The 423,784-nt window shown below is 37.7% G+C and overlaps 32 protein-coding genes, 4 long non-coding RNA genes, 1 other non-coding gene and 1 pseudogene across 80 annotated transcripts; 17 read left to right on the top strand and 21 right to left on the bottom strand.

The window, feature by feature from the left end:
* Positions 1-602: 602 nt before the first annotated feature.
* On the bottom strand, positions 603-4,590 carry LOC126868450 (protein wntless). The gene is made up of 12 exons (XM_050623903.1): positions 4,330-4,590; positions 3,848-4,035; positions 3,672-3,777; positions 3,478-3,602; positions 3,245-3,400; positions 2,989-3,166; positions 2,789-2,916; positions 2,695-2,700; positions 2,462-2,623; positions 2,162-2,389; positions 1,895-2,048; positions 603-1,801 (listed from the first exon to the last, which is right to left on the bottom strand). The coding sequence occupies exons 1-12, from the start codon at positions 4,433-4,435 to the stop codon at positions 1,701-1,703; spliced, it is 1,638 nt and encodes a 545-aa protein (XP_050479860.1). The 5' UTR covers positions 4,436-4,590; the 3' UTR covers positions 603-1,700.
* A 206-nt stretch (positions 4,591-4,796) lies between these two features.
* On the top strand, positions 4,797-9,327 carry LOC126868437 (striatin-interacting protein 1). Its single transcript, XM_050623871.1, has 12 exons — positions 4,797-5,024; positions 5,342-5,458; positions 5,525-5,808; positions 5,883-6,375; positions 6,453-6,666; positions 6,772-6,926; positions 6,998-7,242; positions 7,319-7,546; positions 7,618-7,789; positions 7,860-8,064; positions 8,162-8,414; positions 8,496-9,327. The coding sequence occupies exons 1-12, from the start codon at positions 4,938-4,940 to the stop codon at positions 8,539-8,541; spliced, it is 2,499 nt and encodes an 832-aa protein (XP_050479828.1). The 5' UTR covers positions 4,797-4,937; the 3' UTR covers positions 8,542-9,327.
* LOC126868440 (glucose-6-phosphate 1-dehydrogenase) lies at positions 9,323-16,839 on the bottom strand. 3 transcript variants are annotated; one of them, XM_050623880.1, is made up of 7 exons: positions 16,610-16,839; positions 11,930-12,054; positions 11,364-11,731; positions 10,675-11,273; positions 10,379-10,584; positions 10,133-10,293; positions 9,323-10,051 (listed from the first exon to the last, which is right to left on the bottom strand). In XM_050623880.1, exons 1-7 carry the CDS (start codon positions 16,623-16,625, stop codon positions 9,961-9,963), a joined length of 1,566 nt encoding a protein of 521 aa, XP_050479837.1. In that variant the 5' UTR covers positions 16,626-16,839; the 3' UTR covers positions 9,323-9,960. The 3 variants fall into 3 exon arrangements, with proteins under 3 accessions (XP_050479837.1, XP_050479838.1, XP_050479840.1); XM_050623881.1 differs by lacking the exon at positions 16,610-16,839 and adding an exon at positions 15,522-16,052; XM_050623883.1 differs by lacking the exon at positions 16,610-16,839 and adding an exon at positions 13,514-15,460.
* Positions 16,840-17,237: 398 nt separating this feature from the next.
* On the top strand, positions 17,238-18,820 carry LOC126868449 (coiled-coil-helix-coiled-coil-helix domain-containing protein 1). 4 transcript variants are annotated; one of them, XM_050623900.1, is made up of 4 exons: positions 17,238-17,398; positions 17,883-18,015; positions 18,090-18,302; positions 18,641-18,820. In XM_050623900.1, the coding sequence occupies exons 2-4, from the start codon at positions 17,886-17,888 to the stop codon at positions 18,676-18,678; spliced, it is 381 nt and encodes a 126-aa protein (XP_050479857.1). In that variant the 5' UTR covers positions 17,238-17,398; positions 17,883-17,885; the 3' UTR covers positions 18,679-18,820. The 4 variants fall into 4 exon arrangements, with proteins under 4 accessions (XP_050479857.1, XP_050479856.1, XP_050479859.1 ...); XM_050623899.1 differs by lacking the exon at positions 17,238-17,398 and adding an exon at positions 17,422-17,708; XM_050623901.1 differs by lacking the exon at positions 17,238-17,398 and adding an exon at positions 17,745-17,806.
* Positions 18,346-20,854, bottom strand: LOC126868445 (uncharacterized). Of its 2 annotated transcripts, none has more exons than XM_050623892.1 (8): positions 20,726-20,854; positions 20,016-20,198; positions 19,741-19,927; positions 19,538-19,666; positions 19,286-19,471; positions 18,947-19,211; positions 18,661-18,847; positions 18,346-18,583 (listed from the first exon to the last, which is right to left on the bottom strand). In XM_050623892.1, the coding sequence occupies exons 2-8, from the start codon at positions 20,140-20,142 to the stop codon at positions 18,507-18,509; spliced, it is 1,158 nt and encodes a 385-aa protein (XP_050479849.1). In that variant the 5' UTR covers positions 20,143-20,198; positions 20,726-20,854; the 3' UTR covers positions 18,346-18,506. The 2 variants fall into 2 exon arrangements, with proteins under 2 accessions (XP_050479849.1, XP_050479850.1); XM_050623893.1 differs by having other exon boundaries at positions 20,717-20,803.
* A 416-nt stretch (positions 20,855-21,270) lies between these two features.
* Positions 21,271-30,062, top strand: LOC126868451 (uncharacterized). Its single transcript, XR_007690608.1, has 2 exons — positions 21,271-23,759; positions 23,869-30,062. It is a non-coding gene; the product is annotated as an uncharacterized LOC126868451 (long non-coding RNA).
* Positions 30,063-34,487: 4,425 nt separating this feature from the next.
* LOC126868438 (dual specificity tyrosine-phosphorylation-regulated kinase 2-like) lies at positions 34,488-80,806 on the bottom strand. The gene is made up of 2 exons (XM_050623873.1): positions 76,104-80,806; positions 34,488-37,096 (listed from the first exon to the last, which is right to left on the bottom strand). Exons 1-2 carry the CDS (start codon positions 77,301-77,303, stop codon positions 35,963-35,965), a joined length of 2,334 nt encoding a protein of 777 aa, XP_050479830.1. The 5' UTR covers positions 77,304-80,806; the 3' UTR covers positions 34,488-35,962.
* Positions 80,807-80,923: 117 nt separating this feature from the next.
* LOC126868448 (microtubule-associated proteins 1A/1B light chain 3A-like) lies at positions 80,924-82,749 on the top strand. Its single transcript, XM_050623897.1, has 4 exons — positions 80,924-81,132; positions 81,460-81,622; positions 81,707-81,891; positions 81,961-82,749. The coding sequence occupies exons 1-3, from the start codon at positions 81,036-81,038 to the stop codon at positions 81,867-81,869; spliced, it is 423 nt and encodes a 140-aa protein (XP_050479854.1). The 5' UTR covers positions 80,924-81,035; the 3' UTR covers positions 81,870-81,891; positions 81,961-82,749.
* A 1,446-nt stretch (positions 82,750-84,195) lies between these two features.
* Positions 84,196-92,732, top strand: LOC126868439 (orphan steroid hormone receptor 2-like). Of its 6 annotated transcripts, none has more exons than XM_050623877.1 (10): positions 84,196-84,408; positions 88,018-88,158; positions 88,265-88,372; positions 88,465-88,620; positions 88,696-88,960; positions 89,057-89,304; positions 89,384-89,580; positions 89,659-89,936; positions 89,998-90,493; positions 90,568-92,732. In XM_050623877.1, the coding sequence occupies exons 2-9, from the start codon at positions 88,024-88,026 to the stop codon at positions 90,255-90,257; spliced, it is 1,647 nt and encodes a 548-aa protein (XP_050479834.1). In that variant the 5' UTR covers positions 84,196-84,408; positions 88,018-88,023; the 3' UTR covers positions 90,258-90,493; positions 90,568-92,732. The 6 variants fall into 6 exon arrangements, with proteins under 6 accessions (XP_050479834.1, XP_050479832.1, XP_050479831.1 ...); XM_050623875.1 differs by lacking the exon at positions 84,196-84,408 and adding an exon at positions 86,311-86,810; XM_050623874.1 differs by lacking the exon at positions 84,196-84,408 and adding an exon at positions 86,863-87,226.
* Positions 92,733-92,933: 201 nt separating this feature from the next.
* Positions 92,934-105,038, top strand: LOC126868443 (MAP kinase-activated protein kinase 2). Of its 6 annotated transcripts, XR_007690607.1 has the most exons (11): positions 92,936-93,486; positions 94,000-94,277; positions 95,811-96,099; positions 101,681-101,820; positions 101,897-101,961; positions 102,052-102,159; positions 102,265-102,363; positions 102,461-102,536; positions 102,618-102,828; positions 102,907-103,202; positions 103,273-105,038. XR_007690607.1 is itself a non-coding variant. In XM_050623886.1 (10 exons), the coding sequence occupies exons 2-10, from the start codon at positions 94,243-94,245 to the stop codon at positions 103,144-103,146; spliced, it is 1,263 nt and encodes a 420-aa protein (XP_050479843.1). In that variant the 5' UTR covers positions 92,936-93,486; positions 94,000-94,242; the 3' UTR covers positions 103,147-105,038. The 6 variants fall into 6 exon arrangements, 5 of the variants coding, with proteins under 5 accessions (XP_050479845.1, XP_050479843.1, XP_050479846.1 ...); XM_050623886.1 differs by having other exon boundaries at positions 102,907-105,038; XM_050623888.1 differs by lacking the exon at positions 102,052-102,159 and having other exon boundaries at positions 92,934-93,486; positions 102,907-105,038.
* On the bottom strand, positions 104,931-107,441 carry LOC126868444 (piggyBac transposable element-derived protein 4-like; annotated as a pseudogene).
* Positions 107,442-107,576: 135 nt separating this feature from the next.
* On the bottom strand, positions 107,577-111,292 carry LOC126868442 (enhancer of mRNA-decapping protein 3). Its single transcript, XM_050623885.1, has 6 exons — positions 110,532-111,292; positions 110,157-110,331; positions 109,800-110,059; positions 109,589-109,725; positions 109,273-109,509; positions 107,577-109,200 (listed from the first exon to the last, which is right to left on the bottom strand). Exons 2-6 carry the CDS (start codon positions 110,312-110,314, stop codon positions 108,607-108,609), a joined length of 1,386 nt encoding a protein of 461 aa, XP_050479842.1. The 5' UTR covers positions 110,315-110,331; positions 110,532-111,292; the 3' UTR covers positions 107,577-108,606.
* A 1,295-nt stretch (positions 111,293-112,587) lies between these two features.
* Positions 112,588-114,398, bottom strand: LOC126868446 (protein MIS12 homolog). 2 transcript variants are annotated; one of them, XM_050623895.1, is made up of 4 exons: positions 114,143-114,398; positions 113,346-113,515; positions 113,117-113,254; positions 112,588-113,027 (listed from the first exon to the last, which is right to left on the bottom strand). In XM_050623895.1, exons 1-4 carry the CDS (start codon positions 114,177-114,179, stop codon positions 112,767-112,769), a joined length of 606 nt encoding a protein of 201 aa, XP_050479852.1. In that variant the 5' UTR covers positions 114,180-114,398; the 3' UTR covers positions 112,588-112,766. The 2 variants fall into 2 exon arrangements, with proteins under 2 accessions (XP_050479852.1, XP_050479851.1); XM_050623894.1 differs by having other exon boundaries at positions 114,132-114,397.
* Positions 114,399-116,376: 1,978 nt separating this feature from the next.
* On the top strand, positions 116,377-182,404 carry LOC126868441 (neurotrimin-like). Its single transcript, XM_050623884.1, has 10 exons — positions 116,377-116,682; positions 177,372-177,572; positions 178,159-178,529; positions 179,308-179,455; positions 179,571-179,846; positions 180,152-180,258; positions 180,353-180,542; positions 180,630-180,656; positions 180,740-180,855; positions 181,140-182,404. Exons 1-9 carry the CDS (start codon positions 116,631-116,633, stop codon positions 180,826-180,828), a joined length of 1,461 nt encoding a protein of 486 aa, XP_050479841.1. The 5' UTR covers positions 116,377-116,630; the 3' UTR covers positions 180,829-180,855; positions 181,140-182,404.
* Positions 182,405-190,030: 7,626 nt separating this feature from the next.
* LOC126868824 (APOBEC1 complementation factor-like) lies at positions 190,031-193,444 on the top strand. The gene is made up of 5 exons (XM_050624728.1): positions 190,031-190,788; positions 190,921-191,095; positions 191,174-191,496; positions 191,605-191,734; positions 192,122-193,444. Exons 1-5 carry the CDS (start codon positions 190,093-190,095, stop codon positions 192,220-192,222), a joined length of 1,425 nt encoding a protein of 474 aa, XP_050480685.1. The 5' UTR covers positions 190,031-190,092; the 3' UTR covers positions 192,223-193,444.
* Positions 193,445-193,455: 11 nt separating this feature from the next.
* LOC126868823 (slit homolog 3 protein-like) lies at positions 193,456-195,994 on the bottom strand. Its single transcript, XM_050624727.1, has 3 exons — positions 195,693-195,994; positions 194,450-194,812; positions 193,456-194,011 (listed from the first exon to the last, which is right to left on the bottom strand). The coding sequence occupies exons 1-3, from the start codon at positions 195,899-195,901 to the stop codon at positions 193,633-193,635; spliced, it is 951 nt and encodes a 316-aa protein (XP_050480684.1). The 5' UTR covers positions 195,902-195,994; the 3' UTR covers positions 193,456-193,632.
* Positions 195,995-196,715: 721 nt separating this feature from the next.
* On the bottom strand, positions 196,716-221,744 carry LOC126868822 (lachesin-like). 2 transcript variants are annotated; one of them, XM_050624726.1, is made up of 9 exons: positions 221,550-221,744; positions 206,963-207,053; positions 205,782-205,903; positions 202,530-202,715; positions 201,681-201,873; positions 199,854-199,982; positions 199,649-199,768; positions 198,807-198,977; positions 196,716-197,961 (listed from the first exon to the last, which is right to left on the bottom strand). In XM_050624726.1, the coding sequence occupies exons 2-9, from the start codon at positions 207,039-207,041 to the stop codon at positions 197,588-197,590; spliced, it is 1,374 nt and encodes a 457-aa protein (XP_050480683.1). In that variant the 5' UTR covers positions 207,042-207,053; positions 221,550-221,744; the 3' UTR covers positions 196,716-197,587. The 2 variants fall into 2 exon arrangements, with proteins under 2 accessions (XP_050480683.1, XP_050480682.1); XM_050624725.1 differs by lacking the exon at positions 221,550-221,744 and adding an exon at positions 208,035-208,190.
* Positions 221,745-221,974: 230 nt separating this feature from the next.
* On the bottom strand, positions 221,975-226,207 carry LOC126868538 (integrator complex subunit 7). 2 transcript variants are annotated; one of them, XM_050624088.1, is made up of 13 exons: positions 225,786-226,207; positions 225,391-225,710; positions 225,081-225,305; positions 224,762-225,011; positions 224,619-224,692; positions 224,383-224,528; positions 223,943-224,288; positions 223,612-223,871; positions 223,343-223,543; positions 223,174-223,267; positions 222,998-223,101; positions 222,423-222,918; positions 221,975-222,338 (listed from the first exon to the last, which is right to left on the bottom strand). In XM_050624088.1, the coding sequence occupies exons 1-13, from the start codon at positions 225,874-225,876 to the stop codon at positions 222,057-222,059; spliced, it is 2,889 nt and encodes a 962-aa protein (XP_050480045.1). In that variant the 5' UTR covers positions 225,877-226,207; the 3' UTR covers positions 221,975-222,056. The 2 variants fall into 2 exon arrangements, with proteins under 2 accessions (XP_050480045.1, XP_050480046.1); XM_050624089.1 differs by having other exon boundaries at positions 221,975-222,335.
* A 176-nt stretch (positions 226,208-226,383) lies between these two features.
* LOC126868548 (hsp90 co-chaperone Cdc37) lies at positions 226,384-229,758 on the top strand. Its single transcript, XM_050624108.1, has 6 exons — positions 226,384-226,568; positions 226,947-227,080; positions 227,181-227,622; positions 227,706-228,011; positions 228,090-229,532; positions 229,592-229,758. Exons 1-5 carry the CDS (start codon positions 226,536-226,538, stop codon positions 228,381-228,383), a joined length of 1,209 nt encoding a protein of 402 aa, XP_050480065.1. The 5' UTR covers positions 226,384-226,535; the 3' UTR covers positions 228,384-229,532; positions 229,592-229,758.
* A 356-nt stretch (positions 229,759-230,114) lies between these two features.
* Positions 230,115-247,399, top strand: LOC126868537 (chromodomain-helicase-DNA-binding protein 1). Of its 2 annotated transcripts, none has more exons than XM_050624086.1 (21): positions 230,115-231,340; positions 233,891-234,003; positions 234,889-235,170; positions 236,358-236,546; positions 236,677-236,846; positions 236,950-237,586; positions 237,662-237,869; positions 237,985-238,262; positions 238,341-239,067; positions 239,146-239,391; positions 239,480-239,647; positions 239,738-239,864; positions 239,928-240,085; positions 240,159-240,517; positions 240,606-240,840; positions 243,487-243,606; positions 243,709-243,936; positions 244,028-244,354; positions 244,430-244,908; positions 244,975-245,103; positions 245,174-247,399. In XM_050624086.1, the coding sequence occupies exons 1-21, from the start codon at positions 231,332-231,334 to the stop codon at positions 245,391-245,393; spliced, it is 5,409 nt and encodes a 1,802-aa protein (XP_050480043.1). In that variant the 5' UTR covers positions 230,115-231,331; the 3' UTR covers positions 245,394-247,399. The 2 variants fall into 2 exon arrangements, with proteins under 2 accessions (XP_050480043.1, XP_050480044.1); XM_050624087.1 differs by having other exon boundaries at positions 230,123-231,340; positions 244,990-245,103.
* A 439-nt stretch (positions 247,400-247,838) lies between these two features.
* Positions 247,839-251,655, top strand: LOC126868546 (saccharopine dehydrogenase-like oxidoreductase). 2 transcript variants are annotated; one of them, XM_050624105.1, is made up of 8 exons: positions 247,839-248,005; positions 248,995-249,177; positions 249,250-249,422; positions 249,537-249,853; positions 249,971-250,117; positions 250,220-250,310; positions 250,413-250,675; positions 250,753-251,655. In XM_050624105.1, exons 2-8 carry the CDS (start codon positions 249,006-249,008, stop codon positions 250,856-250,858), a joined length of 1,269 nt encoding a protein of 422 aa, XP_050480062.1. In that variant the 5' UTR covers positions 247,839-248,005; positions 248,995-249,005; the 3' UTR covers positions 250,859-251,655. The 2 variants fall into 2 exon arrangements, with proteins under 2 accessions (XP_050480062.1, XP_050480061.1); XM_050624104.1 differs by having other exon boundaries at positions 249,247-249,422.
* A 597-nt stretch (positions 251,656-252,252) lies between these two features.
* Positions 252,253-268,685, top strand: LOC126868554 (GTP cyclohydrolase 1). 2 transcript variants are annotated; one of them, XM_050624123.1, is made up of 6 exons: positions 255,654-256,269; positions 257,179-257,469; positions 260,993-261,202; positions 263,821-263,986; positions 265,898-266,014; positions 266,967-268,685. In XM_050624123.1, exons 2-6 carry the CDS (start codon positions 257,283-257,285, stop codon positions 267,094-267,096), a joined length of 810 nt encoding a protein of 269 aa, XP_050480080.1. In that variant the 5' UTR covers positions 255,654-256,269; positions 257,179-257,282; the 3' UTR covers positions 267,097-268,685. The 2 variants fall into 2 exon arrangements, with proteins under 2 accessions (XP_050480081.1, XP_050480080.1); XM_050624124.1 differs by lacking the exons at positions 255,654-256,269; positions 257,179-257,469 and adding an exon at positions 252,253-252,512.
* Positions 253,237-255,473, bottom strand: LOC126868557 (uncharacterized). 2 transcript variants are annotated; one of them, XR_007690635.1, is made up of 4 exons: positions 255,321-255,473; positions 255,044-255,174; positions 254,723-254,982; positions 253,237-254,443 (listed from the first exon to the last, which is right to left on the bottom strand). It is a non-coding gene; the product is annotated as an uncharacterized LOC126868557 (long non-coding RNA). The 2 variants fall into 2 exon arrangements; XR_007690636.1 differs by having other exon boundaries at positions 254,723-254,893.
* Positions 268,686-271,263: 2,578 nt separating the features above from the next.
* Positions 271,264-273,550, bottom strand: LOC126868552 (rRNA 2'-O-methyltransferase fibrillarin). Of its 2 annotated transcripts, none has more exons than XM_050624120.1 (5): positions 273,398-273,550; positions 272,609-272,940; positions 272,360-272,533; positions 271,835-272,080; positions 271,264-271,741 (listed from the first exon to the last, which is right to left on the bottom strand). In XM_050624120.1, the coding sequence occupies exons 1-5, from the start codon at positions 273,408-273,410 to the stop codon at positions 271,571-271,573; spliced, it is 936 nt and encodes a 311-aa protein (XP_050480077.1). In that variant the 5' UTR covers positions 273,411-273,550; the 3' UTR covers positions 271,264-271,570. The 2 variants fall into 2 exon arrangements, with proteins under 2 accessions (XP_050480077.1, XP_050480076.1); XM_050624119.1 differs by lacking the exon at positions 273,398-273,550 and adding an exon at positions 273,223-273,354.
* A 282-nt stretch (positions 273,551-273,832) lies between these two features.
* LOC126868542 (general transcription and DNA repair factor IIH helicase subunit XPD) lies at positions 273,833-277,690 on the top strand. Of its 4 annotated transcripts, none has more exons than XM_050624097.1 (13): positions 273,833-273,959; positions 274,472-274,571; positions 274,641-274,895; positions 274,974-275,207; positions 275,283-275,406; positions 275,477-275,573; positions 275,645-275,778; positions 275,844-276,373; positions 276,434-276,609; positions 276,689-276,968; positions 277,051-277,161; positions 277,231-277,329; positions 277,392-277,690. In XM_050624097.1, exons 2-13 carry the CDS (start codon positions 274,539-274,541, stop codon positions 277,524-277,526), a joined length of 2,208 nt encoding a protein of 735 aa, XP_050480054.1. In that variant the 5' UTR covers positions 273,833-273,959; positions 274,472-274,538; the 3' UTR covers positions 277,527-277,690. The 4 variants fall into 4 exon arrangements, with proteins under 4 accessions (XP_050480054.1, XP_050480052.1, XP_050480053.1 ...); XM_050624095.1 differs by having other exon boundaries at positions 273,833-274,012; XM_050624096.1 differs by lacking the exon at positions 273,833-273,959 and adding an exon at positions 274,097-274,236.
* Positions 277,691-277,797: 107 nt separating this feature from the next.
* On the bottom strand, positions 277,798-280,606 carry LOC126868544 (tubulin-specific chaperone E). 3 transcript variants are annotated; one of them, XM_050624101.1, is made up of 8 exons: positions 280,484-280,606; positions 280,011-280,193; positions 279,547-279,936; positions 279,185-279,466; positions 278,948-279,077; positions 278,592-278,880; positions 278,292-278,509; positions 277,798-277,978 (listed from the first exon to the last, which is right to left on the bottom strand). In XM_050624101.1, exons 2-8 carry the CDS (start codon positions 280,190-280,192, stop codon positions 277,886-277,888), a joined length of 1,584 nt encoding a protein of 527 aa, XP_050480058.1. In that variant the 5' UTR covers position 280,193; positions 280,484-280,606; the 3' UTR covers positions 277,798-277,885. The 3 variants fall into 3 exon arrangements, with proteins under 3 accessions (XP_050480058.1, XP_050480059.1, XP_050480060.1); XM_050624102.1 differs by having other exon boundaries at positions 280,357-280,577; XM_050624103.1 differs by having other exon boundaries at positions 280,553-280,571.
* A 181-nt stretch (positions 280,607-280,787) lies between these two features.
* LOC126868553 (lactoylglutathione lyase) lies at positions 280,788-283,240 on the bottom strand. 2 transcript variants are annotated; one of them, XM_050624121.1, is made up of 5 exons: positions 283,009-283,137; positions 282,111-282,525; positions 281,499-281,794; positions 281,356-281,423; positions 280,788-281,266 (listed from the first exon to the last, which is right to left on the bottom strand). In XM_050624121.1, exons 2-5 carry the CDS (start codon positions 282,372-282,374, stop codon positions 281,079-281,081), a joined length of 816 nt encoding a protein of 271 aa, XP_050480078.1. In that variant the 5' UTR covers positions 282,375-282,525; positions 283,009-283,137; the 3' UTR covers positions 280,788-281,078. The 2 variants fall into 2 exon arrangements, with proteins under 2 accessions (XP_050480078.1, XP_050480079.1); XM_050624122.1 differs by lacking the exon at positions 282,111-282,525 and having other exon boundaries at positions 283,009-283,240.
* Positions 283,194-286,043, top strand: LOC126868547 (BRO1 domain-containing protein BROX-like). 2 transcript variants are annotated; one of them, XM_050624106.1, is made up of 7 exons: positions 283,194-283,342; positions 283,499-283,729; positions 283,801-283,896; positions 283,978-284,156; positions 284,253-284,428; positions 284,496-284,728; positions 284,851-286,043. In XM_050624106.1, the coding sequence occupies exons 1-7, from the start codon at positions 283,242-283,244 to the stop codon at positions 285,095-285,097; spliced, it is 1,263 nt and encodes a 420-aa protein (XP_050480063.1). In that variant the 5' UTR covers positions 283,194-283,241; the 3' UTR covers positions 285,098-286,043. The 2 variants fall into 2 exon arrangements, with proteins under 2 accessions (XP_050480063.1, XP_050480064.1); XM_050624107.1 differs by having other exon boundaries at positions 283,196-283,342; positions 283,531-283,729.
* On the top strand, positions 286,039-290,263 carry LOC126868551 (porphobilinogen deaminase). 2 transcript variants are annotated; one of them, XM_050624118.1, is made up of 7 exons: positions 286,039-286,824; positions 287,321-287,393; positions 287,748-287,931; positions 288,336-288,409; positions 288,548-288,606; positions 288,726-289,042; positions 289,122-290,263. In XM_050624118.1, the coding sequence occupies exons 1-7, from the start codon at positions 286,771-286,773 to the stop codon at positions 289,294-289,296; spliced, it is 936 nt and encodes a 311-aa protein (XP_050480075.1). In that variant the 5' UTR covers positions 286,039-286,770; the 3' UTR covers positions 289,297-290,263. The 2 variants fall into 2 exon arrangements, with proteins under 2 accessions (XP_050480075.1, XP_050480074.1); XM_050624117.1 differs by having other exon boundaries at positions 288,336-288,606.
* A 1,102-nt stretch (positions 290,264-291,365) lies between these two features.
* Positions 291,366-292,447, bottom strand: LOC126868556 (mitochondrial import receptor subunit TOM20 homolog). The gene is made up of 4 exons (XM_050624125.1): positions 292,211-292,447; positions 291,796-291,887; positions 291,541-291,714; positions 291,366-291,468 (listed from the first exon to the last, which is right to left on the bottom strand). The coding sequence occupies exons 1-4, from the start codon at positions 292,335-292,337 to the stop codon at positions 291,424-291,426; spliced, it is 438 nt and encodes a 145-aa protein (XP_050480082.1). The 5' UTR covers positions 292,338-292,447; the 3' UTR covers positions 291,366-291,423.
* An 80-nt stretch (positions 292,448-292,527) lies between these two features.
* Positions 292,528-296,870, top strand: LOC126868539 (WD repeat and HMG-box DNA-binding protein 1). 4 transcript variants are annotated; one of them, XM_050624092.1, is made up of 15 exons: positions 292,528-292,619; positions 292,694-292,758; positions 292,856-292,892; positions 293,146-293,260; positions 293,355-293,506; positions 293,578-293,686; positions 293,757-293,999; positions 294,072-294,287; positions 294,363-294,653; positions 294,745-294,961; positions 295,038-295,262; positions 295,330-295,550; positions 295,610-295,852; positions 295,934-296,306; positions 296,392-296,870. In XM_050624092.1, the coding sequence occupies exons 4-15, from the start codon at positions 293,201-293,203 to the stop codon at positions 296,745-296,747; spliced, it is 2,706 nt and encodes a 901-aa protein (XP_050480049.1). In that variant the 5' UTR covers positions 292,528-292,619; positions 292,694-292,758; positions 292,856-292,892; positions 293,146-293,200; the 3' UTR covers positions 296,748-296,870. The 4 variants fall into 4 exon arrangements, with proteins under 4 accessions (XP_050480049.1, XP_050480048.1, XP_050480047.1 ...); XM_050624091.1 differs by having other exon boundaries at positions 292,694-292,892; XM_050624090.1 differs by having other exon boundaries at positions 292,539-292,892.
* Positions 296,871-297,001: 131 nt separating this feature from the next.
* Positions 297,002-301,839, top strand: LOC126868543 (organic cation transporter protein-like). Of its 3 annotated transcripts, none has more exons than XM_050624099.1 (9): positions 297,002-297,253; positions 299,049-299,332; positions 299,408-299,511; positions 299,581-299,735; positions 299,818-299,986; positions 300,103-300,428; positions 300,498-300,802; positions 300,894-301,030; positions 301,115-301,839. In XM_050624099.1, exons 1-9 carry the CDS (start codon positions 297,232-297,234, stop codon positions 301,218-301,220), a joined length of 1,608 nt encoding a protein of 535 aa, XP_050480056.1. In that variant the 5' UTR covers positions 297,002-297,231; the 3' UTR covers positions 301,221-301,839. The 3 variants fall into 3 exon arrangements, with proteins under 3 accessions (XP_050480056.1, XP_050480057.1, XP_050480055.1); XM_050624100.1 differs by having other exon boundaries at positions 299,034-299,332; positions 301,144-301,839; XM_050624098.1 differs by having other exon boundaries at positions 299,034-299,332.
* Positions 297,267-299,015, bottom strand: LOC126868558 (uncharacterized). The gene is made up of 3 exons (XR_007690637.1): positions 298,428-299,015; positions 297,519-297,682; positions 297,267-297,394 (listed from the first exon to the last, which is right to left on the bottom strand). It is a non-coding gene; the product is annotated as an uncharacterized LOC126868558 (long non-coding RNA).
* A 73-nt stretch (positions 301,840-301,912) lies between the features above and the next one.
* On the bottom strand, positions 301,913-306,309 carry LOC126868549 (epoxide hydrolase 4-like). Of its 7 annotated transcripts, XM_050624110.1 has the most exons (9): positions 306,138-306,309; positions 305,813-306,059; positions 305,109-305,191; positions 303,741-303,862; positions 303,134-303,258; positions 302,777-303,052; positions 302,534-302,691; positions 302,200-302,454; positions 301,913-302,138 (listed from the first exon to the last, which is right to left on the bottom strand). In XM_050624110.1, exons 4-9 carry the CDS (start codon positions 303,816-303,818, stop codon positions 301,960-301,962), a joined length of 1,071 nt encoding a protein of 356 aa, XP_050480067.1. In that variant the 5' UTR covers positions 303,819-303,862; positions 305,109-305,191; positions 305,813-306,059; positions 306,138-306,309; the 3' UTR covers positions 301,913-301,959. The 7 variants fall into 7 exon arrangements, with proteins under 7 accessions (XP_050480067.1, XP_050480069.1, XP_050480070.1 ...); XM_050624112.1 differs by having other exon boundaries at positions 305,109-305,989; positions 306,088-306,309; XM_050624113.1 differs by lacking the exon at positions 305,109-305,191.
* A 459-nt stretch (positions 306,310-306,768) lies between these two features.
* Positions 306,769-306,850, bottom strand: Trnal-aag (transfer RNA leucine (anticodon AAG)). The gene has a single exon. It is a non-coding gene; the product is annotated as a tRNA-Leu (tRNA).
* A 54,453-nt stretch (positions 306,851-361,303) lies between these two features.
* On the bottom strand, positions 361,304-415,518 carry LOC126868320 (homeobox protein SIX3). The gene is made up of 3 exons (XM_050623653.1): positions 414,073-415,518; positions 364,084-364,479; positions 361,304-363,388 (listed from the first exon to the last, which is right to left on the bottom strand). Exons 1-3 carry the CDS (start codon positions 414,714-414,716, stop codon positions 363,004-363,006), a joined length of 1,425 nt encoding a protein of 474 aa, XP_050479610.1. The 5' UTR covers positions 414,717-415,518; the 3' UTR covers positions 361,304-363,003.
* LOC126868328 (uncharacterized) lies at positions 364,486-366,737 on the bottom strand. The gene is made up of 2 exons (XM_050623664.1): positions 364,908-366,737; positions 364,486-364,796 (listed from the first exon to the last, which is right to left on the bottom strand). The coding sequence occupies exons 1-2, from the start codon at positions 365,601-365,603 to the stop codon at positions 364,536-364,538; spliced, it is 957 nt and encodes a 318-aa protein (XP_050479621.1). The 5' UTR covers positions 365,604-366,737; the 3' UTR covers positions 364,486-364,535.
* Positions 388,090-388,757, bottom strand: LOC126868349 (uncharacterized). The gene is made up of 2 exons (XR_007690593.1): positions 388,601-388,757; positions 388,090-388,528 (listed from the first exon to the last, which is right to left on the bottom strand). It is a non-coding gene; the product is annotated as an uncharacterized LOC126868349 (long non-coding RNA).
* Positions 415,519-423,784: the final 8,266 nt, after the last annotated feature.

Below are 423,784 nucleotides of genomic sequence, written 5' to 3'. Positions count from 1 at the left end.
TACGCAAAACATCTGTGATAAAATTATCGTATATGAAAATAAGTACAAGATGATTATGGATAAATTTGAATATGAATTGATTAATGTTTAATTTTAAAAATACATAAAAAAATCACTAGTTCCTGGTAACACTGTGAAATAGTATACATCAATGACATATATCTGGAATTTGAATTTAAATACATTATGAGAATTCTGATATTTATATAAATAATAATAAGATATAAACAATACACAAAATATTTATAAATATCCTATAAATACCTTTTTTAACCAACGATATAAAATCCAATATCTATTAAATTTTAAGAAATCTGACATTTGAAATTAACCCTTCACACACATATTATGATAAATTAAATGAGCGCGTATACGAATAAAATTATGAGGAAATAGTTCAATTACACAGCAATTATTCTTGTAAACAAACAAATTGCGAGGACGGTTCGACAAGTCGAATGTGGCACAATTCGCCTTTTACTTGGACGTTTAATAACGTTGAAACAAAAGACATATCTACAACGAGAATATTAACATATACATAACATATATATACATATATCGCATATGGTATTATCATAATATTTAGTAATTCGATAAAGTTATTCTAACAAATTGATTTATTTAAAAAATGTATAAAAATTACGAATATAAAATTTTGTCTAATGTACAAAAGAAAAATGTGTGAAGTAAATACTATACCAAAGTTCAGTAATAAAAATATACAAAAATTTGAGTTTGTTAAAATATTAATACGTTACATTTTAGTTACTCCATGTTCTTAAAATTATTTCAAAAATATGATAATTAATAATATACAAAATTTGTTCGATTATTGTTCATTAATACAATTCATTCAATACATTGAAGATATAGAAAATACTAGTTCTGCTGCTTCAAATATAAGTACTCTACATAAGTAATATGCACTAAATTCATTCTACTAAATTGTTACAAATTTATTGCACCCTTTTTTTGTTCAGGTCTACCTTGTTGCATGCATACGTCTTAAACTCTAATAATTATAGCAATAATGCATCAGAGTTAGTAAAAATATGTATGAAATATATATTATACGTATTGATCGAAAGGAACTTAATACTGCCAAATGTAGATTAATCCTTTTTGTATAATAATAATAAATAATATTGAAATACCCATGTTCACTATCATATAGCTACCATTAAAATGCGCGTTTACAAATGTTAATTATGGATAAATGCCCAATATTGATATGTTCTATGAAACGACGGAATAGATTATTTATCGTTAACGAAAATAGGTAATGTGAATTGTTCGATAGAAGATATTTAGATATTTAGATTTAAGATGGAATGTTTTATAAAATAACGATACCTATGTATTATTCTAATTTGATAACGTACAAAGACGAACATGAAGAAAATCTAGAGATAATATGGCTCGCTATTCGTTTCGCTTAGAAGTAATAGTTGTTAAGTATATAAAATATTAAGTAAATGTACCATAGAAAAAGTAAAGCTTAAAAAATATTTTTCATAATAAATAATTAATTTTGGCATTAAAAGATTACTTGTCAGAGTATTATCAGTCCTTGCATTCTCTATAAATATCGGAAGTCCTTAATTCATATTTATAATTTTCCATGCTAAGTTTAAGTACAAAATTGCGTTGACTGGTCGGTTACCACTGTTCTACTTCTTATAAAAAATGTGTACTACTTATTCTAATGCTGCTTTTCGTGCGAATGCTGTCAAAGACAACGTTTCATTAGGATCAGTAGATAAACGTGAAAATTCAATTTCTTCGCTAATACTATTTTCTGAAAGAAAATTAAATTCACACCAAATTGAGAATACGGTACGATAAATAATTAATAAAGAGATATAGAAACATATACAGGAAGTATAGTTACCGGATGGTTCAATAGGCCACTGTTTATGTGATGGTGCATATAAACACAATAATGCTATAATGTAAATATTCCACATCCCGTATACACCAGTGAAAAATGCGGATGTCATTTCCAAATGTAATTCTTCATCCCATTTCCACTGCCCTTCCGCAACCTATATTATGAGTATAATGACATCATTCCTCACTGTGCTAATTTATTTCTCCTTCACACATTAAATTGTTAATATTAACGCAATATTTACAAACACAATATTGAAATAAATACCTGACCAAGAATAAAACCAACAACCGTTAAAGATGCACACAATAGCGTAGCAATCATCAAAAATTTAAATCGATATATTACGCCTTCATAGTGTAAACGTCGTGCCGAACTCATACTAGGTAATGCAGCTCGTTTTGCACTAATATTCATGAATACTTTCCATATCATGTAAGCCAAGAATATTAAGTACACGCCAGCAGATACTCCAGCTAAGATTATAAAAGACAACTATTTATTGTATACGTCAAGGAATACGAACTGTTCGAACACAGAAAGAAGATATTTAGTGCAAAAGGATACAGCAAATTTAGTTCCAAGATCTGTAACCCAAATTGAGTAGAATGGATTTCGTAATTGCACCCCACGTTCACACATATCAAATACAAACAATGATAGACATCCAATGCCTACCGCAGAAAGATGACGCCAGTAACATTTTAGAGAATTTCTTTGTTCACCTTCCTAATTAGAAAACAATAAAAAATCACATTTTCACGACAAAACAATCATATAAAATATTATGACAGACTTACCTGTATCTGTAGGTGATAGAAGGTGATGCATAAACATAAAGAATTCATTAGTATGTAAAAAGTCAAATTATTTTCATATATTTGATGTACATACCATAAGATGTTCTCCAGCAAACACAAGCCAAAAAGATAAAAGAATTGCATAGAACACTCCCTGTCTAATATCGCCCAATAAAAGCATAAATGGCATATCATAGGCAAGTGTTAAATATTCCAGAGGCACTAAAAGAATTACATTCAAACATAAATATATAGTCAATTCTTATATAACAGAAATAAAACTATACAACTTACTGTTTAAAAACGATAAAGCTATGCCCAATGCTAAAAGTAAGTACTCCAACAAAGCTGGTGATCTGGAAAGCATATGTACTCGTCTCCAGTACCAAGTAAGAACACACAGGACGATTGGGAAGTAAATAGTCTTTAAACTGACCCACACTTTTGTAAATCCACCATTTTGATTGATAGCCTGAAATATAAAAATGCTAATTTAATACTTCAAATCTTTATATATGTAAAAATTAAATTTGAAATGCTACATATTTACTGTGAACCATAAATCAGTTATATGTCCCAAACCCTGATTAATATTTCTGTCAGTATCAGCAGGAAGACGAATATTTAGAAGATAATAATCATGAAATAGAGATCCAAGTTCAAACAATGGTACCACACTGCAGTTGTAATTGTACTGCTCCATTGCCTATGCAAAATAACTATATCAATAAATATATATCTACTTTAATTAATATGATTATAACTGCTATTTTATATATTTACATCATCAATACTACAATCTAGCATTCTTTCTACCACAGAGGCTGCATATGGTTTCCAAGCATCATCTGGATCTCCTTTGTTCCTATAAGCAAGTCTTGCATCCAATGTTATCTTAGTCCTAGGAGCTACAAGAAATGACAGTTAATATACGTAACTGATATCTACTAATAGATATATATTTTTTGATAGATCACCAATTTCTATCTGGCTGTGATAAACAATATCCACTTGCAAAACACCTATTAAGTTTTGTTGCCATCTAGAATAATCAAGTTGCATGCTACTTCGAGGTACAGGCATCTGTAAAATAAATAATAAATATTTAAATATGATTTGTATTTCTTGAAATAACTTAATTTCAAACACATACCTGAAATGTATAAACAACTTGATATGCTTGATGGTGACTGTCAAAACTGAACCGATTCATATCAACAGGAGTACATGATCCTTTTCCCCTTGAATAAAACCATTTTCCTCCTCCTGGTTCAGATCCATTTATACGAATATCTTTGCAAGGTGTACCAAGCACATTCTGGCTACTAGCTGGAGTTGGAGCTAAAATATTATTTATAAGTTAATAGATTTATAAATAGCCATTTGTAGTAACCAATTTCATTAATTGGAATGATTAGTAAATAAATTCATCACTTTTATTCAATACAATTTTTGTACACAGAGAATAGATAAATTCTATAATTATCCTTAATAATAATTTAAAAAGTAAATATACAACTATTTATTTACATATGATCTGGTATCTTCTTAATACATTTAAAATCAAACTTAACACTTAACTATAGTCAGAATTGTAACAATTGTAACAAAAATGTTTGACGTTTCTTAACTTACCGATAAGCCCGCCTATTAGAAAACAAACTATTTGCGCGATAACGAGTAATATTACAAGTACCGAAAGCTTTCTACCGCTTAAATTTTCTATGATTGTTCCCTGCATTTTTTAAATACAATGATCTACTGTACTCGTTTATAATATCATCTATTCAAAATACAAAGTCACCAAAATGACGCACAAGGAGACGCGTTTGTTCGGAAAGTATGTGAAGAGCAGTTTAACGTGCTTTTCGAGTAGCTTCGCTTTTCAAAATGGAAGCTGTGACATACCAATATTTATAGAAATTCTTGTGAAAATCTCTAAAAAGATCCTATGAACCAATCATCTTATATTCAATGTTGCCAACGATCATTGCAGAGATTTACAAAGCATAGGAATATTGCAACAATTTTCGATTCCTATCAATAAAATTTTGAATATACCCGGAAACTATTAAACATTATCGAACGTAATATAGTACATCGATTTTTTTTTTATTAAGAAATCGATAACAAAACTTGTCGATCGAATATTTGCGGATGATTCGAGTAGTCGAGAAAAAATATCGATTCATAAATTAAGTCTGAGATGCATTACATACTGCATCTCTAATCACTATTAGAAAATGCGTGACGTAGCGATGGATGCGAATGGAAATGGGAAGCGTGATCTTCCCCGAATAGTTCTACAGCAACGAATTATGAGTACCGAAGTGAGTAAATGCTTTGTCAACTAAGTGCGAAAATCCTGCCAAAAATAAGTAACAATTATCGGCGTGGATCAAGTTGTCTCTAACCTTTTTGACAGAAGCCTATACTACTTAATGCCTGGATTATCACAATCTGTTTATCAAATCAAACGATACGTGAATAACGTCTCATATCCTTTTCTGAATAATAATCGTTGAAATTAATATACATAAAATGGTACATACAATACTTATAATTGATATTTTATTGAAGTAAAAAGAATGCTAACATTTAAATAGTAACATTTTGGCATGTCCTTTTTTTTTATTTTTATGTTTAGGAAACATCTAAATCTACGGATTTGGACTTTGTTTATGACGATGCGGATAAGCATGCCAATGAAATTGCTGAATTGTACAGCTATTCAGAACAGACTGAATTACATGTTAACCTCACAGTGAGTATAGACGTCCTCATAATACTCTAGGAAATACTAACACAACACGGATGTGTTCATCCCTAGGCATTTGAAGAGCAAATGGAATTATATAAATTAAGGCCATGGTGGCAAAATTTATCAGAGGCACAACAGAAATCTGTAATTTACAAATTATTAGATCAGTTAGAGGTTTCTAACAAACAATTAAGAATGAAGGCAGCGAGGTGCATCTTGTATTTAGCTCAAGGTTGTTGGGCTGAAGTGCAGTCTGATGAAGAGCAACGAGAATGGACCAGAACAAATGTTATGTTATTATATGAGGCTGGAATTTTCCCAGCATTTGTTGAACTTCTTAATATTGAAATTACGTATGTTGCTTCTTTCTCATAAGAGAGTTTTATGTATCAGTAATTTTTTATAACTCACATTTTTGTATTCTTAGGAATAGTAGGAGAACTGCATCTGCAATGAGGAAAATATCTGTTAGTCTTGATGATTCCACTGATTTAAGAGTAATTTTGTCTGTTTTATATATTATAACAGAGGTGATGAGGGAAGAAATGAAAAATTTAGAACATAGTATTTATAAGAATAATGTTGAATCTTTCAAAGAAGATTTAATAAATCCATATGGCGAAGAGTTGCTTATAGTTAAACTTCTTGGCATGGTGACATACTTCTGTAGTGGAGCAGCTCCACATTTTCCAATGAAAAAGGTTCTTTTATTGCTGTGGAAATTGATCTTGGTATCATTGGGTGGTATTGATACACTAAGGGAGTTAAAAAAACAGTATCGCGAAGAAGTTGGCCTTGATACACAACAAGAAGATACTTTAGAAGTTGCAAAGACTATGAGACCTAGTTCTCCTCCTGTCAGTGCAGCAGATTTGATTGAAACACAAAATCAAAAAAAGAATCATAGATCTTATCGACGAGTATGCTATATTTTTGTGTAAAATATTATTAAAAATTTCTATTTAATAAATTATTATTTGACAATTCATGTTTTCAGTTTCTAATGAAACAAAGTTCATTAGATGAACCAGGTTTGGGAATGGAATATGAAGGTGCAGAAGTGGGGAACAATACTACAAACAATGAAGGTGAAGGAGAAGCTAATGTATTCATGAACCAAACTGTTTTGACTCAGTTACGAACTTACTGTCAAAATGAAAACAATCAACCTCCAATAAGACCTGACACCCCACAACTTACTAAGGGAAAAAGTAATATTTTTATAAATACATTCCAGTTTCAAGAAGTGAAAGAATGAAAGAGATATTTCCTTAAAAATATGACATTATTTATTGAAAGTAATATATTTTTCATAGGTTTACCATGGACACCAAAGGTGAGACAAAAGGATGTTGACACATTTCTTGAAGCATCAAGATTAAAATTTGTTGGTTACAACTTGGAAGGAGACAGACAAAGTTTGGCAGGATTACCACAACCAATACTTGAAGGTGTTAATACACTTAAAAGAGTAAGTTAAATTATCATACATTCTGTACTTGTAAATTTGAAGAAATAAAATGTATATCTCTATATTTTTAGCATATGTATACATCCTTAGCTGAAATACAAATCCAAAAAGAGGAACAAATGCTTAGAAATCCTATAAGCACTCCAAGGTTTCCAATTCGCCAGACACCAACAGAAATTGTATATCATGCTATATTACCATTTGTACCACAATATATGATTGCACTATTAAAGATTTTATTGGCTGCTGCACCCACCAGTAAAGCTAAGACAGATAGTACCAATATTATGGCTGATGTCTTGCCAGGACAAATGCCGTAAGTTTATAAATCTATGTGGAAAATGTATACTTTAAAGATTTTTTAATGTATAAAATGACTTTATTTCTTGCAGCATGACTGTTTTTCAGTCGATGAAACTCGGTATTGATGTAAGCAGACATAAAGAAATCATTGTTAAAGCAGTATCTGCAATACTGCTTCTTCTGTTAAAACATTTTAAACTAAATCACATATATCAGTTTGAATTCATGTCACAACATTTAGTATTTGCTAATTGCATACCACTTGTTTTAAAATTTTTAAATCAGAATATTCTAGCTTATATAGAGGCTAAAAATGTGTAAGTTCCATTTACAAAAGCAAATCAATCATTAATGGAAGTGTACTTAATAAGTGCGCTTTTCTTTACAGTATTCCCATCTTGGATTTTCCTATGTGTGTTATCGGAGAACAACCAGATGTGTCCCTAGATAATCTTGAAACTGGGGATAATCTACCATATTCATGGAGAAACGTTTTTTCGTGCATTAATTTATTACGTATTCTTAATAAACTTACAAAATGGAAACATAGTAGAATTATGGTGTGTATTATTTTTAATTGTTATACTTGTTTATTTACTATAACTGTTTTAATTTTATCTATCTTTATAGATGTTAGTCGTTTTTAAATCAGCACCCATATTAAAACGTACATTAAAAGTAAGACATGCAATGATGCAATTATATGTCTTAAAATTACTAAAAATGCAAACTAGGTACTTAGGGCGACAATGGCGGAAAACTAATATGAAAACAATCAGTGCAATATATGCAAAAGTTAGACATCGTTTGAATGATGATTGGGCTTATGGCAATGGTAATGTATTCTAGATAATGTTTAACATCATTTTAATATAGAATTTGTATATTTAAAAGCAAAATATAAATAATTTATTTTATTTTTTATTAATTAGATCTAGAAGCACGACCTTGGGATTTCCAAGTAGACGAGTGCGTATTACGTTCTTGCGTTGATCGATTCAATAACCTACGATACACTAATATTCCTAAGGATAAAGATATGGAACCTGTTGATAATTCTGTTACATCAGTACTCGGGGTGAATATGGAATTAAGCGATGAATTTAAACAACATTACGAATTATGGTTACAACAAGAAGTATTTCAAAGAAGTATTAATTGGGACGAATTATTGGATCCTGAAGGGTGTGAGATTTAAATTTTTAATAAGTGTAATATAATATATATACATATATAATATTAAAATTGTATTTTCGTCAATCATAGACCTGGATCAAATTTTGACGTTTTTATAAATTATATACTATTGTGAAGTGTTCAAAAAAGACATTGTCATATCGATGCATTGGGAACTGAATTTGGTTTGTATACATTGATCAGTGAATAATTCTAAATGTAATGGACATTTAAGAAAGAGACTGGTGACTTTTCAAGGATGGTTTACAAGATAATGTGTAATTTTTTTACATTTATTTGTGTGTATTTAATTCAATGTGCATTACTTGTAGCAATATTTTATTATTACTATTATAGTTGTAAGAGAATATATATAATAATCATAAAGAAGTAGGGTAACTTTATTCAAATATATGGTTCATACCGTTCGCATTCATATTATATAAGTTTCTGTAAATTAAAATGTTAATTTCCAATAATGTAACGAACTGCGAATCGTATACCAGTTGGAACTTCCCGTATTTTATATAATTTTTATATGTACTCTATTTCATTGTGACTCGTCATTGCCTAGTAATACTATTCATCACGATATGGTATTTACAAACATATAAATGTTAACATGTATAATGTATTAATTTAATTTAAATTGCATTTTTTCTTAAAAATTTGCTAATTTTGTAAATTAAATATGTTTTGTTCCTTATTAAATGTAATGAGTGTTTGACCTGTGTGTTACGTGTAGGTGATCTCTTTATACGAGAGAGAGAGAAAGAGCTGAATAGCAAAATCACTTGTATATAAATTCATAATGCAAAAATGTATGAAGCGCTCCTATGGTGCTTTCGTCTTATAGCATTATTTCATTTGATAGGTAAATATTTAAAATGTAGAGTATATAAATTATAGACTGAATATTCAACTTTCTCTTACTTATTTATTGTAATGTATATTTAAACAATTTCAACGCAAAGTACCACATAATTTATGTTATTTTATTTACTGTACAGGATATTTCATGTGATTGGCGTCATGTTTAAATCGTCAAAAGTAAAATAAAATTATGGTCTACATACAAGTTGTAATTTTTAAATGGTTGGAAAAGGTTTTAAAGAGTTATCTACAAATTGCTAAATTTCTTGTATAAAAATATATGTGTAATATATACATATAACATTATATATCTACTATAAATTGTTTCCTGGAATGATATATGTTTAAAAATGAAACAATCACATTTTATTCATAGGTACTTCTGATATAAATATTAACCATATGTTTGAAGTCTTTCAAATACATATGATAATATCTGCACACTCTTTAACTAGTAGAATATATTTTACACTTAAAGGCTGCTTCAAAAAATAGATAAATTCAACTTCTTAATAAATTAAATGCATAAATTAGTTACAATGTGCGTATAAAATTTCGGAAATTACCGTACATACCTTAATGTACGATATGTGGAATGATTACAGATGATGATTTGTGGTATAGTTTTTTGCGATCTGTATAGTATATGTATATATTTTACAGTACTAATGTTACAAAAATCTTAGTGTCTCGCCCATTTGTAAGAACCGTAATAGTTGAAGTTATTTGTCTTTGCCATTTCATCGGCTTCTTTAGGTCCTCGTGAACCATAACTAAATTTGAAGAGTATACGTTATTAATTAGAAAAATAACAAACAAAAATACTTTTTTGATTGTCAGAAAGACTAACTTACCTATATGGAACAGGTTTGATCTTTTCATTTTCTATTCGATGAAGCAGAGGCGTGAAAATTCTCCACGCTTCCGAAAGTTCATCGTTACGTACAAAATGCATTTGCGAGCCGCAAAATACGTCCAAAATTAATCGTTCATACGCGTCCGGGAGTTTCAGGCCCTACATAATCACATGTATTAATAGAAATATCTCTAAAGTTTCTATATACACACAAACATAATAAATAGGGAATCCTTGAACCTACCTTGTACCTGTAACCATACGTAAGGTCTAACTCCGTTTCCTCCATGTCGAACGCGATACCAGGCGACTTTGTCATCATTTTAATATACAACGCTTCACCTGGTTGTACTCTAATTACCAATTCATTCCTCTTCGCTTTTCCATCGAATATATCACCAGATACATCCTGATATTGTATTCTAACTTCTGCTTTTCGTTCATTTAACGCTAATCACAAATATACCACCACGTTAAAAAAACAGATCATATATTAAAAAATTAATCATTTTTTAAATCGATACGCTTATATCATTTTACCTTTCCCACACTTGAGGATAAACGGAACACCGTCCCATCGCTCGTTATTAATTCTTAACACGGCGAGAGCGAATGTGGGAGTGTTAGAACCAGCCGGTACAGTTGAATCATCCAAATAACCAAGTCGAGCATCAGGATCAGTCGATTCAGGATTACCAACGTATTGACCTAACACAACATTCTCCAATTCCAAAGACTTTATGCACTTCAGCACTTTTACCTTCTCATCTCGGATGTCATCTGGATGACAAGACACCGGCTTCTCCATCGCAACCAACGATAGGATTTGCAACAAATGATTCTGCATGACATCCCTAATGATACCGAATTCATCGAAGTAGCCGCCTCTTCCTTGCGTACCAAACGGTTCTTTAAATGTAATTTGTACAGAAGCAATGTTATCCCTGTTCCAGGTTGGACCAAATACTCGATTACCAAATCTCAGAGTCATCAGATTTTGAACCATTTCTTTGCCTAGATAATGGTCGATACGGTAAATCTGATCTTCTTTAAATAACGACGCTAGGTGATCGGATAGATACTGTGACGTAACTGTGTCACGACCAAATGGTTTCTCTATAATCACTCTGGTCCAGCCTCTTTAAAAGAAAAGAAATGCATGTATATTTTATATGACGTCGATCTTGGCATAAATCGTAAGATAATTGTGAAATATATGCACAACTCACTTGTTACTCATACAAACGTTCCTAATATGTATAGTTACGCTTTCAAAAACGCTCGGAGGCAAGGCCAGGTAGAACAGTCTGTGAGTGATTTGATAGTTTTGTTCGTATTTCATCAGTTCATTGTTCAGCGCTTCAAATCCTTTCTGTGAATCGTACGTACCAGCGACATAGTGATTCAGTTTCCAAAACTCCTCGTATTTCTCCTGCTCATCTGGTTTCACTTTCATGTATGGATGACACTTTTCTCTTAATTGATCCACAGTCAGGTTTGTGCGCGCGTAACCGACGAATGTGGTGGGTTTTGGTAAAAGATTGTCTCTGAACAGCCACCATAGCGTTGGATAGATCTTCTTCCTCGCTAAATCGCCCTAAATTTAGCACGAAATTTCTCGGTTAGTCTTTTTTGGTGTAAATAACTTAACTAAAAATAGCTTAAAATCTGTATATTATTATTATAAAATCTATATATTATTACTCGGATTTATTAGTTATCTTTTTTATCATAATTTTTTTTAACTAATACTCATATTATTATTGCTATATTTAGAAAGAAAAACTCTACTTACAGAAGCTCCGAGGGTAACAAACACGTGAGGGTACAATCTATCGAAATGGATACCCTCAAGATGATCCATTTCATCCGATTTCAATGATTGCCTGATGAAGCGCAGGCTTTCCTCTGTGGACATTTCTGTAAAACAGAAGAGATCGTCATACAGAGTACTTGTGTTACTGACAAATTCATTTAAAAATAGCTATTAGTATCGTGGAGTTGGTACGCGTCAAAATTGATTTGAACTTTCCACGACACGAAATATATTGCTGGAATATCACGCGTAATTAAGCGTATTCGTTCTTAAGTTGAATATTTAATGGAATATTCAATTTCATTTCGCGAAAAGAAAGAGAAATTGAAATATCGAAAAATTAAAAATTTAAGAAGGACAAATTGAAAGGAAGGGACGAGGGATACTATGAAACTGGACGTATCAAAGTCATTTTAAAGTCACTGGAACTTGAAATACTTGTTGTCGCGAGTTCAAAGAGCGGAATTAATTAAATACACGTGTAGATAAAATAACAAAATTTAGTCGAATTCAAGTCACAAAGGTGAAATTTTATTTTTATTTAAGATTTTATCGTTGATAAAAGCTATAAGCTTAAAAAGCTGATATATATTTTCAATGTTTGCTTTCTTTTAAATCAAATATTTAATTATATAGCTTTGTAATCAGCCAACATATCATAGTCCTCTTGACTAAACACTTTTATCTAACGAAAGTGAAATTGTACGGGAGCTTGCAAGATTCTGATATTGATAAATATTGATAATGATTGGATAAAAACCTAATCACAGCAGAAAAGCTATAATAAAATACGTAGAAAATTGTAGTTACATTTTTTAATTTTATAATATTTTATTATTCGATCGTGTATTGGAATAAAAACGAACGAATAAAAGGATAACATCATTGATTAAAACTTATGTGTTAGCAGAGGTGCCATGGAATACCTAAACATGCAAAATGTATGCCGAACATATGTATTTAAAAATATACGTTTATTATTCAAATTAACTTCCACAAATCTTACGTAACGACAATAAAGTTAACCATAACGTAAAACATTTTTTATCCAGCACAAAACACGCGAACATGGGATTGAATAAAGGTGAAAAATATCTGTAAAAAGTCAAAAAGTAATTTAAAAAAAAAAGAGCTGGAAGCTTTCGAATTCAAGAAATACGAATTATATAATATTATTAATATTCTATATAATGTAAGTACACATTCAACTCAGGGGCTCCAATTTGAAGCACAATTTGCGGTCACAATTTTACGTACAATTACACAAATCAATCGATTTATTGATTATTTGTAAACAACAGCATTGAGATCTCACGCAAAACAGTCAAATTAAGAAATTTCAATTCTTTGAAAATATACAATTTTCTGTCTTAAGCGTTTTTTTTTTTTTTTTTTTTTTTTTTTTTAATAGATGTACACAGCCCGATATAATTACTTTCCTTATCGCTTATCCATGGTTAATATATTCCATTCTACGAGCCATATTTCGACACACCTCTAAAAATGCACCGATAACAAAAAGTGAAAGAAAATAATCCTCATAAGCACTTTAACAAAACTTACTCATCATTTTGACGAAAAATTCCTTAACAAAGCTTAGTGTAGAAAATCAAAATTTTCCCCGGAAACGTAACCCGATCAGAAGTAAGAGGAAGGAACGTCCAAAGCCCACTGTGCGCTTCAACTGTTTAACTCGAACTAATCGTCACGATACTCACGATCGACACAGTCACTATTTTACAGCCTCGGAAAGATGCAAGGTTTCGAAGCAGAAACATACCTGGACGTCGGCCGAAGATAATTGCGAATTAAGCTCCATAAAACAATAAAGTATCTCAAATTCTTTATATTTTTCTATTCCTTTCTATCGAGCCAACGATAGAAAGAATATAATGTCTATGGTCATACCATAAATCTCTTCATTTATTCCTTTAGGATGTTTACATTGAAAAATACCATTGCGAAAAGCATTGTTTTTCTGTAATTAATTTCTTACTCTTTTGTATTATCTTTTCTTCTATTCTTACTGTTGTTTTCTCTTAAACTGTAAATTTATTTTAACAGTTTGTATTTTATGCATAAGAAAATTATAAAAAAAAAAATAAATGGTTAATTATAACGAAAATCTAATTTCTTATCTGTTTTCACATGTAACTGTAACGGATAAGTACAAATAAAAATCATAGTGAAATTGCAACATATCATATCGTTGTGCGATTATATAATTATGACATTACTTTTTTTTCGTTACAGTAGATTTCCAATCTTTTTCTTTTAGCTCGCAAATCAAAATTCATGTTATCATAAGTTTATTTCATTTGATATCTTCAATATATGGACAATTAATAAATTAAATATGTAATTTTATCTGCTTTTAATAACAATTGGTTATTAATTAACTTAGTCTTAATGGTACGTTTACGAACTTCCTTCGAATGATAGTTACGAAAACATGTTAGGGACTGAATTAAAAAACTTGTTATTTAATTAAGTTTTGCTATTTAAGAGACCTGAGAGTACCTAATATTACCTGCGACGGTGCGTAGTAGAGACTACGAGTAGAAATCAAGGACATGATAATGTAAAAAGTAATAGCTAAAATTAATTATTCAATATCGAACTAACTATTCGTTATTGAATGTCAAGGTACTTTTTATCAGTAATACACATTAATAATAAATAGTAACTATTGGCATGTTATGTTGATCATTATTACAATACGACTTTATGCATTATCAGGTGTAATTCTTATGTAGTAACTTGAGTACATACATCTTCGATCATTTCTATATTTTTTTGTTATTTAATTCGTTTTTCAGCTAAACTTATATAAAAAAATTATTTACGTCAATAAAGTTATGTCACGATCAACACACCTTCCATGACATCAATTTACTGTGAAAGCGTGTATGTATGTGCTATACATGCATATGAACACATAAAATGGCCACGTGTGAATCTCGTAAGAGCCAATGACTTTGCAACAAAAAGTGAGTCATAGTCATATCCTATGTGAGTTGGTTGACGTTTGCTCTTGGATAATGTCAGAAATTCTGATAGTATTCATATATAGATTTGTTAAACAAGATATATATCCTAGTACCATTTTCATAACCAAGCTTTACAATTTACACACGTTAATAATATGCTAAACAAATCAAAACAACGACGTAAACTTAATCTTCGATTAATACACCGTGAGATAGATAAGGTAGTCTGACGTTCTCATTGCTGTGAATACAAAGATTTTAATTAACATTTTATGTTAATTTAATAGAAACTGAACGTGTTTATGTATCTTTGGTGCATATAAATATTGTATAAGAAAAGTACTATTGTAGTGAATGAAACGCATAATATCAGGACTAAAAAAAAAAAGCATGACTAAGAAATAAAAACCAAAATTACACTATGATCTTATACCGAAGTATAAGAATAATATATAGTACGTTGTCGTGGAATTTTAATTTAAATTTATTGTTTTGAAATTTATAATTTCAATATAAATATCGTTTAATTACGTAAACATTACAAAAAAATTTTATTTATTTGTACTAGTATCTTTCTTCACCTTTTTTTATTATCATTGCATAAAATAGTGATCGATTTTATGGTAGCGTAATTTACTTGTAGGTTAGGAAAATCACGATTTGTTGTCCTACTATAATCTTCGCGATAATTCACAGATAAGTTACGAAAAATGTTAAACAATAACATTCCGGATTTTTATTTAAAAGTTTTCTAAAGATATGAAGTTGTTATGGAATTCACTGTTCGATATTCTTTGCGTAAAGAATACTCCACATCTATGTTAATCTAAGTGCGCATAGCCTGATAAGTTTTTTCACGCATTTATCAACAGTAACGCGTGACGTAACACAAAAGTCGCGCGATCCATATACGCAGTCTCATTGCTTCAAGTAGTTTAATTTCTTTTAAATCTTCAGACACTTATCCGCGAATCAATCCTTCTAATAATATATCGAATAAATTTCTGGAAATCAGTTTTTAATGTTTTAGTGAAATTTATGATACATTTTTATATTTGCAATTCAGTTTCATAAATATATGATACATAAATACATTAGATAACTCAAAATGTATATTCGTATATTCATAATAGGCCGTACCATTTGATGCAACAATTTTCAATGTCAAATTGATGTCGTAGACGTACTTTTCAATCTATTTACAATGACTTGCAGGAATATAGAATGTCACACGCATAAAGGATGCAGTTTATTTTTAAATATTTGTTGCAATAACGCATGTTTAACGATAATAATATAAGACATATAAAACAGTAAAATCAACAATATGCTGTTTAAGACATACATATGTACTAAAGGTTTGCTGGTAAATATATCAAGATAAACATAATGTTAATATCTTTTTCTAATTATCTTTTATCAGAACGTGCTATAAGAAGAAAAATCTAATTGTATGATCCTGCAATATAAATATACTACCCAAAAAAATAGTAACTTCAACGATTTCATAAAAATTGTACTAGAAATATTACCAATATAATAAAACTTTAGAAATGAATTTAGTATTATTATTTGTTTAGTATTATTATTTTCGAACATATATACACATAAAGGAGAGGTGGATAATTTACAATATATAAATGAGTATATAAATGAGTGAAAAACTTACTTCTTACTTTTTCCATTGTAAACACAAGAAAATATAAAGAATGTAAAATAATAGAAAGTACAACTTCACAAGTATTCTGTTGCGTATTACAGGAATTATTTGATGTATTTCGAAGTGATTATAAAAGATTCACGAAATTAAGGTTACGCTGAAAAACATAATGCGGTGATTCACGCATGAACTGATCAACTGGCATTTGAAAATCCTGTTCGTAAACTTATTTCTTGCAGTACCCCGCCACCCTTATTTTGGGCCAATCTCGTGCTCTTCTTCCTTTCTCTTATTCTGTATATGAAGTTTACGCCTTCTTATATCAAACATTTAAGGAATAGAAATAAACATTTTATTTCTTAACTGTTAAGTATTATTAAGATCTTTGGATATGATTTTTTATGATGTATATATATATATACTAACAATAATATATAATCTGTCCCACAATCATATAAACAGGTCTCGATACTTGCTAGGGAAAACCATCTGAAAATTGAGCCGTATCTACTCTTGAAAAATCAACATAAAAGATTGACAAAGTCTACATTCTTACGAGAGAGACAGAGATGAGTACAGTATCTCTGTCTCTGTCTGAGATATTCACAGCATGTCAAGCATGCGCAGAACGACAACCTTCCTGTCTTCCATGTTTATCTTTCACAGTTAGTCACGACTCAATTTTCAGACGATTTTCCCTAGGCTTCGGTATCGAGACGTATTAATATGATCGTGATCTGTCCAACAGGACGAGGCAGTAAACGTAAACAAAATCTGACACTCAACTTTCACTAATCGGTAATCGATAGTTGCAATCGCAGCAATCAAATTTTATTTACACTTGCTCCTTCGTCTCATTGGAGAGATTGTATAACGTAGTAAATTTTAGTAAAAAAAAATACATCCTGTACAATGTTATTTTGAAGTTAATTTATAATAACTATATACAAATTGAAATTTTGTATAATGTAAATATGAATATAAATTATGGTGCTACTATTAGCAATCAATGAGTTATTATCAATTGAGTTGATTCGTTAATCCTTGATAGTGGTAGGCGCCATCTGTTACGAAACGTTTTCCTTCTAAATAAATTGTGATATCAAAGGTATATTGTTAACTGAATGAAATAATTACTTAAAAATGTATTTTTAGAGCAGTTTTGAAATGTTACGATACTGTATCGGTTGATGTTAATAATAATTAGTAAATTCTATAAAAATTTCAACCTTACATTTCTTAACCTCATATTTATAATCATTTAATAATTTTTCATTTCTAGAAAATGAAACTAAGCTCAATATATTTGAAACGTAGTCCAAGAGCGGCTCAAAATGTAAATAAAGTGCCGTTTAGCGAAGTGATGCCTTTAAAATTAAGAAATAGAGTTTGTGGGGGCACAATGAAAACTCTTGGTAAATATTATATTTCATAGTATAATGAAATCTTTTTATAGCACTATTATAAATAATGCTCTTACGTATTTTAGAGGATAAATGTTTATATGAAATGACATTACTATTTGGATGTTGGAAAGAAAATGGTTTTGAAAAAGGCATGTGTGACAAAGAAATTAAAAACTTGTATGGATGTTATAACAAATATATGACAAGTGCTGCTACACACAAGGAACTACAAAGAATTGAAATTCCTGCTCCTAATGCTAAAAATCTTACAAGTAAACAGGTTACATACCTTTTACGTATGTATCCAACTGTTTAATGATTTTAAATAAAATGTTAGAGTATTATATAAAAAATACTTTTATTGTCACCTGTATGAAATTCATGTTTTTGCTATTATAATGGATATTATATATTAATATATTAGTAAATATATATTAATTAATTTATATTTATAATAATTAATATATAATAAAAATAAGCAATAATTAATTTGATTTATACTACAAAAGAGCTTCTGTACTAGTCTGTCTATTTGCCTGTGCTTGCAAACGTTTGACACTTAATCGTGTACAATAACCTATATATGGATAAAAGCAAAATGATTTTAATCAACTGTATTCAATTTATATTATAGCAGAAGATCAGAATACGTACGGACTGGATGTTTTGTAGAAATAGATGTAGTTTCTTGTATGGTACTTAACTGATGTTCAATGCGTTTTAACGCTTTATAATTTTCTACTTGTTCATCTCTATAATAATAATATGTACAAATTAATGTAATAGCACAAAGAGTGAGAGCTATTTTTCTATACATCCATGTTGTACTCACTAAGCTGTCCTAAATTAAAAAACAAAAATTAATTTCTTTATGTTTACTGTTTAGTAGTATAAAAAAAAAAATATTAATAATACTTTCATAAATCCAAATCTATATTACCTTATTGTCAATGGAATGATACACATTATCATAATATTGAACTAACATTCGTTCTACAATAACGTTTAAACTTAGGATTGTGAAGAGAGTGATTCTAGCATCCGCAGTTCTCTTAGAAGAACTAAACGCTGCAGACAAAACACAACTGATTGTGTAATATATAATGGACTGAAACCAAGAGACTTCTCCAACAATCCAATTTTGAAATGTGCGAACATATGAAAAGATTTGGAACAATAATTCTCTTTGATCTTTTGCTGATTCTCTATAATTAGTAATTTTAGACTATCATCGATAGAAATTTTATTTACTACATGTAAAAAACTTTGATGTACTTACTTAAAATCTCTAACCAGGTTGTTAACACTTTCAGAAGAAGACTTTAATACAGAACCAAGTTCTTTTCCATGAGATAAAAGCTTGTTTTGCATTTGTAGACTCTGCTTTTGACTTTCAAGCATGTTTCCTTGTATTTCCGAAGCTTCTAACAATTGTTCCCTCATCCGAGTGGAAACTTGGTATAATCTATAATAAAAGAAAATAATATATTTTTTCCAAAACATATCAGTGGTTAAACATAAGAGAACTTACTGTTTAATGGTATTGTCAGTTTCAGCTCGCCAAGCTTCATAATTTAAATAAAAACACATGTGTGTAGTGTGCACATAAAATTCATTATACACACTAAATGCCCTATCTGACATATTATTAATGCACTTACTGTAAAACCAATGAATTATTAAATAAATGTAATAAAGTCAATGTATATATATTAAAAAGTATAATAAATTTACCGGCGTTGATTTTCTGCATCAATAAGATGACAATCATAAGTTTTATGTCCAGAGTCGTCTAAAAAACAATTTGTCAATTTTAAAGCAATAAGAGCATGCTCTTGATCGTTTAATTTATCACAACTAACTTTTATTGCATTGATAACAGTCTGCCAGCAAATCCCATGTTGCGATAAGGAAGATTTTGCTATATATAATACCAATAATAACATAATTTATATAATCAATTATAAGATAAAAATGTGTTTTTATGTATAGGATTAAATAATATATACCTTTAATCATTTGGTACTGTTTTTCTCCTAATTCTTTCAATATTGCACTTCCATCAATTGCAAATAAGAAAGAAATAGGAAGGAACAGAAAAAAAGTCACTTTATATTCCTTTAATATTTTTAACATTGCGTACGTTTTTCTTCTTAAAATTCAGTATTTGCTTCGGCAGTACATCATGTATACTAAAATTATAAATATACATGTCAAACAAGTCTTAATTACGCATTACTATTCTTTTGCACCAATTTGTGTAAATCAATTTGACTGCTGTACTAGCATTTATATTAATCAGGTAGTCAAATGTTGAATTGTAGTCAAACGTAGTACACACATTTTTTAATGTATATACATTAAAAATAAATAAGAATTCACTTTGTAACATGCAGAATCCTTTTCTTAACAACTATAAAATTTTAAAAATATACTTTTCACTTAACTTTTGAGTAAATTTTATATAGAAATTAAATGTCAATGAAAGCAAACATTCCTACTTGTAACGGCTGGAGGCGCTAAAACATTATGGCGCCTTTTTAAATTTGTTGTTTACCAAAATTTCAATAATTTAACTAATAAAATTGTATAAAATACTTATGTTATTTTTACTTTTCTCTTAACATAAACTGATCACGCTCCATATTTTGCATTTTATTTAAATAGTGAATATTTGAGACTATGAGAGCTTAAAATTAGTGACACGTACTATACAAACCTGTAACATACACTATAATAGCGTTACCATCCTCGCTGAAAAGTGCCTGCACATAGAATATAGTACTGCCGGGTTAACTGACCGGAATTTTGCTCCTTTAAGTGGCCATTGCTATCCCCACCAGTTCTTGAAGCTACGTGAACTGAAATTCTAATGTTATGTACGTATACAAATATGTAAAATTTACGCATCTCACTCATGCTTAATGGAGAAGAGAAACATTTAAGATTTCCTAGAAATATACTTTTTTCTATAATTGGCCAAATGAAAACTCTACTCGTGGCCAATTATCGGATCGCTATACTGTATTCAGTAACACGACGCAATTCCTGATTTGCGCGCCACCTTGTACACGACTTTATTATCACTTTGAAATGTCGGTACATATTATCCATTTTGTTGCAATTTTAAACTTTATATATATTTCTTAGATTTTAATATCAGATAGACATATATTTAATCATATAGATCATACAATTTTTTAAATTTAGAACATTGGTTTTAAATCTTAATCTCATAATCTTTCTCTAACTAGGAAGCTTCAGTACTTACAGATAAAGAAAAAAAGAGGAGTAACAAGGTTTAACATACAAAATGTTATTAAATAGCTGAAAATAGCTGGATACTAAATAACTATAAAATGGGAGCTAGTAAGTGTTTTGCAAATAGTGAGATACATCTAATCTCAGTTTCATCCATTGTCTCGTATACGATACGCGATTCCCAAGGAGGCTTTCGAAAAGACAACGTGTTACAGCAGCGAGACTGGCAATCAGCCACTATCTTTTGCCATTGAATTTGGCCGGACCGAAAATAAGTGGTCGGTATCGAGATAGGAACAGTGACACAGGTTCGATCTTCTCTTTCGCGTCTTAAAGACCGGTTTATTCTCCGGCGAGCACCGGACACATTTCGCGGGATCGTTATTTCAACAACAGTAATTCGCTGTGTAACATATAAAAGGTTTGAGAGAAAAAATGATCTTGTATCAACATTTTATTTCATTTAATAATTTAGCTAATTCTTAAACAACGTTATTAATTTGCGTTTCGTATTATCGAATTCGTATTAATTGGTTAGGTACATAGTGAGACATAAAACAGCGAATATAAGTTGATAGTGTTTGTGTATGTCACGAACAATGTCTACACATATCGTTCTACTAATGAACAATATTTCTGCGCATACACCTAAAAGAAACGCAAACAAATATTTTCTGAAACCGATAAAATGATGCATCCTCGTAATAACCTCAATGCACATACTGCAAAATCATTTAACGAAATCTACCATAAAAGAGTACTAGTCTAGAACGAAGTATCGAACACGATGAAGATAAGAAATTTCTGTAGAAAAATTACGAGTAGCAAGAGAATTATTACTGCGTTCGAGCAAAACGAGAAGGTAATCAATGGAAGTATAAGAAGCCTGTTTGACGTCACTATTGTAAACTGTACATCATGTGAGATTAAAAATAAATGTAACCCGGAAAAGCATTCAATGTCATATAACTGCGATTTTATATCTGTTCCAGATTCCCAGTCAATTTTCCCGCGTCCAGCAAATCTCGTACCAAAACAATGCGGACACGCTCGTTCCTGATCTCCGGCTTTGCTCTAAATCGAAACGCTCTGATCATGATAAAAATACACTTTGCGAGTGTGACATACTTAGACGCGGGGAAAAATCGATGTCGACCTATGTTGAGTGTCAATGATTAACGACTCGCTTAGCAGAAATTGCTAGCAGCTAAGTAAAACGAGACGCTTGTCGATATTCTGATTAATTAGCTCTTGCCTCCTACCGGAACAATCGGATCGTAATTCGATAGCTCGCTGTTTCGCAACGTGCATTTCTGAATTTTGACCGACGTTCTTATACAGGACATCGCTGTATGTATTATAATTTCCACTCTTCCGTTAAACGATTGGTATCAATTATCGGAGGTCAGGGTACGCGAGTATCTCGACGAGTGGCATGAAAAAACTACACTAGTTGCTAACAGTCTTTAAAATGCTTCCTTTAAAATAGCTTTCAGAAAAAAAAAACGAGGATAACACGTACGCTATGAAAAAGTAGTACTCTGACAGTGCAACTGCTTGCGGAATGCAACTTTAAATAACAAGAAAAGTATTATTGATAATTTGTGGAGGCTTAACGTAGGGATTTGATTAACTCTAGATCTGTTGTTCAGATTTCTGACGGATACTTCATGATATACTTCATATTATGGTAATTTGAAGTAGTCAGTAAAGATGGAATGAGCCTGGAATTAGTATGCATATATGTACACATATGTACTAGGTACATATGTATTACGCTACGTTAACTAATCGTGACTCGGGATATTATGCGATCAGTTATCAGGGGAGCCATAAATCTAGCAAATCTCAAGATGTGAGAGGCACAGATACTCGATACATTTATTTATTTTACACGCAGAACATTAAAAGGCATCGCATCATAAGATCAGGATTAAGAACTGATAGAGATAACAAAATAACCACTTGACGAAGCAGACTTTTAATCAGTCGATGTGGCACTACCGTAATTAGATTTATTTGAACGAGGTTCCTTGTATCGATCTAGCTTTATTTATTACATTGACCACTTTTTGTTGAAAAATTGTAACGATGAATCCGAATCCTGGGAAGCCTCATTTTTGCACGAAAGAGATTCTGAATCTGTTCTTCGTTAAAATCTTTTGCGTTTGTCAAAGAAAAACGCTTAGCTGGGATATGAGATAGCGACCTAAATTCAATAAACTTAATAGGGCGATAAACATACCTGTTATCAGATTCGATTGTTGGTGCTTACGTCTAAGTACGCAGCTTGTGTTTCCGCCAGGCACGATAATTATCATCCAGTTGTTTAGATCTGAAAGAATCGAAGAGAAGCCTATCTTCGTGAGTACAGGAGCGGAAAGGAACTAAAAGAGGATAAGGACTAGAACGATCAACACTAAGGAATCATTGACGCTATTCGAACTCGAGAGTCTTTCAATGATTCCTTCTTCTCTATTCAACCACAAGAGGTATGGGTCGGTTTCAACGAGCTTTCAGCCAGCAAGCAAATTGTTCGTCTCTCGTACGAGTTTCTTCCTATTTTTTCTTTCTTCTTATTTTTTCTCCTCTTTCTCGTAGTCCAAGCGAAATACACTGTTATGGGATAACGATGGAATATTTTTCATCGAAGGAAGAAAGACAAAGATGGCAGAAATAAAACGATCAAACTTCGGTCTTGTCAGATGTTTCGAAATGGTAGACAGGAACTTTGACTAACGACGGCGGAGTTCGACGATAGCCTTGGAGTACCGTGATCTCGCTGGCTGGTTCTGATTTTCAGACGGAAATTTGCGTCAATGACGTACAATGAAGATTTAATAGTTTGGCAAAAAGCCCGACGCAACGTTTATCTCTTCGGATGTTACGGAACCTTTGACGTTGTGTCTCGTCTCTTCGCTTTTTTTTTTTCTTCTTTCTTTTTTATTCATTCAACGGTGCCGTGAGGCAACGTTTCATAAAACTCATCTTCACTGATTCTTTCCTCCGGTGCGAATAAGCAGATCCATAAATTCTGGACGAGTTACAATAACGGGAGAAAAAAGAAGAAGAAAACGAGAGGCGCGTCTTTCTCCTCGGAACACGAAAGCATTTGGACGCATATATAACAAGTTTTCATGTATATGTGCGTTGTATACAACATTTCGAAGCTTCATTGACGTTGTAACGAATCACCAACGTTATCATATTATTTATAATTATGCTATCATGTCTGCAAAATTTGAAATCAATTTACAAGCATAGACATTCTAACGCATTCGCCGCGAGCATTAGCTTGGCGAGAAATTAATGCACGGCATGAATAGTTGTCTCGAATACGCAATAAGTGCCGAAGACGTTACCACTGAATATTCAAGTTTCTTGATATAACTGATAATTCATTGTTCACGTACTTTTGCCATCTCTGTGAAATATATCTTTGCACTGATGACGAGTGTATCTTGTGGCCTCTATACATACACATTTATTTCAGATTTGGTTCATCAAAGCAACATGATCACGATATTCTCGTTGCAGGTAGACCAGTATATTCGCAAAAGTTTCTACAAGCGTTCAAATACTTTCGTGAGAAACTGTACGACATTTGTATGGATTCTACTCTTGTCTCTACCATCGAAAAGTACACAAGTAAAAAATCCAGAAAAAAAGGTCACAATAGCCGATGTTAACTGTCTCAAGCAGCGTTTATTTCGTTTCTTATTAATCAAGTCAGAGCAGTTCTTTAAAAAATCAGTTTCTCGTTCTCGTGACTCTTGGCGAGAACGCGTTACAAGTACGCTTGTGTATCGGAGGTTTCCAGGGGTTTCCCGACAAATGTGGCGACAAGACATTTTATAATAACTATCCCACGTGTTTATCACCGCGTCTACACCATTTACACGTCTAATCATCGTAAACGCTCGAATCGTACCATTCGTGTATATTCTATATGCATAAGTTGCGTTCCCCTGACGAGAGGATGTACAACGACGCGTTGGTTCCATCCCCTGTTCGTTCGTACTCGAGGAACAGGCGAGCGCGAAGAAAAGGGGTCAAAAATCAAAAACAAAAATAAAAAACAAAAAAAAAGAAGATGCTGGACGCAACAAACGAACATGATTCTCCGCATTTCGTTTACTAATTTAACGTATTTTTATCTACACGTACGTGTACGCGCGCGCATCAAATGCGTATCTATTATAACGTCGTATGCGCGCGTGTCAGAGATCAAAGGTTTTGCATTGCCGCTTAAGAAATCACGTTTTACCCTACGAAACTTAACGTTCTTAATCGCGCGTAGGCTGCGGATTATTATGCGTTTATTTTCTATACGAAGGTGAACTTTGAAGGTGAAATCCGAACGTACCGAAGGATGCGTAGAATGCATACAAAGCACGAAACCGTCTGCAAAGTCTGCAAAGCGGAATACCAGCTATAATATTTAACGAGTGAAACGAATTGCTACTTAGATTCCATTTCTTCGGGTGTATTCGTAAATACGTGAAATTGTATAAGAATCCGCAGTCTAATCTATCTGTGGTAGAGCGAAGCACAGGGTGGAGAGAACAAATTAACGAACAAAAGACGGTTAATACGCATACTCTCTCGAGACAGGACTTATCAGAAGCGTGCAGTAGCTCGATGGGGATGGTTATTATTAAGCTGCCGCTGCAACTAATCCACGAAATGAGAACGACGATCCGTTCATGGAAAAAAAAAAAAAAGAAAAAAGAAAAAACAAAAAACAAAGAAAGTAGAAGATCGCAATGACGATAAGTAAAGGGTGTAATATCGTAGAGGTACTAAAGTCAGTCACTTTTCGTTTTAAGATCGTCCGCCATTCAATGAGGGACGATTCGTTTCTTATTTTCACCTTTTTTTATCTTTTTTTTTTTTATCTTTCTTTATATATGTATATATATACAAATCGAGGTACACAATCAAATACAAGACGATCATAGATATCGTTAGAGGTCGATTCAATTAAAATTAAGTGTAAACGCAATGATGAAAACGCACGAATCGAGGGATTTGTTTTGTTGTATGGTACAATTGATGCGCGAACGATGACAGGCTAAAATATCTTTACGCGTGAAAGACGTTATTATTCTCCTTTCTTTCTCTCCTCATGCGCACACACTCATAATACACGCACATACTCGCATACTCTCTCTCATTCATTACTTTTTCCATAATTCTTTCTCTCCGTTGCAGCGGCACATGATCGAACGAAATAATCTCGCTCGCTCTCGCTCGCGCGTTTAACGGCGAGCGTTCTGCGACTAAAAAATATAGAAAAGGCCTTAAAGCGGGTAGTAAGTTGACTAAAAACGAACGATAATACAAAATACATATTATCGTGGAACGAATGGTACCACTTTCAGAAAACGATCCGCGGATACAAGGATAAAAGAGTTGCGTGCAGAAACGTACGCGTGCGAAAAACAACATCGTTAAATCGAGGGAGGATATTTATGCATATGCGTGTGTATGTAATATATATATACGCGCATATATATATCTATATATGTATATATATATAACATATATATTTTGTACAGAGTATTTTTCATTTTCATCGTACAAACGTCTTCTAAAGTGTCTTTTACGATGACTCTACGAAATTCTATCGGCAGCATACTTATTTTCGCTCGTTGCTCTACTATTCTCTCATACTTTTCTTCTATTTCTTCTTTATTTCTTCAGACACAGAAATCTTGTTTGTACGACTATCGATCTTACCTTCGCGCGTACTGTGCGTTTTATCGAGCCGATCGACACGATCGTTTTGCGCATTCGTCGATCCTGTGTACAACGAGTTTTTTCATAGAAAATAAAAAAATTAAAAAACAGAAAGAGAGAGAGAGAGAGAGGGGATACAGAGCAAAGAAGTAAGATAAGTGTCCGATATCGATTTGATCGACGCGCATGCAGAGATTAAAAATCAGTTGCGTGTTGTTAAAATTCTACGGTTCCAGTCGCTATCGTATATCTCATATGAAAACGGTTTGTTTACGAGGCCGGAAAGCTTTTTCGCAAACGGATTAGTTCGACCGCGGCAAACACGCGGCGATACGGTCCGTTGGGAAAGCCGCCAGGATTCTCGTTTCTCTCTTTCTCTCTCTCTCTCTTTCTTTCTTTTTTCTTTTCTCCTCCGCCTCTTTCTCTCCTTCTTTCCTTTCTCATTTTTATTTTCACGACGGATCTTCAAGTCGCGTTCGACCGATCCGTGAAAATCAATCGATCTGCGCGATGCTTGTTCGGCCAATAAAACACACAGTGGCGGCGAGAGGCAGTGTTTCACAGCGAATAAAAATGCACGCTTCGTTGGACATGAAATAAAAGTCGTGATACGCTACGGCGCACGATCAATTGGTCGTTCCCTCCGGAAGAGAGACGCGAGTTAAAATAAATATACATCGGAACACATCGTTCTCGTCGCTAGGTAAAAAAGAAAAAAAAAGAAAATAAAAAAAAGAAGATAAGGACAAATAAAAAAGAAGACACAAAGGAATAGAATATCAGCGGAACTATCTACGATCTACCGGACTTTTTCGTTTTTTTTTCTTTCTTTCCTTTCGCTTATTTCCTGCTACTCCTTCCTTCCTCCTTTCCTTCTCTTCTTTCACGCTTTCGTTTCTCGTCTTCGTGCAACTTCGATTCGATTAACGTTAGTCTCCCGTTCCACTCGTTCCTTACCTAGTATTACAGCTTATAATCGATTACCACTATTCGCTTAACGATTACTTTATTACTTCTTGTAGCTCGAGCCCTTTGTAAACGCTGTTGGGCGTGTTGCGTCAAGGTTCGTCGCTAAACAACACGAATTTTCACCTGACGAGCGTGGTTTCGCCGCTACGATCGATTCGTTTCATACGAATCACGGAATCGGCATTGCGCTCGAACACGACAACGACGACGACGACGATGACGACGACGATGAACGATGACGTTCGCGTTGGAGATGTTCGATTATAGCGGCGGGAACGCGCGTTAGAAGCGGAGTAAAACGGATCGAGATTCCAATCGTGTTTCACTTTTCGAACGATGACGACTGGCCAAGCGAAAGGGAGAAAGAGAGGAAAAAGAGAGGAAAAAGAGAGGAAAAAGAGAGGAGGCAGCACGGAGATTCACCGGAATGGCGAGATCGGAAAGAGGTAAGGTCACGGAACGAGGCAGCCGGCGTTCAACGAACTTGAAGCCACCACGCCGCGCTGATCAATTCGATAAATCCACGTCCCCGGAGATTAATTCGCCAATCCCCTAATTACCGCGCGCGTAAACGTTTATAACATACGAATGTACGCAGATATGTACGTATTAATTAACAAACTAACTGCCATGATTTTTGCTCGACGACGAAATGAATTTTGCACAAATATCGAAGTATCGGTGCGTGACCACCGACTTGAGACATTCTTACGCGTTAATATATAAATTATTAAATTATTATACGTATATTAAAACGTATACGTATTTTGATCGAATTTACCGAATTAAAATTGATAGAATTATATACAAATTTTAGAAAGAAATACTATGGCAGTATCTAATTAGAAATCACAGAAAAAGAAACACGATAAGTATGTGACACGATAAGTTGATTGGAAAGGAATATTTTAGTATAAAATTTAACGAAAAGAATCTGTCACGTTCAGCCAAAAGTATAATTGTCGAAACAAACGATATTTCAATATCCTCGATGTTCTTTCGATATTTCGACGTTACGTCAAGAAATAATCTTCGATGGAAGAATACGTTAAGGTGGGAAACGTGACTTATCGTGTTCTTCGCTTCTATTTTTCAATTATAATAATCTTGGCAAGATTTCTTATCGTGCGTTTCCTCCCTTCTTTCCCTTTTCCCCTCTATAGTTTATGGTTTTCTTTCACGTTCTTACAGGCCCTTTTGTTAAAATCGGAAAATCGAACGGTACAATGTATAAGCATCGGTTTATTTTTCCTCGATGAAACTTTGTTTCATCCTCTATTCGATAACGTTCTCGATTAACGATTCACGAGATATTCGCCTTCGTTTTTGAATAATTCAGAGACAAACGCTCAGACAGACTAGAGATCAATAATTTTCGATTTGTACAGAGATTGGCGACCGATAACGTTCGTGTCGTTGTTTCGACCGTGTTTTCTCTATCGAACGACTTTCTTCCAATATGAATATTAAAATATACCGTTGTACAACACACTGTCCTATGTATTATACATTGTATGTACATATTATCCACCATGCATCGAGGTTGTACCATAATATGCTAATTACATACGCGTCGCGACGCAGACGCATAATAAAAGCACTTAACACGGTGTTACTAACCTATTCGGTTGAACAACACCTTTTCGACGTTCTTTCGACCCTGCTACATTCTTCGGACTCGATGTTTCTGAATTTCTGCTTCTCCGCTATCGTTGAGAGATTTCTTAAATTTCACCAAGGATCATCGTCCATATGCCGGATTTCTCGTTTCAATTCGATACCAGAGTTCCCCTCAAACTTGCCAAAGCTTTTTCTGCTTGTTGAAACGGGACTGACATCAGAACGTAAACGCTCGAAGACTGTAGCAGAGTCAAACGGATACAACGATTCGAGTAAACCGGGGTAAACAAGGTTCTTCGTTCTTCAACGATCGATTGCTTTCCTTTTCGATCTCGCCGTTTCGATTTTCCATACGAAGAGAAAGTCTTCTCCTCGATTTATGTTTCCAAACTTTCTCTATCTTCGTCGTCTACTCCGCTTCGCTGCGATTCGCCAAAGTACGTTTCTCGCAAAGTGTATCCTACTACCAAGTATTCTAGTCGTTTCTAAGCAACTTCGACTTTACGCTTTAGTGGCGGTGTCTCTCCTCGACTTTCGTTGCTCTTGCCGCGAGTTAAATCATTCGGTCCCAAAGAGACGGAAACGCGCGGCGCGAACGCTATCGGGTCCAACGTGCAAAAATTCATCGACCCTTCCGTGTTCCGTTTTCGTCCGATCGAACCGTTTTTCCCTGGTTGGCTCTTTTGTCGCGTTGAAACGCCCAGCGTCCTATATTTTCGTGTTCGTACAAGCCGAAGAGATGCATGCATACCAGGACACGATACATAGGTACACGGGGTACGGGGTGGCCGGTTGTTAAGCTTTAATATGCATTTCCGCCAGGTGAATATCGTGAAAATCCGTGACAGCGTTTATTTTTAATAGGCAGCTTTGATGTTCGCCGGGCTCCTTTTAGGAAATTCATCGTCCGGCTATCGAGCACACCGACGACCACCTATACATACGATACATCGATATCAAATAACGCTTGATTCGCGAAGAATCGCGTTTCATTGTCCTTTAAAAGGCTGTCTCGTTTCGGATTTTTTTTAGAGATATCGCTGCTATAGGTACGTATTGTTCCGTGTTTACAGGCAGAGTATCCTTAACCCTCTATAGCCAGAATTTGAATTACATACGAGAAGAAGAGATCGAAGCTAATTGCAGATTTGAATTTTAACTTAGCATTTTAGGAACGATTATTTTATAAATAAAATACGTATCGACGAAGCGTGATATCGCAGCAGTCGGTAGTTAAAATAAAAATATCGATAGGTAATTTTGTAAGTTACGTTACTGTTATAAATAAATCGTTTAACGTTGGCGCGATATATCGGTGAAATATCGAGCCGCCCGCGAAGCTCGTTCCGATTTTACATTTCCATTCGATATATATTTATCACACTATACAAATACCATTTTCTTCCATGGATTTTCTCTGTCTATCGCGCAACTCGAATATGTCGTTCTTTCGAAGCCTCTTAGGTTTCTCGGCGAAAAAATTCCTTAAAAATCGGGACGAGTCTTCCGGGCAAGCCGATATAACGTCGCAGTAATAAATAGATAAAATGATGATTAATTTCCAAGTTTACTCTTTACGAGAGACCATTCTTCGTACGTTCATCCGTTTATACGTTTCAACAATTATCTCGTATCGTTCTCATCTCGCTACGTGTTTCTTTCTATGCTTGCGATATCGATATTTTGTCGAACGATCCATTTACGACAGTGGACGATTCTTGGTTCGTTCCGGTAAGAACGGAAATCTGTAATTAACAGCATCGTTTTTCTCGAAAGAAAAATTCGGTTATGGAAGGTCAAGGCAGATCGGTAGTGTTGATTTTTCGTTTCGTCGTTTTGCATCGAACACGAGAATTCAACGAAGCAATGTAAAAGGAAATACAAAGTACGAGCGAAGCGCGCGAGCAACGAAAACGTATCGTCCGTATCTGGTTCTTTTTTTCCTCCGCGGGTTTTTTTCACCAGAAGAGGAATCTTCGAGCACGCCTTCCAGACAATCGGAACACACCCTCGTTTGCCTTGAGTTAAAGCCTCGACCTTGGAACGGTCCGCGCTTATATCCCGGCCGTGTATACGTTATAAGCCTAAAGCCATCGCTTAAAACTCATTGGCGTCGGGACGCGTTGCATGAGTAGTAAGAAAGCGATTAAAACAAGAAAGAAAAGGAAAAAAGGAAGAAGAAGAGGGGAAAAAATACAGGAAAGAAGAAGAGAAAACAACGTACGAAGAAGAACCTAGAGAGACCTAATTGCTTATAGCTATCGTATATCTATATAGGTATATCTCTCTCTTTCTTTCCAAAACGAAATAAAAATAAGAAAAAAAAAAAAAAAAAAGAAGAAGAAGAGAAGCAGGATGTTCAACGAATTTCTCTGCGCAATCTTCTTCGAGATCAGTCAATAATGTAATGTATACACATGATTAGTTTGAGCCGAAGTTTGCACCGACAACGAATATGGACAACGTTTTGATCACAGTAAAGCACAGTGAGTGATCGATTAAATTAAATCGTAGGTAAAAACTCGAGCGACCTACATCTCTGGTTAATATTATAAAACAAAACTCGAGCAAATGGTAAACGTTTCACCTGCGTCTATACAGTTGTCTTTGTCTTATCTTTTCTTTTTTTTTTTTATACGAACTTTTTTCTTATACGAACAAGTGTGAAAATGCTACCTATTATTTATAACAATGACACACACGGCCCATAAGCATGCCCAGCGCGTTCATTACGATAATCCTTGTGCGAACACGACGACGACGACGACGACGACGACGACGACGACGACGACGACGACGACGACGACGACGACGACGACGACGACGACGACGACGACGACGACGACGTCGACGTCGACGTCGACGAGGACACGCTATTGAAATTTTCACTGCAAGAGACTAGGATCGTAAATAATACATGCGATCACTTTTCCGTGTATCTACGAGAAAACGAGAGCCCGAACTTACGTAGGAAGGTATTGGCAGTGGTATTAACGATCGATCGTTGGATCACGCGCGGATACGTTGCTCGCTAACGTAACGCGAAAAATCCAGGTGAAACTAAAATCCGACGCGACCACGAAAGATCGATTGGCGGATGCTTGTGTTTCCTCCGCGTTCCTCGACCGGCGAATGAACGAGCCTTCACATGCTGTACACGCGTTACGGAAGAAAAAAGGATAAAAAAAAAAAAAGAAAGAAGAAAAAAAGACAGGAGAGAAGAAAAGACGAGTGGACGTTCTCTCTCGGACAAAATTAATCGGAAACGGTACGTTCTACGAAAAGAAGGAAATAAAAAAAGCAAAAAAAAAAAAAAAAAGGAGGGGGCTAACGAAGATTCGTAATCGCAAAAGAAATTAGAAATAAAAAGGAAAAAAGGAATCTTGAAAGATATCGTTACATACGTACACATATAATAATCGTGCAACGTTCCACGAAACCGTTTTTTCCCTTTTTCTTTTTGTTCATTCTCACTCCTTGTAACGCGTTTCATTTTATTTTCTTTTAGCTGACTACTTCTCACTACGCGCGTATTTCTTTAATAATCGTAGCGATATTTTTGCCTTTTTCGTTTCCTCTCTGAATCAGCGTTACAACGTATTATAATATATAATATATAGACGCATTTTATATATATATATATATGTATATATATATATCTATATTTATCTATGTTCATCAACGTGAACCCCAGTACACCTAAATTCCATATCACAAGATATCTTGTTCAATATCACGATTTAATGACCCCGTGTCTCGCTGCTTATATCCCCCCACCCATCCCACCCTTCCCACAATTCGTTTCTTTTATCAAACACGCTTCTCGTTCTATCTTTTCGTAACTCGTCACATTATAACTCGTCTCATCGTTGGCTAATTTATAGTCATCTTCTCTCTCGTCTCGTTCGCCATCCCGATAACTCTCTCACTCTCTCACTCTCTCACTCTCTCACTCTCTCACACTCTCTCTCTCTCTCTCTCTCTCTCTCTCTCTCTCTCTCTCTCTCTCTCTCTCTCTCTCTCTCTCTCCTTATCGTTTTCTGTATGTTATCCTCGCGCTGTCTCCTCGTTCCTTTTGATCGTCGTTCGTCCACATCTCGTGCACGTCCTTCCATTTAGGATGTTTTCGCCGATATCGTGAAACGCATCAAGCGTTCAACGAGCAAACTAAAATTACCACGAATTCGCTTTGTGCCAGGGTCGCGACCGAATTATACGAGCGGGATCTCCTTCGGCAGATTCGCGCACGTCGGTAGCAATTTTCTTTGAAAATCTGCCGTTAGAACGAGTCGGGCTATCTGCCGCTACGATATCGAATTGCAAAGCGCGTCTTTTCCATGAAAAGACGAGGGAAGAAAACCTCGAGCGGCGAGCTCGAAGCTCGCGAATCCGTTTCCGCATCCGCGTCCGAATCCTCGTTCGACGCGATTCCCCGCGATAAATGCATTTTCACGGCTTACGCTACGAAATGCAGGATTAAATGAACAGCTCTCGTTGCCACGAGCTACCGTTTTCGAGTCTTTCTTTGTCCGCTTTCCAGAACAATCGGAATATAAATGCTGATAAACGGCGAGAGAATAACGAATACGTAATGCGAGATTCGGGGCAGTTGTCGCGTATGGTGCGGGGAAAGTCGATCGCGAGAGTATTTCGCGGGAGTGAGGATTTGGTAGAAATTGAAAGAGACCGATTTTAATGAGCGGAGCTGGAAAAGTTCGTCTTCGAATTGGAAGTTCACGCTTGCGGACAAAGGAGACGAAAGTTCGAAGGTGAAGCGCGGATCCGATTCTAAAATCCGTCTTCGAGGTATTAGACGTCTTCAAAGTATTATCGTCAGAATACTGGTCTGTTTCGAGAAGCTCATTTTTCGTTCACGCGCAGTCTATTTATTTATTCACTTTTTTTTTTTTAGCGAGAAAAAGATAAAGGAACTTGCGATCAAGCTTGGCACTTTCGCTCGAAATAATTTAACGCGGCTAAAATGCTTACTTCGAATGTCACGTTAAAAAGAAAGAAGAAAGAGAACGAAATTGAAATTACATTAAAAAGGTAGAGGAAGAAAAAGAAACGCGTAGCGAATGCTAATGCCTTTGTATCTTATGAATCTTTTTTTCTCGATATCGACGTCGGTTCCTTCATGTTCTTGGAAAAACAGCATCCATCGTTTTCACGATCGTCGTGTCCCGTTTGATCGATGCTTCGGCTCGAGCCGAAGGAGACAAGCTTGATCTCCTTTAATCAACAATTACGCTGGCACACCCGAGGGAAAATCAACCTTCCCTTCTGCTCGATACCGATAGTATTACAGAGGAATTTTCTGACCTAAAAAGCTTCTCGGATCGATCTATTCAGCGAGGCACATGCCCTTTGATTATTAGATTTCTTAGTTGAACGTGAAAAGGTCCTCGTATTGCGGCGCCTCGGTAATGTCTACATATCCACGTCCTAAATATCCACGAACGAGCTTCGCCGAGCGACCCTCCTCCTCGGTATCATAGAGAACGGTCGCGCGTCAACTGAATAAACCTCTCGACTACCGCTTCTCACCTTCGGAGAATCGATTCATCGACGTGGCGCAAATCTTTGGTTCCCCTGCTTCCCTTGGCACAATAACCTCGGTGGTCGTCCTCCCTGTTTTCGCGATAATAGGACGCAAACGCGACGCAGAAGATACGAACGAACGAATACACGTAACGTGTTAACGCACACACAGCGGGAGATATCTTTGCGAATCGTATCGAGTGGTCGACCACAAAAGTGAACATCAAAAGCAATCGTCCTCGATCAAACGCGACCGAGATCGTGCAACGCCACCTTTTTTCGAGCAAACGGCGACGAGAAACGGATCCTGGACAAGCAAATTGGAGAGCAACGCCAAGCTAGGCGAGGTACATGATTCGAGGTATCGCGATCGATTTTTCAATCCCTTCAGCCCTTTTCACCAGTTCTTTCGTTTCTTTCTTTCTTTCTTTCTTTCTTTTTTTTCTTATTTTTCCTTTTTCTTTTCTTTTTTTGCAGTAACATATCGCGTAGATCACAGTAGTATCCGGAGGTCGAAGACGAGGCCACTTTCTCTGTTACTCTCTCTTTCTCTCTCTCTCCTTTGACTCCGAGGAATCTTGTCTCGTCGAGCGAATATATTACCACAGGCAGGAACACCATTAGTACATCCCGGTATCGTTCGACAACGAGTTGTGACAACGCGTCGAAAGACGATCGTCGAGACAGACGATTATCCGACGAGCCAACGAGACACGAGGCCAACGATCACGGTATCGATCACACGGTAAACGTGTTAGAAAAAGGTAGTAAGGCTGACCTCGTATTTCTTACGAATCGTCTCGGTTCCTCGAGAATGTCCTTGCTAATCATTGTCCACCGTTTCCAGCCACTCGAGGAACGATATGCTCCATCCGTTGGATCCGTGCGATCCATGAGAACCATGGGATCCTTGAGAACCGTGAGATCCGTGCGAGCCGTGCGAACCATTGTTGTGCTGTTGTTTTCCTTGCAATTGGTGACTATGCTGCTGCTGTTGTTGCTGCTGCTGCTGCTGTTGCTGCGGCTGTGCCTGCTGCTGAGGCTGTTGCTGTTGACCACCACTAGTGCTACTGCTGCTACCATCACCACCACCACCACCGCCGCTACTACTAGCGTCACCACTAATAGAGTTCAAAGATGGATGACTGCTGACGGTTGCCGTTTGATGATTCGTTGCCACCGGTTGGCCCTTTCCTCTTGCTCTTGTACCGTCGTTACGTTGCAGCGCCGAATAAATGGTAGACATTGTGTGGAAGATGTCGTTGAACTGTTTCACCTTGTTCGTGTTCTCCGTATTGTTGGTCTGCAGGGTGTTCGACTTGGTCGAGCTCTTCCTACCGGACGCGGAAGTACGAAGGCCGGAAGCGGAGGTAGGCGGCGCAGAGGCTGCCGGCAACGCTGGCAGAGCGTCGTTCGTTTTCTCTGGAAGCTCTGGTAACCTGCGACGCAGCCATATGTGTTTCAACGCTTTGCCAGGTGTCAGCCGTTGTTCCGGGTCCCATTTGAGACAATGATGAATGAAATCCAGGAAATACGGGTCATCGCAATTTTTCAACACCTGTCTCAGATTCCTGGAACCCGGTGGGCCACGGTCTTTGCCTTTCCTGGAGAAACCGCCGTTCAATACGATCGATCCGTCGGACATCGTTATAACGGTGCAATAGCGCGGATAACCCTTCGAGCTGATGAACTGCCTGCGCCGTTTCGCCGATTCTAACAGCTGAGGCGGTGGCATGCCTAGCAACTCGATGATACAGGCTAGTTGGTCCGCCTCGTCTTCGCCTGGTAGCAATGGGAAACCGGTAACCAGCTCCACCAGGATACAACCGAGGCTCCACATGTCGATCGGCATACCGTACTTAGCGCCAAGGATCACCTCCGGAGCGCGATAGAAGCGACTTTGAATGTACGTGTAGACGCGTTGGTTCTCGTAGCAGCTCGAACCAAAGTCTATCACCTGGAACATAAAGAGAAACAGGTTTTAACCATCAACTAAGCGAGAGTATATTTTATACAATAATGCGTTTCGATTATGAGACTGGTTGTCAATGATCCGGTGATTATTACAGTTTACCGTTTTAAACAGTACTACCGTTTCAAACATCAGCGTATCGGTTTAACTACTTCGAATAATTTGCTTTTTAATAACTGCTAACCGAATAACTGATTTTATTGAACGTCTTTTACAGAGTCTAACGTATCGCGTGTCGAATAATTACACCGGGTTGGAAGAAAAAGAGCGGTTAAATTATTGCTTGTAAACGTTTGCAAACTTATAATAAAATTCTTCGGATAAATACAGATATTACGTATAGTTTTCTGTACACATTTCGTTTATAAAAAGATATACGTCTCTGCTATTATTTCACCGAGCTCCCATTATTCCCGATGTCTCCAGAAGATTTATATTCTTATCGTATATTCTCTGAACGACAACGATTAATCTCAATAATAGGCATTAGACGCGGATCGATAAATACTGTCATTGATAATACCAGGGAATCCCGTTTTAATAGTTCCAGAAGATCTTAAATAGTCAGTCACGCTGACGGAATACTATATCATTCGCAAACTCCGAGACGATATACGCTCCGAAATCCAAGAGCCGTCTGAAGTGTATCATGAATACTCTACGTGGTCTGCATGAAATCAGAGCGGAGTATCGTTTACGGCACATTTGGCAACGGAACGTGACAAAATAACACGGTTCTCTAACGAAAGGACCAACCTTTGATAATGGTCCGTCATTTTTCTTGCTGCCTAGATTGCATGCTTATGTAAATTCTTATTTTTATGAATAGAACGAATAAGTGAAACTCGTATACGTATCAACATTTGATACCTATCCTAATCCAAATATTACAACGAGTGCTCTACTTTGGATATTTTGTATATTTTTCCATATTATACGTAGTAAATATTAATATAGTTGGTATATACAGGGTGGTTGGTAACTGGTGGTACAAGCGGAAAGGGGGTGATTCTATGCGAAAAAAGAAATCGAAAATATAGAAAAAAAATTTTTTTTTTTAATTTTTCCATCGAGACAACGATCTACAGTGAGGTCCGTTATAACCAGACGCGATAGAGTGCACGCGTACCGATCGAAAATTCAAAGTCGATTTTCTCGGAAACAAAGCCTCGAACGAAAAATTTTTATTCTATATCTTCGACTTCTTTTTTCGCGTAGAATCACCCCCTTTCCGCTTGTACCACCGGTTACCAACCACCCTGTATATAGTCGATAAGTAAATATAAAACCTGCGATATAGCAACGATATACGCTGATTAATCCTCCCTAATGAAATATGTTTTTTCAAATTTCCTAGGCAAACTTGGTTTCTCACGTTCCATCTTAACTTCTCCGTTATCTTAGACTTCCAAGATATCTAGAAAACTTATGAGATACTTATCGCTATACAACAACTTCTTGCATCAAAAATTCGAATTTTCTTTTTCTTTCTTGATAAAAGTTCGTAAGGAAGAGACGTAAGAGCGAAGAAGATTTGCTTGGATTGTCAACGAGCTATTTCGACTGAAAAGAAGGAACATTCGCCTGACGTTATTACAAACTATTAAGACGTCGGCGAAGAATAAAGGCGTGGCTAAAGAAAATTGACCAAGGCAGCGGATAATTTTGTGCGATCATATCTGTTTTTGCTACCGGCCTACTTTAATATTTCGGGCAACGTCGAGTGCTCACGTGTGCGGCCAACAGGAACGCCACGTTGGAATTTATCCAGGATTATAGCGGTTCGCTCGGTTTATTGGCGAACCAGGCCCTATGCAAATTTCAATAAGCTGTAATATCGTTGTTCGATACCTAAACGATCATTCTACGAGCGTTCATCCCTGATTATAGCCACGAACACCGGATCTATTCTGTTGGATAAGCGTTAGATCATCCGAGTAAGAAAATGTCCAAGAATACAAACAAAAGCGTCATATTTTGTTAGTTGAACTCGTTTCTAAAAATTCGGAAGCTTCCAAAGCTCTCGTTACTTTATTATAATTTAGAACTTTGGACGATCATAGTTCATCGACATTTAGACCTGCGATTCGGTAGTTGCTTAAAGATTAATACGCGATGGAACAATTTATTTTATCATATTTATCGAAAAGAAGCGTCAGTATCCGTTTCAATGAATTTCTACGAATTGGGCCCACATATTTGAACACGTTCGGACGAGATACCAAAGGTAGTAGTAGGACGAACTAACGAATTTCCATTATATGAACGTCAGTTATATGCACGAATTGTTTGTCTCGCGATATATTCAGATAAACGGAGTTGTATAGTCGAAAGTCTAAGCTATTCTTGGGAGCTTTGGTTCGAACTTAACGCACTCCGATGTACTAGCGGGCAGCATAAAGATAGAAGATACGTGGGATCAGTGGGTAGAGCGAGTGAAATGTCTTTGTATGCTTATACCGAGCGTCTCATTTGAATCTTTCGTAACTATCTCTTACGCTACCTTGAACTATTCGAATCATTAGGAAGATATATCTTAGAGATACGCGATTTAGTTTAAACCGCTTCTACGATGATTTCAGCTACGTTTGCCAGCCGCGCGATGATCATTTAATTATTCCCCCTTTCCAAATTGATATACGTACACTTTCAAATATTTTACACGCGTAACAACAATCTCACGCCTCACTGTACATTCCAACGATGTCTATGCATTTCCAATTACGTTCTTAGAAAACGCGTCTGAATCGCGACCAACGTAAACGTACGATGATATCTTCCTTCTCCGCTCGGTCCTCTCAATCTTCTCTCGTCTACGCTGCACTCGCAAATCACCCACTCGACGCGATCTATGACTCAATCAGATCCACGCTTACCACATACCTACCATACGTATCAACTTATCCGCTTTGAAAACATACTTCCCATGAACGTGCCTGTTTTTTTCAACGAGAAACCGGCGTGTTGCCTTATTAAAGCGAAGCAGCACTGCCTGGGAGAAAGATATCGATTTTTCGCGTGAAAACTATCATCCACTCGTTCCCTCTACGAACATATACAGGGTGGTTGGTAACCGGTGGTACAAGCGGAAAGGGGGTGATTCTACGCGAAAAAAGAAGTCGAAAATATAGAATACAAATTTTTCGTTCGAGGCTTTGTTTTCGAGAAAATCGACTTTGAATTTTCGCTCGGTACGCGTGCACTTTATCGCGTCTCGTTATAACGGATCTCACCGTAGATCGTTGTCTCGATTGACGTTATTTTTTTAATTCTTTAAATTTTTAAACTTTTATTCTATATTTTCGACTTCTTTTTTCGCGTAGAATCACCCCCTTTCCGCTTGTACCACCAGTTACCAACCGCCCTGTATACGTCAATGTTCGCGTACAATGTGTAGCCGAAAGCAAAGCAAAACGATCCCAACGATCGGGTTCCCGCGCGTACAACGTGTCAACGTAAATAGAAAGTGACACACTTGATCGATTTCGACGGTTGCCGCGCCGGAAGCCCGCTGAAGGGTACGTTCTTTGACGGAAGTCGTCCCAGAGGGACGGACGTCGTCCTGGCCGCTCCCTAGAAAACATGCTCGTACGTGTGGGTTTGCCATCTAGTTCAATGATCGTACGTCGAACCCGTCCAAGCTTTTATCGTGAACTTACTTTACCTTAACTTCGTGTACACAGCTAACTCAAAAATCGTAAAATGTCACATATGACACAGAGACTCGTACGAATCGTTTTTGGTTCATAGAAATAGACATAGGTCATCGCTACAAAAATTATATTAGATTTAGCGTGAACTTTGGATTTTATTTACGTTCATTTGTCCCGAGAGTACCAATGGGACCTATGGGACATACGGGAACCATCGTGATCCTCGAGTTTGTATCTCAGGAATTTATCTGACCTTCCAAATCCTCGTTTCATTCAAGTCTAAGTCTTTAACCTTTTGAGGTTCACGGAGAACGGTCGAATCTCTGAATTCCGAACATCGATACGCGCTATGGCGTATCATCCATCCAAAACTGTTCAAGAGTTTGTCATCCAAGTTTCCCAATGAAATTCAACGCTAACTTTGTCAAAAATGTGTAGCGGCACGCGAGCAGGACAAATTCAAATCCTGTTGTCGTTTTGTTTCGGAGTATCATGCCCGTTAGGTCACAGGTATCGCAAGGAGTAATGAACTCCGAGCAAAACAATGTCGCCGCTATTTTCAACCGTCAAACGTAGTCGAGTTCAAACTTTCCGACTGTCCCCCGACCAGTATAAATAAACAAACGAAATGACGAGCGTAGAAGTTCAGCATAAGCATACAGACGCATCAGACGTACATACGGAGTTTCTTGACAAGCGCGTATTTATTTCGTAAGAGTTACTATACCTGGACTTGTGCTTTGTGTCGAATTAATATCTGTAATAAATTGCTCACAAATATATAGACTGTTATTCGTGATATTCGGTAAGATCAATCCTCTACAAATGTCTACATATTATTTGGAGTCTCGCGAAGATACGACATCTGAAACCGGTCATTTCGACTGGTTCGGTAGTTCCGGTGTTAAGGACGATTTGCAAAATCTTCTCGGATATAGTCTACGTCGATCGTAAGGGAATATATGGGTCTGTTGTCTCGTTCAGTGATCGTACGTCGCATTCGCGCTTCTACCGTGAAGTTACTTTATGAAACGATGTAAACAAGCGCGAGCATCCGGCTACGCGCACATTTCGCTAAACAATCAGCTACGTTGCTAATTTATCGCGAGCACAGTGTTACCAGCAACTGTACGTTACGGATTTACGACGTCTCTCCTACCCGTTTTCGTTCAATGAAATTTCCTCGCGGTTGAAAGAGTGCCACTGGGTTGCAAAATATGTACGTTGTTCCCAGACGTCGTCGCTGAAAATCGATTTGCATCCATTTCTTTCCTCTTTTTTCGTCCTTACTGCGGAACAAACTGCACGAGTTAAAGAAGACCGCATATTCGTGGCAGAATATTTTACAGCGCCGAAACGCGTACACAATGCGCGCGCGATGTATGCGATGTTGCGCCGTTTGTTCGCATCGACGCGAGAAATTTTCGCGAGGACTACGAATTTCGCTGCGTTTTTCACCTGGCAGATTTATTTATTTTCCTAGGCTGCTTTAAATTAGAAACTACACACGGACCGCGCATGTTTATATGCACGTTCATCTTTGTACGGATTTTGACGCGGAGAGCGAGCTTTGCATTTCTGCTTATCCTTGTACCTGTTCGAATATTTGCGATATAAATACCTATAGTTTAAACATGATAAGATTAATAGAAATTGTTGGAAATTACTCGACTTCCTCTAATCACGTGCAAACCGGGAAATTTTGAAGGAGAACGACGCGTAGATTAGGAAAGAATCGAAAAGTTCCAAATTACCTGACTTTTGCTGTCGTTAGCTAATCTTGCGAGTTTATATTGGTTGATCCAACACCTGTTCATCTTGTTACCTCCTCTAAATCATTTTACCTAACCGTATTCTTTTAAACAGATTTTAAAAGATCTCTCAAATTCGAGAACACGTATTGTTTTAATTTCACGATGAAAAACGTATAAAATAAAGCAATTTGGCAGATCGGGAGATTCTTCGCTATAACGTAGAGCATCGAGAAATTTGTTCTTTTATTAACACGACTCTCTTCGACACGAAGGATCACCGCTGCAATCGTTCTCTTGTGGCCTGTAATTAGCAGGTCCGTTTCGCGAGTAATTAACAAAGCTCGGCAGAATACACTGGATGTGTTTTCAAGAAAGAGGTCAGCAATTGTCCAACACTGAGAGACGCTTTATCGTAGACCCGTGAAACGAGATACGACGAGAAAAATGTTTATTCGCGGTTTCCCTTTCATTCCGTTGCGGGAACAGCGATAAAAAGAAGCTCGTTCCCCTAATTGGAGCGGCTGTTTAGCTTTCGAGGTAACAGGTGGTACCTGTGCGCGCTACTTATTCACGCGAAGCCACCAACCAGCCTCGGGAAAATCTGTCGCTCGACGTCTACCGCTGTTGTCCTCTTCTTTCTGGCCAACGTCTATGCAACCGATGGAAAAGCAATTCATCGATCCAACGAACCAGACTTATTTCCAATATCTTTTACAACGTCTCCTCGATGCGTTTCTTCATCCAACTCGTCGGAATTCCTTTCACGTGCGCGAGCAACGTTTTACAAGACAGATTTTACAGTAATTTTCAATTATTCGATATCATCGTTGGACGATTTTTTAAATTTGCTGGATCGACGGTAAGTCGTGTAACAAATTCTTTTAACTCGACCAATTTTGTTGGATCGTAAGCGACCATAACGATTTAGATTCGAAGATTGCACGAAGAACATAAGTTGTTTTAACTTTGTCCAAACTTAAGATATCTTCTTAATATTAATTCTGTGTCTTCCACATTTTCCATGACAGATAATGTTCGCGTTCTTTATCGTGTGAAATTTAGATCTAGGATGAAGCGCTTTAAAATTAAATAATTGAACCTATAATCTATAACCTATGGCCTACAAAGATAACGCTGTTCCAAAATAATGTAACGGAGCTTAATCGTAGCGATAAATGCACTTCTTCGCATTCTTGTTCGATGTCGATTACTTGACCCGTTATACGTGTCTATTTCCATTCGTTCCACAGCGAAATATCATCTAAGACGAGAATTTGTCAGTGCGTAAGTCGCAAGATCATTGTTCTATGTTGTAGTATAAATGGAAATCAGCACGAAGAGCCGGAAAAGCAGGCGGAAATAAAGACTTCTATATGTAATGAAATATCATCGTAACAATAATTTATATTTTATCATGAGGCCGTTTGATAAATCGAATCTTTAAAAGGAGATGAAACTTTTATTGTTTCATGTTTGTTTTTTTTTTTTTTTTTCTTATTTCTCTCTTCTCGTCCAACGAATGAAGCAGAGCTGCACCCACAGGCAACGAGTCTCTCTATCGAGGAAGGCGCAAAATGTGGTACACGTATTACCCCCGTGAACGTCGGCCCTTAAGGCGAGACAAAGAAAAATAAAAAGAAATAACGAGGAAACGAAAAGAAATAACGACGAAATAAAAATTGAAAAAGCACAGGAATCGAAGTCTAATATCGTCTTCGAATCTAGAAATCTTTCTCAAGAGAACATCGTACTTGTGCACTTTCTTGTAACTTGGCTGAAAAGACTATTTGATAGAACGATAGAAAAAGGATATCCAGAGATACGCGCACGATGAGAGCGTTTAAGGAGACTTTAAAGAGACTTAAATTAAAGCACGTTGCGCCTTTGACATATCCGTAATCAACGATGTGTATGGTAACGCGACTACTATATCTTTGCCAGACGATCGATTTTTTTCATCGACCGATACCGAAGGTCTCCGACGAACCTTGAACTTTAATTCTACTCGAAATTCTATTTCGCCGTGGTCTTCGTATTGTAACGACAGATTTACGTTACAATTATTCTTATAGCATTCGCGATTACGTTTAACGAATTATATCCAGAAATAGCTAAAAGATTTTAATTTATAACTCCTAACACTGATATATCGCGTGTATGCTAAAGTAGGAGCGAGATAAAATTATAGATACAGGTGGCTCACGAAAGCACTTAAACACTCCTCGCAGGACTATCGCGATGCGTGATCATCTCCATAAAACTTGAATACACAGGATATAAAAATACGAGTACAAACGCTACAAAACGTTTATCGTCGGCGTGGATATATTGAACTCGTTAGAAAAAGATAATCAACACCACTTTTCGGTGATTTTTTCATTTCAGCGTACGAATAACGTGGCTGGGGTTCGACTCGCGCTTGATTTACACATTCGAAACGGCTATCATACCATTAATTTATTTACTGCAAGAAGATGACATAAAAAGTGATAAACTTTTATAATTTTCAATTTACGGAATTGACGATTGGCTTCTGTTACAGCTCGCGCGATAGATATCGACCGAATATCTAAACTTATCGGTACCGTTTAAATCTCGTGACTTTTGTAAAATATACGCTTCGATTAAAATATCGTGCGATTCTCTTTACGTATTTTCAGATCTGTTTCAAACTTTCCAAAAATGTTACCGACAATCGTGCTTCACCTCAGCGCTAATGAAATAAAATAAACAACATGTTTCGTATAATGCACATAATACAGGGTGGTTGGTAACTGGTGGTACAAGCGGAAAGGGGGTGATTCTAGGCGAAAAAAGAAGTCGAAAATATAGAATAAAAATTTTTCGTTCGAGGCTTTGTTTTCGAGAAAATCGACTTTGAATTTTCGATCGGTACGCGTGCGGTACGTTATAACGGATTTCACTGTAGATCGTTGTTTTGATGGAAAAATTAAAAAAAAATTAAAAAAAAAATTGTTATTCTATATTTTCGACTTCTTTTTTCTCGTAGAATCACCCCCTTTCCGCTTGTATCACCAGTTACCAACCACCCTGTATATTCGTGCAAGGTTTCTACAAGCGTTCGAACACTTTCGCGAGCCATCGGTTGTAATTTATTAATTTCTGCCATGGAGATGCATTTTACGTGCGAACCCCCGAGTGCAATGACGAACGTTCGAAAACAGAGATGTAAAATCGTCGAGGAAATATCGAAAACGATCTGTAACGCGACAGAGAGCACGAAAAAAGGTCAAGGTTGGAGACGTTTCGTTCTACGATGACTATCAAGGAATTCGACGCACACGGATGTAGAAACAGATAACACGCGGAATGTGACCGATAATCGAATCGACGTTACGTATCGAAAACGTTATAATAACTGTGTTAATCGCATCTACTTGATCTGCCTTGACATGGACAACGCGGAAAAGCGTGGTACCAACGAAAACACGTTGCGTAATATCGATGGACGTTGAATCCGTGATTCGCAGGTCGGTGCAATGTTACAATGGTGCAACGTAACAGAAGACGTAAACTAGAACGTTGTTCGTAATGAGTCGTAACAGGAAGAGCAGGCGGATTGAATGTTTGCACAATGAACAAGCTCGTAGCACGAGCGTGTAATTAATACGCATTGATCAAATGCATGCTAAGATGCACTTTTCTCGTTCCGATGGGAATTATCGATTTTGAACGATGCATGTGTCCCTTGTTACTGGACAATGCAAACGTCCAGTCTTCTATTTATTCTGTATTTTTCCACTTGTCTTTTTATATAATCGAAAGCACGATTCCGTAACGATAGATCGTACTGAACCATCCAGGATGGTACACGCGTATATTTTTCACACGTAACTAGAAGTTATTTAATTAGAATTGTTCGTCGAATCTAAGCTTGGGGATATTAATAGTCTGCAACTCATAGACACAGATGTGTTCTGTTATAGACTGATGGAAATCGAAATAGAGTAGCCCCGAACCAGCGGAAGTTGATGCTCCCACGTACTTACAACGCATTCAGATCGACGTAGTTTGTCTGAAAACTGTAGAAATCTACATGGCTGATTGGAAAATCATACAGGTGCACGCACGATAGTTCTTAAACATAGAACAAAAATCGATAGGAGGAGCCATCCTGGATTCGTAGAAATTGACGGACGTCACACCGCAGTAATATGAACTCTGAATTATCTACCTTCGAGCTCGTCTGGCTTAAGAGCTTACACAGAGGCTTTGAGTCTATCAGACCCGTAGAAACCATCGATTCGGTATTCGACTTCGCAGAGAGCAGACAAAACTCTGAACATCAAAGGACATGATTAGTATCGTTCAAAGCTACGCAGCCTCGTGCGTAGCCACGTAGTCTTATCCACGTATCCTCGACCTTTGCGATATTGCTAGTAGCTCGTTGGTGTCCAAATTACGAGCCTATACGTTTCTTCTATAAATTTCCAGACTATTTCTATCGTTTGTTGCACAAACAGTAAACGTATGGGTGATCCGTATAAAGCTCGAAGAATCTTGAATAATCCGTGCATGGTCTATTAATTTCGAATAATTTCTACAAATTTTCGGCACGATTTGTATCGGCTGTAAGGGAAGCAGCGTGATCTAAATTAAATCTCACTTAGTGTGTACGGTCTTCAATGACCCACATGTGTCCAAATCAAAGCCAATGAATCCGATATGACTTATATTGAGTGTAATGAACCCAGAGTTTCGCATTGAGTTCGACGAACCAACGGTCGCCTGTATTGAATCTAATGCGTTCATATCGGGTCTAATAATCCTAATGCTATCCGCGTCATCTAATGCTTCCAAAATTATATGCATTAACTCCGATCTAATCCTGTCCACATTTATCTCAAAATACGATAATCGTTCGCAGATCGTGCTGTATACGTTTCCCTCGATATTCGGTGATTTTTCAACAATCGTTCCGACGATTTATTATCGAACAGTTCTACGATTGCCGCCTTTTGAGACCGTATACAGAAGTTGGAAAATATTTATTGGAAATATACCTACGTTTTGCAAATCTCATCAATATATTTAAACAATTATTCATTCTTGTTATTCGCTATATCAATAGGCTACGATATAAAAGACTTATCTTTAACACTAGTTGCGCGTTTAACGCTACTATCCATGCTGTAACATCAATTTTTCATTGAACGTACGTTTGCAATAAATATTTTGCAACTTTTACACGCATTTTCGAGTTGCTTCTACAATTTTCTATAATTATAACTTATAAGTTATAAGTTATAATATATCGATACGATAAGTAATTATATAGTTATAATTACAAAAAGTTTCAAACATAATATACCTATAAGAAAAATTCTCCGGTAAATGTTCGAATGCCTGCTATGAGTTGCTATGTAACAGTTTCGTAAAGTCGTTTACGTAGAAATCATGGTGAAAATGAGATAACATGGCGAGCCACATTGTAACGAACGTTAGGATACCAGGCAGTCGGGCGATCCACTTTATTGTTGAATCGTTGTCCCTCGAGACGATAACCACAGGGAGCTGTGAGTCACCGTTGACGACTGCAGGGAAAGCCAATGTGGCCAGCTCGTTACGTTTCTGGTTACTACTGCTTTTCAGTTCACGATCGATAGACGTGCTCCCACTACTCCGTACAAAAGAATACTATAACGATAAGATCGAGGATTTTTGCGTATCCCTGTTACCTCGTTAGGCCACCGTGTTTCAATTCCGGAAATTGAACGAAAATGCTAACGACAATGGATGCTCTAAGCGCATTACTTACATTACATTAATGCTTAGCACAGCGTAACCGTGGAATTAAGAAATTAGACTAATTGCTGGAAATAATTAGCGCAATCTATTCCGCTAATTTTATCGTTCTATAATACATTTTGCTGTTGCAGAATATTGGACATAATACTACTGGTAGATATTCGACAGAAATATTAACTTTGTTTTCGCGTGTCGGCTAGCCAAACGCGTTTTAAAACCGTGTTTTAGTTGGCATGCGTTTGTGCCTGTGCGATGTACGCGTTTCTGTACGCGGACGATGAGCGTGTGATATCGCACATATAAATACAGCACGCGAATTAACATATTTCATATAGAAAATTTGATATGCAAAAATATGAAGGCAATGCAGGAAGTTTAGATGTTGGAAAGTTATACAAACGGAGTTACAAGTACGTTCTATAACTGTTAATTAATTTCGTTGGATCATATAACAGATCGTTGACATTTTGCTTAATCGGTAGAAAGGAAATTGTGCATTTCTGCAAATGCGTAAAAAACTCCGCGGACTATCGGATATCCGCGTATTTTAAGCTACAAAAAAAAAAAAAAAACACGTTAAAAATCGAAATGTAACAGTGGAAAATTAAGTAATTCGATCTACAAGTATCTAAAACGCATCGTGGGACCTACCGATAACCATTTACGTCGTAACATATTACATTTTTTCCTGCCAACTAAAATTACAAAATTACTCGATTCCTTTATTCCTTAAATTATAAATTCTCTTTATTATTTAAAATTAAATTTACTTTAAAATTGAATTATAATATTCCCTTTATTATGATATAATTTTTATTATACGATAATATACTCTCGACCAAAATCCCCACAAAATTACTTTTACAACGAAACTACTTTGTAACATCTCGTATTTTTATTCTCGTCCCTTGCCATAAAACGTAACGATGTAACGTGTGGAGTAAATATTCTGTAAACAAACGGCGCATAACAGAGATAATAAAAATCCGATCGACGATTGAACGGATTAAATCGTACTGTTGTACGGCCGCATCGTTCTCATTGAAAAAGAAAATCGATGCCGCGATGCATGTTGTGCGCAACCAGGTCGCGCGACGTTTCTTGTAACTCGCGTTCTTTAACGTTTATGAATAATAATTCAACGGTAACTTTGAGCCTGCTTGGCCGTAAAGAAAAAATCGTACGATGCATCAGGTTGGTCGCGGTTGAAATAACAGAAAGTTATTGTCAAGGTCAGCCATTGCATTTGACCGGAAATGCTTCGGCTGCCTCGGTTCCTATGGTTCGCTGCTGTTGCATCTTCGAGGAACAATCGACACGCATATACGGTATATCGTATTTACGCATCGTGCGTATTGTTGCATTTTAATTTACCCCCACCCCGCCTCCCTTTATTATATTCATATTAGACGCGTACGGTGTACGCGATTCAATTACGTGGAATTTGAATAAACAAAGGCTGCGCGGACGTAACTCGTAAATAAAGCGATAACGTTCAATTAACACGAAACACGAAGCAAGAAATACGCACGGAATAACGAGATGGAACAGAAAAATTGTTAGAAAATTATTTCAACTGTTAAGAATTATTATTTCGTCTTATAATAGTATTATAATGATATTATATAAAAATATATCATCTGTATAGAAACTTACTGATCTCTTAACCAATTACTCGAATTGTTTAATGTTTTCATTCGCTGATTTAATCGATTTTGACATTCGCGTTATTAAATTTTCTACCGTATTTGTTATCCTAGATATATTGCGAATGATTCCGCAAACGATAATTTTGGAAACCTTTCCAAGTTCTCGATCGAGTATATTCTCAATTTTTGTTAACGGAGTGTAAGCAGAAACTGTGATATATAGATAAAAAATATAATCGCTAATTTATATTTCGTAATGGGGAAAAACATTACAAATATTTATTCTACAAAAACGTTCATTAACCAATCGTTCCTCGTATGATCTAATTCGATTACCACATCCTTCGCGAAACCAGCCGATACTCTGATTATTTACGAACAAATATATTTATACTCTATACATTTTGAGAAAAAAACGCAGTAGCACGTTGGAAACGCAATCAGAATTTCCGGCTGCTCGCCGCAACCGGAAGAGCATTCTTCCGGCAACGAAAAGTTGGAAAAAAGCTCGTTACATTAACGAAGATAAATGTCGGCAGGTAAGTAGAACTCGCCGTTTCATTTGGTCTAACTATTATTTCCCCAACCTACTCGGTGGAAAACGATTGTATCGTTGGAGAACCGGACCCTTGAGAAACCAGGTCAATCGAACCTCTATTACTCGTTTCGCATTAAAATTATTAATTAAAACCGTTTACGCCGCTAGAAGCCGTAACGAGTTACGTGAATCGTTGGAAACAAAGCGGAGAACAACGAGTATCCTTCCCTTAGTCTCGATATCGCAGCGGCCGGAAGATGAAAAACGATGGAAATCGATGGAATATATCGACGAAACGAACGCGGTACGCGAGCGCAATAATAGACACAAAAATATGAACGATAAACGCGGAAACGACCGGGATACCGCGCTGTGCCGTATCGTTCTGTTTTTGAAATATTTTGCGTAACGCGCCTCCGCCGTCGTAATAACGACGAAACGAAAACTACGTACGAAAAATACGTATTCGGTATTTGCGTAAATATAAAATTGAAGTATCAATATTTAACGAACCGTGACGGTGTTTCGAACGCCGTGTACGAATGTTCTTGACGTTGCATCGGCCAGCCGGATATTGTAGGATACACACGGCTTGTTTCCGTTGTCAGTTCGCGCTATTCTTTCCTCTCCGGATTTGCCCGACGTTTCTCGCAAAGCTCTCTTTTCCCGTCATCCGTCCCTTACCCTCTCGACGTTCGCTCGTAATCGATGCTTTAATATACGCGTAAATATGTTGGAACAACGGTTACGAGGAAATTGTGTTTTCAAAGAAGAACGGCGAACGGAAAAAAGAAGAAAACCGGAGGCAGGTCGTTCGATCGTAAAACGTCGATTGAAACGATACGACGAATATCAATTACAACGATATCGTTCGTACTTAATTATTTAACCACGTCCACGCATCGTCTATTGGTTAATTAATCATCTGGCGAATAATCGACGACCTAAAAACACCGGAGCGAGAAATATTCAATCGCGGAAATGAGAGTCTCTCGCGGATTGTGTGATCCGCGACAAATTGACGATAATGGAATGTGTGATTCTGGCGTTGCGGTTCGTGCGGATTTGTCGCTTCCGCTGGCGCCTCGCGCGTGATTATTAAAGGAGTTATAATTAATTGTTAAATAACATATGACGTAGGGAATCTACTTATTCCTCTATTTATTTATTTATTTATGTTTCTCTTTGTTCCGTAACTACATAGTTATCAAAACCTTCGAAGTTTTGATTTGAACGTGTCCAATACTGCCGGATCTTGATATCGTATAAAAAAGAAAATAGCGCAAGAACTTATTTCACTGCGATAAACTTACGTATATCGTATCGGGAGAAGGTTGCTTTAGACGTTCTTGAAATACATGAATATTAATGCATTTGCTGCAGACATGTGCATAATCGACACACGCTCGACTCTTACCTCAGCTGTTGTTTTTCACAGATTTAAACTGTGATATCTCGTACTTGGATATATATTATGAAAAATATATTCAATATGTGCAACGTACCGTGATAACGATAACGAATTCTTAATAGCAATGGTCGCGCTGCAATTTCACTTGTGCGCTTTCAAAGGACCGATATTCTTAGAAAATGTGAATCTTCGAGGAATTCCTTCAGCCCTGATATCTCATTTCCCCTCAATTACTACGATTCCTACGAGCGGCCGTGGAATAAGGCGTCGGATTTTTCCTGGATTTCGCGATGAATCCCGCCAGTTCGCTATGGCCTACTTCGCCGATTCGATCAAGGACCCGCGATTAGTTTAAAAATTCATCGCCCCGACCGGAAAAAAGGGATTCACCGTTCGAACGAGGACACGACAAACCACCACGAATAGGGTTGCCGTGTGGAATTTATGTATCGACAAAGAGGCAGAGAATTAGCCGGGTCGATGAAATTGTCCTCGTTGTCGGCAAGATGGTCGTCGTCTTCGTGGTTCTTCTTCGACGCGTCCAGACGATAGGGCCGCTTCTTATTTTCTCATCTCGCGGAAAACGCAAGCTGCAAGCCCCAATTAATTTTCAATTATACCCTCGACGTGATCTAGCCCTTCTATTTCCGTTAGTCACGCGACGTTGCACTTGACGCACGATCAACTTTTACATCATCGCAAGGGAGAGAGTGCCCATCGTGTAAGAAGAGATAGCGTACAACGTACATCTCTCTTTTACTCCTTTTCTCTCTCTCTCTCTCTCTCTCTCTCTCTTTCTCCCTCGTTTTGTCCTTCTTTACTTTGTCGTCCGCCCTATCCTTCTATTTATCACGATAGAGGAATCTCGTTGCGTAAATCGTTAACGATATTGCGTATGTAGAGTAAACAGACTTCTCTGTACTCGTTTACGGTATATGGATCTTGCGTTTGTATTTGTATCAGTTTTGAGATCGTACGACACGATTCGAACATCGAGATTCGTACGACACGAAGAGATACATCGTAGATATTGTTAGCTCTTTTATCGCTAAGAGTCAACATTTAACGCGACTCTGCATTATTACACGCTACGACGTTGCAATTTGAAGGTAACCGGTCAACAAACCAAGATGTTAGTTGGAATTGGACCTTTGTCCTCTCGCGGAATCCAGCAAATTCCCTTGGAAACCGATCGCGATAACACGCGCGTACCTCGAGTGACACAAATCGGTTTAAACTTGTAAGTTTCTCATCAGGGTAACTACAATACCGACGATAGTCTAGAATTACTTCGAATCTCGAGCGAGATCCGGAACAGAACTAGAACGTTTCCAACAGTTTGTCAATGGAAAATTCGAAAGCTGATATTTGCAGTGCTAACGCGTATATACAGGAAATAACAAGGAAGGAAAGATGAAATATCGAGCAAGCGAGTGTAAATGAACGCTTTGTTCGTAAAACAAAATTCTAGCGTGGCGTGAGAGCGCTATGTGTATGTATATATTCTGCAGCTCTATGGTGCACAGTGCAGTAAAAGGACGAGCCAGCAATTCGTATCCAGCATGGAAAACCGGTCCAGTCCTCCGTGTCGCGGAAGTGCCACAGGCTGGTCTGCGGTAACGTTCTTAGTCTAACGTCCGTATACTCGATTAAAGTGAAACAATGAGAAGACTCGATTCATTCACCGATTGACGCTGCATCCGTTAACGTGTAACGCCAACCATGCGGATAAGGCGAAAAGCAACGAAAAATGTCGTCGAGACCGTTGATAAAAATCGTCATTGTGTCTTTTCCAGGCGTTTGCGATGGCGAGACTACGCGATGGAATTTCCAAAGACGATACAACGTGATCGAGTTACGCTTCCTTACAGGAGAGCAACTTTCAAATTCCATATTTTGAATATATATGTCGGGTTTATTGGGTTGGCGCTAGTTCTAGGGGCGCGTTGCGTATCTTCATTAAGGCAAGCCATCGTACATTATACGTACAAGTGTCGATTAAACAAGGTTTAACAATTAAACGTGGTTATTAGACACTCTTAAAGTAAACACAATGTTCTTAGGTTCGAACGAATCCACGGTCAACGGGATTACTCTTTGTACAATCGAATATGTTTTGAAACTCAAAGCGACGTTAGCTGTGACGTACGGTATCTTTCAGACTGATTGACCAGACGTTGTACGCAAACTCTTCAAGGTGATCGTAAGAATAAAAGACTGACACGATCACATTTGTCAATTGCGTATTGATCGGGGTTATCAACAAAGTTCCAGGCGCCGTTACCAGGCAGACCCGCGTGAAGCCGTCACAGCTCCTGCCTCGGGGCTTGTTTGTTAATACAGCGTGTGTCCCTCAAAATTGGTACTTCTACCGTTAAGTAAAAAACGTTCGTCCCGTGACCGTTGCTACGTTCGGCGACCAGTTGTGTCACCTCGAGCCCGAGCCCACTGTCACAAATCTCGGGCAAACGTAATCAAATCCTATCGCAACTTCTACTTCAAAGTTCTATTATTTGAGTAAAGTATTGGAAATCTTCCCAAAATTCCAAAAGAAAGGCCCGTTGTCCCTACATCTCCGACATATATATCATATATATTTGAATATGCAAAAGATACGGATCGTTGTAGCGTCTGTTACCCATATACAGAGTCGATCAACGTTTGAAGTAGTTGATAAATTTAGAATTAGTTAGAACAGTTAGAATTTAGCGTGCGTTCATAGTTCAAAATTTGTAAAAATTTAGACAAGATATAGACGCTGTTTGTGACTGAGAGTTAGATCATTCGCTCTGGAATATTAAAACCAGCAGATATGTACAAAGGTAGATTCATACTCCTAGTAGCTTTATTTAGCCTTACTCTCCTTCTTCCTCTTCTTTTTTCCTTATTCTTTCTTTCATTCCTTGTTCTTCTTGTTCCTCTACCATCGTCTTTCTTTTCTTCTTCTTCTTTTCCTTTTTTTTTCTCTCTACCTTCCCACCACTTAGTGCACTTACAGCGTTTTCCCTGTGTGGTCTTCATTTAGCTACATGCCTCGAAAATGCTGATTACTCGAAAATAAAATACGCGCGATCGATCGAGGAATAAATTACACGTAAAAGATTTATGGGAGGAAGCGGCAGGAATCGAGTCGATTGCAAAACGAGTCGACTTTATACAGCGTACGAAACACGACGAACGAGAAACGGTTGTGTACATTAATCGAGCAACGTGGTTCTCGTAAGTATGTACGAGACAAGCTGTTATACCGGTGTATTCCAATAATCTTCATTCTCCAACGAGAAAGTCCAACTCGAATAAAACGACCACTTTGCTGGATCGCGGTTCACGAAAACAAACTCCCGGCTAATAAATTCCCTGAAACGCACAGTAGGTAGATACACGCGGTATATCTAGCAATCTTCGAACGAATAATAAAAAAGAAATACGTTCGTGCGAAAGTGAGCATAATCGCGTGAACCACGAATAATACAGAAACGAGAGAATAAACGTTTACGCTAGTGTAACAATAGCGAATGATTGAAGATTTAATGCGCGAATTACGTACGAGATATGTGAAAATCCGACTATACGAGGCAAGAACGTGTGTTGCTCGTGTGAGAATCATAAAAATGCGATATGATTACGAAACGAGAACTTTATGAGTCATAGGAGAGTCGAGAGTGAAAAAATCCAGGATTCGATAGAGTGAGAATCATCGCGGTGACCCACGAAAGTAATATTTGTTCCAACACTTACCACGGAAGACTCCTATCTGCGTGTTTCGTGCGTGTTACATAAAACACTTTGAAATTTTATTAGCACCGTAATGAGACGCAACTGCCATGATTACGTTGGTAAAATTTAAATGCAACCCGAAAATGTACTCTGACGTTACCACGTATTTACCGTAGATGTGCATATTTAATACAAAAATGAATTTATTTCGAATTTTATCAATACGATCGTGATAATCGGACGATCAACGCAATAATGAAATTTCAAATATCTGCTTGGCGAACCACGGTATTTCGAGAAATTCCTCTGGCGGTATTTTTCATACGTAAGATCAAACGCTATTGTTCATAGGTCGGCGAAAAAAACGGCGACCGTTTAACTGTAAAAATGAGCGTAAAAGCTGAAACCGCATGGAACGTCGTTTACGCGCCACCACTTTACGTTCTGATTTAAGTACCACGGAAGTGCTATCGCTCGTGTAACGACACTTCGAGTGGGCGCAGCTCAATTAGCCTCGGAACAATGAAGAGAGCCGGGTAGTTCATTCAGCGATGGAAACGCTAAACATGTGATACACGTGTGCGCTTATTGAATCTCAAGTCACATCTTATTTACAAGCCAGACATCTTAATGGCCTTTAAATTACACGTTGCACGAAACAATTAGGGGATCAGGTTCCTGATCGATCTTTAAATTCCTAACGCCAAGTATAGGAAAATTAACCGTTCAATTTAACCAATCTAGGGACAATCAGTTTGTATAGGGGATCTCTATAGCATTTTATCTGCTATCGAGCTTTGCTTCAAGTAATGGGAGTTCACGTCCAGATGCGGTAGAATGCTGTCTATTGGAAGAAAATTTTAATTACTACACGACTGAGCGAACTTTCATAGATTGTGTCCATTTATTCGAACGTGAACTTCTATTAACCCTTGGCATACCAAGATGCGATTACTTAGAAAGTCCAGTAAAATACATCTGTAATATCTACGTATAATAATACATATATGCTATACGAATAACATTTACGACAAATAAAACTCCCGATCGCCAGTAGACAATACTTTTATCGGATTCAATGGGAACATTGTTATCACGAGGATTCGATAAAATGAACCGATATAATGGCGAAAATTTCCTTTTAAGGAGAGAATTCTTTCTAAACTTCTTCCTAAAGGTTCAAATAAATGGAATTCTATTATAATAAGAATTCACCGATTAATCTTTGTTCAAATAACGGATCACGTTCAAATAATTCAATAAGTCTGTACCTTGAGTCAAGTTAAGACCAATAAGTCAAAATTAAGTCTGTACCTTTATTGGAATAGAAACACGATTTTACATAGCCAGTTATTCGTATCACAATACTGTAATCACAATAACGTGTATATACATAACATATTTAGATGTATGTTACCATAGATCGATAATTACGGAGTTCCGTTTCGATAAATGAGATCGAACAAACGCAGTTCTAGCATGCCGAAGAGTAAAAAGGAAGTATGTGGAAATGTGACACAAGTGTACAACTTCGACGAGTGTAACGTATCATGTATATGCCTGTTTTATCAAACGTTTAAGGCAGCCGAGAAAAACTTCGAGAAACACCTTGAGTATCGATAAACCGATTCGTGCCAGGCGAGTCACTAATTATTTTGAGCGATGCATTAAAACGAGGCCGGTGAACTATTTTTACTGCAATTCCGTAAGCGCGCAACCCGTACGAACACACAGGTGAAATTCCCGATCCGAGGTAGAAAGAAAGAAAGAAAAGCCGAATGGTAATTAAGAAGTTTTTAATACGGGAAAAATTTCAACGAACCGGTTTTCGCCCGCTTGGCGCGTTAACGAATTTGTTCTTTTTCTTTCTTTCGCCGGAAGAAAAAAATATGTATACGTTGGAAACCGAGCCTGCCACGAGCCGAACCCAAGCTGTACTCTGCACGCGCTGCAATTTCATGTTCACGCTTTCGCCCATTTTTCCATTAACGACGCGAGTAAATATCCAGGTTGCTTCCGTGCCGGTCGTCACTCGAATAGAACGCTTTTTAACAAAACGCGAAACATATAGTAAAACTTGCTACACGTATTACGACTCATGAAAGTATTTGAACGCTTATACGGATATTTTAATGGCTATACAGGGTGGTTGGTAACTGGTGGTACAAGCGGAAAGGGGGTGATTCTACGCGAAAAAAGAAGTCGAAAATATAGAATAAAAGTTTAAAAATTTTTAAAATTAAAAAAATAACGTCAATCGAGACAACGATCTACAGTGCGATCCGTTGCAACGAGACGCGATAAAGTGCACGCGTACCGAGCGAAAATTCAAAGTCGAGTTTCTCGGAAACAAAGCCTCAAATTAAAAATTTGTATTCTACATTTTCTACTTCTTTTTTCGCGTAGAATCACCCCTTTTCCGCTTGTACCACCACTTACCAACCACCCTGTATATTGCGTTTGTCATAGAAATTTGTTCGTATTTCATTAATGCCACAACGAGACACGACCATCGCGAGTATCGCGTACAAGTTACATTAGCAAAATTAAAAACAATCAGGAAGATTATCTAGAAGCGTATACGAAGGTTACAAGACGTTTGCTGCAAGTATAAACTTGTTAAAAAATTAACATATACAGTACGAGGGATTGTGTCGAACATAAATATGTTAAAAATTAAATATCTTGTGGTTCCTATATATATATATATATATATATATATATATATATTTTTATTTTTATTTCGGTCTTGGCCAATATAATCAAGATTGTCGTATCTCGTTACGATATATGTACTCATAAAAATTTTCTCCGATAAGTCTTCAAATATTTCATCCAATGCGTATACTCGAGCGCAACGGGGATTCGTTGAACATCAAGATAAAAGGAATGACACGTCCCGAAAAATCACCGAGTTGATTCCCCTTGCTTTCTTCCGCTATTTTTACCTATTAGAGTCCACTGACCTGATCTCTGTGTACGCACGTGTTCGCATAGACTGTAACAAAACCGTAAGACAAAGTACCGGTATATGTGGTTGTTGTGGAAAACTCATTAACCCTTAACTACGGTCCTCCGTATCTTTGCCATTACTACAGACTATATGGAGTCTCTTAAATTACTCGGTGATTGCATTTGTTAAATTACCGTGGCATTAATGTGGATTAATGTACGTAACTATTTTGTTTAGGGATATGTATACTCATTTGTCAAGGCTTTTTCTACTATTTCTTATTAAATTACACTTAAATTCTAGAGTTTCTAAATTTCTTTATCAAATCCCTGATGAAGCGAAGTTTAAGATCGTGTAATTAGAATTCAGTTCAGTTTGTACGATATTTAAGAAGGAACATTGGTCTTTTGCAATTTATTGAGACAAATGTACTCGATGTTTATATTATCAGTTATGCTATCGGTCAATAGCTATTGTTTGACAATGTCTTCACATTTTTCTTTAAACGAACTATATTTCTGAAATAACGTTATTACTAGACGATAATAGGAAAAGGAAACTTCGTTATACTGTTCACAAACAGAAAAATTCTCGTAAAACATAGTAAATTCTGTTTGAGCGGCTAATGGACGAGGACGAGAAGATTTCTTCGTTCTTTAGAGAAAAATAAGAAATTCTATTATAAAACAGATTTCGAGTCCTGATTACAGGTTAACAGGACACTGTTTGGACAGACATGTTTATTCAAACATGTCCACACAACTTTGCTTTATCTTTACAATATTAGATGTTTTGACGTTGCTCGTATTATTTTCAATAATAAATGACTTTATATATCTTATCTCTTCAAACAAACGAAACATTAATTTCGGAAAGTTTTATTACCATAATATGTCGACGTTGCCAGTCAGAAGTATCGTAAAATTTTCTGAATGAATAAAATTTTCACAATGTCTGGATATATCAAACACACACACACACCATGTACAAACAGTCACGTTTAATTTTACGCGACAATGTTTCTTCGTTCGAATGAAATCGCGTTCCTATCGTTTGGCGTCTGAACGCGATTATAAATCGATCTTTAAATATCCATCGATAAAACCTATAAATTAAATAATTCACGTTGAAATACACTTGTTCGAATTCGAGGAACAACGGTAAACGTTTATTCGACTGAAGTATCTTTAAACTTCTCCGAGTGTACTTGTACAGATGCAGCAACCGGTAAGAGCAAATAAATAAGCAAACAACCGAGAAAAAAGAAGAATGATATGCAACTGTTATCCTAGAGGCTGCAGCACGTCTAGGCGGTGACGTAAATTTCTGATAAACCAGAGTTCGTGGATTAAAGTCGTCGAGTATCGACGCACCACACTATTAATAGTGAACAGAGGAAACCTATTCGTTCCCTATTTTTATAACCGAGCCGCCGCTAGTTCGTGCATCTTCCTCATGCCTTCGAGCCACCTTCCTGTGCCTCCTCGCCAATTACATTTAGGCCGTCGTGCCTCGTTTAAGTATATTTATCCTGTTTTCCGCATAATTGCGGCCACCGCTATTTAAAACGTTTCGGAATAAAATGTAGAAACGCGACGCACGGGAAATCGACGGGACCGATTGCTTCCTTCCACTTTCACGTGATTTAACGCGTGCTAACGTCACGATCGTGCAGCAAGATTATTTTCACATTTCGAGCCGACGAGTAAAAAGAACGACGTAGACGTTGGTCGATGCTTTAAAAAAGAAATGGATTTTTTAAAAATAACTAATGCTCGTGCAGGCTATTTAGAAAAATAGGAGGAAGATATTAAAAATATAAAACGAGGCCTAAATGAAAAACAATATCTTCGACTTCGTAAAGTTGGGAACACTACTTTGACAATTATCTTTCTTACGTGACGCGTTTATCATTCAGCGGGGAAAAAAGGCCAAAGTCAATTTCAACGAATTGCGTGTTTAACATTTCCTTATGTACGATACGGTATACGCTCTTTATCACTGGCTGTGTCGCATCGTGACTACAAATTTCTCGAGTTTCACAGTGGTTATTAAAGAAATTGAGGTGCACAGCGGAAAAAATGGTTTTCATGTTTTCAGAGTTTAACGCGTTATATATTGCTTGGGATTACAAGTAAAGGTTGAGAGTGACGCAGAATAAAACGAAGAATAAAACGATGCCTTATTTTCATTTATATGAGAAAATATGAACTTGTCGCATATATTGAAAAATATATATTCGTCCTCTTAGAAATCCTAAAACACGACATTCCCCCTTCTTTTCGATGGTAGACCTATCGTCACACATATGTTTCGACGATTACGTTCGAGTATCGTGCGAACCAATTGTCGTATCGAAAGAGCTATTACAAAACAAAGATCATACGCGCGAAGATTATCCAGATATCGAACTAATCGTTATCTTGGAATAATATTTATTTGAATCTTCCATACGTGGATTAAGCTGCATCTTGGTTGTTCCCATGGTGGCAACTTAAAGGCTCTCTACTTTCCGTTTAAGCATTACTCCCACATTGTACATCTTCACTTCCCAGCCTAAATATAAGTTACACGTTCGCTCCCCAACATCTATTTTTGAATTCGTTTCTACGACGGCCTTTCCCTTCTTCCGATAAACAGGACGAACGATCCTCTTTTCGACTGTTTTTTCGTTTCGCCTCTTTTGCCCCTCGACAGGGCCTTGCCGTTTTTTTTGTATTTCGTTGCGAAACTTTTCTCCACTCCCAACGCTCGTTCAACGAGAAGCTCATTCGCCGTGACAATGGAGAATGAAATAAAGGGTCGAAGGATGTTTTAAGCGACGTCAGGTACTCTTCGGAAACTCATTTCCGAACTTGAGGAAACGCCAGCCAAACTACTGGGATAATGCTGTTCTCTGTCTGAGTTCGTTTTCGCTCCATAATTTATTCGTATTCTCTTCGTTCTTCGTTAGTACTTAGTTTGTAGTAATTAATTTAATTCGCTCTTCTTCATCCTTGTTTTATACCTTCCGTGAGATATATTTTATTTTTTCCATTGCTTTTTTTTTATTTTGTATTTTTAGAAGGTTGAGTGATAAGTAATTTGTTGTTATTTCTATACTCAGACGTAAGATCAGAATAGTTATTATTTCATTGAATGGATAAATCTATCACACCGTTCCGAGCCAAAAAAACCTTTGTTGCACGCGCTTACAAAAACTAGAGATAAAAGCAAAAAGGCATCTTAAGCCTATCGGTTAAATCTATCGATTGTAACTAGGATCATCCTCTAGTTACTATTTCTTATAACTAACGCATCTGCATATGGATGGCGAGGATCACGTTGTCATTTTCAACATAATTCCTCTAATTTTATGTTATTGTTAGATGAATATCAATATCCTCTAAAAATGCAAAATATAATGAAATTAATGAGAGAACGCGTTGTGGGAGTTCGCTTACTTTTTGAAATCCTTAGTGTACATCTTCAATGAACAAAAGGCAATTGTAGAAGAGACTGTGCAGCTACACGCAGTTCAGGAAACGAATTCGTTGACTTGCACTTTGATTTTACTACGTATCTCAGACATGGTCCTGATATCTTTCCAATGAAAGAATCGACCACGACAATGTTCAAATTCTTTCTTAAAGTTCCCTAAAACTTGCGTCTACGTTTAAACAGTCTTTGAAAAATGAGCATCATACGTCTTATTATTGTTAGATGAATATCGATATCCTCTAAAAATGCAAAATATAATGGAATTAATGAGAGAACGCGTTATGGGAGTTCGCTTACTTTTTGAAATCCTTAGTGTACATCTTCAATGAACAAAAGGCAATTGTAGAAGAGACTGTGCAGCTACATGCAGTTCAGGAAACGAATTCGTAGATTTGCACTTTGATTTTATTACATACTTCAGACATGGTCCTTATATCTTTCCAATGAAAGAATCGACCACATGTTTAAATTATTTCTTAACGTTCCCTAAAACTTGCGTCTACGTTTAAACAGTCTTTGAAAAATGAGCATCATACGTCTTATTATTGTTAGATGAATATCGATATCCTCTAAAAATGCAAAATATAACGAAATTAAGAGAATGCGTTATGGGAGTTCGCTTATTTTTTTAAATTCTTAGTGTACATCTTCAATAAATAAAAAGGCAATTGTAGAAGAGACTGTGCAGCTACATGCAGTTCAGGAAACGAATTCGTAGATTTGCACTTTGATTTTATTACATACTTCAGACATGGTCCTGATATCTTTCCAATGAAAGAATCGACCACATGTTCAAATTATTTCTTAACGTTCCCTAAAACTTGCGTCTACGTTTAAACAGTCTTGGAAAAATGAGCATCATACGTGTTCGAAATGCCCATTCGATAATTCGCACGATGTACTACTGTCTCTACCTATCTAAGTAATCATCGTGAACATGCAAATAATCCCTTCGATAGTCAGCGCGCAAGCTGTTCCTCAATTACGGTTGTAACGTTCTAGTTCCTATTTAGGAAGGAAAAAGTTGCTTTCATATTTGCACGATCATTAATACATTGTTGGTTTCCGGAATAAAAAATTCTCATTTTTCAGTTATTCTGGTTTGACCACCGTTCTCAAGCTTATTAGTCTAATTCCTTCGTTAACGAGTGTTTGATTAGGTTCTTAAAATTTGTAACACGCGCTTCTTCGCGCGGATTTACCGTTTTATATTTCCTCATAAAAACATAGGGAGGAAAAGTAAGAACCAAAAGTGTGCATCTAACGTGCACATTTGAGGATTCCTTTTGCTCAAAGAACATCTGCTTCCCTTCCAAGCAACAGACGCCACCGCGTAACGACGGTTTGCGTCGTCCTGTTTTTACTTTTACCAACCAGACGTCTAGTGATTACAGCCTGTATATTTGGGTGCGAGATAAGCCTATGTACATACGTTTAAACAACGATTGCTCTGACCTAATTGCGTGTTATCGTTCAACAAGCAAATGTAGCGTAGTAATCATCGTCTAGTAGCGCGTTGCAATTCAAAGAAAAACGACAAATGGATCGAAGAGGATCGCCACTGTCGAAGGTTGTTGTTCCATCGAAACGTAATCACTAGAGTTTCATCGTGTAACACGAAAGCCGAAATTTAGTCGTCCAAACACGTGCGTGCGTCTCTATCGCCGTTTAATACGCCTATCATGCGCATCGACTAGCAGCGAATAAGCGTGGGTATATAAGGTGTTACAGAAAAGATGGACTCTGAGGTTTTGCGTGAATTTTTCTTTTGTTTTATCGCCGCTTTACTTTCTGGCCATTTCATCGTTATCGTATTCTACTAAGCGTGACCGACACGATTTAATGAACTATTAATAAAGACATACAGTATGTCCGTTTTAGGTATATACACGCGATTATTGGTGTAACTACAGAGAATACGAAAAAACGTTTCAGACAAAAAATTGCATGGTATCAAAATTGCATAGATACAATCTGACGCATTTAATTTGTTTTTGTAGGTGGCCAAATAGACATCGCATGAAGGTAACATACCTTCATATTTTTATAAACGAAATATCATCTAAACTAATGGTTTTTCGACATAACTGATTTTTGTAAAAAATTCCAGAGGCGCCTGGGTTACTGTATTTGAAACTATACGTTTTCACTTAGAAAACAAGGTATGTCACTTTTATATCGCCTCTAATTAGCTATCTACAAACTAAGTTAATTACACCAGATTACGTGCCATTTATCATCATACAACTTTTGCGTCAAACCATTTCTCATATTTTTCATAGAAATAATCGCGTATATATATTTAAAACGTACATTTGTATATACGTAAATGCATATTGTTCCATTTTAAAATTATTTGAAAACAAAGCGGTGACGCTTCTCTCATCCCGCATGCCCTGCGTTTATACTTTATTAAGAGGAATGAAAAATGCGAAGAGAAGTACGTTCATTCTAAACGTAGAAAGAGAGCAAATAGTAAAAAATAAATCTCAAATAATAAATAAAATCCAGTGTTCGAAGAGACTATTTGTTTGGTCCTCCTCGTGCTACATTCATCTCTCTCTGGAGTATTCCATTCAAATGTAACAATAGATAGATAAACGAATAAATGCAAAACTTGATATAACGCCCAAACAATTGATTTTAAATCCTACGTTCGTTCAACTTTTTTCACTTCTCTTAACAAATATTACGAAGTTGTATTGAGAACGATGGAAAGAATGGAAAAGAAAGAAGAGGATAGAGCCAAAGTAGCAGAGTGCAACGTAGAGTAATAAGATACGAAATGCATAGTACTACAATTAGACGTAGATATAGTGAAAATTCGACAGATCGTGAGAAGACGCGATCACGAGGAAGCGCGCGTCAACGGGGGTCGTGAATTACGATTCTAAGAATCGACACCGCGAATGGATCGATCCCTTGATTTCCGTTAAGATAATAGGGGTGGTTGAAGTGGAACAACGCTGCGATTAACAGTGTTATAAAATATTTCCAACAACTTTGTACAACGACACAAGTTAGCAACTCCGCTGCTTAAGATATAGGCGACGAAGAAACGGATTGCTCTGATATGAGAGAATCCGGGTAGATATGTTGACTGATCTGAAGACCGAGATTGAGTGCGGGTAGTTAGGTGGTCTTCGAAGAAGTCTCGAGGGTTGATATAACTGCCCGTCCGCTCTTATACAGTGTGGTTGGTAACTGGTGGTACAAGCGGAAAGGGGGTGATTCTACGCGAAAAAAGAAGTCGAGAATATAGAATAACAATTTTTCGTTCGAGGCTTTCTTTTCGAGAAAATCGACTTTGAATTTTCGCTCGGTACGCGTACGGTACGTTATAACGGTACTGTAGATCGTTGTCTCGATGGAAAAATTAAAAAAAAAAATGTTTAAAAATTAAAAAAAAATTGTTTATTCTATATTCAATCACCCCCTTTCCGCTTGTACCACCAGTTATCAACCACCCTGTATATGTCGGGTCAATATTGGAATCTTCACTCGAATTTGCCATCGCGGTTACGACTGATGTTTATTAATACAAATGTGGTTATTATAAGAGGCTACAAGTAATAGCGGCGATCGAACGGTCGAGATGTTGATGACAATGAATTTAGGTTCGATAACGAATTCACGGTCAACGGGATGACGAATGCGATGTGACACACGTATGACTCAACGTACAAGTAAAACTTATCTGAACGAACTGCTCTGCATAGACTGTCTCCCAGTCCATTGGAACTGCCCTTGTATAGTCCTTTCCCCACCTCTCGGGTCAATCTTTATTTTTAAAGAGAGCTATATAATTATTTCATACCTCTGTTAAGTACACGTCCCTCCCGTGACCGTAGCTACGTTTGGTGACTCGTTGTGTCACTTTGAACCCAAGCCCATCGTCATAAACCTTTGAGCCCAATTATTTTTTTTAGTTTTATTACTTAAGTGTAGCTATAGTAAAAGTCTGGACTAGCGTATTAGGGTTTCTCCCAATATCCCAAAAGAGGGACCCCGACGTCCTTTCATCTCCGACATATATTTACGGAGGAAAGCTCGGTATGTAGGTAATTTTTGAACGAAGGAAGCTGATTCGTTGCTCGCACTTTTCGTTACATTACTGAAAATTCTCAACGCGAGAATTGATTGTAATTTCAACAAATAAATAAAAAGAAAAAACTTTTCGTTATGAAAAGTGAGGACAAGGATCCCCGATACCCATTGGCTATGACCAGCGTTGATGAATGAAGATAGGAAGAGTAAGCATCCTACCAACGTGGCTCATGGGTGACCTCGTTCATGGAAAATCCAAACATTTCCATTAGGTAAATGTCCGGAACACCCATAAATCAAAAACATTTAAGGAATTGCACGTGAAAGATGAATAGGAGTATCTGGAATTAGTTAAAAGGTCTAAGTTTATGGTGGATCCTTAGGTTTGTCGAGATTCTAAATAACGGTCAGCGGACCCTTAGCTACCCAATAGCACGGTTCCTATCACGCGACGTAACATATAGTTTATGGTTGTTTAGTTTAAGCAGAGTCCTAAAGCTAAGTAATATATCCCAAAAAGGTAAACGTTATTGTAAATAAAAAAGAAAAAATCTCACCGAGTCTGGAGACTCCTTTTTTGCATCAACCTGTACACGTGTTCGTCGCGACGATAAACGCATGGATTCGAGCGTGTGTTGTACCCCACCGATATCGTAATATCCGTTGAGTAACTACGAGTAATGGGTACTTAAGGATTATATCGAATTCACGAACCCTTACCAAGAGTCGATTTAACAATATTACGATTAATTGGCCGTCAGCTCGACAGAAATTCTTCGCTCTTAATCTAATCGCGAGTACCGTTTCAATTATGTCTCGCGTACACCGATGCACCTTCTGTATTACATTTTTCTCTCCTTTTCGCCAGACGCTAAATCCAAATTCAAGCAACCACGTTTTATATCCACCCTATATTCGCATCACGATTTATAACTCTTATGTGGGCAAACAAAATGTTGCGGTTACCCAACAAGTGTATAAGATCGAAGCTTTAGTATTTTATCTTGCATAACATTTTAATATTTTATCTTGCATAACATTTTCATAATTTATCTTGCACAACGTTTTAACATTTTATCGTGCATAAACTTCGATGGTAAAATTTTCACCACGGCTCTCTTGCACACCGATTTACCAACTAGTAATATTAGTAAATCGGTTAATTACCAAACTTGTTGGTTACCAAACTATCATGTAAGAGCGTTTATTGATATTCGTCGGTTGTAACTTGTACCTTGTAAAATATCGTCGATAATATTAGTGCAATAATCGTGCAAGGCAGTTACTCTACAGAGTAAAACAATTGTTCAAAGAAATACAAAAGTTGGTATCCGAGTACCTGGTTGTCCACGCTAAGGTTAAACCATCTTTCGTTTCAAAATAACCGGTGAGCAACAAGAGTAACACGAGAAACCAGCTGATAATTTGTTCGAGTGGCAGACAACCGTTGCATCGTCAGAAAGCGGGGAAAAAAAGAAGAAAAAAAAAAAAGAAAAAGAAAGAAGGAAAAGAGAGAAACGAGAGACCACCGAGAGGCTGGAAACATCTACTTTCGACGAGACTTCGACACCGCTGGTGCAATACCTGACAATTCGTCGATGTGCGAACTACTCACGCGACAATATCACGTTGATTTCGTTAATTACGAATAACAGACACTTGAACGAGTCTCGTGGAATTTATGTCGTCTCTAATGTCCCTTATCGAGCATCGTATCTAGAACGACATTCAGATTATTAATTGGCTGTCTTCAGTTCTATTAGAAAGGATCGAGTGTACAGAAATTGATGTCGTCACTGTGAAGGGTCAAACAGTCGTTAAGAGTTTTTGTAGTCTTGATTTCTTGTCATTTTTCAAGATAAAACGTTAAGAGCCGAACAGATGTTAAGGTTAAAATCTCGGGAATTTCATTTTGTATAAGATCTAAGGTCCCGTTAACGAACTCAGAAAACGATGGAAATGGCCTTAATAACAATCGTTTGTGGATAATATACTTTTTAGTATGTAGTACCCTTGATAATAATCATGCTTTGGCCCGAGCATAGATATCATAAAAACGAGCGTTATTGTTAAATGTTGTTTCATATTCAATAATATTTCTCATCAGTTTGGGAATCGGCTGATTGTTTTTTTTTTTTTTTTATTTTTTGTTTTATTGGAGCATCAAATACTCGATGAAAATATACAGACGGAATAAAGAATGAAAAATCAATCGTTTTATAGGTGTATAATTTTCAATGGTTGAAATAATAAAAGCGCTTTATTTCAAACGTTTTGCATATTAGACGAGTGTTGAATTACCGATAATAATGATTTTAAACAGACATACAGAGAATATCCATCGAATAAAACTATAAATGTTCCATCGACTCTATAATTCATCGTATTTTATAGTTTCGCATGGCAAGTGGAAAGATTATGACTCGTGCGTTGTGTATCAATTATAATTCATATCGCACATGCAGTTCGAAAATGGAATGATTCAAAATGATTTAAATCAAGATGGGAAATTACAAAAATATTATTTCACCATTCGCTGTTTCCCGAAATCTATTCCTTTCGGCAACGCTACGCGTTTAACAAATAATTTTATTCTAAGCTTCCAAATAAATTTCCGCTTTGCCCGCAAAACTTGCTTCAGATATGTCGCTTTTGTAATACGTACATACACGTGCTACACCTGACGTTATTATTACAACTCATCGTATATCCTTGTTTCTTAAGACGTTAAGATACATTATATCGTAGTATAATAATAATAATTAGTTTATTAATAATAAATGGATTAAACAGAAAACAATGGTTATTTAACACGAACTAATCGTAACAACGTATTATAATTAATTAACAACTCTCGTCAATACAGATTCAACTCTCTCTCAACAACGCTAACAAACTATCTCGACAACGCAATCCGCACTCTCTGGCTTCTCAACTCGTACTGCCGTTAATTCGCTTATGTCCCTTAGCAATCCTTTGTCTTTTGTCTTAGCCTCGTATCTTTTGTTTAAGCCCCATCATGCACATGCTCGGCAACCGCTTCTTTATAATTCGCACGACACTCCCCTCCCCAGGCCCCTCGTCCACGATACTACAATATTATACATTGCGATAGTATTATTGTAATATAAATCAATATTATATTAAATATACAGGGTGGTTGGTAAGTGGTGGTACAAGCGGAAAGGGGACGATTCTACGCGAAAAAAGAAGTCGAAAATATGGAATAAAAATTTAAAAATTTAAAAATTTAAAATATTAAAAAAATAACGTCAATCGATCATAACGACAACGATCTACAGTGAGATCCGTTATAACGAAACGCGATAAAGTGCACGCGTACCGACCGAAAATTCAAAGTCGATTTTCTCGAAAACGAATTTTTATTCTATGTTTTCGACTTAGTAATATTTACTTATTTATAATACTTACGTACAAACTATACTTATCTATAATAAGTAATAACTTATTATAAATAATTAGCCATGTTACTGCGCCACGCCAGAAAAATTACTGATAATTCTCAACGCGAGAATTGATTGTAATTTTAATAAATATGAAAAAAAAAAAATTTCGACTTCTTTTTTCGCGTAGAATCACCCCTTTTCCGCTTGTACCGCCGGTTACCAACCACCCTGTATATTACAACAATAATACAAGAAAACCATTATACAAGTAAATCCTATACCAAAGTACCTAAGGCTAAGAATACGAAAATAAGGAAGGAGAGCGAAGAAACGGTCGTCGTAATGACCACCTTCGAAGCTCTAGTAATAAATATTAAATTTCGTCAATGGATAGCGACAGTTGGACTGACGTCGAACCAGATCCATTTGCCCGTGATTACTATAGTAATGGATACCTCGGAGGTCTTTCTTTGTATCGATCTGACGGATATTCCAAAAGTACATTACGTACAGCGACCACTTCGAGTATATATCGGGGCCACCTTCCAGGAAAATCCACGACGGAAGGAAAGGAAAGGAAAGGAAAGGAAAGGAAAGGAAAGGAACGCTGGTAATATACGTATATAGGAGAGTGCGATTCTTCCTACGCTTTTATCGAATAGAAACGAATCGCGCGGAAAACTCCGGCCCGATCTTGTTACCGTCACGGGTTATGCGATCTGGAAAGTGAGATCATTCGTATTTCTCGCGCGAGGCGAATAACAGAGAGTCTCTCCTACACGCCGCGACAAGATATTCTCGTCTGAATGAGCGTAACGCGTAGAAAACCGTCTCTCGTTGCTGTTCGATCCACTGATTCGCGTTCAGCTGCAACAATGTTAAAAGAGGCGTTGTAAATCGTAACGTTGCAAGGTTTATGATACCACTGACATCGATGATCCGCACGAGCTACCGGAAGCCAGAGGACAGGCACGTGGTTAATGGAGCATATCGAATAAACAAGATATTTTACGTCAAATCGAATCGATAGAAATTTTCTCCGTTTCTGTTCTGTTCTTTTGTCTTCCTAAGACTACAGGGGAAGAAAGAATCAAATTTTCTAGCTTTTACGAGCGAGCAAGTATAATAGAATTCCATACGTCGTCGGTGAATCAGAAACCTGTCTTTTTATATGATTTTCGAGCCGAATATCTATCTATCTTGTTGGTAATTTAAAAAATATTATCTACCTGTCGTAGTATTAAAATATCGAACAGTAGCTTTTGGTTTTTACGAAACCTCGTCGACTTATAGGCGAGCTAGTTTTAAGAGGCTTATATCTTTGAACCTAACGGTCGAATCTAATCCAAAACAAATTATTTCCTTTCCAACTACCTTAGCCACTAACTGATATTAAAATCAAGAAATCAACGAATGAGCTATGAAATAAGCTTATTAACTTAACTTACCGGTTCTCCTTCGTTTATTTCAATTTCTGTTTCATCGATATTTTCGTTCGTTCATATTCGTAGAATTATATGGCAAAAACCTATACAGTTTACTTTTCGCTGTTTACGATTCACTTACGTTTATATGTCACGATTAAATTTTATAGTTTACTATAACACGTTTAGAGGAACAAAGTACCTACTTATTTTTGAATCACGATCGCTGAGTGAATGAGAAATAAAGAATTTAGTAGTTAGCGAGGATTTCGAAGCTTCGATGTCAAGCGTGTAATTATTTAATATTAAGATCGATATACCATCGAACGAAATAAAACGATTCACCTGATCGGAATAATTATGACGTGATGTATAATATAACAAGATGGTCGTAGTAAACCTGATTCATAGTACCCACATCATCGTCGTACGAATACGCGACAAATTGCTTAGGATACTAGTTCTTAAATCGTGACCCTTTCCAGTAAATTGCTATAAACTTCAGCTTCCTGTTAACCACGAAGTATGTACATAAATCGTGTCGTCAGGTTTTCTTCTTTGGTTATAGATAGACTACGGATGTTTATGGAAATTCAGATGTTTCTAAAAACAACCGAAGGAACTGACGCTCGATCAAAATTCGTCTCATCCTCTGAATATTACAACGAGTATTTTACTTTGAATATTTTATACATTGGTGCAGATTATACGAAGAAGAAGATGACCAGCACGAGTCGTTTTTATGACTAAAAAGAAATATAGTATCTCAAAACGAACAATAAAAAACAACTCGTTACGTTCGGAGAGATAGAAAAAGCTGTTAAAAGTGGCTCGACAATTATCAAAAAATTATCGTAAAAACCGAAAGTATTATCATTGGGACGAGAAACAGTTTAACGTTTTTCGATATTTTAATATCGCGACGATATTTTTAAAATGACGAAGAGAATCGAACGATACGTATCGCTCTCCGGTAGAAAATAAAAAATGAAAAAGACACTCGTCGTGTCGTTCTCCTGCAGCCTTCGTACGAACCCTATATATTTTTGTAGATTCTAATTTCTCATAAATTCGAAAACATCCGCAGTCTAGTTATGGCTTCCTTTGCCAAACATCGTGCGCCGTCTAATTTACGAGTTCGTCGCGACGCGTCCCACCGATTGCTCCCCCGTGTAACTTTATGAAAAGGGGAATAAATTCCTTTCAATCTGGCTCGCGTCTGCGGGGCAAGGCTCTAAAGAAAAAAGGAACGAGATAACGAACCATCGTATATACGGTGAAGAACAATGGAACATGGAAGAAGAAGGAATATAATTAAGCAAAATGTGATATTGTACGTGTCCACGAGGAATTTTTCTCTTTGTGCTAGCTGAAATATCGATGAATATTCAAGCGCGATGAAACGATACTCGGAAACTCGACGCGTTAAATATTAGGACTTAAATATTAGAAAAGTCAAATTGAGAAAACAGAATTATCATCGAATAATACGTTATAAATTATTCATGGTTGTAATAACGTAGACTTGGCACGATGTTTGATAATGGTACAACTCTAAATTTAGTTTCAAAAGAATTCATCGTATACGAGAAAGAAACGAATTTATGAAAGAGAATTAATTTTAACCCTCTACGATCGGAATTCTGTTTCTCAGAAAAAATTGCAATCGAGCTTTAAAAAAACTCAACCTCGAATGTTAATGTTCGAAACTTCCAACGCTCGTATATCGTTTATTATTCGAGAATCGACAATATTTCTCAACTTGATACTATTAAATCTTAATATCGAATCACCGTGTGATATTCCTGTGAAATTTAAAAAAGAAAAACCTTGCTACTCGTTTTCGCTGTTATACCTAAGAAGAAGAAAGAAGGAGCGCGATGCGAAGGATTCTCTCTCCCGTAAGATAAATTCTTTTCTCTTATTTTTCTTTACTATCGAAAGCAGCGGAGAAACGAAGGACAGCAACAAGTTCAGCGCGAATATTCTATCTGCTAGAAATTTGACTTATTTTCTCCTATTCAGATACGATTCACACTCGGTTGATCGCGCCTGATACATCGCCACGCGCCCCATTCTTCCAAACCTTATTCAAAATATCCGATAGTGCATCGAGATTTGTAATCCGCGCGCTCGAGTAACTATACATCGCTCAACGACCGACGAATATCATTACCGACAGGTAATGAAACTTAATCGCGATTTCGCGCCGATTCGACGCGCAACCACTTTCCCCAGTTCATTAGACCGATTTAAGACCGATAATGACACGCATCAAGGAGAATGGAAAATCAAATTTTCAATTTACCAACGACGCGATGTTAAAGACGTTACGGTCGACAGATTCCAAAGTTTAAGTAAAGTTTATAGTTTATCGAAGGAAACCGAGCTTGGCTAATTATATTCGTAGCAACGGTTCTTTTCCAACTCCTCGAACAAATTATTCGAACGCTGCGAGCCATTCTTTCCGGGCACGCTACTTCTGTTTCTCGGTAACTAAGATGCTAGGCTCGTTCCTTATAGAACAGCCTATACCCGGAAGCTTCGACGTATACAGCATTATCGTGCAAAAGCCTCAGAGATCATCTGTTAGAGGATCTTGTAGTTGCAAGTAAACGCATATTGGCTATAGTCTTGGAATGGCTACTAAACGTACGTACTTTTAAGGCACGTTTCCACATACTGTTACGTGCAAACGAATTTGAAACTAATTCTTTAAAATAGTTCTCTGGAAGCAACTTTTTATGGTAATTCTCGTTTATTGTTTCGATCGACTTACAAAATGGCAATATGAAACGGATACAAGGACACGAATTTCGATAAACGATACGATCGTATACGTACGTACGCATAGATAAAATATCGATTTAATTCTTCGACTTAATTCCCTCTGTACGATGCAATGACACGATTAAAGCATTGGCAAATGTCTTTTTATTCGTCGGTGAAAACGAAACATTTCTGCCTGGTAACTAAGCTAAGATCTTTGCACCGTATAACAGCTTTCGTGAATCTTTCGAACGTTCTAAATCGACCTGTGAAAAGTACGTCTTCTGCTGCGAATCATACGAGATACAGCACGAGAATCGATCTTCTGTTCGTTTCACTGGCAAAAGAATCCTCGACGCGATTTTTATATCTGTCTATCGCTACCTATCGCTCGTTCTCACAGCAGGGTCATCGCGTAGTTAATAATTCGAGAAAACTGCAGCAAAGTTCGTCGAGGAAAACGTCGATGCGAAAGCGAAGCGTGTACGCTTTTAACGTGCTCGGCCTAGCAAGGTCGGCGAAGAAAGCGACCAAGCAGTCGGAAAGTTCACGATATTGCGTGCGAATTCTATAGACCGTCACAGCGAGATAATAGCGACGCTACTTGGACGTGTACACGTTTCTCAGAGCTTATTACAGGGGACAAGGACACCTCGTCTGTCGTCCCTCTATACGTGGTATGTCTCTGCATACGCGTGCGTGATTGCATTTGTCAATACGATAATCTTTGCGTATTGTTGTGTAATCCCGTAGTTTAGCATCTGTGTGCACGCTGACACACGAAATCCATATGTTTTCGCGTGGTATATAGCAATGTACTCTGTCCGTAGAAGAGATACCGCATGTGGTAAAGCAGGATAAGCTAAGTAGTAGGTACTAATTGAAAATTAATTTCGTGCGATCGATTAGTAAGAATTATATTATGCGCAAGTAAAGGTAGCCTGGGAAAAGTACTGTACGGGAGATACCGCGAAGAAACAGTAAATAGAAAAGAAAAAGGAAGACGAACAAGATGGTGATAAAGCAGAAATAGAGTAGAATAATCCATATTTCCAGATATGGTCGAAATTAGAAAAACAATAACAATAACAATAATAATATTATGTGCAACTTTACCGTGCAAATTTATTAGAATTTACAAGTGGTCGAACGCTACAAATTTGAGAAAATGGTTTGAGATTAGGTGCTGAAAGAAGGACGCATGGCCACCCGATGGTTCTAGGTGAACGTGATTGACGATGAACGAAGAAGATTAAAATCATAAAATAAAGAAACGGAGAATTTTTAATCTTAATCTTTGCGTTTCTCTTTTAAAGCTATCCGTGATACATCTAATTGTAATCTTATTTGGAGTTTGCTGCTTTACAGGCTATTTTTCACTCCTCCGAAAATAACGTGAATCTTCGCAAAAATTAAATTAACAATAGCATTTTATTATACGGTATATTATATAGTTAAATATAAGATCGCCGATCAATTTAGAAATCAAACTAAAATAGAAGCATCTTGAACGTCAAGTTGCGATCGTCATTTATAAATGAACATTTAAAACTCTCGTTTACGATCTTTCGTTACAATCGTACGATAGTAAACTCTTTGTTACCTTCCTATTCCTGTAATGATCATTATATACGAAGAACCGTTTTAGTGCTAAATTGATTTATGCTTCTAACGCTATTCCAGCACTATTTTCCCTCGGAACTTTTCGAATTTCAGTTTCGTTCAGGAAACACGTGTACCTTCGAGTCTGACTAATTTTACGATCACGCTGTATCTCTTCCAACAACAGTACGTACTTGCGTACCTACGTATAGTGTACGGTATGTATAAAGCATATCTGAGCACGCGAGCCAGCTTGTCGCGCTTATTCCGCTTGTGCCTGCCGGTATTCACGCTAACGACGAGCTTGTGTTCCCTGTTCGTTGAGAGGAGACGCGCCGTTTAATCTCGGCGAACGAAGAGCGTAAAAATCCAACACGAAACGAACAACGTATTAGATACCGACACGAGAGGTGGCTGTTTGTCCTGCCCGAATCGAAGCGTTTGGGCAAAAAATTGGAAAAGAACCAGGGTGAAGATCAGATTTCTCACGAATACGAATTCTCTGAATTACAAATATCAAGAACTTTCACGAGATTTTGCCAATCTTGATTAATATACGCGTTCCTAGTTCGTTGAAAAGTCGAAGTGGATTTACTGCGATCGAAGATCGTATCGTATAATACTACTAGAGATTATGTACAAGATAATGTGATTAAAAGCGATGATAATTTAGAAACTTCTCTTCTATCTACCAAGCATAAAAAAAAAACGATTTTGGACTGTGCTATTTCCTGCGTATTTTTAGTACGTTAGCCGAAATCTATATGAAAGTTTAAACGAATGCATGGGGAGAAAAAAAAAAGAGCAGCATGCACTTGCCTTGATACCACTGCGTCCCTGCTGTTTCAAAAGAACATTCTCCGGCTTCATGTCGCAATGAATGATCCTGTTCTTGTAAAGAGCGTCGAGGCACTGTAGCAGCGAGTGCGCGAACTTCTTCACGAGCTGCATACTGAAGCCCAGGAACTTGTTCTTCTTGATCAGCTCGTACAGGTTAATACTGAGCAATTCGAAGGTGATGCACATGTGGTTACGGAACGTAAACGAATCGAACATGTGAATGATATTCATCGTGTCGTCTTTATCTTGTTCGCGTAGCTTCCTCAATATCTTCACTTCTTCCTGTGCCTGACGATGGAACCTTTTCTCGTTCCTCACCATCTTCAGGGCAACGTGCTCCTGTTTCTTGTGATCGTACGCTTTCACAACCTGACCGAACGACCCTTTACCGATCACCTTCAGCACCTCGTACCTGTAGGCCACGTGATCGTGAGTCACGTGGATATAGGAACCATGTTCGTTGTCGTAGCCGTTGTTGTGAGGCCGACCGATTATCCCCGGCCTCTTCTTCGCGTTCGCCCCGATAAAGTATATATGCCGATAATTAAAGATCTCATGGTGCTCGTAAGGCGTCAGCTTATCCACGTAAATCTTCAGCACGACATCGGGCGTGGCGGTAATCGTCTTCGGCTTACGTATACCACTGCCGCAGGAACTTCCGTTCGAACATCCATTCTTCACCACCAACGCGGTGCTCGATTGACTGTTTGACTGCGTATGCTGAGACTCGTGAGCTGTGGTGGTGGTGGTGGTGGTGGTGGTATGACTGAAATTATGACTGGAATTATGAGTGAAGTTATGACTGGAATTATTGTGACTCGAATTATGACTCGAATTGTGACTCGAATTGTGGCTCGAGTTGTGGCTTGTGTGCGAGCTCAGGCTCAAGTTTAAACTTTCCGAGTTCCCGGTCAGGCTGAGCAGGCTGTTGTTAGCGCTGGAACTTAAGCTCGGCAGATGAGTACCAGCCATGTGACTGGTGCGGGTCAAGTAACTAGGCGACGATTCACTGGCAGACTGCTTCAAAGCTAACGTGTTACTCTTCAGGGGTGGTAGATGATTGCTTTCGCTGGTCGGAGCGGTGAAAGTCTGCGTTGAGATCGCGTTCGCGGGTACGAACAGTTTTGGTCTAGACCGGGGCATCTCGAACGTGCTCGAAGATAACGTTAAGCTAGTCATTTGTGTCCATTTGACGATGATGTTCGAGCGTGTGTTTCGTCCCGGGCAGACCAACGGGTCGTTTATCGAAGGAAATGAAACAAGCAATCATTGGATGATTACTCGTACCCCGATACGGATCGATAAGGTGTCTTCTTTCTCTAAGGTCTTCTTTCTCTCGTGATTTCGGATATTATTATTTCTTCTGACGTGTCACCGTGTATTGTCGTTTGGATAAAAAACATATTGGTTCGTTGAGATTAATACGCTAGTTAAACGCGATTGTTATTGCTCACCTTACTTCGATCTTCCTTCCCGTTTTCCAGAGTTTGCAGATCTACGTCGGTTTATTTTATATTTCTATACAATATATATGTATAATATAGGAGTAAATCTAGTCAATCTGCCGATCTCGTTAACTAGCTTTTCGCGTAAGTTAGTTCGCCTCGAATAAATTAATCGACTTAAAAGGATTTAATGCGCTTTGAATCTCAGTCTCGTTCTCGGTGTCTGCTGAAATGAAACGTGCGAAATGCTTCTCCTTTTCTTTCTATACTTTGTCTCCTCCACGACTATTTAGTGAACCTTGAAATTATTAATTAACTCTCCTAAGACTTTACGAAGCATATTACGAACAAACTGCGTTGCGTGCTCGATAAATGCGCATTAATTCTTTAGAAGAGCGTGTCGAATAAGATTCGATGCCTGATGCCGATGAAGCGGTCGCACGTGCGGCTTCAAATACAATCGATCGTCTAAAAATATTTCGTCGAGAAAGGAAAGAAGAAAAAAAAAGACTTCTCGATGTAAATGCAGCGGACTAGAAATTGTGATGATTCTTCTTGTTGCAGCGAGCGCGAGCGACGATCGTCGATCGTTAAAAAAGCTCGACGTGGTCGTCGACGGTTATATTCTTTCTTACTTTCTTTCTTTCTTTCTTTCTTTATTTCGCGTGTTCGCCGCTTTCGTTGTCACCCCTTCGTGCACGGCCTCTGTACGCGGCTTCGAACGATGAAAATAAGAGGAACTATGAACCCAACACGACTGACGTCACTTCTGACTACCATGCACAGCTGTCTACCCCCCTCAGAATTATTCATCCGACTTGTATTAATTCCCTTCGTCGCTTGACCCTTCGCTCGTTATCACCAGCCAGTGTCTCCACCTTCTTTACCGCATTGGAACGACGCGATGCTCCTTTTACCTTCGTACGAAGTTTCGAACGTCTAATTTTATAATCTATCAAGCACGAGGGCAAACGCATCGTGCGAAAACTGTCTACCACCTCTCTGACTGGAGGTTATTGGCACCAGGCCGGCCAACACGAACGACTTCGTTCCATTGAATATTTTCTTTTTTCCTTTTCCTCTTTCTCCTTTTTTTTTCCCCAGTTTCTTCAACCGACAAACTTTCGAATAGAATGTACGTCAAGCTCTGTCAAAGTAACGACATCGTCGTTTTTCGTACAATGGATGTTCACTCTCGACGAGATTCACCTTTCTTGAAGCGTAATAACCGTTAATCAGAACAGCCATATACGATTCGATTCGAACGATTTGTCGCCAAGAGGATTCTAAAAGTAAATCGTCCTCGTCGAATGATCGTTGATAATCGATGGAAAGTCATTCGATGGTCATGAACGTCGTACACGATGAATATCTTTTCTAGCAGCAGAATTTTATTGACGGATTTTTATTAGAAAAGTACAGCTTCTCGAGTCTTCGAGAGTCGGGCAGTTAATTATTCGTATAATCACGGACGAACGTGTTCTATTTACATGCGTCGACATTCCCCGTGGTTCGTAGCTAAATCGTTCACATTATATCAATTCGAACGAAGATTGCTCGCGATAGCAACCCGGCGAACGTTCGTCGTCGTCAAATCGTGGCGAATTTTTTCGATTGCAACATATCATATTATCACACCTACGACGACACTGCAAAATCGAAATCGAGCCGCACCGCGTTGCCAGACAATATGCTGAATTTCTCACACGCTCGGTCGTGGACCCCGTGCACGCATGAAAATCGAAGCAAACACCGCGAATACGATGAACGTGGCCGCACCTTGATAACTGTTTACAAGCGAAACGTCCTCTCTCAGCGTTAATCGTGAGAAACTTGTTACTTTCGTCTCTTTGTTCTCGTTCGTTAAGACGATAATAAATGAATAAATGCAAAAGTTGGGTGGATGTTCAGGAACGACAGATTATTTTTCATCGAAACAAAGGCAAGCACGAAACGAAGTTCGTCGCTTCTGGCACACTGACTGGCTGGCTGGCTAGCTAGCTGGCTGACTTCTCTTTCTTTCTCTCTCTCTCTCCCACCCTTCCTCTTTCTCCGTCCTTCTCCTTTCTCGCGATTCTCCTTATCTATCTCTCTCACGCCGCCACCATGTTTATTCTTTTTATACCCCCGTTAAACGTTGTGTCAGGACGGTTCAGAAGGGGTAGACGACCAGGCAGAAGGATGAACGGCCAGACTAACTGGCTGATGCGCGATCTCTCGCGTATTTAGCTGTCGGTTTTGAAAGAAGAATAAAAGCGATACCTCGCGGGAGAGATTTTTGCGAATCTTCGGCGGTTAGACGACGTAGCATGACGCTTCCGGTGGTAAAGATCCCTCTATCGTGATTTCTACGATTATCGAGATGCGATTGTCTATCATTTCTATGGTGGATTCTGTGTACCTTCTCTATCTATATACTTCGAATACAGATGTTTTTGTTATCCCTTTCCCTTGTACTGAACGTTTGACGTGTACCAAGCAAGTTGCACAGTCAATTCCGAAGAACGATAGGTACGCTGCTGAGGCTGCATTTAATAGCACTAAATTCTTTTACTTAATTCCGGCACAACTTTTCACTGAAAAATCCACACTCGCTGATTCGCGAACCACTCAAGGCGGGAGCACCATTACTCTATTCATAAAGAAACGCCTGCTGCGACACCCACGCATGCACTCTCACGTATACAGACAGTTGGTGCTTGCCGCACGCACAGGTGTCCACAGTCCATACGTATTCCTATATCAAAGACAGAGGGAGGACATAGACTAGACTGTTACTTTAGATGATTCGGTATCTCTTCCACGTTTTAGTTCCCATTTTCTCCGTGAAGTGCCTCGCGATATTATTTCACTTAAATTCGTCCAATGAGTCGAGTTAGAGGAAGTAAATAAAACCACGTATTCAAAATATAGGGGAAACAAAATCATAATCGTGAAATATTAAAATGAAAAGTTTCTAGCTATTGATCATATCGTTTCACCACGTGTGTCAAGTTCAGCAGCTCAATTTAAACATTTTCTACAATGATACAAAAGTATCCCTAAAGATTATAATTTCAGAGTAACTACTAGCCAATAGCTGGAGCGCCACCTGCGTTATATACACGGAATTATTAATCTTTTCTGACTCAATCTGTTCAACAAATCAATTCCATTATTTGATTTTCTATTCGAATAAAGAGTCTTTTTAGCATAGAAAGTTTTATATAATATAATTCCGTTATACATATTACGCTAATAAATTTCACTCGATGTACATCTTTGTATTGTACAATTCATGACGAAAATTCGTTTCCAAAGGATAGAAAGAGAGAGAAGAAGTGGTCGAGTACAAAAACCACTGACGAGTATCAAGAGGGCAGCATGTACCAATGTGAACGTATATTAACATTGTCTTCTTCAACCTAGCTTAAACTGAAAACAGTCAGATATTGGCATCATTTTGGGCCGTTAAGAATACCTTTTTATGCTTACAACTCATATCATTTTAAACGTCGTAATAACACATAGTGAATTCAAGATGAATTTAAATCATAAATCATTTAAAGAAAAACGTTCGTTCGGTAAGCATACGTTTTCTTATATTAATTATAATATCTTTATAATTAAAATTATCAGACAAATCTAAACAAACGGCACAGCATATCTGCGATGTTTTGCTTACTTTATAGCTCGATATACTTTTATTTTATTGATAATATTGAGTCTTGTACCCTTCGTAACAAATGAATAATATCTTGTACAAGAGTAACATTCGTTTAAAGCTGCGTGTAAATATATCTTTAAATTAATTTTAACAAATTAAATAATATTAAAAATTACATCCAGAAATATTATATTATCTTTTGTGAAAGATTAATAATCTTTAAAAATTCGTTCATAAAATTTAGCACAAAGGTCTGCCGATGTGGAATTAATTAGACGACAACATCCAAATAAGATACCCATTGTTGTCGAAAGATACTGTGGAGAGAAACAGTTACCTATACTGGACAGATCCAAATTTTTAGTACCCGACTTTTTGACAGTGGCAGAGTTCGTTAAAATTATTAGGTATATTTTTTAATATTTTCTAAATTATTTACAGAACTAATATATAACTTATAGGTAATAATATTTATCGATAATAACTAATAGACGCAGACTGCAGCTACATCCGACACAAGCATTTTTCCTATTAGTAAACCAAAGAAGTATGGCAAGCGGTAGTATGACTATGGCACAACTGTATCAGAGAGAACAAGATGCAGATGGCTTCCTTTATGTAGTATTCGCTAGCCAAGACGTATTTGGGCATTAAATTCCATCATTTTAGTTTACAAGTAAGTTTAAATTATTTGGTGTCAAAAATATTTAAGATTACTTTAATAGCTTATCATTTTTAATTATAGGTAAAAATAATGTTTTTGTGGGATACGCCGCGTTCTAAATACTTTTAAGAATTCTTAGGAAAAATTTTAGATCTATCCTGACCTATGTCTGCCATCAACTGGATATGCAGAATATTTGTGATCAACTTGCAGTACCTGCTGAAATAATTAACGAAACAATCAACATTGACATTTTTGTGTAAAACTATCATGGTGCTTTGGTCTTTCAACATATATATCAGTTATGTTTCGCATAAGTTACAGTATAAGATTAAGTTTATTGCTAATAACAGGACACACTTTTAAAATTCTTTAATAGTTACAGACAACAACTATACAACCATTAGTCTTAATAGGTAAGAAGGTTATCTATATAATATTTTTATCTAGTATCATTAATCTCAATTTGTTTACTTGTGTATTTGTCTTATGTATCTAATAGATTATAATGTATAAGGAGGGAGTAGTACTACGTAAACAATATAGTAACAAGTAGTGACCAGTTTATATATAACAAATTGTAAAGTATATTTACAAACAAAACTGGAATCAAATTATTCTATATATGTTTGACTTTTGCTATTGTGCAAATTATGTAATAGCTATTATTTATATTCATCATATGCCTGTTTATAGTTTATGTACGCATCAGACAAATTGTTAATAGGTATATGGAATCTTTGAGAGTATGTGAAAAAAATGACTTAAATTACTTAAGGTATCTATAAATGAAAATATCTTCTCCAGTTAATGTATTCTGTTCACAAAATACTGAAATAGTAAAGAAAGTGTTCATATAATTACACAATATACCATGTGTATTGATATGTGATAATGTTATTACACTCGTATCAGTTTTACTAAATTTGCATTATGAAATTCAATTGGATTATATTGGATTCTATATATATATATATATATATATATCAGTAGATATATAATAATCGTATTATTAAGTGTATAATTTTATATATATATATATATAAAATAATTTAATATATATTTATATATTTATATTTATTTATTATATATATATAATATATATATTATATATATATATTATATATATACATAATTTTATATATATTATATATATATATTATATATATACATAATTTTATATATATATATATATAATTATATATATTATTATATATATAATTATATATATATAAAATTATGTATATATATGTATATATATATGTTATGTATATATATATATATATAAAATTATGCACTTAATAATACGATTATTATCTTTTACTGTTTGATACTTGTAACTTATGACAATTGTTTTGAATTATGTCTTAAGTTTGGAAAGTTATAAGCGCACTTATTTTTGATCTTCAGAGAAATAAATTAAATAAGAAACAAAAGTACCTGGTATCGTAACTAAGAGTGAAAATAACAATCATTGTATCAATGAGGCAATTCTATAAGACTTAACAATTCAATACCATTTTCAGTTTTACTATTGTTATCACTATCAACATTTTACTACGAATCTTATTTACCACTACGAATAATTAATAAGAGCTGATATCACGAATTGTAAGAAAAGAACCTGCTAACAATATGTAATCATATAATATTATTTTTAGGCAATAAGTCGTGATTAATATTAATTTGATACGAATTGAGTTAAAATTTACTTTGTTTACATTATATTTTTCATGTGTGATTAATAAAAAAGCGTGGCTTTCTACAAACATTTTTAAGATCTATAAAAAATATAATAATGGTAAAAACAATAAAAGTGAGCCCTTAATTCACAGATAGATGGATATTTCAATAAAGATGAAATTTTAGTAGTATATTAGTGATATTATCATAAATATTGGTAATATTAATGATACGCTTTATTAATACTTATATATATGTATATATATATATATATATAAATATATATATAAGTTTAATACTTATACATAATGAATTTATGTATAACATCTATTACATGGAAAATTGTTTGCAATAAATAACGTTTTGCAATATATCGAATGCTTTCGTACCAAATTTGTATTAGATATTTTCAATTTTTTAACGCTAAAGATTACGTTAGGAGCTCATATATGTATCCTGAAATTTAATCCTTTTATACGAGATAGGATAATAAAGAAATTTAAATATAAATTATGGTTATATGGCAACTTCCTTTACCATCATGGCGATACTTCCTGAAAACAGTTCTTAAACTTACCGAGGATATGGCGCGACGTACAAATTCTTCAACAAAGATTCGAAATCGTGAATCTGTATGCAACCGTGTATCGATGGCAGCAGATGTATTGTCGAGTGGCTATAAAGGTGTGCGGTGGGGTTAGGCACGGGGGGGAAGGAGGCAAAGGAAAGGTAAAGGTTAGAAGAGGTTATGAACTCTAACCCACGGATGGTTGACGAAGTCTAGTTGTTGCTATGAACTGTCCAAATGACACATAGTCAAATCTATCGTCGTTATTAATAATAAAGGTAAGTCCGTACAAAAATTACGTACTTTTTAGTATTTAGCTTTGTGTTATCCTTTCGTCGATAACGATGCATGAAATCCGAAACGTTGACTCGCCCACATCGAATCAATCTGTGCACGTTCCTTCATAAAATTAAATACTGTAAAATGCATATTTGCAGGTTTCTCCGCAATTCGATTGTTAGTAAATAAAATACTATTTTTCCTTAAGTATAAAATAATAATTGTATATTTTGACAATGTCATTATGAAATCTTGTAACTCTGTTGATAATAACATTACTTTTTCCGTTATTCTTTTTTACATTCAAAAATTTTCAATTTAATATTTTATATTTATTGTACAACTAATTCAAACGTTGCAATGTAAAATATTTTTTTGTAAGCGAAATAACTTTTAAATTCTTTTCTCATATCCTCATATATTGCGAAACTGAAAAATAATGAATATACCTAAAAATTATAAGAAAATAATAAGTTTGTCTATCTTTTAGAAGTTAAGAATTTACGTCATTATAAATTCGCAGATAACAATAAAAAAAATTGATTATGATAAACAAAAGGGGAAAGAATAATGCGTGATTAGTAGTGCAATTTTAACGCAGCAAGTGGGATTACAAGATAAATCTGTGTCGATACGGTGATCAAGTAGGTAGGAGGTAACCTTCGGACCCACAAGCGACCTTTACCTGTGAAGTCCGGTCGTATAGATAGAAATAATTACTCTCCAATGACTATTCTTCTTCGCTGATGCTCTTCCAAGAAATCTTTAGCTAACTTGAAATGACCAATCGAAAGGTTATAAGTCAACATAATATATTTAAAAGATGCTAATTTAACCGACAAAAGTAGAATCCATATTTTTAATAAATTAATATATCGATTAAAATTATATAAGATTATTGCTATAATTATTTACAGTTCATCCAAAATTTGAATCTATTTTTATTTTGAAATATAAGGTGCATACGTTTGAAATAAAAATACATTCAAGATAATTCGTTCAGGTAAAGTCGTAACTTTTTTCCTACGTTCCAGTTTCAAAATTTTCACATATTTAGAACGAAAAGATTTTTAAATATCGAAAATTTTATTTCAATATCTGTCTTCTAGTCTCTAATTTATTTATAATGTACACAATATGTTTCTCTAAGAAGTTTCACACCGTTAATAGATATCAGATTGTAGTTTCGTTAGTTAAAAGAACATTATGTTGTACGTGCACGTTAACGTAAATGATTCCCCTAATATTCATATCTGAAAGTAATGGTGCATAGGAATATTTGCTGGGTCATGATATGCATTTTTAATATAAATTTTTGCCACTAACTGTTCGTGTTTGACCTATTCTCGTTCGACGTTGCGACCTCGAGCCTCAACCGATAAGTCATCACGGGCGTGTATTACGTGACATAACCTGTAACGCTCGTCGAGAAGCCACTATGCGGTCCTTTACAGCGAATGCTCTCGCTCAGGTAGAAAAGCAGGCAAGCGGGGCGAGAATGCACCTGGCCGGTGTGTCTTGGCGGTATACAAGAGAGTGACCTGCCAACCTGCCAGTACAGCGAACGGCCTGGCTGCGTTCACCTGTGCAAGGTTGCCTTTAAACTTCAGACGTGGTGTTTTTGTGCGCGAGAGCGCTCATACCGAGTAAAAAGATTTCGCATATATACTGCAAATGTGTCAGTTTATCGTGTTCCCTCGTCGTTTGATTTATTAAAAAGTTGTTTTTTTGAATATATATCCGAATAACGAATATATATATATACATATATTCCGCGCGTATTACCGCGTGGCTAGCTACGTTATATTTTCAGAACTGTGCGTGACCTGTGAGAGCGCCACCGCCGACACACGCAAATGCGGTGATACAGGTCGACCCAACAGGTAGTGTATTGTGCGTACCGTCCTCGAACTTTAATATAAGACACGTCGCGTGTTTTCTAAGGTCGGTCAGGAAAATGCAATTCGTTTCATAAAATGTTTTAAAACGATATATTCATGACTATATAAGATAAATAAAATTATAAGGAATTAATTTATTTTAAAAAATTATAGTTCTGGATTCTGGCTATACTTCTTGTACTTTCAATTCACCTTTTATCCATTAATAACATATTTCCAATTGTTGTTTGGCGGACTGTTCATCATGGTGCATGAAATACTATCGAAAACAGGATCGTCGAAATGTAAACGATGAAGGCGGCCGCGATAAAATTTGTTAATAGTTTATAATGACACGTGTCTAAACGGGTCAATGGCTCAAGTTTGAAAAAAAGAAAAGACCGACAGGTGTCATATTACTATCGTGAAATTCTTGATCGCAAAATGGAATGACGTTGAATCTCATGCATGACACTTCCGTGAAATCAGATACGTGTGTTATTATTGATCATAAAGATAAAGTAAGTATTGTGTGTATACAAGTTGATGGCTTGTATGAAAGAAATTTGATTCTAAATGTAAAAAAATTTCTAAAAAGCACAAACGTATTTTCGTACGTTCGAAAGTAGCTGTGGTTATTCGGTTGAAAGCTTTATCGTGATTAGAAAGGTTGTGAGAGTACGCTTACAGAGAGAGTACGATGCATAACGAAACGTAAGGTCCAAGAATGTTAAGTATTTTGGAGCAACGGTACAGGCATCGTTTTCTCATGTTACTGCACTGACAGTGGTGACGAAGTCGGATCACGAGTGTATGGAAATGGACCATTCGCTCTATGACAGCCAGTGTAGCATGGCTATGGTATCGGCATGCGCTTAACCACGTAGCAACCTACGAACCGAACAACTCGGGACCATCTCTTTCACTTCTTAAAATGGTAGGGGGAAAGGGTTGCGGCAGGTAGGGGCGGACGGCAAATGCTCCAGTTTTCATTTTTATACCGCGTCGACGCTTAGGCCTTTAAACGATACCTTCTATCTGCCTAGATCAAATCGGATTGTACATGATCACGATTTATCCGATCCTACTCGATGTAATGCTACCAATATCTGTGGAGCATTATGCAATCTTCATAGAAAAGATTTTTTTTTTTTTTATGTATTCTTTCAGTCACATTAAAGCTAGATCTTTCTTATACAATTGAATAATGTTATTAGTAAATTATTTTATGTTACAAGCTTACAGGTTATATTGACGCTAGTAAATTCTCTTGCATAACAGTAACAAGTTTGGAAATAAAACGAGCAAATTTCTATAAGTGAATTTCACAAGCAAGCCAGCTGTTTGTGTTATTTACCGTAAAATTGTAAAAATTGCTTAAAGTTTATAAGCTGCAATTTACCTCTGATAATTTGATATTATTTGTTGGTAAATTATTTTGTAAGAGGGTGCTGATTATTGTGAAAGGAACGGTTAATTAATTGTCTATTTATTTGAATATGAATGTAAAATTATCATTGTTCTTTCAAAGATATGTATCGACAAAGCGGAAAGATATTAATTTATGAATCCTATACGCAATTTCCTTAAACAACAAGTGGTTTGCGAGTATTTGCGGTTGTTTAAGATATACGTAATATAGATATGTATAGTGACGTCACCATAGGAATATTTTATGTTTTACGAATTGTACAATTATGTAAGTATCTTTATTTGTTATTTTTGCAGAAAGAAATGGACAGGGATCATAGGGAACCGCATGATCACGATAATTTAAATGAAAACGAGGAGGAACGAAAAGTAGGAATGGATTTCCGTAATTTATCTCGTCACCATGGTATGGATCATGTAGCTGATGTTGAAACAGAGGTGTTTATTTCATTTTTTAATTATTTAAAAATTATTATCCTAATCCTTAAATGTTCAAATTACTTTCTTGAGATTATTTAATAACAACTTTTTATTTTTATTACAGCGGGATATGGAAATTGATCAAAACGATCGGGGTGAAAATTTACAAGACGATAAACTAGATCAGAATGTAGGAAGAAATTTTCACAGTTTAGCGCATCATCCCGCTGTGGTATAATTTCGGTGTATTAATTTCTGCAGAAATTAGGAACAAAACTTTTAAGATACTTTTTATTAATTGTATAATGAACTATATATTTTTAGAGAGACATGGAAAGGGATCGAAATAATCATGTAGACAACGTACATGATGATAAAGTTGATCACAAAATGGGACGAGATTTTCGTAATTTGAGTTCTCACGCAGGCATTGTTCATTTACACTCCGGAATTGAACATTTAAATAATGTTGATGTAGAGGTAGGATTTTCATCTATTTGTTTCTTAATTTTTACATTGTTCGGAATATTTGCTTCACATTTCATTACTTTTCAGGTAAAATTAGCAAGAGATGTCCGTGGTTCTTTAGGTTTGGGACTGTCATTAGAATTATGCGTGGTTTGTGGGGATAGGGCTAGTGGAAGACATTATGGGGCAATAAGTTGCGAAGGTTGTAAAGGATTTTTTAAACGTAGCATTAGAAAACAATTGGGTTATCAATGTAGAGGAAGCAAAAGTTGTGAAGTTACCAAACACCATAGAAATCGATGCCAGTATTGCAGGCTTCAGAAATGTCTTGCAATGGGAATGAGAAGTGATTGTAAGTTTATTTAAGATACTGAATGAAGCGTTCGGTTTTTTAATTTAATTTTAAACAGTTTTATAATTGTTAACATATTGTACTATAATGTTACAGCTGTTCAACATGAGAGAAAACCAGTGTTAGGCGAATCAGCAGGAACAAAAGTAGGAAATAGAAGTCCTAGGGTTAAACCTGAACCACAGCAATCAGTATCTGAGACTCCTCCAACTTGGGAACAACCTGAAAGCCCCAGTATGGAAGACCAAAGCAGTGATAGTGATCTTAGTGATGCATTAACATTAGCAAGAGAACGTTTACTTATTTCGCATGCATTAGATAGTATGGCTAAACTTATTGGAGATGTATGTTTCATTTATATCAGGCAAATCTTTGCAAAATATCTTTAAATGTTTTTGCGACTTTTATATAATTTTATTATAGAGTGTTAATGGTTCAAGTGAGCCAGAAGAAGAATGGACTGGCCAATTAATTTCCGAAAGACATACGTTATTCGAATTAAGGGCCCCAAGCCCAGCTCCTGCGTACTTATCGATACATTATATTTGCGAGAGTGCCGCTAGATTACTTTTTTTGTCAGTTCATTGGGCCCGAGGAATTCCGGCATTTCAAGCATTACCGTGCGTAAATAAAGAGCATGATATTAATCAGAATGATACATGTAAAGATACATTGGATAAACTTATTAATTTTTACAGATCTGAAGTTCAAACAACGTTAGTGCGCACTTCCTGGGGACAGCTTTTTACTTTAGGACTTGCACAATGTGCATACACTTTATCCCTTCCCAGTATTCTAACATCAATAATAAATCATTTACAAGCTAGTATTGCACAGGAAAAAATTACAGCTAGTAAAGTGAAGTCTGTCACAGAACATATATGTAGACTACAAGATTGTGTTAGCTCACTTCATAAATTACAAGTGGATTCCGTTGAATACGCATACCTTAAAGCGTTGACTCTTTTCAGTGCCGGTAAGTAAAGAATGCTCCATTTATACAAAAGTTGTCTATTTTTAAATTGAAATTTTTATAGACAATGTCTTAGCCGGCGTGTGGCGTAAAAAGGTTGAAGTTTTACAAGAAGCTGCGTGGACAGAATTACAACAACGCGTAGGATCCAACAGGTTACCGCGCCTTCTTTTAAGGCTTGCACCACTTCGTTCAATTAACCCTAGGGTCTTGGAAGATTTATTCTTTGCAGGTCTTATCGGTAGGGTAAGCGTAGCTAGTGTCGTGCCTTATATTCTTACTATGCAAGATTACAAAGCTGAACCTGAAAGTCATATGGGGTGACAATTACTAATTGTGCAATGTAAATCGTGACCTAAAAAAGTGATATCTATAAATACATACATATGTTATATATATATATATATACACATATACGCGTTAGCGCTAAATGACGAATATTTTTATATATTGAGAAAGGAAAATGTAACGAGGCAATGTTGATTTTTATTTTTCATAAAAGAATTATAATTCTCTCTCTCTCCCTATACATATATATATATATATATATATATATATATGTATATACATACATATATATATGTATATATACATATATATATGTATGTATATATATATATATATTTCTCACAAGCCTCTTTTTAAAGTTGTTAAAACTCAGGGTAGATGTGTTTTAACTTGTTAATCAGATGTAATATTTAGCTTAAAATATTTCAACGTCTAACATTTTTTTATTTATTATAAATTGACTACCTGTTGTACAAAACTTTCCGTCTTGCACAAAACGTTGTATTTGTAAAAAATGTTAATAGTAACATATTTATTATCGAAAATATTGTTATCATTGCTGTCAATATAAACTCATCCTTTCATTAAAATTACAAACAATGTTATAATATCATACGTGACTAATTATCACTTGATCAAAAAGCAGAAAGAAGCTTTAATTTCGAGTTTTTTAAATAAAAATATATACCTGGAAAGTTTTGTATTGGCATGTATTATAAAAATTATTATTAAAAATATTATAAACAATATTATTATACTTATAATTTATTAGCAGTGAAGAAAGATAGCCCTTTGCTCGAATTAATAATCTCTTACTTCATCAATTCTGCAGTTTTTTATTATATGTATAATATTCTAATTATTTTTACGTAAAAATGTTGAAAAATTGTAAAAAAATTTCAGAAAAATTTTTTTTCTGTCACATATACATTAAAATCTTCACAGAAGTTTAAAACGTTAGCTAAATTATTTCTTTATGATCACTGCATTTTTCCGTCCAAAAAATCACTAATGTCTTAGTTTTGATAAAAGAGGAGATAATTCAATATAACTATCAGTACAAACAAATTACATATTTCGTTATAATTTTAATGACATAGTAATTTTGTTAGATATGAGTTGGCGTATGCACACTTTTTACTTATTTTTCTAGAAAATAATCATTGCAAATATGATATATTTCTAGATTCTGTTTTATTGTAGATTAAGTAAAAAAAGATGCATCATATTTAAAATGCCCATAAAAAAGTAATACATTGTGCAATAATACTAATTTGTGCTACATTCAAGAAAAAAATATCAGATCTATTTTATTTTCAACAAAATAGAAACGGAATTTTCTTAAATATCGAGTTTATTATGCATCAAGTATTATTTACTTCAAAATGGACAATAATAGTATATTTTTTATGAAAAACAAAAACACTTAGCAAGTTAAAAGAAATAAAGAAATAAATATGTATGCGTTTACTTAATAAATTGTACATTTTATATCTTACTGTTAATTATTGTAATTATATTCATATAATAGAATATAAATGTAAGCGCATATATTATTTGTATGTACTTGAAAATTATGAAATATTAAATTAGCACTAGTAAGTTAGGATAAAAGTAATGCTATATATTTAATGTTATTAATAACATTTAGAATATGGATATTTTTCCGAGTTATACTGTAACGAATGTGCGAATCGTTAAATATTTTTAAACTGTTCTCAATTGTTAATGTTCATAAAAAGGTTTTGCTGATTGAGATTTCCATAAACATTTTTCTGATTAATAGGTATAAGTACCAAGTACAATATTTCTAGCAATGTTTAATATTTAGTTAAACATAAGTATTTTCTCTAATTCAATAATCCAAAGATTAAACCACAATACGTTTTCTTTTCAAGATATTCTGTAAATTATATCTGTTGATTAAAATCTGATGTAATTTGTAGTAACTGTTAACAGTACATACCGCATACTTTAATAAAAGTAATAACGAATTTTTCATGAAACGATACTGTGGTGCATTGTACCAATAACGATAATACCGATAGTAATTTAATTTTACAGTATCATAAGCGATATTGACTGTAATACATAGAAATTGTTATTCGTATATTATGAAAGAACTTATTCGTTGCATCACACGTCACGTACAATCTTTTAATGACAAATTGTATCAATGGAAATTATCTTGTTGGCGTTCATATACTTTGTGTGATACAATTTTTATTTAATGAAATACTTAATGGACAATATGATTAGAAACGATAAGATGAAAGAGAAACCTGTATGTAAATATAAAATGTGCCTGTACGAAAAGATATATTTATATTAAATGTAATAATTTTGTAATTATCTAAGTGATAAAAATGCAAGAGACCTGAAGATTGTTGCCCCCTTCAGTTTTATTACATCGAAAAATTATGTATATACATGCATACATGTCTAATTGTAGTGTAACATAAAATAAACCTATAATAATAATAATTGAAAAAAAAATTATTAGCTTGTAAAGCCGTATTTCATTTAATCACTCTGTCGTCACTTTAACGTAGTAGATTTTTTAAAAACTAAATTTCATAGAAATTATAAAAGGGGCCCAAAATACTGACGTATGGACCTAAGAAATTATAACGTAGAGTCGTCCCTGTGTAGTGAGTCACATCCTAAGATTGCTTGTAGGGGCGCTTCGCTTTGCCGCCATAGCCGTTTTATCTACTAGTGTTTGTGAATTGGCTTTTGGTATGAAAGTCCGAGTCGTTGAGTGGACTTGAGTTCAGTAGTCAGTAGTGATCGGTCGAATGCACGGAAAGTATGGTTATGGAAAAAGTTGCGTTTGGTTAACTTTCTTCTTATTAGGTTTTTCACAGCGAGAAAAATCGGTTTCCAACGGCATCATCGAATAATTTCATATTCGTGTTAAAACCGGCTATTTTACGACAGGTCAGGTAGATAAATATTTTGATCTTTTTGACCGTTTGGTATTCGCGTGACACACCTCCGAGAAACTTTTTCTTTTTTTCGTGTGAAACAAACGAATAGAAGCATAGTTACATTCTGAATATTCGTGAACATTATTTTTTATACCGTCGTATCGAATTGTGATTCAGTGTTATGACGTATCGTGACAAGAATAATTCTTAAGAAATACTAATCGAGTGTTCTCATGACAGTGTGAAATATAAAATGTTGTAACAGTGGTATTCTTTCTTTCAAATATATCATTTTATGGCGGGAAATTGAACTTTGAAGAAGCGGACGTCACCAAGTACGTTAGACAACCAGCATAATTATCTTTTTATAATCATGCCAGAGTTCTTTTTTTCTTTTTTTTTTTTTTGTTTTTTCCCCTGATTTTCAGTTTGCCTTATCTCTAATGCATTTTATTTTGTTTGCATACGTCATACGCTACCGCTATTTTAAGTAAATCACTCAGTGAATCTTGATAAGGTATAGATGGCGAATTTGGCGGTGGATATACGTTTATGCAAATAGATCTTCGACAAGTCACTTTGTGTTCTGTTCCTCCCATTGTGTTTATATTGCCAAATTCACGAATCTTTTGGCTGTGTAACTTGCGTAACAGAAATGCGATTCATCTCATTAGAAGTGTTGAGATAGACACACTGCATCCCGTGTAATCCCCCTACACATATGTACATACGCACATGTAAAAACTTGCTTTCTGATAATTGCTTTTTTGCACGCTTCTTTCCATCGTCAATCACCAGTTTCATTATTGAGGATGAGTTATATTAGTTTTTTTATCTTCGGTTTTCAGCTGGCCTCTTCCCTCTCTGTGCGATTATTCTTTGGATATCGAGTTTTGAGTTACGATTAGAGACACATTCTTATTTTATTCGACGACGCGGAGCTCACACAGTTAATCCATAACTCACCGCTACCTGACTGTGTTACCTCTGAGAATTCTTTGGAATTTCGGCCCTCCCGGAAGGCGATGCTTTCTATCTTCGTTCAACGATTCGATTAGAAAGATTTCGAAACGTTAAAAAAAGCTACACAAATGCCGAAATCGGCAGCCAAGTGGACATTCTGGAGGTCTCTGTCATATTATTAGACTGCAGATGTTCATGCATATTCATACTTTCATAAATTATTAATTAAAAAGAATGAAACTTAAATAAACACTTATATTATCCATTACATAATATAACATATAATTCACTTTGGGTATCTCGTGCGGTTTTGCATATTACGCGCGTTTTATATAATTTCCGCTTTTAAATTTCCCATACATGCATAAACATCTGTAGAACGTATTATATTTTATTTCCTCGAAATCAATATATCAGATTGATTTAAATACGATAACGTCAACTCGTCCTTTTGAATAACACGACGATAAACACTATTCCTCGTCGTTCTTTGTAGATTTTTGTTCGTTGCAATCATAACAATTGCATATTATTACTTAATCTCGTGCTGATTAAAACTTGCGACTGATTTTTTAACCCTGTTTTACGACGTTTTTGTCCTTTGTTTTTTGTTTCTTTGATCTATCGATCGATCATTTCTGTTTCTGTTTTATTGCGTGTATCGATCATCATTAAAGCAACGCATAATCGACGCACCCGATTGGGATAGTCTTGATAATTTGAAAATGTTCCATTCACGTGCGTTGAGCTATGTAGTATAATTTTACTGCAATCGATCGAACATAGTTGTGTAATACATAAAGGTGTGCGCGTATTTCAGTAAGTATATCGCGCTGTATCGTGCATGTGTACTTACAGTGTGATCACACAAACGAATTATACAGTTTGCCAAAATATTTCCTGTAAGTCGCAAAGTAAATTAATTCGATCAATTAACTAATTACCATGCGTGATACATTTAAGCGTAGCCTTTTTGCCAATTTTATTTCCTATAATTGGTTTAATAACTTTTAGAAATTTCAAGATTTAGCAATTACGTAAAGATGTAAATTATATAAATTACACATACATAATCAAACATTGATATTTTCTATCGCAATGTCAATTTGATAACAACATGCGAGTAACTGCTTGGCGTACCACGTCGCGATTAATCAGACGATAATGGACTTATCAGTTTAAGGTAATAAGAAATACTTGAAATCTGTAATGAGTAACTTCTTCGTTCGAGTCTCGCGGCGAATAACAGGAAATACGATTTACTTTCAAACGGATATAAATCGCGTTCCGTTGGTAACTCTCAAAGATAAAACAGGCGCCGATGCGAGTGATAAAATAGCTTTTCGTTGGCAAATAATTTTTTTTTTTAGCTATACTACTGTCAGTACTGTCATTCGCGTGGCGCGCTCACAAGTGTCAGCACGAAATATGCTATCGTTCTAAGGTTTTTCTTATCAACGGTGCCAGTCAAATCGTCGTACTTCTTCGCATTTCTCATGAAGTGTCTCAATTTTCTTCGAATATTTATGGTGTCGGTACATTTGCGTTATTTTTTTTTTTTTTTGTTTTATATATATATATATACACATACATATATGCACACGTAGTACACACGTAGAAAAAGAAGAAAACTAAGAGTCGAGTCTCTTCTCCCCCATGGGATGAGAACGTGATTGACGATCGATTACCATTTTAGAAAGTGCAAGAGGCCCGTCGGCGAGGAGAACGAGGAGAATAAGAAAGGAAAACGGAAACGAGCAGCGGAAATAGAGATCGAGGTGTCGACGAAGGAGAAAGAGGTTTCGACCGTGGAAACCAAACGGAAAACCATGGAACACACGGTCACAAGATGCGACATCCGTTTACCAAAAGTCACACCGATCACCGATGACTATGAAATCAGTAATCACGTGCTTGGTCTTGGAATAAACGGAAAAGTTGTTCAGTGTTATGACAAAAATACCAGGGAAAAATATGCGCTCAAGGTGAGATAACGATCAATGGTTTCTTCCGTGGAATCGGTCATTCTTTTTAATTAGTCTTCGTTGGTTATTCCGTCGAATCGGTCGTTTTTTTTTTTAATCAGTCTGCGTTAGCTATCCCGTGAAAAATTACATATGCGTTTGTCTTTTGTATATACGTATACGAGAAAGTGGATTTAACCCTCCGCATGAAACGCGAGACATGCGATTTTAGCCTCTCAACGATTCTTCAGTCGTCAAATAATTTTGTCTAAACTTTGAGTTTTTAACAACAAATTGTTTAATGTTTCATCTTGACGCCTATCAGGATATCGTAGTAGAGGCGTTAAAAGTAGCCATAAATTTTTCTAAATTTTTCAAAGCCTCGAACACGTTAGAAACACGATCTTAGGTGCTCTACGCTGTGTTAGTAAAAAGTAGCTTGCACCCGGAGGGCTAATTTTGCGTTAATGGACTTAATTTTAATGGAACATGAATACGAAATGGGCAAATACGAAAGCTTCGAAACACCGAAATAATCGGGTTATTTAGTTCTTCCTTTGTTCACGGAAATGGCGCTATATGCGTATTACGGTGCAAGCAAAGCTGATCGTATCCTTTGGTTTCTTTATATTCTATTTTACTGTGCGAAACTACCCGGGAGCTGGGAGACTCGATTAAAATTTCACGCACGAGCAATAAAACGTTGTGTACAGGCATGTAATTACAAAAGCGGCATGTATGACGACACGTGTAGGTTGAAAACGTCAGACATATTATTTTTCATATTGCTACTCGATTATACCGACCGAGATAAACGTAACAGGGTTTACGAACGTTTCGATTGTTATCAGTAGATATAAAAGCAATATATGTTTCATACGTATAAGTGTAATATGACACATCTGGCCTTAGTTATTTTTGGAACATGCGGAACGATGCTCCAAGGATGTACCGGATACATTATTCGATGCGTGTACATTTTTACGCATATATAGGATCTGTCAGAGATGTACGGTAATGTCGCGTTAATTGTTCGCCGTTTCACTTCTTTAGCTGGCTATCGTTATCCCCGCCAATTCTTCATACCGTTTTCGCGAATGTACCTCTGACATTATGTTTCTAAAATAAACAAAGGTATCGTGTACTTGTATCTCACTCGCACTCGGCAGGGAAAACAAATGTTTGAAATTTCCTAGAAATATAGCCACCTCGATAACTGGCCAGATAAGGTTCCGGATCGTGGCCAGTTAACCAAGTACTGCTGTATCGATACCCACTTAGCGGTGCTAAAGTATGATCATCGACTGACGGTGTCCAAGCGAGTCCAGACCGCGAGTCATCTTCTATTTATACTCGGTGATTTCCCATTCGACGATTCCGACCATGCGGTGTATCGTTCGAAGTCTGTTCGTCTCTCTTATTTTCTCTGTATCGCCTTGGAAAAATTTCGGGGATCCTTGTGTTTTCGCCTTTTCGCGGTCGGTTTGTTGTTCTTGCAACTTCTCGCGCCGTCGTTCCCGCGCAGAATTCCAGGGGCAACTGAACAAACGCCAAATGTGAAATGTCATCGCGATCGTAAATATTATATGAATCATGGAATCAATCGCCGCGTGTCTATGATAAAAGTACCGGCGAAGGTAATAACGAGTTCGGAGTCGTGGTAACTTTGTCGCGACTTATTAAATATTTTAACACCAACGTGCGTGTAACCGTTAAAAATAGTTTTATCAGTTTTTAAAATTGAAAAATAATTTAAAATAGGTTTTGAAAAAAAGCATCGATTAAAGGCGTACGTACGTACATACATAGAATGTCAACGACCGATTACGTGAATCATACGATGCCACACGCGCGACATACGCCTTGCTAATTTAGGAGCTGTTCCTTGATAGATTTTTCTCGATATTAGCGATATTTTAAAGAATTAAATTTGAAAAAAAAAGATAGGCTTCGATATCTTTTCGTAGATCACACTTTGAATACATCAATCAGTTAGAAATTATAATATATACGTATATGTACCATATATAGTCAATGACGTATCTCCCGTCACGCTTTAACATATCAAGGTATAATATATTTATATGCTATTGTCTACTTTCTGTATTTATTTTCCTTTTATCGATTTAGTACGCTCTTTTCTAATAATACTATAGTTTCTTTCTCTCTAAACTAGAAAGTAAACACGCAATTGGGATATGCAAACATCTGATATACAGGGTGGTTGGTAACTACTGGTGGTGATACAAGCGGAAAGGGGGTGATTCTACGCGAAAAAAGAAGTCGAAAATATAGAATAAAAGTTTAAAAATTTAAAGAATTAAAAAAATAACGTCAATCGGGACGATCTACAGTGCGATTCGTTATAACGAGAGGCGATAAAGTGCACGCGTACCGAGCGAATATTCAAAGTCGATTTTCTCGAAAACAAAGCCTCGAACGACAAATTTTTATTCCATGTTTTCGACTTCTTTTTTCGCGTAGAATCACCCCTTTCCGCTCGTACCACCGGTTACCAACCACCCCGTATATGCCGTATAATTGTGACTGTATAGACAAGAACAGCTTGATAAGTTTCGACAGTAATATTTCATTATTAATACTTATGTATGTAGCATCGATGATCTCGTGTTTGCTTGTATAAAAATGATCAATGCTATCAAAGGTATCGACCCGTCGACTAATCCAACATCGAAAGATTAAAATACATTTCTTGTCATAAACCAACTATCGACAGATATTTTCCTTTTTTCTACGTAACATGGTAGTTTCGTAGCAACGCGTAAAGGTGTGTAGGTCATCACGATCGTATCTGTCACAGATATTACTCAATTCCCTATCGATTTTCGATACAGACGATATCTTAACGAAAGGAAAAAAAGAAAAACCGAAAGAAGAGAGGAAGAAAAAATTCAGCAAAGAAAAAAAAAGAATTTAATTTGTATATAGCGATTCGTTTCGAATTAATGGTTAGCAAGCAGAGCGGAATTTAAGGATAATTAATCACGTCGAATTATCGGGACCGAATGATTGAAAACGAGTCGTATAAATCGGCAAAACGGTTTAAATTACGCGGCATGACCACGAACAGATCCAACGGTAATGGCGATAATTCTAAGTCGCGCGCTCTTAATTATCTCTTTATATTAACCTTCGAATACTTCCGATTCAATGTTAAATCGATTCGACGCCTTTGCCACGCGATAATTATAATTGTCATCGATATGGATCCATGATACGATTTTATTAATGCGAAATGTTTTTATGCGTGTCATTGAAATAATGATTTTTGTAGGACGTGTGGTGGTCGCTATACGGTGTAAGCTGATACCAATGTATAGATTCTGGTAATACAAGAAACAGCACCTTGAGGCATACCCGAGGAGAAAGTCAGAGAATCATATTTCCACGCGTATCTTCGCGTAGCTACAAAAAAAAAAAAAAAAAAAAAAAAATCAATATTTGCGAATGATGGCAGGAGCCGATGTCGCAAGCAAGCGTGTTCCTGTTACGAATTTGATTTCGTTGATCGATCGCTTCTTGCCTCGGATACGATCGGTCGGACCGTTGTCACCATTGTTTCACATCTCTTTGCCTTGACTGTAGCATTCCGAGAATACTTGAATTTTTATTCCTTCGTTCTTGTACGAACGAACGGTTTCTGTATTTCTGCGATCCGTCAGTAGAATCTCAATAACAGGAAATCAGTGACGAAAATATCGTTGCGATTTCTTTTTATAAAAAGATTCTTTTCTCCTTTACGCGTAAGCTTGATGAAAGTGTCGAAACGTTTTATACGTTTATTACGTTATTTATGATATTGATTACATAAAAACGTTATGTAATTTGTATAATTAAGGTGAGAAAAGGGGGGAAAAAGAAGAACAAACGATCAGCTGTATTGCGCGTTTCTTTTTCTGCGTAAAATACGCTGGTGTAGGCTGCTGAGCATAATCTGATCGCAGAGCCTATTAATAATAATCCTACGAGTTCAGTTATGCGTCTGTTAGCCGTCGTAACAATGGACATGTCACTTTGTGCTAACGCTAATCACATTACCGCGGAATAATACAAAACGGTCGAATGCTCGTGAGCACGTAACCAATGTATTTTCATTTACAAGGGGAGCATAACAATCGTGGAAAATCCTGCAAATCGAAGCGCCTTGACGATTATACGCTGTTCAGCAATATCGGAGAAATCCACTCGCCTAGGAAACAGTCGATTTTTCGTACTTTAAGCACAAAAATTTGAATCTGAATTCGACGTTCTGTAAATTGGAAAACGTAAGAATCTGAGCGATTCTTTGTTACGGTCTCGCTTAACGTAAGGCAAGTTTTATGTGCAAATGAACAACGTATGTTCTTCTTCTTATGTAACGAGTTTTTCGCAGAGGTTTCATTTATACGTGAGAGTTGTCTATTTCATTATCACCATCAATACAGCAACTTCAAGTCGAAACCGGTTTCGACCTTTTCAAGCGCGTTCCGCAGGTTTTAATTGTATTTGAACATTTTTAGAACGCCCAATGTATTCGATGCTCTAAAAATACTACTCAACCGTGAGACACTTTTTCCGCCCTTCTTTTATCTCGCAACTTTATATCAGCGCCATATTTTTCACGACCTGTATTTTTACGAACTGATGCATAAAATTACACGCCACAGATATTGCAATCTTTGAGTTTATAAATATTCTATAGCTATTGAACGCGAAATGACAATATTTTAATTAAGAATAACGCTCGCTCTATATTATAAAATATACGAAAGCGAAAGGAAGAAACAAACTAAGTGGAAACGAAATGAAGTATTATGCTAGTGAAGAATTCGAGTTTAACATGGGTCTTGATCGATGTTACTTAAATAAAGGACATTTGTACTGTGCCAATAGCGACTTTGTAGCGTTAGATAAAACTTTTGTTTACTCTGCCAAGTAATTCTTTGAGCTGAACGTTACGAGCTGGTTATACATACGACATGTTTCCAATACTAATATTTTTTATTATTTTACGTATTCACAAACATAAGGTGTTTTTTATCGGTTGGAAGATGGAAGACGTTTAAATTTCAAATAAATTATATGTAATACATATACATACACGTAATATGTTTTAATTCGACAGTATAAATTAAAACCATTGTTAGTAAATTAGAATATTACGGTACTTTAAAACTACGTTGTACTCATCGATGCGGACTATCGTACATTAACTCAAGAATGTTAGGTCGCGAACCACTACATAATGCAATAAGTTTTATCGATTTAACGATGGAGTCAGCTGTTTTTAGGTCGTTCACCAGCGGTTTTTAAAGCGAATATACGAGTATCATACGCGTGTATAAAATTCATACGCGTTCCATTGCGTATTCTTTTACCTATTAAATATTGTACAATGCTATACGATACTGCCAGTCACTATATTATCACTTCTAATGTCTATTCATTTTTATCTTAACAGATTACGTCACTTCATTTATTCAAGGTTTCGTGTAAATCTCCTATAGCCTCGAAATTTTTATAAGCTGTATTGTATGCAATTGCTATATTTTGGAATTGTTGAATTTAATATTGATTTTTTTGTTCAATTTTGTGCTTATAGGTACTGTACGATTGTGTAAAAGCACGAAGGGAAGTTGAATTGCATTGGAGAGCATCGAACTGCAGGCACATAGTGCAAGTCAAAGATGTATATGAAAATACATATAGTGGAAATAAATGTTTATTAGTCATTATGGAATGGTAAGCTTGTAAATATTTGGACTAAATGATTTTATCGTATAAACGATATTAAATAATAAGTTTCATCGACTTTTAGTATGGAAGGAGGAGAACTGTTTGAGAGAATACAAGATAGGCAAGATGGTGCTTTCACAGAGAGAGGTAAACTAAGTTAACGTATTATATTTTGATGATGTATTTAATGTAAATATAAGAAACATTTTCTGATTATCTTATGTAATTTTTGTATAGAAGCTGCACAAATAATGTATGAAATTTGTGTTGCTGTAAAGCACCTGCATGATATGAATATTGCACACAGAGACCTTAAGCCGGAAAATCTTTTGTACTCTAAGCCTGGTATGTAAATAAGTATATTAAAGCTGAATGAATCATAGAAATGTTTAACATACGTTGAATCGTACCGAATTGAACTTATACATCGATTATGTATTTCGTTTTTAGATAGTACCGGAATATTGAAACTTACTGATTTCGGTTTTGCGAAAGAGACCCATATGAAAGATACGCTACAAACCCCGTGTTATACGCCATACTATGTTGGTAAGTTGTTTTTCAAAATTCTAATTTTATTTTTAACCAACTTAATTGCGTAAGCATATGGAAATAACAAAGCAGATATTTTTTCTGGTTTATATAGCTCCTGAAGTTTTGGGACCAGAGAAATATGACAAAAGCTGTGATATTTGGTCACTCGGAGTTATAATGTATATACTGTATGTAACTATTATTTACGAATAAATATTTTAAATTTATATATAGATTCTGAAACATATCAATATTTTATAATATTTTAGATTGTGCGGTTTCCCACCTTTCTACAGTAATCATGGTTTAGCTATTTCACCAGGGATGAAAAAAAGAATTCGGTTAGGCCAATATGACTTTCCAGCCCCTGAATGGTCTAATGTAAGCACAGAGGCAAAGAATCTCATCAAGGGTATGTTGTGTACAGATCCAGCTCAAAGACTTCAAATCGACGAGGTTATGCGCAACAAATGGATTGCTGTAAGAATTCTGTTTCATTATTGTCAATTCATGCGTTGTACGGTCGCAAATATAGATCATTGTCTGTTTTATATATAGCAATACACGGAAGTACCCCCCACGCCTTTACATACTGGTCGCGTACTCCGAGAAGGCGAAGAACTTTGGCCAGAAGTTCAAGAAGAAATGACACGGTCATTAGCTACCATGCGCGTAGACTACGATACGGCCAATTTGAAACAATTAGATCACACAAATAACGCGTTATTAAACAAACGTAGACGAGCGAAACAAAAAAACGCTGTACCACCGACTGCTAATCCTACGCCAGCATCCTAGGGAGACGCAATAAGAGCCAGTCAACACTGGCGTGTCTTTTTACGAAGATGTATAAGGTATAGTGTAATGACCATGAGAATTGTTTTTTGACAGTTACATAATGTAAAATATAAAAAATTCCTGCAGAATAGTCTTGAAAAAATCCTGCCTACGTCGAGATATTAGGCGCATAAAGTTGTATTTGACCATGCAATTACGACAATTTACGACATCTTAAATATTTTTAAAATGCTATCGATCGTAATTGCCAAATTTGAATGACAGGAGCACAGTTGACGTAATAATCAAAGGATATTTTACCAGTTATGGTGCATTTTTCGCGACTTAAAAGATTTAATAATACAGAAAAAAGTACCAAGGATTAAAAATCAATCTGATATGACTAAATAATGTATATTACAATTTATATTTATTGATGAAACGTTCATAAGGAAAACGTTTTGTCATCGGTAACTGCATATATAATAAATTCATATTGAAAAGAAATATAAAAAATATTTTTCAATTTTAAATGGAATGTTGGACTTCATAATGAAGGTCTGTTATCTAATATAAAAGAATACGCCACCTAATTAGCAGCTTTTGATTGATTTACTTAAAATTTAAGTCTTAAATCATAAATTATAATGCTTGGAAATTTTTATGTGTATAGTGTTTCTTTAAATTATTAAACTACTATTATTTATCGTGATTGACGTATAAGACAAAAATACATCATGCCAATTTGTATTAGTACGTTTTTTCAGTTGTTATCTGTGTACAGTTACAATTCATTCAAACTATGAAAATAACGTTTAATTAAAAAATAATGCAAACATGTGTAATGTACTTTTAAGTGATATTTTGACTGAGGCTGAATACGTGTAAGAATCCTTATAATCGTTGCAAGGTGCTAACATACGTTGCTCTAATTATTTCGTAGGTATTAAAACAATACTACAATTTCCTAATTTTTTAAATAAATAAAATCTATAGTAAAAGATGGAACTTAGGAACAAAGATGTACACATTACGATATAAATGTAGTAATTATATTTTTTTAGATGTATTGTAAAATAAAAATTGAAATTTAGACTAAAGAAACGCCTTAACCAACATCAGATCAATTTTTAGCTTAATGTTTAATTAGCATAATTAAATATTTCAGTTAGGTACAGATCCAGTAACGTGTAAGGTGAGAGGTGATGAAATCTCATGAATGTATCATTGTTTCTTCTGAGGCGACGTCTATGTTATGAATGTAAATATTATATGTACGAAGTATTTTTAATAAGATACTTGTAGTTGAAACTATGATTATTCATATTACCAGCAGCTCTCCATGATAAGTATTAGAAATGTTTAATAGATGAAAATAGATCTTGTGACTGATAAATAACGAGAAAATTAGGCCTTAATTGTTTTCACAGTTCTATATCATTGAATTGTTTTCAGAATAATAGAATTCTAAACTAAGTACTATATTTAGTAATATACTTATTATTAAATAATAGATTATTTTAGAATCGTGGAAACAAGACTTCTTCAAAATAAACATTATGTAATGGTTCAGCTTCTAAACCTCATTAAAAATAATCAAACTGAAGGTCAACTAGTTGTATACGAAAACTGACGCAAACTTAAAGAAAGGACGATTCTACACTACAGTTTTAATAATACGTTTAATTTCAAATATCATATAAACGACTGTTGCATTATTGTACTTGATAATACCGAAATAGTACAAGTGTTGTTTACGATTTTATAGATTAACATTATTAGAAAACGAAAATAAGTATGCGTGCTTTGAGTTGGACTATAGTATCGAAATATTTTTGTAATGGATTCAAGTATATTGATTTGCACTGCATTTATAAAACTTGACAATAAATGTAAAAAGTATCTTTAATTAATGCAATGTCAGTAAATCTCTGTTTGGTACAGCCTTTGTCCACTGTATAAGTGTCACTTTATTGCTACGAGTAAGCGTAGCGCGAGATACCTTCATATAACACGTGTTTTATAATGAAGTATTATCGACGTGTATAATTTGCTTTCGATAAATAAAAGGAATAATTTTGAAAGTTCAATAACAAGGTAAAAAATTGTATTATTGATATAACTGTGATAAATATATAAATAAATATGAACAAGTAAAAAATTAAATTTAAAAATAATGTTGTGTATGATACATTTCGAAACACGGAACTATACATAAGCCTACATTACATTGTTTACAACAATATCTTGAACAACGTCTTTTATCAAGTTTGGCACATACGACACATCTACGCATTGGGTTTTTTCTATTAGCTTTATCACTCTTATGCAAAGTTGGAAAATGTCTTTCTGTAAGACGTAAAAGGCTTTCGGATCTAAGAGGAGACACTGTCCCCACTGATCGGGGATACGATTGTAAAAGTTCCGTAATTAATGCTAAATGAAATTCGGACATTGATAGAACCTTTTTGGTCTTGAATTTATATAAACAATACGAATTCCACACCGAAAGATCCAATAAATGAAAGAATAATCTTTTGTGCCACTGTAAGGTATTCTTTGTGCATTCAACCGTGTTTATTATACGGTTAGTTTCACTAATAATTTCCATTGATTTACTGTAATCTAATATACACGTAGGCTTCTGTAAAACTTCACCTGTACGATAATTTATCTTTCTAGTGTTTCGATATTCCGCTGAATGACTCGTGGATAACATCCAAACTTCGTGTTTGCTCTGCCATTTTAGTGCAAGCAAATTACCCGATGACCGAAAACTTAATTCTCCACTTTTTAATTCTTCTCCCATTTTCGGCATACCTTCGCGTTGTTTTTTTACTGTTCCGCATGAGTTTGTAGTACAATCGTGCAAAAAGTTGAATAGTGCGGGGCTTGAGAACCAATTATCGACAAACAATTGATGACCCTTTCCTAAATACTGTTGTAGCAAGTTTACCACAATGTTGCCTGATCTACCGAATTTTTCAGAAAATGTATCAACGTCAGAAATAGCGCCGGTATAAACGATAAAATCTAAAACATATCCTGTCTTACAATCGCACAATACAAACGTTTTTATTCCAAGTCTACTCCTTTCAGGTTTGTATCGTTTAAATGACAATCGTTTTTTGTAAAGCATATGACTCTCATCAATACATAAGTTCTTGAAGGGACAAAATGATTTTTTGAATGTTTCGCGCAGTTTGTTGTAAGGTTCACGAATTTTGATTAGTAGGTTTTTAGACGTCTCTGATCTTTTGTCGCTAAAATGAAGCACCTTTTGTAATGCGACATATCTATCTCGTGCCATATGTTTACCAAAGACATCTGTTCTAATAATTTCATTGGTACTCCAATATTCATTGAATGATAATTTTTTTAAGCGCGACATTGTCAGCGTCAAAGCAATGAAACGATATAATTCGTTTATCGTAGTGTCATGCCACTTTTTCAGTGAGGGAGGAATGTTGTCCAATTGTTCGACTGTACATCGATAAAAATTGTTCGTTGTGTTCGTTATATGTGTCATCAAATCCTCGGAAAAAAATATTCGGAAATAATCTATGATTTGAGATGAATAGGTAATATTCTCTGTTATAGTTCCAGAATTTCTATCGTCGAACGTATGTATTTGAGGTTTTAAATTCGCATGCAACCACTTTATATTTGAACTACGGCTCTTTTCTTTGGTTATTTCTGCTTCTGAATCAGACGAAGTAAAAACTCCTGCCCGTTCGACATTTCCACTGTTGAGGCAGGGAACGATGTCGTTTTCGCTTGATGAATCAGAATACATTGTATACATTGTCTACAAATTATTTACAATTTGAAATAAAGTCTGAACGATTAAACTTGCAAGCAATAACGACAAGTAGTTATATTATGTAGCGCTCATATTCCGCCCAACTGTAATAGGTACTTATCTAAACCGAGAATTTGTACAATAATTAACTAAAGTTGACAGTAGGCTGTATATATGTATGCTTTTAGTGATTACTGACTTTAGCTGAAAGTCAATCGTGGGAATACATTCGGCGACTGTCGACTATAGTCGACGCGCGTACCGAAGAGGTTAATTATTCAATTGTACTCTGTATTTTAATTACTAATTTAATAATAGAATTATTATAAAAATTCGTTAAACTGTAGTTACAGAGAAATAAAAGAAATATACAGTACCAAGAATATTAAAATCACTAATATTATTTCTTTCATCTCTATCTTTAAAATAGATATAAGGATTTAAACTAATTTTTAGACAATATATCAAACTTTGTCTTACAATGCCTATACTAATTAGATTTGCTCAATGTATAATCAATGCATTTATATTTTTCTTTTTATATTATATTTTTAAATCTACTTAAAGCTTTCTGTGCAAGTAATTCTAAAAAAAATGACATTGGCATTATTTATAGAATTTACTACCATATTAAATGTCAAGACCAATGTTCAAAATATATAAATATATATTTACATGTACAGTATAAATAACTTACTTAAGCTACCTATGAGTAAAGTAAATCTTATACAATCATTCTATTACAACTCATTATTTGAATTATGCTACCATATTTCATACATTATTCAGTGAACACGGACATGTTGTGACACAAGTATATTTTATTGCAGTAATAAAAATACTTTTTAATCCATGCTTAACTTTACAAAAATAAATAGGAGCTAAAAGAGAATCCGAATATTATAGAAGACATGTAAATATTTCTTGTCTCATATTTAAACTTTATGATTAATTATAAACAATTTGTAAATAAAAATTTTACAAATTTTTATGATAATATATCTCTCATAAGTTATGAAAAATATGTATAAAGAAAATTTCATCTCTCTACTAATAGACGATCTCTTCCTGTCAAATTTGGGGGATAAATTCATCTAAATATGATCAGCAGTAATTTTTGTTCCAATGTTATAAATAAAAATGAGTCACATATGTATAAAAAAATTTGTACGATTATATTTTTTTGTAACAGGAATACCATATACTTTTAGTATTATGTACTTATTATATACTTATAGTATGAAACAACATACTTGTTAAAATGTATCAAATACAATTAGTATTTGTAGTTTTTATGCTTCATAACGTTTAAAAATTTATATACTAGATTTACTTGAATTTATTTTTTATTTAAAAGCATTTATTTTTTTTTATGTAACTTACAAAACCAAACACTGTATATTTATCATTTATATGTTTGTTTCTTGTATACATTGTATACTTACACGTTTAAAAGAACAATTACACACAATTGGCTTTGCACACCAAATTATAATTGTTCCTACATAAACTACACTTCATCTCTATAACATTAAATGCTACATCATACATGATCTTTATCATTAATTTCTGACAATATCTTCGCCATTTAAGTATAAACTTTAATTAGCAAGGCATACAAGTAAAAATATACTAAATTATAACATCTTATGAGAAATAACATCCTTTTTATAAATTTGCTAAGAATTATTGGAATGCAAAGGAATGACAAATTTTGGTCCAAAAGGAGACCTATATGTTATACCAACGTCTGCATATACTTCGTTTGGCAGTGCAAGATTACATAAATATAATTTGCCATTGTCAACACTATGAGATAATGGTAATCCACCAAGCAGGCTACATTTACTAAGAATACCAGGTGTTCCTGTGGCTGGTGGTTCAATGGCTAAAATAGGCGCCCTATTATTATTTGCCCATTTTGCTATAGGTGTAATCATTCTTGGTGAGTTCTCGTCACAAAGTGCTACAAGTATCAAATCCACCACTGATGGCAAGTTTTTAAATTTAGTTTCTACCTTGTTTCCTGTTAACTTGTACAAAGACAATTCTTGTAGGAGAAAAACATCCTCGGAATTTTCTACAAACACTATTGTCTTAATGCCGTGACTAGATAACTGTCTAGCACAATTAACACCTGCAGCACCAGAACGATGAGGTCCACAAAGTGCAATAATCGTTGGCCACTGGTGTGCATTATTTGGATTAAGTCGATGGCTTCCTCCTAACAGTTGCAATATAATTTCTGTACCGGCACGACCAAGAAGTTCCACCTAATTTTAAAATTAGTTTCATTACACAAAAATATTATAAGCTTCTTTCTTATATTAACTAATTGTACATACTCTACGCTCCCAACTAATACCCAATCTATCTGCTGCTCCTATTAATTGACGATGAAGGTTAAGTGTTATGCTAGGAATTATTAAACCATTGTCTGTTACATATTCTATTTCACCAGCACTAGGTACCAGTATCTGTCTGATATCTGCACGTTCAGACACAATAATATTTTCATCGTGCCTATAGTTTACTTGCTTTTGTTTCTTAGATTTTAAAGAATTTATTTTTTGCCACACAGCCTGTAGAAAGTGTACATTACTTTTAATACTATGTTAATAATGTGCTATGTAATGAAACTATAAAGAGAAAGAAGCATACCTCTTTATCAAATAGGGCTAAATTCTTTTCAAAATCAAAATCTTGACTCAAGGATTGATCAATTGGAGTACCAAATGTGTGCTCATTTCTTTGTTTACTACTTAATTTTTTTTGCATTGGTTTATCAATAGATTCAGCTGAAAAAGCAAATTATCAAAAATGCTTTACATTTACTTATTATAAAAAAAGTTAAAATTCTTCACTATTATACCTAATGGAATTTTCCCATTTGCAGCTTGTTCTATTGTGGATTGAGAATTATTACTTGGCTTCTTAATATTAGTTTGCGTTTGTGATGATGTGGATTGAACAGAAGATGAAACACTTTCGGAAAATGATCTACCAGCTCTTTTGGCAATAGGTCTCTTTACAGTTATATTATTCTGTGCTTGATTATTATCACTCGTATCACTACTGTCGAATCCTATATTATTAATTGATATAAACTCTACATTCAGTATATCCTTCGCACTAAAAATTAAAAAACAATTTGTGCTTAATTCTACGTGCTTTATTTAATGTTCTTATTTATAAGGAAATTGATCAAATTCTCATCACTAAACAATACCATAATACAACTATAGGTGAACTATGAGGAACTCCGTTACAAAAAGCTTTTGAAAGTATAATACAATCCTTATTTAAATCCACTATTTGTCCTTGATAAGTTCCAACTTCTTCGATACACTTTACGGAAACTGTACAACCCACAAATTGTTCTGACATCTTGATTATCAATCTAGCTGCACATAACAGATTTATAAAAATCATACATCCTCTACGAGGTCTTACTTAAATGAAACTAATTGTTTTATGTGAGTAATGATTATAGAAATATCTTAACATAGTAACAACAGTAAATATTTTATGAATTAGACGATTAAAAGTTCAAGAAAATCGGAATTTTTACAAAAACAATTATGAAAACAAAAATCATACAAACCTAATATAGATGATTAAATCTAATCTAAATAGATTTTTATTATTCGGCTAACAATGATTACGGTTAATTTAAAATTCTATTATTATTTTGATATTTAAAAGTATCAAACATATGACAATACATTCATTAACGTGGAATACCGGACATAATTTCCGTATATTTTCATACTACTCCTATTCTAACCCCACACCATTTGTAAGAACCTACAACGCGCTATATGAAAACGAAACATACCTCGATACTATTGGTTCGTTCCTCTTGTGATCGATTTTTCACTAAAAAAATACTAGAGATTTTCAAATATTTAAACTACTGTTTACGCTATTACATAGCAAATATTTTACGAAAAGAATAAGCACGAATTTTATTCAAATATAAAAAAGTTCACAGAAGATAATGTATAAAATAAAATGAAAAATTATTACTGAAAAATTTAAGTGGTACATTAAAGTTATTGGTTGTTGTTCTTTGCCATTCTTTAACATCCGATAAAGATATTCGTAACATGCATTCTGATATTCTTCATCATTTATTATGTAGATAATTACGTACTAATATAACTTTGCATTTTTGTGATAGCATCAATCAAATTGTGATTGACACATTGTATCTTTGGCCTTTGTGTCTTCATTTAAAATGTAGCACATATTCAACAGATAATTAAATTATTAAAAAGTGCGTAATGTTCATTTTATTATATATATATAAATTAATATTTAATTCAAGATTAAATAAAAATTTATAATACTAAACTTATCTATAATTACCAATACAAATACAGTATGTTTTATATTTTATTTTAATATATTATAGTATAATATTCGCAGAATATAAATAAAGATTATGTTATATATGTATATAACACAATATTTAAAAAATGTTTTTTTTTACACCTTCCAAATATTTTATTTTGTTTTTAAAATAACTATGCATCGTTATATATGGTTTTTACCTAAACATTTTATTTATATTTCTTATGGTTAAAAATAATAAAAATTATTATTTTAGAGAAAAACCTCTAATATATAAGATATACTAATATTTAATAATTTTATTACTCTTCTATAATTATTTAATGAAATAAAAAATTATAATAGCACACTTTACTTTGTTCTATTATATTCAATGGATCGTGCAATGATGTTGGTATAAATCCTTGTTAAGCGCCGAAGCGAATATCTTTATTATAAAGTGCCTCGGAATGTTTTAAGAGGGGAAGCGTTACGCTTTAGTGTACTTTAAAGTCTTTTCTACACGAATACGTAGGGACTGAATATACGACTACCAGCAGGAAGGAAGAAGCTACGTTAAAACCGGGAATGCCAGTTTATACACGAACATGTAAGAATAAGAACCCACAGTGAACACAAAAAAGATTCCTGTTTCGTTGTGCGTCATGACAGTCATGGCCGTCATGAGACTCTCATTGCTTTTGTGAAACAAGCCTAACTGTGGGTTGTTGGTTGGTGTAGTATATTCCTTTTTCGTATACCTAAGAGGGAGGGAGCCATTACCGTGTAAAGTGTAAAGCTGTAAGGTGTAGGATATAGGGTGTAGGTGTAAGTGATCTTACGCTGGAAGTAAAACGAGTCAACGGCAGATTAACGAAACGGCGTACCTATAATTATTAAATTTTTCTGAATTTCTAATTATCTTGTATATTTTTGTTAACTGAAATTATCACACAAAATATTATGAAGAAAATTTATATTTTTTATGTTGCAACTTATTACTTTTAAGTTATGCTTTATTCATTTATGACGTATATTTTGTTTATCTAATTATGCTAATTCTCATTATATTATATTTCCGTTACGTTCTGTATTCTCTTAGCTGCTAGCAGATAATTCGAAATTTGTATCTTAGATTAATCGTAATAAATATATCAAATGAAAGTAATGTATGAAAGGTAAATACCTTGTTCCAATATAAAAGAATCCAACATTTTTGGTAGATGTTTGTTCAAGTGCTGTGAATTCTTAATTTTATTACAGGACTAATTTTTTAATCCTCCTTCTTACAAACATTTTTATGTAATGATATGATAGCTATATAATTAATTAAAAAAGTTACAAGTCAATTTATTTATAAAAATATTTTAAAAAGTACAAAATATACAAATATAAAATTTATAGAATATCAGTTTATCTACTTAAATATTATTTACATGATTTTGTTCTACATGAAACATCTAGGACAAATAATTAATTTTTATATTGTTACCATTACTTCAATTCATAAAGTACTTAAATCAAATTCTTTGCATTTAAGATTATCTACCGTGTTGTATTTTATTTTTGTTGTAATTTGCGTTGTATCAAACAGGCTTGTGGAAAATTGTTTATAATCTTCCAGTAACTGATATATATTTTCATTTACGTCGGAGCATGTCAGATTTTCTACTACATTACACATCTTATTTACACTTTCTTCAGAAATTGGAAATTGATCTAAAGTCTGTAGCTCTTCTTTCAATACAGTATTCAAAATAGTAGCCTATAACGTTCATAGGAAGTTGGACTTTACTTGTTATCTCTATAATAGCATAAAATTTATATTATATTTAAAAAATACTCGATACATACATTTTTTGCTCTTTGCTGTAAATCTTCTAATCTTTGATTTATATTTTCAAATTCTGTATCATTATACTGTATCCTTTGGTACTTGTCCTCTTCCAATAAAACGTTACTTGGAACAGCAACATATTTATTTACAATATTCTAAACAGAAGAGTCATATGTGATATATATATATACTTTACATGTACTAGAAGAAATATTTTGTTGATATACCTCTGGTCAATGTAATTACCTCGATATTTTTTAAATGTGGCATTGCTCCTTTAAAATATGTTGTCTCTAAATTCTTTTGATTTGTTTTAAGTACTGTTAGATTCTCAGAATTTAATTTGTATGTTTTTTCAATTGTTTGACACATCTTCTCAATCGTGCTAAGAATCCTTTCACTTACAATACTTTTCACTATAAAAAAAAAAAAACAATTGAAAATACTTCTACATTTATACTCTATCAACCTTCTTACTGCATTACTAAATAATACTATGAAATAATACTAAATAATACTATGAAATCTACGAACAAACTTTAAAAATGACTTTTAACAGAAATAAATTAAAATACTTGTTAAATATATAATATAATCATTTGTATTAAGTCATTTATTACATATATTTTTTACACTTTATTCAGACATTTGAATGAAACAAAATTAATACAAAGCAAAATTTAAAAAATGCAACTGGAATTTGATACGTATATTGGCTCAAGGTCAATTTTTACTTGTTTGCTCTCTGATTTTGAAGTGTGAGAGATGAGAAGGAGAAAGAAGCGAAAAGAATAAGAGAAGAAACGAGAGAAAAGAAAAAAAGTGAAGCGTTAGTCGTCTTTATGATTAACTTAGTCCGTAGGGGCCGGTGAAAGTATTCCAAGCAATGGACGAGTGTGACTCTAGTCATGATCAAATCTACATGATACTAGAGTGCACCCGTCCAACGACTGGAACATGTGGTTATACACAATCAGAATGCTGTAAAATCTGAAAAACATTCAAGAGAAACTGAAAACGGCGGCGCCTTACAAGTAGCGTACACGGCTCTTGAATGAAAGCTAAACAGCTGCATTTCATATTCTTCCATCTTGCGTTTTCGTAATTCCGAGGACGCCATATCGTTCTAAATACACGTTAACTTGTAATGATTATTCAATGAAACCACTATTATACTATCTTGATACTTTTTTCCGAAGTAACTGTGCTTCTTTCCGATGATCACACCTTGACGTCCGTTGACAAATGAATATGGCGTCTATCTGCCTGCGTACGACAGCGTCCTTTGTCCCTTCGCGTTCGGCAACGCATCCGGATTTCTTAGCGGCACTTCAATCCGTTTCAAAATCAACCAATCAGACACCATCCTTTGCCAATGAAAATCCACGGTTCCGGTTACACCGGAAAATGTTTATGATTACTCTTTTATATGTATTTTTCTATTTACATTAACGTATCCACAATCACGACAAAAATATTTCCTTATTACGAGATATTAAATTTGTTTTTTTTATACACTTGACAACCCGTATCGTAGGTCATTATATAAATCTTCTATGTTCCAGCTTCGCAATATCATCGCGAGATGGCTACACTGGGAACTTGAGAAAAATAAAATATTGTTGTGGGATACCTTGTAATTCGCACGAAGTAAACCAATATCTTTGATTACATGAATTTTGAAAGTTAGACAAATAAATGCTCTGTATAAATAACATTAGAAATAAAACTTAGGTATCAAAGTTATGATATAAGTTTACAGGTACGCTTTCACGAGGTATGTACCCAGAGAGATAGTTGTACGCGTGAGGTAAAATAAGGGCTTTGTTTATTATCACGGGAAAGGGAAATGAAACGTGTTAGGCGTCTACTCAAGGGCAGTGCATATAAAGTTCAAATATTTTCTCTTTTTACCGTGTTATCAACAATTTAAAATTCAAATGTTTCTTCCCGTTGCCGAAGATCTCTTTAGAGTTCTACGTGAAATATATATGACTAAATCATGAAAATGAATATAGTCATGTGTAAAAATTATTAAAATATTTACACTTTTGTTTTTAGGAATGTCGTTAATCCTTTAATAATTTCACGAAAAAAATATTAATCACTTCAAATTGTTCGCTAATTTGCATTTAAACGCTTAAGCTCAAATCATACATATGTGTATGTAAATATATCTTACAAATGACATCATCGCAATTTTTTGTACTGGTATGAGTCATTTGGTTAATAATCCACGCAACATTATTCGGAATTATTTTTACGTTTACTCTCGTAACCGCAATGATTACAGTCTTTCTACGAATCTACATGCCAGTTAGTTTCATTTTTATAAAGGAATTACTAAATTCGGTATAATGATAATTCTCTTTAAACGAGATGAGTCAACGTATAGAAACAACTATATACACTGATATTATTTGATTAATGTATCGATCGATACCTAATATAATTTTTTACTTCGTTTAGAGATAAAAAAGGAATGCGAAGAAGTGAATGCTCTTTGCCATTCGTCTTATGCACAATGACAAAGTGAATGGATGAATCGAAAGAGGTAAGCGCTCGACGAAAGTAACGTGCAAATACATGCTTCTCACGCGCGTACATATACGTGCGTGTGAGCCGATACTTTATGCGTTCGGAACTCCGTACACAGATAAATTCGATATTCGATACGTATTCTTGCTTTTATCCGTCTGCGCACATTGATTTATGCTCAGTCGCGATTTCCTATAAAATATAGATGCGCTTCCTGTTCTCCCATCCTATATAACTTTTGGCATTTAAAATTCAAATTTAAATTTCAAATTGAAACATATCTGTGTTTCTTATCAACTGATACGAAACCTTACGCGCAATGTGACTTGAAATTGTTCTGAAAAATATCAGCGACGAGGAAGGAAGATAAAGAACATACGTGTATACCTGGCGCCTTTTTAGTATTTTTAGATCGAGACAACTTCTTCTTTCAATTTTCTTTGGAGAAATCATTCCTATCTGCTGTATATTCTATAGAACGGTGGCGATATGCTGGTCAATTTCTCGACGTTATCGTTTGTTATAATAAAATAAAAAAAAATTTTTACGCAATGTTCACTCGACATTGCGCCATTGAATACATACTCAGTTTTGTATAGGCGCGCGCTTCCACAAAGCCATCGGTGCACGTACACAGTCATACATCGTAGGCGTGTAAGTTTATTCCTACAGGAGTTGAGGCGCGTGTCGAGTTTGTACGGCGCTGAGTGCGCAACCGGTCGGCGCAGGTCCCTGTAAAAAGCCGGGGGCCCGGTTCCGTCGCCGCTCTTCGGATACCACGCGCGCTCGTTCTCTCAGTTTGTATTCGGTATCCACCTCGTATCGGTGGATACGTTCGGTTCTTTATTCAGTTGAACGATCATCCTTGCGAAAATACCGTCCACTCGTATACGTACGTTTCTCAAGTCGACAATTAAGTTTCAAGCCAAACGACGACTGTAGTGCCAATTGTGTCGTTTATTGACAGTGTTTTCGAAACAAAGACGGGAAAACATGTTACCACTGCGATTTCTTGGTCTATTGGTGATACTCTTTGCCGCGCAGGGTGAGTTTTCCTCTTCATTTTTTTTATTTTTATTTCATAAGAGCATCGTTAACGAACACGACCACCAACCTTTTAAGGATAAAATTCATCCTGGTTGTTCCAATTCACCGGGACGAACATTTAAATTCGATCAATGGCATACGTTATGTACATATTCATGAAATAGTTCTTTTTACTGTAAAACTTGATTGAAGTGATGCTCGTCCTTGTTGTTTCACGCGGCGAACACGCGTCCTCTGCGTCTATTCAAGGATTCCATTAAGTTAATTAAATCTAGATTTAACGCCTGGCGAACAGAGCGTGCGCGTTGGCGTGGGTGCTGAGTAGATCGTGCTAGGAGATCTTAAAGTTCTAGGGTCGAGACGACGCGCATGATAATTTCGCATGCATCACGGCTAACTAACAGTTACCTCACCGTCCGCTCCGTATAAGCAATTGCAACAATAGTTACCATTGCGGGGCAGCATGGACGAGCATCGGTCGAGCGATCGTTCGTTGCGGAAGGAACAATTACTGTATCTTAAAAAAGCTTAATTACTCTTCCTTGTGCGCCAGTTTAGCCAGAAGCGCGCCCGTTGCTCGATAAACCGGTAATTGCGTATACTTTCAATTTGCCATGTTGAGAGTACTTTGATACTCTGCGTCAGCCTGTTTGCTGTTTCATAATTCTATAATTCGATGGTCGAATGTACGAAACACGCGATAAGCAGACCTTTGCAATCTAATTTCGTCCATACGTTGCTCACCACGCCGTTCAACTTAATTCACTACCTAAAACCAGCTGTGCAATATTGAAATAAATTGCCACGTGAGAGGAAATATCAATTGGAGACGTTTATATATTTAAGATACTTATGGCAGAATAGTAATACGATTGGGTGTTTTGTAAAAAATGCGTGTAATGTACGGTTATCGTAACAGACAATCTGCGGTGATAATTGGTAGCCACTATTAAGCATACGTCCTATGTGATAAGTTTAATTGCAAAGGTATATCATTTATTTCGTCCTAGGAGATAGAATATCGATTGAATATTATTGTACAATATTAATGGAATATCGATAAAATGCACATTATCGCGTAAGATGCCTAATCTTACAACATTCAAAGCAATTTGAAATATTTATCAATTGATAATTATTTTCGTTTAATAATTTAATTCAATAATATTAAACGCCAATTAAGTCGAATCATACGTTATCGGAATACTAAATTTTAGAAAGGGCTTGCAATAACAAGTATCTTATTATAGATCACGTGTTACGGTACTGGTTAAAACGACTCTTCAGATCAGACGCTCTCTCTTTTCTATTAAAATATACACGACCTTTGCTATACAATGGTATAGCTGGCCACACGAGATGTTAGATTGTAAATGTTTTATATATTAACAACATCGCGTATTCTATTCTATCGATGGGATGCAGCACGTTTGAAATAAGTTTCCCGAGTAGATAGAGCGTCTGACGAGTTCGAGCTTTTTCACTTAACGAACAGGCTCTCTATAGCGTTGGCAAGCAAATATCTATACGTATTCGGACTCTAAGGAACTAACGTTCAGAAGAGTAATAAATCCTTGTACGATAAATAGTCACGGCGTGTTTCACTCTTTCAAACATCTGGGATTCGTAACGTTGAAATTATCCCTCGATTCCAGGGCCAGGCTTGCCAGCAAACGTTAGTTAATTGTTTCATTAACATTCCGCGTAAACTACATTCCTGTGCATATTCGAGCGTGTACATTTAACGCTCGATTGGCATGCATTTATTTACATGGCGAACGCGCGAGAAATGGAGTTTACTATAGGAACAGCATAGTTCACTTTGCGATGCCCGAGTATCGAATGCCATTGAAACAAGTAATGAACTTGTTAAAACGAACGATCTCGACTAATCGACGTATAGTGGTACAAGCGACAGAATCGATAATTTCACAAAGTTATAATTAAAATTAAACTTTGATTAAAAAGACCACTTCGAACAATTAAAATATATTGCTACCTAAACTGATAAAGTAAAAGCGCTTTTAGCGACAAAATTCCTCATTTGGGAAAGTTGTATGTCAAATAAAATTTTTGTGGGCAAGTAAATTCGTATCGCATGTTCCTTTCGACGTGAAATACTAAATAAAGTAAAATTTGTTAGTTTCTTCGGTATATGTAACGAATATGCGTTTCGATATTTACGGTCGGTAGAGTGTCTCATTTTTAGACCTCGAAACTTACCATTTTTACATCGGTGTTCCAGATTATTTCACACAGTATACGTTTCTTACGGCGTTTCATGTACACCTAGCGAACATCGAACTAGAGAAACCATTCAGATAAGAGTATCGCTGCGCTAACTCGTAATTAGGGATCGTTTCGCGTAAGTCCGCGAAGATCGACGAGCGTGGAGGTCTGTTTCTTGCGTGGAATTGTCCAGCTGTTGGCAAATTCCATTGAGAAAAATATGCGGGAGAGGCTCCGGTATCTTGCGAAGGCAGTAGCCTCTTTTGATCCCCAAAGAACCGGTGGTAGTAGTTGGCAGAGAGGTTGCTGAATGGCCCGAAAAATAAGATAAACGAAAGTATCACAGGGGGTAGGTGGGAGAGACGCCAGGTGAACACAAGTTTCAGGTAGGAGAATGACCGGAGGCAGATGGTCGGGATAGTGGGATGGCGGGGAGAGACGGTTGCCGGTTGCCCCGTGTCCAGCGTGGCATTCACAGATTTCTGGTAACTCGCTCACGGTCGAAAAGATGGGCTACCAATCTCCCGAAGGATGTTCCATTTATTCCTTAATAATAGGAGCGGCTTCTTCTTATCCCCAATAAGAAGTTCTCGGACCAACTCGTTTCGTACGTGACGTAGATTTCAAACGGAAGAATAAGATACGGAGGTTCTACTTGGAATGTCCGGTCGAGACATTGATATCGAATAATATAGGGTAATCCCGGCAGAAACCGAGTCTTCGTTTTAATAACTTAAATATTTAAGCAATGAATTTAATTCATCGTGAATCGAATAATCGCTTAGCGAGAACATTTAAATGTGCGATATCGTAACGATAGATAAATCTGATTTAAATATTTTAACAGATCGAACGTTACAGGTACTCGCATATTTGTACAGTCGATCATCTCTTTGAGAATGCGTAATTGTTATAGTATAGTATTTGTATAAATAACTACGGATGTACCTCTCGGTTTTATTGTTGTAGGTAAGATGGACCACTTTAAAGAACATTATATCGTTTCACCGAATCGATCGATTAAGTCGATCTGGATTCATTAAATCCGAAATCATCGTCGTGAATTAGAATTGCAGTTATCTGCTATTCGAGCTTATTCTACGAGAACAATCCGACGACATGTTCTCAAACGATATTACTAAGTTAAATAGCACTAAAAGCGTTACAAAGAAAATACGTATATTCCATCAATGATGTTCTACTTTTTCTCTTCTTTCCTATCTTTTTTCTTTTTTTCTAATACTCGTCGAAACGTTGGACGCGTAACACGTAGAAATCCTTTCTTGATAAAATCAGAGTTCAATGGTCCTCGAGATAAGCGTCGATAATGTTTGCCACAGTATTTTAAAATACCGTCCGGACATTGTCTGTATACACGACTGTGGAGAAATCTGACGGTGGGCGTTCGAGGTTTTCCCTTTTATCGTGTATCCACGAACCGAGCCAACAACAGCTTGAAATCGAAGAAACGCGTGTTTCTTCGCACGTGTACCATCAGCGATCGTGGTTAGATAACGATAGAAATTATCGTGGAAAATCGTGTACCAGTTGGTAGCTCGTGTCACGGTGAAATTGCTCATTGTCAGTTATACTTCAACGGTTTGCCATTATACGTGACCGTGTTAGTAATGCGTTGATTATAATGCAGCCGTACTATATATTTCTTGCTCGTTCCTACCGTATTATTCCAAGTTCTTAGTTTTCTCTTCCGTCTTTTTCTCTTATACCTAGTAGAAAAAGGAAAACATTTGTTTTCGTTGTGTGATCTCCGCACACTACGGAATACGTTTTGCAATGCGCAATGTACGAGATGCTGCAAGGATCGTCGTTTCCTTGTATTTCCTTTTTTTTTCTTAGCATGTGATAGAACTGAAAGCGTAGAATTAATACAAATCGTATAAAAGACGCGATAAGGTTGCTCGACGAAGTCCGTCTCTTCTTCTCCTTCCTGATGCTAACGAGCGTGTTTTGTAATTCTCGAATTCCAGACTGCGTATACCTCACGAAAGGTGTAATTTCGTAATTCGGAGAGAGAGAGAGAGAGAGAGAGAGAGAGAGAGAAAACCGTTGAGAATGGTTTGTAGTAGTCGCAGTCTATTTGCTTAGAACTGTAATAACCTATACGCAACGAGGGCGGAAAAAAACATTGACCAGTTACGTCCGTGTACACGGGTCAAGATACGCGTATATGTACGTGTTATATCGGTCACTCGTGTGTAGTTTCTTTAAATCTTGTATCGTAGCGCCGATTTGAATACGCGATCATCGGAGACTAACAGGGTCAGCGATGTTCGCGTAAGTGGCACATGGACTCTTATCAAAGATTGCGTCACGTTGATCCGGGTTTATCCGAGTAATTAACTAATTAAGTTTTATTGGACCGACGATGGGGAGAGGTGCGACGCGAGAAAGGTCAACCCGCATGAGAAAACGCTTTTGGCCGACAAGTTTTTCGAGAAAAGATCTTCCAAGCTTCTCGGCAGTTTCTCAGAAGTTTCTCGGTAGTTCGTCAGGATTTTCCAAGATCTAACGAGAGAGGAAGCGAAAAAGAAGACCAAGAAGAATTAATCGGTATACCTGCGTCGCCCACTCGCGTAGCCGAGAGGAACGCGATACCTTGACGCCAGATTGTCGTGCCTTTTTTCACGGAAAAGAAGGTTTCGTGATTTCAGCTGGTAGACCAAGGCGCAGACACGTTCCGAGCGAGGAATTTTTTTACCTAGAAAACGATCCCAATGTTATACGTTCTCACCTCTATCTTTGCATCGATGCTTTCGATATTTTCTTTAACGTTTCACTCGCCAAGCTGGCGTATGCGTACGTATTGATAGAGAGACCGATAGACCTTACAAGTCGCTATAGAACCGAACGTTGGAATTATGCATTCAAGGTTTCGTTGTTTTCGTTTAAAATTAGATCGATTCCGTTTCGCGTTGCGCAACGAGAAATCGTCGGAAACGAGGCATCCGCCATGCTTTTTTTCCCAGCTCTTGAATAAAGAGACACGATAACACTGTTCTTGCGCTACGTATTTACATAAGAATCTTATCTTTCCGCTCGTTAAACGCGCTCTTAAGTACGACGTGGTTCAGCGGCAAAATTAGCGAATGATTAATCGTCGATTACAACCTCGTCGAGAGAGATTTGCCGGAACGAGGGAAAGCACATGGACAAATCGTTAAAGGAACATCCTGTTGCGACATCGGATAACCAGAATCTTGTCCCGTAATTGTCCTTGACTTCTTAACCAACCAACCAACCAACCAGCCACCAGATAATCGGAATTTTACGAAATTTCCGTTATTGTTGTGCAACGTATCATCTTTCCTTCTACAAATTCGAACGTAGTCATCGTATAATTTTATGTTATTTCTGCGAAAATGTGTTCGTCTATTTCGAGCAGGGATCGTTTAATTATTCCGAGTAACCACAGATTGTTCGGTTATTCTTGGTAATTGTTGCAACGAAGCATCGACGATAAATCATCGGATATGAGAATTCCAAAGAAACGCGATTATTTTAATACCTCTACGTTGTCGGATGTCGATGATCTCGCGTTTATTTCAGAGCAGAAACGTAGTATAGTCCGAGGCACGATTTCGGCGTTCCCAATTCGTATTTAGAGCGAACGACGGTGGATCTGTGCCTCGTAATTCTTCGGCTCGATCCGAGATCTAGAAGCCGGGCTCTTTTCAATCCTTCCGTTTTATTTATCGCCGAATACCTCGCCTATGTTCCTACCTGCTGCTACAGGAATTTAAACAGCTACGGTTAGAATTTTCGCAGACACGCCGGCTGTCCCGTCTACTTTTTGATCTATCAGGTCGATCGGAATGTTAGATGTTGTTAGATTTTACTTTTTACTACGTTCGCAACCTATAAATTACAATTTTTTTTTTTTGACGATTTCTACAAATCGCAGATTACAATATATATATGTCTGTATTATAATTATATACAATATAATTCAACGACATGTAATATAATTATTTTATAATTCTTTTATTCGAAATTGAAAAGAAGTAAAACTTAGACCAACGTCTGAAAGTTTCGAAGTAAAACCCGCGACTTTAAAACAACGTTCGCCTACAAATCTTGGCAAGTTTTGTCTCAAAAATTGTTTATTAAGAATTATCGATACAGTTAACAGGTGGCGATACAGCCTTGTTTTCCATCGTGTATACGATCGTTTCAATTATCGTGAATTGTTTTCGACCACACGTAAAATCTCACGAGAATAAGAACCTGGGGATGTTCGAAAGGGTTCTGAGCACGGGTCGCTGAAGGCCGGCTCACGAGCGACTGTATTTATTATCATTCTAAGTAGATTCGTTGAAACTGTAAAAGGGGATGAAACCGAGGTCCATTAACATCCTCTATTCAGCTGTTGTCCTGGAATTTTAATAGGCCGGACCCGTTGAAGAGTAGTCCGTCTCGACGCAGGATTTACGAGCATCGGTTTATTTGCAAGCACTAAAGAGAGAAAGGTTGAATGATAAACGAGATCAAGATCGTTCAAATAAACTACGTTGCGAATATCGGAAAAACGTACGCCGTTGACGTTGCAAAATTATGTAAGAATACATTTTGGATATACGACGACGTATTCGTGTTTCGATATCGCAAAGATACGTCTTTTTTTATTTTTTTTTTTATCTACATTTCCTTGATAAAGTTTGCACGACTTATTGATCGAGAAATTATGTAACGTACAAACGTTAAGGATCGTTCGAAAGTGGAGAAATCTCATTGAAAAATAGTTCTTTCTATTTATAACGCTAAATATTGTTTCTGTAGTTTTGGCTAAAGACGAGATTAAGAATATCGCGAAGATCGTTGACTGGCAAGTTTCGTATACCTCGCGAGGACTCTGAAAGGAAGAATAATATTTTAAGAAGACTCGAACCTCGTTAAGATACGTCATAAGTAGTTTAAGAAGTATAAGTGGTACTTTCAAGTACAATCAAACTCTGATTAAGTAGATTCGAATATTTTACGAGTACCTTAAGCAGAAGTTTCTTGTTCCGTGAATAGAAACAAATTTTCTTCTTTTCAAGAGAATATTATCCTCTTTACAATTTACAAAGTTTTTGTATCATCGACGCATGTAAAACACGCGAAAGCGAAGGTTCCAATAGGAGCAACGCGATACGCTATAACGGAATGCGAACTTATTGGATGGAATTCAATCGCATATCCTACAATTGGCCTGATGCGAGCAGGCGTCGTCGTGATGCATCTCGTTCCAACGTTTAATTATCGAATACTTTTGATTATCTATCGTACGAATATTACCGAATAATAATAATATATATATATCCGTATCCATAAATCAGTAATTTTTAAATTAGACTTTAACACAAAAGAACCAACAATTTTTGTCCTAACCGTGACAAAGTCTCCAAATCCTTTGGTCCACGATTTCAACGGTGATCAACCGCGTGCACCCGCACAGGGCTTACGCCTACGGCAATTTTGATTTCTAGTAATCCGACTCCATTAATAAACCGCCCACCAGACGCCATCGGTTTTAGGACTTGGAACTTATCTCGACCGTTTCGGGTATTTTTAGTCGCTATACTTTCGTTCATGCGTGCCGTTTTAACCATCCACGTATGCTTTACGCGTGCTACGCATATGTGAACAACTATCTCTCTCTCTCTCTCTCTTTTCTTTCTCTCTTCCTTCCTCGTCGTCTCCTTCATTCTAGCCTAGATCATGATATACACACGTGTACATACTTGAGTGAACATAATATTTTATAAATAGGGATTAGCTAATGGTATGCGAAACAGTGATGCAGGTTTTATTTTGGTTTACCGGTCCCAGCTGCGATAACGTTCCTCTGTACTTTATCTTGCTTAGTCTGCTTGTCTCACGCGAGTATAACGCTAAAGAAGGATAATCGTACGCGAGAATATAAAACGAAAAAAAAAAAAAAGAAAAAAAGAAAAAAAAACCGTTCTGCGTACTTCTCTAATCTATCAATGTTAAGTGGCAGTTTGTTAGTTTTTGATAATAACTGGTTGATCGTAACGTTATCGCAAGGATGCGAACACGCATCGATTTAAGAGGACTGGTTCTGCGCGAGTACAGGATTATTGCTTCAGCGAAAGTTGTTCAAATATTTTTCTCTATTGGTTTATGTAGTCGACTGTGATCGTTTATAATGAGTCACCAGACGCTTTTAGCAAGTCGGACAAGAAGGATGATTTGTCGCGTTCGATGAATCGCAGAGCCTTCTTTATTTGATAATGTTTTAACACGCTTCGGCGGTAAAATTCGATTAAAACTCGGTAAGTAAAAAGGAAGAAAGAAAGAAAAAAAAATACTCCGCAAGATATTATACCACCTATTTTCTTTTTTTTTTTTTTTTTTTTTTTTTTACAAAAGTTTTCAAATTTATACTACGTCGTCAAAGACAAAGAGATGTTGCCAGTTCGTCGTTCATTTTATTACACGATCAAAGAGTTAAAATAACAAGAGATAATAGTTCGAAATAAGGTTGGGCAGGCAGTTGCTTTGGATAGTACGGATATAGTGATTCTAGTACCGTTATTCCGAGGCAAAGGTGAAACTTTTACCATCTGTGGATAGTCCAGTTGGATTCAGTAAATGTTTGCTCTACATGGCGAACCAGGCTCCGATGTATTCTTTTCGCGTATTGTTCGTTTAAGTGCAAGAAAGTAACGGACGAAAGGATTATTGGAAAGTAGTAGATCAAGTTCGATAGAGGGACTTATATGGACGAATGGATGGTCGAGACTTTGCGATTGATCGCGAGGAATTACGTACGAGTGCCTAAGGCGAGACAAAGGTTAAATCGGTTGTTCGCGATGGTATTCCATTTCTGGTTCTCCTATGCCTCGCACACAATTTAACGATACGATATGATATCGCGTTTTTCACGCAATTAATTGCGAATATTTCCTTCTAAATAGTTCAAGGCTAACGACGAATGGCCGACTGTCGGATCTTTGAATCGAAAAGATTTGGGACTGCGTGGGTCGATCGTCCGACGCTAGCAATCTATATGATCGACGCAACTACGAAATGGATTTCGAAACTCGAGCTTTCTAAATTGAAAATTAAGAAACTTGAAATATTCGGATTTAGATATTCGAGTTTCGCAGCTTTTAAACTTCTAACTAAACAAGCGTCGAAACGTTACAAGTTTGATAGAGGACTTAAATGGCAAATTAAACGGCGGAACAGTTTCTGCAGAAACTGCTGAAAAGCATGACAGGAAACACGATTTTAGATATTAATCGCTGTTAGAACTTCGTAAATTATATTAACGTTCACCGCTATCGGTCCGGAGCGTTACGCGAAAGCTTTACACGCTCGATAATCATCGAGATCGAGAATTCGATTGCGCGATATCGCGTTCTTGACACGCGCACCGAAAGCTATTGCTCTTTATCACCGGAACCACCTAGAGCTTTCCATTTTCCCGCGCGTTATATTCCTTTGTCGGCCGAGAGTCTATTTGCATCAAAGGATTTCAAGGAAACGGACGTTGACAAATTCATTCTTCGACCGCTACAAAAGCTTCGTCGCGCTCAGACGTCGCGTCGGTTCGGATACCCTTCGAATCATCTATCTCCTTTTCCACGCTCGAGACCAGTTCGATGGAGAGAGCGAGTTACTCGATCCCACTGTATAGCCTTTTTATCTCTTCCCTTTTGCTCTCGTGTAAACGAAAGAATGGCTCGTTCGGGACTATAACCCGGTTCGAGACACGCGTAAGAATAAAGAAGAAGAAAAGGAGAAATAAAAATAAGAATAAAGGATGAATAAAAAGGAGCAGTAAACGCATCATAGGTCGTTCAATTCTCCAACGTGATTTTCACTGGCGAGGAAAAGGCATGCCAGTCACCGGCGAAGTCGTTAGACTACTAATGATACGTCTCTCTGTCTCTTCCTCTTCTATTTCTGTCCCGCTTCTTCTTGCGCCAGAATACAAATGCCGTGTTTTTATTTTAATTACGAGACGGCTGGCGTTTAAGCCTTCCCATCGATATCGACCTTCCTCGTCGCTGTTCCTTCTCTTCGTCGCGCTTTGTATGCGCGCGTGGAGGCTGGCTCTTCGTTTGGCCGTTTGTTATCCAAGCGAACCTACGATTCAAACGCGTGTCTCTTCGAATGCAACGGATCCATTCAGAGTTAAACTCGGCTGGTTAGTTATCGAAGAAATCCACTGCCGTAGCCAGCGTTCGCGAGAACTCGCGTTCGCGGAACGCTCGTAATGATTTGTCCCGGTTCTGTCGTGTTCGTTACGAACGTCTGTTAACGATAAGACGACGCGCGGCGTTATTACCGAGATATCGGCCGAACGGTTCGTGTAATTAGCGATATGTATATTACTCTCGCCGATAACCGGATTTACGCGTCATTTGGAATATCGAAAAGAAAAAGAAGAAAAATGGAAAAGAACAGGGACGAACGACGATGAGTATATTTATATACAACGTTGACACGGATATTTTATCATTTTCGATAGGCTATTGGAGGAAAAAGAAAAAAAGGGTGCAGGGAAAGTAATTACTCGTTCTTTCTGGCAACGTTAAACGAATATCGCAGCGCGTGGACAGTTGTTATCGAGAGACGCGAAGATCGATGAAGGGAACGCAATTACAATTAATTGGAGTGTCTTATTCGCCGGACGGTCCTTTCTCGTCCTAACTATTTCGTCTCTCGTTCCACGTTTGCGACGGCAGATAAAAATAAATGAACCGATCTAACGGGGTTAACGGATGAAATTATCTGTGAATACCGTGTTTGCCTTATCGCTGGAGAGTCGCACGAACTCGTGTCAGCACCTAATACGTTGAAATCGTTTCGATCATATTTTATCCTGAATCTCGAAACGTAACGCTTCTCGACCATTGTGTCGGCGAACGATATTTTCTTTTATCGTTGTTCGTTAATCGGGATTTATAGTTGTATCCGAATACACGTGTTTCGCATGATATAACTCTCCAGAGCGATCGTATTTTATTCCTTTTTAATCTACTCCCGAAACGAGGTTGTAACGTTATTTTCGAACGAGATAGATTAATTCCAACAGTTTTAGACTACTCGTGCTCGAGACACTTTAACGAGTGCTTGGACCGGACAAGTGGTCCGAAATCGTCGTGCAACAACGAGCTAACCGTAAAGTTTCCTAACCATAGAACAGTATCCGTATATTGTCATGCACGAAATAACCTTTCACGTCCTTGACATTAACGTAACATTCGAGTAGGCTTATCCATACGTTAATCATTTCTGCATAAAGATTCGCATGCATATTGAAGAGCCGATTCGAATTCGATTCCCAGCTGCTATATTCAAAGTAAACTACGTATACATATATGTCAGTCTGTCTGTGTTGTAATTATGCTTTCAAGCAACTTGGTACGATAACTCTCGAATAGCTTCGTTCGATTCGCATTAAAGATTACTATCATCGCAGGCGTCACGTTGCAATCCCACGATTCGAATTAAATCCCCACACGTTACACATTCAAATGAAAATATTCGTCGTTTGACAATGTTAAAATTCCGGTTCCATTGCTTCTCCACTCTGACTCTCGGGTATTTTCATTAAATTCTCTCTGAAAATGATCTCGATCGTTGACGCCACTAGTTTCAAGTTACTAGCCACGAAGCTCAAAGTCATTTCCTCTAGAATGTCGAACGTTCCGCGAAAACTTTCATACTTATATCGTCGGCCATAAAGGTTCATTATCTCATCGGCGTAAATTAAAAAGTCATGCTCGAAACGTTAAAACTCAAGCGGTCGAGCCGCTCTTGAGGCCACTGTGGTCTTAATTACATCGGATCAGAGTGGAGGGAAACGCCGCCTGTTTGACTGTTTCTCTTTCTTTGTAAAAAGTTTTCCTAGATACTCGTCTAGTCGGTGGACTTCTAACACCAGCCGGAGGATCTCGCATACATCAGGTTGGAACGCGCAACGCTTGTCAGCTTTTATCCCATATGTTATTGGTTCATTGTGTCTGCCGGCCATCGTCCACGTCCCCAGGTATTAGAAGTTATCCACCGAGTTTACTTCGAATCAAGCGGTGAAATTTCAATCGTTTACCGTAAAACGAATACAGTGTATACACTCGTTAAGTAAATGGTGGCAAGGAAATCATCGCGTCGCGACGTCCGTTGTTTTCTGGTTAGATCGGCAACGTTTACAGGTTTATACGACGATTCTTGTGTTATACATATTCCTCGTTATCTCGACTAATGCGCTTGGTTACGACTCGGGACCTTGGGTTCGTTTACATAAAACGTTCCACTTTTTCCACGATGACAATGTCGGTGTCCTCGATTAAGCGCACTTGTTGAAGGCCGTATCTCTTAGAGACTTGCGAGCTTTCTAACTCGTTTCCTGGTAATTTCCCTTTCAAATCTCCAGTAGATACACGTTCGTTTACAAATATCACGATGGAATAAAAACTATATCCGAAGAATTATATATTCAAGAAACGTTTACGAATAATTATTCGGTTCGGCATTTTCGATCGTGAAAAGTCTACACTATTGTAGATATTATAGTAAAATTGTTCTACTTTTTCGATACATCTGTTACACGCATTTAGCTATTTCTATTATTAAATTTTCTTCCGCACTCTCGTTATTCGATTCTATACCTGTCGCAAATCATTCTACGCGTCATATTTGAATTTCGACGACGAATTTGTTCGACGATTTTAAATCGTCAGATCGTAGGTATCGACGCGTCACCTTCTGTTCGTAATTTCGCGTCAAATAAATTTGACAAGTTTTTACATTGTGTCTTGAATCATCGTTGAAAGTGACAACGCGAGTTCGTGCTCGCCATCCATATGCAGATGCGTTAATTATAAGAAACAATAACTAGAAGATAGTCGTAGTTACAATCGATAGGCTTTTTTGTTTTTATCCCCAGCTTTTGTAAGCGCGTGCAATAAAGGTTTTTTTTGGCTCGGAACGGTGCGATAGATTTATCCATTCAATGAAATAATAACTACCGTGATCCTACCTCCGAGTATAGATATAACAGCAATTATCTTACGTAAATACAAATCTTGACCGACTTCCTTTATAATCCATATCAATTATCACGTTTCGTACGATACAATCGAGTATTCTTTCACGTGGAAACATTGCGCACAGCAGGATTGTACGTCGATATCTTCTGGTAAAATTTTAGCGAGTGGCGAAATTGTATAGTCTGGTGCGTCCAAAAGGATTCGAGGGGCGTAGCTGGTTGCTCCGAAAATACGTGTGATCTGGTGGAGGCAGCGTGGTGTGGGTGCCGTTTAGAATTCGGCGTTGCCATCTAATAGAGAGTTGAATAGGTCAACTGGTAGAAACGTACGCGCAATTGCTGCACCGCAGTACCCTTTCATCTCGCCGTCTTCTCTCCCCTGTGCTCCCTCGACGACTCAGGCTTTCACGATTGCTACGCCACCAGAGTCTGTGCCTGCCTGTGCAGCCTTTGAAATCACGAAGCAACGCTAGACGCTGCTTTGACGCTAGAACCGTTATTAGGCGAGACGATGATACGGTTTTCTTGCTCGTCGGGTTGAGAGAGAGCAGTCTGGCTCTCGAGCCGCGACTGGCTCTCTTCTCGGTGACGTCTAACAAACCGAACGCTACAACGCGCACGCTTTCCAATATTCTTCGATCATCGTTTTTTATTTCACCCTACGACGTCGTTACAGTCGTTCTTCCTCGGCTTTAAACGACGAATTACTCGACCAACGGTGAACGAATCGAGCGATTAATTTCCGAACATCAACGAAATCATGTTTCGCTTTTCCGCAATTAATCACGTCTCGCGAGATTGTTTGTATGGTTAAACGCGCGTAATCTCGAAACTGTCACGTTTTTTTGCAGCACGATCAATCATCGATCGCGTCGGAGGCGATCGTTTCTCACGGAAGTAACCTCGAGCACGTTCGTGTCTTCTTCGCGAGCAGAATAAAGACGTATTTTCTGAGTCGACAGTCGCAGAAAAGAGATACGCGTTTCTTGTTGCGCGCCCACGTGGGCGGTTAAAAAATTCCATAGAAAATAGAGAGGGGCTTACGGGTGTTGTATTATCTCATGGCGTGGCAATTGAGAAAGGTTAGGTAGGGTCAAGTATGCTCGTCTCTCATCACGTTCCGAAATAACGAGGTACGATAGAAGCGGTCGTTCGTTCACTCTTGTTTCGCGACCTGTTATATTCGTAATTGATATTAGACACTCGTTTGTATAGTTCTCTTTCCTTATGGGAACCACGAGGCGTACGTACCGTGCTTTCTTTCTCTCGTGCCATCTGTTCGTGACAAGTTAATTAACAAGAACGTTACAGCACCCGCTTCGACCTTTCCTACGATCTCTTTTTGCACGATTATTACTGCAAAACGGGCAAACCGTACGTACGGAAGACAGGAAAGAGAGAGAGAGCCAGCGAAGGTTTCGTAATTGAATCGATCGTGGTAAAAAGTTAGTGGCACGGTCGAACGTGAAGGCATGAGAACACGGGATAAAACCGGACGGGGATCGGCGAACACACGAGGCGAAACGGCGGAGAGAGAACGCGCCGAGCAGGATTTCGGGCAAAAAGAAGCGCAAGGCGCAACGAAATACAGTGCCCTACAGATGGTGGGTAAATGACGTCATGCTATAAACTCGACGAGCCAGCCGTTTTCACGAGGGAATGTTATTTTCACCCGTGGACTCTTGCAATCCAGATCAACTCTGCGACGAAAATTTACAATTTCCGCTTAAACCATCGTCGAAACGGTCGCTACCATCATCGCTACCGTCATTCACCACCATCAGCTTCTTACCATCGTCTTCTACCCCGTCCTTGGTAGCATGTAGGTCGATTGTATCGTCGTAAAGTACTAATACGAAACGGTTGGCTACACTTCCGCTCTTTCGTACCGCGTGCCCGCACGCGTATCTATCATATACGATACGTACCTTGGTTTTCACGTAACGATTCATCGCGATAAAAATGTCATCGTCGAATCGTCGAGCGTTACCATTGAGATTCGAACGAGTGCCAAGACCACGATGCATCTATGCACAGAAAATAGCCGATTGCGTGCAGATACCTGTTTTTTTCTCTAAACTTAGAAACACGGTCTATTGTCTCGCGTGCAAACCGTGATTGGCGAACATTTGCCTGCATTATCAGATTTACCGACGGGCTTAAGTGTGAACATCCTCGTTCCGATGCTAAGCGTGAACATCCTCGTTCCGATGCTAAGCGTGAACATCCTCATTCACTTGTAACACTCGATCAAGTGGGTCAAGTATACTAGAATACGTACATAGGTATGACGCCGTTCAATGTTAAAAACATCATCGCTACGACAACAATCGAATCGCGGAGGAACGAGATGTAAATTGTTTTCGGAGCAAGTCCTACTTTTCGAAACGTTTCGAACAGAGATGATTTCATCGATCGTTCAGCTACCTACGCTTCATGAAGACGATATTTATCGGTGTCGTGTTACCATCTTGCTGCGACTAGAAAAGACGAATCTATTTTCGAAGGACATTTGCAATCATCGTTGGAACGGGGCCGCGCGAACCCTTCGCAGGCGATGATGTCACTGGAGCTCTTTCGTCCATGCGTCTGTCTGTATGTACGCGTATGGATACATATACGTACGTAGAGTCGGAGCAGCGTAGCAAGTAATAACGAGTATCGGGATGATGATGTCACGAAGCATGGACAATGTGTCCTAAAATTACGAGCCGGTTTCGGTTCACTACCGCTCCGAGTGGCTAATTTTAAATTCGTGTCCTTGGTTAATTAGACGGACCAAAGGCGTGTACGCGCACCCTGTTACAGAGTAGATATCTCTGCAACCGTCGTTGTCTCTATAATTGCCGTTTAACGTACATTATTTAATGGTAAAATAACGTAACGAGAAACGCGTACAGGAAAATTTCATTAGGAAATGAGGATCGCGAGTTAACGTAAAGACGATGAAGCGGCATAGATCCGTTCGTCTTTGGTATCTAAAAATTAATTTTTCGAAATGAAAGTGTAGCTGTGAGCACCAACGAAATTTATTGTTATTAGTAAAAAGCTTTGACGGTCACTTGGTTACGTTTAACGAGACCGAGTGACAGACACAGAGACATTGGAATCTTTTGCAGACTCGAATCGATTAATAATTAACTTTTTTACATCGAAGGCATAAAAAAATACCTGTCTCGTAAAAGAGACGTCGAGTAATATCATAATTCAAAGTGAGACGAAATATCGAAGTGTCGTCGAAACGACATCCAAGATGACGAAAGATGACGCGGTACGTTGCAAGCTTACGATGGCATCTATAGGGACATTTACCCTATATCGAGTTATATAAGTGAGAGTTAACGTATAGTCGGAAACTAATAAATTTGTCTTTTAATAGCGTGTGGATGGTAATCGTTGCCAACGATCGAAATATCCTTGCAGGAGAAGTAATTTCTCGATAGGCTGTTAATTATATCGGTTGAAAAGCGAACTCGCCGTACGAAAGAATTCGATAAAAAGCAGAAATTGCGTTGCAGCCTTCATTCATACGCGTGCAAGACCGGTAATTGGATTCGTTCCTTAGTAGCACGTAATCTTACATAGCCTTTGGAATAATTTTACGCCTGCTGTGATATAATTTTCTCGAAGCTTTATGAATCTTACGCTCTCTAATGGGAGGAAAATTCGATTTAGAATCTTCAGTTTAATGACGCGCTTTCTAGCGCGTCATTTCACGGATGACGTTAATCCACCGAGCAAAGAAAGTATATTATGTACATTAAAACGGAAAGCGGTGGTTATCTTTAGCGTCCATGAGCTAATCGGTAACTCGTAACCCGTTGTCACTAACGAATCAATATCGTTATAGACACAGGAATTATCCGAGGAGACGGGAGCAGTCAACCGTTCAATGCCCTGTATAAAGCGTATGATGCAGTTTAATTAATATATAACGGTCAATAAATGTACGTTTGCATCTCGTTCCGAGCTGTTATCAGTCTCGATTGCGTTACGCTATTTCCACTTCTGCACGATAATATCCTATGATTAATCGTTTCTTTCCCTTTTTTTCTCTTTTATTTCGTCGTGTTCCTCGCGATCGAGGTGGACGCTAGCTTTTCACGCGACAACGATGGAATCTGGGTCAAGCAGAAGATTCCTCGCGATCGAAACGTTCGATCGTCGAAAACCAGTAAATAGGAATTCGTATCCTAAATATTTTCAATGTTATCAATATGATCGTACGTAGGCAGGGAGAGAACGATAAAAATGACAAAGTCTTTTCGATCAGAAAAGAGAGAATATAGCTAGCTTATAACTCTAACAAGGTACAGAACCGTATATCTAGGTTTTCCATTGGAATCGTAAATTCTTCTTTATTCGCATATTAGAAAACCTTTTTAATTGCCGTCTGATGCATTTGAATTTAAACGATGCGGTAGATTACAAGCTGTTCGGTTCGCAGGAGCGTAGCAACTGCGTTTAACTGCATCGTCGAGGGTGGAACAACTGCTTAGGTATAGTTATATCTTTGAGGGTCGCAGCCTGGAAACCTCTGGGTTAGATAGATAAGTGAATAGGTTGTGAGTCACGCATTATTAGAGACAAGCTTTTAGGTCGTTTTTTGTATGCTTCTCGGTCAACGATGTTAACAAAGTCGCTGGCTTTGAGCTAGCGCTAAGTGATTAAGTAAGCGTACAAAGCTAAACGTCAATGCGAAAATACTAATCTTGCCACCATATTAAACTACACGTATACACGATATATAGTACGTTCGAAAAATAACAGGATTGGCAATACGTCGATTCAAATTAGCATCGGTTAACGTCATCAGTTGCACGAATAAAAATGACTCATTTCGTCCTTTTGATACTAATATTAGATACCCTATACAGTTTCATAATCTATTAGATAATCAATACAGTTTTCTCATACATCGATAACTCACCATCTGCTATGTTCTTCTGTCATATTTTTACTAATTTTTACTTTCTGTCATATTCTCCTCTCATAAAACTTGTTTTCATCGCGACATTGTTTTAAATTTGGTTCACGGAAAAAGTTGCCACAAAAGTGAAACGATAATACCAAGACTTATGAATCAATGTATAGACAGATTTTTGAAGATCGAAATAATCTCAAGCGTCCTTGTCACAGCTGCTTGTAAGCTTCTCGTTACTTTCTAGCGAGTTGCTATTCTTGAAATATTTAGTCTTAGAAATAGGAAGGAATTACAGGGAGCCAAGTAGGAGAACATGGCGATTGCGCAAGCGCTCCTTTATTTTTGGCAAAAAATATACGCTTGTGGTATGAAAGGAACCAGATGTACTATGATGATACTGTTGCTTCGATCGCTACGACTCGTACGATGATATATATTGCGCTAAATGTCCGTGAAAAATTTACTATCAACACATCCAAACATAGCTTTTGAAAACGTCGCTACGTTACGCACAAATTTAACATACTATACGTACGCTAAACAAGACAATTACTACGACAATCTCATTATTTCTCAGATATATCGTATATGGCATTTTATTTTATCGTTAATTTTCTAGCAGGACAGACTCGTAATCGAATATCCTCTTTAATCGATTCGAAAATAAGCTTATCGTTCGACGTACCGCTCAGACGGATCGTACGATCTAAAGAAAGTGCAATGTCGAACGACGAAGGTTACATGGTTGCAATGTCAATCCGTCTATCAAACTGTCGACGAGTCGAACGCGTCACTTTTCAAGATCTGCTGGGTGTGACGATAAAAACCGGATATCGAGCTATCGTCTGGCACGGCCTAATTGGACAATGTTCTCATCGTTCGGTAAATAGTAGGCTGTTGCAGAATGATGTCGCGAAGAATCATCTAAATTCGATGGAACGTGTGTGCAAACAGCATGTATCGTGCTTTACATGGAAACCGGCTTAACCGTCTTACTGCAAGCTAAACTAACTCGTACGAATCGTATCTCAGCTGATCTTGCTCGTATTTCAGCAAAGTCTAACCTGTTCTTGTTAGTAACTGTTTCACAGTATGAGGTACAACTCTGTTCATTGAAACGAAATTTTAATTAATGGCAGATTAACTGGATTTCTACTGGTTAAATCATCTTATCCGAATGCAAACTTCTATTATTTGAACGAGGAATCATAGATAATAGGGACAATTAGTGTTATTGGGGGTACTACTGTTCTACTGTTATTACAGTAGAGTTCCATTTATCATCTAAAACCATCGGAGGGCAAACGGTTTATATAGCAAGAGTTCGTCGATTCTTTCAATTTCAAATAATGGAAGTTAAGAGGAAGAATGGGAACAGATAAGGAGATTTAATTGGTAGAATTCGTTCTAACGGATCAAGTTCTCTTGCATATAACAGTTGCTACTATATGCAATTATTACTATATAGTAGGATTATTTGTTCTACCTGGATTTTCAGTTCTATTATATTTACTATGAAATACCCTAATTTAGATTTTTATTGGAAAAGGAGGATTTCTATATCGTAATATAAAAGTTCTTCTCACCTCAACTATGACGTTATTGAAGTCAAAGAACTCGAGGAATATGCCCTAAATAAACTAAAATACATAAGATGAAGTTCACGCAAGTAACGAAGCTTTACTTTACCTAAATACGAAGTTGTATTATTATTTGAATAGGAGATTATCGATAAAGCGAAGAATCAATAAGTTCCAGTTGCGTGAACTGTACCTGTCGACAGGTTCCGATAAACATAGTTCGACCGTGAAAGAGAAGCATCGCCCTTTAACTCGAAGTACCTCGAAGGTCGCGAGATTCTAGGCAGCGAAACGCGTGTTTCTAAGAACGCCAAGATAGTTCGCCATCGTTGAATTTTTCCTCGGCCACGCAGTCGACGCGTTTCTGTCTTGGCATACCGCAAAGGTCAAGGTTGTCAAGTTCAAGGCCGCTTTGACCATCGAAAAAGACGAATTCCCTTTATCAGCCTGTTGAGACGCGTTGTTCGCGAAGAAAGGAAAATAGAGGAAAGAAAAGACGAAGAAGGGACAAGAACGGAAGAGAGAAGTCTTTATCTTGGTCGTTGCTCCATGTTTACCGATCCATTTGTTTGTTGCTAGTTCAAGGACCAATAAGCTCCAACAGCTCTTTTGCATTCACGTGTTCGTTCACCTCGTGGCAACGCTGCGTCGTACCATGGTTGCCATGGTTGCCAAGCCCATCAAGGTCCATGGCTCTCTCTGCAGCACCCGCACATGGTGCCTACGATGACGAAGAAAAAAAGCTTCAACCACGTCTCGCCATCGAGCTGACTGCATCGTCCAGATTTTTCTCTGTGGTTTCACGCGTCAGGATATGGACAGAAACAAACGGCACCATGCGATCGCTCCAAGGGTCTTATCGGGGACCCAGGTGGCACGGTCGAACCGAACGTGGGACATTTTTTTTATTCCCATTCCATCGAAAGGAAAGTCGACCGTCCCAATTTCGATGGCGATTTAAAGCGACGTTAAAAAATTCCCAGTAGGTTTTCACAGTCGATATGACGCGTTCAAATCGCGTGGAACGGGAGTCAGATGGTCGATCCGATTCTGGCGGCAAACTCTCAGTTTCAACGAGTTGCCTCTGCTTTTTGCTCCACATTTACGAGTTCTCCTTATTAATAGCGTCTCACAAAGAGTCCGATTATTTTCGACTCGTCGACCTAACCGGGCTAAAGAAACGGATCGAAGAAAACAATGAATGAAGCAATCTCTAAACGAGTCACTGATCGTGCAGCTTCTCGTGGCGTGTATCTATCGACGCGTGTCCTTGACAGATTTGTAGGATGAAGAAGCTGCGGTGTATCCACCGACGATTATCAGCGCGTCGTCTCGCTTTCATTGGTTCCTCGACAGTTATTAATTCGGTCGAGTACGGGGAACACGGACCCTCTCTTCTCTCTGAGCCATTTTCTGTCTGACCGTCTATAAATACCGTTGAACGCTGGCTTCGCGTATGCTCGGCGAAAATCGTGCACCACGGTTTCCCCTTGTTCCTACGTCTCGTCGTCGTGTTTCCAACTTGGACAGGCGCGTCGCCGCGTACAATTTCGCGTAATTGCGTTCATAGACGCGTTCATTGTTCCAATAGCGGAAGCCCTGGCTGCCTCGTAAAATATCGAGGCTGTGTTTTCCTCGTTCGAATGGGTTAACATTCCCATTTTCCACGCTCGCGAGACGCACCGAGCTTTTAACGGTCGAGTTCACATTTATGATGTTGTCGAACTCTCTTGCAGCGCCATGGGAGGTTCACCAGAGGGTTTTTGTTAACGAGGGTTAGCTGGAAAAACGTGGAGGTACGGGCAAAGGATAGAAGGGAGCGTAGATGTTCGTGGAATTCATCGATCTAACGATGCTCGCTAGCTTTGATTAGAGAGATGCAAGTCGAGGATACGAACGACGAGGATACGACGATGACGACGAAGCCGACGAGCATGGTGATGATTATGACGATGACGACGATGATGATGTGCATTCCTCGAAACGAAACGCAGGCTGGGGTAGCGAGGGAAAAGAAATATTATGGTGTCGAAACTCAGTCGTGAGACATTTCATCGGTGTCTCGGATGGGGCGATTGATAAAATCAAGATCATCGGATAAAAACATGGCGTCTCGTACTGCGTTGCGTCACTGCTTCTCGTCTACGAATGCATCTGGCAGTAGCTTTTCACGGTAATACGTGAATCATTTAACATTGAGAGCGGCTTCATGAATGAAGTTTCGACCGTGGTTGATATCGGTATAAAATTCCATTTACGAGTGTACGCATTCTGAATCGAATATTATCGCGGTGCGATGTTACTTTTCGTCCTCCATTGTTTCTTATCGACGATACTGCGTTCGTAGTATTACGACACAGGAATGATTCATGCGTATATCAGAATGTCAATCGATGAGAGACAATAAGGTCAAGAGGTTACATGCTCGATGGTGTTGAATGGAATCGTCCGAGAAGTTTTCTTACGATCGCCGGTTCTGTCGAGTATTACCGAGATACTTCACGGTTCGATTATAACGCGATTCTCTTTGCGTCCCAATTTCCTCGAAATGCAGCCTCTTAAAAAAACAAACGCTGTTATAACGGTTCTTTCATCGAACGGTGATTAACGTGCAAACACTTTCACGTAAGCTCCAACATTTGAAGCCAGATGTTGCGGTTTTTTTCTTGGCCGCGGCATGGTCTCCGACACCTCCATCGAGAAAACATGTCTCATTCATGAACCGGTCGAGTAAAAGGATTCCACGGCTGGCACTTAATCAGACTGTGCCTTAACATGTGATTTGGCGCACATCACGCTTCGTGGTCGCTTCTGCGGCTCTGTTCTCCTCCGAGCCTCGACGCGGCCAACAACTGTGTAGCCACTGTGTGTGCCCTTATTGCCACTCTTGCTAATTAACTATAAATTGCTTCTTGCGGCTTCCCTACGGAGGGAAGAATATACCGTTATAGTTAAATCCGTGCATCTATACAGAGAAAATCCGTCTTTCGCCGTCTGCCATCGTTTACGATTCGTGCCACCTTCCCTTTCCTCTTAAACGCGCGAACGGAGTTTCACTTTTTTCAGAATCGATACACGAGAATCGATCTCCACCGTGATTCGCTTTAAACTCGTCGAGATGAACGATCGGGCAGATGGATTTAGTTAGTGGCTGTGGGTGGTCGAAAGCTACCAGCACCAACGCAACGTTCTACAACCTTAATCTAGGTATTAAGAATCCGAGTTAGAATTCGATGAGGGTAGTCACGGATGCAGTAAAGAATGAAGAACGAGGAGAGGCGGGAGGGGGGGGGGAGAGAGAAAGAGAAAGAGAGAGAGAGAGGAGGAAAGTCGAGACCGTTATGCATTCGCTGCATTTATTAACCTTCTTTCCTCTCTGTCAGTATGATTCTGCGCTGTAACATCATCAACGATGACTTTCACAAAGGCGTATACTGTTTCGAAAGTATTTCGTAAGATTCGAACAGAACGCGGAGGAACTGGCGAGCGACGTTATCCAATGTTCGTGTGGACCAACATCATAGGCCTATCATAGAATTTATCATCAAGGACAAGTGGCTCGCGAATAATTCATAAAAGTTAACAGGCAAATAACGTAAAATTGAGCTGCTAACGTGAACCGAGGTCGAGCTATCTTCGCTGTTTTAACCGGTGAATTCTTTCGTAATAAACGCGTGTTTTCATTCAATCTCGGCAGCGTTTGAAATTGAAACGATAAAACTATCGATGGACCTTGTCGTGGCCTTCTAGTTATTTAATGTATCGTTACGCGTTCGATGGTCCTCTTGTTGCGTACTCATTTGCTATTATTACTTTATAGTAATTTTTTCAACTATATATAACGCACAGTACAAGAATATCGGTACACGCGTTTACGACACGAGATCGCAGAAACGTTCGACCGTTCTTTTCCGCTTAATCGATATGGTGATCGATCGATCCGCGAAGATCGTGTTTTTAATTCTCTGTTGCGATATTTCTTGCCTTTGACATTCCAAATACTGTAACTATCTATATAGTATCTAAGTAGATATAGCTATAGCTGCTAAACGAACCATTCGGTATTTGTTAAACGAGCTTAAGCAAGTGAGTTATTTGTTTGAGGATACAACTTACGTAATGAAATTTAACAAGATGCTTCTAAGAGATACAAATTGCTTTAGCTGTCGATTATTGGAAAAAAACAGTATCGCTGAGAGCGTATACTCCGAATCTAACAGACTCTACTTATATACTTGCGAGGTGAACGCGACGGTGTTCTCCTCGGTGTGGTCGCGAGCATCTCGCGGCCCGATCTCAAGGCGTATCTTACCGCTAAATTTACGACCGCGTAAAAAGTGCAACGTGCACCTTGAAAACACAGACAAGTGGCTACAGACGCCTGGCTGTAAGTTGGTCGAGGGAGGCGACGGTGTCGGAAAGGGCGAAGGGAGAGGTCTGGATATCGCGAGATTTCACCTCGTCGCGCCGTTGTTTACCTTGATTATCATGAATCCAGGAAATGTCGAGTGTGTGATATTTACACAGTCAAGGCTCGGCTGGACGATAACACACCCTTGTGCACAACGGTGCATCGCATGCAACAAACGCAAGATTATATGTACCGTGAAATTTTATATATGCACCATGGAGATTAATCGCGGTTGCTTAACGTTATCGAGCTTAGATTCCTCGAGAACGAATCGTGGTTATAGAATTCCTCTGGTAATTTTCCACTTACCCGTACGGATCGAGTTTGCGAGCTATCTTCTCCGTGACGTGTTGTCTAACAGTTGCAGAGGTTTCTCCGTTGAAATTTAACTGAGCACGCTGATTAATCGCTACTATTTGTCCTGGACACTCGAGGAGGAAGCTGGTAAACCTTTCGGGTCATCCTCGTTACGATCTTCTCGCGATGAGATCGGAATCAAGATTAAGGCTCACCTTCGAGGGAAACGAGTGTACACGGCGTTTCAAAGGGCTAGGGATAAACTTCGGCAGCGCGTAGTATTTGTCGAAAGAGGCAAAAATGTTTCGAGAAACACGGATTCAGGTATCGTTTTAGTTTTAAAGTTACAAGACGTTTTCATCGCTGAAGTATTATCTACTATACTTACGAGTGTTATGGATACGATAAAAAAACAGTTTCTCAACTATTTGCGAAACTATCTTGTTGAAGTTTCAGGCGCGAAATGCTGTCGATCTTTTACGATTTTGAACGTTATCCTTCGATATACCAGTCTCTCTTAGCCTGGTAACGCGTGACACAGAACGCGTTACTGGTCGAACGTTTGCTGCTTGGGAAAGCTTCTTCAGTAAGTATGACGCGAGATGACGAATACTTTTGCGGTAAAGTCTCCTAAACTGTTACATACTCGTACTTCGAAACCGTTTATAACTTTGAAACTAACGATATCTGGCTCTACGTCTATCGAGACTTTTGACTTCTTCTCGCAAGTATTTCGATTTAGTTGCAACTTTTTGAAACAATCTGTATAATGGCGTTTGCTGGAAAATCATTAAGGTGCATTATTTTACTCTCGGTGAACGATTACGTTTGATTGCAGGTAACTTAATAACTTTATTAGGATAATTGATCGTTGGTAGGATGTTCGCAACGCGATATGCCTGGCCGTTTTGCCAGTGAGATATCTGCCAATATCCACGGTACGTACTATCTCCAGTCTCGTGGGAACTGAAAGTCGAGAGAATTCCACTTTGTAACTTTCTTCCATTCCTCGCGCAGGACGTGGATGTTACGTAATCGTGCTGAAACGGTGACTCGTGACAGTGGATGTTGGTATTCGTGTCATAGAATCGCGAGCCAACCTCTGGTCATACCTTGCGAACCACCAACAACGGAAATCGTCCCTTTGTCTTTTTCGTTATCCAGCCGACAGCTATCGACAATGCTTCTGTCGACTGTCGAAACAATTTCGTAAACGTAGAATAATTAAATCCGTTCGGTCATAGAGGTGGGTCAAACGGAGGCAACGTCGACCCACATTTCGAAGAATCGTCCAATAGTAAGCCGATCTTTCATTGGTATTTCTGGCTCACGTGATTCATACACGAGAATACGTGGTATCGTGTACGCAACCGAGTAAAATTTCAAATATCCGACCCAACACAGTTTGGTAATTAGGCGACTTCCTAGCCAGCGAATGTTCGTGAGGTCACGCTAGGTTTCGTTGAACTTTGCCTCCAGTTAATAACACAGTTCAGGTTTCCAGATCGATGTTCCATCGAATTGATCGAGATAACGAGTACTCTGTGTGACTAATGCCATGATTACGTATAGCGCCGAGGGTACAAATAAGAGAATAGTGGTCCGTAAATTCAACGAATCGTAATATAAAAAATGTTATTTCTATTTTTCTCTGTAATATAGAATTTGAAAATACATTTCTTATTTTTTGAAGTATTATAATTTACAATAATCACAAACGTAGAAGTTAAATGAAATTTGGTATACAAATTTTCTCTATCTATACGATCTTCGCTGTACGTGTGATGTTTGACGAAAAAATGGTCACAGAGTCGAATTATTTTTTATTTATATACGCGTCATTATCATCGATTAATAGGAATAATTAAACGAATGACTCACGAATGAGTCTTTTTCCTGTATTCAAATCATTATCTTCGTTGAAGCAGCTGTCGGCAATTTTCTTCGTAGAAAGTAAATGCTTAATATCCGATTAATAACACGCCTATAATATAAATATAGCGCGTTATTATTAAAGAACGTGATCTAACACTTCGTCAGACGAATCGTAGATATTCCGAAGGGTAAATAACGTTTTAATTAATACGAGAGCTGCGATCATATTTTTCGGAGTCGAGTGCAGCGTAAATAACTCTTTGATCGATATATTAAATGAAAATAGAGGGACTGATTTGGAAATATTTTAAAATATGAATGAAAATACATGTTACAAAAAGATGCAAAATTATATTTTCAAAATTATTAATTTCAGAAATTATCTACATCGATTGACCATTGTTCGTTTCCCTTGGTGACTGTTATAGTCTTCTACCTTTAAATTACCTTTAAACCTCTGTAGAACGAAATGCAATGGTCCTTGACAATTATAATTACAAAATCAAACTTGCCCGTTAACCAACAACTCTTTGACAAATATTCGCATGTTTGAATCATGGTATAAAGTCTTTCTTCCTTGTCTTCTTCCGTCTCGACCATATTTTCTCCTTTTCCTTTTTTCTCCATACACCGACTGCGATGGCAGCAACGTTACGTCGCGTTAGTCGGTTGCATGTGTCGATTGCGTGTGCAACGATCCAAAGATTCCACGGTCGGAGTGTCGTTAAAAAGTCAGAGAACGACAGGGCTAACCAGTTGACACCAGGAAATTACTATGATTACATGCGGGCGAGCTTCGAGTTCTTGGTTGCCGCGCGGATACTTACTCGACCGAGCGATCGATTTAATTAATTCGTCCTCACTCGATCGCTTATCAGAGGAGATACAAAGAACCGATTAAAGTACGTTGGATTTTCTAATTGTTTATGAGTCGGACGACAGGACGCTGATGTTAGGATAAATATAGAAAAAATGTATGGAAAGGAATTCCAAGAATGATCAATGGCTTTGTCGTCTCCTTCTATCCAAATTCTACGATTTTATCAACTTCGAGGAAATTGGAGTATCTTGTGCCGCGCTATGGTCGCTACCAAGCTGTTTATTTTGTTTGCTCGCAGTGTGTTTCCATAATACGTTTCTCGATAAAACTTTTTTTTTTTTAGTAACATCGCGTTTATGCAACTTTTACGCAAGTAAACCGATGCTCTTTTGCGATTAAACTGTCACCCGCAGGTCAGAAGAAATTTGAACCGTGTTTGACGAGCTGAACTTTGACGATATATCGTCGCATGCCAGCGCTACAGCGAACGATCCGTCCCTTTTGAATTTCGTGGAAATCGAGTTTTTTTTCCAGTTTGCGAGCTCTATAGACCAATATCGCAAGCTGCACAGCGGTTGTTCGATCGATCGATTACAAACCGGGTGCATTACGGTGCAAATAAGTTAACCATCGAGGCGTTTAAAACGAGTCTGCGAGGAATTATTTCAGTGGTTATCGCGATACATTATTTTCTTAAGCCGACCACTCGAGCTGGTTCGTTTCTGCTCTGCGTGACGCTTGTAAGCCAGTTTGCAACGAAAGTGTTAGTATCCGGCTAGATCCTTTTCCGCGAACGTATCATTAAAATCAGGTTTAGTAACATAGAGCGATGCTAGATAAATAGGAAGAAAATAAATTTCCGCCGTTGTGTTTCTTAACCTTTATCTGTTTCTTATCCTATTCGTTTTGGATGACTAATTTAAACTCGAGGTATTGAAATATATCCAGTATCGTTTTATTGCGCTGTAACGTGTTAAACGTTCGCTTTTTCGATCGAAAAGAATAATCGTTATCGATCAATCCTTCTGTTTTTTTTTTTATTACAGCAAGTAGAATAATCTCGTGCGTTTATATCTCAAAAAAAAAAAAAAAATACACAAAAGAAATTTCCAATGCAATTTCGCAGAAAAAAGAGCAGAAGGAAAAAGAAAAGGGGAAAAGTATAAATCTCTGAATTCTATATAAATCATTCTCCAGGCATCTGATATATTTTTCAAATAGACACCGCGTGTTACCAATATATTTCTACATCGACAGACAAACCTCTATGCATTTAAATGCACGTCAAACTGTTCGTACGAAACACGTCTGCACGAGTTAAATATCAGGTGTTTCGTTTCCACGTTTTTCACTTGGCTAGCGGCAAAGGTTAAAACCTGACCCTGTACAAATGTACCTGTCGAAAAAGCGATAACTAACCAACACGGCGCGAAAGTTTTCACAATCCACGCGCCATCAACGGTCGGTCGTTCAGACAAAAACATTGTTAAAGGCTCGGCCGTAATCGTCGAAGAAGAGAAGAAGCCGCAGACAAACGAGGACTCCGACGTATTCGTACCGAATATCTTGCCAGACGTTTTTCTCTTTGTTCCATCGTTATTCTTCAACGTGTGCATTACATGCTCGTGTATTACAGGCCTTCTTCCGAAGTGCTTTTACCGTCACGTGCTCTCGGGGATGAGGCATTATGAATATGCAGTCGTTTCAATCCTATTGGCGTCTTGAGATTACCGACACGAGGCGCGAGTCATGCATACGCGAGAGACGCGCACCTTCCACACTTATTCAAACTTTTCCTGCACCGCAAACCGGCTGTCGTATCGGAAATAGGAGCGATCTCTTTCACTTTCTCTTGGTCTCTTTCTCTCGTTGAGTCGTCGATGGCGATAAGCCGTTAAAGCACGAGCATCCACGCCACGGATCGATGGCTGGCGGATCCACGCGGATACAACGAAACCGCATTCTCGCGAGCGGGAATTTAAAAAGCGTGAATCTAAGAGGCCTTCGGCCGGTGGAAAGGAATGCACGATTAAGGTTACTTTACAGAGCCTATCCAGACAGCAAGCGATAGAGCGCGGTTCCTTTCAAACCAACGTTATCGTACACGATTAATTCTAGTACGTTCTTTGCATCGTGTTTGATGGAATTTTGATTTTCCATCGTTAACAGAATTCTCCAAGTCCGAGACAAATTTGGAGGAATCGTATGATAAATCTAACGTACTTGTGGCTTCTTTCGATTACAATAATACACAGAGGTCTATTCTCGGATATAAAAGGTGTTCTTCTTTGTTAAAAGGAGAAAAAGGCTGAGATATAAAAATTGTATTACTTCTATATACAATGTAACTACTGTCGCATGTGAGCTGATACGTGGTATCTGAAATAATAAACGTCTCGCTATCGTCCCACGCTTCAACAGATAACATAAATCAGACTGAATCCTTTCGTATGATTATCTGTTAAATGCGGTATTATAAATCCCACGTTTTAAACATTACCACGCGTAACACGCTTATTGAAAAATACTCGTCGGAAACAAAATATCTTTGGAAGAAATAAAGAAAGATAATCGTATATAAATCTCTCTCCTCCGAATCGTTCGTTTTACATTTCTTTTTTATTTTATCATTCTGTGAAGGGATTAAAGTATATCGAGGGCGGCGGCATCGCATGTACGTACATATGTATATACTTTCACTGGTCGAAACTCAAGACACGCACATAATATATACAACCGTGGCTGTTCTCGACGGAATATATCGTTATCTAGATAACGATGTGAGATCGTAAGCGGACCAGAGGTTCTTTCGCGCCGCCCCCTCTGTGTCGTTACTCGCTGTTCCTTCCTCTGCCGCATTGTAACGTTTAACAAATGACGCGACGCGACGCAACAATAGATGGACGGAATGCGACGGCTGATCTTATCGAATACGTGGCTGCAAGTGAAACGTTTCCAACGCTTTCGCGTCCTAAGTGCTCCTTTCCAATTTACCAAACTCTCTTTATATTTAGCATCGTTTTTCGAATATCTCTCCTGGTATTCCAAGTGAAACGGACTTTCGCCGTCTGTGTTTTCCCCTTATCGAGTCCCACTACCCTTTACCACCATCCGTTATCCTTTCGAATTTTTATTTTTTTTTTTTTTTTTCTTTTAGAGGAAAGTATACAGGCTGACAAAGTACAGGAGAAGAGAATGCAAATAGACGGAGCATCCTATCGACGAGCACATTAGTCAGAATCCGTCTTTCCTCTTCCGAGATTCCTCGCTTGGGACCGCGCATCCTTTACATCCGATCTATCGGCCACATTTTCTATCTTCGGGTCATACCTCGCCACCTTCGTTTTATCTTTACGGCGAGAACAGTAGACAGTCGCCGGAAACTTTTGTAAACTAGCACTTTCGATTGGTGTCTGGGAATAGAACGTGTTCCATGAGACACTCGCGGCGGCGAACCCTCTCTCTAAACCCGCGGCTAGGTCTGTTTGTGGACTTTTCACAGAGCACTGCCGTCTATGGGTGTTTTCGGTGCAGCCTGTAATCGTTAAAACAGACCCGAGCAAATGCCTACATCACCTACGTCCGTTGACAACCGAGTCTTTCGTTTACTCACATGCCATGGGATTTATTATCAGTGTCAGGGCGCCGGATAGGAAGAAGCAAAGGAGACTAATTATCTTTCGAGGGATGAATGCCAGCACAGAGAAACGATTCTACCCGTTTACTCGACTATGCGATAGTTTCCTGCGTCTCGTGGCGGTCTTCTTTGTAGGATTATAGGTCCATTTCAGTTGGTTACGCTTCGACGTCTTAAATTTTAAACTCGAACTTTTTGTAAGAATAATCAAACACGTCGCACATTGCGAAGACATTGTCGGTATTTAACGAGAGAATAAAAAAAAATAACTTGTTTTTCTGAGTTCAGTGAATCGAAAAGTATATGAAAAATGGCGAAATAAGTCATTTAAAATATGAATTTTAAATATGAAAATTTGAATTTGAGTCAGCGAGGTTGTACTTCATCGAACAACGCGCGAGCAAAAAAACATGACAAATCCAGTCTTGTCAATTTCTTGATTTCGAACCTGTTAGTTTTACAAACTATAGGTTCTTTCAAGATAGTCGCTCTCGCCCTAAGTTCCACAAGCGATGGCACGTGATTGGAACTCGATGGAGGGTACAACGTTGGCTGGATTTTTGCGATAAACAATTTTAATTGCACCACGATTTTAATATCGATGCAAAATGAGATCGCGACGACGGTAAAAGTACGTGTGCCATTTGGGGAAAAGTCGAACGCGCTCACTGTTGTCTCGTACTTGGCTTTTATTGTAATTACCCGCATTTTTTGTCAGTTAATTGCTTACGTGTATATATAATTTGTTCTATATCATCGGTTTTTTTTTAGAAGAGCGATAAATTTAAAACCTCGTTAATTTTTAATTGATTGTAGAAATGAAGGCCGTAAGCGAGCTATTTGCTTGGATGAAAGTATCGCGATTAAACTGCCAAGAAAAATCTTTCTATCGCCTAGATGATCGAGTAATTGACAATCTTCCATTCCAAACTTTCTATTTCAATTTCCTCCTATTTTCTTCTATTTTCGATCTTACTTTCCTTACAATTAATCGTGTCCTATATAGGGCATGCGTGTATATTCATATGGCAAACATTCCGTACGATAAAAATATGTCCTGAATAGAGATCTTGGCGTTAGTGAATTCTCGATACGTCTCATATGTCCGCGGCAAGGCAAAAGTTATTCGAAAACTGCACCAGTTTCTCGTTCCAGACTTTCTAGAATTCGTTGATAAAGCAGTCGCGCGAGATTCTGGGTTAAACTCTCCGGATGACCGTTCTTCATTACGCGATAAACTCATAAGGGATTACAGTTTAATTTCTAGGGAATAGGGACTCTAAATTCTAGAATCTCAAGATGCAGCTTATTAAAACGTCGTTTGATATTTACCATTCAAATAATCTGGTGTTTATCACGAAACATTCTCAATCTTCTGTGGCGTCACGTAGGGGAAAGTTAGATAAGATTTTTTAAAATCTTGTTTCATTTTGCTTCTTATTGCTTTCTATTGCTTTATTAGAAAAATAGATCCTTTTTACAGAAGCTCGTTACACGGATCGGACGATTACAAAATATTCTCCGATTTCTTCAAATTTCCCTAATACCAGGTAGAAAAGAAACAAATTATTACAAAGAAATATAACAGAGAGAAAAACAGAATTTGGCAAAGTAAATTGACCGAAAGAAAACTGACGAATAAAATAGTGCAATTTTAATACAACGTTGGCTCGTTGCGTACAACGTTTGATACATTAAACTCACATCGTATTCTCTTGCTTAAAACAAATTTTTACCGTAGAACCTTAATTGCTCGACGTTGAATAATCGTCGAATTTTCATCGTCAGCAAGCAGCGCCGACAGTGGTTTCAATCGAAAGTCGTAGATAAGATTTACGTTATTTCGACCGAGAGATTTGTCGTGTCGTGTAACATCGTAGAACACCAGGAGCATCGAGAGTGTTGCGATCGGTGAACAGCAATTAATTAGTCCAGCGGGTCTAACGGACCATTCTCTCGTTGGATACAGGTTCAGGTACGTCTAACCTGCTGGGACACCTGCTCGAAAGAATGCACGCTCGCTTCTCCTCCAGCTTGGGATTTTTAAAGCACCTGGCCATATTGTGTCATCAGACAGCGGAGACGTATCTCACCTCGCCGTCTCGAGTTTACACTTTCGTAGCGGCATTCGATAATACATCATCCTTCTTCCCTCTTTTGTGGCTTTTAACAAGCCTCGGTATTAAATTTTTCTCAACATTGTACCTGGCCACGTAGATCGTAAACGCGATAAAATTGAAAGACAGCTCACTCGTTGGTGCAAAGAATCTCTTTGTCTGGCCAATGTCTAGTTTCCGGATTTTACTTTAGCCTTCTGTGCTTGGGTCTATTTTTGGCCCATATCGTCAATGGTCAAATTTTTGAATGTACTCGTTGTAAAATATTTAGTATCTTTCGTTAGGATCGATTTTGTTGCGAAAATCAAATCGATTAAATGGTTTATCCGAAGATTTATCGCAGCAGGTTTAACATTAAGATTTTATTTCTATGGATTGATTTTGTCAGTGGTTCGATACGGTATTACGACTCATAGAGCGCATTGACTGATTTATAGCGACAATTGTTTATGTCAGTGCTCCATCGTGTTTCCCTTATACGTTACGACGAAAAAACGCATTTCTTAATATAAGAAACACGAATAACACAACGGTATTACACATCCGTTTATTATACGAACGTTTTCGTACAAATTAAACGTTATTTCTCGCGCTTCGTCATTTACCAAATAAGGGTTAGCAATCTGACTGGGAAAAATACAGGAAGAAACGTACGTACCTATAGACGTGTCTATGGTGATTTACGTAATTGCTAGGGTTAACAAGTGTCAAGGTATACTTATCAGCGCGAAAGATCGAACAGGGATCGTTGCGAACATCCTCTCTAAAGCGTCGTCGTCATTTGAATTTCGTTATGTGCAAGCACGACATTGAATTGTAAATCCGTGTGTTGGTATTGAAATTAGCACATTATAATCCTTCGCGAGACTACGTCGCTTATTATATAAGGACAACAACGTGCACATAGTTCCAACGAATTTATTGCTGATAATTATTCAAATTTTTACATCAGTATTCTTCGTCTCTCTCGAGCTTCGCGGCCCCGTTATATTTCACGGGTTTCGTATACGTGAGCACAAAATCGGTATTGAACCGCGCCGACGACTATGAATAATTATTATGATGTACGCGCGCTTCTAACGGGCTATCGAATTGTCTCGTGAACAACGCTCTCGATTCATTAAACTTCGTCACGAATCGTAACAGGCGCCATTCCAAATCGGCATTGCCGTTTCCAGTCACATTCGTTGTCTCGACTCGGACGAAAAAGGCGTTCGTTCTTAGTCATCTAGAAATACATCGTTACCCCGTGGAAGAAGGAAATTCGATTTTCCCTTCGTTCGTTAACACGTTGACTGCCACCACACTCGTATTCGGATGTCAGCAAAGTTTCTGATCAGGCCGCGTAACCCATATTCGGGTGTCGCTTATTTGACTACTCGCGAAGGATCGTCGTAGGTATTTGAAGAGATATTCCATAATAATAAATTGTTAATTAACAATTAATTGTAATAATAGTTGAATTGTTATAAAATAAAAATACGAAAATGGTTTACTAAAAAAATTATTCAGAATGTAAAGCTTCGAAGCATTCTATACATAGCTGACATTGGTCGGGACAATTTGGACAATAAGTTGTTGTTTTCTTCAAATTCTTTTGTGCCTTTGTTCGCTCCATTCGACGTCTTTTATTTGCGTAACATAGTTCGCACGCGCGTCTAACGCTTCTTCCGGAATCATTTTTCCGAACGGCGATATTATGCCGACTCCGTCGAAGACAAGGATTTTTTGTATTTTCAAACAACTCTAATAATTTTGCAATTAATAATCGTTTAAATATTCTAATATTTGTATTTTTCCTTGTTGCAATTTTGTAAACCGTCGAAGCGTTTACAACAGAAATTCCCTGAAGGAATCGAATGCCAATTTTTCTGTACCGTTTGATTCCTTTTCTAATTGTGGTGGCATAAGAAACCACTTGGTCGGAATAATCTCTACCACGCTTTCCTTCGTTATATTCGACAACAGCTAATGGTTTCAATGTTGCGAACAAGCGAAACGAAAGATCATTCTTGAGACCACCGCCTGTGCGACTCGCATTACTAAAATATCGATGGGAGCACTTAGCAGAAATGCTCTACGCGAGTTTCTCTTATATACGGTACAACTTCGTTTATTCGGATCCATGGAAGATAAAAAGTTTATGTAACTGAATCGTTCGTACAATAGGAGTTCGCTGATTCTCGGCTCCGATTCTATTATGGTTTCTCGTTCAAACGAGAGTTCACAGTCAAATAAGTGGATTCAATTGGCAGGAGTTTGGGTTAGGTTTGGTTAATTGAGCGGTAACTAGTAAAATTTCGCTCCGATAAACGAACCTCTGTTGTCTTTCGAAATCCTCGATGAGTTTTAACCCTTATATTATCATTAATCGTGATGCCTCGAGGAGACTTGGGAAAATTACCGAATTATAATTTTTTTTAACACCATCGAGCCTTATTGGGCCATAAGATCCCGCTATGAATGGAACTACATATCCAATTTGAAAAATTACGATTAATCGCGTTCATTGTTAAAAGAGAAATTCTCCTCGAAAGGGTTAATTCTCCCTAATTTGTAAGTTGTCAAAAAACCTCGAGAAATTCCATTCTATCTATCGATGTATACGTTACACAACCCTCGGATTTATCTTTCAATCGAAATAAACATTCGAGGGGAAAGATTCAGAGTGACAAGATTCCTAGAAAAATCCTAAATCATCGACGACCTCAACTTTGCCGCGACGGATTAATCAAAAATCGATATCGTGTCACGAGAGTTCCGAATGAAAATTCATCAGGGAGCAACAATGGACTCGATAGGGTGTCAGCGGCGAGATACAGTTCCATAAATCATCAACGAGCACGCTCGCACTTGATATCGTTGTCCGCCTACTTGTTCCTTTGCATGTAGCTGGAGACTCGATGGCCCTGGCTGCTCGGGTTTGGCGACAGTACGGCCATTATTTCCAAGACGGTGGCGTACTGCAACGGCAGAAGGATGCGGTGTATTGGGATCACGGGAAGACGAAGACACCCAGGGCGTTGAACTGGCCGCGGCATTCCGTCGTCGTATTGCTTCTTCTTCTTCTTCTTCTTCTTCGTCTTCCTTTGCTTTACCCCTCTCTTCTGACCTCGAGAACGCATAGATGAATTTTTAGGCGTAGACGATGGATCACCGAACGAATACAGAGCAGCCGTCTCTCTTCGTACGCGTGCACGTACATCGCGTGAAAGCACGTGTTGCTCGTTGACCACGTGATACTAGGAAATGCTTCGAGATGTGCGTGTAAGTTTGGCACAAGCTCCTCCGTCCAGGCTTTATAATTCGTGAGACGGCTGGTTGCAAGTGTGACCGCACGAGTAACGAGACCGTAAGATCTCGGGGATTTCTTTGATGTTCCTTGACATCGTGTTTTATCGGCTTGCTTTTATCTGACAGTTTTTCGGCTGGTCGTAACGGGTCGCTGATTTCTTTTTTTCTTTCTCTTTTTTCTTCTCTTTCGATCGTGAGATATATGCATGCAGGATTTTATCGCTGGAAGGGATTAACCGCGTGTTTAAAAAATGGGGGAGAGAAAAAAGAAACGACGGGGAGATTTATACGTCAACTGCAATTAAATATTTCAAGCATGCCTCGGAAAGGAACGCTTGGAAAATGGTGACATAGAGGCAAGAAGAGGGTCGCCGACACATTGAATATTTTAGCTGTTTCTGGGTCAGGGAAAATTATGTCAGCGGTGAATTAAAGCCGCTTTCGTTGTCGTATACTCAATCGTGTCGAAGTTAAACAGTAAACACGCAACTGGCGTCGCCGAGTGTATTACCACAGATGCTTACGTGTATGTGCAAAATCATCTTTCCCCGTTGATTAATCTTACCAAAGATTAAAGCGCGAAAACGTTTGGTAGAAAATATCCTTTCGTTTCTCGTGGAATATTGGCATTTATGGAAAATCGTTTCGTAAAGTGTTTCCACAGTTGTTACGACAACTTTCACATTTCTTTCAACGTTGCGAAAATATACGCTATAGAGCGAAGTTGTAACTTGACCAACCATGAAACTCAATTATGCTATCTTAACGTTATTTATCACTCTCAAGAAAACAGATAATTATCTTCTTTCGACCTTAATAAAAATTCGTCTCCAAATAGGTTAATGTAACTTTCCAAATTAATACCTTTTTAACACACAGATTGCTACTGACACGAGCCATAATAATCACGGTACTTCGTGTAGAACTCCAATCTCCCCGACAGTAATCACGCTAAACCCGTAGTCCGTAATTCAATTTAATCCTTCGCCACGAAATACGGAAATTAACTGTCGCTCGTGGGAGCCGTTATATCGAGTCAATTAGTTTCTCGATGGACACTCTTAACGAAGGACAAAAAGTCAAATAGAAAAAGGTAACTACACGAAAGAAGAAAAAAGATAGTTGTCGAATCATTAGCTGGCTAACACGAAGATCGATCGATCATTGGTACGTTCGGATTTGCTGATAAAATTTATCACGGACCAACGTTATCGCGATAACGTGGTTTCGTGGCCATCCTAAAAGAGTTCGGATGAAAATTGAAACTCGCGTGTCACGTCGTCGATATAATAATTTACGCGTTAACAGCGTGTGCCTGTTATATACGTCCATGTTCTACATTCTACGTTCTAGAGACCGCAACGATCACGAATCAGGCCACAGCTGGACAAGGGCGATCTTTTCGAAGGAAGCGTGGGTCTAACCCGCTTTTCCGGGCACCTGCCCACACCGCGCACGTCTCTACGCTAACGTTCATTTCTTACCTGGAACATTTTTTCTGGTCGTTAAATTTCGAGTTAGGCGTGTACGCGTGCTTAAAATTTCAGGGCTCGTCCGTGTATTGTTGCACGAAACTTTTGTTAGGATTGCCAACGTGGATTCCCCGTTATACGATCTTTGACGGGTGTCTGCGTGCCTGTTCGAACAGTAGGAGCTCGTATAATGGAGATTCCGTGGCGGGTTTCATAAATATCGTGGCGCGTTGCGTGTTGACAAGAGTACCGAGGTTAAATAGTAGCGCCTCTTTATCGAACGGTCATCGGTTGGTGAAAGGAACGTTGTAACGATAATATGGTGAAAAGTATTTTATATGTTTTAAGATCAGCGTGATCAATATGATTGATAGATCGCGCCAAACGTGATAAAATACACAGGTGTGGTAATTACAGTGGTCGTGGATGAGAGGGTAATTTTCTACTAACATTTCCAGTAGCGAAATAAAAAGTCCAACGGAAATGGGTTAACGTTATATCGTTACGTGTATCCAATACGGTAATGCTACGATCGAGAAACGTACGTAGATACAGGATCTGACTCGGGGATAGGCACGGATTTAGCCTCGAGGATGCATTCGAGATAATACGTGGAACTATTGCCGCTACTGAATTCCGGCATTGGCAGGGCAACGATGCTCTCATTTGCATTATCGCCAGAGGTCTAAGTGCGCGCATAATTTACATAGACGCGCACGCAATAGCCAGCTACTTTCGCGGAGGAAACTTCTTCTTCTTCTTCTTGAGCGTCGCCTATGGAGAGAACGATTCTCAATTAAGAGGATATTGTCGATTTCGGCAAGCTAATTAACGATCTCGCCCGACCATTCCGTACACGGTGGATTGTCAATCGCGAATTCCGATCGTGGGCGTTCTTCGCGAAAGCGGGCAAAAGTCATAAAAGATACAGGAATATTCGGAAAAAAGAAGAAGGAAAGCGATAAAGACAGTAAGATAAACGTAAAACGATGGAGAAGAATTTCCTCGTCGGGGAATTTCGAAGTAACGTCGAACCGTGCGAACCTAATTAACGACCTCGACGTTCGGTATTTACCGTCTGTGCTCATCAATTTCGATCGGACTCCGTCGTGCGAGTGATTCGCAAGAATTAATTGCAAACTCGACGCCACACAGACTATTCATGCAAGAGGCTTTAACTGGATTCGATACTGTCACTTGTTTTTATCATCGATTTCTTTTTCCTCTTTTACGTTATTATACGCTAAGCGAGTAAACTTCCCATTCTACGGAGGAGGAAACATTTACACGAACGTAAACGAGTTGCCAGTTGTTTCACAGGAAATTTTCCCCAAACGAAATAACATCGAACGCCGGAGGGGGTGGCTCCGCTTCCTTTGTTGTGAATTCTCTGCCGCTTCTAATAATAGGGCCTATTTCCACGAGTATACTCGCGTGGTGGCTGTTAAAAATGCAGCGAGTCTTCCACGATACACGGTTACACGCGTGTACGCGTATACGCGTACGATATACGTAGAAAGAGATAGGAAATGAAAAAAGCGTAGCAGGGCGTCACGCACGACGAGTTTTTCGGTGTACGATAGACCTCGTGGGTGGAACACAGCCGCCACGTGAAAACAAGGAAATCAACGATGAAAGGGCCTCTTGTTCGAATCGTCCCATATCCGATTGTTGCGTCGGTATCGGTTTCGTACTGGTGTGCACGGCCGTGTTTAACGGTTTTGCCCATGTGTGCTTCTATGTGGATCAATTAAGGCTACCGTGCGCTTCTATTGTACCCTTTGTTGTCCGAGGACGAGTTAGGTTTCGTCAAATTAATCGGGATCAGTCTGTTATATCGGCTTTTAATGTCGCTTTTAACGTCGTCTTTAAACGCCAACGTGCCGACGGTGACTCACCGATTGTCGCTTAATTTTTATTTCGTTCGTTCGTTTAGAATTTAATCTGTCCTAATCGTTCAAGGATATTTATGCATTTATGGAAGAATTCTAATGTACAGAATGCAAATAACATGTAAAAATATAGAAAATGTACTAGGTAGATGGATAGATAAATATTGTAATTTATTTCAGCCAAGGAATAAATGCTTCGTTACAAGTTGTTCCAAATATTTTACATTCCATTTGCATTGTTTCGGTTTTCTATACTCGCATTCATTTTCCTCCTCGTTCTTCCTCGTTTCCTTTCACTTCCTCTTTCTTTGTTCTCGCGCTCCCTCCTTTCTATCCCTACAGCCTATTCTTCTCCTTTCACTACGAGATATTAATATGTACAGGATGAAATAAATCTCTATTCTGTTTTCATTTCTTTCGCTCTCTAATGATCCGTAATTTAGTAATGGCTATGCTAAATTCCCGCGTTATAGAAAGTTTACAGGAATTTCATCTACATCTATATGACTTGCTTAGTTTAGCCACTTGTTTACGAGACATGTAAATTTAGTATTATCAAAATACACACGCGGCGCATCTGTTCTGTAAGTCTGGTTTACTCGTTTAAAACGCTGCATTTTATCGAGAAAGGAAAGGTAAATACGATATCGCGCGCTACATGTTTTTTTTTCTAATTTTTCGCTAAAATTTTAAGTTTATTCGTGGACATTGTCGAAACAATGTTCTCGTTATTTTCCTCTTAAGTCCGGTTTACTTTCGTACTGAATACTGGGCTTTAAAAATTGTCGTAAAATTTAAATTAAAATCAAGTTAATCAAAAAGATTAAAAATCAGGTGGAACCAAGTATAACGCGTGTGACGGAATTTCGCAACTAGGATTAAAAGTTACGCGCTTTGTAATCATCGCGGCGAGATCACACGTTGTTCTAAAACAAACTCACCCCTTTTCGTTCCATCGCTTTTGTTCCAAACTCATCGCTTAAAGTACAAAGTTACCGTTACGTTACACGCTTCACGAACGAAACCAAAATTTTAGTTACCAACGCACCGATTTAATTTACACAGCCAATAATTAAATCGATCGAGCCACGATACCGTTTAATTTCCTCCATTCGTATTTACTCAACGAGTTCGCGCGAATTTGCCGACAACGAGGCTCGTTGATGGAAACGCCGAGACAGCGAACAAACTTGTTTAACAATCGGCGCAAAGTTCGGCGTTATTAAGAGAATAAACGAGACTCGTTCGTTAGTTGGTCGGTTTTCGGGTCGATGGCCTGCGGAACAACGGGCCGGGCGCACTTACCATCGAAAATAACATGCAAGCCCCCGTATACCAGATATAGCCGGCGTTATTATGCGAGTCCTTTTACTCTCCGGTAAACGTGTTTCGTACGGTGAGCCATTTTATGCCGTGTGTTAGACGGAAGGAAGGACACGCCGACGGTGGAAGACGCGTCAATTTGTGCCACGCTCTTTTGCTCCTCCATTTTCCTCCTCCATTTTCCTCGGCGTGCTGGTAGAACGGGGAAAGTTTCAGCACGTGTCGAGAGAGAAGTCACGGTGTATACAAGCGCGAAAGAGGGAACGCGTCATGAAAGTTGTCGGTGAGCCACTCGAAAAGCTCACGCAGAACGACTTCCTCGAGCGATGACAGGTTTAATTGGTGACTCATGCATTTGGTTAAGTAGTTTTGTCATAAATTCTTAGCGCCTCAGTGTCAATTAAACGATAGACGCGCTACCGAAGAGTAATCGTCGCTGGAACCGAAGAGTAACGAGACACGAGGCAACGTGAATCACAGAATAACCGTCGGATGAATATTTATAACGCGTTTGACAGACCACGTTGTTCCATATCATGATTTGTATATCGATAACCCGTTGTCGCGTTTCATAAACCATCCGCGAGCTACGCTGTCGTGCAATGTCACTGACGAACATTGTCCGGCTGACGTTCTCCTTGAAATTCTTTCACACTGGGTAACTAAACCTCTCGCCTTCTAATATCGAGTCAAAAATCGTGGTATAGGAAATCGCTATTTCAATTTCTATTAATTCTAATATTTCTATCAAAGAATTCTAACTTTGTTTTGAATTTGTTATTAAAGCACGTTGTTATTTCTATACTCGGAGGTAGGATCACGATAGTTATTATTTTATTGAATGGATAAATCAAAAATGGATAAATATAAAATATAAATAAAGAAGCATCTTAAGCCTATCGATTGTAACTAGGACTATCTTCCAGTTATTATTTCTTATAACTAACGCATCTGCATATGGATGGCGAGCACGAACACGCGTTGTCATTTTCAACAAAGAATAAAGCAAATTGTTAAAAGAAATGTAAAATTGCGATATCTGGTTGTGTCTTGGCTGAAAATAACGACGAATAAAATCGCGAAGCAAAGGATTATCGACTCTTTCGTTGTTTGATCATACTGGCGAAGGAAAAATAACGTTTTGTAGCGATATCGGTGTAGCTCGATCAACCACTCGATAAATATTTCGAGATTACGTATCATCGAGACGAAAGCGTATCGTTTTCTAACTGTCGGCAGTGCAAGACGTAACTCCTGTTCTATATATCAAGTCTTTGCGGTTTTTACGTTCGTGCGCTTTATTGCCGGAGAGGCGTAGACGGTTTATCAATGGCTAACACAGGACCAATTAATCCCAACCTAAATCGGAGTAACAGGACGTAGTATGTATGTACTGCGGATGTCGTTTTTGCGGTATCGGATATCAGTATGACGCGACCCTCTATTCCAAGAGCGCATAACTTTCTCCCTGTGGTTTATGGATACCGTACCAATGCTTACCAGCTATATATGTGTCTGTCGTCGTGTGTATGCCGGCATGGCATGCACGTTTCGCGCAGCTTTACGAGATGTCGTGCGTGGGATCGAAATAATTACGTCACCATTATAAACGGTGATCACGAAGCTGACGCGGTGCCTCGTCACAGGACGAAGAAAACGTTCGTTTCAACGGGAAAAGTCGAAGGGCTCGCCTTTCTTCGGAAAGGCAAAACGATACTCCAGCAATTTTAACTAAACGAGAGAGAGCGAAAGAATATTCTTAGCCAAAAGTATATAATATAAGCCAAAATATATAAGCCAAAAGTATCGGCTTCTAATCGTGTATTTCAATTTTTTCCAGACAAAATATTCATCGTATTACACGGTTCTTATAAATGGATAATTATAACGCAGACCAACTACATCTAATTTAATCATAAAGTTGCGGACCTTGCGATAAGGGTTTTATAAAACCGATTGATATTCGTTCGATAACGCGAATCAAGTTATAGGTCAGTTTCTGTAATACTTGACAAGGGTCGTCTTTGTCACGAGTTCCTCGATCTTTTCGAAATAATCGTTCTCGACGAATGACGGTGTTCGAGATTCTAAATAAGGTTGGAGCAGACGAGAGGTACAACATCGTTGCGATCGTGCAATAGTGACACTGCGATTCAGCAATTTCGAGCTTGTTGCAGAGGGGCGGTTCGATGTTGTGATTTCGCAGCGCTGACGCTGCGCGACTCAGCGATCGTGTTCCTAATACGACGATGTACAGAGAAAGTGAAATGCTGCTATCGGAAGTGTAAAGTTGCCGATCCGTACAATGTCAATATTCAAAAAATTGCATCGGCATTGCATCGTTCGTTAACAGAAAACTTTTCCAATAACGAGATCGTATGTTCGCGTGCGTTATAAATATAAACCGGGAAAATTGCGCACTCTGAACGTTGCGTGATAACGACTCGTATATTGGAAATATAAAACTACCAAATCGCAACAATGTTCGTGTTCACCAGGTTTTAAAAATACGAAACTACGAAATCGTGTGAAGTCACTGCCGCAAAATCGCTACTATGTCACTCGACTCTATCCTATTCTGAAACGATTCGAAATTATAAAACTGTAGGAAGACGAATGTCGCGTTTCAAATTTCAGTGGACAGTTCGCCTTATACGCCAAAGTTTCTTGATTTAAACGCGAGTTGTACAGTGAGCTCCGATTCAATGATGAATAACCAGAAGCGGCAAGAACCATCGAGAATGTCTGTTTAACTTGGTGACTAGCTCCTTAGAATTCTGAAATCATTTCTTATTTACCCGATCCTCTACCTGAACGGGCCAGGATGTTACGAGATACGACGATGAAGAGCACTTAAGGACGGCTGGCAAATATTTGCCCGCTTTTAATGGCAAACCTTATTCATCGGTCAACCAAGTTTTCGAGAAGAGGCCAACCGAATATCAACGTTTCGTATAGTGAAATTTCGAACGAAATTTGCTCTTGCGAGCAAAAACGGTCCTGAATCCTCGACGCGTTCAAAAATTATTTACAGAATGCTTCTCGCTCTCGGGAGGCTTCGGCTCAAAGAGAAACTTAAGAGACCTAACTACTATCAGGCTGCTGGTATATAAAAGACCATCGGAGCTTTCAAGCGGATGAATTAAAGGAGCTCGTTGAACGAATTATTTAAATGGAAGCGCAAGCGACTCGTGCAAGATTTATCTCGTGTACACGATACAATAGGATAGAGTAGTTCTTTCATTTACAGATCGTGTCTTTCTTTCTCCAGTCCATTACGCGTCTCGATAAGTTTATCGAACCTGATATCTGGCAAATATTTATAGAATACTTTGAGATGTACAGGGGTAAGCAAATTGTTAAACTTGATATCACTTTTCCTCGTATTTGTCAATTTTCTGTAAAAATTCGACGGAATTATTTAATTATTCCCGTTCTGGATCTACGTTAATTGCATTAGGTACAATAGAAATGCCTTTTTTCCATCGATTGTTTTATCTATTAATTGTTATCGTTTACAATTCGAGACATATTTCCTTTTCCTGTCTCAACGTGATTTTTTCACCGTACATTTATACAATATTACACGAGTAGATTATCTTTGAATCTCATAGATCATTTTCTTTCGTATCGATCGAAATAATCTCGGTAATCAATTTCATTGAATTACGTAAAATCAGTATCTCTGAAAAGTCTGTTATCCATAAGAATTTTGATCAAGTTATTATTAGGTACCTACAGTGGTTGCAAAAAGTATTTGCGCGTCATTGTATGTATTTATTACAACATTTACACACTAAATCAATTCGGTCCAAGTGCGTTAAATTTCGTATCATTTATAGTACTTTCATATGTCTACAATTTGATACCGATGAAAGAACGCTTCATTGATAAACAAGAATATATGCAGATACTTTTTCCAAACATTGTATAATATCCTGTACACCTTTATAAGATTCTCATTAAAAAGTTCGTATACGTAACTCGAATGACAAATAGAATAAGCGTCGATTGACGGTGAACGAACTAACGCCGCACTCGTCATATTCGTTCCATAATTCAAGGACAGCATTACGTAAGTCGCGAGCATATTAGGGAAGTTCGATCCATGAATGCTGGTCGTTTTTGTCGTTGTGAATGAGCCAAAGAGTGCAGGATGAATTCTCAAGATGTAAATGTAAAAGACGGCACAATGGATCCGGCGCGTAAGCGCAACTGGTTGCATAAGCGGAAGCGCATTCGGCTGTTGCCGGATAATATATGCACTGGAGTACACCGGAGGTGATTTATAGCGGCGAGCTGAGTATCTCGGGGGAACAAAAGATGCTGCGGACCTTTTCGTTTCAAGGGTGGATAAAAAACTGAACAAGCCCCGCCGAGATTAAGATTTAAAGAAAGAAGAAAACAAACCAGCCTCCGCATCGAACCTGGCGCCTTCTTTCCTTTCGTGCAGCGAACAGAGAATGGAAAGTGGTTGACGCGTTACGCGCCACGCGTACTGTTTCAGATACGCTCTGAATTTTGCATTAAAATCCTATTAAAATATTACTTGTGAATAAAAAATATGATACAAAAGAAAGCGAAGATAAAAGCTGGGCTGCTTAAAACGGTGTTTCAACTTTGTGTTGTTGAAAGGATCTAACATCGAAAGTGGCTAAAAAAAGTCAGTGAGGACGTGTTTGCGCCAGGCTGACTCACTAAACTTCGCTAAAAATTGCAGACTATTATTTTTGTTGGTTCGTACCGTACTTGCTACTTTATCAGCTATCCGTCCTTGAAAAGATACGCCGCGGCGGTATTTATCATTGCAGCTGTACTGTTTATGAAGTATAATTGTTTGAAACGTACTATCAGTCTCGACAGATCTAGCCGAGTATAAGCATACCAATACTTTTTATCGCGAAAACTAACATGAAGATATATATCCCAGACAATCGCTATCTTCTGATGCAAAACTGCGCTCCACCTAATCGTCGATGGCAATTTTCTAATTTTATGACTACTTTGTGTCGTTAACGAAACTAATATACATAGAATCGTTGTTTGGAAAATATTACAGTATGAGTAAGACATATCGAAAAACGTAAATATATAAAACGCAAATAGATAAAAAATGACACAGCTCGATCCTACGCACCAACACATTGTCTTTATCGTAACTTTACTCATCGTATGGCACGAATAATGCAGCAATGGCATTTCAAATGTATTGTCCGATGCGTGTCTCACGTCTGTGTAAAACCTTGTTCAAATTAGTCGAGTTACTTAAATTCAAGCCGCCTTATCGTTCAATCAAACTTATTAATCTAGGCTTTATTAATTCAACGTTTCTTTGATTGATCAATGTCCCCGAGGTATTTCAAACTATAATTATCTAATATGCGATAGTATAGTTAACGTATGAATATTATCATATACATATCTAAAGTAAAAAAATATTAATCAAAGATGAGAACGAAATACTTTAAGGTGTACGGACGATGCACGGGAAATAACAACGAACGGATCGAGAAAACCGTCTCGATTCAACTAGAGACCCTAGAGACCCACGAGAAGATTCTTAGCGACGACGATGGCGTAAAGGTCAATGTCGACGCGCGATCGTAAATCGATAGAGACGCTGGCATTTCTTCGAGGACTGCTCGCTTGTACGATCTATAGAGAAACTTGTGCACGCGTTCATACCATTTATGTAACCCGACTGACTAGTCAATTAATGTGGCCCGTACTCAGAACGAGTCGAACGGTTTGGCGCCGTAAAGAGCTAAATGGATCAATAAGATTCGCAAGTTATTCACAGTCGTTCGATAACAGACGATCGCGTTCCTCGTAGGAGCAAGTTCGATTCATTGTCCTGTGTGTTGGTTTGCACGGATCGGGAAAAGGTCGATGAAACGCTTTGCGTTCACGGGCACGATCGGTATCAGGACATCTCTTTATCCTTCCTCCGAGGGAGCCCGGACTTCTCTCCAATAAGGCTTGCCTCTCCATATACGAAACTCGACAAACTGGTCGATTGAGTCTTTGTGGAGAAGCGTTCGTGTAACAGGCCAGCTACCTGAATTAAAAAAAGAATCTGTCACGCGGCTTTCGATAAGAATCCGTCGAGATTTATGGAAACGGTAAAAGCTCGCCTTCGTCGTTCTTCTTTATGTCGGAAACACACGATTTGTTTAACGTCGGCATCCTGATCTTTGGTATTTTATTCGATCTAGAATATCATTGGTGACTGTTTTGACGGTACGTCATTTTCTTCGCTTTATACATGTTTTTGGCAATCATTGCTGTCAAATGTGACGTATTTTTCTCTAGTTTCTTAATCGATTAATCATTTCCGTTGAAACGTCGGATGCATCATGGAAATATAATGAACAATCAATCATTTTATACGTAATTCTCGAAGAATGAAATAACGTGTTTATACCGTGCGTAGTATCGAATTAAGTGGAAATAATGATCTCAAATGACTATAAAGAGAATCCATCTTCATAAAACTGTGCATTGTATCGTACACGTCAAACAATTTTGAATTTTTACGGATTCGTTAAAACGTCGAGAATTAGAATCAATGAAAAGGGAAAGCTCGAGAGAACCTAGATAAGATAATCACATTCAGAAGTATAGTGTCCTCTTTTTGCTTGATTATTTTGCCTTTCTTCGAGTATATAATTTTTTCATTGTTTAACGATTCCGATTTAATTGCACCCAAGACGCATCAAAATATGAACTTTCGACGAGATCGTGAATAAACTGGAATAGTCACGTAGAGAACAGGCAACCGATCAATTAATATAGTTCACGATACGCCCAAGTGGCATGGAGCAACATACGTCGATTCCGCAGTGTCAAGGAACCGCAGCTGCTTATCTACACCAGTCACGGCTCGTCGGCTTCATTGAGGATTCACGGAAATCCACCGTGTTCTCCGTGGCGTGTGTTGTCTTGCTCATGATTTACCGAAGACACTCGTAAGTAGGTCAACCGTGACTAACTGTAGGTTTATTGAGTCGTGGTCGCCGCTTTTTTCCACGATTTACATCTCGTTTCTGTCACGATAAGTGAAAAGCCCGCGTCACACGGTATTACAAGCGTATGTTGCTCTGCCATACCGAGTACCATTGGGTCATGACATTTCCTTCTTTCTTGGAAATGCCATACGCACTGCAATATTCGTCTTTGGATTTACTAAAGGTGCTATCACTGATAACGTTATTGATACATATCGATCCTGTTACTATTTTATTCATTCGGTATTGACAAGCTGAACTTACTCTTAACTCTTTCGTTCAGATATCCTTAAAAATCTAAGGATGAAAAACATTTTCGTAAAGAGAATTTAACTCGGAAAAAATATACGCATAAACTGTTAATTTTTATACAATTCTTACAAATGTAAGATTAGATTTGAATAGGAAGACTGTGAGCTTACTTACACATCGTGTACTTCTCTCTCTTCTCCATTATGTTTGTGGAATTTTGTGTATTTCCTGTGTATTTGTTTGTACATTTGTGTACTTTCGTAGTATACAAATAACTTCAAACCTGACTGATAAATTCATTCAGTTGTTTTCCTCAAAATCTTTAGAGAGTTGTATTTTTCTGTTTATTCGTTGCGTCGATACAGTGATAATGTTATCGACGTATTAATAAGTATCAAAAAATTATCGATAACTTATCGACAATTAATAGCTCTTCGAACGACACTGGCGCACCACTGAGTAACCTATTTCTTAGCTTAAATCGCTTATCTCGAGATTACTCTGTGAATTAAAACGAAGTGCTTTGGACGAAAAACATTTCTGATAACGTTATATCTTTAATTAGCAACGGAACGAGCCGCGATTAACTCTGCGAAGAAGCAACGTAAATCATGAATGAAGGATGGATAAAAAAGTTGTACGAAGAAACGGTAGACTGCGATACGCCTGCTGCCCTAATTGAGAGTAATTACGCGTTCGTTATACTTAAACGGGAATAGCTAAGCAGAGAAACGATGATTTCACGATGGCCATAATACAGCGTGTGGCACGTGGTCAAGATTCAGTGAGGTAGCGCAAATGAGTCTACCGACGACTTGTCAATATTGCGTAGGGGAAAGCACACTGACAACTATTATCGGTTACCGCCACTAATTTCTAGAGTAAAGGAATCTGCCCGCCCGTGTTTGTCTATAACGCAATTGTCAGATCGCTGTACCATAATGGTGGCATGATATCTCCATATTTACATGTCACAAATATATGCTTTCAATCCTATTAATTTAAATGCGATTTTCATATTTCCAAAAGGATTATTGGAAGATAATTCTATTAAATTGTCAAATATTCTCTAAAATCGCACGCAACAACGATACAAAAACTTAACGAACGTTAAAAATGATTTTATATTGAAAAGTGGCAGCAAAAAATTTGGAAATGTCCGAATCGAGTAATCTTGATAGGTAGCAACGATAAATTTTTCGTCAAAATCACAAGAATATTGTAATATTGAAAATATTAATTAGTGTATGACTAGAGTAGGAAACTGGTACCGATAAAAATGTTTGACTACTCTTTTAAACGTAGAGCATCGAGTAGAGAGAAAAATTCTGGCAGCAAGATTTGCAACATTGTTGGCAAACAGGATTGCACAAATTCGCCTAATGCGAGCTATTGGAAATTAGTTTTCAGAGTAGGTATAATTCTATCTCACCTACGTGGTAGGTAGAAAGCAAGTAAAGATACGGTTCACGGTAACCCGACATTCATACTACTTAAGGCTTTATCAATGGTAATGAACGAGATATAATGCCATTACACGGAACGTTAGTCGTGTCAGCGGTATACACACCAGCCATCTACCCACCACACTATCCGATATTTCATCTTCGTAACATACATTTACAGAATTATGTACGGAAGAACGGCCATATCTGACGATCGACTAATCGTATTTACGATTACGATATTCTAAAACTTTCTCTGTCCATCAAACACGTTCGACGAAGTTCCTACAAACTTTGCATAACGCGATCACCTTCCAGCTTAGGATCGTGACTCATCGTTTAACGACTGTTTAACCGTGTCCACGGAGGAAGGATCCTCTGGTGGCCGAGAGTCGTCTCGCACAATGCGTCGTCGGATGATCCACGACACGAAGATCGAGAATGGGGAACGCACAATGGCCCATGTGGCTTCGTCCCCGTGTAATTGTCGGTATAAATCAAACGAACGGCGATTTTTATAGGTTCAGCCGATGCTTCGATGCTTCGCTACAAGAGATATTTTCTTTTTCTTAGTCTTTTTTTAAGATGCACGCGTGGGTTTCTCTCGAGGCGAAGACGATTCCCAGAAATATCGTTTCCAAACAAGGGAAAGTATTAGATCCTGCAACGGGGGAACGTGCGTAGGGTTAAATGTCTACGTGACCGGATTACACGATCGATTCCGTGGTTCAAGTTCGTCGTTCCGCGAGGGCGAATATCAGCGTTGAAAACCCTTGATTGGTTTCCCTCTCGTGTTTATACGTATCGCGTTACCAAATCTCGCATCCATGACTTTTCCAAGTAAATGGGTGGAGGGGGATGCTTCTCGAGTCGTGTTCCACGATGTTTATTTGATTCCATTGGTACGATACGAAGAATCGTCGAAGAGTCGACGCGCTTGGTGATGTCGGCGGTGTCAGAGGTGAGGACTCTAAGCGTGAACGAAGAACGAAGTGTTTGTTAATTTCGTTACGTGCATCGTGCGATTTTAGCGCTAGCCTGGCATCGTTCTAAAGGTTAAAACAAATTATTTTGTCGCTTACGGCGTTCACTATCGCACTCTGCATAGAATCTACAACTAATTCTTTGTTTGTTTTCTCTTTCTGTTTTATTTTTTTAACTCCATGATTTAACTATCAACGCAACTATCTATTTAGACGGTTTGTATACAATTGTTATCTTACTACGATTGGTTATCTTTTATGTTTAATGTTAAAGTAGTAAACTATTAAAATAAAATTAATGAAATCAATAGCTATTAAATAATACTAAATACAATTAAAAGCTTCGACAGAGGAATCTCTGTGATTTCAAGCTCGTAAAAATTTGTTCAAATCTCGTGTGTTACTTTCTCGTTTTTGCAAGAAAAACAATTTCACGCAAGAAATATTGAAAGATATCGAGTAAACGCGTTATATTTTAATTCCATTCCATCTGCGTACGTTAAAACGCTAGCACTCGATCTCGCGAATATTTTTCAGTTATATGTCTCTATAAATGTAAATTCCGCTCCAAGTTCGCTCATTACGCTGTACGAGCAAAGGTAGTCATCGTTTACACAATGAACGATAAACTGTTGACATTCGCCTACTAACGCAAGATGAGTACGCGGTCAACAAATAATAATTACCACATCCTGCTTGCCGCCATACCGAAGGTCTTGAGAACCGTGGCCGTTTTAAGCTATTAAGAAACTTTTTACGTTTGATATTGCCGATTAACAGAGCTTCGCGCAGAATCTCCTTTTTTCGATCCGTGTCACATCTTTTTCTCATAGTTTCTACGATATGTGACTTTCTTACTCCGAAATAAAACGTATACATCGAATGTGAAGATGGACGAAACTGAAATTTTTGAATATTTTGGTCACCGTTGTTACATATTTGTATCTGCTCAACACTTAGACGCGTTATATCATATCGAAAAACAATAAATGTACATTAGATTGCGAAAATAGTAAATGTAAAATTACGCGAATGATTCTTGACTTATAGCAAAGTATAAACGTGAAATAACGCGAGAGCTACTGACTTGTAACGACGTATAAACATACAAATACGCGAATGGTGATGAAATCAATTTTTCGCAAATCCCTTACGGATACATATTATAATCGTAAAATACGGAAAGAGTTACGATGTGCGACTAATTAGAATTTATTAGCCCGTGTAATAACGAAGAAAACTGCAAGGTTATCACTCGGAATGATCATCATTCGTTTCAATGCAAGTTTGCCTGGCTATGATGGAGCGCGTGGTTTCTAAAAACATTCTCCTAGCTACTTTTGTAAAGAAGCTCTCTTTAAATTATTTAAAAGGGAAATATCTACTGTAGGCTGTATCTTCTAATTATTTTCTATTTCTATGATAGTTCACCGTGACTAGATTGCGGATGTTTAGGCAAATTTATATCTGTACGAACACAACAAAAGAAGGGGAAATTAAAGAAACATTCGTTGCATCTACTAAATATTATACAAAGAGCACTTTCGATATTTTTAAAACATCAAAAATCTGATCTGTCGTTGTAACGAATGGAACATCTGAAAAACGATGTCTCGCAAGAATTTAAATATTTGATTGTTCCGACGTATTTGTTAGTTAACATATCCACTGCGATAATAACATAAACGTATAAACGAACATAAGAAGATATCCATCGAATCTCTATACAACCCAATTTACGCCTAGACTGCCTCTCTCTCTCTCTCTCTCTCTCTCTCTCTTTCTCTCTGTCTCTCTATTAGATATCCCTCTCCGTGGAAATTATCTTTAGACGCTCGGTATAAATTATTTCCTATGCTATGCTATCCCCCAAAACTGCTTCCCTTCCTGTATCGTATAGAGGCGTGAGGCGAAATCGGAGCAGAGGAGGCTAAGCAACGCTGCGGAGGTTTCTGGAGAGAGCGAGAGACGCTTTCGTTCCTCCGTCAACGGAGCTGCGTCTAAATCAGGCGGCTTTGGGACTTGGTAAAAAATCCGGGCGTAGTCACGGTATCTTCTTCGTGGTTTCATTTTGCTCCGCTCCGTTCACGCTCTCCTCTCTCTCTCTCTCTCTCTCTCTCTCTCTTTCTCTCTGGTCATAGCAGTTTAGCTCGGTTCTTAGATCCCGAGCCAGGGGAAAGAGGGAGCATCTGCGATCCTATGTTATCTTCCCGTTTGGCAGCTCGCCATCCGCACGATGTCTCGTCCTCCCTTTTGCCATTTCGCCGCACGCGGGACGTTATATTCCTTGCAGCCGCACACGGTTATTTTCGCGTGGTGAGAACCAGCTGCAATCTACGGATTATTTCGAATCGCGTTCTCCGTTTCTCCACGCAGCGATGGCTCTTCTTCGTCGGCCAGGTTGCGCAATACATAGTTGGTTCCCCTAGAGTGGAAAAGATGACATCGTCGAGGGGCAAGTCAGCAGCGAGTCTTCTTCTCTGTTTCATTCGAAAAACTGTGACGCAATTCATTAGTCCGGAGAAAAGAGAAGGAGCGACGTTGCATTAGTTGAAATACGACGCTGTGAGAATTAGACCATTAGTCGTTAGTTCGAGCGAATTAGAACGTCGCCCTTTAGAACTTTCCAAGCTATTGTTAGACGGAATTGTATTAATTACCAAGGTGTCTTTATTTCCGGTTATGAAATTATCGCTGACAGGCTACTGGGAAAATTGTTGTACGAGGATAATAAGTTGTATTTTATCGGATCTGACTAATTGGATCGAGTCATAAGTAGATATGCAATTAAATGCGCAAAAAAGTATAGAGAATGAATATAATATGCAAGAATTTACAAAGTATCTAAAACAAAGTACCGTGATTACGATAATGTTTGGAACAAAATGAATCTATATTTGAATTTCGTTTATTTTGTTACATTCACACAAATCTGAATTTACACGAACAATTTTACTAGGCACGATTAATGTCACGTTTCGAGCAAATCCTAGAAGATGTTTCCAAGTATCGTCTTTTATCAATTCTAATATACATACATTGTCGTGCATTGAATACAACGCGTTTTCATCAAAATCTCTTTTACATCAACAACTAAAAGACTTTCATTCGAAAAAACGTTAATAGATACCTCGTATATATTCTTGGAAAGCTTATATCAAGGAGAGCACGCAGGAAGGATCGAAATAACCGAGCCTAACCTGTTAAAGTTACGTGTCACTCGAAAATACCTCAATGCCATTGTTATCAACGCGCTAAATCAATTTTTCAAGTATAATACTTTACACAAGCAAATTGCAAGTAGCATTTGAAAGATTAAAAAAGAGAGAGAAACAAACAACTTATGACTCGATCTAACGTCTTATCGAAGCTAACGTGATACGGACGATTAATCATGAATCCATCCCCTTCGAGGGAACTTCGGAAAGCGTTGTTCTCGCCGCGTGCCAACGTTAATCGACGGCGACTGCAAACTTGTCGAACCGCTTTCGAATCGTTACGCCGTAATGTTTCGTTCAGATCCTCCATAGTTAACTCGTAGGAGAAGAGATTCGCATTCGCCATATACGGCGATGCACGAAGAAGAAGAAGAAGAAGACGACGAAGAAGGAGTAGGATGAAACTCTTCGCCTCGAAAACATCGTCCTCGGTATTTACGAAACGAACGATATCGTCGATTCTTTAGGAGACCAAAGACTTTTTCGGAGGTTCGTGCTATACGCCAGCGTTGTGTGCTAACACGGGTCAATTCGGCCAAATGGCACTCCCAGTTTTATTATCCATGTTCCAACACCAGTGTACAATGCACGTCGTGTTGCACATTCCATGACACACGTACATCGTTGGTGTATACATACGTGGACACGCAACGACCCCTACCTCCTTTCGTGGTATTTTACGCGCACCCACGAATGTGAGGGCCGATGTTTACAGGCGCACACGTGTTCAACGCGGCATACGTGAAACGAGAGGTTCCCTCTTGGAATAAGAGTGCGTGCCTCTTAGCAATAATAACCATTAAGGCGTGAGGGAATGCGAGAGGTGACGTCAGCCCATTCAACATTCGTGATCCATCGAACACTGTCAACTTCAGCCTTCGCACGATAAATTCTGAATGTTAATATCTCGCCGATATTTTCGATCGTTTTCCAACACGACGTTCTCTATGGTAATCTCTTGAGAATTTCTGCAAACCCGGACTTCCTCTTGGTTCTTCGTTAACCATGATATAAGACAGTAGTTGCGCAATAAGTCAGAAAATTAACGGCCATGCTTGAGATTTCCTCGTTCGATCGTCATTACGTTTGCGGTCGGTTTTAACATAAAATATATAGCATGTAAGTTGAACGTTGCTGCGAACGTTGCTGCGAGTCAGGTAGGTAGAAAGTATTCAAGGAAAACACGACTGGATGATTCAGACATCGTGATGCATTATGATAATTGAAGAGGGCGATCGTGTTTGCCTTACGAAGACGCCAACCATCGATAACTGGGGAAAGCTATGGTGGCTTTTCTACCCTATGAGGCGACGACACTTCCGCGAGGAAAGGAAGGCTCGCCGAGGCAAACAGACGCAAGTTTCACGAGGGAGGAAAACGATCGATGAGGGAAAAACTCGAGATGGTTGTTACACCGTCTCGTCTTCGTATTTCTTAACGAGATTTTCCCTTGGGTTAAGAATTTTTTATTTTCGCAATTGTTAATATTCAAGTTTATACGAATTAAGTATTTATTTATCCTTAATGGATCTAGTTTCTTCGAGACTCGATCGTACGTTCTATCTTTTGATAGTTCCAGAAGCTAAGGAAGATTATTTTACCGCTCATAGCATTTTTTATCGCATTTCACGTAGAATTTATATCGTTCTTACCAAAAAGGTAGCTTTTCACATTCTTTGGCAATTTGCGATCCAAGCAGAATTTGCCATTTAATTCCAACTAATTTATAGCCAATAAGTTACTTGGAAAAGTTGTTTAAAATTCTTCCTTCGTAACCGATAATATATCGACATATTTCCGTAAAATTAATATACAATACGAAAGACACGTTTCATAATTAAAACTTGAAAGAAAACCACAAAGGCTTAACGTTTCAACTCCACGTTTAGTTCTACGACAGAGAGGAAAGATACGATTAAAGGGCAGCTCGTCGAAACGGATGTATCATAGATCCGATGACCTTTCTTTCGTATCGATGAGAAACGGCCGATTGAGATTTATCGATGCAACTGGCATTCCTTGCACCTTGTAACTGTCGATGTACAAAGCGGAGAACAGTTGTAATTGCATTACGGTTTCTCGTTCATCATCGTTTTCTTCTCTCGAAACGTTTTCATCGGAATTGGCTACTGGTGTCTTCTTGTATCTACTGTTACTATTATCCACTGTGTGTGTCGCGTGTGTGAGTTACTTGAAGGGATATGAGCAGAAAAAGAAGGATACAGAGTGTAATTGCAAAAACGGCTCCGTTGCGTTTGTGCGGATGGGAACAGCGTAATCGAGAATACTTTTGCTTGCACGAAAAAAGCTGTAGGTCTGTGTATAGGAGGAACATGACGTCGATCTAAATTGGTAGTATGACCACCGAGAAATATTCGAAATGTCAATGCGTGGTCGGTCTTTATCCTCTGGTAATATTTCGTTTCTACGAAACCATGTTTTGTTGGCATAGAAATTAAAATTCGATGAATAATCGCGGAAAATCCGGCTGGATGTTTATGATGTAAGAAACCTGTATGCGGTTTAATCGTACATTTATATGTCAGAGTCAGGTTGGCACTTTGGGGCGTTCTATGAACCTTTATTTAGTTTACCGTCGCGGATGTGGTTAGTGTTTATCAGTGCGAATGTCCGAGATTATCACGAATGACAATGGATGACAACGAATCCACGGTCCACGGGATAACCAGTATCAGCGTGACTTACTCGGCAATTCGCTCAACGACTAACTAACTAAAAACTCCCTGAATCCAGATGAACCTACCCTTATATACTCCTGTCCCCGCTTCTCGGGTCAATCCTTGTTTTTAAGGAGAGTCATAAAATCATTCCGTACCTCTGTCAGGTACGCGACCCTCCCGTGACCGTGGCTACGTCTGGTGACCCGTTATGTCACCTTAAACCTGAACCCATCGTCGTAACGCCAGGTTGGAACATTAAAAGTTGTTTTCCTTATTTTTATGGCTTAAACGTTAAAATCTTGACTATGGTGATGGGAGGTTTTTCCCAGCATTCCCGACGGAAAGTCGACATATATATTCGCAGTCGACATATACATATATATTCGCAGACATTTATATATTCACGGACATTTTGCATTTCTGTCCATACGTGATGAGAGATACGAAACGAATGAGATATAAAATCTTAGTTGCTACTGTTGCAGCATAATTGATGCAAGCTACATTCAACAGGAAATGTATCTCGAACGTAACATCATCGTTAATCTGACATCTATGCGTCATTTACGAGAGTTGGGATTTCGATCCTGATTACTTCCATAATATTAGTCAGTATTACTCACACAGTCGTCACTTTCAACAATTCCGCGGAATAGTATTCGATAATTTAATTTTACAAGGTTCTCAACTATTTGTTACTTCTTCCTCAGATCCAGATTGATCGTTCTAAATGTTGCAAATATTACCTTCTCTTGAAACTATATCTCATCGGTTTTAAAATCACAACGGAGTAAGAGACGTTGTGCTTCCAGATTCGATGGTAATGGAAAAGTGACCGATCGTTTTATACGCTCGAAACGCATCATCGTCGTTCTTTAAGAGAGTGTTCAGACGATCGATATTATTCGACGTATTCAGGGTTCCCCATATTGTACCGACGATATATATTGGACATGTAAAGGTTCTCTCACGTACGATAATACCGAGGATCCTGAGTACTGACGATAATATCGATCGTCTGTACGCTCCTTCGCGCTAAGAACAATTATAAAATGGGGCATAAAAGGCGGGATGTTACGTTTACAAGTTGAATAAATTTCCTTGCAGTATGTGTCGGGCCGTGAACGTAATTGCAACCTGCAACAACAGCCTGACATTTCGCACGCCGCATCGACCACTCGATGCGGTTCTAGCCGATTTCACCCGGTCGATTTACAGTCTGTATCCTTTTGATTTGTGGGGGTGGCGGCCGGCCGCGGAACACGGCGCAGACACGTAAGAAAACGTGATCACGTAAGGGCAAACGCATAAACAGGATGACGTGTACTGTTAGGATGAATCGCGAGCATGAGGCAGGTCCTTTTTTTGGACATGTCGCTGGGATGACATCATCGTTTATTACGCGTGCGCCTAATGCAAAACGATTTTGCGGTTTTCAAGCACGTCCGTTATTCTTTCGTGTTTGTACCGAGTCACCGTTCGAATTCCAATAGAAAAGAGAGAACAAAGGAAGGCGGACGACGAAGAGGAATAAACAAGAGGGAATTGGATTTCTTTGGATTTCTTTTCGATTTCGCAAGATCTCCGCGATGAACCAATGCATCGAGCTGTGCTTGCCGTCTTACGTTGCGTTTGTTCGAATGCCTGGTTTATGATGCATTGCGTATTGCAGTCTCTTTCACCTTGGACGCCGGATGTCCAGATCGTCGCCGAGATGTCCTTACCTTTGTCCCTGTCATTCTGCTGAAATTCGAGGGAGAAGATTTAGAATTCAATATAATCGCCAAGGACAGTCGTAAATTTTGCGAGAAAAGATTTAAAGTCGTCGCTTTATCGGATTTCTTGTAGTGACGTTTAATCGCAACACGTCGCGATAGAACAAATTTCCCTTTGTTCTTGCCAAATTCTCGACAGATACGACTGACGAAATACTCAATTTCAAGAAACTACGAAGATACGCAAAAATCTAACGAATATTTTGGCGATTTTATTATTTTTACGTATTACGTACACCCAGTACGTTGTTGCATATTCAATATTTCCATAAATATATAAAAACCGTAGACTATTTATAAAATTAATCGATAAAAGAATTTATCGAACTTTATGATATAAAACAATTATAAAAATTGAACGATGTTACTATCGATAAAAGCTGAATTTCGATTTTCAAGGATGTCTATTAAGCGAAACATATGTGTTCGCTTCGATTGGTCATCGAAGGTCGACAAAGAGGGAAGAGTACGTTAAGCACCCCATGGTGAGAATAAATTGAGCAATGGGACACCGTGGCGACTTTTCTAGGCCGTTGCCAAGGGATGTCGACGCTGAGTCGCTAGCAAGGGGTTACAGGCTAAGTGGAAACAGAACTGGCTACCGTAGTGGTCAGCCATTAACCTAGATTTATAGGTCGTTCTTGATATAATCGCAGTTATTATTCCAAATAATTCAATCCTTTCGTGTAATAATACTCGTATAAACGTTTTGCACCTCTTTCAACGTTCTTGCGGCAAATTACACGTAACATTCGCAAGAATTGCAAATTCCTATTTCAATCTCGAACATCTTTCATTAATATCGCGCCTTAATGTCTTTAATCGTGCAAAAGCAATCAAGTTTCATCGGAATACAAAGACATTGAAGGTTCTTTTGAAACTCGCAATGTAATCAAAGCTTATCAAAGAGGCGTTCACGTTGTCCTAAATCCGAAAGCTTTTCAGATCTAGACTAACTAGCTATTCTCGAATCAAGCATAAATTCACGAAGGCTGAAGTAAAGGATACCGCGAGATCTCGGGCGTATCGACAATGCGAAGCTCACGCGAGCGTAGTGGACCTTAAGTGGGGACCGGAAGTGGGTCAGCCGTCGACGCTTTTACCTGCTTCTCGAGTGTCCGATAACGAAATCAAAAGCTCCAAAGGACATGGATCAATTATTCAAAATTCGTCAAAATTATTTTCATTTTTATTTTATCCAGTAACCCATCTCGGCTGCAACATCACTTCATCTTTCCATCGACAATGATGTGCTGTTTCTGGTCCAAGGAATCTGGTCTAAAATTATTCAACGTTTAGAGCATATTTTACTTTTATTTCATCTCAAATTTTCGCTATTATCTTCGTCTGTTCATGGACAGAGGTGTGGTGGTTTTAGTTGACATCGAAGGCGATCGTAGCGTGGATACGTAAACGATGAACATAAAACGAACGTGGCTGAAAATAGGGCAAAGTGAGCATAGACACGCAGCCAACGAGGGTGTGGACCTCTTATTTCATTCGTTCCACTGTTCACCCTGAAATTTTTTATCCTGTTAAACCGTGGCCTCCCGATAGCCGCCGCCACACGCAAGTCACACGCAAACAAGCAGAAAAGAGCATTGTTGGGAAAGACAGACAAGTATAGGGCCGTGTATTATTAGAAAACAGTGTGCTTACATACGCTGGCCTGAAATTAAGCGCATGTCGTGCACTAGAAATCTAATTGCAACTGGCGTGTCCTTCTTTTCGATCGTTGTTCGAGGCCTCTCCTGGATATAAATCTTAGGTGTTTCTTTTGAGAAAGAACTAGGTAACAGCTGTTAGCGATCGGTCTATAACAATAGATTCGTTCTTCTTTGTGTGGTACGCGAGGTCGGTGCCCAGATTTCGGATGATTAATCGTTCGAGCGAGGATTACATTTTGAAGCAGTTACACACGTGTAATTAATTTTTAATACTATTACGAATATCAGTGCGCGTACTGTCGGTATTTCGAACGTTTCGTTCTTCGTTAATTACTTTTACTATATAATTTTGAAAAATTCGCATAATCGAGGCAATTAATTTTTAATGTCGATATTGTTATCTTTATTGGCGTCATTATTATAACGAGTCTAAATTAATATATGTATCAACTATGTACTAACAAGAAAGTACTAAATCGAAAGTTTTAAGTATACAAACAGATTTCACTCGGTAAATCGTAAATAACATTTACATTAAAGGTCCTACTCTACTAGCGATCGTGAACGCGAGATCGCGATTTTTGCATTCCTATTTGAATAGAGGATAAAAATTCTCTTCACCTTCTTAGCATTTTCTTTGCCATGTTAATAAAGCGTACAAGATTCACGGGAACCGAAGAAAACGGCGCGTGTTCAAAGAATTTTAAAACGAAATTCAGAAAGAAAATGCGTGTTACGGTAACGTATTCCTTTTGATTACAGCTTGGTGCAAACCGGCTAAAAGTTCCGAGAGTGTTGATTACATCGAAGACGATCCACCGTCTGATTACAACGACGATGATACCATCGATGATGATGATACTGGAGCTCTTGAGGAACCACCACAAATCATATCTAAGCCACAGAGTATACACGTGAGAAATGGAGGCACCATATATCTACATTGTCTATTAAAAAATGCAGGTTGGTACGAAATCAACATGTAGAATTTCTACATTTTTTATGTTTTTCTTAACCCCTTGCATCCGGAATACAAGCGTTCTGATACGATCATTTTAATGTATTGTGTCAGTTCGCAAAATTGCTAAGCGTGAATATTTTGTCAAAAAGTACCTTCTTTTTTCATCAGAGATATTCTTCGTAATCCATTATTACATATGTATAATATAAATTTCTTTGCCACTGTATTTAGAAATCAGAAATTAAATATGAAAATGGTGAACGATCAAGTAATCTTAATCAGCTATCTTGACTTTCTCAATAAGAAATTCACGAAATGCTTCGTTTTATCAATTTTAATGATACCATGGTAAGATTCAGAGGATGATATTTCCGGTTATGACTCTTTCGAGTGATTAACTGAACAGGAAATATCACAGTTTAAAATATAAAATATTTATTTTATAACAAAACAAGTAACTGAACATTTTATCTCGCGATTTCAATTTTTGATTATCGAATTGATGGACAAAAACGTTAAAATGCCTCTCCAGTGCAAGGAGTTAAATCTAAATGTGTACAGAGATTTGACCAAATTGTAATATCTTAGAAAACTTCGCTGTCATGTGGAAGAAAGACGACGAATTTCTCTACTACGACTCGAATCCGATGAACGCAGACAAGGAGAGGATGGTTCGACTAGGGAATAATACATTAGTGATCTACAATGCAACGCTCAATGATACTTCCAACGATTACGAGTGCAGTATTTTGAACAAGCCGCCCATTACGATTAAGCATAGAGTGTTAGTTTCTGAGCAAGCACCGATTCCATCAACATCGCCGCCAACGCAGCAGCATAAACCACCCCTGATACAGGTCATCCCTGCGAAAAGAGTAGAAGTCAATGTCGGTCAAAACATTACCCTCGGTTGTGAAACAAGGATAGAACCGATAAGTGAGATAAAGTGGTATCACGAGGTAAGATGATATTTTTACTCGTATTCTGTGCGCGAAGAAACGTGAACTCTGGCAAAAATTTATTTATTTCATTTGCAATATTTCTCCGAAGTCAGGACGTCTTAACATTTTGATTGTAAAAAAGACTCTAAGGCATTGTATCTTGTAAAGAGAAATATTTTAAAAATATTTTCCAGAATAATTGAATTTCCCCTTTATTTAGGATACAAATTAAATATTGCTCGATACTTTTCATAAAGTAAATTGTTAAAAAACTGGCTGAGAAATGGCTTGGCGAAGGATGTCGAGGAACTTGAATAATGTTTGAGATCAGAAAATAAAATAACGTACCTCTTAGATTATCCTTTTAGAAGAATGATATGATATATTTAGATTAATGCTTCTACCTAGAGTGTAGCCTCTCGTGAAGATTGGAAAAATTAACGCGATCATCTTCTTACTTTTTAGTTTCCCTGATTTGTACATAGTGGATTTTTATGAAGTATTCGCTATTTCAATACGTTTGTTCTACTTCCAGAAAACAGCATGTAAATTACTTTATTCGCATTTCCAATAATATTGCGTTTACACAACTTTTACGTATCGTTTCACTGCTTGGTCTTTAATGGGTTAAATATAAACGAAAAAGTTTCATTGGAATGTTTAATTAAGGAAAAGTAATGATCGCAAGAAATCGCGATTCTTATTTATAGAACGTATTAAAGACGTTTATTCGACAAAAGTCTAGTAAATGTGGTTCATACGTTTCTCACCTTTTTCTTTTTACTTTTTATTACAGAACGAAAGAGTGCATAATAACGTAATCGTCACTGGCAACCGTATAACTATAATAAACATTAACAAACACGATGGTGGCCGTTATCAGTGTTTGATCGAGAACGGAATGGAGAATCCACCTGTAGAAGCCATTAACGTCGTTGTTAACTGTAAGAATTTGTGGTACACGTTCTCGTTGTTACAGTGACCTACTATTCTATATTTAAATGTTGCCTCAATGGAATAAATCAAACATAAAAGAACGTGTACAATTTGTTTTCGTAGACGCTCCCGAAATAGAGACAAAAGGGAAATGGGTGCATACCGGTCTCGGTGTTGAATCACAGTTGATGTGTAACGTGCACGCTCATCCGCATGCTAAAGTGACGTGGATGAAAGATGAAAAGGAAGTGATGCCGAAAAAAGGAAGCATAGAGATCAAGGGGAACAAAACACGGCATATCCTCGAGATTCTGCATACAGAAAAGGAACACTTGGGAAATTATACGTGCATCGCGCAAAATAAATTAGGACGAGCAGAGAAAACTATTTCCCTTACCGGTATGAGTTTCTTCTTTTTTTTCAATTAGAAGAAAAAATTTGAAAAATGAAATAAAACACGTTAGAGAGCGACTGAAATGTTTCGACGTTTGGAAATTTTTCACGTACAAAAGTTTGAAAATGAAAAAGATTCTAAAATTTGAATATTCGAAAATTTGATAGTTCGAGGATTTAAGAGTCGCAAAGTATGAAAATTTCAAGATCGGAAAATTCGAAAATTTGTAAAGCCAAAATTTCGAGAATTTGGATATTTTATACTCGAAAATAATGTGCTACAATGAAACGGCCATTAATTCGCTTTACAGGTCTTCCCTCTCAAGCGATGATTTTTGGTGGTGAGATGACAAAGACCGATTCGGGATTGATTTTAAAATGGCAATTGGAGAGTTATTCGCCAATTACCGAATACAAGGTAATTAAATACGTATTACCATTCTCTACTATCTTCGTATCTATTAGTATCTCTTTTCATATGATAATATAAATGTATTAATTGCATAATGTAGCTACAATATCGTTGCAAAGGAGACGATAATTGGACAATTCTGAAGCCGACGGTAACGAATGGTAAAGGAAATCAATTTACCGTGGAATATAAATTCGAAGGGCTTGAACCTGGATCGTATGAAGCGATCCTTATGGCCAGAAACGATTTCGGATGGTCCCCGCCATCAAAACCACACATGTTTGTAGGAGGTAAGAAGATGGAAAGATGACTTTTGTAATCGTTCGGTGTATAATGAAGTTGCTGGTTTACTAAAGTTTTTTTCCATTGCTTTACAGTATACGCGGGTGAGCAAGCTGAGAATGGTAAATATCGCGATATATACATTGAGTAATAGTATCTCTTTGTAAATAAGTATGATTCTTACGAATATTTAATGCGTTTTCAGTTAAAGGATCGTCATCAAGCGCATATCGATTCGCGTTAGACATTGCAACCTTATTCCTAGTCGTTTCGTCCTATGCTCTAAGTCTGTAATTTACTGAACTCCTTAAACTATAATAGGTACGTATGCAATTCACAGACAGAAATACTGTTTTACAAAAATATTCGTATCTCTCAGGAACATAAAATAATGGATCCAAGAATTTCAAAACTGACGATTTTGGAAATGTTTTCTTTAAAAATCTATAGAAATATTTATTATTCTTTTACTAAAGAAAATACATATTTTGTCTCACTGTGTAATAATCTTTCCTACAAATATTTCCAATCTGATTTTTCTACGTTAAGAGATATTCATAGAATTTAATTAAAAATTTATTTCATAAAAATTTTTCTATGTACAGGTAATTTGCTACAGCCAAAGCATACACCAGCAAATGCAATGGTGGGTTTAGTGAAACAAGAATGTCTAGGAGAACTGTAAATTGCTGGTGTAATATATTTTTTAAAATAATGTATTAATTAATGTTTTAAGCAAGCGCTAAACGATCGATGTGTTCCCTGTAGGAAAATAATATTTGCGATAGCACGTTATCTACGATTTCTATCCCTGCTTGTTGCTGGAGTAAAATTTCACGATGGTACAAAGAAAAGAATTATATCGTCATTTCTATGCAAGTACAACGAACACGGATACTTGTTTTATATCAGTATGCCGCTTTCTTTTTTTTCTTTTTTTTTTTTTTTTTACAAAAATTTGTCGAAATTTAATTGTGGGCATTCCTTGTGTATAAAAAGGTAGTTTCAGATTATTTGACATGCATTAGGTAATTCTCCTAGATGTTCTGGTACGTATTATTGAAAAAGAAAAAGAGCATTTTCGTTGTATTCTAAATCAAGAATAATTATAAGGGATACTGTACTTTAAAATATATTTATATATCTATATATATTATATATATACGTACACATAATATAGTATTCATTGTACATGTATAAGTTCAAAGATACATGATTATTATTATAATTTATTTTTGTATGCTTAAGATTACTAGATCCGTGTTCTATAATGTTCTATAATGTTGTTTAGTGCCATGTACGCAGGTTTATTTTAACTATCGATCGTGTACAGAAACTGGCACTGATAAGCCATCCTTCTATCGCGAACGAAGGACATGTAGGTACCTAATGTGTAATAGCAAAGAAATAATGTTATTAAGAACCGCCGTAGTTAGTCGACGAAAACACGCGGGTTGGAAGCACATATACACCGTACTGGCACCTTTTCGAAATCTATAATATGACAAATTTCCTATATGTGCTTTCAATTCAGATTTCAATGTATAATGTTATGAGTGGAAATGAATGCCTGATGGAGAATGCAAGAAATGATGTATCGTTTTCCAAAATAGCTTCGTAGCTTCTAGCACAGAGACACGTCGTTGCATTGATTTATAACAACCGTTACAATTAATAGATTAACAAATAAATATTGTACAAAAATACAGTCGGTTCCAACAAATGGTGCACATTATGTAAACGTTTACGCGTAGGAATTTCAGTCACGCTTAACTCGACGCTCTGTATAGGACAACTACATATTACTTTTGTATAGCGTTCGTTGCATTTATTCGTTTGATAATAAATTCGTTGCATAATGTTAAACGCATTATACGGATACTTCTTCGACATTTTTAAAAGAAATTCATTACTACCTTTGGACCATCTAAATAAATTTATTAGTTCCGATTTTGATAACTCGATTTTATGTCCTTATCACGTTTTATTTGCGTAAGATTTTATTATCACAGATGAATTACAGAATATACTTAATATGTAACTACTTTTTTATTCCATATGATTTGGACAGTTGCCTAATTCTTTTATCGAACTTATTGTAAAGCAAGGTTGTTGAATATAATAGAAGATATTTTGACCAATAAAATCATTTAATTAAAACGAACCATTACTCTATTACACTCTATACCCAAAAACTTCCTATGGGATCTGATAACCGATTAAATGAATGCTACACGATAAATAGAAGAAAGTTAAAATAGCTTCAAAAAGCATTTGGACATATCCTTATCTTCCAATGAAGCGTTTTTTTCTATCTAGTTCTACATATTTTATTTGCATAGTACATTTTTTTATTATATATAAATAAAATGAAACTTAATAAACTTGGACCTAATAATTAGTAATATTTTATAAGGTGTTAATTCCAATCCAATTTTTTCCAATCCAATTTTTTAACGGTATCTAATTAACGATAAAACATCTCTTCTTTTCACCGGCCGGTATTTCAGAACATGTGACACGAGATCCCCCAAGCTGTTAATAGTGATTAAGTACAAGATACCGACAGTGTATGGGATTTTGTGCCTAATATCCTGAAATACCGACCTCAAAAAATCAGAGTGTTTTTTACGCCCTCTACGATTTGCTACGGCATAAATAGGAATTATATTCAACTTAAACCGAAAGCGGCAACGCAGAAGTCGCTATCTAACTTTGAATTCACGAACTTTTAATCGTCCATAGATGAAAATTACAACACTAGTCATGGTTTGAGATAAAATTAATTTTGCTATGAAATTATAAACGACATACAAGGAATGGTATCCTAAAATTGCGATATGAACGTCCTTGCGATACTTATTCGTCCTAACACAAAATTAATGATAACTGTTTAAACTTTTCGAAATGATATTTTACTAAAAAAAAAAAAGAAGAAACTAGAAGGTAAGAACTTATGCCATCTTTACTCATACAGAAAACAATGAAACATATTTAATAAAGCTAATTACAATCGCGATCACAACCAATCAGCTCGTATTATTTTTTATATAATTAATAATTGTATCACGTATCGATTCTACACAATTTTAACTATTCTCGGGTAATTTAGATGCCTATCAGACTAATATATTTAAGTATTAAGTAAATTGTTAATAAAATTATTTAAAAATTATACCAATAGTATTACAACAAATTAAGAAATATTTAGTAATATCGAACACAACTATATCAGTTGCATCAGATGATCCAGGAACCGGGAACATACTTCCACACTCGCAGTGAAAGAGGCTTGGGCATCGCGTTTTATCAACGCAACACTAATTAAAGAAACGCGACTATTCATCAACGCAACGCTAATTGTAAAAGTAAGCAAGATAGCCGCGATTGAATAATATCGCAACACTAATTCTTAAACTGAATCAAATAAAAATTACTATTTCTGATTGAACTATCGTAAAAGCTACTTTAATTATTTGCAATAATTAAAAATCACAATAGTAAACAATTAATTAACGTTTAAACAGAAGAGATATAACACTTTAAGAAATTCTAATAATTGGTGATAAGAAATGCTAAGAACGATCTATTATAGTTTTCAATACTACAGCAAACAAACCGTAGTCACCATTTTCTCGCAACTCTGATTCAAACCGGTGTTATCATTCGCAACACTAAGAAAAAACAACGATTTTCCCGATGTAACGAAGGGCCGACATCGTAAATCGGCCAGAAGAGAAGTACATACTTTTACTACTACAAATACTAAAGACGAGCATAGTGACAAAATGATAATACGAATGACTTTCCATGCTCTGGATGATCCAGAGGATGAAGAGCCATGAGTAGTTGCCCTCTTCAATGACAGTTTGTCGGGCCTCTTCGGCTCGTAGCCTCTTCTTTCTTCGGGCTCAATGCCCGCTGAAACTCAAACCTAGGCTCGAGTCTTTCTAATCGCAAAATAAAAAAAAACTTATAAGGATAAAATAAAAATATAAATCGCGGATGCTATCCCCCGTGCACATAGACGACAAACGATCATTATGATCGTTGCCCAGTCGCATGTGCGTGCTCGAGCAAGAAACGTTCGTTTCGAGCTCACTCGCGACCGCGACCGCGAAATTCGAAAAATCGATAGCCAAACCCAGAGACGAGAGCATGCTCTACCCGTGTCAGTTTCACCGTCGATTTTTCAAATCAGATTTCCAGAAACAGATTTGTCACACGAAAAAGCGCCTACCCGACCGGAGACTGTGCCAACCTGCCCGGCCCTACCTACTTATAATTAACAGACACACCAGAAAGTATACTACCTATCCTACCTAACCCTATATTTAAAAGATGGCAACACAAGTACACCAACACACTCACTCCACGGTTCTCACACATAACACCCGGGCGCAAGAGCCTACACTAGAGAGAACGTCCCGGGACGCCTCCGACACCCGAGTTTGACATTCAACTTTCACACTCTAATGTACGTACCGTTTTCCTGAAATCAACTGACGATAGTTAGCGACCATTGTGCGATACAAGTACATACACATTTTAGTTTTAACTAAAAATAAATTTACAATTGAAGATATATATGTATTGCATTTTCTAAAGAAGTGACGACTTTCGAACAAATGGTACGAAATTTGATACCATTACATTGTTATTTGAATGTTATTGTAGAATAAAGAATATTATTATCTATATTTGTGAATTTCTTGAATATTAATAAGAATCGAAACGACGACGCAATTCCACAGCCTAACCACACACACACACAATGTGGAAATTACATCGTTCACGATACACCAATTATCGTCAGTCGCTAATAAATTATTAAGTTTATGGTCATCGTACCCATTGCCTTTCCTTCACCCGCGTAGCACCTGGGCACGCGAATGAGATCCTGGAAATGGGTACGGAAAGGATTAAACCTGAAAATCCTGATCTAAAAAATGATTTATATGCATCTAACGGACTACTGTTCCTGCATTTTTATTTATTCATTATATTTGAAATTATTGTGAATCTACATTAATTTACTGAATTTAATAGCGTAAGAAATTATTGAAATTCTAGTATTGTAAAAAAAGTGGGCAAAGAACTTATTTACGAGAAAGAATTTATTTATGAAAGAAAACATTAAAACTCAATGCAATGTAATAATAGACTGCAGTGTAAACATTAATGTTAAATAATTTAAGGTGATCTCTTCGTCAAAGCATATTTTCGAAATCACGAAAAAATATTCAAAATTTGTTGCTTTGATTCCAAAATCTGCCTACCGCGAAGTTTCTTCTTGCACACAGAAAATACATTTTTGTCCGGAAGGAAGTGGACTTTAATACTTTTACAAACAAGTTATGTATAATATGTATTGTCACCCATTGCCCTAAAGGGCTACGAGCATACGGCCCATCGCGATTTGTTTTCTATCTGTAACTCATCGGAATTTTCGAAATAATTTTTCCACGATACTACAGTATTTAACTTCTCCGTCGCAAAATAATCAATTCAGTAAGTAATTTTAACATTTATCATTTATCCAAACATTCATATTTTATTCATACGCGTACTTACATCCGTATAAATCCACTTATGATCATTCATAATTAATCAATCAATTACTAACATTACGTAATATTATTCATGCTAATAAAAAATGCAATATGCAAGAAGACCTATCCTGAACTAATAAATAAAACACATACAATAAAAATATGTATTACCACTTACGGATATATTAGATACCCGCGGTCACTATGCTTGTAAAAAATTCTACGTAATACAACCAGTCTCCTGTGTCGATTCGGATCTTTCATCCTACGGCATGAGTGACTGATTGGAGAAACAAAAAAGCATGCGACTCACAGTTACATATGAAGAACGATGTGGACAATGTCAACGTAGCTCAGAAGAAACCATCATGAAGACCGTCATCTCGGAAGAATCATCAAACCTTATGGTAGAAGTATTGGTTGTGAAATATCTGTAACAAAAGATAAAATAGTGTGTGCATGTGTGTATATATATAATTTATTGTTGAGGACAAAATTTTATAGTTTATTAATGTAATAGGGAAAAATAAGAATTTTAAAGTTTTATTTGCTAATTTTATAAAAATGTATCTCTACATTGAACACTAACGAATATTCTAAATGCAATATATGTAATTTTAGAGATTATATTGTGTTACCGAAGACTGAGATATATCTTCTAGCAATAAACTGTATCACATTTTATAAATACTCGAAAATCCTCGCAACAAATCAAGAATTCCTTGGCAAAACAGTTGCTTGAAGAACACGATAATATTACGCGCCAAAGGCTGAACTTGTAATGGCGTCTTCTTCAGAAACAATAAAAATTATTGATAAAACTCGTGAGATGGCAGTGCTATAGAAAATTCACGCGGGAAATGCAACAATGTATAACTAACTGCAATCTCTTAAAGGAGACTACACATATACAATAAAATGAAGTCAATCGACTTTAAATTAAATTAAATTAAAAAAGTACGAAAGAAGTAGAAACATCTATCAAGAACATTCATTCTAACTGTACAGAATACTATTTAAGACATATGTAGATCGAAACAACGAAACAATTCGTCAAATTTTTTCGAATTTCACAGCATCCCTCTAATACTTCGAAGTTTCCCTCGCAATCAAACAACGATCTGCACCAAAAAAGAAATATTAAAATAAATGTATAAAAAGAGCAAATTGTACGAAAATGAAACAATCAAACCTAAATTGTTTCTTGAAAGCTGTATATACGAGCTTAATATACTGGAACAAAGCTACTGGAATAAACAGAAAAAAAGATAATCTAATATTAGATTACAAAAGATTTTAATAAATTATGGAATAAAAATGTACCTTCGTTAAACGAAGTTTCAATGGTGGAAGAATGATTGTAAAATATTTATCACACAAATCGACACCTGTTACGGAGTAATACTGAAGGTGTCCTATCGCTTCGACTTTCGGTACTAGACTGCCCCCCGCGTCTCTGTTTACATAAGCAATTTCAGTTGGTAAAAAGTGTTTGGGGCTCTCTGGCATATATATACTACATATATATACTTATACTCTCTCTACATATATATACTTATGCGATAAGAATCGTTCAATTCCTGGAAAGGATATATTTTCGATAGGAGGGTATTATGTTTCAAATAAAGAAATAATACGTTAAACTGGTGTAAGCATAAGCTAATACAATCTGGGTGAACAAAATTTATGAATTCGAAACCTGGATATCTGTGTTTAAAAATTTAGCACGCGTGTCATAATGTCATTTGATTAAATAAAGTTGGTTGAAAAATAGAAAAGATGATAACGTTTAGTTTGAAATAAAATAATATATATCTTAGGTTAACAAATTATAATTAAATATATCTTATATATTTCTTATATATTATATATATATATATATATAAGTAAGTATTTATACAGATGTATTATGTATTCTCATTATTTTTTATTACTTTTAATTTCATAGGTATAGAATAGAATACGATAGAATAGGATAAAGTAGGATAAAATTGGATTCTATACATGTACTTATTTTTAAAACATATTTCTTTAATTGCATCTACATGTATATCTATCTTATAATTAATTAAAACAAAAACGCACGACATCCCATGATGTCCTTGCAATGTTCAACGACATCCCATGAAGGATGCTAATAATTCACTTATTAACGAGTATGTATTTGCAATTCAATCTAGATCATCCAAAATCCCTATGGAAATTTTCAATAGTGTAGACTCGAGTATGCAGAGAGCTAGTTCTTAGCTTAGCATCAATTCCCAAAGATTAATCGATTAATATAAAAATAATGTAAAGCGCGTGGAAATGACTACGCATGAGAACCGCTCATGAGCTACTCGACATTACGTATAAATCTCGAAATTCACGGTATTAACAAGAACATCGAGTTCTATTTGACCATAAACCTGCATAAAGAAATAGATATTTCGTGATCTAAGCTGCGAGACATTTATCTCCGTACAGCGGAATCTTACAAGGAAGTTATATATCAATCCGCAATCCTACTAGCAGCATTCCGTGTAAAAGACACTTTTATCCAGTTTAGAACAAAGAAAAAAGAATATTATGATATTGACACTATTCTGAATTCTGTAACTTGTAAAGCAATATTCGGTTCGGTATACTGAACTATACATATAACTTTACTTCCGCAACACTGATCTCTTTAATTTCGAAAGAAATATATAATAACCACAAAATGCTTAACTTCCTTTAAAAAATAGATTTAAAAATATGAATATTAAATAAAAATCACGGCTCCCTCGAAACGAACTTCTATTACTATGGCTACCAGTTATAAAAAAATTGATTTCTGCCACCACGGACCCCTTTTGATTTTGCATACCGCATTGTATGTATTAAAGTATTCACAATTTGAATTTTACATGAATACTTCTATTTTTGATAACCCACGTATGTTCAATTTTTTAAATTCACGAAGTCCGTATATAGACCTTTCCGCGCAAGCGTGCAATGATGCGGGCGTATTGTCCGAAGACGGTGGATCAGCAGAACCGAATTAATGTTTTTGAGGCCCAGAACTATTGGTTCAGGGATGGCCCCTTTCATGGAACAATGAAAGAGAGGATTAAAATGAAATAAATTTACGTAGAAACGGAATAAAATTTATTTTGTAATAAACAATCGAGCTCATGTTTGAAATCAAATAATCATATTCAAATTAACATAAGAATATTCAGTACTTATTAATAATCAGGTAATAAAATACTTGGAATAGAGAGGCAAATAAAAAAAAATAATAAAATAAAACGGACAGAGACCGCCGATTAGGTAGAATCCTAATTAATAGTCCTTGTTCATTCTATTCATATTCTACAACTATGCTAATTAATTTTGTAATTTATTTGATACAAATAAATTCCTCTCATAATTTCCGATACTGCTTATATAAATTGCAACAAATATTTTCGGAAGTTCATATATACAGAAATAGATAACTGTTACCAAGTTATCATTGTCACAGTCAATGACTTTTCTATTATAATTATTTACTTATAATTCAATAATTCTTATGTTTTTTAGAGGTCAGAATTACATTCATATTTCCATAATGCTAATTACCATAGTAATTCCATAGTAAGCAAGTAGTAAATCTACAGCTAACCTATTTACTTGTTTAACACTATAGTCTATAGACAATATGAAATATAACATAGGATGCGTGTTCTCTCCCCTGAGATATATATCTGTACCTACATTTTCTACCCGAGTCAACTATAGATGCTTCGTTATCTTCCTTTACCTGAGAACATATAGCTGTATTGGCAGTGACACATCGATCACTGCGATTGGTCCATTTGAGGAATAACGTTTCACATGAGTATATCTACGAATTCTGTATGGTTGTGGGGGTAAGCAGAAGAAAGAAGGGGATAAGGAAAAAAGCTTAGAAGGATCAGTTAGTTGTCGACAGTCCGCTTATTTAGATCGTTGTTTTCGTTGTGCATAAATTTGTGATAAAAGTACTTTATTTTGCGTCATAATGGATATAACTAAGAACACGCGGGAGAATACTGTGGGAGAGTGCCAGTTGACGATCAGATTGCTGGAAATGTTGCAAAGAACGAAATACGAATTGGTGCAAGAAAATGGACAACGCCGTTTAACTGCTCCAGAAATCATTCGTGGCGAGAAGCAACGCGTGAAAGGTGCTGAAATTTTTCTTGGCCGTCTTCCGCGAGATTGTTACGAGGACGAATTAATGCCGATGCTGGAAACAGTCGGTCGTTTGATTGAATTACGATTGATGCTCGATTTTTCTGGATCAACTCGCGGATATGCATTCGCCTTGTTTGAAAATTCAAAAATAGCAAGAAGCGCGTGCGCAAAACTTGACGGTTACGAAATCAGACATGGACATCGTATCGGCGTCGTTAAATCGGTTGATAATTGTCGATTGTTCTTCGGTGGTGTACCCAAGAACAAATGCAAAGAAGAATTTATGCAAGAGTTGAATAAGATTCTTGAGGGCATCATTGATATCTATCTGTATCCAAGTGCACATGACAAGACGCTGAATCGTGGTTTCATATTCGTCGAATTCAAAGATCATAGAGCAGCCGCGATGGCAAGACGAAAGTTAATACCTGGAAGAGTCATGTTATGGGACCATGAAATCGCGGTTGATTGGGCCGACCCTGAACCTGGTGATCCTATCGACGAAGAAGTTATGGAAAATGTAAGCTATTTTAAGCTGTGTGAAAAATAAAAAAAAAATGTAGAATCTTATGTTATTAGAAAAATACATATAAATTTTCTATATTAATGATATAAGATAAAAAGTATTTATAGCATTTGCTATTATTTATAGGTTACTGCTTTATTTGTACGAAATCTATCTTTGAACATGCCACAACAAAAAATTCGAGATATCTTTCAGAAAAATACAAAAATTCCTATCTTAAAATTAAAAAAAATTAATCATTTCGCGTTTGTACATTATGAAAATCGTAAAGCAGCACAGAGTGTAATGGACATTATGACAAGTATGCTTATTATTTCATGTCATGTTTCATTTCGTCTTTAATCGTTGTACACACTTTATTAAAATAAGAACAAAATAGGACATAATGGCGTCGCTGAGGCTGAAGGATGGGAAATACGTTGGGCAAAACCAATCGGAGCCACGAAAGTCTTAGAAAGACAACGATGTATCAACGAAGCTCTAGCAAATGCAAACTCACGTAATCTCGAAGCAAGTTACGTTAAACGCGCACCAGTGAAAAAGTCTGATCATAAGAATATCGTGGACATGAACGCCAACAATATACTCGATATAACCTCAATACACACAACTGCTTTACAAAACTTCATTAGAGAAAAGTTTGGCGGTACTTGTTACTTTAACTGTTTGCGCGTAGCGAATGGGTCCACTTTTATGTGTAAAGTAAGTGTATATGATTATATTCATTTATATTTGTTTTTATTTTCTCAACATATTTTTTTTTAGTTTCTGATTATTTATTGTCTGTTTCCTTTTCTTTCATTTTCTTAGATAACTATTGTTAGACAAGCCCTTACTCTGTTCGAATATCACGGAGAATCAATGCCAACGAAGCAAAACGCTATTGTTGCTGCATGCACAAAGATGTATCAACTCATAGCTTCTATGTTCCAGGATCTCGGTGAGTATATGAAATAAATATATTTTCTAAAAATAACATATATATCCAGCTAATTTTCGCGTTCGAATTCATTGAACGTAATTCAATACACGATACGTTCTCCACGAATGTAATTGATATCAATTTCACGTTTCGTATAATTCTTTATCTTGATGTCTCCATTCTTCTCGAAGTTTCGGATATATGAAAATTTATTTCTGTATTTCTTTGTTTCGTAACTCGACTTAGAAACAAGTAACATGGATATTACATCAATAATTAATTAACGATAATCTAACGAATTTTATTTAACGAATATTTTGGAAGCTTGTAAAACATTAGTGAAAGAGAGACGGTGGTAAGTATGTAGCTATGATTTATGAATATTTTTTGTCTGTTTTCAAACAGTGCTACGGGAAAATGAGCACTATTGCATGGAACAAAAGCTAGGCATTAATCCTGCGGTTGGGTCGGCAGTCAGCTGGAATAGGGAAATACATTATAATTAAAAAAATTACTTTCGTTGAATGATTTTTATAGTGAAACATGCAAAGATCATTGATATTATTTATAACGTAGAGATCCAAAAGCATGATGACAAAAGTATTAAAGAAATATTCCAAATGTAAATTAACTTTTGCATTTCTGACACAAAATTGAGATTTTAACGGTAAATTTTTACAATTGAAATGAATTTTAACCAAATTTTCAAAATATATTTGTACAAAAAGATCGATCGGAGTATATTTACAGTTTTATTCAATTATGATATAAAGCGCATTTTTAATGATCGTTTAAAATACCGTGAAATGTTGTGAAAATTTTAATTGTAATACCTATCACAAATGAAGTTGAACAATAAGCATATTTTTTTTAAAGTAATCTACTAGAAGATTGAATTTAGAAAATCTAGCAACTGCAGGTTCTCTACGTTAAATATATAGTTTAAATACATATTAAGTTAATTTTACTCTGCCGGTACGAGTTAAACTATATACGTACTGCTCGTTAAAAAGTTAATCGAATATGTGATAATAATCTGTGAAAATCAATAAAATTATATATTAATTGGTTCGATTTTCAGATTTAACGTAATAATTTTTTTACTTTTAAAATTGTACAGAAGCATTAGTAATGATAATGATGTATTATGTTTAGTTGTTTCCACAATCAATTCACAAAATTGTATCTACATAAACGTTCAAATAAACGGACACATTTAATCGTCTGTTTACGATCCTTTTCCTTAAACATATTAAAAAGCGAAAAAACCATGAACGCGTTTACCTAGCTCAAAAATTTATATTAACAATTATTAAGAAGCAGCGTTATTCGATCTGTAGAACTTAATTTATAATCAGAAATCATATGATTATCCTCCATGTAAAGTCCTCGAAGCCATAACCTCATTCTCTCCGGTTTCCAATTTTGATCTCTCTCATCCAAAAGTTTAGATATCATTTGCTTTAAATATCCAACCGTTTCTGAATGTGAAATTGGAACTTCCAATCGTGGACCTTCTAGCCTATATATTGTTATAATTGGATGACACCTGCATGCTAATTAAATATTTCTTACATAAAAAGAATGCATTTTTTTTTATCATTCGAAAATGGGTTTACATATTATTACCATGTTTACGGGACATTATGCCATGTAATTTTAATTGTAATCCATTTAACTACAATTTTAGTAACAAAAAATCTTCACATCACAAGCAGCTTACAGTAATTCACGTAAACTACAATTTTGAATAATTTTATTAGGGTTAAGATACACAAGAAAGTAGGTACATCGAGCACTCAAATAGATTTTCTACTCGTACCTAACTTCTCATTACTTTGATATAACTTACATATACGTTTAGAAGAAACATATAGATATATGTATTTTGAGATTTAATTAAGTGTTTCATAGATTTAAGGAATTCTAATTTGCGGTGGTTTAAATAAAACGTTTGATCTGAACATTGTCGGTAGAATCGCTGTGTAATCTTCAAGTATTCTTCTCGCAGTCTCGTTGTCCGTATTCCCAGTAATATTTTTAGGTCTCATACAGCGTACCAACTGTTGGGCTTCCCTTATACATTTGATGTCTTGCTGTTCTGTAGAAAACAGTTCGTACGTGTAATTCAGTAAGTTTTCAACGATGCAATCGAGAACTGTATCTTGCGGTATTACTCCGTAGCCATTTTGGGAGCACTCTTTGATGGCGGCGTTCATCCATTCCCATTCGTCCCAATCTTTACCATAATTCACATTCATAGTTTCAAACTTCCACGTTAAATGTGCACGATATCTATATATTATAAAACAAATTAATTGCTTTAAAATAATTTATTCCTTATAGATACACGTTGGAATGTAGTACGTCTCGTGTGTAAAATATCAATATTTTCACATGTACATATACATTGTAAAAAAAAATAGTTTTACAATACTACGAAAGAGTTCTAGCGTAGTATTTATACGGAAATCTTGAAATGGAAAACCACAAGTTTCTACTATTGAAATACAGATAAGGATTTAAGGAATTTGCTTTTAAATATCACATTTTGTATCACGTCGATCAATTATCCATTAATTATTTTATGAACGTAGTTGTATCTACATAAGTAGCACAGCTTTTAAGAATACGCTTGACAGTGAGATCGAAGAAGAGCCGACTGCCTCTTATATTTTTCCGTAACTCATTTAAACTAGAAGCCGCAAACGATAAAGTTCCAGAATTACTTACCCCCAGAACCACGGGTTCTTCTCAAACTTTACATTTTTAAGGTTTCTCAAGTAGTCGAACATTTGAAAGTTGATGATTTCTATTTTATTGTAATCGAAATAGAAGTTCTCCAAATTGGGAAGCATTGTGAATACCATATCATAGATCATAGAGATATTGTTGAACGACACGTCTAGAGTTTTTAAACTGTATACATTCATGTTCAGGAACCATTCGTAGTTTACGGTGGTCAACTTGTTACCCCACAGTAGCAAGTTCTCTAGTTTGGCGAGATTTCCGAACGCAGCAGGACTTATAGTCTGTATGTCTGACCCGTGTAGATCCAAAGTTACGAGGCTCGCGCCAAATCTTTTAAAACTGTATCTATAAACAAACGACACGTTTCATCAGAGTTTCTTTGTCGTCATTATCTTCTGTCTGGTTTTCATGTTATCAAATACGTACTTGTTAGGAAGCTGACATCGTAACGACTCTAATGTTCAATAGTCTCAACACAATTCGATATCAACTAGTTACAAATTTCATACTCAATATTTTCAATGAAATATTAGGTCATCTCATAAATAATGTCGTTTTTTGGACTCTATTAAGCGACATTTTTTCAGTGAAAAAAATTAATACTTACGTTTATTTTTAATCGTCGATGATCATCCTGATTTTTTGAAAGTACTCTTTACCAATGTTTCTAACAGTATGTTTAATTTTACTGTCTTTTTAAATTTGTATAGCATACAAGGCAGCAAATTGTTTTCGCTGACACTCATTTTATAACTTCTTTTAATACGAAAAAGCCGATCTAATTGCTTCGGACTCGTATCAAAAACCATCAAGAGGATATTGTTTAAGAAACACAAGGAGAAATTCCTACAAACATATCAGCGAAACATGGTACGCGCGTTTATCTGAAGAAAAATAGGAAACGACATTTGTTATGAAATGACCTAATAACGTCAGGATATAATCATGTAGGAAAACCTATCGTTGTAAAATCTTATATCTATACTGTCCAATTATAAAGAAGAATAGCATCTGTTGAATAAACAGTTTGTAATAAATTGACCTAAACTTTCGCAGTTTCTAAAGCGATTGTAACTACATATATTTATAGATTCTATCTGAGTCCAGAATATCTCTGTTTCGATAAAATAGAAATATACATTTTTCAGATTATTAAATGTCTAAAACTCGAACAATTTCGACTGAAATATGACTTTTGTAGTTCCGAAGTATGACCTTTTCTTACCCTGGTATATTATATATTCTCGAATCTGAAATCGTGATGGACGTACTATTGCTATACCCTTCCTTCAATACCGTTAAGTTCGTGAGTCCCGTGCAGATCAACGTGACTCTCTTATCTTGCCATTTGTTGATGATTCGACAATTGGCCCGCTCCGTTACGACGTTTGCCAATAGATTAAAAATGAAAAGTGCATGTAGCAGACGTTTCATGATTCACGCGAGACAGGAACCGACGTTGAACACGAGCGTTTAATTAACTGTACGTTTCTGACATCCCGGGCGATGAGCAACTGAATCGTGTGGGCGGTGCGGCGTATCCTTCGACTCTTGCTACGTTTTCCTCTTTTGATAAGAGAATCGGACTCTTTGTAACCGATCGAAAAAGTCGTTTCATACTCCATGAGAAATAAAAGAACACGCTATCGTGCCTCTTTATTTTAGCTTTAAAGTTGGTCGATAATTAAAAAAATTCGAGTGTAACTTCTTTGCGTCTGCGGATAAAATATCTCACGATGCAATGTCGTTCGTTCGATGAGAAATCTCGGTTTTTCAATATTCGTATAAAAGAAAAATTAAAAAATTTCGTATCTAAAAATGTGGCACATTTTTTACGTAGTATTACTTTAGGAATATTCCTTGCATTTACCGGCAACATGCCTTGCAAATTGATTTTTAGTTAAATCTCACGTCACTAAATAACAAATATTAATGGTAAGATACGCGAGATATTAAGTTATATATTAGTTTACTGATTCGATAATATTCCTAAGACAACCGTGTCCTATTTCTTTCAAGGTACAACATGTAGAGACACGATTTTCGAATCAATTTTCATTACGGATATAAAGCGATCCAAGTTGTCACGAAACAGCAAAAACATCGCGTTCTTGCGAAACAATAAATTCGTACATTTGCAAAGAACGTATTGATTCTTACTTTGATGGAAAAAGTTTTCCTTTTAAGACAAGTTGCATTGTTTGAAAGGATCGCTGATATTCACTAGAAGGGATAGCGAAAAAAGCCATTGGTAAAAACAACGTTTATTGTCGTACATACATACACAGATACACAACTCAGACGTTAACATCGATAAACAATACATTCATTTGTTACTAATGAGAACGTTCATGAACCGATGATCGGGTGTGCAAAAGTAGATCTGGTTCCGTTCGTTCGATCACATTCATGCCTGAGCAACCGATTTTTCGAAATAAAATTTGTGGAAAGCGGCGAATAACGGTTCCCCCAACATGCACACGCACAAAATATGTATAAACAATTAACGTCTACGTTCGCGTTCGAACGTATATTCGAAAATAACTGTACATCATATCTGTGTTCGGCAGTGTGACACGAGAGATTGGTCTAAAAATGAACATCCATCGATTCGGTGAATTCACATACACGCTTTCTACACGTGTATCTGGCAACGACAACAGTCCGCGAGCGTTTTATCGGTGATGGATGATTGTTCTACCGATTTACCGTATACAACTACAGTTATTGTCATAAAAAACCGTTCGTTATTTTTTTCACCACAAAACGATGTATATCGATGCGTTTGACATAATCACACATGTGTGAACGATAACATCTATAGTCCTAAAGGTTGTGCGTGTACTTTTCTACACGATAGAAGCGTCGCTGACCATTTCCCGCGTTGGAGATAAAAAAGAATATAAAAACATTGTCTATGAATCGAAAGTATGAATATTTAACGCAAAACATAACGAACGTTAGTTAGGATAAAATGGACTCTTGTTTTCAAAGATATTTTTGCTTCCTGCCTTTCCCTCATTTTTTTTTCTTTTAGCTCCTTTTCTTTAATCCCTGTTCTCGTTTAATCCCTGTGAAAGGTGATTTGTACTCTTCCGTACATACGAAACAGCCGATTGTTTACGAGTTACAGATCACTATCACTAGGAAAGCGAACATTAATCCTACGCAGTTTAATCGCGAGTGTTGTCGCAGCGATGTGACGCTATTCTGAACGCTCAGTTGAGTCGGTGTAGAATGCGCTGGCGCAGGTGCAGGTGCCGGATATGATGAAACTTTCGATTTTTTCATTGTGACATCCGTCAACGTGTTCGAACTGTTTCTCCTTAACATCGGCTTTGTGTGACCCATGTTTCCATTTTTCGACAATGAACCACCTTCCCGTCCGAATCCATGGTTCCCTGTTCTGTCCATTTGCTTCTTCGAGCCGTACTTGTCTAAGAAGTCCGTGTTGTGGCGAATAGGTATCGACGTGGTTCGCGTCAAATGCAACTCTGTAACCATTTTATTTTCATATCATTTGTCAACGATGTAGAGAGTTCGATTTACGAGACGGTATATTTATTTCTTGAAAGAGCAAGAAAATATAAAGCGAAAAGAAAATATAATAATTTAGGTATCGCGTCCGCACATCTCGATCAAACATGTGTTGTACGTGTCCGATTGAACGAGCTACCGAAAAAAAGAAAGAAAAAGAAACAACGCGTTTACATCGATCTTCTAACGGGAGGAATTAAATTTTCGATCACATTCCTATGATATAAACGAAGAATACTTTGAAGAATATACGGTTATGATCTTTTAAAATCTTTAAGCTTCTGCAAGCTTTTGCCTTTACAACTCCCTCGGTCTAGCACATGGAGGCGAACCGATATCGGTTTATATATGAGGAACATATATCAACGAATATAATTGCTTTCCGTGGGTACGTGTCAGAGAAAGCCGCGGTAAAGTTTTTCAAGCGTGAACGGCGCAAAGCTAACTATATATATTTCTTCTTCTTAATAAGTTAAATAAATAGTGTTATTTTTTTAATGCTAGATGTAGCTATCAATGTATCGTTCGATTCTATTAAACATGTTTTTCTTATACCTCCGAAACAATCGTGGAAAAGATCTTTCTCTGGTGAAAATAATTTGCTATTATTTTAAGCGATGAAGAATCCTCTAGCGTTAAATACGTGTCCATGTAGAATTAATACAAAATTTCCAAAAAGATTGGTCGAACTACTGTATTTTCATCAAAATATTTCACATTTATGAAGTGCGTAGACTTTGATAATATTTGATAACTGACTGTATGTATGAAGCGATATAGTAATCGAATGTGGAAAGATTACCTTGTAGTCGTATCGTCCCTTCGGCCTTGCCAAGCAAATTTTCCGCCGAGCAGCTGTAACTACCGAAGTCGTCCCTATTCAGTCTTCTGATGGTCAAGTTCAACTGATACGCATAATCGTTCAACGGAATCTCCGTTAGATCATGTTTCTCATCCGACAGTAATTTCATACCTATAACAATCGTCCGTCGTAAGATTGGTTTAATATTATCCGTTCAAACACAAAACGGCAACGATCCCATTCGGATCAATATTTTTAGTGTTTATATTGTCAGTCTAATGTCTGATGGATATAAGAGCAATATCTTTCCTTATAGTAGCTATCGTTTGAACAATTTTTTTGCATTTATTATCAAATAATTTTTTCTTAAATGACTACAAAATTATTAAACAAGGAAAAAAAGGTAAAAACAGGGAAAAAGAAGAGAAAAAGGAGAAGAGAACTTGAAGTACATACTAATTTTCACTCCTGATTTTCAAACTTCAAACACGAATAACTTAAAGCTTGCCTAACTAAAACTTCTGAATCCTGGCTCTCTAGTACCCGACTGTAATTCTGGTTTATCTCGAATCGATCGAATCTGAGCTATTTGAATTTGCTGAGAATGATGGTCAGCGTAACGTATCTGAAAAAGCCAGTATATTATGTATATATATATTTGTCTGAATGGAACCATGCTGTTACTGCTCCGAGTCTGAATAGATAATACGAACCAACCTATATAACCATTAACATCGGTTGGAGGATAGACGATAGAATTCACATAACAAGACGCGGGATAATGGTCACACTGAGAACGATATTGAGAAATAACACGTGAGATTCAATATTATAATGCTCACCATTCTCCCTGTACCATGTATTCAGAGCTTTCGGCCAGGACTCGACGTAGCAATGAAGAACGACGTCGCTGTTAACAGGTGCCGCTACTAATTGGTTCGAGACTTTAATCAGCGGTTTAACTGCATCGGAGAAAACTATAATTAATCACTGGAAGTTTCTTCGTCGAGGTGCCCGCCAATTTAACGGACCCGCCGCTTCACTTACATCGTACGTTCACGTAATATCGTTTGCTGACCGTTGGCGGCACGCCGTTCGAGGCGATGCAAAGGTAAGAGCCCATCTCCTGCCGCAGAATGCCCGTCAGATGAAGTTGCTCCCCTTCGTACGACTTTACTGCGTCAAGCATTATCAACGGGTCATATGAAACGTCGGGTCAGACTCTCTAGGCACATATATGTTATATCGATATTCCTATTCTATTTTACTGCCGTCGTTTAGACGGTAATTTTACCCTATTCCGACGATTGTAAAGTCTCCTTCAGGAATCCTATTGATATTTCTATTCTAAATCCTTAGAAGTCTGGAAGGATATTTGAAAGATATTGTACTTCACATGTAATTTTCATGTTTCTACTTTATGTCGAAATGGATTGGATGCAATTTTCTCAACATTATTTGACTGTTTACGGCAATTCATATTCTTGTGAATACGATTAAAAAAATAGGATTTAAGAAATTCGTTTTATTTTTTTAATATTATAAAAAAAACTATATTATGGATATTTTGTGCTTTTCTACGTATTATGTGTATTTTTGCATCGTCAAATTTTTTTATGTTATATTTAAATGTCTATTTATAACGTTAGCTATGATAAACAAATCGAAATGTAAATAAAATTCTTTACATGTTCCTACAAGCATAACGTCTTTCTATGATACGTATACAGCATAAGGATGAATATTACCCTCGTTATGAAGTTAATTCCATTCTTTCTCAATAACTTTAAAGTATTTCGTTCGTAGACTATTATATTTTGTCCTTTTGAAAATTTCCCAACAGGTCATATTGCGTACCTGTTGTATACGAATCGTATCCCGTTTGAATATTCCATATAACATTTTTATTGCGGTTTCCGGGGAACGTAACGTATGGGGAACGACGGTGGATCCGAATTGAGCTCATTAAGGAAGCCGAAACAACCAGAATACTCCCCTATGATGCGTTTTACGGAAAGATCGTCGAAACGCCGGCACGATATAGATTCTGAGTGGTAGACACTTTTGCGGCGCAATGTACACAGCGAATATTGCAATCGGGTATGCGAATCGATGGGGTCGGCGAAGAGGAAATATATGTAAAGTCAACATCCATCACTCACTGTTAGAAAGGCTAATCGGCTGGTTGATTTTCTGCGGAACGCGATGGACCAGACAGGATCGCGCTTTCACGTTGATACGTTCAACGAATATCTGGTTGCGTGGAACGGAACTGCATTGAAATACTCGAGGCACATTACACTTATGTACTTATTCATGTATGCATCTTTTTCATAAGCACCAGGAACAAGATTTAATTCATGCAAATCAGACGCCCTTAACTGCTTAATGATAAAAATACATATTGATTCTCTTTAAAACGATCATGACTCCGTTATTGTTGAAAAGTTTGCCGTGTTTCCTAATATTTATGATTTATGAAAGAAATAACAAATAGTATTGTTCACTATTTTTTTGCTTTTAACAGATTTATTAAAAGCTTCTTTTATTCTACTGTCAGTTTTGCAAACGGTAAAGTTTAAGTAAATTTCCGGCATTATAGAACATTTCAATTCGAAATTATTTTAATACGGCGTAAGAATTTCTGTAATCGCAGCTAGAATAATAGAAATATTCAAAAGTGTATATCTATAATATCAAATATTCATCCGTTTCCAACGAAAAATCCAAGTTTTTAATAATCTACGCGATTAAAGATAAAAATCATCGGTGATGTCGGACCTAAAGCTTGCTTGAATCACTGATTGATCAAGATCAGTGAAATTGGTAGTATCGTCGGTATAAACTGTCAGAAATAATTCTGGAAAATGTTACCTCGTTGAACACCATGCTCCGTTCGAAGAGTAATATTTCGTCCATCTTCTCGTCGCCAAGTGACCACAGGTTTCGGTGTTCCTGTGGCGCGACACCGTAGTCGCAGATCACTGTTCTCTTTCGCCGTTAGGAGATCGGCCGAATCGTCCAAATCCATGATATCGGGCGGTATCACTACCTTCATGTGACCAATCTACGCAAAGATCGTTACGGACTATCGTATACCACCATTTGTCTGTATGCGGAGAAGTCTAGTCTGACCATACTGTGCCAACCTACTCTTTCCCGTTTCTCCCTCGAAACATTTAAATCAAGCTTAACTCGCGGATTCAAACCTCAACAAATACGGCTGTTCCAACATTGAGACTTCCCTTTAATCTAGGTTTATCATCGGAAAAAATATATATACGATATATACCAGTTGACCAATCGTAACGATAAAACTGAAAAACACAATGAAACGAATCGTCTCATATTTTATATCTGCTTCGTTTTATTTCGCGTGTTTTCGTTCGCCCTTTCGCGACGAAATTTTATATTCAATTTTGTCGATTTTATCAACGGCTATCCCTTCGATAGTAATATTTTCGACGTGTCAACCGCGTTAGCTGGAATCGACGGTAATGCAACAAACGTTATCTATTAACTCGTCTCCCTTCGTCCGTATTGTATCGTATATACGATGTCGAGACGATTTAATAAAAGCAACATACAAAAATAATAATCGTTTGTAACATATCACGTATATGGATACATGTATATACTTTTAGGTAGAACCAAAATATGGAAGCAAGTACGCTGGTTTAATAATAATCAGATGAACGTACGAAGATGAACGTACGTACTAACCTGACTCCTCATAGGATCCGTATTAACTTGACACATGTACGTGCCAGAGTCGTTCGGTTGGACGTTGGTCACGTGCAGTTTCCACGTGTTATGTCCATTGTGAGTGACAGACAACCGTGGGTTTTGAGCGACCATGTGCGTATGAATGGCCAGGATAGCTTTCGAGTCGGACTTCATCCAAGCGACCTGCATAATACAATCACGGAGCATGAATGTTCTCGCAGTTTCAGCAACCGATTATAAACCGCAACTCGCTGCCCGCATTACTTACACTGCTCACCCCCTTATAATACCGTCGTTTTAGAATTAGTTTGTTATGAATGATGTATCTTGTTCTGCCTAGTCAGTAACATAGCGAATATAACATAGTGCATATGTATATATATATATGTATATGTACATTCTCGCTTGCAATACATTCTCCGGTTCAATAAGGTTCACGTGGGCGAACCCTGCAATAAGAATAATGCGTTCCTCGCTCGAATGTACCAAGACTGATTACTGGAGTTGTAAATGCTGCCGCTTTACTGTCTATTGAACGTTCCTAGGTATTACCTTGGTTACTTTCTTGATTAGGCAGTTAAACCTGCCCGGTTAGAGCGGCCAAGGCATTCTTCGTTTCAAGGTATTCTTCTTATTACGCTCTTTTCTTTGCCTTTCTTTCGGACCTTGCACTCGTTTACGAGGTATGAATAATAAATTTCGAAAGAAACGTTCCTCGTTGGACGAGTGTTCCAGTGGGTCGAAGGCAGGAAATAAGGAATACGAATGGATAGAATTCTGTTTAACATACCTTTTTTTCTGTTGCTGTTGTCCCTGTTATGGTCACATGTGAACGAAAAAATAAACATGAAAAAAGGGGGAAATTACGGTAGGAAAAAAATGCAGATAATTTACCTTTCGCAAGCTGTTACGTTAAGATAAAAGAATATTATTTACACGCACGCGAATTATATATTTCAAGCGATATATGAGAACAAGTTTCTCCCTGCGCGAACGTAAAATGTTCTCTCCGATTTCCTTCTGCATTCATGAATTCCGACATAAATGCGCCCGTTAAGACTCGGAACGTAAATATTATACCGCAATAAGAAAGGAACTGGAGAAAAAAGAGTCGTATTACGGCGTAATTCAACTCTTATTTTCCATTTGTTGCTCCCTGGAAACGAACAATGTCGAAATTAAAGGAACGTATTCTGCGGTTGTCTCGTGAAGGAAAAAAGGAAAATGAAACGATGGGGTAACGTTAGACGAATTTCGCCAACTAAACGAGCATCAATCGCGATCTGCTCGTTGTATGAGTTTGAAATTTCGTTTGTACGTTCACCATCTCCTTCCACTCCCCAATGAAGCGTAATTATTTACTAGAGTATCCTGACGCGAGTGAATGAACACTGTTATTGGATTCCAGGATTCAAATTCCGATCGGTGATCGTACTTCCCCGTTTGGTCCCGTTTGTACGAACATACGTCCTGCGTGCTCGATCTGTCGTATTTCAAACGACGGTTCTATTGAACGGGTGAAAGGGATTTTAAATCGGTAGAACAAAAGCGGCGTTTTGATCGAGCGGCAATGGAATTTAAGGTGTGCATAAATAACGCTGATGGACCGTTCTGCCCGACAGAATAATTCTACGTGTTGGCGGGAAAAAATTTTTTTTCTCTCTACGCAAACAATAAGCGATCGAATGGTGGCTTTACGCGTATGGCATCTGTTATATCTCACGCGTTTAGAATGACATTGAATCGTCCAATACATACATCTCGCGTTTTCAATGGTACTCTAAAACGTATGCCGATCGATGCTCCGATCGTTTAGAGTAATTACTTTTGACGCATCGTTTCTCCGCTGAATTTGAACGAATCTTCATCTCGATACGTTTGTGACACGCCGTCAAATATTATGGTATACGCAGAATCTGTGAAATAGAAGCTTTCGTAATCAAAATTACCCTTACCGATTTTTATGCTTTTTTCAGCAGAGTAAAAGGTATACCGTAGCATGTTTATTTTTTGTTTCATGAATTTTCATTTTATTTTAACAAAATATTCATCGTGTTACGTATAACCATCGTGACTGTTCTCTGTAATGTTTTACCGAAAAAATGGTATCTAGTCAATTTATGAAGTTGGAAATTAAGTTGAAATAAAAGTGTTATTAACAAGAACGGAAGAAATAGATCCGCTCGTTTGGTGAGAAACGGTTCAAATAAAAAAAAAAAAATTATTCCTGTAAAACCGGTCAATTTTCATTCCGCAATAAATCAGAGTACAGATCGTTTTCAACGATATCGGTTTCATCATGTTGCGAGTCTGACTACTAGAATTTATCTAAAAAATCAACAAAATTCGCCAAGGGTTGTTTTCGTTATGGCCTCTTCAAACATGTTTTTTCCCATTTTTGATATTCGACACGATAAATTGTTTTGCATCGCGATATTTCGCTTTCCCTACGAAAAATCTCATATAGAGTTATTGCACTTTTAAAACAGAAGCAAATGCAGCGAAGGGAAGAGAAAGGGAAAGGATACGGTGCTCTTGGACTGGTAGAAATCAGACCCATTCACGTTGTACGGTATATTAGCGACTCTGATTTATGTCTCTTCTTTCGAGCTTCCTTTCTTTTCTCCCGGTACTCGCCTGCTCGCTGTAACATTCGAATTCCCTATGCTTCCACTTCTTCCACTTCTTTTTCTTCTTCTTCTTTCTCCGCTTCTCCTTTTTCTTTTCCTCCACTCTCTTGTGTCCTTTTCCATCCCTCGAATCCGGCAGGACGAAATCCTCTGAACACCCGCCAAGAGCGTTTCATCTCGCGATAGAAGCGATTGTCGATTCGAGCGCGCAATCAAACTTGGACTTCTTCTCGAAAGTGAATTACTCGGCAGGTCTGTCCCGCGTGGGGCTCCGGACAGAAGTCTGGATGTGGACTGACGAAAGTGCAAACCTACGTGCTTTACCATAATCGACATCATACGTGTCCATTTCAACTGTATTTCGCCACTTACATATGCCCCGTTGATTTCTTTTACGTACAAACACGTATAAAGTGGAAATATCAGGGAACGTTTGTAAATATTATACTCTGTTAAGCAGCTTGGTTACGCAACCATAGTTACATTGTTCGATTCGACACGATCGCGTTTCGAGTCGTGGCCAAACATTTACGGAAATACGATTTAAGTCATTACTTACGATTTCGAAGCGTTGCTCCTAATCGACTTACTAATTACACCGACACGTGAATGCAATTACCTTGTAAGATTGAAGATGATTAACGACGCAGGTGAAGGAGACGTCACGACCTTGAATGACCGTATGGTTCTCCAGAAGTGCTAGAAATTCTGGCTGGATCTCGGACTTTGGCATCGCTTGACCTAGGCCAAGGGGAATTATACCGGGTATAATTAACGATCGTGGGATTAATGATCCAGCAACGTTACATCTAATTAATTTTAAGCGTTACGCTCCTCGAACGAAAACAATGTGCTTCAACGGGAGAATGGATCGTAGCGTTCGGATGACAGTCACGAATTCTACAATTTCATTGGACGTTTGCCTTTCTCCATATATTCTGCCGGGCTCGATATTGATTTCTTTAATCTTTTACATCTCTCTTAACACGACCAGCTTAATCTAGCTCGTCATGCATATCGCTCCTCTATAGATTCATAGCGAGTGTACGAGGCAAAGTTATGGGGCAATAATTCTTTTTCCACTGAGCTATTCAGATTTAGTTTCTCTTCTTCGTTCAACGAGCTTTTTGTCCGTAGAGGTACGCGTGTGACGCGTGTCGTCTGAACGTCGCATCGGCGAGAAATGGAAGAAACGAAAGAAAAAAAGACAAGAAAGACCAGGGTGTCGCGTAGAGAAATGTTTATTAACTATATCAGAGTAAATTATATCAGAGCGTCGCAGCCTCTGACACCTTATTAAATAATAAACGTTCCCTGCGGTGAGACGCGCGGGAAAGATGAATTCGAAGAGAGCGTTATGCCTTTGTCACGCGTTACCGGACGATGAAACGAGAAATTAGATATTAAACGAATATTTCGGGAGAAACTAGAGGACGGAGTAACGTTTAGCCGAGCTTCGCTCTTGTAATTTCTGCTTCGCGTTCACCTTGCGAACGGGAATGCTTTTACGGAAGCTCTGGAGACTTCCGATAGTGCTTTTAGGAGCATTTTATTTGATTCTTACCGAAAAGTGGAGCAAAGAAACACGGAGAGAAGGAAAAGTAGCTACGGCACGATGCTATTACGATACAAGAGATTCGTTCGTATCATTTTGTACGGATTAAAAAACTTGTAACTTTTGCGCCCCGTGTTCAGACCAATTCAAACTTGTTCTTCCACGCCTCTTCTCGCCGCTACGATCGGATGAAGAGTGCTACTTCTGATTCTAAGGAGAGCGAGAATATCTCATTTGATTCTTACCGAAACTCGAATACAGGAAGGCAGCAAGGAAGAAGCAGAGAACAATGTCCCGCGATGCCATACCATAGAGCAATGCCATACGCCATACGTACTGCAACAAAAATGATTTATTCGTTTTTTGGACGAAAGGCAATCTTTCAGAATTAGTATATTTATCTCGCGAACGTGAAAATCTTCGTCCATCCTGTTTTTAGTGATATAAAAAAGGTACAAGAACGTCAAAAAGTTTTAATGAACCTATTAACCGAGAAAGGGGGAGCAAATTAACTCGTTATTCAAATCCCAGTCTCTTGAAAATATGACGAGTTCTCTATTTATAAATATCCTATTGTTTAATACGTTTTAACGCTATGGTTTAATACTTATCATTTTTGTTGAAGATAAATTAGATCATATTTACAATTGCGAAGATTAAAATTAAACTAATTGCAATTAACTTGTTTTGATCGATTTTTAATTATAGAAATTTTTGGTTAAGAAATGATCCGATTGAAATATCAACCATCGATCAGTTCATAAACAATTATAATGGAATTTGATGTGAATTTAATTTAGTTTACCTAATTTTACATGATTTTTAGACCACAGTAGATTCTATTAACCGAACATAATATTTCTCAGTAACGGATGCTCCTTTCCATTTCAAATATACACATATTTGATTGTATCAGTGTTCAGGTATTCTTTCCTTTTAGCGTTTAATGAGCGTTAAATAACGAGCGTTAATGAGCGAAATAAAATACGACATAATTAAAAAACTTTAAGATGGTACAAATGCAACAGAATTAGCAAAAATACATGGTATTGGGAAAGCCAAAATCGCAAGGATTATAAAACAAAACATGATATTGAGAATCATCCAAAGCTCGTACATTCCTCTGACGTTGACAACGGCAGGACAACCTTAAATTTACCGATGTGACGAAATAGTTTCGTTGAAATAAGGACAATAATGACGACGATTTTACACAAGTGGAAACGGTATTTCTCAAGCCGAAGCATCCGCGATATTCGAAAAAGCGTTCGGATGATTCGAAGTACAAGAAAATTATGGCTCTATAGGTTTACTTACGTTGAAACGATTATGTGACTCAGTAGCCAAAGAAGATATGGAATGCATCAGTATTTAAAGAAACTATCGATTAATATTAATCTGTATTCGAATAAATGTAATTTCATATGAGAAAAGTGATTTTATTCTGTGATTCGAAAATTCCATTATCCGAACAGTTTTGTTTCCCTATTAGCTCGGACGGAAGAGCTCTGCTGTATTTAAATGCAGTTTGTATTCGTCATTAATGGCATTTATCTAAATAAATATAAATAATAATAAATATAAAACATAAATATAAATAGAGACATAGTACTTAAGAATCACGCCCGATCTAACTGCATCAATCGATTCGGTTAACAAACACAATAGCTTATTACGAGAATCTATCGAATTCTCTGACTCGGCCGTAGTCTACCGCGATTACCATAACTTCCTGGTCCCTCGTGAGAGAGCATACAGAAACATACAATATACCAATATACGGCAATCGGTGGAAAAAGAGCCAGTGAAGGAAAGACGCATAATGCTTTGGTCGGTAAGGCGAAGTGAAGAATTTCGCATGGCCGTTCATGGGCGCGGGTTTGACGGGGTGGCACGGGGTCAAGCTGAATCGCGTGAATATTAACTCGACAGTTGGTCGCCACATAAACGCCAACCGTTGATATATCCCATCCTCACCCTCCTGCAGCCAGCACCGCAATAATACTCGAATAGTGGGTGACTGCCGCCTCTGCTCTTCCCTTTTCAGCCGCTACCCTTCGCCGAGTATCCTCCGCGACCCCACTACGAGCCGAGGCGAAGCGAGGCCCGCGCGAAATACGCACACTCGCGCGACTAGAGGCCGGTCAAATGAAAATTTCGCTCGTGCCGAAGCCTGGCCTTTATGACTTCGGGCCACGTTCTCTTTGCATCGCCGAAAATTACGCCGCGACTGCGGTATTTAACTTAAATAACCATCCCCCTATCCCCTCTTTTAACCGACAATTTCAAGAGACAAAGACAGACAAAGGGTGATTTTGGGAGGGATAGAGACCCCCGGGAAAGCACGATACGCGTTTAATATCTTTCAAGGTTCGATGACCGGTCCAGTTGTCCGGAAAGAAAGGCTACTGGGCTACATATCCGGAAGTTATATAGAGGGGATAAAAAGCTCGTTAAGTGGCTAGCATTATGGATAGATATAGGTACCTACGTGAATGTATAATTGATCGTTTATAGAGCGAGTGTTATTAACACCCCCAAGATGGATATTATCGCAGACTTTAACACGCCTGGTACCGCGCCGTTTTCGCGAATCTTTTAGTTCAAGCTTTATCTACCAATGATAGCGCACGTTGGTTTTTATTATATATGGATAGGTGAGGAATTTTATTATTAACTCTAAAATTCGGTTTGTTATTTATGGAATTACGCGTTTCGCGTTTACTAGAGTAAGATACCTATCCTCGCGAAAAATCGCACGCATCGAGGGTGTTAATATTGTTTGAAACGTTAAAAGGAATTTTTTCATGCATATCGGAAACACAGGACAGATGGGGTCAAGGAATCAAGGTACGTCAATGTCAAATGCAGCGGCACGCGTATATTTGACGAAATCATGGAGAGAAGCAAACGAATGTGCGCGAGCTAGAAAGTACGAAGTTAGACCTCTAAAAATTCGCCCGCGCTTTTCCTCGTACGTAACTCGGACCGACGAAAATTACGGCAGCGCCGACGCTGTGAACCACGACGGCCGACATGCATACATATTCCCGTTAAACAGTCCTGCGAAAGTGCATCGCGTTTCACTGGACTGCTGCTTTTTAGGCGGATATACGAGGCAGTCGAGTGGTGGCCATCAGCCGGCGACCGCTTTTTGTTGCCTCTTTTTCGTTGTTTTTACAATATTTACATGGGGACAACATCGTAACCATGACAGGAGAAAAAAGCTTTTAGCGATTACATTGTCGCGTGTTGATTCCGAGAAGGCGAATCGTTGCGAAGAAGGATGGTTCTGTGAGGTACTAAGCGCAATTAGCGATCGTCTCGCGGCTTCCAATGAAAAAAAGCGAAAGACGAGAAGAATTTCAGAGCTGCAAAACTGAGCAATTAATCGAACTGAAAGTTACGATTGTCTATCGGTTAATAAATACGAATGTAATCGTAGCGTAGTCTGGGTAAACTTAAAACTTTTACGCTCGTGTAAATATTATTCTGTTTCTCTTTTTAATTAGTTTGCACGAATCTTTTCATCGTTGCTTTTATGCGAACGCGTACAACATTGTACAAACCGACTCGATTTTTATTGTAATCAAACTGAACAATTGTTTCGATTATTCGATAGAGAATTTCCGAGCATCTCGCGAGCTGGTATCGCAGTCGAGAATATGGAATCTAGGTGTTTTGAACGTTGCTATTTATCTGGAACGTGAATATAATTAAATGCAAAACAGTATCACGCGATCTTTTGAATGTCCGTCATTAGCTGTACCATAGCAAATTAAACATCGAAACACCAATTTCCGCGCAGAGCATACATTTGCACATCTATCCAAAGTGTATGCACAGAGTATTATAAACGCGCGCACGAGAATTGCATGCTGTATTACCGAGAGAATGAATAACAGGCAACGAGTGCCTCTCTGAGAGGTCCAATAAGCTGTTCTGTTGGTCACTTTTGACTCGAAGGAAACTGGACGTGGTTTGGCTAACCAAAAGCGTCTTTGATTCTCCATATAAAGTCCATCTCTCTCTTCCTCCCTCCCGCCCCTCGGTCTCTCTCTCTCTCTTCCTCTCGCTCTCTCTTTCTTCGTCTGAATATCACGGAAAATCTTTCCATGCACAATTACTACCGTATATCAACACCTTAATGTATTTTCCAACAGATACGAGCACATCAGAAGAGTTTAATACGCCAAACGATACACGTACGCGCTTCATTGCATTCAAAATATCTCTGGACATAGAGAACGACGTTCGTTCAAAATTCGTTCTGGCCCTTTCGTACGTAATACGAAAATTGGGACGAAAGAAGTCTCTAGAAGAGTTCGATTAATTTCGTCTTCGTTAATTTTGAGTGGTATTTAAGCTGGACAACGTCCCTTAGATACGGTAAAAAATATCTCGCGCATGAGAACGACTGGGAGTTCCCTGAACGTAAAGTGCGTCCGGAAAGCTTCGAAGTCTGTTTGGGAGATCTTAAACGTTAGAGTTTAACCGACACCCACAGCAGTACAAGAAGAACGCCACGGTAAGAGAGTACCAAGATGTGTAGGCAAAAAGAAAGTAAGACGAGGGAGAGGGAAGAGAAAGGTAACTTCGGTTCTTCCACACACAGCAGCGGCTACGACTCGTCTTTTCTTTCGTTTCTTTCCGCCTCTTTGTCTAATACCCGTTCCTCTTACTCTTCTACTGGCTTTTCGCTGTTCTTCTCTGTCTTTTTTTTTTCTTTTCTTTCCCTCGCTATCCTGACTTCTGAAGCGCGAAAGGAAATAAGAGTCGCTCCATGGCATCGTCTATCCGTTCATTTTACCAGGTTTGCTGTCGGAGCTATTACTTACGAGTTTCCACTTTCTTCCCGTTTTCTCCTCTTTCCCTTATCCCTGGCCTCTTTCTCTCGTTCGTTCAGGTATCGTTCTACCGTACAGTTAAAAACCGTACACAGTTTTCGAGCACTCTCATCGAATTCCGTCGGCCGAAGCTCCTTAGGTTCGTCGAGCGCCGGTTCCTTTGCATTCAGCTAATCTTCTCACCGGATTTACTTCGTCGAGTTTCTCGTTTTTGCCAGCAAGAACAAGCAACCTCCGTCCTAACTAAGTGCCACGAATCTTTCCGCGGTGGAAAACCAGGAGAAAAGAAGAAAAACAAAACAGTGTCTCCTTTTACGGGTTCCTGAAGGATCGATTTTTGCGGTCGCCTTTTACTTGGAGAACAACCGTAGTTGAATTAGCAAGGGTCAAAAGGTCGGGCGAAGGATAGAGAGCCACGGGTATCTGCAAAACCCGTCACAAAGTGTTACAAACTCGTAATTCAATTCGGCTCGCAATTCGAGCAACTCCCGATAGATAATTCCTGCACTTTTGCACGACCGGCAGCGTGCCTCCATTAGGCCAGTTTACATGGTACACTTGCTAGAGCTCCAGCTAAATACCACACTCAGACTATCCTGTGAATCAGGCATTTGGCTAATACGACTTAAGTAGGCATCTCGATCGATTTTAACGCCATCTGGGCATACCCATATATGTAACGCTCGATCGATGTGAAAGCTGTTGTTTAAGGCCAAGCAGGTGCGTTATAACGAAGCATTCGGATGATTATGAAATTTGCATAGAATACGGCGAAGCGGTTGTCACGTGCATAACCGATCCTTCTGATAAAAACGAAAATCGATTATATCCCTCCATCGCAACGAAGTGTACAAAAGATCTTAACGATTTGCCTTCTTTAAGTCGACCTATAATCCCTAATTGGGGAAATTTTTATTCCTTAAAAAGCCCCCGTACCCGGAATACGAGCAACAAAAGTTCTCTAGCATATTCATTTTCCCCTCTTCTCCAGTGATCTGGGAAAGTGCAACTGTGTAGTCCTCTCGAACGTGTTCCTTCCCATCTCCTAGGCTCGCCTTTTCGCTTCCTTTCTCCTTCCTTTTATCCCTCCATTTTCCCTACGCTCCCGGCTTTCTCCCTCTTCAACGCTCAGTGCTCGTTAATGTACCGAAAAGGTACAGGCAAATGGCGATTGACTATCGATGAGAGTCCGACCGTTGCCGGAGGATGCAAACAACTTTTCGCAGTTTCGACCGAACTCGATACGTATTTGCATACGCGTTGGTTTAACGTTACTTGGAACCTGATTGTTCGCGATAAAAGGTACACGTGGCGTCCTTATATTTAATCTACCGTGGCGGCCGGAGACAGCCGCTTTTGTCTTCGCGTATATTCGCTAGTAATCGTCCATCGAATTCGACTGGATCAGAAACGATCGATATCGCCGCGAAATATGGATTCCAATTTGCATTGGAATTCCGATAGAACGTTTACTAAGCGTTTTAGCAAGCGATCGGTCTATTCGAACGATATGGATACTTGGGATTCTTTTCTCGAAAAAGTCAGCCAGTCTCGACTTTATTATCGATTAGCGCGAGTTCATCCGCGATAAAAGTTCGGTGTCACTTAAGAGAACGTTTGAAATTCCTTGTATACGAGGGCGGAGGGCGGAGGATAACCGTGAAAGTTTCTATAAGCCATTAAACGGCACGGTCAATGGAAATCAGGAAAGTTCGATTCGATGATGTAGAGTCGTTCGACGAAAGCAGCGTCACACGTCCGAAAAGAAGAAAGACCTCGAACGTCCTCGAATCCTATATACCCTTTAATCTGTGCTAACACGAGTCACTACTGCGTAACACATGTGTCCAGAAATAACATTTTTTTTACCTGACTCGGAGGAGGGTGACACACAGCGGTACACCGGGAGAGGCACCCTTCATCGGCGAACTTCGATACTTCAAACTCTCGTCGGATTTCTGGGCAAACGTAATCGTGCTCCGATAGAGGCCGAGAGATCCATCAACTTCCTTTGTTAACGAAACAGGGTGCGATGATGTGAATCGTTAAAATTTTGCACGCGTGCATCGTCTCACGCGAGAAGTAATAATTAGCACTAGCAGGTAGCGTTAAAAAAAAAAAAGGGAACGCGTAGAGTCAGGCCTTCCTAACTTTCGCACAGAGAAAATTCTCGCTTTATTAAATTTTCCTGGCAACCCGTTGATCCGAACGAATACTCAAAAGCAATTTTATCTTCATCCTCGTTACCATGCACGCGTTCGCACGCTCCTGCTAATAGCCAGACCGGTAATATTTCATTTTTGATGAGATATCGCGGGATTGTGGGTACGCGAACGGTGGCATCCGCGTTCCAGAAAACCATTCAATTGCCATCGTTTTCCTTCCGCGGAGGCATCTTTCCTTAATCATTTTCTTCTTCCCGTCTGCGTCCGTCGAAATCGAACGGGAAAGAAAGAAATGAAAAATGATTTCCCCCCGCGTGAAATCGGATCTTCGAATAGGTCTTACGTAGCCTAGGTATATATCGAGGCTTATCGATCGAACGTCTTCGAACTGGCTCCCATGGTATCCACGTAGCACCGCGGATCGTTCAACGAAACGCGGCAGAAGCACACGTAACGTACCACGAAATGGCAAATTGACTATCGATGAGCAGAGACTGCCACCAGAGTAATAGCCGCAGTTAGGTTTGCACGAGAATTCGAGTTTCTCCGCGTGCTGCTTTCTGTGCTGCTGCTGCTGCTGCTGCTGCTGCTGCTGCTGCTGCTGGGTTACCCTCTCCTATCCTATTCTCTGTCTCTTCTCTTCTCCCTCGAGTAGAACGACAGAACTTAAGGATTGTGGTTTAAACTGTCTGTAAAGTTGGCTGCACCTTGACTTCGCCTCCTATGGCTTTCTGAAGCAACGACAGGCCATAGTTCGAGACTCGCGTATGTACGTACCCGCGATACTCGCTCCCCGAGACTTTCACGAACGATTCCACCCGGTTGCATATACCATGCCACTGTCATGGATATCAGCGGAACGTGGCGCGAAAATATTACAGCAGCTCCGGCTAGACGGGGACGAAAATTCACTTATGCACTTCCGTCATGCCGTAAATTGAATCGAGGGAAATGAGGCACACGACCACTGGACGGCAACGATATGGAAGAGTCTCGCCGATGCACTAGACGCGAATCCACCGATCGAAGCCGGTAGAAAAGTAAGTCAAACAAGATTGATAGAATTACGAACGAGCCAGGGATTTAAAGTCGTATATGCCGCCCCTAGGTCTGGCTGCCATGCGTCGCTGCCGATCTCTCCTTCCGGCGGTCCTGACTGTCCGTGGAATTTCGACCAAGAATTTCCAACATCGTGACATTGGACTCCATAACTCGGATGCACGAACTAGCATGGAAAATATCGGATGAATAGAGTTTAAGAATTGATGCTTCAATCTCGCCGAGAGAAGAGAGAACGGCGCTCACTTGATGTAATGACACGTGTTGGTAAACCAGTCGTCGTGTATTTGCGGTTTTCTAACGAGGGTCGTAATATCCATTGTGTCTGTATGTTTATCCTTTCTTGATGAATTCGTGAATAAATAAGCTCTCGGTGGCGAAAATGCGTTTTAAGCACGAAATATTCATACTGTTTGTTATTCACGGTCTAACTGCGTTAACATCGGTTTTTGTTCTATACCGTACACCGTTTTGTTCCGGTACGTTTTGCCTTGGAAAGTCGGAGCCTCGCTTCGTATTTTGTCATGGCGCCAAATGTTAGGTCTGACGCGTTCATTAATCACTCGAGATGAAGATGTCAATACGCAGGACGCGTTTCGTGTCAGTTGAATGCGTTCTTCTCGCTTTCCACGCTGAAATACTTGTACGCGTAGTGCTCTCTGGCCGATCCCTGATGTTTATCAAGGAACAGTTTCCAAACTGCTGCGTAGGGGAGCGTCGAACAATGACGATGTGTAAGCACGCGAACCGGTCAAGATGTACCAGAAACATCGTAGAGCTTCTAATCTCACTCGCACTGTGTTTCTCATAGATTCAATTATGACACTGGTTAGATTACTGTGCATGCATAGCGCTGTAAATTCTCCGAGAGTTCGAAGATCCTCCGACTCCCCTACTCTCCGTAGAGCCAAGTTATCTCCATGGGGAGAATCTTGCGGTCATTGTATCAAAGGATCGCTTACGGAAGAAAATGTTTACCCGCATCTTGTATTCTCTGTAGATCGATGGAAAATTATATTTCGATAATCGAGATAGCATACGTCGTAGAAAAATAAATTTAAAATACAACTAACTAGATAATACTGACCAGATCTAAATAACGGAAAGCACAATCGGCACTGTTTGCAGTTAAATGAATTATTTAACGTTCGATATTATTCATTCAGATTGATTCGATCAATTTGTCGATGTATTAAAAAATGCGCGGAGATAATATTTACTAAATAAGAATTTATCTGACGCTGCACGTTATATCGTACATTATGTAGAAACGTGCTAATTCGACGTGTAGAAATGACTTGACAAAAATTGTATCGGTAGCAGAATTCTTGCGGTTAACGCTGGCTGTTCTTCGTCATCAAATATTTGTTACGCGCGTCATTTCAGTGCCAGAATAATAGCTAAATCAATTCGTTCGTAACAAGTAATTAAGCAACGTTATATTAATATCAGACTGAATTGAGTGAATTATTGAAACATGTGAAATTTGTTCAGTCGCGTCATTGACACGTACGATAGAGAATTCCAATTTCTACGATCGAATTCCAAAGTAGCTTCAGTTTAAAATAAAAACATGCAACAGCATGTATTCCCTGTCGTTTACGACTATCCTTAATTATATGTAAATTTGCTAGAGATTACAGCGATCAGAGATACAAGTCGGCGAATCAGGTCAGCTTCCTGAAGAGTAACGAAACAGGGTTTAGAGTAAATTAGCAGGAAAAAAAGGCACATACGTAAAGAGGCTTAGAAGCGATAAACTTGGCACATAGTGCATCGTAGCACTTTGCAAGACCGCAAAATCCTTGTTTTCCTGCTTGCCATAAGTGGAGCCTAGGGATTTATCTAACATTTGAGCATCAAGTATGCTTCTACTCATGCGCTCTACCGATCCCCCGTGGTAATAAGACTCGATGGATTCGTAACAGGTTGCGGTTAGAGAGAAACTTATAGAAGATACGATGATTTCGGGTATTTTCATGCGGTAACTTTGCAACATTCGGGCATCAATTCGCATAGTGTCGATCGATCGAATTTTCATACATACAATGCGGTAAATTGATTTTAGCGAACATCAACCGTGGAAATAGGCCATTATGAATTCTAATACAATAATATGTCAAGTGGCGACCAAATTATTGGCGAAGCGGCTCCGCGCGAACGTAATGCAGTGCCGAAACAGCCACGAGTCATACTGACAGAATCCACCGATAATTGCTAGGGAAGCGAAATGAGCGAGAGTAAGAGACCCTTTGATGAAAAATTTCTACTAAAAAGATACTAGGCGAATTCGCAGAAACAAAGATTATCTTCCAAAGAAGGACGAGGTGGGCTGATTGTATTTTAATAAGCATTACGCTCGAATTGCTTTCAATCATAAACGTCTGCATCCTAAACAACAACTTAGCACTCGGATTTCGAAAGGATCAGACACGGAACCGAGCCCGAGGGATAAAGGAGCAACGGTGGAAAACGCGAAAGACGAAAACGAAAGAGCGAGAGACGCGAGTTATGCGCTACAAGCGGAACCAACACAGGAAGCTCATTAAGTTGCACCCCGCGGCTGAGCCGTGCACAGAGAGATACACCAGGTGCCCCTTTTACCCCCTTCAGTACGCTCGAAGAATCCCCACCTGTTTCGCCTGGTCTGTTGTTTGCCTGGATGCGCGACGCACGCCTTCTACGCATTCAGTGTCACCTTCGTTAGGCGACATTGAGAAAAAATTATGATAATGACGATCGTGCCCGAGGGAATTTCCGCACTGCGTTTTCTCCGAGATTCGAGTGCTTTCCTCTTCTTCCTCTCTCTGTCCTTCTCTCTTTTTCTCTCTCTCTCTCTCTCTCTCTCTTTCTGTGTTTTCCCTCGAATACCGAGCGAGACGACTCTATTCTGGCCTAGCGACGAAGCCCCGCCAAAGCATTCAACCGTTCTCTCCGGCTAAATAAAAAATTTCGAACAGCCACGATATAAATCCGTATCGCCAGCCACGGATTTCTATCTCTAGATAAATAACCTCTAAATGATTCGATTGGCGGAGCTGAGCGTAAAAAACACAAACGCGTAGAGATTTTTCTTTTTCTCTTTCACTTTCCCAGTTCTTTGTATTTTTATTTTTTCCGCTTTTTTCGGTACAAGAACATAGTCGCTCGAGTTTTCCGCGCCACATAGGAAGCTTGATATCAAGAAAAATTGTATTTCTCGTTGGTTAGAACCTAATTATACGTGCTTGTCGTTCTTATTCAATCAGACGCGATACGACTCTGTAATGCGAAATTTCACTATTTTCTTCCCCTTTCGTGGGGCGAAATTGAATTCGACTAGTTGCTCTCGCGTCTCAACTTCCGGCCAACTATCGTCACTTTGCCCATGGAACCAGCTGCCTCGCTGAACCTCTACTTCCGTTGACTTCAATCTTTTCTTTTTTTATCTTCCCTCCAAGCCCACTCGACGAGCAACGCTTACAACTACGGGCAAGTATACGTGTCTCGAAGATAAATCTGTACGGCTGACTAAGGGTGGCAAGAAGAAGAAGAAGAAGAAGAAGAAGAAGAAGAAGAAGAAGAAGAGGTGTGACTATAATAATTACCGACATCCGTCGATATATTGAATAGCAGTCGATGGTGAAAGGTAATAGGGGCATACCAATAACATCTAACGGAGAACGGTATCATCAGTCAATCTACTGGCACGGCATGTTTATTACGGGCACGAGTTACTGTCGGTGGAACAAATGCCTCTACCGAACGGAAAGCCACTCTAGCCAAACCTGTCCATTATTCCTGTCGTTCACTTTCGTCACTTCCCCCATATAACATCCCTCGTCACGATGCAACGTGTGCCACGATGAAAGGGTGCAGAAACAAGCGCGCCACTGTTGAAATTAGAAGTGGATTGCAATAAGGCAGTTCGATTTTTACGGTGCACTGGGGAAAACCTCGTTGATTAAGCGTGGATTATCGTAGAGATTTGTTCCATTTTCTCTTCTCCTTCTTCTTCTTTTCCTGCTTCTTTTTTCGGTCATTTCCTTTTTCAAAATCCTTTCTTCGCTACAGTTTCGCTTATCCCTGCGATATTCGTTTCCTGAATTTCTTTTATCGAGTACCCGAATCGGAACTTTTGAAGGACTTTATGTTTACACCAATGAACGTGATCGAATCGGAACAAACATCGTAGCGAAGCTCGATGAAACTAAAGCTCCCTTTAATTGGAGAATAACCATGAGCGTAGCCGATTCGAAAATAGGAGACAAAAGTAAAAAAACGGTTTATCTTTTTACAACAGCTTTCAAAGCTTTTCATACGTTTTACGTTCTTCCTGTTTATAACTGTTGAATCTTTTTTCTAATGGTCAGAAATTTTCCGCCCGCTCGTGTAATATCTACTCACCCCTGTGCAAATGCAATATCCCTGTAGTCACATTCTTATTCAATCCCCCTGGACTATGTCTAGTTTTTAATATATCTTCTGGACGTTTTCCTTTGTTCAAAGATACAGCGAACGGTGAAATGTTAATAAAATGAGTTCAGTTTACAGAATGTATAACAACACCGGTTTACATACAAAAGCTATTACTGGATAGAAGACTGGTTAGAAAAAAGGATAAGCATAGACGTTGAACAGAATACGTTAATGGCACCTGTTGTGAGCTGAAGCTCACGTTAAAACATCAACTATTTAAACTACTACCTTTCCATCCACTTTCACCCTTTAAGAAACGAAAAATTAACAATCGATACAAAAAAGCATTAAAGTCGAAATCTATAAGATTCGTTCATAGCATATTTAAAATCTGTTTGCGAATTATCCCTACGTACAACTAATGTAAAACAAAAGAATTACATTCATGGTATTGCATATGTCGATCGAGAAATATCTAGGAATCCTCTATTTTGATTGCAGGGATAGGAATAAGATATCTGTTTCGCGTACACATACGTACGATACGTACGAAGGAAATGAGATTTGCTATGCATAGAAAAATAAACTGAACCTTGTTTCCATTTCCTGTTACAACTATATAAAATCCAATAGGCGTTCAACAGGGTACATAACGGTATTCGAATGGTAGGGATTTATCCGTTTCCATAGAAATATCAAATTCTTCTCAATCCTGTTCCAATCTTCGCAATTAAATGAAGAATGTGGTAAAAAGAGGGAGAACGGATAAAACAGAATACGACACGATCATTAGCACCGTTAATGTCAGTTGCTGAATATCATAGATTTTCGAATTCCCTGTGCCGCTTATTTCGAAAGTCGTTCCATTGCAACGCTACTTGATGATAGAGAGCGATAAAAAAAAAAGGCGGGCAAAGAGAAACAGGATAACGGAAACATCGTAGCAGTTTTATTTAATTCAATCTTGAAAACTTTTAACTAAGGAAGACTTCGTAGACATCGCTTACTGCCACCCTTCCTTTCTATCCTTCTCCACCCTATACCATCATCGTCCCTTCTATTTCCCTATTCTCATTCTATCCCCCTTCCACATTTTCGGCCTCGCACTTCCACTATCATCGCGACATTGCCCGAATTTTGAACATTAGTTTGCGAACCATTTAGCACAACTACTCGGTGCTTGCGAGTGTAGTTCGAATCACGGCACATGCATCGGCGTGCAACTTAAACCGCAATACTTAGTACCGTAGTGCTCGCCGGTACAGTTATTGTACATTATGCTTGGCGAGTCTTCATCACTGTGGCAAAGCGTATAATAGCATTCGCGGGACATGCGCGAAGATAATTGGAAAAAGAATCGAGTACCGTACACATACAGCGAGGACGATAAGAGTAAAAACTGTAAAAGCTATGATGCCCATGGTACTCAACATGCATAATTAGAAGATTGGCTAGTTGAATAAGGCATGATCGATATCCTGTGACAGCTAATTTTATTGGAAAACTTCGCTCAACGAAACTTTTGCGATAATAAATACGTGTTGTATATTTAATAAAATACGCTGTTGTCTTTAAGGGATTTGTAATTATTGAACGGTACAGATACTTGGAAATGAAGATCTTTCTTTTATCTTTAATTAATGATATTCCGTATGATGACACGCGTGTATATGACTTTTGTAATTTTTTAAGAAGGTATAAAAGTGAGCCAGCTTCGAATAAACCACGCAGTTCTTTTGATATAGGAAAAGAGCGCAATTTCACGTTACGCGTAATCCCTTAAAAGCAACTCTTATGTTAGTTAATTACCGTAAATGTAGGAGTTAGTACGTCTTTCTAGAAATATTAATTACCCCTCGCTACCGGTATATTAATTTTACCTAGCGAAAATAATATGTTCTTGGGGTTTCCTGATATTAAATATCATTGTAAAGTTTCAAGAAGTAATCGGGTAATTAATAAGAAGACGTAAATTATTATAAGAAATAAAATTTCAATTCTTCCTCCTTCGCGCTTTTTTCAACCTATTATTTAACGGCGCATTGATTGATTCAAATTCGGTATAAATTATCGAGCCATATTTGGATTTCTATATGCTTCTTCTCACAACATCTAATTTATTAAGGTAGTAGTTATATTATAAAAATAAAATTTTAAAAGTGTGCAATATTATCATGGCTGTTGGCTGTTACGATAAAATAACTTTTTCTTAATAAAAATTACACTTTCTCCTATAACAATTCGTAGTTTATAGTTTGAATAAAAAGTTGTATACTATCCGGCAAAATTGAACTATCAAACTTCTTTTACGTATAAGTAGGAAAAAACGGTTTAAAATTGAAAAGAAAAATCACTTTACTCACCGCGCTTAAACGCGTGACGAAATTTAATATTGGACGTTGTCAGCCAATGACACAATGATCTGAGGGCATAACTGTTGCTCTTCTCGAGATGATGCTCGAATCAAGCGTAGCACAAATGTCAAGATGTGGCGCGTACCGTACTAACGGGCAGACGGTGCACGACTGTGCGCTGAACACCCTCGCAATCTCCCTTTCATGGGCTTTCTCACGGCGCGTCCACTCGTACATCGACTATCGCTGCTCCTCTACTCGGTCCTCCTCTACCTCTCATCGAATCATAGCTTTTGCAACTTTGTACTTTATTACTTAATATAATTATTTTTATCTAACTCAACGCCATGTGTGCTACAAAAACAAATCCAATTTTTACAAAAAATAAGACATTTTTTTATAAGGGGATAATTAAAAATAAAACACTATGATAATTTTGATTAAAGTAAAACAATTTTTTATTCTATATGCTGTGTATGCACAATGTTGTATTATAAAAAATACACGATCACATTGTTATGGTAACTTTCTTTTAGTTGGCTCTTCGTGTACCCTGACTTGAAGCGTGGAACGCGGTCCGCATTTCCACACATTGCCATCCTTGTCAAGTATACTCGCGCTTGCCGTGACTTGATATTGTCCACCACTACTGTTTACGTTATTGTTGACATTAGTGGTATTACTTACACACTGTGTTGTAGTTGTACCCGGACTTCCTAATGAAAGTAAGAATTCACAAGCGAAGAAATCGCGATGTGGCGTAACCGTTTGCTGTAGTTCGTTGGTATTAGAATCCTGCTAGTAAACATTATTTTTATGGACTTGGTATCAATATAGATATGTATAAAAAAAATTTACCATAACGAATATATTTATTCATACCTTCTGATCCGAATTAATCTTAGATGGAGGCGAAGTAGAAATAGAAATACAAACAGCAGCGACAGAACGATAAAGAGAAGCGCGTCGACCATGTCGTAACACTCCTTCAACTTTTAACGCTAATTGACTTCCTTGAGGAACGGATACTGGTTCACCAAGAACACGTGGTTGCGGTGAGACAGACAACTTGACACTGGTTGCTTGCAAAGCTTGGAAATAATATCGAGGTATAGGTAATCTCATTTTTGGTCCAGCTAATAACATCACCTGTGAGACTAAGCAGTTTATTCTCGAATGATTAAGTGTAGTTGTCTTCTTTTCATCTATATAGCTTGGCGCTAAACGACGTAACTCGGTGCAACAGCGAGCCAGTTGACGCATTTCTACGGTATCGCCAAAATTAAAATTGACTTCGTTTTGTTGATGCGTTTGAATTCCTGTACTGTTGCAAACACGCTCGATGCTGTTCGCTAACAAACGACAAATTTCTTGTAATCTGTATACGGTAAGTCAAGTCAAAAACCATACTAAAGTTAACTATAAATTAGAAATCAAATACGTATTGAAAAGGATACGCTCGTATGTTTATTAATGATCCAGGATCAGCATCAAAAGCTGATTGATAAAGTTTCTGGTAGTTCTCCGCACAGTTTTTAAGTTCTTGAGCTGATTTCCTCAACTTTTAAATATACATCATTTTGTAAGCATTATATTCAAAATGGGACTGAAAATGTAAGATAGAATAAAGTACCTGATTAGTAACACGTCCGTATCGCTGTAGGTCATCTTTTGTACTTAAAACTACTGTACATGTAATAGCAGGTGGTGGAGCTGTGCAAAGAGATCTAAAACATATTTATATTTATGTAATTTTTAAAACTTAAGAGTAACAGTAATTTTATGATATTTATTCAAAGCACCTGCATGAATGTAAAAGTTGCACAATGGCTTGAAGAAATTCACACCGTAATTTCGAATATTCGCTAGCAAATTGTAAACTTCGTAATGGCGTACTAGCAGCTTTTAATGAAGCGCATGCACTCGCGTAACGCGCAATAGCTTTGTTTAACTTCTCCACCGTATGAATTCTTTCTCTGCCCTCTATTTCTCCTGCTTTTTCACTGTAACGATTTGAGGAATAGGAATATACTTCCATAAAATGAGTTATAGACAACAAATAGAAACTAACATGAGAAAACTTTCAGCTTTCGTAACTAATTCCAAACCACATAACCAAAAGTGTAATTGTTCAGATGCAACTGTTTCCTTTAAACTCCTAAATATTTGAGTTGCTATCGTATGATGACCATATCTTGCAGCACTACGTGCAATTCGATATTTAGCCCAACCATCTACATTTTTAATAACCTCTTCTACTGCTTCCAAACATTCTGAATTCCATTCATATCCTCCCGTTATCATTTGAAAAAGTAGCGTACATAACATTACCTTTGAAAAAACTTGTTTTATTTTATTCACCTTTTATGAAGTGTGCATATATATATTTCGTTTAACTTTACCTTTGTATGTACATGCACAGTTTGTTCAAGTTTTATTAATATGTCTGGTAAAAGTGGAAGTAATGTATTTTCACCTAAACTTCCAATAGCACCCAATGCTTCGCATAAAGCAAGTGCTTGTTTCTCACTTTGTCCACCTTCTGCATGAGTATTGAAGAGTGTACTACCTATAGCATCGACAAATATTGCACAATGGCTAGGTTGAGCTTGACATAGTTTTACTGTCGAACGTAAACAAACTTTCAACTGATATAAATACTTGTCATCCAATGCTAATAGTACAATCAAAGATTCCAGACAAGATACAACATCTTGTATACCATAAGCTGGCAAATTTTCTTCATAGCTATGAGTAAAAAGTTAAGATTTTGGTTAAAAATTCATAATTCAAGCTATTCTATATTCTAACATCACAGATAAAAAAGTTATTAATTACATACCAATAACATGCAACTCTAGCTAAGATAGTAATTGCTTTCACTGCAATGAAAGGATCAGGAGAATAGCAAGCATTTACACATAATGATAGTAAGGGATTTCCTTCTTCCCTGTTTGCATCACATGTTACTGCACTCTGACTAAGTACCTAAATTAAATAATATTAAAAGTTTATTTATAAATCCTAATATTTAACAAATTTTCTTCCTTCATTACTATTTTATGAATGAGTAATAACCTCGATTACGTCTAACGTTCGTATAAGAAGGTCTTTATTCCCAGCACCATCTTGTAGAAGTGTTGTAGTACTTTCTAAAATATAAAATTCATTAAACACCTATCTTTATTTATCACATAAAATTATCTATTTATTATATTTACCTATCAAATTATTAAGTGCGCCCTGCGGCCATAAATGTGCTCCTCTTCTTGCTAACGAATGCAGTAGATGTAAAGCATGGCGTTTGATAGTCAATCTTGGATCGTCTTGCAGGTAACGTAATAAAAGAGCAACTTGTTGTGGAACGTCAATTAATGTTGCAGAAGCTAGTGTACTTAAAGCGCTTAATGTGACTCTCACAAATTCAACGGCTGGATAGCTACCAAGGAGTTCCATACAAAGCTCATTTACCTTTAACAAACTTATTATTAAAAAAATATTTGAATTCTATTTACAAGTTTAAAGTTTACATTTACATACCATTGAAGCTGTGAAAGTATCATGATGCATATATTGTAAAATAGGTATAAGTTGTAATTTCATTGATGCTGGCGTTGCTTGACCTCTAATCATGTCAGATATTTTGCTACACATGGAAACAGCAAATAATTTTGATTGTGCAGCAAACATTTGGGCAGCATATATTGCAGCTCCAACTTCAACTGAATCGTGAGAGTCTAATGATCTTCTTATACTATGATGAACCTTATAAATTAAATAATGTTTCAGCTTTAAAGTTTGTACATAACAAAAGATACAAATTAAGGTATAAAAGTTAATAAAATTATACCTGTTGTCTTTCTGGTATAATACCAGCCACACTGCCTAATGTTCGCAGAGTCAAAGCTCTAGCAACAGGATCATTAGAATGTATAACACTATAAATACGTCTCACAAACTCATCAACATTTAAAATTTTATCTAAATGCTTCTCACTTTGCTGGCATACTCTAAGGACCCAAACACGTAAAAAATTACTGCCAGTACGAAAAACTTCTGCCAATTTTAATAAAGAAGAATTTATTAATATAGGGAAAGGATATTTCTCGAATAATCGAGGAAATCGCACTATGGCTTCACATTGTTCGCCAATCTTTGTTGATCGTAGACCTAAAAAATATCTTTTACTACAATAAGAACTGTAGAAAAATTGATTCGAGGTTAACTTGAAGACTATAAACATACCTTTATCTAATTCTATAAGTGCGGTATTTGCATCTTGTTCTGGTTCACCAAGTCCTGTATCATTAAACGCGTTCATTCGCATACCAATCATTATTTTCAAGGTATAAAATTCAGTGAATAAGAAAGAATTAAATGAAACGTTTTCATTGAAGATCAACAAATCTAGAGTGCCTGTATATAACGCCAAATTCAGCGTATTTGGAGTACACGTGCTTATGTCCAATCTTTATGTATATTATACGTAGAAAGCAAAACCATATCTTTGAATGAAGGATTACAACCAATAAAATTTAAAGAAATTGCCGCATACGGCTATCGTATAAACTTCTACAGTATTTAATCATGCATTTTTGAATTAAACTATCATATACTGTTTTAACAAGTTGCATTTTCTGTGGTAAAGAGGTATACAAATATTTTTTATTATCACTAATGTCATGAAATTTATATTATTAATATTATTAATAAAAGTTAATTACGTATATCGTATATGTTTATTAATTTCGTACGAATCAATTTAAATAATTGAGAGTCACTGGTATGATACATCGAACGATTATCTCGTGCGAATATGTTCTATGTTCACACCAATGTAGTTGACAATTAAACTTCGACAAGTAAGGGCGTCGTATTTCTGCTTTTATAAAAATAAGAAAATAAAAGAAACTTTATACACAAGTCATATTTATAAACTAATCAGTTCCATAAGGATACATTATTGAATAGAAAGCACATTTAACCGGCTGAACGATGGTGGATTATAGCAAATGGAAAGATATTGAGGTAGGAACCCTAGTTTTGGTCCAGTATACTTATGGAATATTCTAGAGTAATAGTAGAAATTCCGAAGCAATTTTTTATTTATATACTTGACAAAAACATAAAATAATTATGAAATTTAGAAGCTGTCTAGAAGAAAATTTTTTTATCTAGGTATTTATTGTTTATAAATTGAGAAAAAATAGAGTACATTCTTCAGTACAAGCTTATTATACTAAATCTAATATCATTTTTTTGTTTAATATTTGTCTTTTTTTCTATTTTCTCATTGAGTGTACTTGTTTATAATTAGTATATTTATGTACCTAAAATAATTTATGAAGTATATTATATGTATAAACAATGATATGTATGTATGGTGCTAAAATTTATACTTGTCAGATTTCAGACGATGAGGATGATACTCACCCAAACATTGATACACCATCATTATTTAGATGGCGTCATCAAGCAAGGGTTGAAAGAATGGAAGAAAGGAGACGTGAGCAAGAGGAGCATCAGAGGAAAAAGACAGAGTATGTTAATTTTTAAACATAAAGTTACATACATAAATTATCCACAATAGTAATATGTATATTTTACCATCATTAATTTAAAAACTTATATTATTTATAGAACTCGACAAAAAATGAAAGAAACAGAGGAAAAAATTAAAAAATTAGAAAATGAACAAAAGGAAGCAGATTTAACCGAACTAAAAAAAATTTTGCAAGATCTTGAAAAAGAAGATTTAAAGATTAAAGAAAGGGAAGAGGAAATAAAGAAAAAAGAGAAATTAACACCTTGGAATGTTGATACTATTGGACAAGATGGTTTTACAAAAACAGTGATTAATAAGAGATCACCACGTAAGGGAGATGACAATGGGTTGTCAGATGAAGAGAAAGAAAAAAAAATGAAAGAATTTGCAAAAGAAAACGAGAAGAAGTTGAAAGAATTTGGTATGCTCGGAAGGTATGAAGATAGTAAGAAATTTTTACAAGATAATCCCCAGTTAGTATGCGAAAATACTGCAAATTACTTGGTTATCTGGTGTATTAACCTAGAAATAGAAGAAGTAAGTATATATACAGTTGAATGTTTGTAATAGATAATAGATAATGACATGAATCTGTTTTATCAATATGTTATTAATTTCAGAAACATGATCTAATGGAACACGTTGCGCATCAATGTATATGTATGCAATATATTTTAGAATTATCAAAACAACTAGATGTTGATCCAAGAGCATGTGTAGGTTCCTTCTTTAGTCGTATTCAAAATGCTGAGTTAGAACATAGAAATTCTTTCGAAGATGAATTGAGAGCATTTAAAGAAAGAATACGTAAAAGAGCTGTTGAAAAAGTAGCAGATGCCCTTAAAGAAGCTGAGGAAGAGGAGAAAAAAGCGCGTCGAGGTCCAGGTGGTCTTGACCCGCTTGAAGTATTTGAAAGTCTACCAGAGGTACAAGCAAATTTATTGTAAATATTTATGCTTATTATTTTGATATAGCATGTGTTTACTGCAATATATTCTTTTTAGCCTCTACAAAAATGCTTTGAAACCCAAGATCATGCTTTATTGCAAGAAACGTTAGCAGTGATGCCACGAAAAGAAGCATTCTATCACATGAAACGATGTGTTGATAGTGGTCTTTGGTTACCAGATGCAATAGCTAAAGAATTGATAGAGGCAGGAGTAACTGCGGATGATGCAGAGGCTAAAGAATTGATAGAGGGAGGAGTAGCTGCAGACAATGCAGAAGCTAAAGATTTGATAGAGGAAGGAGTAACTGCGGACGATGTAGAAGAAACCTCGGCGGCCAATCCTGAATAACGCGTGTCTGTAAATTACATATGTTGACTTTCATGACTCATTTATGCAAGTATATATATATATATATATATATATATATTCTTTAGTATCGTGAATATGTTATAATAAAATATTGTCATTAGACAATGAATACAACATTCTTATCTTCGTTGTCTTTTTCTTATTATAATAATATTATACTATGGTTATGCCTTGAATTACTTTAAGACTGAATTGTCACATAATTTCGAGTTATTATAGGAGGTGTGAATATTGCAATTTGTTAATTAAACATGATAATTATCTAGTAAAACGTGATGCACTTTATCTTATATTTAAATTGAATAATTAAAGGTTACTTCTGATATGAATATTTACAAATATTAATATTTATATGTACTAATGCATGTAGAATGCATATATACACATGTATATATATGTGTGTGTGTGTGTGTGTATATATATATATATATATATATGTCGTAGAATGGTCACAAGCAGGGTTGTGAGCGTTCGGTGGATCTTCCTTGGAATTGGCCATCGTTGTGGTGTCGCGCGGATACGGTCTGCTCGCACGCGAATGAACACTCCCGACGCGACAATCAACAGCAGCGGTGTATAACTTGTAGTGCTAACGACGCTGGTCTTAGGTCCGGTAACGAATCCGCGGTCAACGGGATGAGAGATAGACTTGCCCTAGCTCAAACGTGTACTACTCGCGGATCAAGCGGTGCTAGTCCCTTCGTCGATGAGGTCTCCAGAAGGAATGAATCTTCGTCCCAACGTCGCCACCGACACAACCTCTGGTGGGGTGTCTAGGTACGCCAGCTCCTCCGATCGGCGTCGCTGTCGATTGGTCGATTTGGGACAAAAGCTGCCTGTCCGTTTGCAAAAATCTTAATTGCCTAAAAAACCCAGGTTTTATAGCGGGTCCCCGGACTGGCTGGACTTGTGCTGTGTACGTGCCTCAACATCTGGTATTCCTCATCATCTGGTATACCTCTATGGGTATTTCTTTTAATGAGAGTCATACTATAACTCCACGCCTTCGTTAGACGAAACGCCCGTCCCGTTGACCGCGGCTACGTTCGGCGACTGATGGTCGCCTTGAGCCCAAGTTTATTATCGTAAATCGCAAACAGGTAGGATTGGGTAGAGTGACGACAAATCGTTTAATTATAACTGTAAACTTTAATTACAAGTTTATGGGTTCCTTTCCGAGGTTCCAGAAGGAAGGCTCCGGTGACCTTTCACCTCCGACATATATATATAAATCATAATTTGTTGCGTTACTTAAACATTTTTTATCTTTTTCTTGGAATTATGTCATATGTATATTGAAAACTGTAAACAACCTAAAGTTGTAATGTAAATAAAGAAAATACATTTCACTGTCTCTTTTACGAATTTCCGAAATAACTTATACGCTCCCGCGAAAATTTATCCATTTCGTATTTTATTTTTAATTTCTTTCTTACAATAAAGATAAATGTATAAAACTATGAATATATAGCATATTTAGGATATTAATAATACACATAGATCAAATACAATGAAGAATTAATTTTTTAAGTTTAAGAATTTACTTTAAATATATGTATATATTACTTTTATTAATTTTTAATATTGTGCTAACCTGTAGCAGTTTCATATAATTATTTTACGCGCTCATCGCCAAACGAGATATCGATATGTGGAATGGAATGATCAAGACATCGAGGCAAGAAATCGACTTTCAACCGGAAATCGTAAATAATCGTATATCGAACCCGCTGGCTTTTCTTCCTTTTCCGATATGACGTGCCACGGGTGTCTGGGTAATATTTTTCGTCTTTCATTCTCGTCATAATACGTTAGTTACAACGCCTGCGAAAATGCAAGCTGGTTTTCATTGGACCGGGTAAAACTATTTGTTTTATTAAAAATATTTTTTTCTATTTAATGTACTTAATATTTTTATAGTTTCAATTCGATCAAATTTGTCTTTTGTCTCTACCCAATCTGATGTAAAACGACAGCTTTTACATATTATGTTGCTTTATAAAATCGCTTATTCACTTTGCATGGTAACATCATTAACTTTCATACAGTATCCAAGATATCATACATAGCTTCATAATAACGTCCTAAGAAATAAGATTAAGTCTCTGAGCTCGAAAATAATATTATATATTCATGATTTCTATATGTACACAAAAACATATTTCTGTAAAAATTTTTCCTATATAATGTCTTTATTCTTAAAGTGGATTAAGTGAACATTAAATTTAACTACTACAACTGAATAATTACATTTTCTCCTACATTTTAAAGGATATTTTCTATAAAATGAGAAAAAATTGTTATAACGAATTATATAAGTAAACGGATTTCATTGCATGATTACTCGATCACTATAATTGCGCATATACAGAGCAACAGAAAAACTCACCAGGCATTCTGGGTAAAATTTCTGTGAGTAATCAAAATGGCTGGCATACAACGATTTCCGTTTTCTGACTGCGTTTTAATATAATTCATTAAAACGATATTTCTTTGAAAAATTGGGGAATAAAATTGTAGAATGTAAATGTTTATTTTTGTAAAGGACGGTCTTTTTACAGATTTTGAAATTATGTTGATAAAAGATCTAATTTTTATCAGATTTACAGGGCGTTCATTTTACTAAGGGGTGTAGATGGAAGAAGGGGAGGGGAGAGGTGCGCGCGCGCTGCATGTTGGAACGGTAGACGGAGGACGGCCGGGGAGGGCGAAAGAACGAGACTAGTTCACAAAATGGCGGCCAAGCTCAGGCCTGTGAACATATAGTACGTGGAAATTCGATAATTTTGTACAATGTCGCGACTTTGTGTATCAATAGTCGATTAATACAACGGATACGTGTATACACGACAGTTTAATTATTAAATTAACGTGATATTGTGCGTGGTGCATGTTATATCGAGATATCGGTGCGACGCGCAGACGGAATGATGCAGGTGAGTGGTCGGGTTCGAAAATTGTTTAAGTTTTAGCTTTTCGTCAATTTTTTTTTAGCAATAATTGTTTGTTTCCGTTGCCAATACGAGCGTCAATGTTGTTTTAAAGAACAATTTGCGTGATATAGCAGTGGTGTTGTTTGGAGTAGGGAAAAATCGCGTTGTCACATGCGTTTCATTGATCTACAAGGAGAAAAATCCTCGTAAAAACGAAAAAAACCACTGGAAATTTGTTTAAAAGGTTTTTGCGTATAGGGCGGGGTCTTACTGACCTTATGAGCTCAGGGACTTGTCTTCACTAAATCACAATTTTCTGCAATTTTACATAGTTTCTAGCTTCTTAATAACCTATAAGTTTGTTTACATTCATTCATTTTGACATTTATCACTTAAAACGTCATTGTTCCACCCTAATTTTCGTTAAAAATGATTCCTTGCATTCTCCTTTACCTTGGGTCCATGCTTATTCAAAAATTTTAAATAGACCCATTTTTGCAAATTAAGCTCAAAGATTGATACACATTCTCTGTATTATAGTTGAGACTGTGTAGCACAATCACCTGCAAAAGCTCTGACAATTACATGCTTTTCACATGGAAAATATTTCATATATACTGAGCTTTTTCCTTTAGGAGGAATCATTTCTCTGTATTTCAAGAATTTTTATATATTATGAATAATATCTGATTCTTTATTTATGAAATGTTTTCCATAAAATTTGAATTTGTATGGACACAAGTACATCATACATTTATTTTCTGTTTACAAATAACCGCAAGATAATACATTTGTAACTTTGAATGTCATTTTTACTAGAATTGTATACAAATAAGGTATAAAATTAAGGGGGACAATGATTCTTATAAATGCAGGCCTTACATTTATCCTATATTAGATACATTTTTATAGTTGTATAATATTTAATATATAATATTGGATAATACATTTTACCAAGATCTACATAACAAAACATAATACTGAAACTTTCAAGAACTTTCAAGAAGGATTGATTATATAAATATCATAAACAAGCTTATATCCGCTTGTGTTACTTAAATCTGAAGAAGTAAAATATAAAACTTTCTATGCAATGAGTATTTAAAATTTATTGTTTCTTAAGTTCGTAAGATATGATATAATTTTTACATACATATTATATACTGAAGTATATGTTTATTATATATAAGAGTTATTCATTGACGTTTATATCATCGTTAATGAATTAAGTATGGTATGATATTTGAAGTAACTGTATTTTGGTTTTCATATTGCTACGTAGCAGCAAAATATGCACAATTTTAACATTTCAAACATTTCTTAATCTTATAAATAGTTTTGAAAAAGGTAAAGTTTTGGAACCTATTGAAGAAACAAAACTTGGTCAAAATAACAGTAGTTTTCATCTACAAAAGTTTTGTTTCTGTTATATAGAAGCACATGGTGTTGCTGTATAACTGTAGATATAGATTGTTTTCATAAGATGGAATGTAATATAGGGTTTGTTTTCAAACAATATTGTGTTTCACATGACAGAGTTGTATTTTATATTGTCTCCAACATAGATTTGGTATTATTTATCTTTGTCAATATTTTAATGCTAAAAATATTTAACTGTAGGTGCAGATCACAAATATTATTTTGATATTGAAATTAATGATGGTATAGAATTATTGTGAAGTGAGTGTGAACAGTTTCTTTCTTAACTTATATGTTGTTCAAGAAACAGATGTAAGTTTAGTCAAGTATTGTGCATAATGTACTTGCTGAAATGTTCAATAAATCTGTATAGTACTTAAAATGTTGAATTACATTATTCTATAATACCCATTATACCTTATACTAGTTATTTACAGAGAAGTATATGTTCCTTAAATTAATCATTTACAGGAAATTCTGTAATACTCTTCTATCAATTCATGGCTTAAGATAGTTACATACAATGCATAGCAAATGTAGAAAGAATACTTCATTTGTTCAAAGCTTGTGAACTTTCTTTTGGTCGAAGAATATTTTTCTTAAAGAATAGAATCTTTAGTACATGTATGTAACTATCTTTCTGTTTGATATTTAGTCTTTAGTAGTTTAATCTATATTAATGTAGATACCTAATTATATGTTTTCTTTACTAATATATAATTGAATGTAATCCAAAGATGTAAGATCAAATATGCTAGGTTCCTAATATTTTATTGAAGTGTACTTAGAAAGCTTTCTGAAGACCCTGAAAATTAAGCATTTCTTAACTACAAAATGGTGGTCAAGAATTATAAAATGGAGGAAAGATCTTCCTGATAGATGGCATTGTTAATTTATCTGCAAGCTATGTTCTGAACATTAAAAATATGCCAAGATATGGGAAAGATGTTGTACTATTATGTTAAAAATATGCTAAAATAAATTTAAAGGACTGCTATATTAAAAGACATAAATAATACATTCAGAAAATTACTTATATTAGCATTAATGAGTAATAACTATTCCAAACAACACATTGCGACTTATATATTTTTAAAGATAGGATATTGTTAGATTTGTCTTATTAAATTACAGAAAACATTAGAGTCTGAGTCTGGTAAAGAATCTGGATCTGATTCTGAAAATGAAAGTAAAAGTGATAGTTCTTCTTCTGGAAGCAATACAGGATCTGGTTCTGGATCAGAAAGGTTGGTATTGAAACTACTATTATCTAATCTCTTCCTTTCAGAAAGTCCAAGACATAAGGCAATGTGTTTATATTTTACTATTCCAATAAAGTATTACACAATTGTTACCAATATAATATGCTAATAATAGTAATCTAAAACAGCTAATAATAGTAAGATATTATTCCTTTATATAATGTGTGTTTGACTTTCTGATATGTAAGGGATTATTTGACATGAATTACTTAACTTTGTGTATTGCTATAGCTTTATATAGCATTAACATTGCTTTGACAATCATGCTAATTTAATGTATCCCTTGAATTTTATATAAGCACAATGTTCAAGTTTCTGTTACTCATGCAATGTTTTCTTGTATATTGAAACAATTTAAACACTAGGTGAGCTAGTATCCTACTGCTTCTACTCATTTTACTTCTTATGATAATTTGTCCTAATAATATTATACATAGTGTATGTTAATTTAGATTGTACAGAAAGGTAAAAAACGGGAATATTTTCACAAATACATATATTGAAATATAAATGCTCAAGAATAAAATTACTAATATTAAAGTATCTAAAGTTATTTCAAATTATCTAAATTTATTGCAATTAATTAATATGCATTGACAAATCAACATTTACTTTATTAAATATATAACGCCTTTGAGTTTATTATCTACATTTTTCACTCCAGACCATTCTATAATGAAAGATTACAAAATTATAGTTCAATATTCAATAATCATTATGAATGAAATCATCAATAAAATTTGGGTTTGCAATCAATTGTTGTTTTAAGTTAACAGCCGATATTTTATATTTGGAAAATTTGATGTTTATATATTTTGTGAATTATAAACAATGATAGTGAAATAAAACATTGCCCAACTGCAAATGCAGTGACTCTAGCTCCTCAAGTGGTTCCGGGTCTGGATCAGGTTCTGATTCTGATAAATCAGAGAAGTCGGATGCACCTGCACAAAGTGATAGCTTCCAGAGCAAAAGTTCAAATCACAGTACAGAAACAAAAGTTAGGCTTAAGAATGAGTCTAGTCGCGAGTGGGATGAGAATCCTGACATTTATGGAATCAGAAGATCTAGCCGTTCTAGGAAAGAGCCTGAAAGGCTTGCTACACAACGTGAAAGCGATAGCGATAGTCGCAAGAAATTTAAAAAAAAGGGGTAAGTAATATGAAAAAATTCAAGTAATTATCGGAAATTGAAATTATAAACTCTATAATCCTTCCAGTTCCTTATGAATTGAATTAATATAACTACATATAATAAATAAATGCAGTTTTATTATTTAGACAATGGTAATTCAGAATTTGCATTTTTTAAAAGAGTATTTTATAAATTTATGATATATCTACTTGAGCAAATATAAAAAATGAAGCTCTTTATTTTTTAACATTCAATTATATTTCAAAAGTGTGTAGAATCATAATCATAAAATCAAAAATATTATAAGTCTTAATTTTTATAATTTAGAAAAGTGATATTTATTGGAAAAATGAATTTGGTTAATATAATATACAAGTAGCTGTTATGTAGTACGTTTGTACCTTGCAACTTCAGCTGTGATAATAATTCTATGAAGCTTTTATGTTAATCATGTATGCACTTTTCTGTATTGCATATATTGTGTATCAATGTGCTTTTATATTTTTCATTCTTGATGTTTATATTTGTGTTTAATAAGCTTAGTGCTTCAAATAAATTTTTCCACTATAGCACTATTGTTTGTTTTCTATCTTATCTACAATTTTGTTTTGTTGAGTAAACTATTGCATTGCATTAAATAATTTTATTATTTATTGCACTTTTAGTTTGTGCTATATATTTATTCATATGCACTTATGTGATTCATTAAAATTTTTACTCAAAAAGAACTATTTAATAAGTATGAAATCTTTCACCTGAATTTGTGTTAGATTATCTGCATGTATATATACAAAATCTTATCAATATGCTATAGCAAAATACCACTTAGAAACCTTATGTTCTTATTACTAAAAGTAAGTAAAAATTATTACACCAGAAAAAGAACATTTTTTCCTTATTATATATTACAGTTTTAATAAATTACACAGTAAATTGCTGTATTAATTATTAGTTAATTATTCATTAATATTTTATAGAAGAGGACATTTTTATATCAAGCATGTGAATTAATCTGTATTTATTATTGAAAAGTAGAAGCAAGATTTTAATAAGTATAATTTAAATATATCATTGAAATAATAAACTTATATTATGTGATAAAAGTATCAAACAATGAAGTTTATAAACGTATTTCATTTTTTCATTATTATAATATTTCTTATATTATTAAATACACATGTGCTAGCATTGTCTTTTTTTTGCAGTTCACATAATTCATGGAACTCAGACAGTTCAGATTCTGAATCTGATAATGTTGAAAGCAGGAGACCACCACCTAGTAAGTCGTTGAATAGACGCGCGGCACAAAAAGCCAAAGAAAAAGGAAGGATAAGGAAAAAACGAATTTCAGAATCATCTGAAAATTCTTCTTTTGATAGTGATGATAACAGGAGGTATTGGTATAGTATTTTATTTTTGAAAAATATATATATATATATAATTTTTCAAAAATACCATAAAATACCATAAAATACTTTAATACCATATAATACTGATAAATTAATGTTAATTTAAATCTGTTAGGCAAGTTACAAGAAGAAGTGGAACTGCTATTAGTTACAAAGAGGAAAGTGAAGAGAGAACTGATAGTGAAGATCTTGTAGAAATTGAAGAAGGTAACACTGCAAATCCAGAACCAGATAATACAGAAACAATTGAACGAATTTTGGGACAAAGAGTTGGTAAAAAGGGAGGTTAGTCTATCAAATAATTGCAAACTGTAAATTGCAAAATAATCACAAACGTGATCATATCCTTATTTTCTCAGATATTCTTCTATAGCATATCCTCTTTTAGTTACAGGCAATGTCACAACAATTTATGCTATAGAAGAAAATGGCAATCCAAATCCAGAGGATTTGTCTAATGAAGAAACCGAACTGCAATATTCAATAAAATGGAAGGGATGGTCTCATATACATAATACATGGGAATCAGAAGAGTCATTGAAAGCACAAAAAGTAAAGGGATTAAAAAAATTAGATAATTTTATTAAACGAGAACGGGAAATCAAACAGTGGCGGGATTATGCTGGACCCGAAGATATAGATTACTTTGAATGCCAATTAGAACTTCAACAAGATCTCCTGAAAAGTTACAATAATGTTGAAAGAATTATTGCTGAATATAATAAACCTGATTCAGATCATCCAGATTATTATTGTAAATGGGAAAGTTTACCCTATGCTGAGGCTACATGGGAAGATGGAGCATTGATTGTTAAAAAATGGCCAGACAAAATAAAAGAATTTCGCGAAAGAGAAGAGTCAAAAAGAACACCAAGCAAACATTGCAAAGTTCTTAAGTCTAGGCCCAAATTCCATCAGTTAAAAGGACAACCAGACTATATGGGAAAAGGTCGGGATTTGACTCTTAGAGACTATCAAATGGATGGATTGAACTGGATGATCCATTCTTGGTGCAAAGAGAATAGGTAGATTATATTTCACTATTTTATATAATCTCTCAATATACATATTATATTATAATGAATTTTATTCGTTTACAGTGTTATTTTAGCAGATGAAATGGGTCTTGGCAAAACTATACAAACAATATGCTTCCTTTATTATTTATTCCACACACATCAGCTTTATGGGCCATTTTTATTAGTGGTGCCCCTTTCGACAATGACTTCCTGGCAAAGAGAAATGTCACAATGGGCACCAGATATGAATTTTGTTACATATCTGGGTGACGTTACTTCCCGTAATGTTGTATGTAGTATCTTCTTATTCTTATAAATTCGAATTTCTTTTGCAATATTTAAAAGAGTTGCATATTATAAATATATTTATCACATATTAAAAATTTAATTTTGTTTTTGTGTAGATTAGAGAGTATGAGTGGTGTTATAGCTCAAAGAGATTAAAATTTAACGCCATACTCACGACATATGAAATAGTACTTAAGGATAAAGCGTTTCTGGGTGCCTTAAATTGGGCCGTACTGTTAGTAGACGAAGCTCATCGATTAAAGAACGATGATTCGCTCTTGTATAAAGCTCTCGCTGAATTTCATACGAATCACCGGCTCCTAATAACTGGTACACCATTACAAAACAGTTTAAAAGAATTATGGGCCTTACTACACTTTATAATGCCTACCAAGTTAGTAACTTGTTATGATTTTACAAATTTTCTCTTACTCATAATAGTTTTCTATAACCGTCCTTTTTGTTTATATAGATTTAGTTCATGGGAGGAATTTGAAAAAGAGCATGATAATGCAGCTCAAAAGGGATATTCCAAATTACATAAACAATTAGAACCATTTATTTTGCGACGTGTTAAGAAAGATGTAGAAAAATCTTTGCCCGCTAAAGTTGAACAAATATTACGAGTAGAAATGACATCTTTGCAAAAACAATATTATAAATGGATATTAACCAAGAATTATAATGCATTACGGAAAGGTGTTAAAGGTTCTACTATGACGTTCTTGAATATTGTTATTGAATTAAAAAAATGCTGTAACCATGCTTTCCTTACAAAACCTACTGAAAGTGAAAGGAAGGACAATAACGAAGATTATTTACAGCAACTAATTCGCGGTTCTGGAAAATTAGTTCTTCTTGATAAATTATTGGTGAGATTACGAGAAACAGGTCATAGGGTCTTAATATTTAGTCAAATGGTCAGGATGTTAGATATTCTTGGAGAATATCTACAAAAGAAACATTTTCCATTTCAAAGATTAGATGGAAGTATAAAAGGAGAATTACGAAAACAAGCATTAGATCATTTTAATGCTGAAGGATCGCAAGATTTTTGCTTTTTATTATCAACAAGAGCAGGTGGTCTTGGTATCAACCTTGCTACTGCTGATACCGTTATTATTTTTGATTCAGATTGGAATCCACAAAATGATTTACAAGCACAAGCTAGAGCACATCGTATTGGACAAAAGAATCAGGTATTTCAATATTTTGTATCGACATTATAATCATAAATAGTAAACATTTTATTAAAAAGAATGCTTCATTTTATATAGGTAAATATTTACCGCTTAGTAACAAAAAATTCTGTAGAGGAGGAAATAGTAGAAAGAGCAAAGCAAAAAATGGTTCTGGATCATCTTGTAATTCAACGGATGGATACAACTGGTCGAACAGTATTAGATAAAAAAAGTGCAGGGACCAATAACAATCCATTTAATAAAGAAGATTTAAATGCTATTTTAAAATTTGGAGCTGAAGATTTATTTAAAGATGAAGAGGACGGAGATGAAGAACCCACTGTAATTATTCTAAAGAATTTAAATTATTCTAATTTAAGACTATATGTATAGATGAAAAGATTAGTTCTTATTATTTTTATTTTATTAGTGTGATATTGATGAAATTCTGAGGAGAGCAGAAACGAGAGATGAAGGGCCTTCAACAGTTGGAGATGAACTGTTATCAGCATTCAAAGTTGCTAGTTTTGCAGCATTCGAAGAAGAATCCGAACCAGTTAATCAACCCAATGATAATGATGATGAGAGTAAAGATTGGGTAAATCTAATTTTTTGATATCAAATATACTTTATAATATTTCTATGTATAAAAAAATAACTAAAACATTTGTATTCTGATTGATTTTAGGCCGAAATTATTCCTGAAAATTTCAGAAAAAAAGTTGAAGAAGAAGAGAAGTCAAAAGAAATGGAGGATTTATATTTACCTCCAAGAAGTCGAAAAACATTGCAGCAAATTAATCAAAGTGGAGAAGGTATGTAACACGTTAAATTATATTATATATTATATATTATCCAATGTTTGCTTCATTATTAAGGAAGAGTAAGAAAGCGGAAAAAGCTATCTGCCGATGATAGTGAAGAAGGAGAGGATTCCGGAAGTGAGGTTGATGGTAGCGATGATGAGCGTCCTAAGAAAAGAGGTAGACCAAGGGTTACGCCGCGAGAAAATATTAAAAGTTTCACTGATGCAGAGGTATGTACTTAGGTTTTGTACTTTATAATAATCTACATGTGTTTGAGTAAATTTAAATTCTTTTATTACACAGATACGAAGGTTTGTTAAAAGCTATAAAAAATTCCCTGCACCATTGAAACGATTAGATGATATTGCGGCGGATGCAGAATTGCAAGAAAAGCCAATGTCAGAATTACGCTTCTTAGGAGATCAACTAAAATCTAGATGTGAAGCTTGTTTATCTGAGTTTGAAAGTACCGCGAAAGAGAATAAAGGTGAAGAAGAGGGTAAAGGTCCTGGTCGTAAGAGAGGTAGAGGTCCTACATTTAAAATTGGGGGAGTTATGGTCAACGCAAAATCTTTCTCTGCTGCGGTAAAGGAATTAGAGCCTCTAGAACAAGCTTTACCATCGGATTCGGAACAACGATCTAATTGGCATATTGATATTAAGTGAGTATATTTTTTATCGAATTTTTGCATTAAGATATATTTATATACACACATACGTATTTATTTTATTATAAATGGTACTACACAGATTGAAACCGGCAAATTTTGATTGTGATTGGAGCTCCGAAGATGATTCTAGGCTTTTAAGAGGTATATACCAACATGGCATGGGTTCATGGGAAATCATAAAAATGGATAATAATTTGAAACTGGGTGATAAACTTCTCCCAAATGGTAGCAAACTTCAATTAAAAAAAATAAACACTCGAGCCGAATATCTACTAAAAGTACTCAAAAAACAAATTGACTCCAAATTAGGAGTGGTAAGATATATTATTTTACTTTTATTGTATTCCCATAAAAATCCCTTTTATCGTTGTAATCTATCTTGGCAGGGTTATGTCCTTATCCCACATCCTGAATATCAATTTAAGGTAATTTCCAAATTCCTGATGGCTTTCATCTTTGTATGGTGACGATATATAGATTTATAATTTATAGATTATTCATTTCATATTTGTATTTATTATTGTTTAGTCCGTGCCTTTCGGCTTTGGAGGAACTTTCGGTTTTACATCTCTTACATCTAATTCCCTTCTTACATGTCTACCTCCTCTCTTTTCCACTCTATTCTATTGCACTACCTTGCTTATTCTACTACTCTAAAAACTAAGCATTAGGAACTATAAATTATCAACTAATGACTAAAAACTATTGCCACTTTGGTCTTTAGCCTCCTTGTTGTACCTCCTCCTTGTCGTTTGCCCTTCTTTTCTCTATTATTGCTTTCAGTTCTGCTAAACTTTCTCCAGTCTCGTTCAGCGTTTTTCCTATGTCTTTTGGTCCTCCCGTTATTTCACATTCTTCTATTACATGTCTTGGATCTTCTTCTTTCCTTTTGCATAGTCTGCATCTTTTTCCCCCCCTCTTCTTTCCAGTATTCCCTTGCTTTGGTCTCGTTTCCGCATCTGAATCTTGCCAGTATTCTTCTGTCCTTCCACTTCATCCTCCCTTCTAAGTACTTTGGTAATTTCTCTTTGGCTATGTTTCTGTAGTGTATGTTATACTTGGATTCCCTTATCCTTTTCCCCCTCTTTTCTGTTTCTCTTTTTCTTCTTTCTTCTATAATTTGGTCTGCTGTCATCCTTTCTTACTCCTCTCTTGTTTCTATCTGCGTCCCTCCTTTTCTTAGCTCTTCTAGTCCCTTCTTTCTCTTTCTTGCTCTTTTCCCTTCTTGACCATTCCCCCATTCTCTCTCTCTTTCCTTTATGCACTCCTTTACTAATTCCTTTTTTGATTCTAGGGCTTTCTCTTCATACCTTGCTGCTCTTTTTAATGCTTTCTCTTTCATTTCTATTAATTTGCATACCTCTACCAGTATATAGTTTGGTGTTGTCATATCTAAGCCTAATATCCATTTCACATATCCCCTTTGAACTCTGTCCAGTCTTTCTTCCATGTTCCATCCCCATACCTCTGCTCCAAACAGCGCCACGCTCTCTACCAGTGCTCCAAACATCTTCATTCCCCTTTTGTAGTCCTGTTTGAATATTCTTTCTCCCACGCTCCATGTTTTCTTCATTGCAATTGTTGCTCTCTTTTTCCTATCTTGTATGCGCTTCTCATCACTTCCGTTTTTCTGCAGTATATACCCTAGGTATCTTATCTTGTCCACCTCTTCTAATTCTTGCTTCCCCCACTTTCATTTTTTTTGCCTCCATTTGCTCCTTCTTTTTTCAAAGACTACTATTTTAGTCTTTTCCGTGCTCAGCTCCAAATCGGCTTCCTTCAAAAATTTTTTGAGTCTCTTCAATATCTCCTTTAGCTCCTCTTCTCTATCCGCCACCAGCACAATATCATCTGCGTATGTCAATAACCATACCTTTCTTTATCCTACCACTATGCCCCCGGCTTGTCCTTTCCTTAATTCTTCTTCTAGTCCTGCCATGTAGATGTTGAATAACATCTGGCTCAATGAGGATCCTTGTCTGACTCCCCTCACAATCCAAAATTCTCTTGTGTTGTGGTTCTTGACTCTCACTATATTCCTCGTTTCTTCGTATATTTCTGTAATCCTCTGGATTAGCTTTTCTCTAATCTCCATTTTCCTCATTTTCTCCTCCAATTTCCCTCTGTTTAGCCTGTCGAACGCCGCTCTTAAGCCCGCAAAGCAGGCATATAATTTTCCTCTTTCTTTGCTTAGCTGTTTGTCTATGATGTGGTTTATCATGTAAACCTCATCGGTCACTCCTCTTCCTTTTCTGAATCCAAATTGGCTCTCTTCCAATTTGTCTTCAATCTCTGCTTTCAGACGTTCATCCAATATCCCTGCGTAGATCTTGCAGTATCCATCAGCGTTATCCCTCTGTAGCTCTTCGCTACTCTCTTGTCCCCCTTCTTATATATCGGGCATATCACCCCTTTTTTCCAGTCCTCTGGTATCCCCTCCCCTTTCCATATCTTCTTTAATAACTCCCATAACGCCTCCTCCCCTCACTTCCTTCGGTGCATACTTCCACACCTCATTTTTTAACCCGTCTTCCCCCGTTGCTTTCTTTTCCTTCAAATTCCTTAGCTGGTAAATCACCTCTTCCTTCCTTATATTATCTTTTCTCCCCTCCGTTGCTTTTTCTTCCTCTCTATGCCCCCTGTTTCTCGGCTCTCTTTGTGCTCTGTCCCTTCCGAAATTTCCATGAAATGATTTTTCCACTCTTCTTCGCTTATATCCTCATCTATGCCTTCCCTATTTCTTCTATATCTGTTAATGTATTTCCACGCTTCTTGTTCTGTTTTGATCATCTTTATCTTCCCCATTTCTTCTTCTTCGTGCCTTTCTTTTCTTTCCTTACATCACTGTTTGAATGCCTCTTTTTCCTCTATGAGCGCTTCTCTGCTGCATTTTCCTTTCCTAAACCTTGTCATCTTCCATTTCATATTTGTATTTTAATATATTCAAATATTAATTTTAGACTAAAGCAAGAAAACCAAGAAAACCAAAAGAAACAAAAACTGCAATTACAAAAGAAATTATAGAGGAAAATGATAGTTCAGGTGAAGAAAGTAATAAATCTAAATCCAAAGTCGAAAAGGTAAATTTATATACAATTAAAAGTATATTTGTGTTACATATTTACATTTAACTCTAAGAAATATTCTATAGATAAATGTTTTCATGCTTATTTTACTTAAAGCCATCTACAAAGAAAGAAGAAGAAGTTGTCGTAAAGAAAGAAACTAAAGAAGAAGTAGAAGAGATAGTAGAAGAAAAAAAAAAGGAAAAGAAAGCTAAAAGGGAGAAAAAAGAAAATAAGAAGGCTAAAAAAGCAAAACAAGCAGCGGGTCCGATGCATTTTACTGCTAATAATGAACCAAGAGCTCTTGATGTTCTTGGTGATTTGGATCCTTCTATATTTAATGAGGTTATTAATTTAATTTATTTTAAAAATTTAATGTTACTTTTATATATCAAATTTACACAATAGTTTGAATATTGTATTTTCTACTATGCAGTGCAAAGAAAAGATGAGACCAGTAAAGAAGGCACTTAAGGCTTTGGATAGACCAGACCAGTCTTTGAGCGAAGCGGAACAAGTCGCTCACACGAGACAGTGTCTTGTACAAATTGGAAACCAAATTAACACTTGTCTAGAAGAATATAGAGATCCTGAACAAATCAAAGAATGGAGAAGTAATTTATGGTATTTTGTGTCTAAATTTACAGAATTCGATGCGAAGAAACTTTATAAATTGTATAAACATGCGACGAAAAAAGGAGGTGAAAGTAATACAAGTACTACGTCTAGCCCAGAAAAGAAAGAAGAACCAAGTAATGTAAAGGTATAATAAGAGATTTGTTCTTATTTTAATATTATTACAATGTAAGAAATATCATCAATGTAATTTATTTTATAGAAGCATACTGAAAAACATATCGAAAAGCAAGTAGAAAGTATTAAAGAGAGTAGAGCACAAAAACGAAAGATCGAAGATACGGAAGAAAATTCAAATAGTAGCAGCACACAGAGTAAGAAACATCTCTCGATTATATCTGCTGTAAACAGTATCAGCAATACATCTGCAGTTACTATTGGTGCTACCACCATTACTCCCATTACGTCGACGCCAAATTCTACTTCAAGTACCACTAATAGTGTGGACACGCCACGACACAAGGAGAAAGAATCAAAATACAAAGACATGAAGAGAGATCGAGAACGTGATAGGGACAGAGATAGAGCGCATGGTGATAGAAGTATGGACAGGATGAGTGGAAGTAAAGATGAGCGAATTAGGAGAGATAGCGGCAGTTACAGTATAAGTGGACACTACAGTGGAAGCAGAGAGGATGACCATTGGTTATCCCGTGATGGAAGAGATATGCGAGATGGAAGGTATGTATAATCAGTGTGATAGAAACAGTACAGATTCGTTTTTGTATAATACAATATATAATTTAGATTATCAATACCTAGATTTGGAGATCATAAACGTGACCGGTTTGATTCTTATGGACGAATGTCTAGTGGATATCATCGTGACAGAGATCGAGATCGCGACCGTAATATCCATATGAATGACAAACGGAGGTAAGTTATAAATTTAAAAGAATGAAACAAGATTTTGAATAAAAATAATATTCATAAAATTCGTGTTCAGTGATTATTATAGATATTCATCAGGACCACCCAGTTATGGATACGGTCCAGGAGGATATGGAGGTGGAGGTGGCGGTGGTTATCCTCCATCTGATATTCCTCCGAGCCACTTTAGAGGTCGAGGTTACCCTGGAGATAATTATCCTAGCGAATGGCGACCAAACAAAGATTATAGACGAGACTATGATAGAAGACCACCTCCGCCAAATGCTAACTCCTAGTGCTCCTTCCTTATTACCGTCCTTGAATGCGTTGTTAAACAACTGTAATTTCGATGGAGCCTTGTGTTGTTTTACCTGACTGAGCATTTTATATTATGCTCCTTTAAACATGGTTATTGTTTAAGCGTGAAGTTCTTTACACAGTTTATTCTGTGATTTAGTACTACTTGTGACTTGTACCTATGTATAAAGTTTATTCCATTGCTTATTTAATATGCAAGAATTCTATCTGGATTGAATGATCTTTTTAGGATTTTTTAGGAGAGGTGTGAAAATAATCAGTTTATAAATATTCTTAACATATAGTTAATAATTTTTTTAAATATATCGGGTTTCTTGAAAAGAAGTGATGCTAAAATTTTAAGTTTCTATTCGTTAATATTTCCGATATGTAAGAAATTATGTTTACGTATCTGTGTCTCTTTTATTACAGTGCAATTATTGTAAGATTTGATAACGAACTAAGATCAAATTAATGTGTTTGTAGGGTATATTATTACGTACAATGTTTAAATACGTACTTCAAAATGTATGCCTTCCTAAATCGCATGTAACATATTTTGCATTTTCGATACTGATCATGTATGTTCAATAGATGTGTAGCTTATATACAGTTATTCACCACTTCAAACTATACTACGTTTCAACATAAAAGTCTTCAAACTTTAATGATTGATTTATCGTTTAATAATTAATCTTACATTAACTGATATTTTATTGCACTGCAATAGGTATTAAAGTAATGATGTCTTATTTCATATGATGTCTGCAAAATTTGTACAAATTATATATTCAACATTATATAAATTTTCTATTAACTGAAAACCCAAGAAAATTTTACATCAAAAGAAATATCTAGAATGACATCATTTTGTGGTGATATGCAGCGTACGCGAGCTATATTGTCTTATGTATTTATTGTAAAATTAAGAACAAACTACAAATATGATATTTGCTAACGGATGATTACATTCTTAAAAGAGAAAACAAATATTAACTTTCTCCTCTTTTATAGAATTTATACTTTCGCAATTGAATAGGTAGATAAGAATTCTATTTTTCCGTTCATTCTTTTAAAGTACTATAGTTTTGTACTTTATCAAAAACAATGTGAAATATTGTAAATATTAGAATAAGGAGATAGTTATATTCGATGTATATTTAACTCTGGAATTAATGAAATAGTATTCTGCTTTCTTGTAGAAAGAATAAACAAAAGGCTAGACCCCTCAGTCTTGCATCAGTTAAAAGTTATTGAATATAACTATATATTGTAATTAAAAGGAAAGGATATGAGTTTTTAATTATTCAACGATCAATATCTCTAAAAGAGTATGAACATATTTCTCGATCTTAAGTTATGATAAGGATTTGTAAAGTACATAAGTTTTTGCGAAAACTTTGTATTTTATCACTTTTTCCATTAGAACATTATCAAAAATATTAATTGCGCTCCATTTTCGTAAGAAATATTTACGAATTTTATATTCATAAAAAAATGAAAGTCATAAGCTTTTTGTATGTATGCATTAATTTTTTTTCAACCTAAAAATCACGTAAACGCTAAATATTTTTTTTCAGTAATGTAATTTTTTTTTTCATCGTTTGAGATTGCTTGGATCGCCTTTATTGGGCTATAAACTAATAACAATTATTTTATAGATTATTTTATTCATATAAGGTGAATTTCTTAACACTAAAAATTTATAATTTTAGCGTGCATTTCTGTAAATAATAGTGTATACATGTGATGATATATAGCCAAGAGAAAGCGGAATTGTACACACGTTAACGATACTTAGTGTCTTACGTATACATAAAACAAAGTACATTGAAATTAAATCACAATAGAAATTTGCTAGTTTAGGTTTTTAATTGCAAAGTGATATTCTAAACAGTGAGCTATTTACATATAATTTATTACTAGCCGAATACAGACTACAAGTAATAAAACAAAAGATTGTTGTAAATATAAATTAAGAAAAATAAATGATGTAGTAGAATAATTTAATATTGTATAATTGAAATAGGACAATTACGGTAATGCATTTTATTACTTTTTAGAAACATAAATGAAAGTTTTTGATGACATATAAGTCATTCTGAAAATTAATTCGTTTGACTATTTGCTAGAATTATTTTTTAACACATTTATTAGTATAAACGAGGGAGATCCTTTAAATATGTATTTAAATAATGGAAATATAACAACGGTTGGTTGTTAACATTTTCTTATTTTATTCATAATATATGTCGGAGATGAAAGGAAAACGTATTGTACTAATAAAACACATTACCAAATGCAAATGCGTCGAAGTAAGTATCTCTGTATAAGATAATATTATATTTTCAATTTTTAAAAATAATTTTTATAGTTAAAAGTTTGTATTTGATGTATAAAAACAGCAGACCATTGAACATTACGTAATAAAATCCCCTCTCTATTGGTATTCAGTATACATATGTATGCATATGTATGTATGTACTCTGGTCAAGCTCAATTCGATTCTATCAACATACGGATAGAAAGACGTAATTGTGAGGAAGAGTGCAACGTTACTAAAGTTAGCACGGAAAAAGGTTGTGATCCTGTTTATCAACGTTTATACAAGGTATGTATTTTGTCGACAAGATATAAAAATTTTATAATTTTGCTAAAGATATGGTAAACTCTTGAGAATTATAATTATATCAAATTACCGGCGAAATGACATTTCAGTCTACAGCAATATTCAAGATAGTATACTAAAAGGCGTGTCTTTTGTTTTTATTTGATATTTCCCAATGCACATCTTAAAGAAGTATATTCAAGGATTATTATTGTTCATATCTTATTTCTTATATATAATTCGCACTTATATATACATATATATAAATAATTCATATTTATTAATTAAAGAACTTCAAACCAGATCTAGTTCATAATAATTTATATACTGATGACATTTAAGTAAAAACATGTACTTTATTTAAATTCATTATATAATTGTAAAATTATTACATGCAATAATACAACATAATAAAGTATAAAGTAATTTTCTACCTGAGCATATTCAATTTTTTTATATTCACAAAAATATAAATTTGCATATGTGTATATAAATAGTCTGACCATGAAATATTAGTTTTTTACCTTTGAATATTTAAAAGTTAAATCAATCATACGGTAATTATAGTCTTAATAAGAGACTGACATGATCATATACATGTCTGTGATTTGATGCAAGTACCACTCTCAGCATTTATTAAATTCAAATATTAGCACTTAAAGATATGTTAAAAAAATTTATGTTCAAATAATTTCTGACACAGATGTTTCCAGTGTTCCAAATTTCTTTTTTGATAGAAAGAGACAATAAAATTTATGTTGTTTTTGTTTTTTATGTTGACTGCTATTTTCTACAGAAGGTTTATTTTAACATTTTAACATTGGTATATACAAATGTTATTTTAGTCATTTCTACATAGAATTTGAAATTGTCTTTTGTTATATATAATATACAATTGTTTGCAAACTTAATATCAGGTTTAACTCATTTTTGCAAAAATATGACATTGGCATTTCTTATACCAAACCAGAGATATATTTTATTATTTTTAGGTGTTATCATTATGACAGACGAACGATTAGACTTTGTGATATTTGGAGCTACTGGATATACTGGAAAATATGCTGTAAAAGTAGCAGCACAACTAGCTAAAGAAAAAGAAATGAAATTTGGAGTATCTGGACGCAGAAAGCAAGCTTTACAAGCAGTTGTTAAAGAATTTGCTTCTGATATTGGTAACATTAGATCATTAAGTTCTTGCATAATATTGCTTATATTATAATAATATGATGAATTAACTTTAGAAGATGTACCTATATTGATTGCTGATTTGAAAGATGAAGAGTCTTTAAAAAAAATGACAGCACAAGCTAAAGTGCTTGTTAATTGTTGTGGCCCATATAGATTTTATGGAGAACCAGTAATTAAAGCATGTATTGCTACACATACTCATCAAGTTGATGTCAGTGGTGAACCACAGGTAATTTTTTCAAAATGTTTCAAAATTATTAAAGTTAATAACTTGATATTAATTCTACTTGTTACTTGTGCTATATATTTTTACATTGTTTATCCTTTTATTTTTGTATTACAGTATATAGAAAGTATTCAATTAAAATATAATAAGGCAGCAGAAGAAGCTGGTATCTATATCATAAGTGCATGTGGATTTGATAGCATACCATGTGATCTTGGTATCATTTTTACACAACAAAAATTTAATGGTGAAGTCAATTCTATCGAAACTTATCTAAATACATGGGTAACTACAAAAGTTAGCGGTGCTCTCATTCATTATGGAACATATGAATCAGCAATTTATGGTATTGCAAATTTTCATGAATTACGCGAGTTGCGCTCCAAACTCTATCCTGAGAGATTACCTCAGTTCTGGCCAAAGCTTAAACCAAGGTTAACAATAAAATAAACATAACATAATTATAATTATATAAATTAATTATAAATATATTAAATACATTTCTGCATTGTTTATGTTTCCTAATCTTAATAATCTTAATAACCTTTTAGGGGTTTCCTCCACAAATCTTCTATATCAGAAGGTTGGTCTATGGTATTTCCAGGATCTGACCGTTCTGTAGCTCTGCGTACCCAGCGATTTTTGTATGAAAAATATAAACAACGGCCAGCTCAAGTTCAAACTTATTTTACACTCAAGTAAAATTTATATTTATCTTATTATTAAGCTACTTAAAGTCAATCATAAGAATTATATTAAAAATTTCATATTAAATATATCTCTTTCTTTTTTAATGATAGATCTCTTTTCTCTGTGTTGACAACTGCTATTTTTGGTTTAATATTTGTAATGTTATCTAAATATGAATTTGGTCGTAATTTGTTGCTAAAGGTATGTCCTATTTTTTTATTATAAAATACATATTTCATATCAGTTTGATACTTGAAACAAAAAGTAATGCAAGTTTTGCAAAATTTATTTGATTCTGTTTAGTATCCCACTTTCTTTTCCGGTGGATATATAAGCCGCGAAGGCCCTAAACCGGAGATACTGGATAACACTCGTTTCTCCATAACCTTTAAAGCAGATGGATGGACTGAAGGATTAGTTGAACCTACTGATAAACATGACAATTTACCAAACAAAGTAATGATTACTAAAGTTAGTGGAACCGATCCTGCATATGGCGCTACATGCGTTATGTTACTACTTTCTGCTATAACAATACTTAAGGAATCCGATAAAATACCTGTAACGTACGTTTATAGCTTTTACTTGAATGTATATTATTCCATATACATATTATTTTATAATTTTTATTATACTGTTTTAGTGGTGGTGTTTTATCTGCTGGTGCTGCATTTAATAAAACATCATTGATCGATGAGTTGATAAAGAAGGATATAAAATTCGAAGTTGTTTCTTCCATTGAAACATAAAGTCTTTTATATACTTACAGGTTACAGGTACAACTTTGCTCTATTATAGCGAAAACAAAAATATAGGAATGGGGAACATTGCATTTTTTGTTTTGTAGTTATATTTAAATTTGATACTAATATTTTCAATTTTCCAACTAATTAACACTCCACAGATAGCTATTTTTTATAGAAATATTTTTATCTACATAATTGTATTTAAAACAATTTGCAGACGTTAAATTATATTTTTAAGTATTTTTGAATACTAAATAACAAGTTTTAGTTTGCAAAGATTATTTGAAACGTGCTTTAAATATGCACATAAAAATATATTCATATATATAACTAAATATATATATATATCGAAGAAAAAAATGCAAAACATACTTATCTATGATGACACTGCATTTCTTTTGTATTTAGTTGACAAAATTAATTTTTTTATGAGTCTTCGTAATTGTCGTAATTTAACATATGATAATAATGCTGATATAATAAAATAACTACTTGTTTTGGTAAAAACAATAATACGTGATATATACATATATATATATATATATATATATATATATATATATAATCCATTTACATTTTCTATAAATGTATCATTATATAAAGTATAACACAAAGAAAATATATTTATTGATTACTGAAACTATGTATATGTGCTCGATTAACGCACATCATATAAATCTTTATATTTCTAATTGATGAATGAGTTAATGTTAATGCTTTATATTTTATTTCTTATACTTTAATAGATGTTAATCATTTGTATTATCTCCTTAATAAAACTGCTTTTCATTACAAATAAATTTACGTTTACATTTAAACCAAACCACTATATGATAGGATGAAAATTGACTTTGTTTAGATAACTATTCATCGTCCGCAATAGACATATTCAGTCACTTCGTTTTTCAAATGGACATGAAATGGAGATTTTGATGCAATTGCTTTATATAACTGTACTGTTAAGTATTTATTCAGTATTGTATAAGATTTTAATTATTGTTTTGATTTTCCATAAAATCCAAATGAATGTATGTCATTCATTTATATAACTTACCGCAAAAAAAACTAAATTATTTTTCTATTTTTATTAATGATCATAATTTAGAATGTTATGTTGACGCTATAAACGATTTTCACAATTCTAATATCATCTATCTACGATTTCATTACTGTTCATTTTTACAAAATTAAAAAGAGATAATTCGCCTTTGTATTATAGTGAAAATATCTTTGTTACAACTTTCTTTATTCTTAGTTTCGAAAAGAAGTGCTCGTATTTCCTGCTGTAATACCAAAGTGGCAAGAGATGGAAGGGGAATCAGCTTGACAAAGGTTTTTCGATCTGAGTAGAGATATATAAATCTGTAGTTGGAAAGAGAATCGTTAGTGAACGATTCATACTTACTTCGATACATACTTACATTCAGTCTTAACCGTCGCGTTTTTCCTCATCATTCCTTGAGACGTCATTGTACAGTTATCATATATATATATATATAATACATAATATATATATCATAGAAATTGTACAGAGAAAACATTAATCTTTCTTTTATTTTTTAAAGAATATAAGTCCTGCATAAATAATCCTCGATTTTCATGAAGAAATACATCGAAGATCATCTTAGAGATAAAATGAATTGCATAGCCAAAAGCGGTAAGTATCATGTTAATATCTTAATTTTTGTATTTCTACCAATTCACTGAACTCTTTATATCTACATAAAGTTGTAAACCTTATATTTACTTTTGCAGAGTTTATTAACATTTTAAGTTCAGTTATTCTTTTGTTTAATACTTTAATGATAAAAAGTGTATTGGACATGGAATCGGTCTTATAAATGGAATAGAAATTAAATGCTTGTAAATGCTTGTAATTACAAGCATTTTATGAATTAATTATAAATTAATAGCCATTGCACACATATACACATAGATATGTTAGTTAGAATTTATCATGACTTTTTAATTTCATCGCGACTTCCTCAATTATTAGACTAGAACGAGTACATAACACCTATGAGGGATTATATCTTCTCATATTCATTGCATTTCTTTTCAGCATGCGGCTCGATGTCATGTTATAATAGATTTATATTTGCCAATCATATTAAATAACGATAAAACGATATCGTCGATATCGACATGAGACTATATAATCATATCAAGTATCTGCGTACTCTATACTTTGTATTAGGGTAAAGCATGCGGTATTAGGATAGAGCAAAGAACTTGGATATAGAGTTTCTAGTTCACGATATCACAAAATATAGGTCCTTACTGTTTATTATTTATTTAAAAATTATCATTTGTAGAAATGAAATCTTACTATCTTCGAGATCGATTTTTAAATAATTAAAATAATTATTAAAAGAAAGATATTGTATTGATTATCTCCTATCTATTGCTATTACATACAGAAGTAAATTATGATGGAACAGTGATTTTTGCTAGAGAGCTCTTGCTTTTATGACTCTATGCTTAAATGATTCGGGGTAGATCCATTCTTCGCGTGCCTATCATCGTACATTCCTCTGGCATTGATTCGCTGTTGTTGTTACATGAGAATGACCTCGAATTCTTCACCGATACACTTTAGTTTTCTATACGTCGCCTTTCCTTTAGTTTTTCCCCCTTCATAACGCAACCTCTAAACCGGTGCAAAAAGCTTCACGCTCGTTAAGTCGTTAGACGAACGTTAATAAAATCCGCACAATGGAACGTCGAGAGTATTTTCCTTCTTCGTGGATTTCAAGTAGACTCTTGTAACAAGGCGAAATTTTATCGTTTCGTTGAACATATTCAGCGGGGTTTTTGGGATGTCAGATACTTCGCGATGTACCAACAGCAGCTTTGTATTGATTGCAAGTAGTGAAGGTCAATTGATCTCACAATCAGACGAGTTTCAGTAGTGCAACTATGAATACGGACGAGAAATGTAACTTTGCGCGCTTTTGTACAGTTCGATAGATACGCTATCGTCGTACAGAAAATAATATGAGCCAACGCATTATTTTTTCGCGTAGATCGTTTAGATAAAACAAAGATTTATGCTTTATTCATTCAGTAATGCAAAGTGCAAAGACTCGTTTAAAGTATACTTTTCGATACATATATATATAGGTACAATGTCATTGCAGCTTGAATTGACTAACTTATTAATCATAATTTATTTTTGTTATAGTTCCTTATATTAAAAAAGCGTAGTTCGAAAGGCAGTCCTGTAAAAGTATCGTACAATTAACAGAAATAGTAGGAGAATAGAACAAGTAACGAGTAGGAGGCAATAAGTAAGCGTAAGTCATATGTAACTTGCTAGTCAGTTAACGGATTCTAATATATTATCACAAACTATAATAGACGTATAGTAACTTTACTCATTCCACCTTCAGGTCCCCTTGTAGACTAATAGCCTAGCCGGAATATCATGATAACCTCATCGACGTTGAAACTTAATTACTGAAACAGGGAATGGCCAGTTGCATGCGACCACCATCGCTTTTATCATTGTCGCTATTAATTACCAACAGTACTTATAGGGCTATCGAGATCTTGTTATGTCGCTGTTTTCAAGGTCATCGCTTGCATCTGAAAATGACGATTACACGTGTGTTTTCATAATAACTCTACTATATTTCCATAGCGTTTTAGGAATGTCTTGATAAATAGGAAATAAAAATATATAGGTTTCTTCGAGTTGTGCATCTTTCATGATGCTTACGTAGAGAAGATAGAATGTATAAAAGTCAAAATTAAGTATGATCTCGCGAAATTGGTGTTTGACGTACGCGTAAAACGTGTACTAAGAAAGATCTACGTTTACACGGTCTTAAGGAGTCCTGCGAATAAAAGGAATAAGATCAGTACCGAGGAACCGGTCTCTTGGAAATCACAATGACGTAAATTCTGACTCGCGTTCTAAAAACCCATAAAGGATAGTGTTTCCTTTCCTTCTGTGCTTTCCTGTTGCTCCATCATAAATTTTCCTTGTAATCAATCTGTGGTTACTCCGATATTAGATGAGTACAATATATGTATCTATGTAGCGTGCAATCATAAATTAAACCATAGAAAAATCAAAATGCTTGTGGCGATGGATTTTACTTTTCTTTTTTATCTTGCAATAACTAAGAACATTATATAAGCAAATTAGTGTTGATTTTTATTAAGATCGGAAAATATACCTACTTTATCTTCACTATAGAAGCTGGTTATTTTAGAGTTAAGAAGCTATACATATTAATGGAAGTTATTTAATAAATTTATATTCCTGCAGTATTAAGTCCCCTCTGCTCAAACGATAATTAGTAAAAGTTGACCTGTAATTGTTAAAGATTAGAATTCGTACTCTCGAAAGAAATACATAATTCCAAATTGATATTGATGGCCCTGAAAATGACTCGAGGTTCTTAATCTATGCAAAAATATCTTGGAAAATTATATGCTTGACAATGGAAAGGGTTACCTTTACTGTTTCACTAATATCATTGCAGCTCTATATCATTTTCATTTAGTATGTTTCATTGTGAATCTTAATTATATGTATCTAGAAACGATAATTCTCACGGTATTTTTGTACGCTAAAAGCGTAACCGTGTGCCATGTCGACCTCGCAATCGCAAGTTACGGATATTTCGACACTTTCCTATGGCGAGGCGCTACTTGTCACTCGACACTGCACATCTCGCAGTGTGTAGTCCGGGCAAAGTTGGGTATTTCCCTCTCGAACGCTGTAGCGGGAGGATCGTTCGCTTGGAGGGAGGTATTCTCACTTCTATGTCACTCTCACCGTGCAGTACTTGCATTCTCCCGATATATACTGAACGTGACGCGAGATTTTGCTCATCAGTCGCGAGAATTTGCTTTTTGGGGGTCGAGTAGTGACACCACGCTTCAACGGTTACGGTCACTACAGTTTTCTACATAAAACAAAATAAAGGTTAAAAAAAAAACGAGAGGGAAAAAAGTACTTGTTGGGAAAAAGAGAGACGGAGACACGGTGCGATTAGGGCGGAACAAAGACAGAGGGGGAAAGAGATAGAGACGGAAGAACCATAGGGAACATTCGTACTCTCCACAGTTCCGTCGGTTCAGTCACACTGCGTCACTTAACCGAGCGAGTTCGCGGTCGTTTCTCTTTCCTTTCGGACTCGTTGACCACTCTCTTTTTTATTTTCTTATTTCTGTCTTCTCCCGTGTCTCAAACCTGTCTCATTCCTTTATTTCCCCTTTCGTTTTCGTTCATTTTGTCTAAAGAATATAATAATATTCGCGATTGTTCTCTCATGAGTACGAACGTTTAATCTTGGGAAAGCAACGTCGGACGTTTTTAACGACGTTTCACTTTTTTCGTACCGGTGTTCGACGAACATCCAAGGGGTGCACGTGAACCGACAGAGTCAATCCGACTGCGAGTAAGTTTCATCAGTTTGATGGTAGAACCCGATTCGCTGAAACTTGCCGAGTACTATATACATAACACGCGTATTGTTCGTGAATCACGTGGTAGAGGATGTGCTGAAACACTTTGAATCGCTTTCAATATGATTTGATATTTAAAGCTTTTGAGAAACTTGATAAATCTTGAAAGTCTCTGTACTTGTATAAATCTTAATACATCTTAATATATATTATATTTTATCTGTACAGTGTGTTCTATCTTCGATATTTTATACGAGTCACGAAAATGTAAAACAGACTCGAACTCTGTCAAGACACAAGATTTAAAAATCATCGGGACTAAAAAATTTTAAATATAAAATCATATTTGATATTTTAGAAGTTTCAAATTGCTTCGAAATTCATATTGAAATACTTAGAGGCATTAAGAGAAAATCGCGCGTCATTTGTTACGTGGTTCCACAATCCTTAAAGAAGGAGTCTCTTGTCAAACGACAGAACGATATTTCCTCGTCAACAAAAGTATTCCTATAATAGAAAGTGGCAATACTCATTCACCGTCGCAATAATTACCCGGTATATATACCTGACACATCTATTTATTCTACATACGTAATATCAGAGGCTCTTCCAAGTCAGTTCCAAGAACTGGTGGGGGTAACGGTGGCCAATTAACGAAGTATCAATTATCAACATTCCAGAATTAAAAATGGAACAGATTCTCTTTTTACCACGATTCGACGAATTTAAACCACTATTGCCGCGATGTGTATATGTATTAGTAAATAATTTAATAATACAGTTACTATTATAAACTCGGCACGTTTAGCGTCAATCGCTTCGATTCTCTACCGTTTATTACGTTTACTTTCTGCTTGCTGTGTGCCATTCGTTTGAAAAACACCTTCAACCAATTTTGATAGAGTGTTTGTGTTCCTCATTGATCGATCATCTATCGGATTGAGAAGAGGCCGTGTTACTATTGCTACTATAGTTCGAGTGGCGAACAGGATCGGAAGACGCAGTCATGAACGGGATTTCCAATCAATGCGCGAAAATCAAGGACCTAAGCATATACGACGACGAAGACGACCACAAGATGAAAATAAAAAAGCCGGGACCAATAAGAACTGTTTCCTGGTCGGAGAGCGTCGAGGAGAGCAATTTGGATGTACCGGGGACGCCCAGAACTCCACGAACTTCCACCACGCCAGGTATCGTTTCCACGTATGATTAGCACTCTTCCGATTAGGGATTTTGCCACGTTCGCGTCACAGGAAATTTCCGAGATTAATAACAAGTAACGAACCGGTGGAATGTTACGAATGTTATCGTGTTACCACGATTAGTCGACTACCAAGTTCATTTGAATTTACAAATTTTCGAGTTAAATAATATAATATATATACGATATTAAGTGTTGTTATTACATAGCGAAACCTATTAGCTGAAAGGCAGTTCTCGTGCTGGTACTTTGCGTAATAGATGGAACGGGAATGTTCATACGATAAATAATCGTTTGAAAGTTGTATAAATTAGATAGATACACAAAATCGTTTCTCCAGGGCCACCTTGCATTATAGTCTACTTACGTTATAGTTAACTGATAGGCTATAGATTTATCTTCTTCGACATTAGATACATTTTTATGTCGCGTAGGGTTTGTGATTTATAAAAGTTCTATTTCATTGCCAATAAAACCTGTTACTGTGTAACACTGCTTTAGTAGCAAGAATCTGTAACACCTGATTCGTTAAATTTCATTCGCAACGTTGATCGTGCAAAGGGTCCCAGATTCGAGACTTTACAACTTTGCCGGATCAGACGTTTTTTGATTGGAAAATTTGGAATGCTTCTTTTTCCATCGAGCTATTAGATATACTTGTTACAACAAGTGGCAGCTACTTTGTTGACTTGGATATTTGTGATAATTGAACAATTTCCATTCAGGTTTTGATATTATCTACGCTCCGTAAATTGCAGTAACGCGCCATTAAATTTTTCTGTAACATTGATCGTTATTAACTCTGTTATGCGCTTTATCTGCAAATTCGAAGAACAATTATTTCAATTTTCTCAAAACGACGGAATCTTCTGCCGTTAATTGCGTGCCTAATCGATTGCACGAACATAAGTAACCGTAGCCTGTTGCACTTTCCGTAAAAAGAAGAAGGAAGAAAAAGAGGGAATTACGTTACGGTATCATTTACGTATTAAGGACCGTGACAAAACATTCATACACCTGATGCTCGTTTTATTCTCCACTCTCCATTGTTGTTAGTCTAATCTCGGTCATCTCACCGACTTTTAATTTTATTTCGGGCAGCGTCGCTGTCATTGATCAAACCGTGATCCGTGACAAAGATTTGGAGAGCACTGTGGTCATAGTTCCCGTTTCCAGGTCAACTGTAACCTGCTGATCGTAAAATGATAAAAGACCCTGGGAACTGTTGGGGTACAGTTATGATGGAACGTAACTCATAACTGTAATGTTACGAATGTACGATCCCTCGTAACGCGACTATCAACTTTCTGAAGGAACGGAGAGCATCTTTTATTTTTCGGTGAAAAAGGTTGACATAATTTCGTACACTTTCATTCACCACGAATTTATAACTTTAGAAACAAGAATGACTTCATCGTTTTGAATAAAACGTGCGTCGATGATCTTTCAATCGCTGCTTTCGTGTATTTGCTTTCCTGCTTCTTCGATATCTTCCAAATATAATATCTTTGCTCGCTAAAATAGATTACGAAGAATCGATGGGTTTTTGCACGTGCAATCTTTCCACATAATCGTAAATATTGAAGAGATCAATATTTACATAATAACGAAGTGTCGTACGTGCTGTAGGAATGGCCAACAAGTGGACCACGATCGGTCGGTCGACTTGTTAATAAATATTAATATTAATAAAATGCCATGTTCGTTTAATACCTCTTCTCTCTTTTTCATTTATTAGTACACAAAGCACATGTTTGAATGTGTTAAACGTGAAGATTTTAATAGGTAGATCGCGAACACATTTTTAAGAAAAATAGTCGTCATGTATTATATAATGAAGTTGGCCACCTCTGCTGTAGAGTGCAAAGCAACGTGTGCTATGTTTCGTAATAATATCTCTTTCTTGTTAAACCTTCTTTAATTTCCTTTCTCGGGAAAAGGTCTTAAGATTACGAAAAATTTTGATTAAATCAAATAGAACCAAAGCGTTAATAATTAACCCAATTTACCGAATTTGGAAACATTAACGTTCGTCTATTTACAGAAGCAGATTAAAAAGTTTGCGGCATCCGCGCTAAGATTTGCTTTATCTGTCTTACTGTCATTGTCATTCTGGAAACTTCTCAGTCTGCCCTCGTAATTCAGCGTATAGTTATCGAATCGATATTTAGCCTTCTATAAAACAAAAATCATGCAATTCATGATAACTAACGTAACTATATCACGTACGTATAATAAAGTTGAACCTGGCTACCAATTTCCAGGAATGCGTACAATATGCGTGCATATTGATACAGCGTATTGGAGCAGTGCCGTTACTCGATTGAATTACGCGATACCGTTCATTAGCAAGAGCATGGTTTAACTTAGTTTTCCATCTTGAATACGTCAATTCCAGTGTTAGATTCTATCTACCGCGCTTGCAAGAACAAATCTATGCCGAGAGAAGTCCCGAGAACTGATTCTCTTTAATTTAATACGTTCTAGATTGCTCGCGAATGAAGCGTTATACAAGTGATAAATTATGGCTATCGATAGAAATCTCGCCTTCTGCTTGATGTAACGCCATCGTTAATCGTTATGCAATAAGTTCGGCAATGCATGCAAGACGACCGTCAACGACAAACCTCGTCGTGGATCAGAACACTTTGGAATATTACAGGCATCGTTCGAAGAGTAGCGTGGGACCCTCGCCGGACGATCGATCCATCGATCGATCTACATTTGCGAATGTGAATTAAAGCGTTATGCTAATCGTGAATGGAAACATTTAACGTTTATGAATATACAATGTTTCGTACCCGTTAAAGGAAGCGACGAAGAAGAAAAAAAGAACTGGTCCAAAGTAATAAGCACGGATTAAGGTTGCCTTACGTTACGTTTCGTTATTACGTTATTAATTCCTTTTATGTTGTTCCTTTGATTTGTTCCACTTGCCAATTAAAATCGTGTCACTTTGTTAGACATCTACTTTTATTAAACTTGTACCCGTCAAACTCGTGATTCAACTTTGTTTGCGGATCGATCGTGTCTTTGTCTAGAAATCTTATTGCGTACCTTCTTCTATACTTTGCAAAGAGTATCGAGAGACAAAAGACGCATTAGGAAAATCTTTGTTCGTCAAAATTTGCGAACAGGTGTTTGCTGGCAGAGGTATCGTAGTATGTATTAAAAATAGCAAATACGTGCTTGTACTTGTTATCAATATCGAATATGTGCTTCTCATAGGAAGGCAACAAATTTGTTTTTCGTTACCACACGCAAGCAAACCTATCGAATCGTGAGTCTTACGTCAGCGCGGGTCATTGCCAACGATAACGATGATGTTTAAAAAAATGAAATCAGGCTTCATAATCGCCAAGAACAGGATCTAGTAAACATTGACGTTTACGTATATGCGAGATAAAATTAAATTTAAATAGAGTTCAGTGAATTTAATAAACATTGAAAAGTACGATAGATAGTATGATAAAAAGTATGATAGAGATACTTTAAAGTGTTTGCTTTACCAGGACATGAAAAATGTACCTTTCATCACGATTTGGAGCTAGACCATAGGCCACCCACGCGCGAGGCTCTACTTCCGGAAATGTCACGGAGTTACAAGCTACTTTTGAGCTCACTTGGCGAGGATCCTGATCGACCAGGTCTTTTAAAGACTCCGGAACGTGCGGCGAAAGCCATGTTGTTTTTCACCAAAGGTTACGATCAAAGCATCGATGGTAAGTCACTTATCATTAGCTATCACGTTTTTATTACCTTGTATAAGAAATGTACGAGGAAATAAGTTGAACGAAAATAATTAAATAATTAAGAATAAAAGGATATCGTACAATAGGAACGAAAAATAAAATAACAAGGTAAAGATAAGAGAATATAATATAACGTAATTTTCCATAAATCAGATAAGAAATCGTCCGATTTTCTAATCATAAAAGATCTTTTATTTTACTGAAAATAATACGGCCATTTAATCATGATTCTCTTAAGGTATAGGGTCGATAGAACAGATAAAACCATGAATATACCCACTCGAGGAATACCCACTCGAGGAAAGTGCCGTCCATTTCTTTCCTCCCTCCTTCGAGTTACTCGAGATCCGTCACAGGGGAAAAGAGAGGAAGTCTTAAGTACAATTCGAAAAAAAGAAGGCGTAAAGCTCGTGATATAAATGGGTCTCAGGAACGTACAGCGACTCGAAGAAAATACCTTTCATCTTTCTCTCCCATTTGTCGCGTATCGCGTAGAAATGCTACTGCTCCGCGGTAATTATGATTCCACGAATAGCCAAGTAAAGTAAAAGCGACATGCCCATTAAAGATGCCCTGATATACCGCTTTAATTCGATATCTAAGTTTCAATTTATTTCCTCGACATAATATTGTATTATTCGGATATACGTATATAATTTATAATTTATATTAGAATCTTAATTAAGAAACAATTTGTTAGTCATGTCGAGAATCCATCGAATTGATCTAATTGATGCGCTATATAATCCGTTTGATATTTTACTTTCGCTTGTACGAAATGGCTCTCGATAAATAGTACGATCTAACACAACGTTGATGTAGGTGAAACAGCAGCTACAGGTGGTGGTGTCCCTTTAATTCATTTCGACTTAGCTCTCCATCCACCTAGAGTGCAACTGCCCTCGAGATAAGCCTGGTTAACGGCAGTTCTACTCGCCCCAGTGAATTTGAAACGAGTCCAGAGCACTTTCCTACGAAAGCTCAACCCACGCTCTCTTTTAGTCACCCACCACCAACTCCTACGGAACCGTTCCCCTATAATAAGTTCCCTTTACCTTCCATTCTTATCGATAATGTATCAGGACATATAGTGGTACATCTATAGTATACATTCCATGAAACCATTAATCCTCTGTTCTTCGTTAATTTATTTTTGTAGGATCGTGAGCAACGATCGAGTCAAAATCATGTTTAAGTGCTACTACCTGTTTTAATGCACTGATACTCTAATTAACGATAATTAACGTGATAGTTAATTGTAGATTATACTACGCGAAAGATATTGCATATAACACACGGTTCTACAAATACAATGTCAAAATCGATATAGCCTGTGGTCTGACGTTTCTGTGCCATATGTTTGCGATTGCACTTTCCCTTTTTCGATGATTCCACTGTTGTCAGAGTAACGTAAAGGTTACCAATAAAAAAATATATAAAAACTATCGGATCGATGATGCTCCATTTAGTTAATAATATTCTGCATAGTTGTTTTGATCGATAACACAAATCTCGGTCGAAGGTTGATCGCGTCGAATCACCAGGTGGAAAAATTAAACTGTACGCTTTCAGCATCTCCTTCAAAGGTAGTTCGTATAGAAGAGAGGAAATTGCTCGAGTTTAGTCTAGTATAGAAATGGAGGTGTGCACGTAAAAGCTCGTTGAAATGAATTTCCACCGCCAAAGCGTTTGGAATTTATATATCATTGTTTCGTCACGTTAAAAGGTTTCGAGGGGTCATTTATTTACAGCGGACAGGAGCATCTTATTACGTATGGAAAAATACACTTGGTTAACCGGGGCGCGAATTCGTTTCATCATTGCCGGTCATTGTGAAGGTGTTTCTTGTTAAGGTTGCCGTGGAAACCGTGGAGAGCACCCTCCATTTCCCACCGACACCTACCAACCACCGATTCATACCTATATACCATCACTAGTACGAATGTTGTAGTAAGTAGGTCAATATCGAGTAAATCACAGCTAGGATCGCGAGGACCTTAACCCACGTGCAAGATGTTCTTTCGCAGAACAATTTAAACGACAACCATTTTCCCACCTTTGTACAAGGTTGGTTGTTTTTTGCGCCAACGGAGTCATTAAAATTGTGTAACGATCACGCGATCTCAGTAAACGAAATATATAAATAAATATGTATACAAGATTTTTTCATGCAATATCTTTCTACTTTCTGTTCTTTTTTTTTTTTATATATACATACGAAGGCTGCGGGAGGATAAGTCAACACGATAAATCACGAAAGAACAGGTTTGCAATCCATTGCGTTATCAATCAATCGCGTATTATCAAAGCTATCCTTTTATTTGGTTTTTAAAACTAAATATAAAAACGTTGTTCGGCCTAGTATTATCATCCAGTTTCACGAAACTTATCACTGGTCAACTGTTTTTAAAGAATTTACTCCTTTGGAATCAACAGGTTATTTTAATATTCAATTGTATGACGTTATAATTCTAATTTTGCTTAATCGTAAAATAACGTTGTAATTACTTCACCCAAGTGCTACGGAATATATATTTATCATGTTTCTTTCCTGTGATCTTTTTATAATATTTACATATTTATTCCAGACGTTATAAACGACGCGATATACGATGAAGATCACGACGAGATGGTTGTAGTGAAGGATATCGAGATGTTCTCCATGTGCGAGCATCACTTGGTACCGTTCTACGGAAAAGTCTCGATCGGCTACCTACCATGCAAGAAGATCCTTGGGCTGAGCAAATTGGCCAGGTAACGAGGAATTTTCTTTACTAGAAGGCAGCGTTTATCGTAAATTGAATTAACACGAGACATCGTGCTGGTGCAATTGAATCCCGTGAGAGCAGCAGCTGAATCGTTCGTCAGATTAAGACAGCTAATATCTTGTCTCGCGGAAATGGAGATTAATTGATGCTAGATTATTTGTACCAGCGATCAATTAAATCGCGTTGATTGAACTGTCATCATTGCGCGACGTTTTATTAACGCTATTAATCGATACGTACTGATTTATTTTTGACGTAATTAAAGCGAGCCTCCTACAGAGATTAACGAACTTAATCATAGTCGACATAATTAACTTCATATAGGAATTATCACATGCTGTATTCTACAGTCTGTTTCGCTTAAGTGAGAACAGTGGAATATCTCATAAGGAGTTGAAGTTATTAAAAAACTGTTTTAACGAAAGTCGATCGATTCGAAGGATGACATATTATGGCGCAAATCATTTTTTTACAGGGCAGATTTTAAGCTCAATTCCACTTTTTTGAATAGAATAATATTATATTTTTGATATATTAATCGATATTCATCTCGGCATTCCCTACACGTTTACGTTGTAACGTATGATACATCAAGACAACGTAGACACAAGAATACCGCTTCGGGTCTTTCTTTGTTTTTTGTTACGCACGTTTTATCATATATAACATTTTAGATACCAAGTCAGAATTTCTTCTTATGCTCATCCTATATTCAAAATTTATGTTATTATTCTTGTACTCATTTATAGTTTCTAACGTTTATGTCTTCTGTATGTCTGTACACGTTTATGTTTATAAATCTAAGAAATTCTGACTTTAGCATTTAGCATCATGAAGCATTTACCTCGTCATTAGTAGCTGCCTGTCAGTGAGCAGAGACTCAGGACTTTTCCCTCAAATGATAGTCCGATGGTCTGATATGATCCACTCCGATAACGTGGAGGTATCGATGTACGCTAAATCTAAACTATTCGAGATGAGGTTCTCATAGTCCCTCATACGAGGGTTGTTGAGAGGGGAGGAGCACACGAATCGGTTGTTTATGCATTTGAGCTTGTAAGAACCTGAAGAATATGATTTGTGAAAATTATTCTGCAACTGATCACCCCTACGTTACCGGCACTTGAGAGTACGGAGCGACCTGTGAGGGCCTGCACGGGAATTCCGCGGGTTTTTCACAACAATCATAGCACGCAACAAACCCCATGAAATAAAAGGAGGGAAACGTGCTGAGTTTTTTCAATAACTTCAAGCCGTTATGAGATACTGCACTGTTCTCGCTTAAACGCGATTAGACGGATTCGCTCTTAGATCGATTCTCGTAGATCATTAAAATAACTATTAAGAATAATAAAAATTATTTTATTCGGTATAAACAGTTTCGTTATCTAATTTAGTTCGATATTTTTACGTGGTCATGATCATGGTGAAAAAAGATTCGTTAAAATGTTGATAGATAAAACTTAATTAAAATAATAAGCAATACTGTGATATTGCATTTCACAATTTCGCGATAACAAATTGCATCGGCAGTAATAGCCGGCAATAGTTATCGGCCTTGATTAGAGGAATATTAAAGCGAGAAGAAAAGAATACGCCGATCGTTGGCACGCCGACCACTTTCACGCATTGCTAGACTTAATCGACCGGTGTCCACTTACTTGTTAAATGTTATGAACTTAACATTAGCCTTCAAACGGTAAGCAACTAGTAGATTTTCAGACATTCGAGCCAGGGTCGTAGCAGGAACTTTCACTTTTCGTTACCTATCCTTTATTCCATATTACGTTCTATGTAAAGTCGTCTTCTTTATATCTTTATTCTTTCTTTTTCCCTTTTTAATAGCCAAATCTTTTCTACTATATTCATCTCTGTTTTCCTGTCTGATTTCTTACAGAATCGTAGAGGTCTTCAGCCGACGACTTCAGGTTCAAGAACGTCTTACCAAACAAATTGCATTAGCTGTAACGAAAGCGGTGCAACCAGCGGGAGTGGCTGTGGTCGTCGAAGGAGTGTACGTATTTTTTAATTTAGCGAAAAAAATTCATTCACTATTCTTATAATAAACTTACGATTGAACAGAGCAAAGAAATACGATAGACGTAGGTTGGCAAGATATTTTCTTCATATTTTTATATTGCCTTCGGTTTCGTTCCAATACGCTCGGATCTTGAGCAATAGTTTTCGCAAGGATTAATCGTATATAGGAATATGACCTTGTACTAACAAGGTGCTATCACTCAATAGAAAACGCTTCATTCCATACTTAAGAACGTATACATAAAGGCGTTTAATAATTATGTATAAATCGTTCACGTAACGATTCGATCGTGTACTAGCTGCGAACAAATCAATTAAGATTCTTGTGAACAGGATGTATCTGTAATATGAAATAAGGAGTTGCAATCGTTAATGATCATCTAAATTACGTATACCGAATGTTCAATAATTCAAATATCATAATTTGTGTTATACATAATCAACGTAATCATAAATTGCGAACGAATTACCTAACTTGCGTGCAACAAAAAAGGAAAAACAGGTTCAGTGGGAGGGAAAAAGAGAGCGATGGTGCTTGAATAATTGGTAATTAAAAAACTATGTCGATTAAATGTTAAGCGTCGCCTTGAGAGCTTACAAAAATGAGGAAACTAATAAAAAGATTACCAACCGGTTTTAGTACCAATACTTTTTTCGCAACTCCGAGATTAAGTATCATGTACATTAGAACGAACGTAGATTGTGTTTAAAATGTACAACGTAACGTATCTTGATTATAGTATTTATTTTATTTCTTGCCCATTAGATAACAGTATCTTTGTTAACATAGATTATAGCAAAATCTCAAACTCCGTTTAATATATACATGGTGAATTAATTACTGTCAATTTTAACGGTGAGATATGAGTAATTATTCGATATATAGCAGCAGTGAATAACTTAAAAATACTTTGTTTACGTTACAGGCACATGTGTATGGTAATGAGAGGAGTTCAGAAAATAAACAGCAAGACGGTTACGTCAACGATGCTCGGCGTGTTCCGGGACGATCCAAAGACTCGCGAGGAATTCCTTAATTTGATCCACAACAAATAAACTTCTTTCATCGGACCGTCGAAGCATATATCTTTTTCGTTATTGGCCAAGGGACCAGTCTAGAATGGCCCCGATACGATTCTTGTTCAAACGTTTTTGTCATACTGCTACCTCACTACGAAAGTCGTCCAAAAAAGAAAAGACAATTGTTGATTTGACGGCAAGCTTCTTTGTAACATTCCTTTTATTTTTTTAAGGAAAACATTATTTTGTATGCGCCAACGTTATAAAAAATTAACAGGATTAACTGTCGACCATAGTTATCGTAACGGAACGACTAATAACACAGATTGGACGATGTTGTCTAAGACGTCTTTGAACAAGGCGTTCTTAAACTGCTGATCGAATGACACAGAGACAATATGGTAGTTACATACCGAAACTTTACGTAAGTTCTACAAACTGCTGGTAATACTTCTAGTACGTGAGAGAAAAAAGGAACTTACAGATCGTTTCGCAAAACGACAACGCATATGCTTGAGAAAGCGTGTGATATTTTCCTTAAGGGAACCCGAAACTTCACTAAAAACATATTAATAACATTACCATGCTGCTGGATCAGCTGTAATTATCCGTTCGATTAATGTTATACTTTGCAAATATTTTTGTAATGTTATTGATGTATTCAGGAAATAGGCGAATAACATTCGATTCGGCGTCCTTCGGTAATGCAACTGCGTCAAATATGAAAATGCACTTAAGAAATACCGAAATCGAGGCTTTTCGATCGGCATGAACTGAACGATTGCCAGGACGCTTTCAACCAATGGCCTCGTGACTCGTGACAATACGTATTTTAGATTCTATACTAGCGATTCTGTGTAAAAAAATGTTCGCATCGTGATGCAGCATGCTGATCGAGAAACACAGATTAGCCCTATTATATCTTGAAAGCAAATGCTCACGGCGAACATATAATAAATTCCTCCGATTTCGTTTCCGTTTCCAGCTTGTAAAACGTTAACAGCCATACGTCTTACAACACGAAACGTTTTAAAAAGTTTCGTACTTGTCTTTACATTCTGTCATCGTGATTCCTTCTACTATTTTTGAGTGTCTTATCAAAGAAGTGCAACTACTCGTTACTTAACGAATTTTAATACTCGATTGACATTTATATCTCTGTAATCTTTATTAAGAATGTATAAAAAATTTCGTAAAAGAAAGCAGTGGTTTCGACGCACAATTTTTCAGCCATAGAATGTGTGCCGAAAAACGTTTAAGAATCTAAAAGAATCGATAGAAAAAATTGCGAAATTTTTTCAATGAATTATGTATGATTATTATTAATGCACAACTTCGAAATGTTTTAACACATTCACTTTTGTCGTCGTTTGATATAGTTTCATCTTATCGAATTAATTGCTTTAAGTAATCAAACTAACTTCGTATTTAAATCATTGGAATTGGATTGCGATGTGTCGATGATGTTTGAGGTTCGATACGATATCACGCAACCTTTGCTATGTCCTCCAATTCTATCTTACATTGAATAATGGAAAATATCTTAATGTTATTTATGAGAATGGATGTTTAATATTTATAATATTTTCTGACGATATTATATAAAGTTATATTTATACTTTCAATATCATGTTTCTTTATTATTTCCACATCATAAACTGAAAAATCATCAATAACTTTAAATTTAAGTGGTTCGTCTGTTTTATTTCAAACAATTTGGGGAACTTTTATCACGAAGCAAGTGCTTATTATTATTATATACTGTGAACGTTATTATATAATGAATCTAGGACACGGTGGTATTTCAATCTTTTTCATGACCGGCGAACCGCAAACTCGAGACATTGGCGTGTTATTCGAGTTACAAATATTCTCTGTGTCTCCCTGATGAAGAAGAAAAACCATGCTATTGTTTGATGCAGATTTTCGACTTTTTCCAGTAGAACAACAAGGACTGGCACAAGGTCGTTTTACAGTATAACAACCTTGTTCGCGAACAGCCGTCTTTCCACAAGTGCCACTACGTTGAGTGACGCAACCTTTAGCGATCGCAGCCGACGCGCCTTCCTTCTTACAAGACACAATCGGTTCCCTGAGAGTGAAACTTGAATGAGTCAAGATTGACCTTGCTTAGATATAGATCAATAAATGTTTTTTCTTTATTTCGAAGTGAAAGGATCGCAAGTGTTTAAAAAGTATTCAAGCGTGGCATACAGATTATCATCGTAGAACATTTTTTGCTTAATGCCTTTGAAATTAATTTTCTCATTTGTATCCTTCAATTCCCAATTATTAATTTAATTGTAGAACATGAAATATAAAATCTTACATAGCGGAAGCAGGACAAGGTGCACAAGGAGTACAACATGGAATTGGTGGGCAACGCATAACTCTCAATGCTTCGACATTCAATGAGGAAACACCTCGTAACAATGCTCGTTGTATCGCATTCTCATATTCGGCACGTTCTTTTATTATACGCTCATTTTCTTTGCGAAGCCTTGCTATCTCAGCTTCCAGCTATTACAATTGAATTTTCACATTTTAATAAAAGAATATATTTCGTTCAAACTCGAGGATAAATGTAAAAGATTAAGATTATTAATTTACTTCAATTTCTCGTCTCATCCTGTCTTTGTCTTTCAAAATTGATTGTATAGCTACGTCGGTACAAATAATTTCGATGTTTTCAGGTTCTTTCATTGCGACAGACTCCTTTATTACGGTAGGCTCTCTTTCAGTATTTTCTGCTGGTATTCCCTCAGTAACAGATTCATAGACTGGATTTGCCATTGTCACTACTTCTGGAACTGGAACTTCAGGTGATCCGAGATTTATTCTAGGTTCAACCGTTTGAGTAGTTGCCACTGATTTCTATAATAATATTATTATGTTAAAAATTACAGAGAAATAAAGATTTTAATTAATAAACTTGCCTCTCGTTCCTCGCATTCTGCCAATTGTCTTCTCAGATTGTCGATTTCACAAGCTCGTGCTATCAATTCTTTACGCAATGATTCGATCTCGTTCTTACAAATGTCCAATTTATTTTGAACCAAACCAATCCATTGTTGTATTCGACCAAATATGTCAGCGAACATTAACTTTTGTAAAAATAAATTCAATTTGCGTGTATTACCTTATATATATTTATGTTTTATAATATTACAGGGCTAAATTTTCTTTAAATAACGGATTACGAGTTTATTCGTATTACGAAATTGGGAGTTTTAAAGGACAGTCTAGTTCATTCATTTTTATTTATTCGCATATTCAATCTTATAAAGAAACTTTATTTATTTATTGTACCCCCATTTTCCCAATTTCATGACGGTTCTACTTGCGTACAGGGCTCAACCTTTGAATCGTGCTCAAAGTTCTCGCCTAAGGTAGCCAGTGCTTTACCCGCTTCTTGTAAATTTTGATGCACATAGTCGATCATTTCATCCACCTTCTTATCTCTGCATTTACAAGACAATATTTTGTATAAACATGATTTCTTAACGTTTCGATTCGTCTAAACGTTCCTCCAATATAAATTCACTCCCTTTTAAAAATTGGATGTAAAAAATAATATTTATACCCGGTTGATCCTGGTACTTGTGACATACAAGTACAGCATGGTCCAGCTGTACGAATAAGTTTTCCATCTTCAGTTTTCACACTAGATGTTGATTCCACTACAACAGTTTGCTCTACAGTTTCTTCCGATGGTTTCGATACGTCTCCGCTTTCTTCGGGAACATCTGCTCCTCCTACTAAACGATCTAGAGTTTTCACAGTTGAATTAAATTTACGGCTTGCTGTAGTTATCGACTTTTTAAATTTGAGCGCTTTATTTGATGGTCTACGATTTTCATCGATAGCATTTCCTAAAAATAATTTTCTACCGTTACTTATGGTTATAATTATTCATGAAAGCATCTTACCGCTTTTGGATGTATTTAATGGTGGACGAGTCATTTTTGTTTAGTTCATGTGTAACATAATGAAATGTGAGAATATAATACAAACTAATTTAAATAATTTTTACATAAGTTGAAAAATTTAGTTTTGAAGAGTTTATCTGAATAAAAGAATTTATAAGATGTAATTGTAATTTTCATTTGTTTTTGCAGTACTAAAAACATATAAAGCGTATCTCTTAAAGTTGGGTAACATTTAAAATAAAAATAAATGCTGTATACAATTAAATATACTATATGGCTTTTAAAATTCGTTTATTTGTATGAAAGTATAAGTGAACTGATCATATGATATTTAAAATATAAATTTTGTATTAAACATTCGTACGTGTATGTCTTTTTCTGTATACAAAATACACAGGTACAATAATGAAATAAATTCTGTTTGTAGAAAATGTTCGAATCATCTGGATAACTGTCTACTTTACATTATATTACAGATTATTTTCACATCTTCATTCGTAATTAAAATTTATCGCATATATTCGTAATCATTATAATGTTATCTTAACAATTAAATAAAACATATATACATATGCATAATTTTAGGTAGCTTTTTTAGGTGGCGGCCTATAAACTCCAACTACAACAGCATGATCTCTTTCATATGGTTCCAATGTGATTTGCTCCTGTGGTTTCAGTTTATCAGCAATTAATTTTTTTACTTCCAAGGCAAATACTGCTTCAGGTTGAGCTGTAGAATCTATACAGCTCGCCTAAATCAAAATAATGACTATATAAACTTAAAGACACAAATAAAAAATAATACAATATTTGAAATCTATTAAAATACTAATTAATATACTTGCCTTAATAGAAATAACAAAATGACCTCCGTTCTTCAGGAAATATTGGGCATTCAAAGCTACTATCCTAGCTTGATCAGGTTGCGCCACATCAGCGAATATTGTATCTACCATTCCAATAAGCATTCTATACTTGTGAGGATGTCTCGCATCTTCAATTATGGGAATAATATTTGTTCGTTTCTTAGCAACATTTATAAGATCTCTACCAGATCTGTGAGAAAATTCTACAGCATATACTAATCCTTCCTAAAATAAGGAGAAGGAATAAATTTATCATCGTGTATTACAAATGATTTGTAGGCATAATGTAGGTCTCATTGCAATTCATAGATTAAATAAAAAGGTAAACTGTTAATTTTGTACAAACGTCTTTTTGGAGCAAGATATAACTTATCTTACTCAATCAGAAAAACGGCAATGTGATTTCTGTAGCATAACTCCGACACCAAATTAGCAATAATATACTAAAGTGGCTCTAATGTATGCAATTTATACGTATTAAACAAAATATTTATATAAACTCACTGGACCAACAACATCTGCTACATGTGATACTGTAGTCCCAGATGCAGCGCCTAAATATAAAACTTTGCTTCCAGGAGGCATGTGAATTTGATCAACTCCTCCAAGTATAGCTGCAGCTAACTTTGATCTAAAAGGGTTCCAAACTCTATATTCAATTTTTTCACCATTCTCTCCCTGTAATATTCATATATGAGTAATTATTATATTTTCCATATTAACATAACAAATTATAGTAACTTGCTTATGTACCTCCACGCTTATCCTCTTTTCACCATATACTTCTGAACCTGGTACCAAATTTAAAGTAACTAATGCATCCTCTTTTCCTCTTGCTATAAAGACACCTTCGTGACGATGTGGTTCTATGACTACAGTTTTGCCACCTTTAAAACTGCCTCCACCACGTCCTCCTCTTCCACCTCTACCTCCACGTCCCCGTGGAGTACCTCCACCTCTACCACCACCTCGACCACCTCCTCCTCCTCCTCTGCCTCCACCACGTCCACCACCACCTCCTCGTCCACCTCCTCCTCGTCCACCTCCTCGGCCTCCTCTAAATCCGCCACCACCTGGTGAAAATCCTGTAATGAAATAAATTTTGTAACAACAGTAGATACAGTAGTATTGATATAAAATATTAATACGATACATGATATTAAATAACATATATACGAGAGCATTGTTATAAAAACTTATATTGGTTTAATTGTTTCAGTACATAAACCATTTGAAGCAGAAAATAAATTCAAAAACATCTTAAATATACAAATATAGGTTAATGTAACATACTATCACACAAATATAAAAATTATAGTTTATCTGACTGAATGCCCAACATATTCATATAAAAAATGATTAATTACGTTCAAATAGATCCATGTATATATTTTATAGATTAAATAGTCTTATACTCCATGAGTATAAAATAAGTTATTATTGTAGTTAAGTTATATTGTAGAAATCGTGTTGTAGTCAAAAAACTTTCATTTTGTAAGATATTAAATATAAGAATAATATTTTTAAACGATTACTATTTACCTGGCTTTCCCATTTTAAAAATTAGGTATATAAATTTACGTTCCTAATTTATTTTAAATTATGACTGTCCATGCACGTGTAGCAGTACAGACGCTAAATCCTCACGGAAACGACATTAAGTAGCGAACATCTTCCGGTTTAGACCAGCATATCGATTTAAATATATATCGATACGTAAAGATCGATTCACACTTCGAAAATATTAAGAATTTACGAATAATTTAGTATAAAATTTTCAAATATTATTGAAATTTAAAATTATTTACATATTACGATTACAATATGATTATAATTATTTCAAATATTGATTATTTTTAGAGTACATAAAAAAATTTATATACTTTTTTCTATCTTACGCATAATATAAATTAAACCTAATATAACTAAACCTTATTAATTCTAGTATGATCTTTACTTACATAAGTGCACATTAGTAGGACTTCGTTAGCTTTTTAATATGTTACCTATATCTATATTGTAGTGCTCGTTATTTGTTTATGTGTTTATTTCTCTTCCGGTTTAGTACAAAACAACGATTATAAAATTATAAAATATAAATTATGTAATATATATAATTAAAAATCTCAAAATTGTAATATATTGCAGTGTTTCAATGTAATTTTTGTAACTTATATACTAAGTCTTATATTACTATATTATAATAATACAATATCAATTATACAACATATTGAATGCATATATTGAAATATAGAATGTTTTGTATTGAAATAAATTAAACAATTATTCTTTTAGAACATTAAAAATTTCTTGTTACATATTCAAAAAAAATATTGTTTTACGAACACAAGTTTCGTAGTTGATCTATGAAGCGTATAAACGTAATGTATTCGTTTTCATGTGCAATGACCAGTTCAAATAACGTTATATATATAACCTTATCCGTTGTTTGAAACTTAATGATTTTTATATTAATAAATAAATGATATTTGTTGTGTATAAAATTGTTATTTATTTAATAACAAATATAGAAATATGAAGTAATCATAAATTTCCATTTAACAATATTCTTAGTTATTTAAAGTATAAAGTTTAACTATATGTTTACATTTACAGAATCAGCGTTGACGGCTTACTTGTATATTTTCCTTACGATTACATTTATCCAGAACAATATGCATATATGCTTGAGCTCAAACGTGGCCTGGATGCTAAAGTATGTATTTTCAACACTTTTGTGTCATATGATTACTAATTAACATTTAAATTTTATTTATAATTTTAGGGGCACTGTTTATTGGAAATGCCATCAGGCACTGGAAAAACTATAACTTTGTTATCATTAATTGTAGCATATATGTTGGAAAATCCATTGGATGTGACAAAATTAATTTATTGTTCCCGTACTGTACCAGAAATAGAAAAAGTCATAGAAGAATTAAAAAAGCTTATGGATTATTATGAAAAAGAAACAGAAAGTAAACCTAAAATTGTTGGCTTAGTTCTTAGTTCACGAAAAAATATGTGTATTCATCCAGAGGTAATTAATTTCAAACTTAATTGCTTTTAATAAATGTACCTTATATGAATGAGTATATTAACAATAGATTTAAATTAGGTAAGCAGAGAACGTGAAGGCAAAATTGTTGATGGTCGTTGTCATTCTCTCACAGCATCATATGTTCGTGAGAGACATAACTATGATGAATCAACACCAATTTGTAATTTTTATGAAGGATTTGATATGGAAGGTAAAGAACAATTTATGCCACCAGGCATATATTCCATTGATGATTTGAAAGAATATGGAAGAGACCGCAATTGGTGTCCATATTTTCTTGCAAGGTTTACAGTAAGCATTTCAGTAAGCAGATTGTTTATTTTAAGACAATATAAAGCACTAATGTTTTTTATCATGTAATTCTAGATTTTACATGCCCAGATTGTAGTGTACAGTTATCATTATTTATTAGATCCCAAGATTGCAGAAACTGTGTCAAAAGAATTAAGCAAAAGTTCTGTAGTAGTATTTGACGAAGCTCACAATATAGGTACAATGCAGCTAATACATTAGTTATGTGGCAAAAATTAAATAAAGTCTAACTACTTAATTAATTTTAGATAATGTATGCATTGATTCAATGAGTGTAAAAATTAATAGAAGAACTTTAGAAAAAAGTTCAGCCAATATACAACTTCTTGAAAAAACAGTGGCTGAGTAAGTTATGTTTTAAATGTTATATTGACTAATATATAATTGTAAAGCCATTATAAATATTTGTGATTTAGGATGAGAGAAGATGATGTAAATAAATTAAAAGAAGAATATGAGAGATTAGTAGAAGGATTAAAAGATGCACATGTTGCAAGAGAAACAGATATTATCTTAGCTAATCCTGTCTTACCAGATGAAATTTTGCAAGGTAAATTCTTAATTCTACATTTGCTTAGAATAATTATGAATTTAATTTATATATATTTGTTATAGAGGTGGTTCCTGGTAATATTAGAAATGCAGAACATTTTGTCGGTTTTTTAAGACGATTTGTAGAATATTTAAAAACGCGTCTACGTGTGCAACACGTAGTTCAAGAATCACCTGCTGCGTTTCTGAGAGATGTTCAAACAAAAGTTTCAATAGAACGTAAACCATTAAGATTTTGTGCAGAACGACTAGCTTCTCTTTTACGTACTATGGAGATAACCGATTTAACCGATTTTTCACCAGTTATATTAGTGACACATCTGGCAACATTAGTATCTACATATACAAAAGGATTTACAATTATTGTGGAGCCATTTGATGACAAAACACCTAATGTTTTAAATCCAATTCTTCATTTTGTTTGTTTAGATTCGTCTATTGCAATAAAACCTATATTTGATAGATTTCAGTCAGTAGTAATTACTTCAGGAACATTATCTCCATTAGACATGTATCCTAAAATTTTAAATTTTCATCCAGTCATAATGTCATCTTTTACTATGACATTAGCCAGACCTTGTCTCTTACCAATGGTAAGTGTGATATTGTTTAGAATATTAATTACTAAAAAATTAATTCAAAAATAATGTCAGATTGTAGCGAAAGGTAATGACCAAGTTGCAATTTCGTCAAAGTATGAAACAAGAGAAGATGTTGCTGTTATAAGAAATTATGGTCAACTATTAGTTGAATTTGCAGCTACTGTTCCTGATGGTTTAGTCTGTTTTTTTACCTCCTACTTATACATGGAATCTGTCGTTGCTGCATGGTTTGTTTCAATTAATTTATACTGATAATATCATTATAATAATTAATTATAATAATATAATTATAGTTTACTTTTATAGGTATGATCAAGGTGTGGTAGATCAACTTCAAAGACACAAATTACTATTTATTGAAACTCAGGATTCCGCAGAAACGAGTTTAGCTCTTATAAATTACATACGAGCATGTGAAAATGGAAGAGGTGCTGTTCTCCTTTCTGTGGCACGTGGTAAAGTATCAGAAGGAGTTGATTTTGATCATCATTTGGGAAGAGCTGTTTTGATGTTTGGAATTCCTTATGTGTATACACAATCGCGTATTTTAAAAGCACGACTAGAATATCTTCGTGACCAATTTCAAGTAGGTTATTAAACAAAATTGTAGATTTATAAATATTTATATTAATAGTATCAATAATATGACCATTTCTTTCTTCTCACAGATCAGAGAAAATGATTTTTTAACTTTTGATGCAATGAGACACGCAGCACAATGCGTTGGAAGAGCAATTAGAGGAAAAACTGATTATGGTATAATGGTATTTGCAGACAAGGTAACAAAAATTATGACAAATAATTCTAGTTTTTTATAATCATTTCTTTGACGATATTTATTTTTTTAGAGGTTTTCGAGAATGGATAAACGAAGTAAGTTACCAAAATGGATACAAGAACATTTAACTGATAGTTTATGTAATTTATCAACCGAGGAAGCTGTGCAGGTAAAACTCAAAATTTAGAACGCCTAAAATAAATATTAGTAATTATTAATCGTAACTTTTAGATAAGTAAACGTTGGTTACGACAAATGGCCCAACCATTTACACGTGAAAATCAGTTAGGATTATCCCTATTGACACGAGAACAACTTGAAAAAGAAGAATATGGTAAAATTGAACAGAAGGCGCAACAAAATTAGATATTTAATATGATATTTATAACAAAGTTTGTGCCATTTTTAACAAATATGATAACGTATAGTGTATAAAAACATACTGCAACTTGTGTTTTGTATAGTATTTATATTATAGTACATATAAAATGTATTAATTTTTGCAATGAAAAATATTTTTTCCAATAATATACGATTTTTATAAATTAATAGAATTAATATTTAAAAATTTAACCACAACTAACAGTAAAAATTAACAAAGTACAGCAAATCACTAAGGGTACAGAAAATATATCTATGCAATTAAAAAAGTTTAATAACAAAGTATGGTGATGAAATCTTAACAGTGTACAAAATACAATTACATCTATGAAATTCATTTAATATCACCATCTTACAATAACTTGGTCTCCATCTTGTATTGAATAGTATCGGAGTTCCTGAAGCGGTTTATCAAGAAGTATTTCATCTTTCGAAAGCTAAAAAATTACATAAAAGTAGTATAAAAAATATATAATAAATCCAAATATATATTGAGGGTGTATGAGTCCCGCAAGTTTATGATCACGTAAATACATTTAGGTGCACGATATGAGTTTGCAACGCTATCCTGTCGCACCCGACGGCGGCCACCGTAATGGATAAATATCCCACACTACTCCGTCTTCCCTCCCCGAGTAGGGTGTCTTTAAAAGATTTCTTCCACGTAAAAAGTACACGATAACGCAAACTTGTTATTTCGCTCAAGTATACCCCAATATACATATATAAATTGTAAAATGTTATAATTACATTTTGTTGTATAAATGAAAGTCTTGGAATTTTTCCTCCAGTTCTAAAAAGTCGTTGTGCAAGTCCTATAACTTTTTGAACTTCCATATCTTTTAATAGTTTTCTTTTAATTCCTCTAGGTTGATTTGGATGATCTGGGCATACAAACTCTACTGTTATGACGTTAGAAACCATTTCCACTTTCACTTTAGGTGATGGAATATCAGAAATTCCACATTCTAAAAATTTTGAACAATATATCATGATTAAAAGTTAAAGAAGTACTAACTTTTAAACGTATTCATTGTATTTTTTATTTACTTGCAACTAATGTTGGATATCGAGGGTGTTCTATTATGAACCTATTTCTCTTGTCTGCATCATTTTCCGTTTCGGTCCACTTCGATAGAAATAATTTCAAATAATCATACTCAGCACCACGTCTTTCATCTTGTAAGATTTCAGTGCCATTTAATGATTTTAATTTTGAAATTCTCGCTATGATTAACTGACGTGCAGTTTCTAAATTTTCATTTTTCAAAATAGGATTTTCTCTAAATTTCAAATCTTCCAAATTATTTAGCTTTTCTAATTCTGATACAGATTGCCACTATAAATTATATTATCAAATTATTTTACTTTATAATTTACCTATATCATATAAATATTTATTTTACCTCTGATATGTTGTTTTGCGATATATGTAATTGCCGCAGATTAAAAAAGGCTGTGGTTTTTGCTGTTGGTTCAACAGTTAGGAACCTTATTTTGTCTATCTTATTGGAATTTAAATTAAGGTACTCTAAACTGTAAAAAATCTTCAATATAAATATCTTACTAATAAATAATATATTAATACAAATTATAATCAATGGTACACACACACACACACAAAACTAAAGTTATTAACTTGCCGTGGAAGCGATCCCAATTTAAGAATATCATCCCAATTAGATATCAAATTTCCTTCAAGAGTTAATTTACATATTTTCATTAAATTTTCATCTTTTATTGGCTTGTGTATGATGTTCACAATGTTGAAAGAAACTGAAAGTTCTTGCAAAGATGGAAACATACTCATACATCGTTGAATGTCAAACCAATTATAGTTCATTCTTGCTATAGTTAAATATTTAAGCATAAAAAATGAATCTTTTAATATTTCCATATTTTCTTCAGTTGGTAAATAATTTTCGCTAAATAAATAATAAAAATAGATATTAACAATGGTAATTACTTATTATTAACATATTTAAATAAGATTTTGGTAATCTACCTCAGATTAAGCCGAACAAGGCAGTCAAGTTGACAACAGATATCTGCTATAATTTGCCAACTATTTATTAAATTTTTAGATAAATCTAATTCTTCCAAATTTGGACATAATTCTTTTAATTCTCCAGGATTACCAGTAGTACTAACACATTGTTCTCTTAACCACACAATTTTTAATTGATCAAATTTGCTTTGCTTCTTATTTACTTTGGAAAAACCAACAACTTCCAAAAAGGGTGCATTAATTTCTTTCTGTAAGCTTGTTAAGGTGTCTCTATCAATGCCAGCTAATTCATCATTGATAAGGCCATAACGAATTTTAATAGCTTCAGGACAAGAAATCCCAAATTTTGCTTTACCTGGTCGTATAAATGAACCTGATGTAGGATGCCTATTACAAAACAAAAATATGTTATTTATATATAACTAAATTAATTATATAATTATATTTTTGTATGGTTTTACCTAGCTTTAAAATATTTTACTCCTTCATATGTACCATTGTGTTTTCCACGTGTTGGATCATCCCAATCTATACCAAGCCACAAACCTTTAGTTTTACCAACAGGACCAACGTACTTTAATGTACCTTGATGTCCATCACACTCAATTCGGCTGTCAATTTCATATTTTTTATCTTCTACCATACTAAAAGAGAAAAATTTGAATGATATTAATCATAAAATATATTTGAATTGTACATCCTTTTTATTTCAAAGACACAATTCGATAAATATCATTCTAATTTCTTTACGGTATAATTTTTAATAATAAATACTGATGTATATCATGTTGCGGTTCGAAACCTAACCTCAATGTAATAGATGATCATTGAAAATTATGAGACTAACAAAATATTAATGATATAAACGAGAAAAGATTATCACAGGATACTATTGCAAATAATACTTAGGTCAAATATAAGTGGCTATACAGACATGATTTAATCAAAATTAAAAGTCATATACGGTAATATGACATTTCTCTGTTGTATACAGCTAAGATACCTAGGACTAGGAACTCTGTAGCGTAAGATACTCCACTCAAATAGTATTACCTATGCATGTGTGTATATGTTGACATGTTACTATACATAGATGAACCAATAGTAATTTTCTATACTTTCCATTCACTCGATTTCATGCATGAACGATAGTCAAATAGAATAAAATCATATTTAAAACTATATATACTTATATATAAAACGGGGGAAAATTTATGTGAATCTATTTTTACAAAAAGTTGATTGTTTAAAAATAAATATTTTGATTTTATTTACTAAAGAATAATTAGATGTTACATTATACATAAATTATACATATAACACAATGTAATATAATAATGTACAGGTGCTATAAAATATACATAAATATGAATAATTACAATCTTACAATTTTACTATGCACATGTACATGTACATATAAAATTAAATATACATATGCATAAAAATGGTTTGGTTTAGTTCTGATTGTTTTGTTTGATGAAATTTATACATTTGTGAGTATTCAAAAGAATTACATTATACCAAATTCTTTATTGATTTGGTATTAAATTTGCAATATTTACTGGATTTAAAATTTCAATCCAATAACCATCTGGATCTTTGATAAAAGCAATTCCTTTCATGTTACCATCATTAGGTTTCTTTACAAATTCCACATTTAACTTTTCAAATCTTTCACATGCTTTTTCTACATCAGGTACTGTGATTCCAATGTGACCTACAAATTAAGGGAATATGTTGTACATGTATATAATAATTTTTTGTTTTGTATCTCAACAATTATATAATAGTTAAAGAGTATATTACCAAATCCTCTAGGTTCAGTATTCCCATTATGGTACTTGGGATCAGGGTCAGTTTCTGTACCCCAATTACTACAAAAAAGCAGCCAAAATTAATTCTAATAAATTTAAGTTAATATGTTAGACTATATATATTTTTAAACATACTGAGTAAGTTCTAAAGTAGCTTTGCGACTAAATGTCCATTCAATACTTTCTCTCTTATCAGTAGGTATGTCTTTTGGGTCTTCATATCCCAAAAAGTACAGAGAGAATTTCATTTCAGGAAAGTCAAGTTTCTGTAATAACTGCATACCGAGTACTTCAGTATAAAAAGGTAATGATTTTCTTGGATCTTTAATACGATACATTGTTTGTTGCATTATATAACCATTTGTCGCTGGGTCAGGCTTTTTGCAAAGTTCCCGAGCCTCACAGTTTGTTAAGCCTGTGTGTTCACCCATCTAAAAAAAGAAAAATAATAACAGATTTATTTAAGTATTACATCATGATTAATGATAATAATAAATTTATATAAAAGAAACTCTGCAGTTACATTTCTTTGTGATATCTCTCAATTTTATCAGCCTGTAGATAAAATATCATTAGATTTCAAGGACATCACATATAGTAAGAATATTTTTACAAAAGATCGAAAAGTTGATAAGAAAATTAAAATATAACTAATTTAAAAACGAGAAAAACTATTCTAATAAATAAAAATTTGATATCTTTATTAATATAGGTTTTTGCAAAAGTCAATCTTTTTTTATGATTTACCGCATTAATATATGACTTCTTTCGCGGTACTCTGCCATGAAAACCATTGTTTCGTAAGATTCGTTGACATAATTCCGGATAAACTTTTTTATGAAATATACTAGCTACCATACTTGCGAGTTGAGGAGCGGATTTAGTAGGATTTTTTTTTAATTCGCGAATGATAACTTTCTCCTCTCTTCCAGTCAATTTCTTTGGCCGACCTGATCGATCTTTGTTTTCAAGTGTTCCCTCATTCTTTGACTTTTTTATTATATAATGCATTGTGGACTTCTGCTCACAATTCCGGCAATCTCGTTATATGATTTGCTGTTTTCATGTAATCGGAATATTTTTTTTTCTTTCGCACTTTTTTGTTTCAGATTTTTTGGTATTCATTTTAAATACCATTGTGCACACTTTTACGTTCCTGTTACTGAAACGATATCCTAACATCAAGTGAATGACCAATATTTTCATTTAGCAACGATGTTTACATTCGGTGCAAAGGAAGATGAAAAACTATCAACAGCGTTACAATGTTCGAATACTTTTGTGAGACACTTATCATGAATGTTTCTAATAAATCTATCACAACTCCTGTCTATATTGAATCGTTTTCAAATTTTACTGATGTAATCTTGAGACTTTCCCGTCACTATAGATACCAAATTGTTTTAACAAATTAGTTTAGTACCTCATTTTGTTAATTGAAATTTGCAAGTGTAAACGTTCGAATACTTTCGCGAGCCACTGTATATGTTATATATTTCACCAAAATTGTATAGGTTAAATAACAAATGTGTGAATTTTGTTAAGACACAATTATCATACCAATAATGAGATACGACATATATTATTATGTATCTAAAATGTTATCTACTGCTATACATACATTGTTTTTTGATATATTTTTTACCTTTTTAGAAAATAAATATGACGGCCGACTCTTGGTTACACGCTGACACACAGAGCGGAAGTGTGCGAAGATTTGCGCAAAAAGTGGAATATCTTTCATTGAGTATAACGTTTATGTAGTTGTGTTGTGCTGTCTGCTTTACTTCGATTTCCTTTATCTGTCAAATCGAAGAGATTGGTTATAAGTACTCTGATAATATCAAAGAGAACACGTTAATTTAAATTGTTAGTAAAATGGCACATTGGTTTCATCGTAACGTGCTAAAAGCCACGACAAATCAAAAATTCGAATTAAAAATAACTGATCCTACTGATGCTACAAGAAAACTATGCAGGTTAGCTATATTTATGAAGAAATTAAATTAAACGCATTTAATTCTACATATGCTTGATGAATATTTCAAATATTCTCATTATATTATAAAAAATTTATTTCAAATAATAAAATATAATATTATCAATGTTACATTGTATTATATTGTTCATTATAGTGATCTAAGATTATCAAGAAGTCGTCTTTTAGAGTTAATAAAAAATGCAAATAATTCAAGTGATACTATAGAACCAGCCTTTCATAGCTATTTAAGCTTAGTGTATGGATTTATATGGGAAATAAATTCTGCTGCAGAACAATCTGAACATGTTGGCAGACCTAATCCTAGCAAACTTAGAAATGTTATTGTATATAAGTGGACACATACTTTATTGGGATCAAGTACCTAGTAATATATTCTTTTACATTTATTTAATCCAAAATATAGTTTTACCATATAATTTAAAATATCTATTATAGTTCTAGTGCTGATTCTGTTTATGAAGCAGCTAATATGAGCATGAATGTAGGACTTTGGTTCATGAAACATGCTGCAATGATTGCTGCCAAGGATGAGTAAGTATAAGCAATAAGATATAAAATAACCAGAAATGTAAAATAAGTAATATTACAAGAAGTACCATCATTACAATTTAGTATAAATATGAATGAAGCAAAAGATGTACATACTATGCTAAGACGGGCTGCAGGAATATTTACTTTTGTACAAACAGAATTTTTACCACAATTGGCAAATCCTCCACCATTAGGAAGTGATCTAGATCCAAGAATAATAAATGCATATGTGAATCAATGTACAGCGGAAGCACAGGAAGGTTGAACAATGAATAAATTCATAATATTATGCAACATCATTTGTCATTATTCAGATGTTAATGAATGTATATTTTTCTACTCACATTATGTTATAGTGACAGTAGCCAGAGCAGTGGAACTAAAACATAATGCTAATTTAATATCAGCACTAGCTAATGAAACAAGTAAATTATTTCTGGATGCTGCTAATACCTTACGTCCATTTAAAGCAGAGATATCAGCACAGTGGATTAAATATCTGGAACTCAAGGCAGCATTTTATCAATCCTATGTAAACAAATTATTAAAAGATATAAATATGAAAAAATACAAATTTCTTACACAATTAAACTTTATAGGCTTATAATTATTGTGGTGAGAATTTATTATCTATGGATAAGTGTGGAGAAGCAATTAAAGCCTTACAGGAAAGTGAAGCGTGTTTAAAGAAAGCAAAGATATTATGTCAGGAGTATGGAAAAATAAATGGACCAGCACCTAGAGTAAAGCCAGATCAACATGCTGTATTTAAACGCCTAACACCTATAGTAAAACTTACTCTTGATAAATGTAACCGTGAAAATGGTTTAATGTAAGTATCATATCTCTCTCTCACACACACTCACTGTTTCTCTCTCTCTCTCTCTCCCTCTCTCAGATTAAAGGAAGCAACTTCTGAATAAAATTTAATTTTAATAATTTGTACTTTAAAAGTTATCATCATACAATACCAGGGGAGGTTCCAACATTGGATACAAAAGCTACTTTTGGTTTAGTGAGTCCAATTGATTTTCAAATGCAATCGCATCATCCTATATGGAACTTGGATGTATATAGAACATTGTCTGGATTAAATCCTGCTAAACTAGAAAAAGAACAAAATTTACCTCCTGTTAAAGAAGATTCAATTCATCAAACTACCAAAGATCCAAAGAATACAAGTGGATGTTTATTGCAATAAATTGTTTAATGCAAAAATACAGGTGGTAAATTAAGTTTAGCGCTTTTTTTATCATTGAAACATACAATGTTATCATAAAATTAATCTATTAATTTATATTTAAAAATTCGCTTATGCGTTTAGTAAAGTGCAAGCTGACAATATAGTATTCAACTAGCATTTAAAACTTAATTGGTTTTGCTTATGCATTGAATATTACATATATATATAACTAGTCTTAATTAAAAATTTCTGCACGAACTAAGTTACATAGTAACATAAGCAAAAATATTTTCACATCCATGAAAAGAAATACATCTTTATATATTTCTAATATCCTTATTTTATTTTACTAATATTAATTAATTATAATTTACATTTGTGCAATTTAAAATATGAAAATATTATACATGTAATGTAATTGTCCTGTTTTCATATTGAATACATAAGATATTCATATCATTTTATTTGTATAAAAAATTAGACATATTAGAGATAAAATTATTTTTCTTTTTTTTAATTTTTACATCCCTATGAAGCTAGTCAATGTTCGGCAGGTTAGAGCATAATAATATAGTAACAAAAACTATGTTTCATGGAAATATAATTAATAAGAAAATATAGTTGTTTTCCATAAAATATTTTTTATGAAATCTATTTTTCCAAAAAAGTATCTTATGTATCTACAATATAATATTAATATTGTACATAATGACAAATACTTTGTGAAATTATGTTTTATATTTATTAAAACTATATAGAAAAGTGCAATTATGTTATATATAAAATATTTATTTCTAATTTTCATATATACATGTATATAATTATGTATACATATATATCGTTAATTAAAATTTTATCAATGTACCTAATTATGTATATATGTTTGTTTTTACATGTAAACTAAATTTATTTTTTAAATATTATGAATTAAAATTCGTAAAATATATGATGCTATTTACCAAAACAGTGTTGTGATTTCCGGTTAATCTTTCATAAATACATGTCAGAAATAAAAATGTAAATTAAAAATATTTTTATTTAAAAGTCAAAATATTTAATTTTATGAAATAAACTTTTCAAATATTGCGCTATCTTTATCGAATGTTACATTTGTTATACGCATTAAGAAGCATTCTACTTCACGATTCTACACTACTATTGATAAATGGATTCCACTTCCACGCTTAACCCGAACCTAACCCGAACCTAACCCAAACCTAACTCGAATCTGGTAACACTGCTTCTACTCATTGTCAGTCGTCGGTCGTGTATCGTCGCTTCCACTCAAGTCATATTATTCACATTCTGTAGTGTCTTTATGTAGTAGAAGTATGACGTGCATAAGGATGTAGTTTCTTCCATATATATATTTTTAATTATATTCACCTTCTGCTGCAGTGTCAGTAACTGTGAAATAAACTCCAAACATTTATGTAATAGCCATGAGAATTCTGAAATATACAACTCTTTCTTTTAAATATTAAAGTTGCTGTATGTCCGCGTCAGACATTACTTGCAAGTATAGTGAAAGTTGTTCGTATCTTTGACCTAATTCAATTTCTTATGTCCCTTGGGCATAAATGTACATTTGCAACATTCCAAAATAAAATAAGCTTGTTATATAATAATTATTGTTGATAATATTATATGGTAATTAACATACGAAAAGAACAGAAATTTGAGTTGCCATAATGACGAATGCGGACGCACGTGACGTAATCCGAGTTGGGTCTCGGAAAAGCGAGGTAAATGTAGAAATACGTTAATTTTTTATAAGAAAAGAAAAAAGTATGATTTTGTTAATTCTTATAGCTTGCCATTAATTACTGCTGTAATTTGCAAAATTTTATATGGTTGGAAATAATAATAATAATTAGATAAATACGCTCTGTTATTATTCTTCAGAATGTAAAAAGGATAAAAAACAATATTCTTTCCATAACTTTATCTTAAAATAGCTCTTCTCATCCATTTTAAAAAGTTATAAATTATACTTGACACGCAAATGACATAATATATGACTTATAAAATGTCATAAGATAATTATTGTTCTTGAATGTACATTAGTCAGCAGTTTTTAATATTGTATCCTGATGCTTTATGTATTGGAAAATATTTAGTATTTATTTCATACTATGTATTTTGAATCTGTAGTATGCAGTATGCCTTATCAAATATATATAGTACAAGTATAACTGCATATTTTATACTAAATTTTAAATATCATTATAATTATTTCAGTTGGCTTTGAAACAAACAAAATATGTAATAGAATGTTTAAAAGAATATCATCCAACAAAAGAATTTAAAATAAGTAAGTAAAATTATATATACAAATTTTTATTTATTTAAAATTCTAAAATTTGTTTATTAATAATTTATTAAACATTTATTTATTATAATATACGTAGCATGTATATATATGCTTTTAAATGTTTTTATATTGTCATTGTTAATAAATAATCATTACGCACATGCACAGACATACACACATATACATTAAAATTAAAACTCTTATATAATATATAAATCATAGTAAACATTATATACAAACTTATATAAGAAATACCTATATGACTTTTTGTATATGTATTTATCTGTAGATAATTTGTTTCTATGGAATTCTTTAATGAACTTTTGAATGACAAACTGTACATTTTATTTGCAGTTACAATGGTGACTAAAGGAGATAAAATCTTAGATAAATCTTTACCTAAAATTGGGGAAAAATCTTTATTTACAGAGGAATTGGAACTTGCCCTTGAAAGTGGTCGTGTTGATTTTGTGGTGCATTCATTAAAAGATTTACCAACATCATTACCAGAAGGAATGGCATTAGGTGCCATATTAAAGTGAGTATAAAATAAAGTTAATGATATTGCAAGCAAATGTAATATTCTATTCATGTTCTGCTACTTCAAAATGGTGGTTTATTTAGAATTTAAATTTGTAATAAAATTATCATATTCATGAAAGGCACGTACTACATATGTAAAATACGTATTGTCTATAGTCTATGTAGATCATTCTGGTTAAATTTTATTAAGTGGAGCACTTTCATATATATTATTTAACTTTAATATCTCTTCCTTGTGTTTATGTTTAATGGCAAAAAATGTTACTATAATATCTGACAATATATAATATGTTTTCAAAATACTCATCTTATAATTTTACTGTGTATATTTTATACATTTCATTAAGTTCACATTCGATAAAGTAAAGCTTTTGAAATTTTAAGTAAATATTTTTATAGACGTGAAGATCCACGTGATGCAGTTGTTATGTCTAAGAAGTACAAAAATGAAACATTATCTACTTTACCAAAAGGTAGTGTGATTGGTACTAGTTCATTGCGTAGAACGGCCCAGTTAGCTAGAAATATGCCACACTTAAAAGTGGAAAATATTCGTGGCAATTTAAATACTAGATTAAGAAAACTAGATGATGAAAATGGACCTTTTGCAGCAATTATTTTGGCAGTTGCTGGTTTAAAAAGGTTGAATTGGGAGAATAGAATAAATCAGGTGAGTTTTACTACAGTTTTGTATGAAATTATAATAATTTTATTTTTCATTATATATTGAAATTATAATAATTTCATAATAAAAATTTTTGCATTTTTTATTACATTTTATTCTGATAGATACTGGAACCAGAAGAAGCATTGTATGCTGTTGGACAAGGTGCATTAGGGGTTGAATGTCGAGAGACAGATTGGAAAATATTGTCACTTTTAGAGCCATTATATGATGTGGAAACAACTTTAAGATGTGTATGTGAACGTTCTTTTCTAAAGACATTAGGTGGTGGATGTTCAGCACCAGTTGCTGTTTCTTCAAATTTAAAAGACAAAACTCTTATGCTTACTGGTGCTGTGTGGTCTTTAGATGGGCAGAAAATTGTCAAATGTACTTCTGAAAGTAAGCTTTATATACCTGATGATGATGGAGAACCTTCAAAGTAAGCAAATAAGTTAAATAGATTATATTATAATGAATATATTATGTTATTCATAAAATTTTCATTTGTTGCATGATAGAAAATGTCCATATCGAGAACCAAAACTGTACTGTAGTGTTGCACCTGGTAAAGTAAGCAATTTAAGTCTTTTGGGTGCTGAAGAGCTCGGTAAAGATCTTGGGAAAATTCTTATACAAAAAAACGCTCTGGATGTTATGGCAGAAGCAAGGAATGAAATTTTAAACTCAAAATAGCGCTCCTAAACTGCGATATAAAAATTAGTTTTTCTTGATGATGAAAACAAATTAAAAAAGTACGGAATTCAAAAATTTTAATTCTGATATTCCATTAATTTAGAAAGATATAAAACCTAACTTATAAAAGTTTCATAGTATATTATTGTACACTTTATCATAATTTAAAATGATTAAGAAGGTTTATCATATGTCATATATTTCACAATGTTCATTGTGATAACTATATTTAATTGCTCAAATTGTATCTCGTTTGTCGCTTTGTAAATGTAAAAAGAATTGTACAGAACTGATTATAATATTAAATACAATTTAAGTAAAAGCTATACACTGCCGTATTATAATTTTCAAATTATGCAAAATGTTACTGCATTATTTATAATAATTTGCACCATTTAACATGTTGAAATAAAGTTATAAATACAAAGGAGCTATATTTGGAAACTTTATATATACATGTAAATATTGCCTATTTTTTTAATACAAATATCATTATCAAGAAAACTAATTATATTAACATAGGTATTAGGATGAAATATGTTTACAGAATATTATATCATGAAAAATATACAAAATCTAGTATTCATATTTTAATTTGTTAAATGATTATAACGATGATAACGAGTTAATTTATCATTGCAAAGCATTGTAAGACGATTTATCTCGATTCAAACATTTGATCATTACACCTATACATATGTATTTCTCGTTTTTTATTCTTACTGTGGGCACTGTTTTGATATTTTTTTTTGCTTCCTTTTACTTTTATCCGTTATATCAAGGGCATGTGTTCATTCATTTTGCTGTCTGGAGAGACGAAATTGTACATTTGTATATTGATTGGGAGCTACCTGTATAGCGGTAGTGACTGATCAGATAACTCTATAGTTAATAGAAATAATATTTGTAAAACATTGTATAATGTAGTTATGTTGAGGGGAATTAAAGGACATAACATATTATATTATATTTTGTTTTATTAAAAAAAAATATGTTTGATAATTTCTTTATAAAAAATACTTTCAAATCTTAATTTTGATATTCCATCTCTCTTTTTAAATAATTACATAAATTACATTATATTCATTAAAATTTTTTAATGCAGAAGGTATTACTGAACGTATTCCTTTTTTTATTAATAACATTTATTTAATTCCGCATGATACAGTTTTTTTAAGAAAAACAGTTTTTGCTAAATACTAAGATATAAACAGATTCTTTCTTATTATTGCCTTTACTTTATAAGAATAGAACATTTTTTTATACAAAAAATAATTATAAAGTGTTTAGTATGCTAGTGAGTACCGTTGAAAATAATGTCATGTACATATGCTTATAATGATACATCTATTACAAGGATATTAATTTTATATTCACAAGGTAGAATATATATTTGCATAAATTTGTGCAAATTTTATAAAATATATTCATTATGAATATATAGTCATAATAGTATTCTTTTAGCCATTTGTAAATGCTTCTAGGAAATAACATGTTATTTAGGATCACATTTCACATGAATTCCTTTTTAAGGGAGTATAATATTTCAACATGTTACAACAACCAATACATAAAATTATTCTGAAACTTCTATAGCACTAATTATATTAGCTTTTATAATAAGATCAATGCACTCCTTAATTACTTTTATACTTCTGCTCACTCTTAAAATTGTGAAACATTTAACAAATATGAACAATTTATTATATTCATATCGTATAAAGAAAATCTTGTGTGACTAGAGATCTTTCTAGAATCTGTGTGATATATATACGTATCTTCTGCCATTTTAATTAATACATACTTGGTCTGCACACTATAAATCATTATTGTGGCAGTCACAATTTTAAAAATAGCTAATGAAAATTTTTAAATAGAAATTGTATTTAGAAATGAATACAAGAATTTCTTCCATTTATAATTTAAATGCATATAAGTAATCACGTTTTTACTTAATAATATACAATTAAGGAATATGGAAGTTTAGTCAAGGAGAACAAAACATATAATTAAAAAGCTTGACCAGATTAAAGACACACAAATGTCTACATCAGCAAAAAAACATACACTTTCTACTAATGGTTTGATTTTATTTTTTGGAATATTCAACGCAATTTGTATAGTATTTTACTCAACATCTTCCTCAGCCATTGCAATTTGAGTTGATAGTTTCTGTAACAATAAGTGAGAAACCAAATTTTCCCCTTTCATTGTCCCTATTAAAAGATTAGTTTTGTTGCATACCTGACTAATAGGTTGTAATCGTTGTAATAAAAGGTGAAAAATTTGTGGTGGCAGTGTCTTTTGAAGAACTTGTAACAACTGTGCAGGTTGTCCACAAACTGCAACTGCATTTCCTAAGTGTTCAATTCCTCCTTCTACATCACCACAAGTAAGCATTTCTTCTCCTAGTTGGACCTTTAAAACATATTATGGTAATATAATAAAAGAAAACTAATCGTCTAATATTTGATAAACAGTTAACAAATATAATATTACCTCTTGTAAGAAAAATCTTTGTACTACTTCATGGTCTTTCAAATCTTGGATTTTTGAAGTAGAACTCTGGGCTTGTTTCTTTGCTTTTCTACCTACAAGCATGAAATAATAATATTAAGCTTTATATATCTAGTATATATAATATCAATATATCAAGTAATTTATATATTGAAATACTATTTCCAAATCTTAAAGTATATTGATAAGAGACTCTAAAATATTAACAATGATATGAAATTTAATAAAATAAAAAAATATAATTTTCTGAAAATAATGAATTATCTTTATGAATTTATTATTATGTTATTAAAATAACTGACAAATATTACAAGTGTTTTTTTATACAGAATCATAAATAGCATGAATAAGCTATGTATCACATGGTTTGGAAAAACTACCTAATAGCTTGACTTACGTTCACGCAATTTCTTTTTGAAATCTGGATCACTACGACGCTTTTGATCGAAATAAAAGCAATATCCAACAAAAATTCCAGCTATGCCAACAGCAATACCCACTGCAGCCTTTGAAATCATGGTCATCCTAATAGAGAAATTTATATCTTACAATGACGAAATTTACAAACTCCTTGCTGAACATAGGCCAGTCTAGAAAAGGCTGCGTCTGCTATCAAACGTATAGAATTTAGCTGCAGAAACAGCATCTTAACATAAGTTCCAGACTGATGCATTAATATAAAAAAATTCCCTAAGTTCATAAATACTTCCTATGAAAACCTTCACCAGCCTTTATTCTAGCTTCACATATTATTTTGTATATATATTAAATTAAATTAAGTAAAGTAATATTAGTGTAAGGTTAATGTAAGTGATTAATGTAAATAATATTTAAATTTACATTTGTAAAATTTCTAATCAAAGGGGTACAATGTGTACAGTTGGAGAATGCGCGCCAAAATACGGGTGTAGAGGATCACAATTTTCTGATGAAAGATTTTAGAAAGTTAGTTAATATATTATATTCAACTATATGTAAAGTTATTAATTAATCTATTGAAAAATGCCATTAATAAAAAAACCTATGCGTTATGCACATCCAGAGGGACACACAGATGTTTGTTATTTTACTGGTGAAAAGTAAGTAAAGATATAAATACTAATCAACATTTTTTCATACACTTTATGATATTTTTTGCTAACACTTTTAATATAAATATATTTTATTACATAAGTATGTTTGCAATTTTTGCACATTTTTTAACTATTTCCTTTGTTTAGAACTTTTTAGTGATATAAAAGGAAACATTAAAGGAAAGCTCAATGCATTCAAAGCAATCTTTTAAGAATACAAGAAAACATGTAATTAGAAAAATAATATTTATATTTTTAGGGGAGGGCTTGTTACTTGTGGATCTGATGGAGATGTTCGATCCTGGTTAAATCTAATGGATGATGATCCAAGTGCATGTTGTGTCTCAGAACAAGCTATATCAGTTGTATCAAAGGTAGAAATATTAAATGAAAATATTAATTATGAAATCTATTTTTATATACTTACTGATATTCATAATTTTTTAAAAAATCTTTCAATGATTTCAGAATGGAAAAATATTTGTTGGCAATGATAATAATACAATTCAAGTTCTTAGTTATCCAGATCTTGAAAAAGAAGGAATAGTTACTAGATTTTCAGCACCTGTTTCAGCATTAGCAACAACAAAAAATAGTAATATTATAGTCTCAGGAGGGTGGTATGTAAAATGTGCATAAAGCATTTTAATAATTTTTAATTAATATATATTTAATACATATTACATTGTAGCGATATGAGAATACAAGTTACGGATATTAATACATCAGATAACATAGAACTAATAGGTCATGAAGCTCCTATACTAGGTTTGTCTTTGGATCCAAAAGAAGAGTTTGTGGTAAAATATATACTCGATGTGTTTTCTGCTTTTATGTAATGATACCTTTTATAATATTTGATTTATGTAGGCATCATCAAGTGCAGATGGTACAATACGAGTATGGAATATTAAAGAAAAACGTGTTGCAAATATTTGGGCCAATGTTGTGCCCAAATGTAATTCATTTTTTACAGCTAAAATGTATAATGTGCCTTCATTTCATCCTAAGGATGGAAGTTACCTTGCATATCCTTGTGCAAAAGATGTAGTTATAGTTGAAAGATCTTCTTGGAAGGAATTGTTCCGTTTAAAATGTATTAATATGAAAACTGTATGCTGTCTTTTATCTAAATATTTTATTTAATATAATATGTATTCTATTATATTATTATCTTCATTTAAGGAAATTAATATATGTAAGTTTTCCGAATGTGGCACATTATTAGCTGCTAGTTCAGTACAAGGAGAAATAGTTGTTTGGGATGTAAAAAGTAAAGAATTAATTGGCTATATTGGGCATCAACAGAATGCTAAAATTACTGCATTATCTTGGAATATTGATAAATCAGATGAAATTGCATTCTGTGACTCTTTAGGCCAATTGGGATGTATTGATGTTGTAGGTACATATATGTAAAACATATATATTATTTTTAAAGCTTTAAAAATAAATATATCATTTTTATATGTTTAGATAATTCCCAATAGAACAACAAGTAATGAATTACCTTTAGAAACAAATGGAGATGTCGAAGATAGTAATGTTGATATTCCAGAAGATGATGATGACGATGATGACGGCGAAAATGTTATATCTTTAAACAAAATTAAAGCATCAATAGAACTTGAAGATGACCAAAAAAGTCATTCTGATGTAGTGTCTGAAAAATCACAACATGGTGCAAATGTTTTTATACCTGAAATTCATTTACAACCACCATTTCAACCTGGTTCATCACCAGTACATTTGTTATCTCGATTTATGGTAAAATTTTTTGTAAATTATAATATGAATCATTATATATGTACAAATATATACATACATATATTAAAATGTTAGTTTTCATAATATATAGGTGTGGAATGATACGGGTATGGTAAGATGCTTTACATCTGAAGATGGAGATGAATCCAGTATTGAAGTAGAATTTCATGATGCGGCAGTACATCGTAGTATGCATATCAATAATTACTTAAGACACACAATAGCTGCTTTATCACCAGAAGCATTTGCATTAAATTGTCCATCAAGTAGTGATACACGAAGCAAACTTGTTGTAATAGCATTACAAGGTTAATACTATACATAATTATTGCTTGAACCAGATTTATTCAATTTATTTAAAAAGTATAATTAAATGAAAAATAGGTTGGGGTTCTGGAAATAAAGAATGGTCATTAGATCTTCCTGAAGATGAAGAAGGACATTGTATCGCAGCTGGTGATAATTTTGTAGCACTTGCAACATCCAGGAGACATTTAAGAATTTTTACTGTAGGAGGCACCCAGCGTGAAATTGTAGCTCTGCCGGGTCCTGTAGTAGCAATGAATGGACTGAAAAATAATTTAGTACTTGCTTATCATACTGGAACAGGTATTTTGATCATTTTTACTTTTTATTTTTTAACAAGTTCTTGTTAAAAAATGAGATATTTAAATAGGGGCGTCAGGAGATCAGTGTATGAATTTACTGTCAATTCAAATTCGGGGAGTAAATTTAATTAGTCGAACACTATGTCTCCCTTTGTCATCATCATCAGAATTAATGTGGTTAGGAATTACCGATTTTGGATCCCCCGTAACAATGGATGCTGATGATGTTATAAGAGTATATAATAAGAAGTCTTCTTTATGGAAAGTGGCCAGTGATATGAGTGAACAAGTAAGAAATATATTTCACTACATTACATCCGTTATACTACATTAATAAATTTGGAACAGTCTAAGGGTAAAGCAGATCATTATTTTATAATTGGGATAAACGAACAACAAAGTATCGCTCGTTGCATTTTATGCAAGGGAAGTCATTATCCGCCAACTACACCTCGCCCAGTAATAACAGAAGTATCGTTACGTCTGCCGCTTTGTGAACCTGAAACTGAGAAAACGGAAAAAGAACTAAAATTATGGAAGTTAGGAACCAGTCCTCCAGAAGAGAACGAAGCAGTGCTGTCTCTTATTGCGGTAAATTTAATATTTGTGGTTTATTAAATTTATAAATTATTGATGTATCTTTCTACGTATTTATTAATTTTATTTAATTAGCTTGCTTGCCGAAGTAATTTGGAGTATCGAGCGGTAGAATTATGCGAACAAATCGCTTCAGAAAAAGTTATAGAATTGGCAATTAAATATGCACGAAGAATAAATCGAATGGCTTTATCCAATAAATTGGAGTCGATTGCTGATATAAAGGTAGAAGAAAAGAAGGAGGACATAGAAAATAATGACAACAATGATGAAAATGTCAATAAAAGTGACGATGAAGAATCGAATAATGATATTGAAGAGCCCACACCTTCATTAACTATTACGAAAAAGCCAGATATAGAAATTAAACCGTTATCTATGACTGAATCATTATCAATAAGAAGAAGTAATCCTTTTTTAAAAAGTGGAAATTCTCCGGCGACGAAAGGTATTATTACTAAAATGGGGGGTGAAATGGGGAGAGTTATCTTAGTTTAATTATATTTTCAAATTTTATTTTTAATGTAAAATAGGATTAGCTGGGTTAGAAATAACTCCAGAAAAACCACAGAAGTTAACAGCACTAACACTTATACCTTTAAAGTCGAAAACAAAAGAGGCAAAAGATGGACCAAAGAAAGAAACGTTTATCAGTTGGTATGCTAGAAATAAAAAAAGTTTGCAGGAGGAATTTCCCGAGTTGAGTGCTGCAGATTTAACAAAAACTGCCTTGGCAAGATACAAAGAAGAGAGTACAGGTTCACAAAACAATAATACTTCGGAGACCTCGGAATCGAAAAAAAGAAAATTAAGTCTGGAGAATGAACAACATAACGAACCAAAACGTTCCTCAAGTAAAATACTTAGCTCGTTTACATTTGACAAATGAATACCTATTTAAAATGTAAAAAAATACAATTTTATAATTTTATACAATTAATATTTATTATCTTTCATCAATATTTTTTATTATGTTATACAAAATAAACGTAAAAATATCCTGTTTTAAAAAGAGCTTATTTATTTATATCTATTAATATTTGTAGTACAATATTAGATTAACCTAACCCCAATCATTGTTGTAATCATTACAATCATTACTTACTGTTAGATACAATACAGAGGTATGGCGATAACATAACGATCAAAAGTATCGATAAGGTAGATATTTATTAACTTGATAACTTTGCTTGTGATCTACATCGATAAAACAGATAAAGAACAGGGTCTAGGCTCTTTCAGTTTGCCTCAGCCACTCAACAAAAGTTGAAGCTTTCAAACATTTAGACACGCGTGGTATTGTGTAGATAGTAATTGTATAAATTGAAATAAATTGAATTTTAACATAAAATTGACAGAAATTTTAAAATACAATGCTTGAAAAGGCGATAAAAGGTAAGGCAATATATATATTTAGCACGGTTACATCTACTATATTTATTCCTGTTAACATTTGAAACACAACATGAGTCTAAATATACATTCAATTTTGTGGTATAATCCGCACGTCTGCAATTACATCATCGAAATGTGTACCTGAAAAAATAATTATGCTGAATCTACAAAGATAAAAAATCAGTAATCAGAGACAATTTTTGGACATATGTTTTATTCATATAATCTAATATCGTAATATAGAGAAATATAGAGATTTACTTACTTAATTCCAAAGAGCGAATATCTTTTTCCTTTTTACAGTTTCCACTTATGAATAATAATTAATAATGAAATATATGGGTTTTAAAATCACAGCGAAATTCTTTAATGTTTTAGATTTTGATAAACTAAAATCTTTTCTGTGATATGTACTTGTCATTTGTTTGTCTAAATAAAATAAAATATATGTTTTTTAGCCTAGAAAATATAATTTAGAAATCGAAAGATAACATTTCTTTGTTGAGAAAATAAAAAGGATAAAAATTTGTTAAGAAATGACACATTTATCACTACATGAAAATTTCAATTTTAATCTTCAACCGTTCAATTAAATTTCAACATTCTGCATTTTAATATTTTTTGTATGGAAATTTAGAAGCATAACGTATAAATTATAGGAATGCAGTTAATATAAAAATTCTGTTTGTTTTGAAATGCTTTATCAATGATCTATTAATAAATGACCTATGTTACTAGTTATATATTTTTTATGCAATTAAACAGATTTCTAAATTTTCAAACTGATCGAAATATATTAGAATAGGAAAAATACGTATTTATTAACAGATAGAATTTTATTTCTTAATGACACGAATTATTTTTATGTAAAGACTTACTTGACTAATTTACAAATAATACATAGTTCGGAATACATTAGAATCGACGTGATTAGAAAAAAAGAATTAAAAAAGAATTTTTTTGAATTGCAAATATTTAACAATATATTCATAAAATTTGCTGTTATTTTCCTTCTATCTATTTATACATATTTTTCAAATCCTTTTGAATTTTATTTTAGACGCGTACGTAATTTGCGTATTAGAAATTTAAATGTACATATACATATTTCTGTCATGATTTTCTAAAGATTATAACGTTTTAATATTACTGTATAAAAATAATATTTACTTACGATATAATTAGACACTGTACTTCGATAAATATGTTATTAACTCGGATAAATTTTTCTCGGATTTCAAATATTATATTACTCAGGTTACTGTAACCTGAGTAATATATATGTCATATAAATATCGTTATTATACTTGGAAAGTTGTATGTTACAATTATTCAGTTATAAGTGTGTTTAATAATGATAAGTTACGATAGCTTTTCTGTAGTTTTATAATATATTTGCAAGTTATTTTATACTTGTTAATAACTTTCACATGTAGTAATGCTTTTAACGTTATTAATAATATCAGTTTTTCATTAATATTATTGAGTTTCGTAGTAAAAATTAATAAATATGTATATACATGAGTTAAAAATAAATACTAGTTTTACCATAGACATTATATATAACGCAAAAGTATTAATATTTTCCATCTGTCGATAATGTAGAAGTGATTGGCGGCAATCATAATTTAAATTATACGTGTGCACTTACATATGTATGATAGTAGTGTTTCTTTTATTTCAATCTAATTTAATTGTTATCATTCTAATTTCAATTTTATTATTATGGAATTATGTACTAAGATGTAGAATTATTTACATGTAATAACTGATAATTAAGAATGCTCTGTTTCAGAACATGCACCATTAGATGTTATACAAAATGCTATGGGTGTGATGGGCCCATGGCACATTGTTATTGCTGTGGCATTGTCTCTTGTAAAATTTCCGGTTGCTTGGCATCAACTTTCCATTGTATTTCTTGCACCTCCAACTAATTTTACATGTGCTGCTCCAATCTCAGCCACTAATGTATCTACAATAATGAAATGTTATATAGATGTAGGGAATGGTACAATGGAGAAGTGTACAAGTTTTAAATATGATAGGCGCACATTTAAAGAGAGTATAATAACTCAAGTAAATTGAACTTTCAATTTATTATCGTACTTACAAGAAATGAGTTTACAAATTACTGCACATAATTATTTTCAGTGGGACTTGGTCTGTGATAGAGAACAATTAGCAAATTTTGTACAATCTTGTATAATGTTTGGAGTTCTTATTGGTAACTTAGTATTCAGTATAATGGCCGATCGGTATGCTAAATATTATTATGATGTAATAAAAAGTATAAATAATAAAAATAATCTTTGTTCCTTTTTCAGAATTGGTAGAAAAAAGCCTTTGATGATTGCCATAGGATTACAATCGTTAACTGGATTTATAAGTGCATTTGTTCCATGGTTTGAATTATTTGTGATATTTAAATTTATTTCTGCTGTAGCTACAGGTGGTACTATGCTTGTTAGTTTTGTTTTACGTAAGTATAACTGATAAATTATATAAGTAACATAATATATAGATTTATGAAAGAATATAATTTAATACGTAATAAATTATAGTTATGGAGATTGTAGGAATAGAATGGCGTTCAATTATGTCAGTCCTTTTCCATGTACCATTCTTACTGGGTCACCTAATGAATCCTTTAATTTCATATTTAACACATACGTGGGATGGTTTTCAAATGGCAGTTTCCATACCATCCCTTTTCTTATTATCATATTATTGGTACGTAATATTAATCATTGAACACTAACCATATTAATTTAGGAACATTATTAATATTAAACATTTATGTGTCATTAAGTTGGAGTAGAGTTTAAACACATTTTTATATATTGTAGGATTATACCTGAATCACCAAGGTGGTTACTTGCTGTTGGCAAGCTATCGAAAGCAGAACAAATTCTAGTCAAAGCAGCTGGCAGAAATAAAATACCAATAGAAAATGTTAAAATAGCAATTGAGACATATGAAAGCAATATTGGACTTCGTCATAAGCAAAGCAAAGAAAAATATAATATAACACACTTGTTTAGAACTCCCAATTTAAGATTAAAAACTATTTGTGTATGTTTTAATTGGTTTGTGTGTGGTACTTGCTTTTTTGGATTAGCACAGTATATGGGTTATATTGATGGTAACATTTTTGTAAATGTTGCTGTATCAGGTAAGTCTATATAATACCTATTTTCATTTAACAAAGATACATATTTAAAATTTGATATAATATTTTCAGCTGCTGTTGAACTGCCTGGAACTATAGTAGTTTTATTTTTAATATCACGTGTATCACGTTTAAGAATTCTAATAAGTGGAAATCTTCTATCTGCTGCAAGTTTGCTATTACTAGCTGTGATATCAAATTCAAATTTCACAGTACTTTTGGCTACATTAGGTCTTGCAGGAATGTCACTTAGTTTTCCAACAATATATCTGTATAGCAGTGAGGTATTTCCAACTGTAATTAGAAATGTTGGTGTTGGTTTAGGAAGTGTTTGTGCAAGGGTTGGGAGTATGATTGCTCCATATATTGCAACAATGGTAATATTTTTTTTTCATATTATATGCTTAATCCATATGTATTTTATGATTGTAGTATAATAACATTATATTGAATTGTATGTATATTTAGGGAAAAGTTGCACCGTGGTTACCACCATTAATATTTGGAACTGGACCATTACTTGGTGCTTTATTATGTTTTCTACTACCAGAAACAATGAACTGTGAATTACCAGAAACTATTGAAGATGGTGAAAATTTTGGGAAGTAAGTATATACAGAGAGGAAATTCTCTGGTATAAAGTAAAATGATTTTAAATAATATGTATTAATTTCTTTATTTTTAAATAGCTTATTACAAATTTCGATCGTTATTACAGAAAACAGACTAAAAAAACTGCGACAAAATAATATTTATTTAAAATTAACAATAAGAGGGAAGCCCACGATAAAATAATGAAACAGATCCTGCCTCTTAAAACAATAAATTTACAAATTTTATATTAAAAACTGTAACTGTATATATATACTTTTTTTTACTATAATAAATATATAATGCTTTATAATTAACAATTTAATTTATTCTTTACATTATATTAAATTATTTTAGTAAATATATAAATATTTTATCAAAAATAATTTTAACAATTATTAATATAGTATTTAATATAATGTGAATGTCTGAATATATCTTTTTATACTAGCTTTATAATATACACTTACTTTATGAAAAAACAGATTTTTCATGTTATCTAATACTATATATAAAATTTATGTATATATATGTATATTTACGTTATTAAATGAAAAAAATATGTATACATGTTTATTAAAAAAGTGATAAAATTTTTTACTTAAAACTATCTCATTCATAAAATGTAAATAATATTAGACAAAAAATGTTAAAATAAATCAGCCTTTTTTACATTTGTTGATACAGACAGTCATTAAGATAAAGAGGTTCATTTGAGTTGTTCTGTAGTAATTAAATTATAGTATATATGTAATGCTATAGTTAAGCTATAAAAACATTTAATTATTATAAATATGGCAACATATTTTGTAGTCTTTTCTGTTTTGTGATGAAAAGTAACTAGATATTTTTTGTTGCTCTGAGAGCCTAAAACTTAAATAAAGAAAGTAGAAAAATTCAGGCTCTGGTAAGTCCTATATTTTAATATAGATAAAAATATAATTCAATTTGTAGTTTGACCTAAATAAAATACTTTACTGGGTAAAGCACTAACTACTCCACTGGTCTTTTTATGGACAGCATCAAACATATGGTTACCATACTTGACAGTATTACCAAGAGATCCAAACCATGAAGACATAATGTTTTTGGATGATGGTTTTTCTACATGATTTATCGCACCTAGAACACGATTTATTCATTGCATAACTTAGTATTTGCAAAAGTTTATAAAATGACTTACCCATAAAAAACTTCAAGATTGCTTCATTTACTGTATCTGGTTTTTGTTGGTGTGGAAAATGTTGAGCTTCAGAGATTACTTTCACATTAAATTTCTCAACATATTCAGAACTTTGTACAACACTTTCTATCGTTACAATTGGATCCATATTTCCAATTATAAGCAAGGTTCGAGTAGAAATTTGATCACGGGTATCTGTATTAAGTCTTATTAAAGGAAGGTTTCTATAATAATTGATTGCACCTGTCCAGTCCTCTGTAATTAACCATTTTAATTTTATCATCTTTTATATACACATAACAGGCATTATTTAAATCTTTTTGAGTTTATTTACCTTTCCTACTAAATGCATATTTATATGCTTCTACATAATCCTTCTCATTGTTTGCATTATTCAGTTGAAGATGTTGAAATGCATCATTTATTATTGATAAGTCTTCTTTAAGAGCATCAATTTCAGGCAAAAATGGTAATCTACTGAAATGTATCCATCTAAACATTAACGTAAATAAATAAATGAACATATATATCTTAGAAATAAAATACGTTAGAAAACTTATAGATATAATAGATTTACTTTAAATCAAAAATAGAATCTCCAGGTCTCCCATTCCAATACAAATTAGGATGTGGGCATGAAATTGCAACAAATTTATGAATCATGTCCCCATATAGGGCTACCATATACCATCCTAAAAGTCCTCCTAAATCATGACCGATTATACTGCATTGCTTTACTCCAAGAGTTAAAATAAATTGTTTCAATTCCTCAATTAGTACTTGTATTCTGTAACAACTTTTAGCTGCTGGTTTATCGCTATCTCCAAACCCCTTCAAATCTATTGCTATTACTCTGGATGAATAAAGACATAATTAATATAAAAAAAGTAATCTCATGATTTTATTAAAATATTAAAAAGAATGAATTTTAAACCTATAATGTTGAGTAAGACATGGTATTTGTTTTCTCCAAGATAACCAACAATCAGGAAATCCATGTAAAAGTAATATAAGTGGATCATTTTTATTTCCAGCTTCTACATAATGGAACTTTACACCCTGTAAAAGAAATGAAAATTTTCCTCTTAGAACAAATTCTTGTTTCTATTGCTTCCTATCTTTCTATTATTTTATTATTCAATCAGTTATTACTATTTAAAGATATTTTAGTATTATTAAATTAGAAATAGATGCATTTCGTTTGACAAGAAGAAGTTTTAAGTTTTCATGTATAGATGTGAGCAATAAAAAAATTAATGATAAATAAAAACAAACAACGATAAGAAAAAGATTGATACGAGATAAATTGGACTGTGTTCTAAAAGAAATTGACACAGCTGTTTTCGACATCCGTTAAAAATATATGTATTATAATCGTATCTATCAATCAAAATCGGATGTGCATCAGACTATTAGGTTGTCAAGTGTTATCAGAGGTCGACCATAATACACTTTTGAACGTTTACAATCGAAATTCGATTTTACGTTATGTAGTTACCCTATTAAATTATAATAGACTTTATAATTATATACATACTTACCTTGATTTTTACATAAGAATGAGTTCCTAAATTATTGTCCACAAGACAAGGTGGAGGTTTATCTCGTTGTTGCATCATAAAAAACTTCTTAGGATCCCAGACCCACTTAGGAAATCTTTTCACTATTAAATATAAGCCATACACAAAAGAGAGAAAATGTAATTTAACTATCTCAAAAACTGATAGATAAACAATTTTATCATTTGTAATCATGATTATTAATAATAATGATTAATAATATACGTAGAAAATTTTTTTTTAATTTGTACGTGTTAATTTTATTCCAATTATGCACTAAAACAGATTTGGCTTTTAAATTTTTGTATATATGTGTGTATACATATTTACGTACAAATGTACGTTTTAAAAATATACGTGTTGTGCTAGTTAAACCGAAGAAGATAATCAAATAATTCTTAAGTTTAATTTAAAGATATAAATCGATATCGTTTATGACGTTAGTCATACATAAAATTCCGCGCTTTCAGTGAAGTTGACAATGTATTACTGACGAAAGTTTTCATCTCTATATAGATGAGAGTAGAGGTCATCATGAGAAGCGAAGTATAACTCCTTATCGGATCTGTGTTCAACGTCAAAATGAATTTTACTAAAGCCTACAATCAAATGTTCCTAGAAATTATATCTTCTAAAAATGCTTACGTGACATATTTACGAAAAGCTATGAGTTTGCACTTTGATGTTTTGTCAGATATTACAGTAATACTATGTCTAAAATACGCGATCGTACAAAATTATCTTATAATATTAAATATATTTCTCTAAAATATTGTTTATTAAAATTTTTCCGGTCAAACAATTATTTTAAGTCTGATTTTAAATACATATGTACATATTAGGTTTACTTTAATTGATTTCATTTTCTTTCATAATACATAATGAAATCTATGAACATTTTTATATTGATTTTGTTAAAACAAAAGTACATCCAAAGAAACTAATCATATGTTTCACAAGATAGCTAGTATTAACTAATATATGTACATATGTATTGTTTAGTAGGAACAGAAGTGGTTTATATTTTGTTAATATTCGACTGTTATACTTTTCCTTATCTAAGATAAATAAAGTTTTAGATACATGTTTCATAATGACAAAATGTCTGTAAGGAAACATTTATTTCACTTTTGAATAAATTGGAAAACAGAAATGATTTAGATGAACCATTGACTAAGAATAGAATACTCATTTCTATACAAAAGTAATATGTATATTACATAAATGACTGTGAATTATAAATAAATATATAGTATATAAATGTTATAACTCACTTTTATATCTTAGACCATTTTTTTTACAATAATAATGTCTGTAAAATGAAATTTATATTTCAATATCAATACTTACCATCTCATTTAATTTAATCAAATATATCTTGAAGCTTTTTGTACAGAGTGTGCATCTGAGCAAACAAAGTCCCTTGCTTATTTCTACACAAAAATAGCACAGAACATAAAATCAGCAAATACTTGTGTTTCCCATTTCCATCTACTTTACTTCATCAACTTTTGTCTTCGGTTGCTCCTACTATCTTTTATGTTAATTTAAAAGACCTGCTAAATTTTTCATAGTTACTCTGAATCGATTTCAACTGGTTTTGAACACACTGTTAGTAGTTACAGAATTACTTTTTTTTATAAAAATGGACTTTTTTGGACTCTTCAGGTTGTTCCTTATTGGTCATAACATAAAATTTATGTAAATAAAACAATTGTTATAATAAATAAAGAAATAATAAAAAATAAAGAAAATTTTTTAGAGTTAATTTCTAAAATATTTTGATCATAAAGTGTAGAAATTGACATCACCATCTTATTTGAACACAAAAAATAAGATTTTAGTAACACATAATTATATAGATGAAGTTATAAAAATATAATTTAAATTACTTTAGTTTCTTTTCAGATTCATATTTTTTTAATAAAATATCAGAGTTCAGTTGAAATTAATTGCATAACAATATTAGATCATAAAATAATTTTATGCGATAATAAACGACAGAAGAAAATATTTTCTTTTGTCATTTCATCATATATTTTCATTTCAATTACCAGGTTACACGTTTGTGCATTGCGTCTGCTGCAGATTTCCAGGGTGCACGGACATTTCTGTTTACAGAGAGTTTCATATTTCCGACATGAGCAATGTTTTGATTTACTGATTGATTTGCATTTATACTTTCTTTCTGCTAGTTATGCCTTCAAGTAATGACGAAACTTTGCTGCAGTCTGCAGTGGATGGAAAATGAAAATGGTATTGTTCTTCAGAATTAATAATACAATGATTAATTTCTATGAACTACAAAATTGAATGAAAAATGAATTACATTAAAAGCTCGTTATCTCCAGTGATTTGTACATTGGATGGGATACTAACCTAGAAGGTGAAGAATTTAAGGTGAAACTGAATGATTTATGTAAAACATAGATCGATTTCGATTGTAATTAGAGGGAAAATTTTTTCTCTACTGTAATTATATCGAACATTAATTTAATTGTAATACATACTGTTCCAATAGCGCCGTTATCTTATCTTATACTGAATCGATAATGTCGCATGTGACAGTAAAATGGCATGAGCAGCTACGTAGCCCTCGGATCGTGTGACACATTTTTACATTACATGAGAAGTCTATCCTATTCTTGGTCGATGGCTGTATATCTGTCTGTAATTTAGCATTTCTGTAAATGCTATTACAGATTGCTTCCTTATTGATGCTAGATAATATCTATATATTTATCGGTAAAGCAGAACCTCTATTATTATCTCTATTATTTTATTTATATACGTACATAGTAATTCTACATTAATTGTATAATAAATATACAATTATTCTAGTACTTTCACTATTAATACTAAAGTTATTTCTAATATATCTGGTTAGAATGACTCAATTAACTACTATGGTTATTATTTTATTTTCATTTCAACTGCGTTAATTTTATAATATGTATATTTTCTATTGGCAATTAAAAAATGTTTTACATTATTGACATATAAAAAAATTTGGCAGCGGTGGGATTCGAACCCACGCCCCAGATGAGACTGGTGCCTTAAACCAGCGCCTTAGACCGCTCGGCCACGCTACCACATGCCGAATAATTTTTTACAACTAATAATTTCGTTCAACTTATACAATTAAATAGCTATAAGCAGTTAATATGTACGATATTTTTCATATATTTCCATATTTATTAAAAGTAAAATAATACGAGTGTAAATTTATCTAAATTTATGTTTGAGTCTTCCAAAGCCTTATGCTTCGTTTCAATCTAGCTTATAAATTCCCGATATATACATAATTATTACATATTTACTAATCTCTGTAATTACAATTTCTTATTACCTTTTCGTTTAATGTACATTCTCATCATTATATATATTCTTTATTATTAAAAAAAGAACAACAACACGCTCATAAACGTCTGTACAACGTGTAAATAAAACATTATTATCTAACCTTAATTGAGGTTAGCACGACAAAAAATGTCCTGAGCTTACTGGCATATTTCGCGCCATCGAATTCCCACTCACGTCATGCTTTTTAGCATCTGTGGCGTATTGCAATCCAAGATTAGGATCCCGTCGAGAGACAAATTCGTAGTTTGTTGGCCACATGTCGTGGGCGTAGGTACCGTGGATTAAACAAAGGCAGTCACCGGGCGGAGCTTTCGATCCGTGTAGTTGACGCATGCGCGTCACGTCTTTCGTCCCCCACGCGCATTGCATTCTGTGAACCAGCATGTGGTACACAGAAGCGAGAGGAGCTAACGCATCCCTATTTTTTCCACACTTCGCGACGGCCATTTTGTATGCCGACTTAATATTCGCCTCTCATTTTCTCCCTTCGCATCTGTAACTTTATATCAGCGCGATGAAGCTCAATTGTCACGTTGGTGGTCCTTTGTTCTCGCGGGCCCTGAACCATAATCGAGTCAGTTAGCGCCCTTACGTTGCGAATACTAACGATTCCAGAGCGGATTAGTCATCGATCGGTAACAATAACCGATCCCCCGTCTTCCTTCGCAACAGATAAGTTATGGAAATTGAAAGTTAATCCATTCAGATCGCAACGATCGAACGTTGTTTTGACAAAGTATAAACAGTTGTAATAAGGTTTCTTTATGTACATACTGCTCTTCTTACCATTTCAAAACTGGAGACAACTGAAGTTTTATAATTGTGCTATTTTCGTTTCTCCTACAATCTATTTCAAACACCGATGTTATTTCATAATAAATAGCTTGTGTAATATAGCTCTAGCTACTTGAAAGATAAAAAGTACGAAGGATCTACAAATATTTTGACGTAAACTAGCTCAATAATGAAAGCGTCGGTCATGAAGGTATTTGTATACTTACCATAGAAAACTTTTATGGCCATATTGTATTACATACTACATCTATGTTATACGAAATATTATAAAATTTTATTAGCACTGTAACGAGACATGATTGTCATGATTGTATGCGTTGCTATCTACCATTTAACGCTAACCCGGCACACATAACGAGGTAGATGTATTCATAAGAGCTGTTTACAAGTGTTCGAACACTTTCGTCAACGTGTCAGTGTATCACAAAAAGTAATGCAATGAAATGATTGTTTGAAACCGAGTTGAGGAACCACCACGCGACAAAATACCGTAAATATTACTCCGATGATACGTACCACGTACATATTTTCATCTTTTAGATTTTAAATGTAATATACAAATTTATAAATATATTTTTCTAGCCGATCTAAATCAAAAGGACATTTTATAATTTGAACCGTTCTTCGCCCAAAGAACACGTACACGATGTTACTTTTATCTCTATTCTAAATATAGTACGTGTGACGCGTTCATATCAAACGACTGTCATGGTGAACGATGTTTAATTAAACATTCGATGGTATTTATAGTAACGATAAGGCGGTTGATTAATCGAGATGGGAATCATAATGGAAAGTCGGAGTGTAGCAGTGTTAGCGCAAGCTCGACCGCGTGTACGAGTCTGAATAAGGCGTAGGAACATCCTCGTGGTGAATTAATCATTTCAACAGCTGCTGTCGCATTAGCGAGAGCGGATAAGACAAATGAACGTCGTGGAGCTTGTTAAGACGTAATCCGAGAGATGCGTCTGCGTCGCCTCCCGCTACCACCTTCGTCACCGTCGTCCTTTGCTGCCACCGTCACATCCGTCGTCTCATCCGGGATTAGACGCTTGTGTATCAGGTCGCCATTTTACTCGATGATCCTCTTTTGTTTATAGATCTTACCTTTTGTTTGCTTTACTTTACTTTACCTTATCTTACCTTATCCTACTGAACTTTATTAATCCACGTAACGAGAGAGAAAAATTCTACAATCAGTAAATATAGTTGCCAGTGTATACATACAGCAGTGTTCGATTATAGTCTGATTTTGACTGAAATGCAAGAGCGATATCCTCTTGGACTATGTATTTTAATGTTCTCAAGTAGAAAAATCAATATGTATTGTTGATACGATATCGTCAATATTCAATATTATACAATGACGTTGACAACCTTGAAATATCGACGATGTTATACATTACCTGAGAATATCCTAAGGTTGCAAGTTGTAAGTTGATTTAGGGCCGTATATTGATAAATTGTCGCGTATTATTAGATACGAATGCGTCGCTCTTTTAAATTGCAGCATTATGTAAAATTTATCGACACTTCGATATTATTTATGCTTTCACTTATTCTATTCTCGAACTCTATTTCTCCTCATATTGTATATCGTACGTAATCAGATTAAGTGTCGTATTGGAATCATTGGAAGTCTATCAGACTTAGATGACAAAAGGATAGTCTGCCATTCAGCAGGAACCGCGAAGATAAGATCTTGGGGTTTCTTTTTCAGGTTGAACATCGTCAAATGCGATGCTCTGTCGTGGGTACGCATGGGTTGAATGGTCTCCGATGACAGATAGCGTCGATGCGGGCGCTATTATTGAACGACGTTAACGCAAATCGCGTGGACATGACGCGATCGTAATTCTGTTTCCCTTTGTCGTCGAAAGAAACTGGTTGCGCTAGTAAAATATATATCGCATTTAATTCCTACAGAGTTTAGTAAATCATAGAACGATCATTATAATATATCTTCGTACGATATATTTGTAATTTTATAAATTTGGAATATACATAGAATTCCAATTATCTGCACCTGTTCGTACTAGCTGAAATTCATATAATAGAAAGTTACGTCGAAGTAAGTGGATCGAATCGGCAGTTCGCTAATTAAAATTTCATTTATATAAATGGTGTTCACGCGACCAAAGTTCCATCGTAGTCGTTAAACTGTTACTTATGGTTTAATCTATCGGGCATATTAGACTGTTAATAATTATCGTCGATACTTTCGTAAAGGTATCGACCGTTTCTACCTGTAGCAAGAGATGTTTTCCTTTTTCGAATTCGTTTAAAAGAATTTTAATCATCGGGCGGATGCATTAGCGCGAAACTTTGCGAGTTTGCTTATTTGCTTCTATATAGATTTCGACTTTTCAGGTACAAGTTACACGTAGCCGAAGAACTTCTTCGATTCTACTTCGCTTTTGTCAGACCGAGTATTGCGCCTCTCCATTTTGTCATCCCCTAGCGGGGTTTCAATGTTGTAACCATGGAGACGTCGCGTTTCCGCAAGGGGAACGTATAAAGGGTGTCGGGCGTACGTAGGCAAGTATGGTGAGGCTACCATTGTTAAAATTCGTGGCTGTACTACGTGTCCAATTTGATGATAATGAAAATACGATACAGTTGCGAGCATAACGTGCGCGACGTGTCTCATCTTCGTGTACATACCTAACTCTAATAGGTATATTTTTAATTTTGTTTCTATTATCTTCCCCTAAATGTTACAGTTGCTCCTTTCCCACGATTATTCGTAAAACAGAAGAAACCACGGATTAAACCAGCTTCTGAATTCGTAATTATAATCTTTTCGCGTAATTTGCGAGTTTGCGAGTAGAAAATGTCGCAAAGGAGAAGAGAATGATTGACGAGAAAATTCGCACTCGAGCTCGTCAATCCTTCGGCGTTTATCGGCGCGTCCTCGCCGTTAAATGGCCAATGAGTTTCATAGGAGCCATTAAGGGGTCCTTGATTCGTAATGAGACTCTCAAGGAGAATCTTATGATTATCCCCCATTAGGACAATAGAGAGAATAATAGTAAGCCAGTCTAGCGGGCGTTTCATTCGAAAAGTAACGTAATTTTACTTCCAAAATCGAATTGCAAAACATCGACTTTTCCTCTCCCTATATCAACAGATTTCGTACGATTAATAATATTTAACCGTTCACTCAATTTTTTGCATTTTCCGCATTTTTTTCACAAAGTTTCGCAACCTTCGCGTACAATTCACGGATGTGTATACGGCTGGAAAAATACGGTGAAAGAGATTGCGAAAAAAAAAAAAGAAAAGAAAAAATAATCGACACTTTCCAAGCGAAGAAACCATTTGTTAGTTCTGGGCCATGTCACGAACGCAATTAGTGAGTGATTCGTCAAGCACTGCGAAGTCCTCCACAGTAATAGCGAAGGGCTCTTCAACTGCTCGAGTACTCTTCCGGTAGCGACTGCATTTTGATTTGTGCTTCACTGTGCTTCCTTAAAGTGCAAGTTCACACAAACCAACGAACATTACTACAACGGTCACTCTTTTATCTTTCTCGGACTGACTTGTCCCATTCTTGCTCGTGCAACGAACTGCACGCCACTTTGTAATAATACGGTAGATTTCACGTTTGAGAAGCATTAAGTTAATTGATCGGAGAAACGAAACGAATTTTCGTAATTAAACTGGCGAAGAGAGACGAGCGCTCGTTAATGTTTTACGCCCGTAGTTATCCAATAGCACAAGCGCTCATCCGACGGAAAGAAAAATGTATCGCCAAACTAACGCGTAGCTTCTGTTTCGATCCTAATTTCCTCCTTTTACCTATAATTACGATCTGTATTTTTCGTAGCCAGGTCGAGTCCTTTTATCTGCAACTATAATCTGCATCACTGGTGGCCAAGTCAAGTTCTTCTACCTACAATTACAATCTTTATTTTTGGTAGCCAGGTAAAGACACGGATCGCGTTTGTCAAACTTTCACGAGATTTTTTAAAAACGAGCTATCCGAGATTTTTTCCGCGTAATTCTATTCTACTTACTCTAACTTTGCTACGTTCTTTCAGTCATCTTTGATCGAATTATATGTTTCTAACGTTAAAAAAAAAAAAACGTATTCAGTTTCAACAAAATTCTGTGTTTAAACACCTTAAAATATTAAAAATCCTTCGTGTTTATTTAAAAAGATTGAAAAATTCGAAGATCGTAGCAGGCTCAAGCACTTGGCTGACGCGTGTTTAGACTCGAGGATGAATAGTTGCTGGTGAAAACTGTTCAGAAATATCGGAAATCGTCATTAATTCGTAACGATCAATTACAATCCACGTTCTTCGTGACCGACGTTGAGATACGAATTGTGTTTTTCATATTCTTACGAGATCCCCAAGGAACGACCTATCCTACATTTTTCTTGTGTAATCCTATTCCACTTTAAGTAGCTGGAGGGTATTTCGAAATCAGCGCAGATAAAGACGATACAGAAATATCGAAAACCGTCGTTTTACCCTGTAGCATCGAATATCATATTCCCGACCTAACTGGCAAAAATGTGTTTTCCAGGGGAAAAGATTCGATCAGTGGTCGGTGTGACTGTTTACACGCGCGGGAAAAGCGACGACGTTGGTTAAAAGGTTTCGGTGTAACCAGATTCCCATTAAAGCAACACCTTTTGTAGCCAGAAACGGCATTGTGAAGATATTATTGTGCGCGACACGGAGTGCATTATAATTCATTGTGTTCTTACAGTGTGGACCGTTCTTTGGCGCCTAGCACAACACCTGGTAGGTGTAACGTTGCCGCCATTTTCTATTATAAGGATAATTTGATACATATCGCGAACAGGGTGTCACAATGGTCCCTCCGGGATTCTCCTAAGTTTCCGGTGGTAAATTCGTGGCGATACGTCCTCGGTATACGATAGTTGCGGTATACGGTAATCTTGATCAGATGCTGCGGTTCTTAAAAAAGATTTACTTACAATACGCATTCATTGACGTATACCTTTATTTGGTCAAATTCTATTAACGCTACATCGTAGGTACATTTTGTTACTAAACCGTGGATGTTTGGTAATGCTTTAAAAATATGCTTTCTTGCGAATTCGTGTTTTTACGATTACGACCAAAGAAATGGGGCCTAAGGAGAGATTTGTTTCATCCACTAAAAATTACAACGTGTTCTTTGGATATCTTATATTATTATTATTATTATTATTATTATTATTATTATTATTATTATTGCTTAGTCCGTGCCTCTCGGCTTTGGACGAACTTTCGGTTTTACATCTCTTATGTCTATTTCTCTTCTTATATGTCTACCTCCCCTCTTTTCCACTCTATTCTATTGCACTACCTTACTTATTCTACCTGTAAACACTAAAAATTAGGAACTATAAATTAGCAACTAATGACCAAAAACTATTGCAACTTTGGTCTTTAGCCTCCTTGCTGTGCCTCCTTCTTGTCGTTTGTCCGTCTCTTCTCTATTATTGCTTTCAGTTCTGCTAAATGTTCTCCAGTCTCCAGGATACTTTATATCTTTCTGCGTATTATGTGTGTTCTGTGTAATTTAACGTAACTCAGTGTAACATATTAAAAGCGATAACTTTGAGATAGCAAGCGTACGTTCCTTTCATTTATATGTTCCTCTCTTGTTTATCTTGAAAAAGAAGCGAACTTAAGGAATACATTATCCGATACTTCTGGCAATGTACATTTTTGTAGCGCGTATCGTACGCTAGTTCCATATCCAGCCGGATTTTGGTCACGTAGAAACCCCATAACGAAGTTAGCCTAGAAGCTCCTTCTACGGGCGGACCATCGTATAACGTGTCTCGATTCCAAGAGCCCTGTATACTCGAGAGCCCATAGAACCAAACTCAATATGGCGGAGTCAATTGGACGTTCCGTACTTTGGGGTTCTTCCTTTCTCTCTCTCTCTCTCTCTCTCTCTCTCTCTCTCTCCTTTCTCTCCCCCATCCAGTTTCTGCTTCTCGAGCACCCGGCTCTTCTCTACTTTCTCTCGCTTTCTTCCTCTCTCGGTTGCCAACATAATGGAAACACAATCGACTTTGAAACACAATCGATAGTTACAGAGACCACCGAGAGAAAAATTCATGGCTCATCTACTCGTCGACTTTGAATGGCACACACGGAGCCACCCCCATGGTCGAAGCAATTCCCCCTACGGTTGCGCTAGAATTGCAATAGAAGCATTATCGTTGCGCGAGTAGCTTTGTCCTTTTCACCATTTTGTTTTCGATACGAAAGCATTCGATACGAAAATATTAATCACAATGATTTTTCAATAAGAATCTCCACTATCATTCAACTTTGATCGAAGAATTATTATATTTATATACCATAGTAATTAAATATTCATTTCGTATTTCATTCCCCGAGTATTTGCTACTTACGTACATATTTGTATTAGTTCTTCTAATTTACGTAAAGCTTCCCAAAAAGTTGTTCTCCAAATGAAATACGAAAGCATTCGATACGAAAACATTAATCACAATGATTTTTCAATAAGAATCTCCATTATCATTCAACTTCGATCGAAGAATTATTACATTTATATATCATAGTAATTAAATATTCATTTCGTATTTCATTCCCCGAGTATCTGCTACTTACGTACACATCTGTATCGGTTCTTCCAATTTACGTAAAGCTTGCCAAGAAGCTGTTCTCCGAACGAAGGACCATTCCATTCAAACATTCGCGTCCCCGTCAGGGACGGCTGACTCATCGAGGTTCCGACTTACATACGTACCAACATTCGTAAATTCAACGAAACGATCTCTTCGAAGTGTAACTAAATAGAAGAAGGCTAAATATATACGACACAAGTGCATTTATTTAAATCCATCGATGAAGAAACAGTTATTAGTAATTAGAATTAGTACACAGTAATTAGAATTCATCGACGTAGGTGCTGGACATTTCTTTGTAACAACTTTTCTCGAAGAAATAAATTTTCCAATCACGATCCTCGTCGATGGTGTTCGAAGCGTTTCACGGTGGCGTCTCTCGAGTTAAAAATGCCGATCGGCCGCGTCCCATCGCCATGGCGACGAGCGTAGACGTTATAGAGTGCGGCGCTCATTTGTTTGTCATTTCCTCGCGGCGACTCGCGGAAACAAAGGACGAGGCACAAAGCGCGAAACAAAAAGCAATCCGGCAGCGACGGGCGAGCAAGCGCGAAAAGCATCGAGGGGGTGGTACGGTTGGTAGGTTGATGGGGGACAACCGTTGTTGTTGCCTACGGTGGAGGAATAGAGGGATGACGCGATGGGGCCGACCGCGACGAAGCTTGTGTAGGTAGGTAGGAGGGAGAGAGAGTGAAATATCGGGAATTACCTGTTCGGAAGAGAGCATTTCGTCCTCATTTTTATTTCATTTCCGCGGAAAACTCGCCGACCGGCGCGGCGGAACATCCTCTGGCGGATCCTTGCCACGATCGAGCCGATCGAGCGATGCCATCGGTTCTCGGGAGATTGAGGAAATGTCGCGGAATGTGCATTTTCCTGATCTCGTAAAACTTTGATAGATTTTTTATCTAAATGTAAATCGTCAAGAGATACGATCGTGACACTCGTCGTCGCAGCTCAGGCTGTTTGCACGCGGTTATCTCGTTTGATACGTCTTCGACCGAAGGAAATATTGGTAGCACGGAATAACATTGGTAGGAACGAGTTCCTATATTTGTAGCAAGGGTTTTACACTTTTTACAAGAGGTTCTACGTTACACGGACATCCGAAGATGGGATAAGAACGATGCAAGAAGAGACGAGGAAAGAAAATGTTCCCGGCAAGGTCGTTCGATATCGTTAAGCGTAAAGAATAGTATTAATATTACAAACAGCGTGATATCTTTACGAAATACGTTGCTGTGAATGGAACAAAGGAAGTAGCGGATCGATTGCAATGTAACCAGCGAGATACTTCCTTTTTCCCATAAATAGATAACTAATATACAAAAGATAATAAAATAAAGACGTTATTAGGCTCGAGAATTTCGTAATCGTGGAAATAAAAAGAAATTTCTTATGAATGTTCGCTCGTAGAACTCTCAAATCTTAGCTATTGATACTTCTTATACGATATACCAATATTATTTCAGTTACAGGTTCATAGATCGGAGTAGATTAGTTTCGAACGGTTTGGACTATCAGGATCTAATAAGTAAGTTTAGATACAAGTTTAGATGTAAGTAAAAGGATGTTAGCAGCGAGTATACATCGAGTACCAAAGCGACGTCCAAAGGATAGATACGTGTATCCGTATAGAAAATAGAAGTGCAAGATCCGAAACACGTGATACGGAATGGAAGATTGTGCGATTTAGTATATTTTGTGAATTACATATTAATGAAAAAAATATTATTTCAGTTACAGAGTACCAACTATATTATTATTTCACCTCGAGCAGGTTCGCGTGATAGCAACGTGTCAACCATATATTTAAAAAGGTTTCGCGGCCGAGCAATTTAACGGTAATGATCGCGCTGTATTATAACGTTGGTGATCTGCATCATGGGATCTTAACAATGGCGATAATATCTGTCGCTAAGAACGAAGGTATTCTCGAAGGAAGAACGTCAATAATGACTACGGCTGGCCGTCGTCGTCTCGTTAGCAACGATGACTCTTCCACTTTTTAGATCCGAACGGCTACGCTTCGAAACTATTCCTTTTCGTCTCACGGTAGCCGAGTGTCGATTACACACGCCGTGGTTATAAATAAACCCGCGTAGAAATTAGTTTATGGAGCGTTTCTTTCACATATACGATCTTGGATTAGCCGTCAGTTCCTTTCTCGTCGCTGACAGTCACAATTTTAAATAGACGCTTGTGCAATGATTTCCACTTTAATTATATCGCTTGTCTCGTTCGTTCGCGCTAGTAAGGGAAGGAATTCGATTCTAATACGACCATTAAGTAATTATTTTTTACGTCTGTTTTACCTCGTTCACAATCGTTACACGATTCCAAACGAGATCGTGCAAACTTTTCTCCACCAATGGAATTTATCTAGGAGCGGAGAGTTGTTTATTTTTAACTACCGACAAAGTTTTCGAATAACGAGCTGTCTTTATTCGTACATTTAATTGAACGAGAGACTTACTTTCGCCCGACGATTTCCGTCAGTTACACAAATGTTTTTTCCGTTCCATCGAAACGTTTGGCTACGATAAAAGCTTCTGCAGCTACATTCGTAATTATCGTAATTTTTTAAATTACTATTTTAATTAAAATAAAATATATGTTCCTACATTCACAGTTGCGATTTTCGTTAATGAGATCCACCTACAGTGGAAATCTGTGCTGTTAAACAATTATTTTAGTTTCATTGGCTCGAAACGATCAACGAATGGAATCGGAAAGTGATCGATTTTCCAAGTATAGAAAATTATAAATACCAGTTTTATTTTGACGCATCCACTTTCGTACCGTTTTCACGACTTCTTCGAGAGAAAGAAACAGAAATATGATCTTTAAATTCTCGTGATAATTGCGGACACTTTCTTCGTATCGTTCATGGATAATAATTATCAAAGAAAATTTCTGATAATGTCACGCAAAATTCCAAATTACAATTTTTATATTAATTCGAATATCGGATGTATAGGTATGCTTCAGAACTCGTTAAAATTAAACGTTTAACGCATCCACTTTTGCACCGTTTTCACGACTTCTTCGAGAGAAAGAAACAGAAATATGATCTTTAAATTCTCGTGATAATTGCGGACACTTTCTTCGTATCGTTCATCGATAATAATTATCAAAGAAAATTTCTGATAATGTCACGCAAAATTCCAAATTACAATTTTTATATTAATTCGAATATCGGATGTATAGGTGTGCTTCAGAACTCGTTAAAAGGAAACGTAATCTCTAAAGTTTCACGATAATCATGGAAATCTACCGAGAGAACTTCTTTATACCTGCTTTATTCATCGATGTTTTCGATCCGTGATACTAAGTAATTAACAAGCGTATTATCCAGGGTATAGGACGTGTTGCAACCCTATATAATACTGCTCCATTCTCCATTCCTTGCTCTTTGGATAACCGAACGAGAGACCCATTGACTTCGTTCATTGATTTTACGTCAATCTGTGGAGAGCACCCTTGTGGGGTCTCCGTGATGCATTTACCATACGCGATAAGGGCGGTACGGGATGGGTTAGGGAACCGTCGACACACCCCATGAAAGGGAAATAGAATAGAAATGACCCCCCACGGGAGTCGCATTAGGGACACATGGCCAGGCGACAAAGCCCGATTTTCTGCCAACCCTCCAGGATCTTAGGCATGTATACGGTTACATAACGTTACGTGCTTGTTACCCCATGGATCTGAAGGGGCTGGAACCGAGGGTTGGAATATACACGCGTTACCACCCCTCGAGGGTAGAAACGCCATTTTGTATGTTCAGGATGAACGTCGGACGGACATTTTTCTATTCAAGGTTTCAGGCCTTCGTGGTCGTCGATGTGTGGACTTTATCGAAGTCAAGATCTCTCGAAATATCTTTACTTGCGTTCGAACGGCAACCGTCGTTGCTTCGTCTTTTATATTCCGGAAGGATCTAAGGAATCTTAAGTACCTTGGTCCGTAAGAGTTCGTTAAGATCGAGTCGTTTTAAACGTTCGAGGGAATCATTTTCGCTATTATCTTTCTATATCTATTAGCTACGACGAGAGAAGAGAAAGGACTGCTATAACCGGAGCTTGTGTCTTCCTCGAATCGTCCAAGATCATCTGGAAGGATTCACTTTCACGGCTCGAAGTGCTGAAACGACAGGACTGATCGCGGCAAATGGATTCGACGGAGCGTACCGTGTAAACCGGAAGATTTGTCGATCCATATCGCGGCTTCTATGGACACCTGTTGTGTCACCAAGGATAGTTTTAGTTTCGCGTTATCGCGACCGGTTGAGTGAGTTTTCGTGTAAACTCGACGTATCAGCTCTGCCGGGGTGGTGAAGCGGGGCAAAGCGGAGACAAAGGTTAATTTGGTACGAGCTGTAATCCGTCTCATCCGTCGGATAGAGCAGCAGGACCCCAGGACGGATGACAGGAGCCCGGATTAGTGCCTTGTTCCGTCAAGGATTATATCGAGCGCGAAAAAAAAGATTAATCGATATTTCTAGTTTAGCAGGCTGCCACCATACTTTTAATGAAGTTACCCCTGGGACCATTCCGCGTTCGTGTAAAACGCAAAGAATCGGTGTCGGTGTTTATTATCGACAAAAGCAATAATCAGCAAGATGAACAATTCTCATTCGATATCGTCGAGAGATACTTGCTTTTCCTTCTTCTTAATTCATCGGTTAAATCGACGCACGTATCCACCGGCGCAATTCGATGCGTAATTTAAATAAATCGTTGTTCGATCGCGGAACGAACCGAGAAACGGAAGCATTTAGGTTCGTGAAAATTCTACAATTCCGTGCTGGCAATTATTCAATCAAAAAAATTCCATTTTTTACGCAACGTTATCGCGCGTCGCAGAAAGACGAGCACCTAAAGTATGAAATTTGGAAAATGGTCGTCTTCCGCCGGACTTCAATTAACGAGGTACAGTGTGCCTGTGCCTCTACCGCCACCGCCGCCTCCGCGATTTGCCTCACCACGGGGTGGAAACGTGCCCTGGATCGCGATGTTACCATTGTTCGTCATGGTAACATTGCGATACGCGTGTAACCATTGCGGGACTGGGAAGTCGAGACTGGCGTGTTCGTCTCGTCGTTAATATAATGACGAAAATGGTGAAACGGTCCGACATCACGTAGAGGTAATTCGGCACGCGTACACTCGTCTATCAAATTGATTTCCACACTCTGCGTCCTTACCAACACGTTTATTTCGTCACGTTTGCCGGACGTTGGGTAATGCAACATCGTTGGCAAATAACGAGAACATTGACAAATTTTTTTTACTCCCATCGAGGTGTGATTGTCTTTCCAATCTCGTTATACCGTTATTATCATCAACACGAGACCGTAATCGAATTTTTAAGAAGAAGACAGAAGAACTGTAATTATCTAAATTGGAAAAAAATCTACCTATACACACACACACACATATATACGGGGTGGTTGGTAACTGGTAGTACAAGCGGAAAGTGGGTGATTCTACGCGAAAAAAGAAGTCGAAAATATAGAATACAAATTTTTCGTTCGAGGCTTTGTTTTCGAGAAAATCGACTTTGAATTTTCGATCGGTACGCGTGCACTTTATCGCGTCTCGTTATAACGGACCTCACTGTAGATCGTTGTCTCGATGGAAAAATTCAAAAAAAAAAAAAAAAAATGTTTGTTCTATATTTTCGACTTCTTTTTTCGCGTAGAATCACCCCCTTTCCGCTTGTAGCACCAGTTACCAACCACCCTGTATATAGTGTTTGAAACTGATCCTTAAAGTATGCTTCGAAATAAGTACATATGTCGAAACGATCAAGATCTTAGTCAAATTTTCTGAAACGTCGATACTGTTAATAACGCTAAATGGCATGTATTATCGTAATTATCAATGTCAGATTGTAATCGTATTTTTCAAAAAAAAAAAAAAGCAATCTAAGATAACATTTTCAGTAGCTGAGCCTGGCCTTTAAGCGTACTTCGAGCCAGAAAGATTACGTTAGATGGTATTCGCTGATATCTGGCAAATAAGCATCCTTCGGTCCAGGTCATTTCACTGTTCAGAACAGATCATGGGCAACGTGTATTTTTCTCTATAGATGTTGCACGTAAATGGCTGGTAGAACTAGAAACGGTAGCCAGAATATAAGGCTCGAGCACAGGACGTGACGGATCACTTTTGGAATACATGTTGGAGAATGAAGATCGAGGAGCGTAAGTGCAACCGTCGCACCGCTGGTTCTGTTTCCTTTCCTTTCTAATTGACCAACGTTGCCAGTCAATCGAGTGGTAAATTATAGGTCTCAGGGAAAGGATAACGATTATTAGTCGAACGCTAGACTATAAACAAACGATAATAATTTCGAGTTCCGGCAAAGGAAGAACACGTTGTTAATCATACACGTAACAGAAGAGACTATATGTACAAACTCGCACGTTATTTAACGATTTCAAACAAATTCACTCTTCTGTTTGTCCAATCAAAATTTTGATAACTTCGTTTGTCGAATTAAATCAATATCCACATATCGGTGTACATAGCTATATATACATGAAACATTCTTACCGAAACGGTGCCAACGATTTGGCGGGTCAAAGGCGTTCACAATGGGATTCGACTAGGTTCGAGGAACGATTGAAAATGGTATCTAGATAAAGTTGGCCACATTTAAGGGTCGATCGAAATCTTATCGGCGATGGCGATCATAGACGCTGTGGGTCACACTCGAGTTGGCTGTTTAATTTATCGAGCGTGACGATAATAACTCGGCACGGGTTTCGACGCTGCGGAACGAACAAGGGCGGTCGATGATGACGATGACGATAATAATAACGGTGCCGGTCGTAATAATAAAGAGCCAGTGGAGGGCCACTCTCTGCTATTCGAATACGCCGTGTGGTTATTTCAAAGGTCTACTTAGCATTCGGTGTCACGTAGAGCCCACGGTTTAATACATCAAAAACTCGGGAATCCATCGTCTACCCTCTCGGTCCTCCTTACCGTCGCGACACCCCTGGGGGTACCACGGTATTCATTTGTTCAAACTTGCAACCCTCTCGAGGACTGTGCGTGCCTTTTGTTTTGGCCGACACGAATTCTGATTGGATCGTTCGCCAGGTACTGCCGGCCATGGCAGCCTTTTCCCGGACTAGGGTTATCGGGCCAATAGTCTCCTCGAGGGCGTTCCTGGGCGGGGATTCAAACGCGTCCTACATCTGTCGCTGTTGTCATCATTATTATTATTATCATCGTGGTTCGTTGGACGTACACCTTTATGAGTTTCCGGCCGAACCCGCAACGTCGGTAACGCCACTCCTATGTGGCGCTTTCGCCACTACCTGCTAGGTGGCGATAGTTACATGTCTGTTGGCGTTTGATAGAAACATGTTTATAATCTATAACGATATCGATATTAATGGATTATTAATTATTTTGATATTAAAAGTAGATTTTATCGAAGATTGAAATCTCTTATAAGATAAAATTACTGTGGCAGATTGACGAGAATAATGAGTTTATCGCGTTTATAAGGGGATAGTACATTTTACTTTCGATTAACGTTGCATTAATACGTCTGTAGAATAATACGCATATAACGATACGTATGTAAAATACGTAGATATTAATACTGTAAGATGTTAATTGAATCTTTAGAAAAATACATCACGTTTCTCATTATAGTCGTTATTCGAATATTAAATACACATATGTAAACGTCCATTTATGGAAATTTTCATGACGATGTTTCCCGCCGTTATGTCAAAAAATTAACGGTCATCTCGCCATCTATGTAACTCGTAGTTGTTACAAAACGGCGGTGCACGGTGACGTGCTCTTGTTTTACAACGATAAAAATTACAACGAATTAGCGAAACCGGCCGTTTTATCCCTGTTCTATGTCGGGCTGAAGTATCGCGCGAGTAAATTCGAGTGCGTTTAGAGTACCGAAGTGGCTGAAAGTTCCGTGGTAAATGCAATTTTCGTCGAACGTCGCGATCACGTTGGTCGCGTTGACGGGCATATTTTTAAAAAACGGAGAGGAACAACGCGCTCGGGGTTCGTTGAATGACGTTAATCGCTTTTAGTGTTCTCGTGCGGATCGTTTAATGGCATCTAATTTCACGTGGCCCTGGGAGAGAGCGAGAGAAAGGAAGAGAGAGAGAGAGAGAGAGAGAGAGAGAGAGAGAGAGAGAGAGAGTATTCGGTAGAGTTTACAGCGTCGTAATTTATCGACGTCGAGGCTTCGATCTGCTGCCTGTTGATCGTGGGAGCCCAGTGTCCTTAACGGGTAAGTGAATTTCGCATGCGTGTCGATCCAGCTGAAAGAAATACGCCATGTCAGAAAGCGGAGCCGAGTGAACTTCGGCACGATTCATCCTGTCAAAGGTCAGAGGTTTTAATATCCTGTGTTGGACACCCACTTGGCAGCGATAATTCGAATTAATAAGCGCAAATTGCCGAGTCGTGGTTAATACAGGCACATTTCGGGACTAACTCTGTACCGCGCATAGGGATATTTTAACCTCAACGAAATGGATTCTCGGAACATATCGGAACGACCAATCGTGACAGACAGCTTCCGCAGTCCTCAGAATCGTACGTTCAGAAATTAATGCCCGCAGATCGGCCATATTGGAATCGAACGTATTATACGTTCGTTCTATTCCGAAATTACATGCAATATGTAATTACATCGATATCGTTGATTACGCGTACACGTAAAGAAAATGTTTAGAAACAGGTGTTTACATAAGATATTCAAGAATTTTGGCGTTACTTTGCGAGAACTGTCTAACGATGTAAATAAACGAGAGGTTATGCAAACATACTTTATATCTACATCGATCTATTTTTATCTTATTGTATAATAACATTCGAATAACTTCTTCGTATTTTATATATTTTTCTTGCAACTTTTTAAACGATCTAAATTTATATAATATTATTCTCCCATTTGTATCTATATAACGTTCGGATCAAGTTTAGTCAGAGAAAGAAAGACTGGAAAGTATTCGAAATATAGGATTTTCGAAACGCGTGTTTAATCGTAGTTTTCAAAAAGCTTATTTAATATTGATATTCGCCCGATAATGTTCGACGTGGCCGCGGCTTCCAGACGAAACGTGTTTTCGTCGTTAATCGATACAGTTGGCTGGCCAAGAGTGCCAATATTTTCCTCAACGGACTTTTAATTGTCTGGTGCTTGCCGCGGTATATTGCGTTGCATTGTGCAGCGTTGAAAGAAAGCGTGTCACGTGGTCGAATCGAAATTAATATTTTCTATTTTCGCGGACAATATCCCATTTTGTATAGCCGAGCGCATTCGCTTATTGTCTCGTGTATGAACGCACGAAGCGTCGATACAAGGCGTGCGTGTGCGTGTATAGAACATCCAGCTAGAGAAAGCGGGAGGGAGAGAAATGGAAAGAAAGAAAAGCAGAGAAAGACGCGAGCGTAGTAAAACATAGTATTAGGTGGAAAAAAGAGAATATAAAAAAATGACGACACTTGTAGAGACGCGTCCATACTTTTGTATCCTATTGCTGGGTCCGGGGTACAAATGACACTCATTTGTACTGATAGGGATCGTTGCTCGTCTCGCAAAAAGCGCGGGGCTTAATGACCAAGATGCACCTATACGATATCTCGTCACAGATCCGTCAGCGATATCGAGCGTGGCTCAACAATGCGTCCGTCGGAATTAAAAATGTATTATACAAGCTGTCGTTCGGCCTGTGTTCCGTTTAATCGACTCGATCCTCGTTACAACGCGAAACGGGAAAACACTTCACTCGAATGTGCTCGTTTCACGTTTTACCGTTCTGGTCTTTTTTTTTTTTTTTTTTTGTTTTGTACGAAACTTCTTTTCGCCACTGTTCAAATTTTCTTTATTCGTTAACATGTATGAAAATGAAAAATTCAGTTTTTGAAAGTTAAATAGAAGAGATAGATAGATAGATAGATAGTTATTGAGGTGAAACATGTTAGGTTAAGCTTGATTCATAGTTGTATAAAATATCTGGTTTCGATGTTACATTTATGGGCGTGTAAAATATAGATTGAATGTAACTGAATAAATGAAGTAATAATATAACTGGTACTTTCGTCTATCTGCAACGGTATCTTGCCGAGTTTGTTTCATATGATGCATTGCAATTGAGGAACTTTATTAAATTCCGATTAACCGATCCTTCGAATTCTAGCATTTCAGCATGAACCGGATAACGTTTATTCTTCGTGATACGTCGTTCATCGCTGTTGAAATAATATCTAGATAATCAAATTTTAACATTTGCATAACAATACACGTCACCTGTGAAGATGGTGTATGTGTTTGTGCCATGAAAATGAGTAAGACGTTTATAACAATTTACGATAGTATGAATATGTCGATGCTAGTCTGATGCTATTCTGTGCTATTAAATGGGCGATACTTTTACAGCTTCGTCGTATTCGTACGTCGTTCGGCAAGAAGCGGCAATAATAATTCGAAGTAATAATAAATCATTCGTTACGACAAGACCAATTATCTGACAATATCTTAGGAATATTATATAGAGTGGAAAACGCGGGAAAATCGATGGGATAAGATAAGTGGATAGCTGTTTCTCACGGAGTAAGTATATTTCGGCAGCTACATTCGCAGTTAGAGCGGAGATTAGCCGCAGTAATTATCGGGGTAGCATTTTCCTTTGAATCAGGCCTAGTATCGAGCGATTTAGCGGTTCCCGCTCGGCCAGAGGTGATGATGCAAGCCGAAGACGATAATCAGCACGATAATGCGAATGATTGTGTAGAACGCCGGTCCGTGTTAATTATATGTTCGCCGATACATCGTGCGACGCGCCTCCGTGCATTATCCGATTTATCGCCGGCGGACGTTTGAACGGATACGCACTGTTGTGCACGCTGCATAATGCGTCGTGTTTGCAAAGTCACTTTCTTGCATTCTTCGTCGCATTTTCGATTGAAAAATTCGTCAACTCGTATTTCGTTACATACAGGGTGGTAAGTAACTGGTGGTATAAGCGGAAAGGGGGTGATTCTACGCGAAAAAAGAAGTCGAAAATATAGAATAACAATTTTTCGTTCGAGGCTTTGTTTTCGAGAAAATCGACTTTGAATTTTCGCTCGGTACGCGTGCACTTTGTCGCGTCTCGTTATAACGGATCTCACTGTAGATCGTTGTCTCGATGGAAAAATTAAAAAAAAAAAAAAATGTTTGTTCTATGTTTTCGACTTAATTTTTCGCGTAGAATCACCCCCTTTTCGCTTGTACCACCAGTTACCAATCACCCTGTATAATACATTAAATTCGAATCGATATCTCGAATACTACAAAGCTAAAGATAAATGTGTCGTGAATAGTTACGTTATTGTCCCGTTAACCTTTCACATTGCGGGGCTCGTGAGGAGGTTTAGGGATCAGATTTAAATATGAAAAGACACATTCGATAGGATTAGTATTATAAATGTGTTTAGTTAACTAATCAAGCAAACAAATACGTACGTCTTGTAAATAATGTAACGTTAATATGTAGACAGCTACTGTAACACGATATCCTCTAATTGTTTAATAACAAATTCGGTAAATGGATAAATACTGTTTGTTACAGCGCGTAAAGAATTTCCCCGTTTAAAGAGCCACGAAAATGTTTCTTAAAGCGACGGCTAGAAAATACCGACGAATAGCTGATCAATTTGATCAGAATTCGATAAACTTCGAATCTTCTGTGTATCGCAGCTGTTCCTATTTTCCAACACGAACTAGATTAGATGTTCAAGTATACTATCGAGGAGTTTGCCAAAGAGACAAGAATTCTTGTTAAAACACCACCTTATTCCCGTTGCAAATCGGCGAATTAAACGTTTCAAGCTTCAGGCGCACGTGAGTTTGCTGGGGGACGCTAGCACGCTTTTAACCATCGGCCTAACCGTTCATCGAGCCTTGCCTCTTTGCCTCTGTGAAACCGTTAGTTGTTGGCTTCGACCAACGAAAAATCGCCGCGAAGAAGCGTAAAAGACCGAAAAGGCGAACGAAAAAGAACGACGAAGAAGCGAGAGAAGCACGACTGTAAAAGAGAAATGGGTGAAATAGGGACGCTGACGAAAATAGAAAAAAAAAAAAAAAGAAAAAGAAGAGGGAGGAAGAGAAAAGAAAGAAAAGTAGAAACGTCGCGATGCGGCGGAGGAAGTTGAAAAATGTCAGCCGGTAAATTGGAAGTACGGGTCGAGTACGGCAGCCCCGACGTCAAATAAACATGCCAGGACGAGCAATTTCGTATATTAGAAGGTCCCGCAGGGTAGGTGCATCCTGCGTCAGGGCGCGTGAGCTACGGTGATGATGTTTGACCGCAGGACGCATCAGGGACTCACTTGCACGGCCGATGCAATTGCATATGCCGACCGCAAAGTAAATGGGCACTGGCTGGTGGGAATTAAGGATTCTCAGCGGAGAAATCGAGTGTTCCCTGTGCGCAACGTTCGATCAGTTCATGTACACGAGATACACGGTGACGATTTTCCATGGTTCTTGGGAACGATTTGAGCAAACAGACGACGGCGCTTCGTTTAACGCCGCTGTTACGAGACGGCAGATTGATGAAATCGTCGGTTATTCCTGCGGTCTTGCGGTGGACAATTTAATGCGCGTCTTTAAAGGACGTCGCATCGACCGATGTTTCTTTTGCACTAATAACTGGACGTTGCATAATTCGAACGAGATTCGCGGATGCGTGATTGGATCGTAAATGGAACATCTTTGCATTGTTTCCAGTTAGTAACCGCATAATATGGAACCTCGTGTCAATTATGTAACGTGGTTGCATCAGATCGCGTAGAATATTACCTTTTCGAACGGAAGAGAAATATCGGAGACCTTCGTCGATTATCACCCGTGTTATAAAATTGCTTATTCGCTGACTGGTTTCGACGCAATTACGAGAGAAAGACGCGAAACATGTCGGTCACGTAACGATCCGAACGTCGAAACAAAGCTCTTCGGTAATTTGGCAACGAGTTGGGGTGAGAAGGTGAAAATCTTCGAGGTTAAATTCGAGACACGCGAAATTTGAATAATCTTCAGACGAAAGTCGATCTGGCAAGGGTGGCGAACCCTGTAATCTCGGCCACGTGCAATAACGACAACAGAAGGGGGGAAAATGGTCGGAGAGTGGAAAACGGGAGAGCGAACCAGTCGATAGCAGCCGGCTCAACCGTAGGAGGTTCGAGCGATAAGTATCTAATAGAAATGTAGTACGAGCTTGTAATAACGTTACACAACGAACCGGTGTAATACGATTGATGGTGAAAAAATTTATTTGCCCTTACCTGCCACGGATCCACGGAGCTACGTGAAAGTCCCTGGAATATAAGATTCGAGGGAATCGAGCGGCACTCACGAGTGCAATTCGCCAAATCTAATTTGCATGCGATCGAACGCGGAACCCACTTAAGCACGGAGTTCCGCCGTGGAAACTTCCCGCGGGGGAAAAAAGTTCTCGTCATGACTGCATTTCGTTTCGAGCTCGTTGAATTAGATGCCGGTATAATGCCGGCTTTCTGCTATTTTGATTATTTCGTTCTCCCGTTCGCTTGATACGGCTTTAATCCGTTTGTACGCTTGCTGGAACAAACCGCTCTGAATTTCATTTTTCCGAAAGGAGTTCATTCCTCTTGAATCGATTCTGCGAGTTTGATTTTACTTCACGATTAACAGAAAGTATTTCAATGTCACATAAATAGTATTTTAATACGGTCTGTTAGGTTTAAAGATAAGATATAGACGAGATTTAAATATTATTAAAGACGAGATTAAAATAGATAGTTAACGTTACGCTAATGGAGCATGCTTAAAATATTCGTGAGGAAAGAATGTATTTAGTTAAAAGGACGTATTTTCTTAGATCGTGGTGAAATCAAACGAAAGGACAATCGCGTATCGTGTTCTTCTTTCGGTCTTCGGTTATTCCATTAATAGTACATCGATAATTACTAGAATCATCTTAGTATCGAATACGATGAACGACAAGGGGGAAAGATATCGTCCTGTTGAACGAAGAATATAAAAATAATTCTCACTCATCGAATATTCGTAACACGTAATTCTCGAGCGACTAGATCGGAATCGGTTCTCTGACAATAATTCTTACGGAAGAGAATCTCAGGCCGTGATTCGTTTAAATTATAACGCCTAACGTTGTCGAGGCAAGCAAGCAAACACGAGGGCGCCGGGATCATCCCGATACTATCGATAAATTCAAAGAAGAGAGGGGTCCAATCCATTCGAAATGCCAGATCCATTTCGCGCCTGCTCGATCTTCCCGGAGGGCACAGCAGTGCCGTAAGGACTCGTAACTAGTTAGAGGGGAAGTGTTTTGTCCCTTCCTTTTTCTTCCTCTTTTTACCTCTTTCTCATCCTTTCGCCGCGACGCAACGATTGCTCGTACCATTTCCATGATGAAACAGCCGATGGTGGAGGGGCCATAGAAGGGGGCATGTAACGTGTCGACGACGTCTCGACGATGACTGGTGCATCCTGCTCGAGAGACGCGAACGAGAGACGCGTGATTCTCAGAAAAGGCCAGGGTCTGCCTTCGGCCCGTCCGATAGAGTCATCACGTGTCGGCGCTAGGATAGTGGTTTTATTGTAACATATCGAACGTGGATACCAGTTGGGGGCCAGGTTCCGAAGGAGAGAGGGCTGCGGGCACGTTCTTTCAGGCCAGCAGCCACAGAGAAGAAACGAATTGCGGGGCTAGTTGTCCTGTATCGCAGCGGGATGTCTGAATGCACGGTGTATGATTGATCTGACACGTAGTGGGGGCACCGTGGTCTGGTCGCACGTACCTGGTACTTCGATTCGTTCAGCAACCCTTCGCCTTGGATCCTCTTTCCATCTTTGTTCGCCAACCGTTTGTCGATATTGCAAACCACGCATCGTCACGCGTTTACAATGGAAATCCAAAGGATCTTGTACCTAACGATCGCGTCTCGGTTGTAAGGCTGTGAAGCGTGTTTGCTCGCGTGTGCGCGTCCTGGGATAATTAGACCTTGGAGGAATCGTTTCGTGAATTTCCACGGTTGTTGCTGATCGTTCGATAACGTTGATAGACCGAAATTGGTTTCATCCTACGTTAATGACACCTTTTCAGAGAGCTTCAATTATCCCCCGCTTGTTCCCCTGCGGTCTACTTGGTCGGTCGGTCTCGTCGTCCATACGTGGTGCCGCGACAAAAACGCGAGCGAGAACGTGAGACGTGTTAATTAGAAAAATGACGAAACGAACCGCGACACACGCGGTGTTCTCGCTAACGCGAGAGCACGGCCCTCGCCCGGGCAAAATGCATTATCGTAAGTACAAGATTGCGTGTTTCAATTATGAGAAGGCTCGCTCCGAGGTATATTGGGATTGCTTCCATCCTTCTCTTCCCGTTGTCTTCTTGGTCCACACTGGGAGAATCGCTTCATCATAATCGGTCATCCAACGTTTTTCTACGGAGCATACCCCCCGCTGTCTCTACGCCCGGATATCTTAGCATCGAAATGCCGCGCTGACAGGCAAAGAATTTGATATCGTGATTAGCTCGTTACGGTATTGTGCGTTAACGCGTTGCCACGAACCCTGGGCCCTGCCCGATCGTCATTTCACTCGAAACGCGGCCGAGCGAGACTTTACGAGCCTTCGATTCGTTGTCGAAGACGCGGAGTAATTGATTTCGAGCCACCATATGCAAATAGGGGGATGGAAGCTGTGGTTCGTGGCCGATGTAAATGTTTAATTGGATCGTGCGGGTACGTCGAGGGAAAATAATCCTGTGGTTAATACGTGCGTGGGAACCAATTAATTATTAGAAAGGCGACGTCAGCCCCGGAAAAGCGTACATTTTTTCTATTAACTCTAAATATTTAAATATCTTGAAAACGCGTATAACAACATCGCAAGCTTTTCTGTTCTTCTTTCAAGTGTGTCACGATGTCTGCTAGTTTTCTTTTCTTAACCAAATCGAATCTAGGACAACAAAACGAATGAGAAGAGCTATCACGAACTGAGTCGAGTTTATTCTACGAATATTTAACTAATCGCTCATTTACCTATACATAATTACTTTTTCCTTTTCAAAAGATCAGGACGATTAAGTTTACGTTCGATAAGATTACTCCGTGGAATTTCTCGTATAAAAAGGCTGGTATTATAATAGTACTCATTCGATAAAGGTCAGTGTCGAAGGTGTATACGTCTTGTTTGCGAAAAAAGTGGCGAAGGAGTTTCTTGGCAAAGACTATCGGGTAGATCTGTCGGCGAGATTCGCGGAGTATTCGAAGGTGTTACTGGAACTCAAACTCGGCACTCTTCTATTTGCCGTTTGAGTCCTTTCGACAGGGGTGCAACGGCACGAACCCCCTTGCTCAACCATGGCCTCATTACCAAAGCAAATATTTTATAGACGAGCCCTCGGTGACGACTCGAGCAAGAATCTGAAGGAGGCGAGATGCTGCCGGAATCGATGTAAAAAAAGGCCTCGAATAAAGCGCGAGTTCCTTTTTCCTGTCTTCCAATCTCTGTCCTCGACCGAACCCCCTGGCTCCGACCTCGCTCCGTAGGCGGCGGGAAACGACAGGGGAGGAAGAGAAAGAAAATAGAAAGAGGAATCTCTCTTTTCACTGGCTCTCCCCGATTTACTTTTCAACTCGCTTGTTTTATATCCACTGTCGGCTCCTCCTTGTCCTCTCGAGTCGTCGATATTCCGACGTGAAACGATCGGCGTTAAAAATTAGATAGGTCGCGCGGCCTCTCTTCACCCTCTTCGCCCCTGTTTCCGTGCTTGCCGCGAAGTTGACTGAAAGATGGAAACGGGAACCACGGAGATGGAATCTCTTTCTTCTTACCGTGCACGTCTGCGCGAAACGAAGTCGATGATATTATTATGACAACGTAAGCTTAGCTTCACTGCGTTCTTCGTTTAGTTTGGATCAATCGGTAGGACGAGTTTCGTCGGAACTAAAAAATCGCGATACCTTCTGCTCGATTGGATATACCGGGGACAAGCGTTTTAGCTTGTGTTTTACATGTCGAGACTTAGTTGAGACAGTGGGGTCTAGTCGTCCTGCGAATAGACGCGTGGAAGAAATACGAGACTCCTCCGGTACTCTCATTGTAGGATAATCGCTGTTAGTAGGATGATACAAAACCGTGTCGTCGCTTCTTACACCGATCTCGGAAAAGAAGCAGGTGTATCAATTCGACGAGTATATTTCTTTCCCGTCTATCGTTTCTTGAAATTCTTAATGACGTTAGAATATTCCAAGTTTGAAGATCCCCTTTCGTCGTCGCTGTAACGCACGATATTCTGGATCGTCAATTTCTATAATACGCTTAAATTGATCCTTTAGGCGACGCTGGCATTGACGCAGTGTGTCCTTTAGTGTTCGACTGAATCGTCAATTTGTCTAGCATTATCCAGAACGTAAGGAAAGGATGGAGGGTCGAATTGTAGAGGGGTGGCGAACTAAGGAAAGGAGGGAGGGGTGGGAGCAAAGGCGGACCCAGCGTCTCCAAAGGATTTCGTGTATTTAGGATAACAAGCTGCTCCGCCCCTGAATTGGTATGCAGAGACCCACGAGTAACTCCTTTATATTGACATATCGTGGAACGTGATCCAAATACATGCGACATTATACCGAATTGCGAACAAAGCTGGCGCCGCTGCAACGGCAGCAGCCTCGTCAAATTGTCCATGAATAGAAAACAAATCGTCCGTAAGGCAAATTCGTGTTCCCGGGGAACGACGTAGCCGTACGTACGAATCGATTACGAATGCGACTCGATGTCGAGACTGCGTCGATTTCGCTACCACATTGCGTTTCCACATTTATAATTACGAATTACGATGGAACGCGGTTGTATAGGCAAATTTATATTTTTCTCAATGGAATTTGTTTCGCCCTTTGAACATTGTAACGGACATTTTTTACATCGAGTATCTTCTATATTCTTTAATATCACGATCTTTTATTACGACCGTGTAGATACGAGCGAATACACTTACGAACGTGACGTTACGTTCGACGTGGCTACGACACGAGGGTCAAAGGGTAAAATTTCAAACGCGAAACTCAGGAAACTGATATCGATGGGTCACGAAAAGCCGACTGAAAAAATAATAATAGGAAATGAAGGTCCTTTCCACGATCGCGCCGGCCAAATAACAAAGTAACCGAAGATGGATATCCGTTTCAAATATTCACGCCCTTTTCGCGCCGCGGCGTGAAATTGATGCGTTTAGGAACCCCTTTACTGGTAGGCGGACAGTTACGCCGGCATAAATATTGCCAAGAGCCCTGCTGACCACATGGCACAGATACGGCCCTGAATAATGTGCGTGCTTGCGTACTGCGTTTCCGCAGGCTAACCGAAAGATTTAACCATAGCCGAAACATAGCCAAACACCAAATAATTTATTATTAATTTCATTGTTTCGTCTGTGCAATGAACATTAACGAACAACGCGATAATCTTCGCAAATGCTTCACGTTGTATCTCTCTGTGGCAATTTTAAAGACAATAGAGAAATGGCGTTTCGACGGGGAGGAAAATCTGTACGTTGCGCGCCGGTGTGTTTACCTCGCCACGGTTACATCGGCTTTGCGAGGTAGGAAACGATATTTGTTCAGGCATCCCGCTAGGAAATTCAAGGCGACTAAGAGATTATTCGCGGCACCCGTTGCGTGAATATATAATAGCGTGGCGTGTTTATGTATCCAGCTATGACAGGCACTTCCGTTTCCGTCGAGCGCTCTTGACTTCGTTCCGTTTCTGACCGCGTAAATGTGTTTACACCACGCTGTCGTCTGTCGCTGGTCTCCCTCGTGAGGAACGTTCCTTGTATTCGTCGTGCACGAATTCCCAATTTTCCATTTTGCCAAATTCCATCGATTCGTCGAGACTCGGTTTACGCATCGTCTGTAAATCTTTCACGATTTCAGCATCGTCGACGATCGTCGTATAATTTTAGCTTTTCGTTACTTTGAAAATGACGATCAGCAATCAACGTCCCGCGAGACGCGTCGTAGTTATTAATTCGAATATAATTTCTGCAATTATTTCGAAGCAGTCGTCCGTTATACAGCGTTATTTATTTTTCTTTTTCCATTTACGGCTCGTCCTTCCGGCCATTTTCCTCACCAATTTATCAGTTTCTACCGCCCTCTCACGTCCATTAACTTAATTAATTTTTCTCAAGTGTTCGTTCTACGTTTCGAACCTCGAAAGCTGTGTGCCGAGAAGTGTCAAACTAACGAACGTGTTCTGAAAAATGGAAGGCTCCAATGGTGGCTCAGGTGTTGATTGTTTCGTACACGTACAAACTCGCGGTCGCTGGGGCGCGCGCGCGCGCGCGAGCTCGAACGCTCACAGGGCGGCGAATGCCAACGGTTTGTACGCTGCTAATCGCCATCTGTTCCGCCAAGTGACTCGACACATTGCAATATTGTTAATTATTCAAATTCGCGTTGTAACGCCATGCTTGGTAGATGTTCGGTAATCTTATCGAGGCAACCTCGCTACCTTTTGTACACACATGCATCCACTTCGCACCTCATTATCAATTCTTAATTGAATTTTACCTAAGCGAATTCCGTTAACCCGTTTGATATCTCTAACATCATCCTTACGCGAATCTCGTCCTCCGTGTTCGTTATTTCATCACAAATATGATCTTGGTAAATTACATAGCAAGATCCTTGAAAAAAACCGAGAAATCGCTGAAAACTTGCTGAAAAATTCATGAAGAACCCTAGCTTAGGAGCGACGATGTGAACGAAGAAGTTCAGTTCGTCACGCTGAAGGAGTCTAATATTAGAGTAGGCAACGATCATGTACTATGAAATACGTACCAAAGAAATCAGAGTGAGCAGCATGTGGAAAGATAATAATTCGAGAGAAGAAACTAACTTTGGGCCGTGCGTTTCACGATAGATCGTTAAAATTCCTAAAAATCCAGTGAAACGAAAGGCTATCGAATTGGTCATTTTGACCATTCTGGCATTTCTATAGTCGCGGCTATATAATTCTGATCTCAGCCGTTATCTACGTTACGATTCGTAGATGAAACAGTTGCGATCGATAACAAAAATGCGCGTGCTCTATCATTATGATCGTGCGAGGAAAAAATGGTCGTATGAAAACGAACCAGTTTCCCTCGCCAGACGCAATTAAATAGAGAAATACGCGCTCTATACGCGTTCATATATCAGCCACAACTGTGCCAACTCTGCGTCTAAAAGTCTCTTCCACTTATCCATGGAACGCGAACTTTTACTTTTGCTGACGCAGATATGAGTAATTAACCCCGCGAGTAATTTCCATCCGGTCTGGAGTCGGAGCATGAGCTCGGAGCGGTCCTGGGCGTCGATCATAACTCGAACTGGCCAACAGCAACGACAGCAAAACCGCGGCAGCAACGTAGAGACACAGAAGAGTTCTGACACTCTCTGGCCTCGCGTATGGTACCTATATCATTGGCTCGGGTTGGGCGGAGTACGGCGTGAAGTTGGCGCCGCCAGCGATAGATACCGCTAATTATCGATCGTAAATAACGTCGCGGGGCGCACGGCAGCCCGATCCTATCGGTCCTTCGGCCGGTTTCATCCCCCCTCGTGTTCCGCAGTCTTTCGATGATATAGGTGCTATGTGCCGAGTCGCCTCTAAAACGGGGTTGGCCGAACGTCGGAGGAACAGGTCCCTCCTGACCACTCTAACGTCGTTCTCTTGGGTGTGCAGTCGCCTCTCAGGGTGGCTTGGATATATTACAAACGGTGCTCGTGCACGGTTATTACAACTTGTACGCGGTTATAATTGCGGGCAAGAGGCCCACCGGCTCGAAACGTGTGATTTGTGCTCCCGCGGGAAGCAAAACGGCTACCTGGCACGGTTCTCTACGGTGCCGCGACACGCATACATGGCTACTCTGTAAAACGTTCCCGTATCGATTCTCATTCCGATAGCGGTGGCCTCCTTTTCAGAGAAAATCGGAGCTCGCACGTTTAATGTACGATCCTGAATGCTAGCCTGTCTAGCAAAGTATAAATAGCCCTTTGGCGATATCGGCCCGTTCCTCTAGCTACCTATTGCTCTTCTGTCCAGCGTCGTCGTTGTTTACGAGTTCGATAAGGTAATGGACTGGCGGTTGGTCGAACGGATATTACCGGACGGGACTTTATAAAATCTAATCTAATCTAATACCTTGAATCGAAGACAGATCGAAAGGGAGACGGTTTTGATCATTCGCGTTTAATCCTCTTGATAGCTCCGTAGCGGTTTAATTTACGTATTGCGCTGCCAGGTTGGACGAATGCTTCGTAGATAGCCGACGGGGAACGCGGTATCGATTTTTGTCTCGATACAGTTCCACGCCAGTTTCTTTGGCCGTGTTCGAAGAACGTGTCCGACGAATACCACAAGTTCGACCAACTTAAACGGATGACGTGGAACAGCGACTCTTCGTTTCGATACTGTGCTTTTAGAAATCTTTCGTCGAATTCCAATCGTCGATTCGTCAAACGATATCGTTCGCGGATAATCGATGAATTTCCCACGTCGCAGAACGCCCTGTTGACACTGTGCTTCATATCCCACGCGGATCTTATATTTACGTATAACAGCATAGATCATTCATCTAATTAATTTCCTGATTTGCAAATTTAAAATTAAAGTATCTCGTTTATCCTGCGTGAAAAGGAGTTTGTCGTTCGTTAAGAAGTTTGCCTCTGTGTAAAATTTCTGCCGTTCCAGTGATATTCATCTTCCTACTTCCTAAAGATGAAAAAAGGACCGAAGGAAAGGTTTCTTACTCGACTTTGTTCAACTACGAACTTCTCTTTAACATTAAGCGACCAACGCTCTCCCTACTCTTAATGGCTGATACACGATTACTCGTGTTCGTCGTGCTGCAGTTGACACCTTCTGCGAGGCTATATTTCCTTACGTGCCCCACCCATCGGCTTGTAAGCAGAGCAAGTGCTCGTTCTCTCTCGGTCCCGTGAAAGGGATGGTCGTTTGACACGGTCGCCTACGCTGGGTGTCGGGATAAAAGGGGGGAGTGGGAGAGGGTAAGTCGTGCCCTATCATGCGGGGGCGATATCGCGTTACTAGAGCCGGCTTTGATCTCGCGACACTTACAATTTTCCCGACTGGCGATACACCCTTATTTCGCATCGCGCCACGCGAGTCCTAATGAGAGGCTATGTTCTCTGCACCCAGCACCCGCCTCTTGCCCCGTACCAGGGGTTACCGGTAATCACAAGGCATGATGGCTCGTTCCTGGTGCTGTGTAACCCACCACCCCTGGCTATCCACCACCAGCTACCTCCTCGTCCTTGTCGCACCGCTTCCGCGTACCAACGCCCCCTGACCATGAGGAACAACGTTGTCCAGCCGTGCTCGCCATTACGCCGTGTGAAATGCTAATGCGAGAAGCTTCGCTGGCGTTTACCGTGTCAGACGATAGCACGAGACAAACCGAGGATTCATCGACGATGTTCACGATGCTGCTAAATTTGTCTATTTAAAGCTTCTTGTTTTATTGAAATTTTATTGGAATTGTAGTTGGTAGCCTGACCGATACTTACGGAGTTAATTCCCGATTATTTATTTCTCTGTAGTACATTAAAAAAAGCAGCATGCAATCTGAAATACCAGATCCTAGAAACGCACAATGTGCTACTTTTCGCAGGATGCATAGATATGAAGAAATTCGATGTATTAATTTACAATTGTCTTTTACATTTTAAGATTCAAGGTTCTCCTCCTCTTACGCTCTTCTATCAGGTATAAATGATTCGTATCTCTATGGTGTATTTGAACGTACAATAGGTTAGCTATTCAAGAATCTAAAAGAGAGTTGTAATAAAAACAGGATAGCTACGTATATCTAAGAGTAAATATCAAGTGCAAATTAAATAATGTGCTAGGTGGTTATAAAGTTATATAAGATCAATTAAGACTGTTTACTATTCTTCTATTAGTCTAATTCTCCAAACCAAGAATATTAAAGGTTATCTATTGGTCACCGTAATTCATCGCCAAGAAACGGACGATTGAAAATCTTCGATTACGATACAAATATCAAATTCGAAGATCATACAGATTTGTCCGTGTGAATAAGAACAAGCGTTTCCCATAGCGTACACACGTGTCAGAGCCATCGCCCGAAGCTTCGGTGTAAATACAATAACCCTTTATTTGTTCCCTTTTCCTTACGGGGCTGGCCGTGATTCAACAATACTCGACGTGTAGGCGGCAAACATCGCCGCCACATCGGGCCACTCGCCCTCGGCGATTTTCGCGAAATTCACCCAACGAATCCACCTATCGACGATTCGGAGATGAACGATGGCCCGTGTCGAGTGAGATTCGAACGCGTGAGCTTTCGACAGCCAGGATGAACGAAGACGGGAGCACGCGTTCTCCTAGATAGAAGCGACAGTGACGCGTGATAAACTTGAGGAAACTTCGGGGTAGAGTTGGATAGAGAGAGAGAGAGAGGGAGAGAGTTGGATAAAGAGAGAGAAAGAGAGAGAGAGAGAGAGAGTTGGTAGATGGGAGAGTTAAGGGTATGGGGAGGGTAAGCGTTGTTGGACACACAGAGCAAACACTTCAGAAGATTGCCGTTTCTGCGTTGCAACCACCACCCTTCCATCCTACGGAAATCCTTACTTTCCCCGAAATCCGTAATCTTCCTGAAGGGCGGATTAATTCTCTGGACTTATCACGTGTGCCAGCTTCGCTAGATCTAGATGGAAGCTATTGCCGATCTCCTTCCGTGGATATTGTACTTGCAGATGTTTCGATCGTTGGATTGAACAACGGGGAATGTTGTAAGTATGTTGGGTCGCAAATAGATTTTTACACTTACTTATTAGAAACGATTAGCGTGGTAAGAGTAATTAGAAAGTAAGCGAGGATAGCAGCTTTATAGGAAGCTTTTACTTGGAAATAAGTCGGAAAAAAATTGAAATAAAACGTGGAAAAGTATCTAATGTAAGGGAAAAATAAGCTTCCATCTGAAGTATCTCAAAAATTCGCCGTAACGCAAACCGGAAAGTTTCTGTGAAACATTACGGAATTATCATTTTAACTAACTCCGTAGTTTTAACGTTAGAAACGTTGGATGCACAGTACACGTTCTTGTCATGGTACAGTCAAATTTTAAACTCTTCTTCGCTCGCTACCAAAATGATGTAGCGTAAAAGTTCAGCTTTCAATAACTAGCCATCCACGATGGAATTTTCATTTCCATGATATCGAAGCTACAAAACGTTCTCGACAAACTTCTTCCTACCGCTTTTCACATTTTACACCGTTTACCTCCGTGATAACGCGTATGGTTGAGAATTTCGCTTTATCTTGGCTGGAAACTCGGTTTCGTGCAGGTGGAATGCTAAGAACTCGTTTGGATATATCCTTGGCTTCGATGCTGATTCTGCGTTTCACGGGCCGCCGGGGGAGGGTCCTGAAGGAGCAATTAAGCCTGAAGTGTTTCCTGCAAGGTGTGACTCGTAGAAACGGACGGACGGGAACGAGAACGCCAGCCACCTGACACGAGAGACGACTTCTCTCGCACGTCAAACGGTAGTAATTCAACTTTTATTCGAGAAGGATGCGATATATTCAGCAGCCACGTCTAGAAGTCAGAAACCGATGCTCATCGATGGCTACGCGAGCCATGCGTAACCGTAAAATTACGACTACTATTGGTAGTCGACTTTAACCGGCCGAGTGGATGGAAGAAAATAAGACTCGCAGCGCGTCTTAAAGGAGCGTTTTGTATAAAACTGAATGGAGAAAAAGCGTATTATACACCGTAGACATATTATACATCGCGGGTATAGTTACTGAGACAGATTGGATAGTTTGATGAAGAGGTCTGGATTTAAAGATCGTTCGTGCGTGTCGCGAACGTACTAGATAGAAATGAAATCCTCTAAACCGTTGTTCAGTGAAGTAACACGTATCGTAAGAAACTGTAAGTTTTTACGAAAGATCTTTGTCGTCTTCTCACATATTTTACGAGCCACCGTTCCCTGCACCATTGTATGTATTTTCATTTTTCCACTAAAAGAACGTCCAGCGGATCGTGAGAAATTCACCGCGCAACCGGCTACGCTTTGTGTATCAGTGATTTCCTCCAGAGTGATGGTTACGCCGGATAATAAAACAAACGTGTTCTTTTCAACAGCGACAGAGAGAAAGAGACAGACAGAGAGAGGGGGAGAGGGAGGGAGAGGGAGGAGAGAGAAAAAAGAAGAGAAAGGGGGAAAAAAGGTGTGGAAAAGTAAGACGGTCGACGTGACGCGGCGAGCATTTTAGTTCGCGACCATTCGTCGCGCGAGCTCGTATTTTCTTTCCTCCTTCTGGTTACTTCTTAATTGCGGGAATAATAATCACGAAGTTGTCACGTTGGCTACGTGCTTCGCACAACCGGTGGAGGTTCCTGTCTCCTCGGGACACAGAGAAAAAGGAAGCTGGCATAAAAGGGAGAATTGAATAAAATTTTGGCCCGTCATGCCTCGGATAAATCTGAATTAATTAAGCGGTTTCGGACTAGACTTTCAATCGTTTCTCTTTCTCGCTCCATCGCTTTATCCTCCGCCCTCTTATTTCTCTCTCTTTCTCTTTTTCTTTTCTTTACTTCCTCCTCCTGCTCCTCCTCGGTGCTTCACTTCGCGTCGACTTCTCGTATTCGTTCTCTTCTTTTTTTCACGTGGAGATTTCGTGGTAACTTAAACGCGGGAGCCATTCGGTAGCTGATGGGTTAATTGAGAGTCGAACTAGCCCTTAGATACAAAGGCCTTTCACGGAACAACGTGAATGCGATGACGAATTGCGCTCACATAGTATACACGCCTTTGTGTCACGTTTCATCGCTTGGAAAACCAGAACGACCATTGCCACTTTCTTTTTTTATGTTTGTTGTCAATTCAGCGTTATCTGTTATCTTTGTATCTCTGTTAGTATAATGGTCGGCCGAACGTATTTACTCCTTTTAAGGAGAATATTCCAACAGATAGAACAGCCTGTTCTACCTCGTTGTCTGTACGAGAAAGCTGTAATAACAACATGAATATTTCATTCTATCCGAAGCTAAAAAGAAAGCTAAAAATCCTCTTGAACTGGACCCTAGTTGAACCTTTTCGGGTCATCAGAAACCGTTAATTGTGATCAGTAGTCGAATTTTAGCGTCCTTGAGACTGGTTCATCCACCCAATGAATTCAGTGTTTCCGCAGCTTGCGACAGCATCCGGTAATGAGATGGTTCTGCATCAGGTTCCTGGACCAGTTTGTCTTTGCTCCTCTGTTTTTCTTTGCTTCCTTCCCCTCTGCTGCTATACGATGGACGATGGTCAGCACAGTGGTTAAGTAACTGGTTCGTTAGAATGTTTATTTGCTTAGGGATCTTTTGTCAGGCCTTCGACTAATGTTATGACGACCTGTTACCGTCCCCGGTTTCTCTTCGTCGCATATGTTTCGTGAGCATAACGGACGTCTTTCAGCTATTCTGGCGGTCTTTCTGAAAAAAATCTCACGTTTCTCCAAGACAAATCTGTCGAAAAAAATGTCGACTTCCCAATTCTGGTCCGTCTAGTTGGTAATCTACGTTAAGCTGCACAGTTTGCTCATAATGGAATAATAGAGTATTCAAATCTTTCTTTTCCTAGTTTGACGAAATTGTTTAAACTTTGCGACAAGCGAAATTATTTGGCACGATCACGGCGTAAAAATTAATATCAAAGAAATTCGAGCGAAAGGTGTAATTATTTACTTTTAAAAAATCATAGGAAATCCTTTAAACGATTCCCTCGTTGGAACCTTTGTGAATCTGCACCATTTCTACGGAAAGTAGAAGTCGGATGTTTCGATAATTTTGGAAGTCGTAATATCAATTACCTAAATTTTTTCTCGATTTGGGCTATTAAATTAAAAAGATACGACTTGGTTGTCGAGTTGGCCTATGTTCTCGATGTTCGTATCATGGAAAGGGATAGGTATAGATTGGGACTGGAAATGAAGACGTTTCAATCGTGAAAATTCCTTTCATCAATTATAATCGTCGACGTGCACGGGACAGTAGCCGTTCATTAAAAGCGTATATACGAGTCTGCTCGTTGCTCGAAGAAAAATACGCTAACGATACCGCTCGTGAACGTGTTCTGAATACTCGGTTCGCGCTCTCTTCTGTATTCGTAATCCCCCCGGTCGCGGTGTCTGATTCTTGGCCGAACGTGGCCGTTCGGGAATAATGCAAAGTGTGAAGTCACCCTGTGGATGGTAGTCAGGTATCGCTTCTGCTTCTTATTTATATAAATGACCAACGCATAACTCGCAGCAGCCGAAGACTAACGCAAGCCTATTGCCAAGTTGAATGCTCCGCTAACGTGTCGACTCGATGATAAATTAATTGTGGAAGGGAACGGTTGTGTTATGGTTAATGTCGAGATTCAGTTTTCAACCGGTTTCTTTCTCTCCCCTGCATTATTTTCAATCCACCTAGAATTCAATTTATACCTTTGTTACCGTGATATTGGTTTTTTCAATTATTCTTTCTTTTTTACAAAGGAAATAATATGGATAATCGTTTAATGTTTTGGAAGCAATCATTCCTTTAATAGAAATATATCACAGTTACCGGTGCCGTGAATCGATAACTGGTTACTCGTATGCTCAAGCGATATTGTGGACGGATCCGACTATGGTATTCATTGTTGACTCGTCACGCTTTTCAAGAGACGTCTTCCTGTTTAAAAGCGCCATAACTTGTCACGTTGGATTCGCGGGCTACCGGTGGCTTAAGAATCGCATTCTGCTTTTCATCGTTCACCTCTCGGTTAATTAGCAGGAATAAAAAGCATACAAAAATCCAGCTGTGTTTAAGTGGTTATAAATTTGTTTCTTCCTCTTTCAGCATTCTACCGCACACAATTTCTCTTCTATTCATTCCTTTCGAATTTTTGACGATACTCTAATATATATATATATATATATATAGGTACCGCTAGCCGAATATCAAATCCACGAGCTACGAGTAACCCATACAAAACTCCTCTTTACGTTTCTTTCCGCGAAGATGCGCGAAAGATTCGTGTCTTCATTGTGTGTATCTACCCTGGAAATAATAGGCCGCTGAACCAGCGAGCTTGGTTAACCCCATTTACTTTTCATTCACGGAGGAATTGGCTTGTTCCTTTTGTCGAAAACGATCGTTTTCGTCGACGTACGTAGACCTGTATCGAAAATTTCCTTTTGGGGGCAGGGGCGGAGGGGGAAGGGCACGATACGTCTCTGAATCCCGTTAGTGGAAAAAGACATCCTGGGATTGCCTGAATCGCGTACGATTATTCCTCTGGTTCGTGTTAAGATCTTGGCCGACTAGCGATCAAATCGATTGTAATCAGAACCCATCGAAAATCATCCCCGGATCTGACTGGGTGTATGGCAGTAACCGATGAATATTAACCAGCAAACAGCGCTGGCCAGAGTCTGCTGTTGGAATGAAGCGTAGCCAGAGCGTGGTGAGAGTGGACCACGTTGGAGTAGCGAGTGCCAGAGTAGGAGGGTACATATTCATGACGTTAACGAGCCTCCGTCGAACGTTTAATTCCGCCAACCGCCTGAGTTGGGTTAGGGTAACTCGCTCGGCAAACACGAGCCCTAACTAACCGTGCATCTCCCAGTCCTGTTCTCGCTCCAACCCGCTCTTACGCTCTCTTCGTCGCTCACCTTCTGCTACCATTGTGCTCGTCGTCTTTCATCTCTTTCGCTCTCTTTTCGGTCCCTATACCCTATGGTCCCCTATTTGTCTTTCGACACCGCGAAAGAACAACTCTAGCGACGATAGCAAGTGCGGTTGCGCCTGCTTGTGACGTTTATGAATGCAGGTATTGCGGAACTTCTGTTCGGACTGTTTAAGAGAGGTGTTTAATCGACGATTCAACTCAAATATTGGTCGGTGTGGAAAAAACTTCGGCCTTTCGATAATCAGACCACCGTTGGTTGCAAACGAGTTAACGATGTTTACAAATCCGCGACATTGACATAGTTGTTCCGTGTATAGTAAAGCTGACTCGATTACGTTTTAACGTTGATACGTGTCCTGATGCAGCTGAGCGTTCTATAAACTTCTAGATAAAGCGCGATGAAATATAGGTGTGTATTTAGCTTTAATTATAACCCAGTCTGGCGAAGGTACTTTTCATTACGAAAAAACAAAGAAGAAACAGAGGGTTTCGTAAAAAAAGCTCGCGGAGTTAATGCGTTTTGCATCGATCAATCGCGTCTTGTTCTTGATAATGCAAGATAGCACAGCAGCAGGTAACTTAGGTAACACGAGAACTGGAAACGAGCACAAGAAACAGCACCAGCTTACGTACATTCCAGCGATCGGATATCTGGAACCCACCTTCTCCCAGGACGTCTTACTTATAATACCAGAGCCTGGACGAGTCTCGGGTTAACGTGTTACAGCAGTGACTTGCGACTTGGTAATTTCATCCCTGGCGTGGTGCCTCCTTCTCTTTCCTTTTTTATTTTACGAGCCACTACCTTCGTTGCCATCGCCATCATCATCATCTTCGTGGTCCTACTTCGCCTCGGTCGCAGTCAGCGTCATTCCGGCTACATCGTACCTGAGCGTTGGCTATACACGTATCAACCACATTTCGACTAACACACCGAGATCTTGAGCGAAGAGTCAGTCGTGTTTGCCTACAAACAATCCACTTCAACATAAGCTACGTCTCTTATAAGCATTTCCTCCCTCTCCTACGATCCTTCCACTTCGATCCTTCCCATCGTTGCGTCCTTGTCTACGACACAGTCGAAGCAAGTTAGCCGAACGTAGACGTCTTCGAACAAACGCATTTTCCCACGTGCAGCAGTCCAATCTGTTCCGACGATCATCGAATTATCTTTCGATTATTAAATCACCGAATCTGAACAACTAAACCAGATTCTGGCCGAGACTATTTGTAGACGTTAAAGCAGAAGAACTTGGTGTATTTTGTGAGATAAGCATGGATCAGATCCCTTCGAAGGTAGCTAACCATACGATCAACTCATCCATTATTAGGGGCTCTTTACAGATTATACGTGTCATACTTCGATAAGCGTAGGCGCAACATCGTTCTGGACGAACTGTTTAATGCGGATCAGTGTATCCATGCAACGAGAAAGAGAGATCCAGCGATACCCTCGAGATCCATTTTGACAGCTGGCCTTTTGTTTTACTCGATGGATGATGATGATGACCGAGAAGGTTTCTCGGACCACCGTCTCACCATCCCTTGTTAGAATATAATATGAGAAGACTTCGTCTAGATCTGGTGGGCGTCCGTAGGTGGTGTTAGTGGCGCCAAAGATAATCCTCGCGATAGTTTCCCCTCTTCTTTCCCTCACGTCAATCAGGATTGGATTCGGTTTAGAGCTCTCTATAGCTGAACCCGTCGTATCAGAGGTGCTCAAATGGAATCCGATAACTGTATAGTGAAATATCGATAGATCCAAGATTTTGCTCCTATCGTATTAAAAAATTCATCGGCCACTCGCGATCGCGCGTTATGTTCAGACGTATTACGCTCCTGTTGTTAAAAAGGAAAACAAATATTCACCAACGAACGTACACTCGCATGCGTGAAACACGTTACAAACGAACAAGAAAAAAGAAAAAAGCTGTCCGCGGTTAAACGAATCGCGCTATGGTTAGAGCGAATATGTTCTCTGAGGAATTAACGTTTTCAAGTTCATCTTTTGCAAATTTCTCAATTTCATTACGCAGATAATACGATCAGTGTCCAGTTCTGAAGAAACGGATGATTTACTTCTGCACGTCGAGTTACTACGATACAAGGAAATGGCGCAGACAACGATAAGTGGCAAAGTCAATTTAAAACATAACATTCGTAACATTATTTTTCTCCATTTATCAATCTATGGAGTCGATCGACGATGTGACTTCTAAACGGTGACTTCATATCCAGATTCATACGCGAATAGCTACATTGTTCTTCAACTACCTTATCTATGAAAACGACAGTTTGTCGCAGAAACACGTTGCAGAGAGCATTCACTCCGATCATAGTTTTAAGTTAAATTAAACGAATATGTTACGATAATATCGATTATCCTTTAAGAAGGAGACTCGGCCGGTCTGCTTCGGGATCAATTTGCCCAGGTGCACTTGCACATCGAACTCACTTCCGCCGAGAAAACTCGTGTACTTACACGTTCCAACCAGTATGTATAGGGTCCGTTAAGGGGTACTTAATGGCTATTTAATTCCTAATCCAACCGTGGCTGCAGCTTCGCCGACGGCGCTACTTTCGCAATAATCTGGCTGCCGCCCGTTGCCGTCTTCCTCGAAAACAGAAATACGGCAAAGACGGTCTAATCCACCGCATCTGCGATTCATGAATCCCTCTGACTCTTCCACGCGTCGCACTTCTGCCGCCCTCCACCTCCGCCACCTCTTTTGCTACCTCCTCATTCACCAGCGACGCCGTGGTACTACTACTCCCTACCAGCTTACCCGGTTTACCCAATCGGCCGACGGGGCTCCCACTCTTCCACTTTGTAGAGAGCTACTTCCATATTTACATGGGAGGTAGTCGCAAAAGCGAAGTTAGTGTGGCTAAGCTGATTTAAGCATTCGTTATTATAATTCTTGGAGAAGCAACGGCGGCGCTTTCCAGTTTGAGCCGCGCTCAACTTCCAGCACCATCGCCACCCGGCGGAGGTGGGATTGCCGCTAAAAGGATGCCGCGCGCGTCTGCTACAGCGGTCGCCACCGCTCCGCGCTCTTTACCACTTCATCAGGCTAGAATTCTAATTTATCCTATGAATTATCCGGCAGAAATAAACTTCAACGTTTCCCGTGATTACGTTCATTGTGACTCGTTGATTTCCCTTGTTTCCCTGCTGGTTTTCAGCCGCCGTGTCCGATGATATTGCCATGTCGTTAATTATCGCGTCGCGGAATAAAGTTTGTATCGCTTGGTATTTGAATTCTTTTTTTTTAATGCGCTTCGAGCACGCTGTTAGAGGTCGTTAAAATCTGGTCGGTCAAGAGAAATTAAATTGGCATTCGACGTTATAAAAATTGTATAATTGTAAATTTTCCAATCCGAAGGATCAAGCACGAAACTCGAACGTTCGAGTCGTAAGGTCGTTCGAAAACGATTCGTCTGCGAAGGTAGCCGCATCAAGTTTATCGGTGATGATTCTTTGATGAATTTCACCATTAGACGGTTTCGTATTAATTAGCAGCCGTAAAACACTTTTTCCTGCTTCTCTGTCTATCCCGTAAGCTTCTGTGGGTTCCATGCCGTGCGTTCGACGGTAATTAAGTTTTGGTGTTGCTAGCACGCGTAGTCGTAGCCTAGAGGTATCCATATCTCGGCCCGGTCGGTCTCCTAAGTTCAGAATCCATCGTGCACGATTAATTTCCCGGGGTCCCCTGGGCAAATTTCAGGCTGGTACGATCACTTGGTCCGTTCGTCTGTCCGTATTCTTAATTAATAACCGAGGCAGCTGCCCTGACGCTGACGTCATTAGCCTTTTTGCCTTTCTTCCTCTTATTCGTATCCCTTGTTTTTTAATTCCCGTTCCCGCTTATGAGATATCGCTAATATACATCACTAGCGCCACCAACGGTGTACCGTGGAAAGCCTTAATGAAGCCGTACACCGTCATTCGGCCATGTTAAACCTAACCTCTAAGCCGACAATGAAACGACCTGACGAGATGATCGTGTGGCCAAGCCGAGAGATGAATGCAGCATGCACCGTGAAATTCGCTAAACAAATGTCGCTCGTTTATGACGCTTCGAACGCTATCGACATAGGTACCCGCGTTTCTCCTCTCTACGACTCTAAAAGAAACAACTCTCTTTCCCGACTACCTGCGTGCCAACGCGTGGCTCTCGAATCCAGCTGACTGTTAGCGGATGCACAGTAATGGCGATAATGATGATGGTGATAGAGGCTTTATGGGTCTTCAGAAAAACTGACGCTGGAGCATGTGTGGAAACGGATGAAGTATAGGCAAGCCTCTGTAGCGCTCGGTTAAGCCTGTTGACGCAGCCTCGCTTGACTGATTGCTGAGTCGAAGCGATCAATTCGAGTTATCGGTCCGTGGTACAGACGCGTTCATGGATTCAATAATTTTACGCCAAGCGGAAGATGTCTTGTAGCTGGGAATAAAAATCACGTTATAATCTATGTAGCAAAGCAAATGTTTGCCTTGCGTTCGTCGCGTCGACCACTGGTGGAAGAATCAGGTTCTCTTGGTAATTGGTAGATCAGGCTCGCCAACGAACGGTAGTTATCGAACTTACTATAATACGACGAACTTTCTATATAGGTGTATATAGTTCGTGGTTCGTTCGTCATTTACCCGAATTCCAAGTGTCTGAGTCTCGAAGCAAACGTTAGCGGGCATCGAAAGAGATCGAGAGAGGCATCAACGGGTTGATGGTATCTACGACCTTCTCTCCGTTGAGAATTCTGTCGGTGTCGCGGTTCCTACAGAGGTTAGGCAAGCCGGGGACTCGATAACGAATGGCCGGTCGTTACGGTAAATGTCTTACTCGAGGCCCCGAACGACCGATGGAGACCACTGGGATAATGATATTATTACGGCCATCTTGATTCTCCTGGGCTACACTATCATCATACGTCACCCGTTGCGCGCGGACGCGTTGAATCCACGCCGTATTACGGGCATATATTTCCTGGCGTGTCCTGGCCCGAGCAGTTGCTTTTTGCCGCGCGGTTACAAAGTATGATGATCCTGCGGAGACGGGCCTGATGAAATCATCAGGACGCGCCAGATCGTCCGTGGCTCGAGTTAATATCGACTAGAGACGCCTGCCAGGACAAAACGTTCCGTTTCTTCGTGCGGAATGAGGCAATTTGCTCTGCCTCCACGGATGGTAAGGGAAAGAGAGGCGAGAGGCCTCGCGGTGAGAAGGACCTGCTGCTGCAACTTCCGCAATCATGAACCCTTTCGCTCCTCGGAATCGTTTGGATTCGTTTCACCGGTTCGGGAAGAGCGTTATAATTGATTACAGGATAACCTGGATGCTTCGAAGGACCGATTTATCGGGAAAGTTTATTTCTCAAGTGGATTTACATGTACACAGGAAATCGAGTGGCTGGCAGGATCATCGAGGTTGAGATTTATTCGCTCGGTTCGACGGTAAAATGAAATAAAGAAAAAGAAAAAAGAAAGAGAAAAAGGGGAGAAAAAGGGGAGAAAAAGAAAGAAAAGCAACGACGTCTGACGGTTCTCGGAATCCATTAGAGAAACCATTCGCTGTTGGACGATTTTAAAAGCCGCAGTATTGCTTTAGTTGGCGTCGATATCGACGATAAAGATATACACGTGTATTCTTCTTCCCGGTAGGTGGAAAGGAATCGCGCGAGGATCGCATCGTTTAATCATCGTTTTAACAAGCCTCCGTGCTTGTCTTTCGTTCACGCGACCGAGTAATTTGGCAAAAAAAGAGACGGCCATTTTCCAAGAACAATTTCACTCCTTTTTGCAAGCCTGAAATTCAGAAATTAACCGGACACGTGCCGTTTCTGCTTCCTCGAACAGTTGACGTATAATTATCCGCACGAAATGTATCTTTTAAGGACTTGGTTATGAACGCGTGTGCTGGTTCGCGTTCGTTCGCAAATGTGGGTCAGCCTGTTTGTCAATCAATCCTTAATATAGCCTGCCTCCCCTCTTGTCGTTTAGGTTGCAGTCAGTCGTGGCTTGCGTGCAGTTACGTTGATGAGAGCGAACGTCTGCCATTATTGAATTCTCCCGGATTTTAAGTGATTTAAAAGAGGAAGAAAAGAAATGCCAAACTATCTTCGAACGTCGCTCGAATTTCCTTGAAACCACGACACGTTGGATTTAAGCTCGTTATCGGTCGACGATCTTCCTCAGTCAGCGATAGGTCGGCCATCGATTTCGTTTTATAAACGTTCGAAACGAGGTGACCAACGACGTTTAACGCCAGGATAAGAACGAAAGAAGCGACAAATTAACCACAGACTACGGCGGCTTGACCTCGTTGGTCGTCGTCGAAGTTAGAATACAACAGGGATACGACGAGAGAAACGAGGATAGAAAATGAGAAACGATAGAAAACCTCGAAGAAGAAGAGGGAGGCGGAGGTCCGCCAGTCCCAGCATCCTCTCTGATGAATTACTCCTCTGGCGATCAGTAGTTCCCAACTGTTCCTCCCTTCGATCGCTAGATATCGACAAGGAAAAATATTCGATTGGAAGTTACATTGGGAACCACTGGCAAATACTGATCCGGATAATAGGAGTCCTGAATCCTTCGAGGCAATGTTCCGCACACTTCCTTGTGCCCGTACAATGTACAAATACAAAATGGAGAGTGTATATTTTACTCTGGAAATATTTACGCGCAATACCTGGTTTTATCCGTGTTCGATGTAGCAAGAATCGAAATTATCTATTTAGAGAAAAATTAGTTTTTAATATCAGGAAAATTTTTAAATTACCAATTCGTAATTACCCAATTTTGTTGATTTTGTTCGACCATGATGTATTTACGAATCGAGGCGGAAGATCAAAATTACCTCCATCTATGTAACAATTATTAATTATTTTTAATATCGCGTTTGCAACACTTAAAATTTTCCAGCTTTTTACATTACTTTGCTTTTGTTCGTATCCGTTATATCGACTGACGCAAAGAATCGAAGCTATTTGTCTAAATAAGAATTATCATTATTCATCTTAAACTTGGAATCCTTCTTTTTTCAAATCGCTCGATCGATACTCTCTAAAAGCCATGAATCAAGGTTAAAAATCACGCAGTGTCACTGATTAGAATCACGTCGAGTTTACTCCTTCCTCGTTGAATATACATCCTCTTGGACATGCTGTGCGTTTTTCACGCCGTTCAATGGTAGAGCGCACCGTGTAAAAACGGTCGACATCGTCGACGGCGACGTCGTCGACGTCCTCGAACAACGATGCCTCACAATGAAACATGAAACGTCGAGTCGGGCTCCTCGCCCCACCGGGGAGGAACTTACCGATTAACTCATCTATCAGAGGCATTGTTGCCCTCAATGAGAGGATACCGGTCGCGTTTATTATGGATATCGCGTTATTATACTAACCTACTCGCTTTTGTGCGGCGATATAAGTTTTCCGGTCGGTTGTTCGTCGACTGACCATAGGGGCAGCATCGGTGAACGTCACCGAGATCGCTTTTATAGCGGTAGATCCATCGAAGATACATAGGAATTAATTATTCGATAATCGGACAATATTTTCTAAACACATTTACATTCTCAAAATAATTAGGTATACACTTTATAGAATCTCAGGAAATTCGAGTAAAACCGTGATTTTCAAAGTAACGTTAATAAAGTCCTAATGTTAATAGAGTAAAGGAGAAGTTGGAAAAGCTGTGGTTTATGAAAAGGACCTCGTGGGTAATGTGTAATTTCGAAGAAAAGATAAAATGGGAAATAATAGTGATTTTAAACGTACCTATATATATCATTATTATATCATATTATTACACTTATATATATCATATAAACATAATTACGATTTCGTTGTATGATTTGATGAAAAATGAATATCATAGCTGATATACCATTTTTATGATTTATAGTAATAAAAATTCGTCCAATTCATTAGACTTCCGATTAACGTCATCTTTATAAATCTGTATAAATCCACGCAGAACAAGTCAACGACATTTTCTCGCTATCTTACGACTGCCGTATTGTAATTTCTACGTAATTACGGGTAATTTCGTTGGAATTTGAAAATAAGTACAACTATCGCAATTAGATAACGTCTAAGATATTGTATAAAATTACGTGTGCAAAAACATATTACTCGATTATTATGATTAACCTAGCACTTGACCCATAAGCAATCGCATGATCGCCGGGAGATACGTACTTTCCCTTCGACGAAATAATCCGCTGGTACAGCGGCATTATTAAGAGACGAATCTTCGCTTACTGTTGAAAATTGCAGGCAATCGCGTGATTTAATCTGCAATCCGTATGACGAAAGTCGCGGTATCATTAAGAAGATTTTAATCACCGCCTATTAATGTCGCATTAAGAAATCAAGATTGATCGTCTGCTCGGGCTCGTTCAGCCTTCCGTAGATCTCTTTTTTCATACTCTATATTAGTATAACGCGGCCGAGATTGCTTCATCCGATGATACAAAACGTCTTTCTCTGTCTCGACGCGATGGAACGCGTTTGCACCGAGGGGATATAATAGTTTGAGGACTAATCGTCGTTAACACAACGAACGCTCGCTAGTAAGATTAATATAAACGACCACGCGATACAATAATAGCCGTGTAATAAAAGAATACTCGATCACTTTCACGGAACGTCCAGGCTTATACCAATAGAAATTAATTACGATCGCGATTATACGAGCCGCGAAGAAGCCACTTTACCATTCTATCGTACGATCAACTTTATACTTGCAAGAACAAAAGAAAGCGACGATATTCCGAATATTATTATTTCAAATTTACTTTCAATTATTTACCTGTAGATCGTTATTTTCTCTTACTATCTTCCTATGATAATTATACGTAAAAACGAAATCGTTGTCTTCCGAGAATCTCGTAAAATCTGTCAGATCGTTATCAATGTGTCGCTGCCGGATTATCCACGAAATTATATTCTTCCTTTTGCTACCATTATGCGTATATGCTAAGAAATTCGATTGTTCGCCATCAATGAGACCGTTCTTACGAATGTTACCATTGGGCAATAGTTTCACGTTGAAGCGGTCGATAGACACAGCGAAACGAAGATTCGCAGTTTGCTCGTCTACCTTCTACCGCTGAATCTTGCCGTGTCGATCCTGGCCTGGGGATACCAACACCTCTTCAGCAGCGGTGAGAGATCAGATGTACATACACGCTTGCCGGATAAGTATCAAGTATACAGGTCGAGCAGATATAGTCGGCCAGTATCGACCGGGTAGCCAAGTTCAACAGCCAATCCTCGGCTGCGCGTTAAAACCACGCCCTTTATTTCGCGGTTGCATTAACCACATCTCGCTGTCTGTATTTAAGTCAACCCGGGGATACTTAAACTTTTTCGCCGCCGCGCAGGCAGGGGAAAAGGGTTAAAAAGCTGTCGACGTAGAAGCACAAGTCACGTACGTTGAATTAGGAATCCTCCTCTCGTCACGTTTCTTTCCTGCGATTTCGTTTGGATTGGCGATCGAACGGTTTCCTAGAGCAACGTCTCGCCTACCTCTTTATCTCTTACTCTTGCCACGAAGCCACGCGACGAAGGGAAACTTTGATTCTACCCTGCAACCAAGTAGATATTTTCACTTCGAATGAAATTAATGACGTTGCTCGGTAATTGTTCGTGGAAACGTACATACGTGTCGTTAACGAACGTTCCACGAGTACCGATAGCGGAAATACGTGCACAGAGAGAGAGAGAGAGAGAGAGAGAGAGAGGGGGGGAGGGGGGGAGAGATGCTCACCGTTTAATTGAATTCATTCGATCGTAACGAAGAGGAATAATTACGTTCGACGCGCCCGTATACTACTATTACAAGTCACCGAAGAAAGTGTCATTAAAAGCGACAGTAATCACGGTACGTGCCAGTTCTATCTGCCTTTGTAAGTTCGATTGGTTTTATTGCCGCGAGATCGACACAGAATTCGAAGAAATCGATGGTCCCCGATGTCTGTACCATTAACGTGCCAGATATGTTTGATGGAGCTTATTAAAAGAACCAGCTGTAGGTTAATCGAAGAGAGTTAAGCTGGCTGTATTTTTATCGTTGAAATATATTATCTTTGTAGCGAATGTTTATTGAAACGAATATTAACACCGTTAATTGTGCACCGCGTCGATCGGTTACATGAAACGATCGCATTGCAAACGTACGTGCAAGACGTTATATCGTTTAAACGGTAATGCAATTGCGAATAATTTTACATAATAATTAAAGCCACTTTGACACAACTTTATATTTTCCTCTCGGTATTTCGATTAATTTAAAGTTACTGTTCGCGGTATAAACACCTCATTAGTTAAGCGTTAACGTAATTAGAGACGTTTTTCATTCTGTTTTTCGAATGTATCCTTAATTGAAAGCGTCGAAGACTTATTTTATGCCGGCTGCACGAGCGGAAATTACACACGTCGCACCCTATGAGATAAATTTACCGCAATTTACTACCATTAAACTCTCGTATTTATGTAAATAAGGAATTCGGTTCGGTTTGGTAGGAGAGGAAACGCGAAAGGGTGTAAGGGTGTATTGGTCTCACCCAGCTCCGTTAAGGATATCGGATGCTAAGATGGAAGGTGCGTCGATGTAACCAAGAGAGAAAGAGAGGGTGAGAGAGACGGAAGAAGGAACAGAAAGCTCTCGTTAATGAGCTTCCTCACCCTCAAAGCTTTGAAAGCCGGTTACACTCGTCTCACTCGACTTGGCGGAGCGAGAGAGTTGTTCAATTCAAAGCTTCCAGGAAATTATACGTCTGTTACCGTTCTATCTTGAAGTAAAGGCTCAAAACTCGTCTCTAATAACGGCAATAGCGTATTTTAATCTCGGTCCGAGGTAGTGCATTTGTCATTTTCCTGTCGTACAAAAGCTTCTCGCCTTAGAAGCTGGAATTTGCCTCGATGATTATTCGTTCAGCACGGTTTAACCACGGCGACACGTTGGATATCAGAGGAACTTCCTTCTCGCTCGTCGGGAAGTGAACGTTTCGCGCCTATGTTTCTATATTTCCGTACTCGAAAGTATAAAATTATTTCCCTCGATGGAGAAACTTACCATCCAGCATCTGTCGTGTCGTTGAAAAGGATGCGTGTTTTATAAAAGGAAAGGAGGAAGAAAAGTGTGTCTTTCACGTAACGTAGATATCATAAACTGCAGAAACATCGATTCGTATGAATTTATACGCTATGAGAGAGATTTTTATCTTGTACAAAGGAGCAGCGCAAAGATGATACGTCGAAAAAGAGGAAAGACGATACTAGCAGGAAAAGCACTTGAAAAACTATCGAACTTTCAAGTATCTATATAAATAATAATATTAATATTACGAGTAATTGTTCTTACAAAATATATTTCTATGAGGTAGAAAACATCGAAAGAACCCGATGGGTTGCCATGTAGTAACGATATCATTTTTAGACCTTGCAATTTGTTACGGTGGAATGTCTATCGTAAATGTCTAATCTATGTGTATACGATAATCATTTTGTGGACATTGAACCGATGATAATCATAATTTGTCATTGTTTAACATTTATTAATCACCTATGTTACACAAACCAGGCAATGCTTGTAATAAACGTAAGAAGTGTAAAAAAAAGTCTTCTCATCTGCGATATTTGTCGAAGAAAATGAGCGATAAAAACGTGTCTTACGCTTGACGTAAGTCGGTTTCACGGTATGCATCGTTGATAAACGACGTCGAAGTTTCCCAATACTTCGAACGTGTTACCTTTCTTGCCATCGTGTATCATGACACGAGCGCCTCGGTTTTCCACGATGCTTCCCTAAAAACGGGGTATTAGGAGAGCCATCTGGACAAGGCACTTCGATGCTGAAGTATTCCACGCGAACGGAGTTTCGACTTGGGTACGATGTCATCACGGCAATTTCTCGGGGGAATGGTTACTTACAGTGTTGGCTTAAACAACATACTTAACCGGGCTACTTAGTACTCACGGCCGCAGACGTACCCCTTGCAATAATAACATTTCACCCCCTTTAATCCGTAGCCTGCTGTTAGTCCTCGGCTAAGTATCTGGCCTTCTCTTACCCTCCATTCTCGTTCCATCGCTTTTCGAGCGAAATCAAAACACGGAAAAGCCGATACAGTTTTGCGTAATACCCTCGTCAGAAACTTCCTCGAAATGTTGTCGGTCCTGTTGCCGAAGGGGGCAAAAGATCGTGGCTCGAGAGAAAAAAGGAGACTACGGCGACGAACGGTTGTTTTATGTACAAACTGTAAACTACGATGAAAGTCTAATTAATTGGCCAATGTTATCGTCGCTCGTAAATATTAAGGGATGAGATTTTTTATTTTTGCCAACCAGGGGACTTTTATACGGTTACTTCGTATCGAAGCGATCGTTGTATGTTACTTGTGCTATTTATAATTGTTCGTGAAGCTGAATTCTGTTCATTGATCTTTGGAGAACCTGGCGTATTGGTACTTCGCGCGTATGACTGAATGATAAGATAGCGTATATAGCAGGCGAGATACGGATTCCACGTAAGTTCTATAGAGTTAGAAGGTACCCCATCGAACATAATACAGCATAAACTCCAGAGTGGTAAGCAGCTTAGTACCTCGCAGGGACAGTAGTGACGCCTGACATATCCATATATGTTGCAGATACGTGACAGCTTGGACGTAGATGTACCAAGAATTTTCTTCTTACCTCGAACGTATGTAGATATACGTATTTCCACGCCTAATTATGCTTTGTGAAATGAAACGGACACTTTTAAATTTCTATTGCATTTGAGCCTCGCGGTAGCTAATCCGATAAACCCCATCAAGATGTAAATCATTTAATTAAAAAAAAAAAAAAAATACTAAATTTTATTCTATTACGTAAAAGAAATTAAGGAATTAGAGTTATCTGAAATTAGGTTGATTTTAGATCATCGGAAGTTGATAAAATGAGTTGATAAATTTGGAGAAAATTTCCTCGTTTGCGAGGAAACGAAATTGATCGGCTTAGCTTCCGAGTGTCTCACTTATTATCTCTTGGATTTATCGAATCGTTTACTGAAACATCGATCAAAATTCATTATTGTTCGATAAGAACGGCGTTTGTCACGATACAATAATCTATCGAGGAAAGAAAATATTTTCAGCCAGTTGTTCCAGTTAGCTAAATATTTTGTTTTTCCCATGAAGTTGTCGCAGGCCTGGCCGAAGGGGCCAGGGGTGACGCGTGACACACCCCCATTGAAATCCTATGCACGGGATATACTTAAATTAAATGGGCGCTGGTGTCGCATTATGGTCCAAAATGGCAAGTTATATCTAACCTCTCATTAACCCCGTGTGAACTCGGATACGATACGAGACCCCCGATGAAAGTCGACACGCCGATTTTCGAATTTGTAATTTGCAATGGGGCAGTTTATTATGGGTTGTAGCAGGTCATGCGAGACGCTTTAATCGACCAGGGCTATATTTGTCCATCATCGGGATGGCTGAAAAGATTTCAGAAAAAGTATCCAGGAAAAAATGTTTGATTGTAGACATTTCAGGGTGAGAATAAAACTCTATATAATAGAATTACACCCTGATATACGTTCTTTCTTGCTTACGACGTTTCTATGCGGCGTTTCTTTAAACAGATTCGTGTCCACGTGCTTAGTTCTCATGGAAGTTTCAAAGATACATTTAGTATAATTTACTAATTTATTTTGGTTTATACGTTATTTCTAATCTGCACGATCAATTTTACTTCTACGATCACTTTTACCGATTAATAGAAACCATGTGTCTTAATTTAATCGAATCTTAAAACATACAACACGTGTATATACCGTCACACGCATCGTGTTACGTATGTCTTACGTCTGTTTTACGTGTCTTTTTCTAGTTGAATCGATCGTTCCGTAGTCGGTTACCATACGTAAGTCAAAGGTACGACCGTATCTTATTATCACGCATGGAAACATCGTTCGCGTCTTTCGAACTTGTAACTTTTACAAAGACGAAGAAATGAAAATGCGATTTGCCGCATTGTGGATCGTTCCGCGTCACCGTTCGTGATGCTCCATTATTCCTTGTTGCGATCTCTCCAGCACAATACCGATTTCTCTAGGCGAGTATCGCGGCTTTTCCCCTCTTTCTTTCGAGTTTCGATCGCACCCTTAAGCAGCCAAGAGTCCATGATCTCGCTGACACTGCCGGAAGGGCAGATCTAAAATATAGAACGTGTGCACGAGCGAGCGAAAGGGAGGGGAGGAAACAGGGATCCGGGAGTGAGAAAGATCCGTAAAGCCTGAAAAACTTCTTACCGCAACAATGGCGAGTAGCGATTTTAAAAAGATTCAACGAAGATTTACCATCACTTTCACACCTCTCCATGGTACCCCAGTGCCTGCCTAAGACCTACAACAAATACCTGGTGGGCATCGTAATCTCACTAAGGCCTCCCATAGTGGGGACCCTATGGGCCCCCATTATGGTTTTCGCGGCATTGTCACGTCGTCGAATCTGTCTACAAATAACCACTAGAGAAATAGTTACTCTCTGTCGATACTCTTCCGTTGATCTCGCTTCATCCTCCTCTCGTCGATCATCATGAACGTCAGCCATCTCTGTTTCTCTTTTTCCTCTGTCGACGCTTCTCCCCGCTTCCCTCCTCGCCCTCCCGCTCATTCCGGGTTTCCCCCATTCAGAGTGGACTACATTATTTTGTTGCAAGGCCCAGACCACACCGTATTATCCTAACATCTAAATCCGGACAGCTGGATGTCTATCAGAGTCTCTCAACTAGAGCGCCTCTCCTTCTTAATAGATTACGCTCCCTGGTTTTATCCATCCGAATGCCGATAGAGAAACAAGGAGCCGGAGACTCGATCGTATCGATAACGATCACCGAAGGAGATTTTTACGCGAACGTTTTGTCACCACGGTGGCTTGAAGAGCAAATGTTCGGACGGCAAGACATCGAAACGTGGTCATTTTTTTATTTGCGCGTAGCATTCGTAAATCGATCTCTTTGTTGAAATTTGCATCTTCGCGGTGGCTCGTGTATACTCGACAATGACTCGATTAAACGTTATTTAGGATATTTAGGATTTAGTAATTTAGGATAATTAGGCGATGGATCGTGAGATTATTAAGATTGAAAAACGCGTATATTGTACAAAGATATGTGAAATATCCAAAGTGGTCGTTAAAGTATTTAGGGTGTATAACAGACCTCCGTTTCCTAAGTTACGTCGATGAAAAAATAAATTTTCACGAACATTCGCGATATTAGCGATTAATAACTTCCATAATAACACCGCGGAAATCCGTGTTTTATGTTAGAATATTTTCCAATTCTCCAACAAAGTATAAAAAAAAGAAACAATAAGCGTGAACGCTGGAATATCCGTTTACATCGATTTCCAAAATTAAATTATACTCGACCCTCCACGGTTACCTGAGATTGAGAACCACTTTCTAATGAATGTGCCAGAGGTGTCAGAGCAGCAACTGTCAAAACACGACCGGCAAGACGACCGTGCCATCCAGTGTGCGACAAAGATCAACGTAGAAATGGAAGAGAGCGAACGAGAACGGCCCTTTTCACGTCATATTGGGTATGTAGCTTGAAAACGGTACACGGAACCGATGCGTATCGATAATCGCGACATTCATCCTTTCGTTTCCCCGCCACGAAATTCTTTTCGCGTATCCGATACGTGGCGACGCGACGTTGAAACGAGGCATTGTTCGGGTTGCGCGTGTTTGTTGCACAACGGTTGCCCGCCTTCCGCTCGTTGAATTGCAGACGATGCTTATCGGGAAGACCAGGACGGATGTTTTTAAAAGAACGAGCAGAAACCAGAAATTAATAGCTCGTCATCATTTAACGCTTAGCTCGTCGTACCATCGAGAAAATAAACATTCCTCGTGAAGTTATTACGATATAAATTCTCCGTTCTTTGTCATGATACGGGTAATTCGTCTTCGATCGAATCGATGCAACGATCGTTCGTATAAATATCCAAACGAATTACTTTACGAATTACACATTGTTCTTTGATGTTCTAATTCAATTGGTAAACGTTTACAAACATTCGTTGCATCGTTACGAGAAGTTTTCCATTTTCCGTTACGATACGAGTAATCCATCTTCCATTAAATTAATACAATGACGCTCATAGAAATACTACGACAAGCTACTAGATACTCAACGATATTGCTATATTGTCTATCGATAAGTTATTTCGATTTATACGTTTCACAGATATTCCTCGTATCTTGATCGGAGTACAAGTTGTCCAGTTTCAATCGCGATACGCGTAATTCATTTTTCATCGATTCAACGCAATATCGTTCGCCATAAACACCAAAACAAATTGCCGCGCGAATAGCACTGGCGCGTTCTTCGATGAATTTTAATTTAACTTGTAACCATTTGCAAGCGTTGTGTCGACATCGATCGTTCATCGATTATCTGGCCGGTGATCAGGCCGTTACGCGGCGATTAGCTCTCTCGGAGCCCGGCTCTAAACACATTTCGCTCAATGACCAGTTTCAATTACGGCAACTTCATCGAAGTAATTTAACAACTCGCCGGTGAAACGCGCCAGCCGCGGAGAATATCTCTCCATTCCCGGGCAGCCTCTAACGACTCCATCTTCCATCGAGGAATCCACCCAGCTGTCGAGAACTTTCGCCAACCGGTGCGACAGAGAAAGACAGAGCCTCGACTGGTGCGTATATATCGAACGAAGGAACGCAATGCGAACGGCGAACCGCAAAGGCGAGAGACAGAGAAAAACGAAGATAGAACGTACGATACGACGGCGAGAGGAAAGGCGACGTATAAAGTAGACGCGTGGAGAGTGGAAGGGTGAAAGAGAAATATATAATAGAGAGGGAAAGAGGAAGTGGTCGCATGTGGAAGCATCAGCAGGCAGCAGGGTGGAGTCGGCGACGAGGACGGTTAGGCGTGCGCTCTGGGCATATCGGCTTTTTGGAGAGTCTTGGTCGATGTTCCTGGTTCCTGGTTAACCCGCGGGATCGGTTACAAGGCAACCCAGCCAGCCGATTGGTCCATTTTGTCAGCGACACCCGCCCACGCCACGTTATCGCGCAACTACTCTCTTCCTCTCTGTCGCTTGCCTTCGTTCACCCTATTTTTCTCCCTTCCACTTTACTCCATCGCGTATCCCCTTGCTCTCTTTCGCTAACTGCAGTCCGTGTCGATAACCTTCCTACGCCTCGTCTCCGTTCTCTTTTCATCTCTCCCTCTTCGCGCGCTCCTTTTCGTGCTTACGTTTTCCATGATTCGCCTTTCTTCTCTCTTTTTCTCCTAACCCTTCGCCGTTATCCCTTCGCCAACCATCGACTCGCTCCTATTGACCTTCGACGAGAAGAGAGAGATTCGTGTGTTTCGAACGCGATCTCCTCTTCCGTTGACTTGGTCGGGTTTGTTAACAGGGAGTCGAGTGACTGTGCGAATTTCGTTGGTTACTATAGCCGTGGGTAAGAAGAGGAGACCTTGCGAGCCGTTTAAATTGTGGGAAGGACGCGGCCACCTGAATCGCCTCGCTCTTTCTCGCCTTCGAGTTATTGTAATCGTTTTAGCCGCGTTGCTTGGTATTGCTCGTATGCGCGTACCCACACCTAGAATTTGCCAGGAGCGTCGATCAAAGGCTAGGTGTGAATTAGCCTGGCTCGAGGAAATAACGATATTAATAGATACAATTGGCAGGAGAAAATTGGCCGACGAGTGAGCACGCGAAACGCGAAACGCGGATGTTAATTGCGCGAGGCAAACCGTGTTGATTTCAACGGGTTAATTTTGGCCGATGTTGGGAAATTTTGACGAGCCACGCGAATTTTGGCAGATGGATACCTTGCTGGGTACGGTATCGAGTTCCATGGATGGAGACTGGGTGTTGTGATCGATTCAGGAACAAACGATGAATTGAACACTCACAGTATAGTTTTTTGTTGTAATATCATAATAATCTGTTAATATATTTTCGCGTGAATGTATGTACAGGCGCAAATAATAATATTAATAATAATATTAATAATATTAATAATAATAATGAATCATCTTCTTCTCATATATTTATATATGTATAGTTTCGTGTTAATATTCTTTACGTAAGGTACTTATGTATACGTGGGCTGTAGTATGTTCATATTTATAAGAGGGAGAAAGGGCTGATTATACAAGAAATTCTGCTAACGTGTGTCGTATTTATGTGTATATCTACAAAGAGAGAGAAGGAAATGCGAACCGACGTATGTTCGCGCTATTTCTTCTTCTTCTTTTTCTTCTTCTTCTTCTTCTTCTTCTACTTCGTTTTCTTTCTCTTCTTTATCGTTACCCAGACTCAACTTGGTCGATCGATCGTCTTTGTCTCTTGACAATCGTGATCGAGCCGCGTGTTACTCCGAGAGTAAACGATTCCTTTAACGAGCGTACCGATTAAGGAAATTTACAAATCTCTAATCTCTACCTAAGCTAAAGGGGGGGGGGAGCGTTTTGCGAAATATCTTAAATTATATCAACCAGTGTTCAAATTATTTATCAGACTGTTTCTTTATATTTATGTATATCGATTTGTGCCGACAACAAACGATACCGTATCGTTTCGATCCACTTGAAACGGTGTTTGAATCGCGATACATAAAATCGTATTTGAATTTGATCGATGGTTAGCATGAACGATTTCCAGATTTTGTTTATTTATTATTATTTTTTAACAAAGAAAAAAAGAAGACAAAAAACTATTTCCATACGAGACTTTGATGTTGTAAATAGATAAAAAGGCTCGCTTATAATAGTCACGTACAATTTTGTAGAGCGAACAACGCGTTATTTTCGAAGCTCGGCCTCAGTCTACGTTTAGGCCGTTCATAGTTCTACGATCTCGGGTTAGCGTTCTGTCTTATTTGGATTAGCATAAGATTTGAAACAGATTCGCGTTAAATTTTCACGTTCAACATAGCTGGCCAACACGTTTGAAACAATGAGTGGCAGTTTTCAGGGCGATTCTTACGTTCAAACAGCGTCCTTCTTTTTCAACGGGGGTATCGCTATGTACAAACTACGAAAGAGGGGGAAAAAAACAAATAAAAAAATATATCGTTACACGAAATTTGTTATTCTGTAAAGCGGATCGATCTCGCGTTCCGTTTTCATTCAACAAAAAATGTGTCGTTCAAAGTGTGACCTCGTTATTTACATGCGATCATCGTTCGTATCTGCTTCGGATAATTGCACACGTCCTCTTCAGCCATCTACCGACGCCTCGTCCATCGGAACATTCGGGTTGCTTTATGTTATCATAGTGCAACATATAATTACGAATTCTACATCGTCAGCCGTATTGCAAAATGTTCACCTTGTTTTACTACTTGGTAACGAACACTTTTAACGTAAATTTCAACAACAATGTCTTCGTCCAAGTAAGCTTTTCTATTTTTGTCGACCTTTCCTCGATATTCGTCTTTTTAATAATCATTTCGTAGATTCTTAGAGCTCGAAAATCTTCGTGTTCGCTTTACTCCTTTCATAAAACCTCGAAACGTTTGTCGAGAAATTGACTCTCGTCGTTAGCTACGATTTTTCTCGATACAATGGATCGATCCTGTTCATTCGCTCTTGAAATGACATTTCCCAATTCGTCGTATCACGCTGGCGAGAAAGGTCTGTGGATCTGCGGTGGTTTCGGATTCAGTGGAGGTGGTGTCGCCACCCTTATCAATCCCTGGCCTTGAGACTGACCCTGGGGAGTCTGTTGACTGGCCGTTGGACTACCCCGCGAGGAAGGCGTGTGAGGGCTCGGAACTGCAACCCTTAGCGGACCCGTCACAGACAAGTTCGTTGCCATTAATGGCGGGCTGTGAGCTTCCGATAGGCTGTCTGACAGGCGCGAAATTCCACCATCGGAGAGACGCGAGCCTTCCGATATCCTCGACATTCCTTCCGGTAGCTGATGCTGTATTTGTGGATGATGGAGCAAACTGTCGTGTGGGTGCAACCTCGGCGGTGGTAGACCCAGAGGATCCGGTAGTCTGTAATTGAAAAGTGTAGTTCCAGATCAATATTTTCTTAGAAAAAGTATTTTCTTCGTGACTTTCGAAGGAATTGCTTTCATCGACGTTAGTTTTATTAAGTTCGTGCGCTGATCGTCGTGGTCGTCGTTGTCGACGCATATTGCACTGAATCTTTCAGAATGATTACAGTAAGTTGACATATTCGTCGATTATTCAAGGATTGGTAATTTGTATTGCGATATAATATTTTCGCAAAATCGTATATCGTATTGTACTCCGAGTATATCGAAACATCTCGATCGACATGCACCGGGCACTAAGCTCCTTCGGCGTGTAATTTGTAAACGGCGAGGAAATTTGCAAATGCAGATACCGTCTGTTAACAGGGTCGTTCCTTAAATATACAGCAAGTTCTACAGTCACGGAATACAAATTTTATATGATAAATCACTGATATCGAACCAATTGATTAGTTGTTAGAGACGTTATTTTGTCCAGCGATAAGACATTGTCGATTCGAATAACGAGTTAATCTACAATCTCCTCCTGTTAACAGATGAAAGAAAAGACTTTTACAAAAAATCCTGCCGATCGATCCGATGGATAAAACGCGAGAGGATTTTGAAACGTTTAGTTTTGAACTTTCGAGATTCATCGAACGCGGATTAATCGAAGAGCGCGCGATTAAGGATAGGTTTTTAAAAGCTACTCGCCTCGACCCAAGATCGCCTCTCGGTCCCACAGCTTGGAACGGGCTCGTTTCCGTCAGCCTGAAGATTCCACCGCCAGAGATGTTCGGATGATTGTGTTGCGGGCTGTGCGGTCCAAATCGGAAACCCGCCGGCGGGAATTTGAAGGCCGTCGCGTGGTTGAATCGAAACTGCGATTGCGAAGGATCGAAGCGGAAATTTAAGGATGGTGGAGGTAGAGGACCTAGAGGCCCGAGAGGAACAGGAGATGGTTGATGAGTTGGCGGAGGTGAGGAACTCGGTGACGCAGGCGACGTTCCACCAAGCGAGATGTCAGAATCCTCTGAATCGCTGGCTCCTGGTCCAGGACTCAAAGTGCGTCGTGTACCCCCGTTTCCTGTACCAGATTGCTGCTGCATTCTGAAACACAACATGGTTGAAACACAGAACGTGTTTTTGCGTTCATAAAACTTACGTTAATTGCAGTCGAAACATGAACTTGATAGATTCGAGTTGTGGAGGATTGGTCGAGGATAAATATAACGTGAAACAACGAGAGCGAGAGATTGCTGTCGCAATCCGTCAATTATATTTCCAACAAATAAATAAATTAACGTACAGACGTATACGCCAGTCGTTAGTACGAAATATAAATCGCAGAATAAAATCGCGGAATAAACATTCGTTAATGCTCGTCGCGTAACTCGGTAAATACTCGTGAGGTACTTCGAGATACTCTGTAGATATTGTGTAGATGCTGTTCGATACTGTACGATGCTGTTCGATGCTGTTGGATACTGAACAATGCTGTACGATGCTGTACGATACTGTACGATACTGTACGATACTATACGATACTGTACGATACTGTACGATGCTGTTCGATACTGTACGATGCTGTTCGATACTGTACGATGCTGTTGGATACTGTACGATGCTGTACGATGCTGTACGATGCTGTACGATACTGTACGATACTGTACGATACTGTTCGATACTGTACGATACTGTACGATGCTGTTCGATACTATACGATGTTGTACGATACTGTACGATGTTGTACGATACTGTACGATGTTGTTCGATACTGTACAATGCTGTTGGATACTGTACAATGCTGTTGGATACTGTACGATGTTGTACGATACTGTACGATACTGTTCGATACTGTACGATACTGTACGATACTGTACGATACTGTACGATACTGTACGATACTGTACGATGCTGTTCGATACTGTACGATGCTGTTCGATACTGTACGATGCTGTTCGATACTGTACGATGCTGTTCGATACTATACGATGTTGTACGATACTGTACGATGCTGTTGGATACTGTACGATGCTGTACGATACTGTACGATACTGTACGATGCTGTTCGATACTATACGATGTTGTTCGATACTATACGATGTTGTACGATACTGTACGATGCTGTTCGATGCTGTTCGATACTCTGTCGTTCGCGATCGCGTCCGTTTATTTATGCTGGTCGAGGGAAAGTCGGAAAATTCAAATTCGTCTTCATTCGACGGTTGCATATAGCCGGAGTTTGTTTATCATTACATTTCTGCGTCAAGGCTGAGTGAATGTCCTGAGGCAAAACAACAGCATGAGTCGCTCTCGACTCGCATCGTCCTTTGATTCCTGTGCCGTTACAGAGTCTTCCAAAAATGTATTTTTATTTTCTGCTACGTTCTCTGTTACTCTGTATCTCATGTCCATACTAGATTCGGATAATATTAATAGCTTGCTTTAATTTAGTACAATCAAGCATCTTATCCGTATACGTACACTTTTTAATTCCTTGTCGTACAATTTCTTCGGACGAATTTGAACGAGCGCCGAATAATTCGACCGTGTCGAAACATTATAGGTGAAACTACCCACCTGAAAACTATCGAACCACGTAAACTTCGTTAGAGATACAAGTTGCCTTTATCGCCGATATTACGTTGTCTTATACGACGTACAGAAAATTAGCAATTTTCTTAAGCGAACCAACGACGTTTCTCGCATCTGCTATCTCTTATCGCTCTTTCGCGGATCGTTTACTCGAGCACGCATCTGCCGTTGAAACGTTAACGAGAAAGGTCAGCGATTATTATTGGTAGCAAGTCGGTCACCTTCATCTCGTAGCTGAAGTGGCGCGTAGGCGCGTTGATCGCGATGAGAATTTCAATTCGTTCCCGTCCTAGGACAGGCTTAGGTGGATGTACCCCCGACACTGAAAACACTTTGTTTCCAGTCATCGCCGCGGAGCGACTATAATTAATGAGCGGGCTCATCCTTCCCAGGTGAGCAGAAGGATTCACGGGAGAGTAACGACGATTCCCTAGGACGGGTTCGTACAAAAGGAGGATCCACCTCATTACTCGAGAGATTACGGATAGATACAGAAACGCTTCGCGAACTTCTCACGCGACTCATCCATCGCGGTCAGAGATAAATGACGAACAGTCGTGGCACGATCGGAACGGATGTCCCGACTTGTCGACGGGAAAGTATTATTCATCGTGCCCACCCACGGTCAAGTATTAAACTGGCCGGCCGACAAAGGTATCGAGAAAATCCGTATTATAATTCGCTTTATCGACGAGCCTCGTGAGAATGCGTTTTTCTACGCTTACGAGCGAAGGAATTTTCAACCGTAGAACCATGCAAGATGGAAACTGCAAATACCTTGAACTTAAGTTGAACGTAATTTTTCCGCCACTTTCGATCGCGTAATCCTGTAACACGGGAAAAGGAAAACACCGTGCGAAGAATTGTACCTCCATCGTGGAAAACGCTTTCTCTAGATGTGGTATTAACAGAGAGGAGAATCATTCGCTAGTCTGCCAGAGACAATGAGATGTTGTGGTCGCCTTAAAAGCCTCTTTACTCCAGATCGATTCAACGCCGAGGCTCCTGAGATACTCCCGTATTTTCTTTGCTAATCGAGTTTCCAGCCCGCACTGTTACCACGGTAACACCTCGAGTGATTTCGAACAGGTTCGCTGCTCGAACGAGAATCGTCGGATCGTTCGATGCTTCCTCACGCTCCAAAAAGACGAACGTACGCGTAGGAACCGCGCCAACTATCCAACTGATTCGATCATTTAAGTTTAGACGCTTGCCCCACGCGCTATTCGTCTTCTTCGCGCCTTTGTAATCCTATTTTCGATAATTTTGCTTTCGTTTCAACTTCTCTTGTTCTCGCTTCGTATTTTATGACAAAATTACTCGAAAATAACCGTATAAAACGGAGAGCATCGATATTAGAATAGAAATTATTATTTAAACTAGAGATACTCGCAAGATACATTGACAAAAAAAAAAAAAAAAATTCCTATTTATTTGTTACTCGTGAAATTATCACCTTGAGGTTTGCCTCTGTATAAACTTCCTGTTTCACAACGTCCATCATCAAGGGGTTAAATCATATATCTCGCCGGCTCTTTTCTATTCACCAACATCCCCCGTAAGTCTGACATTCCTTTCACACTTTCTATATATAGAAATATATAACGAGACGTCAATTTCCCTGACGAAGGTATGAAAGCGATTTATTCGATTCCGTGGGTAATAGAGGAAGGTAAGAGCGGTAGCGAGACGCGATTCGAGTAGAGGCCACTCTCACATGGACCTGTTTGAAACGCGTTGGACATGGTAATCGAACCCGTACCTACCTACTCTCCTTTTCTCTCTCCTTTTCTCTCTCTTTTTCTCTTTCCCTCTTCCTCTGTTGGTTCTTTTTCTTTTTTTTTTTAACGTGTCTCGCATCAGCGGGACACTCGACGCGTTTTAATTATGCCTCAAGACCGCTTCCCCTTTGTCTCGGCCCTTTCACGAGACACCCGCACGAGCGGTGCGACTTATTATGTGCCAGCCTCTCCCGTTTTGTTCCACTTAGTGCTCGTCCACCGATCGTCGTCCCTATTCAACGCGTCTTAATGTCGTGGCATTAAAGTGCGGAGGCTCGAGCTTACGGTGTCAATTTTTCGCCGTGAATACCACCAGACCGACATTAATTTCTCTGATTCTTTGCGCGATTTATAACCAACAGTATCTTTGGAACGTTGTTCGAAGATATATTTGAAACTGATACAGTATATTCTTTCTATATTGAGAAGTATCTTACATCGTCAACATCGAGCGAACAATACATTTGTTATGTTAAAAAGTAACTCCTTAATACGAATCTATGGAAGTAAAAAGGAATACCGCCGATCGATCAATAACGAAATTAACAACGATTTAAACTTTCGCCATACGATCTCTTCAAAGATCGACTTATTGACTGATAAATTAATACTTTATCGACAGAGACCGGTATTCTATTGTACGATCGATGTTAACTTCTACAGGTATTAAATCCATCGGCTGTATTCCCATCGTTATCGTCGTTGAATTAATCGAAAGCTTAACAAGGGGGCGTGGTGTTCCATTTCAAAACACGAATTTTATTCCTGTTCACACGTACGAACAATTACGAAACTGCGAGACAGCGTCGGCCCGAGTTATGCCAGCAAACCGTGTGTTGCTTCTACACTGTTTCCGCGGTTAACGAGGGATATCGGCGTTCACGGTTCGGCCGCTCGTTAAAACTCAACGAGCTCGCTACGAAAAAGGGCCACGGCCCGACGAATATTGCAACGAGCTCCGCTTTTTCTCTTTCCTTATTTTCCCTTTTTTATCGTTATTTCGGTAGGATCCGGTATGTTTAATATATTCGCGGCATGTGTCCGTGCGCGCACGCGTTCGCAAAAGTTCAGGGCGTATTTCGCGTGGCGAATCGAGGACCGCGTCGAACAGCTCGAACGAGCTATCACAGGTGACGCGGTAAGTTTCGGCACTGCCGATGGCCATGATTAAAAAAGAAATTCATCAAGCGGCTTCTACCGCCGCCGGGGAAAGTATCAGGTGCAACGTAAGGAACGCCGCGCGGCGATGAGGATGCGCCCCGCCGTTAAGTATTTACGCCGCATGACGAGTCACTTTTGTAATCCCTCGTGTATGTTGTAAAGTATTATGCACGCGGACGGCGACGCGGGTCTCAAACCGTGACGGAAGCTACTGTAATTACGCGCAAGATGGTCGTCCTTGCGGTGTGTGCCGGTAGAAGAGTTCGCCCGATTGATCTGCGATCGAGAAACTACGGCCGGTGAAAGGATGCCGGTTTTCGTGCCGCGTCTGACAGCCTCTTTAAAGACTGATTCGATCGTTTCGACCAGTTTTAACGCCGTCGATATCTATACGATATTTGCGCTCCACGATCATAGTCGAGGATAAGGATTTTTGCGAGTTAGATTTTTGGCGCAGCATATGCAAGAAGAGGGTTCACTGACAACCTGTAAAATATTCGCCCGATCGCAAATATTCGATATATCTAGGTATATAAATATTATAAGTTGAGAATTTTGTAGACGAATGAATATTTCATAGGTAGACGATATTATATGCAGCTTTCTTTGTTTATGTCTCAGGTGGTTATTAAACGTGTCGGTTCGTTTAATAAAGAGACGAGTGGTAAAATTGTAATAGCCAATTATATTAAAGTCAATGTAAGTACAAGTACAGAAATAGTGTATACTGGACGTAATCGTTGCTCGCTCGAAATAATTCAATTCCTCTAGCCGTTAACTATTCGACTATTTAACTGTCCTAGACAGCACGTTCGTTTATTTATATCAACAAAGTTAGAGTTCATATGTAACTCCGGTTGACGATTACAAATAACGGGAATAATATTTTGTCCGGAGTTTGTTTACCTTTAGACCTAGCAAACCAAAACAAAGTTGGAATTCCAAGGCACGATATTACGAGTCTCTTCCCTATTCAAATCTTCCGTCGAGTCATGTGCCGCTACATGTTCAATTGTGTTTGAAGATCTTTTTAGATTCGAACATTTCCAACCTACCATATTTGAAGCACGAACAATTTCCTCGCTGCAGACCAATTACATACAAAAGTACCAATCCTTCACTCGAGAGTGACTCGAATTTTACTCGTATTACTGACTTTACTCCGTTGCAACATCCAAAATATCTCCAAGCCAGTCTCTGCTCTCCTCTCGAAACTAGTTTCTACGATTCTCCCAGGTACTACAAAGCGAATGAAAGAAGAGAGAGGGGAAAAAAACGCGTGGAGAACGATCAATTTCAACTTGATATCAGAATCGGATCTATTCTCGACTCTACCAGAGTGACGAGGGATATCATTTTAACAGAATCTACCCCCGTGTGTCGAACACACACAGAGAGAGAGAGAGAGAGAGAGAGAGAGAGAAAGCCGTGGATTTTCGTGCCGTCTCGTACGAGTCCATCTCCTTGCTGCCCTCCTCCCTTCCCCCGGGTGAACCCTCGATTTAGACCAACCCCGTGCCATGCTAAATACTCGTTGCGCACAATGGAGAACATATCATTCGAAAATCTGAGCTATACGAGGGCCTGTACAAAAGGTAACTGGATACCGGTACGAGGAGGAGACGGCATGTGAACAGAGGGCCCGCGATTTCAAGCAACCGGGACCCCCTTGACCCACCCCACCCCCTCCTGCCTCTCGTCCATCTCTTACCATCGTTTCACCGCTTTTTTTCGTCTCTAGCTCATTTTTAATAGCCGCTAATAGAGACGTTAAAACGATACGGGCCCTCTTGGCCGACTCGGTTCCGATGCTCAATTCTTTCTTCGCTTACAGCCACTCTTTCTCTCTCTCTCTCTCTCTCTCTCTCTCTCTTTCTCTCTCTCTCTCTCTCTCTCTGTCTCTCTTTCTTGTATTCCACCCCTTGGGTATAGTCACGTCTACGCTTGTTTGTCTCTTAAAACGCCGCTTTCCACCCTCGATTATATACTGTTGGCTATTGAACAGCGTTCGTTTGAACAACGTCTGTTTCACGTAAGAAACGGGGGTAACTGTTGGACGAAACGCGTGCTTATTTAGAGTCGGTTTGTTTAATTTGTTATAGCAGCGATGCCTATTTCAAAAGAGACGAGATTGGATTTATTGGTATTTTGAGCGCAGAAGCGTAGAGCATGTTTGCCTTTGTTAGGGAGCGACGATCGATACGATCGATGATATTTAAGGTTCTCGATATTACCGTTGGCGAGAAACCCTCTAGACGATCGATAAATATTGTCAATCCAACGTTGAGAACCTTAAGTATTGACAATGATATTGACGATAATATTGACAATGATATCGACAATAATATCGATCGTTCGAATTAATGATTCCTTAGAGGATTCGCAACTGTAGATTAGATACAACATCGATATTCAGTATTGCGATAATGAAATGCGAGTGAGCCAAAAATTACACGTCTATTTAGCACGGTTGAGAAGACAGCTGGTAGATTTGCATGGGAATAACAAGCTCCTCAAACCTGTGGATGATTAATTTGTAGGAGATTCCACTTTTGTCGATAAAAAGAATGCTCTGTTCTAAAAAATTCTCGCGAAATGTGACCCTCTTACGCTATAAATCAATGGAATTTGGATTTTTTCAACTAGCCAATAGCGGTCGTTTGGCGTTCACGACTTTCTCGTCGTACGGCGATCTCTTGTAGCTCTTTAATCGTATTATACGAGACTTATCGAACGAGATATTTAACGGAAGGTTGGAAAGCGTGGCGTTGAATTCGTCGAATGAATCATCGGCTAGTGATTTGTTTGTTCGTTCGCGTTACGCTGTTACGCGCGAAAGGAAATGAAGAACGCGTTGCTCGAGGAAGAAGCGGCGAAACGAATCGTGGCATCCGCGCTTTCGCGAAAATTTCATCCTCGACGCGTTCTTTTACCACTACCGAGTTTCTCTGAAGTAGAGGATATATCTGGTGGCACGAAACGAAGGAATGAAACGATGGAACGAACGCGAGAGGCTCGTTCACAGGTAGCCCATGATTTGCAGTATTTTAATCCGGGCCGAGATCGGGCAAGCGTCGTCTTCGTCGTCGTTCGCCACAATATGGCGTCTAAAAGCGAACACGGCCGCGTTTAGAGTGGCCCCGTTTGCGGCTCGACGATCGTTTTCGTCTTCCTGTTACCCTCCACTCCCGAGAAACCGGGCAAATGTTTGTCCGCGGACAAAGAGAGTATCCACTGACGCGAGCGTTTCTAAAATCGAGACCCGTTCGAAGGGTCATTAAGGATCACGCAGCGAAATAGCGCGTGAAAGTTGCGAAAAATGCGAGTGAACTGACTCGAATATCGTGTTATCGAGTTATAAACATCGTAAAAGATAAGCTAGCAAAGATTAGATATTATTAAATATTATTCGCAAATATTCCACAAAAAAAAAGAAAGAAAGTATAAATTAAACAAGAAGGAGATGCCCTATATACATTGATACATATAACGCATATATGAACATATATAACACAGGAAGAAATAGTTTATAGTATTTTAGATAATATTCGGATAAGTATGATTTGCAATGATATTCCCAACGATCGACCTAACAAAGACATCGTTCCAATTCACGTGACAACATTTTCGATATTCAATAACATTCGCTAACGGAAGTATCTAGTAATAGTAAATAAGATTTTATTGGATATATTCGACGAAAAATACAAAAATAAAAATTCGATAAGTTGGACGATAAAGTTTGTGACACGTAACAGCCTAACTATAACGCATTAGCAAATTACCGCGAAAAAGAATTCTCAAGGATTTCGTCTGAACGACACTGTTTCCCGCTTTGGAACATCCTCGTCATCTCCGAAGAACGACAAATAATATTTTACAGAGGCATAGACATTTCGAGTGTTTGCGGAGGTCCCCCAGAGTTAGGCATCTACTAACCTGACCGCTTCGTGGGAAAATCCTTGGAAATTAAATCCTTGCCTTGGCCTTCTTTGAGGAGGATGCTTCGTCGAGACTAATCTCGTTGTTTTAGGCTTTTCCGAGCGGCTCCCGGGACAAAAATTATTCTCGGTTGGTTAGACATCGCGAGTAGTCCGACGAACATGGAACGCGATTTGGAAAAATGCTTGTCCGTCCGACGAGTCGTAGAAACAATATTTGCACTCGACCGAGATAAACGAGCAAGAGGGATAATTTTTCTGCCGGAAAACGCACCGCGTCTCTTGTTATTGCGAGTTTCGAACGGCGACCGTGTACCTCGCTGGAAAACAATTTACCAATCGGTTTAATGATCCGAGAGGGCAATTAACCAGTTTCGATCATCCTTCAAGGAACTACACGGTGATGAACAAAAGTAGCAAAGTTGCGAGGGTCGGCTCTTTCTGCTAAAAATACACGATTCTTTCGTCGATTTTTCATTTCGAAGATTTTCCATTTGAAAGACTAAATGCATTATAAGCGAAACTATTCGTTGTAGTTACGACACCGATCCCACTTCTTAGAATAATCCTGATAAATTTTTATTTCGTATAATTGAAAATTTCTCATGTTCCCGTGCATAGTTCCAGAATCACCGTTCGTTCTTTTTTATATTCTACACCGATTGCAAAATGATCGTACGATCGATTCTTCCGTGAGAATTAATTTTCCAGCGATCGAAATCTGAAATTTTTTAAAGCTCTAGAAAATTGTATATATTTTATAATCCGTTTCACGGATCTTATATATTGCAACGGATACGTACATTTACGCTCGACAGTGATATTCCCGAAAGAAATCGGGCGTAGAATATAAAGTTTTGCCGATTTACGCAGGATTCTAGAGGGAAACTTGGAAACGTACCTATGCTTTTGTTCATCGCCATAGATCGTTATCGAATATTTCCCTTGTTCACTTCTACGCGATGTTAAGCGTGTTCCTCTTCGTGTATCTTTTCCGGGGTTATTTTCTGCTCGATGAACCGGCCAAGTAGAACGCAAGAAAGCCTATTTGCCGCTAATCGCCGCTATATTAGTCGGCCGTCTCTCGTAAACGGTATCTTTTTTCCATGACATTTGCACGAGCGCGTTTAGAGACACGATCTCGATGAGAATTCCGGCGTCTCATTTAATTTAATGACCCGTTTTCGAGAAGCTGGTCGACGCATACATCGGAAATCACTCGGTAAATAATTAATGTGTAATCAGACTCCGTTTGTGTGCGCGAGTGAAAGGGTCGACGACGAATGCCATCGACTCACTCGAGGCAGTAGCAAGGGCGCCATCGAGGCAACGCGAGAACGGAAGGGTGTTTGTCAGCAAACACCATCGAGGACCTCTTAACGCATTCTAAACCTATGCGTGGGGCTCTTTTCGTCGGACAAACTGACGTGGAAGATAGGTATCAGAGAAGAAAGCAGGAGAGCTCGTGCTCGTCTTTTAATTTCTGTTCTGCATTCTCGAGAAATCCGACGGACAATATTTGCTCGACGAATTCTGTCTAGAAAACCGACTGGCGAAAACAAACTTCAGTCGTTTGTATGTCGCTCGAGTTGAGACGATTAGAGTGGATACGTGAATTTATCAATTTATTCGCTTGGTGACTAGCGGTGGAAATTGGATCGCTGTCCCGTCGCCAAAGGAAAAGTACGTTAAACGATAGAAGAATTTGGATGTAAATTATATGCGTAGATATAAAACTTGTAACGAACAGATCAAAATGTATGGAATATAGCGAAATATATCGTGGAAGAAACGAAACGAACTATCGTTCGTATATTTTACATAGGGTCACGCGTATATCCAAAATCGTATCGTTGTAAATTACAAATTGACCATTCTGATGATTCTGACAGTTCTAGTGTCACTTAATAGACCGTTATCGCTTTACGTACGGTACAATACCACGATATTACACGATTCTCTTGCAATATAGTTCTTGTTATTCGCTACAATGTATCGCGAAATCAGATCATAGGATAACGAAGAAACTAAACGCGATTAAAATCACTGTGATCTCTATATACGAACTCCGTGGCAATTATAGTGGCGGCAATTTTCCAAACGTTTCGAAAACTTCGTAAGCTTGCGTGGAATTTTTGAAACAGCGGAGAAGCTTCGTTGCTTAAAGGACGGTAGGAGTTTCTCAGGCGAAACGAGTGCACCACAATCGACGTCTCTCAATTATCGCATGACGAGAAAGAGGAGGAACTTCAATGGCATCCGATTGAGGCACGCGCCGTCGCTTAGAGGCTCTCCGAGGTTCGAGAGCCCTCGAATTGATTCGAGTCCCGTGGCACACTTCGGGGCAAATTAAGTTTCGCTTCTGAAATATGCTCTTCTCCCTCTTTCCCTTTCTTTCGCCTACCGCCTCACAGACCGCCGTGTCTTTCCATCGCCATTCATCTTTACCTGTCTTTTATCTGCGGAGATCGGTTCAGCGAATCGTGTTCCGTACCGTTGCGAATCGCATCGAGGCCGATTGTTTTCTTAACAAAACGTCCACCATGAGTAGGAACGACGGGAGATCGCGACACTAAAACGTTCCTCTATCGTTCCTTCTGTCCTACCTCCACCCTTCCAAATCATCCTGCTTCGATCGTTTCCCTCACGACAAAGTGTGTCTCGTTGGGCTTCTAAAAGCGAGCAAAAATTTCGACAATACTCGCAGTGTATCGAATTCCCGAAAAAAAAAAAAACTCTTGTCTCGCGCGATGAATGGAAAGGGGACGGGGTGGGTTTAATTCCTATTACACCGCGGACAAGGAACCCGAACGTAACTTAAGGAGGTCCGGTCGGAGCGTTAGTGAAGCGAGAAGCGGGCGAGTTGGTCGACCAGCGTGCAAAAAGAGGAAATAGCCCCCGGTAACCTCTCGTTTGCACCGGCGCACGCTCAATTAACCATTTCCAGAGAAAAAATTCGCCGGCCAAATTCTACGCGACAGCCCGTGAAGTCCGCGGCTCGTGTTCACCGCGAGGCAACCGGGCTGGACGACGCGGAACACGTAGGTAGAAGGAATCGAGAAGGAGAAGCAGAACGAAGCAGGGAGCACAGCTATATCGATGCGTAAAAAATGTAGAAAATAACAAAAAGGGAAAGGACAGAGGGTAAGACGAAGGGAGGAAAGAAGACGAAGAAAGCAAGGGGAGGACCATTGAGGCAACCCTGTATCGTTTTTCAAAGAGGTATACCCTCTTCCGTTTGTCTCTTTCTTTTCGTTTCGACCTTGTTCTCGACTTTTCTACCCTTCTGTCTCTCTCTCTCTCTTTCTCTCTCTCTCTCTCTCTCTCTTCTCTTCCGTTGTCTTTTTGCCTCTTCTTATATACACGAAGATCGTACCGTACCGTTGGGTGTAAGATTTCACGTATACGCGCGGGATGGATCAGATTGGCCTGGCCTTAAGCCGTCGCAAATTACCCCGTAAGCCTTTTAGTCGCCCTGTGTGTTTTGCTGGCTGCACCCTAAACCTCCCCCGTCCACCACCTTTCCTATCCTACTCGTCGTCCACCTCTGGCCCCGCCATCCCTTCGCTCTCGACGGTCTTGCGTTATTATTTTGTTGGCCGGTAATATCCTGGAAACCCCCGTGGGGTTTCGCCAGGCCACTCTAAAGAGAATTTAACCGGAGCTCGCGGTCTAGGGGTTGCACGTTACAGAAATAGTTGTGAACTCGGCGAATTATCAATCGGCTACGGGTTTGCCCTTTTATCCCGCCAGTACGGAATAACACGGACAACTTTAAATTAGGTGCGCACGTTCTAACGTCTAACGTTTAATCGTCGGAACAATTAATTCTGGTACAGAAAGTAAGGGTTCCATCGTTCTCCTTTATAGCTTGCCTGCGATAAAGATACTTGTATATTACGTTGGCCGTTGTAACAAGTATTTTGTATATTAGAAGACGCGCTTTAACGCGCAAAGTATCGATTTGATATTGAAGCGTGAAAGCTGTACGAGAAAAATCAGAATGGAAAGTATATGGAAGAAGATATAGTGCGAGATAAGAAATACTTTTCGAAATATCATTAAGGAACCTTTAAAAGTCGTAGATCTAAAATTTTTGTGGAAAATTACGAACGATACCCTGGTGATTCTGGAGCTAAATTCGATGGGTATAAACGTTTGGAGCTTAATCGCGGGGAAAAAGAAATTTTGTACGGTTTTATGTTTCTCTGTGAGATCGATCGACTCGTTTTCCAAAAAATTCTGAATGTTAGTACTAAAAACAATGTCAAACAAAATTAATACTCGACTTTTCAGCCAGCAAATGATTGTACTCAATAAAGTTTATCTTTTGTGTAGATCATATTATACTGGTTTTTGTAATAGCTACTCTGAATATTAGAACAATTAGGAAAACATGTAATGAACATGTTCTTCGTGACTTCCCATTCAGACTGCGTGTATCATTGATGAGACGATATGATATGATACACGCTACAGTATTTATTCCGTGTACTCTATAAAAACGCGTGTTCTATGGTAATTACGTTTATTTATAGTCCAGTGTTGCTGGCATTTCCGATTTGTCAATTGTCATTCTTGATTTATTTTACATTTTCGAGTCGCTTATTAATAAGTCTCGTCTACATTTGGAAACGTTTTATAATAACGGTACCTGCTACGATTTGAATACTAAATTTTGGTCCAAACGTACCAACAGAAGCATCGTTACACCATAATGTTGTCTCGCGATTTCTAGTGCATCCTCGCCCTTCAACATCCCACTGATTTCCAACAATTGAACCACGAATAATAAGAAAATAACATCGTTTCCATAGAGTTAATTATCGTAGAAAACAACAGCCATGTCTCCGTTAAGAAGGTAAAAGTTTCAATTTGCGAATAAACCTTAGTCTAAGGGGAATATCTTGAAAACACTGATGGGATACGAAACGCGATATATCGTCGCAGCTAAATCTGCCTTCTTTATCCGGTTGATGGTGCCAGCATCAAAAGACTAAGGCCCGAGGCCCTCGGGGCGCGGGAGTAAAAATTTAACGCAATTCCAAGTGATTACCGCGGCCCTGTGATACACCCCTTATGTATCCACCCCTTGATTGGCCTACATTGTCGATGCTTAACTGTTTCATGCACCAGTGACCGACTAGGGGGATATCATTGCGCGCGATAGGGGTAACGTTTTCATAGCCCCGGGGGCGGGGTTGTCGTCATTGTCAAGATTCAAATGTAAAAATCGTGGCGGGAGGTCGACGATATTCCGTAATCCCATGACTGGAATGATTACAACGTTGAAACGGCTTTTTGGTCGTATCATTTGTTCCCATTATAGCCGAAAATAATTCACGAATCGCGTGACGAAAAAGTTAACCCTTATCGCCTGGCTGATGCCACACTTTTCTCTAATTCTTATTTTCTTTTCTACGTACATGCGCGCGTACCATACGTTTGGCAACACCTATCGCCGTGTCTAATACGCGTCGCCCGACGTATAATTTCTTTATCTTCCAGTTAGATCGCTAATACCAGTATCTAATAATGGCTGATCCATCAAATATTTAGAGTCTAAAGTCCCTGAAACGTCAAACCTTTCATTCCGTTTCATAGTTGAACGTGAATAAAGAGATGGCTATCTTCGGACGACGAAGATCGATTTTATATTTTGCCGTAGTTTTTCCTATAAAGATAGATTGATGTGTAATTAAAAAAAAGAAAAAAAAAAAAGAAAGAGTAGGGGAGAGAGATCGTACAGAGGGTGATATGGAATACACATGGTATTTCTTATGGAAAGTATTCTCCAAAAGGATCATCAGGCTTGATGCCTTCGCAGATAGGAAATAACTCTTCGTGGCTCGTTCGAGCGACAAAGAATTTATACCATAGGTTACTCGATACCTTCCCGTAGCATAATACGCACACCATACGTGCGTGCAACGCGCTTGCGACCCAGGTACGTACGCGTTAAACGTACGCGTCTCGTACAGAACGCCGGAGATACCATCTCGTTTAAGGATCAGGATCAGGAGTACAGTGTTGCATTACATCACCGGTCATGGTTATCCCTTAATACACCGGGTGTTCTCTTAACGAGCCCGTAAACGAGAGTCGTGTTACGAAGGGATCTTTAACGATAGAAAAAAGAAAAACAGAAAAGAAGGAAGAGAGTCCGTACGAAGAAATATCGGAGAAATATTTCAAGACATGTTCGAAGAAACGTTCGAAGAAACGTGCAAGGAATATTTAAATATAGCGTCGTTTATCATAATACCGATGGAGCCCGGCTGTTTTACCCGGGACAGGATATCACAGCGACGTAACGTTTCATACAATTACATAATTAAAATACCGGCCGTGGAAGCGGCGATCGCCGAGCAAATTACAAACCGCGTGTCATCGTTTGACATCTAATCGAGCGCGTTTACGAGCTGTTATTACCGATTATTTCTGCTAAATACCAACGCCATATGAATTGCCAGCCTCGCGAGCCACCTCTCAGAAGACACGGGCTCTGACATTCGCGTGTCGCGTTCAATTGCAGCAACGTGTTCATTTCGATCAACGGGGAAACGCACGGCGTTGGACATTCACGGACGCGAATCGACCAGGCTAAATCGTTCGTGCGACCGACAAAGATGCAGAACATCGTATCGTATCGTGTATAAATGCCTGTGTCGCAAGATTTACTACGTCTGATTAAGCAATTAAGCCGTACGGAGGCGCTTGGTGGAGTTTTTGCCGCGTGGCCAGCCAGCAATTCTCGTTATAAATTCAACCGTCTTCGATATGGAAGCTTGCCAGGTACGACGCTGCCTCTTCCTCGGCTACTCCGTTTCTCCCTCTTTCGTTGTCCGCTATCGTCTTGCTTAGCTGCGGCCTTACGACGATACAAGACGAATGGAAAAAGGGGAGGGAATACGTCGGAAATCTCGTCACGGTATAGCCCGCTGTTAATTGTCGCTATAATCTACGCGGCAAGACCGAAATTCCAAGTTGCTAGAAGCTAACGATCGCGGGGCCGCAGAGAGGAACAGAGGGGTCGTTAATTATCTTAGCTAATAACGCGAAGGTTCGCGCGGGACGATCCCGACTTTCCATCGTCCAAGCTATTCACCAGTGATCGAGGAAGAGTATATTAATGGAATGGATGGAGGCAATCTTTTCGAGAAAACGGCGAACATATTAATTTTAACCGTATGATTGCGGCTCTGTATCGGTTTTGCACAAGCGGCCCGAGTTAATCAAGAATTGATTTATGTAACCGTGCGTGCAGCACAGGCTACCACTGAACGATGAATTACGGGAACGAAGCAGAAGCTGGAATTCACCGGCAATTATTTAGCAGTGATTAGACGCGATTTCGAATTAACAACGTCGAGAGCGGCGAGCGGCCAACAGTCGAGTCACGTCGAGAAAGAATCCGTTTAGCTAATTTCTGTCGGCAGACTCCGAGAAGAGCAGGCCCCCCCACGGCGTTCACTGTTGATTCATTTTATTAATTTTTCTCATTCCCCACGATAATTCGATCCGGAGACGAAAGCAGAGGCGTCCTCGACGACTGCTGAATTAAAGACATTACGACGAGTCACCCCCGAAATCGGTCCGTTCGAGCAAACTCCTTCTGTTCTTTGCTGCTGCTGAAAGGGAAGAAAGAGAATAAGCGAGGAAATTACCAGGCCCGTGAAAATTCAGCGACGTCGCCCGTCGGATTTATTACCGACCTTCCACGTCATTATCATTTCCAAATTACGTTCGTTTCACGGCTTCGTTTCGAGACACCGAAGAAATTCTTCTTGATTAACATGCTACTCTATCGAGCGTAGATACACGTAGCGATTCGCCAAAGTATACCGACTTTTAATTCGGTATTACTAAAAATACAAATTTCTACGAACGTATTACGCGCGTTGGTACGAAGGTTCGAGATTCCTCGCAGACTTCAACGTCCATCGGTGTGAATCTCTTTCTCTGTTTCTTTTTTCTCTTTTTTATCTTTCTTTTGCCTTGTCGTCGATGAGGAATAGAACGGTAGTCTATGGGGAATAAACGTAGCCGAGCAGAAAAATTAAACGCATTCAGTGTCCCATAGGGTGGACCAAAGAAGGGGGAGAGAGTGCGAATCAATTTCTGACGTGTCGGCCGTGTCCGTGTAAACCAATTTCAGGCAATTTCGCGTCAAGAATAGCCTCTTCAACAATGAATTGACCCCACGCGAGGACCTTTCCAATTTTAACCGATCTCGAGAATACTTCTTCGGCAACGGGCAGGCGTTCGTGTTCCAACTCACCGCTAGCTTCCCCTTCGGCGACGACGATCATGAGATCGAGATGAATCAGACGTCGCCGAGAAAGCTTCTCCTCTCCTTGACCGAAAAATCTTTCCTTTCGATTTCGTTTTTCAGCGAATCACGAGTCCAGCGAAAATGTCATTTATAAGACAGAGTTAATCTGAGATGTTTGATACCGAGTCTGTAAATATTATTTCGTTTAACGTATACTTGGTGAAAGAGATGAGGTGATCGTCGGTGAAGGTGACCACGAGAAATACTCTTGATTTTCAACAATAACGCTTATTAAACTCTTAACGATTAACAACAAATAACGATCAACCACGATTAACAAGTAACAAAGGTTAACGATTAACAACGATTAATAACAAATAACGATTAACACTGAACTATCAAGAGTGAATAACCCGTTTCTCTGATTGCGTTGGCTTCGCGTAACCTTTTGCGCATCGCAGCTCGAGGCATAATGAACCTTTTGCTTCCAAACCAAACAGATTCTTTTCGTTGTTGTCCCTCGATATCCCCAGTACGCGCGCGTTTATTAGAAGTCCGCGACGATTGCCGCGTATGCATTCTTCCGAATATTCGGCTAAAGAACCGTAGGCATATCGATGATACGTTAGGCCTGTCTGCCTTAAGCTTCGAAGGTATAGCTCTTTGTGTCGCGAAGCCGTTGGAAATTTCCGTGGTCGAGTGCCGCCACAGAGATATAGCGACGTTATAAATTGACGCACATTAATCTGATAGGAAAAATCGTTTGTCGATCGATGCAATAAGTATTGGAGAATAATAATAAAGTATTAGAATAATAATAATAATAATAAAAGTATAAGGAGAATAATAATACGTTCGATATATACACCAACTGTAAGATAAAAGACACAGCAGTCTTCGTCGTTTCGAAAGGAACAAAATCCCAGTGTCGTCTCCCAAGGGAACCGCTCGCGTACCGCTTTATCGCGAGTGTATTTTCAGAGAGCCGCGTAGCCGCGTGTCCTGAGTGAAATTAGCAAATCCCTGCTCCCTCGAGGCAGCAGGATACGCGTCGTCCATGGTTTGCTCGTTGTGTTACAACACGCACCGCTTCGTATTCCTGGCCCCTTTTCAATGTTCCGGTTTCTTCGACTGTCAAATTTAATAAGCTCGCTATCCCGATTTTCCTCGGACCGGAATACACTCCGCAAAAGCCACCTTCGAAATATCGAAGCATCCTCTCGCGAATATAATTTAGAAGAACGTTTACGTTATCGTTCGATATTTTCGTCGTAAGCTCGATAGAAGAGTAACGGTGAACTTTTTCCGTTTGCGAGATACGTTATCGTATTGATGCGATAAATAGTAATCCACGCCGTATAATTTGCTTAGACGTCGTGGCGGAATTTAGTACGCTCCTTGCAAAGGAGTCAGTTCCGCGTTTCAGGGAAACTCGATTATCGAGGCCGCGTAAATTGCCGATAGCTTTCTGTCTTTCTCGTCCTTTCTTTCTCCTTCGATCTCGGTACCATGATTCCATTTTATTTCTTTGCCACTTCAAGCTCCCTCTAGTTTCCAGCGACGAATAGTCAAGGCAATACCCTGTTCGTGCAAATTTTGTTAACGTCCTACGTGAGTAGTACGCGGCTTTCTGTAGAAGTAGCCTTGCACGATGGTAGCTAAAAGGTGGCTGGAAGGCGACTGGAAATATAAACATGGAAATATAAAATACCGTTTGCCGTGAGAATGGAACAAACGTATCGGACCAACGATCGAAACATTAGTGTTTAATATTAACGATTTGCGCACCGCTCCCGGATAATTACATTTCGCGCAATGACCGAGCCCTTGTTAAGACATTGGCTACCGGTTGACAACGTTGCATGTTGATACGACGTCATTAACACCAGCCACGTCGTTTCGTATATATGTCGGCTGCATATTGCACCGGGCAAACATTAAGGTCGCGTCCACCAGCTTATACTTTTATCGTTCGAACACGCTCGCAAACTAAAGAACCGTACAACGAACTCTTGAATGTAGCTGCATACACCTTCTGCTTAAGGAAACCATCGAAACGAGGTGTTACGCGTTCGACTTATGATACTCGCGTACGAGTTGTACGCGCAACAAGCTTAATGACGATCAGAGAGGGTAGAGCTTGACAAAACGATACAACAGCCGGTTACCCAAAAGAATTTCGTCGAATTATCTGGCCGCTCGATCGGTCCCGGCCTGTTTCCTGGAAACACGGTAGCTGGATTACATGCAGATTTCTACCAGCTCAGCTGGATCGTTACAGTTTTTGCCCGGGTTACACACTTTCGTCGACTGTTCACGAAGCAGCGGGCCTGCTTTTAAACCGTTTTAGAGCCGGCTCGCGCACACGCGCGTGCGAAACGCTGCTCGTAGATCGTATCTCGGTCGGGTGTTTACGCGAGAAAGGTGGCTGGACAACGGAACAAAAGGTCCAAGAAAGTATACGCGGGGCCAGGCCGCGAGCTAAGAACTAATTAACCCGTTATCTCTACCGTCCGGTCACGATTAATTTCGCGTCTCGAGGGATCGTCGATGGTTCTTCGTACGTGTTTCGTATGTACGAAGAGTTATATACACGGCATTAATCAAAGTTGGAGGCCCCGGTGGATGCTTCCGGGACGAAAACTCAACCGTCTGTTTCGTGTGAGAGACTCCTTTTTAATCCTGGTTCCATCAGTTACGTCAGAGGCTGTCGTTGATTCTTTCCGCGGCTTGCAACTTGTAATTAACTCCGGGTATAAAGCGGTATCAATCGTGGGCTCGATCACGCGAATTCTCCTGAAACGCGTTTCCACCGGGTAGCTCTCGGTGCGGGACAGGTTGATTTTTCGAGATTTTGCAATGTAGCCGACGGGCGCCGACCGGTTTCTCGATTACGCTGAAAGCGGCGCGTTTTTTTCTTTTTCTTTTCCGATTGTACGGCCGAATCGATCGCTCATTGGACATCGTTGATAGCGAGAAGTAGCGAGATAGCTAAGTGACTCGCGCGATTTTAATACGATCCTTTGAAGCTTGATGGTGATTCCACGGTTTAACTAATAAGTCAGGGTTCTCGTTAGTTCTTTTAACGATCGCCAAATATTTATCGCTGTTGCATCCTCGCGCTTAGTCCGGGTATGTACGAGAATGTGTTTGATATTTCTTCAAAATGGTACAACTTTCTAGTCGTGCAAACTTTCGATTATACATTTATATATTGCATACATCGAACTATACGTCGTTAACTTAAAAAAAAAAAAAAAAAAAAAATATTGCTATTCCAAAAAACGTTAAACTAACTCTGGCTAGTCGCGAAATATCGTGAAATTATCTCGTTCTTTTCAAAGGATAACAAACATATCCGAAGAATATTGCGATACCGTGGTAGACTCATCGATTTTTGACTAGTTCGCCTGGACAAGGATCGATAACGAGGCTGTAGCAACGACGTTTTTGATAACAAGATATCCATGTAGTCGCTGGAGACTCTGCCTCGTCCGAATTTTTCCTAGCGTCCGTTTTTAGAATCTGCCGCCACTTCTCTTCTCGAGAGGACAACTCGCTGGTTTTTGCGTTTCACTCGGTTAATTTACAGTCCTGCCATAAATCCTTCTGTAACGCGGATCGCAAACGGCTACCGTATCTAAAAACATGGCTGTAATTATCGCTACTTTGTCCGCCGGTAATTACACCGTGCTATTACTCGAAAAATGCCTGGAGTGTTGGACGGTGTGCGCGCGTTCCACGCAGACAGGAAGTACATAGAGGCGAGCGGAGGAAATCGTGCTTTAAACGATACCCACGCGCGTTCGTACGCGAGTGTTCGCTCGCTCGTTTGTTCGTGGCCCGCTCGTTTGATCGTGCAATTATTACGCAACTCGTCGCTACTATATCACCTAACGTTTCGCATATAGGACAGATTTTTCCATCGACCAGTCTAGCGCAGGCTACGGTGTCGGTATATTTCGATATGTACATGCACGTGTACGATATATACGGATTCGTACATACGCTTTTCCATTTCCGCTGTAATTAGAACAACCAGCTAGCCAGAGGTGAACCACGAGCTCGTATCTTGGCCGTCTAGTGGCGTTCGCTACGAAATTAGCAGCAGGCTTTTGCGTAACGCGAGAACGAAATTACTCGCCGGTCCCATTGTGCGCGCAAATGTATGCCTGTTTTTGTTTTCTGTCCTCTTTTTCTTTCTTTCTTCTTTCTTCTTTTTTCTTTTTTCACTCTCCTAGTTGCAGTTGCTCGGGATTTTTCCCCTCGCGAATACCTGCAGCCAGAAACGAACGAACGAGCGGACGTCTCGCGAAACTAGGCGTCTCGTTCGTAATATATAAGCCACGCAGGCCTAGTGCCATGGCGTTGCGTATAGAAATTTCGATTCGACAAAACGATAAAACCGGTTTAGAACGATCCCGGTGGATTAATATCGCTTTTTAGTAGACGTCGAACGCCAGCGCGCGGATATACACGGCGCAATGTCTCGGTTGCTTCGGTCTTCGATCGGCCGATCGTATTACGAGAACGTACGGTGGAAAAAGCGCGAATACTGTTGCCGCGAGTTCTAGTGATTAAAAACCGGTGTTTGCCCCGTAGCGTCGAGGTGTGCTGTCGTTGGTAGAGAGTCGCGTTGTAGGCTAAAGGAGAGGAGAAGACAGGTATATAACGCGAGTCACGAAGCGTTCACGCATTCGTCGTATTCGGAGCAACAGGAGCTTATCGCGGCGTGGAATCTTTTCCTCGGTCGAAAACCTCGCTTTTCTCCGTAAATTAGGGGCCCGTGGCTATTTTCGATGGCGGATGTGACGTTGCAGCCTTCGGAAGTGGCCCTTTTTGTTAGGAGCCGCGGACCATTCGCTCGCCTGGCCGGCGTTAATAGCGGTTTGCTGCCCTTTCTGCTCGTTTGCCGTTAACCATCGCGCTTTTTAGCGGCCCTCCGTCTATATTGTTTTCGGATCTCGTTCGCCCGATAAAAAATATTCACTTTGCCCTGTAGAGAACATCGTAACGGATAAAGAACTACCACCGGTTACTTTATATTACGTGTAACGAGTATTTTTCTATTCACGCGTTGCTTCTATCAACTTTTATCCGTTTGTTCGAGCATCTAATAACCGAGTAATTAGTAAGATATCCAAAGCCAATTGTACAAAGTCTCGACCGTATAATCAAACACACGTGGAAATAGTATTTTATCGTAGTTGATTCAAGTAGCGTATAACGAGCGGCGATGAGATTCTGTTTGGTGAGTATTTAACATCGTAAATTTTCCGTCATCCGTGTCATTTTGATTCTATCAGATATTCTATCAGATTTTTTAATTTTTTTTTTTAAATCTACAGTGAGATCCGTTATAACGAGACGCGATAAAGTGCACGCGTACCGAGCCGAAAACAGAGCCTGGAACGAAAAATGTTTATTCTATATTTTCGACTTCTTTTTTCGCGTGGAATCACCACCTTTCAGCTCGTACTACCAGTTACCAATCACCCTGTATAATATGATAATGTAACAACAATTTTGTTTTCTTATCGACTTTGTTTTTTTATCGATCTCGTTAAAACTTAATGGAAAACTTAGTAGATGCACCAAATATCTATGTCTCGTCTGAAAACGAATGCCAATGCGTGTCTCGGAACAACGTGTAAAATAAATAAATAAATGAATTAATTTCGCGAATTTGCAAGTATCTAAAAATACGTAGCGTGTATGTCGATGAATGGATAACGGCGATTATAGCCGCGCTGTTGGAACGAGCGCCTGTAGCGTTGCAAGAGTTCCTTTCAAACTAGATAATCGTAAAACGCAACCCATTAAACCACCACTTTGCTTACTATCGATGATAAAAAGGTTAGCAAACGATAACGATCCCCGGATAATTCGGTGCACGGGCAAGAAACGCCTCCGTTAGGAAGGTTATAACGATCGTGTAACGAAACGCGAGACGAGGAGGCGTCCATTTCGGTCTCTTCTTCCACTCCTTTTCAACCTCGAAGCTACATCCCGAAGGCAACCGAATGAGACGGCGATTTCTTTCCGCGATCCACGTAGCTGTAACAGGCGTGCAGTCGTTCGCGTAAATGACGACGTTGGTAACGGGGATTATCGAGGTCTCGTTAAACGTCAAGCGTAAATCTCCACTGAACTGAAGCTCGCGTCGTCTAATTGTTTTACAAAAACAACCGGGAGAAATTTCAAGCACGGAATCTGTCACGTTGTCTCGCAACGATGGAATCTCGATAGGCTCGATTTGGCGTGTCTGACTCGCGGCTTCCTTTCTCCTCTTCTTTCTTTTATCATCTTCCTCTTCTTCTTGTTCGATCGGTCGTTTGATCGGCCGGCGAATTTCACCGTGGCTGAAACGCGACTCGCAATTTCGCGGGATGAGAAGCAGGAAATGCCCGCGGAGAGCCACCTGTCGTTCCCGGCTAGTTACGTCGCGCGGCTTTCCGCTTTGACGCCGCGTGTCATCCGCGATTTCGTGCGCACGTAGCCGCCGCAAGAACGGCTACCCTTTCGCCCCGCCATTTGACAGATGGATCGCGAAGTATGCGAGAAATGCGAATCTACGAGTTCATCTTCCGAGAGACTGCACGACTGCGGAGCTTAATCATGGAACATCGAAAGGTATTGAAGCGGGGAAAAAATCGATGCTTCTTGGTTACGCTGGATCTATCCAGTGACGGAGCTTCTTTCGGTATAGGAATTTAAGATATTATTTGATCGTAAGATGAATTGTATCTGCTATTCGAACCTTGTATTTTCCAACACATATTCTGTATTTATATATTAATATCGACTTTTTTTTCCTAAAGTAGAAACAGGAATGTAGCGAAAGCAAGGTTCTAAAAGTTGAGTTATTAACTTTCGTGATCGTCGAGGTTGACCTATAGAAGAACGAGTGGATGAATTTGTAATAGGAAAATGTATCGAAATAAATAAAGGTATAAGTATAATGTATGCTGATCAAGATCCTCGCTTTTATAGTCTTAGAATTCGATAGAAGCGATGGGATACGATACGATAGAAGCGGACACGTTCGTATATTTACAGTAAAGGACATTACAAAGAAAGTTAACCTTGTAGCTCTAGATAAACATCTATGAGAAACAGCGACAGAAATTTACTTACAGCTCCTTTGTTTCTAGACCTTGTAATCCAAAACATAATTTATATTCAAGGGTACAATAATATGGATTCCTCCTTACTTAGAATTTTTTTTTTTTTCTTTCGCTAAATTCTATTCTCTCGATAAGAACGGTCTCCAAGTCACGGATATACGAAAGTAAATATGTAGAGTTTTTCTCGAAGTAATTACTTCAACGATGATCGACCTTTTGCAACAGCGAAGCTTTCACGATACCGACCATGTTGTATACCTGAATAATTCACCGATTCTGAAACACCGTATTTTGATAAAAAACGGAGCGGTATAGCAGAGTATACAGCGGTATAAATACAGTGTGTACCTTGTTGGAAAAGCTGTATAAATTTCGATCAAATAGGTTCGTTTAAAGCAAAACGATACAAGTTTAAACGGCATGAAAATTGTTAAAATTCTCAATTAATTTTCGATATTAAACTGGCAGTTGGTATTTATATACTCGCCAAGTAACCACGAAGTCAACTACGGTATGGTCGCGCAGTTTCGCACGTTAGCGCGTTAAATAGACGCGAGGCGGTTGAAACAACGTCGGTGCCATATTTAGCTTCGTTGGTCGCGGTGACGTCCGAAAAAGTAGCGAAGATTTATGCGCCTGAGTGGTGGCGATTCGGACCACGGAACATCATATGCGTGTCACCGTGTGTCTTTCTCGAAACGAAAGGTGGTCGAGAAACGCGCAAATCGCGTCAGCCACGCGGTTAATTATCCCTTACTAATCAGCCAGAGGTGAGGCGTCCATCTGGTCCTTCAGCGAGGCCCAAAGGCTGCGCGCGGCCACGATGGCACGACGATAATCGCAAATTGGATTATAATTTGCAGGAGATAAGTCACGCTCGTCACCTCGACTGCGAAATGGCCGAGAACCGGAGACCGAGAGAGGGAATCCGCCCGCGGAAGAAAGAGAGGACGCATGAGAGCGCGTTCGTCGAGAGCCCTTTCGACCCCCTCCGCGTCTCTTTCCGCCGCGTACCCAGCTTTCCTTCACCCTCCCCGTCAATTATTTAGTAATTGAATGCGAGGAAGCCGAGAGTCATCGTTTAAATTATCGTTTCTGGTGAGCCACCGTCGGCGTTACTGTTTATCAGCAGCTAGATACGAAGTAAAACGAAACAACGCTAACAATGTCCGTTCTACCGCTCTTCGTCTCCTCGCCGAGTATTCTTATCTTCTTACCGGATCTCTTCTTACTGAAACGTTCCCGTGGAACGTTTTCATTTAACGCGTATCCGCGGCTAAGGCTCGTTTGTCGATACCAAGGGTTAAAAGACTTCGTTTCCTAGTCGGAAGATTGTCTCCGCGACTAATGCAGGAAAGATACGATGACCGTTTAGTAGAGAAGAATGATGGCGGAAATGTACGCGAGAAGAAGCCAATCCGAGAGATAACGAATCGACTTTCTAGCCGGTATCCGTTTAGGATATCGAATAGCCCCGAATAGGACGAAGGTTAGAGACAGGGCAAGAGAGAGAGAAAGAGAGAGAGAGAGAGAGAGAGACCTTGGCGCAACTGCGAAGAGTTGGCCGTCATCGCTAGCCGAGGTTCTCCTCTGTGAAGCTCACGATTCGTCTGGAAGGAGCGGTTGGCGCGGGCGCGAACGCGTTCACCGCCGATCCTTATCCGTCTAATAAATAGCTCGAGACGTGACTACAGCGTTTCGTGACAAGTTAATCACGCGGAGAAGGAGCAATCCCCAGGAGGAATCGCCGCGGTACCCCTCGCTATAGATGAATCCACAGAAACTGCACATATTTATGTAAATGGCCGCCAACCCGTGTTCCCTAGCCTCCTCTTTGTTTTACAAATATGGCACTCGACGCCGCAGGAACCAGGCGGCCATCTTTGTTTGATGACTCGACAAGTAACGCGCGACTTGTACACCAGCAACCCCGCCGATCATCGTCCACCCATTGGCATACGATTAACACGAATTCCGTGGGCCGTGTTCGGACCTACGACGAAGACTACCGGACCCGTTATCTATCATTTTCTTCTCGTTCGATTACTCGCGTAATTGTTGTTACCGGTTATCTTGGACGGCTCGACAACGTCGAGCGGTACCACGGTTTGCAGATTTTCTAGCCGTGAGAGCGTAGGCGGAACATAGACGCGACGACGATCGTAAGACGACACCGGGAATGATTAACGCTCTAGGCGTGTCTTCATTTAGCGTGAGTGTCGCTCGGCGTAGGCAGGAGATATTTCGATTGCAGAATTGGGAAGAGCGAATATGCGAATATGCTGTATCTCGTCGTGGCTGGCGAGGATAATAATTCACAGTCGTACGACTGTTTCTTAAATCGACGCGCCTGCATCGACACCAGGGCTGTCAAATCTCGTCTGTTAGACATTTTTTGACGAGCAAATAAAACACTCGGACACGTGTTTAATCGCGAGGTTCTGCGTTCACGAGTGTCGTCGCGCTTACGATCCTCTTCGAGGAGATCGTCGTGCCTCTTGATAGTCACCTTTGAAGTTTATCATATGCTCCTCCAAACTATCGGATCTTCGACGACGGGAACTTCGAATCGCTAAATTGCTTATAATTTCGAATTTCGCATTTGCCAACTGTCGTCCGTTCAAAGTTTTCAGCCTGTTTTTCGCCATACTTTTTGCCACCCTGGCCGTAACGCGGCTTTCGATAAAGTAGCTTTAGTACGTAGAAAAGGAATTATATATTCCGTTGATAATTTCGAGCACGTTAGACTGTATCACAGATTTATATCGACAAGCAGATGACGATTTCTCTCGGCGAAGGATTAAACCTATCCTCTTACCTCACCCTCGGACGCGGTTGTTTTCTATTTTACACGGTGTATGTTTGCGTTTCTTGACGGTCGTAGTCGCGACGGAGGCGGGATTAGTCCAAATGGTAATCCGGTAGGCAAAGCGTGGTATTACACGACCGGTAGCTGGCGATGTTTTTCCAACGGGGACACGTTAACGCCCCGTCACTTGTTTCGTGTTTGCTCGCTCGTTTGATCTTCAAGCACGCTTCATTTGACGCTTATTTGCCCTCTGCGAGCAGTAACGTGTCTGCGTATGCGTCTCGTCTTCGTCCCGCCGCCAAGAGTCGCAACATAAGGCTGAGATTTCACAAGCAGCCTCGACTTTTTCAATGAAAAAGACAAATATCCTCCAACTCCGGCTACGACGTCTCCTTCTCCATGTAACGAACGTTCCGCTACAAGTAACCATTTTTCCTACTCGTCAGTGACGGTTGTTTCATTCTCGGAATGTAATCGTGGCCTGACCGATTCAACCGCTTTCACTCGATTCCTAAACGAACGTGCTTCGATGGCAAGGCAAACCGAACGATCCCATTCGTGCACGATTCACGCTCGTATCTTTTCGATCCTACGCGTTGATCAGGACAGGTTCGTGTCGGTTCGAAGAGAGACGAGAACGTATGGTAGTAATGGTGAGGGATCTCCATCCGGTATCGGGCACGAGCGACGATCAATTTTTCTTGAACGCGAGGCCGCGGACGTCAGGACGTGCGGATATGAAAAATTTCGAGCAGCCGGTAATGAGGTGCGTTCACAAAAGAGCCGCGTTCACGTTTGGACAGCCACTGTCATTTGTTCTCGGATCCACGGTCATTTGTCTGCTCACGGGCCGGCCTGTCTTTTGTTACACCGTCAAAACAGTATTGTGCCGGACTAACGACGTTCATCTCGCGCCACCCCTCTGCACCGATACACCGGGACCATCGTTTGATTTACGCGTGCTCCCCGTCTAATCGTGCGTTTATCAAGGTCTCGCCTACGACCCAACGATTCTTGAAAATTTATTCGCTCGAATTTCCAAGCTTCGCAACGTTCTCGAGGAATTCGATAATTCGTAAACGCACGAATCGTCGAAACTAACGTTACGTATTTTCAATTTACGCCTCGTTCTCGTCATATCCATCGAGCTACCCTCTTGACAAATTACCGGCGTTTCTTGTTGCAAGAATATTCGTTTGAGTATCGAAGGAAACACTCGACTGCGATCTTCCAAGTTAAAAGCAGATTGCGTAATGTCTCGCTCGTGTTACGGCAACTTACTTAACCGAGACACGCGAAATCAAAAATGATCAAACGCAAAGGTTCAGCGATCCGGTTAATTAATGGCGCGTAATTCCTATCGGGTTTTAATAGATATCGCATAGTCGACTACAACGTTTAGAGCTGTCGGCGATCGGCGAAACATTAATCAAACTAGTTTCCCAGCGAAATTATAATCCGGTCTGTTCTCGCGTCCCTCTTGCGGTACTTCTTGAGCGAACAGAAATTGCAGATATCATCTATATGTAATTAGATGCTCGACAATTTTCAGATTCGTGATATTCTTGTTTCTCCGTTCTCTGTCTATCTCTCTCTTTCTCTCTCTCTCTCTCTATCTCTCTCCGTCTCTCCTTTTTAAAAAACTGGTTCACGCTTGATCAACTAACTTTCCCGAAATTAACTGATCGAAATCACGCGTTCGTTTAATCGGTACATTGCACATTTTCTAGATAACGGTCTCTGTTTTATATTATTACATCGTAGAGCCTTCATTATCCGAGCATGTTTTACCACGTGATATTCCACTATGCAAACGTTTTATTAACCCAACTATGTTTTTATCAGTCGGATTACGTTTTTTCCACTACTTCTAACATGAAATTAATATCACGTACTTTAACGCGGTGCGAGTAAATTGGTACCGAACGAGGGATTAGAGACGAAAACAAAAATAGTTTAGAGCTGAGAAATTGGTAATGCAAATATTAGCAAAGATCGATAAAAGCAAAACTGTCAAAGGCATTTTCGCTTCGAATCATTTACGCTATCAAAAAGAGAAAGAAGAAAAAAGAGAATTTATAAATGGCTCATAAATTAAATGTAATTTAACCGTCCAATTTAACGCTATTCTAAATTATATCCAACGTTATTTCGATCAATTTCTGTCATCTAGCGATATCGAAGATATTAATTTAACAAGCAATTAAACAAGCGTTACGTCTCATCTCGCGTTACCGTTGTTGACAAATATTCCGTCCGAGTCACAGGATAATCGTCGTACGTAGAAATAACCGTACTTTCACCCCAGAATTCTCTCGTCTAAACCGTATCTCTATCAACTCGAATACCGAAGGTTCAAACCGTACTTGTTACTTTTGTTGTTTCGTTGCACGAGACGCGTACAATACGGATCCATTTCGTTGACAATCGGTGGCACCACCCACCGAGATGGTGCGGCTCGGCTATTAGCATCCGGGAACAATCGACCGCCGCGGGTCATGACAGCACGAGAAACCTTATGAATTTATCGTAATTTTATGTATGGCACAATCAGCGGCCTCGGTGGCGGATAAAAAGGAAGGCGTGATTTACTGCCTTTTAAGAACGCGGCCGTCTCGCGGCCACCGGGGGACCACAGTAGTAGAGTTCAGTGTATGACTGAACGCGTTGAAAGTGATACTTTCCAGGTCCCTTTTAAAACAAGTCATTATTTATAATGTCCACGCACGACGTTTATTAGACGCTCGGGTTTACGTTTTATTTTCAACCAGGCGCATTAGCGTCTGCGACTTTGTATAAAATCGAAACAGCGTGTTCGAAGACGTTATAATGTTAGACGTAGGAATTTTTAATTCCTCGCGATTACTAAAATACACAGGCAAGTACTCGCAACGAAATTAACGTTGACTTCTATCGAGATAGAAACGTAATTATATATACTTATGGATTTTCATTGCACGAGTTTAATTATAATTATCCGTGAGTGGTTTTTTTTTTCTCATCATGCTATATTACAGATCAGTGGTTCTGGTGTTAATGCCGCTGACTATTTCATTCCAATAAGTTTTTTATCTTCCTCTCGCGTGGCGCCTTCCACAGAACGGAGTACGAGACGTTGAAATCACCAGGCTGCCCCTAAGTCATTAGTGTGCCACGGCATAATTATACAGCTAATGATATCCTGAAGTGTTTCGAGACACCGTGGTCGTCGATGTTGAAAACATCAGCCGGGTTGCACGAAAGATAAACCTTCTTGACTTCCCGTTACCCGCATTAACCGTACTACAAGTAAAGACGAGTCAACTCGCGATGATATCATAAATTTCTGCATGCACTGAAGAGGAAACAAAGTTGGAAAAGGCCGCTGTGTATGTCTATCTTTCACTATCATTTATGACAGCAAACGCATCCGCGTAAATTACCATCCTTTAATCAATTTTCTTTACAGCCAACCCTGCATCCTTTCAAAGTACCTACTTACGCGAAATACATAAAATAGCTGACTGAATCAACAAGATGTACGCGTCCAACGACATTTACGGAAGCGTGTCTAAGCTTTTTTCGTGGATCTACCACGTCTTTCAAAACCTTCGTTTCAAGCGTGCAACTGTACTTTCAACGATAACTCGTCGTAACCGTATCGAGCTTCGTTCGCTTAGCTCGTTAACCGAGCCATCTTTTACGACGATGCCTCTCGAATTAGAAAATTGAAAATTAATATAAAGACACGATCGATATCAATTGCAATCGAGTCGATTTTGTTTCGCACGCAGATGAATGGATCACGCGTACGACGATCCTCGATTCAAATTCATGCGCTATAATTGCGTCGATAATTCTAACGACGAGTTAACTGGTCTTCACCGGTTAATAGATTTATCATTATAATTATAGTGACACAGATGTGGCTCCGCTTTTTTATCTTCTCTTGTATTTCTTCGCTCCAATTAATCCCTCTTTACCGTGCATCTGATATCAAATGACTTATGTCGGTTAATGAAGAAGTAAGTGAAATATATATACGCGTAACGCGAATTACATATTCGGTCTGCAAATTCAACGTGTTCAAGCACATCTGATATCCCGAGTAACGAGGATTCCTCGAACGAAGTCAGCTGCATCGCGACACACATCGAGGTGGGCCTTTTTGCGGAACGGGCTAAGATAAATGACGAGAGGATTAATCGTCTGGCGATCGGCGGGACCAAGCGAACAAAACTGTGTGTAATCGTCGGCCGTGGTGCACCGGTGGCCGTTAATCGGTTGTTGCAGTCGAGTAATTTATGCAGCGTGCAATCACCGCGGCCACGAATTGAGCCACCGCAGGAAAAAGGAGCAGCTCGGTTCGAGATTTACTGCGTGCTCGGCTTGATAGACTCTGCAGGGAAGGAAAACAGCCGAGAAACGACGAACCAATCAAAACGCACATGACCACTTCACCGACTGAACTCCTCATTTGCATGTCCTGGTCCTTAACAAACAATAGCCGCCGGCCACCTGAACGACTTAATCCGCAGACCAATCGAAACGCGTAATAAATGCAACGGGACTATCGTCTTACCGTAACGCGTAACGATATGCTGTCGCGTGGAACAATTCGCGAAGGCCACTTTAAGGATCGTCCTTCCCTGCTGACGAGAAACACCTTACCGTGCGAACTTTCGCTGTCTCGATCTTTATCGTGGAAATTCGAACTGAATCAGCGAGGTTGAAACATACAGCAGAGCACGGAAATGTAACACGACCGATATATTCGATTAGATTTTCATCCAGTTCCGCTTGTAAAGATTTACGCTTTTGCACACAGCTTTTGATAACACTCCCTTAGATCTGAAGATCGCGATGGTCATGGTAAAGCGATTCTCCTCTACGAAATATCGCTTCGATCAAATCAAATTCCGCTATCTTAGTGTACGTTGAAAAACAAATATTCAGACGTGTCGTAGTACGAATATATATTAATCGCCTGAATCCGATTCGAACAGTTCGAACGAGATACTCCGATCGTCGCGTCGCTTTCACCAGCGTGTATCAACGTGCCTACGGTGCATTCTAATTTGAGATATTCACCCTTGCTATAGGCGTCTATCGTATCGAATTCTATCAGAAAACACTCGATTAAATTTCGATGTACGTGCGGTAACTACGAACATCTGTGTGTATATATATCGCGTAACAATTCGTAAAGGAATCGCGACGACCACCTGTAACTGGTATCATCCTTCGCCTGACAGACGCCTTTCGTGCGGACCTTTGTTCGTTCCTTCGGTAGTTCGTACTCTCGATCTTTATCATGGAAATTCGAACTGGCATAGCGTGGATGAAACCTCGGCGTAATTCTCAGTCTGAAGTTAAATAGCGGTGGTGTCTTTGACGAGTCGAACGCAGATCGCTTCTCGTCCGGTCGACTTTACCTAACGATCGGAAACGATGTCGTGGCTTGACGAGGCTAGTACGCGCGGTGCAAAGACCTGGCATACTTTGTAACCTCATATACCGTGTCTAATTGACACGCGAGGCGTAGGGTATCGCGTCTTGGCCGAGCGACGATAATCTGGGAAACACCGAGTCCGGTATTACGTATTATACTTTATAATAGGAGCGGCGGACGACGACGACGACGACGAATAAAAGCGACTACTAGTGGTACTAGCGGCAGGGGGAGAAAAGAAAAGAAAAGAAAAGAAAAGAAAAAAAAAAGAGACGAAGAAAGAACGAAACAACGAGGGAATCGACGTCGACATTCAATTTTCTCGCTGGCGACTCGAGGCTATACGAGTGAAAAAAGAAAAACGAACACGTCTAACGTGGCTGGTCGACAGAAAAAGTCATCCTAGTGGGCAGTACCACGATGTTCGACGGCTCTTTTATGCCACGCGACCTGTTCCATCGACGTGTAATGAAGACGTATTATTTAATGTACGTGCCGATCTGCCTCGCGATTCTGTGGCCGCCCCGGCTATTGTGCGCTCTACACACACCGTAATCGTCGAATTTATCGGCGGCCACCGCGTCTCCGACTTCTACCCAGCGCACGCTGAATTTTACCAAAACACGCTCTCTCTAGCGTTTCACGGCCGATTACCGTTTGATTTCGACGCGGTTCCTCGGTCGTTTCGTCGCCGCGTTAAAGAGGATTAAAGATTCATCGACCCAAGTGGCGTCCTATAGTTCTACGCGGTAACGTAATCATTCCGTGGCGGCTTATTTTATCGCGTCAGATTACTCTCACGCTCCGTACGCAAGCTCCGTCATAGCTTCTTATTTCCAACTGAAAATCACCGTCGTGGACGTTCGATACTTTCGTCTGCTTTTACGTTTATACTTTTTGGTGTTGCAACTCTTTGCGTCATTGGCAGGTATACGTAGATTTTCAAGAAAGATCCATGTTGAGATATGTATAATTTTCTGTGCTGGACTAGGTTAAATGCGTAGTAGAGATACTTGTATGTGAATATCAGTGTGTGGAAATACGTGTGTTCGCAGTGTATCGAAAACAAAGGAATGTAAACTCTAGAGTCGGTTAAGAGTCGGTTAACAGTCGGGTATAGAAGAAAGTGCTGAGACGCGTGCAAGTGTGTATCGATGAATATATAAGGAATCGTTCATGAAATAAATATTTCATTATTTTAATATTAATCCTCGGTATAAATTTAGTGTTCCTATAACATTGTGTCGGCTTCAAAGATCCACAATTTTCGACAATCCAAGTTTAACGTTAAACGGTTTAACGTAAGCTTCGAGAGCAGAACCAAGCGCGAAGTCACACGCGAAAGCTTTCGTACATACGTCCTACAAAAAGACCATTTTTATTTAAATTAATACAACGCCGTATAGTAAGATTTTATTTCTGAAAATATAATAGGAAACGTAGTACGGCTTACTTGTGCTTGGTAATTATATGTATATCGGACGCAAAGATGTCAACGCGTAGTTGCACGATATTTTTATCAAAGTTCCAGCAACCTTTTTCATAAAATTTTGCGCACATTTTGCACGATCGTTCGCTCGAGCAATTCTTAGCGAGATATCGTCGAGTCGGTCGCTCGATTGGACGCTATGTTTGCGCAAGATCGCATCGGTACGCTATGAGGGTGGCGAAAAGAAAAGCGACGTGGCACGGTGAAGTGTGAAAAAGAGAAAAACGAAACACACTCGGAGGACCAGCTCCGAATCGAGTGTCACTTGTCTTGGACGCATCGAACATCCCCCTGGGCGCTCGTCGAGTGCGTTCACCAAGGGGGAGAAGCGGTCAAATCGATACAGTGTTTTGTTTTAAGTGACGTTAAAAGGATCGGACGAGACAAAACACACACACACGAGGGGTGAACCACCCCCATCGTCCAACCGCTCGTATCGCAATTTTTTTGACACGTTCTTTCCTTCTTATCGATGAGCCATTGTCCTTCCATATATTATATCTTTTAGATTTTTAGACATATATATTTATATGCATACGTCTAAAAGTCTCACTGATTTTCCCTGCTTCCGACGTTTTCCACATTTCTATCGGCGCGATTCACCGCCGGTGCGCCAGGTTGAATCGCAGAAAAATTTCAACAAGTTCGCCGAACGGTTAAAACGTCCATAAGAGTAAATCTCCGACATTTGTATCGCGGCCAGGGGCTTTGTTTAATAAAACCGCGCAACGAAACATCGATGATTTGATTGCGTACGGTCAGGTTGGGGCGGTTTTTTCGCGCGTTGCGCACGTCCACTGGCACACCGAATCGAAAAGAACCACGGGACATTAAGTATGAATGAACTCGTCCATATAAAATATGCAGGCACGCGTGGAACGCGAAATCCCGCGCAATTTACCCGGTCGGTACGCTGCCGTCCTCTCTTTTGTATCGGCATCAACTCGTATAATACCATTGATAATTTTTTCAATTTATAAAACGTTACACGCAAAATACAGAGAGAGACAGAGAGAGAGAGAGAGAGAATGAGAGACGGGGTAACGCGTTGCCTTCGGTGGTTCGACGGGGGCGGTCGATCAAAGCACCGTGGCATTGTGACGAGAAACACGAATTCCTGGTCTGGAAACGAGTGTTTTAACAACTCCCTCCCTCGCGGACCCCCCGTTGCCCGGACCCGGGCTCTCTCAAAATCTATTTTCATCGTCGGACAGATGTAACTTCGCTCTCTCGCTGGCAGCGACGCGTGCATCGATCGTCAGATGTCTCTCCCGTGAGCCCTCTCCGAGCCCCTCGTTCTCTCTCTTCAATCTGCAGTCAATTGTTTCCAGCTAAACTGTTTGCCTTTCAGTCGGCACCCTTTTGCCGCACGGCACCGTCTATTTGCTCCGTTTAATGTGGCGCGCTTTCGAGACTCGCCCGAATTTTCCAACGACGGAGCAACAGAGATGGATTCGGCGAGGGAGAGAGGCTGTCGTCGAGTTCCATCGAGGGGGTGAACAGTCGAACGCAAGAAACTTTTCGCCAGGGAACGCGAAAGGAGGCTCGTGTAGCGAATTTCACCGGTGTTTCCGTGGAATCGTGCGAAAAAATCTCTACGCACAGTACACACGGGCGAATTGAACGAATCTTAAGATACTGGAACGACAGAATAAAGTCATGGATAAGGGAAGAGAACGAAAGTTTTGTTTCGTACGAACCAGTTAATGCCGGGTTTCAAGCGGTGGAATTTGCAGACGAGTTCCTATTATGAGAAATACGACCGAGTATAGTTTCAATTACGAGGAACGCGAGAGTCCTTTTAAACGGATATAATAGGCGATCGCTTGATACAGAGACGACGTAATAACGATCGTAGTAACGAAAGTGTATAGAAGTTCTCGATTTCGGTCTCGTTCAACGAACGCTCCTATCTATCAAAAGTAGTAACAGGTAGAGACCTTATCGTGTACGCTATCGCGATCGATGTTACGTATTCGTCGGCGAATCGGTATCGAGTTTTGATCTTCAACTTTGAACGAAGAAAGATTCTGACGAAATTCGGATACACCGGTCTTCCTTCAAGCTCAGAAACTCCCCTGATCTCTGGTTTTCTTCGAAAGTAAAATTACCATTGAAACGTAGAATATATATCAAATAATATATGAGACAAAGAAGAAGTTGAAAAGTAGGAACGTTGAGGTAAATGTACAAAATGCCAAGGATATTCTTAAGAACGTTAAAAGGTCGTTACCCTCCACGCGTAATTTCTTTTCGACGTTAAATAGTTGGATACTCTGCTACCGTCTCTCGTATTTCTACCAAGAAGCTCTATTCTGGTCACAAAGTATTTCCATTAAAACGCACGGAAATTCAGCGTAAAATCACTCTTTTATACGGAACAGGGTATAAAGACTCGATAACTTCGAAGCAACCACGGTTTCGTTCCTTTTTCCCTTGTTTTTGAGGGTTCAACCGCGTTTACGACGCGTATAGAGCGTATAAAGCTGCAGACTGGTTTCACCGGTGTTTGTTATTCATTAGTTTTTTAACGTCTGCAGGGGAACCGGCCGCGTAATTACGCCTATAAGTTCCACGTCTTGTACTCTAGCTGGGGCACGATGAAATTAAGACGGTACCGCGATAGGTTTTCAATTCGAAAACAATTAATCACCACCGCCTCCCGCGCGTCCGTGCCTTATATCCAGTAACGGCTTAATTATAAAACAATCACGCTCAAGCTGGGGCACCGGGTACACGTAAAAGGCGATCGAGACGCGAACGAGCCTCTCGCTGGAATATGTGCTAAATCATCTGCTGGTCGTTTGTTGGCAGGTACAGGGGCCGCCTCCTGGTGTAACTATCAGCCGTGGGGCCAAGAAACGAGAGACGATGCCTTCGATACTTCGACGATATAATCCGCTCTCGTTTTCCTTCGATCCATCTTCGACGAATCGGTGAAACGACTGGAACAGCCTTCTACTTCGTCGTCAAGTTCGCAAGAATTAGATCGGTAAGCGAACGTGGATGAAAATTCTATTTCGTTCTTCTGTGAATTTTACTTTTGTATATTTCGTCGCTCTCTTCTTTTTTCGATCAAAAGTTTAGCTAAAAATTACGGAGGAGTACGACGAATTGAATCGTTCGTGTATTTTTCCTCAATTTCTATCGGACCTTTGCTTGGAAAATAAAATTTCCACTCCTATCTTAGAAAATTCTTATGACTCGGAAGTTGATTCAAATTTCTCACAAAGGTTTCCATCGAACCTCGAAAACTACCTTTGAAACGTTCTTGCGTGTAATGCGCCTACGTCGGATCGATATTTTCCTACTGTTGCTACTGTCGCTTTACTTTTACGAGATTCGTAAACTACGCGTTGTTGCGAGCACTATCGTTGCGATCTTCCTACGACGTTCGACGCGACATATACGAATTTCCACGATAGAAAGTCGGTCCATTCCTAGTACCAAAGTTTCACAAAAGAGAAATCGATCGTCCTCGAGAGATCATAGACCACCGGTTCCAGCAGAGTTAAGTTACAAATCCTCGAGTCAAGCGTATCCACCATGTTTCAGCTATCCTGACAAAAGCGAATAACCCTGGCCGGACCCACGCATCGATCCACGTAAATCAATCTTCGCGAGCCACTCTACAGCGCGACGTTTCCAAAAATTCCCGATCCTCCTATACGGTTCGTCGATCTATCCGATCTTTCCTTCGGTAACCAAAGTCGCCGGCCCTTTATGTACGCGTCGCACCACTGATCCCAAGCAGGAAGGTGGACACACGACGAAATACTATTCGATGGAAAGTTCTAAAAAAGCGCTGCCGACGATCCTGTGGACGGGTCTTCCCGAGGTGGGCCCTGGTAATCAAGATGATCGATATCTTATACAGTCCCTGCTCGTACTCTGCCTCTTCTCTTCTCCGATCTTCTTCTTATTCTTCTTCTTCGTCGTCTTCTTCTCGTCTTCATTCATGCTCAAGGAATTCCTTCTGTTTACGAGTTCCTGAAGATCGCGGACCCCCCTGGCCGCTAACCGTCTCGTGGTCAGATTGTCAGCCGCTTAATTAACCGTGAAACGAGCGAGGGGTAGTCGGACACCATAGACGAGACCGCACGATGGCAGGATATTCGATACACCCCCGAACTCTCTCTCGCTGGAACGGCAACGCGTGGAAAGAGGAAAAAGAGATTGGAATCGAGAGAGAGAGAGAGAGAGAGAGAGAGAGGGGAGTAACGATGGAAGGAGGAGAGTGGATGAGGTTCGCCTCTCTATACAAGGTAGTCCTTGAAGAACAACGTAGGTAGGTTGCTCGAACCAGGTAACCGGACACCCTGATCACGGACCGCTGGAACTCTATATCACAGGTGGTAGTGGCTGCGTACGAAGGTCCTCTGACTGTCAAAGAGATGCTCTTTTTTTATTCCTTTCTAAGAAGCACTTTCCTCTCTTCTGGATTCGTTACGGTAATTGAGTGTATCAGGAAACTTGCAATAAGGATCGAACGATGATGCGTGTTCGTTAGTTTCCATTCGAGTTATCAAATTTGACGCGATGATCTACCGGCGATGTCTTTCATTTTCATGGAGATCATTCGTGCGAAATCAACGCGACATCAGCGAGAAATTAATTAAAGAAACGTAGATAAATTTGCAACACATTCTGAGATACGAGAGCCCTGCCATAATTTACGAGTAAGTAGCGTTTTACGTTTATCGCGACGATTCGAGGAAAGAATCGACACAAGAGAAAACTAAGGATTTGCGCAGCCTATCGCGCGTCCTCGTTTTCCTACGACTAAACATCCCGACGAAAATTTTTGTCTCTCTGTCAAAGTTCTATCGATATCGATTAATTTTCTGGCATAGTACGGAACGCGTTAAGGCTCTACGATGATCCCGACTTCGCAAGTAGCAAGTTTCCTAGTTGGCGACCCGACTCCGTAACCCACCACTGCCGGTGACGTTAATTGATTCGTAGCTCGATCGATTAGCGTAATACCGGCCCCCGACTTGATTCGCGCTCGTCACGTTTACCAAGCGACGAAACACACGGCTTGCGAAACTCTGGACGAAATCAAACAGGAACCCTCGGGGGAGTAGGCAGAGATTTTGCAAACGACCTTGGCTGTCTCGTATCGAAGCAGGATATCGTTAATTATCCGACGAGCGCGTTATTGCAGCACGCGTGTAATGAACAGTGTCAGGTGATCGAAGCTCGTTTCAGTGGATCGGTTGGCAGCGTTGAGGCCAGCCGACAACACGAGGTATATCCTTGTGCGTCGGCACCCCTTTCCGAGTTACTTAATATCATGCGATACCATGCCGGTGATTCATTGCTCGTTACGCGTTCTTCGACACCTGCCTAGGCGCGGGCAACCGGATTTCAAAGGATCCCAGCGAAGCTGCAGCAGTGCAACGCCGTTGTTAAAGAGGAGAAGTCGATGAACTGCCCGTCGATCGGCTCTACAACCCGACGATTTTAAATTCGATTCACGCGATGGAATTTTATATTTCATTTCCACCGTCTGACGAACGACTTCGAATAGATTACCAGACTCGAGTTGGTTCGAGCGGTTATTTATGCGATCGAGCGTATCGCACGGTGTGGCTTAAAAGCAGCGCAACACGATCTCCATACTGGGAAAAATGTAATATAGCTGTAAAGAATGGTAAAACTCTATACGGTGTTCGATGGAAACAGTGACCCGTAATAGATAACAACGTGGCGTAATTATTGCACACGTAAGCATCTGAAAGGCACAGCAAATTGATTCCTCGATCTCAGATACGCCATCAATGTTCGATTTTTCAGAAACAAATGACTCGTGATTTTTTTGTAATTCCATAGATAATACCGCCCCATCTTTACACTAAATTTCATTTCGAAGCTGCTTAATTTACGAACTTCGTCGATGTAGCTTCTGCAGAGATTAATACGCGTTACCGTAGTATTTGTTCCGCTTTTTCGCACTCTATCGTTCGACACACACAGGATGTACTTGAGACGTAAACAATCTACGAATCTCTTCTTCACCCTCCACGCAATCCTGTCCCCTAACGCGAAATCAATTTCCTCGAGACACGCGTCGACCGACCAAACATCGTAATTAAAAACGTCCCGTTGCCATGTGCGACACTCCTCGTATACATTTTTTCAGCGAAGCTGGTTCAGTAGAGTCTCGTAAGTTGGAGCAGCAACGCGACAGGCTAAGGAAGGTGGAGTCAGTCGGGACCGTACGCCAGCACAGATCCTCCTCGGAAGGGAGGCTCGTTCGCGACTGCGTTTCATCGCTATATTTCATTTCCAGGTCCTGTGAACAAAGCGGTATCGAGAGAAAGGGTATCGGTTACCTCATGAGCCCCTTCACGTATCTCGAGTACTCTTTTCAACGCCTTCCACGATCCCTCCCGCTCAAAATCCTCTTCTCTTTTCTTCGCCTTCTCTCTTAGCCTCTCTCCCTCGTCTTCTCTTCCTCTTTCTCCTTGCCGCGAGTCTTCCTGCCGTTCGCCACCGACAATCCGGCATCTTTCGCTGTCTTCCTTGCACGGCTCCTCGCCACGGCAACCCGGCTGGTACGTTGCTTCTTTTCAGCGCGCATAATACGCTCCTTTAGCTCCCTAATGAGCGGCAATTACGGTGTCTCTACGACTAACGATCAGTGACGATCGATGATCCCTCTCGCGGAGGGAGAGCACGCCCTCCGTGAACCGGTGGTCATTTGTTCGCGGGGAACAAAACAAAGGAAACTGGAAGGAGCGTGTAACGCGTTGTTGAATGAACCGATGAGGTCGCACGTGTGTGATCATCGTCCTCCGTTGGCCCGGCAAACGACGTAGGACGATGGATCGAAGGCGTGAGCGATGACCGATCACGATCCCAACGTCGGACGGATGAACATAGGAGAGTAGGTGAAACAAAGGGAAACCTGACTCGTCTCGAGCTTTCGTATAATCTTGTCAGGGAAAGGATCGCGTTCTCGCGTATTACGTTAGAGACCGACGTTGTGGAATCACAAAGGAAGTAGCGGCCTACGGTGCACCGGAGTAATTGAATTAGTTTCAGGACGTTGGAAGCGCGTCTTATCGCCGTCGATCGTGAATTAAATGCCAAAAATTACAAAAGCGTAATTATTTTGGAGTTGCATGCGAAGAATGGAAAATCATGTAGATTAGTTGGTTTCGTGAGAATGACGCGAGTCACATTACGTAGAAGCCAAGTTGATTATCTCTATCGAGGACGACCGTTTGACTGTAGAAATGTTAAACAATCAACGTTGTACGATCCGATGTCCGCGAGACGGTCGCTGAAATTCGCCGAGACGCGTCGTTTTTGACACTCGGTTATTTGATCGATCGCTGTGATATCAACGATAAGTTCGATGCTACAAACTGCTGGTTTGTTAAAATACTAAATGCGTCGTGCCGAAGATAATTTACAAGTATGTACGTACATATACATTTTTCACGTTTTTCCAAGTAACGAATTCAAAAAAAAAAAAAAAAAAGGACGAGAGGATGGATCGACCTGTCTTTGAAACGGCTGCCACGTAGATGGACAACGGAGGAAAGTTAATGCACGAAAGATCTCTGAATGAGTTACCGAAGGTCGATCGTCTCCATTAACGAAATATCGTTGGTTCAAGTAGAATTAACCTTTGTATGAATGACAAAGCGTTCGTTGCGTTCCGTTTGCCGTTTAATATTAGCTCCGCGATTAAACGCGTCACGTGAACGAATTATTTATATCTCGCTTCGCCAGTCGATAATTCCCAACCATATCTTCTTCGATCGTCTGCGTACATGCGTGAGGAAAATCTCTTTTCTCAAATCCTTTCCTATCGACGCTCCGCCATTATCCTTTCACCGATACTGTATAATCAATGATATCATAAACGCGTAAAGTAAAAGGAAGATCAATTGGAACGATTTCAATTCCATCGGGATACAACTATCGAAATCGACATTTTCCCTCGAAACGACCGCGTTACTCTGCGAGTATAGGTTTTCGTCACGAAACGAGATCGTCGAACGAGTCTCTCGTATCTAGCAAGGACAAAGGTTCTGGGATGCTGTCCAAGGCATTAACTGCAGGATACTGGGACGGTGGGAAGAGGGTGAGTCTGTACACGGAACGGGAGAAATTGCCGGATGCACATCACCCGAACGATTCCGTGTCCGAATCGATATCACCGTACGAATTAGTAGCTTGCGGTCCAATATCTCACCCTAATATTTGGGCCGCCCTCCGCGTCCAGAATGCTCAAGCCCCCCCCCCCCCCCCCCTCCCTCTCCTCCTACCCTCTCTCACCTTCGTTCGTACGTTTCTATATCCGCGTTCGTGCACACACGGCACGCGTGGTGTGCACGAAGGGGAACCCCCATGGCGATGGCGTGAAAACAGTCACCAGGCTCGAGTTCGCCTGTGCCCTGCTCGACGAAACAAAAAGCGACCGTCACGGAAACAAGTGACAGCGGAACACCGTGTCGCGTCAATTACCAGCTCCTACTACACGCTTTTTTCTACTTCTGTTATTGGTGCACCTAATTACACGTCAATATGTCTCGAACGGAAGATCGGCGATGAAAGGACCACGGAAGGGAGCTTCGAAACTAGATGTTCGGGGCGACCCGTGTGTCAGAGAAGAATTAGGGTTACGGAGAAGGCGGCGCTGCGACGATTTGTCAGGAGATTTGTAGGGTGTCTTGTGGTTTTGGTGATGAAGAATTTTGTGGTGAAAAGGCGGTGTGTAACTGTGTCTAGAAAAGGTAAATAGTCTTGTTGGTGTTTTACGTACGATGAAAATTTGCATCGTAAAATTTGGTTTGTGGTCGCGAATGAAGAAACTTTGCGGCCACGTAAAAACGACGGTACATTGAGAATATCGAATGAACGAAATATAATAATATGTGGTTAAATAATGAGAAAGAAGTGGAGAGGGATTTGAAAGGCACGGTTTTAAATCAACGGGCTCAGCCGTAAAACCACTGATAAACTGCAACGAGGTTAATCGTTCGAGCTTTGAAAAATTATATCCTGATCATATATTCCGATACATTCGGTTGCTACCAGGTTTATCTAATCTTATACGTAACACGATGTATAATAGCAGTCGGACTCTTAATTATAGCGTGCTACGTGTTTCGAACGCAACGTTTCTAAATTCAAAGCGTGTGATCGTAGAATATAATCGTTTAATACGATGAGATCGGAGATGTGACTTTGAAACTGTGAAAATCAACGAACGATCCATAGAGTGGAAATATGATTCAGATTGACGCGATAGAAAGGAGGAAATATTAATGAAGATTAACGCTAAGAGGGTAACCGGTGTTAGAAAGAGCGAGAAAACGCATTGGAGGGCGCTATGGTAGGAAGAAAAAAATACGATTAGCGATAAGAAGAGGTGGAAGATTTGTGGAGGGCCGCCTCGTGAATCCTTAACGAGCACTGTCAAGGGTGCCGCGGAGCGTGACAATTAACAGCGTCGCTAATGCGATCGCGTTTTGGCTGCCATTTAATTACGACGCATACCAGTCGTGCGTTCTTCTCCTCTCCTCTCCTCTCCTCTCCTCTCCTCTCCTCTGGTCTTATTAATTCATCGTTTTTCCTGCGGTTTCGTTCACGCGGCGCGGGCCGCGCGAGAACACGAATTTCTCGTGATTCGACCGTGCCACCGTCGCACCATCAATCACGTTACATCGTGACAGGCTTTTGACAAAAAGCTGCCACGCGAATTCCGTGGCCACCCTGAGAGAGAGGCTGCTGGCCAGTAATACCCAGGCGTTTCTTTTCCATGGCTTCCTGAATATCGCTCAGAATGTCGAAATACGGAATCATTAGTAACCGGCCGTGGACGATCCGCAAGCGAGATCATCGCTTCTCTCTCCCGTCTTTCTGCATCGTTGCTGGCCATGGTAATCTATCACGAAGGGCTCGTGCGAGCAGGTGTCATGGCAGTCTGCCGCTAATGATCCTGGACATCCAACGTGGAATTAATCATTGCCTTTGTCTCTCCCGTGCTTTTTGCCATCGTCGTACGCGATGCCGCGCTCCTTTTCGGCTCTTGCTTTTCCATCGCGCGCAATTCGCCTGTTGCTCTCCTCTCTCCTTTCCTCCGTGCTTCCTTCGGTCATTATCATCGTTAATTTCTCGCTCGTCGACCGTCCACCGATTTCCGACGTTCCTTAAACGATCGACTCTTTGCCTGTATCTCGGATAGGCAAAACATTTTGCTTCCAACGAGCGGTCTTTCCCTTCCTGGAACCGTGGTTGCCAACTACAAACAGAGTTGCGGCCAGAAAATTGAATCGAACATCGAATAAGTGCTGTATTAACCGAGTATATATCGAAACTAACAATGTTCATGGGATTCCTTGGAGAAGACTAGTGGAATAGGTTAATTCGAGCAAGGGTTAGAAACATGGATGATTTTGCCGCGTAGATCGCCCGCCGCTTTTCAACCGGAATTCTGTTCGTTTCGTCAGACAGCTGTCGTTCTATCCGAAGAAGAATGGGTCCGAAGACGCCAGCGACAAGACGTTCCTTTTTTCTTTCGTTTCTCTTTTCCCTTTCTCTCTCTCTCTCTCTCTCTCTCTCTCTCTGCTTGTATCACGGAGCAAGATTGCGCAACGTGTGCGCCGATGACATTCGCGTCTTCTTGTATTCCTTTCTCGTTTAGGGTCATCAAGATAACGGAGGAGATGCGACTGATGCACGGTCACGACTGAACGAGCTAACAGGTATTCTCGCGATAATGATTGCCGCGAAGGCTCACTGCAGGAAACGGCGCGCGGCCGTAAATCCTGCGGCCACTCTTTACGCTGCTTATTGAAAATTAAAGTGGAATTCTTTGCCGTTTACGCGCCGGCGAATCAACGGCATTATCTCAATCGTTCGCTAATCGAAATCCCCCTGCCGTCGATGCGATTCGGAGAAAAAGGATCGCGGCGAAAGAAATTTTCATTAAGAAAAATAATCGTCCGGAAACATGCACGCGTTTGTAACGAGCAATCTCTTCCCTCCTCCCTCCTCTCCCATCCCCTCGCCCCTTCGTCGAGTCGCGTTGCGATAAAGAGAAAAGGAACAACACTTGCGCGTTGAGAATTCGACGAGGCGACCACAAAGAAAGAAAAGTAAGTAGCACCCCACAGATCCTGATGGAACAGAAACAGAAAGGAAGGAGGAAAAGAGAGAGACAGAGAGAGAGAGAGAGAGAGAGAAAGAGAGTGGAGGGTGGAGTGAACGAGGTGGCAACCAGACAGGATCTGCGTGGAAACGCAAACAGCGCCGGTCTCTAATACACCGGGGACTTTATCAAAATCTGATAACTTCAGAAGCGAAGGCAACAGCGAAAGAGGAGAGAGGTGAAACACGCTCGAGCTAAGCCACCCCCGAAAAGCCGGCTACGCGGAGGGTTGTTGAGGTGGTTATCCCCTCTACTTCCTACTGACATCCCTATGAAAAGCCTTGCCACTCCTGTTAGCTCTCCTTCGATATAACGTGTATACGTACGATATGAAAATTTACGCTCGAGGAACGCGTTCATATACCGAGGGAATCCCTTGGTATCGCCAATACCTTCCAAAATGCAACGTTATTTTTTTTTTAAGTTAATATGCAAATACTAGAAGAATCCTAGAATTATCGTACTTTCGTCGCGGATACGCGCGTACGATCGAAAGAAATCGATAGGAACGAGTCTATCCTTAATAATTCAATAATTCCTGGCAAACTCGAATTTCGACGTTTCCAACTGCCGATCATGCTATAGACTAATAATTTCCAGGCTACTGTTAAATCCATACTGTATCGTCGTTCGATATACTCTTTCCACGCGGTCTGATTTCCGCGATTACATTTTCAATAGCGTCTGACAACGACAGAACGATTCTCCTTGCTCGACGCATACGTTGCGTCACCGATAAATCAGACAGACATCGCATGACGCACATAGTACGTCACCGGTTCCAAATGGATTAAATATCAGCAACAATCCCAGCCTGAAAATCTTCCTCTCACCATAAACAATTTGTCATATGAATAATTCGCTGAAAATACGCGACAATCTCGGTTCGAATACGAAGTTGGCGATCTGCAAGTTGCCGCAACGTAGCGCGGTTTAGAACGTGACCGATTGCTCGTATATAGCAGAGTACTAGCAGACGGAACGTACGTGTCCCAGCCTCGTCCTCGTAATATATAACTTCTACATAGAGATGAGCATACGTCGTCGTCGTTTCTCGTATCACGTACTTATACAGATTCGCTCGTGTACGTACGAAGAAACACATACACGCATACACACACAGACACGTAGATAGAGTTCAGACAAGGTACATAGGTATATGCAAGTACGTGCGAGCACGGAGATTGCTCCGGGGCTTTCGGGGTTGAGCATATTGAATAACTCGCTCGCTGGACCGCGAAAATATACCGCGAGGCTGCTAGTATGCGGATCGACGTTCCTGAAAGGACCTTGCAGGATCCTCGGGGCGGGCACTGTATCCTGTCTACAGTGTCTACCTAACCCACCCTGAGCGAAATGACGAGGACTATACCCAACGTTGGAGGAGACCTGGACGCCCGTATTACCTCCGTGCCCGATGCTGAAAATGCATCACTAAGGGAATTTCACGTTGCGATAGCATTGTACCGACGAAACGATCGCACTTGTGTGTGTGTGTGTGTGTGTACGTGTATATACATGTACATATACATATATACACATACACACACGACATATGTATACACGTAAACGCAACAAGATCATCTTTTCGTGTTCCCTTTTACCCCGTACACTGGCAAAATCCTGTTAGGAATAACGTGTTTTAATCGTTTCTCCGATTCGAGGAACTAAATCTAAAATCGATGATGGATTCTTGTGGTATTTTAGATCGTGGATCTGTTTTGTATGGTTATTGGCTGTTTCAAGAGGGCTTACGGGTAATTCTTGCGGTGAAAAATGTTGCGCTCGGATGTTTCGAGCGCCAGTGAATGACAAATGGGAATGGGGGCAGAGAGAGGGGAAAAAAAAAAGGAGAGGAAGGGATAACTGCGATATAGAAGTATTTTGTACGGACGTCGAGTTCAATACACGAATCGATGTTTTTTAGCGAAGCAGTCGGAGCTTTTGGTACGCGTCGGGACAGGATGTGGGTACGTAAGGGAAGAGGAGGAGGATTCGTCCGGGGGATTCGCAGGATTACGTGCAGGAAAAATGTGGCTCCAGGCCAGAAACGGAATGTCGTTACGCTGGGGTAACGATAGGTACGGGTAAGGCCATTGTCGAATAACCTGACTAGAATACACAGCTTCTATCGCCGGAAAAGTAAAAAGAAATGGTCATCCGGGCATTTACGATCCTCGGAGGTCAGTCCTCTGCAAATTCATAAAGAATCAAAGATGTTCTTTCTGTTTTCTAAGTCCTTTCCTAATTAAAGTAATTTCGTGTCGTTGAAATTTTTTGACTTAACAATGGAAACAAACGAATCGTATTTCCAATCCTCTTCGAACGTTTATCGAATATTCAACGTTGTCGTAATGGTTTTATGTTACAAGCTATTTGAGACTAGTTGCTACGAAAACAACGTTGAAGTTCGAAATTTCAAGTAAGAAATAAAAATTGTATCGTTTGAAAGTCGACGTCTGAAGTTTCGAAACTCGATGTTTGAAACGCGAAATTTGAAATTTGAAAAAACCTTACTACAGCCATCGATGCCAATTAGCGGCGCAGAAGTAACGTCTGACCTGCAATTACTTTCTCTACTTTGAAACGCAGTACGCTCGAATAGCCGGCCAGTGTGTACACGTTGAACGTAATTTCGAGACTACTAATTGAACAAAAATCATCGCTATCGAATACCCGGAGAACGATGCAAGCGATTCGAAGACCGGCTATCCAAATGCAAATTCCAAAATTACTAGAATTCGTAGGAGGTTGAAGCTGTAAGAAAACGATCTGGATGCAGAGTAAAGACAGCGCAAGACTGAAACGTGTAATCTTTTTCCCGTTGTGCGGCCTCATCAAGATCAATTAGACCAGTATAGTCGGACGATCCTCGGTCGTTAACGATATATCAATTACAGCATAGACGTAGGTAATAACTATTAATGACTTCATTCAGGGCACGGTAATTACAGATGTCCGAGCATCACCAAGAATCTGGGTCGAGACGATTCTGAACTAGCGAATCTACTAGCTGTCGACGTAGAAAGAAAAAAAAGAAAAAAAAGAAAATACGAATTCGTGGTTCCACGTGCGAGTAAAACAAACTTTTATCTTACATCGCAGCGAATCTTCGAGTTTATTAATAGTTTCTGGAAAAGATAGAATTGAACGCGTCTCTTATAGCGTACTGCCCTTTAAAATGCTTTTTGCATCGTGAGACTCGAAGTAATTTGAAACGTTAAACGTGTTTTCATTTTCTTCTTCGACTGCGAAGACGCGCGCTACGTAAGAATGTGAAAATGCATGCTTGTACGCTTTCGTTACGCCGAGGGGGATTCAATTTTTCAAGCATTTGAACCTTTACGCTGTCATAAAATACTTTAACACGTGTGAAGCATATGCAAACTTATGTACACGAGGTGCACAAAGTTGGTAAAACGTTTTTCGAACGACCTTTCCAAAACTCGTAAATCAAAGAGAAATTTCGGTCCGTCCTTGGAGGTTTCTGACGTTGGAAATACAGAGAAATTTAGGAAAAGTTCCAGGTACAGGCTATGGGAAAAACCAACCATAGGACCCTATAACGGAAACAATGTTGACACTATTCAGTCGGGACACTATTCAGTAATCGTACAATATTGCCACCAGGCGTTGCCCAAGAGCGAGGTGCTTCGAATCGGAACGACAGGTTGTGCAGCTGCTTTTTCTACGATCGACGAACGTCGACCTCTTAGCGACGATCAGTCGTGACTAATCGAGATTGGAGCGGATTATCACGTTCCTTTCTTTTATTTTAGTAGCGGTAGAACAGTCGAAAGAGCCTCGACGATTACGGCGCTGTTCTGCTTGGTAATCCGTTAGACGATCTGTCTGTATCAACCGTTGTATTATACGTCTCTCTCTCTCTCTTTATCTATTCTAGGACGTTAAAATTAAATTTTTAATTTCCCAAGAAAATTCTAGCTCGTGGAATAAAATAAACGAACTTTATAAGCGTTAATTTACGATTATTTAAATGGTTGGCGAATAATTTAATCGACGATAGAAATCACCGGATGAAATATCCATTAATGATGCAAGAAGATGTTGAAAGATAGATCTGGTTATATCATTCGATAGCTCGTTTCATATCCTGTTTGAAACAGGAGAGCGCCACGAAATTGACTGGGACGGTGTTCAGAGTCGATTTGGGCAGGACTCGTCTATGCAGAGGACGTATCGTGGGACGAAAGGAGAGGAAAGCATCGACGAAATACAATTTGAAAGACGTAATTCGAAAATCGTTGTACGCCCGACGGCAGCGACCCTCCGTCGGACGTCAAAATGAAATTACGCGACCCTCGACGCGGGGACCTTGGGACCAGCACAAAGGCTCGTTTGCCGAGGACACAGCGCAACAATCTGACTAAAGGGACCTAAACCACTAATCGTTTCGCGATTAACTTCCATTAAACGCTACTTAATGAACAAAACTTTCGCGTCCTGCAGCTAACCGCAATCGTTCGCGTATAAAAACGCAACGTAACAAACGAATTTGTTAATCGACTTTCGATTTATTATAAAATAAACTTTCTCACTGGTTAAATTAAATTCCGTTAGATTAAACATTGCACTCGTGATCGCGTGACTAATAACAGTAACGTGAAATAGATAAAGATATATGTATATATGTAATATATATATATATATATATATATATATACATATATTCTTCTCAATAAGCTTAACATATTCTTCTTCATTGCCAATCTACGATATACCAAAACATTGTCTCTTAGAAACTTAAAAGGTAATTGCGTCGATCGAAGGAATTATTTCTCGTTCTATCGACAACTCGTTGTTCGTAGTTTCTTTGACTGAGAAACGATTAATCCAGGATGACAGTTGTTTGAATCAGCAGGCGACGTATCCATAAACAAGAATATAATAAATGTACCTATTTTTCGCAGCAGCTGCTCGATCTCTTTGCCTTCTGTTCTTGAACCAATTTCCAACTTGGGTCGGCGTGAGACCCGTGGCGGCAGCCAATTCTCTCTTTTTCCCGGGATTCGGATACGGATCCTGAAGATACCATTCTCTCAACAACGATCTGGTTCTTTCCTTGAAGCAATGGGTTTTCTGTTCCCCGTCCCAGATCGTCCTCGGCAATGGAAATTTCTTCCGAACTCTGTACTTATCCACTGGACCCAATGGTCTTCCGCGAAGCTTCTCGGCTTCTTGATAATGCGCCTCCAGCCACATCGCCTGAAGTTTACCATGAGAGTCCTTGGTGAACTTATGCCTCTCCAGTATGGCGTACAATTCTCTATAGTGGCCCGAATGAAACGCGACAATCGCTCTGGCTCTTAGCACGGCCTCGCTTTGATTCAACTCCTGGATATTTGGATGAGCTACTGGCAGACTCCAGAGGAATCTCGCCAGTCTCTCGATATCGCCGCTCTCCTCGAGGGTCTCGCAGACTGTGGCAACCTGGCCGACGGTGAACGATAACGTTGGCAATGCAAAAACAGGAGCCGGTACGATCGGACCATTGGTTGTGGGCGCTGTGGCACCGGTGCCAGCTGGTGCAACAGCCGACATCTCTTTTGCTTGCCCTTCTAAGATACAATTATTTCGTGTACTCTAAGACACTGATAACCTTTTCAATACATCGATTTTGTCACACGTAACTGACGATTCCACTCGGTAACCTAAGAAACTCTCCGACTCGGTTTGTGTTTACTTTTGGCGCTTTTCATCCTGTTGTCTCGACTCGAATCTTACTCAACTTCTTAGCCGTTCGATCACTTCTATAGAACTCTCGACCATCGAGGTACAACTCACTTCACGAATAGTTTGCACTGAATATACTGTTTCAACCGATTGGACACAAAATGTTCACCAGTTTCTAATGACACGAGGGATGCTGTTTTTCCCAATGTTTCTGCAACGAAGAACGATACGTGATCTGCGCGATACGGTTTGGCGAGAAATACGAGTTTTTCCTTTCCAGAAATACGAAGGGTTCGCAGGACGGTTTCGGGTAACATTCGGGAACGGTCGGTTCGCAACGAATGAACCATTGGTTGCTGTCCGCTGCTTCGTCTCTCGCCGACTGAATCTCACCCCCGAGCGCTATCCGTCAGACGAACCCCGGTACAAGTAACATTCTCCAAGTAGATATCCTACGGGGTCACATCGGACGCAATAGCACACGTTGACGTTCTTCTCAGCCGTGGGGATATCACGCGAGGCCGCTGTTGCCTGGATCGTATCGTATAGCAAACTGGTTTCGTTTACAAGCCGGCATCTCGGCACCGGCCCTACCCAGCATGATACGTTTGTACGCGCCCGTTACAACCGGGTAGTCCCGCCGACTCTTGCGACCTACCTCTACATCTCTCTTTCGCTTCCTCCCTCTCTCTCTCCTACTTCCACTCTCGCGTCCTCGTCCTTTCTCCCTGCCCCCTGCTTCGAAACACCAACAGAGGGATAACTGGAGAAAAAGAGACGGCTATACCGATGCTCGGGGGGCCAATGTACAAGCCACGCCCATCAGCCAAACTGGGATTGGCCGGATCCCATCCACGTTACCATGGTAACCTTTCTTCGTCCTTCCGTAACCAGCGTCCGTGTTCACGTGTGTGTCCGTTTAATTATCCCTTCCACGTGCTATCCAGCACCACACCGTTCGCACCCCACCAAAAGCTTTCCGCAATCCACATCGTCCCCCACTCTCCGTCTATTCCTTCGATCATCCCCTTCGCTCCTCGTGCCGTAACCCATACCCCTGCCAACGATCCGCGAATGCTCCCGCCAGAGACGTCCCTCGTGCCCCCTTGCCTCTCGCGCCAACCATAAAGCGAGAGAGACGAGGGAACACGGAGAGAGAGAGCACGATCGATTCGCCGAGCGGAAAGTGGGACGGAGAGTATGGAAAAGTGGGGTGGAAGCAAGGACGCGGGGAACGAAGGCATGATCCCCACGTTCAACTGCTGCCGTTCCTGCTGCCGTTCCGTACCTTCTGTTGCTCCTGCTGCCGTGATCTCTCGACGAACTGCTTTCGAGACCAGACTCGCCGCTCTCGTTCTCGCGCAACATCCACGACTCTAAGGTCCATCGGCTTTTCGCCTCTCTGTTTCTCCGTCGCTATGTTCTGCTCGCGCCATCACTTTCTCGCGATTCTCGTCCCGACGTTTGGCATCGTTCTAGAAAAATCTCTGCTTTCTAGAGAACGTTCTCTTTTCATTTTCGTTTCACGTTTCGCAAACGTGGGATTCGTGCATGTGCTTCCGGGGGATGTTTCGATCGCGTCTCGGCTATAAGTTATGTTCGTTTTAGCGCAGATACGTTCCAACCTTCATTTTAATAGGATTTTTATCACAACTTACAACTTTCAGCGATTATCGAAGATCTTTCCGTGGTTAAATTACACGTTCGTGGTTTCGAAGGATCGAGATGCCGTCTCTTTGTTGGCGCATCCGACGAAAAGAGGACGTTGAACCTACGGACTCTTGCGCCATTTTTCATTCGTCGCGTCTTCGACAGAATTTCACCACGCCGATATCGGGGCAATACGGATAGAAGCCCTTTATCGACACGCGACTAGATTTCATTTCTCGTCAAGACGACAGGTGCACGCGTATCGAGAAGCCGAGGACGCGCGACGGCGCCGAAGGCGTCTCCGTTTTATCGAACGCACAGCCGCCGCAGCAGCTTCAGTCTCGTGATAAATATTCTGATTTGTAACTCTGACGTATCCAGGCCGACGTGTCTACTTTGCTACCTCCGCGATATTGGTCGTCAGCCTTTTTACCAACTTTTTCGCCATACTTCACCTCTGCTTACCTTCAAACAACTTGCATACCATTCCATGTAGCAACCCTTAACACCGACTTAGACGAATTGATAGAATAACCTGGCAAAATCTCCTCGCAAAATCTACCTAATATTTCCACGAATTATCGCGAATATTATTTAGACCGATCGGCTGAAAATATACCAAGACCAGGGTTCAGCAACGCGTTAATTTTTTTCATATTAAACGCCGCTTTACGACCATGGATTGGTATTTTGATACGAGTTGTTGAAAACGAAAACGATCTGCGATATCTTTGGTTCGAAGATGTAGATCTCCCGGAAACCAGCCGCAAGTTATTATTATAAATTTGAATGTCTTCGATGTGGTAACTTTACGTGGATTTGTGATTACGAGGAGGTTGAAACGGCAGTTTCCAAAATCGAATAAACGGATAATTTTCACAAAATGCAACGTTAGGCGTGCAACGATATACTTGAATTTTAAATCGAATTCTTCGACTTATCGTCTACCTATCTCTCCCGTAGTCTTGGCATTTATTTTCGGATAAGTTTCTTGGATATCGCGTCACTCGAACGAAATGGAAGGAAATATAATCTCGAGCGTCGATGATGCCGTCGATTGGTCTCGTTTTGCGATCGTTCGTTCCGTTATACGGCCGATACCAGACCGATTGGCCCTGGTTAAATCGTATTACGGGAGAAGCTGGATCACGAGTTTTTCGAAAGACATCCTTCTCGTCGTAATTGCCTGCGTTCTTCCGATTAAGAGCTACCATCCATCCGTTTGCGTCAGCTCGCAAGTAGTCAAGTAAATGGAAACGGATAGACTTTAACAGTGATTGCTCGATAGCGACCAGCGTTGGTGTTCAAAATTTCAATTACTATGAAATCGCACAAAGTTAAACCCGGATAACGACTGAATTTTATTATCGAAGGAATATAGGAAAATGGCCACTTTCGCAGTTATCACTTTGTCCTGGATGGATTGTCCTGGAGAGGTAGGTAGCGTTAAATGCTACTTCCTTTCACTGAGTTGCATAAATGCTTCTTTTCTTTTGTCAAATTATATATTGTATATATTATCTTTGGTAATCTACCAAACCATACCATACCTTTGGTCATCTTTTGGCAATCTACCTGTTAATGAAGGGTCGGGTTTTCATTTGTTTTCAGTCGTTAATATGTAACCTCGTATATATCGAGCGTTATATATATTCACTTTCTAAGGTTTAACGAATTTGTTCAATAAATACGGTAACATGACATATGGGTAAATCTAGAATGTTTGCTCATTTAAGACAGCTACTGAATCTTTATGTCTCAAACGAACTCGAATATCAAATTAGGCGTGTCAAATCGGTCTCCTCATTTCACTCTGAAATTTGAGGTTAGCAACAGGCAAGTATTATAGGCTGTGCGAATAAACCTATTGAAAAGTGCAGCGAGATTACATATACAATAATGTTTGCAATGTATACATATTAAATGGTTTTCTTAGCGTTATTGTTATATTCGCAAAAAGCTATGTGTAAAAGGTATTATCGACCTAATTATTTATAACTGAAATATCAATTATCGGATTTATAACGAACAATAGGAGAACAATGGGAATTTTCTAGAAATTTACGATAGAGGCAGAATGTTATATTCTGATCGAAGGTGTTGAAAAACAGGTGTAATGTGCCTGGAATACGATTTGTTTCGATCCAAAATATATGTTTCTTCCAGTCATTGTAGAATATTTGGAAAATGAAAATTCTTGGGTTTTCCCCAAAGGTCTTAACAGTACAATGGACGTCCACAAGTCGACTAGGTACATGTAATAAAAGACCCAATGAGAAGGCACCAACGGTTTCTGTTGAAACCTTCGACGGATCCCTGCTGAAACTACCAACTGACCGGCAAAATCCGGACATCGTACACACTTACCGAACTCACAGCTCAATTATCCTACGACTGGTGGCTTCATTCTTTCCTCGTACTTTCCTTGTGCCGTCGTCTGCACTTCGAGTATTAACGCTGCACGATTTCACATTTCCGCTGTTCTTGCGCGTAAAACTCTAGTAAAAAAACATTCGACCACTTTCGTACTTTTAAACTAAATGTATAGTCGAAGTTGTAGACGTAAGTTAAGATACGGATTATAGAAATAATTTCTTCTCTTCCCGACAAATTTTATCGGTTATCAATCGATGGATAGACGTAATCTATTTTAAACGGATTTATAAATGGAAAATGTCGGTTGCATAAGTAATTGTTAACGCTCGCTATATGTATTAACTCTTTCTGGCGGCTACTGATAAACGTTAATCACTTTGTTCCAACTACAGACCTGACGGACTTGCACAGCTGCTAAATTCTAATCGTCGGCGTTTGTTTCGGACGGCTGCAATTCTATTTAATTAAACGCGCATTGATAAATATATCAGTGATTAATATAAATGCGTTTGCGTTCGACGCGAATGCACGATTCAAATTGATATTGGGACAGAGAATATTTTTGATAAATAGAGAGATGCGTGTCGATAGGGATCCTCTATAGTTGCCAGAAAATTGTTACTAATTTCGGTTAATGGACGAGGTTATGCGATCCTGATCGTGACTCTCTAAGCGAGTTTAGTACGGTGCGGATTCTTCGTTGACCTTCACCTGTCTTTAATCTTCGTGAATGGTGAGCAATTAATCGTCCCGTCTAATGGATAAATTCCTCTGATTGCGCGCATTAGTAGGCACGAACGAACAGATACGTGTTTGTAGAATTGCATAGGCGACGGTGGAATACGCGTATTGCATAATGCGATAACGGGCGCACAATTGTTTGCAGATAGTTCTCGCAAACTTTGTCAATAAATACGCGTAATCGGCGAATGCGCCAGTGTATTATTCAAATCAATTAGTTTCTTTAATTACGATGTTCTTTCAAACTTTCTCAAATTGTCGCGTGTCGTTTCACAAATTTCGAATAGGATCGGCATGTATCAATGAGTAGATCGCAGATGTGTTTATGAATTCATGGGAAATTTAAAGACGATAAGATACCCGAATACAAAGTTTTGTTATAAAATGTATGAAAGAGCTTTTCGATCAAGTTTCATTTCCTCGGTAGCGTTCGTAAAAATATTTGAAAATTTTCCTAAACATTCGCAGCTCGTTAATCAACCATAACGCCGTTACCCTGCACTGTAAACGTATAGATACGTTTTATCTATTCCATAGCTACACGTAATCGTTTGTCCAATTTCAAATCGATGTAAAAAGACAGCGAACAAATCGTTGCAATTTTATTTTTTCGTAAGGAGGCGAACGTGAAACTTCGGAGAATTAATAGCGAGTCGTATAAATTAAAATCCAAAATTGCCAGCAGCTCGTACTGGTCATCGGTGTTTTACGTCGACTGCGCGAAATTTCATTCTTAATTATGTACTAAGGAACGTGACGGATAAACGCGTTTAACGATGACCGGCCATGCGCCACGATTGAATGATGAATTACATTTGCCGTCGAATATAATAGAATATCGGGGTGCCAAGTGTCTCGCAGATAAATGTCGCGATAACGACAGACAGGCCGTGAGTATTACACCGTTCCATCATCCAACCTCCGATTACGCGGATCGATCTATCGGCCGCTGGTGTCCGTTTGTTTGCTGACCTTCCTAGACAAATGATTTCGTCGCACGACAACCATTTTACCATTTTCTTGTTTCATCTGCTTCTTCTTTTCTTCGCTGGTGCACCACGCGTCAGAAGTATCAGGATATCTGCTGATCTCTATAATAGCGTGATGATAATCGATTCGGATGACGAAAGAAGGGATCGGAGGTGTATGATTTTACATTGGCGCAGGATAACGATCGCAAGTACAGGATGAAAGTTCGCAGATATTACGCGCAAGAGCCGCGCAATTAACAATTGCCCATTCACCTTTGCAATCGAGTCAAATTTTCAAACAAAATTGAAGCAGATGAAAAGGGAAATTCAGAGAAGAATCAAATTCGTGGAATGATTTATAACACACGTAGGGCCGGATATAACGTGAAACTTCGTAATACGAATATTAAAACTGATTAAAGCTGCGTTCCAGATATGTCACGGACACGCATAAAGAAAATTAACATAACGCTATTGCCTCCGTATAATTGATCAGATTGGTATTATAATACTCGAAATACACATAAATGCTTTCGTCTAAAGTTTCATACGAAATGTTATAACGATAAGCTTCAACGTTGAAACTGCCAAACTTGGACACTTTGTGTTTTCGCAATTCGCTAACAACACGCGAGACTCTCGGAAAAATGAACTGTCACTAACAGAAACGTTTATTCCTATCGCGATTATCTCATCGTCCATGTACGATATATTTAAATACAGTTAAACAATCGATAATATCTCATTGTCGATAATTTCCTAATAATTTTACAACTCTATTCTTTATTGTATACTTTACCTTACGCGTATGTTCCAATACTTAGGAACGCCGGTGTATGTCCCAACTTGTTCCAGTTTCCAAAGCAATTGCTCGTTCGTTGCTTCCAACAACCTTCCATCTTTTCGACCACGTTCCTCAAACTCGACGGGGGAAATCTCTCACTCGACGAGAGGGCGAGAGAGAAATATTCGCTCCTCTTATCACGCGTTCTCCGCTCGTACCGGTAACAAGGCGTCATCTCGCGTGTACCGGGCCCCCGTACAAAGGTTCTTTCATTGAATTCCATCGGGCACCGCTATTACTTTCCGCGATGAGAACTGTCAAGCGGGACTCGTTACCGAGGGTAGATTAATCACGGTCTAGAAACCAAAGAAAGGAAAACGTCGGACGGCGTTCGCCGCCGCGTATCGCCCGGATACATTGTGTCCGCGCTCGCGACACGCATAATGAATTACGCACACGCCGCACCCGATGTCTCTACGGATTAGAATATCGAGCATGCGAGCACGTTCCGCTGATTCGACGTTGTGGACATGCAAGATATAAGAGAAACGAATGTTGATTTTTCCAAGACTGAATTTTTGTTGATTCGTTGATTCGAAATGAGGATTTTCAACGTTATCTTGAACATAGAATTTCAAGTGGAGGAAGAAGAGTTTGGCTTGTTAATTATTGGTAGCAATTTATCGAACTTTCTAACACGTTCGAATATATCTTTCCTTTAACCTTTCTTTCGATATCTCGAAATTTACATGGTCGTATTTACTGTATCTGATAAAAATGATTTTAAGTACGTCGTTATATCGTGCGCGAAGGATCATTTCGATCGACGTACGTTTTAATAGAAAATTCCGTACGAACGTTAAAACGCGTCGAACGAGCTGCAACAAAAATTTGAAAATTTAGAATAAGATGTATCGTTTTATGTACTTATTTAATTTTTCTCTCAGATGCGAGTCGATCGTTGCGGAAACGATAGAATATCGAGGCAGACCCGAAATCATCGTTCGGACAATTTTAACAGTTCCGATGTGGCGTAATATTCTTTTCGCGATTTATACTTAGAAAATCGCCCCTGTACAAGCCCTGTATCTACGCTTTATAATCGAATACTCAAGGATTACGCGTTTGGTAACAGTTTAAAAGCTAACAAGGCACCGCTGCAAACGCGCACGGGATTACTCTGTATGTATTACACAGTCGAATAAAACGTTCCTGTTTGTCCCAGGATTAAATCGTGCAAATCACTCGTCGAAACGATTCCATCGAGCACAGTTCTATCCGAACGTACGAGGAGTTTTCGTGCACGACACCAGCCTAACGGTGTTGGTTGCCGGTACAGAGAAATGGGGAGCGTTACACATATCGTTGTGGAATAATCCTCTTCTGGTTGTGCGGGCTATAGGGTGCCTAATATGGAGGCTTTATTATTTAACGACGTGCTAATGGGGCGTTGCTCGGCGCGGCCTCTGTATTATTCCGCGATCTTGCGTGCGAGCGTATTTCGGCACTAAAGTCCAACCAGATTCCTCTCTATTAAAATCTTCTTTACAGTTTATCGTACTTATTGCAAATTCGTCTTCCGTTGTTCCTCTTCTTTTAACGTCATATCCTTCGGAGTATTCTTCCAAGCCTCGGTCATTTGTTATTTCCTCGACAAGGTACATGTGTACTCGAAAGCTTAACTTCGTATCCATCATTATCGGTATTAACAATAGAATTATCCTCAAGACGAAAGAAGGACCGAAAACGTAGAGTAAGTAGGGAGGAAAATTACAGGAAAAACCAAGTGCTGAATAGCGTGCTTTGAAAGGAAAATTCGGGGATTCGACTGTCCTTCGTGCAATACTTCGATGTTTGCGTTATAGCATGCTTTTCTGTCGTTCTCTGAACCGTTCTGCATTCGTTTAAGCCATCCGAATTCGGAAGAACGTGTTATACAGATGTGGTCGGTTTTATGCCAGTGCAGACGCGTACACACGTTTCGTCGAAGATGTAATCGCGCGTAATTTTGGTGTATTAAAATCTTCTCTATAAGAATATCGAACGTATCTGGAATTTATCTTGCATCAACTTGTTTCAACGCCATTTCTTTTTACGATATTCGTCGTCGTCGCTCGTTTACCATTTCCTCGACGATGTATTCCGAAGCTTAATTTCTTCTTATCTATTACGATCAGCTAACAGAAGCGTCCGAAAGATGAAAGTAGGCGGGCAGAGAGGTTAGAGACTAGGAAAATGCAGCGAGAGAAGCGGAGAAGTCGATTTTTGGGTAGGTCGTTGTCGAGAAGCTGCAAGTGGCGCCCGGCGTGTCCCTCCTCGTGCTATGTTTACAGAGGAAACTTGGAAAGCCGGGGATGAAATTTGAGGTTTGAAACGGCCGCGACGCGACCGAGGGGTTAGACGTAGACGGCGAA

Source organism: Bombus huntii, chromosome 8 (genome assembly GCF_024542735.1).
Source record: "Bombus huntii isolate Logan2020A chromosome 8, iyBomHunt1.1, whole genome shotgun sequence".
Lineage (NCBI taxonomy): Eukaryota > Metazoa > Arthropoda > Insecta > Hymenoptera > Apidae > Bombus > Bombus huntii.
Note: the sequence above shows the minus strand (reverse complement) of the source record. Positions and strands in the feature narration are given on the sequence as shown.

Bases quoted from the DNA above. Each gene is read 5' to 3' on its own strand.
- LOC126868448 (XM_050623897.1), top strand. From the start codon at position 81,036: ATGCTTACAACTCATATCATTTTAAACGTCGTAATAACACATAGTGAA. The intron at 81,133-81,459 runs GTAAGCATACGT...CATAAAATTTAG, and splicing joins TAAAGAAAAACGTTCGTTCG to CACAAAGGTCTGCCGATGTG. The intron at 81,623-81,706 runs GTATATTTTTTA...AATAACTAATAG, and splicing joins GAGTTCGTTAAAATTATTAG to ACGCAGACTGCAGCTACATC.
- LOC126868547 (XM_050624106.1), top strand. From the start codon at position 283,242: ATGGCACATTGGTTTCATCGTAACGTGCTAAAAGCCACGACAAATCAA. The intron at 283,730-283,800 runs GTAATATATTCT...TATCTATTATAG, and splicing joins TTATTGGGATCAAGTACCTA to TTCTAGTGCTGATTCTGTTT. The intron at 283,897-283,977 runs GTAAGTATAAGC...ATTACAATTTAG, and splicing joins ATGATTGCTGCCAAGGATGA to TATAAATATGAATGAAGCAA.
- LOC126868439 (XM_050623874.1), top strand. From the start codon at position 87,125: ATGACAGCCAGTGTAGCATGGCTATGGTATCGGCATGCGCTTAACCAC. The intron at 87,227-88,017 runs GTAGGGGGAAAG...TTATTTTTGCAG, and splicing joins CTCTTTCACTTCTTAAAATG to AAAGAAATGGACAGGGATCA. The intron at 88,373-88,464 runs GTATAATTTCGG...ATATATTTTTAG, and splicing joins TAGCGCATCATCCCGCTGTG to AGAGACATGGAAAGGGATCG.
- LOC126868544 (XM_050624101.1), bottom strand. From the start codon at position 280,192: ATGGTAGAAGATAAAAAATATGAAATTGACAGCCGAATTGAGTGTGAT. The intron at 279,078-279,184 runs GCAAGTTAATAA...GATTTTTTACAG, and splicing joins AAATTGGGATCGCTTCCACG to TTTAGAGTACCTTAATTTAA. The intron at 278,881-278,947 runs GTAAAATAAATA...TATAATTTATAG, and splicing joins CGCAAAACAACATATCAGAG to TGGCAATCTGTATCAGAATT.
- LOC126868538 (XM_050624088.1), bottom strand. From the start codon at position 225,876: ATGATTGGTATGCGAATGAACGCGTTTAATGATACAGGACTTGGTGAA. The intron at 223,872-223,942 runs GTAAAGTTAAAC...GTTTTTTCAAAG, and splicing joins CTGTGCATGTACATACAAAG to GTAATGTTATGTACGCTACT. The intron at 223,102-223,173 runs GTACTTTATTCT...TATATTTAAAAG, and splicing joins ACGGACGTGTTACTAATCAG to TTGAGGAAATCAGCTCAAGA.
- LOC126868446 (XM_050623894.1), bottom strand. From the start codon at position 114,219: ATGGCGTCCTCGGAATTACGAAAACGCAAGATGGAAGAATATGAAATG. The intron at 113,516-114,131 runs GTAAGGCGCCGC...TTTTTTTTATAG, and splicing joins AAGAGCCGTGTACGCTACTT to TGAAAAGTATTGTAAGTGAA. The intron at 113,255-113,345 runs GTAATTACATTG...TCTTCTGTTTAG, and splicing joins CACATTTAAAAAATATCGAG to AATATTGTAAATAAATATGT.
- LOC126868443 (XM_050623886.1), top strand. From the start codon at position 94,243: ATGCCGAAATCGGCAGCCAAGTGGACATTCTGGAG. The intron at 101,821-101,896 runs GTAAGCTTGTAA...ATCGACTTTTAG, and splicing joins TTATTAGTCATTATGGAATG to TATGGAAGGAGGAGAACTGT. The intron at 102,160-102,264 runs GTATGTAAATAA...TTTCGTTTTTAG, and splicing joins TCTTTTGTACTCTAAGCCTG to ATAGTACCGGAATATTGAAA.
- LOC126868549 (XM_050624109.1), bottom strand. From the start codon at position 303,953: ATGATTACAAATGATAAAATTGTTTATCTATCAGTTTTTGAGATAGTT. The intron at 303,053-303,133 runs GTTTAAAATTCA...TTATTCATCCAG, and splicing joins TGTCTTACTCAACATTATAG to AGTAATAGCAATAGATTTGA. The intron at 302,139-302,199 runs GTAAGTCATTTT...ATCGTGTTCTAG, and splicing joins AATCTTGAAGTTTTTTATGG to GTGCGATAAATCATGTAGAA.
- LOC126868553 (XM_050624121.1), bottom strand. From the start codon at position 282,374: ATGCATTATATAATAAAAAAGTCAAAGAATGAGGGAACACTTGAAAAC. The intron at 281,795-282,110 runs GTAAATCATAAA...TTCTTTTTTTAG, and splicing joins AGAAGTCATATATTAATGCG to ATGGGTGAACACACAGGCTT. The intron at 281,424-281,498 runs GTATGTTTAAAA...GCTTTTTTGTAG, and splicing joins GCTACTTTAGAACTTACTCA to TAATTGGGGTACAGAAACTG.
- LOC126868542 (XM_050624094.1), top strand. The intron at 275,208-275,282 runs GTAAGCATTTCA...ATGTAATTCTAG, and splicing joins ATTTTCTTGCAAGGTTTACA to ATTTTACATGCCCAGATTGT. The intron at 275,779-275,843 runs GTAAATTCTTAA...TATTTGTTATAG, and splicing joins ACCAGATGAAATTTTGCAAG to AGGTGGTTCCTGGTAATATT.
- LOC126868543 (XM_050624098.1), top strand. From the start codon at position 297,232: ATGCTTGAAAAGGCGATAAAAG. The intron at 297,254-299,033 runs GTAAGGCAATAT...CTGATAATTAAG, and splicing joins GCTTGAAAAGGCGATAAAAG to AATGCTCTGTTTCAGAACAT. The intron at 299,736-299,817 runs GTAAGTATAACT...AATAAATTATAG, and splicing joins GCTTGTTAGTTTTGTTTTAC to TTATGGAGATTGTAGGAATA.
- LOC126868537 (XM_050624086.1), top strand. The intron at 237,587-237,661 runs GTAGATTATATT...ATTCGTTTACAG, and splicing joins TCTTGGTGCAAAGAGAATAG to TGTTATTTTAGCAGATGAAA. The intron at 237,870-237,984 runs GTATGTAGTATC...GTTTTTGTGTAG, and splicing joins ACGTTACTTCCCGTAATGTT to ATTAGAGAGTATGAGTGGTG.
- LOC126868546 (XM_050624104.1), top strand. From the start codon at position 249,006: ATGACAGACGAACGATTAGACTTTGTGATATTTGGAGCTACTGGATAT. The intron at 249,178-249,246 runs GTAACATTAGAT...AATTAACTTTAG, and splicing joins AGAATTTGCTTCTGATATTG to AAGATGTACCTATATTGATT. The intron at 249,854-249,970 runs GTTAACAATAAA...ATAACCTTTTAG, and splicing joins TGGCCAAAGCTTAAACCAAG to GGGTTTCCTCCACAAATCTT.
- LOC126868823 (XM_050624727.1), bottom strand. From the start codon at position 195,901: ATGAAACGTCTGCTACATGCACTTTTCATTTTTAATCTATTGGCAAAC. The intron at 194,813-195,692 runs GTAAGAAAAGGT...GTTTGTTTATAG, and splicing joins AGAATATATAATATACCAGG to ATACAGTTTTAAAAGATTTG. The intron at 194,012-194,449 runs GTAAGTAATTCT...TATAATATATAG, and splicing joins AAGAACCCGTGGTTCTGGGG to ATATCGTGCACATTTAACGT.
- LOC126868450 (XM_050623903.1), bottom strand. From the start codon at position 4,435: ATGCAGGGAACAATCATAGAAAATTTAAGCGGTAGAAAGCTTTCGGTA. The intron at 3,603-3,671 runs GTGATCTATCAA...CATTTCTTGTAG, and splicing joins TCACAGCCAGATAGAAATTG to CTCCTAGGACTAAGATAACA. The intron at 1,802-1,894 runs GTAACTATACTT...ATTTTCTTTCAG, and splicing joins GTGGCCTATTGAACCATCCG to AAAATAGTATTAGCGAAGAA.
- LOC126868548 (XM_050624108.1), top strand. From the start codon at position 226,536: ATGGTGGATTATAGCAAATGGAAAGATATTGAG. The intron at 227,081-227,180 runs GTATGTTAATTT...TATTATTTATAG, and splicing joins CATCAGAGGAAAAAGACAGA to AACTCGACAAAAAATGAAAG. The intron at 227,623-227,705 runs GTAAGTATATAT...TATTAATTTCAG, and splicing joins TTAACCTAGAAATAGAAGAA to AAACATGATCTAATGGAACA.
- LOC126868440 (XM_050623880.1), bottom strand. The intron at 11,274-11,363 runs GTGAGTTGTGCA...TTTCTTTTAAAG, and splicing joins AACGTTTGTATGAGTAACAA to AGGCTGGACCAGAGTGATTA. The intron at 10,294-10,378 runs GTAGGTTCAAGG...GTGATTATGTAG, and splicing joins CGTATGGTTACAGGTACAAG to GGCCTGAAACTCCCGGACGC.
- LOC126868551 (XM_050624117.1), top strand. From the start codon at position 286,771: ATGACGAATGCGGACGCACGTGACGTAATCCGAGTTGGGTCTCGGAAA. The intron at 287,394-287,747 runs GTAAGTAAAATT...TTTTATTTGCAG, and splicing joins AACAAAAGAATTTAAAATAA to TTACAATGGTGACTAAAGGA. The intron at 289,043-289,121 runs GTAAGCAAATAA...GTTGCATGATAG, and splicing joins GATGATGGAGAACCTTCAAA to AAAATGTCCATATCGAGAAC.
- LOC126868449 (XM_050623900.1), top strand. From the start codon at position 17,886: ATGAAACTAAGCTCAATATATTTGAAACGTAGTCCAAGAGCGGCTCAA. The intron at 18,016-18,089 runs GTAAATATTATA...TACGTATTTTAG, and splicing joins GGGCACAATGAAAACTCTTG to AGGATAAATGTTTATATGAA. The intron at 18,303-18,640 runs GTATGTATCCAA...TTTATATTATAG, and splicing joins ACAGGTTACATACCTTTTAC to CAGAAGATCAGAATACGTAC.
- LOC126868328 (XM_050623664.1), bottom strand. From the start codon at position 365,603: ATGCAACCGTCGAATGAAGACGAATTTGAATTTTCCGACTTTCCCTCG. The intron at 364,797-364,907 runs GTATCGTACAGT...CAATATCTACAG, and splicing joins GTATCGTACAGTATCGTATA to AGTATCTCGAAGTACCTCAC.
- LOC126868438 (XM_050623873.1), bottom strand. From the start codon at position 77,303: ATGACTAGCTTAACGTTATCTTCGAGCACGTTCGAGATGCCCCGGTCT. The intron at 37,097-76,103 runs GCAAGTGCATGC...TTTATGTTCCAG, and splicing joins AGGGACGCAGTGGTATCAAG to GTGATAGACTTTGGTTCGAG.
- LOC126868552 (XM_050624119.1), bottom strand. The intron at 272,534-272,608 runs GTACATAAGCAA...TGAATATTACAG, and splicing joins AAAAGAGGATAAGCGTGGAG to GGAGAGAATGGTGAAAAAAT. The intron at 271,742-271,834 runs GCAAGTATATTA...ATTTTGATTTAG, and splicing joins ATTTTGTTATTTCTATTAAG to GCGAGCTGTATAGATTCTAC.
- LOC126868556 (XM_050624125.1), bottom strand. From the start codon at position 292,337: ATGACCATGATTTCAAAGGCTGCAGTGGGTATTGCTGTTGGCATAGCT. The intron at 291,888-292,210 runs GTAAGTCAAGCT...TCATGCTTGTAG, and splicing joins CAAAAAGAAATTGCGTGAAC to GTAGAAAAGCAAAGAAACAA. The intron at 291,469-291,540 runs GTATGCAACAAA...TTATTGTTACAG, and splicing joins GATTACAACCTATTAGTCAG to AAACTATCAACTCAAATTGC.
- LOC126868539 (XM_050624091.1), top strand. From the start codon at position 292,816: ATGCCATTAATAAAAAAACCTATGCGTTATGCACATCCAGAGGGACAC. The intron at 294,654-294,744 runs GTAAAATTTTTT...CATAATATATAG, and splicing joins ATTTGTTATCTCGATTTATG to GTGTGGAATGATACGGGTAT. The intron at 294,962-295,037 runs GTTAATACTATA...AATGAAAAATAG, and splicing joins TGTTGTAATAGCATTACAAG to GTTGGGGTTCTGGAAATAAA.
- LOC126868320 (XM_050623653.1), bottom strand. From the start codon at position 414,716: ATGTCGGCTGTTGCACCAGCTGGCACCGGTGCCACAGCGCCCACAACC. The intron at 364,480-414,072 runs GTACATTTATTA...GTTGTGTTTCAG, and splicing joins GCAGCTGCTGCGAAAAATAG to AATGCAGCAGCAATCTGGTA. The intron at 363,389-364,083 runs GCGAGTAGCTTT...TTTCAATTACAG, and splicing joins AGAGGCGATCTTGGGTCGAG to ACTACCGGATCCTCTGGGTC.
- LOC126868442 (XM_050623885.1), bottom strand. From the start codon at position 110,314: ATGTCAGAACAATTTGTGGGTTGTACAGTTTCCGTAAAGTGTATCGAA. The intron at 109,726-109,799 runs GTATAATAGTGA...TTGCTTTTTCAG, and splicing joins AAATGGGAAAATTCCATTAG to CTGAATCTATTGATAAACCA. The intron at 109,201-109,272 runs GTATGTACAATT...TTTTAAAATTAG, and splicing joins GTATTAGTTGGGAGCGTAGA to GTGGAACTTCTTGGTCGTGC.
- LOC126868437 (XM_050623871.1), top strand. From the start codon at position 4,938: ATGCGTGACGTAGCGATGGATGCGAATGGAAATGGGAAGCGTGATCTT. The intron at 5,459-5,524 runs GTGAGTATAGAC...GTTCATCCCTAG, and splicing joins AATTACATGTTAACCTCACA to GCATTTGAAGAGCAAATGGA. The intron at 5,809-5,882 runs GTATGTTGCTTC...TTGTATTCTTAG, and splicing joins CTTCTTAATATTGAAATTAC to GAATAGTAGGAGAACTGCAT.
- LOC126868822 (XM_050624725.1), bottom strand. From the start codon at position 208,082: ATGCATTCCATATCTTCTTTGGCTACTGAGTCACATAATCGTTTCAAC. The intron at 207,054-208,034 runs GTAAGTAAACCT...TTTTTGTTGCAG, and splicing joins AGTCACATAATCGTTTCAAC to TACGTATGGCGTATGGCATT. The intron at 199,769-199,853 runs GTAAGTGAAGCG...TCTCCGATGCAG, and splicing joins ATATTACGTGAACGTACGAT to TTAAACCGCTGATTAAAGTC.
- LOC126868445 (XM_050623892.1), bottom strand. From the start codon at position 20,142: ATGTTAAAAATATTAAAGGAATATAAAGTGACTTTTTTTCTGTTCCTT. The intron at 19,667-19,740 runs GTAAATTTATTA...TTGGTTTTACAG, and splicing joins GATGCAGAAAATCAACGCCG to TAAGTGCATTAATAATATGT. The intron at 19,212-19,285 runs GTAAGTACATCA...TACTAATTATAG, and splicing joins AACCTGGTTAGAGATTTTAA to AGAATCAGCAAAAGATCAAA.
- LOC126868441 (XM_050623884.1), top strand. From the start codon at position 116,631: ATGTTACCACTGCGATTTCTTGGTCTATTGGTGATACTCTTTGCCGCG. The intron at 116,683-177,371 runs GTGAGTTTTCCT...TTTTGATTACAG, and splicing joins GATACTCTTTGCCGCGCAGG to CTTGGTGCAAACCGGCTAAA. The intron at 178,530-179,307 runs GTAAGATGATAT...TTTTTATTACAG, and splicing joins AGATAAAGTGGTATCACGAG to AACGAAAGAGTGCATAATAA.
- LOC126868824 (XM_050624728.1), top strand. From the start codon at position 190,093: ATGGATATAACTAAGAACACGCGGGAGAATACTGTGGGAGAGTGCCAG. The intron at 190,789-190,920 runs GTAAGCTATTTT...TATTATTTATAG, and splicing joins ACGAAGAAGTTATGGAAAAT to GTTACTGCTTTATTTGTACG. The intron at 191,735-192,121 runs GTGAGTATATGA...GTTTTCAAACAG, and splicing joins TTCTATGTTCCAGGATCTCG to TGCTACGGGAAAATGAGCAC.
- LOC126868554 (XM_050624123.1), top strand. From the start codon at position 257,283: ATGAACGGGATTTCCAATCAATGCGCGAAAATCAAGGACCTAAGCATA. The intron at 257,470-260,992 runs GTATCGTTTCCA...TTGCTTTACCAG, and splicing joins ACGAACTTCCACCACGCCAG to GACATGAAAAATGTACCTTT. The intron at 261,203-263,820 runs GTAAGTCACTTA...TATTTATTCCAG, and splicing joins TTACGATCAAAGCATCGATG to ACGTTATAAACGACGCGATA.